Source organism: Lethenteron reissneri, chromosome 7 (assembly GCF_015708825.2).
Source record: "Lethenteron reissneri isolate LAM-NWPU_2019-01 chromosome 7, ASM1570882v1, whole genome shotgun sequence".
Classification (NCBI taxonomy): Eukaryota; Metazoa; Chordata; class Hyperoartia; order Petromyzontiformes; family Petromyzontidae; genus Lethenteron; species Lethenteron reissneri.
The window spans coordinates 12,301,197-12,863,837 of NC_083785.1; the positions used below are offsets into that span (position 1 = coordinate 12,301,197).

The 562,641-nt window shown below is 43.5% G+C and overlaps 10 protein-coding genes and 7 long non-coding RNA genes across 29 annotated transcripts in view; 5 read left to right on the forward strand and 12 right to left on the reverse strand.

Moving 5' to 3' along the window:
• LOC133358927 (uncharacterized) overlaps positions 1 to 8 on the reverse strand; it is a 7,906-nt gene extending 7,898 nt beyond the window's left edge. The window contains exon 1 of the mRNA XM_061577332.1: positions 1 to 8. This exon is cut by the window's left edge and continues 140 nt beyond it. The gene's annotated coding sequence lies outside the window, so the exon portion shown is untranslated.
• Positions 9 to 979: 971 nt separating this feature from the next.
• Positions 980 to 6,459, reverse strand: LOC133358943 (lactadherin-like). The gene is made up of 12 exons (XM_061577333.1): positions 6,336 to 6,459; positions 6,079 to 6,223; positions 5,803 to 5,956; positions 5,433 to 5,498; positions 3,932 to 4,058; positions 3,675 to 3,819; positions 3,399 to 3,552; positions 3,029 to 3,094; positions 1,897 to 2,023; positions 1,640 to 1,784; positions 1,364 to 1,517; positions 980 to 1,059 (listed from the first exon to the last, which is right to left on the reverse strand). The coding sequence occupies exons 1-12, from the start codon at positions 6,446 to 6,448 to the stop codon at positions 980 to 982; spliced, it is 1,476 nt and encodes a 491-aa protein (XP_061433317.1). The 5' UTR covers positions 6,449 to 6,459.
• A 653-nt stretch (positions 6,460 to 7,112) lies between these two features.
• On the reverse strand, positions 7,113 to 7,985 carry LOC133358250 (uncharacterized). The gene is made up of 3 exons (XR_009757041.1): positions 7,836 to 7,985; positions 7,467 to 7,532; positions 7,113 to 7,149 (listed from the first exon to the last, which is right to left on the reverse strand). It is a non-coding gene; the product is annotated as an uncharacterized LOC133358250 (long non-coding RNA).
• A 1,885-nt stretch (positions 7,986 to 9,870) lies between these two features.
• Positions 9,871 to 10,845, reverse strand: LOC133358225 (uncharacterized). The gene is made up of 4 exons (XR_009757036.1): positions 10,774 to 10,845; positions 10,517 to 10,661; positions 10,241 to 10,394; positions 9,871 to 9,936 (listed from the first exon to the last, which is right to left on the reverse strand). It is a non-coding gene; the product is annotated as an uncharacterized LOC133358225 (long non-coding RNA).
• Positions 10,846 to 12,640: 1,795 nt separating this feature from the next.
• Positions 12,641 to 13,615, reverse strand: LOC133358236 (uncharacterized). The gene is made up of 4 exons (XR_009757039.1): positions 13,544 to 13,615; positions 13,287 to 13,431; positions 13,011 to 13,164; positions 12,641 to 12,706 (listed from the first exon to the last, which is right to left on the reverse strand). It is a non-coding gene; the product is annotated as an uncharacterized LOC133358236 (long non-coding RNA).
• Positions 13,616 to 15,041: 1,426 nt separating this feature from the next.
• Positions 15,042 to 15,829, reverse strand: LOC133358230 (uncharacterized). The gene is made up of 3 exons (XR_009757038.1): positions 15,688 to 15,829; positions 15,412 to 15,565; positions 15,042 to 15,107 (listed from the first exon to the last, which is right to left on the reverse strand). It is a non-coding gene; the product is annotated as an uncharacterized LOC133358230 (long non-coding RNA).
• An 862-nt stretch (positions 15,830 to 16,691) lies between these two features.
• On the reverse strand, positions 16,692 to 24,695 carry LOC133358959 (mucin-2-like). Its single transcript, XM_061577337.1, has 21 exons — positions 24,521 to 24,695; positions 24,220 to 24,364; positions 23,903 to 24,086; positions 23,484 to 23,555; positions 22,930 to 23,023; positions 22,629 to 22,773; positions 22,312 to 22,495; positions 21,893 to 21,964; positions 21,339 to 21,432; positions 21,038 to 21,182; positions 20,721 to 20,904; positions 20,302 to 20,373; positions 19,748 to 19,841; positions 19,454 to 19,598; positions 19,137 to 19,320; positions 18,723 to 18,773; positions 17,968 to 18,094; positions 17,711 to 17,855; positions 17,435 to 17,588; positions 17,065 to 17,130; positions 16,692 to 16,747 (listed from the first exon to the last, which is right to left on the reverse strand). Exons 1-21 carry the CDS (start codon positions 24,670 to 24,672, stop codon positions 16,692 to 16,694), a joined length of 2,565 nt encoding a protein of 854 aa, XP_061433321.1. The 5' UTR covers positions 24,673 to 24,695.
• A 384-nt stretch (positions 24,696 to 25,079) lies between these two features.
• Positions 25,080 to 25,868, reverse strand: LOC133358244 (uncharacterized). Its single transcript, XR_009757040.1, has 3 exons — positions 25,721 to 25,868; positions 25,445 to 25,598; positions 25,080 to 25,140 (listed from the first exon to the last, which is right to left on the reverse strand). It is a non-coding gene; the product is annotated as an uncharacterized LOC133358244 (long non-coding RNA).
• A 184-nt stretch (positions 25,869 to 26,052) lies between these two features.
• LOC133358967 (mucin-2-like) lies at positions 26,053 to 89,745 on the reverse strand. Its single transcript, XM_061577350.1, has 85 exons — positions 89,518 to 89,745; positions 87,486 to 87,627; positions 86,172 to 86,244; positions 85,090 to 85,278; positions 83,811 to 83,861; positions 82,909 to 83,083; positions 82,184 to 82,536; positions 80,699 to 80,814; positions 78,339 to 78,498; positions 76,763 to 76,994; positions 75,698 to 75,744; positions 75,094 to 75,266; positions 74,153 to 74,302; positions 72,842 to 73,163; positions 72,241 to 72,408; positions 71,964 to 72,046; positions 71,140 to 71,297; positions 69,504 to 69,636; positions 66,333 to 66,499; positions 64,744 to 65,218; positions 64,274 to 64,381; positions 63,691 to 63,976; positions 62,596 to 62,741; positions 61,472 to 61,596; positions 59,598 to 60,111; positions 58,296 to 58,953; positions 57,663 to 57,707; positions 57,465 to 57,569; positions 56,419 to 56,520; positions 55,346 to 55,432; positions 55,003 to 55,129; positions 54,755 to 54,893; positions 54,473 to 54,626; positions 53,855 to 53,947; positions 52,847 to 52,973; positions 52,600 to 52,738; positions 51,951 to 52,098; positions 51,746 to 51,844; positions 50,425 to 50,517; positions 50,030 to 50,156; positions 49,783 to 49,921; positions 49,134 to 49,281; positions 48,929 to 49,027; positions 47,608 to 47,700; positions 47,213 to 47,339; positions 46,965 to 47,103; positions 46,680 to 46,827; positions 46,475 to 46,573; positions 45,490 to 45,579; positions 44,161 to 44,278; positions 42,308 to 42,452; positions 41,774 to 41,924; positions 39,290 to 39,484; positions 38,808 to 38,901; positions 38,507 to 38,651; positions 38,190 to 38,373; positions 37,737 to 37,829; positions 37,268 to 37,394; positions 37,011 to 37,155; positions 36,713 to 36,866; positions 36,315 to 36,407; positions 35,836 to 35,962; positions 35,579 to 35,723; positions 35,282 to 35,435; positions 34,427 to 34,553; positions 34,170 to 34,314; positions 33,875 to 34,028; positions 33,478 to 33,570; positions 33,047 to 33,118; positions 32,493 to 32,586; positions 32,192 to 32,336; positions 31,875 to 32,058; positions 31,456 to 31,527; positions 30,902 to 30,995; positions 30,601 to 30,745; positions 30,284 to 30,467; positions 29,865 to 29,936; positions 29,311 to 29,404; positions 29,010 to 29,154; positions 28,693 to 28,876; positions 28,274 to 28,345; positions 27,720 to 27,813; positions 27,419 to 27,563; positions 27,102 to 27,285; positions 26,053 to 26,075 (listed from the first exon to the last, which is right to left on the reverse strand). The coding sequence occupies exons 1-85, from the start codon at positions 89,580 to 89,582 to the stop codon at positions 26,053 to 26,055; spliced, it is 12,528 nt and encodes a 4,175-aa protein (XP_061433334.1). The 5' UTR covers positions 89,583 to 89,745.
• Positions 89,746 to 103,269: 13,524 nt separating this feature from the next.
• ANKRD33B (ankyrin repeat domain 33B) lies at positions 103,270 to 134,196 on the reverse strand. Its single transcript, XM_061576375.1, has 5 exons — positions 134,088 to 134,196; positions 118,852 to 120,514; positions 109,088 to 109,217; positions 106,586 to 106,726; positions 103,270 to 104,364 (listed from the first exon to the last, which is right to left on the reverse strand). The coding sequence occupies exons 2-5, from the start codon at positions 119,281 to 119,283 to the stop codon at positions 103,409 to 103,411; spliced, it is 1,659 nt and encodes a 552-aa protein (XP_061432359.1). The 5' UTR covers positions 119,284 to 120,514; positions 134,088 to 134,196; the 3' UTR covers positions 103,270 to 103,408.
• Positions 134,197 to 142,661: 8,465 nt separating this feature from the next.
• LOC133357994 (catenin delta-2-like) lies at positions 142,662 to 433,680 on the reverse strand. 6 transcript variants are annotated; one of them, XM_061576251.1, is made up of 24 exons: positions 433,506 to 433,680; positions 396,135 to 396,383; positions 345,330 to 345,445; positions 339,970 to 340,008; positions 297,054 to 297,088; positions 287,126 to 287,248; positions 285,354 to 285,649; positions 283,992 to 284,664; positions 282,801 to 282,989; positions 273,863 to 274,073; positions 217,350 to 217,482; positions 203,296 to 203,503; positions 200,239 to 200,434; positions 199,513 to 199,630; positions 196,369 to 196,611; positions 193,686 to 193,859; positions 184,007 to 184,157; positions 182,913 to 183,270; positions 181,740 to 181,805; positions 180,502 to 180,586; positions 154,292 to 154,415; positions 153,539 to 153,676; positions 152,667 to 152,746; positions 142,662 to 151,859 (listed from the first exon to the last, which is right to left on the reverse strand). In XM_061576251.1, exons 2-24 carry the CDS (start codon positions 396,315 to 396,317, stop codon positions 151,503 to 151,505), a joined length of 4,296 nt encoding a protein of 1,431 aa, XP_061432235.1. In that variant the 5' UTR covers positions 396,318 to 396,383; positions 433,506 to 433,680; the 3' UTR covers positions 142,662 to 151,502. The 6 variants fall into 6 exon arrangements, with proteins under 6 accessions (XP_061432235.1, XP_061432244.1, XP_061432251.1 ...); XM_061576260.1 differs by lacking the exon at positions 433,506 to 433,680 and adding an exon at positions 406,724 to 406,802; XM_061576267.1 differs by lacking the exon at positions 339,970 to 340,008 and having other exon boundaries at positions 433,506 to 433,679.
• LOC133358205 (uncharacterized) lies at positions 185,269 to 200,252 on the forward strand. Of its 6 annotated transcripts, none has more exons than XR_009757035.1 (4): positions 185,269 to 186,182; positions 191,216 to 191,345; positions 196,409 to 196,569; positions 199,540 to 200,252. It is a non-coding gene; the product is annotated as an uncharacterized LOC133358205 (long non-coding RNA). The 6 variants fall into 6 exon arrangements; XR_009757032.1 differs by lacking the exon at positions 185,269 to 186,182 and adding an exon at positions 186,227 to 186,648; XR_009757034.1 differs by lacking the exon at positions 191,216 to 191,345 and having other exon boundaries at positions 196,406 to 196,569.
• On the forward strand, positions 378,145 to 381,753 carry LOC133358257 (uncharacterized). The gene is made up of 4 exons (XR_009757042.1): positions 378,145 to 378,281; positions 378,534 to 378,654; positions 378,828 to 378,932; positions 380,951 to 381,753. It is a non-coding gene; the product is annotated as an uncharacterized LOC133358257 (long non-coding RNA).
• Positions 433,681 to 452,166: 18,486 nt separating the features above from the next.
• LOC133358165 (uridine phosphorylase 1-like) lies at positions 452,167 to 486,425 on the reverse strand. Of its 2 annotated transcripts, none has more exons than XM_061576384.1 (9): positions 486,390 to 486,425; positions 479,203 to 479,291; positions 476,475 to 476,529; positions 462,002 to 462,119; positions 461,171 to 461,332; positions 459,158 to 459,272; positions 457,769 to 457,978; positions 456,874 to 457,020; positions 452,167 to 455,187 (listed from the first exon to the last, which is right to left on the reverse strand). In XM_061576384.1, the coding sequence occupies exons 3-9, from the start codon at positions 476,519 to 476,521 to the stop codon at positions 455,039 to 455,041; spliced, it is 948 nt and encodes a 315-aa protein (XP_061432368.1). In that variant the 5' UTR covers positions 476,522 to 476,529; positions 479,203 to 479,291; positions 486,390 to 486,425; the 3' UTR covers positions 452,167 to 455,038. The 2 variants fall into 2 exon arrangements, with proteins under 2 accessions (XP_061432368.1, XP_061432370.1); XM_061576386.1 differs by lacking the exon at positions 486,390 to 486,425 and adding an exon at positions 477,460 to 477,493 and having other exon boundaries at positions 479,203 to 479,256.
• On the forward strand, positions 484,905 to 500,180 carry KYNU (kynureninase). Of its 2 annotated transcripts, none has more exons than XM_061576376.1 (14): positions 484,905 to 485,012; positions 486,145 to 486,345; positions 487,328 to 487,454; positions 488,278 to 488,360; positions 489,340 to 489,401; positions 490,919 to 490,990; positions 491,511 to 491,585; positions 492,569 to 492,715; positions 493,367 to 493,465; positions 494,895 to 494,968; positions 495,497 to 495,549; positions 495,711 to 495,796; positions 496,827 to 497,051; positions 498,067 to 500,180. In XM_061576376.1, the coding sequence occupies exons 2-14, from the start codon at positions 486,147 to 486,149 to the stop codon at positions 498,181 to 498,183; spliced, it is 1,419 nt and encodes a 472-aa protein (XP_061432360.1). In that variant the 5' UTR covers positions 484,905 to 485,012; positions 486,145 to 486,146; the 3' UTR covers positions 498,184 to 500,180. The 2 variants fall into 2 exon arrangements, with proteins under 2 accessions (XP_061432360.1, XP_061432361.1); XM_061576377.1 differs by having other exon boundaries at positions 484,934 to 484,954.
• A 3,085-nt stretch (positions 500,181 to 503,265) lies between these two features.
• LOC133358199 (prostaglandin E synthase 3-like) lies at positions 503,266 to 520,974 on the forward strand. The gene is made up of 8 exons (XM_061576434.1): positions 503,266 to 503,404; positions 512,930 to 513,040; positions 513,505 to 513,574; positions 513,752 to 513,850; positions 515,467 to 515,556; positions 516,852 to 516,908; positions 517,473 to 517,521; positions 520,685 to 520,974. The coding sequence occupies exons 1-8, from the start codon at positions 503,382 to 503,384 to the stop codon at positions 520,702 to 520,704; spliced, it is 519 nt and encodes a 172-aa protein (XP_061432418.1). The 5' UTR covers positions 503,266 to 503,381; the 3' UTR covers positions 520,705 to 520,974.
• A 19,464-nt stretch (positions 520,975 to 540,438) lies between these two features.
• LOC133358186 (rho-related GTP-binding protein RhoN-like) lies at positions 540,439 to 554,834 on the forward strand. The gene is made up of 6 exons (XM_061576398.1): positions 540,439 to 540,891; positions 542,235 to 542,544; positions 547,331 to 547,421; positions 551,479 to 551,588; positions 552,583 to 552,690; positions 553,894 to 554,834. The coding sequence occupies exons 2-6, from the start codon at positions 542,281 to 542,283 to the stop codon at positions 554,245 to 554,247; spliced, it is 927 nt and encodes a 308-aa protein (XP_061432382.1). The 5' UTR covers positions 540,439 to 540,891; positions 542,235 to 542,280; the 3' UTR covers positions 554,248 to 554,834.
• Positions 554,835 to 562,641: the final 7,807 nt, after the last annotated feature.

Sequence of the window (562,641 nt, forward strand, 5' to 3'; positions counted from 1 at the left end):
CAAACAAAATTTACGTTTAAATCCCTTGTTGACGATGAGTCATTGAATAGGTTTCTAAATGATTATGGCATGAATGTTTTTTTCATGTAAAAAGAAAATGACGCGGCATGCATTACAGAGTATGATCATACATTGTACAAATGTGCAAGAATGTTTACATCATAAGACCTCCTTTGCTAGAAGCAAAATATCATGATAGGTTTTTTACCCTTTTTTCTGGCAACAAAACTGACACCTTTTTACAAGGAATCATGTTTACATTAACCACAATACCTGCAGTCAAAATGCAAACAATTTCAAGGACAGTGCATACATTATCAGGGTGTGTTTTTTGTTTGCATTTTGACTGCAGGATATTGTGGTAAAATGTAAACATGATTCCTTGTAAAAAGGTGTCAGTTTTGTTGCCAGAAAAAAGGGTAAAAAACCTATTATAATGCAATAATGGTTAATCCTTTTTCATACCGAGCAATATCTTAAGCAGAAATCAATAGAAGTAGTTAAGTACGTTTTTTTACGTGAATATTTCAGGATAACTCTTTAAGACTTATATTGCTTTCAATTTGGAGGATTAAACCGAATTAAAGTTTCCAATATAAAGAAGGCAATTATATGGCCTTACGTGTTGTGGTTTGAATGCTTGTTGTTGTCGGTGTTGTTGTTTCAGTTGTTGTTGCTGTTAAGGAAAAATAAAGTACGTTACACGTGCGGTGCAGAAAATATCCGTACACTGTTGATAATTATGGAAATAAATTCAACCATTTTTAAAGCAAGAGGTAATATACAGACAATTCTCTTTCACAAGGAATACTTTGTCGGTATTCATAACGACATCGATATTATTAATGGCAGTGTAATTATTGGTAATAGTGTATGAGTACTTATGAAATGGTTTTGTTGGATGTATTTTGAAAAGACTTATGTTGCTTTCAATTTGGAGGATTCAACCAAATTAAGGTTTCCAATATAAAGAAGGCAATTATATGGCCTTACGTGTTGTGGTTGTTGTTGTTTTCACTGTAGGGGTAGGAGTGGGCGTTGTTGGTGCTTCAGTTGTTGCTGTTAAGGAAAAACAGTTATGTTACACGTACGATGCAGAAAATACTCATGCGGTTGATATGTATAGCAATAAATTCGGCACCTTTTTAGAGCAAGAGGTGATTTACAGACATTTTTCCTTTGCAAGGAAGACCTTATCAGAGCGTCAACATTATTAATGCCAGTGTAATTATTGGTAATCGAGTATGTGTATTAATTAACTAGTATGAGGGAAAATATGCAAGACGAGTTATTTTCTTGTTGATGCCAAGCAGTACATTTGACAATAAAGTAGTACAAAGAAAATAAGGAATAGGTAATTTACTCTTATTCAGACAGTCTTGTAGAAGTTGAGCAAGTAAGCTGATGTGCCCATGATATTCAACAGGATAAACACGAACATAAGCAGCATCGGAGGGGATAGATTGGTCGAAAAAGATGATGGTTTCCTTGTGTTCCTCGGAGTTGCCATCAAATATCTGAAAAATAAAAGCAGTCATTACAAATATGCTTTAAAATATCCTGTCAGCATACTTGCATTGTGATATGTTATTCCACAACACTCTCACAATTAACCAGTTGAAACCGGTCAAAGTATTACCTTGTTTAGCGGAATCCATACAATTCCATCAACACTGTAGGAAATTGTGAATTTTGTAACCCACTCGTTCTTTTCTTCCTTGCCCTTGATTTGTATACCAATAACTGTATTCCCTGGAGTGAACTCGAATTGTAAGTATGGGTTGCTGGAAAAAATACAGAGAAGAATTAATGTCAGCAAACGTACAGATGATTCTTATAATGATCTTAAGAAAACATGTCCTTGATGTGGGCATTTGCGAAGAGTTTCAGGCACACCTGTCATGTTTGTTTGGGGTCCAGGATTCATGAGAGTCCACCTCAGAACTTGCTGAATTTGCTGATGTTTGCTCATCACTTGAGGAAGAGTATTTTATCTTTGGGATAGGCATTATGTAATAGCAAGCTGCAACGAAAATCAATCAAAATTTACGTTTAAATCCCTTGTTGACGATGAGTCATTGAATAGGTTTCTAAATGATTATGGCATGAATGTTCTTTTCATGTAAAAAGAAAATTGCGCGGCATGCATTACAGAGTATGATCATACATTGTACAAATGTGCAAGAATGTTTACATCATAAGACCTCCTTTGCTAGAAGCAAAATATCATGATAGGTTTTTTACCCTTTTTTCTGGCAACAAAACTGACACCTTTTTACAAGGAATCATGTTTACATTAACCACAATACCTGCAGTCAAAATGCAAACAATTTCAAGGACAGTGCATACATTATCAGGGTGTGTTTTTTGTTTGCATTTTGACTGCAGGTATTGTGGTTAATGTAAACATGATTCCTTGTAAAAAGGTGTCAGTTTTGTTGCCAGAAAAAAGGGTAAAAAACCTATTATAATGCAATAATGGTTAATCCTTTTTCATACCGAGCAATATCTTAAGCAGAAATCAATAGAAGTAGTTAAGTACGTTTTTTTACGTGAATATTTCAGGATAACTCTTTAAGACTTATATTGCTTTCAATTTGGAGGATTAAACCGAATTAAAGTTTCCAATATAAAGAATGGCAATTATATGGCCTTACGTGTTGTGGTTTGAATGCTTGTTGTTGTCGGTGTTGTTGTTTCAGTTGTTGTTGCTGTTAAGGAAAAATAAAGTACGTTACACGTGCGGTGCAGAAAATATCCGTACACTGTTGATAATTATGGAAATAAATTCAACCATTTTTAAAGCAAGAGGTAATATACAGACAATTCTCTTTCACAAGGAATACTTTGTCGGTATTCATAACGACATCGATATTATTAATGGCAGTGTAATTATTGGTAATAGTGTATGAGTACTTATGAAATGGTTTTGTTGGATGTATTTTGAAAAGACTTATGTTGCTTTCAATTTGGAGGATTCAACCGAATTAAGGTTTCCAATATAAAGAAGGCAATTATATGGCCTTACGTGTTGTGGTTGTTGTTGTTTTCACTGTAGGGGTGGGAGTGGGCGTTGTTGGTGCTTCAGTTGTTGCTGTTAAGGAAAAACAGTTATGTTACACGTACGATGCAGAAAATACTCATGCGGTTGATATGTATAGCAATAACTTCGGCACCTTTTTAGAGCAAGAGGTGATTTACAGACATTTTTCCTTTGCAAGGAAGACCTTATAAGAGCGTCAACATTATTAATGCCAGTGTAATTATTGGTAATCGAGTATGTGTATTAATTAATTAGTATGAGGGAAAATATGCAAGACGAGTTGTTTTCTTGTTGATGCCAAGCAGTACATTTGACAATAAAGTAGTACAAAGAAAATAAGGAATAGTTAATTTACTCTTATTCAGACAGTCTTGTAGAAGTTGAGCAAGTAAGCTGATGTGCCCATGATATTCAACAGGATAAACACGAACATAAGCAGCATCGGAGGGGATAGATTGGTCGAAAAAGATGATGGTTTCCTTGTGTTCCTCGGAGTTGCCATCAAATATCTGAAAAATAAAAGCAGTCATTACAAATATGCTTTAAAATATCCTGTCAGCATACTTGCATTGTGATATGTTATTCCACAACACTCTCACAATTAACCCGTTGAAACCGGTCAAAGTATTACCTTGTTTAGCGGAATCCATACAATTCCATCAACACTGTAGGAAATTGTGAATTTTGTAACCCACTCGTTCTTTTCTTCCTTGCCCTTGATTTGTATACCAATAACTGTATTCCCTGGAGTGAACTCGAATTGTAAGTATGGGTTGCTGGAAAAAATACAGAGAAGAATTAATGTCAGCAAACGTACAGATGATTCTTATAATGATCTTAAGTAAACATGTCCTTGATGTGGGCATTTGCGAAGAGTATAAGGCACACCTGTCATGTTTGTTTGGGGTCCAGGATTCATGAGAATCCACCTCAGAACTTGCTGAATTTGCCGATGTTTGCTCATCACTTGAGGAAGAGTATTTTATCTTCGGGATAGGCATTATGTAATAGCAAGCTGCAACGAAAATCAAACAAAATTTACGTTTAAATCCCTTGTTGACGATGAGTCATTGAATAGGATTTCTAAATGATTATGGCATGAATGTTTTTTTCATGTAAAAAGAAAATGACGCGGCATGCATTACAGAGTATGATCTTACATTGTACATATGTGCAAGAATGTTTACATCATGAGACCTCCTTTGCCAGAAGCAAAATATCATAATAGGTTTTTTACCCTTTTTTCTGGCAACAAAACTGACACCTTTTTACAAGGAATCATGTTAACATTAACCATAATACCTGCAGTCAAAATGCAAACAATTTCAAGGACAGTGCATACATTATCAGGGTGTGTTTTTTGTTTGCATTTTGACTGCAGGTATTGTGGTTAATGTAAACATGATTCCTTGTAAAAAGGTGTCAGTTTTGTTGCCAGAAAAAAAGGGTAAAAAACCTATTATAATGCAATAATGGTTAATCCTTTTTCATACCGAGCAATATCTTAAGCAGAAATCAATAGAAGTAGTTAAGTACGTTTTTTTACGTGAATATTTCAGGATACCTCTTTAAGACTTATATTGCTTTCAATTTGGAGGATTAAACCGAATTAAAGTTTCCAATATAAAGAAGGCAATTATATGGCCTTACGTGTTGTGGTTTGAATGCTTGTTGTTGTCGGTGTTGTTGTTTCAGTTGTTGTTGCTGTTAAGGAAAAATAAAGTACGTTACACGTGCGGTGCAGAAAATATCCGTACACTGTTGATAATTATGGAAATAAATTCAACCATTTTTAAAGCAAGAGGTAATATACAGACAATTGTCTTTCACAAGGAATACTTTGTCGGTATTCATAACGACATCGATATTAGTAATGGCAGTGTAATTATTGGTAATAGTGTATGAGTATTTATGAAATGGTTTTGTTGGATGTATTTTGAAAAGACTTATGTTGCTTTCAATTTGGAGGATTGAACCGAATTAAGGTTTCCAATATAAAGAAGGCAATTATATGGCCTTACGTGTTGTGGTTTGAATGCTTGTTGTTGTCGGTGTTGTTGTTTCAGTTGTTGCTGTTAAGGAAAAATAAAGTACGTTACACGTGCGGTGCAGAAAATATCCGTACACTGTTGATAATTATGGAAATAAATTCAACCATTTTTAAAGCAAGAGGTAATATACAGACAATTCTCTTTCACAAGGAATACTTTGTCGGTATTCATAACGACATCGATATTATTAATGGCAGTGTAATTATTGGTAATAGTGTATGAGTACTTATGAAATGGTTTTGTTGGATGTATTTTGAAAAGACTTATGTTGCTTTCAATTTGGAGGATTTAACCGAATTAAGGTGTCCAATATAAAGAAGGCAATTATATGGCCTTACGTGTTGTGGTTGTTGTTGTTTTCACTGTAGGGGTGGGAGTGGGCGTTGTTGGTGCTTCAGTTGTTGCTGTTAAGGAAAAACAGTTATGTTACACGTACGATGCAGAAAATACTCATGCGGTTGATATGTATAGCAATAACTTCGGCACCTTTTTAGAGCAAGAGGTGATTTACAGACATTTTTCCTTTGCAAGGAAGACCTTATCAGAGCGTCAACATTATTAATGCCAGTGTAATTATTGGTAATCGAGTATGTGTATTAATTAACTAGTATGAGGGAAAATATGCAAGACGAGTTATTTTCTTGTTGATGCCAAGCAGTACATTTGACAATAAAGTAGTACAAAGAAAATAAGGAATAGGTAATTTACTCTTATTCAGACAGTCTTGTAGAAGTTGAGCAAATAAGCTGATGTGCCCATGATATTCAACAGGATAAACACGAACATAAGCAGCATTGGAGGGGATAGATTGGTCGAAAAAGATGATGGTTTCCTTGTGTTCCTCGGAGTTGCCATCAAATATCTGAAAAATAAAAGCAGTCATTACAAATATGCTTTAAAATATCCTGTCAGCATACTTGCATTGTGATATGTTATTCCACAACACTCTCACAATTAACCAGTTGAAACCGGTCAAAGTATTACCTTGTTTAGCGGAATCCATACAATTCCATCAACACTGTAGGAAATTGTGAATTTTGTAACCCACTCGTTCTTTTCTTCCTTGCCCTTGATTTGTATACCAATAACTGTATTCCCTGGAGTGAACTCGAATTGTAAGTATGGGTTGCTGGAAAAAATACAGAGAAGAATTAATGTCAGCAAACGTACAGATGATTCTTATAATGATCTTAAGAAAACATGTCCTTGATGTGGGCATTTGCGAAGAGTTTCAGGCACACCTGTCATGTTTGTTTGGGGTCCAGGATTCATGAGAGTCCACCTCAGAACTTGCTGAATTTGCTGATGTTTGCTCATCACTTGAGGAAGAGTATTTTATCTTTGGGATAGGCATTATGTAATAGCAAGCTGCAACGAAAATCAATCAAAATTTACGTTTAAATTCCTTGTTGACGATGAGTCATTGAATAGGTTTCTAAATGATTATGGCATGAATGTTCTTTTCATGTAAAAAGAAAATTGCGCGGCATGCATTACAGAGTATGATCATACATTGTACAAATGTGCAAGAATGTTTACATCATAAGACCTCCTTTGCTAGAAGCAAAATATCATGATAGGTTTTTTACCCTTTTTTCTGGCAACAAAACTGACACCTTTTTACAAGGAATCGTGTTTACATTAACCACAATACCTGCAGTCAAAATGCAAACAATTTCAAGGACAGTGCATACATTATCAGGGTGTGTTTTTTGTTTGCATTTTGACTGCAGGTATTGTGGTTAATGTAAACATGATTCCTTGTAAAAAGGTGTCAGTTTTGTTGCCAGAAAAAAGGGTAAAAAACCTATTATAATGCAATAATGGTTAATCCTTTTTCATACCGAGCAATATCTTAAGCAGAAATCAATAGAAGTAGTTAAGTACGTTTTTTTACGTGAATATTTCAGGATAACTCTTTAAGACTTATATTGCTTTCAATTTGGAGGATTAAACCGAATTAAAGTTTCCAATATAAAGATGGCAATTATATGGCCTTACGTGTTGTGGTTTGAATGCTTGTTGTTGTCGGTGTTGGTGTTTCAGTTGTTGTTGCTGTTAAGGAAAAATAAAGTACGTTACACGTGCGGTGCAGAAAATATCCGTACACTGTTGATAATTATGGAAATAAATTCAACCATTTTTAAAGCAAGAGGTAATATACAGACAATTCTCTTTCACAAGGAATACTTTGTCGGTATTCATAACGACATCGATATTATTAATGGCAGTGTAATTATTGGTAATAGTGTATGAGTACTTATGAAATGGTTTTGTTGGATGTATTTTGAAAAGACTTATGTTGCTTTCAATTTGGAGGATTTAACCGAATTAAGGTGTCCAATATAAAGAAGGCAATTATATGGCCTTACGTGTTGTGGTTGTTGTTGTTTTCACTGTAGGGGTGGGAGTGGGCGTTGTTGGTGCTTCAGTTGTTGCTGTTAAGGAAAAACAGTTATGTTACACGTACGATGCAGAAAATACTCATGCGGTTGATATGTATAGCAATAACTTCGGCACCTTTTTAGAGCAAGAGGTGATTTACAGACATTTTTCCTTTGCAAGGAAGACCTTATAAGAGCGTCAACATTATTAATGCCAGTGTAATTATTGGTAATCGAGTATGTGTATTAATTAACTAGTATGAGGGAAAATATGCAAGACGAGTTATTTTCTTGTTGATGCCAAGCAGTGCATTTGACAATAAAGTAGTACACAGAAGATAAGAATAGGTAATTTACTCTTATTCAGACAGTCTTGTAGAAGTTGAGCAAATAAGCTGATGTGCCCATGATATTCAACAGGATAAACACGGACATAAGCAGCATTGGAGGGGATAGATTGGTCGAAAAAGATGATGGTTTCCTTGTGTTCCTCAGAGTTGCCATCAAATATCTGAAAAATAAAAGCAGTCATTACAAATATGCTTTAAAATATCCTGTCAGCATACTTGCATTGTGATATGTTATTCCACAACACTCTCACAATTAACCCGTTGAAACCGGTCAAAGTATTACCTTGTTTAGCGGAAGTCCATACAATTCCATCAACACTGTAGGAAATTGTGAATTTTGTAACCCACTCGTTCTTTTCTTCCTTGCCCTTGATTTGTATACCAATAACTGTATTCCCTGGAGTGAACTCGAATTGTAAGTATGGGTTGCTGGAAAAAATACAGAGAAGAATTAATGTCAGCAAACGTACAGATGATTCTTATAATGATCTTAAGTAAACATGTCCTTGATGTGGGCATTTGCGAAGAGTATAAGGCACACCTGTCATGTTTGTTTGGGGTCCAGGATTCATGAGAATCCACCTCAGAACTTGCTGAATTTGCTGATGTTTGCTCATCACTTGAGGAAGAGTATTTTATCTTCGGGATAGGCATTATGTAATAGCAAGCTGCAACGAAAATCAAACAAAATTTACGTTTAAATCCCTTGTTGACGATGAGTCATTGAATAGGATTCTAAATGATTATGGCATGAATGTTTTTTTCATGTAAAAAGAAAATGACGCGGCATGCATTACAGAGTATGATCATACATTGTACATATGTGCAAGAATGTTTACATCATGAGACCTCCTTTGCCTAGAAGCAAAATATCATGATAGGTTTTTTACCCTTTTTTCTGGCAACAAAACTGACACCTTTTTACAAGGAATCATGTTTACATTAACCATAATACCTGCAGTCAAAATGCAAACAATTTCAAGGACAGTGCATACATTATCAGGGTGTGTTTTTTGTTTGCATTTTGACTGCAGGTATTGTGGTTAATGTAAACATGATTCCTTGTAAAAAGGTGTCAGTTTTGTTGCCAGAAAAAAAGGGTAAAAAACCTATTATAATGCAATAATGGTTAATCCTTTTTCATACCGAGCAATATCTTAAGCAGAAATCAATAGAAGTAGTTAAGTACGTTTTTTTACGTGAATATTTCAGGATACCTCTTTAAGACTTATATTGCTTTCAATTTGGAGGATTAAACCGAATTAAAGTTTCCAATATAAAGAAGGCAATTATATGGCCTTACGTGTTGTGGTTTGAATGCTTGTTGTTGTCGGTGTTGTTGTTTCAGTTGTTGTTGCTGTTAAGGAAAAATAAAGTACGTTACACGTGCGGTGCAGAAAATATCCGTACACTGTTGATAATTATGGAAATAAATTCAACCATTTTTAAAGCAAGAGGTAATATACAGACAATTGTCTTTCACAAGGAATACTTTGTCGGTATTCATAACGACATCGATATTAGTAATGGCAGTGTAATTATTGGTAATAGTGTATGAGTATTTATGAAATGGTTTTGTTGGATGTATTTTGAAAAGACTTATGTTGCTTTCAATTTGGAGGATTGAACCGAATTAAGGTTTCCAATATAAAGAAGGCAATTATATGGCCTTACGTGTTGTGGTTTGAATGCTTGTTGTTGTCGGTGTTGTTGTTTCAGTTGTTGCTGTTAAGGAAAAATAAAGTACGTTACACGTGCGGTGCAGAAAATATCCGTACACTGTTGATAATTATGGAAATAAATTCAACCATTTTTAAAGCAAGAGGTAATATACAGACAATTGTCTTTCACAAGGAATACTTTGTCGGTATTCATAACGACATCGATATTATTAATGGCAGTGTAATTATTGGTAATAGTGTATGAGTACTTATGAAATGGTTTTGTTGGATGTATTTTGAAAAGACTTATGTTGCTTTCAATTTGGAGGATTTAACCGAATTAAGGTGTCCAATATAAAGAAGGCAATTATATGGCCTTACGTGTTGTGGTTGTTGTTGTTTTCACTGTAGGGGTGGGAGTGGGCGTTGTTGGTGCTTCAGTTGTTGCTGTTAAGGAAAAACAGTTATGTTACACGTACGATGCAGAAAATACTCATGCGGTTGATATGTATAGCAATAACTTCGGCACCTTTTTAGAGCAAGAGGTGATTTACAGACATTTTTCCTTTGCAAGGAAGACCTTATAAGAGCGTCAACATTATTAATGCCAGTGTAATTATTGGTAATCGAGTATGTGTATTAATTAACTAGTATGAGGGAAAATATGCAAGACGAGTTATTTTCTTGTTGATGCCAAGCAGTGCATTTGACAATAAAGTAGTACACAGAAGATAAAGAATAGGTAATTTACTCTTATTCAGACAGTCTTGTAGAAGTTGAGCAAATAAGCTGATGTGCCCATGATATTCAACAGGATAAACACGGACATAAGCAGCATTGGAGGGGATAGATTGGTCGAAAAAGATGATGGTTTCCTTGTGTTCCTCAGAGTTGCCATCAAATATCTGAAAAATAAAAGCAGTCATTACAAATATGCTCTAAAATATCCTGTCAGCATACTTGCATTGTGATATGTTATTCCACAACACTCTCACAATTAACCCGTTGAAACCGGTCAAAGTATTACCTTGTTTAGCGGAGTCCATACAATTCCATCAACACTGTAGGAAATTGTGAATTTTGTAACCCACTCGTTCTTTTCTTCCTTGCCCTTGATTTGTATACCAATAACTGTATTCCCTGGAGTGAACTCGAATTGTAAGTATGGGTTGCTGGAAAAAATACAGAGAAGAATTAATGTCAGCAAACGTACAGATGATTCTTATAATGATCTTAAGTAAACATGTCCTTGATGTGGGCATTTGCGAAGAGTATAAGGCACACCTGTCATGTTTGTTTGGGGTCCAGGATTCATGAGAATCCACCTCAGAACTTGCTGAATTTGCTGATGTTTGCTCATCACTTGAGGAAGAGTATTTTATCTTCGGGATAGGCATTATGTAATAGCAAGCTGAAACGAAAATCAAACAAAATTTACGTTTAAAGCCCTTGTTGACGATGAGTCATTGAATAGGATTCTAAATGATTATGGCATGAATGTTTTTTTATGTAAAAAGAAAATGACGCGGCATGCATTACAGAGTATGATCTTACATTGTACATATGTGCAAGAATGTTTACATCATGAGACCTCCTTTGCCAGAAGCAAAATATCATAATAGGTTTTTTACCCTTTTTTCTGGCAACAAAACTGACACCTTTTTACAAGGAATCATGTTAACATTAACCATAATACCTGCAGTCAAAATGCAAACAATTTCAAGGACAGTGCATACATTATCAGGGTGTGTTTTTTGTTTGCATTTTGACTGCAGGTATTGTGGTTAATGTAAACATGATTCCTTGTAAAAAGGTGTCAGTTTTGTTGCCAGAAAAAAAGGGTAAAAAACCTATTATAATGCAATAATGGTTAATCCTTTTTCATACCGAGCAATATCTTAAGCAGAAATCAATAGAAGTAGTTAAGTACGTTTTTTTACGTGAATATTTCAGGATACCTCTTTAAGACTTATATTGCTTTCAATTTGGAGGATTAAACCGAATTAAAGTTTCCAATATAAAGAAGGCAATTATATGGCCTTACGTGTTGTGGTTTGAATGCTTGTTGTTGTCGGTGTTGTTGTTTCAGTTGTTGTTGCTGTTAAGGAAAAATAAAGTACGTTACACGTGCGGTGCAGAAAATATCCGTACACTGTTGATAATTATGGAAATAAATTCAACCATTTTTAAAGCAAGAGGTAATATACAGACAATTGTCTTTCACAAGGAATACTTTGTCGGTATTCATAACGACATCGATATTAGTAATGGCAGTGTAATTATTGGTAATAGTGTATGAGTATTTATGAAATGGTTTTGTTGGATGTATTTTGAAAAGACTTATGTTGCTTTCAATTTGGAGGATTGAACCGAATTAAGGTTTCCAATATAAAGAAGGCAATTATATGGCCTTACGTGTTGTGGTTTGAATGCTTGTTGTTGTCGGTGTTGTTGTTTCAGTTGTTGCTGTTAAGGAAAAATAAAGTACGTTACACGTGCGGTGCAGAAAATATCCGTACACTGTTGATAATTATGGAAATAAATTCAACCATTTTTAAAGCAAGAGGTAATATACAGACAATTCTCTTTCACAAGGAATACTTTGTCGGTATTCATAACGACATCGATATTAGTAATGGCAGTGTAATTATTGGTAATAGTGTATGAGTATTTATGAAATGGTTTTGTTGGATGTATTTTGAAAAGACTTATGTTGCTTTCAATTTGGAGGATTTAACCGAATTAAGGTGTCCAATATAAAGAAGGCAATTATATGGCCTTACGTGTTGTGGTTTGAATGCTTGTTGTTGTCGGTGTTGTTGTTTCAGTTGTTGCTGTTAAGGAAAAATAAAGTACGTTACACGTGCGGTGCAGAAAATATCCGTACACTGTTGATAATTATGGAAATAAATTCAACCATTTTTAAAGCAAGAGGTAATATACAGACAATTCTCTTTCACAAGGAATACTTTGTCGGTATTCATAACGACATCGATATTATTAATGGCAGTGTAATTATTGGTAATAGTGTATGAGTACTTATGAAATGGTTTTGTTGGATGTATTTTGAAAAGACTTATGTTGCTTTCAATTTGGAGGATTTAACCGAATTAAGGTGTCCAATATAAAGAAGGCAATTATATGGCCTTACGTGTTGTGGTTGTTGTTGTTTTCACTGTAGGGGTGGGAGTGGGCGTTGTTGGTGCTTCAGTTGTTGCTGTTAAGGAAAAACAGTTATGTTACACGTACGATGCAGAAAATACTCATGCGGTTGATATGTATAGCAATAACTTCGGCACCTTTTTAGAGCAAGAGGTGATTTACAGACATTTTTCCTTTGCAAGGAAGACCTTATAAGAGCGTCAACATTATTAATGCCAGTGTAATTATTGGTAATCGAGGATGTGTATTAATTAACTAGTATGAGGGAAAATATGCAAGACGAGTTATTTTCTTGTTGATGCCAAGCAGTGCATTTGACAATAAAGTAGTACACAGAAGATAAAGAATAGGTAATTTACTCTTATTCAGACAGTCTTGTAGAAGTTGAGCAAATAAGCTGATGTGCCCATGATATTCAACAGGATAAACACGGACATAAGCAGCATTGGAGGGGATAGATTGGTCGAAAAAGATGATGGTTTCCTTGTGTTCCTCAGAGTTGCCATCAAATATCTGAAAAATAAAAGCAGTCATTACAAATATGCTCTAAAATATCCTGTCAGCATACTTGCATTGTGATATGTTATTCCACAACACTCTCACAATTAACCCGTTGAAACCGGTCAAAGTATTACCTTGTTTAGCGGAGTCCATACAATTCCATCAACACTGTAGGAAATTGTGAATTTTGTAACCCACTCGTTCTTTTCTTCCTTGCCCTTGATTTGTATACCAATAACTGTATTCCCTGGAGTGAACTCGAATTGTAAGTATGGGTTGCTGGAAAAAATACAGAGAAGAATTAATGTCAGCAAACGTACAGATGATTCTTATAATAATCTTAAGTAAACATGTCCTTGATGTGGGCATTTGCGAAGAGTATAAGGCACACCTGTCATGTTTGTTTGGGGTCCAGGATTCATGAGAATCCACCTCAGAACTTGCTGAATTTGCTGATGTTTGCTCATCACTTGAGGAAGAGTATTTTATCTTCGGGATAGGCATTATGTAATAGCAAGCTGAAACGAAAATCAAACAAAATTTACGTTTAAAGCCCTTGTTGACGATGAGTCATTGAATAGGATTCTAAATGATTATGGCATGAATGTTTTTTTATGTAAAAAGAAAATGACGCGGCATGCATTACAGAGTATGATCTTACATTGTACATATGTGCAAGAATGTTTACATCATGAGACCTCCTTTGCCAGAAGCAAAATATCATAATAGGTTTTTTACCCTTTTTTCTGGCAACAAAACTGACACCTTTTTACAAGGAATCATGTTTACATTAACCATAATACCTGCAGTCAAAATGCAAACAATTTCAAGGACAGTGCATACATTATCAGGGTGTGTTTTTTGTTTGCATTTTGACTGCAGGTATTGTGGTTAATGTAAACATGATTCCTTGTAAAAAGGTGTCAGTTTTGTTGCCAGAAAAAAAGGGTAAAAAACCTATTATAATGCAATAATGGTTAATCCTTTTCATACCGAGCAATATCTTAAGCAGAAATCAATAGAAGTAGTTAAGTACGTTTTTTTACGTGAATATTTCAGGATACCTCTTTAAGACTTATATTGCTTTCAATTTGGAGGATTAAACCGAATTAAAGTTTCCAATATAAAGAAGGCAATTATATGGCCTTACGTGTTGTGGTTTGAATGCTTGTTGTTGTCGGTGTTGTTGTTTCAGTTGTTGTTGCTGTTAAGGAAAAATAAAGTACGTTACACGTGCGGTGCAGAAAATATCCGTACACTGTTGATAATTATGGAAATAAATTCAACCATTTTTAAAGCAAGAGGTAATATACAGACAATTGTCTTTCACAAGGAATACTTTGTCGGTATTCATAACGACATCGATATTAGTAATGGCAGTGTAATTATTGGTAATAGTGTATGAGTATTTATGAAATGGTTTTGTTGGATGTATTTTGAAAAGACTTATGTTGCTTTCAATTTGGAGGATTGAACCGAATTAAGGTTTCCAATATAAAGAAGGCAATTATATGGCCTTACGTGTTGTGGTTTGAATGCTTGTTGTTGTCGGTGTTGTTGTTTCAGTTGTTGCTGTTAAGGAAAAATAAAGTATGTTACACGTGCGGTGCAGAAAATATCCGTACACTGTTGATAATTATGGAAATAAATTCAACCATTTTTAAAGCAAGAGGTAATATACAGACAATTCTCTTTCACAAGGAATACTTTGTCGGTATTCATAACGACATCGATATTATTAATGGCAGTGTAATTATTGGTAATAGTGTATGAGTACTTATGAAATGGTTTTGTTCGATGTATTTTGAAAAGACTTATGTTGCTTTCAATTTGGAGGATTCAACCAAATTAAGGTTTCCAATATAAAGAAGGCAATTATATGGCCTTACGTGTTGTGGTTGTTGTTGTTTTCACTGTAGGGGTGGGAGTGGGCGTTGTTGGTGCTTCAGTTGTTGCTGTTAAGGAAAAACAGTTATGTTACACGTACGATGCAGAAAATACTCATGCGGTTGATATGTATAGCAATAAATTCGGCACCTTTTTAGAGCAAGAGGTGATTTACAGACATTTTTCCTTTGCAAGGGAGACCTTATAAGAGCGTCAACATTATTAATGCCAGTGTAATTATTGGTAATCGAGTATGTGTATTAATTAACTAGTATGAGGGAAAATATGCAAGACGAGTTATTTTCTTGTTGATGCCAAGCAGTACATTTGACAATAAAGTAGTACAAAGAAAATAAGGAATAGGTAATTTACTCTTATTCAGACAGTCTTGTAGAAGTTGAGCAAATAAGCTGATGTGCCCATGATATTCAACAGGATAAACACGAACATAAGCAGCATTGGAGGGGATAGATTGGTCGAAAAAGATGATGGTTTCCTTGTGTTCCTTAGAGTTGCCATCAAATATCTGAAAAATAAAAGCAGTCATTACAAATATGCTTTAAAATATCCTGTCAGCATACTTGCATTGTGATATGTTATTCCACAACACTCTCACAATTAACCCGTTGAAACCGGTCAAAGTATTACCTTATTTAGCGGAATCCATACAATTCCATCAACACTGTAGGAAATTGTGAATTTTGTAACCCACTCGTTCTTTTCTTCCTTGCCCTTGATTTGTATACCAATAACTGTATTCCCTGGAGTGAACTCGAATTGTAAGTATGGGTTGCTGGAAAAAATACAGAGAAGAATTAATGTCAGCAAACGTACAGATGATTCTTATAATGATCTTAAGTAAACATGTCCTTGATGTGGGCATTTGCGAAGAGTATAAGACGCACCTGTCATGTTTGTTTGGGGTCCAGGATTCATGAGAATCCACCTCAGAACTTGCTGAATTTGCTGATGTTTGCTCATCACTTGAGGAAGAGTATTTTATCTTCGGGATAGGCATTATGTAATAGCAAGCTGCAACGAAAATCAAACAAAATTTACGTTTAAATCCCTTGTTGACGATGAGTCATTGAATAGGTTTCTAAATGATTATGGCATGAATGTTTTTTCCATGTAAAAAGAAAATGACGCGGCATGCATTACAGAGTATGATCATACATTGTACATATGTGCAAGAATGTTTACATCATGAGACCTCCTTTGCCAGAAGCAAAATATCATAATAGGTTTTTTACCCTTTTTTCTGGCAACAAACCTGACACCTTTTTACAAGGAATCATGTTTACATTAACCATAATACCTGCAGTCAAAATGCAAACAATTTCAAGGACAGTGCATACATTATCAGGGTGTGTTTTTTGTTTGCATTTTGACTGCAGGTATTGTGGTTAATGTAAACATGATTCCTTGTAAAAAGGTGTCAGTTTTGTTGCCAGAAAAGAAGGGTAAAAAACCTATTATAATGCAATAATGGTTAATCCTTTTTCATACCGAGCAATATCTTAAGCAGAAATCAATAGAAGTAGTTAAGTACGTTTTTTTACGTGAATATTTCAGGATAACTCTTTAAGACTTATATTGCTTTCAATTTGGAGGATTAAACCGAATTAAAGTTTCCAATATAAAGAAGGCAATTATATGGCCTTACGTGTTGTGGTTTGAATGCTTGTTGTTGTCGGTGTTGTTGTTGCTGTTAAGGAAAAATAAAGTACGTTACACGTGCGGTGCAGAAAATATCCGTACACTGTTGATAATTATGGAAATAAATTCAACCATTTTTAAAGCAAGAGGTAATATACAGACAATTCTCTTTCACAAGGAATACTTTGTCGGTATTCATAACGACATCGATATTAGTAATGGCAGTGTAATTATTGGTAATAGTGTATGAGTATTTATGAAATGGTTTTGTTGGATGTATTTTGAAAAGACTTATGTTGCTTTAAATTTGGAGGATTCAACCGAATTAAGGTTTCCAATATAAAGAATGCAATTATATGGCCTTACGTGTTGTGGTTGTTGTTGTTTTCACTGTAGGGGTGGGAGTGGGCGTTGTTGGTGCTTCAGTTGTTGCTGTTAAGGAAAAACAGTTATGTTACACGTACGATGCAGAAAATACTCATGCGGTTGATATGTATAGCAATAAATTCGGTACTTTTTTAGAGCAAGAGGTGATTTACAGACATTTTTCCTTTGCAAGCAAGACCTTATAAGAGCATCAACTTTATTAATGCCAGTGTAATTATTGGTAATCGAGTATGTGTATTCATCAATTAGTATGAGGGAAAATATGCAAGACGAGTTATTTTCTTGTTGATGCCAAGCAGTACATTTGACAATAAAGTAGTACAAAGAAAATAAGGAATAGGTAATTTACTCTTGTGCTGACAGTCTTGTAGAAGTTGAGCAAGTAAGCTGATGTGCCCATGATATTCAATAGGATAAACACGGACATAAGCAGCATTGGAGGGGATAGATTGGTCGAAAAAGATTATGGTTTCCTTGTGTTCCTTAGAGTTGCCATCAAATATCTGAAAAATAAAAGCAGTCATTACAAATATGCTTTAAAATATCCTGTCAGCATACTTGCATTGTGATATGTTATTCCACAACACTCTCACAATTAACCCGTTGAAACCGGTCAAAGTATTACCTTGTTTAGCGGAATCCATACAATTCCATCAACACTGTAGGAAATTGTGAATTTTGTAACCCACTCGTTCTTTTCTTCCTTGCCCTTGATTTGTATACCAATAACTGTATTCCCTGGAGTGAACTCGAATTGTAAGTATGGGTTGCTGGAAAAAATACAGAGAAGAATTAATGTCAGCAAACGTACAGATGATTCTTATAATGATCTTAAGAAAACATGTCCTTGATGTGGGCATTTGCGAAGAGTTTCAGGCACACCTGTCATGTTTGTTTGGGGTCCAGGATTCATGAGAGTCCACCTCAGAACTTGCTGAATTTGCTGATGTTTGCTCATCACTTGAGGAAGAGTATTTTATCTTTGGGATAGGCATTATGTAATAGCAAGCTGCAACGAAAATCAAAAAAAAATTACGTTTAAATCCCTTGTTGACGATGAGTCATTGAATAGGTTTCTAAATGATTATGGCATGAATGTTCTTTTCATGTAAAAAGAAAATGACGCGGCATGCATTACAGAGTATGATCATACATTGTACATATGTGCAAGAATGTTTACATCATGAGACCTCCTTTGCCAGAAGCAAAATATCATAATAGGGTTTTTACCCTTTTTTCTGGCAACAAAACTGACACCTTTTTACAAGGAATCATGTTTACATTTTACCACAATACCTGCAGTCAAAATGCAAACAAAAAACACACCCTGATAATGTATGCACTGTCCTTGAAATTGTTTGCATTTTGACTGCAGGTATTGTGGTTAATGTAAACATGATTCCTTGTAAAAAGGTGTCAGTTTTGTTGCCAGAAAAAAGGGTAAAAAGCCTATTATAATGCAAGAATGGTTAATCCTTTTTCATACCGAGCAATATCCTAAGCAGAAATCTATAGTTAAGTACGTTTTTTTACGTGAATATTTCAGGATAACTTTTTTAAACTTATGTTGCTTTCAATTTGGAGGGTTAAACTGAATTAAGGTTTCCAATATAAAGAAGGCAATTATATGGCCTTACGTGTTGTGGTTTGAATGCTTGTTGTGGTCGGTGTTGTTGTTTCAGTTGTTGCTGTTAAGGAAAAAAAAGTACGTTACACGTTCGGTGCAGAAAATATCCGTACACTGTTGATAATTACGGAAATAAATTGAACCATTTTTAAAGCAAGAGGTAATATACAGACAATTCTCTTTCATAAGGAATACTTTGTCGGTATTCATAACGACATCAATATAATTTATGGCATTGTAATTATTGGTAATAGTGTATGAGTATTCATGAAATGGTTTTGTTGGATGTATTTTGAAAATATGCACGTGCAAATGAATAGAGTTTTAACAATTATTGTTTTATAACAATGAAGGATAAAAAGGAACACGTTCAATTGCTACATTGGTTTGTGAGTGAAATATGAAATAAGCAGTGTGTACTTACATGAAGCTTTGCAATCTAGCAGAACTGTTACAATTATGCTTATTTTTTCATATGATTCATTTGTATACGTAACTCCATGATCAATCCATTCTACTGGTATGATGCGTATGGCAACAGCATCTGGGATTGAAGGTACCACGTAGTTGGTGTGTTCCGTGGTGCTGTCATGATTGCCTTCAAATACCTAATGCAATAAAAGAGAAAGTGGTTAATGTTGGAGAGAACCATGAGAAATTCCATGAAGGCAATTATCACTCAATTCACGATATGACAAAATATGTGCTCAAATAATGTGTTGGGTGATATACAAAGATTACCTTGTCAATTACCACCCAGTGAACTCCATCGGTGGTGTAAGAAATATTATATTTTGAAACCCACTGAGGTTGCTCTGGATTACCCTCGGTTATTACGCCGACAAATGTACTTCCTGGAGGTATTTTTACTTCTATGAATGGGGAGCTGAACAACACAGACAAGAATACGAAAATGACTATGATTTTATTGCACACAGATGTTTTAAAGGTATATTATCCTTACGGCATAGCATGAATAAAGAATATGATAGAGTACAGGCGTAAGTGTAAGCGGTTTTCTACGTTGTATCTTACTTGTCATCGCTACTTGGAGACCATGGTTTGCCTGGTCCAGGAACATCTCCTGATGAATATGAAATCTCAGGATTTTCCATTGGTATTGAACAAGCTGCAGTGACAACAAAGAATGCTTCTTTATAAACACTTGTTTTCCATTGTTTCAACATTTCATAGGTGCACTAAACATATTCATAGGCTCTGTGGATTAACACTGTGAGGAAAAATATAAATCTTAGAATTGTAGCCTAACATCCGTGTTACATTAGCCTCACACATTTTAAACACAGTCATGCAATACAAATCCGTGAAGGTATGGCGTTTCAATGTTCTAATGCGAGTGGCTAAATGTTATTTATTAATGACAGTATGCTAACGTTGATCTCGGAAGCCTCCATTCGTTTTATAATTGACAAATGAAATCAACACTGATCTGGAAATACATATAATAATATTCATGTTGGAAACGTTCATATTCTAACATTAATATTGGAAACTTGAAAAGGTTTTATCACTCCAAAATGAAAGCAACATTGGTCTAAAATACAAAGAAGGAAATGATATGGCCTCACGTGTTGTGGTTTGAATGCTTGTTGTTGGCACTGTAGGGGTGGGAGTGGGCGTTGTTGTTGTTTCGGTTGTTGCTGTTAAGGAAAAAAAAGTACGTTACACGTGCGGTGCAGAAAATATTCGTACACTGTTGATAATTATGGAAATAAATTCAACCATTTTTAAAGCAAGAGGTAATATACAGACAATTCTCTTTCATAAGGAATACTTTGTCGGTATTCATAACATCAATATTATTAATGGCAGTGTAATTATTGGTAATAGTGTATGAGTATTCATTAAATGGTTTTGTTGGATGTATTTTGAAAATATGCACATGCAAATGAATCGATTGTTTAATAACAATGAAGGATGAAAAGGAACACGTTCAATTACTACGTTGGTTTGTGAGTGAAATATGAAATAAGCAGTGTGTACTTACATGAAGCTTTGCAATCTAGCAGAACTGTTACAATTATGCTTATTTTTTCATATGATTCATCTGTATGCTTATCTCCATGATCAATCCATTCTACGGGTATGATGCGTATGGCTATAACATCTGGGATTGAAGGTACCACGTAGTTGGTTTGTTCCGTGGTGCTGTCATGATTGCCTTCAAATACCTAATGCAATAAAAGAGAAAGTGGTTAATGTTGGAGAGAACCATGAGAAATTCCATAAAGGCAATTATCACTCAATTCACGATATGACAAAATATGTGCTCAAATAATGTGTTGGGTGATATGCAAATATTACCTTGTCAATTACCACCCAGTGAACTCCATCGGTGGTGTATGAAATTTCATATTTTGAAACCCACTGAGGTTGCTCTGGATTACCCTCGGTTATTACGCCGACAAATGTACTTCCTGGAGGTATTTTTACTTCTATGAATGGGGAGCTGAACAACACAGACAAGAATACGGAAATTACCATGATTGCATCCACACAAATGTGTTTTAAAGGTATATTATATACTTCCTTACGGCATAGCATGAATACAGAATATGATAGAGTACAGGTGTAAGTGTAAGAGGTTTTCTACGTTGTATCTTACTTGTCATCACTATTTGGAGACCATGGTTTGCCTGGTCCAGGAACATCTCCTGATGAATATGAAATCTCAGGATTTTCCATTGGTATTGAACAAGCTGAAGTGACAAAAAAGAATGGTTCTTTATAAACACTTGTTTTCCATTGTTTCAACATTTCATAGGTGCACTAAACATATTCATAGGCTCTGTGGATTAACACTGTGAGGAAAAATATAAATCTTAGAATTGTAGCCTAACATCCGTGTTACATTAGCCTCACACATTTTAAACACAGTAATGCAATACAAATCCGTGAAGGTATGGCGTTTCAATGTTCTAATGAGAGTGGCTAAATGTTATTTATTAATGACAGTATGCTAACGTTGATCTCGGAAGCCTCCATTCGTTTTATAATTGACAAATGAAATCAACACTGATCTGGAAATACATATAATAATATTCATGTTGGAAACGTTCATATTCTAACATTAATATTGGAAACTTGAAAAGGTTTTATCACTCCAAAATGAAAGCAACATTGGTCTAAAATACAAAGAAGGAAATGATATGGCCTCACGTGTTGTGGTTTGAATGCTTGTTGTTGGCACTGTAGGGGTGGGAGTGGGCGTTGTTGTTGTTTCAGTTGTTGCTGTTAAGGAAAAAAAAGTACGTTACACGTGCGGTGCAGAAAATATTCGTGCACTGTTGATAATTATGGAAATAAATTCAACCATTTTTAAAGCAAGAGGTAATATACAGACAATTCTCTTTCATAAGGAATACTTTGTCGGTATTCATAACATCAATATTATTAATGGCAGTGTAATTATTGGTAATAGTGTATGAGTATTCATTAAATGGTTTTGTTGGATGTATTTTGAAAATATGCACATGCAAATGAATCGATTGTTTAATAACAATGAAGGATGAAAAGGAACACGTTCAATTACTACGTTGGTTTGTGAGTGAAATATGAAATAAGCAGTGTGTACTTACATGACGCTTTGCAATCTAGCAGAACTGTTACAATTATGCTTATTTTTTCATATGATTCATCTGTATGCTTATCTCCATGATCAATCCATTCTACGGGTATGATGCGTATGGCTATAACATCTGGGATTGAAGGTACCACGTAGTTGGTTTGTTCCGTGGTGCTGTCATGATTGCCTTCAAATACCTAATGCAATAAAAGAGAAAGTGGTTAATGTTGGAGAGAACCATGAGAAATTCCATAAAGGCAATTATCACTCAATTCACGATATGACAAAATATGTGCTCAAATAATGTGTTGGGTGATATGCAAATATTACCTTGTCAATTACCACCCAGTGCACTCCATCGGTGGTGTATGAAATTTCATATTTTGAAACCCACTGAGGTTGCTCTGGATTACCCTCGGTTATTACGCCGACAAATGTACTTCCTGGAGGTATTTTTACTTCTATGAATGGGGAGCTGAATAACACAGACGAGAATAAGAAAATTACCATGATTTTATGCACACAAATGTTTTTTAAAGGTATATTATATACTACCTTACAGCATAGCATGAATACAGAATATGATAGAGTACAGGCGTAAGTGTAAGAGGTTTTCTACGTTGTATCTTACTTGTCATCACTATTTGGAGACCATGGTTTGCCTGGTCCAGGAACATCTCCTGATGAATATGAAATCTCAGGATTTTCCATTGGTATTGAACAAGCTGCAGTGACAAAAAAGAATGGTTCTTTATAAACACTTGTTTTCCATTGTTTCAACATTTCATAGGTGCACTAAACATATTCATAGGCTCTGTGGATTAACACTGTGAGGAAAAATATAAATCTTAGAATTGTAGCCTAACATCCGTGTTACATTAGCCTCACACATTTTAAACACAGTCAAGCAATACAAATCCGTGAAGGTATGGCGATTCAATGTTCTATTGAGAGTGGCTAAATGTTATTTATTAATGACAGTATGCTAACGTTGATCTCGGAAGCCTCCATTCGTTATATAATTGACAAATAAAATAAACACTTATCTGGAAATACATATCATAATATTCATGTTGGAAACGATTATATTCTAACATTAATATTGGAAACTTGAAAAGGTTGTATCACTCCAAAATGAAAGCAACATTGGTCTAAAATACAAAGAAGGAAATGATATGGCCTCACGTGTTGTGGTTTGAATGCTTGTTGTTGGCACTGTAGGGGTGGGAGTGGGCGTTGTTGTTGTTTCAGTTGTTGCTGTTAAGGAAAAAAAAGTACGTTACACGTGCGGTGCAGAAAATATTCGTGCACTGTTGATAATTATGGAAATAAATTCAACCATTTTTAAAGCAAGAGGTAATATACAGACAATTCTCTTTCATAAGGAATACTTTGTCGGTATTCATAACATCAATATTATTAATGGCAGTGTAATTATTGGTAATAGTGTATGAGTATTCATTAAATGGTTTTGTTGGATGTATTTTGAAAATATGCACATGCAAATGAATCGATTGTTTAATAACAATGAAGGATGAAAAGGAACACGTTCAATTACTACGTTGGTTTGTGAGTGAAATATGAAATAAGCAGTGTGTACTTACATGAAGCTTTGCAATCTAGCAGAACTGTTACAATTATGCTTATTTTTTCATATGATTCATCTGTATGCTTATCTCCATGATCAATCCATTCTACGGGTATGATGCGTATGGCTATAACATCTGGGATTGAAGGTACCACGTAGTTGGTTTGTTCCGTGGTGCTGTCATGATTGCCTTCAAATACCTAATGCAATAAAAGAGAAAGTGGTTAATGTTGGAGAGAACCATGAGAAATTCCATAAAGGCAATTATCACTCAATTCACGATATGACAAAATATGTGCTCAAATAATGTGTTGGGTGATATGCAAATATTACCTTGTCAATTACCACCCAGTGAACTCCATCGGTGGTGTATGAAATTTCATATTTTGAAACCCACTGAGGTTGCTCTGGATTACCCTCGGTTATTACGCCGACAAATGTACTTCCTGGAGGTATTTTTACTTCTATGAATGGGGAGCTGAATAACACAGACGAGAATAAGAAAATTACAATGATTTTATGCACACAAATGTTTTTTAAAGGTATATTATATACTACCTTACAGCATAGCATGAATACAGAATATGATAGAGTACAGGCGTAAGTGTAAGAGGTTTTCTACGTTGTATCTTACTTGTCATCACTATTTGGAGACCATGGTTTGCCTGGTCCAGGAACATCTCCTGATGAATATGAAATCTCAGGATTTTCCATTGGTATTGAACAAGCTGCAGTGACAAAAAAGAATGGTTCTTTATAAACACTTGTTTTCCATTGTTTCAACATTTCATAGGTGCACTAAACATATTCATAGGCTCTGTGGATTAACACTGTGAGGAAAAATATAAATCTTAGAATTGTAGCCTAACATCCGTGTTACATTAGCCTCACACATTTTAAACACAGTCAAGCAATACAAATCCGTGAAGGTATGGCGATTCAATGTTCTATTGAGAGTGGCTAAATGTTATTTATTAATGACAGTATGCTAACGTTGATCTCGGAAGCCTCCATTCGTTATATAATTGACAAATAAAATAAACACTTATCTGGAAATACATATCATAATATTCATGTTGGAAACGATTATATTCTAACATTAATATTGGAAACTTGAAAAGGTTGTATCACTCCAAAATGAAAGCAACATTGGTCTAAAATACAAAGAAGGAAATGATATGGCCTCACGTGTTGTGGTTTGAATGCTTGTTGTTGGCACTGTAGGAGTGGGCGTTGTTGGTATTTCAGTTGTTGCTGTTAATGAAAAACATTTATGTTACACGTACGATGCAGAAAATACTCATGCGGTTGATAAGTATAGCAATAATTTCGGCACTTTTTTAGAGCAAGAGGTAATTTACAGACATTTTTCCTTTGCAAGGAAGACCTTATAAGAGCGTCAACATTATTAATGCCAGTGTAATTATTGGTAATCGAGTATGTGTATTCATTAATTGGTATGAGGGAAAATATGCAAGGCGAGTTATTTTCTTGTTGATGCCAAGCAGTACATTTGACAATAAAGTAGTACAAAGAAAATGAGGAATAGGTAATTTACTCTTTTTATGACAGTCTTGTAGAAGTTGAGCAAGTAAGCTGATGTGCTCATGATATTCAATAGGATAAACACGGACATAAGCAGCATTGGAGGGGATAGATTGGTCGAAAAAGATGATGGTTTCCGAGTGTTCCTTAGAGTTGCCATCAAATATCTGAAAAATAAAAGCAGTCATTACAAATATGCTTTAAAATATCCTGTCAGCATACTTGCATTGTGATATGTTATTCCACACCACTCTCACAATTAACCCGTTGAAACCGGTCAAAGTATTACCTTGTTTAGCGGAATCCATACAATTCCATCAACACTGTAGGAAATTGTGAATTTTGTAACCCACTCGTTCTTTTCTTCCTTGCCCTTGATTTGTATACCAATAACTGTATTCCCTGGAGGGAACTCGAATTGTAAGTATGGGTTGCTGGAAAAAATACAGGTTAGAATTAATGTCAGCAAACATAAAGATGATTCTTAAAATGATGTTAAATAAACATGTCCTTGATGTGGGCATTTGCGAAGAGTATAAGGCACACCTGTCATGTTTGTTTGGGGTCCAGGATTCATGAGAATCCACCTCAGAACTTGCTGAATTTGCCGATGTTTGCTCATCACTTGAGGAGGAGTATTTTATCTTCGGGATAGGCATTATGTAATAGCAAGCTGCAACGAAAATCAAACAAAATTTACGTTTAAAGCCCTTGTTGGCAAGATGAGTCATTGAATAGGATTATTAATGATTATGGCATGAATGTTCTTTTCATGTAAAAAGAAAATGACGCGGCATGCATTACAAGAGTATGATCATACATTGTACAAATGTGCAAGAATGTTTACATCATGAGACCTCCTTTGCCAGAAGCAAAATTTAATAATAGGTTTTTTACCCTTTTTTCTGGCAACAAAACTGAAACCATTTTACAAGGAATCATGTTCACATTAACCACAATACCTGCAATCAAAATGCAAACAATTTCAAGGACAGTGCATACATTATCAGAGCGTGTTTTTTGCTTGCATTTTTACTGCAGGTATTGTGGTTAATGTAAACATGATTCCTTGTAAAAAAGTGTCAGTTTTGTTGCCAGAAAAAAGGGTAAAAAACCTATTATAATGCAAGAATGGTTAATCCTTTTTCATACTAAGCAATATCTTAATTAGAAGTCAATAGAAGTAGCTAAGTACATTTTTTTACGTGACTATGTGGAGGATTAAACCGAATTAAGGTTTCCAATATAAAGAAGGCAATTATATGGCCTTACGTGTTGTGGTTTGAATGCTTGTTGTTGTCGGTGTTGTTGTTTCAGTTGTTGCTGTTAAGGAAAAAAAAGTACGTTACACGTGCGGTGCAGAAAATATCCGTACACTGTTGATAATTACGGAAATAAATTTAACCATTTTTAAAGCAAGAGGTAATATACAGACAATTCTCTTTCATAAGGAATACTTTGTCGGTATTCATAACATCAATATTATTAATGGCAGTGTAATTATTGGTAATAGTGTATGAGTATTCATTAAATGGTTTTGTTGGATGTATTTTGAAAATATGCACATGCAAATGAATCGATTGTTTAATAACAATGAAGGATGAAAAGGAACACGTTCAATTACTACATTGGTTTGTGAGTGAAATATGAAATAAGCAGTGTGTACTTACATGAAGCTTTGCAATCTAGCAGAACTGTTACAATTATGCTTATTTTTTCATATGATTCATCTGTATGCTTATCTCCATGATCAATCCATTCTACGGGTATGATGCGTATGGCTATAACATCTGGGATTGAAGGTACCACGTAGTTGGTTTGTTCCGTGGTGCTGTCATGATTGCCTTCAAATACCTAATGCAATAAAAGAGAAAGTGGTTAATGTTGGAGAGAACCATGAGAAATTCCATAAAGGCAATTATCACTCAATTCACGATATGACAAAATATGTGCTCAAATAATGTGTTGGGTGATATGCAAATATTACCTTGTCAATTACCACCCAGTGAACTCCATCGGTGGTGTATGAAATTTCATATTTTGAAACCCACTGAGGTTGCTCTGGATTACCCTCAGTTATTACGCCGACAAATGTACTTCCTGGAGGTATTTTTACTTCTATGAATGGGGAGCTGAACAACACAGACAAGAATACGGAAATTACCATGATTGCATCCACACAAATGTGTTTTAAAGGTATATTATATACTTCCTTACAGCATAGCATGAATACAGAATATGATAGAGTACAGGTGTAAGTGTAAGAGGTTTTCTACGTTGTATCTTACTTGTCATCACTATTTGGAGACCATGGTTTGCCTGGTCCAGGAACATCTCCTGATGAATATGAAATCTCAGGATTTTCCATTGGTATTGAACAAGCTGAAGTGACAAAAAAGAATGGTTCTTTATAAACACTTGTTTTCCATTGTTTCAACATTTCATAGGTGCACTAAACATATTCATAGGCTCTGTGGATTAACACTGTGAGGAAAAATATAAATCTTAGAATTGTAGCCTAACATCCGTGTTACATTAGCCTCACACATTTTAAACACAGTCATGCAATACAAATCCGTGAAGGTATGGCGTTTCAATGTTCTAATGCGAGTGGCTAAATGTTATTTATTAATGACAGTATGCTAACGTTGATCTCGGAAGCCTCCATTCGTTTTATAATTGACAAATGAAATCAACACTGATCTGGAAATACATATAATAATATTCATGTTGGAAACGTTCATATTCTAACATTAATATTGGAAACTTGAAAAGGTTTTATCACTCCAAAATGAAAGCAACATTGGTCTAAAATACAAAGAAGGAAATGATATGGCCTCACGTGTTGTGGTTTGAATGCTTGTTGTTGGCACTGTAGGGGTGGGAGTGGGCGTTGTTGTTGTTTCGGTTGTTGCTGTTAAGGAAAAAAAAGTACGTTACACGTGCGGTGCAGAAAATATTCGTACACTGTTGATAATTATGGAAATAAATTCAACCATTTTTAAAGCAAGAGGTAATATACAGACAATTCTCTTTCATAAGGAATACTTTGTCGGTATTCATAACATCAATATTATTAATGGCAGTGTAATTATTGGTAATAGTGTATGAGTATTCATTAAATGGTTTTGTTGGATGTATTTTGAAAATATGCACATGCAAATGAATCGATTGTTTAATAACAATGAAGGATGAAAAGGAACACGTTCAATTACTACGTTGGTTTGTGAGTGAAATATGAAATAAGCAGTGTGTACTTACATGAAGCTTTGCAATCTAGCAGAACTGTTACAATTATGCTTATTTTTTCATATGATTCATCTGTATGCTTATCTCCATGATCAATCCATTCTACGGGTATGATGCGTATGGCTATAACATCTGGGATTGAAGGTACCACGTAGTTGGTTTGTTCCGTGGTGCTGTCATGATTGCCTTCAAATACCTAATGCAATAAAAGAGAAAGTGGTTAATGTTGGAGAGAACCATGAGAAATTCCATAAAGGCAATTATCACTCAATTCACGATATGACAAAATATGTGCTCAAATAATGTGTTGGGTGATATGCAAATATTACCTTGTCAATTACCACCCAGTGAACTCCATCGGTGGTGTATGAAATTTCATATTTTGAAACCCACTGAGGTTGCTCTGGATTACCCTCGGTTATTACGCCGACAAATGTACTTCCTGGAGGTATTTTTACTTCTATGAATGGGGAGCTGAACAACACAGACAAGAATACGGAAATTACCATGATTGCATCCACACAAATGTGTTTTAAAGGTATATTATATACTTCCTTACGGCATAGCATGAATACAGAATATGATAGAGTACAGGTGTAAGTGTAAGAGGTTTTCTACGTTGTATCTTACTTGTCATCACTATTTGGAGACCATGGTTTGCCTGGTCCAGGAACATCTCCTGATGAATATGAAATCTCAGGATTTTCCATTGGTATTGAACAAGCTGAAGTGACAAAAAAGAATGGTTCTTTATAAACACTTGTTTTCCATTGTTTCAACATTTCATAGGTGCACTAAACATATTCATAGGCTCTGTGGATTAACACTGTGAGGAAAAATATAAATCTTAGAATTGTAGCCTAACATCCGTGTTACATTAGCCTCACACATTTTAAACACAGTCATGCAATACAAATCCGTGAAGGTATGGCGTTTCAATGTTCTAATGCGAGTGGCTAAATGTTATTTATTAATGACAGTATGCTAACGTTGATCTCGGAAGCCTCCATTCGTTTTATAATTGACAAATGAAATCAACACTGATCTGGAAATACATATAATAATATTCATGTTGGAAACGTTCATATTCTAACATTAATATTGGAAACTTGAAAAGGTTTTATCACTCCAAAATGAAAGCAACATTGGTCTAAAATACAAAGAAGGAAATGATATGGCCTCACGTGTTGTGGTTTGAATGCTTGTTGTTGGCACTGTAGGGGTGGGAGTGGGCGTTGTTGTTGTTTCGGTTGTTGCTGTTAAGGAAAAAAAAGTACGTTACACGTGCGGTGCAGAAAATATTCGTACACTGTTGATAATTATGGAAATAAATTCAACCATTTTTAAAGCAAGAGGTAATATACAGACAATTCTCTTTCATAAGGAATACTTTGTCGGTATTCATAACATCAATATTATTAATGGCAGTGTAATTATTGGTAATAGTGTATGAGTATTCATTAAATGGTTTTGTTGGATGTATTTTGAAAATATGCACATGCAAATGAATCGATTGTTTAATAACAATGAAGGATGAAAAGGAACACGTTCAATTACTACGTTGGTTTGTGAGTGAAATATGAAATAAGCAGTGTGTACTTACATGAAGCTTTGCAATCTAGCAGAACTGTTACAATTATGCTTATTTTTTCATATGATTCATCTGTATGCTTATCTCCATGATCAATCCATTCTACGGGTATGATGCGTATGGCTATAACATCTGGGATTGAAGGTACCACGTAGTTGGTTTGTTCCGTGGTGCTGTCATGATTGCCTTCAAATACCTAATGCAATAAAAGAGAAAGTGGTTAATGTTGGAGAGAACCATGAGAAATTCCATAAAGGCAATTATCACTCAATTCACGATATGACAAAATATGTGCTCAAATAATGTGTTGGGTGATATGCAAATATTACCTTGTCAATTACCACCCAGTGAACTCCATCGGTGGTGTATGAAATTTCATATTTTGAAACCCACTGAGGTTGCTCTGGATTACCCTCGGTTATTACGCCGACAAATGTACTTCCTGGAGGTATTTTTACTTCTATGAATGGGGAGCTGAACAACACAGACAAGAATACGGAAATTACCATGATTGCATCCACACAAATGTGTTTTAAAGGTATATTATATACTTCCTTACGGCATAGCATGAATACAGAATATGATAGAGTACAGGTGTAAGTGTAAGAGGTTTTCTACGTTGTATCTTACTTGTCATCACTATTTGGAGACCATGGTTTGCCTGGTCCAGGAACATCTCCTGATGAATATGAAATCTCAGGATTTTCCATTGGTATTGAACAAGCTGAAGTGACAAAAAAGAATGGTTCTTTATAAACACTTGTTTTCCATTGTTTCAACATTTCATAGGTGCACTAAACATATTCATAGGCTCTGTGGATTAACACTGTGAGGAAAAATATAAATCTTAGAATTGTAGCCTAACATCCGTGTTACATTAGCCTCACACATTTTAAACACAGTAATGCAATACAAATCCGTGAAGGTATGGCGTTTCAATGTTCTAATGAGAGTGGCTAAATGTTATTTATTAATGACAGTATGCTAACGTTGATCTCGGAAGCCTCCATTCGTTTTATAATTGACAAATGAAATCAACACTGATCTGGAAATACATATAATAATATTCATGTTGGAAACGTTCATATTCTAACATTAATATTGGAAACTTGAAAAGGTTTTATCACTCCAAAATGAAAGCAACATTGGTCTAAAATACAAAGAAGGAAATGATATGGCCTCACGTGTTGTGGTTTGAATGCTTGTTGTTGGCACTGTAGGGGTGGGAGTGGGCGTTGTTGTTGTTTCGGTTGTTGCTGTTAAGGAAAAAAAAGTACGTTACACGTGCGGTGCAGAAAATATTCGTACACTGTTGATAATTATGGAAATAAATTCAACCATTTTTAAAGCAAGAGGTAATATACAGACAATTCTCTTTCATAAGGAATACTTTGTCGGTATTCATAACATCAATATTATTAATGGCAGTGTAATTATTGGTAATAGTGTATGAGTATTCATTAAATGGTTTTGTTGGATGTATTTTGAAAATATGCACATGCAAATGAATCGATTGTTTAATAACAATGAAGGATGAAAAGGAACACGTTCAATTACTACGTTGGTTTGTGAGTGAAATATGAAATAAGCAGTGTGTACTTACATGAAGCTTTGCAATCTAGCAGAACTGTTACAATTATGCTTATTTTTTCATATGATTCATCTGTATGCTTATCTCCATGATCAATCCATTCTACGGGTATGATGCGTATGGCTATAACATCTGGGATTGAAGGTACCACGTAGTTGGTTTGTTCCGTGGTGCTGTCATGATTGCCTTCAAATACCTAATGCAATAAAAGAGAAAGTGGTTAATGTTGGAGAGAACCATGAGAAATTCCATAAAGGCAATTATCACTCAATTCACGATATGACAAAATATGTGCTCAAATAATGTGTTGGGTGATATACAAAGATTACCTTGTCAATTACCACCCAGTGAACTCCATCGGTGGTGTATGAAATTTCATATTTTGAAACCCACTGAGGTTGCTCTGGATTACCCTCGGTTATTACGCCGACAAATGTACTTCCTGGAGGTATTTTTACTTCTATGAATGGGGAGCTGAACAACACAGACAAGAATACGGAAATTACGATGATTGCATCCACACAAATGTGTTTTAAAGGTATATTATATACTTCCTTACGGCATAGCATGAATACAGAATATGATAGAGTACAGGCGTAAGTGTAAGAGGTTTTCTACGTTGTATCTTACTTGTCATCACTATTTGGAGACCATGGTTTGCCTGGTCCAGGAACATCTCCTGATGAATATGAAATCTCAGGATTTTCCATTGGTATTGAACAAGCTGCAGTGACAAAAAAGAATGGTTCTTTATAAACACTTGTTTTCCATTGTTTCAACATTTCATAGGTGCACTAAACATATTCATAGGCTCTGTGGATTAACACTGTGAGGAAAAATATAAATCTTAGAATTGTAGCCTAACATCCGTGTTACATTAGCCTCACACATTTTAAACACAGTCATGCAATACAAATCCGTGAAGGTATGGCGTTTCAATGTTCTAATGAGAGTGGCTAAATGTTATTTAGTAATGACAGTATGCTAACGTTGATCTCGGAAGCCTCCATTCGTTTTATAATTGACAAATGAAATCAACACTGATCTGGAAATACATATAATAATATTCATGTTGGAAACGTTCATATTCTAACATTAATATTGGAAACTTGAAAAGGTTTTATCACTCCAAAATGAAAGCAACATTGGTCTAAAATACAAAGAAGGAAATGATATGGCCTCACGTGTTGTGGTTTTAATGCTTGTTGTTGTCACTGCAGGGGTGGGAGTGGGCGGTGTTGGTGTTTCTGTTGTTGCTGTTAAGGAAAAAAACTACGTTACACATACGATGCAGAAAATACTCATGCGGTTGATAAGTATAGCAATAATTTCTTAATAATTATGACATGAATGTTTGTTTTCATGTAAAAAGTATGTGACGCGGCATGCATTACAGAGTATGATCGTGCATTGTACATAAGTGGAAGAATGCAAGATTGGTTAATCCTTTTTCATACCTAGCAATATCTTAAGTAGAAATCAATAGAAGTAGTTAAGTACGTTTTTTTACGTGAATATGTCAGGATAACTATTGAAGACTTGTGTTGTTTTCAATTTTAGAGCATTAAACCGAATGAAAGTTTCCAATATAAAAAAGGCAATTATATGGCCTTACGTGTTGTGGTTTGAATGCTTGTTGTTGTCACTTTAGGGGTGGGAGTGGGCGGTTTTGGTGTTTCAGTTGTTGTATGAACTTGTATTGTTGTTGCTGTTAAGAAAAAACATTTATGTTACACGTACGATGCAGAAAATTCTCATGCGGTTGATAAGTATAACAATAAATTCGGCACTTTTTTCGAGCAAGAGGTAATTTACAGACATTTTTCCTTTGTAAGGAAGACCTTATAAGAGCATCAACATTATTAATGCCATTGTAATTATTGGTAATCAAGTATGTGTATTCATGAATTGGTATGAGGGAAAATATGCAAGGCGAGTTATTTTCTTGTTGATGCCAAGCAGTACATTTGACAATAAAGTAGTACAAAGAAAATAAGTAATAGGTAATTTACACGCAGGGTAGCAGCCTTGTAGAAGTTGAGCAAGTAAGCTGATGTGCTCATGATATTCAATTGGATAAACACGAATATAAGCAGCATTGGAGGGGATAGATGGGTTGAAAAAAATTATGGTTTCCTGGTGTTCCTTAGAGTTGCCATCAAATATCTGAAAAATAAAAGCAGTCATTACAAATATGCTTTAAAATATCCTGTCAGCATACTTGCATTGTGATTGTAAAATGACATGTTATTCCACAAAAACTCTCACAATCAACACAAGACCCGTTGAAACCTGTCAAAGTATTACCTTGTTTAACGGGATCCATACAATTCCATCAACACTGTAGGAAATTGTGAATTTTGTAACCCACTCGTTCTTTTCTTCCTTGCCCTTGATTAGTATACCAATAACTGAATTCCCTGGAGGGAACTGGAATTGTAGGTATGGGTTGCTGTAAAAATGACAGAGAAGAATTAATGTCAGCAAACGTACAGATGATTCTTATAATGATCTTAAGTAAACATGTCCTTGATGTGGGCATTTGCCAAGAGTATAAGACGCACCTGTCATGTTTGTTTGGGGTCCAGGATTCATGAGAGTCCGCCTCAGAACTTGATGATTTTGCCGATGTTTGCTCATCACTTGAGGAGGAGTATGTTATCTTCGGGATAGGCATTATGGAATAGCAAGCTGCAATGGAAATGAAACTAAATTCACGTTTAAAGCTCTTGTTGACAATATGAGACGTTGAATAGGATTCTTAATAATTATGACATGAATGTTTGTTTTCATGTAAAAAGTATATGACGCGGCAGGGATTACAGAGTATGATCATACATTGTACATAAGTGGAAGAATGCAAGATTGGTTAGTCCTTTTTCATACCGAGCAATATCTTAAGCAGAAATCAATAGAAGTAGTTAAGTACGTTTTTTTACGTGAATATGTCAGGATAACTATTTAAGACTCATGTTGTTTTCAATTTTAGAGCATTAAACCGAATTAAAGTTTCCAATATAAAGAAGGCAATTATATGGCCTTACGTGTTGTGGTTTGAATGCTTGTTGTTGTCACTTTAGAGGTGGGAGTGGGCGGTTTTGGTGTTTCAGTTGTTGCTGTTAAGAAAAAACATTTATGTTACACGTATGATGCAGAAAATTCTCATGCGGTTGATAAGTATAACAATAAATTCGGCACTTTTTTCGAGTAAGAGGTAATTTACAGACATTTTTCCTTTGTAAGGAAGACCTTATAAGAGCGTCAACATTATTAATGCCAGTGTAATTGTTGGCAATCGAGTATGTGTATTCATTAATTGGTATGAGGGAAAATATGCAAGGCGAGTTATTTTCTTGTTGATGCCAAGCAGTACATCTGACAATAAAGTAGTACAAGAAAATAAGTAATAGGTAATTTACACGCAGGGTAACAGCCTTGTAGAAGTTGAGCAAATAAGCTGATGTGCTCATGATATTCAATAGGATAAACACGGACATAAGCAGCATTGGAGGGGATAGATGGGCTGAAAAAGATGATGGTTTCCTGGTGTTCCTTAGAGTTGCCATCAAATATCTGAAAATTAAAAGCAGTCATTACAAATATGCTTTAAAATATCCTGTCAGCATACTTGCATTGTGATTGAAAAATGATATTTGATTCCACAACACTCTCACAATGAACATGTTAAAACCCGTTGAAACCTGTCAAAGTATTACCTTGTTTAACGGAATCCATACAATTCCATCAACACTGTAGGAAATTGTGAATTTTGTAACCCACTCGTTCTTTTCTTCCTTGCCCTTGATTAGTATACCAATAACTGAATTCCCTGGAGGGAACTGGAATTGTAGGTATGGGTTGCTGTAAAGATTACAGAGAAGAATTAATGTCAGCAAACGTACAGATGATTCTTATAATGATCTTAAGTAAACATGTCCTTGATGTGGGCATTTGCCAAGAGTATAAGGCGCACCTGTCATGTTTGTTTGGGGTCCAGGATTCATGAGAGTCCGCCTCAGAACTTGATGATTTTGCCGATGTTTGCTCATCACTTGAGGAGGAGTATGTTATCTTCGGGATAGGCATTATGGAATAGCAAGCTGCAATGGAAATGAAACTAAATTCACGTTTAAAGCCCTTGTTGACAATATGAGACGTTGAATAGGATTCTTAATAATTATGACATGAATGTTTGTTTTCATGTAAAAAGTATATGACGCGGCATGCATTACAGAGTATGATCATACATTGTACATAAGTGGAAGAATGCAAGAATGGTTAATTATTTTTCATACCGAGCAATATCTTAAGCAGAAATCAATAGAAGTAGTTAAGTCAATTTTTTACGTGAATATTTCAGGATAACTCTTTAAGACTCATGTTGTTTTCAATTTTAGAGCATTAAACCGAATGAAAGTTTCCAATATAAAGAAGGAAATTATATGGCCTTACGTGTTGTGGTTTGAATGCTTGTTGTTGTCACTTTAGGGGTGGGAGTGGGCGGTGTTGGTGTTTCAGTTGTTGTATGAACTTTTATTGTTGTTGCTGTTAAGGAAAAAAATGGATGTTACGCGTACGATGCAGAAAATACTCATGCGGTTGATAAGTGTAGCAATGAATTCCGCACTTTTTTTGAACCAAGAGGTAATTTACAGACATTTTTCCTTTGCAAGGAAGACCTTATAAGAGCATCAACATTATTAATGCCAGTGTAATTATTGGTAATCGAGTATGTGTATTCATTAATTGGTATGAGGGAAAATATGCAAGGCGAGTTATTTTCTTGTTGATGCCAAGCAGTACATTTGACAATAAAGTAGTACAAAGAAAATAAGGAATAGGTAATTTACACTCATGCTGACAGCCTTGTAGAAGTTGAGCAAGTAAGCTGATGTGCCCATGATATTCAATAGGATAAACACGGACATAAGCAGCATTGGAGGGGATAGATGGGAAGAAAAAAATTATGGTTTCCTGGAGTTCCTTAGAGTTGCCATCAAATATCTGAAAAATAAAAGCAGTCATTACAAATATGCTTTAAAATATCCTGTCAGCATACTTGCATTGTGATTGTAAAATGACATGTTATTCCTTAAAAACTCTCACAATTAACATGTTAAGACCCGTTGAAACCTGTCAAAGTATTACCTTGTTTAGCGGAATCCATACAATTCCATCAACACTGTAGGAAATTGTGAATTTTGTAACCCACTCGTTCTTTTCTTCCTTTCCCTTGATTTGTATACCAATAACTGAATTCCCTGGAGGGAACTGGAATTGTATATATGGGTTGCTGTAAAAAATACAGGGAAGAATTAATGACAGCAAACGTACAGATGATTCTTGTAATGGTCTTAATTAAACATATCCTTGATGTGGGCATTTGCGAAGAGCATATGACGCACCTGTCATGTTTGTTTGGGGTCCAGGATTCATGAGAGTCCGCCTCAGAACTTGCTGATTTTGCCGATGTTTGCTCATCACTTGAGGAGGAGTATGTTATCTTCGGGATAGGCATTATGTAATAGCAAGCTGCAATGAAAATCAGACAAAATTCACGTTTAAAGCCTTTGTTGATAATATGAGACGTTGAATAGGATTCTTAATAATTATGACATGGATGTTTGTTTTCATGTAAAAAGTATATGACGCGGCATGCATTACAGAGTATGATCGTACATTGTACATATGTGGAAGAATGCAAGATTGGTTAATCCTTTTTCATACCGAGCAATATCTTAAGCAGAAATCAATACAAGTAGTTAAGTTAGTTTTTTTACGTTAATATTTCAGGATAACTCTTTAAGACTTATGTTGTTTTCAATTTTAGAGCATAAAGTTTCCAATATAAAGAAGGCAATTATATGGCCTTACGTGTTGTGGTTTGAATGCTTGTTGTTGTTTTCACTTTAGGGGTGGGAGTCCGCGTTGTTGGTGTTTCAGTTGTTGAAACTTGTATTGTTGTTGCTGTTGAGAAAAAAAAGTACGTTACACAAACGGTGCAGAAACTATCCTTACACTGTTGATAATTACGGCAATAAATTCAACCATTTTCATAGAAAGAGGTAATTTACAGACAATTCTATTTCATAAGGAAAACTTTGTCGGTATTCATAACGATCTCAATATTATTAATGGCAGTGTAATTATTGGTAATAGTGTATGAGTATTCATGAATTGGTTTTGTTGGATGTAATTAGAAAATATGCAAGTGCAAATGAAAATAATATTACCAATTATTGTTTTATAACAATGAAGGATAAAGGAACACGTTCAATTGCTACATTGGTTTGTGAGTGAAATATGAAATAAGCAGTGTATACTTACACGGAACTTTGCAACCTAGCAGAACTGTTACAATTATGCTTATTTTTTCATATGATTCATCTGTATGCTTAACTTCATCATCAATCCATTCTATCGGTATGATGCGTATGGCTACAAGATCTGGGATTGAAGGTACCACGTAGTTGGTTTGTTCCGTGGTGCTGTCATGATTGCCTTCAAATATCTAATGCAAAAAAAGAGAAAGTGGTTCATGTTGGAGAGAACCATGAGAAATTTCATGAAGGCAATTATCACTCAATTCACGATATTACGAAATATATGCTCAAATAATGTGTTGGGTAATATGCAAATATTACCTTGTCAATTACCACCCAGTGAATTCCATCGGTGGTGTATGAAATTTCATAATTTGAAACCCACTGAGGTTGCTCTGGATTACCCTTGGTTATTACGCCGACAAATGTACTTCCTGGAGGTATTTTAACTTCTATGAATGGGGAGCTGAACAACACAGACAAGAATACGAAAATTACCATGATTTTACTGCACATAAATGTTTTTAAAGGTATATTATGTACTACCTTACAGCATAGCATGAATATATAATATGATAGAGTTCAGGTGTATGTGTAAGAGATTTTCTTCGTTGTATCTTACTTGTCATCACTACTTGGAGACCATGGTTTGTCTGTTTCAGGAACATCTCCTGATGAATATGAAATCTCAGGATTTTTCATTGGTGTTGAACAAGCTGCAGTGACAAAAAAGAATGGTTCTTTATAAACACTTTTTTCCATTGTTTCAACATTTCATAGGTGCACTAAACACATTCTTAGGCTCTGTGGATTAACGCTGTGAGGAAAAAAACATCTAATTGTTGCAAAACATCAGTATTCCATTAGTCTCACATTTTTTATAACTCTGAGATAACCAGAATATTTAATTTACCGGCACCCCCCCATTACCCATGGATGCCGAATAACATGACATTTTCTATAATATTAAACATATAACAGGACTTTCAATGATTGTGGCACAGTTTTCGAGTTTTATTTATATATATATCATTAAGTACATCCCACTGCACTCAATTAGTTATCATAATATGCAGAGATTGGGTAAAAGTATAAAAGCCTTACGTGTAGTCGTGTAAACCTTTGTTGTCGTGGGTGCTTTTGGAGTCGTGTGAACTTTCGTTGTACGTTCTTTTGTTGTGGTGTATATTTTTGTTTTTGTGGTTCCTTCTGGAGTAGTGTAAACTTTTGTTGTCATGCTTTTTTCTGGAGTCGTAGAACCTGTTCGTTTGCTTATCGAGACCGGTGCAGTTGTCGAAGCTAATGTAAGAAGGACAAGAATGCAAGATTAGTAATTTTTTAATACCCAGAAATATCTTCAGCAGGAATGAATGAAAATAGTAAAGTACACTTTTTAAAATTGAAATATATAGATTGAGACCATTTCTAAATAACTTATCAGATGGGATATAATAGTTGTTAACTTCATTTGAATCTTGCTAGCTATAACAACAAATGGGACCTCGTTTGCCAGTACCAAAATATAAGAATAGGGTTTTCCCCTTTTTTTTGGCAAGAAAACTGAAACCTTTTTACAAGGAATGTCTGCATTAACCACAATACTTGTGGTCAGAATGTAAACAAAAACATCCTCTGATAACATATGCATTGTCCTTGAAACTGATTGGTCCACACCAGAGACAGCTTTCTTTTGAGCCTCGTCTCAAACGGTGTTAGACCAGAGGACGCCAAAAGGCGTATAGCTCAAAGACAATGCACTATCAGAGTAATGAGAGCTCGGGGTGAGAATCTACATCATGGGCCCTCCTTTGCCAGTAGCAAAATATAAGAATAGGTTTTTCCCCTTTTTTCTCGCAACAAAACCGAAACCTTTTTACAAGGAATTATGACTGCATTATCCACAATACTTGTGGTCAGAGTGCAACCAAAAAACATACTCTGATAATATATGCATTGTCCTTGAAACTGATTGGTCCACACCAGAGACAGCTTTCTTTTGAGCCTCGTCTCAAACTAAAACCTTTGTAAAAAACCTTTGTAAAAAGGTTTCAGTTTTGTTGCCAGAAAAAAGGGGAAAACACTATTCTCATAACAAATATTCATAGCTGTCAACCATACCGTTTACTCATACTCTTATACAGCGAAATTTAGTTTTCAGGTCTATACGGCGTACAGTCGTTTCAATACGGGCAATGTTTTGTCTTTGTTTGTGTTTCTCCCTTATGATGTAACTTTGTAGGATGAACTTTGAGATTTATAAGGGCACGGTGTGACCAATATGGTCTGAATTGGTCTGTAATAAGGTAGGAACTGATAACGGGTGGACAAGTATGAATATTGCCTAAGCTTACCAAATTAGTGTTTTTATTTGATATGTGATTATGCTGCATGGACAATGATGAGGTTTACAAATATATAAATTAACAATTTGTGTTGTTTTCAGTGTCTGGTGTAAGTTGAGTATTCTTCTGGTGTTTGCGAGACTGGAGGAGTAAAAGGGTAATCATGAAAATAATATTAAACTTAAATTACATAACTTATGTTTTTTGTTTTGTTTACAGTATATTATTAGTAACGTAAAATACGAGGTTATTGGAAAAAAATTATACCAAGGCATATGTGAAAAGGATTTGTATGAAATAATTCAATTTATGAAATTTAGAATTACATGTTATATATTTATGAAACGCATTATCGCCAGAAAATGTAAGTGATATCTGCAGTCTTATGTGTGCTTGTTTTCAAGCTTTAAGTTGTGATTTCTTCGATTTGAGAAGTTTATTTTGGTCGTGTGTTTTGACGCTGATGGAGGAAACGTAGACACAGCTACGGATTGTAGCTGTAAGATGCGAACCATTAACAAAATTATAATGTAAAGTAGAGCCCTTTGACAATCCACTGCTGGATGAAAGCCTCCCAATCTGTGTTGGTCCTGAGGGTTGTTAGAGCCGATTCGTGATTGTGGAGGGAGGCCTAGGATGGGTTCAGATATTACTTCCCACTAATGTTAGCCGTGTCCAGGAATTGAACTCAGATTGCAAGGTTTATAGCCCATAGTATTGGTTATTTCGGTAAAGTCACGTAGAAGGGAAATAATAAAATATAAAACAATAAAAATTCTCACGACGTTTCGATTGCAACACAAGCAATCATTTTTTTCTTGCTGTGGATTTCACACCTGATGATGATTGCTTGTGTTGCAGTCGAAACGTCGTGATAATTTTTATTGTTTAATATTCTTATTATTTTATTATTTCCCTTCTACGTGCCTTTACCGAAAGAACCAAGAATATGAATCCCTGCAGTCACGAAAGCTTTAAATCAAAAAGTTCATAGCCCAGTTCAGGAATCACTGGCCCACCCGTCCATTCAAGTAACTATTCAGGAAATGGATATACTGTTACTCTGGACTCTACGTGTTTGAATTTTGTAAGTTTAAATAGGTATTGAGTGTTCTAATATGTCGTCAGTGATAGTTTGCTTGCAGAACTCTTTACAATCGCACGCAAATGGTAATATTTGCTTATATATATGTACATTTTTAAATAATGATGTTTATTAAATTTTTGTATATAAAAAATATGTTACCTTGATCCGTACACCCAAGAAGCACTTCTGCAATCAAGCTAATTTCATTTTTCCATTCTACTGGAATAATGCGGATATATTTGGAATTTGAAATTGAAGGAACCAGGTAGTTAATATGCACTGCAATATTGTTATGATTGCCTTCAAACACCTGCAAACATAAACAGAATACAGTGATTAATTCATCATAATAATGTGTCACACTCCTTTCAAAATCCACCACTGTGATAATAATCCCCCATGCTCTGTAGGTCACGTGGATTGTTTCATCATACATCACGATGCTGGCCAGTACGGGCTGGTGAAGGGGGTGGCCTAAGACACGTTCAAATATCAGTTGCCACTGATTTTATCCGGGAATCGAACTTGTCAGGTTCATAGCACAGTGCACGAACCATTGTGTCATTCCTTTATCCAAATACAATATAAGTGTCAAATAGATATGGCTAAATTGTTTGTTATATCATTTTATTACTGAATATATTACAGATTATTTGAATGATATGAGCATAATACTAGAAATTAGGAAATTACCTTGTCCAGAGTCACCCATGTAACTCCATCATGGCTATAGGAAATAATGTATTTTGTAACCCATTCTTCATCTTCTGGGTGACCCTGTGTTTTTATGCCAACGACTTCACTTCCAGGTGGTATTTCAAATTGTATGTAAGGAGATCTGTAAAAATCCATATAACATTTTTATGCATTTTAAAAAAATGTTCAAAGATACAAAAAGTATACTTGTGTGTGTATATACTCATATAAAAACGTATCGTGTGTCGTCGGAGCATCACGACTATTATAACTAAATGAACAGACACAATTCCATCTCTAAAGATTAAAGGTAAAGGTAGCCCTGTATTTTCTTGCTTATGCCACAGTTCTCGAAAGGACATCCACGAGTGAGATCTTCAGAGATCTCCTTTAGAGCAGTGATTTTCAATGGGGGGGGGGGGGGGCACGCAGACCCCTGGGGGTACACGGCAATGTCCAGTTTAACATGTAGGCTTTCGTGACCAATATCATCCATAACAGAGGTTTTTTGGGGGGGTTAGATCGTGTAAATATATAAATGTGTCGTTAAAATAACTATGATACAATTTAAATTAATATGGTAACCTAGAATGATGTAAAAAAAAACCTTTCTGAACTCATTGATCAGAAACAATGTGGTTTCAAAGAGTAACCAGCGAGCCTGAACAAAGTATGTTATGCATAACATAACATATTCGCTTGCAGTTACTATATTTATGTTCATTTCTCAGAACCATGTTTAGTTCGGCAAAGGGGGTACTCGGTTGAAACAAAATGTAACAAGGGGCACAGTAGCCCAAAAAAGGTTGAGCAGCACTCCTCTAGAGGGAATATTTATCCACTCTTCCAGGCTAGCTATACATTCGAGGTGGGAGTACCCGAACTTTTACACCACCACACACAAAGTCATTTATACTGTTGAGGAGACTGAAGTGAGGGGATTCAATAACATTGCCGCATTGTTGCAACTGACACCAGGAGATTGAACCAGTTGTATTTGTTTAAGTATAATTTATGAAAAATGTTCCAAGGGGACCCATCAACCAAAGACAAATATATATTTTATCAGGACAGAAACACTTACCTGTTCATTTATATGATAACCTTAATACTACATGACATTAAGTAATGTGTTTTTTATGCAATATTTAGGTTTTGGACTGATGGTCCCATGGTTTAGATAGATGGTTCATGCCATTGACATTTTATAACACATCAGCAATTGTTTTAGAGGTTCCACTCTGCTGACTCGAGCCAGAAGGTCACAACTAGCTCAATGTTTGCCTGCTTAAATAAATGCTGCTGTAAAACATGAGCAGAAGGCCAACAGTCCAATGGACTGGAAGAAATAATCTATTTTTATGTGAAGACAGACATTTCTTAATAAGCTATATGTGTATTACAAATAAGTCCGAAATAGGATTTTCCACAATTCTGACTGTTGCCTGATGAGACTGGTTGTAATTACTGGCATAGCGTCATACTCGAATTGTAAATGTTGTGGGTTTATTCTCCAACACACCGGTGTGCTAAACTAGTAACTAATTGGAATATTTTGGTTGCATGCCAAACCTTACTAATAGGCTGTGTCGGGTGGTGGTGGATTTAATGACACTTATATTTACTCCAACCAGCCCAAAAAAACATTTATTATGGATATGTGCATGTACTTTTGATTAAATATAATAATGTATTTTATTTATTCAGCGCTTTTCCCACACTCAAAGTACCGAACAATAAAACATATTCAATGTTATACATACAAAAAAATCTATTACATGAAAAAACACAATGACATTTAAAAAAACATAACAGCAATATATTCAAGTTTTAACTCGTGTAATGCATACTGATCATTCTTGTCTGGAGTCCATGGTGCATCATAATATTCTTCAGAACTTCCTGATCCTTCATCTTCACTTCTGGATGAAAATTCAATTTTCGGGTTCTCCATTGCATATGAACATGCTGCATTGAAAAGAAAAAAAATCTAAATTAAAATGTTCCCATCATGTAAGAAAATGGAGGATCACAACTGCCAGTTGTTGTAGGTTAGTTTATTAGTAAAGATTATTGAGAAAATCCTACAGAGCTGGGATGCTATCACCAAGGCTCCATATAAAGATTTTACCAGCAACCCCCACTCCATAGTTACTTGGCTAATGGTAGGAAATGAAAAACATAAATTAGCGGAGGCATATCAACTCCTTCACCCAGAATGAAAAACCAGGAAATACTATCCCGCCACGAAACTGGGCGCAAATCTGGAGTTCCCTGGCTGCTGGCCCCAGATCACTTCCTTTGAAGGTCACTCCATTTAAATGAATACACGGAACTTATCAAACGAATGACAGGAGGGCGAGGTTTTCGACGACCTCTCCAGACTGCTCTAGGTGTCCACGGGAAACTATACAGACTTACCTGCATGCCTTTTGGCTGTGCCCGGACATCGCTAAATTCCACCAGGACATTGCTAAATATTTCAATGGAATATGTGGCGCAAACATTATGCCCGCATTGGACTCCTTCCCTTGGGGCCTGAAACCATTGGGAGTGACCAAGCCACAATACACCCTACTGCAAACTTTCAATGTTGTCGCGAGAAAAGCTATCTTAGTCAAATGGAAAGATCATGAACCTCCCTCATGGAAACACTGGAGCCGATTATTACATGGTCTGGCTGTAATGGAGCACCTCAGCTACAAATTGAAAGGGAAGGAACGGGAATTTGGGACGGTTTGGACACCCTTCCTCAATAACCCCATCTAGCGTCAGACACTGAATAGCACTATAAGGTAAATTTAAAATGCAAAATAGTTGAAGGGTGTGGAGGTGGGAGTAGGCTCTAGGGCCTACTCTATCCTCAGCCTACCCTATAAGATGATTGATCCTGGAGGGGAAATGGGCGGATGTGGTCCTCCAGTTACTCTCTTTTTTTACCTCTTTTTGGTCCCCTTTACCCCCAGTCCCCATCCCATGCCTGGGTTATAAAATGAAGCTGGTGCACCTTATCTTGCTCCTGTTCAACGAGGAAAGCCTACCCAGAGGGCACCCCCGCCCACATGCTATTACTCGTGTATGCATGTGCCTTCTGATGTGACTGCTGATAGTGGTTACATTTGTTTTAATAGTGAGAAAATACACACGAATACAAATTTAAAATAAAGAAACTGTCTCACGTGTTGTAATCTGATAACTTTTTGTAGTAGATCGAGGTGGTGTGGTGGGCACTCGTGGGGAACTTGTAGAAACTGCCGTAGATGTAGATGCTGTCAACAAAATTAAGTATTAAGAATACAATCAAAGGCTGAAAACACAATACTTTTATTTAGATAATCAAGTAATGATAATTTACTGCCATTCGTCAATTCACAGATAAATGAAGGCCTCCCCCAGACTACCAGCTTTGGTTGTTGTTTGACCATACTTAACCATACTGATCAGTATAAGTTGATGAAGGGGATTGCAATGGCCAAGCTCAAATGGTAGAGTTCATAGCACAGTGCGAAATTACCATGCTAGAATTTTCCCCTATTTAAATTACATAATGCATATATTGAAAACATAACATTTATAACAATGAGGCAGAAAATATGTATATTCAAAATATGTTGAAGAGCACAACAAATTGAGTATTTTAACTAAATTACTGATGTTTATTTACTAATTAGGAATTGAGATTGAATGAACAATTTTATAAATAGCCATTTTTATTGTTATGAAACGAGTTTAGCAAACGTAATATGTATAAATGTTGTCAGTTATGTTGGAAATGTATCTTATTAGCATTATTGTTTGAAATGTACTCTGTTGTAAGCTGGAGGTTAACCCAAACTTAGAGTATTAAATATATCTGGAAACGTTGTTGGTATTTCCATTATTTAATAAGTGTAAAATATTGTTTATCCCGGAAAAGATTTTGACCCACATTGGGCAGCATTGAAATATATTTTGAGAAAAACTGTGTATGACATATCCCGATTGACATGCTGCATAGCAAATTTATTTCAGCATTTAATTAACATGTAATAGACTAATTTTCCTTTGAGAATGAAGGAATTGTATGTAAAATTTTACAAGGTAAAACTCAACACATTCATCAACTCATTCAGTTGAGATAAACAATAAAACAAACTGGAAAAGAGCACAATAATGTACACTTACGTGGAGTATGAGTCTTGTGAGTTACGTGAATTTTTGTTGTGGTTTCTTTTGGGGCAGTCGTAGATTTGGGTGGTGTGCTTGGAGGCACGGATGTGGAAGCTGATGTGAAGAGAGTGCGACAGATTAGCCTTTTTATTTGCAGAGCACACAAGACATTAAGCAAAAGCACGATAAGAGTGAAACGAGGTAAAGCATTTATCCTCACGCAGGCAGGCTTGTACAAGGTAGGCCTGCACGCTGATGTGATTGTGCCAGTCGATTGGATAGAGACGGATAAAAGCAGCATCAATTGGGATAGATGGCTTGAAATAAATGATGATCTCTGAGTGTCCATTGGAGTTGCCTTCAAATATCTGAAAATAACAGTCAGTGCAAATATGGTTTAAAATCTCCTGTCATCATACTTGCATTGTGATTGTAAAAATATATGAATTTACAACACTCTTACAATGAACATGTCGTTACTTTTAGAGACCTGTAAAAGTGTTACCTGGTCTATCGGCACCCAAATGATTCCATCAACACTGTAGGACGCTGTAAATTTGGTAACCCACTCATCATTCTTTCCCTTGATTTGGAAACCAATGACCTCCGTGTCTGAAGGAAACTGAAACTGTATGTAGGGGTTGCTGGAAAACAGTAAAAAAAAAACATTATTAAAGTTTGCAATTCGACCACCTTATAATATAAAGTGAAACGTTTCCTCATGTGGATGTGTTTGAGGTTCTGAAGGCATACTTGTCATCTTTGTCCGGGGTCCAGGATTCATGAGAGTCTGGCTCAGAACTTGCTGATTCTGGTGATATTTGCTCATCACTTGAGGAGGAATATGTTACCGTGGGGATGGTCATTATGTAATAGCAAGCTGCAATGAGAAAAATAAACTGAATTGACATTTCATACCCTCGTATATTGTGAACATGTTACATTTTATTAGTAATATTATACATTTAAGTCGTAGTCTCAATGATTGTGGCAAAGTATTTGATATAAATATACTTTATTTGAAGGAGGGTCAATCTCACTGTACTCTATTGTATGATATATTGTGAACCAGAGTAAAACCATGTCGCGTTAACATTTTATGAAAGTGCGTAAACTTCAGGTACTCAAAATGGGTACAACAGTCTTACGTGTAGTAGTCTGAGTCTTTGGAGTTGTGGTTTCTGCCGGGGTAGTCGTAGATTCGGGTGGTGTGCTTGTAGAAACAGATACGGATGTGGAAGCTGATGTGAAGAAAGTGCATGAGATTAGCCTTTTAATTTATTATTTACATAATCAAAAAGTAATTCCTTAATTGAAATGTAATGTACTAATTTTACTTTGTGAATGAATAGAATGCTAAATTTAAAATAGTACTTTATGAAGTACAAGAATGTAATACTGTGTTTTTTATTCAAATGAAATATTCAGTCACACATTCTCAAACATGCTTTCTTCAAAGTAAAAATAAAAAAAATCACAATTCATTCATCAATAACAATGCCTTAAAATATTGTTTTTATGAGAAATGTGTTGAGTTTTTGTTTTTAATTGTACTTGTGCACCTCTGCAAATGCATCATCACCAAATCATTTGTTTCATAAAAGTAGTTTTGAGACAGTGCTATAAATATTATGACCTTTAATGGTGGGAATATTTCTCCATTCGACAATGTAGACCTGCAGGCAAATGCCTATGCCAATGACCAATTACCATGAATGCATCTGATCTTGTCATTTCATCCAAGCTAAGCAGTGGTGAGTCTGCTTAGTACTGGGATGGTGACTAATGTAGATCAGAAGGTGTTGCGGGCTTGTGTTACAGGGTGGCCAAGAGATGACAATTCTGCAATGGAACTTTGAATCTCTATGGAGTTTTGAGGGTTAAATGCACGTGTTTCTCCAGATCTCCAGTTTCCTCCCATATGCTACTATCAAATGACCAAATATACGTATCAAGTCCTCACCTAAAACAATGTTGTGTGACTCATTGATGCTCTACTAGATACATATAGTACAATATAATCATTATTGTTGTAATATAGCCCAGATAATAACTTTGTTTTAATGTTACTAGCATTTTATAAGTGTTTCATTGAGTCATCGCATCATGGATTTCAATGTATGATCTCACAAATGGAAAAATTATGTTATTACAATTTTATTGACAAGTGGTAATCATTGATGATAAAATCAGCACCTTCCCAAAACTGCAGTAATTACACATGGCTCCAGTTTGAAACGTAATTTTCAGCAAATACAGCTTGATATTTCAAAGTAAAAACTGTGGATGATGAACTGAGTGCTCAATAGACGTCGAGGTGTGTAACTATTCTAAAGAAAATACTAGAGTTGTGCAAAAACTAGTCGATAACTTCCAGAAATATTAGAAAGAGCAGTGTAATTATGTAATACTTACATTTGGAGGAAGACTAAAAAAACAGGGGAAAAGAGCACGACAATGTACACTTACGTGAAGTATGAGTCTTGTGAGTTACGTGAATTTTTGTTGTGGTTTCTTTTGGGGTAGTCGTAGATTCGGGTGGTGTGCTTGGAGGCACGGATGTGATAGCTGATGTGAAGAGAGTGCGTCAGATTAGCCTTTTAATTTGCAGAGCACACAAGACATTAAGCAAAAGCACGATAAGAGTGAAACGAGGTAAAGCATTTATCCTCACGCAGGCAGGCTTGTAGAAGGTAGGCCTGTACGCTGATGTGATTGTTCCAATCGATTGGATAGAGACGGATATAAGCGGCATCTTTTGGGATAGATGGCTTGAAATAAATGATGGCCTCTGAGTGTCCATCGGAGTTGCCTTCAAATATCTGAAAATAACAAGCAATCAGTGTAAATATGGTGTAAAATCTCCTGTCAGCATACTTGCATTGTGATTTTAGAAACTTATTAATGATTCTACAACTTCTAGATTTGAAGCTTTCGTGACTGCAAGGATTCATACTCTTAGGTTTTTCGGTAAAGTCACGTAGGTAAAAAATATAAATAATAATGAATAATATAAATGGAATTGCATTTTTTTTATAAAATAAATAATAAATAACAGATAATAATAAAAATAAAATTATATAATTTTATTTCTATTATTATGTCTATGCACAAAATATATAATTTTATTTCTATTATTCATTTATTTATTTATTCCTACGCGACTTTACCGAAAAAACCTATAATTGTATTTCTATTATATATAATTTTCTTTCTATTATTAATTTTTTACCTACATGACTTTACCGAAAAAACACAAGAGTAATCTACAACACTCTTACAATGAACATGTCGTTACTTTTAGAGACCTGTAAAAGTGTTACCTGGTCTATCGGCACCCAAACGATTCCATCAACACTGTAGGACGCGGTAAATTTGGTAACCCACTCATCATTCTTTCCCTTGACTTGGATTCCAATGACCTCAGTGCCTGAAGGAAACTGAAACTGTATGAAGGGGTTGCTGGAAAACAGTAAAAAAAAACATTATTCAAGTTGACAATTCGACCACGTTATAATATAAAGTGAAACTTCTCCTCACGTGGATGTGTTTGAGGTTCTGAGGGCATACTTGTCATGTTTGTCCGGGGTCCAGGATTCATGAGAGTCTGGCTCAGAACTTGCTGATTCTGGTGATGTTTGCTCTTCACTTGAGGAGGAATATGTTACCGTGGGGATGGTCATTATGTAATAGCAAGCTGCAATGAGAAAAATAAACTGAATTGACATTTCATACCCTCGTATATTGTGAACATGTTACATTTTATTAGTAATATTATACATTTAAGTCGTAGTCTCAATGATTGTGGCAAAGTATTTGATATAAATATACTTTATTTGAAGGAGGGTCAATCTCACTGTACTCTATTGTATGATATATTGTGAACCAGAGTAAAACCATGTCGCGTTAACATTTTATGAAAGTGCGTAAACTTCAGGTACTCAAAATGTGTACAACAGTCTTACGTGTAGTAGTCTGAGTCTTTGGAGTTGTGGTTTCTGCCGGGGTAGTCGTAGATTCGGGTGGTGTGCTTGTAGAAACAGATACGGATGTGGAAGCTGATGTGAAGAAAGTGCATGAGATTAGCCTTTTAATTTATTATTTACATAATCAAAAAGTAATTCCTTAATTGAAATGTAATGTACTAATTTTACTTTGTGAATGAATAGAATGCTAAATTTAAAATAGTACTTTATGAAGTACAAGAATGTAATACTGTGTTTTTTATTCAAATGAAATATTCAGTCACACATTCTCAAACATGCTTTCTTCAAAGTAAAAATAAAAAAAATCACAATTCATTCATCAATAACAATGCCTTAAAATATTGTTTTTATGAGAAATGTGTTGAGTTTTTGTTTTTAATTGTACTTGTGCACCTCTGCAAATGCATCATCACCAAATCATTTGTTTCATAAAAGTAGTTTTGAGACAGTGCTATAAATATTATGACCTTTAATGGTGGGAATATTTCTCCATTCGACAATGTAGACCTGCAGGCAAATGCCTATGCCAATGACCAATTACCATGAATGCATCTGATCTTGTCATTTCATCCAAGCTAAGCAGTGGTGAGTCTGCTTAGTACTGGGATGGTGACTAATGTAGATCAGAAGGTGTTGCGGGCTTGTGTTACAGGGTGGCCAAGAGATGACAATTCTGCAATGGAACTTTGAATCTCTATGGAGTTTTGAGGGTTAAATGCACGTGTTTCTCCAGATCTCCAGTTTCCTCCCATATGCTACTATCAAATGACCAAATATACGTATCAAGTCCTCACCTAAAACAATGTTGTGTGACTCATTGATGCTCTACTAGATACATATAGTACAATATAATCATTATTGTTGTAATATAGCCCAGATAATAACTTTGTTTTAATGTTACTAGCATTTTATAAGTGTTTCATTGAGTCATCGCATCATGGATTTCAATGTATGATCTCACAAATGGAAAAATTATGTTATTACAATTTTATTGACAAGTGGTAATCATTGATGATAAAATCAGCACCTTCCCAAAACTGCAGTAATTACACATGGCTCCAGTTTGAAACGTAATTTTCAGCAAATACAGCTTGATATTTCAAAGTAAAAACTGTGGATGATGAACTGAGTGCTCAATAGACGTCGAGGTGTGTAACTATTCTAAAGAAAATACTAGAGTTGTGCAAAAACTAGTCGATAACTTCCAGAAATATTAGAAAGAGCAGTGTAATTATGTAATACTTACATTTGGAGGAAGACTAAAAAAACAGGGGAAAAGAGCACGACAATGTACACTTACGTGAAGTATGAGTCTTGTGAGTTACGTGAATTTTTGTTGTGGTTTCTTTTGGGGTAGTCGTAGATTCGGGTGGTGTGCTTGGAGGCACGGATGTGATAGCTGATGTGAAGAGAGTGCGTCAGATTAGCCTTTTAATTTGCAGAGCACACAAGACATTAAGCAAAAGCACGATAAGAGTGAAACGAGGTAAAGCATTTATCCTCACGCAGGCAGGCTTGTAGAAGGTAGGCCTGTACGCTGATGTGATTGTTCCAATCGATTGGATAGAGACGGATATAAGCGGCATCTTTTGGGATAGATGGCTTGAAATAAATGATGGCCTCTGAGTGTCCATCGGAGTTGCCTTCAAATATCTGAAAATAACAAGCAATCAGTGTAAATATGGTGTAAAATCTCCTGTCAGCATACTTGCATTGTGATTTTAGAAACTTATTAATGATTCTACAACTTCTAGATTTGAAGCTTTCGTGACTGCAAGGATTCATACTCTTAGGTTTTTCGGTAAAGTCACGTAGGTAAAAAATATAAATAATAATGAATAATATAAATGGAATTGCATTTTTTTTATAAAATAAATAATAAATAACAGATAATAATAAAAATAAAATTATATAATTTTATTTCTATTATTATGTCTATGCACAAAATATATAATTTTATTTCTATTATTCATTTATTTATTTATTCCTACGCGACTTTACCGAAAAAACCTATAATTGTATTTCTATTATATATAATTTTCTTTCTATTATTAATTTTTTACCTACATGACTTTACCGAAAAAACACAAGAGTAATCTACAACACTCTTACAATGAACATGTCGTTACTTTTAGAGACCTGTAAAAGTGTTACCTGGTCTATCGGCACCCAAACGATTCCATCAACACTGTAGGACGCGGTAAATTTGGTAACCCACTCATCATTCTTTCCCTTGACTTGGATTCCAATGACCTCAGTGCCTGAAGGAAACTGGAACTGTATGAAGGGGTTGCTGGAAAACAGTAAAAAAAAACATTATTCAAGTTGACAATTCGACCACGTTATAATATAAAGTGAAACTTCTCCTCACGTGGATGTGTTTGAGGTTCTGAGGGCATACTTGTCATGTTTGTCCGGGGTCCAGGATTCATGAGAGTCTGGCTCAGAACTTGCTGATTCTGGTGATGTTTGCTCTTCACTTGAGGAGGAATATGTTACCGTGGGGATGGTCATTATGTAATAGCAAGCTGCAATGGAAAAAAAATATTTTAAAATACTTAAAAAAAAAACGCGCGTTAATGAAATGTCCTGTCCGAGCTGCCCCTCCCCCTTCTCACATCGCCCCTCCCCTCATCGCCCCTCCCCTCATCGCCCCTCCCCTCATCGCCCCTCCCCTCATCGCCCCTCCCCCTCCCCTCGTCGCCCCTCCCCTCCTTCCACATGCCCCGCCCCTGGGCGTGGCTCCCCGAGGCTTGCCGTGACGTCAGGGACCGTGGTGATTGACAGGCTACGTGAGTTGAGTGTGGATAATTAGAGCCGTAAAAAATATAGTTTCAAAATATTTATTATTAATTTTCATTGATAGAATATAGTATTGTCATCAGTATGACATACCTATACCAAGTTTGCAGTCGATAGGACATTGGAAATACGGTTGAAATTGAGTTACAAGATTTGAGGATACGACAACACGCAGACTAAGTTAAATAAAAGCGTGTAAAATGTTTAAAAATATGTTTTGGATTTTTTTTTATGATAGAATATAATATTGTCATCAGTATGACATAGGTATTTCAATTTTTTAGTCGATAGCACATTGGGAAGTGGGTAAAAATTGAGTTACAAGATTTCTTATTTTTAGTTAAAAAAGCGTGTAAAATTAAAACAAACTGAATTGACATTTTATACCCTTGTGTATTGTGGACATGTAACATTTTATTATTAATATCATCAATCTAAATAGTCGTCTCAATGATTGTGTCAAAGTATTTGATGCAAATGTACTTTCTTTGAAGGAGAGTCAATCTCACTGCACTCTATTTTGTGATGCATTGTGAACCAGAGTAAAACCACGTAGTGTTCATATGTTATGTAAGTGTGTAAACGTTGAGTACTCAAAATGTCTTACGTGTAGTAGTCTGAATTTTTGGAGTTGTGGTTTCTGCCAGGGTAGTTGTAGATTCGGGTGGTGTGCTTGTATAAACAGGCACGGATGTGGAAGCTGATGTGAAGAAAGTGCAACAAATGTGCCTTTTAATTTAATATTTACATAATCAAAAAGTAATTCATTCATTGCAATGTAATGTATTAATTTGACTTTGTGAATGAATAGAATGCTAAATAAAATAGTACCTTTTGAAGTACAAGAATGTAATACTGTGTTTTTTTATTCAAATGAAATATTCAGTCACACATTCTCAAACATGCTTTTTTCAAAGTAAAAAAAAATCTCAATTCATTCATCAATAACAATGACTTAAAATAAAAAATATTATGACAAATGTGTTGAGTTTTTGTTTTTAATTGTACTTGTGCACCTCTGCAAATGCATCATCACCAAATCATTTGTTTCATTAAAGTAGTTTTGAGACAGTGCTATAAATATTATGACCTTTAATAGTGGGAGCATTTCACCATTCGACAATATTTGCCTGCAAGCAAATTCCTATGCCAATGACCAATTACCCAGAGCACACAAGACATTAATCAAAAGTATAATTACAGTGAAACAAGGTAAAGGATTTACCCTCAGGCTGGCAGTCTTGGAGAAGCTGGACGTAAAATTTGATGTGCTTGTTCCAGTCAATTGGATAGATACGGATATAAGCAGCATCGCTAGGAATAGGAGGACTGAACTTGATTATTTTCACAGAATTTCCATCAGAGTTTCCCTCAAATATCTGAAAAAAATCAGTTGAACAAAAGTTAGCCAACACTACTGTATTGTGATTTAAAATTGTTACGAATGGTTGCAAAATATTGTGAAAAGCAACATGTGGTAACATCATGGGGTCTATACAAATGTTACCTGGTATAATGGTATCCATAATGTTCCATCAACACTATAGGAAACTGTGAATTTTGTAACCCACTCTTCCATCTTTCCCTTGATTTGTACACCAATGACTTCATTTCCTGGTGTAAAATTGAACTCTATGTAAGGATATCTGGGGAAAAATTTTTAAACAAGTAAATAACAATTTTTCATGATTGATATTTTACAGTATCATTAAATATAAATGTTAAGGTGGGTGTTTGTGAGGGGGGAAGGCATACTTGTCATCTTTATCTGGAGTCCATGATTCATGAGAATCCTGCTCAGAACTTTCAGAATCTGGTGATATTTGCTCATCACTTGAAGAAGAATATTTAATCCTCGGGGTGGGCATTATGTAATAGCAAGCTGCAATGAGAAAACCAAAACTAAGATATAATGCTCTATGTATTGTGCGCATTAAACATGAATGTAGCAACATCTATTCGTGAACTTTTTTTTAGCTTTCAGTACACTTCTAGGCATTCCATGATAATACTTTTGAACAATATAAATATAATCTGTAATGTTTCAATATTAGGTAAGCAGAGGTAAACCTGATTATGAGAAGTAAAAATATCTTACATGTAGTTGATTGAGTCTTTGGAGTTGTGTAAATCTCTTCTGGGGTGGTAGATTCAGTTGACGTGCTTGTAGAAACAGATGTGGAAGCTGAGTTGAAGAAAGTGCATGACATTAGCCTTTTATTCTCAGAACACGCAATACATTAAGCAAAAGATTGATTACAGTGAAACAAGGTAAAGAATGCACCCTCAGGCTGTGGTAGTAGCTGAAATAAATTTTACCATGATATTAGGATTATATTTTTGAACGTGAAACTAAATAAATGCAGTTTTTAAGTTAAATTAATGAACCGCCTCTGATTTTATTTCACAGCTTACAATTAAGTTTCAATCACTTGATTTCAAGTACTTTAGTTAAAAAAATCTCTCGAATGCTTTGTCATCATTTATAAATAAAGTAATGTGCATTTTATCAGCATAGCCTATAAAGCATAGATTAATTCATGTGCTTTAGATATCCTGTCATTATTTTGGTTCTGGATGCAAGGGACAATCATAGGCTTCAGTGGCAACCCACATTATTAGATTTTTAGATGGCAGTTCCTTTATTAGAGCATTTGTACCAGATTTAACTTTCGAAAATAGTTGTTATAACGCAGTTGTTTTTCAAACTTTTTTGGCTCGCGGACCACTCAGCCGATGCAAACATTTCCGCGGACCACTCCAGCCAGCCAGCCCATCATCCCTGGTGACACAAAGCATTCACTTCTCTATCTAAATTTCACTCATACTAAATGATTAATATTACCGGAACATAAAAAGTTTTTTTGGTAACGCAGCTGTAGCGATTTTTTTAGGGGGGTAGGGTGGGGCATTTCATTTAGATCTTCGGGTTAGGGTTAGTTAATCAGGCTAGTTTACCTAACTTAATTTTTTAATTAAATATAAGTAAAATGTCAATTAATGTCCAAAACATAAGGTATAAACGACGTCATTATTGTCCAGATCAACCTCCGTTTGCATCACAGAACCACCTGGAGGACCGTCAAGGACCACCGGTTGTCTGGGGACCACACTTTGAGAACCACTGTTATAACACTTGAACAATTTGGTAGAGTTATCCATAGTGCTCACTCGTATGGATTTTCGTTGTGATTTCTGAAGAGAATTTCTTGGTGGTAGAATGAGTGCTGGATGATTTTGTAGTGTGTGCAGTGCTGAATGTTGTCTCTTCAGCTGAAAAACACAGAACATGAAAATGCTAATTATAAATAAATTAAACTTCTGTATTTTGTTGCAGGAAAATAGTTTGGGTTTTTAGGGTAATACGGTATCTGCAATTTCTAAAACAATCTCTTCATTATTCACCTCATACCTCTTCACAAATAGTCCTATATACTGTAGGCACAATTGTAAAATTCGCTGGAGGAATATTTATGATATAAGGTGTAACATTACAGAAGGTGTACCATGCTTGCCTTATTACTTTAGAGGTGGGGAATAGTATATGTTGTGTAGATATTTACTCTGGCACATCTGCATAATGCCGAAAGAAGTGGGTTCCTTTGCAGTATCTCCACAACTGTTTCCAAACAAATTATCATTAGGAGATCAACAGCCAATGCCAGTGTTGCTCCCTCTCCTTTGCGCCATCCCACAACTTCCAAGTTCTGCCTCTACAGTATCCCATCATTTGGCTTCAGGTCTTCCCCTTGATTTCCAACCCGAGGTGCTATTTCGATTTCTGTCAGTAGCCTTTACCCGATTACTTGCCCCACGCATGGCAAACCTTACTTTATTACATCCACACAGCTTTTCTGTGATGGTCTATTTTCCAAATTCGAATTTGTTTACCCCACCCTGTCATGAGATCCAAAGTATTGTGCGTGCACCTTTATATTCTGAGGTGAAAATAAGCTTGTGTTCCATTTTCTTTGTAGGTGTCAGCTGACCAATTAATCAGAGCTTAAATACTTGTCTTTTAAAAGCAATTACCTTTCTTTTCTTCCAAAGTGGTGAATTGTATGGTCCACCAAAAACCCATCACACTAATAAAACAAGTATTTTGACCTCCCACTCACAATGCCTTGTCTTGTGCACATTACTGTTAAAATACGGAGGGAGCCTAAATAAACATTCATTTACAAATAACGATATGGTTTGAATCGAAGATTACTTACGAGGCAGTGTAAATTCGGGTAGTGAGTATGTAAGATCAAGATGTGTAGCCCAAGGTGATGTAGTACTTTTTTGAGTTGATTTATGAGTGCTTTTATGGGTTTCCGCTGGAAAAATAAAAGAATAAAACATTAATTCAGATATGTAACCAAACTAAAAATAACAATTTTATTTTTCAAAAGTGTACAAAGTAAACTTACTTATTGGTGCTTTCGTCGTTGTCCCAGTTTTAAATGGTGTGGGAGCTAGAAAAGACATAAAATATTGTCAAGTGGGATTATACGATCACACACAGTCAATATTAACTGTTCCATTACTTATGTAGTTATAGTAATTCTATTTTGCAGTCCTTTTGTCAGTCACACACTCACTTTGGTGCATCTTGAGTGCAATAATCTATTTTAATCGATGCATCATTGTACGTGTAATAGTGAAATTATGCACTATTATAAGTTGGTCTATACATGCAAGGAAGCCATAACGATTACAACCCTATGAACTGTTTTGTGCAATGAAGCACAACACTTGATACTACTTTATCCTATTTAAACATGCATGTTGAACTTATTTTGGATCGTACGCAGCCAACCTTGATAATCGGAGGTGCGGGGGAAGGACAACAAACTAAACACAAAAAAAAATCTGTTTTAAATCAATTAGTTTTCAATATGGAATTAAGCGTGCATAAACATAGAAGACTTAGTCTATTTCAAGACAATTGACATGGCATCTTATGAAATCAAAAGTAAAAAAAAGGATCCCAATACTCAAATCAATTGGAAAGATAATTCAAGATAAGCAACAAACATGGCCACGTGATTGTATGTACTTACTGATCTGGCAGTGACAGTAAACTCTGACTTCATAGTTGAGGCACTGAAGTTCTGGTTGCAGTCTGTTATAGCAATGTAGACCGTACATTAAATCACACGTCACACCATATTGTCCAGCTTCGTCGTACGCCAGGGGGGTGTCCTTTACGCGGCACTGAATTGTCACAGGTGATTCGCAGAAGACGTAAAATCGACGTAGGTTTGTGAAGCTCTCAAGGTCACCTTCCTTGTCCGTAAAGGGTGAGTCTGAATCCATCCAATCTGACCAGCCATGCTTGGTACACCCTGGGGGCAACAACTTTGGGGTTGTACTTGGTGGTGGGGTCGTTGGTGGAGAAGTTGTAGCAATAGTTGTTGACTGCTCGGTAATTACCGACCGACAGCAAAATCGTACTTCATAGTCAAAGCAGAGTGGGTAATTAATTTGCTCGTCGTTGTGGCATGAAAGACCGCTGTTACTGCAAACCACACCAACTTGATGGGTAGCATACCACTGTACATTCAAACCACTTACACGGCACTCAACACCAGACACAGCAGATTCGTCACAATAAGAGTATTTTAGATGTAATGCGGTGTGGGATTCAAAATCACCACCATTGCCAATTGATGGTGAACCACTATTCATCCACTCTGTCCAGTATCCACCTGCACACACCTGATACACGTACAGGAAGACAAATGTTTGGTTAGAAAATCTGCTATAACTGAATGCCAAATAATCAACACCGACATAAAAACCTCGCATATGTAAGTGAACAGACAATAAAAAAAATACAGATTCCTATTGTCAGCCTTCTTCTTTCATCTGTTTTTAACGCTCATGTTATAATTCCAAGTCTACGTTGGTGATCAAAAGAATTGCTTTAGGTGGCATGGAGTGGATGGCACATGTATACGTACTTGTATTTACACTTTCAGTATGTAAGGTATACGTCTGAATACTTTATGGACTATTCATATAATTAAGTTAAAGCTGTGTTTTTCAAAACTCAAATATATAAAACGTTAACTACTGTATTTTCAAGGATCATAATGTTAATTACTTATAATTCGGCATCATGAAAAATATGCAGCTTCGTCCCCATTTAACATGATCGGCCAAGTCCAAATGAGATGAAGGATGTACAAAACAATCGCCTGTTACATATTTAACAGAAACCAAATTATTTTTTATTTTCAGCTACTTTCACAATGCCCATTAACAATTTTAAATGATCATCGATGTCTCGAACAAGCACAAATATTTATTTTAACTTCAGTTCAACGTAAACATGTTAGATTCTGCAATCAAATACTTGCCTCTCTGGGTGGCGTAGTACTTTCAGGAGTCTGTAAAGTGGTGATTACCGGAGTGGTGGTGGTTTTGACAGTGGGGGTTTCTGGAGTGGTGGATTCTGTTGTAGTGGTGGTGGTAGTTTCCAGAGTGGTGATTTCTGGAGTTGGTGTTTCTGGAGTGGGGGATTCTGGAGTGGTGGTGGTAATTTCTGGAGTAGTTGTTTCTGTAGTGGTGGTGGTGGTTTCCGAAGTGGTGATTTCTGGAGTTGGTGTTTCTGGAGTTGGTGTTTCTGGAGTTGGTGTTTCTGGAGTTGGTGTTTCGGGAGTTGGTGTTTCTGGAGTTGGCGTTTCTGGAGTGGTTGTACTCTCATATACTGTGGTTGTTATTTCTTCAGGTGTTGTTGGAGTTTCTTCATATCCTGTGGTGGTTGATTCTGAATATGTACTTTGTGACTTAGTACTAAATTCCCCTGTCGGACCAATAGTAGTGGGTTTACAAGGCTGGCCTAAACAGTGGATGCGTCCTTTGGAGCAGTAACTGAAACACAGAGTACAACATGTATGGTCATATTGTAAGTGTCTTATGAATTACTGTATATAATATCAGACCTAAATTGATAGCAACAAGAGTCTTGTCTGTAACATTGATAAAAACAAACCATCACAATTAGCTCATATTACTTTTCTTATTTAGTTGCAGTGACATAGTAGCCTGGTTCGCATGGGCCCTGGTGCAAGGAATTAAACAGGGCCCCCTGCCCAATTTCTCCCCTCTTTGTAGCATGATGCCTGGGCCTCTCCAGCCCATGGGTCCTGGAGCAGTTGCACACCTTCTTGGTTCTTTCGGTAAAGTCACGTAGAAGGGAAGTAATAAAATAATAAAAATAAAACATAATAAAATAATTCTCACGACGTTTCGGCCACAACGCAAGCAGCCGTCCTCACCTGAGGACGGCCGAAACGTCGCGAGAATTATTTTATTATGTTTTATTTTTATTATTTTATTACTTCCCTTCTACGTGACTTTACCGAAAGAACCAAGAAGATGAATCCCTGCAGTCACGAAAGCTTTAAACCAGTTGCACACCTTCAAGTAGCGATACCACTGGGTTATATGCCACACTTAAACTATTAGAAGTTGTATTATCAAGAGTCATAGTATGTATGCACAATGACCTACTCTTGAATGTTGCGTAGTATGGTTTTAAAAATATGCTTCACAACAATGTGATTGGGTAATGCTGTGCTGAAATTACATTGTGAAAGGATGTGCATTTTTTTGAGCATATACACAAGCCAAATGGGAAGTGTGATAATCCTAAGACTTTTAATTTGCATGCTACATTTTTAAATGACTTAAACTCTTTCTATACACGGTTTAAACCTTTTAAATTTCATCTTGTTGGCTATTTATTTATCATCATATAGTATTTACTATTTGGGCACAAAGTGTAAATTTTTATCGTATTCTTTGGTTCTTTCGGTAAAGTCACATAGATAGAAAAATCATAATAAAAGATTAAGTGAATAAAACATTGCATGTTTACTGGGCAATAGCTTATATAAACAGTGCCCATACAGTCATGTACAAATACTCTTATGTTGTATTATATACCTATTCTGTAAAAGTTTGTAATTTTAACTAAAATGAAACAGCACAAAAAGTATTTAATTAATGAGCTACAGAACAATTCTAATTATTTGACAAAAATAGATAGGCATGTGCATTGACATTGGGTAAATGATAAGTCGTGAAGACTATGCACATGCATACTAGGAGATGTTACCATCTGCAAAGTTGTTCATTTAATTAGTGTCTTATTTACAACCAATTACATCTTGAAATACATTCGGCAGCTCTACACAAATGTTTATCTTCATTTATCGGGTTATCTTACCATGTGTGACACTTGTCTGACATCGATGGTATCACAGCACCCTCCTTGTATTTTATCCCAGCCACAATTATACAGAATACGCACTCGTCCTCCTTGACACAGCTTTTCTCGGCCTCATCCAAAACCTGGTGTCGCGGAGACATTCACAAGGAGAGAAACAAATAAACTACACTGCTCAAATGGTTTCATTCGTTGTACATTCTTACACTCAAGTTGTTCAAATTATGGTTGCTAACGAGGCCATTGCCAGGTAAGGCATTGAACAAAAACAAGACAACAGCAGCCTTTTTTGCTGATCTACTGTTGGATGAGGGCCTCTCCCCACACCGTGCGAGTTGTGCGGGTTATATGACCATACTTCACTGCGCTGGTCAGTGCGGGTTGGTTAATGAGAGCACAGATGTGGGCGCAGAGGAGTACAGTCTACAACAATGGATTTTTATACTTTTCTTTGTACTACCCACCGCACAGCACAGCTCTGCAGCCGACTTTGACAACGTTGCATACACGAAGGTCACCCATACAAGCACTATCCAGGCTCAAAACTGCTTAGCTTCTGAGATTTGATGAGGTCTGGCGCATTACAAATGATTTAGTCAAAGGATAATTCTGGAAGACATTGCGGCCTACTCCAATGTATACTACGCATGCCATGTGCAGGTGAATATAATTCCACTTACAATCCATTTTCTACCCTGTATGACTGAATACTTGAGTTATTATTAATTACAAAAATTGCAATTCAGGATACCATTATTTTCCTTACAATACATTTGTGATATTGAATGGTTACATGTAGAACCATATGTATACCTCACCAAGTCAAAATGTTATCAGGATTATGAGTGTTTAGCATATGGGACGAAACTGGAATACCCAGAGACAATCCACCAAGTCGATGATGTTAAACCACTCTAAGGTTTGCGTTCACAAACACTTTCTGTTCTGCCATCTCATGGCCACTTCCAAGCACAGCAGGTTTTAAAGATTCACAGTTCAGCGTGATTCACCGACCCCTGCCTCTAAAGCGCTCGATTACAGGTGTGTGGCGTGTGTGCTCATTTATGCGGTGTTCAGAAAAGAAAACTCTTTTAAGGTTTATTAAATTCATGCAGGATGCTTACATAGCCATCGGGACAAGCGCAGCCCTCCACACAGCTGTCCTTACAGTTTGACAGGATGTCATTATAGAACATGGCATTTCTGCATGTCTTGGGACACGCTGAGGTGCAAGCCGAGTACTCCATTGGGCAGTGGCCGCATTGCATGGCTAAGGATGGAACATGAGAGAGAAAGAGAGAACATGGTCACAAGGGATATGCAAACAGCTTCAAAGTGCGTTGTTTTATTTGGTTAATGAAAAACCTCAGACCTAATTTAACATTTTCTATGATCACATTATATATCAGTAGTCTATTAAACACACAAACAAAAAAGGCATTATTTTTCAGCATTCAAATAGCATTTTCTTCAGCATTAATACATGAGTCAACCTCGCAATTAAATAAAAATGTCATGATTTTGGTCCTTTTTTACAAAGTGGTGACTACATGGCATGCAACATAAACAAATACAAAGTTTTGCATTTTTATTCTTCCTTTTCATTGCATATATAAGCGAGCTAGAAGAATCAATATGAATTGATGAATCAATTAATTTCTTCACCACTATTAAATGTACACTAGCAAAAAAATACAAACAAAAAGTTTCGTGTGAAATCCAATTCCCATTATTATTCTATATGATTAGCATCTGGTAATTTTAATTTCTAATACCTTAACTGAGTGAATACAGGTTAGGTCAAGAAATAATAAGATTACAAATTCCCCCCTGTGGTAGAATACTTTCGTTAGATGAAACTGTGAGGAAGTTTGGGAGTGTAGCCTTGTGATTGCTACAGAAATATCTCCCAATTCTGGCAATTTTTTCCACAATAAAAAAAGTTAATTGCTGTGTTGTGCTGATATTCTCTTTGTGTGTAGGAGGCCTCTTATAAAATAAATAGATGATTATGTGAATAGTCCTTAGCATTTACAAGCCAGATCAAAAAGTGACCACAAGATAAATATGAGGGTTGTTTGAAAACTATATCAAGTACACGTCCGAGGTCTGTCTGGAGACATGTCCAACAATTCCACACGCGCCAACATCGACATCACAACAAAAATCAAGTGGCACAGCTTTGCAGGCAATCTAGAAGCCAATGGCACTTCACTTACGGCAGAGTTCGTCGCTCCTCCACTCGATGGGCACACCGTTTGCACTGCACTCGTAGGCGTATGCCGCAATGGCAGTGCACAGGCACTCGCAGTCACCGCCGCTATCGCAGCCACACGCATCGTAGAGGCACCGGTCAGCGTACGGTGCCACAGCGACCACGCCGTGACAGTCGGCGAACAGAGATGAGCGGAGCACGCCGCACTTGCGCTGCGACCACGCTGCCCGGTGAGGGTGCATCAGGCACGTGTCGTTGATGACCACGGCCGGTGCGCAGTACGCGTGCACCTGCATCACATGACACGCAGTAGGGGAGAACGGCAGGGGGGGGGAGGGGGCGGAAGGTGTGGGGGTAAGGGGGGGGTTTGTGGGGTTGATAAATCGAGGGGTAGGAGGAGGTTGGGATTTCAGACAGAATTGTTGAGTTCATCAAATGCAACACGCAATAACAAACTGCACAGTGAAAGACATTGGTAGTGGCAAGGGTCTGTGGCAACATTTTATCGACTGACATTTTTTGCCAAACTTGGACAGTATTTACAGTTGGATAGAGTAGAATATAATAGACAAGTCTATTTTTCCCACCTTCCAGCTGTCACCGAATATGTTTGGCATCTCTTCAGGTGGTCCTGCAGCTGGTGTCACAAAGTCATCATTCTGATCACCATTGAAGTTTCCACACAAGCCTTCCACCTGTGGGATTAGATGCAAATATGATTACAACAAATATAAAAGTGCAATCGTCACCATAGATATTGCTAAGAATAAATATAATTATTGTCTTTGCTAGTTATAGAATTGTACCATTTGCTTTTAATATCTACATTCGTCTAGACAGCTAATTTAGAGTCCCCAATTCCTGTCGTGCTTGGAAGAGATGAGACTCAAGCTGGGTAAACGATGGTTCCAACCGACACATATCAGGAACACTACTTAGAACCCTACTTACTTTCTTGCTTGCTTCCATCCTTTCAAATCTAAACACATGAAGGGTTTTCTGACCCTCGATGCAATGAAGAGCAAAGCGCATCCGTGTGTGCGGGCAGCTCACGTACCAAACCCATGTATTTGGGGTGAAGCCTGATGTAGAGCCGCGTGCTGTAGTCCCACTGGATGGACACGCCGATGGGAGTGTCGACGAACAGGTAGAGACCTGCGCGGCGAATATTGAAATTGCCGGTGGAGTCCACGACATTTTTCCCCCGCACCAGATCTATCTTGAAGACATCGCCGTTGTGAGCACGCCAGTACTTGAGGCCGATGTTCTTGGTGCAAGTTACACCGCTGCTGCCGCACGGCACGTTCTCGACCGTGAGGATGAAGCCGTCGTTGTCCACGTCGCCCATGTCGGTCAAGTTTAAACTGCTGTAGTCTATCAGGCTGTAGGTTGTCCGTGCAAGCACATACTGGCAGTTGCCCTGGAAGTCATAGGCACGTCCATCGAAGGTCCTGTAATGCGGGTCGCCGTACACCGTGCACACGCCTGGACAGCGCTTGTGCTCACACTCCCAAACCTGTCCATTGCACACGCTGTAGTGCAGAAAAAAAACAAAAAGTCCAGTTATCATCAATGCGTACTTTTTGTAAACACTTTCAATCTCATGATGAAAGTGTGAATATGCATTAGCTCTGTCTGTCTGTCTCGTCGGTCAATTTATAACAGGGGTGGGGGCACTAACACTTTATTAAAGATGATCCAGTAATAATTAATATTTGGCCTAAATAAGTTGTGTTGTTCTGAGGGACCAACCCCCGATTGATGTCTGGCAAAAGTGATCAAAGTGTCACCCAAAATGTGAAGCAAGCCAGAGGAAAACATACTTTCAACAACGAACAACTGTTGGAAAGAGTTACAAAACTCATGCGGATGGACATTTCTTTAATCAAAGGAATTTAGAAGATGTTGCCTTCTTGAGAAGAGACAAGGACTGGTGGTATGGTCAGTTCAAGGTATGCAGCAGTTAATTGAGTGTGTATATGTGCTGAACCACTGCCTAACATCGAACTCGCTGCTGGGACATTGTCCAACAAGCACATTACAAGGACACTATCCCTACAACACCCATGCTACTGTGAATCATAGCTTTCCCCTTTAAAGTGGTTAATTCTCAAATATATAGTCCATGATGGACTTCTTATATAAACACTGCCACATGTTCCTGCTTCTCAGTTACTGAGTGTCTGTGTTTAGGAGTGTTGGTTGAGAAAGTTTTCAATGCAACAATTTTAAATGGGCTACAGCAATATTGCAGTAGTTCTCAGACTGTGCTATGAATGTGATGACCCATGAATTACATTCCCGGCCACGGTTAACATTAGTGCCCAACAATATCTTATTTGGTTCTGGGTCTCCCCTCCCTCCCCCCACCTCTCTACCAACACCCAACGACCAGCATGGTGAAGTAAGGTCATTCAACCCTCATTCCTTACACAGCATGGGGAGGCGTTCATCTGGCACTGGATTGACAAAAACTCTAGATTATTATCAATGAATTCAGTGCCTGAAGAAGTTCCCATCATGTGGAGCTAAACGTCAGACCTCATGCATAACAACACTTAAGTACAGCATAAAAGCACACCAGAGCTATCCAGCAGAACCACTTAAAACCAACGTACTAGTACTATTTATTAGTGGACACCTTACCAGTTGTTGCAGTCGAGTGTGATGCTTTGTCCCGTTTGGAAACTTTGTCCGCCGTGATAGCAAGGGCAACGGGCGGGTTGCACACATTTAGAGCCGTCCCACACCAGGCCCGTCGAGCATTCGCAACCAGCATCGCATTTCTCCGTGATGCAGTTGGACAGGCTGGGCTGTGCGGGGGGAGGCAGAATGGCATGAGGTGGGATTGGGATGAGAATACTGGAAAAGACCAACAAGACACCCCGTGGCTGTCAGGCTTCAGAGATGCCACTCACAATAGATTGACCGTTCAGTGCGAAGAGAAGTGCCATTCAAACGGTTTCACTCACACACGCTGGCACTGGTGAGATTAGTTTGACAAAGGGGTGGGGTTATTGGTGAATATTTTTGGGTGATTTTCCCTGTGATGTTGCGTATGTTTCTATATGAAAGCATGACACGGTAGTTGCTTGGTGTGTGAGCATGTATGGATGTATGTTGAACTTCTTCCACACCGTACGTAGCCAACCAAGCTAATCCGAGGTGCGGAGGAAGGACAACAAACTAAACACAAAAAGCAGTTTTAAAGAAATTACATTTTAATCTAGATTTAAAAGTGCATAGCTCCAGTGGCACTGTACAAGTGCATAGCACTTGAACATGTAGAATGTATGAGACTTGGCAACCCTGAAACCTCCTGTTGGGGCGAATGCGGGCAGCCAATTTACAGCTGGCCAATTCTGCTAGCAACTCATTTACGCTGTTATTGCCAATTATGGCACATACATGTCTTTAGGTAAACCCACGATGTAACATTTGTTTGTGCATGCAGATAGCAACTGCCTGTTATCAGAAACTATTTGTTGAACAACAAAAAAGCGAATTCCGTTTTAGGTAAATTGCTCAATTAATTTATACAAGGGGGAATGTTTTATTTGAATAAGCTGAGCAAGTGCATACATGGTTGATTTTAAGCTTTCGTGACTGCAGGAATCCATACTTTTTGGTTCTTTCGGTAAAGTCACGTAGATAAAATATTTTATTTTATACCTACGTGACTTTGCCAAAAGAACTAAAGAGTTGCTGTTTTTTTTTCCTGGATTTTCTCTTTGCACTTAGTCACATAGTCACTTTAAGATGTTTTCTTGTTCATGTTTTTTGTTTGTTGCGGTTGCACCCGATTCAAGAGCCGAACGGCACACAGGGCTATACCTAATAAATGAACTTGAAATGAAGTTGAACTTGAAATGCTATTGAAGCCCAAATGACACCGCAATACCACCATCACCCCCTGCTGGCTATTGTTCAGTATTTAATGTGATCTTATTGTGCAGACAAGGTAATCCGACGCCCTCTAGTGGTCACTATCCCACATGACCCCTCCCTTAACCTGAGAGCTCTGCGCACATTCATTTCACAGCAGTGCATATCATGACACTCATCAACATGTGCTGATTTTAGGCTTATCACCTTGCAAACTGTAGGAGCGCGAGGCCTTTTTAAGATCGACAGAGTTGAACTATCTTGTGAGCTACAAATACAAAAATCCCCCGTATAAAGATTGTTGGGGCAAGTGCTGTTAGTGAGCACCTATGATGACCGGCACGGTACACGAGAGGGTGGGTGGCCAGCATCACGCCCGACCGCCTTTGTTTCCCCAGTGGCGATATTTACACACCACACTAGATACTCATTTGAGGCTGAGTCAAACTCGGGGAGGCCCAGGACTGGTTCAGATAATAGTCACTGGTGTTGGCCATGAACAGGAATTGAACTCGCGTCACTCGGTTTTTAGCGCAGTGCGCTAACCGCTTCAATGATGAACACAGACACACGCACAGAAAGTGACGGAGGTATACAGATGCAGAGACGAGTAGACCAACGCAGAGAGACACGCGGAGATACACAGAGAGAGAGACATAAAGAGAGAGCCTGAGAGAAACAAAGACACGGAGAGAAACAAGAAGACAGGAACAGAGAGACATATGAATAGGTAAGGCGAGAGCACGGCACTAGAATGCACTACCGAGGTGACATGGCTCAAGGGAAGCAAGTTCGCAGCTTTTTGCAGATGTTTGCAGTTAGAGCCCAGCGGCTAGTCTGGTTATTATTGAGGGTGTAATAACCATAAATAACCATACATTTGGGGCGCCGTAGTGGCGAGATATTAACTCCCTCGTCTGGTATGCAGGAGGTTGTAGGTTCGATTCCGATTCCGATCCCGACTCTGACGACTATATTTGGAGTTAGCATGTTCTTCCAATCGTCACGTGAATTTTTCTCTGGGTCCTCCGTTTTTTTCCCCTCCACATTTAGAAACATGCATTTAGAGTACTGTATTTGGCTGCTATAAACTTTAACGTGATAAGCCACTTCATTCAGCGATCATTTGTGGCCAGGCCGATTCTTTAAAAAAATCTATATAGCTCAGTGGGCTTTATCTGGTAAAAAATTGTTATAGTTTAATCTGCTTTACAGTGGAAGTTAAAGATCCCCTGACACGATTTGAAAGGACTTGATCATTATTTATTGGTGTCAGGGTCCCAATTGGCCAAATTCGAAAAATGACTCACAAATTACGCAAATAGAATTGCACACAGCAGCAATCATCACCCCCTACTGTCAGACGAAAGCACATTTTCAGACCAGGTGCTGAGTCACCTTGTGCCCACATGGACAGCTGCCACGGGGGGTGCCGTTTAAAATATGTTGAAATTAAATGTAAGGCACTTTGACTTAGCTGAGGTATTTGAGAGCCATATAAATGCAAGATTATCATTATTAAATCAAGGGAGTTATATCACACGTGGCATTGCATGAAACTGTTGCTGCCGCAAGCTGAATTGGGTAACAAGGCCTTTTGCAAGTTTATCTAGTGAAACAGGATAAAAATATATACTTTGCGCTCAAATCATAAATACTAAATAAATAGCCAACAAGATCAAATGAAAAGCTTTTCAGCCATGTACAGAAAGAGTTGTAAGCCATTGTAAAGTGGTCTGAGATTCCTCGGCATAAAGGGTGCTATGAAAAAACAAATCATTATTATTACAGAAGGACAAATGGAAAGACATATAGACATAAATGGAGCGAGAGAGACACAGCGATAAAGAGAGAGAGAGACACACACAAATAGGGGACGAGTGGTTTTCTTCCGGGAATGAGTGTGGCGTTTCTCTGGGATTTCGTGCTCACGTTGTTCATGTTGCCGCAGGTGACAGGGCAGGAGGACTTGCATGGGGACCACTGCATGTTTTGGGGGCATAGTCCGCTGTCGTCAACGCAGCCTTCCGAACTCCAACAGGACCATCCGCCGTACTCGCACGTGCTGCAAGCGGAGGGACACCATGAGGTCATTGCAAACACATGCCCACGTCACGATTGGTCATCAGTATCTTCTTGGTTCTTTCGGTAAAGTCACGTAGAAGGGAAATAATAAAATAATAAAATAAAACATAATAACATAATTCTTCCGACGTTTCGGCCACAACGCAAGCAGCCATCCTCAGGTGAAGAACAGGTCTGTCGGAAAGACAGTGTCTGAATGACGCTGTCTTTCCATTCAGACGCTGTCTTTCTAACAGACCTGTTCTTCACCTGAGGCCACAACGCAAGCAGCCGTCCTCAGGTGAAGAACAGGTCTGTCGGAAAAACAGCGTCTGAATGACGCTGTCTTTCCATTCAGACGCTGAACAGGTCTGTCGGAAAGACAGCGTCTGAATGACGCTGTCTTTCCATTCAGACGCTGTCTTTCCGACAGACCTGTTCTTCACCTGAGGACGGCTGCTTGTGTTGTGGCCGAAACGTCGTGAGAATTATTTTATTATGTTGTATTTTTATTATTTTATTATTTCCCTTCTACGTGACTTTACCGAAAGAACCAAGAAGATGAATCCCTGCAGTCACGAAAGCTTTAAATCGAAATTTGGTCATCAGTAGTTGCTTGTTTAGGAACAGTCTCGTCCCTGCCATATAAAAAGTGGAACTTCTGCCACTGGACTGACTCAGAGCTACAAAGAGAAGGCGAGCACTGCTTCGACCACGTTTGAGTGGGAAACCACCGTAAAAATATATATTTTTCGCATTTTAACTTTAAATGTTATGAGTTAGTCGTAAATCTTATCCGTAGGCTTTCAAGACTAATATGGTTCATTTTCGAATTCCTCCAGTCTAAATAAAGATTATGATTCTTTGTCGATCTAATGCGAATTGTCAGCTATACCCTCTGCCACCCGACATAGCCAATCAAATCAGGTTGTGACATTGGGCATATGCCAAATGATATGTTTTTTCAGCGAACTGGGGGGAGAATGATGGAAAGCAAGTTATTTGTTTATAATTTTATACGACGTTTAATTGGAGATTGCATCCAGCATTATCACGTGTTAACACGTGAGAGGTGAGATATCAACAGCTGATGATGCTGTCCAGCGAAACCTCATCATAAAATAGTAAAAAATTAGCTTGATCTTCACAATTATGGTTCGCTGAAAAACCAAATCATTTGGCTTATTTTCCCACGTGACAACTTCATTTGATTATGTTTATTTCGGGTGGCGGAGGGTATACATGAAAATTGGTATTATACCGACACGATCTAACCCAAAAGTAACTAACTGTGAAACATAGTTGTTAGGAGTATAGGCAGACGATATTTTACTAGGTCAGAACTCATTGAGGCTCCAAGTCTCTTACGAAAGTGACCTGGGTCGAAAAATATATTGCTCAGCATCATATGCAGGAGAATTGACCGAATTTTATGAACTTCCAGCCAAACTGAACATCGATATTCATGGTATTCATTGCTATCTGCCTGGTTGACGATGCTCACCAGTTTTTGCAGCCCATTTGCAAAATGCTGCCTGGCGCGTAGTTTGTGCTGCTGTAAGAACACTTGCACTGGCTCTGATCCACACAGCTCAGACCATCGAAATCAAGGAGAAGTCCATCTGGGCAGTTGCAGCCCTCCGAACATTCCTCGTGACATTCCTGCTTCCCACAACACGCACAAGACAGGAGGCTTACACGTGCACAACGACAGCAGAAGCCAGGTAACTTGATAGCATACTGACCGCTATCATCATCCGCCCCCTGTGATTGGTTATAAAGGTTAATATAATTTATTGGTCTTTATTGATTCTTCTGTACTCAAATTGTATTCATTGTATAAACATAAAGTTTTTGTCATTACTCTACCGGCAACAGTTACAATTCAGGACTTGATACCATTTTTTATTTTATTTCTCCCCACTATTTACTAAACAGAATTCTTTCATCATCCAGTAATAGAGAGCTCTCTTCTGCTTGGCCTTGTACAACCCTTTATCAATCCGCTCCTCTCCAAAGGGTTCCCAGTAGCATGTCGGTCATGGGAGGTTGTTTGACCGTACGTTTACACGTTGGCCAGCGTGGGCGGATCGAGGACTGATTCAGATATCTCTCGCCACTAATGTTAGCCACGGGTGGGAATGAAACAGAGCTGGCCAGGTTAATAGAGAAATGCGCTAAGCACTGCACCACCGCTCCACCCCATGTTTGGCACTAAACCAGGCATGTTAATCGGAATGCTTTCAATGCATACTAATCTTGTTCGCAGTGTTAGTTAGAAGGGGTAACATGTTGTACAGCTGATATTATAAGGTAGATGGCAGGCACCTCGAGGTTGCTCAGCGAGGCACAGGTACTCCTGCACGAAGAGGCACACTGCTGGTACACCATGTCACCGGGACACGTCACGGCTGAGGGAGAATTGACGAGACATCACAGCATCAGATCATATCGTTTACGCGACTGCTCCAGCACAACATTTACAGTTTAAAATATAAACACTGTATATTGATAAACTATGTGTGATCATCGATATGAAGCCAATACAACTGTCGTGCGCAGTATGTCATTATGTAGACAGGTTACTGAATGACAGAATACTCACTGCAATCTAGAAGTAGACGCCAGTTGGCCAGGACGACTCCTCGAGAAGCACAGATGTACGCGTAGTCTGCGAATGTCTTACATTCGGCGCCTCTCAGAGCCCCAGCTGTGCACACCTCATATGTGCAGTCCTTTTTGAAAGCATCCGGGTTGACACGTGTGTGGCAAACTAAGAAAACAGAGAGTAGCAACGTAGTTGTACGGAGCGTTGCGTTCAAAGCAGCGCTGCGACCAAGTCACACAGAGCTAGGTGCCGACGCTTATTGGAATGAATGTTATTATTTGTAAAATGGATGAGCTGGTACATGTCAGAATATGTCCTTGCAAAAACATATCCTGCTCGCACACAAGAGAATTACCTGAGATTCATTGTTAAAGGGCAACTTATAAATCTGAATTATTGTGATTAACACTAACATAATTTTTACATCGTTGAATTAATGCATTTACGACACAGTGGATGCTTTTAAAGTAAAATAAGTTACAGATTCCATACACTTCCACTCAATCGGGATGCTGTTCTAAGCAATTGTGTGAATCATAGTGTCCCGAGAGGAGCAAAGACTGTTCGGCATATTTGCAGATGTCAAGAGGATACGTACAGTTAAACGGGTCGATCATCAGTTTGTTGCAAGTCTCTTGGGCGGCCGCGTTGAGCTGGGCGTACGTGTTGCACGGAGACGCCAGCGCCAGCGAATTGGCATCGGGGCACGAGTTGGTCGCTCCCTGCGCCACCTTCCAGCGAGCGGTGAAGGCCCACACCTCGATCTCGACATCTCCCGCACGCGTCATGAAGTCGTCGCGCTGGTCGCGGGTGAAAGTGCCGCACAGCCCAGCCACCGTGCCTTCGAGCTCAGGCGGAGCCGTCACGTACAGGCGCCGCACGCCATCCCAAGAGATGCGCAGGCCGTTGTCCAGAGTCACCTGCAGGGATGATATGACAGTGTTTTTTTTTATGCAAGTCAGAAATCCCCACGTGAACAGGAAAGATGATTAAAAGCTGAAAAGTGCACGAAGAGGCATGGAGAGATCCATGCTTTATGAGAGACAGAAAAAGGAACACACGGATCATCGGGGAACAACACAAATCAGAGACTCTAATTGACAATGAATCAAAATAAGTGGGCTTGTTTTAGGATACATCACTGGACGGGATTATAGCCGATAGACAGGACTGGTGATACAATGTCAGGCATCGGAGAGAACGCGCCCACAAGATGATGACCACCGTGGATATGGAGGGATGAGATCAATGCATGTGCACTAATGAGATCGATGGTAGCAGCGGATGGTGACCGCACGGATTGACATTGGCCGATGATGAAGCCTCCCACGTGGCAATGTGGACAATTCTGGTGTAAATATACATGTGACACAGATGTGTATGAAATACATTATAACCAGTGATATATATAATATCTGTGTCACGTGATTTGATTCATTTTATAAGTAGGCTTCATAATTAGCTTCTGTTGGGTCAGATTGTGTGGGTATAATATTTCTTTATTTTTGCTGTCGGCCGGTGGAGGGTAATAGTTAAAAATGTACATTATACCTACATGATGTAACCCAAAATAAACTAATGATTAGTCATGTCATTTGATGTTTGATTTCGAGGTCATATATAAAATTATATAAATAAATAAAGTTGCATCTGGTAGTACATATTGAATATAAAAATGTCCTTTATTTATCTAGGGAAGCCTAACTGAGTCTCAAGACTTTTTTACAGCAGGGTCATGCATTAGGATGATTGATAAATGTATAAGTGGCTCAGAGATTGGCCAGTGTCCTCCGCCCCCAAACTGCTTTCCACCCCTCAACGTGAGGCTTCTTCATTTCTGTCGGCCACTTCATGTTTCTGGTGTTCACAGAGAGCCACCCACAGAGCTCATACTTGGCACCGTACTCACCCTGACAAACTGGCCAGAGACACGTTCCACCAGGAGACCTGGGATTTTCCGGGGCAGCTCCCCGATGCGCCACCCGTTGAGCAGACACTCGAGAGGCCCTTGGAGGCGCAGCGCTTGTCCACCAGCACGAATGTTGACGGCGCGGGAACACTGTGTGGTGATGGGGCGGCACGATTCAGGTCAGGGGTTGCGTGCATCGAGGCGAGTTGGTTTGATGTGTTCTTCCCAGACGTAATTAGGATGTGAAGTTGATTCTTTCACAAGGTGACAGCACAATGGGATGAAGTGGGGTTTTTTTGTTTTTGGTGTTGTTGTGAAGATGTTGTTGACTACGTGAAGAAAGTTCAAAAAGACATGTTGGAAGGGGAGTAAGGCGAGTAGACACGCTTCCGCCAAAAGTTATTTAAAGTGTCATAATTTTGTTGTAAAGATATTTATTTTCCACCTGGAGTTTGGGTGATGAGTACTGGTTGTCAGTGGATTTTAAACTGCAAAATATATGAAAATAAAATGTTTTCATGTAATCATACATTTAGGAGATGTGTAATAATAGATTGCTGTGTAATTATTTATCAATGCAGTGTTATGTAACTATCACTATGTTGACCCCTTTTGATAAAAAAAACCTGTTCATATGATTCCACAAATATCGGAATATTATGGATAGGCGTACCTTGTACTCTAGTGGTAATGCCTTACATCGATAATCCCTACTCGAAGACAACTAAGAGCAATGTCCTGGAAATTGTCGAAGGGGAAATTAAACCTTGGGATTAGCTGATGTTGAATCGTGGTGGGTATTCTGTGAAATTCAATGGTCATTTTGCACCTGTAGAGGGCATTAACCTTGAGTTGAATTACAGTTCCTCACTCCCACGCTTGCTTCCCCGAGCTAGTACTGACACAGCTGGCTGTTCTGTTTTCACGAGTGTGTGTCGCACCACTTTGGCGGATGATCCACAAGCGGCTCCCTCCAGCTCTATGGCGTAGGCCTCAGCAGAGGGGTCCGAGGGTTCCACCAAGGTGTACGCGCATCCCAGAGTCAGCCCTGCCGCTTCGTAGGGTCGCTTGTCGAACGTTGTCACGTGCGTCTCTCCCACTACCTTACAAGTGGCTGCACCACACACAAGGGACCACCATCATCGTCATCACGGTGGCTAGTATCCATGGGATTTCTGCCTTGCAAAATGTTATTCAGAGTAAATAACGGTGGTAATGACGTTTTGTCGTAGTGGTTGTAGAAAGCTAGAATAAACTCAGTACTCATACTCATGTATGAATGTTTACTTAACACGAGCATGATAAGACAATGCTATACCCGCAGTACATTTCAAACACTCCTGTACCTGCATGTATATTTAATCATGTAAATGCTCATACTATACATCTGGGCTTTTACGTGAATTCACCTCTGCAAAGGTGTCGAATGTCAGGTCAATTTCACTCACATTCTGGTATCCAGACATATAATTGTATTTGATAGCAGGTTCTACAAAACAAACATACGAAGGAGACTAATTCACACACGGCTGTAACGACACATACCTTCACATTGAGTGGTCGTGCATTGCCAGTTTCCACCAACACACGTGCTGTCAGGAAAGAAAGAGATTCAAGTCGTCAGATCATTGCCTACATCTGTTGGTCCCCTGAGTCAAATAACAGATTAAACACGTATACATTTAAAATGGAACAGCTTGTTATACATTCAAAACTTTTCGGACTGTGGGTATATAAATTGCCCAATTTGGTTTTGGAGCGGTAGTTAGCGCACAGTGCTATCAACCCAGGGAGGATCCAAGTTCCGATACCCAACCGTGGCTAGCATCTTTGGCGAGTGATATTTGTAGAGACGTGTAAGTGCGTGTGTGAACCACGGGAGATGGAATGATGTAGCACGTGTTGTTCATAGTTGAGACAGTTTATATACAACAGTAAAGTAGAATTGTTATGAGACCATCCTGATTGGAATCACCTTAGTCTACAATTAGCAAAGGTGCCGTGGTGGAAGAAGAAGAAGAAGAAGAAAAATAACCAACGTATCTGAACCGATCCTGGCCACCCCGCGTTCACAAACCCGCACTAAACAGCGTGATGAACGAAGTACGGGCAAACCACCGCCTACAATCGGCCAACACAGCTCTTTAATGCATTTAATTAATCAGTGGGGATAATAAAGTTCCCTTTTAAATATCGAGCGACGGTATCCCCAGTTTCGTAGTAAATATAGTAATTATCAGCTTCGATGGGTGCTGCAATTGGTCAGGTGGGGCCCCAATATTTGATTTGCGCAATTTGCGGAAGCCAAACTTTACTGCTCTAATTAAATAAAAAAATATATAGTGGAACGTAAATGAAAGCATTTTCATATAATACATTTAAACCGCGTTTTAAATACGTTTGTTGTTGAAAACATCTCTCATGGTGGTTGTCAAGAAGGCCCCAACTCTTAGCTTTGGCCACCAGGGGGGGGGGCAAGGCACCCCTGCCCCAACGTTAGTTACGCAATTTGGTATTCCAAATGCGAATTGCAACATTATTGTGGGACCTTTGCGTTTGTTGAGCCCTCTGCTGGAACCAGCCAGCAAAACGCGCCATCTGCGTGCTCACCAGTTGTTGCAGTCGACGAGGATGATGCTGCCAGTGGGATATTCATCGCCCAAGCTCGAGCAGGGACACTGGTCCTGCGTGATGCAGGTCTTGTCGTGCAGCAGGGTACCGTCTGGGCAGTGGCAGCCCTCCACGCACTGCTGGTTCTCGCAAGTGAACACGGCGCTCTTGCACGTGTGCGGGCAGGCGCTCCCACAGTCGTCGTACACCATGGACGGAGGACATTCAACGTCTGTGCAATGCAATTGGGCGGGGGCGGGGGGGCAAAGAGTGAGTTAAAGAGAACAAAAATGCTTTCGGTTGGTGGTCAGTGCTGTCACCGAGACTTTGTGCCTGGCTGGGTAAAGTTAGCTAGGAGGCTTAGGAGGTCAGTCGGAGCGCTGAGCTAACACGACTGTGATCATGGGTTCGAATCGAGGCAGGTGTCTGTGAGTGTTGTGAGTTGATTGTAGTTCTGTATAGTTTTACACGTTCAGCTATGTGGTGGTATGCTGGAGGTCGCAGGTTAAATCCCGACCCTCACGCATGTTTGGAGTTTGCATGTCTATGATGTCTGTCTCCCCGTGGTTGTGCGTTTAGATGATTTAGCTGTTATAAATATTCACATAAGCCACTTCGTTGAACTATCATTTGTGGCCAGATCGCTTCTGAAAAAGAGCTATGTAGAGCTTTACCTGGTAAAATAAAAATTGTAAAAAAAGAAATAGCTCAAAAAGTATGTAGGTTACTGTTATACGTAGCAGAGCATGTGAAAAATCAATGCTTATTGTATGTCCCAGAAAACTCTTCATGAGCACATGGTGTTCTATGAAAAAGAGTAATTGCCCGAAAAGTCAACTGTTTTAGATATTTTTAGTCATTTTAAGACCACAGTATTATTGATCAACGTGTTACTTTTTTGTTGTTGTTATTTTTGTTATTCACCACTGGCAGCGCAGTTGTCAGCAAATAATTTGTGTGCACCACAGGTCACCTGAGTTGATCTCAGAAGTGTCTCTGCTGTGTTGTGTCACCCTTTGTCAGCCTTTCTCACACATGGGAGGGTCCCCAACGCACTGCGATCGATCTAAATGGCTACCTCTGTCTTCGTGACGTAACGCCGATAGCACATTCAGTGGGTGAAAAAGGAAAACAAGTGGATCGAACCCCTTTCGGATTCATAGTAGAGTTTCGCAATAAGTTTATATTCTTGGTTCTTTCGGTAAAGTCACGTAGAAGGGAAACAATTAAATAATAAAATAATAAAACAATAAAATTCTAGCGACGTTTAGACTGCAAGCAATCAGTTGAAACGTCGTGAGAATTTAATTGTTTTATATTTTTATTATTTTATTGATTCCCTTCTACGTGACTTTACCGAAAGAACCAAGAATATGAATCCCTGCAGTCACGAAAGCTTTCAATAAAAATAAGCTTATAGTGAGATAATGGATGCCCGTCACCCCTACAAGCATTCGTCAACAACCTAAACGGAATCGCAGGTTTATTCCATCGACTCGCTGGCGGTGGTTGGGGGCTATAACGTGAGAGCAAGGTGTGTGTGTGTGGAGGTGGGAAAGGCGTGAGAAAGACGCACGGCACAGGTCCGGTGCCCGCCAGCTGAGCCTGTGTCCGCGACGCGAGCACGCCCCGGCATACGCCTCGAAGGAGGCACAGTGGCAGTCGGTTCGGTTGTTCAGCAAGCAGAGGCACACGTCCTCCAAGCAGGCGCGCATGTACGGCTCCGGGCTCACGTCCTGCAGAGAATAGTCGTGACAACACGCGTCAAATGAAGGGGGCAGCCTTCAAACCAGAGGCGGCCACAAAACCAGTGTTGAGTCGCCACCAACTTTGCTTCGTTATCCCAACAACTAGGCTGATTTTTTTGCGGGTGTATATTGCAGTAAATCTGAAATATTCAATAGAAAAAATTGTTCAGCTCGTGATTATTAATGAGGGGGGAGGGGGAGGTTGCCCGATGTGGAGGGACGTCACCAGCTAATGGTTATTGGGGAGGGGTGCGGCATGTGGGGTGACGTCACCCCCTCATGGTTATTGGGGAGGGGTGCGGCATGTGGAGTGACGCTACCCGCTCATGGTTATTGGGGAGGGGTGCGGCATTTGGAGTGACGTCACTCGCTCATGATTATTAATGAGGGGAGGGGTGCGGCATGTGGAGTGCGCGACCTTCTTGTGCGTTAGTGGAAATTTCCACGTGGGCATGAATATTAATGAGGGGGGGGGGGCTCATGTGGAGTGACGTCACGCATAGATTCAGCACTGTGCTGCGTATATTTATTTTTAAATCCTTTATATTAAGTTGCGTGCTTGCTTGCGTGCTTGCTTGCTTGCTTAGGACCGTGCAAATCTTTCGGTCGTTTTTTAACCCACTTCCCGTGATCCAATCGAGCTGACATTTTCCACACAGACTCGTTGTGCGTGACAATTAATGTTCGTGAAAAAAAATTCCCAAAATTTTACACTTTTTAGGCAAAAAAAAATTATTTTACATATATTCAAATAGAACGCATTCATGGCTTTGGCTGAACGTCAGAGTGTAAGAGCCCAGAGCGTAACCCCTCCACAGGCCGTGGCGGAGTAGCGCAGTTGGTAGCACCCTCGCTTCCCATGCCAAAGGTCGCGGGATCGATCCCCGCGTCCTCCACAGGCGAATATATTTTTAAATCCTTTATATTAAGTTCGCTGCTACGCATATAAAGGATTTATAGTGAAAAACTTTGTTTTTACGGGTTATACTTATTCACCGTCGCTTTCTGTAAAGAAACGTCATATTTGAAGCGACTTTGCATAATAAATTATTTAATTCAGCTCGACCTTCCTCTGCGTCCGTGTAAAAATCCACCCACTCATGAATATTAATGAGGGGGGTGGGCCTTATGTGGTGTGACGTCACACGCGGGACGGACAGACATTTCTGTGTGATTATAGGAGGTAATTTGACTGCACATTCGAGTGGGTAACCCCCGCCTCGGGAGAGACTCCCCCCCACCCTGGGAGGGTTGGTGGCTGATACATGTTTTAGTGGTTTAGTTTCTGACGTAAAATTGAGAACAGGCAATAAAACAGGTGTTAAGATCTTCAAACAGCAAATAGGTACCGATTGCAAGGCATCAAGTGTGCATTAAACCACACATACTTGTCACGAAACATGCAAACAGACATGCTCTGATAATCTTCACAGTGTCTTTAGTCTAAGATTGCTGAGACAAGTCAATAAAGAAGGCTGTCTCTGGCGTAGGCCAATCAGCTTCAAAGACAATGTATGCATATATCAGAGCGTGTTTGCATGTTTTGTCACAAGTATGTGTGCTTAATAAAGACTTGATGCCTTACAATAGGTATCTGTTTCGTCTATCAACAGCTTAACACCTGTTTTATTGCCAGAACGGATAAATCCTATAATTTTGTCATCGTCTTTCGAACTTCATCTGAAATTAGCGTTGTCTTGGTTTTTATCGTCGTAATTAATGATTTATTCGCTTGCGCGATCCCCACTGGTTTTCATTTTCGATCTTAAATTCACTTCACAAGTTCAACGGGATATGCAGTGTCATGAAGAAGAGGTTCCTTTCGTTAGGCATTTCCTGGCAGCATACCCGATAAAGCTCAACGCAGTTTTAGTGAAACGTCGTCGTATTTTGATGTTAAATTCAGTCATGAAAAGTCACCAATGAGGAGGAGGAGGAGGATTATTATTGGTTAGGATTTGATTAACACATTATCCCGTACAAATAATATGTGTACACGTGACAATCTTGTCTGATGGTGGAGGGCTCGTGACAATAATTTTGCCATAAAACTACCACGTGGCCTAAATCCCAAAAACGTAAACGTGGATCAATTAAGTAACATTCATGCATCTGACTAGTATTTCTCACTATAACGCAGGATTAACCTACCTCGTGTAAAGTGTGATGCGTGCTTGGTAATACGTACGTCTGTGCAGTTGGAGAACTGATTGTGGCGGATCTTCTTGCACTGCAGATAGGCTATTGGAAGCGTATCTGGCTGACACATGCTCACGGCCGATGAGCTTTTAAGGCAGCTGTCATCTGAAAGGGCAAGGTAGCAATGTATTTCATAAATGTACGTTTCAAAAATAATAATATACTCTGTCGAAAATACATCCACCGCAGAGATAGAGCGATGACGTCCCCTTGTGTGCAGGAGATAAGATGGATTGTTGCAGCACATGACTGACAGATGGTGGACAGTTTGGGGAGGCCTTCATCCAGCAGTGGATTGATCATGGCTGCTGATGATGCAAGTCCTTAGTGCCACATTTATCATTATCGATTGCGTGGGTACATATTTTTTGACGTCCCAAGTGCAGTGTTCGTAAAAAAATATTAAACAAAGCTACACGTATCAAAGACGTGGCATGTATATGTGTGCACACGCATCTCTTTTGAAAATCCACTGCTGGATGTAGGCTGCAGCCACACCGTGTATGTCGTGCGGGTTATTTGATGATCACGCTTGTCACTGTGAGTTGGTGAAGGTGGCGAGCTTAAATGTAGTAACGCTGGTACGTTATAACAGTGGATTTCATTCCATCTCTTATCTTCTGTCTTGCTTGAATCGACAGAAGTGGCGTAACTATATTATCAGGTCAGGGGATGTGGCAATCTGTCAGGTGGGGTCCCGATATTTGATTCGTTTCGCACGGTCACACCTAGGCTATACATCGCTGCTCCTCTTGCCTAATTACATCATTACGCTCACAGTCTCGCTTTAGAGGCGCTCCAGATTCGCAAAATGCAGCCGCAAGTTATGCTACTAGTATCTCATTTGTTCAATACTGTGTTTACTATGAACCTCAATGTAACAGGCGTACCATAAAATCATGATCTTTTCTCACACGCAGGAGTCTACACATGCAATGTATGGTTGGCACAAGAATATAATTAGAATACATTAATTATCCACGCCCTGTGATATATTACGCAGTGGCATAGCATGGTTGGCATGGGCCCTGGTGCAATAAGTGAAATGGAGTCCCCTATTAACCAACTTCCACCCTCCTCACTCCTTCCCCAGTGTTGCAATAGCACCGCCCGCACATTTTTGACAGCTACTGCCACTGCATTTAGATTATTTATCGCAGATAATGCTGCTATAAATTTCCAAATGATAAACCACTTTGTTGAGCTATCATTTGTGGCCAGGTCGTTTATGAAAAATAAGTTAATAGCTTAGTGGGCTATACCTGGTAAGATAAAAAAATGTGTTTAGTTTTATTTGTATATTTAAAAAAAAATGTGCTTTGTTTATCTTTCCTATACTTTGCACTCCTATCGTGTTTTTCGTATTGTTTGATGTTGTAACGTTCTGACCCGCCTCTACTGGACATCTGTGAAAAAGGGCTTTAAAGCTAATCGGATTCTTCCAGTAGAAACACATTCTGTTCATTACACGTACCCTCGCCGGGCTCCGTGGCTCGCCAGCTCATTCCGAAGGCGAGCGGGCAGGTAGCGAGCCGTCCGTTCTTCCCGGTCAAGTCGTCCGACGTGTCGTTGTTGAACAGGCCGCAAAGACCGCACGTTTTCTGACTGAGCTCGTTGGTGACCATCACTGATATGGCATTTTCGCCGTCCCAGCGCACGGTGAAGCCCAGGCCGCTGCGAACGAGGATGGAATCGGCGATGCGCTCGATGAGGAGGCCGTTCCACGACGTGGGAATGGAGATGAGGCTGGAGCTCGAGGAAGCCACGGGGCCGTCTTCGCTGCCACTGAGGTCGAGGGCGATGAGCCCGATGGTGATGGTTAAGTTCCTGCGAGAGTGCATCGTACGTCAGACAAGGGAGGTCAATGATGATGATGATGATGAATCAGGAATGAGTATCATGCATTTGGAACTCCGCTGTCTCATTCAATAACAGTGTACTCGTAAAATAATAAAGGTACCTTAATTATGGTTCTATGAGCCTCGGGCACAATTAATGAACTCTAGAAATGTGAAAGGTGCTAAAGTCTGGCTCTTTGAAGCTCCGTAATCGGGCTATCTGCGCATTATTTCATAAAATCATGGATGTGTGTGCGTACGTATACACCTATTTTAAAGGTGCAGTGACTGCTAATGTCCACTAACTGCTCATGTCTACTAAAACTAAATGCCGCAGGCCATTCCTGCTGTGGTGTCGGACCTCTTGCAGTTGGCGAGCGAGTTGCACGGCCGCACAGTTCTCAGCACCACGGAGAAGGTCTGGTCCGTGCAGTCTCCCGCCAGCAGATAGGAGCAACCTCCGCGGAACTCGAACAGGGACCCATCAAAGGAGCGGAAATGGCTGAGACCCCACGCCACGCACTCTCCGGGATTGCCTGCGGGTCATGTGCAAATGATACGCTTGTACTCCACAATAGAGGGGAGGGGACATGGTGCAGCAGGGCTGGAGGGACACAGGTTTCTTGACCGTCAGGACAAGAAATGAGCCATGCTAGGCTGTTCCAAGATAGCACTAGCACGGATTGGATATGATTTCAAATAGTCGTGGAAACGTAGCATTTGTTGTTAAAAGTGTATTATTTAAGCAGAGCTCCCTTCTGTGTTTCCACATATACATACAACATAGTTCAGTCTATCACCCTATTGGCTTTCTAAACCAGTATTATCCAGCAGCATTTGTTTAACGAAGCAAACAAACTCTGGACCGGTTTTGACCTTTAGGGTCTCATCGGTAGAGTCAGGCTTGTAAAACAAATGTTGTCCATGGCCAGAATGAGGACTTGGGTGACTGGATTTGGTGGCACGTCTGCTAACGCTAAAGTTCCCACTGACGGCGCTGATTACCAGCGGCATAGTACCATGGTTGGCATGGGCCCCGATGGAAGGAATGACACTGGGTCCCCTGTCCAATTCCTCACCCCCCCCACCCCCTTTGTAGCCCGGCCTGGGGCCTGTCTGTTCCGTGTGTCGGAAACGACACTGGGCCCCCTCCGGCTCGTGCGTTCCCGGTGCAGTTTCACCGCCTGCACAATCGATAGCTGCGCCGCTCCTCATTACCCTTAATAGGCCGGTGTGAACACCGTGTGCTGAGTCTCATCGTACCTGGCTCGAAGTAGACCGTGTTCATTTGCGAAGGACTCGCGATGTCTTCCGCTGTAGAGATAATGGGATACATCATACGGGTCAATTGACTGCACACGCGGATATAAAACATACAAAATAACGCACAATTTGTGTGGTCCATGTAGAGTCCAATCCATAGCTAGATGAGGGCCTCCCATCGCCGTGTGGATGTTATTTAACCACACTTTACCACGTTGGTCAGTGCGTAATTCACTCCATTAATAACACTGTGTAACAAATGTATTATTTTTTTGTTATTGGGAAGTAAGTGTTATTTCCTAATTGCTATTATTCCCCACCAACTTTGCTTTTGTGACCAGGACAGTGATATTCCTTCACGTAAAGTCCGGGTCACAAAAGCAAAGTTTGTGGGGAATAATAGCCTTTTTATATTCTTTTGAGGCATAAGCATTTAGAAAAGAACACTTACTACCCAGGAACAAAAATCGTGTTACATAGTATAAGCGAAGGCAGGGGGAGCATAGTAGCTGTAGCATAGAAATATAAGTACTGTTGCATCGTCTGCTGCTCACCACCCTGCTGCCTACATTTGCTGTCCAGCCTCAAGCCTGCTAAGCTTTCAAGATCTGACGAGATCGGGCACATTACGGGTGATTCAGTCATGGGTCAAACTGAAATTTGAGTTGACATCTGAGTAATTCCGCTGATAGGCATCGTTGCTTATTATTGTCATTAAAAAACACATCTTCAATGTCGCATAGGATACATTGCTTTTGTTAACCACCACAAAACTTCCAGAAACCCTAATCCATTATCACATCAGATTACCTATGATATGTTTATATTTGGTGCCTTTACGTCCATTATCTGACCCACATGATCCTCTCCATATTTGTCCAGCGCTTGTTATTTTAATGTCATACCGGGCACCAAATCACACAATGTAGATAGCACGTAGTAAGCTACGCGTGTGCGTGCTACATTAGATCAATGGGCCATTGCAATGCACACTCCAGCACTCATTTGTCACACACATATATTTTGGGGGGGGGGGGGTGTGTCCCCCCCCCCCAATATATATTATAATTACGGCCTTGCTTCAATATATTCAGGACTACAGAGCTTGGACAAGTGTCGTTGGTGTCAGCTGATCTGTGGTTCCAATTTGAAATTATTATAACTGAGTCTTTGCGAGTGGGTGACCCGGACGCAATTTCGGCACCCGACACCCCACATTCAGTATACAAGTGTACGTATGTGTATGTGTCTATAGCACACTGCTCGGATGGTGACTCACGGTAGCACTGTGGGAAGCTGCCGTTCCAGTGGCCGTCGATACAGGCGATGAGTGGCGGGTCGATTGCCATCGCAAAGCTGTAGCCCTGGGCACAGTCAGCTCGGCAAGTCTGCTCTCCCGTCACCTCCATCACGCAGCTCACGGCACCGTTCAGCGGCGGATCAGGTGTGGAGCACACGATCCGATTCACTGTGGGAAAAGGCACGAAAGGGTTCGGGCATCGGAACGCGGGGCCAGGGATCATGATGATGGTGGTGGCGGTGCATGGTGGATGCGGAGGAGACGCGACGAAATGTCGCGGTGTCTGACGTTTCGTGCTGAGCGCTTCCACAGGAACTGAATCGAGTTCCTGAAGGAGCTCCCAGCATGCAAAACTGACAAACGGAGCAACCAGAAAACGCATCGGAGAGCTGTACAACACAACCACGAAAATGTACGCGGTTGCTGGAGAGATTGTAGATCGAGGAAGGAAGGTGTCGTGGGGGCCATGTGGAGCAGTGACCACGTGTGGTTTGGGGAAGTCTAGTCGTGTTAGCTATCCTGCTCGCCGAATTAATTTTACTCTGTAGTGCATAATTATTATTTGAATTGTACATATTCGGTCCGTTTGCCAATCCACTGCTGGATGAGGGCCTCCCCCACGTGGTTCTGATCGGTGGGTTTACTGTATTTTGACCAAACGTTGCCACGTCGGGTCAGTTTAGAAATAGTAATTAAATCGTGAAATGCCACTATACAGTAGTTCAGCATTATAATTAAGGGCATTAATTCAATATACCACCACTGCATGCGTTGACTTTTAGATTAAATAATAGTTTCAATCAGTACCAAAATCAATTGTAATGTATAGCCAGTGCTACAACGATCATAACACATAATATATCTTTTAAAATGTAATTCTTCATGACCAATTAACGGCCCGTCCGTGACACGTCTCTGTTAGAGCCCTCTCGTGGCGATTGGATGCATGCGGCGTCAGACGACTTGAACAGAGGAGACTGGGAGACAGGGAGGGGGGAGACGGGCCATGCCGGGTCCCGCAAGAGAACTGAAGTGGAGTTTCGTAATTGCCGGGTACTCACGGATGCAATTCGGCATCTCTGCCGAAGGCGTCCAGTTTCCGCTTCGACAGTTGTAGACGCCGGTAATTCCGCCCTGTAAGTGCAGATGTCTGATGTCAGCACTCGACGCAGTAACTATTGACGATGATGTGGCCGTGGTGTGCAAGGAACGAAACAACCTTCAAGAACGTTGACCTTAAAAGCAAAACATATAATAGGCGACCTTACAAGCAATGTCCCGAAGAAGGATCATTGCATGAAACGTCGTTTATTAATGTTGTTTATTTAAGGCCGTGTTCTTGACAAATGTGTTGAGGTTTTGTTGTTGAAGGTAAAGGTGCAGCCCTGAAATGTCTTCCTCACTCCACTGCTGGTGGAGAGGCCTGCACGACAGTGAGCTCGAGAGGCAATTCTAGAGGGTATTTTGGTCTACTCTTCCACGTTGGTCAGACGTCTCGGAAGTGGTGAGAGTACACACACAAATGCCACTACGGGAGATTGAACTGGTGACCACAGGATTAAATAACGCGAATGATTTATCTGACCACTGTCATTATCAAATGTTTTGCAAATCGACTTTTTCAAAAGTTTGGTTGTTTTATGTCTAACTGATGTTTCTAAATATGTTGAGGAAATCGACAAAATGTTGATTTATTGTAAATTAATTAATCGTTAGATGGACGGACAAGTTACGATATTATATACTGCATATACTGTACAAATGGTACAGGATTGTTTATGTCTGGATATTGATAAAATTCACAGCGGTTGGTCAATGTATTGCTTGAAAGAGGCCTCCCCACGCCGTGTCGGTCGTGAGGGTTCAATGACCATACTTCACCACACTGGTCGATGCGTGGTTGGTGAAGGGGACGAGCGGGGCAATGCCCAGAAGCAAGTTCAGATACCACTGATGTTAGCCGTGGCTGTGAATTTAACTCGGGTCGTCAGGTTCATATCGCAGTGCACAAACGATCCATGCCATCTTCTTGGTTCTTTCGGTAAAGTCACGTAGAAGGGAAGTAATAAAATAATAAAAATAAAACATAATAAAATAATTCTCACGACGTTTCGGCCACAACGCAAGTAGCCGTCTTCACCTGAACAACGCAAGTAGCCCTCTTCACCTGAAGACGGCTACTTGCGTTGTGGCCGAAACGTCGTGAGAATTATTTTATTATGTTTTATTTTTATTTTACTTCCCTTCTACGTGACTTTACCGAAAGAACCAAGAAGATGAATCCCTGCAGTCACGAAAGCTTTAAATCGAGATCCATGCCATATTGGGCAATTCCAATCTACATATATAATAAAGTTAAACGCCCCGACATTTACCTGTAAGTGGTATCCTTTCATACAGGAGACGGTACATGACAATTGGCCTTGTGAGTCGGACGCGCATTCAAGGTATCCGCTCTCGGGGGGTCGCAGTGGTTCGCATGATTTGAAGAAATCGTCGGCTTTAGACTTTTCAGGTCTGGCAGGAGGGAAGACAGAGTATATATGATCAACATTTCATCGTCAGTATCTTTTGAAAGAGACATTTGAGTGACTCGTCATCTAAACGATCGTTCGAGTAATTCACTAAATGCCCGCGGAGACTCGCGGGCATTTCCACCTGTTCGCCTGGAGGGCAGCGGGCATAGAGTGCTTGGCATGGGCCCTGGTTCAAGAAATGAAATTGGGCCCCCTGTCCAGGAGTCCTGGCCCAGTTTTGCTGCCCGCACACTCAGTAGCTAAGCCATTGCTGGAAAGAGCGATAGCAAACCGTGGGCTGTTATTCATCATCATTAGCAGTGGTCAGCCGTTGTCTATCCACTGCTGGATGAAGGCCTCCTCAAGCTATACCCATCTCTCTGCATCCTGGAGTATGGTTGTGGTGTAATGTAATACAGTATGTCTAATCTCACATTACCATTAATTCAGATTTATCAGCCAATTTATTAAAGAAGGGCTTTCGAATATGTTACAAATATCCATTAGCCAATGTTTTACATAGGTTCCTAACGTTTATACAGTTATATATCATTTTGCCGTAAATGTTAACAGACCATTTTTGTTGGAAAGTATTGAAAGGCTCATGGTGAAACTGACAGAAGAGTTGTAGTTCCATCCCCTACAGCAACAACTCAGCTTTTGAGTTCTATTTCGCATGTATTGACCTCTGATATAATAATCTTGGGATATTTGTAGATGTACCGACTAATTTAATCAATTTTAGATTATTGGAAAGTGTTGTGATAGCAGCATGTATTCGCCTAAATAATAAAAAAATACATTGAAATTAAATAAAAACTCTTTTTATATATTAGCTCAGAACTATTCCTTAATATTGTAAACGTCTAACTATTGTCTTGATTGTATATGTTTATCAAATGATAACGTACAGCTCTTTGTAAAGCCACTTTTGGAATAAAGCTTCCCCACACCTTGTCGGTTATGGGGGTTTGTTTGACCATACTTCACCACGCTGGTCAATGCGGGTTGGTGAAGGAGAGCCCTAGCACCAGTTCAGATATCACTCTTCACTGATGTTAGCCGTGGCCAGGTAATCGAACTCAGGTCGTCGGGTTCATTGTGGTGTGTGCCAAGCACTGTGCCACCACTATATATCCCGTTGATCGTGTAATTATTGTCCCACATGTCTATAATCTGACGATTTTGCCCAACGGATTTTCTTCCATGGAAACTATAACCTGTAGAAAGGCAATCGCTAGAAGGATTATTTGGTCACTTTCATTCATTTACTTACAATAAGTGTGTAAAATGTACTAACCAACACAACTCCGATCATATTTGAAGCGAATACGGTACATTCCATTGTGACCATGAAGCTAATGAATACAATTATCAACCACTGGCATACAATAATTAAATGGCATAAAATAAACTTCACAGCCACTGTTTTTTCTACGCAAGAATAAGATTTAATATATTTCTGTGCCTCCATGATGAAGGCCTCTTCAAAATATCCTGAAATTCTGTCGTAAGATGGAATCATGTTATCTACTTCACGAGCTGGTCAGCGCGTGTTGCTTATATACATATTATACCCAACGTAATTAAAAATAACCTGCACTGACAATGTACATATACATTCGTCAAAATGTTGGTCAATAAGATATCCAAAATATGTCCAAAATAGCTACTTAAACTACATGGAAATGTTACTTAATCGTACCGAACATTTGTTTCAACTGCCCTGTGAAATGACACCAGCCGAATATGCCGCTGCCACCTGCTGTGCTGTCACGCCCGCGTCTGTGACGCAAACGCCGAGCGCCATTGAGCACGTGCGCGCACAATGCGAACAATACGGGAAGGCAGACGAGAGGGCGAGAGTAACGAAGAGGTCAAGCATACTCACAAATCGGTCAGTAACACTGTCAGCACGATCAACGTGCGGCACACCCAGGCCGATGGTCCTGCCATGGCGTAGAGATGAACCCACGTGGGCACACACACACACACACACTCCTCTGCCCTCTCCTAGCTACGATGATGTCAAAATGAGTGCGTGTCTCAAGATCGTTCCGGTGGAGCTGCTGAAAGATCGTCTGTCTCTCCTCGTCCTCCTTCGTGCAATCGCGTCCCTCGTGGGAGCGATTCAGTACCGAAGTGATCGAGGCGCGGTCTATTTATACGGATTCCAACCCGGACACGTCGCCACAGCCTTACCTCTCTAGAACAAACAAGGGCACGGGGTGAGTTTGTATTTCCACAACGTAGCTACCACCACCCCAATACCTACCAATCCCGCATTAGTCTTTTGTTTGTACCGTCAGACTAGCACATAGCTCTTAATGCTTTGTTAAGGATGAGCGCCAATGCCCACAAAGGGCAGTGTTCTCATAAACCGTGTACATAGCACATATTCCTATGTATCCGGGTTCGACGGGGGTTTCCAAATGTGTACTCGCAAGCGGCTACACACATGTGCATATGTACACTCGTGAAGAACTACCACGATCCATTTGTATATCGCATGCCGATGTATTGCCCTATACAGTGAGGGAAAAAAGTATTTGATCCCCTGCTGATTTTGCACGTTTGCCCACTGATAAAGAAATGATCAGTCTATAATTTTAATGGTAGGGTTATTTGAACAGTGAGAGACAGAATAACAACAACAAAATCCAGAAAAACGCATGTCAAACTTTTTATAAATTGATTTGCATTTTAATGAGGGAAAGAGGTATTTGACCCCTCTGCAAAACATGACTTAGTACTACAAACCCCTTGTTGGCAATCACAGAGGTCAGACGTTTCTTGTAGTTGGCCACCAGGTTTGCACACATCTCAGGAGGGATTTTGTCCCACTCCTCTTTGCAGATCTTCTCCAAGTTATTAAGGTTTCGAGGCTGACGTTTGGCGACTCGAACCTTCAGCTCCCTCCACAGATTTTCTATGGGATTAAGGTCTGGAGACTGGCTAGGCCACTCCAGGACCTTAATGTGCTTCTTCTTGAGCCACTCCTTTGTTGCCTTTGCCGTGTGTTTTGGGTCATTGTCATGTTGCAATACCCATCCACGACCCATTTTCAATGCCCTGGCTGAGGGAAGGAGGTTCTCACCCAAGATTTGACGGTACATGTCCCCGTCCATCGTCCCTTTGATGCGGTGAAGTTGTCCTGTCCCCTTAGCAGAAAAACACCCCCAAACCATAATGTTTCCACCTCCATGTTTGACGGTGGGGATGGTGTTCTTGGGGTCATAGACAGCATTCCTCCTCTTCCAAACACGGCGAGTTGAGTTGATGCCAAAGAGCTCCATTTTGGACTCATCTGACCACAACACTTTCACCCAGTTATCCTCTGAATCATTCAGATATTCATTGGCAAACTTCAGACGGGCATGTATATGTGCTTTCTTGAGCAGGGGGGCCTTGCGGGCGCTGCAGGATTTCAGTCCTTTACTGTGTAGTGTGTTACCAACTGTTTTCTTGGTGACTATGGCCCCAGCTGCCTTGAGATCATTGACAAGATCCTCCCGTGTAGTTCTGGGCTGGTTCCTCACCGTTCTCATGATCATTGCAACTCCACGAGGTGAGATTTTGCATGGAGCCCCAGGCCGAGGGAGATTGACAGTTCTTTTGTGTTTCTTCCATTTGCGAATAATCGCACCAACTGTTGTGACCTTCTCACCAAGCTGCTTGGCGATGGCCTTGTAGCCCATTCCAGCCTTGTGTAGGTCTACAATCTTGTCCCTGACATCTTTGGAGAGCTCTTTGGTCTTGGCCATGGTGGAGAGTTTGGAATCTGATTGATTGATTGCTTCTGTGAACAGGTGTATTTTATATAGATAACAAGCTGAGATTAGGAGCACTCCCTTTAAGACTGTGCTCCTAATCTCAGCTCGTTACCTGTATTAAAGACACCTGGCAGCCAGAAATCTTTCTGATTGAGAGGGGGTCAAATACTTATTTCCCTCATTAAAATGCTCATCAATTTATAACATTTTCTGACATGCGTTTATCTGGATTTTGTTGTTGTTATTCTGACTCTCACTGTTCAAACAAACCTACCATTAAAATTATAGACTGACCATTTCTTTGTCAGTGGGCAAACGTACAAAATCAGCAGGGGATCAAATACTTTTTTCCCTCACTGTACATCTGAGCAGCCATCAATATAATATACGCCACGCAAATGTAACTGCATTTGTTTCTTAGGTAACCACTATCGCCGTCAGCCATTTTATTTTTAAGCTCTGAAAGTTATACAGGTTTATATTTACAGGGGGACGTCGTCCAAATGAAACTGAGTTTGATTCCAGGCCCTGGCTGACATGAAGCAGCATTTCTCATCAGCGGACGAGTTAAAAGTCATCACCGCATTTCAGCACTGAGGATGAGCGTATGAATACATAGTCCGTGCATGGGAAGGAATTACGTACAAGAGGCTCTACTTTCATTCGGAAAGGACACGATGGCTTCTGGTGCAGATCTCAACAAGCTCCAACAGTATGCTGTGTGCCCCAATAAGCGCAAATTGGACTACACCACCTTATAATCCATCAACAAAGGGAGAACTCCGTCCATGCTGGTCATTGGCTATGTGGGAGTAGTATCTCAATTGAGACCTTCCAAGACTGCTGGTGTGGGACGAATGCCATGACTACCAGACTTGATGGCAATGGACGACTTTGTGTGTGGGTTTATATGTGAAAGATAAAGTGTTTAGTAACCAAAAAAAGTAATAAAGCATTGTGATTTCAGCAACAGTTGGCAGACGTGTTTGAAACAATGTCCCACATGTTCACACTCGAGATATTTGCGACCAACTGTGGACTCTCTCGTTGGCGGCGATGTGTGTCGCCAACGCTACGATGGACAATGTGGATGTTTAGAGGGATGGAACTCGTAAATCGCCATCTTATCAAGTGTGCTTATATAGTTTCATTGACCAAGCTCAAACTGCCATACAATTTCTACCGAATTGTAAGAATGTTGAGAATGTAGAATATCCACCAAACTTCTCTCCACGATTCCATGTGGTGGCACATTTAACTTTGGTCGTAAGAGAATGGTGCATTGTCCAGATTATGAAACTGACACAAACACCTGGGGGGTCATGGACGTTCATAAACGGAGCAAAATATATTGGAGAGCTCCTGTACATTAGTGACGGGGCATACAGGTCCGGCTTGATTTAATATTGGTGTGAGGTTGGATTTCTTTTAGATCAACATATGTTAAGGATGGAAAAAATGTCTTTACTTTGTTTTGCCAGTCAGGCGTGTTGGTCTAATGCAATGTCCTATTGTATGTCTTGTATGCATTGCGTGATGTACTTAAATGGAAAAAGTCCACGATACTGTATATCCAGCGACCAAAACGGACATTCTAGATAGCCCCCGAACGATCGCCACAGGTTCCAGTACATTCCGAGCATAATTATTGGTTGGTCATTTTAATAATGAAGTGCCAGCGTTCACCCAATGCAACATATTAACACACTTTAAAATCTTGACTTAAAGCTTTCGTGACTGCAGGAATTCATATTCTTGGGTCTTTCGGTAACGTCACGTAGATAGGTTCAAAGAAAATAACCTATCTACGTGACTTTACCGAAACCTATCTAAGTGACTTTACCGAAAGACCCAAGAATACACTTTAAAATGCCTCCGTTCATCTACGTTATGCTTTATTATTATTATCGGATCTGCAGGCTTGTGAGGTACAACGAAGCTACATGATAACCCTCATTAAGACATTACAAACACAAGTATGTTGAATGATGTTTTAAGCGCCTACATTTTTGTGTTTTGTTTTAATCCACTCTCTAAAACTCTACATCATCATCTAGAAATGTATTGGAGCCGTAGCGCACTGGATTATGCACTGGACTAGAAAGTTGGATCACTGAGTTCGATTCAGCACACGGCTTACATCATTGGTTAGTGATATCTAAACTGGTCAAGGCTCACACCATGGTTACCAACTCGTCCCAATCTCGTAGTGGATTGAGACAAAAGAGATGTACAGAGCGTGTCAACTATAAACAGTATAAGATGAATAACACAAAGATAAATGACATGTTCAGGTCGCCTATTATTCAAGTTTAGAAATAATAATGCGCACCGTAGTATATTGAGTGGTGGGGTAGTGGTTAGCACACTGCTCTACAAACCCGGTGGCCTGAGTTTAATTTCATACATCAGTGGCGAGTGATGTCGGAACTGGCTTAATCGCCTCACCTTTCCCTTTCACCAACCCGCACTGACCAGCGTGGTGAAGTATGGTCAAAAAAGTCCTACATAATCGACAAGGCGTGGGGGGGCCTTCATCCATTGGTCGATTGAGAATGACTGGAATGTAGAATAGGGATAATGAATATAACGTTATTGTTACCCACAGTGTGTTCATTCCATGCTCAAAGACACTCCTTTGCGTACAAGGTTAGTAATTCCTCGTGCTCGTGCATTCATATCAGGGCATTAATTTCAAAATTTCTCGAACGTCATTTGGGTCCTAAATTACGAAACCTTTTTGCCACTCGCCCTCCCCCACCCACCCACCCCGCTTGTTTTCTCTCCATCTGTCAGCGTCTTCCATCTGAGCAGCATGATCGGTGTGTGTGCGTGCGTGTGAAAGCAGGATCCTGTTCCCGGATAGCCAACCTCCTTGATTGCTTAGCGGATCAGCCGCAGGGGGCACACGAATGTGCTTATTTATTGTTCATTTCTTGTTCTACTTTTCTACTCTCACCATGCGACCCATCCGCGCACAAAGGTCGCTGAACGGCGTTGTTAACATGTTTGCACAAAAGCGGAGTCTTAACGGTAACGCACGTCATCAGAGAGCCCCAATTGTAACGCGCAGTCTGAATGTTCAATGCGAACTCACCACTCGGGGACATAGATTAATGGTAGAACCATTATAGCGTAATGAATCACACGGAGTCATTACTGTTCTGTACTCCCACGCCATACAGGTGTGATGTAAATATCGTCAATGCATAGAGCAGACATACATTTACTCCAAGTATAATGGACAGTTCATTTTGTATCCTTTACATTTCAAAGTAAACTTTAAAAAGAGTTGTGGATAGAGCTAGAGGGGCCCTTTAACCCCCCTTACCGGGGCGATGTTTGCTCGACAGACCTTGTTTTACTATACTATATTACAGGCTGTACATTTTTTTCAAAGATTTAACTCTTCTGGAATACTCCCGATCTCATCAGATCTCGAAAGACAAGCACGGGTTGAGCATGGGTAGTGCTTTGATGGGCGATCGCTGTGCATAACAGGTGTTATAGGCTGCGGGATCGTGAGCAGCAGAGGTACGTTGAGCAAAATAATTGTATGTACGTGTATTTTATTTCCTCTGCTCTTCGCCTTCATAAACCCGCGTTGACCTGCCTGGTGAAGTATGGTCAAACAACCCCCCCACAACCCTCACCGCGTGGGGAAGCCTTCATCTAGCAGTGGACTGGCAAAGGTCTGTACTGTATTTGTATTTACAATTACGCTGCATGGCCACCGTTCCGAAAGTAATTTCATATATCCTTGTTTTAAGATTACTGACATTGAACATTACATACAACTTCTTACTAATAACTCATCGTAAATTACGACATCATCATTTATGCCATGTTACTTAGAATTTAAAAGACAACTTACACCTGGTCATTTGATTTATTTATGTCCTTTATTTATCCAAAAGTGTCCAGTTCTATAGAACGTTTCTTTGTTTCTCAGGAAGCTTTTGCATTTGGATGTTAAACATATTTGTTTTATGGAGTACTTCGTTGAAGCTTCTGAGCACCGCAAAACAATCTCACACCGAATTTTTGATTTAAAACTTTCGTGACTGCAGGGATTCATATTCTTGCGTCTTTCGGTAAAGTCACGTAGAAGGGAAACAATAAAAATAATAATAATAAAATCTCACACCGATTTAAAAGTGTTCACCTCGTGTTGACTCAGGCGGGATGCGTCCACGTGTGTGTGCACTGACCAGCGTGCAGTATGGGCCAAATAACACTCGCGGACTCGCACGACATTGGGGAGAGGCCCTCGTCTAGAAAGACGTTACCTGCATACAAAACTAATCTTGACTTAAAACTTTCGTGACTGCAGGCATTCATATTATTTCAATCTTCATTTGAAGCTTTCGTGACTGCAGTAATCTATACTCTTTGGTTCTTTCGGTAAAGTCACGTAGGTATAAAATTAAATGAAACAGTCTGCCTCAGCAGCAGATCATGCTTTCCTAACCCACCTGATGACGGACGCTTGTGTTGCGCTCGAAAAGTGATTTTATTTCATTTCATATTATTTGTTTTTTTCTGTAAAGTCACGTAGATAGAAAAACATTTAAATAAAGTGACTACAAATATCACGACGTTTCGATCGCAACACAAGTCGACTGCTTGAAACGTCGTGATATTTTTTATACGGTTCGATAATAACAACAAGAATGCGTTTGATGTAATCACAAGCTGCATTCTAGAATGGTAGTCAATGTGCAATGCATTTCCAATGAACACGAGAGGCTATGGGTCTCCTCTCTAGAGAGGGGTGAGTGGCGGCGCTAATTAATTGCAGACGCTGAGAACAGGCACCTGCAAGCGCTGTGATTCTCCGTGTGCGGTAAGTGTTGCATTTGATGTTTTATTACTTTATTTTAAGAGTTATTCAAAAGTGGACCTTTTTGATGACTCAACGTAACTCAGCTTTTAACATGGGAAAACGATGATCGTTTAACGAATTTTCACTTAACGAGCAATTTTCGCGAAACGTATCTCACTCGTTAAGCGAGACAGGCATGTGCTTGCAATTTTGGGACCACCCCTCCCCTTCCCCCATCCACCCACGGGAAGTTGTCAGATGCGGCCCGTGGGCGCCGGTTCAGTTGCACCGCCTACGCTCTAGATATCTCAACTTGCACTGGAGGGGTTGGGGCCTTTGTTGTGGCCATACCCTGGCGTGCACCCACCACCGTGATCAAGGCGCTGATGGATGATGGGGCAGCAACTCGATTCAGGGGATTATTTTAACGATTCTTTCTTACGAGTCGGCGAGTGTAGCTATGTAATATGGACGTGGTAAGATGGACTTCATTTCTGAAAGGCGTTTGTGCTTCCATACGTTGTGTTGGGCGTTCGAACGTGTTCTGCGTGTGTTTATGGATGTCACATGAACGCGCCGTGCAATTCGGTAGTTTTGCGGCAATGTTTTTTTCCGCGATACGATATCAACTCATACCATATCGCGATTATCGCGATATTTTACTGAACGTATCGTTTTTGTTCTTTTCCGTACTCACCGGTACGATTTCAGATTAAACCAAAGTTCGCGCAACCGCAGTTCACTTGACATAAGCCTGCCGTGAGTATTCCAATCATGGCAACAATGCAATCTAAAACGATTGTAAGGCGTCTGCTGTCAGTTACGCCAGAAATATTTTAATTACTAACGAGTTAAATAGCGACATTTCTGTCAATATGACTACCAATGCCATCAATGACTTTCAAGCAACGTTTTTTTTCTTCCAAAAGCAATAGTCGTGTTTATTTTATTCATAAATAATTCACAAGTAACCAACACGTGTTTGTTTTCTCTAAATATTTCGTTAGAAAATAAAATTAACGACGATCATCACGATATGACAGCATTTTATCAAACGGACGATACGATTATCGCGGACCTCATATCGTACAATATACATATATCGCAGTATCGCCGTATATCGCGGCGACCGTGGCAGTTGTACACTCTCTGGGTGGGTATTGGAGATGTGTGGATGTATGTTGAACTTCTTTCGCACCGTATGTAACCAACCGTGCTAATCGGAGGTGCGAAACACAGAGCAACGCGTAATTCTCAATAGGTATTTAGTTTCATTTAGCACGCGATGTAGTCAAAATCAAATACTGCATTAAGCAGTCCCTCCAGAAAAACGCGGAGTTTTTTGGTGATTGTTGCGGGCAAAAATCGTTGATTATGCGGCACGTTTTCTTAAAAAATGCGATGGAATATGCGGGATATTTATGCAATTTTATGCGATTAAATTGCGGGAACTTGCAAAAATTGCGGGAACTTGCAAAAATTGCGGTTTGATGAAAAAGAGGCTACTACTTTAATGTAAAGAGTCATTTCTTATTACTTCCTATGATAAGCAAGCATACTACATCACAGAAAGTGCTGGGAATATTTAAGTTCTCATCTTGTTTTATTTCAGACCTTAACAAACAGATGGCTCAAACTTACAAAACATTGAGTCGAACAAGTTCTGTAGCTTTACAAAATGAATATGCTACAACTTCTGTAAAAATGAATAAATAAAATATTTAAAAAATTAAATGTGTGCTTCCTGTTTTACATAGGTAGCTATACAAAACAGACATCTTCTGTTAAAATAAGTGTTTTCAGTGCACAGTAACGTAAGCAATACAGTAACAGTACAGTCTTACAGTAATGTAAATGTACATACTACTAACAAAAAAGTGCAATCTTACAACTGTAAAGTTGCATAAACTCCTGAATAAAACTAACTACGTAGCCTCTAACACTTCATAACGTTCCCATGGCAACAGGGGAAATGGCTGCGCTTGTGTGAAGTAAACGCAACATTTTTCAACTTTCTGCTAAGATATATGTGACTTTTTGCAACGAAAATGCGGGGATTATGAAATAATGCAAGCCCGCATATTTTGCGCGCGGAAATCTGCAATTTATGCGGCGAAAGTGCGGCGTATTTGAAAAAACGCGCCCCCCGCTTAAATATGCGGACTTTGGCTGATTTTGCGTGGAAACTTGCGATCGCATAATCGCGTTTTTCTGGAGGGACTGATTAAGAACACAAGACATGCATACATGTACAGTAGCAACATGTGAACGGGCGTTCACAAGATATATTATTTTACATTGATGTATTATTACATTTCGATGGTGCAATTCAGAGCCCGTCGGTTCGTTCTCCAGGCGCGGCAGTTGAGATGACGGTCACATTTCTAAGATCCTCCCGTCTTCCAAGATGTTTTGGCCAGTGTGGAAGAGTAGGCCTAAACAGCCTCTGGAGGGGCTCTCAAGAGCTCTTTAAAAGCCCCTGCTAGTAGAGGTCCTTACGCCAGCAGTGGAGCGAGCCAAACTTTGCAAGGCTTGCCACATTTAACTTCATAATGCATTTTATTTGACACTACAAATGAGTTAAGTATCCGTAATGTATGAGTTCAGTTGTCAGGAACTTTAGAAATACTATGTACTGTACGCAATTAATTTCAAACGCAGCCTTGGGAAGTACGTGACTAATTTCAAACCGCTGTAATGAACTGCGTGTTTAATGTGTGTATATATATCAAGGCCGTAATTATAATATATATTGAGGGGGGCATACCCCCCCCCAATATTCAAATATGCTCAAAATGCCCCCCTCCCAATATATTACTAGAAAATAGATTTATGTTTATATTATTGTGGTTATGGTTGTACTTTTTTAATCCCTAATCTCTGACATTACATGCAATTAAACAAGATAAAGTAAAAAAGAAAAAAAAAACAATGTAATACAATACACTATTAGACATTATTGTAAAAAATAAATTAAAAGTCCATCGTATGTGTTAGTGAAGAAGACATAAGCGAAAAAGGGGCATGCATTCCGCTATCGTGATGATAATAATCACACGGGAGTGCAAATGTCGGTGTTGCGAAGTTGTCGCGTTGGGAGCGATCTGCGCAGTGGATGCGCGCACTGCGCTATAGACCCGACGAGTGATATATCTGAACCGGTCCTGATCACTACCCACACCGCCTCCACAATTCAATTCTAATCAACCAGCAAGGGTGAAGTATGATCAAATACATTTCGATTTAAAGCTTTCGTGACTGCAGGGATTCATCTTCTTGGTTCTTTCGGTAAAGTCACGTAGAAGGGAAATAATAAAATAATAATAAAACATAATAAAATAACATCGTGCCCATCATGGAGGGTATGGTCAAATACCCTCCATGATCGGCACGATGTTAGGTCTTCATCTATTACTTGGATTGAGCGTTTGTAATTATTAACATTAATACAGCTATATGATAGGACTATATACCGCACATATTAATGATTGATGACGTTATTTCTAAATATACGTCAAACCCGCACCGTTTAAACCTGAAGACTATACGGTACAGTATCGAGAAAAATACAACTTATATTAAAATTAAACATTTTCGGACCGTCGATTTGAGATGGGCAAGAGGGTTTGCTTTGTGAATCCATCGTTCGCGTGCACGCTTGCAATTACAGGAGGAGGAGCACGTGGGACTTGACGACACGCGCAAGTTGGAGACATTCAAGAAAACTGTGGACTTGGGTAGGACGCGTCGTTAGAAGGGGGCGACGGAGTCCGGTGATGGAACGAGATGAAGTGCAGTGTAGGACCTTGGGGAGGCCGTGGGGAGGCCATCAGCGGTGAATAGACAACGGACGCGACTGATGAGGCTGAAACGGTTATCACATCCAGTATACGAAGAGTGAGAACCATTCTAGATTTGAAGCTTTCGTGACTGCAAGGATTCATATTCTTAGATTTTTTCGGTAAAGTCACGTAGGTAAAAAAAAGAAAATTTCAATTAATAAAAGTAAATAAAATAAAAATAAAATAAAGATCACGACGTTTCGGAGGCAACACAAGCCTCCGTCCTCAGGTGGAACCGTCACAGCACGATGGCTGTATACAGCAAGCGTGCTGTGACGGCTTGTGTTGCCTCTGAAACGTCGTGATCTTATTTTTTTTAATTTGACTTTTATTAATTTAATTTTTTTTTACCTACGTGACTTTACCGAAAAAACCTAAGAATATGAGTGAGAACCAATTGTAAATGTTGTGGATTTACTCTCCAACACACCGGTGTGCTATGCTAGTAACGAATTCGCATGCTATGTTTACGTGACAAACATTACTAATTTGGCTGTGTCGGGTGGTGGTGGGTTTAACAACACATCTATATCTTCTTGGTTCTTTCGGTAAAGTCACGTAGAAGGGAAGTAATAAAATAGAACATAATATGTTTTATTTAAATGTTTTATTTTTATTATTTTATTACTTCCCTTCAACGTGACTTTACCGAGAGAACCAAGAAGATGAATCCCTGCAGTCACGAAAGCTTTAAATCGAAATTTAACACATCTATATATTTACGCGATCTAACCCATTATGAAGTGAGACCCAACGTGAGAGCTTTGGTTGCCGAATGGAGCGAGCTGTTGCGGCGAATAATATTGTCGAACATCGCGCAAAGGTTTAGTGAACGAGTGTAGCAGCAACGGACAGTCACGGCAATGCAGTATAGAGTGCTGGCTATAGTGGAGAAATAACGTGTGGTCTGTATTCGGTCGGCGATTCAATCTGCTCGTGTGCAGGTAAGGTTCTAGATTTGAAGCTTTCGTGACTGCAAGGATTCATACTCTTAGTTCTTTCGGTAAAGTCACGTAGGTAAAAAATGAAATTAAAATTAATGAAAATAAAATAAAAATCACGACGTTTCGGAGGCAACACAAGTCTCCGTCATCAGGTGGGACCGTCACAGACAGATTTGCTGTGATTTTTATTTTATTTTTATTAATTTTAATTTCATTTTTTACCTACGTGACTTTACCGAAAGAACTAAGAGTATGCAGGTAAGGTGCCCGGTGGGAATCGTGGCATCGCTGGGATGAGTGGGGGATGGCGACGACTTGGGGAGGCGTTCATCATCCAGCAGTGGATTAATCATGGCTGCTGCTGATGATTTGATACGCGAGGCCTTACATTTATAAGCATAAGATGAAGATGCAAGTGGGAATTGAAACTCGGTGTGGGAAAAATCTTGTGAAGCATCGTGACGACGGCGTGGCGTGCATGCAGCCGCATTACACGCGACGAACACATTCGGACGGAACAGTATTCTCTAAATTTTTAATGTTATGAAAATTAATGTTTCTCAAGACTACAATATGGCCCCATTTGCGAACAACACGAATAAGAAGCCTATGTGCCTTGAGCATATACATTAGATACCAGCCCGCAGAGTTTTAACACGTTCTACACCATAGTTCAAACTTACCCACGCAACATTTAGACAAATATATTATTTTTATTTCTCCAAAATTACCATTACCAACCCTCCACGAACCTGTAACAAACGTTATGCCACTCAGTTTTTATTGCAATAGTAACGGGGACATCACCTGAGACGAGATTGCGTTGACAATGCATTCGGGGGGGGGAGCGGTGGCGCAGTGGTTAGCGTACTGCGCTATAAACCCAACGAGCTGAGTGTAGATTTACGCAACGGCGAGCGTCAGTGGCGAGTGAAAACTGAACTGGCTCTACACAACCACACCACTCCCCCCCCATCTTCACCAACACACTTCACCAACACACCGGCTAGCGCCATTGACTCTTGGGTGGGGGGGGGAAGCTTCATCCAGCAGTGGATTGGCAAAAGGGATGTAATTAATTTCATTATATAATCGTTACATCGCAGGACCCTAAGAAAGTTGCACTGGACGGCTTATGGGGAAGCTTCCAGTGGATTCATCATGGCCGATAACGCTAACAGTGTATTTAGCAACAACAACAACAACAAAAATGGGTTTGTTTAACACGTAGCAGGCTTTCGCGACCAATGTTATTCATAATGAACGTTTTTGGGTTTAGATCGCGTTATTTATAAATGTGTCGTAACCCTCCACCACCCGACACGGCCAATCAGTTCACTGTTTTAGCCCACCGGTGTGTTGGCTTCAACACACCGGTGGGCTAAAGCAGTGAACTATTTGTCTTTTGTCAACACACCGGTGGGCTAAAGCAGTGAGCTATTTGTCTTTTGTCAACGTGATACTTTTTTACTGATTGGCCGTGTCGGGTGGTGGAGGGTTACGACACATTTATAAATAACGCGATCTAAACCCAAAAACGTTGATTATGAAAAATGGGTTTAAAATTCACTTCTGAGAAACCTCTGCACATCGAGTCCGGGACTCGCTCGCCACGGCCGCATTGATTGCAGCGAGCGCGACAAATGAATTCTAACATTGATCTGGCGCAATACAGCTTTGTCCCCTCGTGATTCCGTCAATTTGCTGATAATTTATACGTTCAAGCTTCGATTAGAATTTGTTGTTAATACATGAAGGTGAATATAGCGACCGCTGGAAAACTGGAAAGGGTGTCAATTCATAGTCAAAATACTACAGGACCGTGCATTGAAAACCCCGATTTGATGCAAGTGAGTTTAGTTATCGATATTAATCGATGTATCGAACGCGTCCGTTACACTCCTATCAGGTTTGGAATGGCGACTCGTTATATACACAGTGCCGTATATCAATGGCGTAGCTATCGAGTGTGCAGGCGGTGCAACTGCACCGTGAACGCACGAGCTGGAGGGGTCCCAGTGTTGGGGAACGAAGAGGGGTGGGTATTGGATCGGGGGAGGGTGCTCAATTTTATTCGTTCCACAAGGACCCATGCCGACCATGCTACGCCACTTGATCCATTTACTTACATTGAGATTCAAAGACACACTTAAGAGACTAATATAGAAGACCCAGAGACTCGCTTAGAGAGATCCAACGCAACAGTTGAGCTATCCAGCGCAGTGGGGGGCACGGGGGGGGGGGGGGGGGGCACGGGCCGGTGGTGCCCAGGCACCGGGCTATTAAGAGGAGGAATACATTGGACAGGAGGGATGGATCCCATTTATTGCTTGAACCAGGCGGCCGTACCAACGCTGCTGCTACAGTCTACATAAACTGTCCTGCGTACGACGTGTCATCATGTCTTCTTCGCTGCCCCTTTCTGCTGCTGCTGCTGCTTCTTATTCTCCTCTTCCTCCTGCGCTCGCTTCTTCTCCTCCTTGATCTCCTTGTAGCGCCACTTGGGGATTTCCAGGAGGTGTTTGTCCTTGCTCTTGCGTCGCCGGTGCCGTTTAGTTCCGTCGCCACCGCGGTCCGCCGAAGCTCTCCGCCTGCCGGGCGGGGACGCCTTGATGAGCTTGACCCGGGGCGGCTCCCCCCCTGGACCCACGCTGTTGCGCCGCCACAAGTTCACGGGCAGCGAGCGCGTCCGTGCGCCGTACCTGACCCGGTAGCTCTCCGTCGCTCCTCCACCTCCTCCTCTCGCGCCGCTTGCGCCCGACTCGGGCAATGCCACCCCGACTCCACCGCTCACCGTGGAGCACATGCTGACCCGTCTCTCGGGCCGCCTGCGGCGAGGACTGTCCGAGCCGGCGATCACCAGGACGTCCGTCCTTCTTGGCGGAGCGCGGTGGTCGATCTTGCGCGCTGACGCTCCCCCGTTGCAGCTGTCGCTTGCCATGTCGAGCATCGTGGCCAGCTCGGGCACGGAGACGCCGCGCTTGCCCACGGCGGGAGGGCTGTCCGGGCACAGCGTGCTGCACGCCGTGCTCACGAACGGGCTGGCCAGGCTCGTGGAGACGCGCACCATGTGGTCGAGCACACCGCCGGCATCGGGGTCCCTGGGGAAGTTGATGGTGAGCGTGTCGCGCAGGCACTCGGACAGCTTCTGCATGCAGGTGCGGGGAGCCACTGCGCGGGCTACGAGAGCCGCCAGCGAGGTCCACTCCGGGCAGAAGGAGGCGCGCATCTGCTCAGGTACGGGTCGGCTCAGCAGGCGGCGGATGGCAGAGGCTGTCTCCCAGCGGCCCGTGTGCAGGGCCCACTCGGGCGGCGTGAGCCCTCGGTTGGGGTCGGTGGCCGTGATGTCGGCCCCTGTCACCCACGGTCCACGTATCCGCATTTCATGATTAGCACGGTTGGCTACGTACGGTGGGAAATAAGTTAAACGTGCGTACGTACACGATGCCCAGCGTCGACATTTGGCGAAACAAAGCGCAAGATAAGTGCTGATTTAATGAGCATACTGTGGCAAAGAAAAAACAAATATAGGGTAATGTTAAATGAAACATTAAGACGTTATATGATCACCTTAATGTATGTGTATTTATGCATCTTCTTGGTTCTTTCGGTAAAGTTACGTAGACGGGAAATAATCAAATAATAAAAATAAAACAATAAAATACTCAAAATTCTAGTGAGAATTTTATTTTATTATGTTTCATTTTTATTGATTTATTTTATTATTTCCCTTCTACGTGACTTTACCGAAAGAACCAAGAAGATGAATCCCTGCAATCACGAAAGCTTTAAATCGAAATGTATTTATGCATGTTGAACTTATTTCGTACTGTACGTTGCCAACCGTGGGAACATTTATCCAAGCGTATAAATGTTGTTCATTATCACGTGTATGGATATACCATGTGGAAATAATACAATAAATATATTTAAAACATCAAAACGTGCTTCCTCACATGTGATGGCTGCTCTTGTCACAGCACTCATTGTAGGTCTCTGTAGCAGTATGTACGGCCTCACGTGTCCGGTTAAAACTTTATCTGGAACTATTACAACGATTTCGATTTAAAGCTTTCGTGACTGCAGGGATTCATCTTCTTGGTTCTTTCGGTAAAGTCACGTAGAAGGGAAGTAATAATTTTTTTTATTATTTTATTACTTCCTTTCTATATTACAACGATGTTATGAAGAGTGTTGTTAAAGAGCAGAGGTGTGAGGGGAAAACAATAAGCTCCATTACCAGCCTCAGCCTAATTGATTTTACACCTAAATTCAAGTTGCAAGAATGCTAATTAAGTCATTGAGCTGTCTATACGTATTTGAATTCTTAGATTATAAATAATAAGATGAAGAGGCTATAATTAAATGTTTTTTTACGATTACATATTTGAGTATACTAAAGGTTATTAATATATTTCATATGCAGACACGGAAGGACGTCTCCATTAAGTAGCGCCTGAAATCATTGCTCGTTCATATATCATTTCCTATTTTCACTTATGCTGAAAATGTGCAGTGAACACCTACGGGCTATATGTCCATGGATGGTGATGACGATGATGATTTTCACTCACCCACTTTTTATCTATACCCTCCCACGTTGTTTTCGATTTAAAGCGCCGCAAAGCGATACAATTAGTCCGTGAGATAAGGGTCGCCGAATTATCGACGTTTTGCATTGGATGGCAATTGTGCGACCTTGCTTCCCATTGGCCAGATGCCTCGTGCGTTGCACTGACTCCACATGTCAGGGACTCATCTGTCGCGCGACACGGTCTTGGGATATTACGATGAAAAGGCGCTTTATACTCTTCATTATTAACATTTAATTTAAGTATAAGTTTCATTTTAAAAACATATGCGCGAAAACAATTCCACAGAGCACACCGAGGCAATACGTTTTGCAGTATCCGTTGCCATACCTGTCAACCCCTTATCAGTGCCTACCTTATTACAGACAATTTCGGTCCTTATTGGTCACCCCGTGCCCTTTTAAATCTCAACGTTAATCCTACAAAGTCCCATCACAAGGGAGAAACGCAAACAAATAAACAATACTTGTTTTTGGCCGTATTGAAACAGCTGTACGCCGTATGGTCATGAAAACTCAATTTCCCTGTACAGGAATACCGGTAAACCGTATGAGTTGACACGGTATGCGTATATTGTGGTACACGGGTGGTTAAGTGATTAGTCTTGCACGTTGCATGTATTTGATCGTCTTTCGTTGATGCAAAATTAAGTATAATTTTTGTTTACGTGTTTGATCCTGTTCTTTTTCTAAAATCAAATAATGTTGCACACATTTGCAACGATTGTGCACATTGTAGTTATACGTATATGTCATGCCGTGAAGACGTGCCAGCCAGCTCGGTCAATCCGTGGGCACCTGGGTTTGTCCCGTGACCTCCTGTCAGCGAGCCTTCGACACTTCACGTGACGGCCTCAAGGTGCACCTAGCCTGGCACAGGCACTGCGGTGACGTCACCGTCACTTAGTGGCGAACAGGGGCTGCTGCTGTCGTTGTCGTTGTCTGCATTGCGTTCAGGTGAAGGCGCCGGGAGGCGTGCGGCACCTGAGAGCATGAGGGCAGTGACGCAGTCGCTGCGGCCCTGCATGGCAGCCTTCATGAGGGCCGTGAAGCCGTGCACGTTCCTCACCTCCACGTCCACTCCCGGGTAGTAGTTAAGCAAGTAGTTTATGATGGTGATGTGCCCTTACACGCAGCATGCAAAGAACACGCGAGCGTCATCGCTACAGAGCAATTCATATTCTTTCGTTCTTTTCGTAAAGTCACGTAGAGTAAAAAATAATAACATTTTTTAAAAATAATTTTAAAAAAAATATTTCGAGGCTTACCCCCTTTTTCTCTTTGCCTGATGACGATCGCTTGTGTTGCGATCGAAACGTCGTGAGTTTTTGTGTTTTTTTTATATTTTTTATTTTAATTTGCATTTTTTCTTATTTTTATTTTCAATTTTTTTTTACATTTTTTTTTATTATTTTCTATTTACGTGACTTTGCTGAAAGAACCAAAGAATATGAATTCCTGCAGTCACGGAAGTTTTAAGTCAAAATTCACATAGCAATTGTTTTTTTTAACAGCCCTATATCGACCCACTGCTGGAGGAAGGCCCTACCTCAACACCGTGGCAGTCGTAAGAGCCGTTCACCATACTTCACCACGATGGGCAGTACGGGTTGGTGTGCGGGAGGTAGGTAGGGTAGGACCGATTCAGATTTCATTTGCCGTTGCCGGGAATGAAAATCAGCAAATTGTGACGACGGCTCGTATTGAATCGTGTGATCCACATGAATTATATACTGTGTCGGCAATTATGCTTACCATGAAGAATTCAAGTGGAGGGAATGGTGGCGCAGTGATTAGCGCATCGCGCTATGAACCTGGCCTCAGTTTGATTCCCGCCAACGGCAGAGATCAATTGTGAGTCATATCTGAACCCCCTTTAAACAACCAGCACTTACCAGCACGGTAAAGTATGCACATTACAATTACTCATGGAGCTCATGTTTAAACAGTGTGGCACTGATTGATATCATTACCTTGCCAGCAGTGAATCCGGTTAAGCGTTTGATCTTGCACCGTGTCGTGAACAGGAGGCCGCTGTCTTAACAATGAAAGTTACTTATCCTCGTCTCGAGCCCTTTCAACCGCTAAGCTAGTAGTTATCCATACTAGTCACGTAGAAGGGAAATAAAAAAATAAATAAAAATAAAACATAATAAAACGTGAGAATTTCATTTTATTATGTTTAATTTTATTTATTTTATTATTTCCCTTCTACAGGACTTTACCGAAAGAACCAAGAATATGAATCCCTGCAGTCACGAAAGCTTTAAATCGAAAAGTTATCCATACTCTTTGGTTCTTTCGGTAAAGTCACGTAGGTATAAAATAATAAATCTACGTGATTTTACCGAAAGAACCAAAGAGTAGGATTCCTGCAGTCACGAAAGCTTCAAATCTAGTGGTTATCCTTTGGATAGACTTGCTCCACCATGGCAATGTGGAGAATACACTGCTGGCACAGAGCTGTAAGACTTATATGAGCGTCGTTCTATGCTCGTTTGAACCCTAACTCACTCTGACGGTACTTAAAAGTGCACGACAAATACATTCTTGCCGCAAATAAGCAGATCACCGGGAGTGTACCCGATCTCATCACATCTCAGAGAGATACGCGGGTTTGAGCCTGGGCAGTGCTTGCATGGGCGACCAAACATGCACACACCAAGTCTGCGCATGCACTGCATCTTTGGGGCATACGTGGTTGGCAGCAGAGGGCAGCGCAGCAAAAGGCGTGGCGGTATTGCACTAATAACCTTACATGCCCATGCCCCGCGCCTTCACTGAACCTGAACTGATGAGCGCGCATGGGGACGTATCGTTAAACAGCCCCCAAGAACATCTAGCAGTGGATTGACACAATGGCTGTACGTGTAAACATTTTCTTCCCAGCCGTGTGTGGTTCACTCGTTTGTTGTACGTCATTTGATAGCTGCGGGTGGGCAAAATCCGTGGCTGAAAATATTCACCGATGCAAAGAAAGCGGGGCTGGAGACGTGGCGCACACAGACAAAAAAGTATAGCCCTGGAATTACCTCGCTCACGACACTGCTGGCGAAAAGGCCTCTGCTAAGAGGGCACTCTAGAGTCTACTCTCTTGTGTCTTCAGGGAACCACTCCAGATGCTGTTTGGCATATTCTGATTCTTCCACGCTGGCTAGCTATCAGCGACTTTCGGAAGAGGTGAGAAGTTCCCCATTTTACCATATCACACACGACCTGTCAACGGAATGTAATGTGCCCATTTAAACTGTTATGTGGACAGGAGTTTGAGGTGTTTTAAAGAAACCCGCCAGCTATTTAAAATGCCACGCGGGCAGATCAAATCGGCGACCTGTGGATTGCAACTTCAGTGTGCTAACCAATTCACCATGGCAAGCACTCCTGGGGTAACGTACAACGTTGAATATCACGTCTACTAAAGACCAACCGTGGGAGCGAGAGTAGATTCCTCGAGAGAACCCCCCCCCCCCCCCCCACACAACTTACCAGCTTGAGCTGCGAGGAGTAACGCAGTGTTTCCCTCCTTGTCCTTATGATTGACATCCAGGTAGGGGCAACCGGCTAGTGCCACGACCACATCCACGAACCCGAAGTAACAGGCCACCATGAGACCCGTCTGCTTGCAGACACGTACAGGGGTTTCCATATGGGGTTGTCAGATTTGATATTTAGACGTATATACACATACACATACTACAGTACAACGTCACATATCTGACTCGACGGCGACTGAGGTATAGGAGATTACGTAAACATTTCTGAAATGAACATCCATACAAAGTAACGGTTACATTATGAACAAATACGTTACTGGAAATAGAAAACACCAACTGATTTCAATCATGGGGACACGTATGATAGACTTTAAAAGTGTGCCAATGGACTGTACTGTATGTGAAATTAAGAATGCATTTATGTGTGACAAGGTCAGATTTGTGAACATACGTGCAAAATCACAGATACACCCTGTACTTTGTGTGTGGCCGGTTAATTGGTCTGGGAGGATATGTGATGGTCGGATATGCGACGTCGAACTGTATACAGTATAAATATCTTCATGAATAAGCCTATGCGTAGGATGTAACAACACACTGTTCACAAACTGCTATCGGTGTGTAACGCTTGGCCGGAACCGACAGGAATGGGCGATGCTTCATAGTCCCCTACAATTATCATTACAAAAATGTCCAGGTGAGAATACCAGGTGTTGTACGCTGGGGCTGCGAGGTGGGCAGGAGATGGCAGCACAGCAATTGATTGAATGGATAATTGTTATCCCGTCGTAGGCGTGGTCTTTCTCTGTTTCCACAGAATCTACTTCTACATTTGAAGCTTTCGTGACTGCAAGGATTCATATTCTTAGGTTTTTTCGGTAAAGTCACGTAGGTAAATTTTTTTAATTAAAATTAATAAAAGTAAAATAAAAAATAAAATAAAAATCACGACGTTTCGGAGGCAACACAAGCTTCCGTCTTCAGGTGGAACCGTCACAGCCACGACTGCTGCAGTCGCTGCAGTCGTGCTGTGACGGTTCCACCTGAAGACGGAAGCTACTTCCACCACGTGCCCAACAATTGTACATTCGCGCATGTACTTCATTCGCACCGTACGTAGCCAACTGTGCTGATCGGAGGTGCGAGGCAAGGACAACAAACTAAACACACACAAAGTAGTTCTAAATAAATGAGTTTTCAATTGAGATGTGAAAGTGCATAGCTCCAGTGGCTTTCAGACGGCGTTCCAGACGGCCGCATAAGCGCAGCTGAAAGCGCGCGATGCGATGGCCAGTCAAAAGCCACCGCTGCTGCGAGGATGACCGGAGTTTGCGTGATGATGGTTTATGCTCCTTGATGGTTTATGCTCCTTGATGGTTTATGCTCCTTGATGGTTTATGCTCCTTGATGGTTTATGCTCCTTGATGGTTTATGCTCCTTGATGGTTTATGCTCCTTGATGGTTTATGCTCCTTGATGGTTTATGCTCCATGATGGTTTATGCTCCTTGATGGTTTATGCTCCTTGATGGTTTATGCTCCTTGATGGTTTATGCTCCTTGATGGTTTATGCTCCTTGATGGTTTATGCTCCTTGATGGTTTATGCTCCTTGATGGTTTATGCTCCTTGATGGTTTATGCTCCTTGATGGTTTATGCTCCTTGATGGTTTATGCTCCTTGATGGTTTATGCTCCTTGATGGTTTATGCTCCTTGATGGTTTATGCTCCTTGATGGTTTATGCTCCTTGATGGTTTATGCTCCTTGATGGTTTATGCTCCTTGATGGTTTATGCTCCTTGATGGTTTATGCTCCTTGATGGTTTATGCTCCTTGATGGTTTATGCTCCTTGATGGTTTATGCTCCTTGATGGTTTATGCTCCTTGATGGTTTATGCTCCTTGATGGTTTATGCTCCTTGATGGTTTATGCTCCTTGATGGTTTATGCTCCTTGATGGTTTATGCTCCTTGATGGTTTATGCTCCTTGATGGTTTATGCTCCTTGATGGTTTATGCTCCTTGATGGTTTATGCTCCTTGATGGTTTATGCTCCTTGATGGTTTATGCTCCTTGATGGTTTATGCTCCTTGATGGTTTATGCTCCTTGATGGTTTATGCTCCTTGATGGTTTATGCTCCTTGATGGTTTATGCTCCTTGATGGTTTATGCTCCTTGATGGTTTATGCTCCTTGATGGTTTATGCTCCTTGATGGTTTATGCTCCTTGATGGTTTATGCTCCTTGATGGTTTATGCTCCTTGATGGTTTATGCTCCTTGATGGTTTATGCTCCTTGATGGTTTATGCTCCTTGATGGTTTATGCTCCTTGATGGTTTATGCTCCTTGATGGTTTATGCTCCTTGATGGTTTATGCTCCTTGATGGTTTATGCTCCTTGATGGTTTATGCTCCTTGATGGTTTATGCTCCGTGATGGTTATGCTACTTGATGGTTTATGCATCACTTGATGGTTTATGCTCCTTGAGTTATGCTCTTGATGGTTCGTCAATGAGGGTTTATGCTACCTGATGGTTTATGCTCCTTGATGGTTATGCTCCTTGTGGTTTTTTTACTTGCTCCTTGATGGTTTATGCTTCACTTGATGGTTTGATGCTCCATTGATGGTTTATGCTCCTTGATGGGTTTATGCTCCATTGATGGTTTATGATCCTTGATGGTGAGCTCCTTGCTGGTTTATGCTCCTTGATGGTTTATGCTCCTTGATGGCTATGCCTCCTTGATGGTTTATGCTCCATTGATGGTGATGTTCCGTGTGTTATGCTCCTTGATGGTTTATGCTCCTTGAGGGTTTATGCTCCTTGATGGTTTATGCTCCTTGATGGTTTATGCTCCTTGATGGTTTATGCTCCTTGATGGTTTATGGCTCCTTGATGGTTTATGCTCCTTGATGGTTTATGCTCCTTGATGGTTTATTGCTCCTTGATGGTTTTATGCTCCTTGATGGTTTATGCTCCTTGATGGTTTATGCTCCTGATGGGTTATCTCCTTGATGGTTTATGCTCCTTGATGGTTTATGCTCCTTGATGGTTTATGCTCCTTGAGGTTTATGCTCCTGGATGGTTTATGCTCCTTGATGGGTTTATGGCTCCTTGATTGGTTTATGCATCCTTGATGGTTTATGCTCCTTGATGGTTTATGCTCCTTGATGGTTTATGCTCCTTGATGGTTATGCTCCTTGATGGTTTGGTTATGCTCCTTGATGGTTTATGCTCCTTGAGGTTTATGCTCCATTGATGGTTTATGCTCCTTGATGGTTTATGCTCCTTGATGGTTATGCTCCTTGATGGTTTAGCTCCTTGATGGTTTATGCTCCTTGATGGTTATGCTCCTTGATGGTTTATGCTCCTGATGGTTTATGCTCCTTGATGGTTTATGCTCCTTGATGGTTATGCTCCTTGATGGTTTATGCTCCTTGATGGTTTATGCTCCCTTGATGGTTTATGCTCCTTGATGGTTTATGCTCCTGATGGTTATGCTCCTTGAGGTTATGCTCCTTGATGTTTATGCTCCTTGATGTTTATGCTCCTTGATGGTTTATGCTCCTTGATGGTTTATGCTCCTTGATGGTTTATGCTCCTTGATGGTTATGCTCCTTGATGGTTTATGCTCCTTGATGGTTTATGCTCCTTGATGGTTTATGCTCCTTGATGGTATGCTCCCTTGATGGTTTATGCTCCTTGATGGTTTATGCTCCTTGATGGTTTATGCTCCTTGATGGTTTATGCTCCTTGATGGTTTATGCTCCTTGATGGTTTATGCCTTGATGGTTTATGCTCCTTGATGGTTTATGCTCCTTGATGGTTTATGCTCCTTGATGGTTTATGCTCCTTGATGGTTTATGCTCCTTGATGGTTTATGCTCCTTGATGGTTTATGCTCCTTGATGGTTTATGCTCCTTGATGGTTTATGCTCCTTGATGGTTTATGCTCCTTGATGGTTTATGCTCCTTGATGGTTTATGCTCCGATGGTTTATGCTCCTTGATGGTTTATGCTCCTTGATGGTTTATGCTCCTTGATGGTTTATGCTCCTTGATGGTTTATGCTCCTTGATGGTTTATGCTCCTTGATGGTTTATGCTCCTTGATGGTTTATGCTCCTTGATGGTTTATGCTCCTTGATGGTTTATGCTCCTTGATGGTTTATGCTCCTTGATGGTTTATGCTCCTTGATGGTTTATGCTCCTTGATGGTTTATGCTCCTTGATGGTTTATGCTCCTTGATGGTTTATGCTCCTTGATGGTTTATGCTCCTTGATGGTTTATGCTCCTTGATGGTTTATGCTCCTTGATGGTTTATGCTCCTTGATGGTTTATGCTCCTTGATGGTTTATGCTCCTTGATGGTTTATGCTCCTTGATGGTTTATGCTCCTTGATGGTTTATGCTCCTTGATGGTTTATGCTCCTTGATGGTTTATGCTCCTTGATGGTTTATGCTCCTTGATGGTTTATGCTCCTTGATGGTTTATGCTCCTTGATGGTTTATGCTCCTTGATGGTTTATGCTCCTTGATGGTTTATGCTCCTTGATGGTTTATGCTCCTTGATGGTTTATGCTCCTTGATGGTTTATGCTCCTTGATGGTTTATGCTCCTTGATGGTTTATGCTCCTTGATGGTTTATGCTCCTTGATGGTTTATGCTCCTTGATGGTTTATGCTCCTTGATGGTTTATGCTCCTTGATGGTTTATGCTCCTTGATGTTATGCTCCTTGATGGTTTATGCTCCTTGATGGTTTATGCTCCTTGATGGTTTATGCTCCTTGATGGTTTATGCTCCTTGATGGTTGATGCTCCTTGATGGTTTATGCTCCTTGATGGTTTATGCTCCTTGATGGTTTATGCTCCTTGATGGTTTATGCTCCTTGATGGTTTATGCTCCTTGATGGTTTATGCTCCTTGATGGTTTATGCTCCTTGATGGTTTATGCTCCTTGATGGTTTATGCTCCTTGATGGTTTATGTTCCCAACGCAGGGCTCTCCCTCTCAAACGAATGTTGAGACTCGGTGAGGATTTCTTGAATAATGGTCGTTTATTTATTTATGTATTAGCATTGCTGTGTATAGATGTGATGCATCAGATTGTACCTATCATGATCGCGTCTCCTTCATATATCTCTGTCCACGTAAATAAAATGAAATAAAAAAGTATTTCTTCCACAAACCATCAGCCTAACGGCCGTCTGGGAGTGCATCATTTCAGCACCATTGCCAATACATGTTAGTATAAGCAAACTCTGGACCCGTTTCGTGACATAACAGACTCATCAACAGTGAGGCTTGCATCGTCAGTAGTCATTCTGCGCCTTTTGAGCCACTCTGCACTGAACAGTAAGGTACAGCCCTTTGTCAGTCCACTGCTGGACGAAGACCTCTCCCATGCCAATCCGTGTTGGTCGTAGGAGTGTTTCATTCTACTTCACTCGGCTGGTCACTAGTGTGCATTGGTGAAGAGAGAGGGGGGAGCCCAGGGCCAGTTCAGTTGTCGTGTGCGCCACTTATCTTTGCCGTGGCCGTGAATAAAACAGTGTGCTAACCACTGCGCCACCGCTCTGCCCGTTTGTTATTGCTGGATAACAACGAAGGTTCAACCAATAGTTGCTAAACCGGTAAATCGTTTCCCGATTAAAAAGTCAGGAATTCATTCGGATGAAATAGTTTAAACCGCACGGCGCGTGCGACTGCGTGATATATTTGCCTTCGATTCTCAGTTATAATCATATAGCATAGTAATACTTTCATTTTATATAGCGTAATTCATGCTAACAGCATCCCATAACGCCGCACGCTAATTATAAATAAACACCAAATCCAATATACAGCCACTACCAAGCAAATGAATACCCTACTATATCAAACAAAATAAAAAATGAACAAGCCAATTAAGAAACGGCACCAAAACAAAAAAACACAACGAAAGCGTCTAGGATGTGGCCCTTATGGACCACACAACCCAGACCACAACCAAGCCAGGAGAACTTTCACAGGAGGAGCGGTGGTGGAATGCAAAACAAAGTTACCACTAATTATTATCAATCGGTCCAGTTCACAGGTAAAGGTGCAGCCCTGAAAGTTGCTTTCTCGCGCCACTTGGTGCAGAAGGGCCTCCACTCGAGGGAGCTCTAGAGGGTATGTGTACGAGTGTCCACATTGATAGGATAGGACGTTTTGTAGGAGACGAGCTTGCTCACATGTTACCCCACCACACGCGATCTGCCGATCGACTGTGGTGGACTGATTTAAATATATAAAACAAAGACACAGATTCCCCCGTATAGCCTGAACAGACTGTTGGGGCAAGTGTTGCTAGCGATTACCTATGAAGGCCGGCATGGCAAACGAGGGGATGGGTGGCAAACACCACGCCCGGCCGCCTTTGTCTCCCCAGTGGTGATGTTTATACACCACACCAGGTCCTCATTTGAGGCCGAGTCGACATAGGGGAGGCCTAGGACCGTTTCAGATATTCGCTATCACTGGTGTTAGCCATGAGCGGGAATAGAACTCGGGTCGCCGGGTTCGTAGCGCAGCGCGCAAAGCTCTACACTACCGCTCCGAACATGTGTATGTATATACATACACACACAGCACTACTGTGTGTGGGGAAGTTAAGAAAGTTGCCCATTGTTTTAATTGTCGTGCCGGGAGATCGAATCAAACTAGCGACCTCTAGATGATCCTTATGGCGGTCGCCCCGGGGTACCAAATAATACAAAATGGCCGAGGCAATTAAATATTTTATTTCTGGGACACTATTTTTTTCCAGGGGTGTACTAAACTCCGCAACTGGGGTACCAATCAATCAGAAATCACTGCCACTCCGCGATGTCAAAACGCAGCGAGGACGATTGCGCTGAAATCCTGAACGCTCGCGTATGCACCATCGTGCATTGTGTACAGCTCGTCGAGATGAGTCGATTGCTGCATCGCCGACCATCAACAAACTAAAAATTACTGCATCACGGACATTATGCAAGAGCCGGGGTACTATGGTACCCCGGGGTACTGCCATAAGGTTCAGATCGCACACGATATGTGACGCAAACCGGTAACCGTTTATGTTACCGTGTTCACGTATGTTTGTTTTTGTTGAACTTCTTGCGCACCGTACGCACCAACCGTGCTCATAGGAGGTGCGGGAGAAGAACAACAAACAAAGCACAACAAGCAGGTCTAAACAAATACGTTTTCGATCAAGACTTAAAAGTGCATTGCTCCAGTGGCTTCCTAATATCGGCAGGCCGAGCGTTCCAGACGGCCACAGACGCGTATCTGAAAGCGCGCGGTGCGGTGACCGTCTTTGTCCGATGGCCAGCCAAACTCCATTGCGTGGATGAATCATGCAATTACCGGTAATGCAAACAACGTTCATCAACCCGTGTAAAACACATGAAATGCGTTGCCGCTTGTATAGATATGTAACGACTCCGGACTCGAAGTGGAGATCGTATGGCCGAGCAGACAGTGACAACGTGAAGACAGCGACGACGTGAAGACAGTGAAGACGGCCCGAGTCCCTCTCCACAGCCTCGAACATCCCTTCTTGCCCTGCTTTTATCCTCGTGGATTCCCTGCGGGAATTTCCCAGCTGTCTCTTTTGGACACTCTGGGGAATTTCCCAACCAAGATCCTCCAGACTTGCTGGCGCCTTGTCTTTGCATCCAACCTCGCTGACACCCTGTCTTCACATCGAGACTCACGGACACAGTCTTTACAGATATATACATTACTTAAAATCATCTGTAAATGTAGGTATACTTCGTTGGTATAGCGGTGCTCAAGCAAGAACCATTAAAGGTAAACAGTTAAGCTAAGAGTTGGGACCATTTTATGCATTATTTTGGACTTCTTTCGCACCGTACGTAACCAACCGTGCTAATTGGAGGTGTGGAGCGAGGACAACGATTGTAGGAAATTATTGGTTGACAAAAAAATTAATGCAAGTTTAAATACATAAAAATGTACATAAACTAGATTTTTTGCCCGTCCAAGGACGGGTGTATATTGCAGTAAATTTAAAATATTCAATAGAAAAATTGTTCAGCTCATGATTATTAATGAGGGGGGGGGGGGTGCCCCATGTTGAGTGACGTCACCCGCTAATGGTTATTGTGGAGGGGTGCGGCATGTGGAGTGACGTCACCCCCTCATGGTTATTGTGGAGGGGTGCTGCATGTGGAGTGCGCGACCTTCTTGCGCGTTAGTGGAAATTTTCACGCGGGCATGAATATTAACCAAGGGGGGGGGGGGGGCTCTTTTGCAGTGACGTCACGCACGGATGTAGCATTGTGCTGCGTAGACTCATTTTGTACCGTCACTTTCTGTAAAGAAACGTCATATTTGAAGCGACTTGGCGTAAGAAATTATTTAATTCAGCTCGACCTTCCTCTGCTTTCGTGTAAAAATCCACCCACTCATGAATATTAATGATGGGGGGGTGGGCCTAATGTAGAGTGACGTCACGCGCGGGACGGACAGACATTTCTGGGTGATTATAGTAGGTAATAATGCGATGATTGGATGCTGTAGCGTAACTCGCGTGGGGGCATGGGGTGCCTTGTCCCCCTCGTGGCCAAATTTACGAGCTTAGGCCTCCTTGACAACTACTATGAGATATATTTTCAACAAAAATGTAAAACAACAAAAACGTACGTATTGATGTGGCAAGAGGAGCCACGATATATAGCCGAGGTGCGACCGTGCGAGACAAATCAAATATTGGGGCCTCACATGACCTATTACCGCACCCCATGAGCTAATAATGTAGTAGTTAGGCCACTAATTGGATGAAGAGAGCAATCAACTTAGTTACAATTGCGATGATAGAAACGGCGAGTGGATAAAGATCAGCCGTCGCCAGACGACAACACGAACAATGTGGAGAACGCACGAGTCATGCATCGCGACTGGCATCAGCGGGACAAACTCTTCTTCTGTGACCTACTGCTTTCGGATGTGTTCTCGGGCTGGGACGAATTTTGCTCGGCATGGTGATGAGGGCTTCTTCGGCAACGTAATTCGTTTGGAGCTCAACAACACCCCCGGTCATCGTGCCCAACAGCACGCGCCGATATAACTCGAAAACACATCCGGATAGTTTTAGAGCACAAGCTTATACGCAGTAATACAGCTGGACGATTATTATTATTATAATCGTGTTACAAATTATTAGAACATCTGATAGGACGAGTTTCCAGATTTGTGATGTTTCTTTGCTATAACAGCCAAATGGCGATATTACTGGTAACATGTATTTAGTTTAAATAATATTTTATATTTAGTGCATTAGGTTGAGAGTTTGTTAATGAGAATGTTGGAAGAGGGTGATCAACCTTTGTTTCTCCAGCACTGCTGCAACCTGGTCTCCGAAGTCGTATTCACAGCACGAGTGTGACGTTTCATTTGATTGAAATTTAATAATCACCTTGACTCTGAGCTTCTCGGCTCCATCATCCAACACAGGCACACGAATACTCACCCTCGCACAGACGCTAAAAAAAGTCAGGAAAATCACTTGAAACGATTCACGCTGTTCAGGAACACGTCGACATTCATGCAAACTCGCCTGAATTTCGGACAGTCACCAATGCTGGATTAATTTAGGAATTCTCAATCAATGATTTTGCACTCTCCCGAAACAGCCTGAAGCAGTTGAAGTGATTTGACATGAATCAGTTGGCGGTACGCGTGCGTAAGATTACGCACACGCGCTACCATACGGCGCATCCAGCCACACGGCGTTACCCGTCCGTTGTTGTCCATCTCTGTGACTTCCTCCAGGGTGGGGCTTCTTCGCAGATGGAAACGCACCATGGGGCCGTTGTTCTTTGCGCACGCCTGGAAGAGCGAGACAGTCCCAGCGCAGGGAGTGTCGTCCTCTTCGTCGCCGCAACCCCCTTCATCGATATCCGACATGGGCGGCAGGACAGAGTCATCAGAGAGCACGCTCATGCTGTCGGAAAACTCCGACTCGTCCGAACTCCACCGCTCGTCCTCATCGTCGTCCTCCTCGTCCTCCTCCTCCTCCTCATTATCCCCACTGCCAGTGCCACCGCCGGCGTCTTTAACGTCGCCAGCGCCGCTCCCCGCGCCCTCGCGGCTCAGCTCCGCGTCCGATTTCTCCATCGCCGCTCTGGCGGTCATCGCTCGGTCCTCGATGGGTGCTCGGCGGCCCATGCGCGTCGCGATGGCTCTGCTCGACCGGGCATGCAGGGTGACAGCATCACGACAGCTCCGGGCCCCGTCCCCTCACTCGCCCAGAGCTTGTTTTAGTGTCGGTAGCCGCTGTCCTCCTCCTCCCTCCACAAGCGGCTGTCCGGTGGGGACCGCCACGGGGTGACCCACGATTGTGTCCGCCAGTGCGAACTTGGCAAGGCGATCGGTCGGCGCTCGGCGCGCAAAGGGTCAACGTGGCTTGGAGGAGGAGTGCGAGGCACACACCTGTGCGTAGGTCAGACAGTGCGCTGCCGAGATGTGCGCTCCGGTGACATTAAGGCGATTTTCGCGTTCCCCCGAGGGACGGATTGTTGCCTGCTTGGTCGGATTTATTCCCCTGCGAGTCGATGCGGTGGGAGTTAAAGGGCTGGGGCGGGGGGGCTGCGTTGGCCGACTTGGGTTTAAACCAGGTGGAGGCGAGCCACGCGACTAGTTTACGGAGGTGGCAGCTGCTTCCAGAGCCGTTACCCAGCCTCGCAGGAGACCGCCTGTGCCTTCCAAGTCTGCTGCTTGGCCAATATCACCGCGAAATCGGATCACGCTTGCTTGCAGCAGATTTGCAGCGGATTACTCGAAAAGGCATGTGTGTGCTGCTTGGAATTAAGAAGGCCATTTACGATTGGCGTCGCGTTGAAATGTTCAGACGACCTCGCAGCCATGTCAAGACGACTTCGGATCATGCCGTTAAGTCGCTTTGCTGTCCCTGGCACGTGTGTGTGTGTGGTGTGTGCGTGCGTCGGTGCGTGAACGAGGCTGTTGTTGTTGTACCACATTCGCCGAGTGGGCAATGCGGCGCAGGGAGAATTTGGCGACTGGGGGGGCGATGTTCAACTCATCGTGGCATCAGATATCGGATTTCGTCTGTGCGTCACAGGCGGTGCGGTCCCACTGAGTGCCTCGTTATCGGTCGATTAGAGCACAAAAGCGCTCGATTTTGGCACCGCGCAGCACTGCGCACTCGTGTATCTGGAATGCTGATGTCTGGATGTGTGTGAGGTTGTGAGTGCTGACTGTGTACTCTATATCTGCGTGTGGTTTGGGATGTGTGTGTACTCTGTATATGAGTGTGGTTGTGGGTGCCGAGTGTGTACTGTATCCGTTATGCAACGTTCGTTTTTCCCTCTCGAATCACGTTAATCCTCTTCAAGTGCATCAGACTGATAACAATCCCCAGCATGAATGGCACCGCCATCTGGGAACAACACAGACGCAGACAGACAAGCAGCAATGACAACCATCGCGAGTTTAGCATCTTTGGCTAACTCTTGGAGCAAGTACTGTGGATATATATACAACACGCGCCGGGGAATTGATTTGTCAACTGTCACGCCCGGCCCTCATATGCTTCCCGAGTGCTGTTGTTGTCACACACCGACGTAGCAACTCTTTATAACAGGCTCAGTTGACCTGTAATCCTACGCGGAAACCAGGTTATGTTTACATCCACGACCATAAATTAACCGTTAACCCTTAACCGAATCGTCAGCCTCTCCCCCCCAACTCGTGGCTCTCTCTCCCTGCTGCTGCACGGTCTTTGCCAGGTGTTGTCGTGCCGCCTTATCTCGTTATCACCTTTGTCATACAACTCACATTGGGTCGGTCTCTTCGTAGTTTTCCTTCGTAATAATAATAATGTAATTTACCTATCCACGACAGACCGAATCTCAAGAAAACATTTGGAGGAAACTTTTTTAGCAGGGTCTTGCATTTGTAGTTTTTTTTTAAACCTATATCTCATGTCCACATCAAAGATGTTTTGTTAAATAGGTTAATTATATTTCCCGGATCACATATGATGCGTAAATTCATAGTAAATCGTAAGCTCATGATACATGCATAAAATTACGTACATGAGAATCGATTACTGTATTTACAAGGTATGATAATTATACATATAATTATTACGTTTAGGACTTTTGGCTAAACGGCTCTATTAAAATGCACATTAAGCATCTAAAGTTTTATATTGTTGAACCAAGCGAGAACGCAAGAAACTAGGACAGTCTTATTTGCACGAGCGATATTTCTATAGGTGCGTTCACAGATGATTTTTGATTCGCATATGTTGATTGTGGTAGGTCCCGTGACCTCCCCAGTCACGAAAGAGTGTTTGCTGCATTTCTCAATTTTAAGAGGTTAACTTTTAGAATCACCACATCGATTAATGAATCGGTGAAGAATGACGTTGCATTGAATTGTCAGAAGGACTGGTACCGTTAGGGGCCGTCCATAAATGACGTCACGCGATTTTGGACAATTTTTGACCCCCCCCCATCGTCACACGGCGTCACAAAAAGTCAGACCCCCTCAAATATGACGTCACAAAGGTCTGCCTCCCCCCCTCAAAATAAAGCATGCTTCAAATCGCTTTAAACTATTGTCATTGTAGTGCGTATTTAATGTGGCGCTGCACTCTGATGCTGTATGAGAAAACATTTATAAAAAAGTCTATTCAATTAAGTAGAACGTGTTGTCTATATTTATTTAAAGTTGCGCATTTTGATGTGACGTCACATTTCTCAACCCCCCCCCCCCCACCTCATCACACATCGTCACAAATGTCTGACCCCCCCCCCCTAGGTGCGTGACGTCATTTATGGACGGCCCCTTACACCCCTGACTTATCGTATGATCGAGCGTGTAAAACAGAACCCTTGACCGATGAGCGGTTCGCGGTTAGATGCAAGAATCGATTACTAATTAAACAACGAAATGTATTTTAGCGCCTCTCGTGGCTGCAGTGGTTAAGTTTAAACATGTTTTTTTTTGCAGGAGGTGAGAGATCACGAGACCAGGATGCGTCTCAATTGCAAATGTGACCTGAGGCATCAAAATGGAAAAGAAAAAGAAAATAAAGTGCAGCAATGAAGCAAATATAAATTAGAATAAAAAAGCAACAAGTATGCAATGGGTTCGCATTAATCTATTTCACATTACAAATACAAAATAATGAAAATTCACGCACACTTATGCATGCACCGTGCGTGTGTGTGAAATTGAAAATGCATCATTCTGAGCATTGTGATACGGGTGTAAACAAAATTGATGATTGCGTATTCCGCTGCCACGTGTTAGGTTACTCGTCGATTGATATTAGAATACACAAATACAATCTGGATAAAAGAGCAATAATAGTCACGGAGTTCAGTCATCGTCGCCAGTCGTGCTCTATCAACTGCTGGATTAAGGCTTTCCCAAGTTGTCGCCATCCCTATGATTAGCACGCATGGCTATGTACGATGGAAAACACATTCCTGCGGAGGGAGCTGATAGGAACGTTGGGTTGCTCGGTCAATGGCCAGGGTCAACGGCGGCGTGGTGTATTCCGCAAATATGGCCGACTGTGAGGGCGGGCACAAGCCGGCGTGAGTAAGTTGAACGTTGAGTTTTATAAGGGCACCACGTGGTGACCAGCCCCTCCCCACCCAGCCCCACCCCTCCCACCCCCCACCCAGCCCCACCCTCCCCACCCTCCCCACCAGCCCCTCCCCACCCAGCCCCTCCCCATCCAGCCCCTTCCCACCCTCCCCACCCAGCCCCTCCTCACCCTCCCCTCTCCACCCAGCCCCACCCCTCCCATTTTTGGATGCACGGCGGACGGACGGACGGACACAATAAACCCCTGTGGGCTGATGTAACCAGGAGGTTCCTACCAGTGAGAAGTTCAACATACCTCCCTCACGGTTTGTCTGAATGTGGATAAAAAACGAGTTTATGATCATCGGGTCTCATCACCAGCTGGTAGAGGCACGTCAGTGGAATGATCGATGTTCACAGCATATGCACATGAAGTCACGAATTCTAGATTTGAAGCTTTCGTGACTACAAGGATTCATATTCTTAGGGTTTTTCGGTAAACGTCGTGATTTTTTACTTTGTTTTATTTTACTTTTATTAATTTAATTTTTTTACCTACGTGACTTTACCGAAAAAACCTAAGAATATGAAGTCACGAGTTCAGGTCGCTTTTACGGAACATTGGCCTGTCACGTTCCATCATCTCAGTCGCCGACGCGGAGAAATTGTTTCATACTTTTATTTTCTCACGCATGGACTATACTGCAACGCTTTGCTATCTGGAGCCTCCAGTAATGTACTTTGTCCACTTCAGTCTGTTCAAAATACAGCTACTCGGGTTCTGACCCGAAGTCATCGTACAAGACATATCATCCCCTCTTCTTCCATTGAATTCAAGGTCCTCCTTCTTACATTCAATGCCCTGAATGATCTCGCACCTCCGCATATTCGGCAGTTGGTGCTGCGCTGCTAAGTTTCAACAACAACTCTGAGGTTAGCAGATTTAGATCTCCACTGCATCCCCAGAACGAAGCACAAGTCTATGGGCAGCGATCTCTGGGGCTTCGCTTTAGTGGAACCCGGACTGTGGATCTCTCTGCCGAATGCTGTCAGGGAGTCCGGTTCAAATGGAATCTTCAAATGATTCCACCTAAAACATTTCTATCTCAGAAGGCGTTTTCTATCTAAACTCAGCCACTTCTTACTCATTGTCATTGATGTAAATCGCCTTCAATTATTTTTTTTATAAAAGGCGCTATATAAGCTTTAACCATTATTATTAATCTGAGGGGTGATTAAAATGCAACAAAGGGATTTGAATATGAATCCTGATTTTTTTCAATAATATGACATTGTTTTGAAAACTTCAGTAGTTTCATCTGTCATGTCCATATCAAAAATGTTCTTAAAATCAATTAGCAATGAACTTAAAATCTGAGTTCAGGCACTCCAGTACAGTACTAATTAACGGTTAATAACGCGTCTGGAAACAATTAAGCTCGGTTTGATTTCCAATCTGCATGAATGCGGTCGACGAATCAAATACAAGGGGGAGCGGTGGCGCATTGGATTGTGCAATGCACTCAGAATGCAAAATATCTGAATTCGATTCCTGCCTATAACTTAGATGAGTGGCCAGATATATCTGCATCGTTCTGGCCCATCCTTACCATGAATCAACCCGCCCTGACAAGCGTGATGAAGTATGTTCAAACAACCCCTACGACCGATACGTGACTGCCAGCAATTTAATTGACGAAACGTAAACGAGTTGCAGGGCCATTCGATTCTCACAGCTGTGAACAAAAACACAACACATTCGTCAATAACACTGCCCCTAAAGAGGTAACGTGCACAGTAGGCGACGTTTATGGAATTTGCTCCTGCTACTATGGAGATGGGCCATTGCCCAAACGTCGCGTGTTATATTATATATTGTTTTAACCTTCGGGCAGCGTTGTCGTACGTATGTGTGTATGTTGAACCTCTTTCGCAGCCTACGAGGTGAACCATGCTCATCCGAGGTACGGGGGGAGGACAACAAAACTGAATACAAAAAAGCAATTTTAAAGAAACGAGTTTTCAATATTGATTTAAAAGTGCAAATTTATACTGGCGTCCTAATATCGGAAGGAAGAGCGTTCCAAACGGACGCAGAAACGCATCCGAAAGCGCGCGATTCAGTGGCCGTCTTTGTTCGATGGCCAGTCAAAAGCCGCTGCGAGGATGACCGGGGATTGCGTGATGGTTTATGTTCCCTGGCGAGATCAGCAAGGTATTGCGGTTCATTTGTGGTGAGCACTTTCTGTGTAATGAGTGCGACAATGTCGACGAATGCATTGAGTTTTGTTTTTGTTACAGGCATTTTCACTTATGCATCATAGCTAACGTAGCATCGCAATATATATTTTGTTCATTTTCCTAAAAATAAATTTTTGGAAATACATTTCAAGGCAGTGCAAAAAAAAACCACACTTTTATGTTCGTTCCCTTCGCTCGTACAATTTGGGGTGAATCCCTGCGCCAAGCCAGGGCAAAGCGGATTGCGTCCATCCCTTCAAATTTGCTTCACATTAAATCCGCAGCTGATGGCCAGAAATAGCAACGGACGGCTCAGTTTGCTTAATGAGTGACGACTTATTTCCGGCACTTACAGAATCACTTTAGGCCAGCAGGGCAGGCTGAGTAAATAATTAGCGCAGCAAAGCATGCAGTCGTAATAATAGCAACGATAATAATTACACCATCGTACAAAACAGGAATCGATTCAATCGTTTTTTTACAACGTTAACATTTGTTCATTTGCGTTGATTGGTCACTTGTGCATTTTTCATTGAGATGGCATGGAGGCATTGGATTAACCACGAGGCTGTCATCGTGGCAAACATTCGACTTCACATCAGGGGTGGAAAAAAACTATTTTTTCAGATCCGAATTTGAGGTTTAAGGTTCAAACCTTAATAAACCTTAATACACCTAATAAACCTCATGGTTCTATTCGCAATACTCCCAGATCAGTACTAGTCCTCCTCCGACGAGTCCATGTCGTCGCCCTCGAACATAGAACTGCATTCGGTGTACGCCGCATAGTTGCTCTTGAGGTAGACCAACTTTTCCACCGAACTGGGCGCCAAGCTGTTCCTGAGCTTGCTTTGTATGAAGCCCATAGTTGAGAAGTTGCGCTCAGAGGCTGCATAGGATGTCGCCATCGTGAACAGCTTGATGTCAATTTTCTGAAGATCGGGCCAGGCCACGCCATCAGACTGCCAATACTGCAAAGGTGTCTTACGTCCCTTGAGCAGCATAATTAATCTAAACTCACCGGATGGCGATGTAACCATGTAGTTCACAATCGGATCATTCTTGATATTTGACCACGCATCAGATGTCAGGCAAATGGTCTTATTTTCCACGACGGTGTCAACCTTCTTCTTCATGTCGATGTACGCCCTGTCGAGCAATGGTCCGGCCAGCCTCTTCCTGTTCGGCAGCACTGCATCTGGGCGAAGGGCCTTCACAGCGATCACCAGGTTCTCCTCCTCGGCCTACTGGAACGTCGTGCCCGAGACAAAGTAATGCATTGCTGTTGCCTGCTAGAACTTCTCCTTTTATCGCTTATCGGGCTTGGGTATTAGGCGATCTTTGATCGATCCTTGCTTCATCGACAAAGCATTCGATGTAGATGGAGTTGAGCTGCCGCTTGCCTTCGATGGCTTTGCCCGCTTCTTGTTCGACACATACCACTCGGGACGATCATCTATCTCGGTGCCATTCATTGCCTCCGAAAAGCGGCGCATGCATTCAGGTGACTCATTTCCTGCTCACTCTTCTTGTGATGGTTTAATCTGGTGCGACAATGTTTGCAGACGGCACTCTTCAACTTGTGCGGTTCCGGATCATTGGTGAAGTCGTGCTAAAACTGGCCCATCGAGTGTCCTCTGGCCTTCCCTACGTTCGCCGACGCCTCGTTGACCACTCCACTCTTCTCCATCACAATTACATCACTATCACATTCTTCGGAATCGAGTAAATCCTCATCCAGGTCCTGATCCATGATCCTGCTCGCTGTGGAAATTGGGTTCGTTTGGTAACACGAGTAACTCAGTAATGCCAAGATTTTGGATTTCCGGGCTCCGGCCTTTCGCAGTCCGTTACTTCAGTCAGACTTCCTGCAAAAACCAAAATGGCGTCTTTTTATAATAAACCTCAAAACCTCACCCTAACTGGCCCTTCGGGATATTGAGGTTTTTTTTATTTAAACCTCATCAAACCTAATTGTTTTAAACCTCGCCTTGCCACCCATGCTTCACATGTTGTAACTGGTGAGGGCTTAGGAATAATCCAGGCACGTGCCGGGTGTGTTAACAATTACAGACAAGTAGTAATACCATCTCATAGGATGATGCCGTGGTGTATTGGCAGGCAAACTGCAATTGTAATCAAAGGGTCGCCGCCTCTGTCTAACTAAGCAATATAAATGGGTACACCGAGGTCGATGGGCCGCAAGTCATGTTTGGCAGGATAAAGTGAGTACTTCAACCACTTTCAAGATGTGGGGCTAGCGTGGAAGAGTAGGCCATGGGCTTAACGTGGAAGAGTAGGCCAAAAACACCATCCTGAGGGGGTTCTCTAAAGCTCCCTCTAGTGGAAGCCATTCTACCTAGTCGTGATGTGAACAATAAATTGCAGGGTTGCACCTTTATATTTCACAAACTAATAACAATAACAAGAATGATGTTCAGCACTTTTGTCCATCCACTGCTGGAAGAATGCCTCCCCGCACTGTGTCGGTCATAAAGGTTGTTTGACCATACTTCAACCGTGCCGGTCAGCGAAAGGGGTGTCCAGGACTGGTTTAGATATCAATCACTACCGATGTTGACCACGCCCAGGAACCTAATTCCGGATTCATCTTACACACCCGCATTGTTCCTGTGAATATTTGACCTCGGAATCGGCCCATTTATAAAATTGTCATCATCTTCTTGGTTCTTTCGGTAAAGTCACGTAGAAGGGAAATAATAAAATAACAAAAATAAAACATGTATTTTATTATGTTTTATTTTTATTTTATTATCATTTTATTATTCCCCTTCTACGTGACTTTACCGAAAGAACCAAGAAGATGAATCCCTGCAGTCACGAAAGTGCACTAACCACAATACCATCAATCTTCCTATCCTTATTTTTTGTCAGTATTTTTTGCAAACACCCGCACATTCACCTATATCCACAAACAATGGCGGAGCCAGGATTTTCAGGTAGGGGGGGCAACCCCTCCAGCAATGAAAAATGATAGGAGTTATTAGTAAGTAAGGACTTGTCCCTTGCTTTTTATTCGATGCGTGTGCACTGATCATCATCACCATCAGCCATGATCAATCCACTGCCGGATGAAGGTCTCCCCAGGCCATCTAAACAATATTTCGATGGCATTACTGTATATCATTCGTACCTCTATCTCATGACCGTGTACGTAACGACGTGTTAATATTTTCCCTTCGTTTAAATTCACGCACTGCACACTCAGATTACCTTTACAGTGCGTGCATGTGCAACAGGCATATGCGCGGTGCATTTAATCCACGGCTAAACTGTGTTGCCCCGGACTACGAAACGGGAACATCTCTCAAGGACTCCCATGTGGGTATCACCTGCTCAGGGCGTCGACAAGCACACGATGTCGTGCTATTATTACGATCGCATTGATTTGGTGCTGACCATCGCACCATTTCATCTTCTTGGTTCTTTCGGTAAAGTCACGTAGAAGCGAAGTAATAAAATAATAAAAATTAAACATAATAAAATAATTCTCACGACGTTTCGGCCACAACGCAAGTAGCCGTCTTCAGGTGACTTCTACGTGACTTTACCGAAAGAACCAAGAAGATGAATCTCTGCAGTCACGAAAGCTTTAAATCGAAATTTACATCGCACCATTTGTTGCTGCAGTCAATGCAACTTGCTCAGCCCTTTGTCAGTCCGATGCTGGATTAATGCCTCCCCCGTGAGAATAATACTGCATAATGGAATGACAGCAATTCATTACTCAGAATGTGTTCTTCTCCAACACTGAGACAGACCTACTTTTAACACGAGCCCTCAATACACCTTTTTTTAAATTAGATGCAGTCATCCAGTCGAGTTCGGTGCCATCAAGATATTCGTAGGTACCGCGAGGAGCACATAATCACTTACAGGAGCACAACTGGTTACCAGGTGATATACTGGAAAGCTGCAAATGCCGTCAAAGTGTTCTCAATGAGAATGATTAATATCTAAATCACTGGCAAGTCTTGTACACGCACAGCTCTGTGGACACTGACGGAGCCAGTGGGGGTGGGGTGGCACGTGCCCCCCCCCCCCAATTATCCGATCTAAATCCCTAATTTTGATCGGATCATTGGGGTTTATTAGTAATAAATCGGCATTTTGCGACCCCCACTGCCACTATGTAGCATATTATTATGTGCCAGGGACTCTATGGGATGATAGGACAATACAGTAGTCTGAGTCCATAATTGGCAATAAGTAACGGCAAAGCAAGTGACTCAGAAGTGTGCGCAGTTGCGTCTACAGGACACGACTTCCCTGAAGGCATTCACTTTCAGCGAGCGCGATGCCGATCACACACGGTTCGAATTCAATCCTCGATCGATGGCTGCGCCATCGCCTCACACACATCGAATAAAAAGCAAGAGACAAGAACTTACTTACTAATAACTCCTATCATTTTTCATTGCTGGAGGTTGTTGCCCCCACTACCTGAAAATCCTGGCTCCGCCATTGTTTGTGGATATAGGTGAATGTGCGGGTGTTTGCAAAAAATACTGACAAAAAATAAGGATAGGAAGATTGATGGTATTGTGGTTAGTGCACTGATTTATAAATCGCAGTGACCTAGGTTCGATTCCTGCCTGTGATGCCCATCAGCACAAGTTGCAATTGCAGGTGTGTGAATCTTGGTTAGGTATGTATGTATGTTGAATGTCTTTTTGCAACCATACTAATCGGAAGTGCGTGGGAAGCACAACAAACTAAACACACACAAAAAAATTCAATCCAACTGTGTATAGTTTTGAGTGTTTCCCTTCATATACGTGGTTTTTTAAAAGAGTACTCCAATTTACTATCACATACAAACATACTGAATAATAAATTATCCCAACATCTCATTGCAAGGTCCCCTATTAAAAGCAGTTCCAAAACTTAATTAGGCTTTCCTGAACAATAAAGGACATCGTTATTGTATGTTCACAGCCTTGCTCAAATAATTGCCTTTAATAGTAACTTATAGGGAACTTATTCTTAGTCATGGCATGGCTCAGGCTTGGCTCAAGCGAGCCGACTCAGAGCCATGCTTAATTTGAGCCGGCTCTGAGTATGGTCCCTGCCACGCTCAGGATTTCCATGAGCCGAGTCTGAGCCAAGCCATGGCTGCACTGCTTCTGCATCTTTGAAAGATAGCAGCTCAAGCCTGAGCTGAGCCGCGTTAGAGGCAAAGAAAGAGGTGAGTAGCCACTAAGAATACGGCCCTGGATGTTAGCCATGTTACCATAACGATAACATCAGAGCTAACAATAGCCCTAGCCCTATCCTTAGGGACCAATCACAGCCCTGACCTTCGCATGAGAACCCTAGCCATAACTAAGTATAGTGCTAATCTTGTAAGCTACTTTGGGACGCTTTCCATTGCATATTAATTGGGGTGAAGTGATTTGCTCTCCGTGATGGGTTGATGAATATCTATGATTCGGAGTCGTGATTCGATTCAATAATTGATTCATTATCTAAACATTTCAGTGAATTTTAGCACTGCAAACGGCTATAGAGACCATGGGAAGCTGTTGCATACAACACACGAATATAAATAAAAATACATTCTAAAACACATTTTAAAATATATTTTAACAGGTAAGGCCACACTGAGCTGTATAGACTTTTTTTCAGAAGCAACTCCGCCACAAATGAGAGCCTGACGAAGTGGCTTATCGCGTGGAAATGTCTAGCCGCCCAATACTCTAAACGCGTGTTGATTCTAAGTGTGGAGCGAAAAACCAGAGGACCCAGAGAAATATCCACGCGAACACAGGGAAAGCATGCAAACTCCAAATATACAGGCATCAGGTCGGGATTCGAACCCACGTGCTCCTGTATATCAGGCAAGGTAATTAACATCTCGCTACCGTGGCACATGTCAATGCAAGTACTGGGAGCTTAAGGATAATAATGAGAACGGATTAATCTGCACATCTCTAGAATTAATGCTTGTGACAATGCACTCAGCATCAATGGAAAATAAGTTACCAACTTCATTAACAATATTATATGTGCAATTTCCATCATGAAGGCATATGGGAAGTGTGAGATTTCTCATTGCATGAGGGTAGAGTTAACAATTGTTTTGCCTATGACCAAAAAACCCAGAATGCACAAAATCCTAACAAATCTCAGAGACGAAGTGGGGGTTGAGCCTGGATGGGCGAATAGCGTGCATAAAATATATTTCGATTTTAAGTTTTCGTGACTGCAGGGATTCATCTTCTTGGTTCTTTCGGTAAAGTCACGTAGAAGGGTAATAATAAAATAATAAAAAGATAACATTGTAAAATAATTGTATTATGTTTTATTTTTATTGTTTCATTAAAACATAATAAATAATTTTATTATGTTTTTTTATTTTATTTTATTATTTCCCCTCTACGTGACTTTACCGAAAGAACCAAGAAGAAAAATATGTGTTATATGCTTCTGCGGGGTTATGTGGTGGGCAGAAGAAGGCAGGGCAGCACATCCATTGTTGTACTGTACTATCCAATAGCTGGCTGAAACATGGTTAAATAATCCCCAACGACTGACACAGAGTAGGGATACCCTCGTCTAGCAGTGTATTGACGCGTGCAAGTACATTTGCAGGGTGTTTCAAAAAGACGGACCCAATTTCAAAGCAGTATATTTCACGATGGTAAAAATTTGTATTTATTTATTTTATTTTATTTCTAACTACGTGACTATAACGAAATAACCAAAGAGTATGGATTTCTGCAGTCACGAAAGCTTCAAATCAAGATTGATGGCAACATGTTACAATTACACAAAAAGTTACAAACGGTTTAATAAGTTATCAAGTTTTACTAACCATTTTATAAATGCTCTATGTGCCCTCCACCTGCTGTACGGACAACATCGAGACGATAGTTGAATTCGTCCCAAACGCCTCTCAAAGTGTCTTCTTCCAGTGAAGTGACCGCTGCCGTGATTCTGTTTTTGAGGTCATCCAGATTAGTCGCTAATGATGGCACAAAAACACGGTCTTATGTGCCACCATGCTCTTTGACATTGGCGGATCAATGCCCAAAACGCCGCTGAAACGCAAGCTGCACCGCAATTACGGATTCAGTCTTGCTGAACTGCAGAACGCAAAACACCTTGTGTTGTGGGGTCACCACCTTGCGAATGACTGAGGCTAGGGGCTGTTTGTGCGCTGGGAGAGGCATCTCGTGGTAATCATTTGAAACTCTATGCCCCGCCCTCTCTATGCCCCGCCCTTTAATGTGGTAAGAGTTTCATTCATGGGCGGTTCGTGGTTGCAGACATATAGCGATTTCAAATCGGGTCCATCTTTTTCAAACACCCTGTATTTATAGAGCACATGAACGGTCTAATTATGGACTTGCTGAACTAGGCTAAAGGCATCATATTGCAACACATTCATTGCATCTTAATGCTGTGAATGTTGCAATAAATACGAGTGAATTGACACATTTCAATGGAGTTAATATGCACAAGAATTGGAAACTTTACGCAAATTGGAGGTAAGCATGCTTGGAATTGCATTGAGATAAAGAAATAGGAACACATCATAAGAGAACATAAGTCAATCTGCTAGAAAAGTAACTGGGCTTGGGCAGGACACGTTATAGAAGGGATTATGACTGAATATAAAGAATAGTGGCAGCCAAGGAATGGAATACGTCTGAGAGCTCAGATAGGGCAATGAAATAACCCCGTGTGAATGTGCTAAGTGAATTTCTAAATCGCAGTATCACACGAGATTTTAGCAGTTTTGGCAGGCCTTTATCTATCAGTGGATTGGCCATGGCCGATAATGAAGATTAACAACATGAATATCACTGCAAGCTTTATATCCTTTTGCGAGCTCCTATACTCCCCTCCAATATCTAGTCGTGCAATTTGGGCCGCAGATGTGGTTGAGGCGTTGGTGTGGCTCAGGTCGCAGGTAACTGCTGCAGTGAGGCAGGGACCGCAGTCTCTAGGCAATGCTTATTAATAATGATAATTCCATTCCACAAAGGTGAGCTACCGGCACGTATTGGTGGCTCCACCCTATCCGACTCCACCCCGCCAGCCAGCCCGCCCACCTCCGTTCTCCACGAACTGTATCGCATGCGTTACCATGCCACCCCTATCACAGCGTCCTCGTGTTCACGGTAATTCTGCTTTGTCACTTTCCACCTCTGCTCATTCACGATACCCGTGGTTGCTGCTGTGCCCTATGTGACCACAGTGACCACGGTGAGCAGTGACGTGGTGGTGTTTGGAGCACTCCGCTGCGTTCCGGGACACGTTGATTCAATTCCAGGTTACGCAACGCAACAACAAATTGGAAATGTGTATTCTAGGTCAACTCAATTGAAAGTGAGAAACTAAGTAACTACGTAATTTATTTACGTAACGTAGCGCAAAATATAATGGTGAATCATACGTGTTAGATTGAGCAACTATTGCCAACTTTGGTAATGGAATAACAACATGTCTATCATATGACAGGATTACTTTTTGAGGTGCTACAAGACTATTCATTTGATTAACACCGCCAGTCCACGCGCTTAACACAGGTACGAACATTCACCAGACATGTACTGCAACGGCTCAAAGAGTGACACTAAAGATTTGCATTTATCAGGCACTCTATTGCCGTGGCATCTCAACGTGCATTACAAAACAAGACATCACAAAAACACCAATATCGCCTGGTTAGAAAATGGGAAACGATAGAAAAAAAGAATCGTAGGTAAAATAACAATGCACAACAAATACCGAAACAACATTAACAAAACCCAACACGTGCTCCGTTGAAATATCTCCGCAACACAGGCTGCCAACTGCTACCTGTCATGTGCACTTGGTCGTGAACAAAAGGATGTGCGTGTGGCAAGGTCAATAATTATCGGCCGCACGGGTCTTGCGTACGTCTCGAATGATCACTGTTTACTCGTGTGAACCCAGACTCACATACCGAGTATATCGCCGCTAAGCAACATTGCAAAGACAACAACGCTCGGTTACTCTGTGAATTAAACGATGCATAGCGGAGACAATATACACCTTATAATAAGTGTGCTTAATTACAGACCATGTGTCTTACCATGTGAAGGGAATACCATCAAGAGGTTCACAAGACAGAACTGCAAACTGGAAAGTGGCACACGCGTTAGCCTACTCACCTTCAAAAACTAAAATCGTCTCCCAAAACACTTCGTGTCTCAGCACCGTTCTCTCGCTGCTTGCTCTGTTGCACCATGTGCTCGACTAGGGAGACAGATAGGGTTTGGGTCGATGTAGCAGTGGGAGTGGGAATTAAAAAGTAGGCGGGCGTGTGAATGCACAGGGGCCGGCAACCTACGGCTCTGGAGCAGCACGCGGCTCTTTCAGGGCCACTTCGTGACCGTTCTTTATTGAGGACCACCGCCTCGTATTCACGTGCATTGCGGCTCTTGAAAAAAAAAAATCGATTTTTTTTTTTGTTACCGAATTCGAAAAAAATGCTCTTCTTTTTCGATTTAAAGCTTTCGTGACTGCAGGGATTCATTGTCTTGGTTCTTTCGGTAAAGTCACGTAGAAGGGAAGTAATAAAATAATAAAAATAAAACATAATAAATTAAAATAATTCTCACGACGTTTCGGCCACAACGCAAGCAGCCGTCCTCAGGTGAAGACCAGGTCTGTCGGGGAGACAGCGTCATTCAGACATTGTGGCCGAAACGTCGTGAGAATTATTTTATTTTATTATGTTTTATTTTTATTATTTTATTACTTCCCTTTTACGTGACTTTATCGAAAGAACCAAGACGACGAATGCTCTTCTTGTTATTTTGGTTGCCGACCCCTGGGATAGCCCATTGGGAGGCCTAAGCAGAATTAATTTTGGGAACACTCCCCCCTGCTGCCCCCCTCCCACGTTCATTTCAATGAATATGACAGAATCAATATAGACACGAGATCTAGATGCACCGAGATAAGTGATATATACACAAGCATTTGAGATGTAGTGAAATAAGAGAAGTGAGATGCACCCAAGATAGAGAAGACACATGGGATGGCTTTTTAGAAATGTTTAAGGAGCTTGTTATGTTTATTAAGGTTTTAATGAGCTGATATTTGATGCACCCTTATTTTTCAGGAATCTTAGGCTCTTTGGGCTTCTTGTTGACCCCTAAGCATTTGCTTCATTTAATAATCCCTTGGCATTGTCAGTGACACATGATGGGACCATCACTTTTACTATCTCCATTATGTCTTAAACATAGGACTCTCATACTCATGGATCAGGCCATAACACTGGGTTTCCCGCATATGTCTGAACCCTGGGCTAGCGTTTGTTTTGATACCAACCCTAAGTGCATATCAAAATAATCCAGTGTAACTGACAGTATGTATGTTCTTATAAGCCTTATACATTGTAAAGTTGTAACACAACATATTACGATTAAAATGTAAATATATACAACTGCAGTTCACTTATGTTAAGGGAACTGCAATAGCATACATTTACATTGCAATGGAGGTCTAGAAAAGCTAAAAAAAGATACAATTTATGATTACAAGGTTAGAGGAAACTATTTTTTTTATAATCATCGTGAAAATGTATTGTAGTATCATGAAATATTACATTGCAGAGACTCCAGCAATTAACAGCTGATCGACTCCTAGAAGCATTGCTAAGTTGCGTGGACATATTTGTATTGTATGTTGGACTTCTTTCGCACCATACATAGCCAACCGTGCTCATCATGAGGTGTGGGGGAAGGACAACAAACTAAACACAAAAAGCGTATTGTGAATATATGATTTGACACTGTTACATGGAGTCTCCAAGCAAACAGTATGAAACAGAATCCGAATCAGAATATATTATTTTATCATGGAGGAATCCGATGAGCTATAAAGCTCTTTTTGCACAAATGTCCAGTAGACCTATCAAATTATAATATAGAGAGGTGGCCGGCAGGCCCAGAAATCAGGGTGCTGAGCTGGCGCTGCTGAAATCCTGGGTTTGAATCCAGACACTTGCCTCTGGTTAGACCAGGTTCCCAAGTGTAGCGAGTTCATGGTCTCAACCCAGGCACTATTGACTGCACAAAAACACCCCAACCTGAAATGTGTTTGGTTCTGTGATTAATATTTTTTTGCAAAATTCCAGCTCTAAGAATGTAAACGATTGGTTTGACTGTCATGCATTTGATGACGTGAGACCGAGAGCACAGTCGGGAAAACAGTTTGGGGAAATTTAAATCAATACAAAATATAGAAAATTACAATATAGCGATTGCTCCAGAACAGATTTTGTACAACCTACAGGCCTTGATGCACTTTAGACCTGCACCACTTTGGAGGCCATGGATTAAACCTGCTGACCTCTGACGCGGACAGGAGTATTGCAGTGCGTTAAGTGGGTTTATGAGCCCGTCCCTGAAAGCCCTATGCGTTATCTATTTGGATTCTTGGGTTTTAACTGAACATCTCCGTTCCTTTCCCACACGCAAAATGCTTCACGAAAGGAAGTGGGTAACCATCCAAATGCAGGATCATCCACAAAAATAAGAATCTTGAGATTCGGTGAGACTCTACTGTATAAAAATCACATTCGGAAAGTAAATGATATATATGTACAAATGTTCATTTTGTTGTGTATTTTCCTATGACACTGTGATGAAGCCTCGAGTTGGATTCACGTGTGGGTGGTGTGCTCCCCTTGTGAAGATTTTATTTTCATAAGAGCCACTTCTTAACGCGAAGGGCCACTCGTTGAAATGAAAACGTACTCACACTCGTTTTGCGTCGATGCACATTGAACGGGGGCAATGATGAATGCGCATTACTGTGCAATGATTCAGAGGAACATTAGCTCTTAGCTGGATAAAAGTCTTTCCTTGCTGTGTTGGCCACGGGGGTTGTTTGACCATGCTCCACCATGCTGGCCAATTTAAGTTGGTGATGGGCGACGCTAAGTAACGATTCAGATACCGTATCACTCGCCGCTGATGTTGGCTGGGAATCGCGCTTAGGTAACCGAGCTCATAGTGCAGGGCATCAAACCACTGCGCCACCATTCCACCCTCATTAGTACTTACTGTAAAGCACTCTGATTATAACGAAAATATCGATAACATTGAAGGAAAAAAAATACATTTGCTACATTCCAGGTGGGAAAGGTCCTGCCCCTCCGTGTGGATACGTGGTCATTTGAAGATATTTCAAAAGTAGTTCCGTGATATTTTTTGTGTGAACGGTTCTCCAGCACAGGGATTTACAGGGCAGGTGAGGCTGCTCTGTGCGAGTTCGAGTGAATGGTTTGTTTTATGACATGATGCTGATAGCACTATCAGGATAACATTGGATAAGAAACAAAATTAAGTTATATCTAGCCCAATAGTTACACGATAGGAATGGTCCAATAAGGGCCTGCACACGGCAAAAATACAATGTTATAATTAAGCCAACATTTTTCGATTTAAAGCTTTTGTGACTGCAGGGATTTATATTCTTGGTTCTTTCGGTACAGTCCTTAGGACGCTGTCTTTTCGACAGACCTGTTCTTAACCTGAGGATGGCTGTTTGCGTTGTGGCCGAAACGTCGTGAGAATTTTATTCTGTTTTATTATTTTATTATTTCCCTTTTACGTGACTTTACCGAAAGAACCAAGAATATGTAAGCCAACATCTGTATTCATAGTCATCCACCATGACCAATGTACTGCTAGATGGAGGTCTCATAGAGCTGCCATCATCTGTCATGGTTCTGCAACGTAAGAATCCACCATACACTTGCCCATGAGCTGATATGGTTATTTATATTCACGACGGATCTCCTATTGGGCATGTTTACTGCTTTGGTTGCCTATCGGTCATCGTCCAATCGAGTGACGTATCCTGCCCAGGCCCACTTAGTGTTCTCGACAGCCACATGACGACTTTAAACTGCATGTATTCACGAATTCATGTGTTTCTTTGGTTATTTCGTTAAAGTCACGTATAAAGATAAAATAATAAATTAAATTAATTATTTTATCTTTATACGTGACTTTACCGAAAAAAAACAAAGAATAATTCCTGCAGTCACGAAAGCTCCAAAAATTAAGAACGAATCCATGTGTTTCTATTTCTCGGTGCGATTCCAAGCACGCTGTATTATAGGGCTTGGCCAATTCAAAACGCGTATCCATATCACACACTCTCCACAGGTAAGGGATGCAGTTGCTTTGACACCTGTGCTGCTTGTTCGGCTGCGCATCATGCCACGTAAGGAATTGTGCAATGTTCATGTTGGTCACACAGATATGTGCTTTGAACTGCTGTTGTTTAGTTTTTCGCGGTTATGTTGTATAACTCTGGCTTGTTTTTTTTATTTGTACCGCACGTCGTTCGGCACGATGTCTGGCGTTTCACTCCACGTGTTGAGAGCTTCTTCGCCGTTTCTGAGGTGGAGCGTAACATTGGACCTCACGTTGAACGACACGCGGTACAACCAGAAAACACGTGGGACCCATGCTTAGCGCTGCTTCCAACAGTCCTCTTATTTGTAGTGCTGACGGTTCAGTGGAACGTGGCCACAAGTGATAAAATAGATAACCCAGTACACAAAGTGTGAATAGTAATGACAACAATACTAGAATACTAGTTAAACAATGATTATCCCACTGTGCTATGAACCCAGCGAACTGAGTTTGATTCCTGGCCATGGCTTTACATCAGAGGTCAGTGAGATATGAACAAGTCTTGGGCCTCCCCATTCACCAACCAGCACTGGTATGGTCAAACAACCTCGAATGGCCAACACGGATTAGGAGGCCTTCGCCCAGCAGGGGATTGACAAAGGGCTTTAATTTTCGATTTAAAGCTTTCGTGACTGCAGGGATCCATCTTCTTGGTTCTTTCGGTAAAGTCACGTAGAAGGGAAGTAATAAAATAATAAAAATAAAACATAATAAAATAATATATAATAATATAATTATTTTATTTTATTATGTTTTATTATGTTTTATTTTTATTATTTTATTACTTCCCTTCTACGTGACTTTACCGAAAGAACCAAGAAAAAAAAGGGCTTTAAATTATTAGTTTATGTATAAAATGCCTACTTTAGTTCTAAACAATGTTTATTTTTTTTATAATTGCATTATCGCAGTACCTTGATTAAGCATTTCATTACAAAATACGCAAACTGGGAGATCCATCAATACTGTGGATACATTATTTGGTTCTACAGTACTTCGTTATGCTGATGTAGGGTCACTTTCTGAAACGTCGCCTATGAAATACTTTTGAGGCCGTGTTAGTGACTGAGTTTTTTGTTGATATGTATCCCGCAGATATCGAATTATCCTCTCACTGCTTTCTCAACGCGTGGTTGAATTCGGCGAGATCGATGGCACCATGTCTTCCAGAGGAATGTTAAAATGTTTCACAAGTGCATTGAGTTTCGTCCGAGATGTGTAGAGGATTTAAATTAAAAGTTTTTTTTCACTACCGTACAATAAAAGTGTGTTTAGTGGGGTATCTTTAAATGGATCGCTTTGAATCGTACTGCATAATAAATCATGTTAAATTGCTTGAAAATAAACATCGAATACTAAGGGCATGTTTATTATAAATATGTGGCGTTGCTCAGACTATAATTTCCTGCTGTATATTTAGACACTATATACAATACATTTCATTATGTCTGTAAATAAGGTAATTTAAACAACAAAGGTATAAAGGTGCAAATCTCACATTACTTGCTTTCATCACTGCTGCGAGAAAGACCGCTACTTGAGGCTCTAGTCAGCCCCCTGTAGAGGGTATTTGGCCTACTCTTCCACAATGGCCCGACATCTTGGAAGAGGCGAGAGTATCCACACTTTACCCCACCACACGGAACCTGGAGATTCAACGGTGATGCAACCCAATCGTATTGCCGGGCGGACAAAGGTCGGTGGGTGGGTGGGTAGGGGAGGGTGGGGCTCGAATTAATACATTTAAACACGTCGCGTTTCGCGATCAATATTATTAATAATAAATGTTTTTTGGGTTAGATCGGGTTAACGACAATTCGCGAATTGCAAGTCCAGCGTCCAAACCAACACAGCACGGCAGCAGCCCTAAAACTAAAACAGGTTTAAAAAATATATATTTTTAGAATGAAGTAGGCGACGTATCAATCTTTATGAAATAGAGACCCCTCCTCAAGCCCTCCATAGTTACCGGACTGCAGAGGAGAAAACTATTTCAATCACCTCCGAATGGATAAACCCAAGCTTTCCGAGAGCAGAAGGATTGTTGCTTCAGAGAGAACGCAGGAGCATTCCCGTCTCGATAAGCCATGGATCACTACAAGTAGCCTTACAGCCACTCAGCAAGAGCAGAATTCACTGCATTATTCAACAAAAAGTAAAGCAGTTCGACTTGGACGTTATTAAATAAGGAATTTGAGGAATAGGATTAAGCCATTCATAGTTCACACTAAGTAGTGCTGCCAAAAGAGCATTGTAGGTAATAAGAATATTTTATTACAAGTACAACTACATTCATATTCTTAGCTATGGGCCGAAAGTGCTAAATTAGATGAATGGGGGTTGAATAGAAATGAGATTCTTAAGCATGGAATGTGCAAGACATTACATTATAGTCACTGCACTACAGAGGGAGGGGCGAGAGAAAGAGAAGAGAAAAAGAGTGAAAATTATGCTGGGGCCACTCTGCTCGTGACTCGTAATAATGTGTCGGTGGGTGGCAGTCGCCTCTTCAACGTTGATAGATGAATTTGATACATACACAGGCAATGGCCAGGAAGCTTGCCACTTTAGTTCTCCTAATTGTTATGGTCCATATGGCCTTTAACATTAGCCCCAGGTGCTGTAAGTTCAGGTTAATGAGTCAGCGTTTTTATCATAATCAGTTTCAGGTCTGAGGGTAAACTTTCTAAAGAATACATATATATTTAAAAACTTGTCTTTGACAAAATTTGCCAGAATGCATCCAACTTCGTACATTCTCAGAGGTTAAGCAGAGTTGAGCTTGGATGGACAAAGTTACCATTAGAATAATTGTCACGATTTGATTCATAAAGTGTATATAGATGTAAAGTACTGTCTGGGTTGCAATGGCTAAATAGAACAAATGCCGACCTCAAAAACTCTGCTCTAAAACAGCCAAGGGACGTTCACCGGATGACGTGGAGAGAAGACTTGCAGGGTCTGGTTGACAGGCCCGAAGACCCAAAACACAAAGCAACTGGAAACACGTGACGTTGAGCAAGGTCATACAACCTTTAGAAAATATACGATGGGAAGAGTTCCAAAGTCGAGCCGTGCAAGGAAATAAATATAAGTGTTTTGAACCTGCAGTGTGGTAAGGGGCCGTCCATAAATGACGTCACGATATTTTGGACGATTTTTGACCCCTCCTCCCCCTTCGTCACACGACGTCACAAAAAGTCAGACCCCCCCCTCAAATATGACGTCACAAAGCTCTGCCCCTCCCCCCCAAAAAAATATGCTTCAAATCGCTTTAAACTATTGTCATTGTAGTGCGTATTTAATGTGGCGCTGCACTCTGATGTTGTAGGAGAAAACATTTATTAAAAAGTATATTTAATTAAGTAGAACGTGTTGTCTATATTTATTCAAAGTTGCGCATTTTGATGTGACGTCACATTTCTCAAACCCCCCCCCCCCCCTCTTCACACATCGTCACAAATGTCTGACCCCCCCCCCCCCCCGAGGTGCGTGACGTCATTTATGGACGGCCCCGAATTGAATAATGTGGATGAGACAAATCAGTCTGGAAGGACGAGTGCTCAACGTGTGCAGAGAAATCAATAAGTGAAGTTCATGGCAATGGGAAACACAGTAGTCGTCAATGACGATTGATACGGAAGCGATTGTCCAGTGGCAAGGCGAACACGACAGAAGTGAATCGGTGAAATGGAAGTTCGGTCTCAAGTCACCATGAGGGGGTGTAGTCATGAATGCAGTTCATGAAGATCTCCAAAATTCACCTGCCGCACGTTTTTCATCACGACACCCACTGCCGTCCAAGCACATTGTCCTACGGAGGGAGCTGGTAGGAACGTTGGGTTGCTCGGTCAATGGCCAGGGTCAACGGCGGCGTGGTGTATTCCGCAAATATGGCCGACTGTGAGGGCGGGCACAAGCCGGCGTGAGTAGGTTAAACATTGAGTTTTATAAGGGCACCACGGGGTGAACAGCCCCTCCCCACCCAGCCCCACCCCCCACCCAGCCCCTCCCCTCCCACCCCCCACCCAGCCCCTCCTACCCCCCACCCAGCCCCTCCCACCCCCCACCCAGCCCCACCCTCCCCACCCAGCCCCTTCCCACCCTCCCCTCTCCACCCAGCCCCACCCCTCCCATTTATTGATGCACGACGGACGGACACAATAATCCCCTGTGGGCTGGTGTAACCAGGAGGTTCCTACCAGTAAAAACTGCGCCAGGACTGCCTGGCAGAGAGCGACTGGGGGAGGCATGAAGGGCAAAATCAGCACCAAACCAGTTATCGCGGATCCTACAGTCGGTCTGTCCACCTGGCTTTACCCTGTGGCATGCCGTCAGGTTCCAACTTCGACCATTGGGGTCTTCGTGACAGTTGACACTGGCAGCTGTGGCATCATACAATGTCACGTATTGTTGGTGACTGTCCACGAAGTTCAATGGAGGGTTCCGAGAGTGGCACACATGGCTCGGTGATTGTATACACACACACACTGAATGATTTAGGGAGTCTCTGGTTTTGTTTCCAGCTGTTTATTTGTTATCACGTCGCTTTGTTAATGCACACTGGAAGTGCTGTGCACCACCTTGTGATCATTCACATTACAAAACCGAACAAATGTGTTTTTTTTATTTTTAATTTCAAAAATAACAATAAAAATGTAAAACAGAAAAAATAGCATGTTCAAAATAACAATGGGTGACTGTAAACTACTACCTCAATGACTTCCAATATACATTACAGTACAGGGCACACGGTGTGACATGCAAGGGTACAAAAACATGTTTAGAAAATTACCCCCTCCGCTTCATTGGTATTTAACGAGTTCTGAAGAATTTTAGCCGTAGTGAGATAATACAATGGAATTTGATGGCAGTGTCTAGGGCAAGGTGAAACAAAGTCTTTACGGTAATACATTGCGCACTCCGGCAGAGAAACAGTCCAATGTCCACGTCCCGCACACGTACAGCTCCACATAGCCATGGCCAGTTCCACGATGTGGAGAGGGTTGACACTATTATTAGATTTTTGTCAGGACATAATTGGAAATCCATATTTGTCCCGGTTGTGCCAACACAAAAGTTGTTTTGCGCCAGGGTCACACGTGTGCAGTGACATGTGTCGGACGTGGGTGGTGGAGACATTGGGAGTGGGAACGGTTTCCGCTTTAAAATATTTGTGCACTCTCAACTGAAGGCATTCGGTGCAATGTGTACTGCTGTAGACAAGACGGTCTCATCCTGTACCTATCTGTTCAAGTAGGTGGGCTACAGCAAACTTAATAACAATGTGAGCAAAGGAGATCCAATCCGAATATTAATGTTATCCTTTTACGTGCGTTTAGGACGGGTCATCATGACTGGATTATACACAGCTTTACACTCAAATCAGGCAACAAAATGGATGCGTTTATAAGTTACCTGTTTTGACCACGACTTTGTGCGAGGAATTTGACATCAGCATTCTAACAGTATCACAGCTATCTTAGACAGTTGTAGTATAATATAAAGACAGCATTTCATTTAATAAGACCTAAAAAAGAGTATTGTATTTCTAGTGTACTCAACAGGTGAACTTGTTTGGTGATCAACAAACTACGGCTCAAAATGTATTATCAAAGAATATAAATCCCTCCGCTTCTGAAGGTCATTCCTTCTCAGGGCCGCTGTGCTTTTTAGTGATTTCAAAGCCACACCAAACACTGCCACTTCATTGGGCCTCAATAAAGTCCTCTGCAAAATTGGAATCTACAGTAGTCTCCCATGTAGAATTAATGATGCAATGAGAGCATGCACTATAGATTCTGTAGTATGCCAAAGAAACGACTAAATTTATAACCCATGCCCACTCATCCATTGATCAGAAACAAGAAGAGGTATCGTAGGACAGAGAACATTGCCCCATCTCACCTCCTTGTGTCACAAACTAATACGACCCCAAGTCAGCACCACACACCTAGCCTTTAAAATACATTAAACCAAGCCTATTGATGCTGCCTCAACAATATTACAAGTACATTTTCATAAATGGTGGTGTAAAAATAGAAACGGACATGGTTGAACTATCCCGGCTCGTTGCTTACATATCCAATGTGTGAATTTTGAAGTGAAATGAAAATGGGAGGCCGAATCGAGATTTAGGGGTCGCGTTCTCTGCCCCACAGCTCAGTCACCACTCAAATCGAGAGTGGAACCACGTGGGCTATGCAAGGAGGGTCATGGTTAAGAGTTCACCTATTCATTATTCAGGCGATTCAACCCGTCAGCTCTAGAACAGCTGTTGAAACGTGGAGCAGACAGCACCGATACACTACTCTTTACCATCGTTTTCAACCTGGTGGACGATCAGCACAGAGCATTTAATTTGGAGCATAACTCGATAGGGTGACACAGGGCATGGTCATCGCAGCTCACACTCTGGTACTATAACACCCAAAGGTTGCTTTTGAAAGTAAACACTGTTTATCATCGTATTAATTAATAATCGAACCACCTACTTTGTGTACTTTTTGGTATAAGTAATACATTTCTCAATATCCAAGCACAGTTACGACTGTTCAAATCAAAGCAAAATGATGATTAATAGCATATACTGTTTCATTCATGAAATTGGCACATGTTGCTATAGTGGTGTTGTAATGTCCAGTTGGAGTCGCGTTAACCATGTAATTTACAATTTTTTTGCACAAATCTGTTAGTTGCTACAGCCAATGTGGTAGCGGGGTCCCTGTACCACACACTGTGTGATCACAGGCAAAGAACCCCAACCCAAGCTGGGGTTCTGGTCGAGTCTAAACTTGGGTTATGAGCCACAAATCGTGGTAAAATGTCTGGTAGCCATGTAAAGTTGAGCCTGGCAAAACCAGAATGCTGCGTCAGTGGTATTGAACTTTTTGGGCAAAAAAATGTTTTTCTTCACAATGTATTCACTATTTACATCAGATGTGAATACCTGTTTCTAGGTGCAAAACAGTAGTTTTTGTTGCATTTTTCTAGCTGCCTCGCCTTCCACACTTCATAGAACAAAAACAGCACGATCCATTTAGGCACTCCACTGATTTCAAATTATCCCCTTACTTTCTTCCAAACAAGGTGATTGAATAATGTGATGCCTACGACGGACAAACGAATGTTACAAGGCTTCATTAGTGTATTGAGATTGGTGGGAGCCGTAGAGGCTTTAAATTTTAAATGTTGTTTTCTCTGTCATGTTTGCCATTCATTTTAGTGTGGTATCTATACATGGATCATCCTGTGATCCATGAGGAGCAGAGAGCACTTTCTATCCCAACACCAATGATTACAATCCTGCCAAAGCCGATGCATACCTGACACTTTTTATGCATAGCCGTCACATCATAGCTGTCAATTAGTTATCACAAGTGCACCATGGCCTCAAACAATAGTAATCAAACAGACCCACTCTAAGCCATTTTCAAAAATGACACAATTAAAAAAAAGTAAAAAATAAAACATGACAACCGCAAAATTAAAGTATTTACTCAAACATTTGAAAAATTAATTTCTGCATAATCATTCAATCTTGTTTTAGTCCTATCACAGTGGGCTCTAAGATTCACTTTAGAAAACTATCCCCATCATGTATTGCCCCTGCTTTGAATTCATGATATATGCCAAGTAGTTCTCTCTCGGACAATAAAAAGATGGTTTTAAGTTAAACAATGGGTTTAATGATGGCAATAAAAACAACCTTCAAAAGTGTTACACTCCACTAATATTTACATATTGATACCTTAATGAATGCTGCATCGCTGTAAAGATGTATGGGGGTACAGGTGAGGTGTCATACAGGTGCAGGGCCATACAGGTAAAGAACCATACAAGTGTGACTGACGCACATGTGGAGGGTCACACAAGTGTAGAGCATACATATGTAGGGCGCACAGGTGTAAGGCCGCACAGGTAGAGGCAATAATGATGAATACTTCAATCGTTAAGGGTACTGTCATAAAAAAACATGTCCCTACCTTTCATTATTTCAAATTCCACCCAACCTGGCCACCAAATGCAACGCAAACATTGTGTTATCCTTCAAAATGCAGACTAAACAAACCTTCACGAGAATCCTGTACATAACCATTGATCGATACACGTTTTGCTGCTGATAAACTGTGCCATAGTTTTATTACATCGTGTGAAATCGTTGTGTCTGCTCCAAGGCTGCAGGACCACGGTTTATTTTGCTTGTCCTGATATTCCGGGCTCGAGACAGAGTCTCATTATATGTATAAAAAAGTCAAAGGTACAGAAGGCAGCCAATAGTGAAATCGCATACAACCCATATATGAACCAGCAATGCTAAATAATAAAGTTAAACCAGTTGCATGTCGTGCCACTTATCTGCAGTTTGTACAGCACCCCTCACGCCAAAACAGCAAATGTACAACGCGCGCACGCACACTCGCGCACTCATACGCACGGTGTATATCTCAAATAATTAGAAGTGGCTCCTACATAATCACGTGTAAAGGTAAATTTCATAATAAAATTACACCGTGAAACCAATTGCTTCTCAAACCGCAAACCATTTACATCACATGCCATCTGTCCTTCACAAGCACATTCCAAGCATCCCAGCGTCCCTATCCGCCAAAAGACGAATTCCCATCCTCCACCACCAACCCACGTTAAACCCCTTTCACTTATAAAATCCCACAAGGCTCATTAACCTTTCACAGCCAAGGCAGGCCAAGGCCTTTGTGGGACTTGACCATTTCTGTTAATGCCAGCAACTATCCAAACATTTAATTGTGATCACTGACGGCACAGAGACTTGGGTACCGAGTCATCATTGTCTTGTACATTAAACGCTTTAAAAAGTTAGTGTGTTAAATGTTCTTACTCCATCTATGAGTGTCACTCGACACTCCGTACTGTACTATACTTTCCAACAGCATGTCGTTTTATCACATGCATGCGTTACCAAGACTTAATATGTTCCTTAAATACAGAGCAAAAATTACGGTACAAGGACTTACAAACTTGAGTGTATCATGCATCGGATAGGCTTTGGTGAGTTGTGTTAGTTACTTTGTAAATGTTTGAGGCAATTTCAATTGCAATAGTACAATACAGTAATTAATTTTCCTTTCTATAATTAAGTTGCGTATACATGTAAACATTACCACGGTTGCAGTCACTCAATGAACATTAACTGATGCAAATGTATTTGAAAAACATGTGAATATACTAGTTGATGAATAATTACATGTTTCCCAAGCTACAGTGTGGGGTATTGATTTTTGTTCTTGGGTCACAACGCACGAGAATGCAGGAAACTTCAGTTTAAAACCTGTGAATGTTTGTATCAATGATAGGGGATTAACGCCAAATTGACTTTCACTTCCTTGGCTAAGAAAACTCACAGAGCCAAGCCCTCTCTCTACCCAATTTGCTACCAGCCACGAAAAGCTGGGTTTTCACAGTCCCATAACCCTCAAGTACAGCAAACACACCATGCTACGCACTAGAGTAGCAAACGTACCAAAACCTTTCTGCACCATCCGCCAGCCACAATCCAAAAATACCGCTGATCCAACATGAAAGAGAAAACTGCACAGTGGGCCATGGAGACCAAAGCACAGGGCCAATCGGTACAATTCCACGTCATTGTCTGAATTTGCCATTTCCAACATGAATGTATAATACTACTACAGTAATGTATGTATGTTGAACTTCTTTCGCAACGTACGTAGCCCAACCGTGTTAATCGGTGCAAGGGAAGGACAACAAACTAAACATAAAAACAGTGGTAAAGAAATGAGTTTTAAATCTAGATTTAAAAGTGCATAGCTTAGTGGCTTCCTACTATCGGAAGAGCGTTCCAGACGGCTGCAAAAGAGCATCTGAAAGCACTCTTTGTTCGATGGTTAGCCAAAAGCCGCTACGAGGATAACTGGAGTTTTCGTGATGGTTGATGCTCTCTGAGGACAAGGTATTGTGGTTCATATCAAGGTATTGTGGTAATGAAACTTATTTACCGAGGCAAAACTCACTTAGCCTCAAGACTTTTTCACCAGCGTCCTGCTGAATTGAGATATTTTTCCAATTCTATTAAAGAGTGTTTTTGGCTTTGTGTGGGAATAAGCCAGGGTACCCGAAGATCCACCATGCATACGAGGGGGTGACATTCAGCACCAACATTTCCCGGCCACACCTTGCAGTCCAATATCTGCAATGCACGGCAAGCCTTTGTGGTCACCCAAATAATTACTAACAAGGCTCAAACCCTACTTAGCTTACAATAATCAAGGAGCCTGGGTGTATTTAGGGCGATTTTGTTATATGTAAATCTAGCCAGTAAGATCCCAATGTTTCGTTTGAACTCCTACAATATTCTGCATATTCTGCCGTTCCTTGTCTGATGGACAAAATTAGCAAAATTCCACTAACCCCACTATGAAGACCTCAAATTAAATTAGACCTAAATATACCGTAAAAAAAACAAAGGTTAATTATATCTATGAAGGCCACCATCTTAAACATGACCCAAGCAGAGAAAATATATTTTTTGTCTGCGGCAATAGCAGGAGACCCGTGAATCTGTACATAGCGAACCACCTGACAGCAACGTGCTAAGCATTTCAAAACCACTTAAATTCCTGCAGCAGAAAGATGACGATGCCTAGCGTATGATTTCAACCATAATGCAATCGACTGGTTTATAAATTGCCATGTGACAACAATGCTTGCCCGTGATTGGCTACATGTCTCCTGAAGATCGTGGAGTTCCTGTCGGCAATAAGAAAGAATGTAAGAGGGAACTGGCAGAGCACAGAGACCTGTCAATCAACTTCAGTCACCAAACAGAGTACAACTATGTGGGGACTTGTTAGGCCGAAACTGCACCTTTACATACAAAAATGGTACAGTCCACCACAGACTGTGTGGGGTATTTGAAGGATTCATTTCATATACAGAGCGGGGTGTTGAATGGGAAATCAGATACAATCTGCCTGGTCAGTACTCAGTAGCTATTTTAGGTGGGAATATTTTGTTTTGAGATCTATATGACATGCGTTATTTTAGTATCCGAATTATTTGTCAAAATCGTGGCAATTATGAAAATATTGTGATATAAATAAAAAAATATTTCGAGTCAACTCAATTTAAATGAGTAAGAATGAAATTAAGCATTCATTTTTACATTTAGTGACTGCAATGTATTGCGAGTAGAAGACCCTGTTTAGGTAAGAAAAAAAGACACGCCCAAGCTCCTGTGCCGAAATCTTCCCCGATATTTGGAATGCAAGAAATGTAAAGTTACATCTGTAAATACAATACAATCATGAAACCTGATTTATCTCGACCACAGAGACAAACTAAAATGGCCATTAAATGGCTAAAATTTGAACTAAAATAAAAATGCGTTCACACACGACTCATTTGAAAACATAATACAGATTGGGGTCCATATTACATGGTGATAACGCACGTTTTTAAATCACAGCCTCTCACTTTAACAAAATTACAATATTACTACATACTCGCCAATCCAATCGATTAAGTGGTAGGATTGTAATGTTTAAACCCGTTAACTGCACACATTTTCAAGGCTAAATATACCGCATTATGAATTACGTTTTCTTGTTTCAGTTGTGATGCAATCCTTGCTTTGAAAATGCGGCACAAGGGTTTTAAAATCGGGAACTTGCCCCTTAAAAATCAGTAGGCTTGGCATTTTTGCGTTACTTCTAGTCAACAGTTGGCAGCTCACGGCTCCACTTTCAGGAAGCGACTGGATTTTGCAATCTGGTTTGACGCGTACAGGCATATTTAATCGTTGAAATGCGAAGGCAACTTGCATAATGCACCATTGTCACCCAACGGTCGACCAGTTTTCTGGGAAGCTGCACAAGACTGTACGTGCTGAGGAAATCACCACAGCCACTGTGTTCCAATCGTCAATTAATCCACACGAACGCGTCACCTGAGACTGAAAAAGCAGAGGCCAAGGTCGTTGCTATCAACATATTAGAGCCATGAGCCACCGCTGAAAGTCAGTGATAATGTTTTATACTTAAACGTCACATTTCATTTGCCATGGGACAGATAACGAAATGGGTTTCATAACCCATTCAATTTATTAATCATGCACCAATATATGTCCTTTTGTTTTCCGCCCATATTTCCCACGTTTGCCATCATGGTACGCTCCAAATCAAATGCTCCACACAGCGTGGAATGTTTAATAAAAAAGAGGGTTGGGAGGGGGGTTGCTTTAACTTAAAATAAAATGTCTTCTCTTTGTCACGTCACCCATAACCTTCATTGATCTGTGCATCAACATAATTCATTTTAGCAAATACAATTTAATTCACTAATATGTGTGTTTGGTGACAGTGAAAGAAATATTGCAAAAAATCTGACTGAAATTAAAATACCATATTCACAAGAGGCTGAAGGTAGTGGCAGTACAGAAGATAAATTGCCACAGTTTATGGCAACTAAATTCCAAGGTAAAGATTAAAAGCAAAATGATGCCAATGACAGTTGTAATAATATTAAGAGTTTAAAGCCACTCTGGCACAAAAAATATTTTACATCAGAGTTCAGGTTAACGCATGTGCACACGCCCATTGACAGATTTACGTATTGGTATCAACACACGTATGCACCTGTATGAAAAAGCACGAATGCACACACACGTCCTAAAAGGGGCCTTATAACCTACCCCTGTGTTTGCACATCTATAATCTGACCCCATTAATCTGTCAATATTAAATTAATCTGATTCATTTGTTCACTTAAAAAAACACAACCTTTACCTGCCTTCTTTAAAGCAGAATCTTCAGTTTATGTTTAAAGACAACAACAGTGGTCCAATGTAATGTGTCCGCTGTCTTTAGACCCAAACTTAACACAGTACAAACAGATCGTTAGAACTGCCCCTTGTACACGCACATTGCGCAGAGCTGTATCATCACACAGCAATGCAGAATATTATGTAGATAAAATGCTTTCTCCACAACCCCCCTTCCCCCCCTCGTCTAGTAAAATTATTTTCTTCAACATCATAAAACAAAATAAAAATGTTTCCTCCGAGCATAATAACCATAAAGTCAATGGCTGCGGAGGTGGACATGAATCAGCCTTTAAACGTCTGCAAATTATGTGAACTAGCAAACACAATACTCTTGAGAAGAAAAAAATCAATCCAAAGATGAAAGAAAAAAAATAAACTCTACATATCAAACCAACACATTGGCAATCAGCAAATGTTGGCCATCGTATCAACTAGCAAACACCACACCTGTGAAAAAAAAAATATTTATTTTCCTCTCGCTTGAAGCACACGCACACGCTCAGGCAGCGGCTCGGCAACTCCGCGCGGGACCGGACCGGCGCTCACACCCAGGAGTCCGTGGCATCGCGGTAGTGCAGCGAGTCGTAGTTGCCTCTCCCGGTGGCCGCGGCGGCGGTCGCGACTGCGCCGGTGGTTGCTGCGGCGGCGGCGGGGGCGGTGGCGGCGTGCGCCACCGCGCGCCGCGTGCTGTAGAATTCCACGTAGTTGGCCGAGGTGCCGGGCGGGGGATGGCGCGCGTGGGTCCCGCACGCGTCGCCGGCGAAGTGCAGCCGCTCGTCGAAGAACGAATCGTTGGCGCCGGGCAGCGCCGGGCGCGCCGTCCAGTACACCGCCTCGTAGTCACGGCGTGACGGGTCGCCCCGCCGCTGTCTCTCCGCCAGCGTCGCTCTCATCGTTGTCTGTGCAAACCGCGGTGGTGGTGACGCGGTGGAGACACGTGGAGTTAAAAACGGCAAGTTAAATACGATGCCGCTTTAAATGGCGAAAAACTAGGATAGGACACATCGTCGGCCAAAGAATACGAATGCTAATTGGTCCGTTGTTAATTAGTGAAGTGCACAACAGTGTTAGAGTGAAAGTAATGATCAGGCATCATAGTGTTGTAATTATTAATCCTTTTAGAATCCATACGTCTTTTTCCCAAATGTGTTCGGTTTAAAAAAGAAAGACATATAATGCCATGTTTGTTGACATTTCCCCCTTATATTTTGCTGCTTTCGTTACTATAATATTCTTATTACTTTTAATGGTTGGTTCAAATTTGTCTATTTTGGTCAGCATTTCAGTGTAAGGAATAACAATGTGTCCCTTATAAACAGATACAATAAGATAAAAAAATGTCTTGCTTGGTAAAAAAAAAGTAAATACTTGTTTCATTGGTGTCTTTTCGATGTATAATTGCCCCTTTAGCCTATCATATGCGAGTCTAAGGTTACAAAGATTATTGTGCGCTATACCACACTCCAAAGTCTGGGCGACTTTTCCAGAGACAGTAAAAACCATTTGACCTGAACATCTATCTCCTAAACATAGGTAACCATTGGTTGAGTCTATACACTTATAATTCAGTGAATAAGAACAAAAAAAACCCAAGGGCCATATTTATTTGCAACCCTATATATCACCAATCCTCAGCCAGGGGCCAACCACAAGACTACGATGCCTGCCAATGATGTTAGAGCAGAAGAGGCAATGGAAGCCGGTACCTGAGTGTGGGATTGATCCTCCACATTTTGGGAGGCATAAGAACTTCTGTAAGTGCCGGCGCAAGGCTGGGGGGGGAGTCCTGTGCGAGACAAGGAGGATTACGCGATGGGTGTCCCAAACAAACTTTGTTAAAACACAAAACAATTCCTGGCACTCCACACAAAACCAACGGCCGCGCACAAAGCAACAACCAAAAACACTCGCACAACAACCAGCACATGGGTTACTGATGGGTATGGAGAAAAATTAGTAACGCGGTGGGCAGCAGTGGTTAACGTGTTGGAGTTGATGCGATGCCCGTGTTAAAGTTGACCCAGCGGCCGTTTTATTGTCAGTGCTTAAACTCGGCATAGGGCGTGATTTTTCTCCTGGAACACCAAAGTGGGACTCGGCAATGTTCCTCTCACTGTTTTTATTTAATTCCGTGATGCGTTACAGCGCATCACGGAACTCGTACGAACCGACGTAGACGTCTGCGCGGGATACACCCAATGCAGCTGTACCACCCGACAGGTGTAGCACGGGGTAACCCTTAGCTAAAGAGGGCCTGTCGTCCCGTCCCTCTCTACTGTTTCATGCGGAGTTATGCACAGTTCCAATGTGCTTTGCGAAGGCTTCGCCCCCGCCCCCGCCTCCGCCTCCAGAACAATACACAATTTGTGTCGGTTACAAACGTAGCACTTAATGAATGAGCTCCCCTATAGATTTGTGACACGTTCACAAGCCATCGAGAACTCTCCCTTCAAATAACGCCTTAATTTGTTAGTTCCATTGCAACCTTATCGCGGAGGAGTAATCATGTATTTTAATTAAACTGAGAGCTGAAGGCCTGCAGTACAGGCCTTTTGCCGCAAGTAATCCACCGACTCACCCCTGCTCGAGTCTCTCCTCACTGGCAGCTCCGGGCGGTTACTACGGTGACTGGGGGATGAGCGGACCGCCTCGTACTCGGAGCGCCGCGACTCGCGGAAGCTAGAGGTGTCCCGTGCCGTGGAGAGGGCACTGCCCACTGCACGCGAGAGGCCACAACGCATATACATGAGAAAAACGCATGCCAGCAAGTCGGGAAAAGACAACATCCCCAGACATCAACAGTCTCGTATGTGGCCGCATCTGTTTGCCGTGCTGTTGTGGCACATGTGCACGGCACAAAATGCAGACGTGGTCATATGCAACATGCACATGGTACAAGTGTGCGTGTGTTGGAACAAGTTTTGTTTTCAATTTTCTTTATGACTGACAGTGCCACACTAGGCAAGCAATGAGTAACACGTGAAAATTTTATATAACGTGCCAGGTACATGCGGCGACTCGTGCGTGTGAGAATTGACAATTTTTCGCTTCATGTATGCTGTATGTCAAAGGTTCACTTGACTCCTGCAGGCACTAGAGCTACTACATTCAATTGCATCAATCATGAGCAATCAATTAAATTTTTACGTGTGTCTACATCTATGTAGATGTACCTATAAGTGTGCATCTAAGGTGTATAGGTTGTTTGCCCCACGAGTCTGTTCTGGCTTTACAAGGTTTCTTTGCCTTAGAACGTGTGCGCGTGTGCGCGTGTGCGCGTGTGCGCGTGTGCACGCGTAGTTGTGAGTGTGTGTGGGTGTGTGTGTCCTACCCGACTGGCTGCGGATGGCGGCGGTGGCACGCGTGGGAGATGCTGGCTGCGAGACGGCGCGCGGTTTATTCCGTTCCCTCTCCATGGTGCTGAGGACCAAGAAGTGCTGTTGACTCCAGCCATCCTGCAACACAGAGACATCAGCGTCAGGCAGCAAAGACATCAGCGTCAGGCAGCCGGGATATCAGCGTCATGCATCAGGGATATCAACATCAAACAACATGCATCAAGGTTGCCGTTTCAGTCAACGTATACACAAAGTAACAGACTATTTAGATAATAACAGGTTACTTTTTACACGGAGACCTTGACGTTTTGGCCAATCGACATTCAATAAATACACCAAGGCGTGAAACATCCCAAATACAACAAGGCGTGCCAAAGAAGTTTTATATGCCTACATACTTTTCGATTTAAAGCTTTCATTACTGCAGGGATTCATATTCTTGCTTCTTTCGGTAAAGTCACGTAGAAGGAAAGTATATTATGATTTCCCTTCTACGTGACTTTACCGAAAGAACCAAGAATATGCATACATACGTTAAATCAACTCTTCCGAACTACTTTTAGTGTTTAGTTATTGATGTCCTTCCCCCACACTTCCGATTATCACGGTCGGCTACGTACGGTGCGAAAGATCTTCGCACCGTACGCTCCGCACTCAAAAGTGGAGTCCGAGCCAGATACTTGCGCAGCAACATCGTTTACGAGGGATGAGGGCAGCACTACAAGGATGCTTCTGACTACCAAACTGCCAATTTGCGATGCTTTATGGAGTGGGCGAGCTCCACGCGTGAGCAGCGCAAGCTGGCGCCGTTTGTCGAGTCTGTCTTTAATTCCTTGGTCACAGTCATGCTCACGTCCAGCCACTTGGGGGTGCTGCAAGTGCAGTCGTCAGCTCAGCCGGCACTGCTGCTCGCGGATGTACCCGCGATTTGACTGCCAAAATCAAATTGTTTTAACATTGTAGTGGCTGCAAGGATCCAGTGAACCTTAACCTACAATAGATGCAAATGTCAGAAATAATCGATGCTGAAGTGTACGCTTAGATGCGTGAATCATGAGTTTGACGAGTTTAATCGACGAAAGGATTCATTGTTACACACCTACTTAACGTAACAATTCCTTGCTCAAATCAGACGCATATGGTTCCATGATTCTTCTGCATTAACTAAATGCACCGAATGTATTATTTATTTACAGTTAAGATAACAGCACCAAGACAGAACACAGGAGACGGAGAATACAATGAAGAGAGTAAAAATTGGATGAAAAAATGTTCATTATGAAACCGAATCATCCCAAATTGTTGGAGAATAATTGAATTGCAGAGAACTGGGCAGATGAATTGTTACATGCCAGCAGCATTCACTCAAGTGCAGAAATATTTGGAACCAGAGAGCAAGTGACACTGCCAAAAATCACGAGCTATATAAACACAAATTAAATGCAACTTTCGGGTAATGTATTCCATACGTTTCTAAATGTCCTGTTTAATATAAAAAAAACTCACAAAAAATGCAGTTGTGCAATTTCTATTAACAAATTAATCTCGAGTTGATAACATTTTTACATATTTAAGACCTATTTTCTTTCACACAGCAACATCTGGAAGTGTGAAACCATGCCAGATTTTTTTAAGTTAGGCAACACAACAGGAACAGCTGAATTCACGAACAATTAACTCTGGGTTATTAAAACCAGCTCAACACATTAATCAACAGAAGAAGATGTGAGTGGTGGTGGTGCTGATGGCGGTGTTGGTGGTAGTGGTGCTGGTAGTGCTGGCGGTGGTGGTAGTGGTGCTGGTGGTGCTAGTGGTGCTGGTGGTGCTGGTGGTGCTGGTGGTGCTGGTGGTGCTGGTGGTGTTGGTGGCGGTGATAGCGGTGATAGTGGTGATAGTGGTGATGGTGGTGCTGGTGGTGATGGTGGTGCTGGTGGTGTTGGTGGTGATAGTGGTGATGGTGGTGCTGGTGGTGCTAGTGGTGCTAGTGGTGATGGTGGTGGTGCTGGTGGTGATGGTGGTGGTGCTGGTGGCGCTGGTGCGGGTGGAGGTGGTGGAGGTGGTGTAGGTGGTTTCCATTCTCACAAAGGCAAAAGCTCTCCCCCAGGCAGACCATAGGGAGGAAGTGGTGTAACCTGTGGGTCTCTGTTGGTGCCTGTGGGTCTCTAAGTATTGGTCTTTGTTGGTGTCTGTGAGTGAGTATGGGTCTCTGAGTATGGGTCTCTGTGGATATCTATGAGTATGGGTCCTCTGTGGGTTTCTTTGACTGGGTATCTTTGAGTATCGGTCTCTGTGTGTCTCTATGAGTAAGGGTCTCTGAGTGTGGGTCTATGGCTCTCTGTGGGTATCTGAGTATGGCTCTCTGTGGGTCTCTATAACTGAGTCTCTATGAGTATGGGTCTCTGTGGGTGTCTCTGAGTCTATAAGTATGGATCTGGGTTTCTGTGGGTATCTATGAGTGTGGGTCTCTGAGTATGGGTCTTAATGAGTATGGGTCCCTGTAAGTCTCTATGAGTAAGTCTCTATCGGCCTCTGAGTATGGGTCTATAGGTCTCTATGATTTTTAAAATTTTGATACTCCTACTGATACTCCTGCTGTTATGGAGTGACTCATGCTGCCAGCTATGGCTGCAAAGTTTGGTCGTACATGTTATGTATATTGTTTTATTGTTAAATTTGAATCACAGTTCCTATGATCACTGTTACATTGTTTTTATAGCTTTATTTTGGTGATTTCGAAAACGTTTTGGTTCAGCCATATTTGTTTGTTGTAGTACAGAGGTAGACTGATAACTTTAATCTAAATTGTCTTATGGTTGTTATTGCTTGACTTGCATCCCACTGGGATTTTTGCACACAGCGTAGATATACGGTGCTTTTTCTGGAAGATTTTGCTGGTTTTTCCTGGATGTTTCTGTTGTACGTAGTCACTTTAAGATGTTTCTTGTTCAGGTTTTGTTTGTTGCGGTTGCACCCGAGTCAAGAGCCGAATGGCTCACAGGGCTATACCTAATTAATGAAACTGAAAACTGAAAAAAAACCCACCTCAGCCTTAAAAGATAAACAAAAACATAACAAGCAACGCTTGGGGGGCATGGCTCTTCTTCATAGCACACACAAATACAGAGGCACGCTGGCTTCCTTGAGAGGTAATGACCCCATGTACTTCTTTGTGACTTGGCAAACGTTTCGGCAAAAAAGGACCCGCTTACATAAGCAACAAAAAACAGACGAAATATTTAGCAATCACCCCCATTCTGCATAGTTAGAAACGGTACACATTTTTCTGGTCTAATTTACACATGTTTTGCGTTATTTGTTTGTTTTATCTGGGACACCCCCCCCCCGCACCACCCATAACTACGTTCATTTTCACAGCAATAATCTTCTTGGAGGATACAGGAAGGGTCATACTTCATTTACGGAAATGTAACACAAAAGTTGGATAATTAAAGTTTAACAGCATAGATTTTTGTCGAAAACATATCCAAAGCATTCCCTTACACACACACCTGCATATTTCATCAGTTGTTTGCCAAATGATCTTGGGGACAACTGTGGCTGGACTTCAGCGCAACGTTAATGCAGCCACAAATAATATGTCACAGGATTATGTTCTGAACTCACCTATGTAGAAGACATGAATGAGTCTAAATGGGTAGGTGGTGGTAGTATTATAACGTAATAATACGAGGTCTGTTACTTGCAGCGATTACCAATTTGATTAAATTCAGTGTGTGGGTTCTCTCACCTCTAGCCAGTGTGAAAGAGTTCAAATCCCCTCTAGAGCTCCCTCGACAGGAAGCCCAACAGCAGTGGTCTGAGCTAACAATAACAAGGTTGCACCTTTACCTTTTAACTGCTAAACCACCTGGTTCCACCAGCCCACAGGGGATTATTGTGTCCATCCGTCGTGCATCCAAAAATGGGAGGGGTGGGGCTGGGTGGAGAGGGGAGGGTGGGGAGGGGCTGGGTAGGGAGGGTGGGGCTGGGTGGGGGGTGGGAGGGGTGGTGCTGGGTGAACCCGCCCTCACCGTCGGGCATAATTGCGGAATACACCACGCCGCCGTTGACCCTGGCCATTGACCGAGCAACCCAACGTTCTTACCAGCTCCCTCCGCAGGAATGTGTTGTACCATGCAGTGACTTAGCTTTGCCGTTGGTGCCTCAATATGGCTTCCGCTGACCAATCAGAGTTGCATGTGCCATGGGGTTTGAACGAAGCTACCGGCATTACCGATTTCTGACTTTCAGAATCTGGATTTCACTCGGAAAATTATTATGTTATATATATTAACAATTAACGCTACTTTACATTTAGGTACAGTTTTTTTTCTTCCTGCTTGTTCACTAAGCTGGTGTCTCGATTTTTTTTATCACTAAAACTTACTCTTGAATGGCTCTCTGATAGGTTTTCGGGTTATAGTGCATGTTGTTTGGCATGATATCTGAGATTTCGCTGTGCATGCTGGGAGTTTTTTCTGTAACTGAACCAATTCAGTTCCTTAAGAAGCTTCCAGCAACGCAGAGAAAAAGCTCAACATCATGGTGTTCAACAGCCGGTATAATCTGAAAACACATCGGAGAGCCATATAGCACAATCGTGAAAGCCTACAGACAGTAGTTGTACTGTTATATGATTCTCGGGTCAAGGGTCAGCATATTTCAGGCAAGAATCAGTCACACACCATGCAAAGTAAGCACCGTAAATATGCGGATCACATCATAAACAAACTGCATTCAGCTGAATGAGCTCGAAGGCATAAAACTCCGGGTTAATGAGGTTATCTTGTCTTCAGAGCCAAACCAATCAATGGCCCCATGGCTCGCTGGGACCGCGGGGGCATCCAAAAGCATGCCTTGATGCTGCTCAACGCTACACTCTTTAGCAGCGGTGGCCTCTGTGTTGAAGGCGAGAAACACGAGACACGAGATAATCTACATCCGCCAGCTGAGCGGGGACGAATCCAGAGGGGCTGCTGCTGCTGCATGCACCAGTACGACAGCCCGTGAACCGATGCGATGTTGACACGGCGTACTCATTAGCGGGATTTGAGCTATTAAGCAGCCCCACCGCGTAGCCCAACCTCCCAGCGTGGGTTTAAACTGTGCAGATGATGATTGGTGGGGGCTACTCGACAGGCTTGGGAGCAAATTGTTGTACATCGGGGTTTTGAGGTGGGTTGATGGAGGTGAGAAGGTGCGGTGTTGAGGGACTCAACGTTGGGGGGGGGGCTCATCCTCACTCTATGCAAATCGAAGCCATTAAGCCGTCCCTATTTGATATTAAACAACTCTTTGCTTCCCAAGCAGAATGAATGCAATGTCGTAGATTGTTATTTTACCATGTTGCATGCACATTGCACAAGAAGAGAAATTATCATTTAATCATCGCGACATACAATCTGTGCCTATGTGTAATCCAAAGCGATAAAATATATTGCTTGTTTACGATTGCTGTTGTCCTTGCAATCGTGAGATATGTTCATCGGTCTGAAATAATTATTTAGAAACGATCCTTAACGGTAATTGCATTATTTGATAATTCCACATGGTGTTGTGAATGCTTTGCCAATAATGCAAGCCTTTGTGTTTTATTCCGTATAGATTGTGTTTGACAGCGGATAATTCTTATGAGGCACTGCAGCGGATTTCCACACACGTACTAATTGAAGCGATGCCAGATTTGACAGGTCCCTAACAAAACTGAGCTAATGTAACACGTGGGGGGTGATGAACATTCATCCGCGCTGGGGAAAAACAATCCCAAATGTTCTGCACATTTCAGTGGAAACGACTGTCAGAAACGGTGAAAGAAACGTCTGGTATTTATCTGGCTAAGCGTGTCCAATGCAGATGATCATAATACTTTAATTATTAGTTTGCAGCCCTTCGTCAATCCACTGCTGGAGGAAGACTTCCCCATGCTGCACGAGTAATGCTGCTTGTTTAACCATACTTCACCACGCTCATCAAGGCCGAGTTGGAGATTCAATCAGATAGTCACTTTCCATGGCATGGAATCGAACGTGACTTCGCCAGGGTCATAAGGCAGTGCGATTCACCACTTCGCCACTGCTCCGTCCTGCAAATTAATCTCATATCGGCATAACCAAAAACTAGAAGGGAAATAATAAAATAATAAAAATAAAACATAATAAAATAATTCTCACGACGTTTCAGGTCTGTCGGACGCTGTCTCCCCGACAGACCTGTTCTTCACCTGAGGACGGCTGCTTGCGTTGTGGCCGAAACGTCGTGAGAATTATTTTATGTTTTATTTTTATTATTTTATTATTTCCCTTCTACGTGACTTTACCGAAAGAACCAAGAAGATGAATCCCTGCAGTCACGAAAGCTTTAAATCGAAATTTACCCAACTGAAGTTGTGTAAGTGTGTTGTTGAGACTGCAGATTTATTCTCATAACGAATGGACCTATTTCATGTATCCACCCACTGGGTCTATTTTAACGAGTGAGTACAAAGACAAAAGCCCAGCAAAAACGCTATTAGGCAATGAGGAATATGAATAAGCACATTCATAGCAGGACTCTGGCCAATATAGCAGGGTAGTGGAGCGTTGCATCCGTCCCCCAGCAGTTACGCGAATAGTCATGACTCGATTTTACCTCGCCTAGTATGCAGGAGGTCGTGGGTTCATCCCAAACTCTCATGCCTGGATATATTTGGAATGTATATGTTCTTGCCATGGAAAGGTGCATTTTTCTGAAGACAGCTGTAATCTTGAAAAAGTCTTCCATGAACTTGAAAAAAGGATTAATGCGTGCATTAATGTTAACAGAAGTCAGTTTGAACATTTGTTAAAATAAATAAAATCATCCTATGTTATTTGTTAAAATAAATACAACAATCTTATGTGTCCTAACTTTTGGGCCACACAGTATATAACATATGTGAATTGAAAAACACCAATCCCTACGCATGTGTATCGATGCAAGCAGAGAGAGCTTAAGAAACGATACATTTATAAGTATACTAGATTTGTGTTTCTATTTCATTTATACCTGATGATGATTGCTTGTGTTGCAATCGAAACGTCGTATGCTAGTATTTAATTTATTATTTTCTCTTCATACGTGACTTTACCGAAAGAACCAAAGAGTAATTCCTGCAGTCACGAAAGCTCCAAATTAAGTTTATTAACCGATGACTCAACGCATCGTTCCACCTCATCTGTGCAGGTGCGGATCAAGGTGTTGTGCAATTAGTGATCGGTTTACTCCAATGCGCTGGGTTATAGTGACAAAGGTAAAGGTGCAGCCCTGCAATTTATTGCTCACACCACGCCTGGTCAAAGGACCTCCACTACAGGCAGCTCTAGAGGGCACCTGTCAAGAGTATTTGGCCTACTCTGCCATGCTATGTAATGGTAGACAAAGCAAATTATCTTTATGCATTATCATAGGAAATGTAAGTCAACTTGAATAGACCAAACTGCTTGCAGATACTGTATTTACGCCGTTTGACGTTTATAGAAAAAATATATTCTGCACACATACCTACCACTCAGAAATGCATTACTCCTTCTCAATCAAGATGCATAATTATCCCGGTGTCAAGCAGAGGCACAGCACATGCAAGCTAATTTTGCAGAGAGAGGCTCCGGGAAGTACACCCCCCCCAGAACACTCGTTGCTTTTATAAACGCAGTGACTCAGTGTCAAGCCGCTGCAGCCCCCCAACCCCGTCCACTCATTGCAGCCCAACTCCCCCCCCCCCCACTTCCTCTTCTTTCCTCCCTCTGCAATCCATCGCCCCCCCTCGCCTCCGCCATCCATCCCCCCCACCTCCGCCACTCCCTCTCTCAGTGCTCCTCTGGGCTGCACTGAGAATTTACACGCCGGAACGTTTCATCCAGGCCAAGTGAGGCAGAAGAGCTCCGGCGAGCACCCCGAGGCAATAAATCACACGAGCCGTTCATAATTTATGAACATATTAATTTCCCCTACCATAATTTAAGGATTGTTATGGATGTACTATAGATAATTGGAATGCCTTGGAACATTAATTAACCAGCAACTGCCAATTAAATATTGTTGTCCCTTTAGCCTCCCTTTTAATTTAAGCAGTAAACATTGCCATGGCTTTTTTCACCAGCACTTGAGGTTGAATATCAATGGCAAAGTATGAGTGAATGTTTGAAAGTGCTCTTTGAATTATATCTTTATCGAGTTGCTAACCCTGGGCATGATGGAAACAAATCCCAAAGCAGTTCAATAAAACCTCGACCCCTTATCCGACTAATTTCCCACAAAATTTGCAATTTCCTTAAAATCAAGATCCTTCATAAATATTTTTTTATACGAGCCGAATACCCCTTACGATATTTAGTGTGCATTAATAAGCCTCCACTGGTTTTGAGAGTAAACAAAAAGTATTCACATTTTCTTCAAAGCATCGCATACAATCGGAAAAAAGGAATACCATTACAAGCAATGCACCTATATACAGTAATAATAATGTTGATTATATTTCTAGAGGAAAGCCTTACTCTCAGAACACTTCTACAAGTACATCCTGTATTTGGGATATTTTACTAATTCCATTTAAATAGTGTTTTTTTATGTTGAAGAAACAGAGTACTTGGACAAAGTCATACGTAATAGTGGTAACACTCAACGTTGCCATCTCCTGGGAACCTCGCAGTCCTAAGCTATAACCCCTGGTAATGCTCAGTGGGGTCTCTAAGTTAGGAATTAACCAGGCTCACCCCTGCTCAGCTTCTAAAATGAGACACGATTGGGCACATTCATGGTGACTTGTCCATGGGCAATACCGATCGCATTATATCAGCATATCAATACAGTACGGTACATACACACGCAGTGATTTGAGTCGAGATAAGGAAAACGGTGCTGTCAGTGAAATGTGATTTGTTTTCTCTCCTGAATTAGTCGAGGCCCTAAGCAATTAGGTGTCACTAAAACGATGTGAATATAGCAATAAAAATATCATTATTAAATGACCTCTGACAATAAAAATGATAATGCAAGGGGTACAACAACAAAAAAATGTAACACTCTTTCCAAACAATTTAATCTTCTAGTTTTTCACTGGGGTTAAAATAATGCTAAGCCTAATTCAATAACAGCCACCGTTTTAGAAACATAAACATGAAACGCAGTGGCTAGCGCATGCTTTACAGTCCTGGCAGTGTCATTAATCTCAGAGAGCACGACCGCATGGCATCTGCGCAGTAATGCACGATGATACGTATCGGCATTTAATTAAGGGCAGCGCTGCCACTGCTTTGGCTCCTGGAGAGAGGCGGTCTCGGGGTTCAAGGCATTGCTTCGTAAAATACATTTTGAAACTTCTACACCCGTTATGAACACAAGTGTGCATCCTCTCTAACATAGGACGTACGCGTGAGGCGCATGTGGACGAATGCACATGCGTATTTACGTGCGCTCGCCATCACCGGCAAACTTTAGACACGCGGAACACATTCACCACAAAGACAAAGGTGCCCTTTATAGCCTACACGAGCTGTTGGGGCAAGCGCTGTTAGCGAGCACCTATGAAGGACAGCACGGCACACGAGGGGGTGGTGTGACAAGCACCAAGCTTGGCCACATTTTTTAAACACCACACCAGGTACTCATTCAAGGTTGTATTGACCGAGAGGAGGCCCAGGACCGGTTTAGATAATCACCACTGATGTTAGCCGTGGCTGGAAATCGAACTCAGGCTGTCGGGTTCATAGTATAGTGTGCTAACCACTACGCTATTGCTCCAACCACACGCACATATATGCACACAACAGTGGTAGGTGTGTATACAGATAAGTGTCTCCAGAAACCAGAGTACACACTGACACACACACACAAGGCGCATGTCATCTCAACCCTAACCAGACCCTGCTTAATCAATCAGTCACATAACCCTACCCCCACCACAAGCCAAAGTAAGATTAAGCGGCGACCTTGAATTGTAGAATCTATAATCTGCTTCCATGCCGGGCGACTTTACGCTTATTAAGTTGTCCAAGTGAAGCACAGATACACGGAATCTTCTTCGAACACTACTCGCCAGCTCTGCACAGAGCCCCGGGTCTGAGGGTGACATTACATTCCATCGTTCTGCCGATATAAATGTCACGATGCTCCCTGTCTATCACGGTGCACTGTACCTGTGCCAGTGTTTTTGGGGTCAAACTAAGCAACCACAAAAAGTGATTCTCCCCCCCCCCATCACCACTGTTTACCTAAGAGGTTGCCTTGAGCAAAAAGCTTTTGGCCCCTTGTATTTCTGGAACATTCTGTGCCATCAAGGCCTCAAGTGAGTGGCTCAGGGTCAGTGGCTTAGTGAAGTTCGCTGCGGCGGGTTATTAATTACTCGGCGTAGTGAGATGGCCCATGTTGGGATTAAGACAGGGGTGCAATGATCTCTCCCCTACACCTCAGTGAGTTGATGAATTGTCAAAACTGAGAGTATTGGTTAAATTAAAGTAGCTTTTTTGTTACGCTGCGGTGAGTGTTAGCACCTCTGGTGGATGCAGGGGTTATGAGAACCCATCACATACAAGATATGTATGAATACAAAAAAGTACATTTTTACACGCGCAATTCGATGCCTGTATTGCAAGACATTAATTGACAAATCACATCAGCGTTACACACGCTTAGTAAGGGCATGTATCTACACACTGCATTATGCCACTGTAGCACACAACCGAAAAATATTCTGCATCGCTTTACAAACACTTGGCATAGAAGTATAAGAGTAATGTACTCAACCCGAAAGTTTAGTCCGTTTCAGTTTGTCGGAACATAGCCATACTTACTCGTTGGTCCTTTCGGTAAAGTCACGTAGGTATAAAATAAAATAAATCACGACGTTTCGGGCGCAACACAAGCGTCCGTCATCAGGTGGGAAAGCCATGCTGCATGAATACGCTGATGGCGCAGTGGTTAGCACGCTGCTCAAATAATCTGGCAACCTGGGTTCGATTCCTGGCAGTGGCAGCTGACATCTAAACTGGTTTACGGCCTCCTTCTCTTCACCAAAATCCACACTGAACCAGCATGGTAAAATATGGTCAAACATCTCCCATCCCTGACATGGCATGTGGTTGGATTCATCCTACAGTATAATGTCGTGAAATATTTCCATTGTTAACTGTGATGTGTCTATACTTCTTGGTGTACGGTATTTTTTTCTGCAATATTTTGCTGTCTTTTCTTGGATTTTCTGTTTGCACTCAGTCACATATTCACTTTAAGATGTTTTTTTGTTCATGTTTTTGTTTTTTGTTTGTTGCGGTTGCACCCGATTCAAGAGCCGAATGGCTCACAGGGCTATACCTAAAAAATTAATTTGAACTTGAAATGCAACCATATCCTTTAACATAAACATTTTAAGAAAACAAAACTGTACTGCCAGTAACAGATCCCTTGAGGTGATGTATCCTCCCCGCCGCACCTGCACTACCAAAAAATAAACAAAATCGATAAGCATCACTCATCGCAGGCGTAGCACTTATGGCATTCAGGAAAATGTAATTCATCTGTATTTTTGTTGAAGTGAAGTTTAAAAGGCTGACCCTGTAAACGGGCACATTACAGCATTGAGACGCAGCACGTGCACGTACATTTGAAAATAAAGGGGTAAGGATTTCAGTTTCAATGCAGAGTGGCACACGCCAGTGTTTTTAAACGTTCACCGCAGAAGGTTCTCATTTTCCAGTCAACTAGAAGACCGATGACCAAATCATCTGGAACGTGCCCGACCTCATCAGATGTTTGGCAGCTTGGCAGAGGTTGTTCCTGGACAGTGTTGAAATGGGTGAACATCATGCATGTCAGGTTTTTATGAGTGGCTATGGGCCTGTGCTATGTTGTGAGAAGCGGGGGGAAGTGCAGAAAAATCCACTGCTGTACTGTGCCTCTATGCTCCCAGGTCTATGCTCCCTGCTTTGATAACCCGCACCGACCAACGTGGTGTTGTATGGTCAAATCAAGCTAACCTGGGAAATGTCCTCAGAGGATAATAATTTAAGGCTGAGCTGACCTATGGGAGTCCTTTGCACATGGTGTTGTTTCCAGGCCATGTCAAACATTCACTCAGCTCTTAACAGTCAGGTTAATTTAACCTAAAGGAGATCTAAAAAGGTATTCTCATTTCAAGTCTAGAAATCCAGCAGGAGGACCTTTCTCAGGCTTAAAATAATAATTTCCAGCTCTTGTCAATGCGCTGTTGAATGAAGGTTACCGCCACGTCAGTCAAAGAGATTTGTTTGCCCATATTTCGGCATGCTGCTCAATGTGGGCTAGTTGGGGTGGAGCTCAGGACCTGTTAAGATATCACTCGGCACCAAAGTTAGCCGTGGCCACGGATCTAAATCTGGTCGTCGGGTTAATCGCGCAGTGCAGTAATCACTGCGCCATCCATCACTCCACCCTTAACCAGCTGAGAGGAGAGGCAGGAATGAGGCCATTCACGGTTCTGCCTGACTGGGCAGCAGATGGCTTGGCTGTCTAAAAGCCCTGCCCAAGGGAAACATTTGTTAAACTTCTTGTGAGAGTTTGACCACTCTGTGGAATTGGCGTATTTCTGGGAGAGAGAAAGACTTTCTCTGGCACGTGCTGATCGACTCTCATTGTACGGCCGGTAAAGCCGACACCGTCCACGCGCTGTCATGCTCGGTTCTACTCAGGTAGGCAAGAGCATCATGCCGCCTGTAGAGGGTACAAATAAATTCAGTGTTGCTGTACTTTGGTTGCCAGTGCTGCATGCATTAACGTTTCTGTCTCCAGTTTTTGTTTCTGAACCATAAATTATGTATGTACTGTATGTTTAACTTATTTCGCGCCGTGCGTAGCCAACTGTGCTAATCGGAGGTGCAAGAGGAAGGTGGAGGAACGGTGACATTTTACAGCCTCCCGTTAAAGTTTTGATATCCAGTCCAGATCTTTGGGACATGCTTCGTGAATTTCAGAGATATTTCCAGATAATTATTGTTTTCTGAACCAGTAAATGTAGCATTGTGGTTTTTTCATTGTTTTATTTATCTATTCCCAGCCACGGCTAAGATCAGCGGTGAGTGGCCTTCCACTCTTCACCAATCCACATTGATTAGCATGGTGAAGTATTGTCAAGTACAAATCGCCTTGACAAACGTGACTGGGGGGGGGGGGCCTTGATCCATCAGAAAAATTAAAAAGGGCTGTAAATTGTTCTCTTTTGTAATGTTTTCACTTTCTTGACTGGTCCACTTCACGATGTTATACTTGCTATTTTTATAATTAACTGTCACTTATTTTTTTATTGTATTATTTAAACATGTCAGCGCCATATTCTCTCATCAATTAAACGGAACCACAACACATCGCGTGGGTGATTTGCCACATTGTTAGTAATGGACAAATTGGTACATTTTCAATAATTAGGTGAAATAAATATTTTCCCACACATGAATCTGGCCCTTGATCCTCTTCATAATTTGTGTTGCCAAATCTAACAATGGCAAATACCTACGCCCAGATCTGCATTGATCAATGTGAACAACAATGGGAAGTTACTCCCCAGTAAACGCGCCAACGTTGGACCTACATTGGCATGTGGCTGGAACTGATTGGACCAACATTGGCCCAGCATTGCTCCAATATTCCATATTTTACATGGTCAGCTGTGGATGAGGCCATCTCTTCAGTACTGCAGGCATACTGATGGGGTAGTGGGGGGTATAAAAAAGTGCTGTTCACCCCACCCTTGCCCGAGTGACTCTTACCCGAGCACGATCTGTTATGAGTCTTCGGATGCTTTCAGATCAGGTCATGTATAGCATATACCTCCACCACACTGCTCAGTTGTGTCTGGGGTCAAGGGCCATCAACCCTTGAACACTACTCTCAATTGCTACAAGAAACAAAGCCAAGCCTCGAAAGGATCAATATGGAAACGACATATGTATGCCCACCAACTATGAGACAAGGAACCGCTAAATATTGAGGTCAACATCCGTGGCCTGAGATGCAACATCGGAGAACTCGCCAACTTGTGCAAGAAGGAAGCCATTGTTGTCATGGTGGTGGAAACATTCCTGGACCCATCTGTTCAAGAGCAGACTGCATTGCAATACCTGGTTACACCATGTGTTGCCAAAGAGATAGAGCTGCCTCATCCAGAGGTGGGATTGCAGTGTACTGTCTACGAGGAATTGACATCAATCATGACTCCCAAAGATATCCAACCGACATGGAACTGATGTGGCTCACAGTCAACTTATGTTCCCGGAAGCTATTCATCGGAGCCGTGTACAGACCACCCAGTGCTACCAATGACATATTTAACTACCTGGACACTGAAACCCTATAAAAAATGATAGCGTTTGATGCACATTCCATCATGCTGGTGGGAGACTTCAATGTCCATCATGAAGACCGGCTAGGTAACCGAATAACAGACTCAGCTGGCCACCCAGCGTTATAGCTTGCAAGCTGCTTGGGTCTTCAACAGATTGTTGAATTTCCAATAAGAGGTGACCAAATCCTGAACCTTGTCATTACTGACCTTCCTCTCGTATCTACAACGCTTGCCAACCTGGGTACCTCAGGCCATAACCCAGTCCTGGTAAAGCTTGATGTCCATGCGCAGAAAAATAATCCCTACAAGAGGAAAGTGTGGCAATACAACAAAGCCAACTACTGGGGAAGGAGAGGCTTCATCGCATCTACAGACTGGTCAAGAGTCTTCTCGGTGATAGACCCTGAGAAGACGTGTAAGCGAGGTCACTGACATCATCTGTAATGCTATGGAGCTGCTATACATCCCCAGCAAAATTGTCACCAAAAAGCCCGGACATAAGGCATGGTTTGACGAGAAGTGCAGGAGAGCTACAAGGAAGAAGCGATGCCTCTTCCGCCAACTCAAGAAAAACAACACTGCCGTCAACAAGCTGAAATTTTCCCAAGCAAGACACTCCTACAACCTGACTGAGAAGCAGGCTAGAAGGAACTACGACATCAAACTCAAGGAGCTTATTGATAGAACCTTAACCAGAAAGAAATGGTAGAGGCTCATCAACTCCCTCTCTGGAAGAGCTGCAAACTCTGACATCCCTGTCATTGTGCACATGGATGTTGCCCATATCACAGCACGGGATAAAGTAGAAGTGTTCTGTGAGACTTTTGCAAAAAAATGCCGTCTCCAAGATGTAAAAGATCGGGCCCCATACATTGAACAAAGCACCACCCGCTCAATTGAGAACATCACCTGCAAGCCCAAAGACATCAACAGGCTCCTAAAGCGACTCATGCCCGAGAAAGCCACTGGCCCAGATCTAATCCCCACCAGAGTTCTCAAGGAATGCAGTGCTGAACTTGCAAGCCCTCTGTGTCGCCTCTTCCACTGCTGCTTCTCAAGTGGAGTATTCCAAAACCAATAGAAGCTGGCCTCAGTAATCCAAATAAACAAGGACTATAAAGCCGACCCATGAAAGTATCACCCCATATACCTGCTCAGCATCATTAGCAAGGTTATGGAGGGAGCAGTAAACAAACAACTTCAAAGGTACATGCTGAATAACAACCTGATATCCTGCAGACAGTTTGGATTCAGAACAGGTCACAGCACAGTGGACCTTCTGAATATCTTCTCTCAGAGGTGGAACACCTCACTGGACAAGGGGGAAGAAGTCTGTGTCATAGCTCTGGGCATCAAAGAAGCTTATAATAAAGTGTGGCACAACGGCCTATATGTTAAGCTTTGCTCCAAGGGGGTATCTGGACAATGTCTGACATGGCTGCAGAGCTGTCTTTCCAACAGATCCATCAGAGTTGTATTGTCCGGCCAGGTCTCATAACCTTTTCCCATCAATGCCTCTGTACCACAAGAATCAATTCGCAATCCACTTCTCTTCTCCATCTTCATTTACGACCTGGTCGATGTCTGCGAGAACTCAGCTGCATCTCTACGCTGACGACTCAATCATCTATGCTCCAATAAGATCACCTGCAGAAAGCAACGTAGTGGCAGCTAGCCTGAACAGAGATTTCATCAAATTATCATCTGGGCAGAAAAATGGAAGATCACTTTCGAAACCATCAAAGTGCCAGACCAAAATACTATCTCAGAAGAGAATTCCATCCAAGCTGGATCTTCATTTTGGTGATTGTCAGCTAGCATCAACCAACAAGCTTGAGAGCCTCGGTGTTACCATTCACAGCAAGCTCACATGGTCAAAACATCTCACCAAAATCTCCATTAGAGCAGGATAGAAACTGGGTGCATTGAGAAAGGTGGACAACAAACTTGACAGACAGGGCCGAGCCAGTCTACAAAGCTCAAGTCCGCAATGTCTTTGGGCTGGATGAACGCCCCACCAACTCAACTCAACCTCCTCGACAACATCCAGAGTAATGCGCTGAAAAGAATTTGTGTGGATGAAGCCACCGCCAGCACACAACTCACCATTCCGAACCTGCATCACCATCGACAAGTTGCTTCTCTCACAGTCCTGTCAAAATGCGCACCAACCACTGCCCCACAGATCTTCAGGCCATGCTTCCACCCCCATATGAAAGACGCCATGCCACCCGATCGTCCATAACCCTGCCAAGCCATGCCCTTGCCCCCCAGTTGCCAGAACATTGCTCCCTGGACAGAAGCTCCCTTCACTCTGCTGTCCAGATAGGGAATTGTCTCCATGAACACATTGTCGGCGAAATCACAGATTATGGTCTCCAGGTCTTCAAATGCCGAGCACATTGAAATCTCCTAACTTCACCACATGCCTTGTAGTACTGAGTTTTTGAGTTACAGTGAGCCAATGACAATGACAATCAGATGTATTTATTCATGTAAGTACGTATGTAGGTTGAACTTCTTTCACACCGTACGTAGCCAACCGTGCCTATCGGTAGCCAACCGTGCCTATCGGTAGCCAACCGAGCAAATTCAGAGCTTCCAACACTGCCCGCGCATTTACGAGGGGTACACGGCCGGGTGGGGTGGGTGGTGGGGGAGACGTGACGGCAGCGCGTAACATGAACCCGGCTCAATGCTGCGGGATAAAGGGTGAGATCACCAGCACGTACTTGCCAGTCTGTGCACCAGCCAACCAGCAAAAAATATTAAATAATACAGTGTTATAATAGGTGAACTCGTGGAGGTAAATTATGTATTTTTGCACATAATTCTAGGGTAACCATTCTATGGAAGATATAGTTACACTAAACCACTCTGGTAGTATCTGCAAGCAAAACCTGGGGCGACTACAAAAACTCAACTATTGATCCTAAGCAAAATAAAGTTTCGTTGCAATTGTGTGTGCTTACAAGGCTATGTAGCGAACAGCAAACAAAGGTAATTGGTTCTTTACCCTTCTATCTGGCAACAAAACTGACACCTTTTTACAAGGAGTCATGTTTGCATAGACCTGCAATACCTGCAGTCATAAATACAAACAAAAGACATAACTCTGATAATGTGCACTGTCCTTGAAGTTGATTGGTCCACACCCGAGACAGATTTCCTTCGAGCCTAGTCTCACATGGGTTGGACCAGAAGACGCCAAAAGGCGCACAACTCAAAGACAATGCACCATCAGAGTATGAGAGCTCGGGGCAAACATCTACACTATGGGGACCTCATTTGCCAGTAAAAATATGATAATTGGTTCTTTACCCTTCTATCTGGCAACAAAACTGACACCTTTTTACAAGGAGTCATGTTTGCATAGACCGCAATACCTGCAGTCATAAATACAAACAAAAGACATAACTCTGATAATGTGCACTGTCCTTGAAGTTGATTGGTCCACACCCGAGACAGCTTTCCTTCGAGCCTAGTCTCACATGGGTTGGACCAGAAGACGCCAAAAGGCGCACAACTCAAAGATGGTGCATTGTCTTTGAGTTGCAGGTATTGCGGTCTATGCAAACATGACTCCTTGTAAAAAGGTGTCAGTTTTGTTGCCAGATAGAAGGGTAAAGAACCAATTATCATATTTTTACTGGCAAATGAGGTCCCCATAGAGCAAACAAAGGTTTTACACAAAGACAAAAACGTACTTTGCAACGGCACTTGGCATCTGCAGTGGCAATGCAACCCCCATACCAGTGCCGTCATTGGTGCTGAACCAGTGGCAGCAGCTATCAGTGTGTTAAATAGCCTGGTTCGACGTTGGAACGGTGTCTCAGTATGAAAATCATCATTAAGATGAAAAAGTTTAAAATGTCTAATTTTTTTAATATTCTTCATAAATCACGTTTTTTATTGTGCGTTATTAAATATATAATCGTTTGTTGTGATAGTAATGAGCCAAAATATAATGAGTGTGTATTCTCTGGTTGTGTGGATGAAAAGTGGGTTATATTCTTGTACAATGCTGATTGTGTTCTTTGTTCAAGTCATTTTTTCCCCTTTATTTTGTAAGTAAAAAAATGCAGTAATTTTTGTTTTTGTTTTTTTTTACCAGTTCCCTATCCCTGTAACATGTAAATCACGTACCGGTACTCCCTTTTTAGTATCGCGAGGTATGTAACCATGATAGTAACTAAGATCTCCACAGTATAACATTTGTACTTTTGCAGGGCGTCCATGAAACAAGAGGCTCACAGCTTACTGGGCCCTTCAGTGCTCAAATAAATAACACAAACTCAATAAACAAAATGGCACAGTAGAACCGTGCCGTCTACTGGATAGAATGGATGGGCATGTATTAGTTTAAAATATTGCCACTAAACAGGCCAGGGTTAAGTGCAATAGCTGCTTGAATGGGCCACCACCATGCACGGACAGGCTGACACAGGGCCATGCTACCCACTTTCCCCAACCTGCACTGACTAAAGTAGACAAATATGAAAATAAAAAAATTCCCCCATGATGCAAGCAGCATGGGGAGAGGCCCTCATCCAGCAGCGGATTGAGAATAGCAGCATAGGTGTACAATTAACTCCGTTCCGTTTTCCATACTGCGTTGCGCGTTAAACCTATCTGCAGTAATATGCACTTCTGTCGCTGCTAGAAATGCCTGCCTTCAGATTATACAACCCAATACGTGTGAATTAAATTGACAGTAAGCAAAAGGGCATAACAAATATATGGATAGTTACTCACGACAATAAGCATTTAGCGATGCCTTTTTGCTGTATATACTGCACCACTGTGTTTTGGCATGAATTTAATTGCTGTGCAATTACTTTACCACCCAAGCCACTGATTATGATGATGAGCTGGTCTGGGTCGGAGACGCTGAGCCATTACATTAAATGTTTCTGCTCCAACAAACAAATTGTGCGGCATATGTTGTGGAAAAAGACTAGTGACCAAATTATACAAATTGCAAATGCAAGGCATGTGCACAAATACAATAGTACGCTATTTTAAAATCAACCAACATCTTTGCTCACGACAATTCTAATGTTACATATTAATAGGGGTTACATATATTTTAATTCTTTCATGTTTTAAATATACCATTATCAAATAATCGTTATGATTATCCACCCTATTATTTATTATCCATCCAGAAATTCCCAAGTGTCCATTTGTTTTTCTTCGGAGGTTCCTGTATTGGGTGAGATGTTTGGCCAATGTCATTAATGAGAGTGTGACATGGGGGGAGGAGTATCCAGAGAAACTGCAACTATATCAAGAAATGGCGCTAAATGCTTATCCCCTGGCCACCTCAAAGTGTTTCATCTACTACACCTGGCAAGCCCTGACGGTCACCAGTCCAAGTACTAACAAGGCCCAATTCGGTGTGGTGAGATGGCCCAGTGGTCGGGTATTGGCCGATTCTCGCCAAGGTTCAAGGCTGATATTCAGTGGCCGTCCTGGTCAATACTGGGAGGTGTATTAACCGTGAAAACAGTATGTGCTGTCTGCTTCCCAGCGGACATTAAATATCCCTGTGACGTCACTCGCAAGAGTCGGCCATTGTGAAAGGGAGTCGTGCGTGTTGGTGTCAAATTTGAAATGAATTACGCAGATCAGTTTAACACACAGGCTTTCGCGACCAATATCATCCATAATACAGGTTTTTTTGGGGTTAGATCGCGTAAATATTTATATTAACATAAATATTTATATTCACGCGTTTATATTTATATGCACGCGTTAATATTTATATGCACGCGTTAATATTTATATTAACGCAATCTAACCCAAAAAAGCCTGTATTATGAAATACGCAGATATATTCTTGATTGGAATCGACATAGCAATAATCGTCTGCTAAGGCAAAAAAAAAAACTTGGCAGGACCATCTTGAAAAAGAGTAATGAGACTCGGTGAGGCTTTTCTGTATAACCAAGTGAAGTAATAATGATAACAACACAAATAAGCCTTAGCAACACACGACCGCAACCATCTTCTTGGTTCTTTCGGTAAAGTCACATAGAAGGGAAAAAATATAATAAAAATAAAACATAATAAAATACAATTCTCACGACGTTTCGGCCACAACACAAGCAGCCGTCCTCAGGTGAAGAACAGGGCTGTCGGAAAGACGCTGTCGGAAAGACAGTCTTTCACTGTCTTTCCGACAGCCTGTTCTTCACTCGAGGACAGCTGCTTGTCGTGAAAATTGTATTTTATAATGTTTTATTTTTATTATTTTATTATTTCCCTTCAACATGACTTTACTGAAAGAACCAAGAAGATGAATCCCTGCAGTCACGAAAGCTTTAAATCGAAATTTGACCGCAACCATCTTCAGGAGGTTGAATGATGCCCGCAGCAGTGCATGGTGAAAGCTCGACAAAATACATTTTCAACACGCAGCACAACCCAGAACACACCAAACTCAGAAGGCCCAACTTTGCTTCACTCCAAAACACATATTGCAATAATTAACACCACTATTCACATTACTTCGCACAATGAAACACACGGACATGGCAATGAAATACTAAATGGCAGTGTGTGCACGGCGATACAAATAACACATATACAAGAAAGATAACCCATAAAGATGAATACACTTGAAAATATGGAGCAAAGGTCATAAATGAAAGCAAAAAGAGGTTATTCCCATACAAAGTAGCAGATACACAATGGGATACACACACTCAAAAAGCATGCACAACAATTGAATTATTCCAGTCTATAAGGTCACTCAATCTACAGTGGCCAAAGCATATATCCAATGCAGTTCTCCATAATATGAATGCTCAACGATGATGGGGTTATTGCTATTCAAGTCTGCACATCAATGCAGTGTGCGTTATTTCTACAAAAAACATCTAGAATGTGTATAGCCAATTTATATATATTGCACATGTTTTTTTGTTAAATGCAAACATCTAAGACTTTAAAGGCGCCAAGAATGCCTGATTAGTCATGGGAAATGGAGCACTTGTGCCTGTGTGCGCGCGTGCACAAGTGTGTGTGTGCGAGTGTGTGCGAGCGGCATTTGCATGAGACTGCATGCACGTACGGGATGCACATTGCATTTTGTCCCAGTGGCATCACAAGCTTCGGAATAAAATTGGTTTATTTTTAAGCCACGACAAACAACATCGGATGAATTTTCTAAGAACATTCATTTGTCAGCGTTGTGACATTAAAAATAATTTGGAGGCTTTTCAGATGCTCACAGGAACCTTCCAAACTTCACATGCGCTTTGCACGTGCCCGTACGTACACCCTTCACGTGCATGTCCGTATTCTGCCATGGTTTGCGAGCTCACTGCAAACTCACACACCTAATTGGTCCAGCATTCGTGAAGGTCGCGCTCTCGGTCAACCTGTTAAATAGAATGTGTTCCTCAGATTGGGCTTGACAGCGCGCCGGATGGACACGTGTGTCCGGGTGCGGCACGAGATGTTCAACCCTCCCTGGTACGGGGGCGTGCCTCGTCGGAATGCAACCGCTCCCCAATTGCAGCGAACCTAACAGATCCCTGAGGGACTGGAGACAAATTGTTTCCTTAAGTGTGATTACATGTGTGTATTTGTCTATGTGTGTGTGTGTGCACATCAGCACTGGGGAGACAAAGACGGCCAGGTAACGGCCCTGGACACACAATCCCCTCGTGGCACGTGCCGGCGTTCACAGGTGCTCACTAATGGCACTTGCCCCAACAGGCTGTGCAAGCTGCATGGGGGATCTTTGCATTTTGCGTGTGCAAGGTCGCGTGCATATTGCTTAACGGTCACATTGCGCACATTTGAATATGCAAGCCACTTTGTGGTCCGGTTGCGCGTGTGTGCATTCAAGCCCCACTTGCGTGTGTGATGTGAATAATTGGAGGTAGACAGCAGCATTCCCTGGAGGAGAGGGTGTGGTTGTGCATGCGTTTAAGCCTCCTGGGGTGCGAGCATTCTTTGTGCGAGGCGCAAATCACATGGACTTTGCAGTCGTGTGTGGGCATGTGTGCACATTCGTATTAATCTTGCAAGCGCAACAGCACATTTTGCGTGTGTATGAATTAAGGATGGCACGCCTGGGTGAGTGTGGCTGACTGGATGCTGGAAACGGTATATTTGTTTAACTAATTAGTGTGTATGAAACTACGAGAAAAACGTGCATACACATCCACCGGCTAACCAACAAATCAGTCCACCCGCACCATGACAGCTGCAATTTCTCATGCTTTGTGTTAATTAGACTACAAGTGAGGTCGTCGATTCTGCCAGATGGAAAAGGAGAGCGAGAGAGTGGGGAAGACGAGGATAAGGAAGATGACTGGGACATGGTGAAGGATATCTTCGGAGGGAGAAAAAGCACTCGAAGGTCTGAAGAATGAAGGGCAGAGGGACACCCGGGATGGATAGAGGGGTGGAGATGGATTTATCTAACCACTGCTGAAATGGACTCTCCACAGAAGCAACCAAGACATTACAGCTTCAAGTTGTCTACTGCTGCTGGGTTTACGTCAATGGAATACATTGTCTCATATTGCTTCGTCTAGAGCAAAATCAATGGGGGACCCTGCTGATGTAAGCATCATTCACTCACTTTTCTATGCGGCTTTGGAATAACCTATTTTTTAAAAGTAGAAGATTGGAAGTCATTCCTTTCAAGGCAAGATTTTGTTTTATAGATGGCATTTAAATATACTTTCCAAACTCCATTTCCAGATAAAATGGTTGTGTACTTTACCCACAAAATCTACAAATAGACTCCATTCTACTATGTTGACGGTTACATAAAGTGCTGTGAGCGAGTATCTATTAAGGGTGGCGCTATTCACAAAACGGTCATGCGGTCAGCACCCAATGTCTGGTCATGCTCGGTCTCCCCAGTGTTAATGCTAATCTCACCACAGCGATTGGTACCCATTTCATGGTGGGATGACCTCATCATCATCATCATCATTTGTTATTTATACTGCGCCTCCTATGCAGTGGATCTTGTGGTGTCACAACAAAGGGGGCATTTGAGATAATTATTCAGTAAGGAAGTAATTAAATACCAAATACAATGTGCAAAAACAATAATGTAACACAGATGTAATACGGGGCACCACGGTAGCAAGATGTTAACTACCTCGGCTCGTATGCAGGTGGTCGTGGGTGAGATTCCAACCCTGACACCTGTATATTTGGTTTGCCCGTTCTCCCCGTAGTTGCGAAGATTTTTCTCCGGCTTCTCCCTCCACATTTAGAAACGTGCGTTTTGAGTATACGGCTGCCAACTTTACATTTCCACGGGATCAGCCACTTGGTTGAGCTATCATTTGGGCCCAGATAACTTCTGAAAAATAGCTATATAGCTCAGTGGGCCTTACCTGGCAAAATATAAAAACAATAGTAAAAAACACAAAAACAAATGTGACTAAACAACATTTAAAAGCTAAACCGTACATGAGACTATTCTCGTTTTTCGTCCACTGCACTCGAGTTATTCATACACGAAGTGACTTTCGTGTCAGATTCAGGTGTAAGGTATAGCCAGTTCATGAAACTGGTCTATCAGAGATTAGGGAGCATAATGGTGTGCATCAGCTACAATGAGACCACGACCCAACCAACACATACAGATGGGGACACAGGATCACTTCTTTATAGTCACACAGGGGATCATTGCATCTAGCAATGTGTACTGTCCAAACTAAAGAACTTGTCTCAACAGTCAGCAAAAAATTGTCTATATTTCATGTTCTCCAAGTGATTCCTTCTTATTTCTGTCTCTGTAATTCCCAGCATCATCTCTCCACACTTCTTTAGAAATTTTACAGCTTTTTTCTCCACATTATTTGTCAGTGTTTGTTTCCAATCCAAATTTCGTGACAGGAAATATATGCCGACTGCAAGGCTTCTCCTTAAGGAACATTGGTAGTTTTGCTTTTAATCATCAAATGTATCTCTGCTCCCACTCACGACTTTCTTTCAACATTTTAATCCAGGTCAGCCTTCCGTAATTGGCTAAAATATCCCTTACTCCGCCGTGTTATTCCAGTTACGCTACCTTCAATTAATATGTATTTTTGCCAAGCAGCTTTGGAAATAAACGCGTTGCACAAAACATCACGAAAAAAACTGCACTACTCTTAAGATTGCCGAAGGTCAAAAACTATGCAACAATCGCTCAACTTGCAACTTCTGAAAATATGACTAGTTTCTTACAGGTTTATATGACTGCGGTTATTGAGGTATAGCTTTTTTGTTTCCAATCCAAATATAGCTGTTTATCATTACTCTCATCATTATTTCACATTATTCTTGATTTCAAGCTTTCGTGACTGCAGGAATCCGTACTCTATGGTTCTTTCGGTAAAGTCACGTAAGTAGAAATAAAATAAATCACGACGTTTCGGGCGCTTGTGTTGCGCCAGAAACGTCGCGATTTATTTTAATTTATACCTACGTGACTTTACCGAAACAACCAAAGAGTATTTCACATTATGTTTGTCAATCATGTTTTTGAGTCTATTTCTGTTCCAGTGGGGTATCTGCACCCTATTGGAGGAGCAAGGCTACATGTAGATACGAACGGGGTGAGAGGCGAGAAGCTACATTAGATGTCACTTTGGCGGACGCAGCCTAAAATGTTAAAATCCTCGTACAAAAATCGACCAACATTGCTCACATACATAAGCATCACGAACCAACAACCCGACTTTTGTTTATTTACCATTCACGTAGGAATGAAACTATTCGAGCCGTTCATTACCTCGGAAATCTCTTCATGATACAAGATTACAATTCAATTTGTTCTGTTTACGTTATAGTCAACGTCGCAACTGCGGTTGGCTACAGGGGTTGCTGTGAACCTATTACACGCCACACAAATACTGCAAGTCCAAAATAATCTTCTTGCTTCTTTCGGTAAAGTCACGTAGAAGGGAAAGTTACGCAGGTAAAAAGAAATAATACAAATAAATAATAAAAATAATAAATATCGACGTTTCGGAGGCAACACAAGTCTCCGTCGTCAGGTGGGACCGTCACAGCTAAATTTACTGTATCAAGTGAGGCAAAATTCCAAGAGACAAGATCTTAAATACAAGTTAAGGGGGGAGGAGGGGGAGGGGCTTATCTGAATGTGGTAGCCAATGAAGGGAAGATGAATCCCTGCAGTCACGAAAGCTTTAAATCGAAATCTAAAATAATCATCACTCATGCGCAACACGACGTACAGTAACGCAACAATCGTTTTTTTTCTCAATGCGCCCTTAATTGTCACCGACTGGCTTGTCCAGCCTTAACGTGCTCTCTAGCTTTGATGTAAACTGAAGCCAGTAGAACGGATGGGTAAAAATGAGTGCAGCAACAATAGTGTATAAGTGTCTTCTCATCAACACCGCAGGAATTATTCAACGTGGATTTTTGAAACACATAGCGACTTCACATCACAAATAATAATTAATTTGATTTTCTTCGATTATTTCAGCAAATTCCAGCTCTGGAAATATAAACACGTTGGTTTTCTGCCAAGCAATGAACATCTTTATGGGAGAGCACATGGAGAAGTGCAGTGCTCCTCGCGCCGATGATAAACGATTGGTCGAAATCTCAGAATTAGTTCCGTGACACCTTGCATTGGCCATTCCTCTAACGTATGGCATTGCAAAGATCTGAATTAAACATGTCCATTGTCTTATGACATGATGCCAATAAACAAAATTTTTATAAAGTAACAGTAAAAAAGTCTAATGAAAAATACGACATATTCAGAGAACCTGTCATTTGCAATGCATTGATGACTCCTGTTGTGTAATTGCTCCAAGAGAGGCCGAATGCAACGTAAATGAAAGAGGTCCTTGATTAGTACACACACACACACCACACCTTCTTGTAGAGGGCTCGCAGATCACGATACTGCCACAGGGTACTCAGAACTTGCGCCGCTGCTTTGACGACCTTCGGTGAAAACCTGCATGGGTCAGAACACACAGCAATGCATTGTGACGCACAGCCCCTTTGCCAATCCAATGCCCCCACACTGTGGCAGTTTGGCCATACAGGGGGTCCAGCATAGTTCAGATATTACATGCCACTGATATTGACCATTGCCAGCAATCGAAACCAGGTCACCAGGTTCATAGCACAATTCAATATGTATGTTGAACTTCTTTCACACTGTACATAGCCAACCGTGCTAATCAGAGGTGCGGGGAAAGACAAGAAACTAAACACAAAAAACAACTATTCCTAAGAAATTTGTTTTTAATCTAGATTTAAAAGTGCAAAGCTCCAGTGGCTTCCTAATATTGTAAGGAAGAACGTTCCAGACGGCCGCAGAAGTGCATCTGAAAGCACACGATGATGCAGTGACCATCTTTGTTCGACGGCCAGTAAAAAGCTGCACTAACCACTGCGCCATCCCTCCACCCTTTGTGTGAGAGAATTGCCCCATGTAAGTGGATATCACAGAAAGCAAAGCTTCTGGAATCCCTTCAAGTGACCTGTGATTCATACAGTGGGATGTGGGGAGGGGAGGCAGCACATTCCCACCTATCCTGCCATAGAGAATAATGGTTCAAGGCATGGACAGTCGAGATTATGGTTTTCTATCTCAGAACTGAAATTTAACCAAATTAAGCAAACCGAATTTATTGCAATGATTATTTCACTGGTTAATGTTCTGAGACCATGAACTCGCTACACACGAGGACCCGGATTAATCACAGGCTGCTGCCTGGATTCGAGCCCAGGATCTCAACGGTGCCAGTTCAGCGATCCGACCTCCGAGCCACCTGGCCACCTCCAGAGCAACTTAAAATACAACAGAAAAATATGTATTTGGCATTCTTCAACAAAATGATTAAGATGACATAGATAAGAAAATGTCGGGAACATTAAAAAAATACTTTAAATAGACAAAGAGCCAGAAACGCTGATACATCGACTTTCACGCACATACGTACATGCGAGAGAGGGACAGGCATTATGTAGACACAGCCAAACAGATGCAGAGGTACATGCATGGACATAAATGCACATGCAGCCATACATATACACATTGACGAGGATGCACTGACAGAGAGAACACAAAGAGTGGTGATAAATGAGGGAAGGCCTCGCACCCGTTAGAGGAGGTCCAGGTGTCGCTGGCATACATCCGTGACTTATCCTTGGGAAGGGAGTCCACTCTGTATTGGAGCGCACAAAGGAAAAACAAGGGGTGAAGACAATGCTTCACAATTCAACGTCCACTAATCAGCCCATTGCAGAAACACACTTTAAAAAAATTATTCTGTTTTATTTACTTTCAGAAAATGGGAGAAAAAAAAGTGATTGGGAAATGTACAGTTATGCACGTGATGAGAACTGATTTTTTAAAATATTAATTTATTCCGCTCACAGCTACATGCGTGTGTAATCGCAGTGTGCAATTATCCATCAGCACTGTTAACAGGACTGAATACCCCAAAAAAATACCAGTTTCGATCGATATCACTTCTGATGAAGTAGGCAATAAATCAAGAGACCACATGATACTTTAGCCCAAGATTACACTGTGTGGCCAGTGATTCCAGCAGCAGTGCATGGCCCCCCCAGCCAGTAAAAAGCTTGGACAGCAACTTTATAGGACATCTGGTAATGTGCCCAAATGGACCTCTATCTGTCGAGTTAGAAGGCATTTTTTTTATAACAGCAAGACAGACTTTGCATCTTTATCGCTCTAATGGACATATCTTGCCCTTGCCACTGGGAATGGCCACAGCATGCTTAAATAATCATTTTGGAACCGAGCATTTCAAGGAAATTAAATTATGCCACATGGCTTAGAAGGTCGGAGCCCTGAGCCAGAATTTCTGAGATCCTGGGTTTCTTTTATGCACTAATAGGTGCAATACGTGCATAAAATAAATACCCAGAGAAATATATTTTATCATTAAAACACCATAATGTGAAATATAATGACCATTTCTCTTTATCAGGGTATGTGGGAAAATGCATATCCCCTAGTGTGTGGACAAAAAAGGTAATGTAAAGAGATCTCAGAAGTAGGTCTGTGACATATGCTTTGGTGGGCCATTCTCTAACACCCAACAGAGACATGCACCGTTTCTGCGAGAGTTCTGAATGGACATATTGATAGCACGATTACAACCACACGGGAAAAAAGAGGTCAACATTCTAAATGTAAATCCTTCATATGAATTAACCGAGACTGGCAGACTGGCCGCAACACAATGGAACGACTTGTTGCCCTAAGAACGAACGCTGCCTGTCTGTGCGGCGGCGTCACCCACCTGTCCGTGCGCCCGCGTGTCACGTGCACCAGCCGCTCGATCCCGCCGGCGTCTCTCAGCGCCTTGGCGTTCTCCATATTCTGCGTCGTCACCTCGTTGAGGGCGCAGCAGACGGCCGCCACCGTGTCCTCCGACGCGCACATTTTCCCGTGACCGTTGTTACCGTTGCCGCCGGCCCCCCGCGCTGCTGTCATCAATGCCGTCGACGCCGTAGCGCCCGGAGTTTCATCGCCGCTTGTGCCGCTCGCCATACCTCCTCCTCCTCCACCGCCGCTGCCTCCCACCACCCCGCTCGCAATGCTGTTGTTTGTCACGGGCTCTGGCAGGCGCTGTACGAGGTCCCTCATCGCGTACTTGCCTGATGCATGGGCGGAGAGTTTGTCAATGATGGGGAGGTTGAAGCGCAAGCTGGCAAACGGAGTGTATGATGATCGTAGTAGTAATAATAATGGGTCTCCGACGTGTTTTCGGGCTGTGCCGTGTGCTGTTTCGGAACGATGTTCAAACTTCAGGTACTTGTATGTATGTTGAACTTCTTTCGCGCCGTAAGTAGCCAACCATGCCTATCCGAGGTACTTCAGGACATCGTGCTGAATGACACACGGTACTACCCGATAACACGTCGGAGAACTGTGCAGCACAACCTTTAAACCAGACAGTAGAAATAATAGTGATGTTTAATACACCTCTGCATCAAGGCCTCCACACTTTTTGTTAGAGTGCGAGTCTAATGGTGTTGAACGTAGCACTGTTTGTGCGTGTGTGTGTGCGTGTGTGCATGTCATAGCGGTTAGCGCACTGTGCTACAAAACCCGGTGACCAGAGTTCGATTTCCACTTATGGCAAACACCAGTTGGCGTATATACCTGAACCCGTGCTGGGCCTTCCATACTTCGACTGAGCCTTAAGTGAGTGCCTGGTGCGGTGTGAAAACATCAGCAATGGGGAGACAAGGTCTGGCGGTTACGATGGTGCCCCCCCCCCCCCCTCATGCACCGTGGTGGCCTCAACAATCCGCACGCTAACAGCACATGCCCCAAAGATATACATATAAAGACATAAAAAGAGGGATCTTTTTCTTTGCGTGTACACACCGATGAGCTCCTTGCTGAGCACGTCCATAGCCATGTTGCGCAAGGCTGTGGCCACGGCACAAACCACGCGGTCGCTGTCCATGCGCAGCAGCTCCACCAGGACGGGCAGCCCCTTCTCGCGCCGCACCATGGCACGCACGTATTTCGACCACTGCAGAGAACGTTCGCACAAAGACAAAGATCCCCCATATAGCTTTAAGAGACTGTTGGGGCAGGTGCTGTTAGCCAGCGCCCATGGTAGCCCGCACAGCACACGAAGGAGTGGGTGGCCAGCCTTTGTCACCCCAGTGACGATGTTTACACACCGTAACAGGTCCTCATTTAAAGCTGAATCGACCTAGGGGAGGCCCAGGACCGGTTCAGATAATCATCACACAAACACATACAGGCAGAGCGCTGACACGCCGCATGGGCATACACGAACAAAACATAGGCGCACAGCAGGCGAGACGTGCAACTCCACCAGGGCATACATACGGGTGTATGAGTGGTGCAGGTGTCGGGCTGCGTGGAGGAATTGAACAGGAGGCCCCCATCCAAAGGCCATTGACAAGGGGGCCCCATTTCATGCCTTGCATGAGCGCCTAGTGGTGCACATGCACGCGAGTTCAGATTTTTCAGGTCTCCAAATAAAAACTGGATTTTTGGTCCCAATTGGCTTTTGTCTAGTTGAAAGTAAAGTTACAACCTTACTCTTTGGTTCTTTCGGTAAAGTCACGTAGGTATAAAATAAAATAAATCACGACGTTTCGGGCGCTTTCCCACCTGATGATGGACGCTTGTGTTGCGCCCGAAACGTGGTGATTTATTTTATCTTATACCTACGTGAATTTACCGAAAGAACCAAAGAGTATGGATTCCTGTAGTCACGAAAGCTTCAAAGCAAGATTAAAGTTACATCACCTGCCTATCACTGAAGATGCATACTTCCATGCTGTGTGTCCCATGCTGTTCAACATGACTCGGAAAAAATACACTTAAAAATACAATCATACTTTCATCAAATGCAGCACCCTCTTGGCATCCACTGTCTTACCAATGTCTTAATCCAAATATCACCACAGAGCTATGACGGTGCCTGATTTTTATGTTAAAGTCATTTTTATCTCATTAATCACAGCCAACTCAGGACGCAATCTAGGTCTTGTATGTATGTTGAACTTCTTTCGCACAATACATAGCCAACTGTGCTACATATTTGCTGATATCCCTTTCACTGGCAGCTTTAAATACAGGTAGTGCCTGACTAACGATGGAGATGCGTTACGACGACCCCATCGTAAGTCAAAAATGGCCAAGCCTACCCAGGAGTCTTAAAGAATGGTGATAATTTAGCAAAACAGAGCAATTTACAGTACCGTACTGTATAAACTATATGCGTACAGTACATCCCGGCAGCGTCCCAACGTACAGTATCGTACCTCGTACGCTGCTGCGTTTGCCTGCCGCGCGAAATGTAAAATATTTAACAATTTTGTCATATCGCTATCGCCATCGTAAGATCGAAATATCGTAAGTCGGACCATCGTAAGTCGGGGACTACCTGTACACAATTCATATTGATTTAGCTATGTCAATATATTTAAGAATGTATACACAAAATCCCATCAAGTATGTCACTATTTTGTTCAACTTGTATATAACTATCATTTTTTTGGCAATTAAAAAAGCATGTAATACTAGTCAGAATTGTTTAAATACATTAAAACCATTTAGTTACCAAAAGCATTCGACTCATCCCCAATACATACTGCAGTTATATAAAGAATACAGATATGTACATATATATTACACGTATACATATCTAACCTATATAATTCATTTTTTGTCTGTCTGTCTGTCTGTTTGTCCGTCTGCGTACGCTCTCTTCCGGGGGATTTAGCTCTCGGACCGTGGGGTTCGCCGAGATTAAATTTTGCAGGTGGGCACGCCCCCGGCCCGTGGTAAACTTAGGCATTTCCGATTTTTCGTCTCTAAACTTTAAATCGGACCGATTATCGATTTAGTGCGATTGCTCTTTATTTAGTTATATAATTATTTATTTATTTAATATTGCCGGCCGGCGCAGACCACGGCGGTTGCCCCTGGCAACGGGTAGCAACAACTTCGCTGCGGGGTGGACGCCATTTTGAATTCCCGTTACAAATATGCGCACGCATTAACACGCGATTCTGAGGTAAATTCATCAAAGTTTCACGTCCTCTTCACTCCCCTTCCAACCCAATGTGTGCAATTACTATTATAGGGTCGGTAGATAATAAAATTATAGCGATTAGACAGTATTATTGTACATACACTCCACTCTCACACACATACACTCACTCTCACACACACAAATACACTCACACTCACACACAAACTCACTCTCACACTCAGACTCACACACACAGACTCACTCTAACACTCAGACTCACACACACAGACTCACTCTAACACTCAGACTCACACACACAGACTCACTCTAACACTCAGACTCACACATACACTCGCTCTCACACTTTCAGACTCGCACACACTCGCGGCGTTGCTCCGTGTTCGGTGGGGGGGGCGATGTCACGAGTGGGCGTGTTTACCTTCCCCCCACCCTCCCCGATATCTTCAAACAATCGCGGAGATTCTTATTCCCGTCGAAAAGCTACGAGGTTAGTCACGCAACTTCACAGCTCAGTTAAAACATTTAAATATTTATGTTTACTATTTTGTATCACTCTTATATATTAAAAGATGTTAGGGATTAAGTTATGTTTGATGATAGTAAATATACACTATGCACCACGATTTTTCCCTGGGTAAAAAGTGTTATTTTTATATTGCTTAAGCCTCCTAAGTATATAAGATGGCTATTATTCCCCGTACATGTTGCTTTTGTGACCAGAACTTTATATAAAGGAAAGAATTACACAAATGCACAGGTTTTTCCTAGCAAAATAGCTCCATTTGTAAATATCACTGTCCGTGTCAAAACAAATTAAGTTTGAGGGGAATTTTCTCCCATTTGTAACTTTTGAGATGTCAGCGTATAGAAAATAACACTTACTACCCAGAGACTAACACATGTGTAGTTTTTGGTAAAAAAATATATTTTTACGATTAAAATTTTGTTCACTGTCTGTGTCTCAAAAACTAAGTTTGAGGGTAATTTTCTCCCATTTGTAACTTTTGAGATGTCAGCGTATAGAAAATAACACTTACTACCCAGGTACTAACACATGTGTAGTTTTTGGTAGTGAGGGTGAGTGGTTGTTGTGAGGGTGAGTGGTGAGGGTGAGCAGTGAGGGTTAGCAGTGAGGGTGAGTGGTGATTGGTGAGGGTGTGATTGGTGAGGATGAGTGGTGAGTGGTCAGGGTGAGTGGTGAGGGTGAGTGGTGAGCGGTGAGGGTGAGTGTTGAGGGTGAGTGGTGAGTAGTGATGGTGAGTGGTGAGCATGACTGGTGAGTGGTGAGGGAGAGTGGTGAGGGTGAATGGTGAGGGTGAGTGGTGAGTGGTGAGGATGAGTGGCAAGTGGTGAGAGTGAGTGGTGATTGGTGAGGATGTGATTGGTGAGGATGAGTGGTGAGGGTGAGTAGTGAGGGTGAGTGGTGAGCAGTGAGGGTGAGTGGTGATTGTTGAGGGTGTGATTGGTGAGGATGAGTGGTGAGTAGTGAGGGTGAGTGGGGAGGGTGAGTGGCGGTTGTGAGTGGTGATTAGTGAGGGGTGAGGATGAGGTTGAGTGGTGAGGGGAGGTTGAGTGGTGAGGGTGAGTGGTGAGCGGTGAGGGTGAGCAGTGAGGGTGAGTGGTAATTGGTGAGGGTGTGATTGGTGAGGATGAGTGGTGAGGGTGAGTAGTGAGGGTGAGTGGTAAGCGGTGAGGGTGAGTGTTGAGGGTGAGTGGTGAGTAGTGATGGTGAGTGGTGAGCATGACTGGTGAGTGGTGAGGGAGAGTGGTGAGGGTGAATGGTGAGGGTGAGTGGTGAGGGTGAGTGGCAAGTGGTGAGGGTGAGTGGTGATTGGTGAGGGTGTGATTGGTGAGGATGAGCGGTGAGTGGTGAGGTGAGTAGTGAGGGTGAGTGGTGAGGGTGAGTGGTTGTTGTGAGGGTGAGTGGTGAGAGTGAGTGGTGAGGGTGAGTGGTGAGCGTGAGTGGTGAGGGTGAGTGGTGATTGTTGAGGGTGAGTGGTGAGGATGAGTGGTGAGTAGTGAGGGTGAGTGGTGAGGGTGAGTGGTGAGGATGAGTGGTGAGGGTGAGTAGTGAGGATGAGTGGTGAGTAGTGAGGGTGAGTGGTGAGGGTGAGTGTTGAGTGGTGAGGGTGAGTGGCGGTTATGAGTGGTGATTAGTGAGGGGTGAGTGGTGAGGGTGAGCGTGAGTGGTGAGTGGTGAGGGTGAGCAGTGCGGGTGAGTGGTGATTGGTGAGGGTGTGATTGGTGAGGATGAGTGGTGAGTGGTCAGGGTGAGTGGTGAGCGGTGAGGGTGAGTGGTTGTTGTGAGGGTGAGTGGTGAGGGTGAATGGTGAGGGTGAGTGGCGGTTGTGAGTGGTGATGGGTGAGTGGTGAGGGGTGAGTGGTGAGCGTGAGTGGTGAGGGTGAGTGCTGAGTGGTGAGGGTGAGTGGTGAGAGAGTGGTTAGTTTTGAGGGTGAGTGGTGAGGTTGAGTGGTGAGGGTTAGTGGAGAGTGGTGAGTGGTGATTGGTCAGTGGTGATTGGTGAGGATGAATGGTGAGTAGTGAGGGTGAGGTTGTGTGGTGAGGGTGAGTGGTGGTTGTGACGGTGAGTGGTGAGGGTGAGTGGTGAGGCTGAATGGTGAGGGTGAATGGTGAGAGTGAGTGGTGAGTGGTGAGGGAGAGTGGTGAGGGAGAGTGGTGAGGGAGGGTGGTGATGGAGATTGGTGAGGGAGGTTGGTGAGTGGTGAGTTGTGAGGGTGAATGGTGAATAGTGAGTGGGAGTGGTGAGTGGTGAGGATGAGTGGTAAGGGTGAGTTGTGAGTGGTGAATGGTGAGGGTGAATGATGAGTACAGTCAATATGCACTGCTGTTATCATACCAGGTACCACCACCACAATATGTACTCCTCTCATCATAGCAGATACCACCACAGCAGTATGCACTGCTGTAATCATAGCAGGTACCAACACAGCAGTATGCACTGCTGTAATCATAGCAGGTACCAACACAGCAGTATGCACTGCTGTAGTGATAGCAGGTACGACCTCAGTCGGTATACACTGCTGTAGTGATAGTAGATACTGCTATCGAGTTGGTAGATACCGCTATAGTAAATACTAAAACAGTCAGTATATACCACTACAGTCAGTCAATACTGCTACAGTCAGTATATACTACTATACAGTCAGTACATACTGCTACGGTGAGTAGCTACTAGAGTCAGTAGATACTATTATAGAGTGAGTAGATACTGCTATAGATTTTGTAGCTACTACTATATTCAGTGGATACACTATAGAGTCAGCAGATACTATACAGTTAGTCGTTACGAGTATATAGTCGGTAGATACTACTGTAGGCCCAGTAAATACTACTATGGTCAGTAGTTATTACAGTCACTAAATACTACTACACAGTCAGTAGCTACACATGGCTCAGTAGATACTACGGTACAGTCAGTAGATACTACTACAGAGTCAATAGATACCACTTCCTCTGTTGTATGTAAGGTGTTGTTAGTATATATACCTACGAGGGGTAAAGATATTTTTTGAGAGGGGGGGGGGGGGAGACCGCAATTTTCGGAAACATTTTGACATCAACTATTTACCCCACACTTTCTACAACTTTTTGGACTTGTGAAAGCCTCTTATATATTTGTTGGTGGAGAAATGTACAAACAGCCCACCGGGCTTTGACAATACCTTAGTATCTGTGTATATATATGTAAGGTTTTTAAGAAATATATTTTTCACCCGGGCAAAGCCGGGTACTTCCGCTAGTATTCTATAAATCATACCTCAATACATCTACATTCTGATTAAATCAGCCTCGTCACTTAATGCTATATATAAAACCAAATTGTGTTGCAGACCATAGTGATATGTACTGTATATAAATAATACATAAACACATCTATGAATAATAACATGCGCACGAACACAACCACATCCAGAATCTGTACAGACATTCAGACGTATGAGCATAATGATACTGAATACCATAGCTATACAAGACTAAACAATGATACAAACGCACATTTTTTTTTAGATTGGGACCGTGTGTGTAATTATATAGAGGAATAGAAATATTAATTCCCTGCAAATCAATGGCTTGTTACAATTCAGGGTCACAATATGAGACACACATCTCCAAACATATGAGATGTGTCTTGTTCCTTTCAGTAAAATACAGATCGTACAGCAACAACAAGGATAATAAATTTACAACCCTTTGTCAATCCACTACCACGGTTGTCAGCGGCACATCCGTCGGAGCTATTTTTGTTGACTACACTTGACCAGACTGACCAGTGACTGGTTGGCGAAGGGAGTGACCAGCGCCAATCCAGGCAATCACTCTTCACTAATGTTGGTCAAGGCCAGGGATCGGACTCAGGTCGCCGGGTTCATAGCGCAGTGCCTGTGAATCACTGCCGATGAATGTAGAGATATCCAAGTGTCATTTTGAAGCTATATATAACCAAATTGTGTTGTGGACCGTATTGGTAATACGTACATAAATCATACATAGACACATGAATAACATGAGCATATCAACATCCACGTAGCATTCGTACAGGTGTTCACACGTAATACACACATTTGTTCCAGATATTCAGGAGCAATTGTAAATAAACAATCATATACGCAAATATGTACATAAACAAGATCACAAATTATTCATGATTTGTTTCAGATTCTGCATTATCTGTTAGGGGTAAAAATATTAATTTCCCATGTGAGTTGATGCATTTTCATGATGTGGGGATCACAATTCGATACAAAATGTGTTTCGTCTTGTACGTATCATGAGCCAGAAATAAACATTTGGATACAATGTGCGTACAATTAACAATAAATAATACATTCTCAGACGCATCAGTCCATGAAAGTATTTTAATCCACGAATCAATGGCTCACAGCATGATTCCTATGCACCACGTGCACACATCAAGCACATGTCTCTGTCTGTCTCTTCAACCCTCTCTCTATCTCACTCTCTCACTCTAAGTGATGCTAACCTTAACCTCGCCCTGTCACGCCATCTCGTGATGTATTCCTTTTGTTTTAAGCTGCTTTTGCCTCCGTGCGCCGAAAACTCGTCAGCGATAAATCCGGTCGCCTTGGGAGTGTGCGCGATCGTTCCTGGGAAGCCCTATCCATCTGCCGGCGCGTTACTCACGCTGCTCACAGTGCAATCAGGTGCTACCACATCTTGCCGGAGAAATACGCCCACCAGCCCCCACACTCCCCCCACCCCACCCCCAGGTATCCTCTGTGTCGCCACCGGCACTGCCGCCGACAAACGAGAATTTATTTTAATGTGGGGCTGGTGCTCTTCCCCCAGCGAACCACGCACACTCACTTACACGGTAAAATAACTGAAGTAAGGGCACTTCACTCTCACGACTTCGCGCAAAACCACTGGGAGCCAGTCAAATAAATTAGTCCTGCCTCGCTTTATTAAAATACAAGGTAGCTCAATTCCCTCTTTATTACAAAATACATTGGCACACCAATGGAATAGCTGAGCCACCTTGTACTTTTGCAAATTAAATGATAAACATCACCTCACTGCTGCCAAATGAATCCAAGGAAGCCAGTCCCACTAGTCAGCCTCTTATTACAGTGTCAAGAAACTTATAAAGAGCAGCCTTAGGCAATGGATAGATTTGTTACAGAGTGGGCAGCTGGGATGTGAAAGGGGTCAACGTTGTACTGCGCAATGCACAACCTTGAAGTCTGCTCCAATATTGTGCTCTCGACCACGTGTGCCTGTAGTCTACGTGTTAGCATCGCACTTATAGCAACATATCTTTGCTGGTTTGTCATTCACAATGTGGGTGGTGGGGGGAGGGACACTAAATTCGATGCCAAAAGTGCCCCCGTAAATATTATAGAGGGGCACTTTCCCAGGACTCTAAGTATACTCTCTGATGTGAACGAATGCAACTGTGCGATGAGGATTATCAGGTGACATAAGTTGTTATTGAGACCTAAGAAAAACCGGCGAATGCATAAGGAGCAGGACAGCAGTCAGGTCTGTCTGGGTCAGCCACCCACACCATGTGACTGCACTTGACAACACGGCATCCAGTATAACTCTTGCGATGGCTGTGGCTTACTATTGATACATTAAGTCCAAGGTAGGATGCAGGAGTGCATCAGGGTTGTATTTGGTGAGCATGTTTTTAGTTTAGTCATAGTGTGAATGGAGTCGACTGCAACCTATGGATTTATTTTAGTCGTTCTCTCGGTCAACTAGACTAAAAGGAGTCAAATGTTTACTCCAATCTAAGTTAAGTGTTGGCGTCTGAGGGGCGTGCAATCCATCTCCCCCACCTCAATATAATCATGTCAGCCAACCAATGAACTCAGTAAACCTTAATTCTAGATTTGAAGCTTTCGTGACTGCAATGATTCATATTCTTAGGTTTTTTCGGTAAAGTCACGTAGGTAAAAAAAATTAAAAAGTAAAATAAAATAAAAATCACGACGTTTCGGAGGCAACACAAGCTTCCGTCTTCAGGTGGTACCGTCACAGCCACGACAGCTGTATCAAGTAAATGAGAGATTGCAGGGGCTACCACTCCGTTTATATAATGGTTGGAGAGGGGGGGGGCAAGGGCCGCATACTTTTATTAATATGGTAAGGTGAGGCTTAAGACTAAGAATAGACTGCATAACAAAGGCTGAGCCTTTGTTATGGAGAGGTGCGGTTTGTGACTCAACCTGTGACAGGGAGACCACCACTAAACATGGTAAAACTGTGATGGTTGTCTGTCAAATAAGATTGGCAAATAAGTGTAGTTAAATCTTTTTGCATGGTTAATCACATCTTTCCAATGATTACTCAGTTTGTAACCGTCATCACGGTTGAAATTATGTCTGTGTTTGTATATTTGTATGGCTTCGTGTACAAACCTTTGATGGTAGCCAGGAGGTTTGCAGAGAACCTTGGTCTCAGTAAACCTTGTTATATATGTAGCCAATTAAATTTTTTGGCCTTGCCACCTCTGATAATTGTATCTTAAGTCTTCATCTTCATCCAGATTCATGAATTTTGTCTCGTCATAGTCAGTCGCGCTTTAGGTTTTATGGGTAGTGGGTAGTCAACGTCGCGCTCGATGGTTTTCTCGTCCACTTCATTGGTTACCGTTAACCGAGATAGATTGTTTCTGTCACTGAATACGTTAACAAAATGAACAATTTCGATTTAAAGCTTTCGTGACTGCAGGGATTCATCTTCTTGGTTCTTTCAGTAAAGTCACGTAGAATGGAAATAATAAAATAATAAAAATAAAACATTATAAAATAATTCTCACGACGTGTCGGGGAGACAGACCTGGTCTTCACCTGAGGACGGCTGCTTGCGTTGTGGCCGAAACGTCGTGAGAATTACTTAATGTTTTATTTTTATTATTTTATTATTTCCATTCTACGTGACTTTACCGAAAGAACCAAGAAGAAAAAATGAACAACTTAGGGAGGAGCGACTCTCTCGGAATGGGGGGGGGGGGGGGGGGGGGGGGGGACACTGACCTTCCAGCCCCCCGCGGCGAGGTTCTGCAGTGCACCTGCGGCGCCCTCCAGCGTGGCCGGGTTGGCGCACTTCTTGAGCAGGCCCAGGTACGGGTTGACCACGCTCGGGTGGAACAGCCGCTCGGGGCCCCGGGGAGGATCAGGACACTCTGGTATAGGTCCCACGCCATCCCACTGACAAAGACAAAGATTCCACAGTATAGCCTTAACAGACTCAGGGCTGTTAGCGAGCACCTATGAAGAATGGCAAAGGCACACGAGGGGTTGAGTGGCCAGCACCACGCCCGGCCACCTTGGTCTCCCTTGTGGCGATGTTTACACACCGCACCAGGTACTCATTTGAGGCCCAGGACCGGTTCAGATAATCGTCACCGATGGTGGCTGTGAGCAGGAATCGAACTTGGATTGCTGGGTTCGTAGTGCAGCGTGCTAACCGTGACACTACCATTCTCTATAAACACACACACACGTGCAGGTATTAATTAACTTACAAACACGCACGTATACACACTTAACCACCTTACTGGAGCAGTTTTTTTCGTGCAGAATGGCTCTCATTAGTTTTTGTGGAGGGCTCTTTGCTAAAAACATCTGGAAACCCAGTGAAGTGGCCATTGTACAGATCGGACTCTGCTGATGGTATATTGATGATCAACACTGGCTCAGAGTTTTCTGTTTTAATGAATGCTGCTGGAAAACACTGGTCGAGAAGACTCAGTCCAATGGACAGATAACACGTGTTATTTTATGTGGAGAAACAGACCTTCCCTCTTTTCATTGTATATTTGAAACGAATTTATCTGGTCTTCGTGTATTCATTACAGATTGTTGTGGGGCTTAAGTGGTAGCACAGTCGTTAGCAAATTTTTCCATTATCTTGGTGACCTGACTTTGATTCCCAGCAATGGCTAACACCAGTGATGAGTGATATTTGAACTGATCTTTAGCATGCACCCCCCTCCTCCTTTCCACCAACCCACACTGACCAGCGGGGTGAAGCATGGTAAAAAAAAAAGCATCACGGCCAAAATACTTTGGGGAGGTTTTCACCCAGCAGTGGATTTAAAGAGGGCTGTGGCTATAAATATAACCGTGCTATCTCCCGCAAACTCGCTCGTACACGTAAATACGTGAGCAATAGTACGAGTGTCATATGTACGTGCACATAAAGGCTCAAGCGCGAGCTTAGAGCGCATGCACATTATGCGCATGAGCATGCATATCGGGTGCATGTGTCTTGGCAATGCAGGGATCACTCTCCTGGAGGCTCGGTATGTTAGCGGGATGACCCATGGTCCCAGATTTATAAAATTTTAATCTCAACATAATGCGAGCAGATGCATGTCAGCGCCCGGATGAAGCAGCATGCATCACTGCAAGTGACTGAATTATGCATGAATAGGTTTATGCACCACGAATAAAGAATTTAAGAAAAAAAAAAGCTGAAAATAAATTCCCACCGAATGTAAAAGATACACAAATGCATTAGATAGGACTGCCGATATTTAATGAAAGTTACCGCAGCCAGAGAAAAAATCTCGACAATGCCTGTATAGCTTATTATCAAGTTAAATTGAAATCTATTAATTCATCTACACAAAGCTGCTGACACAGATTAACGTAATTTACTTTCGGAGTTAAATAACATTCATATCATAATCATATTTACCATTATTTATATATCAAGTACAATATTGCTTTGTGGAGATATATATATATTTCCCGCCCTGAAAGACAGTACCCTCTGAGTTCAGTACAGAAGCGTCTATACAAACCATGAAGGGCATTTTAATTATTCCAGATACTTGTGAAGTTTCCCCCAAGACACCAGCCAATAGAATTTCCTCAAAAACCGTCAAGGTCCGTTTTTCATCATCACAAACGAGTAATGTGTGGACCATTCTCCAGTCGCTATTGAAAGAGACCTCCTTTGCTCAATGGAGCATTTCCCCGAAATAAACCGACCAACCGATTCAGCCGTTCAATACCCATAGTACAATATGACAATTCTGGAAAAATCAGTTTCACTTCACTTTCCCTGCTTCAATATGACCAAGGCGATTGTTGGCAGGTCTACCTCCCCATATCATACATACAATCATGATATAGCTACAGTTTACGGGCAATTCCACACCAAAGGAATTACAAAAGCAATGCAGGCGCATTAAGCAGGGTGCAGACACATTAGACGTGGAGACGACACGGGCTGTATTATTTATACTTTTCAAAGAAGGTTAATATTACATCTGTCTGTCTCTGTAACATGGGACCACGATAATTACCGCAAAGTTAAAGCAATATAAATTACGTTTGAGTGTAGATTGCTTAAAGAGTTTCCCAAAAATTGGAAATTAAAAGCCATCACTGAATGGATATCAGCCAAGGAGATGACATCACATGCCATGTATGTGCCTCACCTCCCCATGACTCTGGCTTCATGGTGGAGTGTGCTAACCACCGTGCCGCCGCATCCTCGAGCAATAAAATGGCAAAACATTTTTTTTTTTTACCAGGTAACGCCCACTGAGCTATATAGCTCTTTTTCATAAGCGACCTGGCCACAAATGATAGTTCAACGAAGTGGCTATCATGTGGAAATTGATAGCAGCCAAATACTCTAAAGGCATGAAATTTGATTCTAAATTTGTGGAGGGAAATGTGGAGGGAAAAACTGCACGCTTGCCTCATCCAGCGGCTTCTTCTTGCGCTTCTTTCCCCAGCAGCTCGGCTTCTCCTTCTGCCGAGCCCGGCCCGTCCGACCGCCGCCGCCGGCACCGCCGCCTCCGCCAGGTCCTGCCGCGCCTCCATCCTGGGCGCTCGTCCCACCGCCGCTTCCACTGCCCGAGCCCCAGTCGTGACCCCGCAGTGTCTCGGCGGCCAGGCGGTAGGACAGGTTGCGTAGCACGCACACGCAGTTCTCCACCACCTTGCGGCACACAACAAAAAGACAAAGATCCCCCGTATAGCCTTAACAGACTGTAGGGGCAAGTGCTGTTAGAGAGCACCTATGAAGGCCGGAACAGCACACGAGGGGGTGGGTGGCCAGCACCACGCCCGACCGCCTTTGTCTCCCTAGTGGCAATGTTTACACACCGCACCAGGTACTCATTTGAGGTTGAGTCGACCTAGGGGAGGCCCGGGACCGGTCCAGATAATCGTCACTGGTGTTGGCCATGAGCGGGAATCGAATCCGTGTCGCTGGGTTCATAGCACAGTGTGCTAACCGCTACACTACGGCACACAAAGCACTCAGGCTCACACGCGTGCACGGTGCGACGTCTCACATCTGACCAGTCACACATCTGCCCTGACCAATTATCCATCAATAGCCGGGGGAGGCATTTGCACGTGGTGTAACTGTCATTTTCTATGTAGAATTCCCAAACATGACCTTTTCACGTATGGTAATGCATTCTTAATGTGGCCTATATTCCAATCCACTGCTGGATGATGACCTTCCTCATGTCGTGCGGATCATGGGGGTTATTTGACCATACTTTACCAAGCTGGTCAGTTAAGTATAAATTATAGAACTTAATTTTCAGTAAGATACTTTTCAGTCACGGGAAAGGGCACAGTTCAAAAGCAATCACATTCATTATTACCAAGCAACAAATCCAATTTTCCACGATAACCTTACAGGGAAGGCACGTGTTCTTTTTTTTTTTTTAACACAAAAGAGATTCAATGTTATGACCGTAAACTCGCAGAATCATTGTGAAAAAGAACGATTTCCAAATGTATTATTTATTCTTGTGATCTTCAAGTCAAATGAAGCTCAATGCAAAATACTGAAGATCTCATTAGCGGAATGGAAATGGATGAACGTGAACTGAAATGCAACTGCACAGTATTGTGAGCACACACTGAAAACTTCGGGTCTTTGATTTGATGAAAAGAAAACCATAGTTTCTGGATAAATAAATGTGATGAGGAGATAAAGCTCTAAAGTCAAAAAATGTACTGACATGTAAAAATAACTGGCCATTTTAGATATTATTCTTTTTCAAAATATAATGAAAATTGTGTTATGAGCATCTATTGAGATAACAAATCCATTCGTATGTATGTATGCTTAACATATTTGGCACAGTACGTAGCCACCCGTGCAAATCAGAGGTGTGGGGGAAGACAACAACTAAACATAAAAATCAGTTGCAAAGAAATTTGTTTTCAATCTAGATCTTAGTGCATAGCTTCAGTGGCTTATTAATATCGAAAGGCAGAGGGTTCCAGAAGACCGCAGAAGCGTATCTGAAAGTGCGCAATGCAGTGACCATCTTTGCAGAGAGGTTTGACCGAGTGTGCTAGAGAATGGTAAACAGGAACCGATGTTCACAGGGACCTTTTATCCACACACAGTAGGCAACACACCTTTCTCCACACCCTGCTACGAGTTAAATGTTTGTGCATATCAGTAAATTACTATTTTTGTTTCTCACGAATGCATTTAGCCAAGTTAACTTTCCAGCCAAATATAACGTGAATGGCTTTTTGTGCATTGATGAAGAACACTACATACTTGAGAACCCCGGGTTTTCATCACGGGCGGCTGCCCAGAATCAAACGCAGAAACTCAAGTGCCGACTCGTTGGCTCTGACCCCTGAGCCGCACCATCCACCTAGAAATTAGTTTGATTTTTTTCTTGCTGCCTTGAATGTGGGTAACCCCATTTGGGTGGCCCACTTTCAGGATCGATGAAAAGGTTTTTGGAGGCCTGAGGCAAAATGTGGGATGAGACCCCCTTCGAGGCCCTCTCCACCCCCTGCCCAACCAACACCGACCCCCACCCTTTACCCCCAACCTTCTCCTCCAACTCTGCCCACCTTATATTGCTCTATTACAAGTGTGGCACTACATCTTCCAATAAGGACGACGTTTATGCTTGCAAAACACGCAGCAAGACTAGAGTGTTGAGACTATGAGTGTTGAGACTATGCTGAGACTATGCACGTAAGCAGATAACGTTTACATTTTTAAAAGTTTGATTTCTGTATAACAATAGTTTTTTAATTGGTTATTTTGCATTTATTTGTAAATAAGCAACAAACTGTGCACCTGCATTCTAACTGCGAATGTATTCCAGGGTTTCGCCTAATGGAAGTGGACTTGACACATAATAAGCGTAGTTGCTGCTTCAGCACAAATCCTGGGTATTCTTCAATGAAAAAGCTATGGGGTTAATGGGATAAGGAAGAGCCATTCTAAATGTATATACAAACTTAAGAGTGGGCTGACACATTGACCTGGCTGGTGCAGCTTGTTTTAAACCCTTTGGCGCATTCCAAACATGATCCTTATTGACCTGGTGCTGCATCTATAAGTACGGGCCACAAAAACCAGCGTTGCAATAAAACCAATTACAAGAGGCAATTACCTCTTGCCCACAAACAATTGAATCTGCGCCATCATTAATAATTCAATTATTGATATCACAATTGACATGCCGATATCATTGACACCCGATGGGATGTCAATTCTCGTTGCCATTTACTACGTGACCCACCCCGACTTGAAAGACAGGGCTGACCCTCTGCGAATCGAGTAACCCACGTATGTATCCCCAGGAGACAGCAGCTCTGCCCCTTATCCCCTCCGTCTCTGTACAAAACCTGTGCAATGTTTGAAAGCACATGCGGGAAAATGTGAACTTGGGCAGAACACATCGCTCGATGAGAAAATGGCCACGAGACTGGTGACAGAAAGATATGAAATTTCGGGTCACATTCCGCACGTGGGCTGGAGGTTACCCCCCTCCCCCGGTCTAGATGGTTAAACAAGAGACTGCTTGTGTCTTTGTGGGGAGGTCTGTGTGACTGCTCGTACCTTTCCTCCCACATCTTCTGTGTCCAGGCAGGTCTCTATTATGTGCAGTAGAGACTCCACAAGTCCGTCGCACTCCCTCATCTGCCTCCTCGCCTCCTCGCCAGCCGAGCTCATATTCCTACAGCCGTGAGACACACAAGCGAAGTGTTGCAACTACACGCGACGACAGCCTGACGCCACAGCTGTGCATTGCCTCCACAGTTCTTGTGGGATGCTATGGCCAAACGCTACACTTATACACCTGCTCGCTCTGTCGCATGAACAGAACAAGCTGCCTTTTGGCATCACAATACAGGTCACTTTTGCACGACATGCCAAAGAAAATGCTATTATTTACCTGGAAGGCCTCACTAAGTCTTAATACCCTTATTCAGCATTGGAATATTTGGTCAAATCCACTTTTGCGTGTTTCAAGTGGTTGAAGGAAACAAGAAACACTCGGATAAAATCCATGCATACGAGAGGATAGGACTCGAAACTCTGGACAGGCAGATTTAAACCACAGACCAATCAATACAATCCAGTGAGTGGACCAAATCTATGTGAGGACCAAACCTATTGCTATATATTGTTTCATCTTTCGATTTTAAGCTTTCGTGACTGCACAGGGATTCAACTTCTTGGTTCTTTCGGTAAAGTCACGTGACTTTACCGAAAGAACCAAGAAGATGTTTCATCTTTGTTTTATCTCTGGGTGTGTGCGCGTGTGTGTGCGCGTGTGCGTACCTCAGGCACCCAGTAGCATTTCGCAACACCTGGGACTGAATGCCCTGCGCAGGGGAGGCGAGGGGAGCGCTCGCCGATTCGCCATCCCTCGCTAGACCGGCGCAGGGCACCACCACGGAGGCAACGAGGGCACTCAGTGCATCCGTCACCATGGCCATTTTCAGGGCCTCGCAGGACGAAAGGTTCCAGAGCAGGCCTGGATTGAAACAGGGAAGGTCAACGAGCACGAGGCTACGTGGTTCAGTGAGACAGGAAGGCGTCAAGTGTCTCCTCCTACTGCACGGAAGCCACTTCAAGGGGGCCTCAGAAGTAGCTCTATGATTATCTAACACGAAGCCTTGCACTGCCCTGAGAGATCCAAGGGGATTCTTTGTCGCACGATTTGTGGCTTGACAAAGGGAAGAGGTTTGGGACTGAAAAAAAAGGTGTCAGTTTTGTTGCCAGATAGAAGGGTAAAAAAACAATTATCATATTTTTTACTGGCAAATGAGGTTCCAATGGTGAGGTTTGGGACTGTTTCAGATATTATTCGCCACTGATGTCCACTATGGTTGGGAATTGAACTCAGGTCACCGGTTTCAATGTGCAGTGCTAAACTCACTGCACCACAGCTGCCCCATATATATACATAAAAAAAAAAGATGTAAACATAATTTGGCGTGAAACTCTAACATGGAATTATGTCCACGTATAACAAATTCTTAAATAACCTACACTGTTGAACGAAAAACGTAAATATGGGAAAAAAGTTCAATCACAAAGTGGAAATTACCGATAAATAGAACTTCAAACCAGGTTAAACGTCATAACTTAGGTCATTGTAATGTATTACAGTTGCCGATACGGTTGCCGACCTTCAGCTATTCCATTACACTAATGTGTTTTAAGCCATTACTAAGTGCAAACATAAGGTCTCCTTTAAAAAGGAAATTGGAATTGCTGAATTTCCAATGAATTATTCTGGAGCTGCAAGTAAATAATATTATTCCTGCTTATTACTCCTTAAATTCAGGGTTCAATATTAAGGGGGCAACAAAATCAAGTTGATACGCAACTACAAGTGTGTACAAGAGCAAAATTAGCATCACATATTGTCTAATCTTCGGTGAAATTAGCAGCCTGTGATGGATTTCTTTCCAAACTAACAATTTTTATTTTAAACCATATGTAGTGTTATTACAGAGAACACTATTGTTTGAGGCAACACATTTAATAAACAACCTCACCAATCACCGAGTTCTACAGTTAAGTGTGGCTATACTGTTCCTAGACTGTTCACTATGTGTGAGTTAGCTGAACGAACGGGCCAGCCAGCACAAACGCCTCCTGACCCACGATCCCCAGCTAAGACTCTACGGCGAACGAGGAGCGAAGACCGACGACCCCTTGAGTTGATCCCCCATGAACGAGCACCGAATCCCCTTGCTGTATCAAGAATGGCGCCCCCGCTTCCGGCCACGTGTCCTTAACTCCTCCATTCGAGACACCGCTTCAGGTCACGTGCCCTTAGCTCGTCCAATCGGACACCGCTTCCGGTCACGTGCCCTTAGCTCGTCCAATCGAGGCACCCCGCTTCCGACCACGTGTCCTTAACTCCTCCATTCGAGACACCGCTTCAGGTCACGTGCCCTTGACTTCTACAATCGAGGCCCGCTTCCGGTCACGTGCCCTTAGCTCGTCCAATCGGGGCACCCGGCGCTCCTCCAGCACTGTGGCTGGCGCGACCCACATGTAAGGCTCACCGAGCTATATAGCTCTTTTTCAGAAGCAACCTGGCCACCAATGATAGCCCAATTAAGTGGCCTATAGTTTGGAAATTACTAGCAGCCAAATATCCCGTTATTTAGGATGAATTGGCTCTTGGTGGCTCACCACTTCTCCTTCCTCCTAACCTCTCCTCGCCCCTCCCTCGTTCCTGTCCCACCCCTACCCTTTCGTGATCCCCAAGTGCCCTTGATCAGGGTCACTCATTTATCAATCCTTGTTATGCCCCTGCCATCTTAATCATATTGTTACCATTGTGCAAGCTATGCCAAGCGCCTTCAGTGAATGCGCTCTATTAACATAAATTTGATTTGTTAATGGTGATCAGGGCCAACATGGCCACACAAGACGGAGGTGTGGTCATCAGCATCACACTTGTCGGCCCTTGTCTCAACAGTTCTGCCATTAAGATTTCCAACAATGTGCATTCATTTCTGGGAGAACAAATATTTGTGGGGGGAAATATTCTCTAATACCAGCAAAGTGCTTGAGAATGGTGGTGCAGTCAGCAACCATGCCTAGTCACCTTCCTCTCCTGAGTGCTGTTTATTTCCTGAAGCAGGTACTAATTTTAAAGTGGATTTGATCTAGGGGAGGCGGCCCAAGAATGGTTCTGATATAGTTTCGTCACTGATGTTAGCAAGGGCCTGGAATCAAATTCAGGCCACCGGCTTTGTAGCTCAGCGGTCTAACCGTAACGCCACCACTCTCTATTATACAACAACTGCCAAATCGCCAAGAAATGATGGTGACATTACCACAGTGCTTGTGCCAGTTCAAATATACTTTGAGGTGAAATAAAGTTCCAAAATTTTTCTGGCAGGAGATCACAAGTCAGACCCAGGTGCCATGGGTTGACGGACTGAGATGACCGTTAAGATGCACCATCTATGTTCCCCAATGTGCCAAATTGTGTTTTAGCCGCCCGGCACTCTGCTCGTTGTTGATTAGCATCACTCCTGTGCCTTCCTTTATTGTTGCACGAAGAAAAATATCTCTGTATAGCCTTAACAGACTATTAGGGCAAGTGCTGGCACTGCACACAAAGGAGTGGGTGGCTAAGCACCATGCTTGGTCACCTTTGTCTCTCTGGTGGTGATGTTTGTACTCCCCACCAGGTACTCATTTGAGGCTGAGTCAACCTCGGGGAGGCCCAGGACAGGTTAAGATAATCATCAATGATGTTGGCCGTGAACGGGAATCGAACTCAGGTGGCCAGGTTCAAAGCGCAGCGCGCTAACCGCTACAGCTATCGCACCCCACACACACACACAGGCACAAAGGCATACGCACCGGTGGCAAGCTCCTGCAGTTCTGCGTCGCCGGCTCTGCGCAACAGCGTTGCCAGGGCTGGCACTCCCCCTGCCTGCCGCAGCGCCTTCTTGTTGTCGTCGTTACCGTACACCAGGTTCTTGAGCGACCCACACGCATTCTTCTGCACGTCGGCCTTGGGATGTCCCAGCAGGTCCACCAGCAGTGGTACGCCGCCGAGCCTTCGCACCTGCCAGCACACCGAGTGAGCGGGAGGACGATAGAGTGAGTGAGCAAGCCGATGAGCAACTGGTCACATGCACAATTGCTATTTATTAGAAATATTTGCACACTATGTTGTATACAAAAAACAAAGTAAGCTTAAATAAAAATTGTATTACCAGGTAAGGCTCACTGAGCTATGTAGCTCTTTTTCAGAAGCAACCTGGCCACAATTGATAGCTCAACGAAGTGGCTTATCGTGTGGAAATTTATAGCAGCCAAATATTAGCAAATGCATGTTTCCATATGTGGAGGGGAAAATCGGAGGACACGGAGAAAAAAAACCACACAATCACGGGGAGACCATGCAAACTCCAAATATACAGGCATCAGGGTCGGGATTGAACCCACGACCTCCTATATACCAGGCGAGTTAAAAATGTTGCCACCGTGGCGTCCACAGTGGCAAGATGTTATAGAAGTAGTGCAGTCGTGAGATAGAACGGTGGTGCAGTGGTTAACACAGTGAGCTCTAAACCTCTCGATCCGAGTACGATTTCCTGCCACGGCTAACATCAGTGATGAGTAATATCTGACCTGGTCCTGGGTACCCAAGACCCACCCCACTTTACCAGCCCACACCGCCCAGCATGGTGAAGCAGAGTCAAAACAAGCCCCCATGAGCAACCTGGCGTGGCGAGACCTTCATTCAGCTGTGGATTGCATACGCTTGCACCCAGGCTGCGATAAGTTCATATTTTGAAAATGAAGGCTTCGTAACAACACCACTAAGACCACTGAGCACTAATGGAAAAGCATCCAGGTCTACGGATGAAACTATACTTTTTTTTAACTAAAGGAGTATGAAGGCTGTATGTTAAAATATTATAATAATACAACATTCATCTGAAACGATTGATATGTCAGTGGTGCAAATACCTAATAGAATGGGAAAACGAATAAACATGTGGCATGGCCTGAACATGCTTTCTAACTTTTTTTGTTGTGTTGTATTATTAATGTAAAACTGAATTTATGCTCAAATCTAGGCAACCGGTCCACAAATCAGGCATATCCCTTGCACTGGAGTCCAATTGAGGTGAGATTCTTTCCCCCGCAGTGAGAGAGGGGTCATGAACCATCTAAAAACCTACCCATATATATAAAAAACCCATCTCAGCACATATCTATCCTCTCACCATCACGTCTTATGAATGCAACAGCAAAGGTTAACCTTTTATTCACCCAAGTGACTCAAATTGTGAGCTGTACAATACGTACATAACACGTCTATTAATCGGTGATAAAGCCCCATTGGTAGAATAAGCCAAAAAAAAAACCCCTCAAGACAACTGACGCTTATTCGTGTCATACCTGGTGAGCACTACAAGCAGCTAACTAGAAGGGCTGTTTGCGGTTTTGTTCTGGGTCATTACATCAGGACATTGAGCAAATCACCCTGAATGTACGTGATCTCATCAGACCTTTGGAGGCTACGTATCGTTGAGCCTGTTATAATACTTGGATGGAAAACTGCCTGGGAATCCCAGTCTTGGGCTGCAAAGTGGCCAGTAGATGGCATCATAGCAATGGATTGAACCCATCTGTGTCACGCTTGCATGTTATCCCCTCATAGGCATAGATTTCTCCAGGATTTCCAATATCCTTGCACGTGAAACCAAACACTAATTACATATGCCAAACAATCACAATGCAGGACCCTGCTGAAAAAACATTATTGAGACTCGGAAAAGCCTTCTTGGAAAAGGGAATGACTATTTTTATATTCAGTTTAAAATCGATTCCCATTTGATTCAGCACTGAACTGAAATGTCCGCGAGTGAAAATCATGTAGTCAGAGGATGAAATGTTAAAGCATAGATCTCTCTGCACTGTGTATATGGAATTCTTCGATCATTTGTCATTGTTAATACAGCTTTGCTGGTTAAAATATTCACCCTGGGTCAATGGGCTCTCTTGGCCAGATAAATTCCTCCTACGTGGCTAATTCTTGAGATAAGTTGTTCTCTTGCGGGGGCTCGCTATTCCTGTAGAACGCCCCTCGGCGGATACATAACACAGCAAGTTACAATTTGATTCTTTGTTAATATGATTTAATATTTTTTTACATAAAATCATGTTTATGTAAAATAATTAATAGCAACAATAATAATCTGATATGTGAAGGCATCTGCACGGGTTATTAGGGGTTGTGTCACCATACTTCACCACACTGGTCGATGTGCATTGGTGATGAGGTGACACCGTATTTATTTAGCTCGTGTGTTTGAGATCGGGATTCACAGAATTCTGTTCTGCTGCTTGGATCATTAGTTTCCCTGGGGGGGCCCTGGGTAGCTTCTATGGGGGGTGGGGAGCCTGGGTAATGACGAGGGGAAGGATGTGAACGCCGATTCCCTGTTCCCGTGGGAGGCCAAGGTCTAGCCGTGATATTGCTCGCCACTGATATTAGCTGTGGTCAGGAATCAAACCCAGGTTGCCAGATTCATAATAAAGAGTGCTAACCACTGTGTCACTGCTCTCCTACCCCTCCCCCCTCCTATATCCAAGTTATTTATGGGTCTGCCGACGTGGGGCTGCACGGTGGCCAGGAGACGGTAGAGTGGTGAGTGTTACCATTGAGTGTGCATGGGTTTTCTATAGGTACTCTGTTTCCTCATACTTGCCATCCACAAGTGTAATTTACCAATGGACCAAATGCAGGCCTCTGGCAGAAAGAGTATTGATACATGATTTGTCATGAATCATATTTAATTGAGTGAACACTATACATTGCCAACTAAATACTGTCTTTAAAATGTATTTTTTTTCCATTTTCCACAATGTTTTCCCAATTGTGTTATTGGCACCACGTAAAGAGATGGAGAACCCAATCAGGTTAAAGGACAACCTTTACATATGTATTGAGAAAAAAGTTCCTTACTTGTGCTGCAGGAACCACTATTACTATGATCCAAGCACAAGGGTACGTGTCAGTAAATGTACGCTATCAGAGCAGAGTACAGACAATTTGTAGACACACTATGAGCAGCATCGTAAAATCCATTGCACAAGTATGGACACTCGTGAAAAACGGACATGAGGTCCATCATTCTCTTTTCTGTCCAAGAGAATTCAAATCAGAATCGCATAAAATACGACAATGCGAACATGCATTATATATGACACGTGTGTAAGACATGTGTAAAATACTAAAACACACGTAATTCACATGAAAACCTCAAGAATATTTCCCCTGCTCTTCTTTCATCTCACAACTCAATGCCATGTTTCCTGAGAATACCACGCTGAATGTCTGGCAAAAGAATCCCATTACTTTGGCCACAAATCATTCACTTTTTCTGGCAAGAGAAGCTGCCATACATTAATTTTTTTTTGCCGATGCCCAAGAAACATAAACTAAAAAAAGATGGGGGGTGAAAAATCCACGGAGTGCCCTCCAGATAAAATTGCTTGTGAAGATAGTGAAGAAGTAGCTTGGGAGAGGATTACTTATTATATTTTATACCTACGTGACTTTACCGAAAGAACCAAAGAGTAGGATTACTTTGGTTGGAGGTGGGGGAGGACGTGAGGGAGAAAGGGGGGGGGGGATTGGAGGAGATGGCAGTGTGGTGAGGGGCATATTCAGGCCCTGCTCCCATAAGCAGCCCCCCACACATCCACATTTCCCCAAAGCCACCAAGCAGATCTGTGTGGATTTCTCAAGTGTATGTTTCAGAATTTTAATGAAAAATACTTTGGACAAGCCATGCCTGTATTCATCCAGCCTTTCAAGGTTATGAATCTATAAGCTGGGCCTGTGATTGGCATGGCTATTTATTATCTGGAGAGCTCAATTTTGAGGACTTTTAATTAATGACTCTCAGCCATGGAGTAGCATTGCCAGAACTGACGTGCATATTTAAGCTCGTGCCTAATTACCGACGTGTCATGGGAAAGGCAAAGGGTCAGTTTTGACTCCATAATGGGGAAACAAAACACGTATATTGCACACTTGAAAAATATCACTAATTAGTAAATAACAAACTATTAATTAAAATTGTCCCATTTTTTTCCACGTTTGCAGAGGCAAACAGCACCTTTGTTTAACGTGTACGCTTCCCCATTGGGTAATGTGCCACACAGCAAATTAGTAATATATAGGTAACTAGCGGGAAGTACCCGGCGTTGCCCAGGCAAAAAATATATTTCAAAACTTCTCTTAAAGCATTACATACACATACACAGATACTAAGCTATTGTGAAAGCCCAGGTGGACCGTTTGTCCATTTCTCCACCAACAAAATAATAAGAGGCTTGCAGAAGTCCCCGGCCCTGACGTCATTCCTGGAGGCAGGAATGACGTCTGGGCCGGTTCAGGGATTTGGAGGTTGGGTGAGGCCGTGGCACTCTCAGTGAACCCAGCTGGACACGTGACCTATCAAGGTGGGGGCCGGGCAGAGGTCGCAAACGGGTTTTGATTCCTTACCCGTACCCGGCCGTACCAGGGTCGCAAACGGGTACCCGTACCCGGCCGGGTACGGCCGGGTACGGGTAGCTGGGTTTCGGGTAGCTGGGTTTCGGGTAGGGTACGGGTATCGGGTACCCGGTTGTGACCTCTGGGGCCGGGGGCCCCGGGGGGACCTTGGGTGGCCAGATGGACAGCCGGGGCGCTTCGAGAGGATTCTAGAAGAGGGGCGTGACCGGGGTGGGGCCTGGACTCGCCGAGGCTGATATCGGGGCTCGAGGCTGCCCATGTCAAGAATGAAGAGGGATCGTGAAGACGCCTCCTGAGAAGAAGAAGAGTCAAGCCTCCAGTCAGTGGACCCGCCAGTAGCCCACCTGGCTGGGTCATGCTAGTGTATCTGAGAGTCTGAGATAGAGAGTGACGGTGTGTGTGTTAGTCAGAGCAGGACGGTGTTTACGAGGTTGTTGTTAATAAACAGTGTTGCCTCCCAAGAAGTGTGTGCGCCTATCTGAGCCCATTGCAGTAGTATACATCGACTCTATAGCACAAACTACTAACTTGACAGAGTGCCATCATGAGGCCTAGTCCCGTACAGAGCCCCCGGCCTTGCCTAGATTGCCCAGCCGGCCGAGGTGGCACTTTGGCAGGCTGGCGCTGGGCTGCTATCCCTCGCCCTCCCTCACCATCCCCCCGCCCGCTCTATAATAATAGTATCTAAGCGCTATACTATTAGTATCTACCGACCCTATAGTAGCAAGTGCACACATTGGGGTGGGGGGGAGAAGAAGACATGACACTTTGAAGAATTAACCTCAGCGTTGTGTGTATTTTTTAAATCCTTTATATTAAGTTCGCTTGCTTGCTTGCGCGCTTACGACCGTGCAAATCTTTTGTTCGGTTTTTAGTTAAATCCTTTATATTAAGTTCGCTTGCTTGCGCGCTTACGATCTTTCGGTCGTTTTTAAACCCACTTCCCGTAATCCAATCGAGCTGACATTTTCCACACAGACTCGTTGTGCGTGACAATGAATTTTCGTGAATTTTTTTTTGCAAAATGTAACACTTTTTAGAAATTTTTTTAATATTTAATTACCAATTGCTTAATGTTGCCAGGCAATCATCTGACCCATAGGTGGCAGCCATCTCAAGCCAGAGGATGAGAGGACTCTAGCCGCCACGCATATAAAGGATTTATAGTGAAAAACTTTGCTTTTACGGGTTAATTTTTTTAGTATTTTTAACGCGAGAGATTCCCCCCCACCTCGCAATGAACGCGTGTGCGTTGCTAGGGGCAACCCCCGTCAGCTTTGTCAGCGGCTTAAGGAAATAAATAAAAAATATCGCTAAATAGCTAATTTAACTACTTTAAAGTTGACGGATGGGAAAATGGAATAGCGCTGGCTCACCACGGGGCTTATCGCGTGGTACCTGGGTACTTTTTTAAACGTAAACCCCACAAGACAGAAAACAAGTTTATAGATAAGAAACATGAATGAGATGAAAAAAGATTGTATTTACTATTTTGACAAGCGGTATAAGTTACTTACACTACCAGTATACAATAAGAGAAGAATGACGAAATATATAGCCACTTAAAGTTAAGGTTACAAATTTGTAATGGGCCATTTCTGTAGATTAAGAGGCATGGGCAACTGCAGTCAAGTGGCAAGGCGGCCAGCACCTCCGCCAACAATTGCCCAAGCTATGTGGCCCTCAATTGGGATGTTGGCCAACTCCATTTCTGTGGGAGGAACACCAGAGCACCCAGAGAGAATCCGTACATGCAACAGGGGGGCAACACTCGATCCCATACAGGTGGAGCAGATGTAGTAAACATTTGCCGTACAGCTTTTTTGGCAAACCAGAGTTATGGCACCTCCGACGCTCACGAGAAGGGGAGTTTTGCAACAATTGTGCTAAGCTTTTTATGTTGTATGCCAGCCGAATTGCCATTGAAAAAGGGCACCTTAGCTCAATGGGCTTTACTCGGTGGGAAATAATCTTCTGACTCGACCCTTGCCTCCAGTGCTGGATTACAGGCATGCATAGCCACCATCACCTGGCTTCACTAATGGATACTTACATTTACGCAATTTAAAAGAAAGGAATTGATTCTTGAATCGAAATGTGGCCCTGAATCATGACGATTAATCAATTTACCTGGGGGGGGGGGGGGTACTAAATGGTTCCAACACATCTCAGTGCATTTCGGAGTGTCTCTACATTCATATAGAGTGCAAGCATTTTCAGCATACCATAAAACATGCTTAATTGTGCACCTGCAATTTAAGTTATTTAACGTTGCTTCTTATCACCGTAAATGTGTCATGCCTAATCAACACACATACATACATGGTTGATTAAATCTGTGCAATGTTAAATAAATGATGTAATCATTTAATTGCTTCATTCATGATAAGGTAAAAAGGGAAACTAACGTGTGGAAATTAGTTCGTTAAATGCAACCAAGAGCATTTGACACTTGGCCTAAATTGTATGGGATTTAAATTACATCCTCGTACATGATTAATAAAAGGAAAACCGTGACCACACAAGACACCCCATTAATTGGCATGAACCACCATCACCCAACAATTCCAACAGTCACAAGAGCACTTTCTTTACTTTTTATTTTATAAACCGCTCATTCCATTTTGGTCATAAAGGCAATATGCCCTTTTGAGTCCTCACAAGGTTGATAAACAACTAACTTTGGGCTCTCCAGTCAACATCATCCAAAATTGGCAAACACATCTGCATAATTTCAGCTAACCAGCCGTTCGAATAATTAAGAACGCCTCACTCGAAAGGATGAATCTACAGTCGACACCTGTGCTCCAATGTAGAACCCCTCGCGCTCCTCCCGGAGAGGGTTATTCATCACGTACGTCAAATCTGTTATTGTGTGCCCTTGCATGCGCACGCGTGTGTAGAAGTGGGCCCCTCTCAAGGGGACGCATACTTGTGCACTAAATACAAAAACGGCGGCTAGCGATTGTTTTTCCAGACCAGGTCTGCGTTCGTGCAGCGATGTGTACGCTACTGTAGGCGGTCAAAAGCAATTAGATTTTTATTCAAGTTGACGGATTGTGACATCGAGGAGGCAGATATCGGGATAAGAAATGAGAAGTTAATTGGGAGTTGGCATTGAAGTTGAGGTGTATATTTGTCATTTGTATTGGGGAAATAGGATAGGTAAGTGGTAGTGGGTGAGGATTCAGCATACACTCAATTATGCTGCATTTTTGTTTCATTTAGAATTAAAATAAGGCAAGTTTCTGTGTATGTGTTGCATAAGTGTGACAACAACCCAGATATTGCTTCTTCCCGAAAAAGAATGCTATCCCAAGAATTTGTTTCAGCCTCTGAGGAATACTTACGTGCAAAAATGATAATGGGATATAAAAAAAATCACAAGCTATCTGCAGAAAATTTTAAAACTGGATCTGCGAACACCGCCGCCGAATGGTACACGGAGTTTGTCTACCACGGGAAAAACTGCCCATTGGAAGACAGCCTTGCATTTGAAATTTCCGGGATTATTTAAAATGCCGTGATCGTTTCCTGAAATTTGGTATTTTCTGGCAAGAAGGAAAAAAACATCAAGCCTTCAAAGAAAATTACAAGCTTTCATCCGTCCATGCAGTCCCAGTACGCCTGCACATACGTTCAGATACTTCATGGCTAAGTTGCCGTGTCAGTTTTAATATTTTCTTCGTCCATTCGTCTAATATCAATATAACAGTATAATTTTACTATTAAAATAATTATCACCACCACCATCACAGCCATTGTCCATCTACTGCTGGACGAAGGCCTCCTTGTATGTCATCACTATCTCTAACAGTCCCAACGGTGCCTCAATCGCTCACTCCTGCACATGACCTCTGATCTAAGCGCTTAATCTCTGTGGCGGTCATCCTCTCGGGCATGTTCCCTCCTTCAGCTGCCACTCCCCTTCATCAGTCCTCGCTTCACTCTTGGCCGTAATTCCATGTCCATTTTTCTTGAGTCAATATTAGGTCATCCGTATTCGTTCCCCGATCTGTACATTTTTTTCTGCAATATTTTTGCTGTCTTTTCTTGGATTTTCTGTTTGCACTTAGTCACATATTCACTTTAAGATGTTTTTTGTTCATGTTTTTGTTTTTTGTTTGTTGCGGTTGCACCCGATTCAAGAGCTGAATGGCTCACAGGGCTATACCTAATAAATGAACTTGAACTTGAACATTCCTCTCTCTGACTCAGCGTAATGCAAAGCTTGCAATGTTGCATAATTTTTTACGCACTTTGGTTTAAGCTTTTCTTCGTCAATATTGACAACGTATACACGCGTGACATTTTCCATAACAAATTAATCTTGTCGTTCAAATGCACGACGGCAGGCAAAAAAAGTTCCCAAGCAAAAATACTAAATGTAAAACCTTCACGATCGTTGTAATGCAGAGAACGGAAGCCTCTTAATTGCAAGGCTTTTCAATCCATCATCATTTAGTGAGCTATAAAAGTTGCATCACAAATGCAGTAAGTGGTTGGAAATCTGTGAAACTGGCATGAGACTCAAAATTAGAATAATTATTTGTACTGGAGGAATCCGATCAGCTATAAAGCTATATATACTCTTTGGTAAGTCACGGAGGTAGAAACAAAACAAAATAAATCATGACGTTTTGATTGCAACACAAGGCATCGTCTGCAGCAGACATCGTGCTGCTCGCAGCAGATTTCGCGGCTGTCGCGATTTTCACCTGAAGACGATGGCTTGTGTTGCTATCGAAACGTCATGATTTTTTTTTATTTCTACCTACGTGACTTACCGAAAGAACCAAAGAGTATGGATTCCTGCAGTCACGAAAGCTTCAAATCAAACTATAAAGCTTTTTTTCACAAATTTCTAGTAGGGGCAGATAAGAACGTTACAACAACAAAAAACAGAACAAAAACACGATGGTAGTGCAAAGTATAAGAAAGATAAACAAATCACCCAAACACATACAAATTAAACTAAACCATCTCCATCCTACAAAGCCCACGGAGGTATTAACTTATTTTTCAGAAGCGACCTGGCCACAAATGATAGCTCAACAAATCGGCCCATCATTTGGACATTTATAGCACCAAAATATTCTAAATAATCTTAATGCATTTTTCTAAATGTGGAGGGGAAAAACGGAGGACCCGGATAAAAAAATCCACGCAACCATGGGGAGAACATGCAAGCTCCAAATATACAGCAGGCGCCAAGGAAGGGGATCGAACCCCCGACCTCGTGCATACCATGCGAGGAAGATTACCATCTCCCCACCGTGGCTCACCCACCTCCTACTCACCCCCCCACCCCGTCCACCATTTTCCACACGGTCCCTCAACCTCAAGTCACGGACCACGGATTTCGTTTCACCGGAGCCGGTGACAAGGTGGCGATATGACGTCAGTCTTGGGGAGAATGTCGCTGCTTTTAATCCAATGAAAACGACCACGCATGCATTGACTTTAATGGATCGGCAGCTTTTGTGGTGCAAGTGGGAATGCCTTCTGCTGGCTTGAGTTGGCGAAATAAAAAAATCGACATTCAAGAGATGTGCTTTTATCATGAACTACTGGCACACGAGGGGATTGGGTGGCGAGCATCACGTCCAGCCGCCTTTGTCTCCCAAGTGGCAACGTTTACACACCCCACCAGGTACTCATTTGAGGCTAAGCGATATCTAAGAAAGGCTCAGGACCGGTTAGAATTTTTACCACTGTTATTGGTCGCGAGCAGGAATCAAACTCGGGTCGCTGGGTTCGTAGTGCAGCGCACTAAAACCACCACACTACCGCACCGTTTACACCCATTCATATTATTCACACATTCGTATTTTCACACTGATTTGTATTCATATATATGATAATAAAGAATTTGAAAATGCAATACGCACTATTAACTCGCTCTCGGCTGAGAGAGAGAGAACAACTTGGAGGTGTGAGGAATGGCAGTTAAGCGGGAGAACGCAGCCACGCGGTGAGCCGGCGTCAACAATTTCCCAAGCTCTGCAGTCCTCTGCATACGAAGATGTTTACTCCCAATTAATGAGTGTTTACATTGGGGAGAAAACAGGGGCACCTGGGGAAAAACCATGCATGCGAGGGAGCAACACTTATACAGACTGAACAAGTAGAGTCCAAATTTCGATTTAAAGCTTTTGTGACTGCAGGGATTCATCTTCTTGGTTCTTTAGGTAAAGTCACGTAAAATGGAAATAATAAAATAATAAAAATTAAACATAATAAAATTATTCTCATGACGTTTCGGCCACAACGCAAGCAACCGTCCTCAGGTGAAGACTGTCTTCTCAACAGACCTGTTCTTCACCTGAGGACGGCTGCTTGCGTTGTGGCCGAAACGTCGTGAGAATAATTTTATTATGTTTTATTTTTATTATTTTATTATTTCCATTTTACGTGACTTTACCGAAAGAACCAAGAAGAAGTAGAGTCCACTCGAGCAGGTCAGAGGAGTATGATACCTCAACACCCATGGGGAAGGGAGTTCCACAACATTCGTCTCATCCACCAACCCTCGCCTCCAAAGTTCTAGATCACAGGCGTGCACCACCACTGCGCCCAGCAATATTATATTCATTATATAACTTAGAAAATTCTAGATTTGAAGCTTTCGTGACTGCAAGGATTCATATTCTTAGGTTTTTTCGGTAAAATCACGTAGGTAAAACATCAAAATTAATAAAAATAAAATAAAACAAAAATCACGACGTTTGTGTTGCCTCCGAAACGTCGTGATTTTTTGTTTTATTTTATTTGTATTAATTTTGATGTTTTACCTACGTGACTTTACCGAAAAAACCTAAGAATATAATTTTGAAAGTTTCTTCATGCAGGGAGCTGTTCAGTTTAACAACATAATGAGGTACTGCATCAGTGGCACTTTCCATGATAGTTTTTTTTTATTGACAAGTGTACTTTTAATATGAATGGTTTAACGCGTTAAAAAAAGTATTTGCTTCACTCAACACATACGAATGAAAACTGTTAATGTGTCAATTAAAAACTGTTCAACTGTAAAGGCTGTTTAAATGTCCCAGTTTTCTCAATGACCCACCGTGTGAACTGAATTCTCTAAACTGCAAATAGATAATTCCATGTCTTCCCTCTTTTTTTCCCCCCAAAAGATGGGCTGGAAAAGTCAGCCTACTCTATTGTATTGTTAATTTATGAGGCAGTGCTAATGACGGATGTGGCGAGTTTATTTTGTCTTGTGCTTTGTTGCACCGCTGCCAATGCTGTCCGTCTTGACTCTTTGTTTAGCAGCTACACACTTCAGAGAACACCACATCTAATAAACCCTGCCTTTTGTCAGTCAACCTGGATTTTCCCCACTTGGTCCGCTCCTCCCATAGCTGGTTTCAGCTATTATGACCTCCATTTGGTCCTCAATAATTTTTCCATGGCAACTAACCAACGGATTTCTGCAGAGTCAAGAGAGAATTGGCAAAACAATGGTACAGCCTGAGAGGAGAAAATGGATCGCGGGGAATTATGGTCTAATCGGAACTGTCAGCATGCCCCAAAGCAAGCATCAACTGTCAATGGAAAGTGGTATCTATCTTTAAGATGAAGGTCATACCTCCGCAATAAAATAATTTTAAATAAATATGCAACGTCCCTATGATAAGATGATCTACAGGTCACCCTGAGATAAATACCTCATCAGTTTAGCCTTCCACATTGGGACATCGGGAGGAGAATGAAAGTAGTTACGTGAAAGCACAATGTATTTACGCCAAGGTTTCTGCAAGGTTTCCTCTCACACACAACAAATACTCAAATAATTAGACAAACCTAACAAGTAGGACCCTCCTGACACAGCTTCAATAACAACTTTCTCATCCTCCTGACTCACATTTGGTATCTTTTTGGGTTTGACCGCAAAGCTATAATTGTCCAATTAGACCTGTAGCCCTCCATCACCCCATACAGTCAAACCTATCAAGTTGTCACGTGGGGCAAATGCAGCCATTTTTCTTGTTTCTCAGCAAATTGGTGACTTTGAAAGCAAGCAGAATATTTGACAATTTACGTACAAAATTTCGCTAGGGATTCATACCAACATCATCAGGTGGTACCAAGAGCTCAGATCTGTCCGGGTGAATGCACTGCCTGATCTGGATCTTCAGGTTGATTCAATTATGTCATCCGAACAGCCATGCAGGTGAACCGGATTGAACGGTTCATACTGGGGTTAAAATAGTACACAATTTAATTGTTGGAGAAAATAGGATATCCTTAATTATAGCAAGGTGTATTATGTTAGTTATAATTTATACTAGTTTTTGTAAAGCTTAATGGTTTAGAAAAAAAAATCCCCTTTCGGGGCTAGGCATAGTATAATTGTAGCAGGTGAAAAAAAGTGATTATTTGTTACAAAATTTGAGCCACATTTATACATATTTATTGTTCGTAATTTACATTATTGTAATTCAATAATGGATTACTTTAATTCAAAAAGCCAGATTTATTTCATTTTATAATTCTAGTTAAGCAGTAATTAATTAAGTTACTTAAAAATTAGCACCATGGGGATTAGCACTGAGGATTTATTGTAGATGGTTGATTTAAGAGATTGTTGGTGTGGTAAATCATTGTAATTAAATAATCAATTGAATGAACTTAAATGGCTAGAATTATTTATCCATGATATAAATGTCTTCACTCCTCCCCCATATTTTCTCCACCCAAGTCACCAATGCCTCGTGTCATAGTCCCCGGTCAACCTCTGCTCAATGAGAGGTCACCCCTTGTAGGCAGCTGTTCCATTCATATTTAAATGCCTACCCCTCTGCGTCCATCAAGTATCTTCGTCCACACCTTTACCAATTCACTGTTTTTGTTCTCCCCTTTTCAGCCCTGCAGTTCTGTATCACCTTTGAAAAACTACTGTGTATGTAAAACTACTCTCTCCCAAGTCCCCTACATATGCACGTGCCCCCTATTAGTTGACAGTCTTTCTAACCCCAAACTGAACTGTATGTAATACATCACCGCATATCATGTTCGACTTGGCTAAGGGATGCCGTCTGCTTACACACTTGGTTTGTTGGACATTTTGACACTTATACAGCTTCCTTAGCCATTGAAGATCTCCGATTGAAATGCAGGATTATTAATAAAATATTAATTGCGTAATTGGGCATTTGTTAACTATAACAGAATACAGCAATTATCATAACACATCATTAAAATAAAATGTGCCAAAAAACAAATGCCACCCAGTACCGACTCAAAGAGTGAAAATATGCCTATTCTACAAACTAAATGAAATTCCACTGCGACGAATCACACGCGTGGGAGGGGAGCGGGTGGGAGTGGGGGGGGGCAGGTGGGGTGCTGAGGAAATGCGCACCTCTGTTTTGATGTTGGAGTCGCGGTAGCACAGGTGCTGTAGGTAGGCCGCCGCGTTGCCCTGGATCGATGGAAGGTTGTGCTGGAGCATCTGGATGACCTCCAGGAGGTCAGGGTCGCGCCAGCCCAGCTCTCTGCACGCACAAATGCACATTTTCGCGACGTAAGTCTATTTTCAGCCGTGTTAGTCTTACACAGCTGACAGTTACTCATCCGTGTAGATGATCATTGCACTTGCAGAGGTGCCCGGGTGGCTCAGTGGGCAGAGCACCGAGCTGGCACTGCTGAGTTCCCAGGTTTGAATCCTGCAATTAAACCCGGTTCTCAAGTTTAACGAGTCGATGGCTTCAGCCATTTCGATCAGGTGCTAAATACCAATGTTGAGGTCTGCGATGCTATGAGAGTGCTGTTCCCTGACAAAGGTTAATGACACTGTTCGCTACAGAGTTCCAAGTTGAATATTTTTTCCCACAACTATGTTCATAATACATGATAATCAAAAATGTAGAGCCCTTTATGAATTCACTAAAATCAACTGTAGATGGGCTCGCACATGTCCACGCTCAACCTCGTGCTGCTTCAGATCATCGCTCTCGATGATGCGGAGGACCATGCCTATGCAAGAGGCCTGGCTATGTATGGGCAATGGATCGCAACACCCTGGATAAACATTTGAAATGGCCCATTTGATGGCTGGGTGATTACCACGACTGGAAGAAGGCCTCCCAATGTTGCATTAGTTATCAGGGTTCTTAGATAATATTTCACCACACTGCTTAGTGCAGGCTGGTGAAGGGGGGGTTACACGCAGGATGAGTTCATGTTAGCCATGACCAGGAATTTAACTCAGGTCGCCAGATTCCTACAGAAGATCACCTACCACTATGCCACGACTACCCCCCAAAAATCTGCCGTATAAATCAATGTGGTACTTATTCATGGCATGATGTTTCTTTATAATTTATGAAAGGTCAAATAATATTTTCCTTTGTAAAAATGGTTTGATTGGCAGGGAGACATCCAGGCAGACAGAAAGCAGCATAAAACATGAAAACAGTAACTCCCACACATCACATATTCATGCGTAAACACTCGTGAACTCAAAGACAATACATCCATGCGTGTCTGCGCGCACACACACACACAAATCGCAACCACTCATTCAAATGCAGTTACTTAGAATTCATATATGCTTTCACAGATTAAAAAATATACTCTTCGTCTCCTTCGCTCTCTCTTACTTTCTCAGAGGGATCATGCATGCATACATAATCACACTAGCACTCAGGAACACTTAATGTCACACAAGCACAAGCACGCCAGGGCTCGCACATGCACAAGTGTGCGCACGCACACACGCGCGCACGCCAAAGCCTGTGTGCGTGCACACGCACACAAAGAGTCATACACAGACACACACAACAAAGGCAAAAACAAATCAGGTACCCTCGACACGTAGGCACGACACGACGCTAAAGCCAACAGCGGGCCCGAGCGAGGTGGTGCGGGGGGGGAGAATCGCACTTGAAACGACTTTCAAACTCCGCTCCAGTGCAAACAGCTTCCCCGCGGAATCAGCGGCAATTTCAACAGTTAACCGTTTGATGGATTCGGGCTGAATTACTTCGGCCGAATCGGTATTGCACAGCACCCGTGTGCAGCGTGCTACGATGCAGCTGTCAAAAGCAGATGAGCAATGCTTTTTTTATTCATATGCTTAAAAAAAATCATCTATTTCAGAAGCAACTGCTTCAGTCAATGGATACCCCTGTTGTCTGTCTGGATGGTTGGCTTACTGGTCTGGCTTTTCAACTGGCTTATGAAAAGGCTGTGCATATAAATTGAAAGCCCAAGCCTAGCAATAGCCTATGAAATGGCACAGCTGGTCCAATTAACTTAATCTGGTGGCAGAAGTGATTTTTAAGTCACAGGATCGCACACTGTTTATGTGACACGAAAGAAAGTTGACATTAAAATTAATATAATGGCTGCAGCTTCCCACCATCACGTGTGACCGATCTTGATGCGTGCAAGGGGAGAGTAAAGTTTAACCATTTGGCAATAGGAGGTGCGCAAAACACATGGACCATCGCGACAGCAGATGGAACGCATAAAAAGTGCAGAGGTATTTACTGAACAAGCAAAATGACAATGGTAGGGTCACGAACATTGCAGAGATCCAGAATTTTTGTCAAGAGGGTTTTAATTGGAAGAGTAGACTTGGAGAAAAGTACGTAGACTCAGCTGCTGCTGGCTTGAATCCGTTTATTGAATCTGTTCAGTGAGTTGCCTGACGATGTTGGGAAGAGGCTTGGAGAGGGCTCCTAGTTAGTCTCTTGACGAGAGAGGGTGCCAACTGCAATCAGTGTGCCTGAAATGATGTAAGTCTTGTGCTATGGTGAATGCAGTCTAAAAATGCATTGCGAAGAGAAGAGCCGAGATCTGGGATTTGAATGCAGGATTCAATTCGCCCCGTTGCCTAAACCAGACTGACCAACGGACTGCACCAAAGCAAAGACTCATCAAATTAATTATTAAATTGCATTCCTCACTTGTTTTGCCTAAATCTCTCCTCTGAGAATTGAAAACATTGGTTTCACTGGCATGCAGAAATCTCAGGCACAGCGTATGGGGGTAAGAGTGACGCCTACACTAAATCGCCACTTGAAGGATTGTTCACAAGTCCTGTGAAAAATATCTTGCAACTGTTATTTGACCCAGACAGAACACTACTCTGTGAGATTTGCAAATGGATTATGTATATCTCGACATGTTGCTGATAGCATAATTTTAATATAACTGGAAGTAGGGACCATACACTGCACTGCAGGATAAAAGCACACCTGACTTAAGCACTTTTCTATACTGTATATACAAGGGACACAGTCTACATTACGCTGGTGGGGGGATGACAAAGGCCAGCTTCTGATACAAGCACGCTTTAGATATAAGCACACCTGGCCTTGCTCCCAAGGTGTGCTTATATCCAGGTTATGTTGCATATATATATATATAGAGAACCGGGTGGGGTACGGAACTCAATTTATAACAAGTCATATTAAATATCAACTGGTTAAGTTTTAGTCCTCTCTAGTTGTATTCATACTTTAAAATGTGGAGGGACATTGCGGATGTCACTGTGTAATGCCGGCCCGAGAGAGGCACGGCGTGTGATGTATTGACATCGCGGGCACCACGAGAATGTGGGTGCAGTACCGGACTGCGTGTAGTGCCGACCCCTACAGGATGGGGTGTCAAGGTGCCGGCCACGGGAATGGGGTTACGAAAGGCCATGGCACTCTGGTTGACCCTAGAGGACACGTGACTGGTAAAGTCTACACAGGGCCCCAGGTGGGGGCTAGGGGTGGTCACGTGTAAGGGTCGAGATCCTGCTCGAGGATTCTAGAAGGTGGTCGTGGCTAAGAACGGAGCCAGCCCCGCCACAGAGGATAAAAGCCGGGACCCCGAGAGAGACCGGCTGCTGTTGTTCATCCTGAAGAATCTACGTTCTGCGTTCTACAAGTCACCAACACGTGGACCTGGACCCAAGCTGGGGTCCTGTCTGTTGTAGCTACTCCCGGTGTAATTAGTGTAGTTAGCCTAGTGGTCCACCTCCATAGGTTGTTATCTGGTGAAGGGGCAGTTACCCCTTTGTGTTGGTATCAATAAATGTGTTGTCTCCAAGAAGTGCATCTGCGACTCAGTTGAACTCACTACACATGTATTAATTCACTGATATAAACAACTATATGGGGAATACAACTGTTGGAATGGGCTTTCCTAGCACATACATTATTCATGTGAAATAAATCACTTTATAATGCAAGTCTACTGGAAGCTCACAAAAATATACGGACATTGTCCAGCTTGTAATGTTAATAATCTCCCAAGGGACAGCTTTAATATGTGACTGTTCAAGAAGCTTACTAAATGGACCAGTTTTGCCAGCTTATTACACACCAGGCATTGACCAGAACAATCGGATAAAAGACCACCGCAATTTCCAATTATTCCATACGGTAATGGGGCCAGACAAAGATGGAGCAAATCCAAAAACTACACATAAAAGATGTTTCAGAAGTGAATCATCCACCTTAACCCATTCACCCACAATCTGCTAAATAGAGTACAGTATATCCAATTAAGTCCTGACAAGGCGACATTGCGTTTGTTTTTTTCTATCGCTGTTACATGAGCACTTGAGTACGGCGCGTTCTATTCGGTATTGATAGAAAGAAAGAAAATACTGGAGCGATCAATGTCCTCCTTTAGCCAGCAATTTAAATGGCTCCCGTTAGCCATGCCAGAAAAGCAATTAACCCTCTGCCTCTTTCTTGTCTGCCCTGTACTTTCAGAGCTGGGCATGACTGTAAAGCATGCACGGCAGTCAAACCCGATCTCATCAAACCTCCGAGGCAAAAAAGCATGAATTGCTTGACCATTACGGTAAAGCCTGGCATCACATTTAGGGGCACCATATGTGTGCACAGTAGGGGGGGGGGAAATATTAAACTCCACCACCCAATCCATGCAAAATGTGATCGATCGCTACAATTCAGAGTTGCGATTTTAGGAAATACTTTTTTTAAGAGGGGTGAACCTAAGAGCCATGTATCAGCTGCAGGGGTCGTGCAAAACCAGTTTAATACAACATGTATAATGTATAGTAACGTACGACCCTTTTATTGATCAGCTGCTGGATGAAAGGCCTTCCCTTGATGCGTCAGGCGTAGGTTTTTTTTTACCCATACTTCACCATCTTGGTCAGTGGCGAGTTGGTGTAGGGGGCAGGGGGTTTCAGGATCGGTTCAGAAATGACTTGCCATTGATGTTAGCTGAGGTCGGCAATCGAACAAATCGCTGGGTTCACAGAACAGTGCACTAACCACTGCGCCACCCCCCCCCCCCCCCATCATATATTGATAAGCATAAATTGTTACAAATGTGATTTAACACGGATCGTGCGTGAGTTTATAAATCAATATTGATCAATGAACAGATGCATTTACACGACTAGTGCTCATTAAGGCCACTCTCCCCACTGAATATAGTTCACGTAATATTTAAACATCGTAAGAAGTATAGTGTTGTTCATTTGAATGTTGATGTGCCCAGGTCCAGGACAGACATCACTCGCCACTGACATTAGACATGACTGTGAATCAAATACAGGTCATTGGGTTCAGAGATTAGTGCTCTCACCGATGCACCAAGGGCTCCATTTCATATTTTGGGAAGAAGTCACCATTTAGGCTGATCAGGGAGAACCCTGCAAGGGTTACACAATTCTCAGTGCCGGACGTGCATTGTGACTTTGCCGATTGTTTGAGTCACACTCAAATTAGCATCAGTAGCCATACCTTGTGAGAAAAATTGAGAAAAAATGCAAATAAATGAAACCCCTGGACAGGTTTCGTTTGTCATGTAGATGAAGCCAGCCTTGCGTGCGTGCACTGCCAAGCGCTTAAATGATGGGTAGGAGCTGCGCGCGACCAAAATTTCCCCATTTTTGTTGATGTTTTATTGTAAATGTACCTGCCGTAGCTGGATTCATGCTGGAATACAGGCCACAAATTAGACAACCCCCTGCACAAAGGTCCAATTGGGGCGCAATTCTTTTTCCCACAGCTGAAGATGGGCCAGGAGCCACTGGGAGTCTCTCCGCAAAAAAATGGCAAGGGCACAACACACACTCTTCAACCACCCGACACACACACATACACCTTTGGAAGTGAACCCTCTCTCCCTGCTCTTACTTCTTGTAGCTGCTGGACATCAGCAAGACCCCACGATGATATGAGCCTGTATGAAAGTCATGTGATTGAGAAGGTGCCTCGCAAACGAGAGGGCATGAGTTTGAATTAAAAAAAAACTATCTTGAGCGTTCACAAGTGCTCGCGTGCAAAACTGCTGTTAATTTAAAACTAAATTGGAAATTGTCAACTATATTTGAAATATGAAATCGCAGTCTTTTTAACTGCGGAGAACCGCATCATCTGATATCAAAACTGGCTTCTGATAAAGCCAGAAAATAATTTTCAGCCATATCTTGGTGTAGCAACTTCTGATTTTCTCTCCGTCTTGCACAGAAGCTGCTTAAGCTGGTGGTAGCTTTTTTGCACCATAGTGTTATTGGAAAGTCACTCTTGCGCACACTGCACATCGATCACAATCGAGTTGGTTACGGGTCACACTGCAGCAAGTGACATGCAACCTGACTAATCAGTGTTGAATCGTTAGAGCAGGTGAGCTGATGCTTTCTTCCGTATAGCTTGGTGGCCCTTAACTGCACTGCAGGGGCTGGTGCGAGGTGCATTTTGATTAATCTCTGTGCTGACACTGGCCGCTTACTAAGCTGTTGTAACAGATAACCTCCATGTAACAAAAGGTTAAATGTTGGCAACTGGATTATTTTTTGTATTGAGAGAACATGGACGACATCTACATTACATTACTTTTACCATCTGAGCAGCCACAAAAGCTACTTCAAATGAATAACAACAATAATTTCAAAGCCCGATTGAGTTTCAAATGTCTTGGTCATTCCTTTTAAAGGAATGCTTTTTTACGCGAGAGATAAAACAGGGGTCAGAGAAAACATAGTCGGCATACGAGGGGACAATGCTCAAAGGTCCGCACAAATGTATTCATAATCCACTTACTGTATCAACATCTCCTGGTCACCTCACAGCCAAGCATGCTTGGGGAGCTTCACACATTTATGTGATCCGCAAACAAGTGGCCTCTTGATTTCCCTCTTGACTCCAGACGCGTGTTACCACACCCATCGTATATATGGTCTAAAATATATGCTCTAAGGGTGGAACTGTGGCACAGAGGTCAGTGCACTGTTCCATAAACCCGGTGATCGGAGTTAGATTTCCGGCTATCATTGTAAAGTTATATCTGAAGCGGTCCTCCACCCATCACAGTTCTTACTGACCAGCGTGGTAAATTATGGTCAAACAAACCCCATGGCTGAAAAATGTGGGGAGGTCTTCATGCAAAAGTGAATTGAAAAAGGGGGTAAATTATGCATATTTATGAATATTTTTTCAACGCTTCAAAGCATGGGTCTGCAATCTTATGGGACGACCGTACAAAGATTCCCATTCACATCAAGGTTACCGCCGCCGTAATGGGTTAGCGTGACTATTTTTAGCACGTCTCTCTTAAACTATTGACTGAACGTATATTAATATTCCAGCAAAGGCATGTGCACACATCGCCATGCAAATTTTCTTTTTTTCCATGTGGGCTATGCAGATCAACTTGAGTGTGCAAGTTCTTAATTTTAAACACTGGCAAATGTGGATTTACAGAATGAAGGGTTGATTTTAGAAAAGATGAACAAGAAAATGGGTGATGTGGGTGAGCCAATTACTCAACTCATTTAACTATGCTATCTTCAGCAAAATACTCAGCCGTGGTACGTTGATCAACACTGGGCATTCAAATGATGGGAAAAACCATACAGGCAAGTATGGCGATACGCCTTTGCTGAGCCCTGAAGAGACATGGTGATTTAAAAATCACACATCCATTTTCCTGTAAGGTATCAGTGCTTTTATACCACAACTAGCGACATATTGCAGGGAATCCACACAAGTTCAGGCATAAAGATACCCTACACAGACAAATACTCTTTGGACAAGTACTGTTAGCAAGCACCTATTTAGGTCACAATGTCTCACAGGAGGGTGTGGTGTGCGTTTAGTACCATGCCTGGCAGCATTCATCTTCCCAATACTAGTATTGACACTATAGCAGATACTCATTTAAGGCTGAGCTGACCTAAAGGAGGCCAAACAGGTTTACACACTACTTGCCACTGATGTTTACTGTGACTGTGAGGTCAATTTGGGAGATAATGTTGATAACATGGTGTACTAATCACCACACCATATGCTAGCACCTAAAAAAATGCCTCCCCTACACACAAACATCCCCCTTATAGCCTGAACAGAATGTTGGGGAAAGCGCTATTAGCGAGCACCTATGTAGGCCGGCCTGGCACATGAGGGGGTGGGTGGCCAGCACCACACCCGGCCGTCCTTGTCTATCAAGTGGCAATGTTTATACACCACACCAGGTACTCATTTGAGACTGAGGCGACCTAGGGGAGGCCCAGGACCAGTTGAAATATTTGTCACTGGCGTTGGCCGTGAACGAGAATCGAACACGGGTCACTGGGTTCCTAGCGCCGAGCGCTAACATACACTCACGTAAAACACATACACATCAGGCATTCGTAATACTTGTGGAAAACTTAAGATAATTCCTCTTTCTCACACAACATCAAAGCAAAGCGTCGCACATGTAAATTCCACATATAAAACTACATTTATGAGAATCCATGATCATTCTCAATGCTGGTGGCGAAAAAAATGCATTAGATACTAATTTTCGGCTGACTTGACGGAGTAGGTGAAGTCCAGGCCAGATTCATATTCTAATTTCATCTTTAATTGTGCATGGCGAAAAACCAGAGCTCAGTCACTACGGTTATAGCTCAGTGAGCCAACCGCTTTGCTGTTGCTCCTCCTCCTCAATGCTAACACAGCAGAATTAGATTGAATTTGATTTTGTTTTGCAGTTTCAGAAAATGTCAGCTTTCTTTGTTCAATACCACCATTCTTTAATGAATAAGAAAGCACTCGTACCATGCAACAAATGTAATCATTTCCATGAACTCCCAAAAAAGCCACACAAAACCCAAGTGTGTGCACATACACTCATCATGACATTCTGGCATGGCTCAATTACATTTGCGAAGAAACTGACGTTGCATTTAAAAGTCATAACCTCAGAATTTAGAAATAGGCACAACATTACAACAGGTTTCTCCTAGAATTTCAATGGATTATCAGAGATACAATTGAAAACCCAACCAAAGGACCCTTAATGATGGTGTCAATGATTAATGTATTGTCGTATTACTGGTCACCATTTAATGACAGCCCCTTGTGTTTAACACAAGCATGCCGAGGAGAATAACAAAACCACTGGCTACGTGCACATCCTTCAAGTCCATGATGTATAAAGTCACCTTCAGATTACAGTCACTATGGAGTAACTGATATCAGACAAACATTGGCATATTGTAGGGGATGATCCATTCATAGATACATCACTTAACTATAATTATCCTCTTACTTACTTTCTTCTGAACTCTTTATCCAATAAAGGCTGCCTATGTTAGACAAAGTGTATCAGGAGAGTGTGAAAAGATGTATTCAGTGCTTTTATAGTGGTGGAAGACGTGCACAGGCTTTGAAAAAAAATATATTTTTCTCTTTAATTTCTCACTATTAGTCATATATAGATGGATCGCCCCTGTACGCTGCCAGTACTGTAAACCCTGGACACGCTTGCAAATGAAATTTTCCACCTTAAAGGATTATCCAGGATTGTTTTTATTTGTTTATAAATTAAATATATATTTTTAATCATCTGTTTCTCAGTATTACAGGCATATGTTGTGATTCCAAGTTAGCTGATGGCTATGCTTTAACATTTTTTTCTGTTATATTAAGAATCCCTTGTCAGCATGTGATTGTGCACCATGCTGCTCTTTGATCTATTGATGTATAATTCATACAATTTTGTTTTAGCTGCAGTGAACATAACATTACATTGCACCGAATTTGCTGCGGATGCACCGCACGTTTTCCTGCCATACACCAATACAAGGTGCAATATTGGACTCAAGATAAATAAGGGCAAAGCAAAATTCATGTTAACAACTTCACTAGAACAAACCGAGGATATCTGTTGGAGGGAAACAAATGGAAAACACCTCGGGGTATACATGCCTAGGGCAGTTATTGAAGGCAGACACCAGAGTAAATTGATGAGATGGAGAGACTGACAAAGGCAAGTCGCAAAGCTATGGAAAACTGGACTCAATAACAAAAAGCAACAAATAAATGTGCCAAGAAATGAAAGTTTGTATGATTTCAATCCCCTGCTATGATATGGATCAAAAACGTAGACGTTGACAATTTGTTTTTTAACCAAAGCTGAAAAGTGTGCAAAGAACCATGGAGAGGTGTGCATGCTTAGAATTACAATGAGAGATGGAAAGCGAAATGCACACAGAACAGAGAACGTGCGCAAGCGAGACACAGAATTTTGACTTTCAAGTCACGAGGAGGGATGACGACCAGTGGTCAAGGCTAATGATGGAGCGTCAGCAAAAGAAGACAACATGCCAGAGTGGACGGATACCTTGGAGATGGAGCAATCAAATAAGGCCATGGAGCTTGATCGATTTTTGTAACGGATGACCCATTAGGACTGGGGAAACCTTCATCCAGCAGAGGATAGATCACGGCTGCTGATTATGATAATGATGGTGACACAGATGCGTGTTACTTTAAACAGCATTCTGCACATTTGTTTCGCTTATTCTATAAATATTTTAACGAGCAAAAACAGTCCGAATAAACCACCAATGAATCTTTAAAACGACACGCGATGCGTAAAGCGTGAACTCAAGTATATTTTTTTCTGGAGTCATTCTACTTACCCGCCGCCACTTTCCTTCCAGTCGAACTCGATTGCTAGCCACTTCCCGGACATTTTCCACACAGAAGCTCATGTGTCGGCGATGAGAGAAAGCCACTCAATCTGTGAATGGGCTGTGCGATCGTTGGACGCTGTAACTCATTCCAGAATCGCATGTGCACGCTCGCAAACTGCCCACGGGAGATCGCAGCTCCTAGTAAATTGCCTCCAAGCGCGGTTCTCATTTTCACCTTTCTTTGAGCGAAACGTAACGGCAGATACAGAAGTGCAGCGCTCAACGATGCGAATTTAAATCAATTGCCATGTTTCTGGGTGAGTGTGTGGAGGACTGGGGGAGGGGTGGTAGGGATGTCGGGGTGGTGGCAGAGGGAGTGTAAGACGGTGGTTGTCAGTGCTTCTATTTGTGCATGGGCTGGCTGCGCTAAAGGGAATGCAAGCAACGAGTTAACTGTGGGCTAACACTCACACGTGTACACACTCTCAAGATCAACACATGTTTGTGCTCCTAATCACACGCCGCCGCTTGCAAGCTTGTCCATGTGATTGCTCTTACCGACAAACACACAACACGCGTGCGTGTACTTGGGCTAACAACCCAGTACCTTGACTCGCAGTTTGAACACAAAGTTAATAACACACCGTGCACATACGGGCAGTTATAGAAGCCTGAATGACATTTTGACAATTGCCCATAATTAGTAGGTATGTTTTAGTTAGGAGTTGTTGCCAAGTCCATGTCAGTCAAACTCCCAAAAAGCCAATACAAAACATTAGCATACAGTATGCAATGTAACAGTCCATAGGATATTGGTAAAGGAGAATTTTAAATGTAAAAATTGCATGTCAGTGTGTGTCCGATCTCAGAATACTAAAAGTTGAGCAACTAACATTCTGGAATATTATTGTTTTGGCATCAAACAGAGAATCAGATCCAGCATCTCTGCTCGGATTCACCCTATTAATAATTACAATGACAGCCTAAAGGGGCATTACAGCCCGTGGCAGTATCGATATAAATGGCCTGCTCTGGGCACTTTGTAGAATTGAATCTAAATCAAAAATGGATTTTTAAAAATGCGTTTTGTTTGGTTGTTTATTTATTTATTATCACCCGACAGCTTGAAGGCACGGCAACACACTCATTCATCCTGTCTAACCCTAATTGCTTTTGTTCACACCGCAATCAGCCTTTGACGCAATCTGGTGCCCATTTCCAGTGCACGCGCGTTACCATTAGGGGTGTGGAAATGAAAGGAACAAATGCTAATGTCATTGTAATCATCTTGCAGAATGCGTTTTCCCTGCAGGTGGTAGTTTTGTATAGACAAAAAATACATATAGGCGGGTTTGCATTTGAATAAAACAATTAAGTCCCAATTCAAGTTAGGGATGCCCTTTTTAAATGTCTACGCATAATCGTGCCTCCATGAATAGTTTAAGTTTCACGCTAACACGGCTTACATAGTATTACTGTGATTGTACTTAGAAAATCACAGGCATAAGAGCCATGCCAAGATGTTCAATAACCGTAAGCAGAGGCTTAGCTCCGCTAAAATAATAATAATCAATGTCAAGCAGATACAACTCAGGGAACCCCGACTCAAGGAACCACAATGAACAGGAATGGCTGGTTACATACCCGTATCATTATACAAATCAACATTATTTCAGCCATTTATCAATCCACTACCGTGTTGGTTATGGGGATTTTTCAGTGTGGGTTGGGATTTTTCAGTTCATACGACTCACCAATGATGTTAGCTAATTCTGGGAGACAAACTCAAGTCACTGGGTTCCACAGTCAGGGGGATAAACCCACTTCCCTCAGCATTAAGACGTAGGTACAACGCATCTTACAATGATACTTTCAGAACATATTTAATCAAGCACGTTTATCAACTACTATCCATATAAACTATTCCTTATTTTGATAAGAATGTGTTGATATCAACACCCGTTTAAACCGACCCTAAGCTAGATATACTAATAGATACTGCCAATCTTTGGAAAGAGAACTGTAAATGAAGAACAACGTTGGGCCAAACTGGAATTATGTGAGGAGTTGAACAAATGTAATTTCACGCCAAGTGATACGACATGCTCTGAAGTGGGATCAATTTGCGTTGGTGCCTCCTGACACTGGAAACAGGTGTTCGGCACAAGTGATTGACAAGACGCGCCAGGTCTCACAACTCAAGACAACAACAGGCCCTACCAAATGTTCATGTCTACAGGGTAAAGGTTCGCTAATTTTTAAAAATACAATAACTCGGAATCAAACAAAAACGACGATGAAATTACAACTAAAATGGAAAACCCAGTGCAAAATAAACCCAGAGAGTTGCAATATATTCAAAATGTCAACAGAGACTAAATGAAACTAAACGCAACTTAACGAACACAAAAGTCACTGGATGATGTTTTAGATTAAACAGATGATGGGCATTTCCATATATAAATCAACTGGTACGGTTCAAGAACAGGTAATAAGCCCAGTTCTGCAACAGAAGTCCATTTGTCCAGAGCCTTGATTCCATCTGGAGCTGAACGATTATATTTATCAGTGCCAATGTCATTTGCCTTTCCATTCACTCTTGTCCTCAACATGACCTCAACCTCCATGCATGTCCAGGCAACATTCGCCGCCTCTCCGTCGCTTTGTTTTTAAATCACACAGTCAACAATCACTCCCCTCTCTCTCTCTCTGCCCACTCTCCACGCGTGCCCGGCCTCTTGACGCGCACAAAGTGTAACGCGCGTGTGTAGAGAGTGTGTCACACGTCTTGGTCAGGCTAAGGTGCAGTGTCGCGGGTGGGCATCGTCCACCCTACCTACCGTAGAAAAGAACCATGTTTCTCCTCGTCACTCATGCGTTGGGCCGAGAAGACGAGACGACAAATCTTCCTCCGAAAGAAATAAAAATAAATGTACGGTCAAATAAATAAGCAAATTGAAAAAAAAATCACTGCGTCTAAAACACGAAAGCTAAATATTCCTTCGCCTGCTATACAAAACACTGCCCCATAAACTTCGACGTTGGAATCGAAGAAAAAAAAGGAATAGTTACCAATGTATTATTTTTAAAGTCTTCAACACAGATAAAGGGTTCCCCTTTTGTATTCTTTGTACCGAAGACTTGCAAATCTTCTGCACGCATTACCACACACGACACAAGAAAACGGCGTGCCTCTTGCTAAAAGACGTGGCTTGGCTTTGGCTCAACGACGGAGGAGGAGGGAGGAGGAGGGAGTCCCGCTTGAGGTGCAGGTCCGCGAGGAAGCCGCATGCCTGTTCCCAGGCTGGGCCCGCATTGGAAAGAGAGCTCCGCTGCGTAAAAATAAAAAATAAAGGCCGCCCCTCCCCTGACCTACTTTTACCCCTGTGCGCCAATAACAGACGGGCAGGCGATTCTGGAGGGCTTGCAGGGGGTGTGGGTGGAGTGTGTTGTGTGTGTGTGCTGTGTGTGGCATTGTGGTTAGTTGCATTGCTCTGAGATGCCCGAGTGAAAGAGAGTTTTGATTCCTGGTCAAACACAGCAGTGGGAATTATCTGAACCTCGCCTAATCCTCATCCCCCTCGGTGAATTTAAAACTGAGTGGCCAGTACGATGTGTCAACATCAACACTGAGCGGATGACGGCAGCCCCAAGCTTGATTCTGTTTATTGTTCTGACCTTAATAGGCATTCACTAACATTTTCTCCAATAGCTTATATATATACATATTTAAATGATAATGGTTGCACTTTGTGAGGGGCGTGGGGGTTGCAGTTTGGATTTGAATGTACTTCCACATGTCAGTATGTATTGGCGGAGTGTGTTTATACGGATTATGGGTGGGTAAACATGTCAAATGGTGAGTATGTAATTTTAAACGTGCGTTGTGCGGGTGATTATACGCATCAGCGTCAAACCAATGATTATATCCGTGCGTGTAGGTGTTTACATCTGTGGCCAAGTGACATCGTGCGCTCGCACGATGCGTGTACGCCGACGATGCGCACGCATGGCTTGAGCGGACGCGTGTCCGTGCGCGCGCGTGCCAACTTGAAATGTGCAGAGGAAAATATGCGACCGCACCACGCACACGTCAGCGCACAAGGGCATATTTTTCTGGCGACGTGCATCATTTTTGGCACGTTCACGTCTGTGAACACCCTCGCTTGAATGTCAGTGAGTAATGGCTTGTACACAGGGCACGTGCCAGGTTTAGATTGTACGGAAAGACCCCATGGAGTGGCACAGGGGGAGGACAAAGGCTGAAAATCGATTGCTGTTTTATCGGCTGGAGCACACAGGTCTATGACAAGAGAAGCAACGATAAGATTAATTTTATATTTCATTTTTTTCCTGTCTCATTGTTTTCCTGCAATTGCATTAAATGACAACGCGTACGTGCGTTGTGCGCACATTTGCGAATGTTTGTAACGCGTTTTTTCCCCCCCCAACTTGTGAACGTGTCATGGAAGAATGGCTCCCTGTCTGCACGTACGAGTATTATCTTAGTATCCGCACAGACGTTTACTTGCATGTGTAAGTGAATATACATATGTATGCGCATGCGACCACAGAAATGACAGCACACATTTGTTGTGGTAAGTATGCACGCCCATAAATAAACGTGGATGTAATCAGGTGGATCAGCCGTCACTGCACACAGCCGGCATCGCTGAGATCCTGAGTTTGAATCTGAGTTTCCACTGCCCGTTATTAAACTGGATTCTCAAGAATGACGTACCCATGGTCTCAGCCTGGTTAACAGTAACTGCACAAAAACCCCACCAAATAACCATTTTGCTTTTAACTTAAATGTGACGAAAATCCCAGCTTTGAAAATAAAAACACGTTTGATTGTCATGTGACCCACGCGTCTAAGAGCAGAGTGTGTGGGAAAGTATCTGCTATTGTGTAAATATGTAGGATCTTCCAGTTGTGTGAAAACTTGTGCAGACATTCTCAGACACATGGGGTCATAACATTCCCTTAGATTTCTGAGTGAAATAAAACTGGGAATAAGCAACATACAAATAAAACCCATGACACACATATATACGCCCACTAAACAACCACATAATGGTGAGTTAATGCCAAAACAGCAATTTTATTTATCAAAGGAAAAAAGTAATGCACCTTTCTATACTCAGCACATCAGTTTTAACTTTTAATGTGGTGTGAAGAGAAACATGTCCTACCTATAAGTCAAAGCAGAAACAAAAGAGATAAAATAATAAAAAGATGAGCGTGTCCTTCTAGCCATAGGTCAGAACACATACAGAACATATAAAAAGTATAGAGTCCATTGCAACGCAAACAACTGCTCATGTAGTCAAACCATGCAATAGCCACAGCATTGCATAGGTCTTGGATAGTTAGGGCACCTCAACCATGTGATCATCATAAAGTGCCAAATCAATACTTGCAACTTCATGGCAACTTCAAAATACATTTCACTTCATATGGATTCCAAAATAATCACAAAAACGGACACGAATATTTTATTTCCAGGATAAAAAAAACACACATATACTAAACGTACAACCGCCGTTTGCTCCCACTTGCATCCCAGTGTTTGAAATAAGAGTTTACAAGAAAACACCCTCCCGTCGCTGCCAAAAATGTTCTAAATCTTGCCTCCCGAGTCTCACCATAAAATATCTGCAAGCCAAGCCCTCTTGTCGTGACCTTCGCAAAAAAGCCAAACTTGCCACAGTATCTACGAGACGTGAGATAACGAAAAAAATAGTACGTGTACACAGTGCGCGTTCATTTTTTTCATCTCTGCAAAATCTTATTTATTGGATAAAGTATTGGGTCTGACTCAATTTGTGTAAGCCACAGCGCAATCACCAGCGCTGGTGCTCTCATATGCGGCTCTCGCCATCAGCATGCCACGGGGCTGCTCAGTCCTGTTCCCAAAGCCATTTATCACATGATACAAAAGCGGATAGGCCATGCCTCAGAGTTTTTACAAATCTTTACTACATTTGGCATTCGGCTTAGGCTAAGTGCAGTGGCGAGCTCATTTAACAACCCACCAATCCCAGTGAATAAAACAAAAATGCCAATTTTGGAAATTTAACACTCAAAATTCTATTTTTTTCTTTCAAGATCTATTGAAAATTAGCAGATTGGCTACTTTAGCCATACATTTGGTGATATCGTGTGCGTGGGGGCTCCGTGTGTTTCTCTAGCCCATTGGTTCTGTCCCTGGCCATGAAATTCCATCATTCTGTACCATGACTCTATACTCTAGTATTTTTTAAAAGCATAGCATATATGTTGGAGGCATTTTTGTTTAGAAGCTGCATCCGAGACAGTCACACAGCTCCCATTCATGGCCAAACCAGACCTATCACTACAGCAAGGGGGAAAAACACAATTTTCTTTGTTTTTACTTTTCCGGCTAAAAAGTCTACGTTTTATTTGTGTTTTACAAATGGCTGGTCTAACGACAGGCCATTAATCGGCAATGTTTTTAGAAACCATGCCATTCTGGTCAGCAACCTTGTTCTTTAGATTAATGGATCTTCCCTACATAAAGATATTTTATAAAACAAGACACACGGCCTTCGTGTAAACACGCTGCATGCGGCTTAATGGATCTTCCCTGTATAAAGATTTTCAAATTAAATATTAAATAAATAACTCTGCCCGAAGCTCCTTTATAATGTCCCCAAGGGAATCGAATGCTGATTTAGATAAGTTTGATCGGCCTTACCACTCAGAAGCCTCTGTGTGTGGACGAGCGGACGAGCGGACGAGCATGCTGGTGCGTGCATCCCTCCACTAGGTTTACGAAGCCGACAAAAACATCAGTAACTGGTGCAGTGGTGAGTATCGACATCAGTGCTGGGGATACAAGGTGGCTAGACATGGTGCTGGCCCAATGCACCCGCCCCCACACCTCCGCCCCCCCTCCCCCCTGTTATCATATAGAACATGTCGCCACAGTCTCTAACGTTTAACAGAGGATTTTGGTCTTTGTTCCATTCTGGGTTTGTGTTCTTGCGAGTGAATATGTCTAGGTATGTGTGCGTGTGTGTGTGTGCAGAATGCACGAGCAATTCTGGAAAAATAATGGCATTTAGGTGCATATCAATGCACCCCTCCCACCCTCCATCCTGGCTTGTTCCAGGACTCAGTGGTTGCTACATAACCTGCATGCACACTCACTTTGAGATCAGAAAGGAAGACTGGTTCAGGAACACCCCACTAACAAAGCGACATGTCAACACTCTTGTTTTAAAATAATTTCCGTTTGTAATGAACAAGTGTGCAGTGTTGTACATCGATTCTGAATGCTATATCACCAAGATATCTTCGAAAAGAGCGTTAATTATACTGGAAGCTTTACGTTGGCTTAGATTTTGTCTGAAGTACAAAACAATTATTATTTATTTAAAAAAATAATGTAAGATATTGCAATTCTCTTCGAGGATGCTCTTGGCATTGCTCTCAATTGGATAATATTAAGAAGCAACATCAACATTGGGCAAATGATACAATTATGATGATGTGGCAAAGCCTACGTTCAATAGAGGTTAAGTGGTGGAAGAAAGGTCAATCTCAATACTCCATTTTATCCATATTGTCCAAGAGCAAATACAAATCCTAAAAGCTAAACATACAGTGTGTGGCACTATTGGCAATACAGCCGTCTCTGGCCTCTCCGCTGACAAAGCCTTGTAAATGTGGGTAATTTTCCAGACACGTTTGGCTGTGACACAGCACATAGAGGGTGTGAACAACAATGCCACGGGACCTTTGCGAGTCTGCGAGCTTGCAGAAGGACAATCCCACTGACAACAACTTGCTTGTTGGATAATGTTCCCCCAACTTGTCAACACATTGGTCCGAGACAAGGGCTGGAGCCGGGCCGCAGTGTGCGGTGAAGCAATGGATTTGGCAGGGAATGGAATGGGCCTTCTTCAGACCACTAAACAAAAGCCTCATTTAGCAATGGTGAAAATAGTATGTCTGCCATAATATACAGCAAACGATCTTGCCTGCACCGTGATGCCACTTGTGCGATTAACCTTGCCAGTCTCACGCAGTCGCATTACTCCGCGTTTAGCCGTAAGAGTCATCCGTAGCATTTTCTTAATTAGAAAACGTGTCTGTCCCCACGTATAACGATAATAGCTCTAACAACCTAAAATGTCCTTGTGGGTGCAATAAGTCATTTTAATAGTACATGCAATTTGCCTCATTATGTCATTTTAACGCAGTAAATTTTGGCATTTCTGCCTCTAACTACATGTTACAAACACTTCGGTTCGATGCTGGTGAGCAAACCATGCTTTGAAATTATCCATTTTAAAATTCACCTCGACTCTCTCAAAGTCACACTACCTTGCCCATTGGTACATTTTAACAAATGAAACGTGGGAAAAAAAAAAGTTTAAAATGTAGTGCAAAGAAAGTATTACTTAAATTAATTACGTGTTTAAAAAAATGAAATAACGTCACCTTCTTTTTTTTACACAACATTAGTGACACAAGCTGGGAATATTTAGGTCCGTTAAGTGAGTCACGAAAATTTACATTTAGATATTTATGTAAATTCAACTTAATGAACGTCGAAACTCAAAATGCTGAAACGATATTGCACTCAACACGATACACACATCATGTTTAACAGGCATCCAGCCACGATTGCTTAGCAGGCACATTCAAGGACAAAGTACCGCCATACATGTATTATATCTATATAAATAATGTATTATTCAGTGGTTCAAAACACATTTCATCTCGACAATTCAAATGAATTGTCTTGAAGTGTACGCTATGTCGTTAAGTTAATTATTCAGATTTGTATGTGGCATATGAATTACTGAAAACTGTTTTCTGCATCATATACTTTCAACCCTCTTCATTTAAAAGCAATATTATCATTTATAATACACCGTGTTGTACATATCCATTGGCGAGTTAAAACTATCGAAACTATGGGGGTATTAGGGCAGAAAGCCATTTTGTTCAGATGGACTCGTATCCTTATTGGCTGTGCCCATCTCGGAAGCTAAGCATGCATGAGCCTGGATAGTACTAGTAACAACGACCACCATGCATAAAACAGGTATCTGTAGGCTGCTGCAAGGCTATGTTATTGTACAGAACTATGCTCCCCACATTCATTAACCAGCACTAACCAGCATGGTGAAGTGTGATAAACTAACCCCCATGACCCGAAACTGTGTGGAAAGTTCCTCATCCAGCAGTGGCTTGACAAAAACGACTTTACATGTACACATTTATTTTCCTTCCCACCAGCGAGTCCAAAATGTTATGTCGCTTGCATAACACTTTACAACCACAATGCAGCCTGCAGGCCCAACATGTAGAAGTGCCAATGCAAGGCTCACATCTGCCACCCCCTGTTAATTATATAGTGGCATGGAACACCCATGAAACAAGTGCAGCAACGTTAATGGGAGTTCAGGAAGGTCTCCTTTGGCTTCATTAAGGCATATGAACCTGTGACATTATGCACCTGAATAGGCCAGTGTGTTTCAGCATTGCGGCCAAATCTGTGTGTAAAATTAACAGGCATTACAAAGTGTGTTGAGGACATGGGACCATGTTTTCGCACAAGCTGCACGCAGCTTAATGGAGTCACCATCATTAGAAAACGGAAAATTAGAATTAGCATGGAAAAAAAAGTATCTTGCCTTGTCCTTGTGAGAAAATAATCCAAAAGGCAACACGAACTTGGACAAATAATGATTAATATTTCAAGTCCCAAACATTGGATACGAGACAACATTGGCCTCTGCCATTCGCACTGATAAGCTCTTATATGGTGATAAAATCAGCACAGTAATAGGTTAACGGAAAATAAGTAAGCAAAAAAAACACCACGAATGGGAGGTTGATGGGGGAGTAAAACAGAATAAGCTATATTTATCACAGCCGACCTTTAGAAATAAAATGGCCTAAAGGTCTAGAGTATGGATCTGCACACACAGCCTCTGCTTCGTTACAAGCTCACGCCCAGGAGCGGCCTTGACACTGGCCACAGTTTGCGCCCGCTAAGCTCCACTGCCCGAGCGAAACAAGGCACCTTTTCAAAGCCTCCTATTCTGGATTGTGTTATAAACACAAGCAGGTTGAGAACATAGCTGCAACATCACACTGGATTTGTCCTGTGCACGTTCTCACACATGCTACTTTACAGATTAATCATCATGAGCCACGGTCAATCCACTGCTGGATGATAGCCTTTCCAAGCCACTGCCATCTCTCATGATGTTGCAATCATAAACACAAGAAGGTTGAGAACATAGCTGCAACATCACACTGGATTTGTCCTGTGCACGTTCTCACACATGCTACTTTACAGATTCATCATCATGAGCCACGGTCAATCCACTGCTGGATGATAGCTTTCCAAGCCACTGCCATCTCTCATGATGTTGCAATTATAAACACAAGAAGGTTGAGAACATAGCTGCAACATCACACTGGATTTGTCCTGTGCACGTTCTCACACATGCTACTTTACAGATTCATCGCCATGAGCCACGGTCAATCCACTGCTGGATGAAAGCCTTTCCAAGCCACTGCCATCTCTCATGATGTTGCAATGTAATAATCCGCCTAGCATCTGCACACAAGTCGATTTCATCGCTCCATCGCCTCAAAGAATGTCGTGTTGGACCCGTTCCATTCCTTGACTATCACTCCTTAATTATTATTGACCAATGTCGACCGTCCTTTCTAACGACGTGTTCTGCCCAAGCCCACTTACTTTTCTCAACAGTTTAAATGATGAAATTAACCTTCATTGTCCATTTAATCCTGTTTCTGTCTCTTCATGTTAACGTTACAAGTTATGTTGCGTATATAACTTTTGGATATTGTCAGCGGAAATTACATATGCAGGTTACGAACGCCAGAGTAGTAATCAACAGCAACAGTTAACGAATAGGAATCAAATACTGCTCACATATTTTATATCACTTTCAATCAAACGACATTCCTCCACAGTGTATGAAAGGATGGATGAGTAACATGTTACGAGGACCATATATTTAAGAAAGTAAACATCACCAACCGACTGACAGGGCTATTTTTGAATCTCATTATTATTATCATATAATAAAAACTATCTTGACTCTGAACGCTTTTAAAATGACCTCAAAACTGTTTAGGAAATTTACAATAAAATATATCACTGAAGCACCAGCTGATTGTTCAGCATTTTTTCTTCTTGTAAATAACATTATTTGTGAAGAACATTATTAATAACATTATTTGATTGCATTGAAAATCACTTAAAAAGCGCGAGTCTTCGCAGGACTTTAAAAATACAGTCGAAACTCGGAAATCGAAAGCCCCAGAACTTGAACAATTCGGTGATCGAACAAAATTTTCGACCATGTTTTGCCCCGGACATCGAACAAAAATTCGGAGGTCGAACAACTGGAAAGAACCTGTTTGGGCCGAGACGCGTAGCCAGGGCGACCGAGACAAATGCGAATGACCCAGTTTATGCGTAGCTCTCGCCCAGTGCAGACCCGCAAAACATCTTGATCAGTTTTTAGTAAAAAGGCCCTCAAGTGAAGCACAGTTAGTGCTAGAAAAAAGGCAAAGAAAAGAAAGAACCCCAGAAGGGCAGTTACCCAACGTTTTTATGGAGGGGGACTCCCCTTCCAAGCAACACTGACACCTCCCCCTCCCCTCCTCACCACCTTCCACTCAAGCCATCCACTCTCCTTACTACAGGTAAAATGAAGTTCAATGTTCATTTATTCTATTCATTATAACTGTGTTTCTTGTTTTTTTATGCTTTTATGTACTGTACTGTATTTTAATATTGTAAACTTGTGTAAAAATGGCCCATAATAGGAGCATCCTTGGGTGGGGAACCAATTAATGCTATTTCCATTCATTCTTATGGGGAAAATTGATTCGGTGTTCGAACAAATCGGTGTTCGAACACGGTTTTGGAACGACTTAAGTTCGATCTCCGAGGTACCACTGTACCATATTTCAAACCTTTCGACCGCCCATTTATCTACACATGTGTACTAAATCACTTGTGACCACACCCACTGCTTTTAGTAATCAAGCTGAGATCAGCAGACAAGGCCAAAAAAATACATTTCTCTTTGAAGACTTTCACACATAATGAGTAAACGGTTTTACAGCACAGACTCTTTTACAACTATGGATATTTTTTGAAGGTCATCGCCGATGTGTAAATGTTACACATGCAGCTCGCATGCATCTCATGTGCTGAAGCCAAGATTTTAATTAAGCTGACCATATCCTTACATTTTGTCAACACATGAGGACACTTACATTTTTAGATCCGCATATTTTAACGTTTCTGGAATCCAAAGATTGATTTTAAGGCCACAGCGTTTAAATAAAAATGAACAAATGTATCTGCATCATCAGAAAGCCAATCATAATTATTTTTTTTGGGTTAGAGCGTGTGAGTATAATGTCTATTCGAGATGTAATGCACCTTCTGCCCCCTAACACGGTCAAACAATTAAAGTTACCACAAGAACAAATGTGCCCCACTGATGTTGTTTTTCAGCAAAGCAATATGTTGAAAGAGCAAGCAAAATGTTACAATTACATGCGACGATTCACCGGAGATTACACCCAGCATCCTCAGGTATTAGCAAGAGTTCTAACCTGAAGTGAATTGACATTGTAGTCACACGATCTAGCCCAAAATACGAATTATGAATCATAATATTGGTCAAGGAGATCGACGTATGAAAACACAATAATAAATTAACACAAAGTATAATTAAATTAGTTGTAATTTACAGCCCTTTGTCAATCCACGACTGCTGGATAAAGGTCTGCCCATGCCCATGCCAGTCATGGGGATTGTTTGAATATACCTTGGCGCACTGATCAGTGCAGAGTGGTAAAGGGAGAGTGGGTTGGGCCTAGGTCTGGTCCAGATGTCACTTGACACTAATCCACGGCCAGGAATCGAACTCAAGTCAATAGTTTCATAGCAGGGTGCACTAACCACTGCACCAACTGCACGAGCATAAACGTAGCATTTGCGATATGGTACTGACAGTGTTTTCTCATTGGACTCGTAGCATGTGCTGAAAATAACTGCAGTTGGGAGTTCATGAAAACAAATGAATCATGATACTAATGAGACTGACATACACACGAGTAATGTATTCTTCGATTCATATTGATGAGGCTATTGGTACATGTGTAGTGGGTCCAACTGAGTCGCAGATGTTGTCTTGGGTGCAACACTATTTATTGCATCAACTCAGCACAATATAACGTAACCTACACTCGGGTGTTGAACGCCCATCTTACTACGCTACGACAGAACTAGACACGGTCCCGCTACCTCGTTCCAGACCACGAGCTGGGTCCCGGACCGCGTGGCTAGAGGCTTCTTCAACCCAACGTGGATCTTCACTCACCAACAGTCAAGAACCCCGAGCCTCACATGGGGCCCCTTATATCGGCCCGGGCTGGGGCTGGCTCCGCCTCTCGCCCCACCCACCTTCTAGATCTCTCGAGCTCTTTACCGAAGGCTCCCGAGAGCTCCTCTATACCACGTGACCGCCCAGCAGCCCCCATCCACCGGTGGCCCCCCTCCAATATCATCCGGTCACGTTTCGGCATGTCAACCAGCGTATCATGCCCCAACGTAACCCTGGCTGGCTGACACTCCCTCTCGCTCCCTCACCGGGAGCCCGCACCGCATACTGTACGTGGTGCCTCTGCGCTAACCAGCGCTCACCCAAGCCCCGCTAGGGCTGGTACTACGTCCAGTAACCGGGCTACACATAATGACAACATTTTCCGCCGTGGCCTCGCAAGGCCGCCACCACACAGTGACATTCACAGTCACTACACATGTGGTGACATAGCGCTGACTGTTGGATAGCAGCTTCAACTGCAGGTGGGCACTTAGCGCACACACCACTGAGCATATATGCGGGTGTGGTGGCAGGGCGGAGGAACTGGTGGCAAGGGTCATAATAGACCTTGTGTGGAAAGCCCCTAGAACCCTCCAGAGGTTTCGAGAAGGGAGGCGCGCCTAGGGCAGAGCCAAGCCGCGCCGAGGGGAATAAAAGCAGCGGAGAGCGAGAGCTCTGGGCTGCCGGTTCTGGGATTGGACTCGTCTCGTCGTCGCTGCCGCCTTCGTCCGATCATTGCGCGGCCGGATAGTAGTCAGCTGTCCTGGTCGACGCTGCCGGTGCCACACAGACAGGGTCGTGTCTGGTCGGGGCGCGCGGCAGCGTGGTCATGTGTGAGAGAGAGAGAGGGGGCCCGAGTGGTGGCGTGAGCTCAATAATAACGAATAAAGAGGGCAGAGCGGTGCCTCCTGCGACCACCTCGTCTCCGGCTGACTGTGTGTGCGACACACGCCACCCGCACGCACAGACGACACTACACATGCATAGAATTGCACGTGTAAGAATCAATGAGTTTTTATTAATAAATGTTTTAGGTGCTGCAGCCACAAGAGGCACTGTCAGCCACCTCAACATTAAATAGAGTGGATTTGTGTATCGAATTGCCATCCTCAAATAAGCTTAAAAATATATAAATCGCTCTATCTCAAATATAAAACATTTTAATTACAACACGTAAACTGCAAGCAGCAGCTATAGCACCGCATACAAGTGGAATAATTATTAAGAAACTGCCTCATTGCTGGCAAGCTGGAATAATGCGGCACCACTTCTCTGCTGATTTCATGCAGTGGTCTGAAACTTGTCTTCTGAAGCTAAGACGTGCAAGGCACTGAGGGACATATGGATTGTAGATAGATGAATGCACCAATGAATAAATGAGAACAAATACACTGGTGAATATGTGGATCACAGAAAAGTATTCCACAAAAGAAAAGGAGGAATAGACGGGATTGATGGACATGTAGGTATATAATGAGTATATGACTATACGGATGAAGGGATGATTTGATTTCTGGATGATTGGAACATTTGTATGTCTGGGTGATAAATGGATAGATTGACATTTCCCTGGCTGATAGAGGCAGCACATCCCAGGTCTGCCTCCATACACCTTGGGCTGCAGTAATGAGCAGCACCAACGCTAACCGTGGCACCCTAAAGACTGCTTCCATGCGCTCGAGCAAACCAGCCGCCAAATGCGTCAGATCAGTCCATCGGCGGCTCACTAACAAGCCTTCTTATCTCTGCTGCTCACCAGAAACTCGCTTAATTACTCTGTTACAGCTCGCAGCTGTCATCGTTTTCTATAAGTGCCAATTAGCTAACTACACATGGCTGTGGATGAGTGAAACTGGCATTTCATCACGAATTATATACATCAGTGGCTCAATTGATGATCATTTTTAGAAAGCTTTTACAGAAACAAAATACTGTACTTTGAAGGCTTTTAAAAATATATATCTTTTTTTTAAATGCAGGGTTTGTTGGAGTTAAGGTTAGACTTGAAAGGATTTTTTTAAATAACACGTCAAAGCAGATATCGATGTAAGAATGCTCGAGTGCAAATGTACATGCACAAACACACACTCAAAGTGCAAATCAACAATTTCCTGGAAATTTCACCAGGTGACACGAAGTATGATAACCGTACAAAGGCGTGCACACTCCCCGAAACGTGTCATCCTCCTCTCGTGCACATCCGCTCTTGATAGGAGATGGTTGAGAGGACAGAGGTACGGAGCGGCCATAAAATTGAGGTGCAGAAGGATGTAGAAAGGTGTGCAGCCGTGCGAGATGATTACATGCCAATCCGGAAAGCAACTGTCGCTGCAATAGCGATAGACGTGCCTGGTGCAGCCTAAACATCATCTCTTTAGCCAAGCGTGAATGTTCTCTGTAATCGCTTTTCTCACCTGCCTACTTGAAATTATTCATGTGTTCCCCCTCGCACTCTTTACATAAATAGATACCTACAACAAACGCCAAGGATTAATTCAGTACCGCAGAAGCAGGATAAAAGCACACCCCATTGGGAGCAAGGCCATGTGTGCTTATATCCAAAGCAAGCTTGTATCAAAAGTAGCCGTTGCCTTCCCCTACCCCAGGGTAAAGTGAAGTTATGGCAGAACTGTGCTTATATAAGGTGTCTTGTATTCAAATTATACTGCATATATAAATAAGAGTGTATATATATACATGTACTAGCTGTACTACCCGGCTTCGCCCGGGACTTGTATCTACCACGGCCGGCCGCCTTTGTCTCCTCAGTGGCGATGTTAATACGCTACAGTAGTTAAGTTACTCGTTTGAGGCAGAGTCGACCTAGGGGAGGTTCAAATAATCGTCACCGGTGGTGGCCGTGAGCGGGAATCGAACTGGGTTTGCCGGGTTGGTAGCGCAGCGTAGCGTTAAGCACTACACCCACCGCTCCTCACACACCACACACGCACAGACACACACACAGACACACAGCAGACACACCCAGACAGACACAGACAGACACACACACACAGACACACAGACAGCACGCTAAGCACTACACTACCGCTCCCCACACACCACACACGCACACACACAGACACACACACAGACACACGCAGACACACAGACATACACAGACAGACACACACACACACAGACACAGACAGCACGCTAAGCACTACACTACCGTTCCCCCTACACAACACACGCGCGCGCGTCCATAGGTACACATACACGCGCTTGCTGCAGACACACACGACTTTCAGGGTGCGTACGGCAGTAAACGACTGAAATAATAAAGCGGCAATGCTGTGCGAGGAACGCCTTAGACCAGCAACACATTTGTGTAATGCGAGCGTAAACACACAAACACATACAAACACATACACACACATACATATGAAGTACCGGTGAAGACACTTGACGCCGAGGTGGAGGCACACGGATATTTATTCAACACAGCTCGTATGTGACATACAGCACTGGAGGGGGTATCGGCCCCCTCACCCGACTAGCTAAGGATACACTTCCTAGCTAAGTCCTAGCCTGCCTCACAGTCCTCCACTACTGGGCTAGGGGAGGCTACTTGGCCCGACACTGGTAAGTCGGGCCGGTACCCGGAGTCCCAGACCAGCTCTTAGAAGAGCACCGGCTCTGGCTTTCGGGACCACGCCGCTGGCTCAGTCCTGTTCGGCCCTGATAAGGACATCGAACGAGGGGAGTCCAGGGCTCTATCTAAGACGTCTTCAGCCTTCTTGGTTAACTATAACATAACTGCTCCCGAGCCCATATAACGTCCCCTTTTATACCCAACCCTCCTTGAGGGGTGGGGCCCCGGGGGATCATAACGCCAAACCAGCCCCCCCCAGGGTGTCTGGCTCGGACGTCGCAGAGGGCATCTCCCTGTGCACACACGTAGCCCCGCCCACTGTGTTTCTTTCCCATAGACTGCCATACATAACGGCCCTCTCTCTAACATCCCTACATCACTCCCCCCTGCATAGCTCGCAGCCGTCCCGGCTGCCAACATACAGAATGACAATAAAACGAATTTTTACCGTAACCGCGCGTGTGCCTCACTAATTTTCAACAATAACAAGAACGGCAACAAGAACACAAAAAAAAATGCAACAGCAAGAAGAGAAAACAACCCGACGCACCCCCCCTTGAATAAATACGAATTCCGTAAGAACAAGCTATATACAATTTGCAGCGAAGCCACCATACACACAACAGCAGGTGAGCACAACGTATGTAAATTCGATGGGCAGGGAACACACCCCCCCACACAACACACAATGAACACAACATATATACACTATCTTGCGGTCTCACAACAGTCTGCGCATTTTTGCGCGTGTCCTTGCGGCGGGCCCCTCACACGGGGAAACCCCGGGTGGCGGATCGTCAGGTGGTAATCGTCCGTCCCGGAGTGAGACCTCCTCTGATGCCGCATGACCGTTGGTATCCCCAGAAGGGGTGGTCGGGCGTGAGCCCGTCAGTCTCGATGCACCTGGAGGTGGCACGGCCGGCAAGGCATTAGGTGAGCGCGGCGGAGACGGACCTAGTGAGTCGGTCGACCCCCCACACGTCTGGCCACGCATGTGTGAAGTGGGTTTGTGTACCGCGACGAAGGGTTTCAACCGAGAGGGGTGCACGAACCATCGCCGCTTCCCCCATCGAATGCGCACGCACTGTGGTCGCAAGACCTCGACCACTTCCACAGGGCCCCGCCACGGCCGCGCCAGCTTAGGGGAGGTAGCCAGGGGCACTTGGGGACAGTGCAACCATGCCCTGTGCCCCGGCTTCCACTGTATCACATGCGCCCGACCCAGCCTGAGGCGCTCGTTCGCCTTTTGACGGAGGTCCGAGTTCAACCTCGCAGCATCCCGCGCCTCTGTTAATTTAGCCAGATTGAATTTGACGTGGTCAGCCAATTTAGTTTTTCCTTGCGGGTCGGGGATCTGCAGCTGGGCGCGAACAGGCGGGTCGGGTTCGCGACCGTACATAAGGTAAAAGGGGGAAAATCCCGTAGCTGCATGGGGTGCCATCCGGTACGCCGCCAAGACCCCCTGAATATGCAGGTCCCAATCAGTCTGTGAATCTGAGACCTGCTGTGCCATCATTGACGAAATGGTGCGATGCAGGCGCTCGACCATTCCGTCAGTCTGCGGGTGATACGGGGAGGTCCGAATTTTCTTTGTGCCTAAGAGGTCACAGACTTGTTTAAGTAATTTGCTGGAAAAATTTTTGCCCTGGTCGGTCAGCAGCCATTCCGGAGCACCTTTGTCCAGGACGTATCCCTGAACAAAGGCGTCCACGATGGCTGCTGCCGACTGGTTGGCAAGGGGCCAGGCCATGGGCCAGCGCGTAAAATACTCGACCCCTGTCAACAAATACCTATTGCCCCTGGGGGTGGCGGGAAATGGGCCCAAGATGTCCAGCGCGACAAGCTCATTTATTCTGGACACCTTGATTGATTGTAAAGGCGGGTTAGACTCCCGTGCCGGCGGTTTCCGTTGCGCACACCGCGGGCATGAACTCAATAGATCCCCAACATCCCTTGTCATACCAGGCCAAAAAAAATCTAGTTGTATCAGTGCAAGGGTCTTTAGAGTCCCCAGATGTAACAGGCGCTCATGCGCGGCCCACACCACCTTGCCTCGCAACTCAGAAGGGACGACCAGCCGATGTCGCTGTGATTTGTCGTCCCAATGCATGAGCAGACCCTGTACCATTTCCCATGCACCTGAATCACCTTTCACCCGCCCAGCACCCCCGACGCGACGACGCCACCCGAGGAGGGAGGTATCCTCCATTTGGAGGCGCCCCCACTCAGTGACGGGCAACCCCAACAGGGAATCTCTTCCCTGTTGTTCGATCGAATTATCAGGCAGTGGTTTGTCGTCGTCGGTGGCTGCCAGGATCGGAACCGATGCGTCCCCTGAAGGTCTGCAACGTCCCGACCCCAGGAGGCATGCACATTCCGAGGTGGTTGGCATGCGTGACAGAGCGTCCGCGTTGGTATGGCGAACGCCCTTACGGTAGGTGGTCTCAAAATCAAAGTCCTGGAGAACCTCCAACCATCGAGACAACTGTCCCGATGGTTGTTGAACTCGCAGGGCATACTGTAGTGCCGCATGATCTGTGCGGACGGTGAAATGCCGACCGTACAGATATGGGCGATACTGTTGGATAAAAAAAACAATTGCCAACAGTTCTCTACGGGTGACACAATATCTTTGCTCCGCAGGAGACAACACCCGACTACCGTACGCGACCACCCGTTCAACGCCATCAACCACCTGGGAAAGCACACCCCCAATACCCGTGTTGCTCGCATCGGTGTCGAGCAAAACAGGCTTCGAAAAATCAGGGTAAATCAAGGGAGGGGCTTTTACCAGGGCGTCCCGAAGGGAGCGGAACGCAGCCTCCTCCTCTTGACCCCAGTGGAACCGAACCCCTTTAGATGTTAAAGCGTGCAGGGGTTTAGCAATTGTCGCAAAATCAGCAACAAACCGTCGATAATACGACGCGAACCCAATGAAACTCCTGACCTCTCCCACCGAGGTGGGAGTCGGCCAGGAGCTGACACACTGCGTTTTGGCGGGATCGGTAGCAATACCTGAGCGTCCCACGATGTGCCCCAAATAACGCACCGAATCACTGCAACAAATGGCATTTTTGGGGCTTGAATTTCAAATTAGCAGCCCGCATCTTTAGGAAAACCGCCCGCAACCTCTGGAGATGTTCATCAAAAGTTTTACCAAAGACGATAATGTCATCCAAATAAATGAGGCACGACTCCCATTGCAGTCCAGCCAAAACCAATTCCATTAAACGCTGGAAAGTTGCCGGCGCTGAGTGTAAGCCCATCGGCAACCGGTTGAATTGAAACAAGCCGTGCGGTGTACGGAAAGCAGTTTTAGGCTTTGACTCATCGTCCAGAGGAAGCTGCCAGAATCCCGAAAGTAAATCGAGTGTGGAAAAGAATCGCGCTCCCGCCAAGGCGTCAAGCGATTCATCCATCCGAGGGAGCGGGTATGCGTCGGCAACCGAAATTTTGTTAAGACGCCGGAAGTCAACGCAAAACCGCAACGAACCGTCCTGCTTTTTAACCAGGACGATCGGCGCTCCCCAAGGGCTGGTGGAAGGAGAAATGATGTCTGCGGCCAACATGTCATCAACAGCCGATTTGACATGGTCCTTTTCGGCGGGACTTAACCGAAACGGATTTTGGCGAATTGGCGCGCTGTCACCCGTGTCAATATGGTGACGCAGCAAGTGTGTACAACCCAAATCATATTTATTTCGACTAAAAACGTCGGAAAATTCTCGCAGTAGTGTTTTGAGTTGTTGACGCTCTGAATCGGACAGGTCCGTCGATCCCGCACAAAGCGCCTCGAGCCACCCTTCATCGCTGTCCGAATGCGGTCGCGACGCAGGGACAGTGTTGACGCGATTTACGGCGGGTTCCTCACACGGCACCGGCGTTGCGTGAGCCAGCACGGTCCCCTGTGGGACCACCACCGTCCGCGAGCCCACATTTAGGACCGCGATGAAGGGTTCACCATCCCCTCTCACTATGGTCTGGGCCGGAAGTAAGTCAGGTCCACTAACCCCGGCCCTAGACGGTCCCAACAGTACCCCTTGTGCCCCAGTACCCTTAACGAGGGGCCGCCGAAATTTCAAGGGTACCAACATTTGCGTCCCCGGAGGGACGCGTACCGTTCTCTCCACGAACGCCGGCACCGTCGCGAACGCCGTCCGAGTCGCAACCGGTGATGGCAGAAACGCCATGCGTCTGCCCGACGGAAGCTCTATACAACCCTGGTCGATCAAAATTACAATCGGCATTTTGGCCAGGAAGTCCGTCCCCAGCAGGCACGGAACCGCCAGCGAGGAAGAAACAAAAATCGGCCCAGACAATTTTATTTCCCCGATACAAATTTGGGCACGAATTTGTCCGATGATGCCAAGTGAGCCCCCGTTAGCCGCATAGAATGGTATGTTAACAGGCATCAAGGGACGACTCCGGACAGGGAGAATGTTATAAATCAATTCCGAAATAATAGTCGCCGATGCTCCCGTATCGACCAGGATGCGCACTTCAACCCCGTCGATATACCCCACAACGGCCGACGACCCCGACGATGCGGCTACCACACGATCGGCCAGCACGGACCACTGGCCGGGTTCGATATGGGTACCCGGAGTGGTGCGTGATGGCGCGATGGTGCGTGATACCGGCCCCCCTCTCGTTGCGGTGTTTGTGTGCGTGACGGGTGTGTGTGTGGGCCAAACGTGTGGGGTGCCGCGACTCGCCGGTTTTTGATGGTGTAGCTTGGGATGAGGCCCGTCGTCCCGGTGAGGTGTCGTCCCGCGCTGACGAGGAGAGCGGCACCCCGAGGCGACGTGGCCCCGGACGCCGCAGTTAAAACACCGTGGGAGCGGCATCGGAGGTGACGAATGGTCGGAACGGGCCGACCCGTCCTGGCCCGGCCGTGCACCTGTCGCCTGTTGCCGTCGGTGGTCGACGGCGTAGAGTTCCTCCGTCGGAAGGGTGGCTGCAGCCACCGCACGCCCCGCCGACGCCCTGCTGGCTTTTCGTCGGAGCGACAGGAGGTTGGCGTGGAGGAGCCTTGCCGCCTGGAGCGACGTCATCTCTGCATCCTCCTGCGCGACCACAGCGATGTCAAGGTCGTCAGCCAGGAGGAGTATTTTCTCCGTCACCATAGCGTCGATGCCGTCGTCATCCATACGGGGGAAGGCCGACTTGGCCATCGCCAGGAGGCTCGTTCGGTACGCCAGGGGCGACTCCTTTTCACCCCGCTTGCGGTCGTAGAACTCCTGTCTGCATTCCGCCGATGGTCCGTAGACCCCTCCCAGCAGCTGCAGCGCCATCGGTAACGTCGCCCGCCTCTCTTTAGGTGCCGATGTGAGGGCTGCGAGCGCGTCGCTGTCGAGGAGCGCCGGCAACGCGCAGAGAGCCTCCTCGTCTGTCCACCTCGTCATCTCTTGATGGGCGAGGAATCGCCTGCGGAACCCGGCCCAGTCCCCCTCCGTGCCGACGAACTCTTTCAGCGGGGGCAGCCTCTGATGGAGTGCAGCGGTCGTTGTTGATTCCCGCGGGCGGATGTCACCTCCACTCGGCTGTGCGTCGGTACGAGCGGCCGATGGGATCGCCTGTCGCGGTGGTGATGACGTCGTGGCTTCAGCGACGGCGATGCCGGAGTGGATGTGTAGGCTGGCCACGCCCCGAACAGCTGCAGCGTCGATGGCGGGAGATTCAAACTCGGGCTGCTCCGAAATGGCGGGAAGGCGCCCTGGTCGTTGGCCCGCCTCGCCCCGTGCCGAATCACCGGCCCCCAGCCGCGTGATGGTCTCCAGCGTGGCGGCAGCGACATATAACAGCTCCGCCAGCCTCCCGTGAGCCAGCCGCAACGCTTCTGACTGTGATCCTTCTTCACTCAGATGCCCCGGTAAGGAGACATCAGGCCCCGGCTGCACCATGGCTTGTGTAGCCGTCCCGGGCTCGACGATCTCGGCAGTATCTTCTTCTTGCGGTACTTTGGCCCGCGCTGTCTTCCGCGTGTCCATGTTCGAGTTTTACTTCTGACACCAGTTGAAGTACCGGTGAAGACACTTGACGCCGAGGTGGAGGCACACGGATATTTATTCAACACAGCTCGTATGTGACATACAGCACTGGAGGGGGTATCGGCCCCCTCACCCGACTAGCTAAGGATACACTTCCTAGCTAAGTCCTAGCCTGCCTCACAGTCCTCCACTACTGGGCTAGGGGAGGCTACTTGGCCCGACACTGGTAAGTCGGGCCGGTACCCGGAGTCCCAGACCAGCTCTTAGAAGAGCACCGGCTCTGGCTTTCGGGACCACGCCGCTGGCTCAGTCCTGTTCGGCCCTGATAAGGACATCGAACGAGGGGAGTCCAGGGCTCTATCTAAGACGTCTTCAGCCTTCTTGGTTAACTATAACATAACTGCTCCCGAGCCCATATAACGTCCCCTTTTATACCCAACCCTCCTTGAGGGGTGGGGCCCCGGAGGATCATAACCCCAAACCAGCCCCCCCCAGGGTGTCTGGCTCGGACGTCGCAGAGGGCATCTCCCTGTGCACACACGTAGCCCCGCCCACTGTGTTTCTTTCCCATAGACTGCCATACATAACGGCCCTCTCTCTAACATTCCTACACATACACACACATACACACAAACACATACACACAGACATACACATACACACAAACACACACATACATGCACACAAACACATACACAATACACACACACATACATGCAGACACAGACAGACACATAACACACATACATACACACACATACACACACATACATAGACACACACATACATAGACACAAACACATGCACACACGTACATACACACATACATAGAGACACGCAGACATACACATAAAGACATAAAAAAAAAACCCACATACATACAGACACACATACACACAAACACATACATACACATACATACACACATACATAGAGACACACAGACATACACATAAACACAAACACACATACACATGACCCGGCTTCGCCCAGGACTTGGATCCACGATGCCCCGCCGCCTTTGTCTCCCCAGTGACGATGTTCACACACGACAGCAGTTACGCTTTTGAGGCTGAGTGGACCTAGGGGAGGGCCAGGTCCGTTTCAAATAATCGTCAGCGGTGGTGGGCGTGAGTTGGAATCGAACTGGGGTCGCTCAAGCAGCTTAATGACTGTTTGTACAAAGAACATATAAAGAATCGATCATAATAACCAGGCAAGAGTCCACATTATAGACTGCCAGTACACGCACTCAGCTTCATAAGCAGGCTAGAGTGTACATGATAGAGTGGCAGTACGCTCACCGAGCTTAATAAGCAGGCTACAGTGTACATGATAGACTGGCAGTACGCTCACCCAGCTTAATGAGTATTTGTACAGTGAACATTAAAGTAATCGATTGTTGGCGCGTTGGGTTTAAAAGTAATATTAATAGCACACATTGTGGTGGGGGTGTAGTGAAGAGTAGGAAAAACTTTGATGAATTTACCTCAGAGTGGCGTGGTGGGTGTCGAGGCCTAGTAGCGTGCAAAGCCTGCGGCCTCGCCTAAAATTGTCGGCTTGGAAGAGGCAGGGTACGGGTGGCGTTCCTTCCCCCCCCCCTAGCGCTCCAACAATACTGTGTAATGGCTATTATTTAATTAAATACGGAGCTTATGAAAGTGGCGAAGGCGTGGCTAGCCGTTGGCAGGGGCAACCGCCGTCCAATGAAACTGCAGCCCTTGGCGAAGGCGTGGCTAGCCGTTGCCAGGTCCAATGAAAGCGGCGAAGGCGTGGCTAGCCGTTGCCAGGGGCAACCGCCGTCCAATGAAAGTGCGTATGGGCCAAAGTCCACACACACACACACAGACAGACAGACATGAACGATTTTATATATATAGATTAATGTATTATCTATAACGTATCTTATTTACACTCCTTTATTGAACTGAAGTATATGAAGAGGATTTAGTAACAAGGTGAATGACTATTGGGATTCTTGTTTTAAGGCAGCTCTTGGAATAGACAAGTACATCTAGACAACACAGACTTACAAAGAAACCCTTAAGACTTACATATACTTACACGGCAACACACCCATAGACTACTACGACTAACAGAGAGAACTATAGACTTGCATACATACGTAGATGTTCTTTAAGAGATCAGGAGTCAAGGGACACCCTGGGTTTATATATGCACAGCCAAACATTACAATGTGAATACAAATGCAGAATGATACCTTTGAAATTAAATAGATAAGTACACAATAATATTTAATAATTTCGCCTTTGAACATTAAAAACAAGGTATATTTTACACAATGCTTTGTGCCCAAGGCTCTTTGGGCAGTACAGGCAAAATCTGAACCTGTGTCAACAATCGGTGTCTCATAGGCTTCCTTGAAGCAATCCTGGTGTACTGTTTGGTGTTATAGGCAAAGACCCCTCTCTTTAAGATATGGGCCCTATTTGGATGAACAATAATATTATGCACAACACAAATGATCATTTGCATGATTGTGGAGCGATAGCGTAGCCAAATATATTAAAAAAATATTATATATTTCATACTTATACAAGCAACAATAACACAATTAGTAAGCCTTATCTGGTATATTTTTTTATGGGTGGTTCCCGATTTTTTTTCATCTGCAAAATCTCAGTGCAAAGTTTCATATGAATTGGAACGATATATTTTAAAATATTATACAAAAAATGTGACATCACTTCCGTTTGCGAGGTTGCCAGGACAGAACTCTCACATTCCACTGATGCCCTGCAAGAGACCCGACTACCCAACCTTTTGACCTCCAGTAAAAGTGGCTTCATATCCACCGAGTAGTATCGTCTTCGATCAGAATGTTTGAAATCGTCTTCTTCTTCGTCTTCTCTCAATAATTTCAAACCTCTGCTTTATTATAATAATGAACATTTCTCACTTGAGCACCCCAGCACATGTTCTGCAAATGTCATTTTCCAATTTGTGATAGTTATTACAATGGTTATTTTGCTAAAGTCACGTAGAAGGGAAATAATAAAATAATAAAAATAAAACGAAATAAAACATAATAAAAAACAGTATTTTATTATGTTTTATTTTATTTATTTTATTATTTCCCTTCTACGTGACTTTACCGAAAGAACCAAGAAGATGAATCCCTCCAGTCACGAAAGCTTTAAATCGAAAAATGATTATTTTGCGGAAAACCTCTCGATAATTTTGATCTTGATACCAATTTTCTGCATTATCCTATAATACTATAGTTGAAAGATGTTTGTTGTCTGTTCCTATTATATTTAATAAGTGCCTGCCCTTGGCAACGTTTGTGGGCTAATATTTTTTCTATTAAAATTTTGTAGTTGTTCAATTGAAACTGCTTCGAGAAAATGTTTTATTCAATCCAAAAAAACACTCTTGACCAACCTTAATCTCCTTTATTTTTCCTATATTGTTGCATCTACAATCTTGTTACTTATTTTCCTTAACAAAAATTTAATTGTTCTAAATATATTTTGATATTGCATGCCTTTACGGTGTCTCTATTTTACAACAAAACTAAAAAAAAAATTACGTTCAAATATTTGTGTCACTATTTGACTGTATTGTTTAGTGGTTTGAAAAAGGTTCTGGGAAGCACAGAAAGTATATGACCATAGGAAATTACGTTCAATAATTTATTGCATCCAAATGAACTACAGCAAAATATTTAAGAACTTACTAAAAGGCTGCAAAGCTGGGACTCAAGATCAATGGACAAAACAAAAGTCACGTGTAAAGTCTGCTAACCAAGTGAGGATATCTGTAGAATAGACACAATGGAAAAAGGATATCGAGTTATAGATGATATACTACATAATGGCATTCTAGTGCATTTAATGCACAGTGGTTAGCGCACAACACTATTTATATGTAGTCCTCAGTTTGAATCCCAGCCACTTAGCATATCAGTAGTGAATGACGGCTGAACTGATCCTGATCCACCACATTCACAAACCCACACAGACCATCACGTTGAAGTATATGGTCAAACAACCGTTTCCCCTGACTACCATGACATTTTACATGTACTGTAACAATATTTATATAAAGAAAAAATCAAGGTCATTAGCCAACAAACAATGCCATGTACATAATTACATCCATAATATAATTATTTTTTGAGTTGGATCGCATAAATACAAATGTGTCGTTAAACCCGCCACCGCCCGACACAGCCAATAAGAAAGGTTTGTCATGCGAGCAAAACGTACCAATTAGTTACTCGTTCAGCCCACCGATGTATTGGAGAGGACACCCACAACATTTACAATTAGAGTACTGACGTTTCATCGGTAATTACTGCCAGCCTTCATCAGGCATCCAGAATTGTGGATAAATCCTCCCGTTTCAGTCTTAACTAGAGAGGGTAAATGCGATGTCGTCACTGTGAGCCAGAGGACGGGTTGATGTAGTCATATAAATTACAATGGATATCTATTAATTATTTGTGTTATTCACAGTTAATCAAGCTACATAATAATGTATATACATTAATTTATGCACATTGTGTATGTATAATGGTAATACAAGATTAATCGTCAATATAGAAATAAACACGTGAATAACGCTTACGTAAGATTCATTTCCATGTTAATGTAGTTGGGGAAAAAATAATTGTTATAAAAAATATATATATTCATGTTGCAAAATAAATCTACTTTGGACAAGGCTGCTTCTTGCCAGAATATTTTACTTAACTTATTTTCAATCGAGCAAACAACTTTAGGTAACATTTTTATTTAATTACTTTTAAAAAAATACGAAGAACAAAACTACCAATGAGGCAGCAATTCGTTTAAATATAAGACAGCATATGCACTCGTGGACAAACATTAGGTTTCGTGCGAATATTAAGTGGCACAACAGCCATATGCCAACACCCCGACCGACACAGACTGATAGATATCCCGTTGCCTCATAATTAGAATGAAAAACGTGCAGTGGTCTGCGAGAGAAACTGGATTAATATTTAAAGCCTTCGTGTATAAAGAGACGCAGTCCCATTCTGAGGCAGCCTGAGGTGAGAAGCGGCCGCATTAAAAGGCTTGCAGCCTCATTGTCCACGTGGTGGTCACACTTCATGCCATTTACACTTAAGTGTGTATACGTTGACACCGCAGCGTTGCGTTTGCACATTTTTGCAAGGTGCGAAAGCTCGAGGGGGTATGGGCCGATCCACACACTGTCTTCATCGCACACAACAACGCGGCAGGGACGTTACGATTAAGCAGGGAAGCAAATCATCAGTTCTATTTTCACAATTGGTGGTTCATGATATACAATGTGGGTCTCATGTCTTGTTTGTGTTGCATCAGATTTGTTCTGTCTCATTTGTACAGTTTCTTTTCACCCCATTGACTGGAGTGAAACATTCGCAAATAATTTACATATATTCTAGATTTTAAGTTTTCGTGACTGCAAGGATCCATACTCTTTGGTTTTTTCGGTAAAGTCACGTAGGCTGTGACTGTTCCACCTGAAGACGGAAGCTTGTGTTGCCTCCGAAACGTCGTGATTTAATTTATCTGTTTTCTTTTTTAACCTACGTGACTTTACCGAAAAAACCAAGTGTAATTTACATATAACTGACATGAATGATGATTTACTTCGTAAGCACCCGATTCGATGCATGCATCGTGAGTTTTAAGAATTTATTTTAACTGACGAATCGATGCATCATTAATGATCTGTCCACTCACCATTGGAACCTCCTTTGCCAATAGCAAAATGATAATTGTTTTTTTTACCCTTTTATCTGGCAACAAAACTGACACCTTTTGTCCACTTTCGCTTAGTGGCAAAAGTAAAATGTTATTTTTCGCCATTCATATTTATAAAGGTACGCTTTGTTGTGGATACTATGCTCCACGTATACAGGTCTCTAAAATTTGCATATAGACACTTGCACAAGCTCATCATTGCGTGTTCATGTGTTTACGTGCACGCACGAAGGCATGAGAATTTCAAAATCGAGGTAATTGCCATCAAGAGTATAATTACTATGAATCCCATCATTATGGCAAGGGGGGCCAACACATGATTTCACGCGTAGTTATTGTGCCCAGCAGGTGTCACCGCACCCTGCTGCATCGTTTGCAAACTGATCTCTTTGATGACGGGAGGTGATGGTTTTGTTTGAAACCGTAAACATATTAGCAAACTCCAAAACGAATTTAGGTGAGTCCCACATCACTGACATTCAGTACGACAACTGAAACAAGAAACCAACTGTCTGGTGAAACAACAGCAACGGCTAATCAACGCAGCACTCGACAGGAACAATTTCCTCTCCTTGTTTCAAAATACCATTAGGCAAATGACCCCTCATTTGGAGAATCATGGTTTGAGAATGTACACACACGATCATCTGCAAGCTGCATAGCATATACAACATACATGCGTGTGCGTATACTTGTACGTGTGTTCGTGTGTGTGCTTTTGGTGATGATGTTTGTAAAAAAAATTGAGTGCAGCTGTTTGTTCGCCCCCTTCCCCCCATGCCACCATTAGTCGTTGGGACTGTTTGACCATACTTCCTCACGCTGGTCAGTGTGATTGGGTGGAGGAGGCACCTAATGGGTGGCCTTATTCGGAGAGTGAATGTCCTGCATGGAGCCATGGATCCACTCCTGGGTCACCCAATACTCACATCAGGCGTGACGAGGATTCGAAACAAGGTTGCTGGGTTCGTTTACGCAAAGCGCTAACCACTGCACCACCGCTCCACCCCGTCGTGTGCGCTCTCAAATTAACGGACACGAGCGTGCGCTCGCGTGATGAAATATTCAACCACACTCGTCAGCAACTAGCCTAAAAATAATTATTTCATGACCATGAAAAGCTTTCACGATTGCAGGGATGGCAAGACAATACAGCGCTCATCACTTATCAGCAACGATTGTAGAAGCACGCCCCATGGGGTTTTAATTTGTATTGAGAGCGCTCATTCTAATTTCAGGATTGGGCACATCAGCACAGGACTCATGCACGCTGCTGCGGCAACCGTTTACTGATGCGATTTCGGGATGTAGCCGCATCTCCGTGTAGTTGACTGGCAGGCTGTTGTGTGTTTGTGAATGCTTATAATCCAGTAACTTAGAGATGGGGGGGGGGGGGACCATGCAGCCTATGACTAAATCTCGATTGAAGGTGCCCAATCTCAAAGCATCTCAGAACCAAATAATGATTGAGGCTGGTGACTACTTGGATGGTAGACTGCCTGCAAATACCAGGTAGTGAATGTAGGCATAGGCTCCAAGGTGGCCAATACGTGGCTAGCACAGCAATGTATGTTTGAATCTAACTGGTACAGAGTTCTTGGTTCTTTCGGTAAAGTCACGTAGAATGGAAATAATAAAATAATAAAAATAAAACATAATAAAATAATATATTACTTTATTATATTATATATTATATAATTTTATTATGTGTTATTATGTGTTATTATTTTATTATTTCCATTCTACGTGACTTTACCGAAAGAACCAAGAAGAGTTGAGTATTATCCCCTTTGAACGTGTGGCTTTCTCTGGGTACCTCAGTGACCTCCCACATCACAAACACTCACGAAAGGAATTCTGCAAACATCCAAGTGCAGTACCCTCCTGAAAAATAATAGTATGACTCAGTGAGGCTTTCTTGAGTAAAGGACTGTATTTTAATTAATATTCATGTGTGCGAGACATTCCTCCTACAGCGCAATGAGGTGTCTGTTAGGGGAAGTGAAGCAATTATTTTCTGGAGTTTGAGCGTGGACACTTCACTACAGAGACAGAAAAAGAAATAAACGCGAGCACTGAGATAAGACTCCTTATAAGGCCACTTCGTATACTGTACAGAGCTCACTGCACAAGCGAATCAGTTCGAGCTGAAATTGCAGAAAAGGTGGGATAACACAAACCACTGCTGACAGTGGAGTCAAGGAAACTGCAGTGGTTTGAGTGGGGACGGGGATGTCACCTTACGGGACATGGTCGCAGTATACAGAAGGCGAGGGTGCCCCACGATCAATTGGATGACAAATGCGATAACATGGACAGATAAAGTGGCACAACAACACCTGACGAAGTCTGGCAAAGGAGAGGCAAAAGTGGAGGCTTGACAGCCGATGCAACAGTGGCACCCCAAGGACCACCAGTAAAAGTCTGTAAATGAGGAGGAAAAAATCATCACGTGATGGAAAAACTGTCAGAGAGAAAAAGGTGCAAAAAGAGGCCATTGGTGTAGAGATGCTCATGATGGTGAGCGATTGCTCCTTTGATAGCCATTGTTTCCTTTCAGCAAGCAGGTTTCCACCCAAGCACAAAATACTCCAACGTTATAGGGGCCAAACACACGAAATAAAACTAAGCTATATCATGGGATCTCCTTTGCCAGTACCAAAATATGAGAATAGGTTTTCCCCTTTTTTCTGGCAACAAAACAGGTGTTAAGATGCGAATACACCAAACTGAAACCTTTTACAAGCAATCATGTCTGCATTAACCACAATACTTGTGGTCAGAATGCAAACAAAAAAAACTCTGATAATATATGCATTGTCTTTGAAACCGACTGGTCCACACCAGAGACAGCTTTCTTTTGAACGGTGTTAGACAATGCATATATTATCGCAGTATGTTTGTGCAGACGAGATTCTTTGTAAAATGATTCAGTTTGGTGTATTAACATCTTCACACACCTATTTTATTGCCAGAAAAGGGGAAAACCTATTCTCAAAATAAGCTGTTTTATTCTACCAAGTAAGGCCCACACAAAATCAGGCTCATGCTGAAAAGACTTAAAACATCGCGGGACTTTCCTGTGTAAACAAAGCAATTGGAACCTACGCGCACAGTGGAAACCACTTACATAATTACTCACAATAAGTCAAAAATAAAATTTCCGGAAAATTCATACGTGGAGCACATCCCTCTTTCAAGGACCGTTCTGCTTATGACAGCATTGCCCTAGGTCAAGGGTCAGTCATCTGTGGCTCGGAGCCCCATGAGGCTCTTTAAGAACTGCTGCTTCGTGACGTTATATTTATTAAGGAACCACCGTCTCTCGTATTTCACATGCATTGCAGCTCTTGAAATTGAGTTTTTTTTGTTGCCAAAATGGGAAAAAAAGCTCTTCTTGTTATTTTGGTTGCCGACCCCTGCCCTAGGTGGTCACACGGACACCTTGCCTCACCGTAGGCAATCTTTAACGCGCAGGAATGTGCCGAGGTGCGTTACCAATGTACAAACCAGATGCAAAAGCTTATGATTAAACCTGCCTATGGGTTCCCACCACGTTGCCAAGGGACAAAAAAAATGGGTATGCATTGTGAATGCCCTTATATCACAGTAAACACTGACTTATTACATGCTTGGCAAAAATATCTGTAAACTTGGCTTAGGAATTTGAGGACTTGAAACTAAACTCAATTAACAATGTCTCGTTTCTTAGCAGTGTCTACTAAACGTAGAGAGAGATATAAAGAATAAGAAAAAAAAAGCAATTGTATACCCAACATAAGGCAACGGCTGTAAGGTGGTTTATACCGGAGGTCCTTGCTGCATTGTTTTTATGGCTATGTAAGCATACGTGCCCCACAGACACAGGTTAAACCGAGGACACTTGCAGATAAATAAGTAGGCCCCGAAACGTAAGGTAAGTTTCTGAGAGAGCATGTGTCATGGTACATTCTGTTAGGAGACCTTGCAGTGTCATTTCAGTCGATAAAAACAAGACTTTATGTTTTAATGTTAATAAATTCAAGGTGTATTCATGAGGCTCGTAATGATTTAAGTGTAGCAACAGCTTGCAGGTGTTTGAAGTACCCATCTAACATTCTCCTTTGCACATGTTCATTCCATATGCATTTTTTTTTTCATTTTAGATTTCCCCTCCCCAACCAATGTCTACACAGAGTAAGTCACTCATGCTCTTTATAGGTATCTAAACACACGGTTGCAATGCCAGCATAGCACTCTGAAGACCATTAAGAATTAATTTTTGTTCCCCAAAAGGGGAAAAGATACAAACCTCACTTTGGAACTTAAATCCCCAATGTTATTGGCAAATCCTAAAAAGTTACATGGAATAAACTAAATATTGGGATTAAAGTTATGATTTGTCCACAAAAAAGATATCCCCTGGACTTTGAATCTGGGTTTAAAGCCAATGATAGTAAAAGGTGCATCCACGTTCCTTGTCATTCATGCTCACTCCGGTAGCTTTATAGGATGGCAATTATCAAAAATATGGCTATGGGTGACATGATGTCTATCTGGTGAGGTGCAATGAGTGAGCCATTGTTGGTGCTTGAATGTGCATTGTTAGCTGAATCCATGGGTTCATGCAGGACATCCACTCTCCGAATAGGCCACCCATTAGTGTTGATAATGTTAAAACAAAAAACTGCCATAACATGTGTATTTGGCTTTTGTGATCCGTGTACAACTCCCAGAGTGAATATTGAAGAGGCAGCGGCACGCTGAGCTGTCTTTCAATTCATTAAACTGCCAGCAGAGGATGGATAATAGTTTAAAACACAATGTATCCAAACATACAATTGTGTGTTGCAGACTCAAACCTACACACTTACATAATAAAATTGTAATTCCTTGTCAATTCACTGATGTATGATGGCCTCCATTATACTGTCACTCATTGGGATTGTTTGACCATACCTCACCATGCGGTCAGTGCGGGTGAGTGAATGAGGGGGGGGGGTGTTGAGACTAAGTAACGATTCGGAGGCATGAACCAGGAATCAACTCAGTGTCTCTGGGTTCAGTGCGGTACGCTAGCCACTGTGCCACTGCTCCATGCTGTGCATGCGCATATGGTGATATTGTCATACATAGACATGCAAAACTTAAAAATAATGAATAAGCTAAACACAGATAGACAAAGACAAAGATCCCCCGTATAGCCTTAACAGACTGTAGGGGCAAGTGCTGTTAGCGAGCACCTATGAAGGCCGGAACAGTACACGAGGGGGTGGGTGGCCAGCACCACGCCCGACCGCCTTTGTATCCCTAGTGGCAATGTTTACACACTGCACCAGGTACTCATTTGAGGCTGAGTCGACCTAGGGGAGGCCCGGGACCGGTTCAGATAATCGTCACTGGTGTTGGCAGTGAGCGGGAATCGAACCCGTGTCGCCGGGTTCATAGCGCAGCGCGCTAACCGCTACACTACCGCTCCCCACACACAAACAAACTAAACATACATTTCCAGATATTATTTTCTATTTACATAAAGATGCTTAGCGGTGGCATGACGATTATTGCACTGTGCTTCTAGCTGGTGACCTGAGTTTGATTGCCGGCCACGGCTTAACTCCGTGGTGAGTAATATCTGAACCAGTTTACGGCTGCTCTTTACCAACCCGCCACTGATCATCAGGGTGGTGAATTATCGTCAAACAACCCCCATAACCAACAAGGCATAGGGAAGGCCGTCAGAGGTAGCAATGGATTGAAAAGGGGCTGGACATTAACATTCATCACAATTTTTTCAATGACATACATTGATACATATTTGAAGTAAGGATGTGTTTTTTTAATGAGCCTCGTCACGATGAATTCCATCTAATGTACACGTAGCCCACTTACACCGAATGAGTGTGGTGGGCTCCCCGCAAGCTGTTCGAATCGTCTTAGAGCGCGCACGTTGTGATGCTTCCTCCAAGGGCAGCCGTAATGCAACGTAGTGTGTAAAATGTGTGTGCATTTAATGGAAATGACATCCGAAAATGGTGAAATGCTCTGGAGGGCTATCGGTCTTCAGCTGCAGCGTAAATTCAAATGAGAGCTAAATCGTGGTGTTCGCATTGCTGGCACAGAGGACAGAGGTCAATGATAAGATGAAATATACATGCATTACTGCATGCGTATCTCACCATCACTGTCCATAGACCATTTTATGAATGTTTTGCTCACAGTAGGAGCTCTCCTAAATCCCCCCTTTTTAGCTCCAGGTGTCCAGCATTGATACCATTCAGGAGTAGTCAATTTATTAGTCGAGTCATTTAAGCTAGTTCCTAAACTCACACATTACGCAGAGCTTTACGAGTCAAATAAATCCTGATGCTTATAAACTGACGCGTGGATTTTGCGGGAACAATAAACCCGCACGTCTTAAAAATGTACACTTCCCACTGTCTGCAGCCAACAGCCAATACAGAGTTGGTGGGGAATTCATATTCTTTGGTTCTTTCCGTAAAAGTCACGTAGATAGAAAAATAAGTATAAAAATAATAAAAATTAAATTAAAATAATAGAAAACTAAAAAACACTGAAGTAGACTGTAGCCTGGTTCTAAATCGGAGTGTACTGGCAGTCTGCAATGTAGACTGGAGCCTGGTTTTTAAGCTGGTGAGCGCATTGGCAGTCTATGATGTAGACTGTAGCAATGGTTATTAAACTGAGTGAGCGTACTGACAGTCTATAATGTAAACTGTAGCCTGGTTCTTAACCTAAATAAAATTAAAATAAAAAACAAAAACCACGACGTTTCGATCGCAACACAAGCGGTCGTCATCATCGAAACGTAGTGGTTTTTATTTTATTTAGGTTAAGAACCAGGCTACAGCCTACATTCTAGACTGCCAGTACACTCCCTCTGATTTAGAACCAGGCTACAGTCTACATTAGTGTTTTTAATTATTTGCATTAAATTATTTATTATTATAATTTTCTACCTACGTGACTTTACCGAAAGAACCAAAGAATATGAATTCCTGCAGTCACGAAAGTTAAGTAAAAATTTGGTGGGGGATGTTTATTTCATATACGACACGGAACACAAGTGGCGAGAGCGGAGGGACTGAATTTACCACGCTGTGAATCTGGCGACCTGAGTTTGACTCCTGGCAACGGCTAATGCTGTATCAGCGGTGATTGATATCTGAACTGGTTATGGATGTCCCCTCCCCTCGACCCCCCCCCCCTACATTCACGAACCTGCACTCAGCGATTTAGTGAATTATGGCTCAACAACCCACGCGATTGACAAAAGTATGAGGAGGCCTTCAACCAACAGTTGGCTGTAACAAAATAAATTAACTTGCCTCCTACAGGAATTAGTTAAAGCCAAGTTCATCCGCATGATTAAGATGGGTGACCTAACCTGGTTTATGTCATTAATGATGGAATGTCTTTTATTGCTACAAAGGGAACAGAAACGAATGTGATCAGTTCGTAATAAGCCACACCTTCCCAGAGTTGAAATGTTTAATTTACGACTATTATGAGCCAAGAATGTCTGTGTGTCCCGCACGTGACGTCACACCACATTGGCCAGCCCACCTCATTAATAATCATGAACAGATGACGCCCTCCAAACGGACACCCCCCCCCCATTAGTCATAATTAGTGGCTGGCATCACTCCACATGGGGGGGGGGGGGGGGTCGAGGCGCCTCCTTCCCCCTCCTCGGCGTCAACTTACAACCCTCACTGCAAAGGCAGAACCCTCACGTCACGCGATCTCTGTAACGCTGTTGAGACATAGAAGTAAAAAGGACGTCATGATGAACAAGGGATTATAACCTTAAAATGAAATAGGTCTGTGTCACCACGGCCTTACAAACTGCACACGAATTAATGCAATGACTATCACGTCGTGGTCTGCTGTTCACTTGCAAGTTTCAGATGTACTGCAATACACCCGTCCTTGGACGGGCAAAAGGCTAGCGATATATATTCGTGCACGCATATTTACACAAACTCACACGTGGCATGTGCGCACATTACCTAACAAAAAAAACTGACTTTATTCCATTCCCATAATGGAAAAAAAAATCCCAATTGTTGCACACAAAAGAGACTCGGGCACGTGCATGCATACAAAGGCCTTATTCTCACACGCAAATTCAGCTTCACAATCACTCACGTGCTCAAGCTAACCACCATCACTTGTGCACACGGGAGAACACGCCGCTGTCGCCTAAGCAACACAGAAAAATAAACAACAAGGAAAAAAATATCTCGTGTATAGTTGTAACGGACTGTTAGGGCAAGGGCTGTTAGCAAGCAGCACCGACGAAGGTCAGCACGGCACACGAGAGGGTGCCTGTGGCCAGCACCACGCTCCACTGCATTTGTCTCACCACTGTTGACGTTTACACACCGCAACTATTTAAGGCAGAGTCGACCTACTCGGCAAAGCCCAGGGGCGAGTTAAGATGTTTGCCACCGGTGTTAGCCTCGTAGTGAAATCGAACTCAATTCGCCGGGTTAGTAGCATAATAGCACTCGCCATAGAAACAACACACACGAACAATGCTCACGCACACCTAACCCTCATTGCTGCTTCGCCCTCCACTTTGTCCCAAGCACGCTGCGAAATCGCCCTCATTACAGCACGGCCCAGCGGCACTAAAGCAAATCGCTTCATCTGACATGTCCAATCGCACAACACAACAATGGGCTCGGGGTAATGAAGCATTTACCCGAGATGGCCTCAAGGACAGGTGTTTTATCAGCTTTATTCTGGGGTGCCAGAATTATCGTCCTTCGTGCATCCGTCTCGCACCAGCTGGTTTGGCTTGCAGGCTGGAAGGCTGTTTAAACAGTTTAAACTGTTTGTTTCTTGGGGTCTATCTGGACACACATCTGACCACGCGAAGGTCTTAATACTCGGTCAGACATATCCACCACCCTCCACCCCACACACGTTTGTCCGCATATCCATCTGTGTGTCCACCCAAACTTTGCAAATGCCCAGCTTAATGTCCGCTAAGCAGCGACTACATCCAGTACCCACACATCCACTACTCAGCCATTGTGCAGTATTAATGCTAAGTGCTGAGAGGCTGAATGGAAGCATGTGTGCGCGAGAGAGCACGCTTGGCAACAAGCCTGCACGTGTAAATCAATGGCAATCAATGTCATGATTTTGAAGGGCGGTAATTGAGAGAACGAAGGCAGGCAAGGGAGGTAACATGCACGACGGGATGACGAAATAGGATTATGGAGCAAGACAATCCAGGTGTGTGCATGTGAGCGAGGGTGAATTGTATCCAGAACCGTGCAATCTGCACACGTGGGCATAAACATTCGGCAGCACAACACAATTACAGGAAACTCAATGATGAAATGTCTCCGATGTTAAGGAACAACATAAGTGGGAACGATTAACCACTACTTAACACTGGGTTTTCAAAACTCATGTTGTCATGCTCCACCCTGGTATGCTTTGCCATGTTTATCAATGTGATCCATAAAGAAAATAAATCAAATTCAACACACAGCTTATGCTTAATACTAAATTCATCCCATGCGGTACAGAGAGCAGCGGATTCAATTTAAGAGTCATCTGTCTGTCACGTGGAACAATACACAATAATATCTCCTTCTTCCACAAATGTTTATTCAGGACCAAAATCCGTGACATCTTAGTCACCGACACCACCAAAGTGCTTCGTGCAGAGGAAAAAACACTCACAGGGTTCTCGCTCGGTCTCTGTTAAACGCCGAAACACCTGGAGATTCCCATCACTCCAAAAATGTCCTGGGTTGTGCTCCCATCTAAATCACAATTACATGCCGAGTTGTCAATTTGTTATAACTTCACTTGAAATTGCATTCGACATATAATTTCCTGTTTACATATTAGTACAATGGTAACCCAAAATCTGTAAAAGGTTTCTGTAACTTTATGGGACTCTCATCAGTCTAAATATAATCTTCCTGAGCCAATATGTGTTAAAGGATATTTATTCGTGAATAATGATGACTTTTTTTGCCTCGATTTATATTTGTCACTTTACTGTAGTTTACTGCATCTATTTCTAGATTTGAAGCTTTCGTGACTGCAAGGATTCATATTCTTAGGTTTTTTTCGGTAAAGTCACGTAGGTAAAACATCAAAATTAATAAAAATAAAATAAAATAAAGATCACGACGTTTCGGAGGCAACACAAGTCTCCGGTCATCAGGTGGGACCGTCACAGCCAGATTAGCTGCATCACAAGTGAGGCAATGATTCAAGATGTAATCCCTTAAAAGCGAGTTGAGGGGGGAGGAGAGGGGGGGGGAGCTCATCAGAATGTGGTAGCCAATGAATGGAACGTATCGGGAGGGAGACCCATGTCACTCATGTCCTTGAGACTCATCCTGGTATTTTGACTTCTCACCTGGTTATTCTGAATCGATGCTTCATGTGCCACGCAGACAATATCATAATTTTTTTATTACTTATGCCACATCTCCCACGCAATACTTCCTGAGGTGCAAATATGTGTTGTTTTTAATCTCATGATTTCCATTGGCATTTTCCAAACATCCCAAAATCGGATCACATAACTTTTACAATGGTTGGCAACTGTCCTGGCTGCCTTTCTTGCTTCTCTGTAGTTTCCATAAAAACATTCTACAGCATTTTGAGATGCAATTTGCGTGCACTTCACTGTGTAAAATTAACAAAAAATAAATTGCCTTTGATCGGTTCAGATTCGTCAAACATGAAAGGACATGCCATGATGCAGCATGCAGCGAGAAATTGTGTAAAGCCCTAACTCGTGCTATACATACTAAGCTCACACTGTTCAAATGCAAAGCTAAAACAATAGTGATATTCAGCTTCATAATTATATACACACTCCATAAGCACACATGTCCATCGCGTTGTACAATTAATTAACACTATACATTATAACTCTTCAACAAGAAACTGTCCCACGCATACACCTTTGCGATGAACATGATGGACATCATGTCGAGACAGAGTGCTGCGGGAATAAGTTGAAAATTATGGGATACACTGTGTAGTGTTGCACATGTGCTGAAGTGCGAGTGAAAATAATGGAGCACATTCAAAAGCCCAAATTTCTGGTTTGAGGTGGACAGCAATTGTGGGGAACACTTTATGCAGCTTTTCACACCTCTTAGCTCCTTCGGGGACCCTGCACTGACTCATGCTCGCATAGTGATGGCTACTCACACAGGGAGAACCTCTGATCTGCACAATTATTATCGTGTATATTCCAACATCGCAATATATTTAAATGATATTCTTTGGGTCTTTCGGTTAAGTCTACGCGACTTTACCGAAAGATCCAAAGAATATGAATTCCTGCAGTCACGAAAGCTTTAAGTCAAGGTTTATTTCAACTATGCTAATCTTCAAAATGCAACGCTATTTAAAATAATTCTTCCATATTTTGGATGACATCAGCAAGTAGTGCACCACCTCATGTCAGAGAATGGCCTTTGAAGAGATCATCAGAGTAGTACTTTAGGGGTCCCTTTAACAGACTTTACATACGCAAGGGATGTCCTTGAAATGGTTTGCGAAGTGTTCTTTGCTCATCAATCCAACGACATTATTATCATCATTATATTCTCCGAGCTGGAATGAAGCTAAAGTAATGTTATTTGTGCAGTCACCGCTGAAGCCATTAACTCGATACACCGGAGAACCTGGTCTACTCACAGGTGGCCAGAAATCACAAATTCCCAACTGGGATCTCAGCAGTGCCCGGCTCACTGCCGTAATGCAGGCGTTAGCCCTCCAAGCCTCGTGGTCACAACCAGCTAACGCTTCTCTCAGGGCAAATAGTTTCCTTGAAGAGGTCATCCTTTAAAAGGAGCGTCTCGACTCTTGGCCGAGTGAACAAAACATTAAACAAGTATAACCCGTAAAAACAAAGTTTTTCACTATAAATCCTTTATATGCGTGGCGGCTAGAGTCCTCTCGTCCTCTGGCTTGAGATGGCTGCCACCTATGGGTCAGATGATTGCATTGCACCATTAAGCAATTGGTAATTAAATATAATATTTTTTTCCTAAAAAGTGTAACATTTTGGAAAAAAATTTTCACGAACATTAATTGTCACGCACAACGAGTCTGTGTGGAAAATGTCAGCTCGATTGGATCACGGGAAGTGGGTTAAAAAACGACCGAAAGATTTGCACGGTCGTAAGCAAGCAAGCGAACTTAATATAAAGGATTTAAAAAAGAACAAAGTACACATCACTGGCACGCACACGTCTCTTCTTGATCACGATGACCATTACCTTTGTCCATGCGACAACACACTAATGTTCACATTCACTATAATGTAACTATTTATCATGAAACTACAATTATTATTCAATAAAAACATCGAACTTGCAAAATATTTCACCTGGTTTAATAAGGATAGAAATGTATTGGCAAGGAGGAGTTTTAATTGATTTTACAGGACAGCTTTGCTTGTGGGATATCTGGCAATCTACCTCCCCATCCCTATTGACAATTCAGCCACATTTCTGCAACAACTACTACTCCAAAAAATGTCAAGCCTGTGATAAACGCAAAAAACACATTGGAGGGATTACGATAATTTATCCTTGGCTTGATATTACTTAATCATGTAAAGTCTCCGAGTGTGCCGCTTGTGAATGAGTGGAAGTGATGGAATTCTCTTCGTACGTGCGGGAGTATGATTGTGTACATTATCATTTCAGTACATATCAATGTTAAGATCAGTACTAACCTGGTCCAACATTATAATTGACAGTAGAGTATCCTTACTCTTCGGTTCTTTCGGTAAAGTCAAGAGATGGCTTTGACAAGGATTTATATAGCTTGTCAAAGCCATCTCTTCGGCATACCTCAGCAACTGTTTTCGCTGTTGCGCCCGAAACGTCGTGATTTAATTAAGTTGTTTTCACTTTTTATTTTTTATTTTATTTTTATTTTTACTTACGTGACTTTACCGAAAGAACCAAAGTGTATTGATCCTTGCAGTCACGAAAACTTCAAATCTAGAAGTAGAGTTTCCTGGCATGGGCCATATATATACACACACAGGGTGTTTCAAATGTCAGGGCATATAGGGTTATTTCATTTATTTTAACACCGGCATTAAAACATTTTTAATGTTTATTCTTCAAGTTAATATTTTATCTATTATCATTATTAATAGCTATATCTATTTTTCATTAATATATATTTTTTATCTTCAATTATTAAAAAATGGAAAGAAAATTGACGAAAAGACAAATGAGTTTAATTCGTTTTTATGTACGCTTAAGGAGGTTGTAATCTAAAAAAAATGCTACATTCAATCAAGATAATTCATGCATGCATTCATATGAAATGGAAGCAATTTGAAACATTTGTTGAAATAAATTAAATAACTATGTAATTTGTTGAAATTAATATAATAACCCTATGTCCTTATTTTTGACTGCGATTTTTCGCGTGGTTCTTGATATACTGACTGAGCAATCGTGGCCAACAAAGATTGTGTGCACTTTAATTGTCATATAACACACTTCTATTCACACGCACTAGCTTTATAAAATGAGAGTGGAAAAATGTTTCTTTGTGCAGACAAATGTAAAAGCGCACATAGCAAGCAGACATCTGCAAGTGTGTGCGTCAAGAAAACAAATATGAGTTTTAATTCATTGTATTTCTATGCGTATAAAACATTTCCGTCTTTAAAAATCAATCACCATATCTATCAATAGGTTTAATATTGAAGGGAGTCAACATTCCACATTTGGAACATCTCCTTTATAACAATGAGAAACAACCCCTGCTGAACAGAATTTGCTAAGTGATCATTTCATATTTCCTGCATACTTCACAAAGGCAAGGCCGAACGTTAATTTCAAATCCATTTAAATTTCTGCTTGGAGGGCACGGTATGTTTCTTGAGTGTTCATGCAATATATTGTTTTCCTACGCAAAAAAATACACATATTTTCTTATGCGAAGAAAGAAAAATGCACGCTTAAAATATATCAGTACATCTTGCAAAGAAAGATTAGAGGAGTTATTCTCAGGACACCCAGAAAAATATTATTTATGGATTTCAGCTAATCATAATTTACATAAAACTAAACATGCAAATGCTCAAAACTAACTCACTATTAACCAAGTTGATAGATGATGCAGAGGAAAAGCTTGCAAAACTAGCAACTACATTTGAATGAACACGTGAATTTGACGAAGGCATTAGGTAGCTTTTAGGTTTCATTAACTTATTTAAGAATCGCAGCATTTGATGTTCAGTTAAGAATGACTGTCCACACACTTCACTAAAACTAGTGATCCACAACGGCTGTACATTGTGCTATGTTGAAGGAGCTTTTGACTGAAATTCGTGAGTGCCCACGCATTGCCAAGTTACCCACCTTGCATCACTGTGCATTAGTTCATGCTCCGTGAATCGCTGACTTTCTAGAGCCCCAACCTTTCCCAGCCACGTGAACCTCGGCCTTCGAAAGCCCTACTGCACACGAACTTTCTTTACAAAGCCCAAACCCAACCCATATTACCCACACCAACAAGCATACCAACACCCGACATACACTGACTATCGCTTACTTGCCACTGTACTTGATGGCTTTTGTCGTAATTATCCGTAACTGGCAGCTAATTACTGTAATTACTTCACAGCAACAGTAACAATATTTAATCGATCTTCCTGAGGCTGGAGAAGCAAGTTCAATAGGACTGAAAACATAATTAGAAGTGTATTGAACGCAGCAACTCCAGAGGTCTTGTGCAGCATACGCAATAGACAAGAGCCAAAGGGCTGAAGAAAAGAAGATATGATCACAATTTGTCGATTGAAAACTCATTTCTTTAGAACGGCTTTTTGTGTTTAGTTTCTTGTCCTTCCCCCGCACCTCCGATTAGCACGGATGGCTACGTACGGTGCAAATGAAGTTCAACATATGTACACAATATCTGAACCGCTAATGGGTCCCCACTGAATGGCCCAGTGTGGTAAAGCGTGGTCAAAACACCCCCCCAATGTCTGATGGAGCACTGGGAAGCCTTCACTTCACAATAAACTGACAAAGGGCTGTACATTATTATTCTTATTATTATTATTTATAAAGTAAATTCCTAATGATTTCATTTGTTAGACATATATATACACATCTGATAAGATTTCAAACTGGGTGTGTGATACAATGCACTGCCGAATATGGTACACGTGTAAATTGTTCCAGTTTGTAGAAGTACATTGTTAATGAATGCTCCACCATGTGTTAATGAACATGTCTCGCACGCACAAGCTGGTTTACAGCAAAGCCGACCCCCTCTGTGAAACAAGACAGAGCGAAACAAAAGAGAGAGGCAGTGCGCCAATTGGCAATTAAAGCTGAGGGCATACAAAATGTAATGCAGTATTTGTTACTGACTGCTGCAGAGTTGCTTTACCCGCGAGAAAAAGTTCATTTGCAGGCATACCAAATAGCAGTTACTTGTGCAGTGTTTTAAATATGTGCGAAGTAAAATAAAGACACAGAAGCAACTCAACACCGATTTAACGAAGGGACAACCTAGTATTTGCCTTGGACAAATCTCTAAATAGGGTAAAATAACCACCCATGATTTGCATGGCATGGGGAGACCCTCATCCAACAGTGAAATGACAAGGGGAGAGGGGCTGTACATGTTCTGCACACATATGTAATGACAGGGTGCCATCTGTTGGCCAGGAGGGATAATCACGGGTATGGGTGCGTTATATAATAACCAACTATAAGGGGGGCGTAACTGGGCTAAAGGTTAAAGGTGGGGTCAGTCGGGAAGCTCCGGGAACCTGCTCCAAGGTTCTAGAAGGGGGCGTGTCCAGAGGCGGGGCCTAGCCACGCTGAGGAGTATATAGGGGGGACGTGACCGAAAGTTCGGGGCTGTCGTGGGGTCCGGGTCCTGGCTGCAGTCCCTGTCTTCGCCGTCATCTCTTCTCCATCGTCTGGCCGCATGGCCGATCTGCTGTACGGCTCCCATCGTCGTCGTCGCTATATTAGTCAGCCAGCTATATAGTTAGACGCCGACGATGGGGCTATGTGGATGGGTCAGCTATGCGTAGCCCCGTATATAGGTATATGTCGCTCAGTGATTGTGCCTGCAAGTGCGAGAAATAAACAAGGAGGCCTCTACACGTCGTCGTGTCTCGGAAGTCGCTCACTACACATGTACAACTTAGGGTTAAGCTTTTACTGGTCACTGGATGTTTGACAAATGCCTTTGTAATATAATAAGTGCATAGCGGTCCTCTCGAGCGCAATCTTAATGGGATGATGACATTCTTGTGCCATTTTTATTTTTTTTCAAAGTTCCCAACTAACATTTTACCATTCGTAAGATTATTCTTGTTTCATTTTGGCCAGAATGAAATGCGTTTTTTATTTGAACGTCTACTTTTGTGAAACATATGTTGAATGACATTATACTGTGAATAAATACAATTATCAACAGTGAAATTCAATTTCCCGCACCTCCAATTTCCCGCACCTCCGATTAGCACGGTTGGCTACATACAATGCAGAAAAAGTTCAAAGTACATACATACAATAGATTTTACACGCTCCCAATCAAACAAATGACGCGTATTACTAGAAGACAGTACCTGTCACTGAGCAACGAACCCCACCACCCCCATCATCCCAATCTCCCCACCCCCGGGTGCCACCCCTTGCAATTCAAGGTTACAGTCACAATTCATTAGTCCAGTATCCATTTTTTTCTACATACAGCAGAAACCTTAGGGCGAGTCAAAATAAGCCCCACATTAATGAATACATTTTAAAACTAAAACTATTGCTCGTGAAACAAACATTTATCTTTGTATATGTGTAGTTAATTTCACAGAAATAAACATGAAGACCTGTATATACCTGACGGGTACAATTGGGGGGACAAACATTTTTTCGGGAGGGTAAATGTTGCACCATATCATGCAGCAATAATTACCAAGGCAATAATATTGGTAAACATGGTGATAATCATGACAATCTTGTTGCCGACACCAATTACCGAAAAAAAATGCAAAAATATAAGTAATTTCTGGATTAGGTACAGTACAACATCGCATTTCTGGCTTGCTGGGGACTCAGCTATGGGAGGATATATGAAAAGGTCAAATATGTGAACATCTGTAGAAAATTACATTCATGCAATGCAAATACATGCGGACAGCTGGATATTCCACGCTGTTCTGATAAAAACCGACTACTTCCAAACTTACCCCTGGTCCTTCTGCAGGCTCTCGGAGGACGTGGAGCGACGCAGGCGACCGTCAGGCTGCATGAGATGCCTGCTGTGCGCCGATTCTCCCGAGGGCCTGCGCGCCAGGCCCACCGAACCAGGCTCCGTGTGCGAGGAAGCCGAGTGGCTGCTTCGCTGCCTCCCACCTGGGCCGCTACGCGAGCTGCGCTGGCTGGACGAGCGGTGCACAGCTACGCGGAGACACACGGACCCACGCAACAACAAGACTGAGAACGGCAGCCATAGAGCCAGGGGCGGCGACGGCAGACAGAATCGGTGCCATCGTTGTCACGAAGTTGAAAATTTGCTGCTGTAACTCAAATTTCCTTACATCACCATCTCATCTCAACCATCCCTGCTGCAGTGTAGCCTAGGGATTCCCCGGTGGTAGTTGTCCCCCTCTGCGGATGCCCACAGCACTGGCCTGCAGATTGGCATTAATGTACCAGTAGGGGTGATATTGTTACATGGTTGTTCTCCAGCAAGTAAATCATAAGTCGTTTAAGAAATGTGGTCAATTTTGTCTGTGATGCAGCCACGCGTGGCCTCCTCTTTGTGAATAATATAACAAAATCTTTATCATCAAACGTGAAGCACATGACATTATTATCAACTAGGGTGGCCACTCGTCTCGAATAGTGAACATTTGCAACGAGCGGAAAATATACGACCAATTGGCCATATTTAACTTGGCATATAAAAATTCACTCTCCCCACAGTGAAACAGTGAATAGTTATGAATGGCTTCAAAATTTGATTTTTTTTCGCCTTTTTTACTCCTATCTCATGTGCATTATGCAAATGTGACATTGGTATATATCATGCACATAATTTGCATGAATCGTAAATAATCCCTTATCATATGCACAATTTGATAATGCACAGTTAGTGTGATAATTCATTTAGATAAATTGATGCATCGGTAATGACATTACCAGTCAACTATAACTATCATCATCATCATAAAAAACCTTATTCAATATCACTATGGCTAATAACAATTATTATTTATATGCACATCAAGTCATCACCATTTTAAGTGAGCGTGGGATAAATTAAAAGTATTTTTTTTGTATATTTTGTACATGAGAGAAGGACACAATGAGTCTAGAATGGCCCACTAATACGTGGGCATACCTTTCAAACCTCTTTAATGACAGGTGAGTGGCCCATTTGCTGTACATCCTGTATACCACAGGCTGCATGGCAGCCCTGTAAGTGGGTGTCACACACGCGATGATGTCCAAGAGATAAACCAAGCTGGATTGCGGTGTGCACAATCACGCACAGTGCTGTCACTCTCAAAGTGTATTTGCTGTCAAAAGTGTATTTTATGTGTATACAAATTATCAAATGACAGGCTTGTTTGATAATAGTCCCGCAGGAGGATGGAGCTGGCTTCAAAACGGAGCAAACGCCAAACCCGGAGGCAAGGGTGCTGAATACAGTAAAACCTCCCCCCCCACTCACATCCACACATACCATACCAAGTGCATTCACTCTGATATAATTCTAAGCCATTTGAGATTAATAAAAGTAGACTGCATCTCTGACATCAACAAGACATCACACCGCTGACCAGCATTCCATGTTTAACAATGAAGAGATACGTGCAGAGTACTGTGCATTCACATTATTCACAGGACGAATGATGCTCCATACGAATACAATAATTTGTCAGAAGCAGAAGCTGGATTGGCAGAGGCTGGTTGCACTTGGGGTTACGAGCAATAGAATTGAGAAGACCAACACAATTCCATGATGCATACCTGCATTGCCCTGGATAATATTGGATATTACTAAGCGAGCTGAAACAAATGTTAAAGAAAATCACGACTATAGATTCTGGCAGAAGCCTACGAAATAAATCAGTATAGTAGCCATAATGCACTCATCTTTGAATAATGTTCATTTGTAAAAAACAACAACCTAGTATTGAAAAATACAGACATGTTCATAATTGTGATTTATTTTACTCCATACATACGTGACTTTACCGAAAGAACCAAGGAGTATGGATTCCTGCAGTCACGAAAGCTTCAAATCAAGAATGTTTATCATTACAAGAGGATCAACATATTCTGGTCTAAAATGAGACCCTGCCATAAACGTTAGATTATGTAATTTAAAATTCCAATGTCAAATTCCAATGCAGTCCCAAACATATTGTGTGGAATTACATCTTAGAGGTCCAAGCATTACCGATTGAACGGCCGTTTTATCTCCACAGCAACTCTATTAATTCTCAGACGAGTTGGCTGTGCTTCTCAGGCCCAAAGGGACTACTGCTTACTAGGCCCCGGTAGCAGTCACAACTTCATTTCTAACGATGCATATGGATGGTAACTATAATGCAGGTCAGCCCACGGGGGTTTAACTGGCCCACATTCAACTGAAGCCGCTGTGTGGCCGATATAAAAAAAAATCCAGAATCACCTATTTATGCATGTCAATGCAAACTATTAGGCAAAATTGTTTGCAAGAGTAAAGTGGAAGTAAAACGATGCAATTTTCTCCCCGTGTAACTTTCCTGAATTCTTCAATTGTTACGCAGCATCCTATCCTTAACACTGCCACTTTTTTAGGTGCATTTTGCAACATAGTTGGACACTAATGAGCCATTACACTCAATGATGCCCATGTCAAGGTGCCGAGCAGGCAATGTAGGCAAAAAGAACATTGCTTGCATAGCCTGTAAATACGTTTCTAATATCAAGGTATTTAAGGGTTGTAAATTAGGTAAAAATAAGAAAATGAGGACAATAACTACAGTGCACATGTATTTTCCTAATAAGATTTGTTTTTCAAACTGTTCACAGCCGTTATGCCCATAAAAAGACAGCCAGAGAACGTGTTGCATGTGAAACAGCAACACATTTCAAATCTGCTTTTGGACAAAACAATCTGTTGCAGACCCACAAGTAAATTTATGGTACACGTTAAGTGTTGCACTCTGTGTTAAATGTAGCACAGAAAACATTATTGGTTGCAACATCATTTCAAGAAAATTGCACCTTTTGCCAGTGTGGAGACATCGACAAAATTGCAGAATTACCTGAAAATGCTGGATTAAATCAGGATCTATGAGACTGAATCCCAACCCCCACGAATATATGCTCGCATGTGCAAGGAATGGCTTCCTCTGAATTAAAACTGCTGCATGCCAATGCTTGGCAAAATAAATGATGAATGGATACAGTACAGGCTATTAGAGATCATAATGCTAAGTGGAAATAAATTAAGTCATCCATAAGCTGATAGCATTTCATCAGGAAACTGACGGATTTATTCTTCCTCGGCGTTATTAGGATTCCAATTTTATTTTTCTTCTGCCGACTTTATCATAGAAAAGTTGTTGACACAGCAACGCACAATGTTCTATTTATCATATATATTGTTGCAGCAATACGCGGACACATGCCGCGTGATACAAACGCAAATGCGGAAACACGCGCGCGCACGTCCACCAACATATCCCTCCCAAGAGACAGCGGAGAAATTGTACAGATAGCTCCAAGAGAAGTGAATTATTGATGTGCTGCTATTTGTTACTAGAGTGCACCACTTTAAGCCAATGACCTTGCCTCACTACAGAAAAAATAGTGAAAATATACATTTTACGCCCACTTAAAAAAAATGAGAAGACACGTATTAATTAGTCTGCTATCCTTAATCCTCCCCACTATTTCTGTGCTGTCATAAACTAGTCAAACAATCAAGCAACCAGCATAAATTTACTGGTAATCCAGGGTGCATTATGCCCAACAGCGCTACCCTACAGGTCAATTTGTGACACACCACTGGTGAATTTGAGTTGTGTTTCCCCCCCCCCCAATGCATAGTTTTCTTTGTGCACCCAGCTTCCTCCTCAGAAATAACACAGAGCAAATGTCCTAATGCAGGACCCAGTTGAAAAGTTTTTCTTTTCAGACTTATAAAGGTGAAACTGGTTAATGGTTATTGATAAATGGTTTGCCTTCTTTTTCTGCATAAAAAAAACAATGACGGTAATAAAACATCACACGCCGATAGTTAACACAATTTGACGCAGTGTGTCCTTCATGAATGTGCGTCCGTGGATCTGATCTCTGACAAATACGCGCACGGAAGATTTGTGCAGAACAATAGAAGGAATGACGACCAGTGGTCGAGACGAATGATGGAGTGGCAGCCAACGGACAGAATACGCCTGTCCACCAAGGAGATGGAGCAATGGGATCAGACCATGTGCAGGAAAGACAGATCGCTGCATTGCGTGACCATGAGGTGATGGTGACAGCTTGGATAGATCATGGCGGATGATGATGTGTAACTGGGAGAACACATGCCAAATAAAACACGTGCTATTATCATAAAGTGAACATCACTTGCATCCAATTGATTGTGTATTCAACAAACAAAACAAGCAGCGAGATTCACATTTCACGTTTTAATTCGTGAACTCTTATTCTCAAGAGAGGGGCAAGTATCTGGATGCCAATGCTGCAGCAATGTTCATTACCTGATCTACTTCAGAACGCAGATGGGAAGGGTCACATCTCTCTCCATGCCCCTTGATAAGGAAATACACAATCTTCCAGCCAATCCAACAGGAAACTACATACTTAGGTAATCCTTACTTATGCATCACTTCAAGCTCCTGCCTTTATATAGCATACTTGCTAAATAATGGATCAATTGTAAAGAACATCAGTTAGTTCGAAACTATTTCTTAACTGAAACGTGCACGTCCTGATATATACACAACATCCTTTGACAACAAAAGCTCCAGAAAAGTTACCCGCGTAAATAAGATACATTTGGAATTGATGCGACCGAGTTAAACAGAATATAAATAAGCTCTTATAGTGTGTACGCCTATCGTGCATTGTGGCATCTACAGCGGTCGCAGCATTGCGCCGTAATCCCAATCAAACGCCGGCATGCTCACGAGTTGAAATGCACGACTGGTTTTCCTTTCAATGGCACGGCTACCTCCAGCCTTGGGGAGCAACCTATCCATCGCACCCTGCACACCTGCTGGGATTTTTGTTGTTCATGATCACCGTCACCTGCGGCCATCTCCCTCAATGGAGCCTCCCCCTTCTCGTGGTGCATGCGCAGTCATTTAGTTTCGTTCATGGGTAGTCATCCCTTCTAGCGATGCGCTCTGTGAAAATGCACCAACTTTTTCCAAATAGCAAGGGTTTATCAGAGAGCAAACAGAAATGTGTGTTGCTGTCATAAAAAAATATTATTTTAATGATTTGGTATGCTAATAACCTACATGCAGAATATTAACTTTTTTTACCAATGTTACGCAATTAATTTTTCGTTTTGTTTGCTCAATTAAAACAAGTTAAAGTTTTTCGCATAATATTCCTCCGTAACTGCAAGAAGAAGCCACACGCAAGCCACTAATATCCCTGGAGGTGGACACTGAATTAATGCAACTGCTGGGACCTACCAATTACAATGGGTGAAAAGTCCATGACCGAAGCACAACCTGTGGATTGGCTTAACAAAGAGAAGGGGGTTTGGTAGTTAGAAGGTAAATTCGACAAAGAGCAGCTGAGATGGCCACAACATTGCCTTCATGGTTTACCCGAGCAGGCCAATAAAGTGGCACGCTATCGTAAAACTGATTGCCGATGTCAAATTACATCTAATAAAACATGACATTTGGTTTGGCCATGAGCCTTCATTTAGTGCTTAAGGCGAAGAAAGGCAATGTTGTTATGTACAAGTCAGAATAATGTTATCTATGGCGATGTGTGAAAAAAAACACGTAGCAATAAATTTACAAATCGTTTGCTGATGCTTCATTGGCAGTGGTACAGAAGCACAGCGAACAATAAAACTCACATTTGTCAAAAACATTGCCTCAAAAAGAAAAATAGATTTTAAAAAGACAATCGCACACGCAATATGAGGAAAGGGCATTGCTGAAAACATCGCCTTTCATATATTCTTGTTCTTTTCAGGCCGCAATGTTATTGATAAATATATTGAGCATTTTAAAACAAAATATCGGTTACCACTAAAGTCACAAAAATGTCGACGTCTTTTCAAATTTCTACGGGTAATGGGGCAGCACTCTCCTCTGTTGGTGGGTCCGTGCTGGAAACTCCACATGCCCATGGTGGGGACAAGTCTATCAGTAGAACAGTGATGATTTCCTACAAACTGGCACTCACCTTGTTCCTATGACCACTGTTTCATTGCTTTTATGGCTTTATTTTGGTGATTTTCGAAAAGTTTTTTGGTTTGGCCATGTTTGTTTGTTGTAGTACAGAGTTAGACTGATGGCCTTAATCTAAGTTGTCTTGTGGTTGTTGTTGTTTGACTTGCATCCCACTGGGATTTTTGCACACAGTGTTGGTGTACGGTGCTTTTTCTGCAATATTTTGCTGTCTTTTTTTGGATTTTCTTATTGCACTCAGTCACATATTGACTTTAAGATGTTTTTTGTTCATGTTTTTGTTTTTTGTTTGTTGCGGTTGCACCCGATTCAAGAGCCGAATGGCTCACAGGGCTATACCTATTAAATGAACTTGAACCTTGTTGACCCCATGAGGATATCTACGCTAGGTTGACCCCCTGCCTGGGGTTAAAACTGACAACTTTTCAAATGCAAGTCAAAACGTTCCATGGGTTAATAATACACTTGACATAATATCACACTTCTAAAAATGTTGGATAAAGCAAAGAAAGTGTAAAAGAGAAAACTCACAATGACCGTCATTAGGAAAGGCAGGTTGACAGATGGGCACTCAGTGATAGCGACAGGATGACCTAGGCATGCATTAAGGGCTGGTTATAATGCAAGCTGCATCACTACGTGGGCTAGCGGGGATGCAATATCACTGGAAGGATTAACGCACCTCGCCGTAAATAATGAGAAAGTCCCAAAAAAATTCGAGGATTTAATTTTGATAATTAATTCACTTTGCGGCGTGCGCATAATCAGCCTGACCAAGTGCACGCACGCGCGCGCGTGTGGTTTACCCGCGTGTGAATGACTGCAAGGGTAATTTTTTAAAGTAACGTTCGCACGTGAATGGTATACATTAATTCTTGCTGCACAGTTTGTGCACTCATCGCGTAGGCAGCAGATTGAAGTATCGTCAGTAGGATTCCCATTTGCTTCTCCCAGTGATGCAGCGGTGCAGCATCTTCAAAGTATGCCAGCTGCTGCAACCGGATTAGCACGTTTGGCTACGTACGGTGCATAAGAAGTTCATCATACATACATACATTTCAGCAATGTCTCTAGGTTTGCTGCTGTCATCGTCTAATTGTTAGCACACAGTGGACTTATAGTTCAGAGGTCGCCGATTCCATTCGATCTCCCAACTGGGCATTCAAAAAGCATGGGACACGTTTTCAAATTCCCCCCCCCCCCTCCTCCCCGGCCTGTCCATGCAGCGGTATAAGTGGAGATACCACAACTAGTTGATCGGCAGTTGGCATGCGAGGGTGTAAAATGTAGGTATTCTCACATGTTTGTTTGGAAAGTGTGGAAGAGTAGGTCAAATTCCCTCTGGAGGGGGCTTTCGAGAGCTTCCCTTTCGTGGACTGGGTACATGATATTACGCGCTGGTGCTTCGGGCCAATTTTACAAATATTGCAAATTTACCACACTTCATACATTACAGCAGAGATGCAATGGTACAGGCCTATGTCAAACTATATGGAGGTAGAGCTACTGGCTCATAAAGAGATATTTGTGCAGGAGTTGGCTAAACGTTGGGTATTGAGATTTATACAAAGAAAGCAGTATAGTAAGCGGGATTCGGATTTATGGTTGTGTATTACGACTGTTCTCCCCTTGTATGCGTGGGTTGTCTCCTGACATATTTGCTTCCTCGAAAATGACCGCATTAATTCAATTAGCTCCAGCCCTCGTATTTATATCCATGTGGTTAATTTTGTCACAAACATCAATCTTCTCAATTTGCATGCAAACAAGACAACGCGGACCACACGTTTTGAAGTTGCACTGCGGCGTTGGCCTGGTGGCTCACGGGAATCATTTCACGTCAATGCACCGAGTAGGCAATGCTGAGATCAGGGTTTGAATCTTGGTGGCAACCCATGGTTACAACCCATGGTTAGGGGCCATCCATTTAGTACGTACGCATGGGGGGGGGGGGGGGGTTAACCCAAATGCATGCGCTTGCGTATGGGAGCTCTACTGACAATGTACGCATAGGAAACGGGGGGGGGGGGGGGGGGGTGAAGCCTCGATAATAAATTTGTCTACGTTGGCCTTCAACTGAGTTAGATAGTCCGGCGGTGGACTGTGTTTCCTTAAACACGTTAATATTATTAATCCTTGATCGTTTCTGCGTGGATTCAATATCGGCCGCTCTATCGGATTCGGGGGGGGGGGGGGTGCGTCAGGCGTACGTACGCAGGTGGGGGAGGGTGTAAAAAGTACACGTGCGTACAGGGAGGGGGTCAAGATTTTTGCGTACGTACTAAATGGATGGCCCCTTATCACTGAAAGGATAAACTCAGTTGTAATCTAAGTGCATTGATGGTCTCAGCTCAGTCACCAATGACTTCACGAGAAAAAAAACACATCATTAAATTTGTTTTTAACTTAATTCCTTTCATTACAGCTCTGATGATTAAAATGTTTGATTTGATTTACTTCAAACAACAAACACTATTTGCTCAGAATATGAAAAGGCATTCCTACCGTGTGGCTAACGAGAGCAAATTAAGTGGTTCAGAAATTGTTCGGACAGACTTTTCTAAAGCCATTCGCTAACAAGTGAATATTCCTCTGCGTAGGGTATCACGGTTGTGGACATCATGCCGAAAGACACGCGGAGTAACTCAGAACCCCATTGGAGAGCTGCGTATTCTGTCCGCACAAAGCCAGGCGATGTGTCGATTGCGGATGCACGCACGGGGTCTCGCAGATTTACCGGATGACGCCGCGGTGCTGTACACGGCGTAGTCGGGTGGGGAGCGGGCGCGCGAGATGGTGTGCGTCGCAGACTCGGGACTTCGGTAAACCTGGTCTTCATATATCGGAGTGATGAGGCGATCGGGCGACGTCACGTAGCGCACCTCTGTCCCCGCTCCCTGCTGGCTTGAATAAGATCCCCTGAGACCTGAACGGGCCATAGGCAAGCGCGCGCACACACATGTCAAAGATAAAGACAACAACCACAGCCCAACCCTCCCCATATAGCTGCAAGGGACTATTGGGCTAAGTGCTGCCAGTACGGCAGAGAAGGGTGTGTATATGTGTAGTCAGCACCACGCCCGGCCACCTTTCTCTCCCCAGTGCTGATGTTAACACAGTGCACCGGGTACTCATTTAAGGCCGAGTTGACCTAGGGAAGGTCCAGAATCGATTCACATATTCGTTACCGACTTTGGCCGTGAGTGGCAATCGAACTCGGGTCACTTGTAGCGCAGTACGCTAACCACCACACGGCCGCTCCCCCAATATCCTGCATTGACTGTTTGATTTCTATCATTGCAGCGTTCAGACATGTAACAATGCATCGGTTCATCTATTGATTCTTTCAGTCAAGCTGCATATATTGAAGATTAATTGGGATCGATGAAAAATGCTATGATATGAAAAATAATGCAAATCAGAATCTTGATCAAAATCAGAATATTTACTTAGACTGACTAATGGGACAAACAAAACTGTACTGGCGAGTCAGAAAATCATGAGGAACAATACAAATGGAATAACAAGTTATAGGTTATTGGATTAAGTCATAAACCTAAACTATGACCATTTATTAAATCATTGCATATGGAGGGAGGGGATTGAATTGTCACCATGTCAAGTAAAAATAAAAGGGTAAAGGTGCAGCTCTGCAATTTCTTATTTGTGTCACTGCTGGCAGAATGGCCCTTCACGAATGGAAACTCCACAGTCGCTCCCCTGTAAATGGTATTTTGACAAACTCATCCATGACGGTCAGAGATCTTGGAAGAGGTGAAAGTACCTGCTACTTTATCCCACCACGCATTTATAATGCTGCTGGATTGCAAGTTCAATATGCTAACCATTGCACCATCGTCGTATCCTACATGTCTAGTCACGAGGCAATATATTTGGCAGAGACACGATGCTGGTGCTCGTCGCTCACCAGACAGGCTTCCAGGCCTCTGCCGATCCACCCGCTCTGGGCTCTGCCGGTCCGAGCCTCCCGGTGTCCGCTTCGCTGGCGACGCCTGCGACGATGGAGAGGATGACCTGGCCAGCTGCTGCTGCTGCTGCTGGACCTGCTGCTGGTGGTGGTGATGGTGGTGGTGATGCGTCATGGCCGATCCCGGCGGCGGCGCGCCACTGCTAGAAGCCACCGAGTTCCCGTAGCCGCCCAGCAGCGGCGGCGACTGCGATGATGACCGGGCGTAAGCTGCAGCAGGGCCCGCGAGCGGGGAGGCGGCGCTCGACGCGGGAGATGCGTGGTTTGGCGAGCCCACCGCCATCGGCGCTGCCGAGCGGCTGTTCTGGTACGACAGCCAGTAGTAGTTTCCCGATCCAGCTGAGGGAGCGGCCGCTCGTTTGCCAACGTACATGTCGGCTCGCTGAGCTGGGCTGCCCCCGCCGGGGCCTGGCGATCCGTACGGCACGTGCACCAGTGTGTGCGCCGAACGGGGCATCCCGCCGTGGCTGTGCCCCGCTCCATGGTGCGTCCCGATGACGGTGCCGTACGGAGGCTCTCGGTTGGGGGGCAGTGACGCGGAGCGCTTTGGGGCGAAGGTCTCATAGTCTCGCTCGGCGTTGCCACGCGTCTTCAGGTCGTACATCCGCATAAGCTGAACAAAACAAAATGTTAAATTTTAATTAAAAAATATGCAAAAGTAGTCCTCGCTTTAAACTAAAGGTTTTCTTTTTACAATTACAAAAGTAAAAGTCCAAAAGTTAAAAAATATAAAATTTACACCGCTTTGTTATCGTTGAAAATGTATGAATTACTAAAATTATCTTACTTGACATTTTCTTTTTAAGAACTTAAACTCCCCGCTAATGATATGAAAACACATTCCTCACAAAGGTAAAGCCATTACAATAAACTATGACAAATAGAGATGGGGTCTTATTATAGTTATGAAAACCTCTACAGGTAAAGAAGTGTCGGATAGCTAACGGGAACACCTGGGTGCCAATTTCAGCTTTCTTCATGCGGTGCTTGGCGCAAGGGACATGCACAGCGTAGGAAAGAGAGGTGTCGAAAAAATGCTTTGCTCCCGGCTGCCCCTCACAAAATAAATATCACTTTATTATTACAGACAGAGACAGTTATGTCCCCAAGCCCATTATCCCTTTCTCCAAACGGAACCCTACAAGAACCACGTTAAATTATCTGGGTATTCCACCGCTGGGTCATTGTCACTGGGTGACAAACACAAAAGTGAGGAGCCCGCATTGTAGAAACTTCACCGCGGAACAACGATTCAGAGTGGCGTGGTTATCACGCTCGTGTGTACGCGGATGTGACACGTGCCTGTGTGTAAGCGTGTGCACGATCGCCACGTTGCTGCTGCTGCTGCTGCTGCGTGTACACATTCTGCTGCTGCTGCGGCTGCGGCTGCTGAGCGGACAAGCTGTGCGTCAGCATGGTGCGCGAGCCGCTGTCCTCGGGCGCGGCTGTCGCTTGCGCGCCCGCCCCCGCCTGGAACCCGCCCCCCGCCAGCGTCTGGGAGAGTGACTGGGCCCCCGTGTGGCTGCTCGTCTGGTAGCTGCCCGTCTCCTGGTAGCAGCTGTCCGGAGACGAGTTCAACTTGGATGACACCGCTCCTTCTACCGGAGAGGGAAACAAATTACAAAGGAGTTGGTCATCGTAATGTACGGGCTTGCAGCCCTTGAACATGTTTGCTCGTAACTTAATTTGGAGCTTTCGTGACTGCAGGAGTTACTCTTTGGTTCTTTCGGTAAAGTCACGTATAAAGAGAAAATAATAAATTGTATTATATTAATTTTACTAGTATTTAATTTAGTTATTTTCTCTTTATACGTGACTTTACCGAAAGAACCAAAGAGAAATGTTTGCTCGTGCCACTGCTGGTCTAAGGGTCTCCAATAGAGGGAGCTCTAGACAGCACTTTTAGTGGGCATCTGGCCTGTTCTTCCATGCTGGCCAGACGTCTAAGAAGAGGTCGGAGTACAAACACTATGTATACAAGTGTTTGTCTTCTTCATTAAAAAATATATCATTAATAGTATTATTTGTACTATTCATGTTTACCCAAGAGAGCCTCACTGAATTTCAGGACTCTTTTTCCTGCCAAGTTTTTTGCAGTATGGGGCGATGATTGCTGTGTGCATTCCCATTGAGTACTTTGCAGGTTAACTTTTCAAATTGGAGCATGATGCCAGCCCACAATAGCCTCCTCTTGCGAATGACATCACGGGATCTACAACGTTCTGTTTTTTGTTTTACACACCCGCAGTAATAACCAGAGTGGCCACTAGATTCGAACTGTGAACCTCTGCAACAAGCGGTGAACGTGCTACCATGAGGCCATGTAATTATTATTAGTTATGGTTTTTTTTCATCATTTGTGTTTTTGTGTAGACATTTACACATCCTCGCTGTTCGACATATCTTGCGCTAAATCGTTTCTCATGTGCCACCAACGTAACTTTCAAGCGGAAACATCTGATGATGTAAGCACGGAATGTGCGAGCAATTTCAATTTACACGTCACAAATGAAGGTCAACGATTTCCATTTGAAAAATATTTAATATCTGTAGATAATGCGTGGATGAAGGAGATCAAAGATATACGTACACATAAGGTCCGATCATCTACGTGCAGGAGAAAATAAAAACATCAGCACTGGGCAAAGACAGCTGAGTGGGACTGTGGCCACGCTGACTCTGTGTGTACTGAATGTTTAACTTATTTCGCACTGTACATAATCGGAGGTGGGGGGGAAGGACAACAAACTAACGCAAAACGCAGTTCTAAAGAAATTATTTTCAATCTAAATGTATGTACCATTCCAGCCTTAACAGGCGCTTTCCAACAATACATTTTACAACGGTCTGTATGGCCACCAGGGTGATCTTCATCTTTGAATAGCACACATACACAAAAAGACAAAGCTCCCCCGTACAGCCTTACAGACTGTTAGGGACAAGTGCTGAGCGGGGATTGAACTCAGGTCACCGGGTTTATAGTGAAGTGCGCTTTTCACCCACACAGACACAATTTGAAAATACAGAATCCCACTGGGGGGGGGGGGAGGGGGCAGGGGAGAGGTACCACTCACTGTGCAAGGGATCAGGCCCCTCGAAGAGACCCCTCTCCTGCAGGGCACGGAGGCAGGAGTCGACCAGCTCCGAGCCCACGCTTACCCGACCCTCATCCTCGCTCAGCTCCCCAGTCGCTCCGTCTGCATTTATTATAACACACAAGAGAAAAGGACCACCCATGTAGCTTTTCCAAATTAGTGGGGCAGGTGCTGTTAGCGGGCACCTGTAAGGGCCTCGATGGCACATGAGGGGATGAGATGGACATAACTACTGTTTTAATCTCCTCGGTGTTGATGTGTACACACCATGCCCGGTACACATTAAAAGTGTAAAAATCCAGGACTGGTTTATAACAGCGCTCAAAATTAATTTTAAACATGGCGTGGTGCAGCACGTCAACCCCTCAGAGCTTCACACACACACCCAGCCATAAAGGCACATACAAGTACACGCATGGACATAGTGACACACACAAACAGACATAGGAAATACACGGGCTTACAGGCATATACATATGAGGCACACACACAGATTTGCAAGCAGACATACACACAGGCACAAAGGTACACAGACAAGGGCAAAGAAAAAAGATCCTCCGTTTAGCCTTAACAGACTGTTGGGGCAAGTGCTGCTAGCGAGCACATATGAAGGCTGGAACGGTACACGAGGGGGTGGGTGGCCAGGACCACAACCGATCACCTTTTGCCTCCTGAGTGGCGATGTTTACACATCGCACTGGGTACTCATTTGAGGCCGAGTCGACGTAGGGGAGGCCCAGGACCGGTTCAAATAATAGTCACTGATGTTGGCCGCGAGCGGGAATCGAACTCGGGTCACCAGGTTTGTAGCGCTGCGCGCTAACCGCTACAAAGACAAAGATCCCCCGTATAGCCTTAACAGACACACACACGCACTGAGTTACACACATGCACACATGGGCAAAACTCAAACAACAGGCACCTTGTGCCCAAGCATTAACTGTGGCTCGGGTCAGGCGTTGTTTTATCAGTGGCCTCCATTAAGGCTGAGCTTGACACAGTTTGAGCAGGTGAGACCCAGTACCACCCACGGTTGCTAGTGTCTCTCTGGAGTAGTAAGAGTTTCAATAATGGGTGGGCAGTCAATTGCGCTCAATCAAATTTAAGTCAAAGCGTTTTAATCTGTCATGACGAGGAATCACACCTCGTATCCACTGGTATAGTGTTAACGGTCCTTTACATTACCGGGGTGACAGCCATTCAGACACCAACTTAAAAAAACTAATCATTAATTGCATGCAAATGAGTACACGGGACAAACAATGCATGGACGCAAATGACATGCGGCATAACCAGATGCGAATGTGCCAACTCCTCCATTTATACCTTCCCATGTAATGCATGTTAACACGCAAATGTCACTGTTTAACCTCACTCTTCAATGCTTTTAGTGGGGCACTTAGAGTGAAACATTGCACCGAGCTTCACTGCATGACATGCGGCTCATTCAACATAAAATGTACTTTCTGCAAGAATGGGCAACCAAGTATCCGTGCTGCCTCTGACCTGCTAACCAAAACGCAGTAAATAAATAAAACATCAAGCAGAAAAAAATGAATTCATATGTAACGCTTCAGATGGAATGTTGCTTATGGGATTTTTTTCCCCCACGCCAATTATATCTAATTTAAGCCCGAGTAAACCACAATAACAATACAGTCTTTCATTTCAATGCCTGGCAACTACAGGTAGCAAACTCTTAATTTCAACTGGGAACAGCCTTGGAAGGACACACTGTGGGGCTTTTCCCAATATCTTTTTAAATAACCATTATACTTATCTTCTAGAGACCATTCTTTAACACTGCAGATTCTTTGATGTTTTGCTCCATATCTGCCTTTGAAAACCCAACCCTCAGAGCAAAGAAATCCCCCAATAAACATAATAAGACCATCATACCCACGGACCATGAGAACCGTTTTAATCCGAGGCGCCGACTTGATGCTTCAAGCCCAGGTCTCTAACGTGGTGGGCTCAAGGCATCCGGGGTCTTATCATCAGCAAAGTAAACGATAGAGGTGCAAACAAAGAGACAGAGGTGCAACTCTGCAATTGCTTGCTCGTACCACTGCTGGTGGGAGGGCCTTAACTAGAGGAGGCTTTAAAGCCTCCCCTAAAGGCCTCCTCTAAAGGCCTACTCTGACATGCTGGCCAAAGTTTTGGAAGAGGTGGCAGTACCTACAATTTGCCCCACCAAATGAAACCTGCCGATTGACGAGAGTGTACCCATTTATTCTGTTGGGTGGAGAGAGATGATGAGGATTTAATAAACCGCTGGATTCTCAGCTCCAGTAATCACTCAAATACATAAAACATATAACGCTGTGCATATATACATGCTATATAAATACATATTGTTGGTCTTTTCAAGTGTGCATATTTTCACCGAAGGAAGCAATTTGCTTTATTATGTCCAATTGAAAGGGCATTCCCAACTGAGAAAAAAATTGTTGCGTAACACTTAACAATACCTCCAAATGTATTCTGCCCACATATTGAAGTTTTTAAATAACAATACTGCTGAAACATGGGAACTGACTTTTCCAAGGTGTCAATTATTTCCAAAGACTACGCGTGGTGATGTATAAATCATTAGGCGCAGCTTGCGCTTGCATTTATTTTACGTCAAATGTCATCTTTTGTCATATTTTTCACTTCGTGTCAAATTACATTGCATGTTGTTGATGTTTTCAGTATTCCTGTTTGGCTTGCTGTGGTAGAATGTGAAAACACTGAGAATAACAAACGTTTTTTACCCGAATACTGTTCTCGGCATAATGTGTGTTACCTATATAGAGCATAGCACCTGTACCGTCACAGGATGCCCATGAAACGAGGCCTAACAGCTAATTGACTATTCCTACGGAAATTGAAACTAAACCAAAAACTATTTTTTTATTTCACCACGTAAGGCCCAATGAGCCTGTATAGCTCTCTTTCAGATGCAACCCGGCCACAAATGATAGCCAAATAGATTTCGATTTAAAGCTTTCGTGACTGCAGGGATTCATCTTCTTGGTTCTTTCGGTAAAGTCACGTAGAAGGGAAGTAATAAAATAATAAAAATAAAACATAATAAAACAATTCTCACGACGTTTCGGCCACAACGCAAGCAGCCGTCCTCAGGTGAAAACCAGGTCCGTCGAGGCGACAGAGTCTGAATGAAACAGCACACGGGCTTAGAGCATATATATAAGCTGGGCGCATTGACAAAGGAATTTGCATATCAACAGGAATTTAGCATATTTATGGGAAATGCAGGAATGTAATTAGTACTGCATATGCATGTGCATTATGCAGGATTAACAGCATCAAAGGGAGCTGCAGTTACTGCTGCTGCAGCAGTTGCTGCTGCTGCTGCAGTTTCTGCTGCTGCTGCAGTTGCTGCTGCTGCTGCAAGTGCAGCAGCAGCAACTGCAGCAGCAGCAGCAACTGCAGCAGCAGCAGAAACTGCAGCAGCAGCAGCAACTGCTGCAGCAGCAGTAACTGCAGCTCCCTTTGATGCTGTTAATCCTGCATAATGCACATGCATATGCAGTACTAATTACATTCCTGCATTTCCCATAAATATGCTAAATTCCTGTTGATATGCAAATTCCTTTGTCAATGCGCCCAGCTTATATATATGCTCTAAGCCCGTGTGCTGTTTCATTCAGACTCTGTCGCCTCGACGGACCTGGTTTTCACCTGAGGACGGCTGCTTGCGTTGTGGCCGAAACGTCGTGAGAATTGTTTTATTATGTTTTATTTTTATTATTTTATTACAGCCAAATAGATTATTTTAAACGTGGAAGGAACAACCAGAAGACCAGAACAAAATCCAAGCGACCACAGGGTGGACATGCAAACTCCAAATATACAGCAGGTGTCAGGGTCAGGATCGAACCCACGACCCTCCTGGATACCAGGTGAGGTAGTCCATATCTAAAAAATTAACCCGTAAAAACAAAGTTTTTCACTATAAATCCTTTATATGCGTGGCGGCTAGAGTCCTCTCGTCCTCTGGCTTGAGATGGCTGCCACCTATGGGTCAGATGATTGCCTGCCACCATTAAGCAATTTGTAATTAAATATAATAAAAAATGTTTCCTAAAAAGTGGAAAATTTTGGAAATTTTTTTTAACGAAAATTAATTGTCACGCACAACGAGTCTGTGTGGAAAATGTCAGTTCGATTGGATCACGGGAAGTGGGTTAAAAAACGACCGAAAGATTTGCATGGTCGTAAGCGCGCAAGCAAGTGAACTTAATATAAAGTATTTAAAAATATAAAACACTGTTAAACAGTCAGATATATCTGGATATATAAATAGTTAAGGGAAGCATACATTAATGGACACTTACCTAAAAAAAAAATGTCCCGCTGAAGAAAACTTATTAATAGGCTTCACCCATTGATTTCTGGTTTTAACTTTTTATTTTTCCCCCGAGCAAGTTTCACTGAGTGAAGGAAAAACCAAGGTGACTAAGGATACGTGCATACGATTGGCTGGAGGCCCCTTTTAGAGAAAGCTATGGTTCATTCATCCACAAACGGAATAGCAGCAGACCAAGCAGGCACAGGTCATTTCTGGTGAACGACGATTCTGCATAAAATCGAGGGCGTTATGATTTGTCAAAAGCTGTGCCGGTGGCATTTTACGACATAATTTTACGATGTTGGCATCGTTATAAAACAACTATAATCTATGTTGCACTGAATGGAAGTGCCTCCGCTTAGCTTTTCCGGAGGGCAACGGCAAGCCCAAAAGTGAAATATTACCTCAATGGCAATCTGACTTGCTATAAATTAATTTTGCTCACCAACCTGCCTAAGCCACACTTTTACCACAATACAATGCCACATCGCGTTTGCCAAGATTTATTCACACGAGTTTCCTGGCTGTGGTTTCATGTTCAAGCTAACGTCTTATGTGTTAGCGCCATGGGGTCTGGTACATCCAAAAAATAACACGACAGGGTTAATAATATCGGCGTGAAGGTGTGTATGCATAGTTTCATTTCCTATACAGATACGTGTACAAAACAGTGCATTTAGGTAGCATCACTATCAACAAAGAAATGTATACCACAGAGCCATTGTGGCCAAAAGCACATGGCACAGTCCGGTACTGAATTTCCTATCACAGCATATACCCTGCACAAATAAGTGGCCTGACTTTTTTCAAGAACACTTGTTTTCTTTCTCTTTTCTTCTCATTCTATTTATATCACCAGATATGAAAGGAGTGATGCATTCTTTTCAACCTTCGGCATTCGTAGCAGAACGAACCATGAGTTGGAAGACGTGGGGGGGGGGGGGGGGCTGGCATGGGGAGAGGACTGAGTGATACACTTCCCAGCCCACGCTGGGTGGTCGGAATTCACGGCACACACCAAAACCTCCCTTACTGCTGCCGCCCACGACTTATCGGAATCAAAGTCAGAATATTTCTTTAGGCTGCAGGAGGAATCAGATGAGCTGTGAAGCTCTTTTTCACAGATGTCCAGCATCGGTGCGTCAGAAAGTTACAAAGGTAAACATTACAAACGATAGGAGTGAAAATGGTAAGCAATTCACTAAATATAAATACATGTTTTTTTATATAAGTGTGATTTATCAAGATTGGGCAAGGCAGCAAAAACAACAACAACAAAACAGTCCCAGACTACACCAAGACAACACCACACAGTAGGAGTCCCTCAATAAAATTGCACATTAACATTGAACTATCAATACATAGGTAACGATCAAAGTTACAAATCACATTTGCAAATGTGACTGTATCCATCCAGCACTAATCTTCTGCTTCAGGATATTTTTTGACTGATGATGGGGGCCTTCGCTTTTACCAATCATATGCCCCCGTCAATATAACACAACCACCCGGTGTCTTTCTTTCATCTAACCCTCTTTCAATTACCAAATAATGAACAGACTGGAAATCCCTCTCTTCGCCACGTAAAATAAATTAATTTTTTTTTTGTCTGTCAAGTTATGATGGGGCTTTCTTGATCAATGTTCTACGGCAACTTTTTTCAAGCAATAAACATCTGGCCTGGTTTTTAACCTTATGAATCTCAGCAGCACAGTCAGGCCTGTTTAAAACAAACTGCTGCTAGGTTAAATGATGTTAGTGGCAAAGGAGCCTGTTTAGTGGGAACAAAATTACGTGAAAACTCAATAAAATATTTACTTTTTATGTATTTAATTGTATTTTTGTTATGCCAAGGCTATTTACAAAGCTTGTGTTATTGGTTAAATGTGTTCACGAGCTAATGGGGTTTGTGGAAGCCACTGTTTCACCTGTGTGAATGAAACAATTGGGACTGGACGAGCATAGTGAAAAGCGGCTTACAACTGAGCCCTAAAGTTTCTTCCATTATGAGGCCATAATCCAAGTGCAAGGCTGCATGGAGAGGATTTATTTTCCCTTTCCACAGACACAAAGGTCATTTCAAGTGCTCTTAGATCTAGTGGGACGACAATAGAGACAAACACTGCTTCTCGTGGGATGAAATGTGGGCACAATACGGGGGAGAGGGGGGGGGGTAACTCCTGCGCTTATCAAAGAACGCCATAAAATGTGATGTCCACACAAGACAGAACTTGTGTTTATTGTCTCATTTAAGAGCCTGCACCTGATTTGGCATAATTCCACCTACAGTGCATCTCCGATAAGCATGGGAGATTAATACTTTACATAATTACCACAAAGTGTTTGTGTTACTTTCAATTAAATACAGCCCGATGATACAATGGGAACATTAAAGATATTGCATATAGGGTAAGTCTGTAATAACAAAGAACTCGTGCAATATTAAAACTAGACATCTAACTCATGCAATGGTCCATCAATCAGACATGAATCTCACGAATCATGCCCGATTGTTGTATGTAACTTGCAGCCACCACAGGTGCTATTCACCTGGAATATACAAGATAACCGATTCCTAAATCAAATGGATGTCCTCGAATCACGACAATGCATCAAATCAAGTGCTGACAATGGGGGGCGGGAGGGGGCAGAAGAGGGTGGCTGGCTAATTGTTAAACGTCTCGTTCAAACATCGACTACAACTGGGCACTCCACCATTCACTAAGCCACACACACACAAGGAGTGTTGTTCAAACAAAATCGTCGTTCTCTCCTCTACAGTCTGTGCTTTTCCTCCTTCGCTACGGAGGCGACGTGGCCGAGGGGTAGTCCCGTTTGCGCTGCTCATTGCAAAGTTTCGCACTTGGAGCCCTTCGGCCACAGTCCAAATGCGCAAAATTACTCGTAATGAGAATGGCATGAATACTAATTAGCTAAAATTATTATTTTACCAGTTTTCTTCCCTCTGAATGTGAATTAAGCTTTCATACAATGGACATGGCATTCGGTCAAAAATATAAAGCTGCGGGACTGCTGTGGACTGAGCACTTGAGTCTGAGAAGCTTCGATCAAATAGGAGATTCGTCACAGCAATGCCACTGAGAAGCTCGTGCATTTAGGCCCTTTGCTCTCTGGAAGAAATGAACACAAGTTCTAATCTGTGTACACCAATTTTTGTTTAATTAGTTGGGGTGGTACGCTGCATAGCTAATTCGTGTACAGTATTGTTATGTTCGTTTGGTGATGTTAGGTGATTGGTTTCGCAAGTTGGTTAGTCGGTTGTTTGGCTACGGAGATAACTGGTTATTTCCTCAGTCATTTCTTAAGCAGGTGGAATATTGGTTGAGCCAAGTCCCCAAAAGCATTCAGTCACTGCCCGTATCCATTCAGAGTTGAGGTGGAAGGCTCACTCATGACACCTCGCAACGCACTCGCAAATCTCGGCGGAATTTAAAAGGATGGCTCACAGGCTCAATATTGTACCGACAATTGCTTTCCAGGCCAAGAGGTGAAGGATCAAGGTCCCAGATGCTCAGAGACACTGTTATTGTGTGGCCGAGATGGCTCTTGAGGTCTCTGATCGGCCCAGATTCCGTTTTCCGGGAGAGACCAGTGACGGCGCTTTGGCTGGGATTGCTTTGTTAAAGGTCAGGGGGTCACCATCACAATGCATATCATAACACAGGTGAAGGGTGGGAATTATTGGGGTTTATACTGAATAATATTACAAGCCGCAGATGCAGAGATGGAAACAAGACTCGCTCGAGGAGGAAAAACAGAACAAGTGACAAACGGACAGAAAACGTCAAACAATAAAAAGAAGACATGGCAACTTCCAGACACACAGTGACACCACACGGAACAAACACCTTCTCACGTGGACAGACAAATAGATATATAACAGGCGTGTAAGCAAGAAGGACAAATCGAGAACAAGGGGGAAGTTGGATGTTACATGCCGAGGCAGACAATGGGTAAGAAAGGTACAGTGAGGGAAGGGTTTGAGTGTAGATGGGCAAAGGTATGGAGATAATAAAGGCTAAAGCAAGGAATGTGACAGTCACCCCCAAAGACTAGGGTTTCATAATCACCCCTCGCACCCTACCATGCTACTTGTTTCGTTGACAACCGCCAGATGTGTGCAATGTATAATGACTTAAATTGCACTTTAATGGAGAATAAAGGTGAATGTGGTCGAGGTTGCAGTTCGGTGAATATGGAAAGGGGGTGGGGGCGTGGGACAGTGCGAGTACGAGAATTTTACACTTTGCTACGGCTAGACTTTTCCCAAATGGACACAAAAGAGCCATACTGACGTTTAATTACTTCCAGGATATTTAAAAAATCTATAATTTGGAACTCTGTCAATCAACTGCTGGATGAAGGCCTCCTCATGGCTTGTTGATTATAGCGGTTTTTGTTGAGCATAAATTGTTGTCCTTCCCCCACACCTCGGATGAGCATAGTTGGCTACATACAGTGTAAAATAAGTCCAACATACATACATCACAAGGGTCCAAGACGGGTGAAGTTAGATATCACTGGCCACTGATGTTAGCCATGGTTAGGAATGGGACTCGGGTCTCCCGAGTTCATAGCAAAGTGCATGAACCACCACATCACGGCTGTACACCACACGGATAAACCTCACGCTGCTAATGTGTGACGGGGCCTGTGCCGTTTGTGCAATCGCGGCAAGTGTCACAACCCAAGCAAAACTTCACATTGCACAGCCCTGGCCGACACATCGGCACCGTTCATCCAAAACACGTACACAGTTACACCTCCCCGCCACTATAATACCGGACAATTTGAACGCTTCTAAAATGACAAAATATGCAACGCTGGCGGTGACGCTTGCAAATGACTCATCCAGGTCTCGAGCTCTCGCCTGATTAAACAAGTAAACTTGACTTGACTGTGCATTTACAAGGTTTGAAAACACCATGCATTCTAAATAGCCACGTATGATTGCCTTAGGGGCTATATACAAAGTGCAAGACACAGCCAACTAATAGAAGTGTCACGTGAATAAAAATTTGGCCAAATCTATTAATGATTCAGCAGCAGCAGCACCGGTGTTGCTGTTGGACAGCCCCCTCTCACAACATTTAAAGGGCTACAACGTTTCGCTTGAGATTACATCCAGCATCATCAGGTTGAGATCTGAGCTCCTGTTAACAACCTGACGAGGCCGAATGTAATCTCCAGCGAGGTGTCGTTATTCATTTGAACGTTGTGAGATTACACTCCAACATCAACGCCGGCAGTGTGCTGAAGCAGTAATACACATGGCACGTTTGATTCAAGCGACATGTTAATAAATTGGCTGTGTGGGGTGGAGGAGGGTTTACGACGCACATTTTTACATGAGCCGACCAAAAAAACCCCCCACCATTTTACGAATCGTAATATCGATCGTTAAGACCTACGTATGAAGTAAACAAAACGCACGCTTGGTATTACAAAAACGTAGAAGTGCCCGTGCGTGCGCGTGTTGTATAGTAACATGAAGCCCGTGGCGTGCGTGCACGCACGAGGCTATCTTACCCGACGTTCGCCAGTGAAAAGAGTCATCTGTCGAGCTGCGGGACGAGAGAGAGACAGAAATCGAAACAACTTGGTCAGCGGAGAAACAGCAGCAAGCACCACCACACGTACACGGCTCGCACGCTCAGACGCACACTCGCATCCTACCCGCACTCCTGGCAGGGCTCGGGATAACTCGTCTCGTGTAGAAACGTGTAAAAAAATAAATAGGTCCCATTAATGACTTCCTTGTTGTCGGAGCAGCAGAACTGGTTTTCGCTCCTTGCCTGTTTAAGACGAGGGAGAGAAGCAAAAAAAACCCAGAAAGACCCACCCCTTAATGACATCTCAGCCTATTTAACCTGTGGGTGTGGGCTGTCTGTGGGTGGAAGCTTACGGCTTCGCTATGTGCCGTGCGAGTTTCAACCGCAGCAGCACAATACTTTCTTTCCATACAATTATGCTACGCGCAGTCGCCGAACAGCGTCACCGTAAAGTATCAGACGGATCAAATCGTCCAATGACAGCAGAGACACAACAATCCGGCAGGCGACACCTCAGGATATCATTATCCATCAAGAATCGTAATACACTTACTCAGGTTTTTTTTTTAAACCAGCTGTTTACAAGGCACATTTAATAAACTGAGGCTTGTGCATGTTTCTGTCGAAGACAAATAATATTTTTTTGCATCTTTTGTACTGGGTGAAGCTGAATTCAGTAAAAAATTAACCCGTAAAAAAAAAGTTTTTCACTATAAATCCTTTATATGCGTGGCAAATAAATTACAGTACGTGTTCAATGGGCCACAACCCAGCCCACATTGGTCTTTGAAACGGGCAGCTAGAGTCCTCTCGTCCTCTGGCTTGAGATGGCTGCCACCTATGGGTCAGATGATTGCCTGCCACCATTAAGCAATTGGTAATTAAATATAAACATTTTTTTCCTAAAATGTTGAAAATTTTGGAAAAAAATTTTCACGAAAATAAATTGTCACGCACAACGAGTCTGTGTGCAAAATATCAGCTTGATTGGATCACGGGAAGTGGGTTAAAAAACGACCGAAAGATTTGCACGGTCGTAAGCGTGCAAGCAAGCAAGCAAACTTAATATAAAGGATTTAAAAATACCAATTCATGGTGTTTCGTGTCGTCATTAAAGACGAGAATTGAACAAAAAGTGCACATTTTTTTCCCTCTTCAGAGGCAGATTTAGGTTTGAACTTTAGGTCTGAGGCAATGACTGTGCCCCTATCCCAGCCACCTTTATGTTAAATATTTCCTTTGTATTTTGAACCTCACGTCATAGACAATTTGACGTTATCAGTTTCACCACTACCTTCGTGTGGGCCCCTATCTATAACACAATCAAAACCGCATCTCAACTTCAAATTCACAATGGCCATCCTACAACACTCTAGACGCCCCTGGACAGCATCAACTCATTCACATGTGCAGTGATGCATCATGTTGTTGGATAGACACTTGTGCAATGAAGGAAGTGGATCCCCCTCTGCCCCCCAACCCTGGCCACCCCATCTTATTTCCCCCCCTCTATCGTAGCCCAATGCCCGGGACCCTCAAGCCCATGGGGCCCTGGTGCAGTTACACCGCCTGCACACCCGATGGCTAGGCCACTGCACATGTGAACCACCACACGGCTATGGTAAATACGCACGCACATTAAGACTGTGTGCTTGCCGCTGGGATGGGCATGCAAGAATGAAAATGTTACGACACGTCTCTCTTTACTCTCTTCACCTAAAAAGATAATGCCCCGCCTCCCCCCCACCTTGTTAGCCCTGCTCAGGCAGCCGAACAAGTGTTGTCCACGTGCACCCATTATTATGGCTGGCCGGGCACCACAAGGCAGCGGACAGAGCCCCAACAGCAAGCACGCTTGGCTGCCATCATATACCCAATACAGAAATAGTTTGTCGGCAAAACTACAGAAGGTACTGAATTAGTCAGGCTACTGACAGGTACAGACATTGACTGTCATTGATGATGTAAAGTAAAGCTGGAAGCTGGGCTTCGGGTCTTTGGAAGGCACGCATTACCACCATGCCCATCTATCTCTTTCGCACTGATGCGTTTCAAGACTAAGTTAACTCTTGCTCATGCCAACTTATATTCTCCACGCGACAATACCACCTCCCTTAGAATTCAGTGCATCGAATTTGTTCACGGCAAATACTGCCAAGAGGTCGAGAGGTCATAACGACCACAACCAGCGATGCCATCAAACCTCACCCATCGCTTCCTTCCATAGGACAGATTGCAAAGTTGTCCCTTCACCAATGACATACCTCAGAGGTCTGCTCTTACAGCCAAATGACGTGAACACACATAAACAACGTAGCTGCAAAAAACACTTTTGTTTAAAACCCCCCTTGGTTTTGGTTGTAGCATTCATATTCAAGCGGGATGTAAGTATGCATAATTTACTTAAACAGCAACATATTGAGCTTCTGAAGCACCATTACGAGTCGAAACAACCGCGTGCATAAAGTAGCGACAGTGCATTAACGTGTTGGGAGCTTGTCAGTTAAGAGTTGTGGACGCTTATTATCTCTGACATAAGTGGATTTTAATCTTTCTCGAGGAAGAACGGGCCATCTCGTCTATGGCAGCCGCAGGCCTGATACCCGTACGACCCACACAGACGAAAGATAAACTGTGCATCTTGTGTGGTTATTATGGCGGTTGCAAGTACACAGGATCGGGTCAATAAATCAATCAAATGCTTTGTTTAAAGCCAAGCGCGAACACATTGAGGTGTGACTACAGAGTGAACTGCAATTTCAGCAAACAAGGACAGCGATAATTGCGATGGAAAGTTGCTCAAAATTGATGTTTCGGATTAAAATGCTGAGTTCTTAAAATAGAAATGGCACTAAAAGCAGTGCTTAGGTGATTAATAAAACATAATTTTTTCATACATGTTTTTAAATAACCAATCGATTTAACATAAATTTTTAAATGGTAGTGCACCAGGCAAAATTACCTCAAAAGAGCAGGAAACCAAACTGTACGCCCAGCGTGACGCGGTGATGATGATGATGACGACGATCACGATTACCGTGTCATCAATCCTGTCCCACTTTGCCCTCGCGTCCGGTCCCATTAAAATTCAGGTATTGAACTCCACGTGCGTGTAAAGTGTTTCATTATTCATGCCATTAATATGCAAATGTTATGCAAATTTTGGTAAATCAATGAATGAAAGCAAACATCCATAGATTAATCGATTGACGAATCGATTTGCACCGAATTAATGGAGGTAACAAGTTCACTGACCGCGTCCCTATGGCTTGACCATCCACGGTTGACCGCGAAATCCATGTAAGGATCCTGAAGAAGCACTGCACTATGACTGCACTGCTCGCGATGATGATGCCGCTGTATAAGAATACACACGCCATCTCGTCTCCCATGCAGCCCATCACGGGTCCCAGTTCAGTGAGGCAGTGTGGTTCAGGTTGACTTTTTTTCCCCCCCAAAATATTTTATTCACAAAAAGATTCAGGTACACAGAGGATATGAAAGGGGTTTGACACCAGCACAAACACGTTATGGATTATAATGCAATGGAAACCTCTTCTTGGTTGTTTCGGTAAAGTCACGTAGAAGGGAAATAATAATATAATAAAAATAAAACATAATAAAATAATTCTCACGACGTTTCGGCCACAACGCAAGCAGCCGTCTTCAAGTGAAAACCTGGTTTCGGCCACAACGCAAGCAGCCGTTTTCAGGTGAAAACCTGAAGACGGCTGCTTGCATTGTGGCCGAAACGTCGTGAGAATTATTTTATTATGTTTTATTTTTATTATTTTATTACTTCCCTTCTACGTGACTTTACCGAAAGAACCAAGAAGATGAATCCCTGCAGTCACGAAAGCTTTAAATCTAAATTCAATGGAAACCTGTCTAAACCACATGTTTCAATAAACTGTTTCAATACACTCTACAACTCTGGTGTCTTCCTAAGCTCTGATATTCCTGTAGAAAAAAATGGAGGGGGGAGGGGTAGTGCCTAAATGTCCCCATAAATGTTTTTAATAATCAATGCCGACTGGAGGAGAGGTAGTGAAGGCTTTCCATGTTTAGAGGTAAGGTTCCTCCCTGCCCCTTAGTTTTGCACTTAGATGCTCTAGAGCAGCATATTTTTTACAATTTATGGGCCCATTCCTGCAGTGTTCGTGGAGCGTGCTCTTTCCAGTAGGCTATAATGTGTAGCGTTTTGGCATAAAATTAAAATTTTGGAATAATGTATTTGCCTGCCTGGAAAGGCCTTGAGGTTTCAACCCACACAGGGACGTTAATGGTGAAGGTGAGATGCCTGTTTTGTGAATGTGATTCAAGTAGCAAGTGATCATTTGAAAAAAACTTGTTAATGTCTGGACATTCACAAAAGTCATGTCTGTATGTTTGAGGGGTGTCCGGGGGCATCGTGGGCAGTTGGGAGAGGTTGTTTTGTCGAATTTGGCTATTCTTTGATTAGTTAAGAAATAGCCATGGAGACATTTAAATTGGGTTTCTCTGAGGGGGGCGAGTGAAGATTGTGTTTGAATACTAGCTCAGATGATCTATTTCGGCACTTCCTACTGGGGCACCATTAAGGGAAGACCAGGTTTTGTCGGGTTTTGGTCGTGGTAAGGAGGCTTGTTTTGTTAGCAGAGTGGAGCCGAATGAAAGCCTGTTTTTTTTGTCCTGGGTCCATGAGCCACTGTGTTGTTTGGGGGACAGTAAGGTAAAGAGATAGTTCCTACTCCCGCAAGGCCGCTCTGAGTTCAGGCATACCGAAGAAATTGGGAAGCGGGTCAGTGGTATTCTGTACATAAGTCATGGAAGGGTCGCATTTTTCCGGTTCAGGTTTACTTTACATATACTTGTAATATGTTTGATAGTATCTACATATTAGTCATATTTTACATTAAAAAATTACTTCCCATTTCATGTTTGGGTTACTGTAGGGTAACAAAACAAAAGGAGGTGGTGTCGTATTACGAACTGTGAACCAAACCATATTTTTCCCCATATAACTTTGAGTTTGCGGATCGCGGATTTGCCAATCGCGGCTATTTGAAGAACGTAACCCCTCACAAATAGGAAAAATGTGGGCGTATTCCTTATTCGATAGTGGCAGCTTTCATGTACAGTAACACAGCGTAATGAAAGCAACAGGGCGGTGCTCATCTCTTGTCTAAAGCACAGAATTTCCACCTGTCCCGGTTTCTCTCGGATCATCCTCTATTGGACGGGGCTGCCCTGGGTAATATATACATCTTGCGAGGACATTAAAAGCCCCGTTTTTTTGTTGGTTGCATAACGATATGCCGTTCAAGACAGGACATTTAAAAAGGTTTGCCTCTCCTTCCAATATTGTCAGATATTCTTCCCATTGTCTAGTTTTTGTTTTACACCTTGGAGGTGGAAACACCCTCTTAAGTCCTGAGCCAATTCTAGAATGTTCACATTATCATGACAGTGACCAGTATATCCACAGGAGTACCATTGCTTATGATCCACAGAGTAGTACTTATGTAGAGGTGATACGCGCTGGGATTAAGGATCGTATGCACAGTGCGTGATGATTGGCTGTGTAGGTGGTGACGCGCTGAGAGGGAGTGATCAGGTGGCAGCGCAGTGTGATTGGTGGAGTAATGTTAACACGCGCTGGGGAAAGCGGATCGTAGAGAGAGTGCGTCGTGATTGGGTCATTAAGGAACGACGCTCACGTCGACGCCGCATCAGCTCCGTCCCTCGTGAGCAGGGGCTATAAAAGGGGATGCACACAGGCGTAAGGGCAGTGTGTAACCAGCGAAGAAGGAAGACGGGGATGAAGACCTAGAGCCCTGCGGTACCTAGCCCCGCTGTCCTAAGGGGACCGGGACTCTGTGTAACCCAGAGGCGAGTGTAGTGGGTGTAGCCATAGGTCTACACGAGCCGAATGTACTATGTGTAGCCAGGGCATAGGGCTTACACGAGTCGAGTGTATTGTGTAGCCAGAGGCATAGGGCTTACACGAGTCGAGTATATTGTGTGTAGCCAGAGGCATAGGGTCTACACGAGTCAAGTGTATCGGGTGTAGCCAGAGGCCTAGAGCTTACACGAGATTAGTGGAGTGTGTCGGAGGAAGAAGAGAGACCACACGTTGTATTGTGATACCTAAAGGATTTAATAAAAGTGTGTTACCCGTCAAGAAGTTCCTGCCGTCAATTCCCATACTTCAACTGGTGTCAGAAGTGGGGTACAGAATAGTGGCTGCCTCAGCGGGTTCATCCGTCGTTACCGGATCGATTGATGGGGTCGAGGTCAGGGTGTTAGTGGACACGGGGGCATCGGCGACTATTATTTCGGATCTCATTTATAATATTCTCCCGGTACAATGTCGTCCGCTTCTTCCGGTGGATGTGCCATTTTACGCCGCTAACGGGGGATCGTTGGGCATTATCGGTCAGATTAGGGCGTCCATTTGCATTGGTGATATCAAATTGTCGGGACCCGTTTTCGTTTCATCTTCCCTGGCGGTTCCTTGCCTATTGGGCACTGATTTTTTGGCGAAAATGCCCATCAAAATTCTCATTGATCAGCGTTGCATTGAACTACCATCGGGTCGCCGTATTTCATTTTTGACGAGCCCTAATGTAATTCGGACGGCGTGCGCTACCATTCAGGCGTTAGCAACACAGACCGTGCACGTGCCCCCGGGTTCACAAATGTTGATTCCCCTCCGGTTACGGAAGCCATGGGGGAAGGAGGCCTCGGAACAGGCCATGCTTTTGGGTCCTTCTAATAGGGCTGTTGGAGGTCTCGATTTATCGGTGGCTCACACTTTGGTTGGGGCAGACAGGGATCCGTTTGTCATGGTTTTAAACGCTGGGGCGCGGCCGGCCGTCATTCAGCAGGGCACCGTGCTGGCTCACGCGGCACGGGTCCCTGCGGAGGAGAGGCTGGTTGCGCAGGCTGATCCGAGCCCCACGAATAGCGTACCATCAAAGGAGGACCTAGATTGGATTGATATGCTGTGCGCGGACTCTGACGATTTGTCAGCGCTACAGTTGGGTGCGTTGCGCGGGTTGCTGATTGAATTTTCGGATGTCTTCAGTAAACATAAGTATGATATCGGATGCACGGACCTGCTACGCCACCACATTGAAACGGGCGATGCGGCACCGGTCAGGCAAAATCCCTTCCGACTGAGTCCTGCTGAGAAGGAACATGTTCAGTCGGCAGTTAACGATATGCTGGAAGCCGACATTATTTCGCCTTCTTCCAGTCCTTGGGGAGCACCTATTGTGCTCGTTAAAAAGCAGGACGGGTCCCTGCGATTTTGCGTCGATTTCCGCCGCCTGAATAAGATCTCGGTGGCCGACGCATATCCGCTCCCCAGGATGGACGAGTCTCTCGATGCATTGTCCGGTGCGCGATACTTCTCGACTCTTGATTTATTGTCCGGATTTTGGCAGTTGCCACTCGACGAGGAGTCTAAGCCTAAGACTGCATTCCGGACTCCAGGGGGCCTGTTTCAGTTTAACCGGTTACCCATGGGACTTCACTCCTCTCCGGCGACGTTTCAGCGTCTTATGGAATTGGTTTTGTCGGGCTTGCAGTGGGAGACGTGCCTCATTTACCTTGACGATGTCATTGTTTTCGGTAAAACGTTCGAAGAACACCTCCAGCGATTGAGAGGGGTGTTCTTGCGAATGCGATCGGCTAAATTAAAGTTTAAACCGGCCAAATGCCATCTTTTTCGTAAATCCGTGAGGTACTTGGGTCACATTGTCGACTCTTCGGGGATTTCTACCGATCCTGCGAAGACGGACTGTGTCAGTTCGTGGCCGACGCCCACGTCAGTGTCAGACGTGCGCAGTTTCATCGGTTTTGCTTCGTATTATCGCCGATTCGTTGAGCACTTCGCCACCATTGCAAAGCCCTTGCACGCTTTAACGGCAAAAGGAGTGAAGTTCCGGTGGGGACCGGAGGAGGAGGCTGCATTCTGCTCCCTCCGGGACGCCTTGGTAAGGGCCCTACCCTTGTGCTATCCGGACTTTGAGAGTCCCTTCTTGCTAGACACGGATGCTAGCAACACGGGCATTGGGGGAGTGCTGTCCCAAGTCGTTGGAGGGGTCGAACGGGTGGTCGCCTATGGTAGCAGGGTGTTGTCGCCGGCAGAGCAGCGCTACTGCGTCACCCGTCGTGAACTACTTGCCATTGTTTTTTTTGTACAACAATTCAGGCCATATCTCTATGGTCGTCATTTCACGGTCCGGACGGACCATGCGGCGCTCCAGTATTCATTACGGGTTGCCCAGCCCTCGGGCCAATTGTCGCGGTGGTTGGAAGTCCTCCAGGACTATCAGTTCACGACTACGTACCGTAAAGGGTTGCGACACACGAATGCCGATGCCCTGTCGCGGTTGTTGCCTTGTCACAAATGTGCGTGCTTATCGGGATCGGCGCGCTGTAAACCTCCGGTTACGGAAGGTAGGGAGGCGTTGGTTGCGACCGCGAGCACACCAATTGGGGATGGTCCCGCTACCCCAGGGGGTCAGGACTCGCTGCTCTCACTGTCGTTGATTGAGTGGGGCCGTCTCCAAATGGCGGACAGCTCCCTGCTGGCATTGCGCCGAAAGACGGAGGGTTCCGAAGGTAGCCACGACCGAACTGGCTCCTACGAGCTTAAGCAGGGCCTGTTGATGAGATGGGACAGTTTGTCCCGGCGGCATGCGATTGTGGTGCCTTCTGCTGTGAGGGGGAAGGTTGTCTTGGCCGCACACGAACGCCTCTTGCATTTGGGAGTTAACAAAACGCTTGCCCTGCTTCAGCGTGACTATTATTGGCCGGGAATGGGGGGTGACGTGGTGAATATTCTGAAGGGTTGTGTTGAGTGCGCCAGACGGAAACCACCGCCCGTGGCAGCTAATCCACCGCTGCAATCTATTCAGGTCTCGCGCACTAACGAGCTCGTTGCACTCGATATTCTGGGGCCCTTTCCGGTCACGCCTAGGGGTAATAAGTACCTGTTGGTGGGGGTCGAATATTTTACCCGGTGGCCTATGGCGTGGCCACTCGCCAACCAGTCGGCGGCGGCTGTGACGGACGCCTTTGTCCAGGGCTACGTCCTGGACAAGGGGGCTCCCGAACGCTTGCTGACTGACCAAGGGAAAAATTTTTCGAGTAAATTACTGCAGGAGGTGTGCGACCTGTTGGGTACCAAAAAGGTGCGTACCTCCCCGTACCACCCGCAGACGGACGGGATGGTGGAGAGGCTTAACAGGACATTGACCTCTATGCTGTGCCAGCAGGTGTGTGAGTCGCATGTTGATTGGGACCTGCAGGTCCCTGGGGTCCTTGCCGCGTATAGAATGGCCCCCCATGCAGCTACGGGGTTTTCCCCGTTTTTTCTAATGTACGGTCGGGAAGCCGACCCGCCCATGGAAACGCAGCTGGGTCTGCCCGCACCACGAACTAATTCTAAATTGGCAGAGCATATTAAATTTAATATTCATAAACTGACAGAGGCAAGGGAGGCCGCACGGCTTAATTCGCGGGCTCGCCAAATTGCGAACGAGCGGTTGCGGGCACGGAAGGTGTCCGTGCACAATTGGGAACCAGGTGACAAGGCCTGGCTGCATTGCCCTCAGGCACCTTTGGCCACGTCGCCTAAATTGTTGAAGCCATGGCGGGGACCCGTGGAGGTCGTGCGGGTGGCACGCCCCCAGTGCGTTCAGATAAAATGGGGGAAACGCCGTTGGTACGTCCACCCCTCCCGACTGAAACCGTTCTCGCCTCCGTATGGCCTCCCCTTGTGTCGTGAGGGCCGAGCATGTGACGTGACCGACGACCCTGAGGGGGAATTGTCCTTGCCTGCTCCTCACATGTCTCCGCCTGATCCGCTCCCAGGTGTCTCGGAACTGACTGCTGCCGACCACCGGCGGCCGGATCTTCACGGCGGGGCCGGTCCTTCCAGGCCCGACCCGTGCCGTCTAGAGCTGCCGGAGACACCGGACGGTCGCCAACGTCCCGTTCCATACGACGGACCGGCCAGACGGACTCGCGCTAGGTCGCGCTACTTTGTGTAACCTACCACGTGCGGAGTCGAGGCAGCCGGAGCGCCTCGGCACTGCGTGGGTCACAGTGACACTTGGCGCGTTCGTTTTACGGTGTTCGCTTTTATTGTGTTGTTCGTCGGGCTGTATATTGCTTCATATTTAAGGTTGTGTTATGTTGTTGTTGTTGTGTTACGGGGCACACTGGGATGTGGAGTTCTTTATTACTGCGTTGCGTTATGTTGTGTTGTAGGTTAACAGCCGGGCCGGCTGCAAGCTATGTGGGAGGGGGTGATGTAGAGGTGATACGCGCTGGGATTAAGGATCGTATGCACAGTGCGTGATGATTGGCTGTGTAGGTGGTGACGCGCTGAGAGGGAGTGATCAGGTGGCAGCGCAGTGTGATTGGTGGAGTAATGTTAACACGCGCTGGGGAAAGCGGATCGTAGAGAGAGTGCGTCGTGATTGGGTCATTAAGGAACGACGCTCACGTCGACGCCGCATCAGCTCCGTCCCTCGTGAGCAGGGGCTATAAAAGGGGATGCACACAGGCGTAAGGGCAGTGTGTAACCAGCGAAGAAGGAAGACGGGGATGAAGACCTAGAGCCCTGCGGTACCTAGCCCCGCTGTCCTAAGGGGACCGGGACTCTGTGTAACCCAGAGGCGAGTGTAGTGGGTGTAGCCATAGGTCTACACGAGCCGAATGTACTATGTGTAGCCAGGGCATAGGGCTTACACGAGTCGAGTGTATTGTGTAGCCAGAGGCATAGGGCTTACACGAGTCGAGTATATTGTGTGTAGCCAGAGGCATAGGGTCTACACGAGTCAAGTGTATCGGGTGTAGCCAGAGGCCTAGAGCTTACACGAGATTAGTGGAGTGTGTCGGAGGAAGAAGAGAGACCACACGTTGTATTGTGATACCTAAAGGATTTAATAAAAGTGTGTTACCCGTCAAGAAGTTCCTGCCGTCAATTCCCATACTTCACTTACATTAATAACCTCAGAGGCTGGAAGATTTAAGTGGAGTCCCCAACTGGGATTTGAGCTTAGAGCTCACAACTTTACAATTCGAAAGGCGCATGCTTAAAAGTGCACCCGAACTCAATTGGATTATGCATAACATATCAATGTTAGAAATAGCGTAAAAATAAAGGATGTACATTGTTTAATAACAAGAGAGTAACGTCAGCAATGAGAATTATCGATATATTATGTTAATGATTATCAGTATAGCCACATTGATGACATGGACATGTGCAGCTATTTAGTCGATCCACTGGTGCATGAGAGCGTCTCCAAGCCATGTGGGTCGTTGGAGTTATCTGACCATACTTCACCATGCTAGTCAGTGCCAGTGGGTGACCAGCATAGCCATGAGAGCATAGATGTACAGGGCAACGATAGAATTTGCTGCACTGCTCTGTTGGCCACCATGCAGCCATGCAGTCTATGACAGCATGGAATACGTGGTGGTCACTTGCCCAAGCACTATCCAGCCTCAAGCCTGCTTAGCTTTTGAGATCTGATGAGAACGAGTGCATGCCGATTAATAACACACAAAGAGGAAATTAAAGATAACATCAAACTAAGAATGGAAGTCAAGTAGAAAACAGACACAGCTTAGAAAATCAGTTCGGTGTACCTGCACAAGATGTTAAATATTTTAAATACATGTCTGGTTTAATAAAACCATCCATGTAAAGCATCTGTGTGTCTTGGGGGTGTATAGGAGCAGACACTATTCTAAACCAAACAGCTCCAATTACATCAATAAAAGGTAAAGCTGCAGCAAAGCAATAATTTGCTCATGCCAATGCTGGCAGAAGGACCTCCAACAGAGGGAAATCTAGACAGCTCTCCGAGAAGAAATGAAGGCCTTTCTCTTCCATGCTGGCCATACTTTATCCCACCACTAGTGACCTACCGATCGACTACCTGTGGTGAACCCATTCATACTGCAAGGAGGAAATAGGCGGGGGGAGAATTTAAGAGATTTCCCCCTAATGTTTCAACTCCCGCGCCGATAGATCGGATCGAACCGGTGACCTCTGAACCACAAGTCCTGTGTGCTGCCCATTACACCACAGATTGAAAAGTCATTTATTTTAGATCGGAAACTCATTTCGTTGGAACTGTTTTTTTGTGTTTCATTTTTTGTCCTTTTCCCACACCTCCGATTAGCACGGTTGGCTACGTACGATGTGAAAGAAGTTCAGCATACATACATACAGCAGCAGCATTCCTTACACCAATAAAATCCTTGTCAAAATACACATCTAACCTGCCTGGCCTTGCTGTGCCTCAAGTGCCTCCCCATCCCTTCACCTGCCTTGCGATGTACGTCAATCTCCTCATACATAAACAGTCTCTTCCCAACACATTCCGTGCTTCATGGTTTCGTGGATGACATCCATAAGGGGCCTGGGCGCACGTGCGATTTTTGGAATGTCCCCCATATGCGCGGCACGGAGCGTGCCAGAATCATAAGCAGTGCGCAGATGGATGCAGAATTCAGGCAGGCACGTATACAAAATGCATGCATGCTCAACATGGCTTAGACACAGGCAAACGTTTGAACATTGTCCTGCAAGTGAAAAACGTACAAATCCATTAAAATGAGTACATGGAGTATAACATGGAGCAAGCAGATCATATATAGATTGTGCAAATTATGCGGAAACAATAAATGGTAATAATATACCACACACACCGATTATGAATATCGTCTAAATTATTTAATTTAACATTTTCACAGCTTTGATAAAATGTGAACAAGTTCGTAATTGAAAAAAAATTTGAATACTACTTTTGTTTTACTTTAATAATAAATGTACATACAAAGTCATACTTTTAGAACCTATATAATGCCAAATGTGTGGGCTGGTGATGAGTGGTGTATTGCTCATTTAAAATATATATTCTACTCAACGGTGACATGTAATTTTGTTTTATTCCTAGGCATAGCAGCAATTCCCACATTTAAAAAAAACAGACCATAAAAGCTCCCCCCAGAATGCACTGCTAAAAGAATGGGATAATGTGTGGTTCATATGCCATCTGAAAGATTTCAATTTGAAGGCGAGAATTTGTAACTAGGAGGCTGTAACGCGGCATGCGCAGACTTCAAAACGCGAGACGTGCCACACCAGCCATTGCTCAACACTTAACCCTTGTGTGCACAAATCACTGAATCCAGAGACACAAACTTCCCATCGCCAACGTAGCCCACCCTCTGCTTTCTCTCGTGGTCCCTGGGACAATTTCTAGTGCACCAAAGTAGGGCACGATGGAGGGACAGCATCCCTAGGAGTCAGGGGAAGACTGCCAACAGAGCCGATGCCCCCACATTCCAGGACCCTTCACTGACATTACTTTCTTGGCCTGCACCAACGCAGCGGATCTGCCCGGCCGCTTACGAGTGCGTCATTAAAGATTCCGGATTGGAAAGGGTTACTGTAAATGTCGGGGCTTGACCCTGAAAATTAACATGTCAAACGACTCAAACATAATTATTTTGTATCATGAGTTATCAGTAGACAAAAGCATTGCTATGCATTTTTTATTTTAGATACTACTGATATCATCTCTGAGCAATGAAGCTCTGTCTCATATGCTGTAAAATACTGACAAGTGTCGGAGAAACACAATTGAGATTGAGATTTTAAAAGCACATGAATGCGAACAATTGTTCTTTAAATGTTTACTGCAGCAACCCTTCACTTCAATCCATTGATTAAATTACGTGTGCATACAACGTGGTTTAACAACAACAAATATTAAACGGAACCACTTTTCTATTATGTATTGTAACATTTTGACCACCTCATATTCACACATATAAAGTGTATACGGATACATAATATGCCCACGATAAAACACACTTCGTAATATTCCAATGTGAAACAATACACGAGCAGCTGAAACAATTTTGCTGCCATTTGATAGACTTCTCAAGGCACAGACACACAGATAGTTGCATAATAAAAAAAAATATGCCCAACACATATAGCGGGCAAATTATATTTCTGTGCATGCACTGCCACACGCTTTGACAAAATAAATAAAACTGGATTCCATACAACACAAACGCACCGTGGGTTTAACGCGTTTCACGTTCAATCACCTGGAGCCATGACCCAGACCCCGAATGTTCCGCAGGCCACGCTTGCAGTGAGACTACTGCCGTCCATACGCCTGCCTGGCCTCACCCCGATCCGTGCTTAGAACACGCCACGGGCATTTATATAACGGGGGTGCAAAGGATAAAAAAAAAATTCCCACTCACTCTGTAAGCCTGGGACGTCTTCAAAAGAGCCCCGTTGAATGGAGGATGCCCACAGCAAGTCAAACGAGGCAATTTTTTATTTCAAAAGTTAAAGGATTGTTAAGTGGAAGGGTGAATAGCTCTACTGGACGTGGACGCACGGTGCATGCAGGAAAGCCAGCGGACGGGCGTTCGGACGAGGAGACACACTGCACAGAAGACACCAGCATCTCCCCCCCACTCCACAACCTTGCTACCCCCCCACCACCTCCTTAACCCCCACTGTCACACACCCCTCTCACTCCGCTTGAAGTGAGCGAGATTCGAAAAGTGGGAGAGAGGCGGATATCGCGCCCGTTACTACGACGCTTTATCGAGCGCTGGGGGCTAGCTGCGTCAAACAAGCACACGTGGAACGACAGGTCGGGTTTAACGTCAATCCCAACGAGATTGAAACAAAAAACAGGCATTACTCCCCGCACCTCCACCAGCACTTCGGTCACGAAGCTCAGCCCAGCTTATACACTCTTCTCAATGGTGGCCGATCCCTCTAACCCAGCTCACAAAACGTGAACCTGCCTTAAACATTGCACGCGATGGGATACCATCGAGGCCCCAACCCCCATTCTCGTCTACTTCTTGGAGAGCCACTTGCAACATGGGGCTCTTCTGGTCCACTTTCAGCAGACAGCGCAGCCTGCGCATGCTGCGCATGCACACAAAGACAAAGATCCCCCGTGTAGCCTTAACAGACTGTAGGGGCAAGTGCTGTTAGCGAGCACCTATGAAGGCCAGCACTGCACACGAGGGGGTGGGTGGCCAGCACCACGCCCGACCGCCTTTGTCTCCCTAGTGGTGATGTATACACGCCTCACCAGGTACTCATTTGAGGCTGAGTCGACCTAGGGGAGGCCCAGGACCGGTTCAGATAATCGTCACTGGTGTTGGCCGTGAGCGGGAATCGAACTCGGGTCGCCGGGTTCATAGCGCAGCGCGCTAACCGCTGCACCACCGCTCCCCACACACACACGTGCAGTCACACGAGGCGCTGCTGCCCGACGGTGTCAGTTTCATTTAATTTATTTCGTTTATTTGGTGTAGCCCTGTGAGCCATTCGGCTCTCTTGAATCGGGTACAACCGCAACAAACAAAAACATGGAAAAAAAAAAGCAAAAATCTCAGTGGGATGCAAGTCAAACAACAACAACAACAACCACAAGACAACTTTGATTAAAGCCATCAGTCTAACTCATGGCTTTAATCGGTGCATAGGCGCACGCGTGTGTTTGAATTGCTCCGCAGATGTTCATTAACAGACGACAGACAGGAATTTCACACAACGTAAGATACGCATCCACCGAGGCAACAACTATTCAACAATCTTAACAGCAAACACGTAAAAACGATCGTACTTTATTTTTTTATGTCGTCAATTATTTCATTAAATATTACATAACTGCTAAATATTCTGAAGCTCATAAATAACGACGTACATGTTCCAATTCTGAAATCGTCAATTATTCACCTGTGTTTAAATTACTCAAATATCTTGTAAATAAGCACATTTCTTTACGTACATGTTTTAAATGTTTAAATTGTCTATTAAAATGATTGAACTTATGACAGTAAAAACTAGCACAAGAATTTACTGAGATTCATCTTCTTGGTTCTTTCGGTAAAGTCACATAGAATGGAAATAATAAAAATAAAACATAATAAAATCATTCTCACGACGTTTCGGCCACAACGCAAGCAGCCGTCCTCAGGTGGAGAACAGGTCTGTCGAGAAGAGAACAGGTCTGTCTTCTCGACAGCTTTAAATCGAAATTTACTGAGAATTTAAAAAAAGATAAAGGTTTACTGAAAAATAACAAAATTACGTTCACAAGTACCACATATTAATTAAACAAGCCATCAAATAAGCATATAGAACAAGCGTTTTCTAAAACATGTAAAAAATATCGTTCCAAACAGGACGCGACATTTAAGTCATCGGCAAAAGAGCCTGGTTCCAAATTAACACCTCCCTGTAGCAACGGTTAAAACAAAGAAACCTTCGTCTGGTTTCCACTCCACTCAGACTCATCATCAAAACAACCGCCCGAGGTTATAGGCACAAGTCACACATTCATAACATCGGACCAAATAACGTGGGGTCAGGGTGGGTGCCAAGTCGATGGCGACTTTGCTCAACGATCAAGATGATCCTTGAACATATAAACTCCTCTGTTGACGTCTCACATTGGAGCTCAAACCTCAACCTTGCCAGAAGCATGCTCACTCAGCCCCTGTTATAGTAACGCAATGAGACGAAGACATTCGCAAATATACGTAGATCCCTACCCTTTGGTTTTTTCGGTAAAGTCACGTAGGTAAAAAATGAAATTAAAATTAATACAAAATAAAATAATAAAAATCACGACGTTTCGGAGGCAACACAAGTCTTCGTCATCAGGTGGGACCGTCGTGATTTTTATTATTTTATTTTTATTAATTTTAATTTAATTTTTTACCTACGTGACTTTACCGAAAAAACTAAAAGTATGAATCCTTGCAGTCACGAAAGCTTCAAATCCAGAATTAATACGTAGATCTCCCCCCAAAAATGGCATGACTGAGCACAAAGACGGGCATTTTGCATGCCTGTATAGGTGCGACACTTTGTTGTACATTATTAAATCACACGCGTGCTCCTTGCCGAATGCTTGCAGGGGTTTAACATCCATTTACCAAGGTGAAAGGTATTACCCCGAAAGGTAATGTGGCACACGGATGATGAAAACGCCAGCAGGGAGGACTAAATGACGATGAAAATGATCACGCTGTCGATTATGAATTACACAGTTAGAAGTGAAGCAGATAAAATAGGATGCAAGCTACCAGAACATATCTCCAGCAAAACAGCCCACATGAAAGGAAAAAAGCTGCAGTCGTTTATATTTTTTCAGGGAATTGCAATCGGTTGCGATATCCCGACACCGCCCGACTGGCTTTTGTGCCGCTGCTCGGTCTGTTTGTGCGACAATCTCCAAGCCGAGATTACCCATGATCCCGCTCCATTTTGAGTGCCATCGTTCAAGAAGAGGGTCAATTTAAGTGTTATCCCCTCTCCATTCGGATACCCGCATTGTGCGGCGTCAGCATCAACGGGGATAAATCACTTTGACCCGGCCCTCTGTTTTATGAGTGGAATTTGTGTTATTTCTCCGTTGTCACCATTCCATCTTTGCCAACCCTGCCGCTTTGTGTTTCTTTACCTTTGCTACATACGATTTAGCCCATGCCCAAACAACCCGGATTGCGCCCCGTTTCGTTGGTTCTCAAAAGCTAAGGCTGAGTTGAGCCTGGACAGCGCTTGGACGGGTGACAACTATGCGCACCAAAGGGTTAGACAGGCCGTTAAGCTGTGTGGTGGGCAGCAGAGAGCATTGCAACAAAATACATTGTTGTATTGTACTTCAATGCTCCCTGCTTTCATCAACCCGCACTGACCAGCATGGTTAATATAACCACCGCGACCCACATGGTGTGTGGAGGCCCTCATCCAATAGGGGACCGACCAAGGGCTGTATACATGCAGCCAAATGTCTATCCATGATAACATTGCCTCTGTAACCCCAAACTGTCCACGTGTATCCAAGCCCTACTCAATGCAACTGTATGCCAATCTTTCTTCGTAGGTCCCCTAATATCTGCGCATCTCATCGAATTAAATCTCGGCGTGTTCCTGTTTACCTGGAAATGCTTCTTCCCTATCCTTGCACGTCACCCACTTCCCACGACAAATTAGACGGTGCATGTGCTACAATTGCATTTAGGAATTTTGTCAAAATGTGCCGATGAGTATTCTCGCAGGTCTCAAGGCAGCTGGGATTCTCTCCCAAGCCAATTGTTCGACTTTCCACTGACAAGCGCATTAGTGTTTTTTTTTTTTTAAGCCTTAGATTTTTTTAAATCAATATTATTGGACACAGGCCAGCTGACCAAAACTTTGATATCTTTCCTCTCAGCTACAGAAAAAAATGGGCTATTATTTTTAATTGCCATTGCATCTCCAACCCAACATTCATAAAACTTAATCGAATGTCACTGTCAATAAAAATGCAGCAAAAGTGTGTCCTTGCCCGACTCCCCTTTTATTTTGGAGATTTCCACATTACTCCGTAGAGATGTTCCATTTATTGAATGGTTGACATATATGTTAATTATTTGTTGGCAGTAAAGGCATACATATACAGTTATGAAAAAAATATTAACCATTCCGGATTTGATGAAAACACAGCCATCATAATGACCGATGGGAATTAACTACAGGAAATGTACGCAAAATATAAACAAAAAGGCTGCCAAAGTTAACTAACTACTAACTACCTAAACTAACTAGTTGGGCTCAAGATAAACGGAGCAAAACAAATAATATACCTGTTCACTAAATAAATAGAGATACACGTCTGTCCAAGGGAGACAACTGGAAGCCGCAAGCTGATACATGTACCTCAGCCAGTCTGTAGTCAATATTTTGAAATAAAGGTGCGTGTGCGAGCAGGTTGGAGTGCTTAAAAAAATAAACGAACTTAATACTAAAGATCAGAATACCAATGTGCCAAATGAATGTTTGTCATAAATGTATATTGCCTGCTACAGCATCTACATCAGACAAGGACATTGGCAATGAAACAAAAGCTGAAAAGCACACAAAGAATCATATCGAGGTGAATGCTTGTAATAGAATTGCAGAGACAAAGCAACACGTGGATTAGACAATGTAGAGACATGAGAGACATCGACATGTTAACCGTTAAGAAACGTGGTAACGTCGCGATAAAGAATGAGTGGCCGGTGGTCGAGACAACTGACAGAGTAGCAGACAAATGAGGGAACACCGCGGAAAGGATGTCCTCTGTGGAGATTGTGCACCGATGAGGTCATGTCACGCACAGAGCGAGGTGGATTCTTTTTTTAATATAGCATGACCACGATAAGGGATTTGGAAACAGCCTTCATGCAGTCGTGGCTTGATTGTAGCTGATGATTATTTAGAATTCACCCAACTATTCTTTGCATTCACATTTGTCAATAAGACTGCCTCAATGGCTCTTCGTAACATCACAATCGTGTGCTATTATGAAGGACCATTAGCTGAAACATCATATATAGCGTACTTTTACTTTTAATGCCACAATGTTATTGATGAACACGTTCAGTTTGTTGTTAATTGCACTTGTGCACCACTGCCAACACAACAGCAGCATCACCAGATAACCTGTTTTTTATTTTCCTAAGTTCTCTGCAGGAGGAACATTGCACTGAATTTATTTTAAAATATATTACAAAATACCCCAACTGTTCATGAGTAATTATTCCAAAAATCTATGTTAAAAATGTACATAAATGTACCGACATCAACATTTGATACCAAATGACAATTGCGTTGTGTACAACTCGGAATCGAGCTCAGGTCAGTCGGTTTTGCAGCTAAATTTACCAGCCAATACGTTACCATCCTCTCAAACTAAACACGGACTCTAATTGTATACACATCCCAAAGCAACTTACAACGATTACATTTGTTAGATCACGTGAACAACAATTATTTTGAAGTAATTATTATTGCAACACAAATTGTTTATTCAGCATTACCGTATAGCCCGATAACCCATGGCCGCAAGACACTGCACACAGAAAGCACTCGGGCAATACCTGCCTGCACATGGCCGCACTAGCCACAAAGGCAGCCCATGTGCATTCAATAGACCATCAACAATGCCACCTGGTGCAGCATTGCAACAGCTCGGCTGCGTAATCTTCTCTGAAATAGCGTGATCTTTTGAAGTCGGGCGCAGACTAATCCCACAAATGAGCTCAAGACGCCAGCACAGATCCCATTCCCTTGGGCAGAGAGAGCAGCAAGAGGGGAAAGTGCGCGAGACTGAGGCAGAGAAACAGAAGGAGAAAGTGAGTGCGAGTGAGAGAGTTCAGGACAACTTCGAATGATCTCCTTTACTCGCCTGAAATAAAACTGAAACCAATCTCATCACTGGCCTGTTGGTTTTTGCCATTTTGAATTAACTTGGGTTGTTGCAGTTGACCTGGAAGACGAGATTAAATTTCGGGCATTTGCTGTGTGCGTGTCTCAGAAGACTTGGAATTTTATAATCAATCATAGCGTAATGTTACTGGGCCATCTCAGATAACCAATGTGGAATGTTCAATTTACGAAAGGCCGTGACACTACGGTGGCGAGATGTTAACTTCCTCGCCTAGTATACAGGAGGTGGTGTGTTCGATCCCGACCCTGACGCCTGTATATTGAGAGTTTGCATGTCTATCTCCCTGTGGTTGTGTGGCTTTCTTTCCAGGTTCTCTGTTTTTTCCCCTTGACATTTACAAACATGCATTTAAGAGTATTTGCCTGCAATAAATGTACATGTTATAAGCCACCTGAATTGAGCTGTTCTTTATGGACAGGTGACTTCTGAAAAAGAGCTTCATAGCTGTGAGCCTTAACTGGTCAAATAAAAAATTGTTTCGTTTCACAATTTAGTTTATATATTGAACACTGCCAGCATACTGAAAAACACACATTTGGGGAATATGGTACATACACTGCCCCTTCCGAGTAAAGCACACCTGAAGGCTCGTCTCAGATCAGGGAAAACATTCACTATCAACTGCTCACCGAAGATAACATTTGTTAAATAAAAATTTTAAAATAGTTTTTGTAGTGGTAGAGCCCCGAGTGCCAGTTCCATCGCAAGGAATTATGGGAGACGGTGGGAACCTGGCAACGGGGTGATGGGAAACACAACTCCTGGGGGAGAAGTAATGTATGCCAACCAGACATGAAAAGTAATGTGATTTAAACATCCACAACTGGCTGACTCACTAAGTGGCACTTGTAAATAATTAGATGGCAGCACAGTACAATCTGTGTGCGTTTGTAGTTTTGAAAATCTGTACCACGAACACCGTGCTGCCGATCCATTTCCTATGTGCAGGGGGCACACTTTTATCGTGGTGTCTATATCTTAATAGATTGTACATGCACAGCTCCTTTGTCAATCAAATGTTGCATGAGGGCCTCCCCATGTTATGTTGGGGAGTACGGGCTGAAGAGAGCATAGAAGTACTGTACAGTAAAACAAATGATTTTGTCACACTGCCCTCTGCTGCTCAACAAGTATCCCTACAGTCCAGACTGTATTTTTACAGGCAAATTCATCTCATAGGCGATTCATTAATGACTATTTAAATCACAGCAGACGAGAGTCTTACTATAATATAAAATATCAGTTTACAATCACTTCAAATGAAACTGCTAAACCAGACGATCAACCGTGAATTGAAGTCATATATAGAATGTATAATTAGAGAAGAATGCATTTGGGATTTTGATAGCTTGTGTGAAAGCTGGCTTTGGCAACTGTTTGCTAATAGAAATTCCCCACACGGTTTACACATCTATCTCATATGTACGGCGTGAAAAACAAGTTGTACGATGTGCACACTTGAAATAAATCATCATCAGTCATTAGTCAATCCACTGGTGGACGAGTCCCAAGCCGGGCCCCATAGCGCACAGTCCTGCACCTCGGATTAGCAACGGTTGGCTACGCTTGGTGCGAAAGAAGTTCAACATACGGTAACATAACAATACATCGCTTCATCTTCACAAGCGACGGAGCCCTTAAGTACATTTCCTTTGTGGTTGCCACTCCACCATTTGTCTTGACTGCCGGCCATCGTCCCTTTTTAGCGATGTGTCCAGGCTCTCGCCCCATCGATTACTCTTATAAAGAGTCAAAATGATATCTCGAACTTGTAAATATTCTCTAGTCCATGTGTTACCATTTTCTGTCTCTCAATGTAATTCCAAGCGTGCACTTCTCCACTCCTGTTTGCGCACTCTTCAGCTTCCCGCTCCATTTTATTTGTCAATGTCCATGTTTCTGATCCGCATGTTGTAACAGGTGGAAATAAAATATGAGCGATGAGCGATAAAAAGCGCACGCCATCTCGCGTGACTGCCGGTTTACGGTTTCTCGCTCTGTGCGCACACCAGCGGGGATGGATTCATTGTCATCGACCAATCTGAACCACAGGAGGGACAAAACACCCACGACAATACGTTCCCATAATCCCACCTTAAAGCAGCGACTCTTGAAGACATTTTAACTCTTCTGCCCGCACTATTTTCCAAACTTTGAAGCGAGTGATTTCCATTGAAATTCTTTCTAGATTTGAAGCTTTCGTGACTGCAAGGATTCATATTCTTAGGTTTTTTCGGTAAAGTCACGTAGGTAAAACATCAAAATTAATGAAAATAAAATAAAATAAAACAAATATCACGAAACCTCGTGATTTTTGTTTTATTTTATTTTATTGAATATTGAAATTATTGTTTTCATAGAAATTTCAAAAACTGGTGATGTCAACAGAGGTATATTTGTCCACTTTAGACTCTTAAAAAAGCTTTTCTCTCACATGATAGTGACCGTGACATATACAGCACAGTAATGATTAATCTTGCTCCCCAATGGTTTTTTCTTGGTTTTGTAGAAGGATTTGCATTCGATGAGTTGAGCTAAAAATGGGGTGTTTTACTTAGAGAGTTAAAAAGTTTCGACAAGAGCTCAAGGAAAGTATTTTTTCAACCACACAAAAGGATGAAGTCTTCTTATTCTCTGCGTCGCCAGGAGATGCCTAAAGCACACGTAAGCCCGGTGGTAAAATTGGAGCAAGCAAAAATTGGCATCGCATTTGACTATTTTACTTTATGCTCGACAAGACGGGAACACAAGAACAGAGAGGGAGCTTTGCAGTTGGAACTCCTTGCCAGCTCAATGCCGCTTCTGCCTGGAGACCTCTTTGTGTTCCTCTTCTTTAGTAGCCAAGTAATATCTTTGGAGATAAGAGTGAAGAATCACCATGTTCATAATCAAGTTCAGGACAGCATGCTCCAGGATGGTGTGTGTGTGTGTGCCTTTTAGAATTGAGCCCTTTGCTCCTGATGTACTAGGATTGAAAATTGGCCCAAATTATATTTTCATCACAGCGTGCAACCTAAGCAGAGCACAACTTGAGTGTCAGAGGTTCCATTTAATATTATCGACTAGACCATGTTTTATCTACTAGACCATAATTCATGATAAACATAAATCACAGTGTTTTGTCAGTCCACTGATGGATGCTGGTCTCCCCACTCTGCATTGGTCTATGAGGGTTTGTTTGCCCATACTTTACCATGCTGGTAAGTGCTGTTTGATGACTGCAGGGGAGTGGCGGGTGGTCCAGGACCAATTTAAATGTCATAACTATCACTTATTACCGATATTAGCCATGGTCGGGAATCGAAGTCAGTTGACTTGGTTCTAATATATGTAAATCACCATCATATGTTGAACTTCTTTAGCACTGTACATAGCCAACCATGCTAATCGGAGGTGCGGGGGAAGGACAAACTAAACAAAACAATACATCAGCTAAACAAAAAATATACATCAATATATCAAGCGGTAGCCTATATCAAGTGGTAGCCCAGAACCATATTCAGTTGGAGTCAAACTTTTTTTTGGAGAATCATCGTTAAATTTAGAGTGTGAGCACTTTCTCATATAAATGAGCTATGTTGTACATAAAGATAACTGTTCATGTTTGCTTCAGCTGCTAGTGCTTATTTTAGCCAGAGAAAGATTAGCGGCGTAAACCATGGACAGGATTTAAAGTCACGATCTCATGGCTTTTGCTTGACCAGCAGAGCTTCTCGAATGCGGAGAATGTAGACAAATGCCTTTGCAGGTAAACGATATGGCGGCTATCAGATGCAGGCATTGCTTAGCGCTTATAGCATAGCTGATTTTAGTGCCCAAGGAAGCGAGTTTATTAATACTCTTAGTTCTTTCGGTAAAGTCACGTAGGTAAAAAATGAAATTAAAATTAATAAAAATAAAATAATATTTATTTTTAAAATAATCTTTTTAAAATACTAAAAATAAAATAATAATTATTTTTATTAATTTCAATTTCATTTTTTACTTACGTGACTTTACCGAAAGAACTAAGAGTATGAATCCTTGCAGTCACGAAAGTTTCAAATCTAGAATTGAGTTTATTAATTCGATGAAATTGACATTGGTGCATGTGTAGTGACGTTAAGGGTGTCACTATGATGTTAGCGCCAGGCACTGTCATAAGACTGCTACTGTGCGTCTAGAACCTCTCTCTGGGGCCAGAGTGAGTACGGTATACGAAGGGTGACGGCCTGAGAGAGAGAGGGCAAGTCAGCACATGGTCGTCTGGGTGAACCCGAGAGGGCACGTGACCGGGACAGGATAGCGAGGGGGGCCCGAGGGGGCTTGAGGGACACGTGATGCTGGGTCGAGATCCTTCGGGAAAGGTCTCGAAGGGGGCGTGACCGAAGGCAGAGCGAGGCCACGCTCAGGAGCATAAAAGGGGCGGTCCCGAGAGCGTTCTTGGCTCGTCTGTGGAATCACCCTGGGGCCCAGCATCTCGTCGTCTCCGGGTCTTCGGTCTTCGCTCGGCATCGTGGGTCAGGCAGCATGTACACTGACTGACCCGCTGACTGACCCGTTCGTGTAGTTAATCCGCTACTCACATAGTTAACCGTATAGTTATCACTTAGATGTTGAACCAGTTACGTTTAGAGTTACCCTGTTGGAATGCTGTTAAATAAACGTGTTGCTTCCAACTCCAGTCTGTGCCTCCGTACAACACACTACACATGTAAACATTTTAACTGTGGAATACGCAAATGTAGAAAAAAATAAAAATATGAAATGTTAATATTTTTTATTTAATAATTGCAAAGGGCCATCATTTGATTAATTTACATGCAAAATTGCTCATACTGTTTGTGTTCCCTGATGGGACACACTTGTTGGGGAGAAGTTGAATCTGCTTGACTGGAGGATTTTTGCCTGGGGGCTTATCATGGCATAAAAAATACTAAATTTGGTGAAATATATACAAATGACTTGCGATTTTGACACAAACATGTGCATGCGCGCACACTGTCAAACACTATCCTAAGTGTGCAAACATATGAATGTTTACTTTTTTACGATGATATGTTTGCGATAATGTCTCCGGCAGAAATATTTTCACCTGGATTTTACACAGAAAAAATATAATGTACACTCACTAATCCAACAATTTGGCATTATTTTAACACTTAGCTTTGAATGACATGTTCGGTTGATTTTATACCAGTTGCTATGAAAAATCAACTACAGATACATTTGTATTAAACTGCTCTGTATGGGGTAGATTAGTGGTACAGTGGTGAGCACAGTGCACGAAGAACCCAGTCACCCGAGATTAATTCCCGGCTGTATATATGTATGTTGAAATTATTTAGCAGCATACGTAGCCAACCATGCTCATCGGTGGTGCAGGAGGACAACAACCTGAACCTAAAAAGCAGTTCCAAATAAATGTGTTTTCAATCTAGATAAAAAAAATTTGATTCTTCAGCAATGGTCAACATCAGTGGAGACTGATATCTGAATAGCCCTGAGCCACCCACTTTGGCGGCTAAGGGCACTGACCAACGTGGTGAAATATAGACAAACAAACCCCAGAGCTTACACAGTGCAGCAACGCCTTCATCCTGTTGTGCTTTTACCAAGGGCTGCTAATTATTTACGACAAAAAAATAATATACACTCTTAATTATTATTCACGTAAAATTCGAATTAAATTACACCACCAACATGCTTACAAAACCCTGGCTAACAGACCCGCCTAACAAGCTTGAGGCGTGTTCATTACTGGAGTAAAGCGCAAGGTTGGAATTTGAATCAATTAAAACTAAGCACACTTTATCTTTCTTTACATTAAAAAGATAAGTGAACGGCATCACACTGAAGCACGGGATAATAAGAGCTGACATGCGTGAGCGTCAAGCTACATTATTCTTGATTGGTCTAAGAAATTTAAGGAGTAAATCAGAAATGATCCTTATGTCGGTACCCCGGGGTACCAAATAATACAAAATGGCAGAGGCAATTAAATATTTTATTTCTGCGACACATTTTTTCCAGGGGTGTTACTTAACTCTGTGACTGGGGTACCAATCAATCCGAAATCAGTGCGTTTCCGCGATGTCGAAACGCAGCGAGGACGATTGCGCCGAAACCCTGAACGCTCGTACGCACCGTAGTGGTGCATCGTGTACAGCTCGTCGAGATTAGTCGATTGCCGCATCGCCGACCATCAACAGACTAAAAGTGACTGCATCACGGACATTGTGCGAGAGCCGGGGTACTATGTTACCCTGGAGTTCCGCCATAAGGTTCAAATGCTGGTATATGGCGAAACATCCCTTGGTTGTCTCCTTTTCCCTGACACGTATTTTGTATCTGAAATCACATAATTTAATAATACCATTAAATTTTTTTTTATACGCAAATGCTGGATATTTTTCAAAACCAATGAAGGAATTAATTTCTGAAATATGTGTAGAAATGTAGAAATTACAGACATAAATGAAGTCTGATTTTACGTACTCCAAATATTAATCTGAACTAAAACTTCTGAGAAACAAAGTGCTTTATTTGTCGTTAAGGATGGTAAATTCATATTTCCCTTGACATTAATATTCTGCAGCCTTGCCCACAGCTATCAGGCCAGACTTTGGCAATTTGCAGCGAGTTTCACGGTTAAAGCTTTCTCTAAGAGGCTTGTAGATATGATAGCAAATATTATTTGCGCGTGTTTGTGTTGTTTCCATAATCCTGTGAAGCGCAAGGAGAAATCGATGATTTTTTTTTTATAAAAAACATTTTTGGAGGGGAATCTATATATATAAAATCGCAAATCTGTCTGTCTGTCTGTGTGTGTGTCTGTCTGTCTGTGTGTCGCCGGACCATACGCAGTTTCATTGGACGAAATGTGAGGGATTTGCGAGACACGATTGCTCCGTTTGGTTTTCCACGGCGGTTGCCCCTGGCAACGGGTAGCGACGCATTCGCTGCGGGGTGGACGCCATTTTTAATTCCCGTTAAAAATATGCGCACGCATTAACACACGACTCTGCGGTAAATTCATCATAGTTTCACGTCCGCTTCACTCCCACCCCACCCCAATGTGTGCAATTACTATTATAGGGTCGGTAGATAATAAAATTATAGCGATTAGACAGTATTATTGTAGCGCGGGGGGGGGGGGGGGTAACGGCCCCAGTACCCAGCCTCAGCCGGGTGGGCAATTTAGGCGAGGCCGGAGGCTCTGCACGGTACTAGGCCTCGACACCCCACCACACTATAGGCCGTACATATTACTGTACAGCGGCCGAGGAGATCGTGGCTGGGGGGGGGGGGGCAGGGGTAGCAGCCCATCTGTGTATATATGTAAGGTTATTAAGAAATATATTTTTCACCCGGGCAACGCCGGGTACTTCTGCTAGTATATTGAGAAATCTACATGACCTCGCAATACAAATTTCTTTACAGATAAAGAATTATCATTTAATGGGAGCATGCACGGTCCATCAGCGCAAGCCATTCATGGTCTTGGTGGGCACAATATGAGCAATTTAGAATCACATGCATGGCCTTGTTCATCTTACACGCAAAGGGACGTGTGCACACACACAGACACACATCGAGTGTGATCCCTCTGCAGCCACAATTGCCCCCTGGAGAGAGTATCCAATGGTAAACAGTAAGCAGCCCAAGTACACACGCACAGAGGCATAAGCAGGTGGCGTACGCACACTCTTGGGTCCAAATTTGAGGAAAATCAGCGTGACTAATTCTGAAAATGGGATTAACGCCTGAAAAAAGAGTGTACAAATTAGACAAAAGTCATCATTGTGATTAATAGCTGTAAAAGCAATTAAGCTGTCGAAAAAGAAATTAAGTAAGTTGTAAGCCATAATCAATGTCGATCGTGTTGTGTACCGAATTACGTTGCACTGTAAATACACGCACGGTCGCAATGATCCCACTCTAAATGGTGCTGGACCATGGAGACCCAGTGCAGCTGGCGGTCACACAATTCTGGGATGCGTGGAGACTACTTGGGTGGCGAGAGGCACAGCGCCACGTGGCGAACTGCAGTGCTCGCTTTACTGAATAGTGACGCACAGCGCCACGTGGCCAACTGCAATGCTCGCTTTACTGAATAGCGACACACAGCGCCACGTGGCCAACTGCAATGCCCGCTTTACTGAATAGTGACGCACAGCGCCACGTGGCCAACTGCAATGCTCGCTTTACTGAATAGCGACACAGAGCCACGTGGCCAACTGCAATGCTCGCTTTACTGAATAGCGACGCACAGAGCCACGTGGCCAACTGCAATGCTCGCTTTACTGAATAGCGACGCACAGCGCCACGTGGCCAACTGCAATGCTCGCTTTACTGAATAGCGACGCACAGCGCCACGTGGCCAACTGCAATGCTCGCTTTACTGAATAGCGACACACAGAGCCACGTGGCCAACTGCAATGCTCGCTTTACTGAATAGCGACGCAGAGAGCCACGTGGCCAACTGCAGCGCTCGCTTTACTGAATAGCGACGCACAGCGCCACGTGGCCAACTGCAGTGCTCGCTTTACTGAATAGCGACACACAGCGCCACGTGGCCAACTGCAGTGCTCGCTTTACTGAATAGCGACACACAGCGCCACGTGGCCAACTGCAATGCTCGCTTTACTGAATAGCGACGCACAGAGCCACGTGGCCAACTGCAGCGCTCGCTTTACTGAATAGCGACGCACAGCGCCACGTGGCCAACTGCAGTGCTCGCTTTACTGAATAGCGACACACAGCGCCACGTGGCCAACTGCAATGCTCGCTTTACTGAATAGCGACACACAGCGCCACGTGGCCAACTGCAATGCTCGCTTTACTGAATAGCGACACACAGCGCCACGTGGCCAACTGCAGTGCTCGCTTTACTGAATAGCGACGCACAGCGCCACGTGGCCAACTGCAGTGCTCGCTTTACTGAATAGCGATGCACAGCGCCACGTGGCCAACTGCAGTGCTCGCTTTACTGAATAGCGACGCACAGCGCCACGTGGCCAACTGCAGTGCTCGCTTTACTGAATAGCGACACACAGCGCCACGTGGCCAACTGCAATGCTCGCTTTACTGAATAGCGACGCACAGCGCCACGTGGCCAACTGCAATGCTCGCTTTACTGAATAGCGACACACAGCGCCACGTGGCCAACTGCAGTGCTCGCTTTACTGAATAGCGACGCACAGCGCCACGTGGCCAACTGCAATGCTCGCTTTACTGAATAGCGACACACAGCGCCACGTGGCCAACTGCAGTGCTCGCTTTACTGAATAGCGACACACAGCGCCACGTGGCCAACTGCAATGCTCGCTTTACTGAATAGCGACACACAGCGCCACGTGGCCAACTGCAGTGCTCGCTTTACTGAATAGCGACGCACAGCGCCACACTGCGAACTGCAGTGCTCGCTTTACTGAATAGCGACGCACAGCGCCACGTGGCCAACTGCAGTGCTCGCTTTACTGAATAGCGACACACAGCGTCACGTGGCCAACTGCAGTGCTCGCTTTACTGAATAGCGACGCACAGCGCCACGTGGCCAACTGCAGTGCTCGCTTTACTGAATAGCGACGCACAGCGCCACACTGCAAACTGCAGTGCTCGCTTTACTGAATAGCAACGCACAGCGCCACGTGGCGAACTGCAGTGCTCGCTTTACTGAATAGCGACGCACAGCGCCACGTGGCCAACTGCAGTGCTCGCTTTACTGAATAGCGACGCACAGCGCCACACTGCGAACTGCAGTGCTCGCTTTACTGAATAGCGACGCACAGCGCCACGTGGCGAACTGCAGTGCTCGCTTTACTGAATAGCGACGCACAGCGCCACGTGGCCAACTGCAGTGCTCGCTTTACTGAATAGCGACGCACAGCGCCACGTGGCCAACTGCAGTGCTCGCTTTACTGAATAGCGACGCACAGCGCCACACTGCGAACTGCAGTGCTCGCTTTACTGAATAGCGACGCACAGCGCCACGTGGCCAACTGCAGTGCTCGCTTTACTGAATAGCGACGCACAGCGCCACGTGGCCAACTGCAGTGCTCGCTTTACTGAATAGCGACGCACAGCGCCACACTGCGAACTGCAGTGCTCGCTTTACTGAATAGCGACGCACAGCGCCACGTGGCCAACTGCAGTGCTCGCTTTACTGAATAGCGACACACAGCGCCACGTGGCCAACTGAGTGCTCGCTTTACTGAATAGCGACGCACAGCGCCACGTGGCCAACTGCAGTGCTCGCTTTACTGAATAGCGACGCACAGCGCCACGTGGCCAACTGCAGTGCTCGCTTTACTGAATAGCGACGCACAGCGCCACACTGCGAACTGCAGTGCTCGCTTTACTGAATAGCGACGCACAGCGCCACGTGGCGAACTGCAGTGCTCGCTTTATTGAATAGCGACGCACAGCGCCACGCGGCCAACTGCAGTGCTCGCTTTACTGAATAGCGACACCCAGCGCCACGTGGCCAACTGAGTGCTTGCTTTACTGAACAGCGACGCACAGCGCCACGCTGCGAACTGCAGTGCTCGCTTTACTGAATAGCGACGCACAGCGCCACGCGGCCAACTGCAGTGCTCACTTTACTGAATAGCGACACACAGCGCCACGTGGCCAACTGCAATGCTCGCTTTACTGAATAGCGACGCACAGCGCTACGTGGCCAACTGCAATGCTCGCTTTACTGAATAGCGACGCACAGCGCCACGCTGCGAACTGCAGTGCTCGCTTTAAGTGCGTGACTCCACTGGGAAACCCAGTCGGGTAACTAAAACGATTGTGGTCAGTCTGCAACAATTGTGGATGCCGACGGTCAACGATACATTTGCATGCACGTCCCACGGGGAGCATTAACAATGCAATTAAAGCTAATTCTTACATTTGCAATACGTGCATAGAATTTTGCGTGTAAGAATCGATTATTTTCTTTTTCAATTTTATTTAGAACAGAGAATTGTAAAACATTACATTTGCAATCGTTGACAAGTTTCTTATTTGTTAACATTCTTGTCAGAGAATCGACTACTGATTTTTTATCTTATATACATGTCAATGAATTTAACTATGTATGTAATGAGTTAATGAGCCTCACAGCCACTGTGAGGTGCTACAATGCAATCAGCATGCATGAAAAATAGACATGATTCTTGAATCGAATTGTGACAATGCATTGCATCATGGGAGACAAGTGTAGAGTTGAATTGTTACAGGCCTCATATCTATCAATCAAGCCTGCGTTCCTCTGTATTGTTTACAACCCTTTTCACGATCGTTTATTTTCAGGACAAAGCTGTACTTTTTCATGATCTTTAACAATTTTTATGGAGTCCGTAAAATCTACGGTCGATTACAATGCTCAGTTTATTCTTTATTGGAGTCCATGGAACGATAAAACGAAGGTTAATTGGTTTGGCACACACATGCAACATCGTTATCTCAAAGACAGCTGATGAAGAATTGAGCGTCAAAACGCCGGGGAGGGCACGTGCCACTTTCTCTGCGTTTCCTAGATTTACAAATGTCCAGTACACGCATGCCCTGATATCTCTGCTGAGCTTCTCAGCCAGCGAGTCAATTTTCAATGTGATTCACCCTATTGCCCTCTTATCTGACCCTTCCTCTCCACCCTGCCAACCAGAGAGGACTCTGTGACCATCCCCGCTGGTACCACCTGGTTCCTGACCCTTTCCAGCAGCAAAAACGAAAGGCAATGCATCACACACATCATTGAGCTATTTTTTTTACATTATATCGGAATGGTGATAATCGAAAAAATATAAACGGTTTCTAAATATCAGCTGTAACGATCAATGAGCAATGAAGATAATTGTTACGACTGTGAAAAACGATAAGAGATAGTAGTAAATGTGGTTCTCAGAAAATTTATGTGGTTAATGTTTATGATGATGACATTTGAATGATAAGGCCAATGGCATTGATGATAATGGTAATGATAATTTACGTACTTATGTAGAGGACGATGAAGATAACAGCATTGTTAAACGACGGGTGACAATCTCATGGAAGGTGGCGATGGTGCTGGATAGTGAACCAACCTCACCCTGCCAGGCGGGCGACTCTTCACATCGCTCCGACTGCCTGCCAAGTGCACAGCCGCCGCCAGCACCAGCACAGACAGCACTTGGCGACGCGAGCGTCACGCTGACAGACGGGTGTCGCGCTGACAAAGGTGAATTGCTAATGTGCCCCCCTGCTGGGAAAGTGACGCTGCCATGGGCCGCAAAGCCAAACTCTGCGACCTTGGATAAATGCGAGTCCCCTGCACCAGTACTGCACACAACCGTGCCAACACACAGGGGCACCACATTCCCTGGCAGATATTGCGGTAGGCCCTGCCAACCAAGGACACCTTAATTATATTAGTACTCAGTTGTTTTTTAAAGCTGGATGGTGCCTTGGTGCAACGGTTAGCACACTGGCAATTTTTAGCGGTTGCCAGTTCGATATCCCCAGCGTGGCAGTTGTAACAAAGGTTGCGTCTCTTATATTTCCCGGCCCCCTCTGTCCACCCAGCAGTATTAATGGGCGCAACAACAGGCAGGTCACTTGTGCTAGGGTAAAGTGTGGAGTACTTACACCTCTTCCAAGATGTGTGGCCAGTGTGGAAGGATAGTCCACAATACCTTAGAAAGGGTCCTCCTCTCTAGAGCTCCCTCTAGGAGAGGCCATTTCATCAGCCGTGGCACGAGCAAGCAATTGCAGCGCTGTACATTTACGGTTTACGTTAAGCAATGCGTTCAATAACACTGGTCAACAAAAACATTTTTTTTCTGGCCTGGACTTTTGCAGCTGTTTTAGACTAATTTCAGGGTGCTGATTCCAAATCTGATCTCAGATTTGCTCTATCACATCTAATTTTTATGCTATCGGCATACCCCATTTTCATTGATTTCACCCGAAATTAACTCCGTCACTTATGATTGCAAGTTGTTGCGAGTCAGTGACTGCTTTAGTGTTAAAATATGGTGTTGTATTTTTAGGATAGTGTGTTTATAATATAATTTTATGTAGATATCCACATTTATTTAATATTTTTCTTCTGCAATTTTTATTGAAAATGCAATATTTGATATCTCAAAAACCTGATGTGATAGACAAAAACTGATGCCAGATTTGGAATCAGCACCCCAAAATTACCTTGAAAACCGTTGGAATACCTTATGCCAGAAAAAGTGTGTTGACCAGTGTAATAAGTCCAATATTCTAATAGGTTTTTACCCTTTCAACTGGTACAAAACTGACACCTTTATACAAGGGATCATGTTTGCAATAACCACAACACAAGCAGTCAAAATACAAACAAAAAGAAACAACTCTGATAATGATAATGATATGCACTGTCCTTGAAGTTGATTTGTCCACACCCAAGACAGCTTTTCTTAGAGCCTAGTCTCCATTGGTGTTGCACCAGATGACGCCAAAAGGCGTACAACTCAAAAACAGCGCACTATCAGAGTATTGAGAGCTCGGGGGAAGCATTAAGTCCAATATTACATTTTCACGTGGGAATCTTATTTTTTCATCATTATACACACCCCCGGTTACTGACCAGTGTGGTGAAGTATAGTCAACAGCTCCCCAAGATTGTCGTGGCATGGGGAGGCCTTAATTTCTATTTTCATACATCACAAATTATACCACTAAAAGTACGTGCATAGGCAATGCTAAAGTTGTAAAATCCTCATAATAAACAAGAAACTATTTCCTTAGGTGCTTAATTGTGCCCGTGTTCACGCACTGCGTAAACCCCACCGTGTGCAGCGTATATGGGTCACGCCAATTTATCGATTAAAACAGCGACCTAGTGTTAGCATGTGAACCATGTACCATCAATGCGTCTCATTAGGATGGCTTGCTGTAAAATTTCACCCCGTAGGCATTTCTCCAAATCTTGCGGATTTATAAAACAGAAACAGTAGCAAGCGCCTCTATCCCCGCTGCTATGCCAAGTGCTCGTGCCGTAAATCAACAATCATCCATCTCCCCCTACCTACAGACCCCATTAAGGATCATTCATCAACCCATTTGTAATCAAAAATGCATCGCTTCTTGCTCAGCAATTATGTGGTCCTCTGAAGCAAAACAATGTTGTGAAAAAAAAATGTTGTGGAAAAAAAATTTACCCTTTGAGCCGAGACTAGAAAACTACAAAGAAAGACACAAAAAGCAAACAAGTACAGATGAAAAGCAGTGTTAGTCAGGAATAATATTGCAATGAAAAAAAATTGTACGAACATTTTTCATGATCTTTTGAAGGATAGGCTCTTTACAGAGGTCCAGATCTGTGCCCAGCTCAGCACTGGAATGGGTGGCACGCGGATCTAATTATAACATGTGGGAAAAGCGGAGCTGAAAATGAGTGCAGTGGTAACTGAATTGAGAAAAAATTTACTGAAATATTTTAACTCAAATCAGTATTGAAAAAAGACAAATCAACTGAACTGAAAAAATTAAGTCTTTTAAAAAAATGAATATATTAGAGCTGAATAACAGAAATCTTGACTAAATACGTATAGATCCTGGTCTCAACTGGCACGCAGCCATGCCTTCTTGCAATTTCTGTGTTCAAAGCATTAATGTAAGTCTGTTGACAATCCCTGCACATTGTTCCATTTCGGAGTTATTTCAAAATAAATTATTGGATAAAAATAATGTACATATATTTTCACTGTCAATTACGTTTGCATGCATTTTCGATTTCACAGCTAACACGAACACTGAATAATATATATGACATGTATCTAAGGTGGACACTTTCACAGTGCAATGCATACTCCTGGTGTGCATGGAGGCATTACTGGTGCTTGAAGAATTTACTTTACAAACAAGCCAAGTAGGAAAAATATGGTCAAGCCATAAGTGCTATTATTATTAAGGAGTACTGGGAATTCCACTGAGGAAACCAGGTTTAAGCCCACGCTGTCATCAAAGAACACCACAATATTTTAAATATCCAGAGGGCAAAGATGACCTCGGTGTTAACGTCTCATATGAAAGATGACACCTTCCCTGAACCATGCTGGGATATATATATTTTATTATTTCGCATGCATTTCATACATTTCTAAATTCATGACATTACCCATAGAAAAATCATAGCACCTTTTTTTTTTACAGTAAAGCCTCATCGAGTCCCAAGACTATTGCAAGAGAGTGTTGGATGGAGTTGTTGGTCATATCCAGAGGAACTTAATTGCCCCTTTGGCATGTGTCTGATGTGCATGGTGGATTTATTTTGCATGACCTACTATAGCTCCGAGCAATGCTGCTTGTCGTATAATGCAGAGCACACCGGACTTGCAATCTAGAGCTCACTGGCTTGACCTCCTGGTGCCAATCGACTAACTACAGTGTCGTGGGTAAAGTGTGGGTACTCCCGCCTGAAGACATCTGGCCAGAGTGGAACGGTAAAACCAAATATCCTCCAGAGCAGCCCTCTTCAGCTTCCTCTGGATGGAGGCCCTTCTGTCAGCAGTGACGAGAGTACGCGGTTGCAGGGCTGCACCTTTACTTTTAACAATTTATTCAATTTTTAGGTTTTACAAGCATTGCACCCCCCCCCCCCCACGCAGTTGGTAAAAAGGCAAGGAAAGGAAAGTCGTTCCGAAACTTTTTTGAATCAATCTTTGTTAAGAACGATGCTGCGGCTATACAGAACGACGTTAGCACCTCGGCTTCATTTAAAATTGAAAGGGTCTTCTCTAATTGAACAAACCGAACTCTTAGTTGATGATTATCGAAACGGGAGTTTGTCCCTAAGAAGCCAATAACAGGCAAACACGGCATTTCCTGCATACAGGGTGGCCCAAGTCAGGACACATCGGGTGATTATATTTATTTGAACAAATCACACAAGGTTATTTAATTTATTTTTACTAATGTTAAAACTGCCTCCCATTAACATTAATGCATGCATGAATTCCCTTTAGAAATTAATATCGGACTTTTTTAAGATTGCAGGTGGAATAAAAAAAAAATCATCAATTATGCTTCGTCTTAATTCATTTGGGATTCTTGGTCGAGTTTGTAAACGACGGATTTGAGGTGACAAGAAAATTAAATATTAATATTGATAATTATCTATATATATAAAAAAGTCAAAAATTGTGTGTGGATTTGTGGGTTTGTGTGTGGTCGCACGCTTGGCTCTCCAACGGTGGAGTTTATGTAAAAATAATAGCCAGGTACCACGCCGTAAGCCCCACGGTGAGCAAGTGCTATTCCTTTTTCACATTTCAACTTTAAATTACTCAAATTAGCGATTTTGTGCGCATCCATTCAATTTATTAATTTATGACGCGTGAACGACAATACCAACTCACGCGCCTTTGGTGGTGGGAACGGCCCATGCAAAGTCACACGCCTTCAGTGGGAGTGAGGGGGACATTTGCTTTCGCGTTAAAAATGCTATAAAAATACACTAAACGCTGACGTAAATTCTTCACTGTGCGATGTCCCCCCCACCCCGATGCGTGCAGTTACTAATATATACAGTCGCTAGATGCTACCACTATAGGCCGTAGATATTACTGCAGAGCGGCCGGGGAGATCGTGGCTTGTGGGGAGGGGGTTAGAGTTAGCAGCCAAGCCCCAGCCTGCCAAGGTGCCACCTCGGCCGGCTGGACAATCTAGGCGAGGCCGGAGGCTCTGCACGGGACTAGGCCTCACCACGCCACTTTGTGCTATACAGTCCATAAATACTGCTATAGAGTCAGCATGTACTACTGTAGTGATGGAAGGTACCACCACAGTCGGTATGCACTGCTGTAATCATAGCAGGTACCACCACAGTCGGTTTGCACTGCTGTAATCATTAGCAGGTACCACCACAGTCGGTATGCACTGCTGTAATCATAGCAGGTACCACCACAGTCGGTATGCACTGCTGTAATCATAGCAGGTACCACCACAGTCGGTATGCACTGCTGTAATCATAGCAGGTACCACCACAGTCAATACGTACTGCTGTTAGATTTTTAAGAGTGGTTTTGAAATATTTTTAAGACCCGGGCAACGCCGGGTACTTCCCGCGAGTACTACTATAATGAGCAAAGAATGTGTGTGTCCCGCACGTGACGTCACTCCACGAGGCCCACCTCCCCGCATGACATCACTTCACATGAGGCCCACCGCCCCCTCTATTAATATTCATGAGTGGGTGGATTTTTACACTAACGCAGAGGAAGGTCGAGCTGAATAAAATATTTTTTTACGGAAAGTCGCTTCAAATATGACGTTTTTTTTACAGAAAGTGACGGTAAAAAATATATATACGAAGCACACTGCTACATCCGTACGTGATGTCACTGAAAAAGAGGCCCCCCCCTCAGTCATATTCATGCCCGCGTGGAAATTTACACTAATGCAAAAGAAGGTCGCACACTCCACATGCCGCACCCCTCCACAATAACCATTAGTGGGTGACGTCACTCCACATGGGGCAAACCCCCCCCCCCTTCATTAATAATCATGAGCTGAACAATTTTTCTATTGAATATTTCAGATTTACTGCAATCTACACCCATCCTTGGATGGGCAAAAAAGCTAGTAGTAACAATATTAACTTAAAGACTAAACAATTAAAATGTGTTAATGCCAGTTTTAAAATAAATTAAATAACCCTATGTCCTGACTTATAGGGCATCCCTGAATGAGTTTTCTTATTTATTGGAATTGCTACGTTTTTTTATATGCACACTTTAAAATAATAAATCTTTTAATATTATTATTAATATTCTTGGGTCTTTCGGTAAAGCCACGTAAATAGATCAAATAAAAAAAAATATATTCTCAGCAGCTCTCCCACGATATTTCTCATCCGATGACGATTGCTTGTGTTGCGATCGAAACGTCGTGATATTGTTATTTTTATTATTTTATCTTTTTTTTTTATTTGATCTATCTAGGTGGCTTTACTGAAAGAACAAAGAATATTAATTCCAGCAGTCACGAAAGCTTTAAGTCACGATTATTATTAACTTCGTATCTTGATATTATTTCAATGTACATAATTTCATGCTGCAAAACATATCATTTGAAATATTATTTAATGTTAAGTACATTACTCGTATTGAATGATTACTCACGCTACCGAATCTGAACTCTGCACCCCTGTGCCGACACAGCATTCAATACTTCATTCCTTCCCTTGGCTTCCTGAGCAAAACCCCTGTTAGCCCCAAAAAAGCCCTCACCTAATTTTACATTAACAATATCAATGATTTACGTTACTTCAACAAATCCTCGAAATTTTGTACGGAGTCAAAAACACACCAAATATCAATCCTCACATGCGGAATGTGATCGACACATGAAGAATCATTCACTGCCGCTGTTTACGTCGAGATCCCGCTATTTGCGGATGCCCCAATGGTGCGGAGGCTAAGATTGTGGTAAACAAGAGAAAACATCCTCGAGCATTCGAGCCGTAATCCCGCAAGCTCGGCAGGCTCCCCCCATGCGTGTAAAATAAGGAGTCCACACATCGCCCATTAATTACCGCTGGGAAATTATGAACTTCGCCACGTGCAGATGATTAGCGAGGATAATTTAATGATAAAAATAAAGAACGAAAAAAAATCCCATCATTGCACACGACGTGGCGCAGTGCACTCTGCGGTGCGAATCTGTCACAAATCAACAAACCAATACCACGGCTATGGCCTCACAATTTTCTTTTTTCAAACGTGGCATTAACGGTTACCTACGCAGCAACATCTCCGAGCTCAGAACAATTGACCAAAGTAGGGTGAATCGATTGTGTTGTTTGTTGCTGACAAAACTTGAGCTGGACGAAAATACAAAGACATCGATCCCCCTTAATAGACTGTTGGGGCAAGCACTGTTAGCGAGCACCTATGAAGGCCGGCACGGCACACGAGAGAGTGGGAGGCCAGCACCACGCCCGGCCACCTTTGTCTCCCCAGTGGCGATGTTTACACAATGCACCAGGTACCTATTTGAGGCAGAGTGGACATAAGGGAAGCCCAGGACCGGTTAAAATAATTGTCACTGATGGTGGCCGTGAACGGGAATCCAACCAGGGTTGTCGCTGAGTTCGTAGTGCTCTAACCGCTACACTACCGCTCCCCTCCATGCGAACACACACATTGATGCACACAGCACATACAGCAACAACAACAAAAGCTGCCATTTGGCAGTAAGGAGGCAGTCATATCACCATGGGATTGTTGGCAGCTAGATCCACTATGAGGCCACATGATGTGCCGAAGGCTCACTGGAACGAGGTCAAAGGACATGTCTAGATGTTTTTGACTTAACACGCAGACACAAGTCCTTAGTTTAACCCACGGATTATTGATCAAGCACTCCACCACCAGGGGTGGCCAACCTGTAGCAGACCAAGAGTCAAAAAGTATCTGTGTGAGTTCTACAAAGAGCCAAGTGTTTGTGTATATATATAAAGTGTATATATATATAAAGTGTATATATATTGACAGTTTTCGGCACAGCACGGGAGACATTCATTATTCTTTGCTACTACTGTGATGGTACGTTCTACACGATGCTTCTTCGATCGAGTAGCATGCGGTGGATTCAAGAGCCGCATGAGGCTCGGGAGATGCCAGTTGGCCACCGCTGCACTACATGTACACTGTAAGGAACGCAGCCAACACCAAGCTTGACCATCTTTGTCTTCTCAAGACAGTAAAAGTCCTCCTATTTGTTACCGGCTGCCCTTATTACCCACGCACACACACAATTAACTACTGAAGCTCCTGCAATCTGCCGATGGATTATTCAATCCTATTGTACATTCCTTTTGTCAATGCACTGCTGGATGAGGGTCTCCCCACGTCGGCTAGTCGTGGGGGGTTATATGACCGTACTTTAGCAGCCTGGCCAGTGCAGGGTTGGTGAAGGCAAGGAGCATCGATGCTGGAGCAAAGTATGACAATATAAGGTCTCCCCGCAGCGGTATTAGAATTGGTGTTTGATGCGAGGTGGTCACCCATGCAAGTGCTATACACAGGCTCCAGCCTGCTTGGCTTTCAAGATCTGATGAAATTGGATGCATTCTGGGTGATTTGGTTACAGGCATATTCCACCGATTACTTCGGGTTGTTTTTTTGTTCCAGGGGCAAGATGAGTGGAGTGGAAAATCCACTTTTTTCCCACAGATAATAATCAGAATCGGAGTAGAGCGGTTGGAGAGTGGTTAGTACATTATGTGAATAACCCGGCGACCTAAGTTCAATTCCTGAACATGGCTAAGATCACTAATGCTATCTTAAACCAGTCCTGGGATCTCCCTTTACCTACCCGCACGAACCAGTGTGGCCATACAACCCCTAAGATTGACAGCTTTGTCAATCAAATACAAGATAAAGTCTGTCACATGCAGTGTTGGCCGTGAAGGATTTGTTTTTGCTTTACCATACTTCACCACGCTAGTCAGGACAGGTTGACGAATTAGGGGGGGGGGGAGCTGGTTCAGATATCACTCGGCAACAACGGCGTTAGCGATGACCAGCAACTCAACTCAGGTTGCTGGGTTCATGATAAAATGGGATATAACCACGACAACATGACATTACCTAAATACATCCATGTTGTCCAACCCATCTTACCAGAGCAGAGAAATAAGGTAAATACCTACCAAATATGGTAAATACCTACCAAATATGGAATATCTCTACATACAGTGGCATGGACACCATACCAATGGCGCTCACGCCATTATTTCCACGATAAAGTGCCTTTCCATGATAAAGTTTTCCCGTCAGGTTGTACGAGCACGCATTTTATCTTCGCAGTGAATTTTAAATGAAAACTGCAGGTTTGGATCAAATTCATAACAGCCAATGTGTTTTGGTCCAAAACCCTTCACGGGATTCCAGTGACCAGGCAAGGCTGCTCTGGTTTGCGAGGTGCCACCAGGCCTGTTAAATCGCCGAGGCGTACGTCACCACCAAGGTGGCGCCGCACATTTTACTGGATCTCTTTAAACGAGCGCACTCACGGTCTCCGTGGCGGCGGGCAACGTTTACGAGGGTGTGTGAAAAATAAAATAAAATTCCGCGACCGTGAAGATGCTGCCAAAAATATAATTTCATAAGTACGCGCCAGAAGATATAAAATGTTATGAATGTCTGTAGAATTTTGTAGCATGCAGTATTTACTGCACAGCATGTCACCGCCTCGGTGGTCGGTATAGACAACTTTGCATGTTGCAAGTCTGATGCAAGCACCATACAGTAATGAGAATAAATAACTTCCCTTTATATGGTACGGCACGAAGTTCGATACACTTGGCAAACTACCAGTGATTAGGCAGATCAGTCCAGGTAATAGACTTCAAACAACTGCACTGAAAAAGTTTTCAGGGAAAAAAAACTCCTAAAAATATGCCAAGACTCAAACCTATTAGTACTAAACAGTACTTTGTTTTACCAGATAATTTATAGTAACCATCAACACGATTTCAAACTTGGCCTCGCATAATAAGGTTGCTATCACTTTTAGCACGTCTTGATTTGGTTATTTTAATAATGCGCGCAAAAATATTTTGATATAAATTATTCAGGAGGAAAACATGCATTCGGAGAGCATCCGTATATGTTATTTGCAGCACAGTTTGCCGATGTAGTGAAGCAGCATACACAATCACGCAAATTCCGGTCATCCCCGCAGCGGCTGGCGGGCTATCTAACAGACGGTCACCGCATCGCACACTTTCAGATGCGCTTTCTGCGGCCATCTGATATGTTCATCCTTCAGATATTAAGACGCCACAGGACCTTTTTCATTTTTAAATCTAAACTCGCCTTTTGCCCGTCCAAGGACGGGTGTATTGCAGTAAATCTGAAACTTGCAAGCAAAAAGCAGACCGCACGCAACGTGACGTTGCATCAATTTGTGTGCAGTCTGTAATGCCGCGGTGACACAGACTTATTTCATTTTAAGGTTATAATCCCTTATTCATCATGACGTCCTTTTTACTTCTATGTCTCAACAGCGTTATGGAGATCACGTGACGTGAGGGTTCTGCCTTTGTCGTGAGGGTTGTAAGTTGACGCTGAGGAGGGGGGAGAAGGCGCCTCGCCCCCCCCCCATGTGGAGTGACGTCACCTGCTCATGATTATTAATGGAGGGGGTGTCCATTTAGAGGACGTCACCTCTTCATGATTATTAATGTGGGGGGCTGTTCGATGTGGAGTGACGTCACCCACTCATGATTATTAATGAGGGGGGGGGGGTGCCCCATGTAGAGTGACGTCACCCGCTCATGATTATTAATGAGGGGGGGGGGGTTCATGTGGAAGACGTCACCTGTTCATGTGTATTAATGAGGGGGGCTGGCCGACGTTGAGTGACGTCACGCGTGGGACACAGACATTCTTTGGTAAATATAGTAGCAAATTTAAAACGTATTTTTGTCCTTCCAACGCACCTCCGATTAGTGCAGTTGGGCCCGTATGGTGTGTAAGAAGTTCAACATACATACATAGCAACAGACGAAACGGAAAAAGATAGAGAGAGTGGGACCACATTGCTCACGCGTACCGTACCACAGTACTGTACCGTATAAAGTCCTTCCATTTGACATCTTCAAAAGTCAGCCTTCGAGACAGCAGGATGAGGGAAGAATGGAGGTGAGAAGCACAAGCAGGAAGACATGAAGATGCAAAGCATTATGCTGCTGCCACCTATCTAATCATGGCAAAATAAAATCAGTTCCAAAAAATTCATATTCAATCAAATGCACCAGGTGACAAATCACGAGGATGTACAAGGCCATCCATGAATATATCGTCTATTATTAAAACAATAAGTCAGTGAGACGCCAGTTTGGACTGCAAACGTTGACAACATATTTATAATATATTCAAAATTAAATGTATGCCAACAAACCCAAGAGAAATCTGAAACAATCCCACGTGAGGTGTGAGCAAGTATCAGGGACTCTTGAATCAATACGGCGTGTGTGTGTGATGGCAATGCCAACGATGGGGAAAGGTAGTGCCAGTGGTTAGCGTGCTGCGCTATGAACCCGGCGACCCGGGTTCAATTCCCACTCACGGCCAACACCAGTGACGATTATTTAGTACTGGTCCTGGGCCTCCCCTAGGTCGACTCAGCCTCAAATATATACCTGGTGCGGTGTGTAAGCATCGCTACTGTGGAGACAAAGGTGGCCGGGCATGGCTCTGGCCACCCACTCCCTCGTGTGCCATGCCAGCATTCATAGGTGCTCACTAACAGCACTTGCCTCAACAGTCTGTTAAATATACTGGTAGGAACCCACTGGTTCCACCAGCCCACAGGGGATTATTGTGTCCGTCCATCGTGCAGGTAGGGGAGGGGTGGGGGGAGGGGAGGGGTGGGAGGGAGGTGGGAGGGCTGGTGGGAGGGTGGGGAGGGCTGGTGGGAGGGTGGGGAGGGGCTGGGTGGGGAGGGGAGGGGAGGGTGGGGCTGGGTGGGAGGGGTGGGGAGGGGCTGGTCACTCCGTGGTGCCCTTATAAAACTCAATGTTTACCCTACTCACGCCGGATTGTGCCCGCCCTCAGTCGGCCATATTTGCAGAATACACCACGCCGCCGTTGACCCTGGCCATTGACCGAGCAACCCAACGTTCCTACCAGCTCATTCCGCAGGAATGTGTTATATGGGGGATCTTTGTGTCTTTGCCAACACCATGGCAGACATGTCGCGGTTTATAAGAGCTAAACTCATACGATACAAATTTCATACTGCTAAGTGTGTGCGTTAAGTTCTATCGACCTAACTCAATTTGATGGCTATTTATAAATGTTGAATAAGTAATGATTTTATGGGCGCGCTGGATGGGTTATTTATCTGTAGGACAGACATTAAGGACTAGATCTGGAAAGTGACCCATTGTTACTATACACTTGCATAATTTTAACCATAGGTAATTGATCATATATCATGCCAAGGCACCAGCATAAGGTGATCAATTCTTCACGCAATAACCTCGCTGTGTCTTTAAAGATCCACTTTATAAGCAAACAGTGTGACTTGGTAATGCCCAGTGGAATTTCACGATTGCGTGGTTTTCAAACGAACACAGAAACGTGCAATGTGTGCATAAGAAGCTCTCGGCCACATACAGAAAAACCACCAGTTTAGAAAAAAACTGTCCTGTGGTGACAATTTGTCTGAGACCACCATCGCATGAATCATGAAAATGTGATCAACCGAAAAGCAGCAGTGAAACATAGAAACAAATGAAGACCAGTTTCATCCTCATTAGTACTCGTTAGTGAAGGACAGTAATCAATAATGCTGAGAGCGCTCTTTATACACAGTGCATGTGTTTCTGTGTTGTTGAAACTGCGCTAAGTTCTATGTTGTGATGGGTGTTTTCATCATTTACAGATATGAATGATCGTGGTGGAATTGAAGTCTGTGCAAACTGACAGTGGTGAGTGCTCAAACCACCAAACTATCCAGTCTGGCTGGCTAACTCCAAGATCCAGATAACCACAACCTGGATAGCAAGGCTTTCTTTGTGCATTAAACATTGTGCGTAGTGCAAAGGTCGACTGAGATGAACACATTTTTTTCTTGGTTGTCTGGAATCCAATTTACAACCGTCTAGAAATAGGCAGGTAGAACGAAGGGGGAAAATATGAAAATAAGCCAAAAAAAATTGACAGACCTGTAACGGGAATTCAGCTTGCACACCAGGATTATCAGCGGTAAACTTATGGAAGGGCTTTGGACTATATTTTAAAGTAAGCACAGCACAGAAAATCCCTCAATTTAGTATCTGTGCACTAAATCAGAGGAGCACCTGCACCAACACAGCGCTCAGCTGGGATATCCACAGGCTCTGGCTCACAAGGAACAGTGAGCCCGTGCACTGAACATCTGATACCACATCCTGCAGCAGCCTTGATTTTTATCAGATCGGTCACCCATCTAAGCAATGGCCGCCAACACCTAATCTAGCTCAGCTCCTGAGATCTAATAAGATCAGGCCCCAAGGCAAGTATCAGTTTACCCAAGTGAGAACTCCAACATGGTTTATTCCTCTTGAAATGAATACCGAGTCGTGCTTCTGAACGGCCACTCGCTGGAGAAAATGGATATAAAATGTGGCGCTAACCGTTCCCCTGCCACAAACACGAATCTAATAAAAAAAACCCGACTATAACGGGTTTGAAAAATGGCTCCTAAATTTAACAAATCTGTGAGGGAAAAAAAACCACAGTGGTAATATTAAGGGCTTTAAGAGTCAGTCAGGTATAGAAGACCCAGTGATAGTTTTTGAATAGAAAAAACAAGGCACGTGAGACCAACCAATAGGAAATGTGGTGGTCACGTTTATAAACCATATTAGTAATGTTTATCACGCCACAGTGTGTCGTAACAGTAATTCAATAGTTTGACTGGAAGGCAACTTCTTCTGCAGATGCATTTAAAAACAATCTGTGGTACACGGTGCAATAAAAAAAGCCAATATTACTTTTTGGAGAAAAAAACGGCCACGTTGCTCTTTTCTTTCTATTTCTTGGAAGAGCAAAGTTTGCACTGCTAAATATTCATGATTGAGTTTACCATCCTCTGTATGCATTACACAACACTTATCAGTTTCATTGCTTCATTATAGGCATTAGGCACACACAGAAGCATCCAATGATTTTACTTTGACAACTTATTAACTGATAACCACCGGAATGGAAATAAACATCAATTACACCCCTTTGTCAATACTCCACTAAATGAAGACCCGCCAATGTTGTATTGCTCATTAGGGTTATTTAGCCAAATGTCACCATGTCTGATTGGTGCAGGGGGTGGGTTGCCCTGGACCGGGTCACATATCACTTGCCACTAATCCGAGCTATGTCCGGAAATCACACCCATGTTTGTTGGGTTAACGGTGATGTGCGCTCACCATTGCTCCACTATTTCCGTGGTGGAGAGATGTTAACTCCCTCGCCTGGTATACAGGAGGTCGTGGGTTCGATCCCGAGCCTGTATATTTGGAGTTTGCATGCCTCTCCCCGTGGTCGCGTGCATTTTTTTTCCAGGTCCTCCGGTTTATCCCTCCACATTTAGAAACATGCGATTAGAGTATTTGGCTTCTATAGATTTCCACATGATAAGCCACTTCGTTGAGCTATCATTTGTGGCCAGGTCGCTTCCGAAAAGGAGCTATATAGCTCAGTGTGCCTTTCCTGGTAATATAAATAATAGATCATAGTTTATGTTTGCTCCTCACAGTGACATATATACTGTGCTCTATACAGTAAAACAATAATTATACAAGCAGTGAAATACATGCAGCATATGTATGCCTCTGTCTGTGTATCTCTGTGTGTTCCTATTTACATATCTTTCGAGATTTGAAGTTTTCGTGACTGCAAGGATTCATACTCTTTGCTTTTTTCGGTAAAGTCACATAGGTAAAAATTTTTAATAAATGAACTCACGGCTGTACCAATTTTACTGGAGCAGTTACACCTGATGACGGAGGCTTGTGTTGCTTCTGAAACGTCATGAGTTAATTTATTTACATTTTTTACCTACGTGACTTTACCGAAAAAACCAAAGAGTATATTTCCATATCTGTTTGTCTGTATGTGTGTGTAATGTGTGAGTGTGTGGTATTAACTGTGTTGGTATTGTGTGTGTGTGTGTTATACTGCAATGAGTACACAAGTAGGTCATGTGTAGTATGTTTAACACGTAGGCTTTCGCAAACAATATTATCCATTAAGTCTTAAAGATTAGATCGCGTAAATGTGCCGAAATACCCGCTACCATATGGCACAGCCAATTAGGAAGGTTTGTCACGTAAACAAAATGTGCCAATTCGTTACTAGTACAGCACACCGGTGTGTTGGAGAGTAAACCCACAACATTTACAATTCGAGTTCAACGTTTCGAAACATTTATATTTACACAATCGAACCCAGAAAAAAACTATTATGAATGTGTAGTATATGCATCACATGTATGCTTCAGGTCATTTCCACCAATGGTACAAACAGGTGTAGTAAAACACACAGGTAAACTCAAACACCCTTTGCAGCAAGTGGTTCTCACAGTTTTTAGCAGCTTTTGGAACAGATATTTCAGACACATTTGCATGCACACAACATACATTCGGAATGGCAATAAAAACGAACCTTCGTTCACAGTTGAGAGGTAAGGCATGTCACATTAACTAACAAACATGTAATCAAGTGTCTCTCCGCTGGTAGTGTTCCCCGGGGGGTTCTAAGGGCCGCTATTGGCTACACGTGGGCGCACACAAATGCATGCCTACACAGCATGCTAGCTTGTTGCGTGTGAGCACAAATACACACACCCACACAAAGGTCCGCAGTCGAGCTTTAGAGAGTAGGCTGTAGGGAAAGGGTTGTCCAGCAACAATACATGGCTGCCTTCAGCTACCCAGTGCTGATCATTTACACACCAAACCAGGCACTCGCTTAAGGCTGAGTTGACCTAGAAGTCCAGAACAAGATCTGATACAATGATGTTTGCTATATTGCTACGAACCAAGACTGTCAGATATTTATACAATTATGTTGGCCGTGAGTGGGAATCGAATTCGGGTGGCCGAGCTTGTAGCACGGCATGCTATCCACTGCAGTAATGCTCCCCACACTGGACATGCGCACACACAAACGCGCACGCGCACAAGACAAAGTTCCCCCATGTAGCCTTAACAGACTGTAGGGGAAGGTGCTATTAGCGAGTAGCACCTATTAAGGCCAGCACGGCACACAATGGGGTGGGTGAACTTAGGGGAGGCCCAGGACCGGATCAGAAAATCGTCACCGGTGTTGGCCGTGAGCAGGAATCTAACTTGGGTCACCAGGTTCATAGCGCAGCGCGCTAACCGCGACACTACCGCTCCCCAGACACACGCACGCACACACACACGCGCTCCTCATACACACCTGATGCTGCTCATGCTGGCTGTCTCCGACTCCTGCAGTTTGCATCTCTCCAGCTGGCTTGCCACGATGAGTCGCTCCGCCTCCAACTCACGGGTTAGCCGCTCAAACTGCAGCTCCTGTGGCGACAAAGACAAAGGTAAGGTTCCCAATGTAGCCTACACAGACTGTTGGGGCAAGTGCTGTTAGCGAGCACCTTGTTCAGGCCGGTACAGTGCAAGAGGGAGTAGTTGGGCCAGCACCACACCAGGCCGCCTTTGTCTCACCAGAGCTGATGTTTACACACATTGCACTCATTTACGAGTTGACCTAGGGGAGGATCAGGACCGGTTCAAATACGAGTCACTTATGTTGACCAAGAGTAGGAAACAGCGATATAGTACGCAGACACACGCACACACACACCATCAAAACAGTGCCCTCATGCTCAAATTCGCATTGGGAAAGTTCCCATCCTACTCGCCGGTCTTGACCTAACGGTGGAAATTCCACATTACAGTGGCAGGAATAAATCTCTCTAAATAACAATCCATGAATCCTTCCCACCTGACGAGACTGTCGCATCAGGTGGTGCTCATTTGATCAGACCCAAGTGGGATGATGATGTCCTGGGGGCTTGGATATAACCCATGGCAACATCTCCAATGCCAGCAATACGAGAGACACTGAAAGAGGATTGCGGGGGAAAACAAATCTGATGGAAATGAGTGAACGAACCCTTATGGCGGGACCCCGGGGTCCCATAAGCCCCCGGCTCTCGCATAAACTGCGTTGTGACGTTATTTTGTCTGTTGAAGGCGAACGACGAGCTCGACACGATGAGCTAATTGAAGTTTAAAAGTTTTAGTTTCTTCTACACATTCGTCCTCGCCGCTGCGCTTGGACGACGCGACATCAGAATGATCCCCGCGCCAGGTGAGTCGCAGCGTTTATGCGCGCGGTGGGACGGAGTCGCCAAAAATAAATTAATCAATTACGATTTTGACTTCCGTTTATTCGGGACCCCGGGGTCCCACCATAAGGTTCAAATGTCAAGAAAGGAATATTGGCCCATGATCCTTACTTTTGGGAAAAGGTTAAACCAACTCTGGAACATTATGTCAGTTTAATAAGGTGTAAATCAAATGTTTTTTTCTTCATTATTGACAATAGAGTCCAGTTTCAATAATGTATACCAAGATAACAGAGGGTAACACGGTGTTATCAGGTGCTTAAACGGGCCTACTTGACGGCAACCAGCGCAATCTATCACAGTGCATGTTTTCAAACAGTTAGGAAACCAGGCGGAGCTAATGAAGTTGTAATTCGTAACGAGTGCCGTCAACAATCACCATCTCATGGAGTGGCAGCACCTGGCATAGGTAATGAGTGAAGAAAATATAAAGTTTGCACGCAGCTGCTTCTGGGAGCCGCTGGCAAATCCCAGCGGCTGCACGCGCCTTCACTGAACACATGGTCGACAGCTTCGGAATGCCAAGTCCTCTACCCCCATAAGACACGCTTCTTATTGACCTTTTGCACCGAATGCCACGTGGGTGCCAACTGCGACGTGGAAACGACACAGCAGTTTAAGTACGCGATATACGTAAATGACCATGCCACGCGCAAATGTTGTTCAAGGTTGATATGATGATTATTATTAATTATGTTGTTTACCACGAGGGTTGAGAATGCTAGTTGTGCTTTTGTATAGGATATATGGCGGGCGAGTGATGGCGCAGCAGTTTGCACACTGTGTGTTGTTGATATGGCGACACGAGTTCGATTCCGGCCACGTTTTAACGTCAGTGGCGAGTGACATCTGAACTGTGTCCTGGGTTGCCCTGTCGACAACCTGCACCGACTAGAGTGGTACGTACGTGCGCATGTTGGACTTCTTTCGCACCATACGTAGCCAACCGCGCTAATTGGAGGTGCGGGATGTATTAATCGAAGGTGTGGTGAAGTTACGTCAAGCATCTCCCATGATGGAATGTGGAGGCCTTCATCCAGCAATGCACTGACAAATGGCTGTACATTGGTTACTTAATTTCCGGTGCATGTGTATCACAAGAACCATCGTCGTCTTTTAGAAGTTTTTTTATTTTCTCTACAAAACCAATTCTTCAAACCTTGGCGCACACATGACAATCCATATGCAACACACGCAGCCTTCTTAAACGAAAATATCCCTGCAGCACTTGATGAAAACGTTACAGTCAAGACTGGAAAAATCTCGACCCAGAATGGCATGCGAAAAACCAATCAACCACTGGAGCGGAGCTGCTCCCTTATCCCCCAACGACACACACGTGAACACAAATACAATTGCACACAACAAAGACAAAGATGCCCCCCCCCCCCCCGCGTATAGCCTGTAAAAGACTGTAGGGGCAAGTACCACCCCCTCGTGTGTGCCGCTACAGCACACACACGAGGGGGTGGGTGGCCAGCACCACGCCCGGCCAGCACCACGCCCGGCCGCATTTGTCTCCCCAGTGAGATGACATGCAAATACGCGAGTTTTGCATGTAGACGCGAGTTACTCAAATGTATATTAATTCCCTATTCGCGACCAGACGGACTTGAGTATTCGCGAGTGTAGGTAGTGCCAGACCACCGATGCCGGGCAGGTGTGTGCTGAATGTTGTCACATTTGAAACTGCCTGCCAAGATTAGGAATGCCCCCTCGGCTTTTGTCCTCAAATCTCAGAGTAATCACGCTCTGAACTCGCCATTGTGCATTTTTGACTTTACACGTACTTACAGTCGACTCGTTAAAACATTTTGGTACAAACGAGTCGACTCCGAGGTCCATAACAAAATGAACGCGAATGCAATCGGGGAAAGTGTTGCGGCTAACGCTCCCCAGAGACCTAAAATGATAACAACTGCGCGGGCGTTGTGATCAAACACCGGCAATCTCCCGAAGAGTCATCCTCCTGAATTCCTCACCACCACCACCTCCACCACCACCATCACCACCTCCACCACCACCTCCACCATCACCACCACCACCTCCACCATCACCACCATCACCATCACCACCACCATCGTCGTTAAACCATCATCAAAAGGTAATAATAATAATAATAAAAACATTGTTCTTTATATATTTTTTACTGTAGTCATTGTTACCAAACATTTACCATCCCCCCCCCCCATGTCCACTTGTAACAGAAACGTAACCCCATTTTTCACATTGTAACAATGTTTCTGCATTCGCGAATTTTGTATTCGCGAATGTGTTTTTTTTAAAGAACGCAACCCTCGTGGATAGAGAGGGTTCCCTGTATTGTGAACCTCTTTCGCACCCTACGTAGCCTGGCACAAGATACTCATTTTTGATGCCGAGTCGATCTAGGGGAGGGCCAGGACTGGTTCAGATAATTGTCACTGGGTGTTGGTGGCTGCGAGCGGGGATCGAACTCGGGTCGCCAGGTTCGTAGCGCAGCGCGCTAACCGCTACACTACCGCTCCCCACAACAAAGACAAAGATCCCCCGTATAACCTTAACAGAATGTTGGGGCAAGTGGCCACAACACATACATGCGAACATACACGGCACACAGTAGCTGTGATGACTTGCTATTCTTTCCAGTGGTGGGTGGGTGGGGGGGATATATGAACCGCAGTATCTGATAAATGAAAGTGCAAAGATTAATGAAGTTGACTTAAGCATTTTTAAACATGTTGTGTGTTTAAACGAGAATTCGTGGTGCCGATTAAAAAAAAATAACGTGTGTACCCAACTAAACCAACATGTGGCTTTATCGAACGTCGGGCGTGCTTTTTGGGGATGAAGCTAAACGCGTCATTCTGCTGCTACCAGTGACTGCTGTAAAAGGGCGCCCTCTGTTCAAAACGAACGAAACGCAAACGTCCACTGCACAAAAGAGCACGACAAAACAGAGATATATATGTAAGTGCTGTTGCCGAATGCGTTCATGTAGCCGTGCATGCATGTTATGGCAAGCACATTCAGACACACTTAGTCGAGCACATAGCCATACGTGCATAAACCGCACAGGCGTGCGCACACACGCACACACAAAAGACTGCATTCAAATGGCCTTTTTGTAAGTCAACGCACGCACACACAAGACAAGACAAACGGCCCAAACTTGGTCATAGGCAATTGCACCGCAAACACAGCCACGCGCGAACTCCGCTCTCCCCGTTCAACCAACGCGTACACAATTCACATATCCGCGGATCCTACGTTGTATCCGGCTGCTTGGCTCATGTCCCGGGGAGAGAGAGGGAGACTGCAACTTCCAGGAGCCGCTACAACTGCTTTAGGGCCGAAGAAGCGCTCGGAAGAACTCGGGACGCGAGGAAGCGACTGGATGAGCGACATGCGCGCACAGAGCACCCAACCGCTCGACTCGACACCCCACTAACAAAACCCAACCCCCTCTACTCCTTCACCGACGAGGCTTGACAGCTGCCCACGGACAAAAGCAAGGGAGTGCATGTGGGGGAAGGGAACGGCTGCGGCAAGATGCTGTCTTGGGGCTGATGATGATGATCATCATCATCATGCACAATTCTCAAATGCATAAAGACTTCCCCTCCCATCATCCACAGCTCTGTACAGCTGCAATCCATCTCCTCCCCGTACGTGCTAATGATTGTGTTGCGCTGCATCTGCTTCAGTGGTCCCATCACTGGTGTTCTTCTTTCTGGCTGCCACTCAATCACCCGTTTTGTCCATGGGACATAATTTATACCATGATATCTTGCCCAAAATGACATGATAATAACGTCATGTATTTGCTACCACGATGCATTTAAAAGCGCTTAAAAAATGATGGAGGCAATACATTTGCGACAAATGTGTAAGATTATCATTACATTATTGTATTAAAATGCAATATGCATACCTTCAAATGTCAGAATACTTATTCATTATAATTAATTACGAAAAAACGTGTATTTAAAATGAGCTGATTAATACCTCTCAAGGCTTGTGATATACTGTAATGGCATTGTGATAACGAATGTCAAAGTACATATGAATCACTTTTCCACCGTTCAACATCCCCCCAACCTAAGTTTTATTCCTAACCAAGGCTCTCATTAGAGGCAATTTGAAAAACTGTATCGAGATATTGAGGCTTTAAATTAAATGGTTTACAAATAAGGAGACCTGTGGATGGCAGCATTGCTGTATACATTGTTTTATCTACATCTCTCACTGAAGTTTTAGTGGGGTATCTATACATGGATTGCCCTGGACCCCTGTATTATATATAGTGCATGTGTTGTGAGATCTATACGACTGTAGTTCACAAGCTGCAAATATTGACTGCTTTTACAGATGCTCACATTCATGGTGTCATTGTACTATAAATTGGCTGGAAGACACCAAATCATTACAATTGTATATACTCATGGGTACATAAGCTTCTAAACACAAAGGAAAGTTGAAACTAGTTGAGAATGGGATAATGCTGAAACATAGCGACACATATTAGGTTCACTCTGATGATCCCATACTTTTATATTTATCACACAAGCACACACACACACATATATAGTTCCGGAATAGAATAAGGAAATTTGTGTTAGGGGTTAACCATGCAGAAATATAAATGTAAAAAAAAAAAGCGTGAATCCGTACATACTTGTAATAGGCAATTTATATACACTGTTTATATATAGGTATAAAAGAGTAATAACAACTTATTTTGGTAGCTGCAATGGGGAGGGGGTACAATTTATGGAGCGGAAAGGTAGATATCTCAGGCCCCTGCACAACACATCAAATCTGACCTGTGACATTGAGCACGAACCCTGTTTGTGCGGCAGGGCAGCGTGCGGCTGTTCATTCCTCATCGTGTATTTTAAAGAGTAATAATAAATCAAACCAACAGAAATCAATTTCCAAACGTGTCCACGGAAATGGAGCTCGCATGCTCCTGAAATAGAGTCCACCGGGCAAATGTGATAAGGTGGGCCCTCTCGTCGTCCGTAGCAGCAAAGGCCCCCCCCCCCCTCCTACCCCCACCCTATTGTTATTTTACCTCGGTGTTTGCATCCGCGGTCCTTTGTCATTCTTTCCTGGGTAACCACCACCGCAATGAGTAACCGCATCCGATTCCACTCACCCGGACCGTGCAACAAATAAGACGCTCCGTCTCCATTGTGTGGGCCTGGTAAACCGCGCTGCTCAAGCAGTAAAAAGAATGCCTACGACATGAGAAACCGCAAAGAGCACTAGGGGAACACAAAAAACCTGGCCGTGTACAGAACCAGGCTGACTGTGCAAAACAGTGATCGTGAATGACAATTAAAGCAATTATCATTCAATCACTGGGCCAAGGATCAATACATCCATTGGCTTGTCGAGCTGTCTATCCATCTGTTTCCCTACTCCCTAGGTAGCCGATCTATCCATAATGCTGCCCAGCCCTGTACTCACTCAGCCCTACGAACATTTATCCACATGTTCATCTAAGATAGAAGACATTTATTTAACTCTCTAAATCTTCATTCTCCAAAACAACACCAACCTCTCTCCATCGGTCTACCAGGCACCCTGTCTGTCTACCCATTGACCTAATTTATTTGTTCATTGATTTATCTATTCATTCACATACACATTCGTCCATGTAAATCTAAACATCCGCATATCTATAAAAATTATTTGACTATTTGTCCTTGTAACCCATCCAGGCTGATACATTGTAAGTTCCCATCATCATAATTTAGGCTGCCAAATAACTGAAGTCTTCTCTTCCTGTGTGGTACCACCACATCATATGTTAACCAGTATTGAGCCTGTGATACAGACCGGTCTGCAACCCTGGTGAGGTCCCCAGCAGTGTCGAGCTCCGTGGAGGATCCTACAAATAACTGAAGTGCACAGTAAGTAAATAAGATAACTTTTGAGCAATAACCCTCCTTCAGGGAAGAGCAAGATGTGAGGCAGAAAACAGTAACATTGTAGTTATGTTGTAGTCGCAAATCAGATGGGGATTTCTGACATCACTCGCTCTTTGGAATAAATGACCTGGCTCCGGCACACATGCTCCTTCGGCTTGCTATTTAGATGCACCACAGAACGGGGATGGGTTGTGCCTTTATTGCTGAGAAAAGCAGCTTGCTTGCTGTCGGGTAGGTATCTGAAATTGACATGTAATTGGTGTTATTTATATTATGCCAAACCAATTCATCGATCCATATACCGTGCGCAATTGCCACATTCATATGCACATCATCCTATGGTGCTCATCCATCTCTATTTAGACAGACAAATTAGGAGAGCCCAAGTGAAGATGGTTGTTTAGCCACACGTGGCGCTCAAACACTGCGCTGGCACGGCAGCAGGGAATGGGACGCCACACTGTGACCATTCCGACACGCCTACTCAGCTGTCAAAATACCAGGATAATACCATGGAAAAAAAGTGAGAATATGACTGCCGGGCAGAACATGCCCATGCACTCAAACCATTTTCATTTCCACATCCGAGGCCTGGAAAAGGATATAAATGTCCACACTAGACCATATACGTCCCAAATTATTATATCTTTGGCCAGGGACTTTCACGAAAACGCACATCGTTCCATACAATGGCCTTGAAATTCTGGTTGGTTAGTATCGCTTCAATGCAGTCCAACGGTGTCGCCAGTTAGGTCCTGGGAAAGCGAGGCCTACCCATAAGAATTTGGAGAACTTGGATTGATGATGCCGTTGCTTGGACAGGGCTCAGCAATGGGACAACTCGCAAGAATTGCTGAAGACAAGAACCCTGTGGAGTAGGACAGTCCATGTTGCGGCCAACTCTCGGGTCGAGGAAGGCTTGAAATGGAAAGGAGCCTCAGGCATTTGCAGCGTAATCCTAAGAACCCCAAAAATATGTAATCGGAAACAAGCGAGTAATCCTTTCCCATGTGCACGAGTGCAAAGTTGTGTTGCAAATGTTTATAATGCAGCTGCAAGTTTTATTTAGTCGTGTGTTATCAAGACCAAAAAACCCACTGCTAAATACGTTTCAGCAATGTACGACTGCATCTGCCACGTTGGCCGCACTATGTTAACATCACTTCTACACATGTACTTGCACACAATATGTGCGCGGATACATATGTATTACGAGCAGCTTAACTGTACGACAGAGCCTCAAAAATGCACTGATTTCCTGGACTGTAACCACTGCTTGCCGAACTGTAATTTCTGGTTCTGATTAAGGGCAGGCAGACAGGCATTGCTGTGGAAGCGTGTGAGCCACAGAGGGGGCATGTGCACGTGTGAGCACTCACGTGCACACGTGCGTATGTTACTGCACACATTACGAATAGTAACCATAGTGCTGTATTATGAATTGTTTTCTTAAATACTTTTTTTAAGAGGGTCTTTGCCTTGGATGTTCGGATAACTCACTTTTATGCACGATCATGAGTCACGACTACATTTAGAATAATTGGTGAGTGGCAGCCGAGGGAGGAAATGAACTGAAGAGGATGTTTGAAGAGATAGTGATGAAATCAGCTCGTGTGCAGGTGCCGGGTGGATTTTTACACCACAGGAATGTGAGACATGTGGGACGGCTTGGGTAGGCGTTGATTATGGGCAGCGCAATAATCATCCCTGATAATCATGATGTTGTGGATAATTGGGGTTATCATATAGACAAGACAAAAAATAATCTTTACATTTAATTTTTTTTTCAGCCCATTGGCCTTCTGGACAATAATAGGCCTGAATCTATAGTTGCGATCCAGAAGGTCAAAAGTGATTAACGTGTAGCCCAGCGGTCGGGAACCTATGGCTCGCGAGCCATATATGGCTCTTCCAGTGACGGCATATGGCTCCCAGACAATTTTGAGTTGAAAAAAAATAATAATAAAAAAATAAAAAATCAGTTTGGAACTGATTTTAAAATACTTGTGATATTGTTTAATAATACTGTGTCATTTTAAAGTAAACAGAAATTAGTTTTGAAGATAAATTTCACGGGTCACGCCTGCATGAAGCTCAACCTCACCACGTATGAACCAGACTACAAGGCCATCAGCAAAACCATGCAGCACCAGAAGTCGCATTAAAAGAAAGACATATTTAATTTATTATACGTTAAAAAATACTATATGGCTCTCAATGAAATATATTTAGAAATATTTGGCTTTTATGGCTCTCCCAGTCAAAAAGGTTCCCGACCCCTGGTGTAGTAGCCTGCTTAAACAAAGTCTGCTGTGAAACATTGGTCTGCAAGGTCAATAAGGCCACTGGACTGAAAAAGCATTTCTTTGAGCATTTCTGAATGCGAGAGGAAATCGAAGTGCCCGGAGAAAGCCCACGAATACAAGCGAAGAACTCCCCCCGGTCTAGGATTTCACAGTTGTGCTTTATAGCTCTCCGATGTGTTTGGGGTTGTACCCAATGTTGCTCGACATAACGTCCGATGTTTCGCTCCAGAAGAAGCTCCCTGCAAATGCAGCAAAACATTTGAAATCGTAATAATAGGGTTTTTACTCTTTTTTTCTGGCAACAAAACTGAAACCTTTTTACAAGGATTTATGTCTGCATTAACCACAATACCTGCAGTCAAATGCAAACAAAAAACACGCTATGATAATATATATATGCATTGTCCTTGAAACTGATTGGTCCACACCAAAGGACGGCTTTCTTTTGAGCCTCGACCCAATTGTTGCTAGACTAGAGGACGCCAAAAGGCGTACAGCTCAAAGACAATGCAATATCAAAGTATTGGAAATCGTGCCAACCAGAAAACACATCGGAGAGCTATGAACAAGCAATGCTCGTCGAGGCCAGACAAACTGCTCGGCAAAAGAGCAGTGCTTGCTGTACTACATCATGCAAATAATGATGTCGGTGTGATCCACCAGTTTCACTGGATTAACAGACGTGGGCCACTGCCACACCGGGAAAATACATTAGAGATGGGAGAGTCGGTGCATGTGATGTGTGGGAGATTTACATGGAGGCCATGCAGAGCTTTACCGGCAACATGCCTTCCGATGAAATGCTGCGACACTAAACTGTGGAATAAATGCGACATCTTTAACGTCAGGCAATTGCTTAAATATTTGGTAAAACTATTTTCTAAGTGTTAGAAAATATTTTTACCACACGATTGAACGGGACCATCAAGGTTCCATATTCTTGGTTCTTTCGGTAAAGTCACGTAGAAGGGAAATAATAAAATAATACAATTATTAAACAATAAAAGTTCTCACGACGTTTCGACTGCAACACAAGCAATCATCATCAGGTGGGAAATCCACAGCAAGAACATTTGAAAAAAGTGGCGTTTTTTCCTAACGTCAGCACCACAGACGGCGATTTGGCAAGTCGACGTCAGATTTGGCAAATCGACGTCAGCACCACAGACGTCGATTTGCCAAATCGCCATCTGTGGTGCTGACGTCGACTTGCCAAATCGCCGTCTGTGGTGCTGACGTTAGGAAAAACCGCCACTTTTTTCAAATGTTCTTGCTGTGGATTTCACACCTGATGATGATTGCTTGTGTTGCAGTCGAAACGTCGTGAGAATTTGTATTGTTTTATATTTGTATTATTTCATTATTTCCCTTCTACGTGACTTTACCGAAAGAACCAAGAATATGAATCCCTGCAGTCACGAAAGCATTAAATCAAAATTTAAAACCATCAAGGTTCTTTGCCAAACGATTGTGGAGGGTCTAGACAAAACGGAGACTTTAACTTCAAGGGTCTTCACAACAGGGAAAACACGAAAACGAAAATAGCAGGTGTGTAAAAACACAAACATGCATAAATAAAAATTACACTCGCACAAGTACAATACACGAATGCATGTCATGATGCACCAGGGCCTATTGCCAAATCTCCCGGAATGCGCCGTTATCTCGTCAGATCTCGGACACCGATCAGAATTGAGCGTCGATAGGGTGCTTGGATGGGTGAACACCATGAATCAAACAGGTGTTATAGTTTGCTGCGGGGACACACTGTGGGAAGCAGGGGGGGATGCAGCGAAATTCGTTGCTATATTTTACTAGGCTGGGAAGTCTGTGCTCTCCGCCTTCATGAACGCACGCTGACGAATGCGGTGAAATATGGTCAAATAACCCAACCAACCTACACAGCACGGGGAGGCCCTCATCCAGCAGTGGAATGACAAAGAGGTGTATATGAACATGTATGGGAAACGTGCACGGAAACACAGCACACTCGCAGCGCAAAGTTCATATATAGTAGGGTTGTGTATAGATTGATGACACTATGAAAAGTATGAATTTAAAAAAGCTAAAGCAGTGGACTTCAAGCTGGGTAGAATATTCCCATGAGACATTTCATCAGCTGGGGCACTTCATAGATCACTGCTCATATATTTCAAGCTCAAAAAAATAAAAGATATAGCGAATACAGTAATTTTTAAATCCATTTCAAGAAAAGGAATCGTGAAGTTCAGTGCTGAAAATTCTATTACACCCTTCACAAACCACTATCGATCAATATGTATTTGCGGTAACATTTAAGGCACGATGGTGAATGAATAAAGGGGATTGCGGAGTAAAAGAGTGGCGAGTCAATAATTTCAGGAAAAAGAGTCCTGGATGTGCAATGTCTAAAATCCACTTCAGCTAAAAAAAGCCATAAACATTAATAAAAAACTAAAAATATTTCAATGTTCATTTTGCTTAATGAGTGGATCTTACCAACTTGCAATTTTGAGCAATGTTATTGTAACTCTCGTGAACAATGAAATAATGAGCAAACAAAAATATCCACACGTTTTCTTTAGCAAATATGACTGGTTTCAATTTTGAAGCTGTGTTTTTGTGTGTGTGTGTATATATATGTGTGTGTATGCATTATTAAAATTATTGTTGTTACACTGCTTTATTGGGACATGGGAAAAATTAAAAAGCTGTGTTGTCAAGAGCAGGTTTTTCTCCGGGTGTGCCCATATTTTTCTTTCCAAGATTATGGATAATCTTGGTTTATTTTGCACTATCCTATGTATCTGGTCAGAAGGGATTTACTACGGGGCAAGAAAGTGAAAATGTGACATTTTTTATTTTACAAACACTTGTGTCCCTTTCAATCACAGGATATAATAAGGAGATGCTATTAACATTTACATTCTTTATTAACCCACGACCGGATGAAGGCCTCCACATTGCAATGCCAGTCACTCTGGTTGCTGGACCATACTTCACCATACTGGTACATGTCGGCTGTTGAAGTGGTGGGCCCAGAACTGACAGGTTTATGATTTGTTTTTTGCCGAAGTTACTCAGAGTGCCTTGAGGATACATTTTCCATAAATTGGAGAGAGACAACATTATTCCACATATGCTAACCTCAGGGGTGAAACTGTGGCACAGTGGTTGGCACACGACTCTTTAAACCTGGCGCCCCGAGTTACAATCCCAGCCATGGGCTCACATCAATGATAAGTGAAATATTAACCGGTCCTGGATCCCCCCCTCCCCGTTAATCGACCCACACAAACATTCGTGATCGAGAAGGGTCAAACAACCCCTATGAACGACACAGCGAGGGGAAGCCTTCATCCAGCAGTAGACTAACAATGGGCGATAATGTTTTTTTAATTCAATACGGGTATTAAAATCCATTCAGGATTTCAGTGGGACTTGCTGACACACTTTGTCGAGTACAATGCCCAACATCATTATTAAGTGCATGCAATTTAGCGTTATCTGCACAATTGTATGCTGAACATGCCCGTAATGTTGTGTAAACAAAATGTAGCAACAATCGACCTTGTATTGGCATTATTGACAGCATCGTTGGATAAACAGAACAAGTGAAAAAAATAGCAGTTACTTAAATGGAGCTTCATGAATAAAACTTAAATTTATAATTCTTTACAAATATTCTCATTTTTTTGTCATAAATATTCACACATCCCTTCTATTTGAGCCTCTCTAGACGTAATGTTTAGCGACGGGGTTTTTTCTTCAATCACTGTCTCATTTATGGTTATCATTTTATTGCAGCAAGCCCTTACAAAAAGCTCACGAATGTAAGCCCTTCATTTGTTGTTGTTGCGGGAATGTCAGGGCTGGGATAAGGGAGAAAACATTGAAGGCTGCGCGAATTACATGTTGAGCAAAAAGCATAGTTGATCTGTTAATACCTCCCTGCTGCTGCTGCTGTTGTATCTGCTTTTATACACGAATAAATACACGCATGCACTCATACAACAAAACACAAACGAGGCGGGAGCGCTCGCTTGCATACTGCACAAACACCACGCACACACACGCCAACAAAAACTACCCCCGGTGACAAGGCACAAAAATACATGAAGTTACACACCACATTTGGTCATGCCGTTTAAAAACTAACATGTTACACATACATTCTCAAACGTAACTACACGGAAGAATTACCCACGAATATGCATAATTTAATTCCTACCGAGACCAACACAAACACCGTGTTGGCTTAATTTCCTACCCAAATTTAAAATAATTTCCACTACCTAATTTCGAAAACATGAATCTTTCGTGGGAAATGGAGAATCTTCTTTGGAAGAAACATATTTTTAAAATGCAAAAACTAAAATTTATATTCCAAATCACATGCCAGAAGAGCCCTCAAAAGAGAAGCTAACGACACAAGTTGCTTCACTGTACTATGATCATAAATTAATAAAAGTAAAATAAAATAAAAAATCACGACGTTTCGGAGGCAACACAAGTCTCCGTCATCAGGTGGGACCGTCACAGCCAGATTTGCTGCATCACTTGATGCAGCACTTGATGCAGCAAATCTGGCTGTGACTTTACCGAAAACGCCTAAGAATACGTGTCACTCGACCCCAGCCCATGCGAGAGCGCGACCCACCCAACATTCGTTGCAACCTGCATCTGCAACGGACCTCGCGCGACTGTGGATTTGTGCGGAAGCCGTGAAAGAATCATTGCTCTGACCCACATTCATTCAGTTTTAATTAATGGTCGATGGGGGGGGGGGGGTCACATCGCCGGTGCGTGTGGTTCCTGAATGTGGCTTCAAACACCCTGGGGCCAATGACGGTTAAATTACATTTTACTATTTTATTTATTTTACCAGGTAAGACACACTGATAGCTATATAGGCCATTTTCAGAAGCGACCTGGCCACAAATAATAGCTTATCGAAGTGGCTAACCACGTGGAAATGTCTAGCAGCCAAATACTCCAATCGCATGTTTCTAAAAGTGTGGAGGGAAAACCCGGAGGAACCGGAGAAAATTCCATGCGACGACGAGGAGAACATGCAAACTCCAAATATACAGACCACAGGGTCGGGATTGAAGCCACGACCTCCTGTATAACAGGCGAGGTAGTTAAAAATATCCCCCCTACCGCGACGGCCATTAACATAGAAAGACGACCGGTCCCGTTCCAGTAAGAAAAACCTCGCACAAATGCACGTAGGCAGGCAACTCTATGGGGTTACGCAAGCACATCGCCAGACTAAAGCGCTCATAAAGGGTTGATCACCTGGGCGACCGCCCCGTGGGAGAACCCAGTGCGACTTTAAATAATAATAAAAAAGGAACTGATGAAAGCCTCACTGGCTCCAAAAGAATTAAAGGCATGTTGGGAAGCGAGGGCGGCGAGGGGATGAGTTTTTTTTTTTATGGCGTCCTTTGTTGTGTAACAGGTCGGGTGATCTTGAACTAAAGACGCTCCCCTGTTTAAACTCATCACGTGAATGATGGCTAGAGAAACACATCGTAGGAAATGCAGGACATGATGGCATCAGAGTGGGTTTTTGGCAGGCAATGAGTAGTCAACCATCGCCCCGAGGCACTTTGCTGTATTGTCACAATTCAACAATTGCCACACTCGATGCGTAATTTTTCACCCCCCAACCCCCTCCACGGCAATTCAGAGTCAAGATTTTATTTAAGAATCAATTCTATTTCTCTCGTGTTTACCATCGCTTTGTATTCTCATTTGGTCTGTCTCATTTGTACAGATTAGTTTATTCCAATATCCAAAAATGCTACATTAAGCATGTGATTTGCATAACATTGTCATTAGATCATAAATAACACGATGTAACACGATTTTTGTTCTTGGGTAGTAAGTGTTATTTTCTAATTGCTTATGCCTCAAAAGTAGAGAAAATGGACTTTATGTGAAGGAATGACACAGATGCACACGTTTTCTTATTGAAAATAGGTACATTTCAAAATATCACAACAGTCCTGGTCACAAAAGCAAAGTTTGTGGGGAATAATAGCAATTTCTGTACTTTTGAGGCATAAGCAATAAGGAAATAACACTTACTACCCAGGAACAAAAAAAAATAGAAGTTTGTTTCAGTGTTATTAATGAAGTGGATTATTAACTTTGCTTTTGTGTCCTGATCACACAAGCAAAGTTTGTGGGGAATATATAATAGCCATTTTCTGTACTTTTAAGGCATAAGCAATTGGAAAATAACACGATTTATTCAAGTGCGATATAATGCATGCCACTGTGAGCATACTAATCAATTTTAATTACTGAATGTTTCATCATTACATGCCCAGTTGCTACGATGGAATAGAAAACAAGAAACAGCTGGCACATTGTTCAAGACCACATGTTCTTCAATTCCATTCTTGTTAGACTGTACAGCTGCTTAACTGCTTCGATACTGGCAATTTAACAAAAGTACTCTCGTAAAATATATTCCTGGGCATGACAGCAACACCAATTAATTTACCGTTGCCGTCTAACCATTGCCCTACAACTTTCTTGGAACTCATTGCCGGTCACTGTCTGGGATTTGTAAATTGTTGGCCGGTTCTGCTGGTTTAAAGTGTTCTGTAAAGCGTACAAGACGTAAACATAGTGCCCCTGTGCTATACGAATGGCGTGATTACAAATGTACTCACTCTTAGGGGGACAGTGGTGGAGGTCAAGTGACCCGTGTACTGGGCTTCGCGAGGCCTTGTGTTCACACGAGGGACACGTTAACCATAACCCCAACGGAAAACACCGCGGGCACACTTTAAAAGGCCTTGCTAACACGTGACTTCTGATAGCTAAAAGCATTTCCTCTTGCACCAGGCAGCACTAAGTATTTTGGGCTGAATACAGGGTGAGATGTCCAGGGTGTCCACAAAGGTTAGTTTGAGAACTTAATAATTAAAATGATGAAACAGTTTGAGCCAGGTTGATAAAAAAAACTACGCACACCCGTAGTTGATAGTACGAAACTTTCATGGTACGTATCATCCCACTAATCTTACATGTGCCTCCGCTACAGCGGTGACGAGGAACGTCACATTGAGATTTGAGGAGTTCCAGGTGTTCGCTCGCATCCTGACTGTGATTGCTATAAACGCTTCTGTTATGCGCGCTGTTGAATAAATTCCAAGCTTTTTAGCTTTAAAAAGAAAAGCTAAGTAGCGTACAAAATCAAGGTCTCCTTCACATATCCGAATCTCCACGTAAACAGTTTTTTAAAATAATTTATTACACAACCCATCAGTCGCACGGCCTTCTGGGAGTGCATAAAATCAGCAGCATAGTTTAAAAACAAGCAATCTCTGGGCCCGTTACTAAATAGTCAATGCTGGTAAACTGCTGATCTTACAGAAGGACATTGTCTGCTTAACTATTTTGTTATTTATATTCTCAACACTGATCGGACAAAAGTTGCAATTAACTAATATTAAGCGTTATAAAATTCATGTTTGTATATATGTATATATTTATATCATTAAGGTATAGTGTTTTCTGGATACACTGTCCAGACAACAACCACATATACATTACAGGAACCTGATTTAATTGATAGCACAGATTTTTTTTTCACCTTTAGTAGGTGATAAACAGATTTCCAGCATACTTGAATGAGTTTCCAACATAGAAGTACTAAATATACATACAGAATAGATAACATGGGGATAAGAGGATTTGACCCTTTTGGCGGGACCCCAGGGTCCCATAAGCCCCCGGCTCTCGCATAAACTGCGTTGCGACGTCATTTTATGTCTATTGGAGGCGAACGACACGGCAATCTATTCCTCTCGACGAGCTCTACACGATGCCCTAAATCGAAGTTTGAAAGTTTTGTTTCTTCTGCACATTCGTCCTCGCTGCTACGCTTGAATGACATGACATCAGAATGATCCGCGCCAGGTGGGTCGTGGCGTTTATGTGCGCGGCGGGACGGAGTCGCCAAAAATAAATTAATTAATCACGATTTTTACTTCGTTTATTCGGGACCCCGGGGTCCCGCCATAAGGTTCATTTGTGGAAAAGCTAAAATTTAATGACGCTCATAAGCAGGATCAGTCTCCCGTGAGGGCGTTGTTTTAAAGCCAGTTATAACTCCCTCCACTCACCCACGCCCCCTTAATCCAACCAATTTACTCGGCTTGTTTCAAATTAGGCATGAAGCGTTGTACGTGCTCCATCCTTTTTTAATGCCTCATCCGTAATAAAACAACGCCATTTAAAACCACTGTCTTGCTCATGTCTGTTAAATCATAAAAATCCCAATTTTATTTAAAACTCTCTCGACATCATATCATGCGATAAAGAGGAGTCCTTTTTGGAACTCTCACAGAGCAGCGCATCACCCCGGGCATTTTTCGCAAACTTCCGGCAGAAGATGATATCACAGAACTACCTCCGAGGTGCTTTCAAGAGGGGTGCTGCACATTTGACATGCACCAAGCTATAGAATGTTCTTCTAATGTCAGCCAAACCATAACTTTTATGCTATTAACAAGAATTTTGCCAACTTAGTAAAATGTTTTATTTGATACGGTAATTTTTTTTTTGCATGCAGCTGTTGGTGACCGGGCTTAGACTTGAGAACTCGGTTTAATTACAGATGACTGCCCGATTTGAACCTAAGATCCAGAAATACTGATCCATTGCTCTGACATCTGAGCCACCGGTCCCACCGGTCCCACCTCAAGTGGGGTTTTTATTGTTCATATTGTCTGTGGCACTCGTTTACCTGGAAAATAACTTAAATTTTTTTTATACATAGGCTTCATGACCAACAATATGGTTCATAATTGGTTACTTTTGGGTTAGATCGTATAGGCACGTACATTTTCAGCTAAACCCTCCACCACACGACAGAGCCAATCAAATCAACTTGTTGCATCTCTAAATATGCCAATTGATGTGGTTTTTCAGCATAAATGTTAAAAGCAAGCAAAATGTGTACAATTCTAGACATTTTACTGGCCATTATGTCCAGCATTATCAGGTGTTAACAGCTCAGCTCTCACATTAATGATCTTCCTGATTGGTCCTTAAATTCATCAACTAAAACTAAACTATTTTATTTCACCAGGTAAGGCTCACTGAACTATATAGCTATTTTTCAGAACGAAAAATCCACACACCAGCCCGCAGGGAGAGAGACATGCAAACTCCAAATATGCAGGCATCAGGGTTTGGATCGAACCCATGATCTACTGTATACTAGGTGAGGTAGTAAACATCTCGCCACTGTGGCAAGATGTTAACAATCATACACGTGATCCAATTTAATAATTAGTTGATTACTGGATGATTGGTTATGATTGGCATTAGTTTAACTAGGTGAATCTATTTAGCGATTGTGAACAGAAGCTATCCTTAAGTATACGAAGGTGTATTGTTGGTAAGTCATGATATTGTGATTCTAGTTGAGCGTTAATTGGTTAATAGGGTTAAGCGAGGTAATATTATGGTGATTTTAATATAAAATGTAACATCAACAATCTCTGTAGTAAACCTCTATTACTAATTCCACATTGTGCTGATGATGCTGGATATAAATCTCCAGCAAAACTTTAGCACAAGTGTCAAAATGTTGCTAGCTTTTCAACAATTTAGTTTGATTTTAAAAGTCTAATTAATTGGCATATTTGCCCACGTGACAACTTAGCTTGAGTATCTCTGTCAGGTGGTGGGTGGTTATAGCTGATAATTGCCATTATCCCTGCACATTCTAACCCAAAAGTAACTTATTATGAATCATAAAATGAATTTTCATAATTGTATCTGTAGCTACCATGGGGTGGTGAGGAACGAACAGCAGCGGAGCAGTCATATAAAGCAGGGAAAAGTGTACAAGGAGGTGAAAGTAGCAAAGTGTAACCGCTGAACGGCCTGATTTTTTAAAGCGCACATTCTCTTTCAAATCGGACTGCGAAGGTGAAATCTCTGCAAGGAAACCCAATCCAACAACTTCAACGTTCAATTTTTGGGCACGTTTTGCGCACCTGGAAGATCGTGAACATGCACGGGCATCATCGTCCGAGCGTTGACGCAGAAAAATCTTGACAAGGAATGGTTGAACACCGCAAGTTATCATATAGCTTTTGTTTTTTGTAAGCCCTCACCTTCCTGGCATCTTTTAATTCACTGCCTTGATCTTTGCCTGCCTATTAAAATACAAAAAAAAGTCATAAGCCGGCTAAAATTCGTGGAGAGCTTTTGTTATTTCCACCTCTCACACAAGTGTGGTTGTTTGCCCGTTAAATCTCCAGCATCCATTTGCCTGAGTGTCTCAAGGGTGTGATGCCTCCTGTCTGTTGGGACATGGAGCTGGCACCATCCAGATAAATAAATAGATACTGCATTCAAGCCCTGCGTGATTCAGGCCAAAAATTGGCACCCCCCCCCCCCCATGCTAACAAAAGGCCGTGGTGTAGTGAGTTTGATTAACTCCGTTCAGTTGCCTAAAAGAAAGTCAGTAAAAAAAATGTTGAATCACTGTTAATGGGCCGATTGTCTTTGTGTTTTCATCGCAAGTCGTATCTCTTGTCTTTGACAACACTGGGATTTAGAGCAATTCATGGAAGGCCACTTGGAACACAATTTCACTCAATCCCAATCAAAAGATTAAAATCACCATGGCGACGCAGCACTACAGAAAAGGCAACGACAGAGAGAACCACTCAACCGGTGTGAAGCTCCAGGAACAGAGAGGGGTGCGCCCAGCAATGTGCCCCCTCGCTTGGTGCATCACAAACTACATCAAGCACTTGCAAGCTACATTGCGCCCATGCCCTTCAAAAAAGCAAAGGGACAGACAAATGAAAGCCTGTTTTTCTTGTGTCCTTTGATCAATAATCACACTTGATGTACCTTTGCACAGTTAATTGATTGGGACAATCGATGGGACACAGTATTAAATTGATGCATTTGTTCATTTGTGCATCACAATTAAATGTAAAGTAGCACACGTTTGAGTGTTTATGGATGTCTACACTTTGATTAATCGTGCTCGCCGTGAGCTGGATATAGACCAGGTGCTTACAGGAAGCTTGAGAATACATAGCTGGCATGGATGTTTAGGAGGTAGAATAGCTTTAAAAAAAATAACCCGTAAAAACAAAGTTTTTCACTATAAATCCTTTATATGCGTGGCATCGGTTTTATTTTATTATTCATTTCTGTTTTTCTTGAGTAAGAGTTTCATTTTTATCACATTGGTATTTTAAATTAAATATGAAAAAAAAAATTCCTAAAAAGTGGAACATTTTGAAAAAAAATTTCACGAAAATAAATTGTCACGCACAACGAGTCTGTGTGCAAAATGTCAGCTCGATTAGATCACGGGAAGTGGGTTAAAAAACGACCGAAAGATTTGCACGGTCGTAAGCGCGCAAGCAAGCAAGTGAACTTAATATAAAGGATTTAAAAAGGAAGACCAGTTGAGATGCATAATGCTCACTTAAATAACGGTCCTGTTTTTGTTATTCAATAAAAACATTTCTTTTTTTTTGCAAAAGCAATAGACTGCACAGAGCCAACCCCTTCATATTGCAAGGTTATGTGAATACACCACGCTAAATACAATGGCTCTATCGGTGGTCTCTGTGCCCTATTTAGAGGGGTAATTAAGCAACCTCAGTCATTGTAAACACACGCTGCATCGGTTGGAGGTACCCATGTTTTAGTCAACAAAAGGTAGTCTGCCAAAAGTTTTACTTAAATACACTCGACTTGAAGCTTTCGTTACTGCAGGAATTCATATTCTTTGGGTCTTTCGGTAAAGCCACGTAGATAGAATTTCTCCCGCCTCGGCAGCTCTCGCTATATTTTTTCACCTGATGACGATTGCTTGTGTTGCGATCGAAACGTCGTGATAATTTTATTATTTTTCTATCTACGTGGCTTTACCGAAAAACCCAAAGACTATTTAAATACACTCTACTACAAAACTGTAGTTGGACACAGTCTCATGAAATATAAACATGTCAATCTTGATTTGAAGCTTTCGTGACTGCAGGAATCCATACTCTTTGGTTCTTTAAGATAAAGTCACGTAGGTAGAAAAATAAAATATTATATCACGACGTTTCGATCGCAACATAAGCGGTCGTCCTCGGGCGGAAAAAATAATCCAGCAGTGATAATTGTATTACCGAAAGAACCAAAGAGTATGTAAACATGTCAATAGTCACAAGATAACTTCAATAAGTAATTCTGGTTTTTTTTTATATACATTTGTAAAATAAGAGAAACAACATGTCTCTCCACGTTTGGAGCTGTCAAGCTGTTCTTTGTAACCACCAAAATGAAATAAATATGCTTGTGGGTTTTTATTCTCTCTTCTTTGCTACCACAGTGGTCTGGCTGCCCACGTTTAAACAATAGCGGAAATTTATTTTTGAAACAGATTACGGAAAACCACAAATACAACAAGTTCTTGCACGCAGTTAAGTATTCTGGGAACATCAAATATGGGCAGGGCTCCAGCACGAGTTTAAACAATGAGCAATATAATATATTACGATATGAAACCAGATGATATTTTATGATACTATTGTGAGATAAATTCAAATAGTTTTACTTATTACTTATTGATGTCAGCAGTAGGGTGTCCTGCGATAGAACAGCTATCATTTTTCCCCTGTGCTGCCAATTATTCGGAAAACCATAATGCAAAGCGCTTATCTGAAGGATAATAGCTACTTATTTCTGAACTTTAATTAATGAGTTTGATCAACGATAATCTCAAAATAATATTTTTCAAACCGGACTTTACAATTATCACAGATCTTATATCATGCATTGGTAACACTACTTAGCACTGAAGTTGGCCCATTATTTTTGTGAAAACAGACACGACTATGAATCTGTCCATCAAAATAGACATTAATTTGTAATTGTGTTCATAAAGCCACACATATCACATTAATTGGCATGCAATAATTTTACATTCAAATATTCCTGCTGCCAGGGATGCTGGCGGATGTATGAGTCATAAATCAAAGAGGAACACGATGTCTCAATACATTAACAGGAACTGTATGTTCTAAACTTTAACCATGGCTAGGAGGTGAATAATTGGGGATTGACAAGATGAACCCTGGCCTTCAGAGTTCAACTGCATTATACAGCAACAATTATTATTGTGACTTTCCACATCTTAAATCATATGCTTCGCACAATGAGCATGGTTTTTTGTAAATATAAGTTAATCATGCTGCATTGAGAAAACTAACGTTCAAAGAGAGATTTCTTGAAGTGTTCTGTTATTGTTCGCCTGTTTGTGTTTCTGCTAAGAAGTGTCAAAAGAATAAACATTCCAGCCTGACAGAATCGTGATTTTACTCACAAGTTCCACGTTCTTTTTGAGGCATCAGAACGCTACATCTGCAAAGTGTGTAAATGCCTGCTAAAGTCATCTATGTATATTTTTTTATGCACTGGCAGAAAACAATTACAGGACGCATAATTATTCCGGAAATCCAAGTTATTGGAAAACAGATGAACGTCCTCCAGTGTAAATGCTTTTAAAATTGACTCCCGATGAACACGTGACCACAACACTTCAAAGCAGCCCATCCAAACTGGTCAAGTACAGAAGACAGTCAGTGCCACTGCTGCACTGCTACACTGGCAGCAGCAACGACTATATAATTCATCTTTACTCAGGCCAGGCCAATGGTTTAGTTGCTAATTCATAGCTCTAATCATCACTGCAGCAGAACATCTAGTATCTGGTCACACCATCTTATAATGTTGGGATGCTTCCATATGACCTGTCCAGAACACAAACACAAGGCTTTTACCACCACCCAATAGCACTCTTCACCAAACGCAATATAATTTAAGTAAGCAAATCATGCTTTAATGGTAATTCATACATGTACCAATGAGGAAAAATCCCATCTAGGTCAAGCGGCAAACACACACACACGGATACATAAAGTATAGCCAGATGCTGTTAGCGGAGCCTCTATCACAAACAGCATGAGGGTAATGGGTTGATGACCACATTTTTCCCAGTTGCCTCTGCTGCCTCTCCGAACACTACCGAGGCAAAGGAGTGCCTCAATCAGATACAAGACAAATCAAATGAACTCCGCACATGTCATTAGCGCTGTCTTATAGCAGAAGAAAATAGAGATGTGGTCAGTCTGACATTTCATAAAATTGCCATTCGGTAGAGAGCGAATAGAGATGTATTCACTTTCAAAAGACTACACACATTCCACCGTGACACTGTGAAAACTGGCCATTTCTAAAGAGAATTGACTTGTGAAGAAACATTTCATTTCTGTTCATAAGGCAGTCTTAATTACGAATGTGAAGACTTAATTTTTTTATGTTTGTGCACCACTGCCAGCAAGGTGCCTTCAATATTTTTGTTAATATCAGGTGCATGTAATCATTTTGTGGACATATGTACATCACAGGACCATGAAATGTGTCCAGCGATTGGGTTAGGACTTCACTCAGCAGTGGATTGTCCATGGCCAACGATTGCCTCTGATGTACATGGTTTGGATACGAACTTAACATGACAAAATGTAATATGCCGACTATCACTATACTGGGCAGAGTGGTGTGTGTGTGTGTATATATGCAGACTCGCGTGCATACGCAAAGAAGTGGAAACAAGCCCAGAGTTTGCCGTGTTTAAACAAATGCTGCTGGAAAACATTGGTCCCAAAGGCCCAATGGTCGATGAACTTAAATGTTATTTCATTTCAGCCATGAAGCAGATGCCTGGGTCTCTTATTTATTTATTTACCACACGTAGTCCAGCAGGAGAAACACGTACAATAAATTCACGAGCACACACATATTGCGGTGACCTGATGGAGGATAATTGCAGTGGTTTAGGCAATTTATTTTCATCTGCATTCAAATCACTGTATGGTTTACATACCACATTGTTCGTGTGCACATGCGGAACACAATGTGTTGCCAGCACAGTACCGAGAATGATCAGCACTGGCTTGGCATTCATCAACAGTGTAAGCGTAGCTAAATTTTTTCTAGTTTAATGTTGGAGACATTTTAATAGCCACTCTTTGAATTAATGTCCAGCATAAGAACTGGGTCTGTGATTGTACTGTATTTTGTCAGAAAAAGCTCTGTTCAAGAGAACATTATAATGAAAACTCCGATTCATTGCCTTGGGGCTATTCCTCATGCATTGTACGACTAGAGCCTCTCCTTCTCGCTCCGCTATTTCCCGCTCTGGCAGATGTAAGATAAAACTTTCTTTAAAAAATTAGGGCCCACTGAGCTATGAGCTCTTACTCTTTGGTTCTTTCGGCAAAGTCACGTAGAAGCCACCTGGCCACGAATGATAGCCCAACGAAGTGGCTTATCAAGTGGACATTTACGACAGCCAAGAACTCAAAACGCACGGAGAAAAATCCACGCGACAAAGGGGAGCACATGCAACCTGCAAGTATACAGCAGGCGTCAGTGTCGGGGTCGAACCTACAACCTCCTGCATACCAGGCGAGGTGGTTAACATCTCGCCACAGCGGAAGTGGTAAAAAGAAGAGTTACAGTGCCTTCCCCAATTACATGCGACTTGCCAAAGCAACAGATTTGCTTACTCTCCACACAATAAAATGGGTGGGTGATTGGGCGAGCGGACGAACTCAGAAAAATATGTAACAGAAACATTAACACCACCATAGTGTTTTCACAGCACAAGGTTTCTGCACCTACCACCACCACCCGCCTGGCTAATTGGCGATCATAGCACACACACACGCAGCTTCATAGCGAGGCGACAGCAACAACCAAAACTAATTATGTGCTACTGTCCAGCCTCCAATGGATGAAGCAGGCAGAATGATGAGGAAGCAGGGGGCCCATTGGACTGATTTAGAGGAGAAACGCATGCTCGACATGCAGCATGCAGGGTTCGCATTCTCATCGCAAGGCGATGTAGGCACTTTCGCCAAGCTGTGTGGCGGGGGGGGGGGGCACTGGCTGCAAATAAGAGACGTTCCGGGCAATGGGCCTCCCCCGCAGTACAAGAGAGGTACTGCGGGGGAGGGCCACTGCCCAGAACGTCGTTTGTTGTATGCGCTTTTTTGGGAGGGGGCGCGCAGTGTTGTTGACGACTGTTGTTCTGTTGTTGTTGTTGCTGTTGTTGTGTCATTTGTGTCCGCGCACCACCGCCAATGGAAGTGTCAAATAATTTGTGTTCAGATGCACAAAGTGTTTGGGTAAAGTCACGTAGAATGGAAACAATAAAAAACATAAAATAAAACATAATAAAATAATTTCGGCCACAACGCAAGCTGTCTCCCCGACAGATCTGGTCTTCACCTGATGACGGCTGCTTGCGTTGTGGCTGAAACGTCGTGAGAATTGTATTTTATTATGTTTTATTTTATTATTTTTATTGTTTCCATTCTACGTGACTTTACCGAAAGAACCAAGAAGATGAATCCCTGCAGTCACGAAAGCTTTAAATCGAAAAAATAAAAGTGTTTGGGCTCAACGTTTGTGTGCATCTCGCTTCGAGCAGCCGAACCGCCCTCTGCTTGCATAATTAATTTGCGGTAACATTTATATGCAAGATTGGAAACGTACACCTATATGCAACGGGCTCCCTCAACAATAACACGGTGTACAGTGTGCTTAAGAAAGCCAATGTTGCACGATGCAGACTGAACGCATGCCTCATTCTTAATGCAGGTTGACAATGTTGCCTAATGGTAAATGGAACGTGCTAGATGGACACCGACATGCAGCATACCTAATGCAGGCTAATATTACATTAAATTGCCCATCATGTGCTATGATGAAGGCCCATTTTAGAAACGTTGCCTGTTGCTTCTATCGACGAATGCAGATTTTTTTTTGTAAATGCAGCAATGCCGACAGTTTCACCAAGGATATGATTATTTTACGTAAAATAGGCTTACTGTACAGTTTTGCTGCAATGAAAACATGGAGTATGTAGATACAATCATCCTACAGCACTGAAATAAAGAATACAAATGCATTAATATCGCGGAGTTAATTAACATACAGTTGTATAACAATTACGGTGCTGCGTTATGATCACACGTACATGTCAAGGGCTGTTTAGCTGCATCTGTTCTTACCGGAGAGGATTTTTTCCTTCTTGGTTCTTTCGGTAAAGTCACGTAGAACGAAAATAATAAAATAAATAAAATAAAACATTATAAAATAATTCTCACGACGTTTCGGCCACAACACAAGCAGCCGTCTTCAGGTGGAGAACAGGTCATTCAGACTCTGCCTTCGCGACAGACCTGTTCTCCACCTGAAGACGGCTGCTTGCGTTGTGGCCGAAACGTCGTGAGAATTATTTGATTATGTTTTATTTTATTTATTTTATTATTTTCCTTCTACGTGACTTTACCGAAAGAACCAAGAAGATGAATCCCTGCAGTCACGAAAGCTTTAAATCGAGGATTTTTACCCTCGGCCCACAAAGTGTGAGGCAACACCGAGCCCCAGCAAGCTTTCTGCAAGGGTAATCTGGCAATTAAGAATATGCGGGCACAACCATTCGCGACCGCAGATGGTCAAGTGATCTTACGTACCACATCAATTATCATAAATTGCGATTTTAGGAGAAGTTGATGTCTCCAAAGCACATTATGAAGACAGCTGACGATGCCCCCAAATTGTATGCAGTACACATCCTGAACACAAGCAGAGCACACCCAAGACAGTGAAGTACACAGCTGGCGGATTTAAATATAAAAAGAGATATAATCCAGAATGCGGTATATCTATATTTAACGGCATGCTATAGGGGGATTATCTATGTGTCACAGTTACAGTGAGATGGAGTATGATGCATGTGACTCTGCCACACACGAGCTCTGAGAATGGGCCCTCTGCATCTCAATAGGATCCACCACACAAATGTGATAAAACAAGTTATGTAATCTAGCACCTGCTGGCCTGCGATAAAATGCAGTTACATCTCTACATATTCATCATTTAAAATACTTCATCCCTGCAAAGCATTCAAATAAACAATCCATTGTGAGGGGGCCAGTTTGAATTTATTTGAATTTGTTTAGGAAATGCTGCGTTTTTTCTGCGAAAATAAATCATTTAGATTCACTGCATTTCAGTACTTAAACAGCTGCACTTAAATTTCACTAATATAGAGATTCACCACCACAAATGTGTTCAGACAATTAAGAAATATATGCATTGAATCACGTGTGTAAGATTTTGTGTTGCTTTTTTTTCATGTTGCGTGATGGGTTCACGTCACCTCTACATCCACTAGAGGTGCTATAATTTACCCCGATCTTTAATTACACTGTGTAAACATTTGTATTTTATTTTTGTTTCTGCGTAGTAAGTGTTATTTCCTAATTGCTTATGCCTCAAAAGTACATAAAATGGCTATTATTCCCCAAAAACGTTGCTTTTGTTACCAGGACAGTGATATTTTTTTCCAGAACATTCCAGATAAATTCAGTGCTGAGTAAATTTGGTGTAACTTCTAGAACATTCTAGAAATTTCCAGTAATATAAATAGTAGTATAAATACAGGGGCCTTAGGCCCACCAGTTCAGTTTAGTTCCAGCTGTACAAGTGGATACATATCTGTATTTTTCTGAGATTGCATTAAGAGGCTGCAAGCATCCGGTAGACACATTTTGCCAATTTATCAAGACAAGATCGAACGCCTTGAAGTATGAGTATGGCTAGGAGGTCATCGGAGATTTCAAAATGGTGGCATTCCTGATGGGTCTCCAAAGTGGTTTTACCAAGTTTCCCTGCTATCTTTGCCTTTGGGACAGCAGGGACACAAAGGCACACTACAACAGGCAGGACTGGCCACAACGGACCGAGTTCTCTGTGGGTAGGAACACCGTCAAGTGGGAGCCACTGGTGGACCCCCGGAAGGTGCTGATGCCACCACCGCATATAAAATTGGGCTTTATGAAACAATTTGTCAGAACTGTAATAAGGGGTCGGTAGCCTTCAAGTACCTTCAAGACTTCTTCCCTAAGCTGTCTTAGACAAAGGACAAAGCCGGTGTCTTCGTCGGACCACAGATAAAGGAGATCCTGGAGTGCAATTAATTCCCCAAGAAGCTCACTAGTAAGGACTTGGAACAGCTTTGTCGCAGTGGTTCGTGGCTTCCTGGACAATCACAAGGTCGAAAACTATGTGGAGCTGGTTGAGACTCGAGTGAAGAACTACGGCACAATGGGCTGTAGGATGTCCCTCAAAGTCCATATCCTTGATGCTCATCCTGATAAATTCAAAGAGAACATGGGAGCGTACTCGGAGGAGCAAGGCGAGCGCTTCCACCAGGATATACTGGACTTTGAACGCCGCTATCAAGGACAGTATAATGAGAATATGATGGGAGACTACATTTCGGGGCTGATTCGTGAAAGCGATTTACAGTATAATAGTAAATCTCGAAAAACTACTCACTTCTAAATTTTTTGTAGTAATTTTTGTATTACTTCAGTATAAATAATGTAAATTTTGATTCATATGTTTTTTTTTCTGACTTAATGTGAAAGAAAAGACACAAATTCGCCTGTTTTCTCATTGAAAATAGGTACATTTCAACTATCACTGTCCTGGTCACAAAATCAAAGTTTGTGGGGAATAAGCCTTTTTCTATACTTTTTAGGCATAGGAAATTACGAAATAACACTTACTACCCAGGAACAAAAATTGTTACATAGTGTTACAATCTACTCTTGAATTGAATCCTGGCTCTGAATCGTGATAAATCAACTCACCAGGGAGTGAAGAATTACAGAATGCAATGTATATTAAATACATTAGCATAAAAAACCATCAATCAAGTACATAAACATACTTCTCACATATTGGGTTTTCAGACATTATAAAATGTAGTTCTCTCGACTGTTAATATCCTACAAAATGTCAAGTATCGGCTGTGCCATCCATTCGAAGACTTCTTCGCTCAGGGCCCACTCAACCGGATTGCGCCACCATGTGCTCAGGCAATCGCTCACTGCAGTGTGCATCCCGGCTAAGTGCACCGCCATCCCCAGTGTCTTTCCGTCTTTGAACTCAAGACCAGGACCGCCGGGACCAAGGCTGAACCTGGAAGCCTTTTAAGACGCTAGTTGTAAGGTCCAGATCCTCTAGGCTTTGGCCTGTCGAGGCTGGATCCTCTAGACAAAGTGCTCAGATCGAGGCCACACCCCTGAGGCTAAGCACAAGCTCTGAGAAATATCATCGAGGCCAAGCATTGGCCTCGAGCCCGGAAAAGAATTTCCTCAACTCTACAATAAGGCCACAGTGGCAACTTAGCAAGAGCGGTGCTATCATAGTGAGCTACAACTCTCTTCCCTGTTATCCTTTTGCTGCAATTATTCAAGGGATAGGCAATATTGCGAGTAGTTTCAAGGCAATCTTCTTCTTTCATGGCAAAATTAAGTTAGCAATGTTGGACTACATGAAAACATCCAGGGATACATTTGCCAAATGAATGCCCTTGAGGAATATGGACTCCATCAGCCTCAAATGCAATTCCTGCTGAGCACAATGGCTCAGCCATACCCTGGTCCGGATATTACCCCAGGTCCAGAGTCCACTGCGTCAGCAGACATCACTACATCTGCCTCATTCTGCATGGTGCACTCGGAGCCAATTCTACTGCCGCCACCAGATAACACAGAGTAACCAGTCCATCCATGGCTGATGTCCGGTTCCGGAAAAGTAAAGCACGCAACCTCCACCTATGGCAAGGCTCCAACCAGTCCATCAGATAAATTTTCTCCAATTGTTTACAGATCAGGAAGTACAGTATCTTCAGCTGTGTAGTCAACAATGGGCAACCATGAGGTCTCCAGGGCTGGAGTTCCTGGATAGAGAACCCTGACACGGTACTCCAACCAACTCCTGTAGGAGTTTCTTCCTGGAAGCCCTAACAACATCATGGGGAAATTCCTACCGTCAGTTCAGCTTCCGAATCATAAGACAGATTAAATCTCTCCTGAGCCAACAATGGGAAGGGCGACCTCTTTCAATTGTTCTTACCAGGTAATATTACAGCTCTAACTTTCATTTGTTCTCTAATCTATGGGTTCCTTTTCCTCTATATGTAATTCTAAGCATGTACCGCTCCATTCATCTTTGTGCACCTTTCAGTTGATGTTCCATTTTTTCTGCCAGTGTCCCTGATCTGAACGATAAATCAAAGCTGGTGATATGCACGGATTAACACTTTCCTCGTGCTTTTCAATGCTTTGTTCCGTTTTTAAAATGGAACTTGCTCCCATTCACTTTATTTTATTACAGGCATTATAATCCCAGGCCGACTTCAATAACCGTCCATTCTACCCGGTTCTCTATTTATATCCCTCTGATAGATACCTTCAATTCTTTAGTCAACTTGTTTTACATTAAGTTTGTTCACATTTGTCCTGAGCCATGCTTTGCAAGACTTGTTTTTAAGTTTGAACTTCTCCTGTAGTTAATTCTCTTTGTACAGTGTCGTCAGCAAATCAGACACCGTTAACATGTTATGTCAGCAACATCTGAGTTCGTTAACATTTTCTCCATTCATATTCACGCCTTCATTTTTCGAATCAATTGGATTTGGAAAAGTCTAATTCATTTTAAATACCATTTGTGCCTGTTATTTGTCGAACATGAAAAGCCATTGGACTCAGTGGAGTTTAATGCAGTCATCCAAGCGTTCATGAAGCGCGGGTAAAATGAAATAAAAATTGGAAATAATACAACACATTGATAAATATTGAACCGCTACATTGATATTACATGAATATAGTAGCAATATACGTATTGGGAATAGGACAAGGTTACATTTTTTAGCCAACGCTGTTCACAGTGACATCAACAAGGTTAGAAAACTGAAAAATTAAATACAGGTGCGGTCATTGTGGTGGGCGTGTATACTTTCAAAAATGTCAGTTTTCACAACTTTTTGACAATACCTGTATGACGTCAAATAAGTATTTTCAAAACTCGTGGTGAAGCCAACAATCACAGCATTAAAATGTCACCATATTTTGTGTTATATCTGTACAGTGAAAGCACACCACAGCCTCATTATAAATGAAATCGTTTGGGCATTAAACTGTCATATACTTTTCGTTAAAAAAGCGGCCCTCATTTGAAGAATCATGGTTATCTTTAGGCCAACAGTTTTACAGTTTATCTTTAGCCAGTAAATAAATAAACATGGATCCACATTGGCCCATTCTTGGCCAGTTGTGGTCAATGTTGCTGTTTATATTGATCCTTTTTAATTGCTTGATTTCCAAGAGGTCACAACCATCCAGCTATTACTTTATTCTGGCAGATGTAAAATATTTGTCGAATTATCCTATGTTTGCATTATGAATATTACAGCACCATGAATACTGGCATCATCTTCAAAAATCAGTGGATGGTCATGATTCACGTAATAACGATTCACGTAATTTAAGGCCTCGACACAGAGGCGTGGTTTCTCTGCGTGCCTATGTTTGTCTCTCTCTATGTATCTCTGTGATATCTGTCTGCTTATATGTCTGTCTATATGTCTCTGGTTCTGTGTTTTATCTCTCTCTCAAATTTAGCATTCTCAGGAAGAACGTAATCAACCAGGTAGAGTGTTGACTGTTATGTTATCCGACTCTCTGTTGTATTACATTACATTTCTAAGTATACTAGATTTGTGTTTCTATTTCATTTATACCTGATGATGATTGCTTGTTTTGCAATCGAAACGTCGTATGCTAGTATTTAATTTATACGTGACTTTACCGAAAGAACCAAATGAGTACATATGGGGATCCTAATCATTGTGAAAGGTGGTTACAATTAAGCCTGGTGACACCCAGAATAAATAACACATTTAATATTGGCTGCAACTGCAGAGTAATTATGACTTCTGCAGGTAGATTAATGATGCAACACCAAAGCAATACCGTGACACACACGAGTGTCATTTATAAGAAAACGGGATGACTGATAGTGTCTGCAGACGGTGAGCAGTGAAGTGGACTTTGAACCCGAGCGTTCAAATTAACGGATGCCACAGGACGACCAACCCAGCTATGACAATATCAAACAGAAGGAACACATTTCCAGCACATGCACGGTATCCATCTCAGCAAAGATAAAATCAGACACTGTCAGAAATTACTCGGCATATATCACTCGCTGTGTTTTTTTTGTCCAAATCCCAACTCTCCTACCTCACTCCTTCGCCCCCTCCCCCTCGCCTCGCCTCTCTCACCGTTGTCTTTCACCTGCAGTCACAAAAGGCCATTGCAGCCATGATGGCATTTGGATATTCAAAACGCACTTGGCCAAGGTCCTATGACTCCCCCTGCCTCTGTGCACACCTCTCCGTGTCTTTCTGTCCCCCCCAGTCCGGCTTTTTCTCTTCCTGTCCGTGTCTACATGTATGCTTGTCCTCCGCTGCATGTTTAAATATCTGTGCCCTTCTACACAAGCGTGTCCTTGTGCTGCTGCTGCTTTCAGTACGCGTGATCCTCCATCTCACTACCTCCGCCCCTCTCTACCTGTGTGCCTCTCTCCCCCCCACCCCACCCCGCGTCGCTCCAGCCAACAATCTCATTCCAAAACGGCATCCCTCTCCTCCCATTTAAAATTTTCACGCACGTCTTTTCCAACAGAAGTACTGTAGTATACCACCATCATCATCATCACGACTACACAGACGCACGCAGACACACAATCCGCCGCGTTCACTCACAGAATTCGAAGCGGGCTGGAGCCAAAAACAAGGCAGACGAGAGAAAGCGGCCCGGTAACGCTCGCTCAGGATCGCACGCACGCTCGGGGGTCACTCGGCAAAGCGCCACAGGAGGGCTCCGCCTCCAGGCACAACCCTCTCCGTGGCCCACCACCACATCTCTCCCCACCCAGCCCCAAACCACCACCACCACTTTAACATTTCTTAACTAGATAAACTCCCCCCCTCCCCTGGCCCTACCCACTCCCCCGAAGCCTTTCTCCCTCTCTGCTAATCCTCTCCTCCATCGTTTCTTTTCTTTCGCAGACACAATGTGCGTGTGGCTGGGCAGCCAGGGCACAGATTCCCACCAACACCAAACGCTCAGCGCAGTTCAATGGAAGGGAGGGTTTGGTGGAAGCTGGCGGAGTTTGGAAGCACCGTGCGCGTATGTGCAGCGTGTATTGTGTTCGTGGCGTATGTGATTACACGGATGTGTGTGCGCGTTGCGTGTCTGTGCACGTGTGCGTGTGTTGACATGCTAGTGGGGTAGAGCCGGTGGTGCATCTACCGGTCATCTCAAGTCGGTCAACTCATGGCACCTGCCTGGGTCTGTTCCAGAGACCTGTCAGCAGCGAGCCTTCGACACCCCCACTCTGGCCTCGAAGTGCACCTGGCCTGGCACAGGCGCCGTGAAGACGCCACCGTGGCGAATGGCGGGTGTTGGTATGTGTGTGAATGCACCTTTGTACATACGCGTGCTGAACAAAGTGTGGGAGAGTGACAGCGTTGCGGTGAGCCAAGTTCGTTTCCCGCTCACGGCCAACGCCAGTGACGATGACCTAAACCGGTTCTGGGCCTCCCCGAGGTCGACTCGGCCTCAAATGAGTACCTGGTGCCGTGTGTAAACATCATCGCTCGGGAGACAAATACGCGCGGGCGTGGTGCTTGGCCAGGTACCGCCTGGTGAGCCATGCCGGTATTCGTCATCATAGGTGCTCGCTCACAGCACTTGCCCAAAAAGTCTGTTAAGGCTATACAGGGGTTCTTTGTCTTGTGTTGAATAATGGAAAGGGCCGGGGATGTGGAACAGGGTGGGAGGGAAAGTCGGAGGGGGGGGGGTAATGGAGGAATGGTGAAGGGACAGGAACGTAGGAGGAAGTGGTAAGAGAGAGAGAGAGGGCAGGCGACGGGAGGTGTAGGAGGAATGGAAGATGGTGCAAGGACATGTGGAGGAAGGGGGAGTTTGTGAGCGCGCACGCACTCACGCCTGAACACGCGCTCTTTCAGAACTCTGCACCTTGCCCACCTGAGCATTGTGTTGCACCACCCCCACGACCACCACCACCACCACCCAACCGCGCACACTCCCCGTGTGACCCATCTCGCCCTACACCGCGCCCTACGCCCACAGAGCGGCGTTGTCACGGCGATCTCCGTCTGGTTCGTTAGCGAAACCGCGACACCATTGGGCCACGGAGCACGCGGTGGATGGGGCTCATCTGTCAGGTTAGGGTGGCACGCGGCTCAGATTACGAACATATTTTATTCACTTGGCTGCTAGCTTTCTTGGGTTTTAAAGACTTACGATGTTTCCATGGAAGATCCTGGGTCCACTCCCCCCTCTCCCCCCCCACCTTTAACATAAATTAAAAACCTATTTTGCCAGTATCAATACAACAGGTGTTAAGATGTTAAATCACCAAACTGAAACCTTTTGCAAGGAATCATGTCTGCATTGACCACATTTGTTTCCGCTAAGGGCAAAACCTTTGGGCATAAATGGCAGCAGCAGGCAAAGATGGAAACATTCTACTGATGAGCCTGAATCAGGATGAAACCAGGATACAGTTGCCAAGTAGTCCAAAAATAACAACAGCCGTGCCATTAGCTCCCCGATCTGGTTGTCAGCATGGGCCATGTGCAGGATATACGCTGGAATGTTGCGTTCATTTTGCCATGCAAAGCATGATGGGGCTTCCTGTTCTGCTTTTTATCGTGCTTTGTAGTCTAATCAAATATTTGCCGTGACCCACATAAACCGTCAGGGCAAGTACTGTTAGAGAACGCATAATAAGTAGGTGTACACACTGCACTGCAGCAGGTAACTTGTTAAAGACTTAATAAACCTAGGAAAGTCCCAAGTCAAGTTAAGGTAAAAATAAAATCCCACGGGGGAGGAGGGGAGGGGTCTTTTCACGTGGCGATTAACCCAACCCAGGTCAAAGTAACTGTCGTTCAGTTAATCATTAACTGTTCTGCACATATGCTCACAGACTACAGTACCTGTACTTGAACCTAAACTAATGGCAAGTACACGCGCGCGTACACGCAATCAGACAAACTCAAGACAGCCACAGCCGTGACTGTAACCAAGGGGCCGTCCATAAATGACGTCACGCGATTTTGGACGATTTTTCACCCCCCCCCCCCCTCGTCACACGGCGTCACAAAAAGTCAGACCCCCCATCCCTCATATATGACGTCACAAAGGCTCTGCCCCCCCCCCCAAAAGAAGATAAAACATGCTTCAAATCGCTTTAAACTATTGTCATTGTAGTGCGTATTTAATGTGCCGCTGCACTCTGATGTTGTAGGAGAAAACATTTATTAAAAAGTCTATTTAATTAAGTAAAACGTGTTGTCTATATGTAAAGTTGCGCATTTTGATGTGACGTCACATTTCAACCCCCCCCCCCCCTTGTCACACATCGTCACAAATGTCTGCCCCCCCCCTCCCCTAGGTGCGTGACGTCATTTATGGACGGCCCCCAACGACAGGGTTTGCACACCCAGAGCGCACCTCTAGCGTGGAGTCAGTGGATATTTTCAAGGCTTATTTTGTACAAACATCCGGCTTCGGGGTTACGTTAACCACATACAGCCACGGACATGACTCCACGTCCAACCCTCCGGCGTCGCCACGCTTGTCAAGAGGGTGGGGTGAGGGGTGCGACAATCAAAATATCACTAATTCCTCACCACCACCACAATAATTATTATAATTCTAGACGAGGGGTATTATAATATCCTCACCATCATCACTACCACATTAATACCATCACCAATACTGAAAACTAATTTCTTTAAAACTGCTTTTTGTGTTTAGTTTGTTGTCGTTCCCCCACACACCCGATTGACATGGTTGGCTCTGTAGGGTCCGGGCACACATGTACGTGTGTTGAACTTCTTTCGCACCATACGTAACCAACCGTGCTAAACGGAGCAAATTTGGCAACATCACGATAATCATTACCAACTATCATCGCCATTATGAGTATGGTATTACTACCATAAACGTGACTTGGCTATAAGCATTTACAAGTGTGGGTGGGGGGCTGAGTGTTTAGCAGGGGGTGGTGGGGTCCCAGGCCGCCCCCTCCTCGACATGCGAGGGGGCCGCCCACGTTGTACGTGTTGCTACAGAGGCACTGGTGTGCAACAAAAGAAAAGCTGTCACACAGCAAGCGCGGCAGAATAACTTAAACGTGAACAAAGGTAATCGAGCACTTTGATGGACAGACTATGAACCCCTTTGGTGGACTTTGCTGTAAGTTATGGGTGGGGAACGTCCGGCCCGCGGGCCGTATAAGGCCCGCGAAATCATTTGGGTCTGGCCCTGCCAAGGCAACCACAGGCGGGACTTGAAATTCAAGAAATCTAGGAGCAAACCTGGAAAAGCAGTTGCGAGTAGCAACATCGATAATTGTTTTTTTAGAGTCATGTTTTTTGTTTGCATTATGACTGCAGGTATTGTGGTCTATGCAAACATGACTCCTTGTAAAAAAAAGTGTCAGTTTTGTTGCCAGATAGAAGGGTAAAAAACCAATTATCATATTTTTTACTGGCAAAAATAGGTTCCAATGGAGTAGCAAAATCATCAATACCAGCTAACATCACACGCCTCACCAAAGAGAAGCAGTTCCAGCCATCACATTAGGGGTGAGTTAATTAAATGTTTGACCAAATATAACAGGCTAATTTTTAAGTTGATAATTTTGTATGGCCCGCGAATGATGTTATAAATATCCAAATGGCCGTTGGCAGAAAAAAAGTTCCCTCACCCCTTCTGTAAGTGACGAGGAAGGTCCTGGCAAATTTTTGAGATAAAATTTAAGTGCCGGGTTATACTGCAATGACTTCTATAATTATATCACAGAACTTGCACAAGTGCTGTAAAATGTAGTCAATTCCCACACTCCATCTCCTTCAAACTCCTGCAGCCGTATGGATCTGACATGATATAGGACACGTCAGAAGCAGAGAATGAATGTGCTTTACGCTAAGAGAGAAAAATCAATTACCACCAACTTGAGATTTAGTAAAAAAAACGGGGGTGAAATGTCTAGACTGCTGCCAAATGTTGTTTCTTTTAAGTAGGAATTACATTTATTTTTTTCTAAGCTCTAAAATATTGCTAATTATAAAACATTTTCAAACACGAAACTATATAGTGATTAAGTAAAAAATAAAATTGTGTTTTTGTGGATGGGGATGTGTGTGCATGTGATTGAGGGTTTTTTTTTGTTCTGGCTGAGTTCATGCATTAACACACGTGGATCTCTAACGAGACCATATACATCATAATACACAATCATATAGAAATATACATCAACATATGATGTATATATAGATCTCCAGATGACTGCAGGGAGGAGTGGTGGCACCGCGGTTCGTGTCATGTGCGTTTAACCAGGCGACCGCGGTTAACATCAGTGGCAAGTGCCATCTAAACCGGTCCTGGGCCCAACCTTTCACCAATTCAAACTGTGCAGTGTCATGAAGTATGGTCAGACAACCCCCATGACTGAAATGGCATGTGGCCCTCATCCAGCAGCAGATTGACCAAAGGAGCTGAACATTATTGTCATTTGCACGCTCTGAACCACGCGTGTTGATGTATGTACACGTCATGCAAATTACATGCAAATGACACAACATCACATTAGGCTCAGGCGGCGAACACAACTGTAGTACCAATGAACCATACAAAAATATATGAAGCCATACAAAGGGAGTGGAATAAGAGATGCTTGAATCAACACCATGACCCAAAATCATGACAATTCATCGAATCGCTGTGTAGGAACGTACGAACAAACCGGGCGGGCGGGATAATTGTCTCGTGTGCATGCAGTGTGCGTGCAGTGTGCGTGCACAGTCTGGTACCGCGTGCCGACATTCAGGCTGAAGGTCAGGAGCACACGGCAGCCGTTAATGACACCAAGAGGCTCTGTAACCGCGACGCCGTCACTCACGGAGGCGCACACGTTTCACTCAACTTCTCGCATCCAACCTCAAGGGTCAGCGGACAATTGGACGTGGGGAGCTCAGGTCAACCGTTTCTGCATTTAGTGCAGTTAGCCAACAAAGCAAATGCACATAAACACAAAACAGCGGTGGAGCTTTTGCCACGGTTGTTAGCACACGGTACAGTGAACCCAGGTTCGCCTAAGTTCAATTTATGGCCATGGCCAACAACCGTAGAGAGTGAAACCTGAACAGGCCCTTATGAGGCCACCCTTCACCAACCTACAGAGACCAAAACACCTTCACAATCAACACGACGCGAGGCTTTCATCCAGCAGAGGATTGACAAAGGGTTGGGAACTATTACTTTATTTTGCTAATGCTGGATAGTCCTATTCAAACAGCGAGTATGCCTGTTACTTACTGAGGAGTCAGAAATGTCTTCTTACCCATTTCATCATTGGCTGAACAAGCCACTTTATTCGGCTATTATCCATTTACGTTTTCCAATGAGCCTATAATTGCTGGCTTTTACCACCACTTCAACAAAAGTTGGGGATGCTTATCTTCGCAGTGGCTCCTCCTCTCGTGTAAAACGAGATTTTAAAACGAAGTCGCTATTATTGCGCCGCGAGATAACTCCACTAACTACTTGTGCACAGTGCATCATGAAGATAATATCATGTCTGTGGATAGCACTGGTTTTCATGTTCAAAGTTACGTCACTCACTGTTCCCTGCAGTTCTTTCACACTAGCCTCCACACACACATCTGTTGGAAAGCATATCAACCACGTGCATCAAACACAGCAAACGAATGAGTGTTGGCCACAACATCGACTACCTTGTGTACTCTTTCGCTCCACGTGGTGCTTTAATGAGCACAATGATGGATGTGTGCTCTTGTAGGCTTCCTTTTAAACAAACTTTATTGAAATTTTAAATGTGAAACTTGGAACCAATAAACAAATAACTTTACCAGCCAAGTGAGAGTGTCAGAGGCTTTCTATTACAGCACTGGCAAATATTGTCACACTGTACCTTTATTTGTAAAGGCAAGATGACATAAGTGTAATTACTTTGTTTGTGTCTACCCACGACCCTTAACTGTCCGTCTTCATATAAACTGAATTTACATTTACCGATATACCCTTTGATTTCATTTCTTCATTTCTTATTATCCATACTGTTTAACGTCCACCTCTTATATGAGAAATGCAGGATATAGTAATGCTTGGCAGAAATTACCAATCAGCTACAGGAATCAAACTTTTGAAATCGAGCCAATTGGCTTGCATGGCAAGTGCACTTAAATCTTGTCTCTGCAGGAATTTGATTGCGATTCAATATGCAATCATCGCAATTCTGTTAAAGGACAAACACAATTTAAACAATGTATTCACCGGCAAAGTACAAAAGAGCTGCCATAAAAAAAACGAATACACGCAACTATACAATCATATTCTGCATATGTTGTATGGGACACTGAGAAAAGCAAACAGGCTACGGTTATGCAAGCACATGTTATAAGTGCTGTGAATCTAGCCCGTGCCGCAGACCGAGATGCTTGTCAATAGCTTAATGGGACCGTAATACATTATGGTGCGATGGCGTTGCAATCTACATAATTGCTCTTACGACTCCGACTCTGCTAGCGACATGGGAGAGCTCAGAGAGGACATTAAAGTCACATGCGGGTATTATTCGCAGACGCTCCCCTGATTCTTTTGACATTTATTGCACCAGGCCTGTTGCAGATTCTGATTATAATGCCCATGGAAAAGAATGGGCACACAGACAAAGATACCCTATGTAGGCTCAACAGACTTTTTGGGCAAGTGCTGTTAGCGAGCACCTATGAGGGCGGGCATGGCACACGAGGGGGGTGGGCGGCCAGCACCATGCCTGGCCACCTTTGTCTCCCAAGTGATGGTGTTTACACACTGTACCAGGTACTCATTAAGGCTGAGTCGACCTCCAGGAGCGGTTCAGATAATTGTCACTGGTGTTGGCTGCGAGTGGAAATCGAACGCGGGTTCGCCGGGTTCGGAGTGCAGCGCGCTCACCGCTCCACACACATATACAAGACAAAGATCCCCCTTATGGGCTTAACAGACTGGAGGGGCAAGTGCTGTTTGCGAGCATCGATGAAGGCCCGCAGGGCACACGAGGGGGTGGGGTGGCCAGCACCCCGCCCGGCCGCCTTTGTCTCCCCAGTGGCGATGTTTACACACCGCACTCATTTGAGGCTGAGTCGACCTAGGGGAGGACCAGAACCAGTGCAGATAATCGTCACTGGTGTTGGCCACGAGTGGGAATCGAACCTGGGTCGCCGGGTTCGTAGCGTGCTAACCACCGCACTACCGCTCCACACACGTATAGACCTCCGATTAGCACGGCTGGCTACGTACGGTGCAGAAGAACGTCACATTCATACAAGCACGCACACACGAACAAATGTAGGTACACGAACGTGTCCAAACACATGCATGCACACACACAGACAATAATCACTGTGGGTCGGGTAATGTTATCAAAGAAAAGACTTAGATTTGAAGTTTTCGTGACTGCAAGGATCCATACGTAGATGGGAAAAATAATAATAATAAAAATAATAAAATGAAAATAACTAAATTTAGTTATTTTCAAAATAAAAATAATAAAATGAAAATAACTAAATTTGGTTATTTTCAACTAAGTGTAGATATTTTCATTTTGTTATTTTTATTTTTCATCTACGTGACTTTAGCGAAAGAACCAAAGAAAAGAGACCTGCTTAAAAATCCAGACAAGACACCCTTGGAAGAGGCTGGTAGCCGGCCACACCGAACAGTGATAAACATCCCCCATATAGCGCATATAGGCTGTTGGGGCAAGTGCTGTGAGTGAGAGCCTATTCGGCACACACCAAACGCACGCCATGCACATGCATATACGAGGATGTGCTGTTAATCACCGCATGCACACTTGCAGACACAACGGTGAATATAAACAGAACACGTAATTCATCACAGCGCATCCATTCCACATGGCGAGAGACTGTAACAAAGTAATTTACAGAACAGCAATTTAATTTAAACTAACAAATTACAATTTCCGCATTAAGTTATGTTTATGCTTCTTGAATAAGCCCCATCCATCCTGCCCATGTTGACATGTCAGCCTATGCTGCCCACCATTGACCATTCTGCCAAATTATTGCATTTTCATTGAATAAGCACACAGATGTACATGCAAATGAAGTAGATAAAAACGTCGTATCATATGAAATGGATTACAGTTACAGAAAATAAAATGTAAAAACATTAACCCGTAAAAACTAAAGTTTTTCACTCTAAATCCTTTATATGCGTGGTGGCTAGAGTCCTCTCGTCCTCTGGCTTGAGATGGCTGCCACCTATGGGTCAGATGATTGTCTGCCAGCATTAAGCAATTGGTAATTAAATATTTAAAACATTTTCCCTAAACAGTGTAAAATTTTGGAAAAAAATTTGCACGAAAATTTATTGTCACGCACAACGGGTCTGTGTGCAAAATGTCAGCTCAATTGGATCACGGGAAGTGGGTTAAAAAACGACCGAAAGATTTGCACGGTCGTAAGCAAGCAAGCAAGCACGCAAGCAAGCAAGCAAGCAAACTTAATATAAAGAATTTAAAAAGACGACAAATACATAAAGACAAAAATCGTCATAGTGCATGTGAAAAATCAGCAAGTGGTAACATTGTAGAAATAATCACAGATTTTTATATTGACTAAAACAAACGAACAAGGGCTTGTACGTGGTGTACAAGCTGCCTATGGTTTGGAGTTTTTTTTTATTGTATCCTTTAACACAAAACAGGTGTATAGGCATACATATGAACCCTGTGTTTTTATGGATGGGTAATGTACAATCGTCAAAAAGAATATAATAATTTACACAGCCTCACGCTTTCCAAATTGTTTTTCGAAATCACCACACAAGGGTGTTTTTCCCTGTTAGAAGACAACGGAGCACCGCATGCTTCTGCAGGCCTAGGTGGTTTTGATTCTGCTAAAGCCTTGCCCCAGTCGGAAGTCTTGTGTTTATATTCTTTGCAAGCCTTGTGTGCATAATTTGCGATGGTAGGTGTTTGGCAGGATTCGCATATTCAATGAATCTGGCATGGGGTGCGATGGGAATGCTCCTGGTGTTTGTCGCTTATACATTCATCAACAAACGTAACCCTTAAACTTACATAAAACTTGGATAAATACACAAACAAACCCATAGTAATGTGATTCTTTTAAACTCACGCTCACATAGCCATATAAGTAGGTATTTATTTTTGTAGGTTTAGCGTGTACTATTATAAACTCCATTGTGAAGTTCAACTGAAGAGAGGCTCTCAAGAGCATTAACGTTTGCTACAAATGTACACACAAGTAAACACGTACACAATCTAATTAAAGACAAAGATCCCCCGTATGGCCTTAGACTATTAGGGTAAGTGCTGTTAGCATACACACACACACACGTACATATCTGCAAACACAACACACACACACAAAACATGTCAACTATAAGCACGTGGTGTCACAAATATGAATGAAGAAACACACAAACACTTCCCTGTTAGCCTCATTTTAGGAAATTAGATCAAACGCTGTTAAGTGAGCATCTGTTATGGCCATCGAGGTGCACAATGGCATTTGATGGGATCAGCACCACAGACATACCCAAATATTACGTGCGTGCATAAGCATAAACACACCTGCTTGACTTTTCTCTCTACAAAGGAATTGTTTTTAAAGTGTCCACCCTTACTCAACGACAAATCCCACCCCACATAGATGCCGCGCGTGTCTCGTCCAAAGGTTTTTAGGAGCTGTGGATTATAAACACCACCTTCCAACGCACAGTTTCAAGTCACTAGTATCGCCTTGCAAGAGCATAATTAACTTTACACCACAAATTGAATAAAGACAGTCAATCTGAAAGCAAAACAATACATTTCTTTTTGTGTTCTCAGTTATCTAACCTATATTTTGCAACCTAACTTTTTGGAAAATATAGCATTGGTGATAATGAAATACCCATGGAGTGCTGCAGACCCAATTTACAGGGACAAACCAATTTACACATTGGTCATGAAGTTTTCAGTCGTGTGCTGTTGGGATCCTATGGTAGACACAATTAAATATAAATGTTTAGAGCGAGTCATTTTATACAACATTATAAGTGAGACAACATCAGGTTTGTGCTGTTAGGTGGCATGGGATGCCATTTAGAGTGTTCCTTCACTTTGGACCATTCCTTACAATCATGTCCCAGTAAAGTAGAAGGGCGATGGCTACACTTTAGTAAAGGGTAACAAGTATAACCCGTAAAAACAAAGTTTTTCACTATAAATCCTTTATATGCGTGGCGGCTAGAGTCCTCTCGTCCTCTGGCTTGAGATGGCTGCCACCTATGGGTCAGATGATTGCATTGCACCATTAAGCAATTGGTAATTAAATATAATATTTTTGTCCTAAAAAGTGTAAAATTTTGGAAATATTTTTTCACGAACATTAATTGTCACGAACAACGAGTTTGTGTGGAAAATGTCAGCTCGATTGGATCACGGGAAGTGGGTTAAAAAACGACCGAAAGATTTGCACGGTCGTAAGCAAGCAAGCGAACTTAATATAAAGGATTTAAAAAGTACAGACCCTGCAACTGTTGGAAGAAGGTCCTCCACTAGAGGAAGCTCTAAAGAAGTCCCTCCCACAGGATATTGGGCCTCCTCTTCCCTCCAACTTGCCAGGTTCCTTGCAAGAGGTGGGAGTGGGTACACTTGACCCCACCACACGTGACGACCTGCTACTGATCGAGGAGCCTGCGGTGCATCCATATAAACTGCCAGGTGCACAGACGCAGGGAGATTTAAGAAGCTCGCCCCCCCATTGTTGCAACTGCCATGCCCAGGAAATCGAACCGGTGACCTGTGGGTCGAGCAATGTGCTGGCCCGTCACACCACGGCAGCATGCCACCACAATTTTTGACGAGACATTCATACCCACGTGGTCCTATTCTGCCAAGTGAACATTAAGCAAGTGGACATAAAGCATGCGCAAAATTACATTAACCCCACTCATCAACGAATATAATGTAATCTGCTTCTGCTCAATAACAGCATATCTGGAAAAGTCATATTTTCCCCACAGGGCTATTTCACAAAATCTGGGTCTTACACGACCAGACATTCCTATTATTATTTTATGCACCTCTGCGGGCCCATCATTTATTTTACACAGACGCAGGTGAGAGCCCACTGAAAAAAGTGTTTTCAAGAGAGACCCTGGGTGACTCGACGGGAAATGGAATTAATTGTGTGAATTGTGAACTGCAGGGTTATTTTTCGTTTCGCTGTGCGATTTCGGCTTCGGCACCAATGCACGGTGGATTACGCTCGCAAGAAATGTTACAGCAGCCGTTTTACAGCAGATGGTGAACTTTGATCATTCTCTACCGTACTATTATTGCATATGTATTCAAGCTTGTATAACTATAAAAATTGGCTAAGTGTCAAGTACGCTAACCACAGAATTTCCCTGCTCACAATATGCAGCATTAGTACGTTTAAAAGGAGCTTTGAAATACATGCAAAAGTCATAACGTCAGACAAAATAATAGCAAACAAAATTTCTGAAAAATAAATTGGTCTTATTGGTTCTTTCGGTAAAGTCACGTAGAAGGGAAATAATAAAATAATAAAAATAAAACATAATAAAATAATATAATAACATTATTATATAATATAATAAAATAATAATATAATATAAAGAACCAATAAGATGAATCCCTTCAGTCACGAAAGCTTTAAATCGAAAAATAAATTGGCGTCAATTTCATTCAAAGTGAAATTCCCAGTCCTCCCGTTCTCAACCACTCCCTCTTTCCACTGATAAATCTCTCCACAACGCAGCGTACTCGAACACACAGTGGGGAGGGGGAGGGAGAGATACAGTGCCGGAAAAAGCTGAAAACGCAAAGTCGCTTTGGCGCAAGAGCAGACACGTGGGGGATGCTGAGAAGTGCAGATGCTTTCATCCTAAGAAACAGGCCGTGCCGCATTGCTAGGACGTTGACTTCAGAGCCGCAGAGAGCCGAGCTCACATGTGGCGTACAAACTTAGCAAGGTGCGAACATTTCGATTTCAAGCTTTCGTGACTGCAGGGATTCATCTTCTTGGTTCTTTCGGTAAAGTCACGTAGAAGGGAAATAATAAAATAATAAAAAATTAAACATAATAAAATAATTCTCACGACGTTTCGGCCACAACGCAAGCAGCCGTCCTCAGGTGAAGAACAGGTATGACCTAATTCGGAATTACTTTATTATGTTTTATTTTAATTATTTTATTATTTCCCTTCTACGTGACTTTACCGAAAGAACCAAGAAGAAGGTGCGAACACTTTAGGCCAATAGTTATGAAAACCACAAACAGTGATAACAGCTTGTTGCTGCAATACCTAAACCCGAGGCAAGCAGCGATTCGCCCGAACTCCAGACCGCCCCTGCAATGTGAGGAATAGTTGTGATTCAGGGTCACGATTCAATGACAAAATGCGATTACTTTGGTGTCCTGTTTGTACAGTGCTATTTGTTTTGCCTTTGTTTGTTCTGTCTCATTGTTCCATTAGCCTTGAGGTAACATTTGCACACAATTTGCATACTTATTTGCATAAACAATAAACAACCTATTATATTATTTACACGGACAATCCTATGCATGTGTTATTGAGCATACTAACACAATTGAATGAACGGTAACTTGTTTAATACATCTACACATTTTTTTTTTACGAACAACACCATCGTGAAGCTAAATATTTACTCCAGGCGGTTTCTTCCGGACTAAAAACCCTTCTGGGTTCAGGGTGAAAGGCGTCCAGCCCAAGCGAGCCTTGACGAATGGACGATTTAGGCATTGCAATCTACGAACTCGCAGTCGTTTAGCTTGCCACGCAATGTTTCACCACATCTGCACAAATTGGCAGATGGTGAACTCCCGCTCAGCAACAATGCCCCTGCAGCGTATTGTCATTGGGCAGAGAAGAGGGGGGACGAGAGACTCCACACCCAGAGGCAAACGTGCACAACGCTGGGGCCACCCAAACAGCGTTTAATATGATTTGGCCCGCACGTATTGTTTTAATTATGGCTATTTCGGGTTTTATAGGCGCTGCGCTGTACTTTTTCTAGCCTTCCTTTAAGGCTTTTAGTTACGCATGCAGCGTCTACACCTGTACATACAGAACGCAAGGAATGCAACTTTTCTCTGTACATGTACGAGCTTGCGCACGTGCAAAGCGATGTTTTTGTTGGTGCAAACGCACTTTGAAAGGAGCAGCACGCGATGGGTTTTGAGTGAGCGACGTCTGCCAGTGTGTGTGGGAGTGTGTGTGTGTGGGAGTGTGTGTGTGGGAGTTTGTGGGAGTGTGTGTGTGTGGGAGTGTGTGGGTGTGGTAGCGTGTGTGTGGGAGTGTGTGTGTGGGTGTGTGAGAGTGTGTGTGTGTGTGGGGAGCGGTGGTGTAGCGGTTAGCGCGCTGCGCTATGAACCTGGCGACCCGGGTTCGATTCCCGCTCACGGCTAACACCAGTGACGATTATCTGAACCGGTCCTGGGCCTCCCCTAGGTCAACTCAGCCTTAAATGAGTACCTGGTGCGGTGTGTAAACATCGCCACTGGGGAGACAAAGGCGGTCGGGCGTGGTGCTGGCCACCCACCCCCTCGTGTACCGTTCCGGCCTTCATAGGTGCTCGCTAACAGCACTTGCCCCTACAGTCTGTTAAGGCTATACGGGGGATCTTTGTGTGTGTGTGGGAGTGTGTGGGAGTGTGTGTGTGTGGGAGCGTGTGTGTGGGAGCGTGTGTGTGGGAGCGTGTGTGTGGGAGTGTGTGTGTGTGTGTGTGTGGGAGTGTGTGTGTGTGTGTGTGGGAGTGTGTGTGTGTGTGTGGGGAGTGTGTGTGTGTGGGAGTGTGTGTGTGTGGGAGTGTGTGTGTGTGTGGGAGTGTGGTGTGTGTGGGAGTGTGTGTGTGTGGGAGTGAGTGTGTGTGGGAGTGAGTGTGTGTGGGAGTGTGTGTGTGTGGGAGTGAGTGTGTGGGAGTGTGTGTGTGGGAGTGAGTGTGTGGAGCGTGTGGGAGCGTGTGGGAGCGTGTGTGTGGGAGCGTGTGTGTGGGTGTGAGAGTGTGTGTGTGTGTGGGAGTGTGTGTGTGTGTGGGAGTGTGTGTGTGTGTGTGGGAGTGTGTGTGTGTGGGAGTGTGTGTGTGTGGGAGTGTGTGTGTGTGTGGGAGTGTGTGTGTGTGGGAGTGTGTGTGTGTGGGAGTGTGTGTGTGTGTGGGAGTGTGTGTGTGTGGGAGTGTGTGTGTGTGGGAGTGTGTGTGTGTGGGAGTGTGTGTGTGTGGGAGCGCGTGTGAATTTCCTCAAGCAAGCGTGACTGCACTGCACAGATCTAACCGAATGCAGCTGAAATCCCTCCACAGTTCGCAAACACCGACAGAATTCTAAAAATGTTGAGCGGCGGACAATATTAAGAACCTCGGTGCGATCTTACAAATGTTATCTGTAAAATTATAAGTGTGGGTGTTATGTTGTGCATTGCAGCCTACAAACATTCGATACAACTTCTCCAAGGCGTTCACATTCCACATTGCATCCATAATGGTATTACTAAATATGGATAATTACTGTAGAAAGCAGTTTGAGCTAAAATTATAAAGCTATATAAAGATTCCCTGTATATCCTCTAAGACTCTGATAGGGGCAAGTGCTGTTCGCAAGCACCTATGAAGGCAATCGGCACGGCACACTAGGGGATGGAGTGGCTAGATCCACGCCCGGCCACCTTTGTCTCCCCCGGTGCTGATGTTTTACACAGGCACCAGGTACTCATTTAAGGCTGAGTCGACCTAGGCGAGGCCCAGGAACCGGTTCAAATATTCGCCACAGTCATTGGTCGTGAGCGAAAATCGAACACAGGTCGCCTGGTTAATAGCATAGCGCGTGCTGACCACTTCGCCCCATTCTCCCCCACTAAAACTTTACGAACACACTTGGTAGTGTGAAGGCTGTAATCATACTAGCCTCATCCCCCTAAAAACGACGTGGCCGCCGCCATGGCGGTGGCGACACGCGTCACGTCGAGATTTGAAGCGCTCGCCAACTTATTGGCCGCGAACCGTTTCCAATGTGTCGTCGCTGTGCCATTGAAGTTCATTCGATCTTTTTTGTTAAAAACGAACCAACTTCAGTGCAAAAAGGTTAATGGTGCCAACATTGCAAAAGCTCAGTTAAACACACTAGAGAAACTCAAATTCTTCAGTAACACTGCCTTAAAAGAAGAAAATATAAAAGGTAACGTTTCGGACAAAGGTCCTTCTTCATAGCATGTCCATGAGTATATTTTTGTACTTTTAAGGCCTACTGTGTTATCTACAAAAGGGTTGACATTTTGTCTGTTGTGCCCGTGCACGGATCTCAATGCAGCAGCACCACCAAATAGTTCAGTGTGCCGTCTCATTATGTTTTAACAATGTACAATACGATTACAGACACCTCATGTGGTAGTATTTATATACATATATTTTTAAATCAAAAGCTTGCAACAAAGCTCCAAAGAAAGTAAATACGCTTTTCAAATGAGCTACTCCAGCTTGACCAATTCACTTTAGACCTTCAAGCATAGAGCACTGTTAGCCAATTATTATTAATTTGTCATTTCATAAGAATGATTACCTTTTAAATCAGGTGTTAGTAAAACCTTGCTTTTGATAGTTTAATTACATCCATGATTAACTTTGTAAGCCTACATTCATTTTATGTTAGTCTATTAGTGGTTACAGCAGCAGTGCAGGAGCTGTAGTACATTAAATGCATTTATCAAATAATTTACATTTACAAAGTAACAGTAATTATCCGCAGTCAAATGCTAATCCACGTTACCGTACGTTAATAGCCATTCATCACTATGGCTTTCATTTCTAATACACACAAAGTATGAGAATAATAATCCACAGCAGGCAGGATAAAGGCCTCACATCATGGGGTTTGTTTTACCATATCCCATCACAATGGTCAGTGCGGGTTGGTGAAGCGGGTGGGCAGTCAATGACTTTAGCCATATCTGGGAGTCAAACTGAGATCGCCAAGTTTACAACATCTCGAGCTACTGCACCTCCCCAACACAAGACAATGGAAGGGCCATCATTTCTCAGTGAATATTTTTTCCAGATCACTGCTAGACGAGAGTAAGCACAGGTCAAGTAGTCACGGTCATAGTGAGTAAGTATACTGGATGTGGTGTGTCGGATGCAGAAATATTTTCCAGGTCACCTACGCAGACAGGCCCCATCTGACATTAAGCCCTGCATATATGAGTGATTCATCCACTAGATACATATATGTTTTCAATGTAAATTTTAGCCAGTTGTACTTTTGCAAAGCTCATGTATAATTCACAAGCCTATGTTGACTGTTGCACAACTGTTGAAACTTTTAACACTACATTTGCTTGGAATTCATGGCGAGGCATATTTGCTAAACTCTAATGCAGCATCTTTTGACCGACAACCCTTGGTTCTGTTTTCACATTGCTAAATGTGAATTTTCTTTTCCCGCTGTGAACTCTGTGGATTCGATAAACACCCGTGGAGGAGCAGCACCACCTACTGAACGGTCCTGCGAAACCCGAAAGTGATTGCAACATTCTCGCCAGCCGCCTCTCTCCATCCTGAACACGACACAGGCGTCTCCAGTGCCGAGATTGCTACCACACCGAGACGAACGGAGACGTCCCCAGCTGTGGGCGCAAAGGGTGCGCGAGCATTTACGAGCGTTCGTTTGGGCACCCACGCATTATCCACACGCAGGATGCACTTGAAGTGTATTTGGTCACTGCAAACGCAAGAGAAATGTTGATGACGTATACGAGGCAGGAGTGATTACAGGCTGCGTTTCCAGCACTTGCATTCCTGTGACCTTACGAGGTTCACAATAGAACACAATATTTCCACTCCACCATTGCACCGTTTGTTTTTCTTGTAAGCAGCTGGTGATGTCGTTGTGCAATACACATTAATGTTTGTCCATTTCAGTGGTGCACTGTCACAGCCTCGCCGACTTTTGCGTAATCAGAGATAACGTTGCGCAGACTATTTTTTACCTGGTTGTGATTTACCAATTTCATTATCCCAATCCGGTAATAGTGGAGCCTCCCTTGCAAAACAGAGTTGTATCACAATGGGCTCTGACCAGGTTATAAATAAAGTTAACGTTTTTTGTACGCAAACTATAAAATTAAACAATTAGGCTACCCAATTGATTTTTCATCAAGTCATGGGCCTGTTCGCTCCTCGCCACTACTTTAACTACTTTAGCTGCACAGGAAAGTCGAGTTTAAATTGTATTTATGCTCTCAAGAGTTCTCAGGGCTGAACATGGTCAATAACAGCATCATTATTGATTTTTAAAAAGGGTTCTGCCCAGTCAGCGGAATGACAGCACCAAGGTCATCGAGCTCCTGGACATGAAAACACTTTTAATCGAAGGGTCAACTTGAACTTTGAAACCAGGAACTCGGAGCCGCACCGTCACGCATGCCTCGTCAAACCCTCAACCAGGACGCACGCTCGCGCATTCCTGTTCAAACCGCGCACGGTTGCCTGGCCACACCTGTTCCTTGACAGTAGCCAGGATGGTGGAGGTGTTGTGGGGTTCCATGTTGCCCTCTCTCTCCCTGCCGCTGCACTCCTTTGTCCGCTCCTTGCTCTCCGGCTCGGCCGACGTCTCCCGCCCTCCGCCGTCTTGCGGCCGGCTCGGTGCCGACGGCTGAGCGTGCGTCTCTGCCACGGGCATGGCCCAATGGCCGGCCTCGTGAGATGTTGGGCGGTCACGCGCAGGTTCGGCCGTCAGCGATCGCTGCTGCAAAGCACAAGAGATCAACTCGGTTCAGCATCAAGCCGAGCGCGCGCACACATGCCCGTGCGCGTGCATGTGTGTGTGCAATCCCACGGAAGCGCTCATGCACACGCAATCGCACACACGAGTACTCTAAGGTACACGAGCAGACAAATACCTCTGTGTGACACACAGGGCGACGCAAGTTGATAATGGATGATCTGTCCTTCACCGCCAAACAGCACACGTCGCATAATCGGATTGCCAAAGCTCTCAACTCAAACTGCATAGGTTTATAACCGGACGGGTGCAGACAGTAGTCTCTTTATGCATGTGTAATCTGTGCATGTGCCAGGTGCCTCCGATCCTTTATGGGTCCCAAAAAATGATCGGTTTCTATCCACCGCTTTTTCCCTATTTGTGTCTGTGTGTTTTGCCATCTCTCACTCCATCTGTGCCCACCGCTTTCTCTAAGTCTGCTTCTGTCTCAAGTGGGTTAGTCTCTCCGTGTCTCTCTGTATCGGTCGCACTCACTCCGTATCCGTCTTTGTTAGTGTCTTTCATTCGGTGTATCTACCCATGTCTTTGTATCTCTCGGACTCATATTCCCACCACCCTCATCTGCACAGGGCAAGATTATGCATGAAATGCAGTTAGAATTAATGAGAGTGCTGTATGCATCTATTCAATAATTTCCTTTAGTTCATTTTGATTGGATGTTCCAATAACTATGCCCAGCAGCAAATATGTGATGGTTAATATTTTCTCCATTTATGTTCACGACTTTATTTATCCAATCCAATTTTCAGAAAACATTCTAATGTCGCTGCAAATTATGTTGGTGATAGCATGTCTCCTCCTTCTCGCCTGACTTGCCCTCTGATAAGCATCTTGTCATTTTCGCCACACAATTTCAGTGTAGCGATTTCCAATCTCCTAAGTTTTTTTGTAATAATTTGGGCATATTAATTTATTTATTTAAACTGGTTTATGAGAACTTGAATGGCTGCATCAATTTCCACCCATTACAATGCCTTTTCATATTCTACAAAGGCCAGAATTTATGGTATTTGAATATTATTTTTTCTATTTCAATCTGTTTCAGAATTTCAATTATATATCTCAGCAATCGAACTACGTTTCATGTGAGCAGTAGGAAATTTCATGTCACATGTGAAGAAGAAAACACTGCCCATCACAGCATAAAAAAGGGAAATCTCTTGGCTGATGGTTTAATAGTCAACATCATAAAAAAGCAGGACCAGTTGTTGAAACAATTGGCAGACCTATTTACTTACACGATGTCACATAAAGGTAATACCTCAATTGTGGAATTAGGCCTCATTTTATTGAAAAAAAGGGTACAATTCTGACGAAGAATTAGAGACGTATTTGCCTCTCATCACACGTGTGTCATTGTTCACAAAGATTATTGAGGACAGAAAAATACTCATGTGAACTGACGGGGATGGACAGGAAGCTACTTGTGGGGATTGCAGGGTTACTGCCCACTCCACCCAAAGGGGAGTGGCATGTGAAAACATTTACAAATAATAGCGAATGTCTGGGTTGTGTGCTGCCGCAGAGGAACGAGTTCCCTCAGTACCGACTAGCATACGGGATGATACTCCTGAAGTAATCATAAAGATTAAGGTTTCTCGACCAGATACCTACCATCAATGAGATTCTGAGTGTGAAAAAATTAACCTGTTAAAACAAAGTTTTTCACTATAAATCCTTTAAATGCGTGGCGGCTAGAGTCCTCTCGTCCTCTGGCTTGAGATGACTGCCACCTATGGGTCAGATGATCGCCTGCCACCATTAAGCAATTGGTAATTAAATATTTAAAAAATTTCCCTAAACAGTGTAACATTTTTGAAAAAAATTCACGAAAATTAATTGTCACGCACAACGAGTCTGTGTGGAAAATGTCAGCGCGATTGGATCATGGGAAGTGGGTTAAAAACGACCGAAAGATTTGCACGGTCGTAAGCGCGCAAGCAAGCAAGCAAGTGAACTTAATATAAAGGATTTAAAAAATAGTGACGTTCTGGCCCCTCCTTCACCAACCCACACCGACCAGCATGACGAAGAATGGTCAACCAACCCCCAACGACCAGGGGTTGACAAACAAAATGACAGCACCATTTTTCTTCTTAGTTCTTTCGGTAAAGTCACGTAGAAGGGAAATAATAAAATAATAAAAATAAAACATAATAAAATAATTCTCACGACGTTTCGGCCACAACGCAAGCAGCCGTCCTCAGGTGAAGAACAGGTCTGTCGGAAAGACAGCGTCTGAATGAACACCACCAAGCTTGGAAGCGTATATTTAAGCTGGGTTGCACTTCCAAGCCTGGTGGTGTTCATTCAGACGCTGTCTATCCGAAAGACCTGTTCTTCACCTGAGGATGGCTGCTTGCGTTGTGGCCGAAACGTCGTGAGAATTATTTTATTATGTTTTATTTTTAATATTTTATTATTTCCCTTCTACGTGACTTTACCGAAAGAACCAAGAAGATGAATCCCTGCAGTCACGAAAGCTTTAAATCGAAAGCACCATATTTTTCTCAAATTTTTTTTTTAACTCAATATTTCATTTAAGAGCCGCAATGCACATGACAGCGGTCCTTAATATGTAATGTCACAAAGTGGCCCTTAAAGAGCGGCGTGCCGCCCCGAAGCCGCAGGTTGCCGACCCATGACGGAGATGGGGTGGGGAGGACTTTGTACAAAAGTGGACTGACGAAGGGCTGACAATTATTTACTGGGTCTTATTATTTAAATGGAGAAATTGTCCCATGACAAATGCTATATTTAGATATCAAAAGTCTTAAACCGCGAGTAAGGAGTTTTATTGTTCATAATGTCAATAATTTGGCCCGTGTAAATAACATATTTGTAAATGTGACAATATTGTCGGGTGGATGAGAACACATGGTGTGAAAGATGCTCAACATGCATACATAATGACAAGAATTCTCGCGTAAAACTACAACCCAAAACATAATGGATCACATACCCTCAAGGCTGCCCAGGCAACAATGCATAGGTGGAGTCATAGGCTAATGCTTCCTCACAGTTCAAACAGGCGCATGTGCCCTGAACTCGACGCAGAGCACTGCACTCTCCCACAAGTGGCAAGGGCGTCCACGTTAGTTTAGCCTAAGGGCGCGGAGATTTGGGTTCCAGGACAATACAGCCACAGGTGGCTCTTGACATTCCGAAATTCTTTAAGGGATTGACAGTTTGCTTTTGTGTAGACGATTTTTTTTTACATTGTAACGGTAAAACAAATGGGCGAGGTGGTTTGTGTGCTATATTCAGTGCTTTTAAAACATTTATGTTTGAAACGAGCACACAAAGATCTCCCATGTATATTTATAGAAAGTGCTTTAAAAGCATGGCACAAGAGGGTGGGGGGGGGGGGCTGCATTGCCAGCATCACATTCACCCAGCCACATTCGTCTTGCCAGCACCAAAATTGACCACACTCAACCATTATTTGGTTGAGTCAACCCTAGGCAATGAGAAGGGTCAGTTCTGATACACGTTTTGACTCCGGTATATTTTTTCCAACCAACCGCGCTGCCCAACGTGGTGAGTGACTATTGTCACACAAACTCCTTGACCGACACACAGTGTTGGGAGGCTTTCATCCAACAGTGGATTAACCGAGGACTATAAAAATACATGAACAACGTGCACATCCTTTGGACGTGACCGACCGACTGACCGACCCGTCCATCCCTCTAGCAACACTTTTTTTCCCCAAGATAGATATGTTTTAGAGTAGGATATATTTGATTATTTATCATGGCTCGGAATTGAACCCAGGGCAGGTCACTGGGATGTTATCCACTGCATCATAAGTAAACGTGAACTCCTAAATAAGAAGCTTCTTCCGTTTCCCCCTTATTTACAATAAGGCCGGCGCGGACCGCACAGTGGGGGGGTTGTCTGTAGCTGATAATTTCCTGCGGGCAAGTACAAGCAGAACCCACAACGACCCCCAGCCACAGTACAAGGTTACAAAACTCGACGACACAGACATCGCTGGCTTGCCCCCACTCCAAATCATAACTCCAGACTGCAGTCAGGCCCATTCATTATTCGTAGTCCTCGTGGAGTCATTTTAATCATCAGGTTTCACTGCTCGTGTGCGCGAGCGGTGGCGCAGTGGTTCGCGCGATGCACTCCGAAACCGGCGACACGAGTTCGATTCCAGCTCACGGCCAACACCAAGTTCTCGACCTCCCGTATGTCGAATCAAACGAGTATGAATTCCGATTTAAAGCTTTCGTGACTGCAGGGATTCATCTTCTTGGTTCTTTCGGTAAAGTCACGTAGAAGGGAAATAATAAAATAATAAAAATAAAACATAATAAAATAATTCTCACGACGTTTCGGCCACAACGCAAGCAGGACGGCTGCTTGCGTTGTGGCCGAAACGTCGTAAAAAATATTTTATTATGTTTTATTTTTATTATTTTATTATTTCCCTTCTATGTGACTTTACCGAAAGAACCAAGAAGACAAACGAGTATGGTAATACCCCGGCGCACGTCGTGATGAATTCCTGAAGGTGGGACGATGAATATCGAAACGACGTAATTCAAAGCAATTTACAGGGCAAGTGGAGGCGAAGGCTGAGAGGCGACGGATACGAGAAAAGGCGGATGATGCTGTCAGCGACGGAAGTGTGGGTTGAGGAGACCCAAATCGGTTAGTGGTATTAATATAGTGACGGCGTATTTGCGAAACGACAATAAAAGAAGAGATGTAAATCGGGTTATTGCTGCACCTCGTGAGTTGTGTAAACATCTCCACTCGGGAGGCAAACAGGGTCTGGAGTGGTGTTGGCTACTCCCCGCTTCGCGTGCCGTGGCAGCCTTCATTTGGGCGCTCTCTAACAGCACTTGCCCCAAATGTTTGTTGAGGCTATACGGGGGATCTTCGTCTGTGTGTGTGCGCGCGCGCGCGCGCGCAAGTGTAGCACTCTCGAACCATTTATCATACAGTTAGTCCTGTATATTTAATTTAGCATTTTCATTTGTTTCACTCCAGATCCTTTTCTGTTTTGAAGTTTAAATCTGTTCATATTTTGCTGCTGTGATATTTAATACCGCGCGTGTATTTGTTGCACTAACAGCTGTTTACACTCCCGTGTGTTTATTTTATCCGAGTCGTCAATGAAAAAAGGATTTCTGGTCGTGACAGGCTCTTTTACGGTCTAAATTTTTTTTTCTTTGAGAAAAAGTTACGTGCCGTACATAATCATCCGCATGTTCAATTCAAAAAGTTGACAAAACATACGTTGCAAAATATGTCATCATCATCATCAAATTTTACAAAAACAAAGTCCATATTCTTTGGGTCTTTCGGTAAAGTCACGTAGATGGTTCAAAGAAAATAACAAAAAACTACTACAGTTATTTTTTTTAACCATCTACGTGACTTTACCGAAAGACCCAAAGAATATGAACTCCTGCAGTCACGAAAGCTTTAAGTCAAGATTTAACATAAAGTCCATGTCAGTCACTCTGTTACCAGCATTCCGATTGGCTGGAGACTGGGACGCGAGTGGGGGCCTGAGTGGGGGCGCGTGGGTGGGGGAGGGGGGGGAGCGACTGGGAGGGGTGCACGGGGGGGGGGGGGGGGAGTCATGAGGGGGGCCCACGTGGGAAGAGGTGCGTGCGGGGGCCTGAGGGTTCTAATGCATTGGGGGGGGGGGCTGAGGGTTCTCATGCATTGGGGGGGGGGGCTGAGGGTTCTCATGCATTGGGTAGGGGGGCCTGAGGGTTCTAATGCATTGGGTGGGGGGGGGGGCCTGAGGGTTCTAATGCATTGGGTGAGGGGGGGGGGCTGAGGGTTCTAATGCATTGATGGGGGGGGCTGAGGGTTCTAATGCATTGGGTGGGGGGGGCCTGAGGGTTCTAATGCATTGGGTGGGGGGGGGGGGCTGAGGGTTTTAATGCATTTGTAGTGGTGGTATTGACGTGCGCCGGCAGTGATGGATCACGGGGCGCGGGGTTGGGCACGCGATGTGGGCGTGGCATGGACGCGCGCGCCGGTGGTGAGGCGCGCTCACACAAGCTGGGAAAAGAGGATCGTAGCGAGTGCGCAGTGATTGGTCAGATAAGTGGGTACTCTCAGCGACGTCCGCAGGAGGGGTATAAAGGGGGACGCGCGAGAGCACTCGGAGTCAGTGTTAACCAGTTGAAGACCGAAGACGGGGTGGAGGAGGTAGGGGCCCTGTGTGGCTCGGAGCCGAGACTGGGGGGACCGTAGTCCGACGCCCGTGTGGGTCGGGATGGTGGTACCCAGAGCCGAGACGGGCACCCCGGCTGGGTGTGTCCCGGAAGGCTACGGGGCGTAAGAGCCCGTGTCAGTACAGCTGAGTGGGTGTTGGTCACCCGTGTAGCTGAGTGGGTGTTAGTCACCCGTGTAGCTGAGTGGGTGTTGGTCACCCGTGTAGCTGAGTGGGTGTTAGTCACCCGTGTAGCTGAGTGGGTGTTGGTCACCCGTGTAGCTGAGTGGGTGTTGGTCACCCGTGTAGCTGAGTGGGTGTTAGTCACCCGTGTAGCTGAGTGGGTGTCCGTCACCCGTGTAGCTAAGTGGGTGTTGGTCACCCGTGTAACGAAGTAGGGTGTTAGTCATCCGTGTAACTACAAGTTGGTGAAAATAAAGAGTGTGCTACCCGTGAAGTCGTCTCCTGCCGAGTTACTACTTTACACATTGATGGGGGGGGCTGAGGGTTCTCATGCATTGGGTGGGGGGGGGGGGCCTGAGGGTTCTAATGCATTGGGTGGGGGGTGCTGAGGGTTCTAATGCATTGGGTGGGGGGTGATGAGGGTTCTAATGCATTGGGGGGGGGGCTGAGGGTTCTAATGCATTGGGGGGGGCTGAGGGTTCTAATGCATTGGGTGGGGGGTGCTGAGGGTTCTAATGCATTGGGTGGGAGGGGCCTGAGGGTTCTAATGCATTTGGTGGGGGGGGGGGGCTGAGGGTTCTAATGCATTGGGTGGGGGGAGGGGGGCTGAGGGTTCTAATGCATTGGGTGGGGGGAGGGGGGCTGAGGGTTCTAATGCATTGGGTGGGGGGAGGGGGGCTGAGGGTTCTAATGCATTGGGTGGGGGGAGGGGGGCTGAGGGTTCTAATGCATTGGGTGGGGGGAGGGGGTCTGAGGGTTCTAATGCATTGGGTGGGGGGAGGGGGGCTGAGGGTTCTAATGCATTGGGGGGGGGGGGGGGCTGAGGGTTCTAATGCATTGGGTGGGGGGGGGGCTGAGGGTTCTAATGCATTGGGTGGGGGGAGGGGGGCTGAGGGTTCTAATGCATTGGGTTGGGGAGGGGGTCTGAGGGTTCTAATGCATTGGGTGGGGGGAGGGGGGCTGAGGGTTCTAATGCATTGGGTGGGGGGAGGGGGGCTGAGGGTTCTAATGCATTGGGTGGGGGGAGGGGCGCTGAGGGTTCTAATGCATTGGGTGGGGGGAGGGGGGCTGAGGGTTCTAATTCATTGGGTGGGGGGAGGGGGGCTGAGGGTTCTAATGCATTGGGTGGGGGGAGGGGCGCTGAGGGTTCTAATGCATTGGGTGGGGGGAGGGGGGCTGAGGGTTCTAATGCATTGGGAGGGGGGAGGGGGGCTGAGGGTTCTAATGCATTGGGAGGGGGGAGGGGGGCTGAGGGTTCTAATGCGTTGGGTGGGGGGGGGGAGCATACGGGGGTCGGGACCGGCACTCCGCAATGTGTACTTCCACGAGTAGCCATACAAAGTTATGGCATTTATAGCTTTTAGCACCGTCTGTATTTATTTTGGCGGGACCGAATAAATTCTATCGCTGTCAGCCTCGTCACCCGGTGACGGATTCGTTTGTTGATTTATTACAAAAGGGGCACGAAATGAAACAATACGTTTTTGCGTGATGAATATTTCACCTTGAATTCTCTCGAAACACGTTCTTCCGCCACCCTCCACGAGGATGCTATACTGGTAGGAACCTCCTGGTTCCACCATACCACAGGGGATTATTGTGTCCGTCTGTCGTGCAGGAAGGGGCTGAGGGGGGAGGGGCTGGGTGAGGAGGGTGGGGAGGGGCTGGGTGAGGAGGGTGGGGAGGGGCTGGGTGAGGAGGGTGTGGAGGGGCTGGGTGTGGAGGGGCTGGGTGGGAGAGGTGGGGCTGGGTGGCTGGTCACCCCGTGGTGCCCTTTTAAAACTCAACGTTTAACTTACTCACGCCGGCTTGTGCCTGCCCTCACAGTCGGGCATATTTGCGGAATACACCACGCCGCCGTTGACCCTGGCCATTGACCGAGCAACCCAACGTTCCTACCAGCTCCCTCCGCAGGAATGTGTTATCCAGTACCAAAAATGCACAACCCCAAACACACCGACACATCGTGTATTTTACATACACAAAACAGAGAGAGAGAGAGCGCGCGCGCGCGCGCGCGCGCGCACACGCGGACGCTAATGGACAATCCACAGCGGTAGGCACAAGCGGTGGACGAAACTGGGTCACCCTCGCGTAAGATTAAGATTTATTATAGCTGCACAAGATGCCCCGGAGGGAGTGGGGGGGGGGCAAGTGGTTCCTGCATGAGGAGGTTCTCATTCAACAGTGACTACCAAACAGCTGACGATCGAATAAATCTGCGCATACAAGCTCGAGATTTTACGCTCATTCTCTTCCCGTGTAATTGGCGGCCGCGTTGTGGCGTGCACTCGGCGTTAAGTTTTGTGCCGACGGACACAATTTTGCGTTGCGCCGGGCATGCCTGCTCCTGTCAATCTCTGCTCAGAATATCTGCCACTTCCCCTCATTATATTACTTGAATTTTGTATTGCGTTCCTTGATTTTTGTTGTTGTTTCAAATGTAACACATTTTTGAGGGCCGGCCACTTTACACGCAGGATAAATTTGCAAGGGATGTGCAACGAACTGCAGAGATGACACGAAGGTTACCGGGGGATCTGATTGTCACTAAAGCAAGCGGCGTCACATGCGCCATTTATTATTTATTTCGGAGCATGTGGAAGGCTTCACACAATGCAAGATACAATTTTTACTTTTAATGACGAGTATGAACCAGATAAGGCTGGTAGACAAAGGACTACTACTACGACTACAGTATTAAACCAAACACAGATGTTCAGATTAAAATATATGATAAATTTCCCTTGAGAAATATAAAACAGCTAAGTAAATAAAACGGACTCGAACTAATAAAAAGTGCCCTTAAATTGTTGAAAGTTTGCAAATTGTACTTTTCCATTACTGCTGCAAATACAACAAAATGACAATGATATACAATGTTGACCCACCTACACATGATCATTCTTTGTTTGGAATACAAATTTCGATTTCGCTGCAGTGGCACAGTGCATTGGGAAGCTCTATCGGTGTTAATTCCAGGCTAAATAAACATTGGGTAGACCATCAAAAGCAGAATCTACAATCAATTATATTGGGTCACTATGCTGAGAGGACAGCTCACTCGCAATATATTACTTCCCATAAATGGTAGCACCACAATCAAACAGAAAATGAAACTAAAACTACACTATTTACTATTTTTATTTTACCAGGTAAGGCCTACTGCGTTGTATAGCTCTTTTTCAGATGCAACCTGGCCACAAATTAAAGCTCAATTAAGTGGCTTATCGTGTGGAAATGTATTGCAGCCAAATACTCGAAACGCATGTTTCTAAATATAAAGGGAAAACCCGGAGAACCCGGAGAAAAATTCACGCGACCACGGGGAAAACATACAAACTCCAAATATACAGGCGTCAGTGGGGATCGAATCTACGACCTCCTGCATACCAGGTGAGGGAGTTAACATTTCATCTGTTGACAGCCACTTGAAAACGCAGCAGGCCGATGCTTCTTCACAATGTCTGAATCTAGCCGGCACAAGGTCACAAAACTCGACAACACAGACATCGCTGCCTTGCCCCCACTCCAAATCACAACTCCAGATTGTGGTCAGGCCCATTCAAAGTTACAGTAGTTATGGTGGAGTCATTGAATCAACATTTGCTGTTGTATGGATCTGAACTTCTTTCGCACCGTACATAGACAGCCATGCTAATCGGGAGGTGTGTGGGAAGGCCAATACACAAACACAAAAAGCAGTCCTGTATATATTTTAGCATTTTTATTTGTTACACTTTATCATCGTTTGCTGTCATTAATTCATTACCGATGTTTACTAAATTGATGTTTTATACTAACAATGCAACACATTGGTGCATCTCAAGGTATAGAACATAGCATATAACTAAATATGGCTCTACTCAGCAATGAAACCAATGGTATAAAACTATAAAACGATTAAAAACAACTCTGGCAATCCCCCTACCTGCGGCAGAGACGACGCACACGAGAGAGGAGAGGAGATGGGCTGAACGAACGGCCACGCGTCCGGCAACTTGCAAATGTAACTTGAACACACTGCACGCACCATCCCCTTTTCTCCTCTCTAGCCAGCCCTGCCGCTTCACAGACAGCAGCAGCAGCAGCACCCCACCCCTCTCCCCGTCTCCCTGCCTACCCAATACTTAACCCTCCCCCCCGCCCATTTCTCCCTTGCACACACACACACACCATGCGTAAATGTGCAGGAGCACAAGCAAGCACATGTGCGTTTGCTCACCCATGTATGTGCATGCGCGCTCACGCGTGGACTAAACGCATACGTGCACCATTACACCGCATGGACGAAGGAACGAACACCAACGACAAAGGTTCTCGCCCCTATAGCCGTGCAGAGCCAGCGATGTTAGTGAGCATCTATTAAGGCCGCACACGTCACGCGAGCGAGTGTTGGGGTCAGAAATCGTGCTGATGTTTACACACTACGCCAGGTACTCATTTAAGGCCGAATTGAACAAGGGGAGGAACCCAGGACCATTTAAATATATATGATCACTGATGATGGCATCGAGCGGGAATCCAACTCTGCTCGTCAGTTTCGTAGCACAGCGCACACACACAACGACACAGGCAGACAGAGGATGACAACATACGCTGGAACAATTCCACACGCACACACGCATGCATGCATACACACAAACCCATGCAGGCGCGCACACACACACGCACACTCGCTTATGTGTGCACACGCACGCATGCACTCTTAAACGCTTGAGTTAACAGGAGTTATTAGACTTTGCCACTGATGAAAAGGGTAGAGTGCACGTTAATAAGTAAATGAAAGTCTCAGACCCGTGGAGACGCGAGGCTGATGCAATGGGTTGTTATTTTGCTAACGATTCAATTTAACACATCAAATGTGCCCCACCTGAATGGAGCACAAGACCAAACCTGCAATTTAAGATAACGTTAGCATCTGGCAAAGGTTCAACGTTTTGTTCTCCCTCCCCCCTGTAATTGAATGGAATGATCCTAGTCATATGGCTCTCCCAAGACAGACCCCACAATAGAGTGCTTTTCAAACAAACACGTAAAGGTAAACAGCAAAAGTTAAGCCCCTCAACGGTGCATAAGCCAATGCAGGTGTGCCATCATTTCTCCTTCAAGGGGCATTCATCCTATAATCTCACTCAGGAGCTAGATACGTCTGCAGACACACACTTTGCTCCAACACAAATAGGCAATCGGCACGTGTATGCATACACCTCGTATTCAATTTAACAAAGGGGGCGGCACGAACAGATGTGCACCTCACTCCTGTCCACCACCAGATGCAGATAGACACGCGCAGACGGATAATCAAATCTGTAAATGATGCGAAAATGCATCATAACAGAAAAATAGGGCAGGTCGGACAAATCATGCGTTTCAAGCTCACAACTATACAATTTGGACTCGTAACAATGCAGTTCAGCAACTGCCGATTGTTTTTGCATAATGCACAAAAACGGAGTGCTTTTTTGTACAAAACTGGTAACATAATAAACCTGCCAACACTTCTGGGTCACTCATATCAACAAGAATACTCGGATAAGATGTACGTATGTTGAACTTCGTTCGCAGAATATGTAACCAGCTGTCAGAGGTGCGATTAGTTGAATATGTATTCCACTTCAAGATGACTCCTCTTATTCAAGTCAAAATGATGTTCTGCTCAAATGAGCATTAGCCAGCACTCGCCTCCTATTTAGAACCCTGAGTCAGTGGTGAAAATTCCACATTCCTATGGCAGGGGTGTGTATAACCATAGGCCAACCTCTGTTGACATCCCCACACAGTATTAATCAATTTATATACCCAGGAGGAATGGTGGGCAGAAATAACCACCAACCAGGATTTGAACTCGCAACTTCATGACAATTTCAAGCCACTCACCCGCTTACTGATGAGCCACACAGCTGCACATAGGCTTAGATAGTTTAACACCAAAGCTTTTGCGGCCAATATTATCTATAATACATTTCGATTTAAAGCTTTCGTGACTGCAGGGATTCATCTTCTTGGTTCTTTTGGTAAAGTCACGTAGAACGGAAATAATAAAATAAAAAATTAACATAATTAAATAATAAAAATAAAACATCATAAAATAAAATTATGTCAGAAAGACAGACAGGGCTGTCGGAAAGACGCTGTCTTTCCGACAGCCCTGTTCTTCACCTGAGGACGGCTGCTTGCGTTGTGGCCGAAACTTCGTGAGAATTTTATCTTAGGTTTTATTTTTATTATTTTATTATTTCCCTTCTACGTGACTTTACCGAAAGAACCAAGAAGATCTATAACAGTTTTTTTGTGCGCTTGATCGCGTAAATATAAATGTGTCATTAAACCCGCCACCACCCGACACAGCCAATTACGGTAGTAAGGTTTGTCGCGTAAACAGAACATGCCAATTCGTTACCAGTACAGCACACCGGTGTGTTGGAGAGTAAATCCACAACATTGACAATCTGACGCCTGATGATGCTAGTTGAAATTGCTGGCGAAACGTCGTACTGAGATTGTATATGTTGTGGATTTGCTCTCCAACACACCGGTGTGCTGTACTGGTAACGAATTGGCATGTTCTGTTTACGCGACAAACCTTACTAATTGGCTGTGTCAGGTGGTGGTGGGTTTAACGATACATTTATATTTACGCGATCTAACCCAAAAAACACTGTATTATGGATAGGCTTGGATGATGGAACAATCGTCGTACAGATGATAGGATTTTGCTCAGACCGAATTTAGGGCAGGGCTAATATGAATGTTGGATATTAGGCATACGACTAGAGGAAGTGTTGCAGAAAATCATCGCGTGTGTGAGACTGGGGACACGTGTAAGTGGGTATGTAAAAATCTCAGATATATACGAACATCTATAGAACATGACAGTTACACCGCGTACATATACCACAATGCGTGTGGCCGGCAAGTTGGTCAGGGTGGCTACGTGACCGCCATATGTGACACTATCATATATATTTTAAGTCACTTTGGAGTGGCTGGAAGAGGCAATAGCAGAGTGAGAAAATAAAATCATTTCATAACGTGTGAAACGGCTCCGACTGGAGGCTTTCACTACGAATCCACGGCACGAAACACCCGAGCGAGCGAACCCCTTCAATTGAATGGAATATTCCAATGTGCCCCATTTATTGAATCAGACCCCATCACCCCGACCAACACAGACTTCAAACATGGCCTCACTCAGCCACGAAGCTCCCTCCCCCACCATCCCCACGTCAGGACGAAAGGCAAAGGGATCAATGGAGCTGACGTCATACACCGCTTCAGTAAGCTCCACCCCACCAATGCCAACACTGAAAAGCCTTGCAGTCATGCGCACATGTGTGCGTGCTTATGGGCACGCACATTCGCCTGTGTTTGGGCGTACGCATTTTCCGCATGTGCACAATAAGTGTGCGCGGATCTCGCAGCCCCCAATATGCATCGCTAAACTTTTGCTCAATGGCAGCACTCTCCCTGACAGTCTACGAGGCTAAATGAGGAACCTGTCCAAGTATGTCTTGCGCGGATGTGTGCACACTTGCGCTTGCTTGCATTCTTGCCAACCAGCATGTCTCCACAAGCTTGCACGTAGGCATGCGGGTAAGTATTGCATGTGTCTGCCCGCATACAGGGCACCTCAATTTGAGACACAGCAAAATGGGTGGAGGCTGATTGGGCAAGAAGGCACAAATGCCCCCTCTTTGTACATATGTCTGTTGAACTTCTTTCATATCGTACGTAGCCAACCGTGTTAATCGGAAGGAAGGACGACGAACTTTAAAACTCACATGGGTTTGTTTTTGTCACCATGCGGGTTGTGTTTGTACACCTCCGCGGTGCTGCGTGTCACACGCACGCAGCTTGGACGGTTTGTGCAGTTTTCAGGGCACCGGGGTCGATTTAACACCACACGTGGTCAATCTATCACCACTCACAATCCAGCACTAACAAGCATGAGAGCTGGGGTAAGCCGCGGTGCTAAACAAGTGATAGGTGAGTAATGTGAAGATAATGGGATTAAAGTTAATCCCATCTCCAAACTTTGTCTACATTGTTTACACCCATCCCCTCTTTCCTGTCATTCTGTCATTATGAATTGTGTGTGCATTCACATATTCGATAAGACTACACGTAATAATAATTGCTTTCACATCAATATTGATTTTAGCATTGTATACAAGTGCCCCGAATATGCAATGACTATAGACCTGGTTTCTTAACAACGCTGTTCAGGTCTTCAGAAATCCCACACGGTACATTTGATGGTCTGTGCTTGAAAAACAGTTGAGGAACAGCTTCCGTATTGTAATTTAAATCTGGATGCAGTTAGTCTGGGCTGGATTAACGGAAACCACACTCATTTTGCACCTCGAAAGATGGTACTGGCCATACTTTTCTTCTACAGAACCAATTGTATTTAACAATATAATTGTACACACTACTTTTTTTAAATCGGTAATGCCGCACTGTAAGTTTATATGATTGAGGTTTCTGCAATTGTGTTTGAGGAAGGTATGGCAAGATAATTAATTGTATACTTCATAACCCCTTTTTGTATTCTGTTTGTGATATTTTGACACGGACCTTCCCTCACTTGCTGAAGAAAAAGTGTATTTATTATATCCTTTAAAATACTGAAATATTATAATCGAATCACGATAAAATACGTTACAACTCTCTGTTGGGGTTTGGGTTGTAACGCGCGTTTGTCCAACACGATGTTCGATGTTTCACTCCACGTGCCATAAGCTTAATCAGGAACTGAACACTGCAAAAGATGTACGAGCTAAAAACTCATTGGAGGGCTGTAAGGCACAACCGCAAACGTTTCAGTTTATTTCATGTGTTCCACAGATGATGCCCATTCATTGAGTTACCTGGCTATTTTAGGAGCGAGATCCGTTGTGCGTGAGCACAGCAGCAACGAAACATGGCATAGAACGAGCATAGGGTACAAAAAAAAACCCTACGTAGTAGTTACACTACCATACTTGATTATTTGACAATAGAAAAAAATAACAACACAATTCAGCTTCGTGTTACATAGTGAGATGTGCAGATCTACCATCATAGTCACGTATCGCGATCATCACATTTTTGTCACATGCGGTTCCATGTCAGTTTTGAGCAGGATGTTACCCTTCTCTCTCCCTGCAGAGCACAGACAATTCCTGGCAAACTTTCAGGAAGGGACTTCTTTGGAAACGTAGTGTCCACGCTCCGTTATAGATAATTTGGCCACACCTCTCTGTGCACACAACGGCCCAAACGTCGCATACACAATGTCAGAAATAGTTTTCAAATTAAACAGTTGATAGATTGTTTAAAAAAAAATGTGCAGAGAATGTTAAATTAGACAATGGGGTACTTATAGGTTTTTTTTATATTTTGTTTCCCCTCGGATTATTCGAGCGAGTGCTCAAAGTGAAATGCAAACGTTGCAGGCGACGGCTTTAACCAGGCTCCCTGACAACACAGAAATGGCTCTCGCTACCGAAAGGGAAACAATAAAAATGCTCGCACAGGACTTCATTTCATTTTCAGGTCTGTTTCACACCAACACAGCGCCATGCCAATGCCTAACAATCGACAAAACCCGCCACAATTTGTTTTACGTTAAGTATTTTCTCCCCCACCTCCCCCAACTGTTGCGTTAGGTTTAATATTGAAATAACACCTGGTCGCCCTGCAGCTGCATTATTTATTGTGCTTTTAGCCCATCATAATATGTCACGATGAATTTTTCCCAAGTTTTTTCTTTGTTAAAGCTTTTTTTCTAACCACTGCAAAGTAAGAGGGCATAACAATGGCAAAAAACTTTGCTCGGTGAGCTATCAAATATTAATGCTTCCACTTTCTACAGTTTATATGCCAATGGTATTCACTACAGCAGAGAGCTCAGTGGGGTACCGACTATTCAGGCCTCCAAAGCTGTACTGACATGTCTTCAACAAACTAACAAAAATATTCCAAAAACATGTACAACACGTAGAAGGGAAATAATAAAATAATATAAATATAAAAAACAATACAAATTCTCACGACGTTTCGACTGCAACACAAGCAATCGTCATCAGGTGTGAAATCCACAGCAATAATTTTTATTTTTTATTTTTCTTGCTGTGGATTTCACACCTGATGATGATTGCTTGTTGTGTTTCAGTCGAAACGTCGTGAGAATTTTAATTGGTTTTTTATATTTATATTATTTTATTATTTCCCTTCTACGTGACTTTACCGAAAGAACCAAGAAAATGAATCCCTGCAGTCACGAAAGCTTTAAATCAAAATGTACAACACGCCAAAGGAGCCCAGTTGGTACTCCGTATTACGGTTTCAATTATTATAAAAACACCCTTTTACAAATCATTCGTGGGCCAACACATTTCCAAAGGCGATCACAAATTCACACAATGTACTGTGGGAGCCTACTGTGATAAACAACTGGCCATTATGTCACATCCTGCCTTCTACTTACATGCAGGAAATGTTTAATGGAAAATAAAGTGTTTTGAGTCGCGACCACAACACACGCACAATTTTCCAACGAAATGACTGACAACGCTTGCCGCTGTTACATCCCTCCCTGAATTACAAAAAAGCTCGCTTCCTCTCAGTGACGTTACAGACGCAGCAGCTATCAATGGACGTTTTCGACTCGCCAAACCGCTTAAGGATAATTCCAAATGTGATGAATTCACGAATAAACACAGGAATGTGAACAATAAAAAAAACACTGGAGTAAGCGATAATGTGTGATAATGTATGATAATGTATGTTAATGTATGTTAAGCCTCTGGCACTATGGGCGTGAATTAGACGGGATGAAGATCAGGGCGGTGTGCACTCTTCGATTTGCCGTGCTTTCAAAAAGTGCTGCATTCGCGACAAACTCTGCAATCACTCAGAGTAAGACTCAGCCGTTCTGAGTGATGATGGGTCATCACGCAGCTACACGGCAGCGCGGATCCAGTCAGCGTTGAACAGGCTGTGACCAAATTCTATTTTTCGTGCTCATTTAAATTGATGGATTGAGACGGCAGCGGGAATAAGTAAACCCGTAAAAACAAAGTTTTTCACTATAAATCCTTTATATGCGTGGCGGCTAGAGTCCTCTCGTCCTCTGGCTTGAGATGGCTGCCACCTATGGGTCAGATGATTGTCTGCCAGTATTAAGCAATTGGTAATTAAATATTTAATTTGTTTTCCCTAAACAGTGTAAAATTTTGGAAAAAAAATTTCACGAACATTAATTGTCTCGCACAACGAGTCTGTGTGCAAAATGTCAGCTCGATTGGATCACGGGAAGTGGGTTAAAAAACGACCGAAAGATTTGCACTGTCGTAAGCAAGCAAGCAAGCACGCAAGCAAGCGAACTTAATATAAAGGATTTTAAAAAAGGTTCGATTAAATCGATCTGAAACTCATTTAAAAGCACAACTAAACATTGTTAAGAAACAACTGTGCGTTATAATTGCACACGAACTAAAAAAGCACATCACTAAAGAAAAAAAATGTGATATTTTTGTTAAACATCGCAACATCCAGGTCTCGCCATCATGCGGAGTGTTGTTCAATGAAGACTGCATTTAAATGAGCACCATTACATCTGTCACAGTCAAACACTGCATCAGTGCTTCCATACCAAATGTACACGCCAAAAACTATAGATATGAAGGAGCGAGCACTACATCAAACATCATCAGTAACCACATTTAACTCGATGAACGTGCGGTATAACGAACTGGTACTTTACGAAAGTATGACTTTTAAATAAACCTGAATTAAATGAGATTACCACCGTAGTACAATATAATGAAGCACACCATGGAACACTGATCATTAGAGCTGGGATATTCTCACAATTCCCATCATTGAATGGGATATTCTATTCTTAGCATCAGCTAAGGGCGGTTGGGGCTGCGCAGAGCCCAGTGTGGCATTCAATTAAGAACGGACGGCCCATTTGGACCTGGCTGGTATAGTGGAAAGTCCTTGTTATCGGCCGACTGGTATTGACCGGAATCACCTTTGAAATGTATAACATAGGCATCGGTCTACATTTAGAATGGCACTTCCACTTCACCGATCTTGCCTGAACAGCACCCAGAATCATGGTGCAATCGGCCCATTTCCATGTGAAGGGATTCACCCGCACGTGCACTGGGGGTCAGGGTTGTTAACGACCAGTAACCGCTTTCGGAAAGTCGGGACCTGGTAACTATTTCCAATGCAATTTTAGTCATGAATGCACCAATTGGCACACACGAACGTATACACCACACGGCAGCCAAAGGACATTAGCCCACGTTGTCAGTTAACCCTTTCCCAAACTGATCACATACACGTAACCGAGGCTCCCACAATGCCATGCGGGAGGGCGTGTGGAACGGGTTGACGCCAGCTATCAGAGTGCGGTTGTGTCGCTACAGTTCTCTGCGGTGAGGATGTACAATGTCTTAAAACACAACGGCTATGCCTCTCTATATAAAATTAATACTGAACTGCTTGCGCGTTCCAATATTCAGCAGCAAACGGGACCCACTCTGCAGGAAATGGTTAAAAGGTAAAGGTGCAACCCTGCAATTGCTTGCACGCTCAGTCCACTGCTGTAGGAAGAGCCTCCGCAAGCGGAAGCTCTAAGAGGTATTTGGTCTCCTCTTCCACGCTAACCAGATGTCTAGGAAAATATACCTACATTTTACCGCACCACGTGACCTGCCGATCAACTAACGGTGGCACTCAATTACACTGGCGCGGGGATTTAAGAAACCTGCATCATTGTTTCAACTGCGGCCACGCTGGTAGGTCAAATTGAACCGGTGACCTCCAGATTGCAAGTCCAGATGTGCTAATCATTACTACACAGACGCTCCCTCAATGTCATAGATGTACAGCAAACCGGTAACTGGCTATTTACCATTTGTTTTCATTCAGATACTGACAATACAAAAATGACACATTTGAACAAAGCTTCTACGGCCCACAGCCTGTGGTCTGGAGAAGCATTTTCAATCTGTCACGGTGTGCCACAAGTTATTGGAAAAGTCGGGAACCGCCAATGACCTGCGAATTACAAGAATGTGCGGATTATTGGAGTTCGGTTGTATTCCTGTACTGTTGTGCATTAAAGTACGGTACTCTAGTATTTTACCTTTAAGTTGCATGTTCAAGAATGCTCCTGTGAAACTAAAAATGGACATTCAGGCCATGCACAAATAGGGAGTTGTGAACTGCCGTTGAGGTAAGGCCCAAAAACAAGAGTGTTCAAATTCCATGTTTGTGGAAATTGGATCCGACCTTTTATATTGCTTAGAATCAGCTTCCCCCGCTACTGGAGCACATTCTTTAATAACGTTAATTTTGCCCACGGCATGCATTCTCTATGTATATGCTGTACCATACAATATATCCTGCCGATGTAATTAGTTGACAGAGAAATTAAATTACCATATAGTGTGCGAGTGCGAAGCCCTTCGTCGTGAAACGCAAATGATGAAGAGGACATGAGGCCAGCAGAATGTGCAAGGGCACTACTTTTAGTCAATGGACGTTAAAACAAGGGTTGGATAAAATTGAATGGTAAGAAATGTGGAGTATGACACCCACCAGGTTTGCGAAGGGTGGACTAATAGTTGCTGTGCCAGACGCAGCTCTGGCAACCACAACGTTTTTTTTCCACGCTGTTACTCTTCGTGCTGCCTAGTGCGGGCTACTATAGGTGATTCACCGCCATTCCACCAATTACTAACGAGTGTGTTTTTTTATATTCAGAAACACACGTCGATTTAAGAATACGCACAGGAGATTCTGCGTCTCATTTTAATGATTTCATTTGCATTGTTTGATAGAGTATTTCTTCTGCTACACTAAAGCAGTTTCGCTCACTCCATTCATCTGATTAGCATTGGCATATTATCGTCGTCAGCCATAATCAATCCACTGCTGGGTGAATGCCTCCCCAAGCCTTCACCATCTCTCAAGGCCTTGGAATGTAAATCATTAACATAAAATTTGCATGTAATTTGCAAAAGAAATGCACATCTGATTCTAGCATACATTACTGGATCCAATGTATTCTAACTGTTGAATCAATGCATTATTAAATGCCTACTGTGCCTTACACTACTGAATAAACAGACAATTTGAACAATTTACTGTATTTTGTGTATAGCTGCGTGCAGGAGAGTAAATTAAACTGCTGGTGAGGACAGGAAAGAACGAGTGAATTTTATTTTTACCAAAGCGACCAGAATCGCACATCGTTTAGTCTGATCCTGTACATAGTACAGTGATTGCATTCAAAATATAGGTCATGTTTTTTTTTCTCTCCAGTTACATTAATTCCGTAGCATTCTTAAGCGACAGGTATCTAACGATTGGCCGCTTCTCATCCCCTGGATTGCACGAATTGACATGACTTGGGGTTCAAGGTTATTTTGTCCCACTGGGACAGAATTGTCCATCTCGTATGTTTCGTCTTGTAAGTTTCGTGACCCCTCAACCCAGTAAACATGCAACGTTGACATGTGGTTGGAACTATGTATATATAATTTATATAAATCACTGTCGTTTCTTACACATACACGATTCCAAACATTTATCGTGAACATAAAATTACGTTTCAAAACGATGAATCGGTACACGTCTTCTTCTTCGTTCTTTCGGTAAAGTCACGTAGAAGGGAAATAATAAAATAATAAAAATAAAACATAATAAAACAATATCATTATATTATTTTATTATGTTATATATATTTTTTTATTACAATATAATTATATTATTTTATATGTTATATTATTTTATTATGTTTTCTTTTTATTATTTTATTATTTCCCTTCTACGTGACTTTACCGAAAGAACCAAGAGGATGAATCCCTGCAGTCACGAAAGCTGTAAATCGAAACATTACACGTCTGTCATGATCTAGTGTCCAGTACAGTACTGTACAAGCTCTGGTCTCTGTATGTATGTTAAACTTCTTTCGCACCTTAAGTAGCCAACCACGCCAGAGAAGGTGACTGCAACAGGCACTGATGTTTTATTAAATAAAATCCTCAACTCTTTAGAAAACATTTTTTGGTATTCGAGCTGCAGTATTCTCATCGCCATTTTTCTGACCTCAAAAAACCTCCGGTTGTAGAAATTTCATAGCCAGGGGAGTTTTCCCAACTGAGCATTCATTTTCCTGGCGATTTTTTTACATATAGACCACGACGTACACACACACGCACACGGCCTACTTATTTTTCGAATAACGTCCAGGGATCTTTAAGGTCCACTGTGAAGGGGGCGGCGAGCACCGGCAGTTTGGGAAGCCACAGAATGTATTGGTGGCAATGGCTCCTGCTGAACACTGCTGGATTGCCATGCGCAAACACAAGCGGTTGTGTTATGTTTTGGTGTTAAGTTTCCAGCGTGGAAACACGTAAACAGTTTGAATTAAATAATAATTTACAATACACAGTTTTGGCAGCAATGTTTTATCTCTTGTGTCCTTTCCCCTGCATTTTCGTGCATTTCCCGTCTTTTTTCTTTCTTTGGGATAAACTAAACCCAAGGCTTAATTCATACATTGGCAATACTATTGATTACTGCCAAAACATGAGTCAGATTTGGGCATTGTTTATCTGGCTTAAGTCAGATTCTCAATAACATAATTAACACGAGGGACTGTATCCAGAAGAAAAAATCCCAACACGCGATTTCTCCTTACCTCCTCTCACCACTTCTTCCTCCTCCCCGTGATTGAATAGGAGCCAAGAGGGACTGCTAAAGCCAGCCCCGAGGCGGTTGAGCAATAAGCTGGGACACCAATTATCTCTCAATTTCCTCCAACGGCCACAGCAGGCACCCACGAAACCAATTGCGAGGGAAATTTGATCCTCAGACACCACAGCCGAGACAAATGGGGTGAATCGAGTGTCCTCCGTAGGATAACCGCAATTTAAATTTTAACTATGGTAATGTCATGTACCACTTTTATTTATTTGTCAAATGTGTTCCAAAATGACAACAATCGAACTAAACATTCTGAAGGCGACATATTCTTGGTTCTTTCGGTAAAGTCACGTAGAAGGGAAATAATAAAATGATAAAATAAAACAATAACATTCTCACGACGTTTCGATTGCAACGCAAGCAACCATCATCAGGTGTGAAAACCACAGCAAGAAATTGTTTATTATTTCCCTTCTACGTGACTTTACCGAAAGAACCAAGAATATGAATCCCCGCAGTCACGAAAGCTTTAAATCGAAAAATTCTGAAGGCTATAATACTGTACTGCAATGGTAAAACACTCTACTGATTTATTTCTTTACCATTAAGAAGATAATCAGCAAGCAAATGAAAGATCATACCCGAGTGGATGACCAGCATGGAGAGAGCGCAATGAGATCAATGAATTTGCAAGAGTGAGATGGCTTGTGACATTTCAGGACCATGGAAGATGATGACAGCGTGGGGCGTAGGGTTGGGTGAATCACACGATTCTTAGCATAGAGTTTTGATGTCCTTCATAAAATCAAATACGATTTCGAATGGAATCCGAATGATGGGGGCGGTGGGAGTACCATGGTGGTGAGATGTTAACTCCCTCACCTGGTATGCAGGAGGTCGGTCATCGGTTCGACTCCGACCATGATGCCTGTTTATTTGGAGTTTGCATGTTCTCCCCGCGGTCGCGTGGACTTTTCTCCGGGTACTCTAGTTTTTCCCACCACATGTATAAACATGCATTGAGAGTATTTGGCTGCTATAAATGTTCATCTATCATTTGTGGCCAGGTCGCTTCTGAAAAAGAGCTATATAGCTCAGTGGACCTTACACCTGGTAAAATGAAAAAATACATGTTTGGTTTATAGTTTAGTTTAGCCTTTGTGTGGAGAGCCCATTGTGGCATTAGAGCAATAAGAGAGGGCCTGCGGAACTGCTGTTGAAGCACATGGCCAATGGATACAAGACATGTTTCAATGGCAATTCTGGTTCATGTCACCTCGCTGGTACCGACCCAATACCAGCCAGACATAATCAATCATAGGTATCACCATTGAAACATTACATCAGCATCCGCCATACATTTCAATGGCTATTATGATCGATAAAAGTCAGCCAGAATCGCCGGTGTCGCCATTGAAATCATCACCAGTGCCAAGGGCATGCAACTGGCCAAATTCCACCCTGACTATACATGGAGTAATTACATGTATATTCAAGCATACACAAAGGGCAACTCAATTTAAATAAACCCTGGGCTCATTCACTGCCTCCCACCGAGCCCAGCAGGGGTTCCACGAGGTCCCCCCCACAGCACCTCTGGCACCAATGTTTGGGAAGCCAGGCCCAGCAAGACTACGGCTCAGATTCCTGGGATTAACTACCTGGAGCACTAGAATCACTGGGACTACCGCATAAACTACAACCAGGAACACTGGAACTGCATTGTTATTACCTGGGCCAACAGGACTAGCACTGGGACCTCTCGAGCTGATACTCTCAGGGCCACTGGGACTACCCATGGAGTCACCAGAAGGACACGCGACAATTGAGACTAAAATATGATTGAACGCTCACTCAAGCATGTCTGTATTCACACACAGATGCTCACTCGTGTATGTATATTGTATAATAGAAATAGGCCAATAAAAAAAACTCAATTCCTCTAGGAATTGTCCAGAATTTCCAAAGCCCTAGTGGTGAGGCCTCCATTTAACAGTGGATAGACAATGGCTGATGATGATGAACTGGATACATACTCTTAGTTTTTTCGGTAAAGTCACGTAGGTAAAAAAATAAATTAAAATTAGTAAAAATAAAAGAATAATAAAAATAATAAAAATCGCCATTTTTATTAGTATTATATTATTTTATTTTTAATTAATTTTAATTTCATTTTTTACCTACGTGACTTTACCGAAAAAACGAAGAGTATGAATCCTTGCAGTAACGAAAGCTTCAAATATAGGATGCTGGATACATGCACTGCACATATCAGCTGATAGTCTGCAATTAGACGGAGACAAATGACAATCATGATCAGCTTAAGTGTGAGTCAGTCACGAGTAATGGTACGCAGATTCACTCTTATAGTTACACACACATCCACTTATTTTTGGTGGAAGGCACTACATTACTCGTGGCCCACTCACGAGCGATAACTTGGGCTAATGCAGTGGAGCGGACCAACACTTGGACCTACGCAGCAAACAAATAAAAAACAAGGGAACTAGTTTAACTGGTTCGCGCAAGTTGGAGACAGCTTTTTCATTCAAACTGATAGCAATCTCCTACTGGCTTGGAACGGGCAACTTTAAACAGAAAGTCAATTGCATTCCCACGTTTGAAAAGTTTTGCAAAAGTAAAGCTCCGTACGGTATATATTTCTTCACATTGTGAGCTTTTTTAATTTCATAGACTTTAGCCAGGAACATTTAAGTATGTTAAACAGCCTTAAAAATGGCATGCAGTAACGACCAAATTCTATCACAAAAAAACCTGACCACCCCTGCTTGAATAATGTCACCGATTAGCTTAGAATTCAGATTTTTTTTCCTTCCATGTCTGTTATTGAAATAACTAACTTGCACGATAAAGAAATAATGAAATATTTCTGTTGCATATCAATGAACCGACTGTCTAATTGAAAAATTTGCGAGCATAGTTTAATTGAGTGTAGATTGAATTTCGAATGCGTTCATGAAAGTAACGTTTAACTGTGGAATTTTGTGAACGCCTGAATTATGATACCGTAAAATAAACTTCCACTATGAGCAGTATTTTCATGGTTTGTTCCAGTAGCTAAACCTTAAACATATAAACACTCATAACAAAGCTCACAAAAAGATGACAAATGCCATTTCATGAACTTTAATTTAGAAATCATGACCTCAAACGCTGGGTGCTCAAACATCAACTTGAGACCTTTCACTTTTGAAGACATCTAATTAATGCTGTAACACAAAATGACCCACGGAATGAAGCCAGGAATGTTTTTCTTTATTATCATCATTATTGCACCTCATCTTCCTTTAGATCAGCTTTTTATACTCCTTCACATGAATTGCAGCACAGCCTCATTAAATTGTAATAGAACCTTTTGAGGAGGTCCCCAACGTCCCCTCCATCCACACCCCCATCACCTTCAACCTTCAACCCCCCACCACCACAAGGCACAAACCCCCACACTTACAGGCCCCAAATGATTCTACCTAAGAGGACCCCCAAGATGCCCTTATGATTTAAGAGGTTATATTAATATTAAACAAGGACAGTGAGGCCTAACTCCAGGTTAGCATCCAATTAATGTGACCGACGCCGATATAATGATGATGCTTAGAATAGGAAGACAATGGCAGCCCCAGAGTGGAAATTACAATAATCTACTATGGATTTGATTGACTGCTGTACATCCTGAAGCTCTGCATGCACATCAATTATGGTGCGAGCGTTGTTCAATTATGCATGGCTGTGTTTTGACCGAATTGTAAGACTAAAATGTACAGGATATAAATGATGTTGGAGATGATGATGATGGTGTTAAAATGAGTACCTGTGGTCATTTTATTCTGTGCATGGCAATATATTCAGGAGCTAAATGCCAATGTCGAGGTCTGCTCGTCACGAGAGGGCTTCAGGAGAGTATTTGCGCAGTTTTAGTATTCCTCTCCTCCGTTGAAGGAGCCGCAGACTCGTGGCGTCTTATATGGTCCATAGTTTATAGTTTGAGCTGCATTGCCATATTCGCACTGAGCCTTTTCTTTAATGTTCCATTCATGAATGAAATGCGTCAAATGCCTTGTTGATGTATGTTGTTTGTATATTGAACTTTTTCCACACCCTATGTATCCAACCGTCCTTATTGGAGGTTGATGTTCTGATGTGGTTGGTGGTACAGCAGTGGCTTAGAGAAATGCCGAAGCCAGGTGGTGCGATGTTTGGGTCTAAAATGAGGCATTTATTATTCTGTACATCTGTGTTGTTCCAATATTTGTTCGCCAGCGTTCTTCCAGATCTGGATAAAGATTCTAGGATGGTGACAAGAGTGACCCCAGTAGGGAGATCGGGACTTACGTCCGTGGCGAGGTACGTTGTTGAGGTCTTGCGGTTGATGGTTCGGTTGTAATTTGTGAAAAAAACATCTAAACTCACTTGCGGTTTGCATGGCTGCGGATATTTGGTGGCATAATGTATTTCAGAGGATGAAGCCAATGGGATTGGTGTCGGTTTCAATGTTCAGGTTATAATGAGCATTGCGTTATTTAATTGTGCATTTGGAACTTTCGCGTTCGAGATTACGGGACCAAGCTGGAGCGCAGTCCACTGCCAATGAGTAGATCGGCGATCGGGCGGCAAATTCACTGCACATCAGCTGAGGCGCCCCAGGTATGTGGTCATAAGGAGAGATGACACTGCCTGTAAGGAAATTATGTGCGGCCGTCACAGTGGGCAGTGGGGTGCTTTGTGAATTGCGTGGGCGCGGGGTTTGGGAAGCCCTGCAGCCAGTGAATTTAAGAATCAAGCTATGAATTTGTCTCCTTTTTACTATTCTATTTGTATAATTTGTTGTTAGTTGTATCTCGTTTGTACAGTTTTGTTCACTCCAGTCGTCTAAATTGTAACATTGAAGTATAATTTGCATGAATTGTAAATAATTGGTTCTCACTCGCTTAAATTGACTCTTGTATTGCGAGTTAAATAACCAATTTTCTTTGTTTACATCAAATGTGCACAAAACGGAATGTGTTTTTTTGTGAGTGCAGGGATGCATCAAGGCAGAATAGATGCATCAATTAAATGTTGTTGTATACATTGTCAATAATCACTACAACAGTAACAAACCATTCATTTAATTTGACAACTACCGTATTTGCTTTTTAGAATTAAAAATATATATATTACGAGTTGATTACATTAATCAAATAATAAAGTACATGCGAATACTATAATGACAAGGATATTGGCTTCAAAATGCAAATGCGTTAGGACAGTGGTGTGGTAGTTAGAACAGGACAATAGCATTGGCACAGCCGATACTTGTGTAAGTACATTTTTTTTAAATATACTGTACATATTTTTTTTTTGCCTTAACATTCTTTTGCACGGTGGAATCACGTGCTCTGCAACCCCCCCCCCCTTCACCCCAGCTCATATCGAAGCCGACCATTGTGAACAACCGGAAGGTAAAATTCATTTTAATTTTTATTCCTGGACCATAGCCAAACTCCTGTCCGTAACTCCTGAATTAAACTCACTTCGAATAAGTCCTCACGCGAATAAGTCCTAACAGAAATTATCACAAGTTCTCAATTTCATTTTTTCTTAAGAAGAAAAAAGTATATTGTCAATTTTCTTTTAGAGAAGCCGCAATTAAAATAATAATTTAAACGGCCCTTTTTGTCAATCCACTTCCAGATGAAAGTCTCCCCGCACCGTGTTGGTCATTGGGGAATTATTTGGGCATACTTCACCATATTGGTCAGTGCAGATTGGTGAAGTGGTCCAGGACTGGTGCAAATATCAATAACACACCACTGACCTCAACCCTGGCAGTGTGTGCGAACCCACTGCATCACCACCACACCACACCACCCCCATTCCCCTAATAAGATGCTCATTATTCATCACTTTGAACTTGCTTCCAATTTGCATGCCCCATTTACTTACTTCACAATGAGCAATGCCTCACTCAGTTAAGCACACATGTTTAAGTAGTTTTTTTTATCATTATTAAAATTCAGTTTACGACTCGTCAAGCTACAGAATACTGGGTGGCCAAAATCTGCAATGGACACATTCAGTATGGAGCTTTGACATTTAACATACCGGTCTCTGTAACGAACAACAATCAGTAACAACTCAAATACATTCGTAAAACGGAGGTAACAACTAACCCTCACGCAGCATTGTTGGTCACATACAATGTTTTAAATGACCATACGTCTCACCATTGTAAGTTAGCAATGGATTGAAGGAAATGTCAAGCAAGCCGGATGCCATTTCCAGACTGAGTTTATGGCCCCTGATGTTTGCTTCGCCTAAAAGTGGAAACAATAGAACGAAACCGCGTTAGCTCTAAGACAAACAAAATATCCCAGACATCAACAAGGCTGGAGCAATAATAAAAACAAGTGGCTACTGCCACTAATCGGAGAAGACAAATAGACACATGTAGTCCATAACCACGTGGAGAAGGGGGACCACCAAAGGGAAGACAGCTGTATGTATGTAAGTTGACGTAAGTATGATAATTGGTTCTTTACCCTTCTATCTGGCAACAAAACTGACACCTTTTTACAAGGAGTCATGTTTGCATAGACCGCAATACCTGCAGTCATAAATACAAACAAAAGACATAACTCTGATAATGTGCACTGTCCTTGAAGTTGATTGGTCCACACCCGAGACAGCTTTCCTTCGAGCCTAGTCTCACATGGGTTGGACCAGAAGACGCCAAAAGGCGCACAACTCAAAGAGCTCGGGTCCCCATAGTGTAGATGCTTGCCCCGAGCTCTCATACTCTGATGGTGCATTGTCTTTGAGTTGTGCGCCTTTTGGCGTCTTCTGGTCCAACCCATGTGAGACTAGGCTCGAAGGAAAGCTGTCTCGGGTGTGGACCAATCAACTTCAAGGACAGTGCACATTATCAGAGTTATGTCTTTTGTTTGTATTTATGACTGCAGGTATTGCGGTCTATGCAAACATGACTCCTTGTAAAAAGGTGTCAGTTTTGTTGCCAGATAGAAGGGTAAATAACCAATTATCATATTTTTACTGGCAAATGAGGTCCCCATAGTGTTGACGTAAGTAGTCATGCTAATTTTTAATTTGGAGCTTTCGTGACTGCAGGAATTACTCTTTGGTTCTTTCGGTAAAGTCACGTATTAAGATAAAATAATAAATTAAATAATAACATACGACGTTTCGATTGCAACACAAGCAATCCTGATTTATACCTGATGATGATTGCTTGTGTTGCAATCGAAACGTCGTATGTTATTATTTAATTTATTATTTTATCTTTATACGTGACTTTACCGAAAGAACCAAAGAGTAGTCATGCTAATGTTCCTTGTATGTACTGTATGTTGAACTTATTTCGCACCACACGTAGCCAACCGTGCTAATCGGAAGTGTACGAGGGTAAGGACACTAAATTAACACGCAAAAAGCTGTTATAAAGAAATGGGTTTTCAATCGAGTTTTAAAAGTGCATAGCTCCAGTCACTTCCCAATGTTGGAAGGAAAAGCGTTCCAGACGGCCACAGAAGTTAATCTGAAAGCGCGTGATGCAGCTGTGATGTGCATTTGAATTGAGGATGAATCTGCAACAGCATAATACTGCCAACAGATATGTCAGCACGAGTGTACCTATATCAAGCAGTGTATTTATGTTGGATTGATGACCAAATGAAGACGTTTGTTCAGCTTTACACACTTCTTTTAGAACCCGTCTTGTCAATAATCCTCTGTATGCAGGTATCATGCTTTTCGGGCCATGAGGGATATTTGACCATACTTCACCATTCTGTTTAATGCGGATTGGTGAGGGTGGGAGAGAGTGGAGAACAAAAATGGATTTTGCTGCACTGATCTACACTGCCCACAAAACCGACTATTGTACACAGGTTTGTTTTGCACAGTGGTCAACCATCCAAGCACGAACCAGTCTCAATTCTGCTTAGCTTCAGAGAACTGATAAGATCAGGCGTATTCTGGGTGATTTGATCACAGGCTACACTTTACATACCGAGGTTTTAAAATAATTGATGTGAAATAAGATAATGTCCATAAAACGGGGTGAAGTACACACGACGGGATTACCACAAGCCAAGAGAACGCCACAATCAGCATGGAGATGAAACTGCCCATCTGTGTTGTGAACCACAGTCCAGTTAGCGGCCCTCCCTTTTAACCACATCCAAATACCTGCCCACTCCCACACTGGGTTCAGGGCCGGGTTATTACGACACGTCCTGCATAAACTCACCCACTTGAACGTTCACTCCAACGCCCACGTGGACGGACACATAAAATTACGTGATTTTTTTGGACATTCAACAGACTACTCCTTGGTTCATCTCTGCTTTGATTAACCCCTCGTGCGTTATGTAGGGATGTACATGCACGCATCATCATCGGCCATGGTCAATACGTTGCTGCATGAAGGTTTTCCCAAGCTGCCACCCACACGTCACGATCCTGCAATGTGTTCTAATCTTACTGGCACGTGAACTCATTTCATTGCTCCAGTTCATCGTTGGACATTTTCTTGAATGCATTTCATATCTTGGCTGACACTACCTTATTATTCCAATTTTGTCTCCAATCCGGCACGTTTGATTTACAAGACAGAGTCTGCGTTTCATACGCAAGTGATGGTAAAATCAAAAAGACATCCTATTCACACCCAGTGAGATTCTTAGCAGCCCCTGCTCATTCACCAGCAGTTAACCAAAGAAGGATGATGGGCTTGTTAACTATACAGCACGCAGGAGCAGGACAAATAGTGCAGAAATATGGAACACGCAGTAATGAGTCACCTAGTGAGCAATCATACCAGTTGTGGTATATTTGCATGCAAATGAACTGCGTCGGTGCAAGGCTGAATGCCCACAAAAATGGCCAAGCGTCCGAGCAAGGCGTTGTTGAAAAAGGATATCGTGACTCGGTGATGCATATATCGTAAAATTTTAATATCACTATGATACTGTCGAAAAAATGTTATTTCTTATTGTAATAATTATATGATCAGCCCTTTGTCAATCCACTACTGTATGAATGCCCTCCTGTGCTGTGTTGGTCATGCCGTTTGACCACACTTCACCACACTGGTCAGCACAGGTTGGCAAAAGAGGGACCCCCCCCCCCCCCTAGGACCATTTCAGATGTCGCTTCGCCACTGGTGGTGGTCACGAACTGGAATGGAATTCGGGTCGCCAACTTCACATTGCAGTGTTGTGTGAGCCACTGTACCACTTCCCCGCATTATAATACTCTGGCAGTTTATATAATTATTTTTTGTATTCCTTCGTGAAAAGGAGTGGCTTTTACACATGACATATCTAACAGACTCGTGCCCTGAGCTTTTGCTAATCACACCCAAATGTATGAAAATAAGAACATATTTATTTCATTATTACAGTACATATCATTTGTGTCCCTTACAAAAAGGCCTTAACCCTGTATACATTACAGGTGTGGCTGGGAATGCCGGGATATGTCAGATCTCCTGCATGCCTAGAAATCAGTGGATGTAACTTACTGATGTAACAATCAATGCAGTGTTTAAACTTACATGAAATTACATCTTCCTGCATGCGTAAAATCAGTGTAATTAACTCAAATGCGAGTCTAAATACAACAAAATATGATATTGTGACTTTGGGGGAAAAAATCAAATATATATTTTTATACGCTTAAGAGCTTCATGTGATTATTGTCCAACAGAAGATGCAAGTGCTTCCTGTGGATTTAGTGACTTGTGGCTAAGCTTTTTAAATGATACCCAGTACACATGTAACCTTTCACGACCAATATCATCCATAATAGGTTTTTTTTGGGTTAGATCACGATCTAACCCAAAAAAAACCTATTATGGACACATGTAACCGTTTGCAGAATTGATAACTGCTAACAAGAGTCAAAGGCCGGTAACTCTTTTAAGTGGAACTTTTAGGAACGAACACACCGGTTGACATGCGCAAACGGACAAACCGCATGGTGATTCTAAGTCACCACGTGGCACATTGGCCCTCGTTTCTCAGTTCAAGGTGCACTCTGCCATTGCTTGCCTGTTAGCACTACTGGCAGATGGGCCAACATTGGAGCGAGCTCTCGAGGGTATTTTGTCTACTCTTCTACGCGGACCAGACTTTTTTTAAGAGGTGGGCATATCCATTAGTTTAAAGTGCCACACGAAACTTGCCGATCGATCGGTCAAGAGGCAAAATAGTATTTTATTGCCTGACATTTCTATATGTGAGCAAAGCGGTAACCTATTGTTTTGCAGTTCTATCCATACAGTTACTGGTAAGGAAAAAACCTATATTAATAATCTCACTTGTGGCAGAGGAAGAGGCAGTCGGGAGTTGCAGAGATGGATGAAATTCGTGATTTCAGCATTCTCATAAGAAAAAACCTCACCTAAATAACGTGCAACCAATAAACACTTGGTCAATGTATTTCATGACGAGAAGTTTAAGCAGATAAGGAGGCTCAATATAATCATCAATACAAGTCTTCTCTCGTTCCCTTCTGTGTTCAGTTTGAGACGTTGGGAACAAATTCGATCTTTACCCTTCTCTCTGCTTTGCACCAGCGTCTGCGATTTCCTTTACTTGTACTCATTTCTGTTCCAGATCATCAATGCGAGTCAAATACAATTAAAAAGAGATTTCTTATCCGACTGCTAATGAGTGCTAATGGGAATTGCATTAGCACCTCCGATTAGCACGGTTGGCTACGTACGGTGCAAAATAAGTTCAACATACACACAAACATATATGGTACAGTACGTTATAAAACCAAGGTATTTCCTATATGGAATCACTATCTGACAGCAACTGCTGAGCCCTCAGTAAATTAAGTCCAAACTCTCACCTATGATTGCCCCAATGCCTTTTAAAAAAGGGTGGCAGCTCTTATTAAGTTTAACACGTAGGCTTTCGCGACCAATATTATTCATAATCAACGTTTTTGGTTTTAGATCGCGTTATTTATAAATGTGTCGTAACCCTCCACCACCCGACACGGCCAATCAGTAAAAAAGTGTCACCTTGACAAAAGACAAATAGTTCACTGCTTTAGCCCACTGATGTGTCGAAGCGTGAAACCACAACATTTACAAATTACTCAAATTGTAAATGTTGTGGTTTCACGCTTCAACACACTGGTGGGCTAAAGCAGTGAACTATTTGTCTTTTGTCAACGTGACACTTTTTTACTGATTGGCCGTGTCGGGTGGTGGAGGGTTACGACACAGCTCTTGTTAAGTGGCGGCCAGGACAAAGCCGATGTGCGTTCCATTCGTCTCGTCCTGCTGTGGCAAGCCAAGCCACGAACTCACAGACCCGCCTGTCACTCCACTCCTCTCAAGTCGTCCCACCACTTTCTCGCTCCTGTTATGGCCATTACAGTGCCATCTCTTTCCCCAAAAGCTTCGTGGACCTACCCCTTGATCAGAGGCAAGTAAATGCGTCAATGCGCAGAGAGAGGGCTTCTGCCCACGTGACCTCCGGTGTGTTTCAATGCAGTGGCTGTTTGCTGTACGCGTCTCATCATGAAATAGCATTTTGTTACTCAAAAAGGGGAAGTGATGATCTAACATTTCTTTCAGCACTCCCTAATAAAGTCTCGGAGACTCCGTCAAGCTTGCCTGGGTAAACAGACACAACTGCAATCGCGCTTATGCAATCTTTACGGCATATGCAATCTTTTAATGGACTTCATTGTCAGTTATTTGAAGCGCAGCCTAATGTACGATTAATTATTTCATAAGGTTGTTTTAATCCTCTTTGAAAAGGTTAATCAACAATGTGTATTCTACTGCTGGCAATGGTCATGTTGTTTCTATTTATGGCAACTGAAGAGGCAAGGCATTGCACTGCTTTAGTAAAGGAATGCAAGATGTACAAACCAAGAATGTGGGAAAGTAGGATTAATCTTAACCTTGTGTTAATAAATGCCGTTAGCCAAAAAAATTAAAGGCGGTTAGATTTATCTTCACCAGAAAAGGTTTTACGCTCTTCATTCGAGGTGAAAGAGCGGCACTTTTTCTGGGAAACGTGAGGTTTGTTTTCATTGGTATCGTCAAATCAGTGTGCTCCCAGTTCAACAGGAATCAGACGCCTGAAAATTCCTTCTCGAGGTCAATCCCCAAGGGATTTGTTCAAACAGAACACGATACGACAGAGTGCAAACACCAAGTCAAGCACGGACGAGGAACCATTTACTGAAGGGGGGTTTTTGTTCTTTTTTTAAAACCTCAGGCCCCGAATTGCGCACAATAGCTTCAATAAACGCACATGCACTTGGACCACCCAAACAGTTGCGTTCAAGTCCGCTGGATGTTACCGTGCAAAGTTAAGAAGTGAAAAAGATTTTAAATTATAAATGGAAAGTGACATTTTAACATTTCCCAGACTGAAAAATCTACACAGGCATGTCAAATGTGGAGACAATGCTCACACTGTAATATATAACAAGACATTTTGTAACTCCTTTGCAAACAAGCACGCACTGTGTACTATATTTTCAATGTTGTTTGCAATAGTGCTGTACAAAAATGTGATGTTGAAACAGTGCATGTTGGATTTATAATCGGTTTAAAAAATATTCCCCTTAAAAATTGATGGTCTTCGTAAGGCTATGCTGGCCACGGAGACCGTTTTGGCCATATTGAGAAATTCTCAATGCTGCTCAGTACAGATTTGAGGGTGGAGGCAGACGACACGACTGGCGCAATACAGTATCATTTGGCACTGTTGTTAGCTGTGGCTGGGAATTGAAAGAAGGTAGCTGGATTAATCATTGCGCGGAGTGTGACCCAATGCTTTAACCTGTACGTATATTACAGCTGGGTACAAGCCAGACATTACCACTGTGCATGGAACTATTCTGACACAACATAGTTAGGCAAAGATTTAAATTTCTCCACGCGAGTTTGATGCAGTTTAAAATGAATTGGACTTGTTATTATTGAAGCTGCCTGCATTTTCTTGAATGGAAGTTTAATAGTCAAAATATATACAATACTTACATATACACTTTTTATTTAAAAAACATTTAAAATAAAGTTTTGAAAAGTAATGTTCCATGACATTTTCATTTCAAAGATTCCAGATCCCCTGTTCAGTTACATCAAGGGATTAAGATGCGAAATGAATATGTAATGTATTGTATACCAGGGCACCCCACGGTAATTACATGTTAACTGAAACCTGGGCTCCTTTGTCTGGCCAGGCTCAAATAAACACTTTGAGAGTAGAATCTGTTCAAACGCATGCCAATCAAAAGGTGACTTACAAACTCATACTCTGTTTTTTTCGGTAAAGTCACGTAGGTAACAAATAAAATAAATAAGTGACACACTTAAGCGGGTGTGCTTTCGCTACCTTGTCCCCACCTGCAAGAAGGACGCTTGTGTTGCGCCCGAAACGTCGTGATTTCATTTAGTTGTTTTCATTTATTTTATTACATTTTTTACCTACGTGACTTTACCGAAAAAACCACAGAGTGTGAATCCTTGCAGTCACGAAAGCTTCAAATCTAGAATTGACTTACAAACTCAATCGATACATCGCCACAAATGTTTCGCTCACGACTCTAATGTTTGCACGTTTCTTCCGTTGTTTAATAATGGTAGCGTAGCTTTGAAACAAATTCCCTAGCGTTGTCTATTGTTGACTCGTCTCTGCGTGTATGCGTCTTTCGAGAGTACATCTTGTCGCGTCGTGTTTTGGTTATGCAGCTGCGTTGGCAGTGGTGCACAAGGACAATCAACAACAACTCACAACACTGTGACCTTACAATAAAATATGTATAATCGGGGACATTTTGGGAAATGGCCCTACTTCAAAGCACACATATCGTGTGCTGAAGGTTGTATCAGTATAGACTTTCGCTTGAGTAAAGTTCATCTGTTTGCATTACACAAAATTACCATCAGCTGCACGCATTCACTTTTGTATATTAAAAAAAGAAGGCTATACACATTGCAAAGGTATTCAAATCCAAGCCACCGTTAAACATGGATAAATGTGTTACATTAATCATGTAATGTAAACATGTCTTGATGAATATTGTCCATGACCAAACTATGCATACTGCCTCACGCTGCAATTGTAAATTATATTTCAGGACTGTAAATTATTCCTCAAAAAGCGCCATAGCCACACAACATACAACGCCGTCCTGAACATGACAATGCAATGGAATGTAATGCAAGTGGAATGTAGTGCGTACGAATGCAGAATGTATACATTGCAATGCGGTACCGAGATATAATAAACACACGGAAATACTGCACCATATATTATGTAAAGTACGGTTGTGTATCTGAAGAGAAAATGTACGGTATACCCTGCAGTAGATAGTATACTGATATATACAGGTACTGCATTACATAAGCCGTAAAGTTTTCCATTCAATTAAACCTACGGATCATTTGCATGTAAGCTATGAATTCACTATCACGTTGTAGAACGTAGGTAATGATTCTATGAGACACTAAACAAAGAATGCCATGCACAGGTAACGCATCGGCACTTAAGTTCAAACGTGCTTCGCAGTTACAATGCATTTAGAGGGTACTACATTGTAAACCTCGACTCATTCAAACAGATCCAATACAATAACCGTAATCACAACAAAAATAGGGAGTTTGAAGTTGGCCTCTTTCAACAATTCACTTTTCTGTTTAAAACGTTACCCTAATTCCCCAGAAACAAAGCGACAATTAACCCAAAACGCACATAGATGAAAGCAGCGGGCAAAAGTTACAATTAGTTGCAAAAATACAACATTACTTCACTAGAAATGCAATTGTTACAAATGCTCCACACATACACACACATTACCTCTGTTTGGCCGGCTAGCAAAACACTGTTACATCTAGAACTAAAAATAATCACATCAACTTCCTCACCTTAAAACTCAGCCCAAACGCATCCCAGCCACCACCATACCAACCTCCCTTTAAACTAAAGCGCAAAGCTCACCTTGTTGATGCGAGCCAAAAACGGATTCCGGTCCAGTGGCGCCTCCCTCTCTCTCGCGCGCGCACCTTTTGCACACGCACAGCTCTTGAAAATGTGGCTCCAGCCGAGAGCAATTCGTGATGTCCTAATAGGATCTCAGCAAGCGGATCCTCTGGGCTCGCTCTCGCTCTCTCTCTCTCTGTCCGTATACAGTGAGTGAGACCAGCCCTACCGTGAAAGCCGGCGTTGGAGTGAGAGAGAAGAGAGCAGAGAGGGGAGGAGAGAGTTGGAGATAGTGGGGGGTGGGTGGAAAGCCACACACATATATAGACAAAAACCATGAAAACCGGTTCTGAAGACGCCCGCAGATCCGGGTACCCCGCTCTGCCACCACGGGTGGCTTTTTTTTTAGGTTTGGGGCGCCTTTAAAAAAAAAAGTTGTGGGGTCCAAGCGTTTGGTGGGGAGGCTTGCTTTGGCTCTGTGCTGGGTTGATCCTTGTGATGGAAGGGAAGGTGGGGAGGGGTGTGCCCCACTGTGTGTACACACAAACCCCGTGAGGGTAGCAGCAGCAGCAGCAGTCGGGGTGGGGTGGTGGTGGTGGTGGAGGAGGCATTTTTTGTAACCGCGTTATCCCTTCACGGAGTTGGGTGTGACCGGCACCACGGCGGTGGGATTCCCTCCCATCAGCGCACCCTCCCCGTGTGTCCTGTGACTTGCAAACCCTCAAGCACTACCACAGCTGCCACTGTGCATAGCGAAGGAGCGGCGGACTGGGCTTTAAATCCAGACCTCCCGGCGCGGCAGTTAAAACATACAGTGAGCACGTTTCTTAAAACCTCCCTGACCACACACACACACACTCAGTTCACCCAGCAGCACATTACTAGATTCGCAGGTTACGCGGCGTGGTGGGGTAAAACGTAAGGAGTCCCACTTCTTCCAAGACGCTTTTGGTCAGCGTTGAAGAGTTGGCCAAATACCCTCAGGAGTGAGCTCTCTGAGTCTCGAGGGAGGCAGCATCGGAGGCTTGGTTTAGCTCAGCTCTCGGCTCCCTTTTGTCGAGGCGTTTCTACCAGCAGAGGCGTGAGCAGGCAATTGCAAGGGATGCACCTTTACCTTCGATTACATACTGAGCATTGCTTGACGACGACGACATAAGAGATTGGTGCCAGTAGGTTGTGCACTACTTGAGCATATTGACACCAGACAGAGGAAATTGGAAACAAATGGAAACCTACGGACCATCTTTGACATATCGTGATGATGATGATGTTGAAATAATGTACCGTAGTGTGAATTGAAACAACAGGCTTCAGCGGGGGAGGATCTAACATCCGTGTGCAGTTAGACATTGGCTGTTCATTAAAAAAAAATGGCCTTAGGCAGAATATTCGTTGAAGGGATGGTAACCAGTGGTTGAGACTTACGCCTGAGTGACAGCCAAGAGAGATGGATGGGCTGATGTGACCAGCACGTGTGGATTTATATTCCAGAGATGGGCAAAGGGTTAGGGGAGGTCGTTCATCCAGCAGTGGAGTGATCACGATTATATTAATCGAGATTTATTATGCTCCTGTATAACTACGACAATCATAAAACTTACATAAAAAATTATGTAATTTGGGCGGCCAAAAATAATTACAGTCCTGCAGAGACTCATAGGGAAGGGTCAGGCTTTACATCTGTGAAAAAGAGCTTCATAGCTCATCGGATTCCTCCAGACTAAATACAGATTTTGAACCTAAAGTTGTGCATTGCTTTACAAATACTGCATCGGGAATAAATCACTTTCATCAGTGAACCAAGTAACTTGCCTCCGGTGGAGTGTGACGCTAACGCCGATACAAAACGAGGATTAATTGGTTGTTTACCCTTCTATCTGGCAACAAAACTGACACCTTTTTACAAGGAGTCATGTTTGCATAGACCGCAATACCTGCAGTCATAATACAAACAAAAGACATAACTCTGATAGGACAGTGCACATTATCAGAGTTATGTCTTTTGTTTGTATTATGACTGGAGGTATTGCGGTCTATGCAAACATGACTCCTTGTAAAAAGGTGTCAGTTTTGTTGCCAGATAGAAGGGTAAACAACCAATTATCGTATTTTTACTGGCAAATGAGTTTCCCATAGTGTAAAGCGAGGATTATTTCACCATTCTTAGCCACGCTGGTCAGTGTGGGTTGGTGAAGGCGGGGAGAGTGGACCGTTGAAGCATCCTCAATTACAATGGAATTCACCACACTGCCCTCTGCTGGCAATATATCCTCGCAGCAGCAACGCCTGTTTTATGCATGGTGGTCACCCGTGCTCGCATTTTCTAGGCTTAAACCTGCTTAGCTAGAAAAAAAAACATGCAATGAGATCCACCTCATTCAAGCGGCGTGATTCGATCATTACGCTACGAGCCCAAACCGCACTAATATAGGGTAACATGGATGTTTCTTTCTTCAGGAGTGGCGTGGTCAGCACAATATAATTGCAATATTGAGGTCGCCCGTTCGACCTCCCAGACTGGCAGTTGAAACAATGGGCAAGTTTTTCTCGTTTTCATCCCATCGCCTCTGTCGACCCAGAAGTATAAATGTGTACACCACAAGGCGATCGGCAGGTCGCTTCTATAGTGTGATAAATTGTGGGTAACTCCCAACTCTTCCAAGGAATCTGGTCAGCTTGGAAGAGGTAGAAATGCCCTCTCGAGCTCCCTCTAGAGCAGTGCTTCTCAACCGGGGGTACGCGCGGGCCCATGGGGGTACACGTGGACCCATGGGTGGACGTGGCAATGTCCCAGGGGGTACGTGAGGTGATTTAAAAATGTGTGACATTATATCATTAATGAGAGTAATTGGTGAATAATCATGTATGTATCTGCCAATATAAGATAACTACGAGAAATGTCCAATCCATGTGGTTACGTAGAACGATATACAATACCTTTCTAATCTCATTGATCGTAAACAATGCGGTTTCCAAGAGTAACCAGCGAGCACGGACACATTATGTCACACGTGCAGAGCGTCCGTTGTATTTTATTCGCTTGCAGTTTCTCGCTAGTTAGGATAACCTCACAAAATGGACAATTGTTTAAAATATTTTTGTTAATTTTTCATGCATTTATTTCTCAGAAGCACGTTGGGTAGAAACGAAATTCAACGAGGGGGGCACAGTCGCCAAAACAAGGTTGAGAACCACTGCTCTAGTAAAGGTCTCTTCCGCTAGCAGCGTCGCGAGCAAGCAATTTCAGGGCTGCGCTTTTACCTTTTATATACTGCACGTGTGTGTGTGAAAGAGGTGCAGCCTGAAAACCACTGAGATCTTGACCCAAACCCCCTAGTGTATCTACCCTATCTGCCTGTGTTTGTGTTCCCCTTTGTATACGAGTAGACGAAATTGATCTCCCTCGCTAATTCAATCACAAATATAAGAAATGGTCCTTTTAACTTAATGAAAAGGAACTGTTTGACATTTGACCAACATGCCTATGGGACCTTTAAGAAGATCTCGTGCTCAGAGAAAAAAAAAGGTTTTCAATAGATTTTTGATTAACTGGTGTACGGTCACCGAAATAGCAGCATCAATTTATTTTACCAGTCACCCTCATCCATACACCAATTACACTACTGGATTGCTCCTTGCTAGTTTGGTCCAAAAGCGAGCTTTCCCCGGGTCATCAAGAGGCTTCATTAATCTACAACGAACATTCATTAACGGACATTAATCACAGTAATGCGCCAATCACTGACAATTCTCCACCTGAACATACAATGGCCCTTTTGCAGACAATTTCGTGACGCGTGAGAACCATTGTAGATCGCTTGCGTGAGCAATCGTCTACACACGTGCAAAATGCACTGCTGCGTATATCAAATCGTGTGTATACGTTCACACTTCTTCCGATGACGTCTCACAACCACATTTGTTTGGCGCAATGCATCCATTCTGTTTAAACTCTGCCATTGTTTACGTCTTGTTATGGAAAACTATGCCCTGTTTGCCAACTATATTTTCCTATGCTACAGCAGCAGAAACGGGGGGATTGGCTTTTCGTGCTACTCAATGGGCCGGAGCAGAAATTCGTACTGTGCCACCCAAGGTCGTAAAACTTTAGTGAGTTGACTGCCATGCAATAGTCCCATAAACTTAATGTATGGGAAGTTGTGACCCCCTGCTGTGTCGAGGATAAAAAGGCCGCGTGTAGGATTTTCCGTAAGTGAAAAATGCCTTGCGCAGACATGTTCAGGAGACGTAGAGAGATAGAGAGTGATGCTGCGCCGTGACATTTTTGATGGATTCTTCCTCTCAAGACAAGATGCAAATAGCATGCTTGAATTCATCTCAGGAAAAAAATACAAGTGTATATTAAATCAAATATATAAACGCGCAGTCATATCTAGTCTCTTTAACCCTTAAACGATCCATATTTTGTCCCACCAGGGTCATGGAGTCATATACAGTATAATATTTCGCCCTACATGCCTGTACTGCGAACTATATATTATACTGGAAGTTATATAGGAATCCAGGCTGAGCCCGGCATAACCGAGCATTATTTCTGCTGGTATTTGTAAGCACTAATGCATGTACTTGGCTTTATTTCATAGACTAATGGATAGGATTAAAGGATTTATTATTAGAGATTATGGCTATTATGAGCATTTAAACATCAAGTGATGTGCTAAACAGTGGCACGGCACTTAAAAGTCCATATACACTGCGCTCTAACTTAATAAGTGCTAAAGACTTCGAACAGCCAAAGACTGGCCCATATTGTTTCTTGCTCATGCCACTGCTGGTCACTCGAAACGTATGTAAGTATACAGTAATGAGTTACTCATTCATAAATTTACAGCCCTTTTTTATTAATTGCTGAATGGGGCCACCCAAAAGCCAATGTTGTTGGTCCATTGGTTGTTATTTCACTATACGTCACCGTGCTGGTCAGTGCATGTTTATGAAGGTGGCGGGAAGGGGGCAGCACAGGTTCAGATATCATTTACCACTGATGTTAGCCATGGTCCGAAATCACACTCGGGTTTGTGGGTTCATAGCACATTGCATTCATCACTGCGAGTCCCCATCCACCCACGTAGATTTTCACAACCACGAAAAAAACAATTCTCACAAACAATGTGAGAATTTTATTTAATTATGTAAATTTTTTATTCTTTTATTATTTCCCTTCTACGTGATTTTACCGAAAGAACCAAGAAGATTAATCCCTGCAGTCACGAAAGCTTTAAATCGAAATTTAATGTGAAAATAATACATTTTGAACCACATTATCACAGTTTTAGTTCTAGATTTATATTTCATGGCCACAGAGATCTACACAGGGTTTGAGGGGAAAAAAACACCCACCCTGGCATTTTACATGACTTCTTTTTCATTTACCTCTACCTCCCTCTGTCCATCATCAGTGCGCATATATCTTGAGTCCCCCTCTCCTTCAGGCACATTTTTGTCACCAACGGCCACATCTGAGCCACCCATGCTACCAAACGTGCTGCAGTATTCGCACGTAAAGGCCCTCTGTGCAATCTGAACCACTGTGAGTAATTAATTATCCGCCAGAAGCTCAGAGGTTCCAGACTAAGTGTTAATCCTTCCCTCTCGGTGGCTTTGGCAGGCTTAATAAAAAATGGTTCATAATCTGGTTGAGGGCTTTTATCTAAAAATGTTGTGTTGTCCAACATGTTATACGGAAAGAGCATTACACGTAATGTCCTACTTGTTTGTTTCTATTTAAAAACTACATTTTAAGGGTTGCTGCCGTGGTCTCTTCATCGTTATTTGATGGATGAAGGCTCACCAATGCTGTATTGGTTGTATGGGTTATTTGTTCATACTTCATGACACTTGGCAGTGATGTTAACCGTGGCAAGAATACCAACTCATATTTCTGGGTTCATAATACAGTTGGCTGACCGCTGTGGCACCCACTGTGCTCTATTATTTTAATTTAATTACCACATCATACTGAATGTACACTTATACCACGGTACAACAAAGGGACAGTTTGTTCCCCGTCACATGACCCACATAAACATGAATGCACATGATCATACGGGTGTTCTTAAATATATATTAAACTGTGGCTTGTCTCAGAGTCCTTATGCGTAGGTTATGGCGGTTGCTATTCAAGTACAAAGCCCACTACGTGCCCGTATGTATGCATTCACAAACATACGCATGTATCCGCTCCATGTCCACACTGCACAAAACGGCAGCACACTGACAACTGTAACTACTACCACTAATACGGATGCCCTTGAGCCAATGGCCTAAAAATGGTTTACTGGTACCAGCCAGGGTGGCACAATTCTAACAACGATTTTGTTCAAAGCATTTTATATTTAGATCACAAATATGCCTCAAAGCAAGGTCACCGTGATAGCTTTCAATCGAAAGAGATTGTTAAAGAAGAACACTGTAATATGTTTAACGGAGAATAACATTTTACAAATATTCTTTTGGTCTTTCGGTAAAATCTAGATTTGAAGTTTTCGTGACTGCAGGGATCCATACTCTTTGGTTTTTTCGGTAAAGTCACGTAGATAGGTTCAAAGAAAATAACAAAAAATAACAAAAAACTACGACGTTTCGATCGCAACGCAAGCGGTCGTCATCAGGAGGAAAAAATATAGGAAAGCTGCTGAGGCAGACTGTTTTAAAGGTTTGAAATGTGTGTAGCCCAAGGGTCATAAACGAAGTGGGCGGGGCTAGTTATGTTAATGTGAGAAATTAGCCCGTTAATGTAAGATCAGAGGAAGACCTCCACGGCGAACGTGAGAAAAATTAACATGCTAATTTCACTGAAATTATGTCATATAACATCATTTATATGACGTCACTTCCACACTTTTATGGTATCGTGTGACATTGGGGGACGTCATTATTGTTAGCACAAAAAACATTAGACATTAGTACACAATGAAAATCCAAAAAGTTCCAAAATTGTCCTTACTCGTTTAGAGTGGATAATGGTAGTCATTTCCACCCCAGGTCATACTGACAAACCTCCCTAATCCTGGCTAATGGGCTAATACTGTGTGCATCTGTAAACTGCGACTGTTATGAATCATTAGAAATTAAAGACCACATTTTAGGTCTCACGCATATGTATGTAGAAATACACGCACAGTCACACACTTGTACAACATTCATCACGTGTGCACTCCTACAAACACCATCATATCTACATATAACCATTTACTGAATGGTTACGAGCTATCTATGGCTCTTAAGGCAATGTGTCTCAGCATATTTCAATAGTTTGAATAATTCAGGCTAATGTATGCCACTTCAATTTAGTTTTTAATTAGTTGTTTCCAGCGTATTATTAACATTGTTAAATCATATTACTGTCACTATGTCTTTTTGAGGAGCGAGCAAGAATGTTCCTTTCTGAGCCTCAAGCATTTTGATACATTTTCATAATAGTAATAATAAAAAAGTTATATCACAAACGATTCTGAGATTATTCAGAATCTATGTATTTTAAAGTTTGGTATAAAAATGCCAAAAGCTTGCAATGTGAATCAAGGACCATTTTCATGGTTGTGCTGTAGCAGTTCATTACATAGACTTTCAACAATTAAAGCAAAACGAATACTCACAAAAAATAAGTGTGCCTAATTTCGATGAAGGGGGGAGGGGGGCACGGCGGCATGCACTGCACGTGCACGATTCTCGGCAGTGGCTAATGTAAGTGGCAATGATATCTAAATTATACTGGTAGGAACCTCCTGGTTACACCGCCCACAGGGGATTATTGTGTCCGTCCGTCCGTCGTGCAGGGAGGGGCTGGGTGGGGAGGGAGGGGTTGAGTGGGGAGGGAAGGGTGGGGAGGGGCTGGGTGGGGAGGGTGGGGCTGGGTGGGGGGTGGGAGGGGTGGGGCTGGGTGGGGAGGGGCTGGTCACCCCGTGGTGCCCTTATAAAACTCAACGTTTAACCTACTCACGCCGGCTTGTGCCCGCCCTCACAGTCGGGAAAATTTGCGGAACACACCACGCCGCCGTTGACCCTGGCCATTGACCGAGCAACCCAACGTTCCTACCAGCTCCCTCCGCAGGAATGAGTTTCCTGCTCCCCGCACCCCCCCCCCCTCTTTCACCAACCCACACAGACTAGGTTCGCTAAGTTATGGTCAAACAACTCCACGATTACATGATGTGTAGATGCCTTCATCCAGCAGTAAATTGACGAACAGCTGTAGATTAGTACAGTTGGGATGAACAAATTAAAATAATTGTTGATGGGTTTTTTTGTACACACAAAAACTAAACTTCTATAAAAAAAAATTAGTTCATTATTGTACAAACTTTTGCTTGTGGAAATATTTACAAGAACTGAACAATCTGATAGATATGTAAAATAATCTTTAAAATTGTATTCCATTTATTTGCAGCTAAACAACCTTGCAGCATGGGAGGCCTTTATATAGCAATGTGTTGACAATGAGCCGCACATATCAAACCGAAGCAGGCGAGGGTCAGAGCAAAGGGTTTACGCTGCTGCTTTTGAAGACGATTCTGTAGTTCATTCATTGCACTGCTTGTAGATGAATTACTTATACCATCAGCATCTAAAAATATACCATCGTGCAGTGCACAAAACCCACGAAGACAAGACGAGGTTTTTGGGGCCAAGTAAGGAGCCAATAACTTGAATGAATATAATCGGTGGGATATGGTGGAGGGGTTCTAGACAGCACTCTTATATTTAATTTACAAATGCTGTACTCTAAATGCGCACATGCAGAAACCCCAAACAGGCCTATGCCGTTGTATCTAAAAGGGAGTCCACACAAATCGATATTCCGATTAAGGCGAATCAATGTTTTTATTACGTTCGGTAAAACATGCAATAACTTGTATGTAGCTTGTCTCCATAGGTGTGCCCATGCTCAGGTCACGTCCATCTGTATCTCCCTTTTCCCTGTCCCTTCTTAAATCTTCTAGAACAGGGGTAGGCCAACCTGCGGCTCCAAAGCCGCGTGCGGCGCTGTACGGCCTGCTTCGTGACGCCAGGTATGTATATGTGTGTATTGCATTGCGGCTCTTAAAATGTCGAGTGTTTTTGCGCCGACTTCGAAAAAAAAATGCCTCTCATTGGCTAATGCAGACCGTCTTGTGCCATAGAAGCTTCTCCCAGTTCTACTCTTCAGCGACTCACCGCCTCCAACGGTCCCTCATTTGCCTTTCCCATTCTCCTGGACTTTTCTCCCCTTCGAATTCCTCCAACCAATCCGGTGCACACGCTCGGCGCTAAGCCAATTGGTGCACCGTGCACCAACCCCCCCACCCACACATCATCCCAATCACGCGCATTCCAATGTTGTCCAGCCGACAGCTGGCGAAGACAACGGCATTTATTTATTTATTTCCGGGTTCACCGGTGGCATTTATTTAATTACTTCGGGTTCACCTTTTGGTGACCCTTGGTTATACATTACACCTGCGCATGGGCATGTGCATGCACAGAGAGAAGCGGTCATGGGCCTCCCCTAGGTCGACTCGGCCTCAAATGAGTACCTGGTGCGGTGTATAGTAAAGACCGCCCACTGGGGAGACAAAGGCGGCCGGGCGTCGTGCTGGCCACTCACCCCCTCGTGTGCCGTGTCCGGCCTTCATAGGTGCTACTCGCTGACCGCACTTGCCCCAACAGGCTACACGGGGGATTTTTAACTTTGTCTTTGCACAGAGTGAGCATATGTACGAGTATGCTGGTATGTCCATCTGCAAGCTCTTGTTGTAAATCCACTGCTGGATGAGGGCCTAATCCACACTGTTGCGGGTCATGGGGGTCATTCGACAGTGCTTCACCACGTTGGTCAGTGGAGTTTGATGACGGCGGGGAACATCGATGTGGGGTCATGGAAGTACAATACAACAATGGATGTTCGTTCATTGCCCTATGCTGCCCACCATTGCCCTATGCTGCCCTGCAGCAGCCTCTATAACAACCCACGTGGGTGGTCCTACAACCAAGGGACGATTCTCGCTCAACTCTGCTTAGCTTCTGAGCTCTCACGAGATCGCGTGCATTCCAAGCGATTGAGCCAAATGCCTGCTGGCATGCTGGCACACGAATAAAGTATGACCAAAGTACACACGTGTGCTATCCATTATAACACAAAGCATTCTCCGGTCACCTTTGAAGAAACGTTAGTTGATCTTGTATTGATATATCTGCGAGCGATATATTAATGCTACTACTGCTGCCCAGTAAACATGGGCCAATGTTGGCATGTGGTTGGAACCGTTGGACCAACGTTGTCCCAATATTCCACATTTACTGGGTGTATATGGTGTGTATGTGTTCATGTAGAGTCTGTGCACATTCACACACATTCAGTTTCAGTTTCATATATTAGGTATAGCCATGCGGCTCTTGACTCGGGTGCAACCGCAACAAACAAAAACATGAACAAAGAACATCTTAAAGTGACTACGCGCTACAGAAACATCCAGGAAAAAAACAGCAAAAGTCTTCCAAAAAAAACACCGTATATCAACGCTGTGTGCAAAAAATCCCAGTTGGATGCAAGTCAAACAATAACAACCATAAGACAATTTAGATTAAAGTTATCAGGCTAACACTGTACTTCAACAAACAAACATGGCTAAACCATACGTTTTCGAATTCACCAAAAGAAAGCTATAAAAACAATGTAACAGTGATCATAGGAACCGTGATTCAAATGTAATCCACTTGTACTTTGGTCATACGTGCGGTGTTTGCGATGCCTGTCATACAGCCATTTTAGTCAAATGTAATGAATTCTCAAATGGCGTTTGAATAATTATTCAATCAACATTCATTCCAAAGAATACGGTCCAACGTTTGCAACAGTTGGATAAACAATAAGAGAGAACCCTGAGCGCATGTTGATTTGAGACAGACGTGCAAATACATTTGATGACATTATCCACATTGCCATTGCCTTACACTCTTACACCACGTACATACATCCACCTGTTATTTTAATGTAATAATAACAATTCCTTTTATGAAGTGCCTTTCATTGAACATCTCAAATCTCTGCACAAGACATCGCAGCAAGCATTCAGCATAAAAATAACTCATGAAACTAAGCATATGCAATTATACTCTTATATAAGCGCACAACTTTATCTATCTGTGATGAACGCTGCATTCCGTCGTTATCATACAGGGGGCGCTGCAAATCTACGCGCCCCCTGCATGAACGACAGAGGCGCGGGGACAGACGTTCGATTACGTTAGAATCGATCTGCAGACGGCAGTCTTCTGGCACAGCCAGCTCTATGTCGCCTCATCTCGATCACGCAATCCCAAACAGGTGAAAGTCCGCATCGAACCGAACCCCAAACAAGGCCATCTCCTTAACGACGAGAGAAAATTCACACGAAATGTCCTTTTCAATTAAGTCTTCCAGATGTAAAATAATATAAGCTTTTAATGAAAAAATACAATTATCTAATTCAAAATATAATTCAATTCAAAGATGTTTCATTTTAAAACTTCAAAACGAAGCATCGGGTGATTGCGTGAATGCGTCGTTCGTGTGCAATTTTTTTGTGACTTTCCTGGCCGAAAGCCATAAATGGTTGTGAGGAGTACCACAGGCGCCCCCGAACAACCCCTAGTGATACAATGAATGCCAACAGTAATTTGTTTGCATTGGCTAATAGTTGAATAAATTAAGTGTATACGCACGTGTTCAGACGTGTTTTTAAATTGTCCACAGACTCGGGGATTCTGAGATCTCGTGAAACGGAGTTCCAGAGTGTGGGGGCCGCTGCGCCACGGGACGCTGCTCGGTCGCCCATCCACCGAAGCCTCTTTGAGCTGGGAACGCAGAGACGATCTGCATTCCCAGATCTTAAAGACAATCAAGGGGACGTGTGGGTGCAGCGCGTCTCTGACGTAGGCTGGGGGAAAGGTGGAGTCAGAGCTTTGTAGGTTCGCAATATGATTTTAAACCGAATCCTATATGAAACTGGAATATGTATGTTGAACTTGTTTTACACGGTACGTAACCAACCGTGCTAATCGAGTTGGAAGCGAGTGAAGAGAGGCCATTTGTGTGAGGTCAGGATGGAATGAATTTCCGTGCCATCTAATTAAAGTCGTGTCCTGGTGTGTGAATGCAACCCCCCGCCCCCACCTATAATTTCTAATTTTCTGGGTATGCCGCTGATCCTCGCTATCTTCAAATCAAATTAATCCATAATCATCGTGGGTCATTTTAGTTACGAAACCCCAATAATAGCACAACCACTCTTTTGTGTACCATATTGCCAGCGTCATTTCAATTCCAACTCCATTCATCAGCCCTGCATAGTTTAGAGCTACACACAACATCTCACAGAGTGGCCCTGACTCCGTTTTTGGAAAACATTGCCAAGAAGTGATTTCAATGATGTTAAGGTAAAGGGCGCTGCCCTGAACTCAACATGCTTATGCCAGTGTTGGAAGAAAGGCTTCCACTAAAGGGAGCTCTAGAGAGCCCCCCTAGAGAGTATTTGGTATTTTCTTCAACGCTGACCAAACATCTTGGAAGATGTAGAAGTGCCCATAATTTTCCCCACGAAACACAGTCTGCCGATCGACTTACCGGTGTAACTATTATGTTGGGTGGACAGAGGCCAGTGGTTTGAATACAATGTCCATTGCTTTAACTGCCTCACTGGGAAAACAAACTGGTGACCTCTAGCTTGTAAGTCCAGTCTGTGCTTGACCATACTGCACATGCTAGTCAGGGTGGGTTGGTGAAGTGGGGGAGCCCAGGATTGGTTGAGATATCAGTCGCCTCTGATGTTCGCCTTGGCCAGGAATCGAACTCAGGTCGCCGGGCTAATACAGCAGTGTACTAACCACTCTAACCTTTTATGTCATTGTCATTGTCAAACTAACAAGTTGAAACATACCCTTTGGTTCTTTCGGTAAATATGATGGAACAAATATCCTTCATTGGAAGGATGTTATTAACCAGGTAAAACCTTAAATGCTTTATGGTTGTTCCATCAAAATTGCCGGGCACTAGTCTATTTTGCCGAGTTAATTGCATCCCCAGCGTTTGGCATTGCTGCTGCATTGGCATTGCTGCTGCATTGGCATTAATTCTAGATTTGAAGCTTTCGTGACTTTCGGTAAAGGCACATAGGTAAAAAAAATGAAATTAAAATTAATAAAATTCATTTCATTTTTTTACCTACGTGACTTTACCGAAAGAACTAAGAGTATGTATTCATTGGAATTGTTGCTGCAGTGGCGTTGTTGTTGCACCCCCCCCCGCGCATCCCCAGCTCTCTCAGCCTCCCACTTCCAGCCCCGCCCACTTCCCCCCCGTCCAGCTTCACGTCGCCCCCTCCTCGTGTCCAAGCAACGCTCCCCTCCCCCTACCCCCTACCCCCTCCCTTGACCCTCCCCCCTCTCTTACCTATATAACCTCTAACCACGGCATCTCTCTCCCACTTCAGCAAATAACATTTCTTGTTGTAGTTTTCTCACCTGATGATGATTGCTTGTGTTGCAATCGAAACGTCGTGATTTAATTTATTTTATTTTATACCTACGTGACTTTACCGTAAGAACCAAAGAGTATGGATCCCTGCATTTACGAAAACTTCAAATCTAGATTTAACAAGTTGAAAGTTCTGTATACCCTTTATAAAAAAATCAAACGAGGTGGTCATAGCATAGCAGTATGTACGTCCATTCCAGGAAGCTATTTGTCATTGAATCCATCAGACAAGGCGACTGGTGGTGATGCCTGCGGTAAGCATGATAAAAATCACACAAGCTACATTAAAGCAAAATTATTTCAGAATTGTTCTCAATTAGACGGCGTATCTACTCCACATTTCAAAGTACAAAGCATAGCTGATATAAGTTATGAAAGGTACACCATTACATGGTCATTTTATTCAATACAATTTTTATTTCCTTTATTTTTTTATGCAGATATTTAACATTCGTGCCACAAAGCGCAACACAAGTGTAACATGTGATGGAGTTTATCATCTAACAACGGATACATGGAATACCCCATCGCTCGAAAGTGGACTACCAACAATATCTCTAGGCCCTGTTCTTGCAGACGGCAACAATGAGGGGCTGGGAGGATAATTGCCCGTTCAGCGTGGGATATGTGACATGCACAAAGTCAAAGGAGTCTTTGTTTATAATGCACCAAGTTAGACTATAGGGGCAACTGCTACGAGAGATGGCCTTGTAATACTGACCAGCTGCTTGATGACAAGTTTGTGGAGCCTACAGTGACTTATTTATTTGTCTCTTCGAGCACCGATGTGAAAACATCTGAACACATTTTACGTATTACTTACCTCTCGCGATTCCTAGAAATGACTCATGCGGCCAGGTGTACATATTAGAAGACATACACAGATGCCCATAGGTGGGAATCAGTGGGGTTGTCGTGCAATGAGATGAAACATCATGTTCTGCTTATTCACAAACACCCAAGCTTAAACTTTGCTCACTTTCATGCTCTGTAAATTAGGAAGTTACGTACCCGATGACGTAACTTTTTCGGATTATTTAGGAATTATCTATAAAAGCCTCAGGCTTCAGACTTTTTTTCAAGAGCGTCAACAAGCCAGGCTCAGATATGTACATCAGCGACACACTCATGAGAAATACACCAGCGGATGGGATGTCCAGAGTAGTGCCTGAGCCAAACACAATTTGCAGCGTGCAATGGGAGCAAAACGACACAGCACAGATCAATCAGGCGGAGTGTGTGAATGTCACTGCCCAGCAGTTGCGCCAGATCGTGCAGCACACTGCGAGAGATGAAAGTATGCAAGCACCGATGTCCATTGTTCTGAATGGATGGCCAGAGACGAAGGGCGAAACGCCGATCATTTGTCAGAGAATATTTGGTTCTTTGCAGACAAACTAAGTGTACAGAATGGGATTCTGTAAGCTCGGCTCATTATATCCAAATCATTGTGGCCGAAGGTGTGTTAGCACGTACACATTCGAGCCACGCTGGAGAAGCATGCTCCAGGCAGGCACGCAGCACTCTATCCTGGCCAAACATGCAAGGCGAGATCTACGAAATGGTCAGCGACTGTTCTGCCTGTGACGAGTATATGCACATGTGGAGCAGTAATAATCCATGATGTTGCACAAGAGGCCAACATGACCCTGGCAGATCGTCAGCAGGAGCTTATGCAGCAATGCTGGCTGGGATTATCTGCTGATTGTTGACCCCTGCTCAGACTTCTGGGAAATGTCGTTGCTGTGTGCCGAGTCGAAAGTTAAGCAGTGTAAGGCACAGTTTGCGCATCATGGCCAGCCAACCAGATACATTTATGGTCTTGGTTTATTTCCCCCAATTTGTAACGCCCCTTGACTCAACCTGAGCACCACAGAAACAAACTTGGCAATGCGGTGATCATGGCCTTGTGTTCTGCCTCACGGCAGGAGTTTTGCCTCACAGCAGATGGGGGGGGGGGCGTATGTATTTCCTGTTTTTGATGCTGGTTTTGGTCACGTGACCAGAAAGTTGTGAATTAAGATTCCCGCTTAACCACGTGGGCGTCGGCCATTACGCACATAATTCAAGATGGCGGCACACATCGCGTCCCAGTGAAGCCAGACGCAGTTGTCCATCGTGGGACTTTGAGAAGCATTGTCTGTAAGTTTGTTTATGTTCTTATAATATTGGCAATGCTGTTGTAATGTTGGAATGACCGTTATAGTGATGTAAATGCCTTTATGGTGCTGTTAAGTTGTTGTGGTAAATACGAGGCCTAGTTAGCAACGAAGCCTGCAACTTTCCTTATTGTGGATGTTACTTGTGATTTAGTAGGTCGAGTCAGACTTGTGCCCAGGTGGCTATGTTGCGATCCTGAGAGCAAAGATGACGAAGTATCTCATCCACAGTTTAGTGTTATGTGTAATGCTGTACATTTGGGGTGCAGTGTGATGAATACACGATGTGCCTTTATGCAACGCAGCGGCTTGTGCTCTTGTGTAGTTGTTCAGTGGTAGTGTGGGGGCCTGGTCCATCCAGGGTCTATTGCTGGGAAACATGTTATCTGGGACAATGTTCTGGTGCTGTGGTGTTCATTGTGTTAGTGTTTCCGGGTTATAACAGATGCTGTATCTGTGTTTTCTCACCAGTTTTACCTCGTTAAACTCAATAAATGACTTTGGAGTCGGACGTTCATCCTGGCTCCGAGGGTTTATTGAACGCGAGGTTAACTACTCAGTTAGGAGGTGCAACGCAGCGCACAGCGAGGCCGAGACACCTTGTCATGCAGCACGCGCAATGCATTAACGCACTACACACAGAGTCCATCTTTACACTCCTCAGCGCATGCCAGTAATCTCTGCCTCTCTCTATCCAAAACTCCGACTGACTCCTTGCCATTCCCATAAGCTAATTAGATTCCCTCAGCAGATCCATCTCTTTTATTTCCCTCATCCTCTCATTGATCCTAATCCACTCTCTCTTTACCCACATCTTTGACTCGCTCAAGCTCCAGAGATTGGTGCCTCTCCCCTGAAAAAATGGGGGAGCAATAGCAGAAAGGTTAGCGCAGTGTTTTTTAACCCATTTCCCGAGTTTTAGTTCCCAGCTACGGTTATCATCAGTGGAGAGTGATATCTGAACATGCCTTGGCCCTCCTCTTCACCAACCCGCACTGACCAGCATGGTGAAGTATGTGTGGCACATTAGGAATGGATCACTCTTTTAAGTGTGTCCTTGTGCAGCAAGGGAGTAAAGTGTGGTTCTGTGAAAGTCCTGATGTGCTGTGCAATGCATCAATGCATGTGTGTACAGCAGCATGTAATGTCTGAGTCGGGCCTGTAGGTGGCTGGCAGGGTTAATGAATAACCGCACATGTAAACCAGCCACATGGTTAATGGCGTCTCGGAAGGATTGCTGCGTGTAACACGCGCTGTTGCATTTTACAGAGTGACGGTGCGGTTCTTCACAAGATTTATATTAACCACAATAAATAAATGTGCTTGCCCTCGATTTGGAGCACCTGCCCACGTCCTTCATCTCGAGTGTGCAACATATGGTCAAACAACTCCCACAACTGACACGGTGTTTAAAAGGCTTCATCCCGCAGCCGATTGAAAATGCGCTCGCCACAAATTAACCGCAATACTTTGCTGATCTTGTCAAGGAACATAAATCATCACGCGAATTCCGGTCATCCTCGCAGCGGCTTTTGGCTTACCATCGAACAAAGACGGTCACTGCATTGCGTGCTTTTAGATGTGCTTCTGCGGCCATCCGGAAAGCTCTTCCGATATTAGGAAGCCACTGGACCTATGCACTGTAAAATCTCGATTTAAAACAAATTTCTTAAGAACTGCTTTTCGTGTTTAGCTTGTTGTCCTTCCTCCGCACCTCCAATTAGCATGGTTGGCTACGTAGGTGCTAATTAAGTTCAACATACTGTACATGCATCACAGAGATAATCACTTCTCCACCAAGCACACAACTAGTAACCAGAATTACAATGATAATCTTAACAGCCACAATACTACGAACAATAATTATCTGTGAAATGAGATAACAAAGAGAACCAACAAACAGCGTCACCCTTTGGTCTTCCATTTTTGTCCTCTTTCGGCACCACAGCATCAACCACATGACAAAATTTATAACACCATGAATATTAACAGCGACAGACCACACCTGCCATTTTTTTCTCTTCACGTTTTCAAATTCAAAATGTACAATATAATCCACGTCATTACCAACATCTCATTGTGCTGTCAGGATCACGGGGTGAAACGAATCAATCTTTTAGAACTCCATCATAAAAGCGTTATATCACACCAGGAAATGACTCCTCTAGGATGACACCATGGATTTACTTCTGGAGTCTCTTTGAATTAAAAGTCTATCTTCACCGACACTACATTGGACTCCTTCGTTCTTAGTAGAAAGTGTCTCCCTGCACGACACACATCAATGTAATACTTTAGCGATGAAGTCTGCATCTTGCCAAATTAAGTTAAACATTGAAACCGATCGTATTATTGCTTTGCGCGCTCATGAGCGACCTGAGGCCATCAACAACACGCACTTGAGAACCCAGAGTAAATTGGCGACTTCCCAAATTAGAAACCGGTCTCTCAGCAGTGTTGTTGGCTCAGTGTTTAACATGGCCATTACGTCTTCTTGGTTCTTTCGGTAAAGTCACGTAGAAGGGAAATAATAAAATAATAAAAATAAAACATAATAAAATAATTCTCACGACGTTTTGGCCACAACGCAAGCAGCCGTTCCCAGGTGAAACACAGGTCTGTCGGGAAGACAGCGTCTGAATGAAACACCCCAGGCTTGGAGCGTATATTTATGCTGGGTTGGCCATTACGATTAATCCGAATTACTAAGAGTGAACAATGTATGGATACCTAACTAATTTCTGGAAGGTTTGTTCCATGAAATTAGTTTTCTCTCAATTTATGTCGATAATTTCAGTGGCACATCTATAAAATGGATCACCCTGTATTGTTGGAATAAAACTGGTTCGCATGACTGCAGTACTAGAAGGAGCTTTTGCAATCATGAAGTGTTTTCAGGTTGCACTACTTGTTTTTAGAATATGGAGCGGAACCTGCAGTACAAGCTGAAAACACATACATCGAAGCACATCAACATTGATTATGTTAAATTCAGTCGTGAAAAGTCTTAAGCAACTGGTTAGGAGTTTTATTCGAAACAATTTGATCAATACATTGGCACATATAAATAATGTTTTTGAAAACGAGGCAATTTTTTCAGGTAGTGGAGGGTTAATGAAAATGATTTTTGCATAAAACTACCACGTGGCCCAACCCAAAAACAAACGCGAATCATTGCATTGGCTACGGTTTAAATGAATCGGAAAACACATCGGACAGCTATAACAACAGGTTTTTCGCGAACTTACAGGAAGAAATCCATTGTGTTGAGATATACTCCGTAACGCATTCCTCCTGCAAGTGCAGCCAATATATAAGCAACACACATGCAACCCCATACATAAAGTGAGGGAGGTGTCAGGCCTGAGATGACATATGCACGTACCAGACAGTACGTTTTGTGAAAAGGCCTTGAAGCACATTTAAAGCAAAAGCTTTAAATCTCTCCGGCTATATCGCCAAGGTTGATGGACGTTTAATATCTACTTTAATAAAAACGTACACACATCCAGGTACAGCAATTGATTTTGCTCCACTGTTGTCTGCTGTCCACACTTCGTATCCCCAAAGGCTGTTGTGCATGGTGGTCACCCATCCAAGCAATATCCAGGCTCACATCTACTTAGCTTCCGAGCTCAGACACTATAAAGTACATTGCAGGTAATTTGGTCGTAATCGCTTCAATAAAGCTAATCATGTACAAGCCCTTTGTAAAGGCACGCATCGGGAAAGGACTTCCCATACCACGCTGTGTTAGTCGCGGGTATCGTTTGGCCACACTTCACCATACTGGTGAGTGGGAGTTGAAGCGAGCATCCCTGACCAGTGAGGATATCACACGCATTTGACGTTAGCCGTGGCAGGGGACAATGTAGAGGACCTTGGGAGAAGTGCACTGTAGTTTACATATATATTACATAAGATAGAGTGCCACGATAAATAAATAAATAAAGATTAATAATACAGGCTGGCTAAATCCGTCAAGAGGCTTACTGAGTATTCATCAGTGAATGCATTTAATTTTATGTCTGTATAGTGTGAGCAGCCAAAATCCAGTGCTTTTTGCTATTTGTAGCTTATCTCTATTCAGTTAACCATCATTTAAAAATCATATTAACCCGAGTTGCATCCAAAGTGTTAATTGTGGCGTTCATAGGCTGATTGGGGAGACCCAGAATGGAAAGGCCAACGTGGGCAAAGCAGAGGAATTTAGGGTGGCGTTTAACATTTTTCCAGGCAAGGTAAACAAATGCATTACTTTGAAAATTAAATGTATCCATAAGTACATTATGAGTAAAATGATAAACCTCCACGTGTGTCTTTAGCCTCACTAGCCGATATTGCAAAAGGTTTATATTTGAGAGCTTGACTGCTGTAGACACAACATTTAGTCCGTTTACAAAAACAAGTGCCCTCCTCTGGAGTGACGGATGATATTCTATCCACTCTGCAAAAACAAAATCATTAAAATAACCCCGTCATGAAACTCGAGGCGAGTTGCGGTGACAACAACCTACAGGGATATTCAGAGGTGAATGGAGAATAACAGTAAAGTAGCAAAGTAAGTTTGCAGGGAAAGAATTGAGTTAAAAACTAGAAAACGAAGCGTCATCACCCACAAGACGATGGAAAGGGTGCCAGCATTGACACAAGTCTTTCATTTTTACCATTTGCATCTTGCTGGTCAGCCCTACACCAATCTCAATAATAAAACTTGGAGTAAGTAGTACTTGGCAATATTAAATAAAAATCTATGTTATACTTTAAATACCACTGGTTACATACATCCAATGTAATAAAACATGTTGTCACACTAAAAGTCCGCAACCATCCCAATATAAAATCAAGTGTGCTATGCACCACGACAGAAGATTATCGGTCGTATATTAGTGCAGTCCCCTATATATACATATTAAGACGTTTGAAGTTAATCCATGAGTGTTTATATGTGGGAGGGAATTAGAGCACCCGAGGAAAAACTCACGTGTGTCAGAGGGAAACACTCTTCCCCCATATACGGTGGACGGAATTGCTAAGAGCCCGCATTTACTGTACTGCCTTCTCCTGGCAAGCCAGGATATGGCACCTTGGCACTCACGGAAGTTTCACAACATTACAGCTTTGCAGGATAAATAGGTACATTCTGGGTTAGAGGTGACTTCCACTACCATCCTGCTGTCTGTCTGTACACATTTAAAAATATATATTTTAAGTGCATAATTGTTACATTTTTGTTTTGTGCAAAATGAGCCATCCATGAATGTCTTGTTAACATCAGACAACTAGAATTATGTGGTTTAACAGGCCTAATTTTGCCAATGAGACTCACAAATTCAAAACCAGTCCAGAGTTTGCCTGAGAAAATGGTGCAAGTAGAAATGTTACGCAATATTTTTTTCCATAAACAGACAGATTCCTGTGTGTTTAATCATTCATCTTGAGCTCAGTTTTAAGTAACTTAATCGGAAGGTGGGAGGACTGTGGATCACCCTTTGTCATCTTGAATCAATTAAGTACAACACATTTTTTTGTTTATCAATTGACAGCTATTTTAAAGTGGTGAGCATCGCAGGATTTTGAGCGTTCAACACGGGATAACCTCACCACAGTGCAAGCCCAGCGCAACGATGATGTCATCAGCGGTACTGACCGTGATGATGATGACATCTTTGATGCAATTAAATCCTGAGCTTCAAGTGCACGTGTTGAAAACTCACGCGTAGAAACTATTTATTGATGCAAATGACATGCAAATGTGTTCAAATCTAACTAATCAACGATTTAATTCACCAGCGATGACAGATTCACCAATTCGTGCAGCTGCAGTCGTGCGCATTTAGCCGTCAAAGTGCTGTGTGGCCGGGTGCGGCGCAGTCTCTTCATCGCTTCTCGAGGCCGGAGAGCCGCGTGCGGATCAGCTCCACGACGAGATGCTGAGGGCGGCGCGCGAACTCCGTCAGGACGTCGTGTGGACTGCTCACCTGGTCTCCCGCCAGCCGATCGAGGAGCGTGACGCACACCACGCCAGCTGCCACAGCAACAACGACACACAGAGCACTACTATTTATGCAGTGCTCTGCTACGAAGCACACAAGCTGCACCTCCACTCTTCCAGACATTTGTCAGTACACTTCTAAATGAAGGCATTTCCTCATGACGGTATATTAGCCATAGCCGGGTTCATAGCGCACGAACGAATTCTAGCCTGCTCTCTTTCTCGGCCTAGATATACACCTCCTCTCATGTGTTTTCCAGTTGTGTCACTCATCTTGACGCCAACTTTGCAGCTTTCTTTATTGCATTCTACACATCTCTTCCTGTCGTTGATTATAGCGCAGTTCAATTTGAGCAAATCTGAGATTGATTAAAACTTCTACATTTCCCATTCATTCCTACGCCTTCATTTCTCCAATCCAGTATTTTGGAAAACGTCTTATAATATGGACCAGAGAATCTCCTTGCCAGGCTCTCCTTCTGAAATTTATTTTCTCACTTCACGCGATCACCGTAGCTATTCTATTTATGGCGCATTGGGATCTACGGATGAAATGTGCCTTACAAATTATGATTCTTTACAATTATCCTTGCAAATGGTTTTAATTGTTTCTGAATGTTGTTTTTATTTAGGCTATTATTAGATACGGTATGTAGAACACCAGCACTCCACGTCGCAGTTTCAGGCGACACGCAATGGGTGATTTTGCGGAGGTGAATTATATAAATGCCAATGCTGGCTCATTTTCAAACCCGGTTCTTCTGCATAACAGCTGCGTGTATTTCGTGCTACAACCTGGTGGAGGAAGCTCTGTTGAATCCACTCTCGGAGAGTACAAAACTATAGTATAATTTGCTGTTCCCCTAAAATATAACCACGTGCACGCTGATACTGCAAAGCAACTGCAGATGCCCATCTGAAGCTGTTTTACTTGTAATGGTATATCTCATTTCCTTCCACCAGGACCTTTCTGAACACATGCTTTGCCCACGGCTATAGCCGATTCACCTCCAATCCGATGAATTGTCGCAATTGAAGGTTGTAATTAGCTAAGGGATTCAACTGTTTTTTTGTCTCCCTTTTGACCCTCTCATTTGTTCTTGATTTGAAGCTTTCGTGACTGCAGGTAGAACATTTTATATATTATTTTTTGTTTCATAAAATTTTTCTACCTACGTGACTTTACCTCTCATTTTTATTCTCGTATTATCTGGATCGTTTGTACAGTAATATTGGAATAAAATAAAAGTTAAATTGGAATATAATTTGTGAAAAAACATTGCAAGCCATGCTCAATCAACAGGTGGATGCAGGCCATGGGAGACATTTTTGACCATACTTCACCATGCTGGTCCATATGGCTTGATAGGGGTGGGTGGGGAAAGGGCAGGACCAATTCTGATATCACTTTCCAATGATATTAGCTGTTACTGGGATTCGAACTCGGGTCAGTGGATTCATAGCGCTACTGTACGCGCGAACCACTCTACCCTCCGCTCCACCATAAATAAATAAAAACTACTCTCAACCATACAATTCGAAGCTTTAAAAATGAATGTTCACCTCAATCGACTAACCGTTGCGTCGCTACACCCTGACAGCTCAAGTTGCATGCGTCTCTGAGTGTGTGCTGGGCATGTAGGATGTTCTGCTTCGTGTGGTGTGCATTCATCTCGTGCCCACCCCCCACCCCCGTGTTGGGATGAAAACGGGACGCACCTTGCAGGCCGCTGAGACGGCACAGCACGGAAAACACGGACGACTCCATCTCGATGTTGCACACCCCCGCTTCGTGCGCCGCGCGCAGATACGCCAGCTTCTCCTCGTGGCTGTACGTGCACACGGCACCGTCCAGCCGGGCCTGGCCTGCACACGAAGAGTCCGCCAATTTAGCTTTTACACACACACACGAACAGAGGCACTAGAAAGGTGTGGAATGTAATGATCGTCGCAACAGTAGAGACATGCTGCTGGAAGCTTGTTGGCTTAATGGCCTCTTAACAGTGCTGCTATTTTCTGGTTTTGGAAGCCAACATCGCCGTAATTCTTACGGAGGTGTATCACCTGTACCTTCCCTTCTAGCCCCACCCTCCCAGTCCCTGACTGCCACATTTATATAAGCTCCTCCCCTCTCCCCTGAACCAGTATATAAGATCTTGTCTCTTGGATTTCTCTTCACTTGATACAGTAAATTTGGCTGTGATGTCCCACCGTCGTGATTTAATTTAGTAATTTTAATTTATTATTATTTTATTATTTTTTACCTACGTGACTTTACCGAAAAAACCCAAGAGTATTAATAGCCTCTGTAAAAGGGGACTGGGCGGGAAGGAGACGAAAGAAGATTAACAATAATCCCATGTGACCAAATCACCCAAATGCAACCCTACCTCATCACATCTCAGAAGCTCAGTCGCGTTGAGCTCGGATAGCATAAGGATGGACAAACACCGTGCGCAACAGGTTGTTATAGGCTGCCGGGTACTCTGACCCCTGAGCCACCTGGCCACCTCCGACGATGGCGTCGCCTTAAAAATACACCCCCCTCCCGCCACCCTCCCACCCAACTTGAGGCTTACGACCGCTGTTGGTCACCCCGGTGTTATATCCGTACCCTCGTAGAAGTCGTGTGTGCACATGGTGTTGCCCAACACGGTTTGGAAGCCGCCCACGGCGCGGCCACAGGCGACCAGCTCGGCAGCCAGCCCGGGGTGCAGCTCCGTGCTGCGCACCACAGACTTGCCCAGCACCATCTGCTCCATCTGCGGCTGGAAGCATGCGTCTACAGCCGAGCGCGACACCACCACCGTGCCGGGCTCCAGACCTGCAGTACGACCAGGAGGTGCAGGGAGCAAGCGGTTAAACAATTGCAATTGCGCGGCTGTATTTTTCCATGTTTATTTCCTGAAAAAGGCAATGTGCATCAATGCTGCCCTCAACTGTGCGTCTTGGACCAGAGGATACGTGAAGGGATTTCAGACGTAGTTTTGCGATATCCGTTTGAGTGGGCCATTCTCTACGCATCAATAGTGTGGGAGTGGCAGTGATGAAGACGGTCTGTGTGTGGTGCTGCTCAATCTGTCCAAACTCGTTTTTCCGTGCTGTTTGTGTTGTATAATGTAAATCTATTACATTTTTGCGATGTTTATGTGTACTGTTTACACGTATGCGGTTTCCTTGAAAAGCACCTAGAAATACTCTCAAGACTTGGAGGCCTAATAAATTCAAATTGCTATTATGATAGTCCTACCTTGTTCACACACATTCCCCCCACTTCTCAATTGAGAAAGAGATTAGTTGTGTTAACGAAATGTCACCTATACTCTTTGGTTCTTTCGGTAAAGTCACTTTACCGAAAGAACCAAAGAGTATGGATTCCTGCAGTCACGAAAGCTTTAAATCTAAATGTCACCTGACTGAAAGGATTTTATTAATTTAAAGGGCTTCAAATATGTTTCAGTACTGTAACTCCCCCACTAATGTGATATCTTGCCTCTTCCTTTGATCCTATTGCTCCAATGTCCAGACCTTCAAATACATAGAATGAATAAATAATAAATAAATAAATATATTCATAAATAACGTGCGGTGACAATACATAGCTTCGAGAAGTAGATTTCTTTTTATAGAATCATCCAGGGCCGGAAGACATTTCTGGAAGCTTTGGCTCGTCACTGCTCATCATTTACTTATTCATCACGTTACCTGTTTATTTAGTTTATATTTCTGCCGACTCCTCCAGGAGAGCTCCCCCACCCCTGGAGTTCTGAACATTGGGGCCATAGGATCCAGGGGATAGGTGGACACCACAACTGGCAATAGACCAATGTTCACGTCTTATAATTTCTTCCTGAAAGATCGTGAACTTCAAAAGCATACACAGGTAAAAGTGTTTACATTTCTCCCCATAACCCTCACTCCATAGTGATAATGCACCCGAACAGGCCGGTTTTATTTTAACCCTTAGTTCTTAAGTCACTGCGGCAGAGAGGTGCTGTCATACCAAGTCCACCCGACGTGCCGATACGAATGACGGTAACATCACGGCAACGCGCGTGGTGCAACAGCTTTATTAGCTCATGCAGCAAAATGGACATGGAAGGGACCCCCATGCCGTGCTGTACTCACGAACAAGCAGACACGAGACACACACACAGACACATGGGTGTAAGAGCACGCATTGGTGTGGGCACACACAAAGCAAGGATGACTTTTCTAATTATTATTGTTAGAGTAACGTGCCAAGGGTGTAAGTATGTATGAACCATTAAGGTCCAAAGGTCGCTGTGGTCAATGCCTTTGTGCCATCACATCCTGCCTTTGCTTCCTTTTGCAAGATTCCACAGCTGTAATAAAGTCAACACCTATCCTTAAAGGTCTGTTCCTAGAGTATCACATCTTCTGGAATTAGGTCCAACCTCTGGTTGTCCACTCCAATGCCTACCTCGGATTACCACATTGCCTGGCTACCTGCTCAGTTTTAGTGTTGAAAAACCTGCACTGCGCCACTGATAAGAACACCATGCCATGTATAGCAACTGATATAACACGGCACTGAATTTATTATTCCGTGACACATGATACTGTTGCACAATTTACCAACAAGTTGCTCTTCTATTATTATTGCCCAGCAATGGATTAACAAGAAGCTCAACTGAGAGAGAGGTTGTCACTGCAGAGGCAATGTGTCTAATTCCCAGTCAGAGATATTGGAAGCCACGGGCACATGCTATTAAACTTAGCCTCTGTGTGACAAGCTGTATTTTAAATCACATTTGAGTAGGGTTAAATGTGGTGTCCCTTAACACTTATTACTAAACTGCCTGTATATATTTGAAATATAGAACGTACATAGTTTGCGTATAGTGAGGTAATATGAAATGTTTTTAAGGAACGAAACAGGAGGATTTCTCCACAAATCTAGCTGTTGCCTGATTAAGCTAGTTGTAAGTACTGGTGAAACGTCATACTCAGATTGTAAATGTTGTGAATTTTCTCTCCAACAAACCGGTGTGCTGTACTAGTAACGAATTGGCATGTTCTGTTTACGTGACAACCCTTACTAATTGTCCACCCTTTTTTGGCCCCTCTCTCCCGATACTTTCCATTCATTGGCTACCACATTCTGATGAGCCCCCCCCCTCTCCTCCCCCCTCAACTCGCTTTTAAGGGATTACATCTTGAATCATTGACTCACTTGATGCAGCTAATCTGGCTGTGACTGTCCCACCTGATGACGGAGACTTGTGTTGCCTCCGAAACGTCGTGATCTTTATTTTATTTTATTATTTTTATTAATTTTGATGTTTTACCTACGTGACTTTACCGAAAACACCTAAGAATATAATTGTCTGTGTCGGGTGATGGCGGGTTTATCGACCCATTTATATTTACGCGATCTAACCAAAAAAAGACCTATATTATGGATAATATGAATATGGTGAGTTCAGAGATTTATGAAACTTCCGTATGAAATATTGTGCACCTAATATAAACTGCCTCCCTCACACCCCAGATGTAATGCTTGATTCTCCATTTCCTTGGTAAACATTCCCTTACCACGTCACTGATCATGTGCATGGATTCATGTAATGATATAAATTCTATAGCCTCTTACTGTACAGTCAGGGGGCAATCGCAGTAATTATAATCTAGAGGTTGTGCAAACACTGACCCTCGCCGTCTATTCATGTTGTTGATTCACGGCACACAGCGGCTAGAAACTATGACACGTTTCCACCGCAGCGGTATATATCGTACTGGGTAAAATATGAACAATTCAACTCAATAACTAAAATTCAGACTTTGAAAGTCAATTCAGACTTTGAAGTAAATTTTTGATCGAACTAAAAGGTTAACTCTGAGCCATGCTTGTACAATGATGGTGTTGATTATGACGGTGATCATCATCATAACCAATCGTTCACTCTATCAATACTCACTCGTGGGCACAGGCCCTCGTACGGTAAGTAGCAGTGATTAATGTGGTGGTGGTGTTGATCACTGGTGTTCTTACACTGGCTGCCAGCACGGGTCCCGCCTTGTACATGCTGTAGCGGTCATTGTTGCCACATAGGTCGGTGATCGGATCCTGAACCGTCTCTGCGAGGGCGAGCTTCGTGCACAGAATGCCCACAAACTCGCGCATGCGGGATGCGCTGCCTCCAACACAAACAAACTGGAACACACACAGAAACAGAAATCAATAAGTATTCTATATATCAGGGAACATAGCGTTTCTCATCTGGCAAAACAGGACGTTGCTCTTGTTAAGTTTAAATCCCCGTCAGCACTATTTTCTCAGTAATCATGGAAAGGTAGACTTTTACTTATTTCCCACTGCACAACCGGCTCGGCATGGCACATACCAAGTGGAGAAGCCGCTTGTACTGTTAGAAGTCCACACTGGCTTGGCTCAGATGGGTCAGTGGCAAAGGAGTAAAAGTGTAAATAGACCAATCCACCTTGAAGAGGCAAATTTTCTCGGCTTCAACATCCGACTGACCCGCAGCTCCCGTATGAAGGGGAAGGCATCCATCTTCCAACCACCCAGGACATCGATGCCACTGTGATACCCACAATGTAATGCAATTCCATACATAATCTACCGTAAGTTAATATTTCCCAAAAATGTACTTTTAGAAAATGAGCTATTTATATGTTAGCAAGTTGGATTGTGAAAGGCTAAGTGTTGACAGAGGGCATGGTGTTATGACCATAATCTATTAAGTAACTTTTAGAATTAAATATTTTAATCTCTGCCACGTGAAAATGTGCGCTTGCAATTTGGATTGCACGAGCAAAGTTCGTGGAGCAAAAAACGGCCAGCGCAACTAAGCAGCGTCACCTTAACATCTCCAAACATGGCGGGGAGGTCATGGGTCAGAGTTCCCAGGCCGAGGTGATACAGCACATCTTCAGCCATCGTGTGGACGTGGAGGTTGGGCACCCGCACAAGCCCAGTCCTGGTTTTACATATACACAAACACACACGGGTAAACACACCAACCATTGTATCAGTGTGCGGTATTAACTCTATGTAACTTTCATCCATTGCCCAGTGTGTCAATAGTTCAATGTTAATGTGCCATTTTATTGAGGGACTACGACTCTGTGGTAACTTGGTGTGGCGTGGTATTGTTTCGTTGTTGTTTTTGCTGCCTTGCCCAGTCTTGATATGTCTGACTTAATTAATTTCGTATTACTTATATGTAATGACTTACCATTTACTCTCTCTTTTGCACTCCTATCGTTGTTTGTATTGTATGCCGTTGTAACTTGCTGACCCGCCCATACTAGACATCTGTGAAAAACATCTTCATAGCTCATCGGATTCCTCCAGTCTGATTAAAGATTCTGCGTGGTATATGTTACAGTACGTGACATAAAGTACAGCAGTTACGACTCGGACGATGGGCAGGTCGTATGCCATAACCGAGCATTGTCCCGCGATCGGTATCACCCATTGGTTAAAGATGCATGCGTGTGGTCAGTTAGGTGTGATTGAGCTGTGATTGCACGTGTTGGAAAGTGGATGATCACTCACAGAGACGCATAAATTACTGCCTTGCTTGTGATTGGTGGGACTTGCACGTGTGAAGGTGGAATGACTCATCTCCACGGCAGATTATTCATTTCCTGCTCACCATTGGTCGATTGTGCGTGCTTTTAAAATCAAACAGCTGATTGTCCGGAATCATGTTTGCAGATTTCTGATTTGGAGCAATTAGGTAGGCAGCCAGTTGTAATGACTTAGAGTGTAGCTGCTCTCCCATTGCCTGATGACGGCTCGGCTGTGTATAAAAGTAGAGCTCGGAGGCTTTGCCTAAATGAATAATTTACCCGCAGTCAGGTACGCTAGCAGTAGCCGTGAAGTTTGAAGGCGCAGGGTCGATTCAACAGCCCGCTGAGATCTGCCAAGCGTGTATGCTCGGAATAAACTCCTACACTGGCGCTGTGTAGTTGAATTGATATTTGATATATTTTTGATATATTTTTTTAGCAGGGTCCTTGGACGTAATAGGAACTCTCCAGTGGCGGCTCCTGCAAAATCTCTCAGGGGGGGCAAATGTCTGGATGATTGATAAGGATAAGGTCCACCCATGTAATTGATAAATTAACAGCTTAAGCATGTAAAGGCAACTTCACTTCTTTAATATTAATGAAAAATAAAGTGACTCTTACAATACATCTTGTTTGTTTATATACTCACTATTAAAACAAACCACTCAAGCTTATTTTATTAAAGATTCCACTAGGTAGCGATGAATTATATTGTTGGATGAAACGTGCTTACGTATGATGACGTAAGCACGTTAGGGCTTGCCCTCCCGGAAGCCATAGAGAATGCATTGGAGCGCCCCCGTTCGAAAAAAAACATCTTTGAATGTAAGTCTATGGGGCCACTCGGGGCGATTCTCAGCCGGAGTGAAATCGCCCCAAAAGAGGCGGTACTCCACAGAACGTGACATGACGCTGATTGGACTATATCCAGAGGCTGACAGTGACGGCTGGCGTGACTGTGGTTGAATGACATTGGTGGTGCGTCGCCCAATCGCCCTAATGAAGAAACCGCCCCTGGAACTCTCCTATGTGGACGACGGTGTATGGTTAAGGGCAGCAGCAGAGCTGGGCCAAGCAGAAGGGCCACGAAACGCTGCTGTCCCCCTTAGCTCCGCCATGTGGCAAGGCAGGAGCGGTGCAACCGTGTGCTACCTAGCTTCCGATTTAACGTTGTTGGCTACGTACGGTGCGATACAAGTTCTACATGGAATGACGTCGTACAACCTGCAAAGCCGAAACTCTTGTGCCGTGGACTCCTGAGAATCATCGGCGAACTGTCCCGCTAGAGATTAGTGCGAAATGCTGTTGTGGGTGGTGCCTGGCGTAAGAGGTGCAGAATTGCGACGAGGTGGCGTGGGGTGCCGTCTGGTAGATGCAAGTACGTTTAACTTCTTTTGCACCGTACGTAGCCAACCGTGATAATCGGAGGTGCGTGTTAAGGGCTACAAGCTAAACACAAATACGTTAGAAAAGAATGGGTTTTTTCAATGTAGATTTAAAAGTGCATAGCTCCAGTAGCTTTCCTAATATCGGAAGAAAGCGCGTTCCAGACGGCCGCAGAAACGCATCTGGAAGCACGCGGTGCAGTCACCGTCTTTGTTCGATGGCTTGCAGCCCAAAGCCGCGTGATGGTTTATGCGCCTTGACGAGATCCGCAAATTGTATTGTGGTTCATTTTTGGCAAGCACTTTGTGGGTGTGTGTGTAATGAGTTCGACCTTGTAATGTAGGTGGCGCGCGAGGTCACATCGCGATTTAACACGTGGGAGTTGAGCGGTGTAGGGGTTATGGTTGAAGGGGAGTACGGTATAGTGGGCCCTCGGGCACCACCGTGAATATCTAGAACCCGAACGTATCGCCCAAGGGCTGGGTAAAAAAATTCACAAGTGTGTGTGCGTAACCCCCAGTGTTATCCGAATTTTTATTTGGACTTCCTCCACATCTGGACGGCTATCCACCGCGGCCTTTGTGTGTCTTAGCGGTGGCTGAGCCAAAATGATTTCGGAGCGTGTGCGAGTCCAGGAAGGCACGAGAGCAGAGGTTTGCAACATGTGGCTCGGCAACCGCATTGCGCCTATTTAAGGACTGCTTAGTTGATGCATTGCAGCTCATGAAATATTTAGGTGTTTTTTTTATAAAGATTTAAAAAAAATTGCTCTTGTTATTTTGATGGCCGACTCCCTGCACTAGGGCATAGGTGTGAGTCTGCTCTGTATATGGACCACCATCAAGAGTAATTACAAACTAAAGATACCCCCCCCCCCCCAAAAGCGTGTACACATGTGCCTGGTCCCCACACTACTCCATCATAAATGCACAAGTGACCTGGCTGATCATGTGACACGCTGACATCAGCAACAAATGCACTATGCATGCTATAGAATACAGTAAAGGCGCTGTACACTCCAGCATATCCTCTAGTGTTCTGGGGATATTTACGTGCAAAAAAATATTAACCTGTATGTACACTACAGCATCGGGATAATCCTTTGGCTGGGGAGTTTTTAATTTGGAAGCCTGCGGGAGCGACCCCAGGAGTACGCTTGTTTGGTTCTGCTGCTAGGGACGACTGCTCTGGGCCGCTCTTAATACTGCAGATTGTTTTGGATAAAGATTACTTTGAAAAAATTAACCCGTAAAAACAAAGTTTTTCACTATAAATCCTTTATATGCGTGGCGGCTAGAGTCCTCTCGTCCTCTGGCTTGAGATGGCTGCTACCTATGGGTCAGATGATTGTCTGGCAGCATTAAGAAATTGGAAATTAAATATTTACATTTTTTCCCTAAACAGTGTAAAATTTTGGAAATTCTTTTTCACGAAAATTAATTGTCACGCACAACGAGTCTGTGTGCAAAATGTCAGCTCGATTGGATCACGGGAAGTGGGTTAAAAAACGACCGAAAGATTTGCACGGTCGTAAGTAAGCAAACAAGCACGCAAGCAAGCAAGCAAGCGAACTTAATATAAAGGATTTAAAAAGCAAAACCATTAGCTTCCCCTCTATTGCTCCCTTGCGTGCATGGGGTTTCTCTGCGTTCTCCAGCTTCTGCCCACTGGGTAATAAACACCTTGAAATAAAAACTCTATGAAAGGGCCTGCCTGAACGGGTTCTACTAACCGGTGTGGTTTACCTGGATACATAATTATTAGTGATTATAAGTTAACTATAAAAAAACACTTACATTTCCTGGGAGAAACTTGTGGCTCATTGGCAACGATTCTGCAACTCCTGGTATATAGACTCAACCTTTTTATTTTACCAGGTAAGCCCCACAGAGCTATATGGCTAGGATTGAAGCTTTCGTGACTGCAGGAATTACTATACTCATTGGTTCTTTCGGTAAAGTCACGTATGTAGAAATAAAATACAAATTCAATTAAAATAGATCACGACGTTTCGAACGCAACACAAGTGCTCGTCCTCGGGTGAAAATGTCGTAAACCACACAGCGAGGGAACACACAGAGGGACATCACACGGCACACAAAGAACGGCAAATTGCACAGAGTTTGCCGTTCTCGGTGTGCTCTCGGTGTGCTATGTGTGTGATGTCCCTCTGTGTGTTCCCTCGCTGTGTGGTTTACGCCACTTTCACCCGAGGACGAGCCCTTGTGTTGCGTTCAAAATGTCGTGATCTATTTTAATTTTGTTTATATTTTATTGTATTTCTACATACGTGACTTCACCGAAAGAATCAATGAGTATAGCTATGTGGCTCTTTTTTAGAAGTGACCTGTCCACAAGTGATAGCTCAACGAAGTGGCTTATCTGGACATTTATAGCAGCCAAATAATCAACATATATTTCTAAAATGTGGAGGGGGAAAACACCAGAAGGACCCGGAGAAAAATCAACGTGACCACGGGGAGAACATGCAAACCCCAAATATACAGGCGTCGGGGTTGGACTCGAACCCATGACCTCTTGTATACCAGGTGAGGTAGTTAACATCTCGCCAACGTGGCATTACTTAAGGCATTGGACTCAATACAGTACAGCTACTATAACATTTATATAAAGCTGTGTTAAATAAATGATTGTACAAAAAAACTCGCACCTAAGTTAATGTTAATGCTGTCACAAATCCGCAGTCGACAAACATTCTAAAGTCTTGTAGTTCACCAATACGGGTCACGAACTACAATTTGTGTGATTAAGTACATTTCGTTTTGTAACTGCTATGTTTGATCATTGCTGATGCGAGGTGCTGGGCACGCACACAACACGCAAATGGGCGGTGAAATTAGCGAGGAGCAGCACTTGCTGCAGATCGTCACGGTTTCGAGACGCGTAAGCTGCCGTGGCTAACACTACAGGTGCATTAACAAACTAACAAAATGCACCAACTCGCTTCGAAGTGAAGTTAAAAATCCAGTGACGTTATTCGCAACACACTCGGCCATGTGCGTGTCTGTGTCACGTTTCAAATTTGACTAATACGTAAAATTGCCGACGAATTCTTTAATTGGGTAAAACCACGGAGCGACATTGTCCCCTACAACTAGAAAATATCAGTCCAGTCTGTGAGACAACACATTTGTGATAGTCTTGCACTATACGAATGGGATGAACATCACACGTATTCAATTATTTTTGTTTATTGATTTTAACGGATCTAACACAAAATACGTTTTGTTTTACGTAGCGTCCTCCATGCAAACTGCATCTCAATTGCCGTGGGAGCACAGACAAGCTGCAAGGATAGCCAGGCCCTGAGCCCACGCCATCAATTGCCCCAGCTCTACGGCCCTCTACATTAAGATGTTTTCAACCAATTAATGAGAATTTTCAAATGTGTGGCAGCCCTCGCAACTGATGGCTTATTGGCGAAAGTGGCCTCCTGAAAAGGAGTGAAGAACACTGAATTAGCCGCAGGGGCGGTTTCTTCATTAGGGCGATTGGGCGACGCACCACCAATGTCATTGAACCACAGAGTCACGCTAGCCGTCACTGCAGCCTCTGGATATAGTCCAATCAGCGTCATGTCACGTTCTGTGGAGTACCGCCTCTTTTTGGGCGATTTCACTCCGGCTGAGAATCGCCCCGAGTGGCCCCATAGACTTACATTGAAAGATGTTTTTTTTCGAACGGGGGCGCTCCAATGCATTCTCTATGGCTTCCGGGAGGGCAAGCCCTAACGTGCTTACGTCATCATATGTGCTTACGTCATCATACGTGCTTACGTCATCATACGTAAGCACGTTTCATCCAACAATATAATTTATCGCCACATAGTGGAATCTTCTTCTTGGTTCTTTGACTCAAAGCGACATGAACATCTGGCCATCCCATCAGATATCCCACCCATTGAACCCCCGGAACATCATATTGAGACCAGCCCTCCGACATGGAAAGAGGTGGAAAACACAGTTCGAAGGGCAAGAACAGCATCAGCCCCGGGGCCAAATGGAGTCCCGTACAAAGTGTATAAGAACGCACCAGACGTTCTGAGGTTCCTCTGGAGGCTTATGAGAACAGCTTGGCAAAAGAAGATAATACCCAAAGTGTGGCGTAGGGCAGGCGGGGTCCTGATCCCTAAGGAGAAGGATGCAGTGAACATCAGCCAATTCCGCCCAATCTCCTTACTGAATGTCGAGGGTAAAATCTTCTTTAGGATCATTGCCCAGAGGATGGCCGAGTACCTGCAAAGGAATGCGTACGTCGATACATCTGTACAGAAGGCAGGAATATCAGGGTTCTCTGGCTGCTTGGAACATTCCAGCATGATCTGGCACCAGATCCAAATGGCCAAGGTGGAGAAAAGGGACCTCCATGTAGTCTTCCTCGACCTCGCCAATGCATTTGGCTCTGTGCCCCATGAACTCCTGTGGTCTGCCTTCAGATTTTTCCACATACCGGACACCATCACAACCCTGGTGAAGTCGTACTTTCAGGATCTGCAGTTCTGCTTCACCGCCTCAGAGTTCACCACCTCATGGCAATGCCTGAATGTAGGTATAATGGCGGGATGTACCATTTCTCCATTGGCATTCATAATGGCAATGGAGGTTATCATCAGATCCTCAAAATGGGTTGCTGGTGGACAGCGAGTCGACTCTGGTTTTCGCCTCCCTCCACTCAGAGCCTACATGGACGACATTACAACATTGACCACCACTGTCCCATGCACCAGGAGACTGCTCAGAAAACTCGAGGAGAACATCAGCTGGGCCCGTATGAAGATTAAACCATCCAAGTCACGCAGCATCTCGATTGTGAAGGGAGTACTCTGTGACCTGAAATTCTTCATCGGAGATGACCAAATCCCAACAGTGTCTGAGCAGCCGGTAAAAAGCCTTGGAAGGTGGTATGATGCAAGCCTGAAGGACAAAGACCAGGTGCAACAGCTGCGCAAAGACATCAGTAGTAGCCTACAGTCCATCAACAACACCCAGCTACCTGGAAAGTTAAAGGCCTGGTGTCTGCAGTTTGGTCTCCTACCCCGGGTGTTGTGGCCCCTAGCAGTGTATGAGGTTCCAATCTCAACAGTGGAGAAGATGGAAAGAGGAGCCACGAGCTACTTAAAGAAGTGGCTCGGAGTTCCACGATGCCTTACCACCATAGGCCTCTATGGAGATGGTGTCCTCAAGCTGCCCCTCACCAGTCTAACCGAGGAATTCAAGTGTGCAAAAACCAGGCTCCAGATGACACTGAATGAATCTCGAGACCCAGTGGTGAGCAACAACGCGCCGACCTTGGCAACTGGGCGCAAATGGAGGCCAGGAAAAGCAGTCCAGGAGGCAACAGCAGCCCTCAGACCAGCTGACATTGTGGGTCATGTTCAGCAAGGGAGAGGAGGCCTTGGGCTAACTAGCCGTGCTGCTTGGAGTAAGGCCACTGCACCAGAGCGGCGGAAGATGGTAGTGCAGGAAGTACGCCATCAGGAGGAGGCTGCAAGGTGGGCCAAGGCAGTCTCTCTTGCCAAACAAGGACAGTGGACTCGATGGGACAGTGTGGAGAAGAGGAAGATCAGCTGGAAGGATCTGTGGGCCATGGAAGCGAGGCGGTTGAGCTTTTCCATCAGAGCTACATATGACATCCTTCCAACACCAGTTAATCTTCACCAATGGTATGGTGAAGATCCGGACTGTGCCCTCTGTTCCATGCCAGCCAACCTCAGGCACATTCTCACAGGGTGTAACACAAGCCTCACCCAAGGACGCTACACTTGGCGTCACAACCAAGTCCTTAAAAACCTTGCGTCCGCCCTGGAGGACAAGCGAGCTGCCACCAACTCCCTACCACCCCCAGCAGCATCACACCCCTTACGGACGACCTTTGTCCGCGAAGGGGCTAAACCACCGAAGAGCGGCTCTACACCAATAGAGCGAGACCAGCTGCGCTTGGCCCGCGACTGGAAAATGCTAGCTGACATTGGCCGGCAACTTGTGTTTCCTCCGGAGATCGCAACCACCACCCTAAGACCTGACATGGTGCTCTGGTCCAGTTCGCTCAAGAAGGTCTTCATCATTGAGCTCACAGTACCCTGGGAGGACTCAGTAGATGAGGCTTATGAGCGAAAACATCTGCGCTATGCCGATCTAGCTGCCGAAGCACGGCATCATGGCTGGAACACAGAAGTCCGACCAGTGGAGGTGGGCTGCAGAGGTTTTGTGGCAACATCTACAACCAGACTGCTTAGAGACCTGGGAATTAAGGGCCAGAGCCAGCGTTCGGCAATCAGAGCTATATCGGAGGCGGCAGAAGGCAGCAGTCAGTGGCTCTGGATGAAGAGGAAAGACCCCAGCTGGGCCCCAAAGTGAGTGGGCCAGGAGGTATGCAGTCCACAATGCTTGACTCAGGGAGGAGGACGCCCCTGCCATGCATAGTCCCATGGGATGTTGGCTATCAACAACAAGGCAACTCCTATGACTAATTGGGAATGGGACGCAAGCGTAGGATTGATCACCCTGTCGCTGGCCGCCTTTGGAGAGGGTGTATAGTATGAAAGGCCGAAACACCCTAGGAACCAAAGGGTCACTACTGACGATGCGCTCCCCAAATTTCACCAGGCTCACTGTTCATGAACTCTTGGAAGTGCTTGCACAAAGGATAGTAACATCTCATCCTGTGTTCTTTGGAATCTGAATATCTGGACTTGTCCAGTGACTGCTGAGAAAGATCAGCTGACAACAGGGGAAAGTCCTTGTGGCGGCACGGAGAGACGGCTGACAGGAGGGAATAGACCCCACTGGGACAGTCATGGGTTAGCTTCCCATTTCTGTAGTTTCCCATGCTTCGCAGTATGTTGGAAACACCCGATTTAGCTACAGAAAGTCAACATACGAGAATACCCCTAGAGTCTGCGAGAGCGGGGGCGGAAGATGACTCATCGACTGACAACATGGTAACGACTGGACCGGAAACGACTACGAGTAATGAGAGCACAGCACAAGAGAACACCACAGCAACTGTCACAAGTTCCGCTGCAACAGCAGGCCACAAACAGATGCAGGTATGTGTCTGTGGTTGGAGGAAAGTTACATCACACCATGGGTTGAGGATCCACCAGGGGAAGAAGGGGTGTTTGGGTAAAGAGAGACAGAGGCCTCGCATTGATTACTTTCTGCGAAAGCGATCAAATCAGTCGAATGAAGCACAGCAACTGGACGCAAACCATAGTTTGCAGTGCATCAGTACCACTGTCATGGAGGACGTAAACTCAAGCACCGAAGTAACAACTGAGGTGGAACCAACAACAGGAGTGGAACTCACCCAGCCTCCGAGACCTGCAATCGAGAGGAGACTACCAGGGCACAGACCGTATGTGAAGTGGCCTGGCGCCAGTGACAAGAAGTTGTGGGAAACAGTGAATACTGACCTTACCTTGACCCTCGAGAAACTTCGAGGCACAGTGGAGAAGAAGTTGGAGAGGATGGGAGACATCATCTATGAGTACGGGGCAGAAAGCTTTGGAGTGCAAGAGGCAAAAGGCGGGAGAAAGGTCCCAACCCCACCAGTGTCCAGGAGGCAACAAGAAATCAAGCGCCTCGTTCAAGAAAGGAGACAGCTTAAGAAACAGTGGAAGAAAGCCTCGGAAGTGGAAAAGGAGGGCATAGAGGCACTTCAGGCTGACATCAAAACCCGGTTGGCATCCCTCCGTAGAGCAGAGAACCTACGGAAGCGCAGAAGGAAGAAAGAACAAACTAGAACTCGATTCTATAAAGATCCCTTCAAGTTCCTTAAAAGTCTCTTCACGAAGGAAAAAAGTGGAGTTCTAAAAACAACAAAGAAAGACCTAGAAGAGCACCTGAGAACAACAAACTTTGACTCAAAGCGACATGAACATCTGGCCATCCCATCAGATATCCCACCCATTGAACCCCCGGAACATCATATTGAGACCAGCCCTCCGACATGGAAAGAGGTGGAAAACACAGTTCGAAGGGCAAGAACAGCATCAGCCCCGGGGCCAAATGGAGTCCCGTACAAAGTGTATAAGAACGCACCAGACGTTCTGAGGTTCCTCTGGAGGCTTATGAGAACAGCTTGGCAAAAGAAGATAATACCCAAAGTGTGGCGTAGGGCAGGCGGGGTCCTGATCCCTAAGGAGAAGGATGCAGTGAACATCAGCCAATTCCGCCCAATCTCCTTACTGAATGTCGAGGGTAAAATCTTCTTTAGGATCATTGCCCAGAGGATGGCCGAGTACCTGCAAAGGAATGCGTACGTCGATACATCTGTACAGAAGGCAGGAATATCAGGGTTCTCTGGCTGCTTGGAACATTCCAGCATGATCTGGCACCAGATCCAAATGGCCAAGGTGGAGAAAAGGGACCTCCATGTAGTCTTCCTCGACCTCGCCAATGCATTTGGCTCTGTGCCCCATGAACTCCTGTGGTCTGCCTTCAGATTTTTCCACATACCGGACACCATCACAACCCTGGTGAAGTCGTACTTTCAGGATCTGCAGTTCTGCTTCACCGCCTCAGAGTTCACCACCTCATGGCAATGCCTGAATGTAGGTATAATGGCGGGATGTACCATTTCTCCATTGGCATTCATAATGGCAATGGAGGTTATCATCAGATCCTCAAAATGGGTTGCTGGTGGACAGCGAGTCGACTCTGGTTTTTGCCTCCCTCCACTCAGAGCCTACATGGACGACATTACAACATTGACCACCACTGTCCCATGCACCAGGAGACTGCTCAGAAAACTCGAGGAGAACATCAGCTGGGCCCGTATGAAGATTAAACCATCCAAGTCACGCAGCATCTCGATTGTGAAGGGAGTACTCTGTGACCTGAAATTCTTCATCGGAGATGACCAAATCCCAACAGTGTCTGAGCAGCCGGTAAAAAGCCTTGGAAGGTGGTATGATGCAAGCCTGAAGGACAAAGACCAGGTGCAACAGCTGCGCAAAGACATCAGTAGTAGCCTACAGTCCATCAACAACACCCAGCTACCTGGAAAGTTAAAGGCCTGGTGTCTGCAGTTTGGTCTCCTACCCCGGGTGTTGTGGCCCCTAGCAGTGTATGAGGTTCCAATCTCAACAGTGGAGAAGATGGAAAGAGGAGCCACGAGCTACTTAAAGAAGTGGCTCGGAGTTCCACGATGCCTTACCACCATAGGCCTCTATGGAGATGGTGTCCTCAAGCTGCCCCTCACCAGTCTAACCGAGGAATTCAAGTGTGCAAAAACCAGGCTCCAGATGACACTGAATGAATCTCGAGACCCAGTGGTGAGCAACAACGCGCCGACCTTGGCAACTGGGCGCAAATGGAGGCCAGGAAAAGCAGTCCAGGAGGCAACAGCAGCCCTCAGACCAGCTGACATTGTGGGTCATGTTCAGCAAGGGAGAGGAGGCCTTGGGCTAACTAGCCGTGCTGCTTGGAGTAAGGCCACTGCACCAGAGCGGCGGAAGATGGTAGTGCAGGAAGTACGCCATCAGGAGGAGGCTGCAAGGTGGGCCAAGGCAGTCTCTCTTGCCAAACAAGGACAGTGGACTCGATGGGACAGTGTGGAGAAGAGGAAGATCAGCTGGAAGGATCTGTGGGCCATGGAAGCGAGGCGGTTGAGCTTTTCCATCAGAGCAACATATGACATCCTTCCAACACCAGTTAATCTTCACCAATGGTATGGTGAAGATCCGGACTGTGCCCTCTGTTCCATGCCAGCCAACCTCAGGCACATTCTCACAGGGTGTAAAACAAGCCTCACCCAAGGACGCTACACTTGGCGTCACAACCAAGTCCTTAAAAACCTTGCGTCCGCCCTGGAGGACAAGCGAGCTGCCACCAACTCCCTACCACCCCCAGCAGCATCACACCCCTTACGGACGACCTTTGTCCGCGAAGGGGCTAAACCACCGAAGAGCGGCTCTACACCAATAGAGCGAGACCAGCTGCGCTTGGCCCGCGACTGGAAAATGCTAGCTGACATTGGCCGGCAACTTGTGTTTCCTCCGGAGATCGCAACCACCACCCTAAGACCTGACATGGTGCTCTGGTCCAGTTCGCTCAAGAAGGTCTTCATCATTGAGCTCACAGTACCCTGGGAGGACTCAGTAGATGAGGCTTATGAGCAAAAACATCTGCGCTATGCCGATCTAGCTGCCGAAGCACGGCATCATGGCTGGAACACAGAAGTCCGACCAGTGGAGGTGGGCTGCAGAGGTTTTGTGGCAACATCTACAACCAGACTGCTTAGAGACCTGGGAATTAAGGGCCAGAGCCAGCGTTCGGCAATCAGAGCTGTATCGGAGGCGGCAGAAGGCAGCAGTCAGTGGCTCTGGATGAAGAGGAAAGACCCCAGCTGGGCCCCAAAGTGAGTGGGCCAGGAGGTATGCAGTCCACAATGCTTGACTCAGGGAGGAGGACGCCCCTGCCATGCATAGTCCCATGGGATGTTGGCTATCAACAACAAGGCAACTCCTATGACTAATTGGGAATGGGACGCAAGCGTAGGATTGATCACCCTGTCGCTGGCCGCCTTTGGAGAGGGTGTATAGTATGAAAGGCCGAAACACCACTACTGACGATGCGCTCCCCAAATTTCACCAGGCTCACTGTTCATGAACTCTTGGAAGTGCTTGCACAAAGGATAGTAACATCTCATCCTGTGTTCTTTGGAATCGGTAAAGTCACGTAGAAGGGAAGTAATAAAATAATAAAAATAAAACATAATAAAATTATTCTCACGACGTTTCGGCCACAACGCAAGTTATTCTCACGACGTTTCGGCCACAACGTTCCACTCACTGGCATGGTGCAGTGTGCAGAGTAATGTATGGTGTCGTAATTGTATAGTAAATATATAGCTGTGTGATACACATTAGGGTGGGTAGAATAATACATAGTGTTATATTAAAATGGATAAGGCAGCAACTGCAGCAGCAGCAGCAACTGCAGCAGCAGCAGAAACTGCAGCAGCAGCAGCAACTGCAGCTCCCTTTGATGCTGTTAATCCTGCATAATGCACATGCATTGGCAGTACTAATCACATTCCTGCATTTCCCATAAATATGCTAAATTCCTCTTGATATGCAAATTCCTTTGTCAAGGTGCCCAGCTTATATATATGCTCCAAGCTCGTGTGCTGTTTCACTCAGACTCTGTCGCCTCGACGGACCTGGTTTTCACCTGAGGACGGCTGCTTGCGTTGTGGCCGAAACGTCGTGAGAATAATTTTATTATGTTTTATTTTTATTATTTTATTACTTCCCTTCTACGTGACTTTACCGAAAGAACCAAGAAGATGAATCCCTGCAGTCACGAAAGTTTTAAATCAAAATCTAGTGGAATCTTTAATAAAATAAACTTGAGTGGTTTGTTTTAATAGTGAGTATAGAAACAAACAAGATGTATTGTAAGAGTCACTTTATTTTTCATTAATATTAAAGAAGTGAAGTTGCCTTTACATGCTTAAGCTGTTAATTTATCCATTGCATGGGTGGACCTTATCCTTATCAATCATCCAGACATTTGCCCCCCCTGAGAGATTTTGCAGGAGCCGCCACTGATTAGCCGTGACCTTCCAAGCAGAAAAATTGTTCGGCGACCGGCAACGCCACGTTCCATATGCTGTGGCTGGCGTTACATGCTGACTCCAGTCTACTCGGAAGGTATTCGGCAATAAACTAAGGCTTGCTTACAAGATGTGTAAAAGTGACCAAGAACAAACAAGGTTGAAATATCCAACGACACGTTGTATCTACGTCATATTTCGCATGCATTGTCTTTCAACTTACTGAAATCAATATCAATTGGCATGTTTTGGTCACGTGACACGTTGATATATTTGGCCGTGTTGGGTGGAGGAGGGTGTACGACAATAATGATGGCATTATGCTCGCGCGATCGGACCCAACAACCAATTAAGAATCATAATCCATGATACAGGTTTTTTTTGGGGGTTAGATCTTGTAAATATATAAATTTGTCGCAAAACCTGCCACCACTCGACACAGCCAACTAGTAAGGTTTGTCACGTAAACAGAACATGCCAATTCGTCACTAGTACAGCACACCGGTGTGTTGGAGAGCCAAACCACAACATTTACAATCTGAGTACGACGTTTCAACAGGAACTACAACTAGCTTCATCAGGCGACAGACAGATTTCTGGAGAAGTTCACCTGTTTCGTTCCTTAAATAGAGGCGTAGATGTGATGACAACTCTTGTGCGAAGTTGGGGGGGGGTTATTTAATGCATATTTATATGGTAATCGACGTACATTATGCGTAATTGGCAGAATAAAATCAATTTCATAAATTTCAACGAAATAATTTATAAATGCGGAAAGCAATACTCACTCTGTACTGGAGTTTTCCCCTTCATTCTGAGTCAGGATTGGTGACATTTTAGGATCTGTATGAACAAAAACAAATACAATATCCCCGTATCACCGAAACAGACTGAAGGAGCAAGTGCTGTGAGCGAGTAGCACCTATGAAGGCCGGAACGCCACGCGAGGGGTGGTATGTGGTCAGCACCACGCCCAGTCGCCTTTGTCTCCCTAGTGGCGATGTTTTAACACACCGCACAAGGTACTCATTTGAGGCCGAGTCGACCTGAGGGAGGGCCAGGACCGGATCAGATAATCGTCAGCGGTGTTGGTCGTGAGCGGGAATCGAACTCGGGTCGCTGGGTTCATAGCAGGTGAGACGGGGATTGCCTGTCGGGTTTCTGAAATATGACCGACACCGAGACTTGCATCGCAACTGCTCGAGTCAATTGTGGAAACAAAGCACTTGACGAGGACATTTGAAGTTTCGCTTCACGCCACAAACAACTGCAAGCTACAAGAGGAAATAAATCCTTTGAACTTTTAATTCCACCTGTGGAATGTCAAACATGTCAGCATTAATATTATATGTAATTCGATAGAATATATGGGTATATATACAGCAGTGGCGGCTGGTGATATTTATTTTTGGGGGGGCGCATTTTTTTTATTTTATTGAGGGGGGCAAATAAATATAAAGCAGTACCAAAAACCATTTTGACTACTTGAATATAAATTTTGATGATCTTTATTTACAAAAGAAGTACCAAAAAGCATGTTTCCTACTTGAACATAAATGTTTCTCTTTTATATACATTTCAGACCAAAGTACCAAAAAGCATGTTTCCTACTTGAACATAAATGTTTGTCTTTTATATACATTTCAGACCAAAGTACCAAAAAGCATGTTTCCTACTTGAACATAAAAACGTTAGTTTCATGCTATTATCAATATGGCTGCGGCTACTTTCATGACGTTTGCATTTGTCAGAGAGATGTTTGAGGTCTCTTACCCCCGTCGTTGTCCACAAAACTTCAGTGCCGACACTTTGAAATAAAAGACAGGGTAAACAAAAAAGAGAATTGCTAACATCACATCCAGCCAGCCACCTCCGTTTCTCATAACAAGCGCGGGTGAAGCTTCGTGTGTAGCTTCGTCCTCTGTCACTGGCCTGCTGCTGGATTTGTAAATCGGGTTGGTCCTGTCCGAGATCCTTTATCTTTTTTATTTCTTCCAGCGAAAGCCTTGTGAAAGGGTTTTTTTGTAAATAAATTAGAGAATTTGGATGAACTGCTGCCATTGTTTACACAAAAAATTTGATCAGCCTAGCAAGTGTCAAAGTGGTGTCGCCTGCGCACTCGCAGTAGTGGCCCAGAGCGTAAATTTGAATGACAGGTGACGAGAACCAATCAGATTGGATAAAATAACATGTATCCAATTCTGATTGGCCAGGGACGCAACGACTTGCGCCCCGAGGAGAATCTTTAAGAAACCAATTAGAGACCAGCTTCAGGTCACATGCTGTCCGAAAATTTAAAGTCTCACATAGACATCCATTTGTCCGGTGCCCCGCATGAAACACATTGAAAAACATAGAAAATAGTTGACCGATTAAAGCCAGTTTTTATTAAATGCTGATGCTTTTCTTACTACCAGCCGGCACATCGTATGAAAAAAATATTTTATTTATGTATTTTTATATAAATTTTGTATATGTATATTTCTTGAATATTGATGGGGGCGGCGCCCCTGCGCCCTCTTTTGACGAGCCGCCACTGATATACAGTCCTTCTGTTGGTCTATATTGTGGTATATATGTGTATACGCTAATTTACATAGATGCCGTGTTATAAGTATTAATTAAGTAAATTGCAATTTTAAGCAAATTATAAAAATGGCAAAATCATGACAGATGAAAGATGTATAAGCATGAAAAGTTTATATGGTCAAGTTCACAGCTCAATATAAAACGGATTTTTTTCAAATGAAAATTTAGTTTTGAGTGGTGTTGTGGGGAGCGGTGGTGCAGTGGTAGCTACTCGATAATTACCAGCAAAAACGTCACAATACTCAAAAGTAACTAATTGGGATGTTTTGTTTACGTGGAAAACCTTTCAAGTTTGACTGTGGGGTGGTGGCCGGTTAACGACACGTTGATACTTACCCGATCTAACCCAAAAACCTTTATTATGAGCGATACAACTCGGCAACCTAATTTCAATTCCCGGCCATGAATGACACCATTGCCAAGTGATATCAGAGCCGGTCTGGGTGTACCCATCCCCGTCATAACCAACTCGTGATGACAAATGTAGTGAAGTATGGTCAAACAAGCACCCTGTAACTGTCACGTGATGGAAAAGCCGGCAATTACATAACCGTGATTTTGTGTACCGCGTATGTGATGAATGCACTTTCCTTACATGAGTTTAGCACTTTTTATATTGTATTCTCACGACAGTTTTAAATATTGTGTATATATATTTACTATTAACATGTAGCACTTGTGTTCAGTTATACATTTCTCCCTCCCCCTCTCCCAAAAACAAACGTTACAATTACGTAGTATTTATTTTGTGAACAATTCGATAAATAATGCATAATGTTCATCGACACATCGTACCAAAAAAAAGTCCACGTAGTTGGCATGCCAATTATTATATTAATTTTACACAAAGCCCCCCCCCCTTCTCCTCCTCCTAAGCCCCTCAATACAAAATAAAGTGAGCTGTCACTCCGGTTTTTTGCCACGTACCTGATTGTAAGACGACTGACCAGCTGGCGATCACGCGTTCTATTGGGCAAGCAACCCGGACTCCTAGGGTCTTTATAGAGACACCACCCCTATGACACACACACACACACCCACCAACTCACAAAACCACATAATTCACGCGAACTGACCACTTCACGGATCCATCTCGTGACGCTCTTAAAACATTCCAACCCAACCCCCCCCCCCCCCCAGTAGAGACACTCCCTCCGGTTCACGAGGCAAGCAATGGTCCCCATTGGTCTTTGAGTGGGAGGTGTGTGAGCAGCGTGAAGCATCTTGGCAGCCACTGAGCTCGTCCGAGTGGAGGTTTGTCCAGTCGTGACGTTCCAATGCAGTGCCGTAATATGAAAGGAATTTCCTTGTGTGCTTCAGGTCATGTGCGTCACTGCATCATAGGCTATGCCTTTTTTGTGTCAGTCCACTGCTGAATGAACGCAACCCCGCGTCGTACGGGCCGCGGTGGGGGTTATTTTGACCATACTTTACCACGCTGGCCCAGTGTGGATTGCTCAGGGCGAGAAGCATAGATGTTGGGGGATAGTACTGGACAACGATGGATCCCCTTCACCCACACCCCTGCACTGCCCACAGCTGCCGAATGGGCATGTAACCCCGAAGTCTATGGATATCGGTAATGCACGGTGGTCGTCCATGTAGGTAACGATCCAGGCTCAAAGCTGCTTATCTTCCGAGAATTGACGGGCTTAGGTTGCGTCAGAGGTGATTTGGTCAGAGGCTATATACAGTATAACAGTAACATATTCTCGTAGAATCTCAAAGCAATGAGTTATAAAATAACTAACCGAAATAAAATTAGTTAAACTATTATCAGGAAATAGTTAATCAATTAGGTTTTTCAGGATACTATCAAATGAAAATCGGTTCATCCTTAACCATATATTTTAAACACCAACCCACATTACAGTCCTCTATATATGACACATTAATCGCAAACATGTGCAGCTTTTTGTCAACTCACTGCTGGATTAATACAAGGTGCCCATGTGCGATGTTTGCGGTGCGTGGGGTTGATTGCTGGGGTTCACTGTGGGTTTCGTGAAGGCGCTGGGCCCCAGGAGGACGAGGTTCACGTTTGAGTACTGAGCCATGCTGGCCGAGAACGGAACTGAGGAACCGTGTGGTATAATCAGGTTCAAGTCACAAAGCAGTTAAACGATCAGACGGAGCCAAAAAACAAACTTCTTCTTAACCGTTGGCCACATCCTGTTAACTTCAGTGACGCACACTACTGGTGTCACTGCGCTGTTTAAAATTTACATGTCTAGGGAATTGCTGTGATTCATTTCCTCTTTATCGAAGTTAAAATTAAGTGGTGGGCACACCAGGGCACGTCCTTAGCATGTATCTCTCATACTGTAGCAGTGTTAGCTTTTTGGATGACCGTATTCTCCGAATAAGGTATATGCATGCCCCCTGTTTTCCTGTATTTCAAAGTAAAGGTTTGTCTTCTGTGTAATAATCTGGTAGGTGCTTGTGTGTGCCCAGATCTGTATAACGTTTATACACACCGGGCACAGGTTATGAGTGCGTCTTATAATCCTGATAAAACGGTATATATATTTTTTTTTATCTGCTTTCGACTCAATGTTTCTCTATCATCTGAGATGCATGGGTTAATCATAGCGCTCTACACGTACCACTGTGTCCACTACCCACATCTGCGACCAATTATTGAGGATTACATAACCGGTATAGTTCTAAGACACTAAAATGCACTACAGTACTCGTGTTTGTAATACAATGGCTGTATTATCACTTGACTTAAAGCTTTCGTGGAGGCAGGAATTCATGTTCTTTGGGTCTTTCGGTAAAGCCACGTAGATAGAAAAAATTATAAAAATATATCACGACGTTTCGATCGCAACACAAGCAACTGAGTCCCGTGAGGTATGGTCAAACTCGGAGCCTTCATTCGCGGAATGTTATACATCAGTGAACTCATACATAATACAATTAACTTATTTTATTTAGTGTGATGTATATACGAGAAACGGATCACACATCCACGGAAAACATTGGATTCCTTCATCTACCAGTGGACAGAACATGGCTGACGACTAAATGAGGAAGTACATCAGGCCAAATACGTTGGGAACATTACACATTGTAAAAGACAATGCTTTAATCACAACCATTATTTGAGGGCAGTCAACAAAAGAGTATTTGCACCTGTGCCTTGAGGGCAGTCAACAAAAGAGTATTTGCACCCGTGGAAGGGGAATGCCAAACTAGAATAAAGATCATTAAACGTGAGCGTTGGGATTACACGGATTGTCGGTAACGCAATGCTGGTCTATACACACGTAACACGAATGTACATAAACACTTTTAGTTGCTAAAAAACCGTGTCACTGCTCCAGAAATGCAAGACAATTTGGACGTATCGCGTCTGAGGTTGATTTTTAAAAAAAACTCACCAATTTATTCGTCAATGAGTCCATAAGGCGGAGTTTGACTTCTATATTTGGGGGGGTTCGCTTTGTCTGCCACATTAGGAATCTCGGGTGCATATAATTATTATTATTTTAAAATCCAAATTGGAAATTACTGAAAATAAGTTAATAAATGTGCCCAGATTAACATGTCGGCATTCGCGATCAATATTGTCCATAGAGGTTTTTTGCCTTAGATATTGCATAAATATAAATGTGTCGTTAAACCCGCCACCACCCGACACAGCCAATTAAGCGTCCAATAACTCTGCGTTATTGACTTGAACGGTGTGTTAAGTTTGTTTCGTTAATTGTACTTGTGCCCCACTGCCGACGTAGCGCTGTCACCGATTTATTGAAAGTTTGGAGATTAAATCTCCAACTTCATCAATCTCCAACTTCAGCTCGGAGAGCTTACGACACGACTGGAGCCTTGGATATTGTGCGGATGTGCGCGCACCACCGTCAGACGGATGTCACGCCGCATTGGGGAGAAAGTGCTTAAAAATCTATCGTTCTGTACTCCGCCTTTCAAACCCGCACTGACCGGTTTGGTGAAGTTATGGTCAAGTAGGCTATTTTGAGGTCCTCATCCAGCAGTTGATTCCACAATAAAAAAACGGGTTGTAACATGTACACGCAGCGTACAAATGCCACAGCATCTGGAGACGGGGCGTACAGGTAAGGAGGCGTCAACGTTGTATTGTTATAAACTTAAATAGTGAGTCACGAGGAAAAGAGGAAGGTCAGCAGATGACCATTGCAATGTCGTAGGGCAGTAATGGTATCGTTACGACAGCCAAGAACATACTCTTTGGTTCTTTCGGTAAAGTCACGTAGGTATAAAATCAAATAAATCACGACGTTTCGGGCGCAACACTAGCTTGTGTTGCGCCCGAAACGTCGTGATTTATTTTCTTCCTGCAGTCACGAAAGCTTCAAATCAAGCCAAGGACACATTTAATGTCAGGACCTCAGTATATTTAGTAATGTGCTATGAGGAAGGGTCGTTTCCTAAAGCTGCCGAATACATTTTTCCATTGAAGTCAGTGTTATTGACGACTGTGAGTTTTTGTCGTTTGTGTTTGTGCACCACTGCCAACGAACCAGCATCACCAAATCATGTTTCGTAACAACAATAGATTGTAAAACCATCGCCCGCCCTCTATTGGGTCAGCGTTATGACCCTCAGTTAACTCCGCAATCCGGGCCGACACATGGATGTCATTACTACAACATAACAAACTTACCGTGCAGCAGTTGGGTCTGGATCTCCTAAGTAACTGTTTTGAAGAGCTGTAAATGATCTATATGTGCACGTGCAGTGGAGGCCTTTTGTCAACCCACTGTTGTATGGAGCGCTTCTCCACCTCCGTGCGGGTCTTGTGGAGTTATTTGACCTCCAACACGCTGGCCATTGCGGGATAGTGAAGGCTGAGAGAATGGACGTTGGAACATAGTACAGTACTGTACAACAAACAGATTCCTGCGGAGGGAGCTGGTAGGAACGTTGGGTTGCTCGGTCAATGGCCAGGGTCAACGGCGGCGTGGTGTATTTTGCAAATATGCCCGACTGTGAGGGTGAGCACAAGCCGGCGTGAGTAGGTTAAACATTGAGTTTTATAAGGGCACCACGGGGTGACCAGCCCCTCCCCAACCAGCCCCACCCCTCCCCTCCCAGCCCCACCCCACCCAGCCCCTCCCCACCCAGCCCCTCCCCACCCAGCCCCTCCCCATCCAGCCCCTCCCTGCACGACGGACACAATAATCCCCTGTGGGCTGGTGTAACCAGGTTCCTACCAGTAAAAACATTCTCCGTTGCCCTTTGCTGCGAATGCAGTCCTGCAGCAACTGAAGACGGCAGTTTATTTATTTATTTACAAACACTGTCCACGCTCAGCCCTAGGGCTTAACTTCCAGATAATTCGGTAATATGCAACTGTAAATTGTTGAAACAATCTGTTCAGCCTTGTGTAATGAAGGTAATGCAAATCCTACCCAATGAATAACCAAAGGGAATGGCGATAAGTTTTGCTATTAAACTAGTGTGTTGTAGGACGTTAACTTTGGATTGAAAGGTCTGCTAGAGTGTGAGCTTTGATGTCGATCATCTCTAATGCCAGAAACATTTGTTGTCTTGTACTATGCAGTAATGAAAATGGCTGCAACGCCAAAATAAAGTTAAGAAAACTCCTGTTATCCGCGATTCTGTACTGGAATCCGCGACTCAAGTTTTCCGCGGGGGGCTGTAGGGTCCACAGAAACTGTCATTATCCACGGATTTTTTCCATTCCTGTATTTTGGAACGGTTTCCAAAAAATCTGCCAATTTTTGTTGCAGATAAGTGGAGGAAAATCGCTAATAACCTCACGGATAATAGGATACACGGTATTGGCCCCCCATATCACCATGGATTAGGGGAGTTCTGTAATAACCCATGTTTGTTTTGGATTGTGCCATGTCGTAGTTTTGTGCCAAATTATTTTCATGGCCTCTCCACTACCCAACACGATTTTTTTCCCGTTTACAAAGATATCATTTATACGTGCCGACGTATTGATCAAATCCTGACCAACAAAAAAGCTGAACTACCGGGTGGCTTAAGAGTGGTTCAAGACTTTTTTTTTTACTTGACCCTGTGCAATGCCCTCGCGTTTGCAAGTGTGCACTTTCAAGTTTTACGTCGGCACATTCCTGACGAAAATGTTTGTTCCCCTCGTGAGATGTTGGCGTTGGATCGATCCGCGTAAAACACACACACACACACCCCACCACCACCACCACCCACACCCCACCACCACCACCCACACCCCACCACCACCACCACCCACACCCCACCACCACCACCACCCACACCCCACCACCACCACCACCACCCACACCCCACCACCACCACCACCACCCACACCCCACCACCACCACCACCACCCACACCCCACCACCACCATCCACACCCCACCACCACCACCACCCACACCCCACCACCACCATCCACACCCCACCACCACCACCACCACCACCCACACCCCACCACCAACCACACCCCACCACCACCACCACCCACACCCCACCACCACCACCACCACCCACACCCCACCACCACCACCACCCACACCCCACCACCACCCACGCGCATGTTCACCGCAAATGGATGAACTGGTTGGAACGGGCGTGGATTCTGGACGGCAAATACTCGGTCGGAGGGGCGGATTTATGACAGCCAATCGGGTCACCGTCACACAGCGTTGTTTCCCAAGCCACGCTTTGGGAACCCACCGGTAATCATACACTGCCGTGGGTCAGTTGTTTGGTGTTTTGAGTAAGACACGGCTCCAGGTAACCGTCGTTGCTGACTCTTTTGTTCAAATAGCATGTTGCTGTGTGTATGTTTTATTTGTGGGCGTTGTTGGGGTGGGGAGGAGGGGGGCTAATTATGAATGCAATTCGATGTAATGCACTTCTTTGTGCAACAATGGCGTGTTGAGATGAATGTCTCACCCAATGCAGATGGTGTTCTCGGATAGACTTCTCTTTTAAACGTACCAAAGCGTTGAGCTCACCATAATCCAGTGTGTACTAGTTCATGTTTAATATTTGTTGAAATAAAACTACAATGACGGTGAGAGTCACCTCTTTTGTTTTTGTTCAAATGTTCCCCCGTTGTGTTTGTCTCACGTTAATCAACGCTGGGACTATTGTTGTAAACTAAAGTTCTGAACAGCATAACGATTCGTGCGTGAAGGCAACATGTTGTCATAACGTCGTTCGGTTCCATGTAAGCAAGCGTTTGGAGTAAACGTATCAACCTCGTAATGAACAACACATTGTTTAACATGCAAATACCACGTGTTGTCGAAATCGTGTGCAGGTCACGTGTATTGTTTAAAACTAGTTCTGAATTGTCTTGCCTTATGGTGTAGAGAGAGGATCGCAGAGTCATCACATTCCACAAAGGAATTCGCTTTTAAAGGGGTTGCATAATTGAAGATTGTATAGCACGCCCATACATGTACCGAGAAGTGCGCATAGACGGTAATTGGCTTTATAGGCATTTCTCAAAGTTAAGTTTCGGTTGTACTCGGCATATATTTGGTTATATTCTTTGGCTCTTTCGGTAAGGTCACGTAGATCGGTTAAAAGAAAATAACAAAAAAACTACGACGTTTCGATCGCAGCACAAGTGGTCGTCATCAGGAAAATCAGGAAATCGACGACCGCTTGTGTTGCGATCTAAAAGTCGTAGTTTTTTTTGTTATTTTCTTTGAGCCTATCTACGTGACTTTACCGAAAGACCCAAATAATATGAATTCCTGCAGTCACGAAAGCTTTAAGTCAAGAGCTGGGCGTGGTGCTGTCCAACTAAACCCCTCGTGTGCCGTTCCGACATTCATCGATGCACGCCAACAGCACTATGCCCCAGCAGTCTGTTAAGGCTTTCGGGATGCTATTTATCTTTGTAACTCTATAGGTATGCAGAAGCAGCAGCAGCAGCAGCAGCAGCCCAAGCAGTGGGATGAAGGGCATCCGGCGACGAAACTGCAACGCATGGCGACCACGCTGGCCTGCCCTGTGACCTCGCGCCGTCTCGCCGAGCATCTGGACGCGACGGACTCCCTCCGTGGCTTCCGCGAATCCTTCCACGTGCCCCGTATGCGCGACCTGTCCGCCGGTGAGACGGGGCAATCCCTGCAAGGTGCTCGGTTCGTCACCTACCTGCAATGCCAAATGCTTTGGCTGTGTGCCTTATAATCCTGTCGTGTCCTTCACCTCTTTTAGGGGGAGGGTCAATAAAGTTAGTCTCGCCTGCTTGGGGAAGTCCGTAGCGGAAAAAGTCAAACAGAGGCAATGTCGTAACAGTGTGGACTTTGTACCATTGCATCACTGTCACTAAAAGAGACGAACGTTACACCATACTATAGCAGGGAAACTGACTTTTTTTTGTCAACTTTGGTACAGATGCGGCAACAAACAAATATGATAAATTATCAAGATTCAGGATCGCGATTCAGTTAATGTTTGGATTATTCTGTCTCTTTGACTGGCCTATTTACTATTCTTTCTCGTTTTGACTCGTATGTACAGTTCGCATTAAATGGTAAGGCATATAATTTTCAAATGATTTGCATGAATTGTAAATCAGCAGGTCTCGCACACACACACAATCCAATGCATATGCAGTGAGTCTACGGATTGGTTTTGATCGATGACTCGTTACATGCGTAATATTAATATTAACCCTGTCAATTAGACGGGGACATCTGTAAGCATCTTTCACTAAATCAGGAGTGGCCCACTGCCGCATAAGGCCGAGCACATTGAAACGACCCGCAAACGGAATTTATCTGACACTGCAAGCACCTTAGCTCTAATGATCTGATATAAAAGGGGAATTCTTTCAACTTGGCAACCCCACGTTTAGGAAATCAGCATGCTTTGTCACTTCTCTTTACACTTGTTCGTCATGCACAACATTGTTTGGGTCATTGCATGACGCTCAGGTGCGCGTTCATGCCTGGCCCTGCCAAAGGGATTTTAAAGTCCCCTTTAACCCTTGGTAAAGGAACGTTTCCCCACCCCTGCATTAAATAATTAAGCGTCAATCAAAAAAAATATAATTGCTACAAAAAGGTACTTGTGTTCCGCCGTGCTAGTGGACAAGTCACTGCTGGAGGGAGACGCGGACCAGGACTGCTTGTACCTGGCGGGGAACTCACTGGGGCTGATGCCGCGTGCTGTCCGCACTATTTTGGAGGAGGAGCTGCACAAATGGGCCACCACGTGAGTCTAGTCTTCTTCCTGCCGTTATTCATCCAAGTGGGGGCTCTCCCATCCCCCCCCCCCCCCGTTCTCCATCTGTTCCTTTCTTGGGCCATCACATTCATCTTTATTCCACATTCCTCTATATCCTGGTTCAGCACTTAGTGCCACCTCTTTCTATGCTCGCCTCTCAGTCGTCACCTTAGTGCAATGGGAGTCCCTCGAATGGGAGTCACTTATAGAGTTACATTGAGATCTATGTAACTTGTTGTCGACAATCATCTGTTTTTGTCCTTGAGAAATCTGATGGGCTATGAAGCTCTTTTTCACAGATGTACATTAGTATAGAGTTACATAGCGATCGATATAGTTACATAGAGACTCATAGAGTTGCATAGAGATCCACAGAGTTACATAGAATAACTCTGTTAGTTCGTTGTCCTTTCCCCGCACCTCTGATTAGCACGGTTGGCGACATGCAGTGCGAAAGAAGTGTAACATACACTGTGCTTCCATTTTAATCACCTTTGTTCTGAAGTTATTTTTCTATTTTCTTATGACATGTCTGAGCTGTCGGAGTGGCATTTCTTTCAGCTTCTCTGAGATGGGTCCAACTTTCGCCTTCTTCCCTCATCTCTTAGTTTCTGACCCCGTCTAAGTCGGGTGATATCTGATAATCATCTTGTCATTCGCATTTCTGTGGTGTACATCAGCTGTTTTTCCCTGGGGTTTAGAGTCCAATATTGCTCCCACGAGTACTTGTCTGAAAATTCCATAACTATTCGGCTTCTTTCCCAATTGCAATATTTAGAGTTTCACGATGCCGTTGTGTGCTGCCTTACAGGGGGGTGTATGGACACCATGAAGGTGCCAGGCCCTGGGCTGTGTGCGATGAGACTCTCACTGCCAACATGGCCACACTCGTAGGTATGAGAATGCATTACATGGCTCACAACTTTACATTTTACAGAAATTTGCCTTGGCTCATTGAGGTTTGATAATTTCTTGTTCAATGTATAATGCACAATATAGCATGCATGCACTTGTGACCGCTAACAAAACCAACATTGTATGTTACATTGTTGAGATGCTTTAAGCGATCTCGTACGTTTTACTGTTTTGGAGCTACTGGTGTGTAATGGCGAGCACGTGGGATAGGATGCTGTACACTTGGGGTGCGAATCACAGGACATCCCACAAAATACAAATCCAAACAGTCCTGGCCACGTTTATCAGCTGCGGCTGAGCACCATATTCACATCCATGCTCAGCAGTAGCCAACAGCACGAGAAGCCCCTCTGCATGTTGCTCGTTAGTCAATCATGCACGGATAGCAGACCTGACACATGGCGCGGGAGACTTGATGACATCACAGCCAACCCAGGGTGTGATTGGCTGTTGGCTGAAGAGCTCAGCTTTGCAGCAATGCCTTGTGAATACATTCATAAAGCGTCGCTTTGTATCTGGCCAAGTTTGAAAATGCAATCAGTTCTCTCATGCCTTACTCGTAGGTTCCATTGAATATGCACCAAGATCGCGTTGCCACCCCCAAGGGTGGCACGGCAATGGGGCACACTCGTTTCTTACCGTGCATATGCAACCCTACTCCATAGCGCCATCAAAATATGTTGTAAAGTCTCGCTCGAGCTCTGAGCAGCCAAGACTTTTGCACACACGTGGAGGCGGTGGCGAGAGGAAAGTGAATCGGCTGGGCGTGCGAATTCCCAAACGGAAGCCGCGGCCACTTTAGTCGTCATGCAGGTAACTGGAAGGGCCGGTAATCACCGGCCACGTGTGAATCTCACGGATTTTGGTGGCAACTGCTGCAAAAACGGCTGTTATCTGCGGTTCTGAAATGCGCATATGTAAACTCGCAACACTAACAGTTGGATGCGGTGACATTCAGGAGCGGAGGCCCATGAGGTGGCGGTGATGAATGGCCTGTCCATTAACCTGCATCTTCTGATGGTAAGAGCTGCACTGGTTCAGGGTTTTAAGGTGGTTTGTGAGTGAGAATTTATTGGTTTTTGGGGCGGTGAAATGGCCTAGCATCGGCGCGTTCACCGCTTCTTGCCGAGGTTCAAGGTTTTAATCCATTAACCGCCTGGTTATTACTGCAGGTGTGTTAATAATAAAATATACACCATCTGCATTAGAGCTGAGGTTAAATATAGCGTGACATCTTTGGCAAACGTAGGGCATTTAATCAGGTGTCATGATTCATATTTGCTAAATTAGAAATTACCCACAAATCCATTGGGGAGCTTTTTGCGTGACATCGCGTAAAAATAAACGTGTCGATAAACCCGCCACCACCCGACACATTTACGCAATCTAACCCAAAAAAACTCTTATGGATAATATTGGTCGTGAAAGCCTCCGTGTTAAAATCCATTTAGATATAGCAAGTATCGCCCCCTATTGGCAGACCACAGAGCTGTTGGCGCCTTGCTGGCTGCCTTCCCACGTGTCTGGCATCCCATGCCTCCGTTCGAAAACTGTGTACACGTTACAAATTGTGCAGCGCTGCAAATTGGATTAGTGACGCTCCATAAAGTAATGCATAATATTTATATGAACAACGCTGATAGCTATCTTTGTGTGTTTGTGAAGGGAAGTGTCTTAGTTGCTAGCGCTATACGAAGTGACCTTGTACTATTCCAGGCAATGTACCACACAAGTAGGAGATGGACTAAAATTAGTGGTTTATTTGTTTTAACCAGGTGAGAACTCAAGAGACCAGGATTGCCTTATTTGCAAGAGTGACCTGGGCCACCGAAATAAAAAAGCAAAACAGCATAGCAATAAAGCAAACAACTGTTACATGTAAAATCAGAAAAATCTCACGAACTTAAATCAATGTCAAAAAACAACTTCCGTAGCGTAAATTGGTTCGGGTAAATAATTTTTCGATTGATCATAGCATAATTTAATAAAGTTTTGAAACTACTATACTAATATGTAAATGGAATAGGATTATTTGTGAAATGCAATTGCAAGTGAGGTTATCAGCGAAATGAGAGCTCAGCATTAAGTCGTGATTTAGATGTCAGAGTGACCATGAACATTTGTGAAGCGATAGATTTCCAAGTGTTTGGAACATTAACAGCGAAATATGCCCCCTGAGTCTACACTGAGTTTATGGGTATCTGTGCAAGTCTATGGGTCTCTGTGTGTCTACTTGAAGTGATGGATTCCAGATGTTTGGGCCATTAACAGAGCATGAGTGAGAATTGGGAGAGTTTTTTTGTCCTCGGTGCAGTGCGCTTTAGTGCTGTGAGTAGCTGGTCCCATGTGTTAACATTAGCACTAGGAAGTCAAATGCAGCGCTGCTGGTTATGGTGGCGGATCCACTACAGCCTCCTGTGTTGCGCAGAACCTAACGAACACTTGCCAGCAGTGCTCGCTCCGACCATCTATAAGGTCACGATGGAGGCATTAGCCTTCTCTTATATTGTGTGTGTTTTCACGTTTGTACCTTTCAGCTGGCATTTTACAAGCCCACTGCACAGCGATACAAGATCATGCTGGAAGCCAAATCGTTCCCATCAGACTATGTAAGTCATCGCTTTCGTTTTATATTAACGATCAGTGCTGTAACAGTGCATTGAACGTGTGCGAACGCAGATTATTGATTATATATTGGAAAGGCAAGGTGCTTGGCAGGGCCCATCTCTACTTGTCAGTCCTGCGCCAAGGGCAATATTTACATAGCGTGTGTAAACTCGTACAGCAGCAATTAATCGTGTTTTACGGTGCCAACAGCACCTGAGGTGACCAGGAGATGGCAGCGTCATCCCTCATCAGCGTGCATTCTCGTGGTGCTCGGGTTTACTTCCACATGCCACTCATCAGTGATACTGGTCAAACATCGCCTGAAGAGAAGAAGAAAAAACATTGACCCATTAAAGCCTTTCGTGGGTAAATAATTGGTGCTCTATTATTCCCGTTGTAAGCAATGGGTGGTACCATTTTCAGTTGCGGCGATTGTATTGTGTTGCGTGCTTCACTTCCCGAAGCACTTTGCTCACCCACCGCATCCCCATCCCCCACCTTCTCGCCTCGCCTCCCAAACAGTATGCGATGGAGTCTCAGATTCGACTGCGTGGCCATGACCCAGAGAAGACCATGCTGCAGATATTGCCTCGTCAGGTCAGCAGTCATTGTTGCTGGAGAAACACGCATTGTCCCGTGGGAGGTGGCATTTTGAAGGGGTAAATGTTTTTTGCGTGTGTGTACGTTGAACTTCCTTCGCACCGTTATGTAGCCAACCGTGCTAATTGGAGGTGCGGGGAAAGACAACAAACTAAACAATATAAAAGTAAATTAATACACGCAAGAGAATAATTCGAGATTGGAGTCCATTAAATCAGACCTCCCATCGTTCATGTCATGGGACATTACGAAACCGATAACCAAGGTCACAATTGCGGCGATTGCTGCTTTCTAGAAATAATATTTTGCGTGTGTAGTATTTTCTTAATTGTTGCCAGCCTGCCCACACGTTTATGACTTTCTCAAGTTTACAGAACTTGTAAGAGTCGATTTAGGGTTAAATGTTGTCTACACATGTGCCACACTTTATGCACAGTGTGGCCATCCATTGGCAGCATGGACAAGGTTGCACAATCGTCTGCTTGCACACAACCTTGCACATCAACAGCACTGTTGACAAAGCATGTAGACCATTCACCTCACCCACAATCAATCCTGACCCAACACTTCAATCAATTTCCATGATTCACATTCATGGTTCGATTCTGGAATTCACTTGTTTTTGTTTTCCCCTTCTAATTTTTTTACCATCTAATTTATATTGTTTCCCATTTATTCTGTCTCATTTGTAACATTTTCTTGGCTCAATTGCCTGAATGTAACAGAATATAATTTGAACACCATTTGCATCAATCATAAATAATCGATTCTCACGCAATGTGATGCTAGTACCACGAACGTAAGATTAGCACGGTTGGCTACTTACGCCGCGAAAAGAAGTTCAACATACAATTATATTTTCAGCTAATCGTCACGTGCCCGCTGCTCACTCGTGTACTTCTTAATGAGCCAACCACCCCATGCCCTCTCACCGCAAACTCCCCCCACCTCCGCTTCCCGCACCTCCTTGCCCGGCTTAGGGGGAAGAGACACTGCGTCTGGAGGATGTGCTCGAGACCCTGGAGAGGGAGGGAGACTCTATCGCCCTGGTGCTCTTCGGTGGCGTGCAGTACTACACGGGACAGCTCTTCGACATGCCCGCCATCACCCATGCTGCACACACCAAGGTGGTCACACATGCACGTGTCTGTGTGCATTGTGAGGAGTGGAACGTGGGACCCTCCCCCACCCCCTCCAGAGATGTTCCAAGTTGTCGCAATTCAATTTTTGTGGTTCCATCTACGAATTATTTTTTTATATGTAAATATGTTGCGGTGAACGATGGCATCTTGTTGAAGCAGGAAAACTCTGAACCGGTTTTGTGGGCTGTTAAATGCGGTTGGGTAAAACCCCTTGACTAACACTGTGACACCCATCCAGTGCAGTACAAAAAAGTTCTACGTAGTGTATTCTCCATTTTTGAGGTAGATTGTGTATATTGACGCAATGAAGCAACCAGACAAGGCAGTAGCTTAGCGTTGTTGGCATGGGCCCTGGTACAATGAATGAAATTGACTTCCACCGTCTATCCAATTTTTCCCATCTTGATGACGTAGCGTCTGGGCCCCTTCTGGCCCGTGGGCCCTGGTGCAGTTGCACCGCCTGCACGCTGGATAGCTACGCCAACTGCCAATGCCAACTGCCAGACACAAGGGGCTGCGTACGAGCATTTCCCGCGGGGTCGCCGTGTGGTTTCCCGCGTGTGTGTGTGTTTTGACATTCTTTCGCGCCGTACGTAGCCAACCGTGCTAATCGGAGGTGCGTGGTTGTGAGAGCAGGGCTGCCTGGTGGGGTTTGACCTTGCGCACGCCGTGGGGAACGTGGAGATTTTCTTGCACGAGTGGCAGGTCGACTTCGCCTGCTGGTGCTCGTACAAGGTGAGCGCTCGCCTCGTCGTCGTCCCCACTCGCCAACATACTGGCTCCTCTCGTTTAGTCGCCGTACAGTCGGCAAGCATCAACTCCAGTACAATGCTTAAACCTCTTGTGCATGAATTAATCAAAATCAAAAACAAAGAATTCGTTGTGGTTTCATGTGGCTTTAGGAATCAAAGGAAATCCTCGAATGCATGTACAGTATATCTTATTGTTGTCCACCTCTGGATACGGGGAGCAAGTGACTGATGATGATAACCTCAATGGATGTGATGCATGAGTGGGTAAAGGAAAATTCATTATTAAATCGTGAGGATAATTTATCAAGGGACACCTGGACCTATTAAGCATGCGTCTTTATAATATGTATAGGCAGGTGCCTGCAGAGATATATGATCTCTCTTCAAAGACATGCCTGTCTCAAAAGAATCAGCTTTTTTTTATAACAGTGTCTGTGTGAAGCTGAACAGATACAATCTTTACTTTGCAAGTTTAACCTGAATGTAACAGATGCAAGATAACTTTAGAACTGTACTGGAAATGTAAGGTAATAATAATAATTCAAATTCCAGTTACAATTACAGATAAAAGCAAGAGGTTTGAGACGAAATACAGTGAAAGGGTTAGACAAAGCAGACGACCGTTTGGACCAGGGGTGGGGAACCTTTTTTCTGCCAATGGCCATTTGGATATTTATAACATCAGTCGCGGGCCATACAAAATTATCAACTTAAAAATTAGCCCGTTATATTTGGTAAAACATTTAATTAACTCACCCCTAATGTGATGGCTGGAGCTGCTTCTCCTTGGTGAGGCGTGTGATGTTAGCTGGTATTGATGATGTTGCTACTCGCAACTGCTTTTCCAGGTTTGCTCCTAGATTTAATGAATTTCAAGTCCTGCCTGCGGTTGCCTTGGCAGGGCCACACCAAATGATTTCGCGGGCCGGACGTTCCCCACCCCTGGTTTAGACGCTTCGAGAATAGACTCCAACAGACGAAAGTCCAATTTCCTTTTTGTGTTTTTTCCCCCCTCAATTATTCATATTGTGCTCTCGGGGTCATGCTAAGAGATGAGGTAACTATTCGGAACTCTGACATAGCTATGCATCACCCCGTGTGTTTGAAGACTGCTTTCCTCAGAGGTCCCTTGGAGTATTTTTTTTTCCCTATGTGTCCTGTCATAGAGATTCTTGTTTTCTAACAGTGAGGACAAAATGTTAATCCTCAAAGCTGTAAATTTAAATTAAAAAGTAGTGTCATGTGTTAGCTCGTTTGTGCACTTATTCCTAACTGTGCTGAGTCTATCGGCTCGCTACACTTGAAGACTTGTTTAAATCATGGGTGTCTGCCCAGATTTGAACCGGGACCTCTCCCCGAGTTGCTCCACCTGTTGACGTTGCAAATAGTGATTGCTTTTTCTTGTTGTTCAGTACTTGAACTCAGGGGCTGGAGGGTTGGCCGGAGCCTTCATTCATGAGAAGCACATGAATACGATCAATCCTGTGTAAGTGTGGCAGACACACACAAAGACAAATGTCCCCCAGATAGCCTTATAGAGACTGTTTGAGGCAAGTGATGTTCATGAGCAATTTTTCAAGGCCGGCATGATGCTCAAAGGGATGGTATGGCCAGCACCATGCCAGGCCACTTTTGTGTCCCCATTACTGATATTGGCATATGGCATGAGAAACTCATTTCAGGCTGAGTCGACCTCGGGTATACCAAGGACAGGTTCTAATACCACTTGCCATTGATGTAATCCGTGGCCGAGAATCAAACTCTCAGGTATCCGGGTTCATAAATCAGCGTGTTAACCACTGCACCACCAGTCTCCATGAACTAACAACAACAGATAATGCCATGGTAACGTATAAGGTTGAGTCAGTGGAGAATACAGAGGAAGTAATTGAAGTAATTATTGACCGCCCAAACCCTGTGCTATGAAGAAGGGCCAATGCCTGAAACGTCAGCTATTATATTTTTTTCTTTTAAGGCCACGCTGTTTTTAACAAACGTGTTCCTGTGATTGCAGGCTCATTGGCTGGTGGGGTCACAAGTATGAGACCCGGATGAAAATGGACAACAGTACATGGCTCAGCACACACGACCACACGCACGCCAACATGATCACATTCGGCACGCACCTTCCATGCCTATCTGTGTAGAAATGCCGGAACACCGTGCGGTTGACACCGAGTGCAGTGGAGCCTCAATATGTCCAACCTCTTTCTTATCTGTGTGTCAAGAGTTGCAGCTGAGCGCTGGAGTAAGTGGCTTCCGCATCTCCAACCCTCCCATCCTACTCGTGTGTCCACTGGAAGCCAGCTTAAAGGTATACATTTACTCTATATACTCATTGACATCCTGTGTATATTCTAGAATGGTTCATGTGCTCCAATAAGAGGTTTTAGGTTAGATCGCGTAAATATAATTGTCGTTAAACCCGCCACCACCCAAAACGGTTAATTAGTAAGGTTTGTCAAGTAAACAAACCATGCCAATTCGTTACTAGTACAGAATACCAGTGTGTTAGAGAGTAAACCCACAACATCTACAATTCGAGTACGATGTTTCGCCGGTAATTACAGCCAGCATCATCAGACGACGGCCAGAGTTATGGAGAAATCCTCATCCTGTTTAGGTCCTAATCGAGGGGGTAAATGTGATGTCGTCACTTGGGAGCTAATCTGGTGCGAAGACCAGAGGGGGTGGTGGTTAATGTTTCTTCATATAAGCTACAATAGATGTCCATATGCATCTCTATTCACCATGCAGCTTGCTCACGGTCTCAAGGTTAGCACTCTGGAGACGGATAACAGCGTGCTGCAATGCTAGTCGCACCATTACTTTGTGCTACGTAGGGGTTTAAATATCCCCCCCCCCCTCGCTATGCCCACCACCCGTACCTTAAATGTAGCCTTTAACAGTCGCAGGGATCAAGTGATGAATCCATTACATACAACTTATACGAACCAAACAGCCTTGATTCTTACACAAGGACTGACGCATAACGTGAGCTTAAGAGTCAATGTGAATCGACGAATCAATGCATCCGCTGCACCCATAATCTTAAGTGTGCATTCACATTAAATGGGAGAAATGTCAGACAGCAAATGGCCGATCAGACTTATAAATACGAGGATAGGATGCTACCTTCTATCAAGCAGGTCTGCTTTATCCCATCCCTAGTGCCAGCCAAGCTTGTTTTTATTGCAATAAAAACGCGAGCCCGGGGTACAATACGCTGATCAACATCTGCCAAGCCAAACTGTCGTAGGTGCTCACTCGCCGCACATTGTCTCACAGTCTGAAAGGTAAAACAGGGCCCCGGTTTCCCCCCTTGCACTGATTTGTAACCACAGATCTTCATGGAGGCGAGCATGCCTGCGCTGCGCGCCAAGTCCCGGCTGCTCACCGGCTACCTGGAGCTGCTACTGCTCACGCTGTTCGCCGAGAGCCCCAAGGGGGGTGCGAGCGTGCGCCTTATCACGCCCAGCGATCCCGAGCAGCGCGGCTGCCAGCTGTCGCTCTCCTTCTCCATTCCCATCGGCGTGGTTCACCGTGAGCTCAAGCGCAGGGGCATCGTTGTGAGTGGCTCGCGTTCGCTTCGCACACGCGCGCACTCCGAAATACAGCAGGAGCAACAACAACAATACCGACCACCTTTCACCACCACATGGCTGTGTGTCACCATAGTGCTTGCGTCAGGCTGGGTACACACTTGAGACCACATAAAGTGTGAAAGGTACACTTGGTAGAAGTTTGCGGGACAGGCTCGGGTGTTATGAGTTAGCTGACTTGAGATGATTGACTTTGTGTTCATTCCTTCAAACAAAGACAAAAATATCCTGTATAGCCCGAGTGGCAATGTTTACACGCCACACCGGGTACTCATTTGAGACTTAGTCGACCTAGGGGAGGCCCAGGCCCAGTTCAGACATTCATCACCAATGTTGGTGGTGAGTGGAAATCGAATTCGGGTCACCAGTTTCGTAGCGCAGTGCGCTAACCACTACACTACAATGCGTTACGCTTCCACATGCGCGGGTCACGTGACAGATTTGACGTCACAGCTCACTTGCCGTGCAAAAAAATCTCTGCATTATTGAGCTCCCCTCCCCCCCAAAAAAAACCAAGTGTATTTTTATAATTTTTGCATGGTATATAGTCTGGAAAGTACCCACATGGCAAATGTCCAGTTTGTTGCATGTCGGGAAGTACGCTAAACATTTTGAACAGACACACATAATCACAACTTTGCCTTTTATATATATGGAGATTACATTGGCTCGGATGCTTTAATGCTGTCATTGATGATGGTGTTGCAATATTTGGCATGGTTATATACGATTGAACATGTTAATTCTAGCAATGATAACAATTTTTGATATATTATTAATGTTGATAATGTTGATAGTGATCATTATAATGATAATAACTATTCTTTGCCCTCTATCCTCAAATCTTTATGCTCTGCTCCACCTTCCTCCCTTACCTCCAACCTTTGTCCCCTCTATCCCTGTTGCCTCCGTCCCTCACCCCGATCCCTCACCCCGGTCCCTCCCCGTGTGTTCCTGTGCCATCCTCCATGTCTACCGGCAGTGTGACATGCGGGAGCCGTTCGTGTTGCGGGTGGCCCCAACTCCGCTCTACAACTCATTTCAAGACGTGTGGCGTTTCGTGCACACCCTGGCAGAAGCACTGAATGCCATCCAGTAGTCCCGAGTGCAAATCTCAGACAGGACTGGAGATATGGGGCTCAAGACAAGTTGCATGTAGCAAATCATAACAAAGTTCAGGACCTAGACTATTGCACCTGGTGTATGTGTTCTGTAGGTCCAGGAGAAAATCTGGAACCTTGGCAAAATGTAGGACCCGAGTATTATGTAGAGGTAGCAGAAGATACAGTTTATGACTTGGGGCAGTCTGTAAAAATGAAACCTTTTCACTACATGAGCCGTTGATCCAGATTCCAGATAGGAGACTGCGTAAAATTACACGGAGCTAATTTACAATGTTACCGAATTTGTAGCGTATAGAAAATCAAGTACACAAGTTGTGGACTTAGGAGTAAGATACTACCCAAAAAAACAAATATGTTTGATATTGTTGGTAAGAACCATCACAAGCTGCATGGCCCAGGCTGCCGAACACGCATTTGAAGATTCATTAATGAACAACATACTTTATAGAGTTGCAGTCAGGCGTGTAATTATAGTGCTCTCGTAATTTCTCCTCGTGTATCTCTCATTATAATATGATTCCATCACAGGAGCACTATCATTACACGCTTGACTGCAACTTTAGAGTATTTTCATTAATGAAGCTTCAAACAGGTGCTGGGAAGCCCAGGATGTAAGCCTCGGGGTTCATATTTTCAAGAAAAAAGCAGTTTCCTTTTTTAGGGTTACATGTTCCTTCGAATCAAAATTAAAATTGGAGAAATGTATACATTAATTATCGATAATTTTACATATATAATCAAGATGTTACCAAGGTCAACGCCAATGATGATCAGCCTCACCTCGCCAACGCTTTCCGCTCTCTGCCACGACCACTAAGGTCTGACCTGATAGTCTCCCACCGTCCGCTCTTAGAAAATAAGTTGCTAGGATATGCAAGTAAATGAGTTTGATGTCAACAGTCTACCTCCCCCCCCGCTCCCTTCTGCCTGTTTATGTGAATGATAGCCAAATGTGATACAATGCAATACGGATGTATGAAGCACCTTAATACGGTTACATCTGAAGACAAGTGAAGGAAAGGCAAATGTCTGAAAAGTTTTTAAGAAGAGGGAACTTTGTAAGTGTTTTTGTGTGTGCAGGAAATGAAGCGAAGAGTGCTGTGGACCAGAGAGAGCATTGAGAGTGCATTGTAGCCATGTGACTAAACACTTCGTACACAGACAGTGAGGGTTTAGCATGGGGCTTAAACAGGTGTTTGTACATGATTAATTAGATACGCATTATATTTCATTAAACCAAACTAAGATAGGCTTAAATTTCGATTTAAAGCTTTCGTGACTGCAGGAATTCATCTTCTTGGTTCTTTCGGTAAAGTCACGTAGAAGGGGAAATAATAAAATAATAAAAATAAAACATAATAAAATAATTCTCACGACGTTTCGGCCACAACGCAAGCAGCCGTCCTCAGGTGAAGAATAGGTCTGTCGGAAAGACAGACCTGTTCTTCACCTGAGGACAGCCGTCTACGTGACTTTACCGAAAGAACCAAGAAGATAAGATAGGCTTGGTGAGACAAAATGAATACATCAAATATACATGAAATATTGACTAACTGTGAGTTAGAGAGCTGAAGTTCCTGTGTTTCGGTGAACCGACTGTTAAAAAATCACGTTACCTCGCAGTATTAGATGTGGAACGCAAGGGCATATTGTGCTCGGTTAAATAAAGTGGCAGTATTCGTGCAATATTTACCTGGAATCTGATATTCATGTCATAGTTACAGTATGAGTGTTCGGATTAAACCGTGATTGTCATGTATGAAGTTCAACCAACTACAACCTTCATGGTAACTGTAAATCTTCACTTGTTATAATCGTATTGGTGGTAACTGGAGGTGATGAGTGACCAGCAGCTGTATTGCTGTGTCAGCGTTCAAGCAGTGAACTGCAGTAGTTCGGTATTTGATCGCGTAATTGTGCGTATAACAATTAATGAATTGTCAAGATTAAACGGCACGTTTTGATTCCCGAATTGATTTTGTGTTTTTATTTGATATTTACCGTATTCGCTTGCATTCTTTGGTATGTCGTATCTCACGTACTGCCTTGTTTGATCAATTAGCCTAATGGCAACATGCAATTTCAATATATTGTAAAGAATCGATTATTACACGCATGATTATATGCACACATGAGCATAAGAATCAATTTCAGAGCAGACGAGCTGTAGCCACAGATCAGGCTACCCGTGTTTTAAACAGCCTGGTTTGACATTGGGATCGTGTACCAGATAACATGAGAATCATTGGTAACATTTTAATACCGAATATCATCACCCAGGAATGTGTGCACTTAACGCTCGTGACGTCACTCCACATCGACCAGCCTCCCCCTAATTAATATTCATGAGCAGGTGACATCCTCCAAATGGACACCCCCCCACCCCTCCTCATTAATAATCATTAGCAAGTGACGTCACTCCACATCGAACAGCCCCCCTCATTAATATTCATAAGCAGGTGACGTCCTCCAAATGGACACCCCCCCATCCCTCAATAATCATGAACAGGTGACGTCACTCCACATGGAGCACCCTCCCCCCTCATTAATAATCATGAGTCGGTGACGTCACTCCACTTCGAACAGCCCCCCTCATTAATAATCATGATAAGGTGACGTTCTCTAAATGGACACCCCCCCCCATTCATAATAATTAGTGGCATGACGTCACTCCACATGGGGGGCCGAGGCGCCTCCGCCCCCCTCCTCAGGGTCAACTTAGAACCCTCACTACAAAGGCAGAACCCTCACGTCACGTGATCTCCGTAAGGCTGTTGAGACATCAAAGTAAATTTAAAAAATTAACCCGTAAAAACAAAGTTTTTCACTATAAATCCTTTATATGCGTGGCACCGGTTTTATTTTATTATTCATTTCTGTTTTTCTTGAGTAAGAGTTTCATTTTTATCACATTGGTATTTTAAATTAAATATGAAAAAAAAATTTCCTAAAAAGTGGAAAATTTTTGAACAAAAATTTTCACGAAAATAAATTGTCACGCACGAGTCTGTGTGCAAAATGTCAGCTCGATTGGATCACGGGAAGTGGGTTAAAAAACGACCGAAAGATTTGCACGGTCGTAAGCGCGCAAGTAAGCAAGCAAGTGAACTTCATATAAAGGATTTAAAAAGACGTCTTGATGAACAAGGGATTATCACCTTAAAATGAAATAAGTCCGTGTCACCGCGCCCTTACAAATTGCACACAAATTGATGCAAGGAATATCACGTCGCGGTCTGCTTTTCGCTGAGAAGTTTCAAATTTACTGCAATACACCCGTCATTGGACGGGCAAAATGCTAGTTTAAAAAATATCTATTTTTGTAATTTTGCATTAAGTGTATGTATTTTATGTTACAGTAATAAGTCAAGAAACATGTGAATATAATAATTGGTGTGTATCAAGGAAAGCCACATTAAATCAAAGGTGACGTTTTCAGGAGGATCCTGCATTTGGGTTTTTACTTCAAGATGTTTTCAGACAATTCTTGATGAGTGTTTTTACAACATTCAATTACTGATGAGTGTTTTATGCAATGTAAAGAAACCGGAGCAAACCTACGCACCAGTACAGATGTAAATATGGCAATTAGCCCACTTGCTGTACTGCCTTCTGCCGAACAAGAGTACGGCATAATAATAGGGGTTTCTCCCTTTTTTCTGGCAACAAAACTGAAACCTTTTAACAAGGAATCATGTGTGCATTAACCACAACACTTGTGGTCAAAATAAAATAAAAACACACTGATAACATATACTTTTGGCGTCCTCTGGTCTAGCACCAATTGAGACGAGGCTCAAAAGAAAGCTGTCTCTGGTGTAGACCAATCAGTTTCAAGGACAATGCATATATTATCAGAGTGTTATTATTATATGTTTGTACAGGCAAAGGAGGTCTAATGATGAAGAGTATGGCACCTCGACACCTATGGGAAGGGAGCTGCACAACATTGGTGTGATCCTAGATTTGAAGCTTTCGTGACTGCAAGGATTCATATTCTTAGGTTTTTTCGGTAAAGTAAAGTCACTTTTATTAAGTTTAAATTTTTTTTACCTACGTGACTTTACCGAAAAAACCTAAGAATATTGGTGTGATCCACCAGTTCTCGTCTCCACTGCTAGATTATAGCATTGCGGTGTGCGCCACCACCGCACGGCTAAGTCTGTGCTCTCGGTTGCACAATCCTGGCTAGCTGGCTCAAAAACGCAACATATGTGGAGTTTTGCTTGTCTTTAAATCAATTATTGTACTCCTACACAAGCTTATTGATAAGGGCACAATCATGATTTGATAAGGACACAATTTTAGCGTGTGTACTACAGCAATTTCTTTAAATAATTTCAAATTCATAAGCTGTTGGAAGAAAAGGAGAGCACAAGTGGGTAAATAACAGCTTCCTGGAGGGAGCATATCTTAAAAACCTACAGCAAAATTACTACCAACTCCCTCGCTGCAATTGGGAACACAAAGGCACACCGCTCTTTGCCCTTACACTGAATTTAGCAGTGAGAGAGTTCCTCAAGAATCCAAGTCTTGCAAGTGTGTCCGCACACCATGTCTTTGTAATATTTTTCCACGTGGATTCTATGAAAATTATGCTATTGATTATTATACGGTATTTGGACGCACAAAGGCCTTGATGTGTGTGTTTTCTTTGCGTGGGCTGGGTAAATATGTGCTCTTCGTATCGGATTGTAACAACAAAGGCTTTTCGTTCCCATTGTTGATCGTGAAAAGAGGTTGTTGCACTTTTACAGAGATACGACGCTGCGTTTGAGTAAAGAGCCCGAAAGTATGAAGCGTGTATTCAGTCTGTGGTCTCCTTGGTTAACCCATCAAATTCTAAGTGGCCGATGTGTGTCCTTCCACTATGCCCGTCCAGACATTTCCAACATTCCCTCGAGGTTTCCTAACTTAGGTTCAACCGAGATTCGAGCACCAACTAATGCTCCACGAACTTATGAACTTATCCCCCCCCCCCCTGGACCCTACTTTCTGGTCGCTTCTGGAACACCGTCATACGCCTGCCTACCCGTCCATGCACCCACCCTATCGAGGCCATATAAGACGTTAGCCACTAACCACTGGTGTGACCCCCCCCCCCCCATTCACATCTACTTTTAGCAAACGGCGGAGTGAGCCAAGCGCACAAGACCCACGGACACCAGCGGCAATGTCGAACCCGGAGGGCAGCAGGTAACAAACCGCGCGTTGTGCGCGCCTCTGTGCTCTGCTTGTACCCGTTACATACTATACACACCCACAGCCCTGTTGGTGAGTCCACTGCTGGATGATGCTATCCTCACGTCGTGCGGTTCGTGGGTTGTTGTGGACCATACTGCTCGGGATGGGGGAAGGCAAGGGAGGCATAGCATTTACACATATTTTACTTTTATTAATTTAAAATTTTTACCTACGTGACTTTACCGAAAAAACCTAAGAATAGGAGGCATATCCGTTGGGAGAATATGGCACTACAACCATGGGTTTTGCTGTATGGCCCTTTCCTAACAAGATACAGGAGCCTACACGTGTTGTATACGTGCTGGTGGCAACCAAACCCCATCCAGGCCCAAACCGGATTGATCAAACGTGCCCCATTTGAGCGATTCAAGAGGTTGCTGGGTAGACCTGTGGGCAGGACTGAGTGCATCTGCACAAGATACATTTTTGTGAGGTTGCTTAATCTTGTAATCCTGTGTTTCTGAAATGCATACACGCTCTATACTGGGAAGTTCCGCTCCAGTGGGAGAATACAATTTTCAGAAAGAAATACGACGTCATAACAAGAACGCTTGATTAGAGCACGTGGAATGTGCCCGATCTCGTCAAATCTTGGAACCCAAGCAGGCATTTGTGCCTGGATAGTGTTTGTCTTAATGCGTGACTACCATGGATACACGTTATTTTTTTTTACTCCGTGGTGGCCAGCAACATCCATTGTTGTACCGTACTTCTATGTACCCACGTCTATGTTCCCCGCCGTTGCTAACTGCCACATCCAGCAATGGATTGAGAAATGGCATTCCACGAACATTACTCGTGCAACAGCAGATTATACGAAAGGGTGTCAACGATATTAAGAATGACTGACTTATCCATGATTTAACTAGTTATTAGATTGAATTTGTTTCTGGATATTTCTTAGACTTTTCATCATTTCATCATGATTTATAATTTCGGACTGATATTTAAGAGTATACTTAACCAGCCTTAGACTTCTGGCAAATTCCATTGTACCAACCATGTGCTCCGATGCTAAATTTAGATGGTGGTGGTGATGGTATGCACCATCTGTGACTTACAAGCTGTTTATGGTGGGTGGGTGTTGGGGTGTGAGAGACATGTGGGGAGTGTCAAGGCAAGTGGGTCATGCAGAGAGAAGTTAGAGGCCCTATGGAAATCATTTTATTGCACCTGCTGTTCAACTATGGTTGAATCCTTTATTACAGCCCTTTGTCAATCTAATGCTGGCTGGGGGACTCCCCACCCCCGTGCGGATCGTTCGTGGGGGCTATTTGACCATACTTCACCACCTGGGCCAGTGTGGTTTCATAAAAGCAGGCAGCATTGACGTGAAAGTGTAGAAATACAGAATAATGTAATTGCTGCGCTGCCCTTTAAAGGACACAACTATTTTTATTTTGCCAGTTAAGGCCCACTGAGCTATATAGGTATTTTTGATGCCCATCACATAGCCTGGCAAGCCCCATGACAACTTACTTGTGTGTAGTTGTTGCCCATCCACGCACTAACCAGGTTCAACCCTGTGCAGCTACTGAAATTTGACGAGATCAGACACAGATCATTTTAGTAGTAATTCAATTACCGTATCTTTAGTTGATTTATCCAATGTCAATAAACAGTGCCCCGTTTATAAGGGGTTGAATTGAAGTATTTTGTGGTCTATTTTTTTTTACTTGTGAATGAGGGTGCAATGTTTTGCACTGCTTGCGTGCATTTATCTGTGCTGCTCCTGCATGCCTACGGGGAATGTGATAAGCAACAAGTCAGGGTGCTGCAGTGCACGCCTGCATTCTTACCGCGTGCATCCGTCAAAGCATTTCCTCGATATGTAAGCATGTACTTGGTGAGTGAGCGCACTGTGCTGTCAACTTGGCAACCTGAGTTCAACACCTGTTCCATGGCTAACATCAGTGACGAGTGATCTCTGAACTGGTTCCTGCAACCCACCACCAAGCCCCATTGATCAGCGTGGTGAAGGTTGGGTCAAACAGCCCCCGTGATTTACAGAGCTTGGGGAGGCCTTCATCCAGTATTGTACTGACAAAGGACTGTACGTTATTACGAATTTTCTTCATATATATTCAAGACGTGTGCTTGCTTGGTTAAATGAACCATGATTTCAACAGTTTGCATACATGTTCTATTTCACCTGTGTATTTACCTCTACTCTTGTCTGTTAATCTGTGAGTCAAGATTACCTGCATACCAAACCTGTGTGTTTGCCGGTTCACCTGCATATTTGGTTCACTTATGGGCTTACCTGTGCATTCCCTGGCACGGCTACCTGCTGATTATATGTACACCTGCATACGAGTATGGCATTCAGTGAAGACTTTCAGATGATACTTGGGCTTGTGCGTAAAACAAATGGAGATGGTGATGGCTTGATGAGTATGGATGAAGATGATGATGGCTCTGTGAGAATGGATAATGATGATAATGGCCTAGTGTAAGTATGGATAATGATGTTAATGATGGAATGGTGAGTGTGGCTGTTGATGGCTCTGTGAAGATGATTATTACGTTTCTTTGAGTGTGAATGATGTTTTTGATAGCTCTCTACATGTATATGAGTATTATGAAAATGATCCACGTGATTATCCGAACCCCCAATTAGCACGGTTGACTATGTACGGTGCCACATAGGTTCAACATAGTTCATGCATATGTAGGGCTGTTACAGAGGGTCTGTTTGTGTAGGGCTGTTTACATAGGGGCTAACGGAAAACAGACACAGTGGGCGGGGTCTCCGTGAGCACACGGGGTGGTGCCCGCAACGACGTCCGTACTGGACGGCGTGAGGGGGGTTTCGATCCTCTAACGGGGTATAAAAAGGGTTGAGCCAGAGAGCTCGGGGCTCAGTCTTAGAGTAGTTAAGAGAAGAGAGAAGACCAGCCAGATAGGCCCTGGACTCCCCCTGGGACGCCGCCCTTGTAAGGGCAGTGCAGGCTGGAGCCAGTGGCGTGGTCCCGGAACCAGAGTCAGACCTCTGGGATTCCGGGTACCGTAGCCCGACTAACCAGTGTCGGGCCAGACAGCCTCCCCTAGCCCGTTAGCGGAGGACTCAGCTAGGAAGGCTAGCTAGGGGTGAATTCCCAGTTGTACGGGTGAGGGGGCCGATACATCCCTCTAGAACTGTAAGCCCTTTGTGTAAATAAATACGTGTGCCTTACCCCGTTGTCCACGCGTCTTCAACAACACTTCATCTGGCGTCAGAAGAACCAAGAACATGGACACGCGCCAAACAGCTCGAGCCAGGGAACAGCGGGCGGAGGACGCCGCCGAAATTGCCGAGCCCGAGATGGCTCTACTAGACGACGTGCAGCCGGGGCCGGATGCGGGCTTACCGGAGCATCGCCATGAAGAGGAGCAGCGGGGAGACGACCTGAGGCTGGCTCACGAGAGGCTGGCGGAACTGCTCTACGCCGCTGCCGCTACGCTGGAGAACATCACACGGCTGGGGGCTGGTGGTCCACCGCGGGGCGAGAGGAACCGGCGTGTGGAGCGCCTTCCCGCCATTTCTGAAGATTTAAATTTTGAAATTCCCGCCATCGACGCAGCGACCGCTAGGGGCGTGGCCAACCTCAACCTGGGGTCCGACATCGGCCGCGCTGGGGCTGCTGCATCAACGACGGAGGAGGGCGCGTCATCAAAGCTGCGACAGGCGATGCCATCTGCCATTCGCGCCGAGACGCAGCCGAGTCGGGGAGGCAGCAGTCCACGGGACTCCACGGCAGCCGCTGCGCTACACCAAAGGCTACCCCCGCTTAAAGAATTCGTGGGCGCAGAGGGCGACTGGAGCGGCTTTCGAAGACGCTTCCTCGCCCACCAGGAGATGGCTAAATGGACGGACGAAGAAGCTCTCAGCGCCCTGCCGGCGCTCCTGGACGGCGACGCGCTTGCCGCCCTAACATCGGCACCAAAGGAAAGGCGCTCCACGTTACCGATGGCGCTGCAGCTGCTGGGAGGAGTCTACGGACCGTCGGCGGAATGCAGACAGGAGTTCTACGACCGCAAGCGGGGAGAGAAGGAGTCGCCCCTAGCGTACCGAACGAGCCTCCTGGCGATGGCCAAGTCGGCCTTCCCCCGGATGGATGACGACGGCATCGACGCTATGGTAACGGAGAAGATACTCCTCCTGGCCGACGATCTAGACATCGCTGTCGTCGCACAGGAGGACGCGGAAATGACATCGCTCCAGGCGGCGCGGCTCCTCCACGCAAACCTCCTGTCGCTTCGACGCAAAGCCAGCAGGGCATCGGCGGGGCGTGCGGTGGCTGCAGCCACCCTTCCGACGGAGGAACTCTACGCCGTCGACCACCGACGGCAACAGGCGACGAGTGCACGGCCGGGCCAGGACGGGTCAGGCCGTTCCGACCACTCGTCACCTCCGACGTCGCTCCCGCGGTGTTATAACTGCGGCGTCCGGGGCCACGTCGCCTCGGGGTGCCGCTCTCCTCGTCAGCGCGGGACGACACCTCACCGGGACGACGAGCCTCATCCCAAGCTCCACCGTCAAAAACCGGCGAGTCGCGGCACCCCACACGTTTGGCCCACACACACACCCGTCACGCACTCAAACACCGCGACGAGAGGGGGGCCGGTATCACGCACCATCGCACCATCACGCACCACTCCGGGTACCCATATCGAACCCGGCCAGTGGTCCGTGCTGGCCGATCGTGTGGTTGCCGCATCGTCGGGGTCGTCGGCCGTTGTAGGATATATCGACGGGGTGGAAGTGCGCATCCTGGTCGATACGGGGGCATCGGCGACTATTATTTCGGAATTAATTTACAATATTCTCCCTGTCCAGAGCCGTCCTTTGATGCCTGTTAACGTACCATTCTATGCGGCTAACGGGGGCTCACTTGGCATCATCGGACAAATTCGTGCCCAAATTTGTATTGGGGAAATTAAATTGTCTGGGCCGATTTTTGTTTCGTCCTCGCTGGCGGTTCCGTGCCTGCTGGGGACGGACTTCCTGGCCAAAATGCCGATTGTAATTTTGATCGACCAGGGGTGCATAGAGCTTCCATCGGGCAGACGCATGGCGTTCCTGCCATCACCAGTTGCGACTCGGACGGCGTTCGCGACGGTGCCGGCGTTCGTGGAGAGAACGGTACGCGTTCCTCCGGGAACGCAAATGTTGGTGCCCTTGAAGCTTCGGCGGCCCCTCGTTAAGGGTGCCGGGGCACAAGGAGTACTGTTGGGACCGTCTAGGGCCGGGGTTAGTGGACCTGATTTACTACCGGCCCAGACCATAGTGAGAGGGGATAGTGAACCCTTCATCGCGGTCCTAAACGTGGGCTCGCGGACGGTGGTGCTCCCACAGGGGACCGTGCTTGCTCACGCAACGCCGGTGCCGTGTGAGGAGCCCGCCGTCAATTCCGTCAACACTGTCCCTGCGTCGCGACCGCGTTCGGACAGCGATGAAGGGTGGCTCGAGGCGCTTTGTGCGGGATCGACGGACCTGTCCGATTCAGAGCGTCAACAACTTAAAACGCTATTGCGAGAATTTTCTGACGTTTTTAGTCGAGATAAATATGATTTGGGTTGCACTCACTTGCTGCGTCACCATATTGACACGGGTGACAGCGCGCCAATTCGCCAAAATCCGTTTCGGTTGAGTCCCGCCGAAAAGGAACATGTCAAATCGGCTGTTGATGACATGTTAGCCGCGGACATCATTTCTCCTTCCACCAGCCCTTGGGGAGCGCCGATCGTCCTGGTTAAAAAGCAGGACGGTTCGTTGCGGTTTTGCGTTGACTTCCGGCGTCTTAATAAAATTTCGGTTGCCGACGCATACCCGCTCCCTCGGATGGATGAATCGCTTGACGCTTTGGCGGGAGCGCGATTCTTTTCCACACTCGATTTACTTTCGGGATTCTGGCAGCTTCCTCTGGATGATGAGTCTAAGCCTAAAACTGCTTTTCGTACACCGCACGGCTTGTTTCAATTCAACAGGTTGCCGATGGGCTTGCACTCAGCGCCGGCAACTTTCCAGCGTTTGATGGAATTGGTTTTGGCTGGACTGCAATGGGAGTCGTGCCTCATTTATTTGGATGACGTTATCGTCTTTAGTAAAACTTTTGATGAGCATCTCCAGAGGTTGCGGGCAGTTTTCCTAAAGATGCGGGCTGCTAATTTGAAATTTAAGCCCCAAAAATGCCATTTGTTGCGTGATTCGGTGCGTTATTTGGGGCACATCGTGGGACGCTCGGGTATTGCTACCGATCCCGCCAAAACGCAGTGTGTCAGCTCCTGGCCGACTCCCACCACAGTGGGAGAGGTCAGGAGTTTTATTGGGTTCGCGTCGTATTATCGACGGTTTGTTGCTGATTTTGCAACAATTGCAAAACCCCTGCACGCTCTAACATCTAAAGGGGTTCGTTTCCACTGGGGTCAAGAGGAGGAGGCTGCGTTCCGCTCCCTTCGGGACGCCCTGGTGAAAGCCCCTCCCTTGATCTACCCTGATTTTTCGAAACCCTTTTTGCTCGACACCGATGCGAGCAACACGGGTATTGGGGGTGTGCTTTCCCAGGTGGTTGATGGCGTTGAACGGGTGGTCGCATACGGTAGTCGGGTGTTGTCTCCTGCGGAGCAGAGATATTGTGTTACCCGTAGAGAACTGTTGGCAATTGTTTTTTTCATCCAACAGTACCGCCCATATCTGTACGGTCGGCATTTCACCGTCCGCACAGATCATGCGGCACTACAGTATGCCCTGCGGGTTCAACAACCATCGGGACAGTTGTCTCGATGGTTGGAGGTTCTCCAGGATTTTGATTTTGAGACCACTTACCGTAAGGGCGTTCGCCATACCAACGCGGACGCTCTGTCACGCATGCCAACCGCCTCGGAATGTGCATGCCTCCTGGGGTCGGGACGTTGCAGACCTTCAGGGGACGCATCGGTCCCGATCCTGGCAGCCACCGACGATGACGAGCCACTGGCTGATAATTCTATCGAACAACAGGGAAGGGATTCCCTGTTGGGGTTGCCCGTCACTGAGTGGGGGCGCCTCCAAATGGAGGACACCTCCCTCCTCGGGTGGCGTCGTCGCGTCGGGGGTGCTGGCCGGGTGAAAGGTGATTCGGGTGCATGGGAAATGGTACAGGGTCTGCTCATGCACTGGGACGCAAAATCACAGCGACATCGGCTGGTCGTCCCTTCGGAGTTGCGAGGCAAAGTGGTGTGGGCCGCGCATGAGCGCCTGTTACATCTGGGGACTCTAAAGACCCTTGCACTAATACAGCTAGATTTTTTTTGGCCTGGTATGACAAAGGATGTGGGGGATCTTCTGAGTTCATGCCCGCGGTGTGCGCAGCGGAAACCGCCGGCGCGGGAGTCTAACCCGCCTTTACAATCAATCAAGGTGTCCAGAATAAATGAGCTGGTCGCACTGGACATCTTGGGCCCATTTCCCGCCACCCCCAGGGGCAATAAGTATTTGCTGACAGGTGTCGAGTATTTTACGCGCTGGCCCATGGCCTGGCCCCTTGCCAACCAGTCGGCAGCAGCCATCGTGGACGCCTTTGTTCAGGGATACGTCCTGGACAAAGGTGCCCCGGAACGGCTGCTGACCGACCAGGGTAAAAATTTTTCCAGCAAATTACTTAAACAAGTGTGTGGCCTCTTAGGCACAAAGAAAATTCGGACCTCCCCGTATCACCCACAGACTGACGGAATGGTCGAGCGCCTGCATCGCACCATTTCGTCAATGATGGCACAGCAGGTCTCAGATTCCCAGACTGATTGGGACCTGCATATTCAGGGGGTCTTGGCGGCATATCGGATGGCACCCCATGCAGCTACGGGGTTTTCCCCCTTTTACCTTATGTACGGTCGCGAACCCGACCCGCCTGTTCGCGCCCAGCTGCAGATCCCCGACCAGCAAGGAAAAACAAAATTGGCTGACCACGTCAAATTTAATTTGGCTAAATTAACAGAGGCGCGGGATGCTGCGAGGTTAAACTCGGACCTCCGTCAAAAGGCGAACGAGCGCCTCAGGTTGGGTCGGGCGCATGTCATACAGTGGAAACCAGGGGACAGGGCATGGTTGCACTGTCCCCAAGTACCCCTGGCTACCTCCCCAAAGCTGGCGCGGCCGTGGCGGGGGCCTGTGGAAGTGGTCGAGGTCCTGCGACCACAGTGCGTGCGCATTCGTTGGGGGAAGCGGCGATGGTTCGTGCACCCCTCTCGGTTGAAACCTTTCGTCGCGGCACACAAACCCACTTCACACATGCGTGGCCAGACGTGTGGGGGGTCGACCGACTCACTAGGTCCGTCCCCACCGCGCTCACCTAATGCCTTGCCGGCCGTGCCACCTCCAGGTGCATCGAGACTGACGGGCTCACGCCCGACCACCCCTTCTGGGGATACCAACAGTCACGAGGCATCAGAGGAGGCCCCGCTCCCGGACGGTCCGCCACCCGGGGTTTCCCCGTGTGAGGGGCCCGCCGCAAGGACACGCGCAAAAATGCGCAGACTGTTGTGAAACCGCAAGGACACGCGCAAAAATGCGCAGACTGTTGAGGAACCGCAAGATTTGTATATATGTTGTGTTCATTGTGTGTTGTGTGGGGGGGGGGTGTTCCCTGCCCATTGCATTCACGTACGTTGGGCTCACCTGCTGTTGTGTGCATTGTGGCTTCGCTACAAATTGTATATAGCTTGTTCTTACGGTATCCGTATTTATTCAGGGGGGGTGCGTCGGATTGTTCCCTTTCAGGGTTGAGGGTTTTGTTGTTGTCATTGTCGTTGTTGTTGTTGTTACTGTTGGTTCCTTCAAGTTAGCGTTAAAAACGTTTTTTAAGGCACACGCGGGGATCCAGGGGTTAAATAACCTTTATTGAAAGTTGTTGCAGCCGGGACGGCTGCGAGCTGTACAGGGGGGGGTGATGTAGGGCTGTTACAGAGGGTCTGTTTGTGTAGGGCTGTTTACATAGGGGCTAACGGAAAACAGACACAGTGGGCGGGGTCTCCGTGAGCACACGGGGTGGTGCCCGCAACGACGTCCGTACTGGACGGCGTGAGGGGGGTTTCGATCCTCTAACGGGGTATAAAAAGGGTTGAGCCAGAGAGCTCGGGGCTCAGTCTTAGAGTAGTTAAGAGAAGAGAGAAGACCAGCCAGATAGGCCCTGGACTCCCCCTGGGACGCCGCCCTTGTAAGGGCAGTGCAGGCTGGAGCCAGTGGCGTGGTCCCGGAACCAGAGTCAGACCTCTGGGATTCCGGGTACCGTAGCCCGACTAACCAGTGTCGGGCCAGACAGCCTCCCCTAGCCCGTTAGCGGAGGACTCAGCTAGGAAGGCTAGCTAGGGGTGAATTCCCAGTTGTACGGGTGAGGGGGCCGATACATCCCTCTAGAACTGTAAGCCCTTTGTGTAAATAAATACGTGTGCCTTACCCCGTTGTCCACGCGTCTTCAACAACACTTCACATACACGATAACGGCTGTTTTTTATTATCAGACCGGCACTGGCAACGTGGTATGACCGTAAAGAGTTTGTTATGGTCGACTTCAACGTGGGAGAGAGCCGCGATGTGAACGTGGAATTCCAGGATTACAAGATCACATTCAGGTACGAGCCACCACACAGAACTAACTCTGGCACCAACGTTATCACCACCATGACCATCAGAAGCCATTTTTAATCCACTGCTGAATGGATGCTAACAAGTGTTTGCCCCTTGCCACTTTCAGAGTTTACAGTTTACCTTGTTTTTTCACAATTTGTTCTAATTATGTAACTAGGCCCCATCAGGTATTACATTTTGCCTTTGGCTGTTCATGCGTCACCTTAACGGTTAACACGAAGGTATATTAACATCATTTTACATATCATTCTAGATTTAGTTGAATCGTATCACCAAATACAGTTGCATTTGCAAGTGTGCTTAGAGAACACTAATTATGAATGCTTTATAAATATAAATTGAGGATGATGATGATAAGAGGGGTGGTGTTATTTTAATTAATTTTCCACTTGAATGGGTGTATGTATGAATTAATTAAATGACTCCACTGCTATCATTTTTTTATCAGCTGCGTGGCTGGTGATGACAACATCCGCTACTACAATGAGATCGAGCTTTATGAGAAGCTCATACACTTGGTGAGACACGCATTTGCTCACGAATACGGTAACAAATGCACGTGTGCACAGGTACACACATTACTGGCTCTTGTGCAAATGCATATGCGCGTGAATACTCATGCATGTCCGAGGATATTTTTTGACGAACAGAAAACATTCCCGATCCTCTATCACCACCCCCTCTTTTCCACGCAGGACTGTCGTTTCAAGGTCTTTGATCGCCACATTCACTGCACGCTGAGGAAGGCCAAAGGGGCCATTGATTGGTTACGTCTCACCAAGGACAAAGAAAAGGTACATTTCAATACAAAACCTATATATTGGCCCTTTGAAATTACATATATAGTCGCGTTCGAGACGTAATTTTGATAGGTTTTTTTATTTGACAAGAGCCCAGTAAAATGCACGAACTGTAATAATGGAGGGGAGGGGGGGGGGTACAGAAATTCTGCAGACCAAAGTCGGAACTCGATGCTCCTGGGTTCTTAGAAGGGGGAAGGTTGGACTCAATTATGATTGTTAAGAAAATTAAATTGGCCTTGGGCAGCCGCATCGCTGGAGGCGACGGTGGTAGGGAGGGTGAGATCAACAACTGCGTGGCGGCCGAAGGAGGCAGCGTGCCCAAGAGGACCTCCACCTTGGAGATGCGAACGGTGAAATGGACTCGTGTACAAATGCTGAGTGGATTGTACTATAGCAGGCCTGTGAAGGATGTTAGCGATTTTTGTGGAGGCCTCCATCCAGCAGTGGATTGATCAAGGCTGCTGCTGATGATGATGATGGTGGCATGCTGTCTCGGTGATTACCGCCTCATCGTAGAGAAGCATTGATCTAGGGGTGGAATTAATTAGAATGAATCGCTGGTGTCCGGGAGGCTCAGAAGTCAGGCAACTCAGCTGGAACCTCTGAGAACCCTAGGATTTAACTTAGGCAGCCACCTGTGATTAACATGAGTTATCAGGTGTGGTGTACTGATAGTGTAAGCATGTTCACAAATGACCACACAGAAATAAAAATATAACCTAAAATGCAGTGTTTGACTTCATTGGCAACATTTCAACTTTCTGAACTAAAAATAATATATTGGTTTGACCATCATAAAACAAACATTTCTGTGATGCAGACACGTGGAAAAGTGAGCACCTCGTGTGTGGATGAAAACGTTCATGGACAGAGATCTCAGAAGTAGTGTTATAATTCCTTTTACGGGCCATTCTTTTACACACGGGCCGATGTACTGCTTCAGTGTGAGTTCTTAATGGTAACGTAGTCTCTTGGCATGATGACAGTCACATACTTTGAATACACTTGGGAGAAAGACAAAAGTAAAGAAAACACCTTTCGTATATGATGATGACGATTAGGGCTTAATTTCAGTTGGAGCTGTCTGGAGCTGAACTCCAGAAAATTTCCATCCCCCGGACCCCAGGGGGATGGTTGGCTTAAAACAATATTCCTTTATAATTTATATCCTGATTTTGATGATAATGAAGTATTTTAGCCACTTAGCATTATACCACTCACTATAACCACTTGCCGAACCCCAATCACCATCCATAACAGAGGGGGGGGGGGGGCGGTTGGGTAAGATCGGGGAAATATAAAACTCATAGTCAAACCCGCCACCACCCAACACAGCCAACTAGTACATTTTGTCACGTAAACAAAACATGCCAATTAGTTATTAGTTCAACACATTGGTGTGTTGGAGAGTAAATCCACACCATTTCCAATTTAAGTACGACGTTTCGCCGGTAATTACAACTTACAACCAGCCACATCAGGCGACAGCCATAATTGTGGATAAATCCTCCTGTTTCGGTCTTAAATAGAGACCCGATCAACTCCAATCACCATATATTCTATCTCGCTTCTGCTTCGACATCATTTGTGTGGATCTTTGAATTTAGCCCACCTGGCTGAGCACCGACTTCGACAACTGGCGGGACTGGCGGGAAGAGAATGACGAGGGGATGGCGCGCTACGTCGACTTCCAGAAGGTGAAGGAGCAGGCCGGAGAGCATGGAGATCAGAATCAGAATCTTTATTTATCCTGGAGGGAAACCGATGAGCTAAGAGGCTCTTTTTCACAGATGTCCAGTAAAGATAAGCCAGGGTTTACTGGGGACCGTAGGGGAAGACGGAGGTTTCGTCTCTACATAATGGAGACCATCTAAAAATATACAATTGAATCTAGATTATCTGTGGGTGATTATCCAGCTTGCTGAATAACCGTCTTTGTGATTTGTATATATATACGTTTTACGTGCACTCTGGTTTCATTGTTTGCTGCTTTTCACTCTACTCAGATGAGTGCCCTTGTGTCGATTGCTTTAAGAAACAAATAAAACAGATGACACATGATAATTTTCACCCCCATTCTATGTTGGTATACAACGAATGTCTTTGTAACCCTAATTTGCATTTTTTTTCGCACTATCTCTGTTTTTGCTTTATTCGGGCTGCCCCTCCCCATCCAATGACGGTGGGTAATCAAGAGTTAACTGTAGAATCATATAATCTTCATTACGGTGGGGCACACTATTAAACATTTTTAGTAAAGTGTCAGCTATGTTTGTAAGTTCAACATCACAATGTAGGAAATGGAGCATCGTTCTCTGTATCTGCTATAACAACTCAAACATGAAATAGATTTTCAGTTCATATTAAATCTACCAACATTTTCTGAGCAGCCCCTCCCACCATCAGCCCTGCCCACTCTTAAATAGCCACCCCCACTGAACCACGAGCTCTGCCCAGACAGAGTGTCCTCACTCTCTGATGTCAGCTCAGCCTACTGGTCATAGGCACCACCTCTGCAATCCCACCCACTGCTCAGGTAGCTCCACCCTTTCACGGGTTGAGTGCAAGGCTCAAACATTGAAACTCGGAAAAATTCACACATCTTTCAAATACTTTGGAAAAACGAGACAACCTTTCTGAAAACAGAAGGACTGTCCAGGCCAAACCAGGACATGTAGCTTTAGTTTTCGTGGCCTCTCAAAGCGCACACACGATAGTTGATCATTACATGCTAGTCTTAGCTAGAATTATTTTCCCGATTGTCTTTAATGTTGCTTGGGATAATATGCTCTTGAACAAATGTTTCCAACAGCATTTGTTAAACGAGGTGCATTCTGGACCAGTTTTGACATTCCGTTTCATTAGCGGTCAGTCTTTAAAAAAGCCTCCTGAGTTGCCTAGAGAGCGGTACCGTATTGGCGATGATTCACGCTACTCTGTACAATTAGTTTGTGATGTTATTTGTGACTCTTCTCTGTTTTTGTACTGACAGACGCTCAAAGAAATAACGGACAAAAACAAGGTAGTTCCGACGATGGATGATTTGGACGTGAGTAACCGTATTCTATTGTGGAATTTGTGAAGTGCCATCATTCTTTTATCCAGCCAGGCCAACCTGCAACTCAGGAAAAATTCCAGTTTGACTCATTTTAATTCCTCTGACGTACCATGTAACCTTTGATTGGACAACTGTTAACACTCACCAGTTTGCATTGAGGTTGAACTGCATTCTGGCAAATTGAATGATAATGTTTCTGATTTAACTTGCATCTGTGATCTTAGAAATCATGTATAATGTATTATTTCAATGTCAGGATACTGTGCATAGAATAATGAAGTTTAATACAATTATTCTTGGTTCTTTCGGTAAAGTCACGTAAAAGGGAAATAATAAAATACTAAAAATATTAAACAATACAAATTATCACGACGTTTCGCTGATGATGATTGCTTGTGTTGCAGTCGAAACGTCGTGATAATTGTTCTTGTTTTATATTTTTATTATTTTATTATTTCCATTCTACGTGACTTTACCGAAAGAACCAAGAATATGAATCCCTGCAGTCACGAAAGCTTTAAATCTAAATTTAATACAATTATTAATATTTTTCAGGATGATGATGAAGATGTATTATCGACACAGGCTTCAGATGAGTTCCCTGGTATGTTTTTTAGTGCATGGTGTGAATTACTTTTCACGAATTACACAGAATATGCCTGGTCTTGTCAGATCTCAGAAGATAACAGACCTGGGCCTGGACAGTGCTTTGGTCGGTGACAACCATAAATAAAAATCGTATCATGTGGGGCAGCAGGGCTACATGGTGGGCAGCAGAGGGAAGTTCACCAAAATCCACTGTTGTACCATATTTTCTATGTTCCCCCATGGACCTGCACACTGGGAGGTTGTCCTCGTCAGCAGTGGCTTGACAAAAATAACTGCATGTGAAAACATTTCTAACCACTGCACCACTGATCTCCGCCCAGGGAATTGACAGCTATTTAAAAATGTAAGCTTCACAATGGATGTACCCCACTTAGAGCAAAGTCTAGTGTCCATCACACCCTTGAAAATTATGTGTAAACACAGATTCAAAGCTTACATTATGTAACAACATAGTACCATATACTGTCGTGTACGAGTGCTGTACATTATATGTAGGCATCTCTCCAGTCAGCAGCAGGGTACTGCCGTGGTTGTTTGTGGATAGCGATCTGGACTTGCAATTCAAATGTCACCGGCTCTCGTTCTTCTGGCGCGGCAGTTGAAACAATGGCGCAAGTTTATGCATTCCTTTTGTCCCTGTTCACCTAGCAGTTCAAGTTCATTTATTAGGTATAGCCCTGTGAGCCATTCGGCTCTTGAATCGGGTGCAACCGCAACAAACAAAAAACAAAAACATGAACAAGAAAGCATCTTAAAGTGAATATGTGACTAAGTGCAAACACAAAATCCAAGAAAAGATGGCAAAATATTGCAGAAAAGACACCGTTACACCAACGCTGTGTACAAACATCCCAGTGGGATGCAAGTCAAACAACAACAACAACAACCACAAGACAACTTAGATTAAGGCCATCAGTCTTACTCCGTATTACAACAAACAAACATGGCTAAACCAATACACTTTTCGAAATCACCAAAATAAAGCCATGAAAGCAATGAAACAGTGATCATAGGAACTGTGACCGAATTTTCACAATAAATGGGGACACCACAATCAGTTGATCGGCAGGTCGCATGCGATGGGGTGATAAAGTATGCATGCCCCTACCACTTCCAATGTGTCTGGCCAGTGTGGAAGAGCAGACCAATTACCCAACTGGAGGAGCTCCCTGGAGTTCCCTTCTACCAGGCGTGGCGCAAGCAAGCAATTGCAGGGCTGCACCTTTGCCTTTTCTTTTTTACAAACCCGCAGTATAACCCAGGGCACATTCCTGTAATTCTATTGGCAGATTTCCTCTGGTGGTGTAAGATGTGGACACGCCTGTCTCTTAACACCAACTCCAGTCGGGGTGTAAGAACTGGTCAGATTCCCCTGGAAAACAGGTGGTTGAGTAGTGCTTCATCTTCAGTGGCAAAATGCATTAGAGTTTGTGCTAACAATAATTCGATGTCACAGAGTGTACATTGGCGAGAGATGGCAATGACCTCTTGGTAACAGGGCCCATATTGAGAGCATTTAAATTGCCTGGCTGCTGTGACATTGCACCCTACTCCACATAGCTCTATGACCAGCCCGTTTAAAGAATAATTGTTGTTGTGTGGTTTATACTGTTGTGTATTGCTACACTATAAAGCTATCGCCAAAGCTATCACCTGATCACATCAGACCTCGGCAGCTATGCAGGGTTGAGCCTGGATGGTGCTAGGATAGGTGATAACCGGGGCTATGTCGTAGACTGTTCAGGAACATCCATTGTTGTACGGTCCTTCTATGCGTACACGTCTATACTCCCCACATTAATCAACCCGCATCAACCTGCACTGACTACCATGGTGAAGTATGAGCAAATATTTCCCACGATCTGCACGGCGCGGAGATGCTTGAATCCAGCAGTCAAACGACAATATACTACAAATTGCACATGCAAAGCATCCCACGTCACGCAGGAATTATGAAGGTATGAAAGTCTGATATTTTTCGAAGAAATCCACATGACCTCATTAACCACACCCTTTCCTGGCCTTAGCCAGAAGGCTGGCTACTACTTTGGCTAACTCATATTCCATTGTGTTGACACAGACGCTTGTGATCTCACCATTCACGTGTAGACCCACCTCGTGACTCCCTCCCCCTTCCCTTGCCTGCTGTGTGCGGGGCCCCCACTGACATGAGCTTGCCGGATTGAGCAAGAATGTGCGTCAGTGAGTTGTTAAGTGTAACTCCTTAGGCTCTGGTGCGCCATTTCGACAAAATACAGTGCACGACAACCGCATTCCGGTAAAAATAGACTGCCGCCGACCTGGGGTCTTGTCTACGCACGCCTTTCAAAGAGTTGCTGGTTCAGTTGTTGCGTTTATAACGGTTGGGTCCACGCCCTGAAATATTTGCCAGCTTACTCGCATTACAATTCGAGCCGAAGGGCAATGGAACTTGAAAGTGATTTTATCATGGGTGGCCTGTGTGGACCGAGAGGGCTCAGACCACGTGGCTCAACTGCTGCCGTGAAGATCCTGGGTTTCAGTCCAGTGTTTTGCCACCCGTTATTAAAACGGGTTCTCAAGCGTAGCGAGATGCACACGTGTTTTTTCTTCATATAAAATGTTGGTGGTTTTTCACATCTGTCATTTATCAGCTGACGAAAATATTTGTAGCTTGATCACTATGTGGTGGACATGCGAGTAAGCGTTGATAAGAGGCAATTTAAGAAAACTTTTTTAACTAACACATAGTTTCCCTACCTCCTTTAGGCCACATTTTCATGTTTATCAAAATTAGTTTTTCAAATACAGACGAAGTGTTTGTACAATGCACATATCTGATAATTGGTAAAACTGGAAAATCTGGACCTCTGGTGACGCCGTGAGGACTGCCCGAACGTGACCCCATTTTCCCTGTAACCACAACACAGTGTTTAATGGTATGTCGTTTAAGTGTGTCGTTTAATCGTGTCATATGTTCTCAGTAACAATTACATTGTTTTTTTTTCCAAATGAGCTAATGGCTAGTACGGTAGAGCGACAAGGTGTCTAAATAGCATTCCAAGCATGGAAATAATTGTGACCCTTTCAAGGTGAAAACAAAGAGCACACTATTGAGTGTTTTTTTGTTATTTTAACTGGGTTTTAACATTGTCTGTATTCTGCTCTGTTCATTACAGATCTTCCAAAGTTGGAGTGAGACTGGGATGAAAAGAAATTTGAAATCGAGGGGAGTTAGAAGTTGGTTGTGGGGATTAGGCTAGAGGAAGTGGAATGAGAACAATGGATTTTGTCCACGATTCTAGCTGTGTGCTGAAGGCTGCACAGCGTTGTGTGAAGTCAAAATATATCTCAGTGACAACTGGAAAGTATATATTTCTGTGTTTTAGGTCCTGCTACAAATAACGGTTGAATATGTTAACATCCAATATGTAAATAGAGTACGTTAATAAATTTATACTTAAAAATGCATACCAGAAGTGTGTTTTTTTATGTACTACAATAAGTGTTGTGGTATGAATACGTGTTTTTAAATACTATTAGATATGTGTACACCGCATATGCAAACGTGAAGGGAGTACTTTCCTTCTCTTGTGTGGAGCAATATTTTTATTACTGGCCATAATTTAAAGTCCCGCTGTTATTAAATATTAAATTCACCTTCAGTTTACATGAATCATCATATACATTCTTCATTTCCTCTCACTGCCCATTTTATTTGCATATGTCTGCTTGCGGGAATACCATTGATTACACACGTCATAATGAGCATACCTATACAGAATAACCCTGTAGCAGTGACGTGCGGTGAGGTCAATGGCTGGGGAAGCACTGGCTCATGTCAGAGCCAGATTCACACACTGAGAGGGGCGTGTCCTCACTGAGGGGGGCGTGTTAGACACGTCCCCCTCAGTGAGGCAGATGTGATAGCTGCTTCCCCTGGCGCGTTTTCATTCGCAGTTTCATGACGAGACCAGCGAGCCTAAATAGCTTTATACACATACGTGAAATAAGTTACCTGGAGTATGGAAGGCGAGGACATGAAATGAAGGGGTCTACAAACATTACATTGGTGACTTACTGAGATAGTAACAGGCACGCGCTTATTGCCCGCACTCCATCCAGTTACTGAGGGGTTGCGCAATAAGAGGGGAGGCTGAGCTCGTCGCTGCCTCACCTCTCGTCTCTTCCTGTATTTGCAGCGGTACTCCGTAAATTTGGCGATTTTAACTATAAAAATGATTGGAATCGTACAGAAATGACATTTATAACAGATCAGTGGAAAAATCTTAATAATTATTTTATTAGATTATTCTTTTTTTTTTACTTTTCGTAACAGCTATTTTCATTGGAGTATGACAGGTGAGGCTCTGCCTCCCGTGACCGCACATCCCTGTCCTGTAGTAACTGTACCGCATATGGTGATATCCTTATGTATATATATATGGAGAACTTTCTCACCGTAATGATTATTTAGTACATTTGGTATTTGTGCTATTCTAATTGGGCAGGGCTATCACAAATGAGCTGTGTTTCAAAGACAGATATAACCTGCATGTAGAGAGTGATATTGCTATGTGCAATTCAAATTGAGTAATTTTCAGGTATAACCAGGACAGCCTGATGGATTGTAACCGCTTAATACACTCGCAGTAATAACCAGGACAGCCTGACGGATTCGAAATGAGAACCTCTGCAACAAGCACGACAACTCGGCCATGTCACCGTTTTCATATGCCAGTCCCTCCAGAAAAACGCGGAGTTTTTTGGTGATTGTTGCGGGCAAAAATCGTTGATTATGCGGCACGTTTTCTTAAAAAATGCGATGGAATATGCGGGATATTTATGCAATTTTATGCGATTAAATTGCGGGAACTTGCAAAAATTGCGGGAACTTGCAAAAACTGCGGTTTGATGAAAAAGAGGCTACTACTTTAATGTAAAGAGTCATTTCTTATTACTTCCTATGATAAGCAAGCATACTACATCACAGAAAGTGCTGGGAATATTTAAGTTCTCATCTTGTTTTATTTCAGACCTTAACAAACAGATGGCTCAAACTTACAAAACATTGAGTCGAACAAGTTCTGTAGCTTTACAAAATGAATATGCTACAACTTCTGTAAAAATGAATAAATAAAATATTAAAAAATAAAATGTGTGCTTCCTGTTTTACAGAGGTAGCTATACAAAACAGACATCTTCTGTTAAAATAAGTGTTTTCAGTGCACAGTAACGTAAGCAATACAGTAACAGTACAGTCTTACAGTAATGTAAATTTACATACTACTAACAAAAAAGTGCAATCTTACAACTGTAAAGTTGCATAAACTCCTGAATAAAACTAACTACGTAGCCTCTAACACTTCATAACGTTCCCATGGCAACAGGGGAAATGGCTGCGCTTGTGTGAAGTAAACGCAACATTTTTCAACTTTCTGCTAAGATATATGTGACTTTTTGCAACGAAAATGCGGGGATTATGAAATCATGCAAGCCCGCATATTTTGCGCGCGGAAATCTGCAATTTATGCGGCGAAAGTGCGGCGTATTTGAAAAAACGCGCCCCCCGCATAAATATGCGGACTTTGGCTGATTTTGCGTGGAAACTTGCGTACGCATAATCGCGTTTTTCTGGAGGGACTGATATACCAATGCATTTCTACATCCGTTTATTTCCTTTATCTATACTGTATAGCCATGCAGCCACACAGTGTAATCAGATATTGTGTATAGCACTGTTTAAAAATATCGTATTATATACACACAAACATGTACATATACAATTGTGGTGTTGTAGGTATCTTCTTCTGCTCGAGGCGTGTGTGTGTGTGGGTGGCGTGCGTCGCACACACACTCAGTCGGAGACGAGGTGGTCGCAGGAGGCACCATCCTCCCCGTTTATTGTTGTTGTTCACGCCACCAACTCTGGTCCTCCCTCTCTCTCTCACGACCACGCTGCCGCACGAACCGGCCCAGACACGACCCTGCACGCGTTGCACCGACGGCGTCGACCGAGACAGCCAACTACTGTCCGGGCGAAGGCGGTAAGCGACAAAGGTGGCGAAGGCGACAGCGACAACAAGACGAGTCCACTCCCAGAACCGGCAGCCCGGAGCTCCCCGCTCTCCGCTGCTTTTATTCCTCTCGGCGCGGCTTGGCTCCACCCTAGCCGCGCCTCCCTTCTCGAACCCACCAGAGGGTTCCAGGGGCTTCCACACGAGGTCTACCGTGACCCTTGCCCCAGTTCCTCCGTCCTGCCGGCACACATACCGTGTATATGCTCAACGGCATGTGCGCTAAGTGCCCAGTTGCAGCTGCTGTACAACAGTCAGCGCTATGTCACTACACAATTATATTTCGATTTAAAGCTTTCGTGACTGCAGGGATTCATCTTCTTGGTTCTTTCGGTAAAGTCACGTAGAAGGGAAGTAATAAAATAATAAAAATAAAATTAAAAATAAAACATACGTGACTTTACCGAAAGAACCAAGAAGATACACAATTATACTCACAGTTTATGTACATGTATAAAACTGACACTAGTGGGTTCATCACTTGCATGGATCTTTTCAGGGCCATAAAAAACATTTTGTAATAGACAAAGATCAGAACTGTGCACAGGCTGAGAGCCAGTTTTCAACGCGCTGGTGAAACTCAAGTATCTCAGGGATGTCACTGAGTGGGTTAAGGGCTGTATCTAAGCAGCCTGGTAAACGGCAAGCACCAATTTAGTTTGATGAAACATCTGACAGGTTGATTCATCAGGAATTAATTAATTTTGATGGACAAGAACAATAAATGTGGGTGCCCATCGAGCGTTAGGACCGAGTCATTTTATTTTTGCCTTTAGTCTTGGACATGCTAGCAGCAGAAATGCAAAGGTAGGCCCCATGGTCTTTACGATTAGCAGGCAATGTGGTTCGATGCGAGACAGCACGAGTCATGTGCACAACGAACTGGGAAGAGTGGACTGATAACCTGAAGGGAAATGGCTCGAAAGTAAATGGAATGTGGACAAAATACACGGTGACAAGGTTCCGTCTCGCGGAACGTGAAGTGTTTACATGTGATTGTAATCAGCTGCAGAATGCAAATATGTTTGAACTAGGATCAGTTATACAGGCAGATGGTGAAATGGATAAGGCGATCAGGAGAAAAACAAAAGCATGGATGAAGTCAAGAGGAGTCCGTGGCGCGTGACAGGTGCCAATCTGGCTTAAGGGGGCGACATCTCCAAAGCGGAGATAAAAATCGGTTAAAAACTGCAGAGAATCGTGATTGTGTATGAGGAATATGGAAGAGCAAACATTTAACTTTGCGGACAAGATAATGCTGAGGATGGATGGCGGATGCATGAAGATGAAGATGAAGGTGTGAAAGTGGCACCATTGCAGATGTATTTATGGCGAGGAGGCACACAATGGAAAGCGAGTACAGAGCATGGTGTTCATAATCAACGTCACCCTGCTGCTGCTCTATATAAGAACGGGAGACACAGCAGAGCCTCACCATTCTGGCGAATTGCCCGATGATGGTGGATGCAATTACCAGCGAAACGTCGTACTCAAATTGTAAATTGTTGTGGTTTCAACACACCGGTGGGCTAAAGCAGTGAACTATTTGTCTTTTGTCAACGTGACACTTTTTTACTGATTGGCCGTGTCGGGTGGTGGAGGGTTACGACACATTTATAAATAACGCGATCTAAACCCAAAAACGTTGATTATGAATAACATTGGTCGCGAAAGCCTACGTGTTAAACTAACAGAGCATGGTGTTAAAACAGAGGAGAGCAAGAGAAACTCCAGGAGGAAGGTGACGTTGCTCGTGCAAACAGTGCTAGGGTGTGCTGTATTCACCGATTGTGTGCCACGAGTATGGCCTTCTTGTGGTGCATGAGGCGAGGTGTAGCCTGCATATTTGTTAAATGGAACTTATTTGTTATTTGTGTTCGCGTTGTAGCTCGATTTGTATTGTGCTCTGCGTACGCACTCTTGCGTAATTATGACGATCGTGACATTTGGGCTTTCGCAACCAATGTTATGATTCGTAATTATTCACGTGCAAAAAGGTATTAATTGGTGGAAGACGGTGTGTGACACACATGTTAATTACACATAAAAAAAAATAAAGATTATGGTTCATGTGGAACATGTGTGTGTGATGTGTACGCTGCCCAAATGAAGAGATAGATTTTTGTTGTTGGAGGGACAAAACTGGAAACCCATCAGAGTATGTTTTCCTAGGGCTATACCATGATCCAAATCATCAAATAAATGCATCTAAACTATTCAACTTTTTATTTTATTTTACCAGGTAAAGCCAATTCAGCTACATAACTCTTTATCAGAAGCGACCTGGCCACAAATAATAGCTCAACGAAGTGGCTTATCACATGAAAATTTGTATTAGCCAAATACTCTAAACGCGTGATGTTGATTCTAAATGTGAAGGGAAAACCGGCGGACCCGGAGAAAAAAATCCACGTGACCACGGGGAGAACACGCAAACTCCAAATATACAGGCGTCACAGTCAGGGTCGGGATTGAACCCGCGATCTCATGTATACTAAACAAGGTAGTTAACATCTCACCAAGTTGGAGAGCTATTTTAGAAAACTGATCTTGATAATGAAAAGCAAACGTACAAATGTGCATTAGCAGACAGCTTATAATCCATGTATATTGCCAGCTTTGAACTTAGACCTGAAACATTGGACACTGACAAATAATGATGGACAGAGAACGCGTGCGCCACAAGACTTAACCAATCTGCACTGACCAGTGTGGGGAAATATGGTCAAACAACACCCATGACTCGCATGAAACGGGGAGACCTTCATACACCAGTGAATTGACAAAGGATAGTGTTGTAAATTAAACATATATAAAATATATATATATATCCCACATGCCCGTATCTCTCAAGCGCATGGCCGCTTAATCTTGGCATTTGCAAAGTTTGTAATTATAGAATCTAATCGTCGTCTTTAAAGACCCAAGTGTAGTAAGCAGTGCACGCCACCAAAATGTGAGTGGTCTGGCTGAGCAATAGCTTGAGGGAGAATGGGTTGGTGATTCAAGGTTTATGACCTGTACCCTTAATTGTGCTTCAACAGCAAAAAAAATCCCAAACGTCAGTGTGGATGGTACACACTGGCACAAGATAAATGCTTTGTGTGTTCAGTTTGTTGTCCTTCCCCTCCACACCTACAATTAGTACGGTTGGCTACGTACGATGCGAAAGAAGTTCAACATACACACAACACGCGAAACCCACATACATTACTTACACATACTTCCTGCACTGGGCTGTTGTGAGCGGCGCATGTACGCACTGCGTATGAGCCCGGCGGCTGTACTTGTCCAGACCAATCCACCTTTGACATATTCTCCCACTGCACAACGACGCTCATTCATCTATACAGGTGAAAGAGATGGATAGTGTGTGGATGTTTACAATGTGTGTCAACACAGTATTCATCAATTAGGCTGGTCAAAACATTTTTAGAATAGTTCCATATTACAGTCCTTTATCAATCTACTCGTGCATGGTGCCTTCACAGGCCATGTTAGTAATGGGGGTTGTTTGATCATACTTCACAACGCTGGTCAGTGGAAGTTGGTTAGTCAAGTATATCATGTATGTGTATTTATGTTGAACTTATTTTGCACCGTACGTAGCCAACCGTGCTAATCGGAGGTGTGATTAGGTTGCGTATGCCAAACTTATTATGACTTATTAACCTCATGCCACACCGATCTGCCCATCGCGCATGAAACTGGCTGACATACTGCAACCAAAGGCATTAAAGCCTATATCCTCAGCCCAGACAGATACACAACCCTACATTTATGCCCAATACCACACAGCATGAAAATCCATGTCATATGCCGGCATGAAAATGAAACATCACTTTGACGAAACAGTACTGGATTGAATTAAATAAGGGAATCTGTCCAGTTTGCACTTTCACGTAGCTCAAACATGACTCAAATGAATGTATTTAGGGTGACTAGAGAAAATTATTCTTCACGACAAGCCGGGACACATCAGCCTTCCATCTCATCAGCGAAACATTTCGGCTGCAGAAAGGAGGTCTAAGTCAGCAGTCTTAATACGTCTTACCATCACGATAGGCTTATAGTATTTGTTGTCATCAATTAGTCAATTATGCTGCAACTTTTAATAGAAATGTATGCAGGCTTTCAAATCATAATAAGATGACCTACATTGTAGTGTCACATTTGGGCCGAAAAGAGAATATATGCTGCTCGAGGAAACAACCAAAGGAGAGATAAGATGATTTAATAATAATAATAGAGCAAATCAATTGTGAAATTAAGATTAACTTCACAGATGCACAGGAGGTGACATCATCAACATGGGAGGCGTTTGTCAGCAGACAGTACGAGTGATGATCACCAAAGTTATGACGTAATGGAGCATTTTGCTTTGTCAACAATAGAATCTAAGGAATCCCATGCTTTACCACACCCATCTTTTGCTGTGATGTGATATTTGTTTATATCACAGTTTAATCTGGCTGAGCTTTGTCCTACATGTGCACAGGAATGTGGCTTAATTTATGGAATTTGTTTTTGGAACAAGGACCGGGAGTGTTGTATGGAAATTGCGAGAGTGTAACGATCAAAGTTTGCTAATTTGATCAATTGTGATTCACAGCCGCGATTCAATTCAATACGGGATTTGTTTCCTTATGTTTACCATATAATTTGTGTCGTCTTTAATGTATTGTTCCCATTTGTACAGTTTTGTCCACTTTGTAAAACTAAATGTAATATTGGAATATGATATTTCCAAATTGAAAAACAATGATTCGTAGACGTGTGACTTGAACTATGTGTAGTGTCGTAGGTCTCTTCTTCCTTCTTGCTCGAGGCTTGTGTGTGTGTTCGGGTGGCGTGCGTCGCACACACACACTCAGTCGGAGACGAGGTAGTCACAGGAGGCACCGTCCTCCCCTTTTATTGTTGTTGTTCACACCACCAACTCCTGCGCCCCCCTCTCTCACGACCACGCTGCCGCACGACCCTGCCCACGTTGCACTGACGGCGGCAACTGAGACAGCCAACTACTGCCCCACCGCGCAATGATCAGGCGAAGGGTAGCGACGACGAGACGAGTCCACTCCCAGAACCGGCAGCCTGGAGCTCTCGCTCTCCGCTGCTTTTATTCCCCTCGGCGCGGCTTGGCTCCGCCTTAGCCGCGCCTCCCTTCTCGAGCCCTCTAGAGCAGGGGTCGCACAGCAAGAGGTGAGCGGTGAGTCCGCGCGTGGCCCGACCATTATTTTATTATTTACCACTCCTGTCTGCGCCTCTTTCCCGCACTGCACACTTGTTTCAGTCACAGTTTTGGTAAGCCCACAAGCTCTAACCCTAGCCAAAATGAGTAAAAAACAAACGTCGCTGGAGAGCTTCTTTGAAACGGGGGAAAGGCCTAATGATGACCCCCCCCCCCCCCACGAAACTGGTCCCTGGTGACAAAAAGGTTATGGACCGCTGCTCTAGAGAGTTCCAGGAGCTTCCACACGATGTCTATCATGACCCTTGCCCCAGTTCCTCCGTACTGCCGGCACACCCACGTATATGCTTAACGGCGTGTGCGCTAAGTGCCCACCTGCAGTTGCAGCTGCTGTACAACAGTCAACGCTATTTCACTACACATGTATCGTGAGCTTTTAGAATCGATGTTAAGTGAATCAATGCAAAGGTTTTTTTTTTTTCTTGATCGTGCTGCATCACTCTCAAATGTGTGTTTGAGCTCCCTGAATCTGCCAGCATTTGGAGCGAATCATCAGACATGCCGAATAAAATGCGGTATCATTTGAAAGCACATCTGAGAGCTAATCAATGCATTCCTTGAAATGATATGGGAAACAAGTCAGACAGCAAATGCAGATTAGACAATAATAATAATAGGTGAAGACAGGGCACGACCTTTTTCCGAACAGGTATATATACAGAAAATTATATACCAGCAACGTCTTACCCATGGCACATCACGGGAAGGGCAGTAAAAACACGTAAATAATGCATGGGGGGAAATAACCGGAATCAGAAGACAACATAATGAATGGGAAATAAGAGGTAAAGGATGGATTAGGAGTGCAAAAACGGGATCAATGGTTTAGGAAAGACAAGGATAGGGAGAAAGTCAGAGGAGGGGTAGAAGGAAAGACCAGGCCAATACTGCAGGGATGAGAGGGAAGGAAGGAGCAAGCAGGTGTGATCAGCATGGAGCAGTGCCTGCTTTCACAGAGGGTGGGGAGAGGGGAGGAATTCAGAGTGGGGGTGGCCAAGCAGAAGTTACGTGATTTACAGGAGGTTTGAGCTGATTTAGATATATAGATGTACCCGATTCGTGTGTTTTGGTGAATGTCAGCTTTGTCTAATTTTGGTGAAAATAAGCCAATACGAACAAGGGGACAAATTGCTATGCCAGTTTGTTTCAGCGATTGAATGAAGATGTGAATATCTCTATGTATAACGAATTATTGAAAACCTTGTGTGGTGCTGTTCAAATAATGGACTCGTCATGTTCTCTCGTTACTGGGTCCGCAGTTAACTTTTTGCTCAAATGAGCGCTGTTTATTCACGTAAATACAGTAGAAGTTTTAGGACCAATAATCGCTCCTTTAAAAATACGGAGCACTAAAGACCACAGCAGTGCAGTACTATAGAAATGTTTTTATGGTATTTTATCAAGAAGGTATTTTTAACGCAGTGAATGCAGATGAGAACTTTATTTTGTGATTCCTGTACCAATGCATTGCATACCTGTGAACGGCATTTTTCTCCATATGCATGCAACCAGGATCTTCACTCTTTAAAAAAAAAATACCGTGCACATGTATGCCCTGGTCCAATCAATACTTTTTTTCCGTAAAATAATCCAGAAAAGCGAGGCTCAGTTTCCGTGTGAATTCAGTTCTCTCGTAAAGATCATAATAAAGTATTGCAATAGGAGTTATTCTTTTGTGAATGCCACAGTTGAAGACTTAGTTATTGTGTAACATTGCTGACGCATTTGCATACACGTGAAGTATGGGAATTGACGGCAGGAACTTCTTGACGGGAACACACTTTTATTAAATCTTTGCGTATCAAAATACAACGTGTAGTCTCCTTTCTTCCGACTTCACACTCCACTACTCTCGTGTAAACTCTAGGCCTCTGGCTACACACGATACCCTTCACTCGTGTAGACCCTACGCCTCTGGCTACACAATACACTCGACTCGTGTAGACCCTATGTCCCTGGCTACACAATACACTCGACTCGTGTAGACCCTATGTCCCTGGCTACACAATACACTCGACTCGTGTAGACCCTATGTCCCTGGCTACACAATACACTGCATTCGGCTCGTGTAGACCTTACGCCTATGGCTACACACACTACACTCGCCTCTGGGTTACACAGAGTCTCGGTCCCGTTAGGACAGCGGGACTAGGTACCGCAGGGCCCTAGGTCTTCATCCCCGTCTTCATTCTTCGCTGGTTACACACTGCCCTCACGCCTGTGTGCATCCCCTTTTATAGCCCCTGCTCACGAGAGGCGGAGCTGATGCGTACTTCAACGTGAGCATCGCTCCTTAATGAACCAATCACGACGCACTCTCTCTACGATCCGTTTTCCCCAGCGCGTGTTAACACTCCTCCACCAATCACACCGCGCTGCCACCCGATCACTCCCTCTCAGCACGTCACCGGTCCACAGCCAATCAGTACCCCGTAACCCACGACCCCGCGCTGACCCCTGATCCTCCACCGTCAGCGCACGTCACCACCTACACAGCCAATCATTACGCGCTGGCATACGATCTCTAATCCCAGCGCGTATCACCTCTACACACGTGTAGGGCTGTTACAGAGGGGCTGTTTGTGTAGGGCTGTTTGCATAGGGGCTAACGGATAACAAACACAGTGGGCGGGGACTCCGTGAGCACACGGGGTGGTGCCCGCAACGACGTCCGTACTGGACGGCGTGAGGGGGGTTTCGATCCTCTAGGGGGGTATAAAAAGGGTTGAGCCAGAGAGCTCGGGGCTCAGTCTTAGTGTAGTTAAGGGAAGAGAGAAGACCGGCCAGATAGGCCCTGGACTCCCCCTGGGACGCCGCCCTTGTAAGGGCAGTACAGGCTGGAGCCAGTGGCGTGGTCCCGGAACCAGAGTCAGACCTCTGGGATTCCGGGTACCGTAGCCCGACTGACCAGTGTCGGGCCAGACAGCCTCCCCTAGCCCGTTAGCGGAGGACTCGGCTAGGAAGGCTAGCTAGGGGTGAATTCCCAGTTGTACGGGTGAGGGGGCCGATACATCCCTCCAGTATTGTAAGACATTGTGCAAATAAATACGTGTGCCTTACCCCGTTGTCCACGCGTCTTCAAGAACACTTCATCTGGCGTCAGAAGAACCAAGAACATGGACACGCGCCAAACAGCTCGAGCCAGGGAACAGCAAACGGAAGACGCCGCCGAAATTGTCGAGCCCGAGATGGCTCAACAAGACGACGTGCAGCCGGGGCCGGACGCGTTCTTGCCGGAGCGTCGCCATGAAGAGGAGCAGCGGACAGACCACCTGAGGCTGGCTCACGAGAGGCTGGCGGAACTGCTCTACGCCGCTGCCGCTACGCTGGAGAACATCACACGGCTGGGGGCTGGTGGTCCACCGCGGGGCGAGGGGAACCGGCGTCCGGAGCGCCTTCCCGCCATTTCTGAAGATTCAAATTTTGAATTTCCCGCCATCGACGCGGCGACCGCTAGGGGCGTGGCCAACCTCAACCTGGGGTCCGACATCGGCCGCGCTGGGGCTGCCGCATCAACGACGGAGGAGGGCGCGTCATCAAAGCTGCGACAGGCGATGCCATCTGCCGTTCGCGCCGAGACGCAGCCGGGTCGGGGAGACAGCAGCCCACGGGACTCCACGGCAACTGCTGCGCTGCATCAAAGGCTGCCCCCGCTTAAAGAATTCGTGGGCGCAGAGGGCGACTGGAGCGGCTTCCGAAGACGCTTCCTCGCCCACCAAGAAATGGCTAAATGGACAGACGCAGAAGCTCTCAGCGCCCTGCCGGCGCTCCTGGACGGCGACGCGCTTGCCGCCCTAACATCGGCACCGAAGGAAAGGCGCTCTACGTTACCAATGGCGCTGCAGCTGCTGGGAGGGGTCTACGGACCATCGGCGGAATGCAGACAGGAGTTCTACGACCGCAAGCGGGGAGAAAAGGAGTCGCCCCTGGCGTACCGAACGAGCCTCCTGGCGATGGCCAAGTCGGCCTTCCCCCGTATGGATGACGACGGCATCGACGCTATGGTGACGGAGAAAATACTCCTCCTGGCTGACGATCTTGACATCGCTGTCGTCGCACAGGAGGACGCGGAAATGACATCGCTCCAGGCGGCGCGGCTCCTCCACGCAAACCTCCTGTCGCTCCGGCGAAAAGCCAGCAGGGCATCGGCGGGGCGTGCGGTGGCTGCAGCCACCCTTCCGACGGAGGAACTCTACGCCGTCGACCACCGACGGCAACAGGCGACGAGTGCACGGCCGGGCCAGGGCGGGTCGGGCCGTTCCGACCATTCGTCACCTCCGACGTCGCTCCCGCGGTGCTTTAACTGCGGCGTCCGGGGCCACGTCGCCTCGGGGTGCCGCTCTCCTCGTCAGCGCGGGACGACACCTCACCGGGACGACGGGCCTCATCCCAAGCTCCACCATCAAAAACCGGCGAGTCGCGGCACCCCACACGTTTGGCCCACACACACACCCGTCACGCACTCAAACACCGCGACGAGAGGGGGGCCGGTATCACGCACCATCGCACCATCACGCACCACTCCGGGTACCCATATCGAACCCGGCCAGTGGTCCGTGCTGGCCGATCGTGTGGTTGCCGCATCGTCGGGGTCGTCGGCCGTTGTGGGGTATATCGACGGGGTTGAAGTGCGCATCCTGGTCGATACGGGAGCATCGGCGACTATTATTTCGGAATTAATTTATAATATTCTCCCCGTCCGGAGTCGTCCCTTGATGCCAGTTAACATACCATTCTATGCGGCTAACGGGGGCTCACTTGGCATCATCGGACAAATTCGTGCCCAAATTTGTATCGGGGAAATAAAATTGTCTGGGCCGATTTTTGTTTCTTCCTCGCTGGCGGTTCCGTGCCTGCTGGGGACGGACTTCCTGGCCAAAATGCCGATTGTAATTTTGATCGACCAGGGGTGCATAGAGCTTCCATCGGGCAGACGCATGGCGTTTCTGCCATCGCCGGTTGCGACTCGGACGGCGTTCGCGACGGTGCCGGCGCTCGTGGAAAGAACGGTACGCGTTCCTCCGGGGACGCAAATGCTGGTACCCTTGAAACTTCGGCGGCCCCTCGTTAAGGGTGCTGGGGCACAAGGGGTACTGTTGGGACCGTCTAGGGCCGGGGTTAGTGGACCTGACTTACTACCGGCCCAGACCATAGTGAGAGGGGATGGTGAACCCTTCATCGCGGTCCTAAATGTGGGCTCGCGGACGGTGGTGGTCCCACAGGGGACCGTGCTTGCTCACGCAACGCCGGTGCCGTGTGAGGAACCCGCCGTAAATTGCGTCAACACTGTCCCTGCGTCGCGACCGCATTCGGACAGCGATGAAGGGTGGCTCGAGGCGCTTTGTGCGGGATCGACGGACCTGTCCGATTCAGAGCGTCAACAACTTAAAACATTACTGCGAGAATTTTCCGACGTTTTTAGTCGAAATAAATATGATTTGGGTTGCACTCACTTGCTGCGTCACCATATTGACACGGGTGACAGCGCGCCAATTCGCCAAAATCCGTTTCGGTTGAGTCCCGCCGAAAAGGACCATGTCAAATCGGCTGTTGATGACATGTTGGCCGCGGACATCATTTCTCCTTCCACCAGCCCTTGGGGAGCGCCGATCGTCCTGGTTAAAAAGCAGGACGGTTCGTTGCGGTTTTGCGTTGACTTCCGGCGTCTTAATAAAATTTCGGTTGCCGACGCATACCCGCTCCCTCGGATGGATGAATCGCTTGACGCCTTGGCGGGAGCGCGATTCTTTTCCACACTCGATTTACTTTCGGGATTCTGGCAGCTTCCTCTGGATGATGAGTCAAAGCCTAAAACTGCTTTTCGTACACCGCACGGCTTGTTTCAATTCAAGCGGTTGCCGATGGGCTTACACTCAGCGCCGGCAACTTTCCAGCGTTTAATGGAATTGGTTTTGGCTGGACTGCAATGGGAGTCGTGCCTCATTTATTTGGATGACGTTATCGTCTTTGGAAAAACCTTTGATGAACATCTCCAGAGGTTGCGGGCGGTTTTCCTAAAGATGCGGGCTGCTAATTTGAAATTCAAGCCCCAAAAATGCCATTTGTTGCGTGATTCGGTGCGTTATTTGGGGCACATCGTGGGACGCTCAGGTATTGCTACCGATCCCGCCAAAACGCAGTGTGTCAGCTCCTGGCCGACTCCCACCTCGGTGGGAGAGGTCAGGAGTTTCATTGGGTTCGCGTCGTATTATCGACGGTTTGTTGCTGATTTTGCGACAATTGCTAAACCCCTGCACGCTTTAACATCTAAAGGGGTTCGGTTCCACTGGGGTCAAGAGGAGGAGGCTGCGTTCCGCTCCCTTCGGGACGCCCTGGTGAAAGCCCCTCCCTTGATCTACCCTGATTTTTCGAAGCCCTTTTTGCTCGACACCGATGCGAGCAACACGGGTATTGGGGGTGTGCTTTCCCAGGTGGTTGATGGCGTTGAACGGGTGGTCGCATACGGTAGTCGGGTGTTGTCTCCTGCGGAGCAGAGATATTGTGTCACCCGTAGAGAACTGTTGGCAATTGTTTTTTTCATCCAACAGTATCGCCCATATCTGTACGGTCGGCATTTCACCGTCCGCACAGATCATGCGGCACTACAGTATGCCCTGCGGGTTCAACAACCATCGGGACAGTTGTCTCGATGGTTGGAGGTTCTCCAGGATTTTGATTTTGAGACCACTTACCGTAAGGGCGTTCGCCATACCAACGCGGACGCTCTGTCACGCATGCCAACCACCTCGGAATGTGCATGCCTCCTGGGGTCGGGACGTTGCAGACCTTCAGGGGACGCATCGGTTCCGATCCTGGCAGCCACCGACGACGACGAACCACTGCCTGATAATTCGATCAAACAACAGGGAAGGGATTCCCTGTTGGGGTTGCCCGTCACTGAGTGGGGGCGCCTCCAAATGGAGGATACCTCCCTCCTCGGGTGGCGTCGTCGCGTCGGGGGTGCTGGCCGGGTGAAAGGTGATTCGGGTGCATGGGAAATGGTACAGGGTCTGCTCATGCATTGGGACGCAAAATTACAGCGACATCGGCTGGTCGTCCCTTCGGAGTTGCGAGGCAAAGTGGTGTGGGCCGCGCATGAGCGCCTGTTACATCTGGGGACTCTAAAGACCCTTGCACTGATACAACTAGATTTTTTTTGGCCTGGTATGACAAAGGATGTTGGGGATCTTTTGAATTCATGCCCGCGGTGTGCGCAACGGAAACCGCCGGCACGGGAGTCTAACCCGCCTTTACAATCAATCAAGGTGTCCAGAATAAATGAGCTTGTCGCGCTGGACATCTTGGGCCCATTTCCCGCCACCCCCAGGGGCAATAGGTATTTGCTGACAGGAGTCGAGTATTTTACGCGCTGGCCCATGGCCTGGCCCCTTGCCAACCAGTCGGCAGCAGCCATTGTGGACGCCTTTGTTCAGGGATACGTCCTGGACAAAGGTGCTCCGGAACGGCTGCTGACCGACCAGGGTAAAAATTTTTCAAGCAAATTACTTAAACAAGTTTGTGACCTCTTAGGCACAAAGAAAATTCGGACCTCCCCGTATCACCCACAGACAGACGGAATGGTCGAGCGCCTGCATCGCACCATTTCGTCAATGATGGCACAGCAGGTCTCAGATTCTCAGACTGATTGGGACCTGCATATTCAGGGGGTCTTGGCGGCATACCGGATGGCACCCCATGCAGCTACGGGATTTTCCCCCTTTTACCTTATGTACGGTCGCGAACCCGACCCGCCTGTTCGCGCCCAGCTGCAGATCCCCGACCCGCAAGGAAAAACTAAATTGGCTGACCACGTCAAATTTAATCTGGCTAAATTAACAGAGGCGCGGGATGCTGCGAGGTTGAACTCGGACCTCCGTCAAAAGGCGAACGAGCGCCTCAGGCTGGGTCGGGCGCATGTAATACAGTGGAAACCGGGGGACAGGGCATGGTTGCACTGTCCCCAAGTACCCCTGGCCACCTCCCCTAAGCTGGCGCGGCCGTGGCGGGGCCCCGTGGAAGTGGTCGAGGTCTTGCGACCACAGTGCGTGCGCATTCGTTGGGGGAAGCGGCGATGGTTCGTGCACCCCTCTCGGTTGAAACCTTTCGTCGCGGTACACAAACCCACTTCACACATGCGTGGCCAGACGTGTGGGGGGTCGACCGACTCACTAGCTCCGTCTCCACCGTGCTCACCTAATGCCTTGCCGGCCGTGCCACCTCCAGGTGCATCGGGACTGACGAGCCCGCACCCACCTGCTGCTGCAAGGGACGCCGAGGTTCCCGCGACGTCAGACGCGGACTCTATACAAAACGAACAACCGCCACCGGCGGGTTCGCCACCCGGGATTGCCCCGTGTGACGGGCCTGCAGCAAGGACACGCGCAAAAATGCGCAGACTCTTATAATGCATTGGACGAACATTTTTTTCTTCTTCTCTCTTACGTACGGTTGCGTGGTGCTGCGTCGGTGGGGAGCTCCTAACACATTTTTTTTGTGTTGTGTTGCATGTGTGCTGCGAGTTCCCTGCTTAACCTGTATATATGCGTCGCTCTTACGGTATTCGTATTTATTCAGGGGGGGTGCGTCGGATTGTTCCCTTCGGGGTTGTGGGTTTTGTTGTTGTCGTTGTTGTTGTCGTTGTTGCTGTTGGTTCCTTCATGTTAGCGTTAAAAACGTTTTTTTAAGGCACACGCGGGTATCCAGGGGTTAAATAGCCTTTATTAAAGTTGTTGCAGCCGGGACGGCTGCGAGCTGTACAGGGGGGGGTGATGTAGGGCTGTTACAGAGGGGCTGTTTGTGTAGGGCTGTTTGCATAGGGGCTAACGGATAACAAACACAGTGGGCGGGGACTCCGTGAGCACACGGGGTGGTGCCCGCAACGACGTCCGTACTGGACGGCGTGAGGGGGGTTTCGATCCTCTAGGGGGGTATAAAAAGGGTTGAGCCAGAGAGCTCGGGGCTCAGTCTTAGTGTAGTTAAGGGAAGAGAGAAGACCGGCCAGATAGGCCCTGGACTCCCCCTGGGACGCCGCCCTTGTAAGGGCAGTACAGGCTGGAGCCAGTGGCGTGGTCCCGGAACCAGAGTCAGACCTCTGGGATTCCGGGTACCGTAGCCCGACTGACCAGTGTCGGGCCAGACAGCCTCCCCTAGCCCGTTAGCGGAGGACTCGGCTAGGAAGGCTAGCTAGGGGTGAATTCCCAGTTGTACGGGTGAGGGGGCCGATACATCCCTCCAGTATTGTAAGACATTGTGCAAATAAATACGTGTGCCTTACCCCGTTGTCCACGCGTCTTCAAGAACACTTCACACGTAAGCAGCATACTTAGAAAATGTGAAGAATGATTGGGTGGCAATGTGGCGCAGTGGTAACACTGTGTTCTAACCCTGACTTGGAAGTCTTTATGTGTGGAGTGTGTACGTTCTCCCCCCGTTATGTATGGGTTTCCCACGTGGTCTCTGGTTCCCTCCCATAGCTCAAATATACAGTACAATGAAATTGCTCTTGGCCAAACACCCCAAAATCGCAGGACCCTCCTGTATGATTATAACGATATACTCTTAGTTCTTTCGGTAAAGTCACGTAGGTAAAAAATGAAATTAAAATTAATAAAAATAAAAATCACGACGTTTCGGAGACTTGTGTTGCCTCCGAAACGTCGTGATTTTTATTTTTATTTTATTTTTTATTAATTTTAATTTCATTTTTTACCTACGTGACTTTACCGAAAGAACTAAGAGTATGAATCCTTGCAGTCACGAAAGCTTCAAATCTAGAATGATTATAACTTTCATGACCGACAGATGCGGTGTGAGAGGCTTTCATCCAGCAGTGAAGAGACTAGGGGCTGTACAAAAATAGTAGGTCATGATGAGGCACATCAGGTTTATTACTGGTGAAAGTTTCAAACTGCACCTAAATTTGTCTTTTTTTTCACCAAATATAACATTGCGTAATTTGCAATGGTGTTTGCTTCATAAACAACTTACTGGTTATATTGTTTTTACAACTTCTCAATACAAATAGTGGTGTTGTACCAGCTGCTGCTTAAATGAAACCACATTTTTTACTATTTACTGCAGTTTGTGAACGGTTTATGTCATAGGCCTGGATCACCAAAGCACCCGAAATGTGCCCAATTTCTTCAGGTCTCGGAAAGCTAAGACGGTTTAAGCCTGGATAGTGATTTAACGAATTATTCTGCTATGCTGGTGCGTTGGCAGTGGTACACAGAGCATAATTAACAAATAAAATGACACACATTCGTCAATAACACTGCCTTCAGGGAGAACAAATATATGTAAGAGGGGACGTGGACCTTCATAGAATGGGGATAGGTGACCGCCACCCATTTCACAAGTGTTGTCGGCTGCTGTGGAGCGACGTGGTGCAAATAAAAACAGCCATTGTATTCTACCTATATTCTCGAATGTCTTTGCCTCCCCGCGTTCACCAACGTGCACTGACTCGCGTGGTGAGGTATGGTCAAGTAACTGTCCACGATTCTCATGGCGTGGAGGCCCTCGTTCAGCAAGTGGAATGACATTAAGTGCTGCACGTGTGACAAGGTAAAGCTGCAGCCCTGCAATTGCTTGCTCACACCACCGCTGATGGAAGGACCTCTTACGAGAGGGAGCTTTCGAGAGCCACTCTGGAGATTGTTTAGAACTATTCCTCTGCACTGGCCACACGTTTCGGAAGAGCTGAAAGCACCCACACTTTACCCCACCGCACGCGACTTGCCTACGTATTTGACTAAGTGCGGTGTGCTTCGTGTTCCCGTTTACTGTACTGCCGCTCAGTTGGAAGAGACCGCAGAGGCGGAGGAATTTAAGAAACATTTCCAATGTTATGGAACTGGCTGTATACACATGCGTATGATGTGATATGGGGGCTATGATTTGCATATGATACGTCCGGTGGAGGGTGGAGCAGATGGCAAGGTGCCTCCTCTTCCTGAAGGCGCTGAGAGCCACAGGTGAGTGTGTGGGTGAATGCGTGGGTAAGTGAGTGGGTGGCTGAGTGACACAGGTGAGTGGCTGAGTGAGAGCCACAGGTGAGTGAGTGGGTGAGTGAGAGCCACATGTGACTGCGTGGGTGAGTGAGAGCCCCAGGTGAATGCGTGGGTGAGTGAGAGCCACAGGTGTTCGTGGGTGAGTGAGAGCCACAGGTGAGTGGGTGGGTGAGTGAGAGCCACAGGTGAGTGGGTGGCTGAGTGAGAGCCACAGGTGAGTGAGTGGGTGAGTGAAAGCCCCAGGTGAATGCGTGGGTGAGTGAGAGACACAGGTGAATGCGTGGGTGAGTGAGAGACACAGGTGAGTGGGTGGGTGAGTGAGAGACACAGGTGAGTGGGTGGGTGAGTGAGAGACACAGGTGAGTGGGTGAGTGAGGGCCACGTGTGACTGTGTGGGTGAGGAAGAGCCACAGGTGAGTGGGTGAGTGAGGGCCACGTGTGACTGCGTGGGTGAGGAAGAGCCACAGGTGAGTGGCTAAGTGAGAGCCACAGGTGAGTGGCTGAGTGAGAGCCACGTGTGACTGCGTGGGTGAGTGAGGGCCCCAGGTGAGTTGGTGGGTGAGTGGCCGGCTGAGAGCCACAGGTGAGTGGGTGGGAGGGGTTCAGTGGCAGCGAGGGAGTGCCGCTTGCGTCATCCTCGCCAAACAAAAGAGCAGCTCGCTCAGCGCATTGTTCATTCCTACCGACTGACACGTGGTAGTTGTGCGTCTACCCCAATGCTCTGTCTCCGACACGGCGATATCTCTGTGTAGGGGGACTGTGAAATCACCCTTTTCCCATCATATTGCGTTCGTGTGTATATTTATACGGGCGCGCGTATGTGGTCTTCAAATTTGGCCGAAGTGTTGTAAGTTATTGTGGATAACTTGGCTTTTGCTTCTCGCTTAGACAGGTGGATGCTACACGCCGTTAGTGCGGATTGTAATTATTTTAGTGCGGTATATCGCGCAAGGGTTATAGAGATAGGCATTAATTAACCGAACGTTACCTATACATCAAGAATACTTAACGACATTGTGGACCTCAAAGCGTCTGTATTTGAACAGGTAAGCTCGTGATTGCAATGAGTGATGTATTGACTAATGGCGAGGCTTAACCACATTGCCGTACGTGTGCTGGTAAATGCAGACATGTTTGACGACAGCGCATCTGAACGTTGCCATTTACAAAATGTAAGAAGATCAACGTACCGACTACATAGAATACGATGCGATCTGCCTGCCTGCCTTCGAGTCAATTAGCCGAACAAGCAATGCTCATTGCTTCGGGGGTACAATTTCTATTTACAGTATTACTGTTTTCGCTTACACGGTTAACCGCAACAAACTTCATATGCTGGCATACAGCAAGGAGGAGACATTCACGAAACATATTTAAGCAATCGTACTAATGCCATTTGAAACGCCGTCGTGTGTGAACGGTGTAGACCGCCGGGTCTGCTTGCGATGCTATTGTTGAGTTGCGTTTGTTGTCGGCGGCCCTAAACTCCATAATTCCTTACCTAACATTGCTCATCTTGCAACGTCCATTGTAAGTATTCATCTACAGCGCTAGTTACAGCCCTTTTGTCAATCCACTGCCGGATGAGAGACTCAGCACGCCGTGCTTCTCGGTAGATGTCAATTGACCATACTTCACCAGGCTGGTCAATGCGGGTTAGTGTATGGTGGGGGGAGCATAGACGTTGGTGAATAGTACAGGACAACATATGTTTATACGGTAATTCGTTGGCACACATTTGTTGATGACTACAACGGGACATCAGCACGGCTCGATACAATGTAGGAGACACACCTAGGCTGTTCGTCAAACAGTGTTGGCCACAAAGAGCCTAATTGTTTAATTGACGGCAGTGGTTGAGATATAAGGACAGGGTATTGAGAGCCACAGGTCCAAGTGAGGACAAGATTGGATATAATAACTTAATTTAAATACTGTAGAGTATCATCGTTTTCACTGAAAAGGTCGCACGTGTTTTGAGAGGTGGTGTTACAGCAGAATTGAATGAATAAGCTACAGTGGTATGATATGAATTGAGATGTTGACAGAATGGCTACAATCAATAGTGCGACTGATGAGTCCGTTGAGAAGGAATGTGTCGTGCAGGAGATATCCCAAGGGCTCGGCTGGAGATACGACGACGATGATTCTTAAACGGAAAATGAGGGGGGGGAGGGGAAGAGGAGGACGAACATTTATTATTTTGAATCGGGCTCTCCATGAGAGATGATGTGGATGACAAAAGATGGAAATAAGTTGAATGAACATCATCTTTAAGTTACGAGGATGACACGAGTCACGCAGTAGATTTCCAACAAATAGCGTACACACACACACCTTCACGCACATATTCATCATTCAAGAACTGACCATTGTCGTATGTTCGCAGGCTTCAGGACGCATCCCGGCCACTCCGTCTGGCCGGCCCGACCATCATGCAGCCACCAATAACCGGGGCCCTGCGTCGTACGGCAAGCACGAGCGCCGGTGTCCGAAACCGAGAGGGCGGCGCGGGCAACAACATCAGGAGGTCGGGTCCCAGCCGCTTCGGAAGCAGCGTGATGATGGCGCATGGACGAGGCTCGTCTGGGTCTGGTGTGGATGGATCGGTGGTGACCCGCAAGGTCATGCTCGTGGGTGATGTGTCCTGTGGGAAGACGGCCCTCCTTGGAGCGTTGGCAGGAGACCCTTTCAGACAGGTGAGAGGCAGTGACCCGTGTTTGTATGAGTAGCTGCGGGCATAAATGGCTTTTTTGCCGGGAAATAAACGGGAGTCTCTGGAACTACGGCCACCGAATGTTTGTATTCAATCATTTTACAAGCCTTTCATCAAAATCATTGACCTTGCTTGGGTTTTTATTGAAGCAAGCTTTTGAGAGCCGCTACGTTGGTTTCAATGTCGGGGCCAGGAGGTTCGGATTTGGGGTTGGGGACATTTATACTTATGGCTGATTTTCTCTCGCCGCATCGTGGGGGGATAGTGCAGTCATCGCAACCTCGATACAATTAATGACTGGGAGATCGTTGTATGGATAACCTTTACTTTATCTGGTGGAAAGTCCATTGGGGTTTCCGTTTACAAAATTAACAGTTATTGGTGTCCTTGACAATACCCAATGACATTTTTATTAATAAATATATTGTTGGATACTTTAACATGGATTCATATATGATCTTGTTATTGAGTGACTTACATTATAATAATGTTCTAGAAAATAACAAGAAGAGCGATTTTTTCGAATTCTGTTAAAAACTCAATATTTCATATATGATCTTGTTATTGAGTGACGTACATTATAATAATGTTCTAGAAAATAACAAGAACAGCCATTTTTTTCGAATTCTGTTAAAAACTCAATATTTCAAGAGCCGCAAAGCACGTGAATACGAGACGGGGTGGTCCTTATAAATATTAGCAGTCCTTAAAGAGCCGCATGCGGCTCCAGAGCCGCGGGCTGCCGACCCCTGCTCTCGAAGGACCATAAATAATACATTTGGCACAATGATTGTGTCGTCTACGCTTTTAATTTAAAAAAATGGCAAAACTCAATGATTCAAAAATTGTGCCTCTTCAAAAAATGTGTTACTCAAAAGGGATCAGTTGTAAATTCACCTGCCATGGCATGTGGGGCACATCTTGCTACTGCTTCCCACCTACACTCGTCCTGGTATTAGGTGTATTACACGTGAGAGTAATTGTTCCCCCTTTCACATACATGGATTACATTGAAAACGAGTTATGTGATTGTTTGATTGATACTTTAATATACACTATAAACGCATGTTTATACTGTATGTATATACTCATGCAGTTCCTGATATTGTATTGCCGTGCAGTATATTGTGTACTGTATTTTATATGCAGTACATACAATGTAACACGACATGTTACGTATGGCAACATAATAAGTGAGCAAGAATCTGCTCTGGGCTGTTTGCTCTAAAATTCCAGGGTGTGACGGAGCAAAAAAAATACTTTTTATTTGGCAATCTACATTTTTCCAATGACATAAACGCTCCTGTAGCTTTGCATACATGCATGAAATGGTATATAAAGCTTAAATAAACATAGACTAGGTCACGGGATAAATTACATTAACAGTGTGGTTGAGCAGTGGCAAAGAGGTTCGCACACTGCTAACCAGAGAACCCGATGACCCGCCTTCATTCATGCTTGTGCCATTAGTGAGAGTGATAATTGAACTGGTCCTTGGTCCTCTTTCATCACCAGTGTGATGCGGTTTGATCGATAACAGCGTGGGAAGGCCTTGATTCAGCAGTGGATCAGCAAAGGGCTCTACAATAATTACTTGTACGGTAATAAATTGGACCACCAGGTAACAACATACTATGCCATGCCTTGAGCAATGTGTTCATAAGAGCATCCGCCTATCTCGTGTAACCCTGCTCATTGTTTACCCAATGGGCAGCAGCTGAGATCAGCAATTGCAATGGCCTGGCCCATGTGCCTTGTTTTGTTTAAATAAACATTGACCTCACAACCCAGAGGTCAGCATAACGTGGCGGCAGTAATATGACTTTACAACGAATTGAATATACCACAGTGCTAATGTGCAATAGTGTATGTCCAGAAACTACTAGAAAAACATCTTGCCAAGTTAAGCCAACATTATTGCACTCTACTGCAGCGGCAGGCCCATCAATCCATAACTGCATAATCATTGTATTTTATGCCTGATGTGTTGGCATATGCGGTACAGTAGTTAATAACTTCTTCGTTAAGACACCAAGACTCAAATTACGTTTCCAAAGTTTAAGCCCACGACTTGTTTCTGTAAAAGCAAATATGTACCATACTCCTGATTATAAATAAGACTGTACAGTAAGACTGACCCCGAAATTGTGCCTGGTGTTTAATAACGTTGTATAAATATGGTCATATATGTACTGTACAGTATATACACACACCCACTGGATTACAACACAACTTTTGCATGAAACTATTGTGGGGGGGAATAAAGTGCATCATGCCATCCGGATAGAACAGGAGCAAGTATCCTGTTCACCATGATGTTACCTTATTTGTAATCCAAGTGCATTTCGATAAACTATATATTACTGTATCTCATTGGGTCATTTTACCACTGTATTTCAAAAGACAGCCTGATGCACATTACATGCAATTCTATTTTTAGTAAATTGTTATACTGTGTATAATATCCAAAACAGCATCTTTAAAAATGCAGTACAATATCGTTGCTGTTATGGATTATGGTCATGATTTAATTGACCTCTACCACCCATAATGCAATGTGCCAGAAACACTATAATTTTACAATGAATGCACAGTTTATTTCATGCTATAATTTTAATACGTAAGTGATATGCTTATAGTAGCTGCTAATAAGTAACTACAGTATTCATATGCCATTTTAAAAACTGTCCATCAGCAAAAAAATTTCAATGCGATAGTCTCCAACTCTTATCCACTCATCTCTTTGACCTCTAAATTTATGTGCCATGAAAAAAGAGTCATTGCCCAAAAAGTTGCCTGTTACAGTATCTGAAAGTATTTTCATTTTAAGGCTGCGTTCTTGATGAATGGGTGAGTTGATTTATTATTTGTGCTTGGGGCACCACTGTTAACAAAATATCACGAAATAATTTTCTTAGGAATGAAATTACACAGCAGTGCAATAGTTCACTCCGTTGTCTCTGTACAATCTTTAGATTTACAGTCGTGTATACAACATCTGATTTTTACTTGCAGTATTTCGTTAAAATATGCCAATTATGACAACTTAGGTACAAGATTTTTGCCCCTTATCTATGGCATTTGTATGGGCTGCGAAAACTCCTATTATTCTCGGTTAATAATACAAATTCCTAATAATAAAAAAAATTTCCAAGTATAACAGGAATCGCATGGAAAATTAATCCTATTCACACATTTACCCTGTGGATAAGAGTAAAATTGTAGATTACATCGTGGCTATTGGTCTCCCATATCGCCACGTGTAAGAGCAGTGGCGATATGGGAGACCGTGGTGGCTAGATGTTAACTTTCTCGCCTGGTATACAGGAGGTCGTGAGTTAAATCCTGACCCTGACGCCTGCTGCTGTATATTGGAGTTTGCATGTTCTCCCCGCAGTCGCGTACATTTTTTTCCGGGTCCTCCAATTTCTCCCTCCACATTTAAAATCAACATGCATTTCGGGTATTTGGTTGCTATAAATTGCCACATGATAAGCCACTTAGTTAAGCAATAATTTGTTTTCAGGTCGCTTCTGAAAAATAGATGTATAGCTTGGTGAGCCTAGCCTGGTAAAGTTAAACATACTTTAATTCAATAGTTTAGTTCTGGACAGTAATAATATATATAAAGCGTTGAATAAGCGACTGACAGGTAAGTTTAATTAGTGGGTAGGTTTGTCAGTTAATTACATTATTTATTCCTTTACCTACGTGACTTTACCGAAAAAACCCTAAGAGTATGAATCCTTGCAGTCACGAAAGCTTCAAATCTAGAATTACATTATTTATTGTACAATGCAAACATGCTGAGTGATGCACTATTACTTCCATGCAGCTATCTTCTTAGTTAGATAAAATGTTACAGTAGTTAAACAACATTTGTTTGCTGTTGACCTAACATGTGGTCAAAAACTCCCCACAGCCTTTCATGGGTTTTGAGATTATTTTAAATCAAGTAAATGTCACACTAACCTTAAGCAAACAGCGCATCATCTACATGTGTGATGAGCACGGTTGGATACGTATGGCGGTGCGAAATAAGTTCAACATATATATTTGAGTGTACTCGTTGGGTCAGTAGAACATGTCAAAAAAAACACTGCCTTCTTTGCTATATGAACAGAAAATCAACACGTGTCAATAACTCTGCCTTAAAATAAAAAGGGGACCTTTTAGACAACGGTCCTTAATAGCACATGTTTATGTGCTATTTACATATTTTGTTCTTTAATGGCCACAGTGTTATTGATGAATGTGAGTTTTTTTTAATATATATAAGTTGTGCTTGTTCACCACTGTCAACAACGGGCAGCATCTGCAAATACTGTGCTTGCTCTGTTGACGAGTAATGATTTCACATGAAAGGCTTGCCAAGTCTCATGCAGCGGGTGACCTTTGCTACACCGAGGAAAAAGGAAGGACACATACTTTCGGCACTGTGTTGAAGCGTCCTTTCCATGTGGCGGCACTGCATGCGTTCTGTGCTCCACATTTCACTGCGTAAATAAGTGATACATTTATTCAACACAAATGCCGAAATGAAAAGCCACTCGTGTATGTGCAGATCCACAGTGGATGTTAAGGCCACAGCCCGCAGCATTGTCCCCAAGAACAAATACAGCTGACTCGCTGCTGCATTCTTGTAACGGTTTTATTATTATTAAATAATGTATGATTCACTCAGTGCAATGTTGCTGTCTCTACCCCTCCCCTGGTTGTTGCTCACCACACAAACTGCCCCCCCACACCCAACACACCACCTGCCACAGGGATATGTGCCCAGCGTGTTTGACAGCCGCTCGGTGACCCTGAATGGAACGGACGGCCGGAGCGCAGACATCTTGGTGTTGGACAACTCAGGTGTGTATGGGGGTGGCAGCTGATATTGTGGGTTTAGCCAGAGCCAAAGCTCTTAAGTGGTGTTCACTCAGCATGAGGCTCGTGCGTGTGTGAGGGGGGGTTTCATGGCCCCACACCGACTCACATTTCTATGATGGGGAAATTGTTATTGAAAAGAAAATGCAACCAAAAGAGCTGTTGGCAATTGGAGATGACCTACACATGTCACCCTTGCAAAAGAGGCAATGTTTCCTTTGCTTCAATCGGTGTATTTTGTCTCCTGCTTAAATGAAGGATACTCACTGGGTTGTTGGATACAAGTTTGAAGCTTTATCCATGAGAAAATCTCCACTCAGACATCACAGCATAGCGCACCAGTAACACCATTTGCATTGACTTTTCAAAGGTATGGAAGAGATGTTCCAGTGATGTTACTATAGAGTCGTGTTTCTCAATTCCTAGATTTATTGGTGCATTCCTTTGATCCATTGATTGTTAGGAAATAGTTTGTGGATCAAACAGATTCCTGACACCACCGATGTAGCTGAGCTGAAATGTGTCCAGGAGATGAGAGAATAGAAAATACTTTCTTGACATCCATATTCGTGGAGTTTTGAGTGTTAACTCGTATAATGCTGCATGGGTGTTCTCTGGGTACCCTACTCAATTTTTGTCCAACACTTTACTCGTGAAATTGGCTGAGGATCCCAATGCAGGAACCTCCTAAAAAAGTATTGAGACGCATTAAGGCTTACCTGGATAAAGAAAGGACAATTATTGTGATTAACGAAGCTTCAAGCTTTGTGTTGAACAGCCTGAGAAATACAAATCGGGGTGCTTGTCTAAGGACAGGTGTTGTTCGTTTATTGAGTTGCACTTTCTTAAAGCGTAAAGAATGTTCCAGTTTCCCTTGTGGCTGCTGTGAGTGTAACACCCTCACCCCAGCTGTCATCCTTTTAATGTTCTCACGTGCAGAGACTGGCCAAACTATTGTGTGGTGGATGGCTTCCAACTTGAGGGCTCGGTGTAAGTGTGTACTTGGCATATTGTATAACAAAGTGGTAATGAGTAAAGTGTATTTGTACACATTATGTGTAGCACTCCTGTATTGGGTATTAAGTACATTTCTTTAGTATTGTCATGATGGTATGGCACTCGTGTGGAGTGCAGTCTTGGAAGGAAATACAATATAGAATTCATATTTAGTGCAGTATAGTATTGTCCACAAACCATGTGTGGAATGTAAATTTAAGTTCCTATCAACCAATATTTTGCTGTCACTTTTAAAATGTATTTAAAATCAGGGACACATGTTGGTAAGGATTTGCATTTTACATAGCACATATGTGCTAAAGTATCACTAAACACTTAATTGACTGAAACATCAATTATTTATCCAGGACGGCCTTACTTTCAGGATTCTTTCAAATAGCATACTGCAGTGGGATATGAGGCCGATTTGTATATATCATTAAGGAAAGCTTTGCCATTAGAAAAAAAACTCGAGTGTCCACAAAGAAAACCCACACACACACACGTACAGGGGATAACACTCAAATATCAACACAGATAGGTTAAATAATCCACTTGCTATACTGCCTATCCTGGCCGTTTTGTAGCTCGGCATGTTTTGCGAATTACACAACGCTGTTTGATCCACCAACCCTTGCCATTAAAGTTTTGGATTATAGGTGTGCCCCTGCCATAACTCAAAACACCGAGAATGTGCCCAGACCAGTCCCAGAGCAGTCGCCAAGACTAGGCATTCCTGTAGGGACGTTTTTTGTGGTTGTTGCTAATTCTAATATCCATTAGGTATACCGTGCAGTTCACCGATCTCTCTCATACTATTAAGACGGCGCTTTGATGCGCTAATATCTTGATAGGATACAAACTGCAGGAGTGGCTTAGAATGGCTACAAACGTGTGGCAGATGAATAGCCTCATAATGCAAAGGGGTGAAACGTGAGAGTCTTGAATTTCACCTACAGTGACCTCAAAAGGCGATGTGTACCCACTGTACTGTTATTATGTGTGGTACATACTGTACATATGCACACTGAGACACGTGTATTACTTACAAATGAGCTTGCATGCATCTCAGCAGTGTTGGCATATCCAGTTCTGCACATGTGTAATTTGATATAAGTAATGTACTGACGTATGTTAAAGGATGATTCATATTAAAGGTTGATGATGATAGCACCGATGATGCAATGCCTGTTGCCAATTTGTGCCTTGCGTATTGGGGTCGTGACTATGGTGGCTGGAAATGTGGGAACTTTTGTAACATTTATATGTTCTTGAAAAATAATGACGAGTCAGTCCCGGTGTGGTAATGTCTGGCCCCGACAGGTATTTTTTTATAAGGACAGGTCATAGAGTGTTTTAAAGGTTTACTCTGAGGAATAATTGTAATTTGTTGAGTTTTACACGAACATACATGTTTAAAAAATAATATTTAAATATACCACCTTTAATGTTTTGGTACTTTTAACAGGGTGTCTTGTGGCTATACTTGGTAAAAAATAACCATAGGAGGCCTGTATGAACCCACGAACCACAGGTTGAGAATCAGTGGTATGCCTGCATGCTATATATAGTATGTGTGCATACTATATACATACTATGTAGTATGTACTGACGTTGTATAGTACAGTATGCATATATACTGTTATAGCAGTGGTTCCCAACCTCTGGTCCATAGACTAATTGTTGTCAGCAAGGCCATGGGAAGTGGTCCGCAGAACTGTTCAGATATTATGACTTAAGTAGTTTAAAAACATATATTCATGCATGGTGGTCTACTAAACAATTGTTTTGAGGGTCAACAGTGATCCGCGGGTTGATCAAGATTGGGGACTACAACTATACACTGTATGTAGTATTATATATGTATAAAGTGGTATACACTTTATACTTTACAACGATAATTATATTTATCCAGGTAAACTTTTCCGTGGCTCAATACTGTTTGAGGATGGCCCTGAATTTATGTTTGGCCATTTCCTTTTTAAGGTGTGGTTTGGGGCTCACTGGTGGTGAGATGTTATTGCCCTTGCTTGGTATGCAGGAGGTCGTAAGTCCAATCCGCCCCTGACGCCTGGTATATGTTCTCCCTTCTTGTGACCACGTGGATTTGTCTCTGGGTCTTCCGATTTCGTCCTCCAGTCTTATAAACATGCCTTTAGATTATTTGTCTACCATACACTCCCACATATATGATGATATAAGCGACTTCGATGAACTATCACATGTGGCCAGGTCGACTGGTAAATTCAAGTTTATATACTGTATGTAGTTTGCATGTTGAGAGAACTGGAGTCGTACACGAAGATAACACTCAAAACTATATTTAAGAGCCAAGGAGGGTTCGTGAGCCCACTCGTCGCCTGGCCACGACTCAGGCCAGTGAGTTCAGGGGTTCTGTGTGATCTAATAAACCAATGCCTTAAAACCACCGAGTTAGAGGCGTTGCACCACCATGCCTGGTGATGTATTTGTTTTTGCTGTACACTTTTTGCATTTCAACGGCCATTTTGACTCTTCACTGCATGTTCTACATAAGAACAATGTACATTACACGCACTTTTATGTGCGCACTATACTATAATGCATTATGGTGCACACTTAGATTAAATCCATATTCTATTGGTACATAGGAAAATATTCGTGTAAGGGATACAGCAGTGAAGGCAGTCACCCGAGTTTTGATTCCTGGCCATGGTTAAAATAAGTGCCAAATAGTATCTGAACTGGTCCTGAGCAGCCCTCTTCACCATCCTCTTGTGATCGGCATGATGCAGTCGCTCATAGTTGCTATGGCATCCGCTCGGCTTTATTCAGAGGTAGATTGACAAAGGGCTGTACATTGTATTATTATTTGTATTAGCATGCTTGTCGGTGATGGTGTTTACGGAACACGCGTACATGTGTACCATTGCGTATTTCCGCGTCGTTGTTACAGAAACAAAATGTTACATGTTATCACAGCACCACTCTTCTATATACCGATCACAGCGTTGAAAGAGAAACTATGTAGTTGCCCTGTGAGCTGACCCTATGCTCACTCCTGTAGGTTCCTCACACTACGACACCGTGCGACCACTCTCGTACCAGCACGCTTCCGCCGTGCTGCTGTGCTTCGACATCAGCCGCCCAGAGACGCTTCACAGCATCCACGTAAAGGTGCGAGATCATGCATCCCGTGTTGTCCGAGTGCATGTGCCCGTGTGTGTGCCTTAGGGGAGCGGTAGTGTAGCGGTTAGCGCGCTGCGCTATGAACCTGGCGACCCGGGTTCGATTCCCGCTCACGGCTAACACCAGTGACGATTATCTGAACCGGTCCTGGGCCTCCCCTAGGTCGACTCAGCCTTAAATGAGTACCTGGTGCGGTGTGTAAACATCGCCACTGGGGAGACAAAGGCGGTCGGGCGTGGTGCTGGCCACCAAACCACCTCGTGTACCGTTCTGGCCTTCATAGGTGCTCGCTAACAGCACTTGCCCCTATAGTCTGTTAAGGCTATATGAGGGATCTTTGTCTTTTGCCTTAGGGAGAGTGGTAGTGTAGTGGTTAGCGCAATGTGCTATGGACCAGCGACCTGCATTCGATTGCCCTCCACAGGTAACATCAGTGACAAATATGTGAATTGATCTTGCGACTCCCCTAGGTTGACTCGGCCTTAAATTAGTATCTGGCATGGTGCTGGCCACGAAAATTGCTAGTGTGCCATGCTGGTCTTCGGTGCTTTCTTGCGGCACTTGTCACAAAAGTCTTTACGGCCATATGGGAGATCGTTGTCTTTTAGTTTAGGGGATGTAGGGACATCTGTGCACTCTTATGTTAGTTATAATGTACGATTTTTTTCTGAACAATGTAGAAAGAAATGTACCCTATATTATCGTTTGTATCCCTGGCCTCTCTTGCAAAATACCTTTTTTGTCTCGGTTGCCTCACCTGATTGAATAAATATGCATGATGACAGAAGTGTTTTTTTGTAATGCCACTAACGGACGTGACGATGATCGCAACAATTACGTTCTTTTAAACGTGCCTTGGTGGTAATGATGACAGTTATTTCCCAGCCTTTTAATACTAATAATAATGCCAATGCTGGTAATGTCTTGATGGTAGCACTGATAATACAGATGGTAATAACATCGATGATGATTGTGCTCACAGTGGCATCGAGAGGCCAAGTCCCACTGCCCAAGTGCCCACCTGCTGCTTGTCGGGTGCAAATCGGACCTCCGTCTCACGAAATCCCAGAGAATGGTGTCTCACCACCAGGTGAGTCCCCTGTCCTGCCGTTCTGCGTGGCGAATGACGCCACAAGCAGCGTCGCTACATTCGAACATTCCAGCGGATGTTGCATCATGCTGATGGGTGCGTCATTATGTCCTCGACCTCACAGTCAAAGGCAACCAATTTGGTTACGAATTAATTTCGTGAGCGAATACAATGACACAGGCATTATCGTGGTTTCTCCCTGTCTTTCAGTTGGCTTCACGAGCTAGCTAAATTACAGCAGTGCTACTAACAGCAAGTCTGTTCCAAACACGAGAGTTATTATGGCACATTGTACAGTAAGTCAAAGTGCAAACGTGAAAAGTGTTTATCAACACGGAGTAATAAAATGATGGCAATAAAAACACTCGTACACGTTCATAATACGCGCGGTATATAGTCCTTTAACGTGGCGTATGGTTGAGTACGGGAGCATGTGGCATTGAATAAGAAAAATTGTTTCCCTGTCTGCCTACTCCCGCATGGAACTTGGACTCCGTATTGTGGGTTTGTGTTTTGTACATGCATTAGTAATACAGAAGTGAGAATACTGGGTCTGGAGAGGGGGTCTGAAGGGGGTCTGGAACATAAGCCCTTTCTTTTCATATGTAAATCTGGGTTTACTCTGCACGGATATGCTCTGCATGGCCTTTTTTCAGAAAGCTTCCCCCCATGCAGAGCGAGGGACACGTGTACAGGACACGATCAGTGTATGGTAGAGGAGCTGGCTTCCAGTAATGATATCTGAAGTTCAAATGCCAGTCATTTGTTCAAGCATGTCATCGTTTTGAGTTCTGCAAAATTATGAGACCAACTGTCGATTTCTAAGGGTTAGGGATACTGTAAATTGTGCCACCAGAGGAACATAGCATTTTAACCACTGGCTCAGAACTGCCAACAGATGTGTAACACTCATTCAATCATTAGGACTACTCACCAATATTGCTGTGCATTGTCTTTGAGTTGTGCGCCTTTTGGCGTCATCTGGTCCAACCCATGTGAGACTAGGCTCTAAGGAAAGCTGTCTTGGGTGTGGACCAATCAACTTCAAGGACAGTGCACATTATCAGAGTTATGTTCTTTTGTTTGTATTATGACTGCAGGTATTGCGGTCTATGCAAACATGACTCCTTGTAAAAAGGTGTCAGTTTTGTTGCCAGATAGAAGGGTAAAAAACCAATTATCATTGCCATGCATGTTTTACAGGCATCGGAGTCAGCCACGCAGCTGGGGGCTGTGTGTTACGTGGAGTGCTCGGCAACAGACAATGACACGAACTCTGTACGTGATGCTCTGCTGAGCCCGACCACTGCCCAGAAGACGCGCCGGCAGCACCAGCAGGGAACTCCCACTGACACTGGCTGCAGCAGCAGTGCAGATGCAGCGGGCTCGAGTATGGCCGAAGGGACACGCGAGCCATCGACGTTCAAGCGCACTGCCTCAAAACGACTGCTGCGTCGGCTGTCCCTGCTCAGGGAACGGCAGCCGCCCCGAGCTGCGCCCCAAGAAGCCCCAGCACCTGAGGTTGAGAGAGACAAGAAGAATTGTGCCATTATGTGAACACTGTGCCCCTCTTTAATGCGTCCCTATTATACTTGTATGTCAGGCTATGTAATCTACCGTTGTGTACATTTGTGGAATGTACAGTGATGAAAACATTCCACAATAGCGATAAGTTATGGAATCTGGAGTAGTACGAGTATCAACTACAATTGTGTTCCCTGTGCTTTATTGGTGAGACTTGTCAGTACTGCCCTGGCTGACCCAGGTGTCCCTGGGACTCGGCGTTGGTGCTGGTTGTCTCATCTTGACCACCACCGCCCCAAATCGCCCTCCATACTCGAGTACTTTTTCTCATTTTTGTAAAGTTAATTGAGATGTGGTTGAATTTAGATGCATTATAAATCGTTGTTTTTTTTATAACTCTTGTTACATCTTCATTTGTGTCTGTGGTTGCAAGTTTATTCATATGTGATGCAAACTTTATTTCGTGAAAACCTACGAGTTAAACTTCCTTTCTATACCTGAATAAGTACAGCCTAGGTACATATTTACAGTAATAGAATACAGTATTTTTTAGCACAAACTTTTTGCACTACACTTTTTATATCAAGAAATAAAATAAAATATTTATATAAAGTTATATAAGGCAATCATTTTCTTGGTTCTTTCGGTAAAGTCACGTAGAATGGAACGCTGTCTCCCCGACAGACCTGGTCTTCACCTGAGGACGGCTGCTTGCGTTGTGGCCGAAACGTCGTGAGAATTATTTTATAATGTTTTATTTTATTATTTTATTATTTCCATTCTACGTGACTTTATCGAAAGAACCAAGAAGATGAATCCCTGCAGTCACGAAAGCTTTAAATCGAAATTTAAGGCAATCATTGTTAAAATTATTAACGTGTACAAGTACATGTTGAAAATCCACAAACTGCTGTATTTAATGTACCTTGAATATAACATTTAATATATATAGAATTGATACTTGACAGCAAGGCATGACATTAGACATTATGGATAAGTGTGGAAATAGTCATATTCATACATTTCTGATTACTTTCGAAACGGTGCTTTGTCAGGATTCTAAAAGTAATCGGTTACAATTGTAATGCCGTGCTTTTGATGAGGTAGCAATCCAATGTCACGAAATAACTATGTCATGAGTCATTATATATTTTAAAACGACAGACCAGAAATAAACAAGGTTATGCAAATCGTACATCCTTAAAAACAAATGCTGTCGTTGTAACATGTTATTTTCAAAAAGTATCAACTGCTTATTTATTTGCTTTTCCATAGTAAAATAAAACTTTAACTGTTCTATTTTAATGTTTTCATCCCAGTTATCTGCTTCAACTATAGTTTTCATACCATTTAAAGTCAAAATTATAAAAAGGCATCCTGTACTCAATGTTTGGTTTACCTTCTTAACAGTCCTGCTCCATATTGATGTTAACTAGCATGGTTGTGCGATGAAAATTGCTGAATTTTAATATTGGTTGCTGTGGCATCACTATTACACAAATACAGACTTATTTTAGCCAAACATAAAAATATGGCACGGTTTACTTTATTGCAAATGGTAGGTCTATCGATTAATTTGTCACTTGCACGCGGGCTCACTTTAATGCCTGTGCATTAATTTTACAAAATTGGACGATTTAACTGGATGCACATTTATATTTTATTGGAGAACACATTACGGCTTCTCGTTGTTGAGGTTGTACATTGAGACGAATGTTGTATCAATGCAACCGTGAGCAGAATTTACATTAACTTTGACAATTTGTAAATGTAAACTCGCCACACTTTAGATGCTATGAAATTGAGCTGCACATGTTTGACCCACTCACCTCTGTGGGTATTTAATTGCTGACAAAATGCAATGCTTGTACCATGTTTTTGTTAAACGTGTCGTGAGCATGATAGCTTATTCTGGCGAAGCTCGCTTTTTTAGGTATGGTAGTTCAAAATTGCCCAATCACTGGCAAAAAAATACTGTACAATATTGCATAAAAGCAATTGAGTACTACCATGGGCATTTTTTTATGAATCAGGAGACTCCCATACTGTACAGTATTTCCAAGGTACTTTGGTTACCTATACTGTCTGTATTGTAGCAACCAAGTTTACTCCACTATGTAACTATGCAAGGGTTGTGCAGGCTTTTAATGCTAGATCTAATTTATCTAAGACTTTGCCAGTGTCGTACATTTGCCATGAGCCGAGTACAAAATTCTCACATTTTTCCGGGGGCTAAGAATGAGTCCTTTATGAAATAGAAATGTTACTCTTCACCGTGCTGGTCTCACGCTGTCACCAATCAGTTGCAGACCCCAGTCAGGGAGTAGTGGTCCTCAGACAAACTGTCAGACCGAGATTATGATGTTCTGATTACAGTCTAAACCGTGTACGTTTTGATCAGCGCAGGCCTGCCCCCTGGGTCATGCTGCCACCAGGAAACATTAATACAAGATCAGTGCTGCCAAATGGCTTTTGCTGAAAAAAATGTCGAAACCTTTAGCCAAAAGAGTCCAAAAGGGCACGTTTTTACCAAAGTTGGAGCCAAAATAAATAAGATTTCAAATTCGTGCATGGCTGTGTATTATACACTTTAGATTTATAAAATAACTCAACATTTGCAAAAATGTAGCCTTGTATTAGATTTTAAATATATTTTAGTATTTATCCATTATCATTTGAGACATTTACAGACGACAGTACCTAGAAACTGAAACAGTGTCTAAAAGTGCCTCCATTTTGGTATGTCAACATTTACACGAGTATAAGGACACATGACCACTAAGTGACCGTTTCTTTAACTTCATTTTAAGGTGTGTTTCAAGATGTTAAAAGAGTATTTACCGTCAATATATTACTTTAAAACCAGCTATTTGGCAAACAAATGAAGTTGTTTTCTCAGTGCGTGGCAGAGGCTTTCGAGTACTGTACAGATTTCCCTCACTTTATGCGAGTTCGGTTTCTGTGATCTCGCGTAAATGCAACTAACCTATTTTACCCAAAATTCGCGACCTGTGGTTTGAATTCGTGATGAAAATAGAACTGCAATACGCTTCTGCAGCGGGATACTCCTGCCGGAGGTGAGAAATATGGTAAAAGTGTCGGACAGGGACCCAAACACAAGCTTATCTCAGTTCCTGCCCCAACTTCAACCCACACTAGGCAGTGTGGGGAGGTATGATCAAATAACCCCCACGACTTACATGGTGGGGAGGTCCCATCCAGTAAAAGATGGTCATAAATAAGTATAGCCAGTAAAAAACAAAGTTTTTCACTATAAATCCTTTACGGGTTTACTTGTTATACAGTTTTTTTTTTAATCCTTTATATTAAGTTCGCTTGCTTGCTTGCGTGCTTGTTTGCTTGCTTTCGACCGTGCAAATCTTTCGGTCGTTTTTTAACCCACTTCCCGTGATCCAATCGAGCTGACATTTTGCACACAGACTCGTTGTGCGAGACAATTAATGTTCGTGAAATTTTTTTCCAAAATTTTACACTGTTTAGGGAAAACAAATTAAATATTTAATTACCAATTGCTTAATACTGGCAGACAATCATCTGACCCATAGGTGGCAGCCATCTCAAGCCAGAGGACGAGAGGACTCTAGCCGCCACGCATATAAAGGATTTATAGTGAAAAACTTTGTTTTTACGGGTTATACTTATTAAAACTCAAAGTAGGGAAATTTGTGAGCAAAAATCTCTGAAATCGTTGTTGCTTTATGCATATACAGTATTGTATGGCAGGCTGTCAACTTTACTCGCAGTAGGACACAGCCATTAGCAAGGACAGCACAAGAGTTTATTTTATCACATGTAAAGAATGATCATCTGTCAACCACAACCCGAAATCACTATTATGTGTGTTTTGACAGAAGTAGGCATGGATTTTATATGCTCCATTTATGGTTTGGTATTGATGGAATGTATAATGCAGTGTAGTGACACAGACTACAGGTTACTGGGCCTTTATTAGTCATTTCTCCTGCACGGCATCCATGCGACAGCCTCTGCTCCCTCAATGATTGACAACTGCTGATGTAATTATACATGTTAGTGTCATGGAATTATCTGCTCGGATTAACAAGTGTAGTGTATTTCACGGAGAGACACACTAGAACTTGGAGGCAACACGTCTATTATAACACCCCAACAGGGTAACTGCATACACGTACACTTGGTTAACTATACCACAACGGGGTAACTACATAACCGGGTCAGTCAGTAACATACTGCCTGAACCACGAAGCCAAGTGTAAAGACTGAAGACCGAGGATCGAAGAGATGTAGCACCGACAGGTTCCATTCCAACAGCCGCGATCGCTCTCGGGACTTCCCTTTTATACTCCCGAGCGTGGCCTCGCTCCGTTTTCGGCCACGCCCCTTCTGGATCTTACCAGAAGGTTCTCGACCAAGCATCACGTGTCCCTCGAGCCCCCTTTTGGGCCTCCTCGGGTTCACCCAGACTGTCACGTCCTTACTTGCCTCTCTCAGACCATCACCAGAACTATGGCTCCTAGGACCAACTTGCATGCCATACCTACTCTGATGCCAGATAGAGGCTCAAGATGTACAGTTCCACTCTTGTGACAGTAGCTGGCGCTAAACACCATAGTGACTCCATTTAGGTCACTACACAAGTATTGAGTACGTGCATAAGATAATGGCCCATTCACTAACAGTGTGCATGTGCATTTTTTTCTTAAGCCGTTGCTGGATGAAGGACAGTCTCCATGCTCTGCAGCCTGCTACGTGGTTTAAGTGACCATACATTACCACGCTGGAAAAGTGCGGGTTAGAGAAGTCGCAGATACGGTACATGTGTAGTGACATAATGGGTCACTATGGCGCATAGCGCCAGTTACTGATAGAGAGGGGAACTGGGAGTGTAGTTGCCCTCTCTGCCAGCAGGGTACGCTATGTCATGGAAAGGGTCCCTAGGGGAGCATGGTTGTGGTGGCTTGCAGAGAGGGGGCATCCGAGGACGTAGCAGCCCGGTTGGCTGGCAAGGGCACATGACATGACAGGGTAAGGATGTGGGCCAAAGGTGACAAGGGACACGTGGTGTGGGGCCCAGGACCTTCTGGTGAGTTCCAGAAGGGGGCGGGGTCGAGGGTGGAGCCAGGCCACACTGGGGGGCATAAAAGGGAGGTCCCGGGGCCGCATCGGGGCTGTCTGCTAGAAATCCGCCGTGTTACGTCTTCTCCTCAGTCTCCGGTTTTCGTGCTCGGCATCGTGGGTCAGGCAGTATGCCGAATGACGTGACCCATTTATATAGCTACCCTGTGGTGGTTACCGGTTATGTAGTTATCACATTGTGGTAGTAGAATACACGTGTTTCCTCCTGAATTAGTGTTTTTCTCAAGTGAATCCACTACACATGGGTTCAGACAAATAGAGTGCAATGGATTTTGCTGCACTGCCCTCTGCTGATCACTACAAAGCACAGCACTGCCTGTGCAGTGCTGTGCATCCAAGCAATATCCAGGATTCTTCTCCTCGTGTCCTGCCACCACAGTCCAGTATGTTAATCCAGTATTGGACTCATGGTGATATGGCCTGGTCTATAGCCCTGGCGAGGTCCTCCACGTTACACACGCCAATATATGCCCCATGGTTTGTGTTTCACCACAGTCGCATGTGTAAGTGTCGTACTGTTTGACCTGTCCACTCCCATTTGAAGGCGATTTAAACAATATCCAGGTTGACTGTGATCTTTCTCTGCACCAGTGGTGAGGAGTTCGGAAACGTTGATCTGCAGACATCCGTGGCTATTGCCAAGTCACATTCGCCACGTGTAGCCATCGGCGATTTAATTTAAAGTGGTTCCGTTGCGTTGAGGAAGCCTTTCCGTGATTCCAGGCGACTTAAAGCTGCGGTTGTGGTCATGTAGCGGATTGCCTACAGTGTCATCAACCTCTTGTGGTCCTTCCACTTTTGCTTGAAACCACGCGGACAGGGTCGTGTCTGGGACTGGTCATGCGGCAGCGTGGTCGTGTGTGATAGAGGGCCCGAGTGTTGTGGAGGGGTGTGTTGGAGAACCAACACACTGGTTAGTGCTGTACTAGTAACGAATTGGCCACGTTCTGTTTACTTGACAATCCTTAGGCTGTGTCGGGTAGTAGCAGGTTTAACGACACATTTATATATTTACACGATCTAACCCAAAAAAACCCTGTATTGTAGATTGTTAAGTAAACATTAACTGTAGGTTTGCTATACTTACAGCTGGCTCCAATGTCCAGCTCACTGCTGCCACTTGCTGCAGAAGTCGGTGCTGCAGGTGCGGCTGTAGGTCCTGCTGCTGCAGCTCTTGGTCCTGCTGCTGCAGATCTTGGTCCTGCTGCTGCCGCTGCAGTTGTTGGTTCTGCTGCTGCAGATCTTGGTCCTGCTGCTGCAGATCTTGGTCCTGCTGCTGCAGATCTTGGTCTTGCTGCTGCAGATCTTGGTCCTGCTGCTACAGATCTTGGTACTGCTGCTGCAGCTCTTGGTCTTGCTGCTGCAGATCTTGGTCCTGCTGCTGCCGCTGCAGTTGTTGGTACTGCTGCTGCGGCTGTTGGTTCTGAATTGCGAACTATACTTTCTCATCGCAAAATTTACCTGCCATGAGATGGCAATGCTTTGATGATATATTGTGTAAGGAAAATATATTTTACCAAAATATCTTAATTTAGCTAAATGATTGTCCCGCTACTACCTGCTGTGAACAGCAGCGCAATATAAACTAAATTTCGATTTAAAGCTTTCGTGACTGCAGGGATTCATCTTCTTGGTTCTTTCGGTAAAGTCACGTAGAAGGGAAATAATAAAATAAGAAAAATATTATTATTTATTATTTTATTATTTTCCTTCTACGTGACTTTACCGAAAGAACCAAGAAGATAAAACAAATTATGTACGCTTTATGCATTTGGTCAAGTTGTTGTTAAAAACAGCTTCGAGTGCACCTACATTTGTAAGTGAAATTTTACCTAGAAATAACACAAGTCCAAATATTGTTTTTCAAGCACCTTCCACGCATTTACCTATGGTGCACACCACTAATGCTAATGGGCATCATTGCTAGTTCTCGATCGGCCAAGTGACATTGCATTGGGAGACCATTTCTGCTCTTCGCAACTGGATTACAAATATCGAACAATTGCTATAAAACATTTTTTTGTACATTTTAACATTTAGTGCTTATCGTAAACCTTTTATGATAACAAATTATTTGTAATAACAACAATAACATGGTAATTTTTTTATATCTATCTGCATGTAAACATATCGTGCAGATTAATTGCAAACATTAAAAATTCATGAAAGTGTTCTGAAGCCGTAATAGGATTAGTTTAAACGTATTACTTACAGATCAAAGTGATAAGATTATTCATCTATTGATGTAAATGACTGGTGACGCAAGGCCAGTTTCAGAATTGACGGTAATGGTCTACAAATGCTAATGTCGACTTTAAATAAATTATAATAACTATGGTAATGTGCTAGAACCTACAAACTTAGATGTTCATTGCATGCGAAATGGGTGACAGCAGGTTTCCAATAAGTGAGACATTTTTAACAACCAAGGTGGTCACTTTCCAACTAGACGACCTTACGTTTCGTGCGACGAGCCTTCTGGGAAATGGTGTCATGACATTCTCCCACAGGCAGTGGTGTAAATGCTGCCGAATACGTTCTTTTCAAAAAGGTAAGCTGGTTGGTCCAACCACACGCCAAAGCAGTCACAGAACACAGTCTGAAAAATTCGTTGTACAATGGCTTTAAATTTGACAATTTGCTCAGTGGAGGAATTGCTGCATTTTGCAAATGTGCTGGACAGTTATCGTGTTTTGTTTTGCGTCAAACCATCCGAGTGCTGTAATACACTTTGCACACTAGTCCGTTGAAGCCTGTATATGTTTGAAAGGACAATCCAGTGGTTTCCACGCAAATTTACAATCTGAATAAACTCTGCCTTGCATAGACCAATTTCGCATTTGATTAGGCGCTCCTTGAAATGAGGGCAAGTCTGTAGATCCGTCTATGGTCGAATTGAAAATCTTCAGCAATGCCAATTTCGATGTCCGTCAACCAATAGGCAGGGTCAAGTAATTTGTGGATCTCCTGTTTTTACACGCTTTTATTTAACTCACTCTGTTGTTTTTGTTGTTGTATTCTCAAATCTTGTAACTCAATTTTAACCCACTTTCCAATGTGGTATCGACTGCAAACGTCGCATACTTATGTCTTACTGATGACAATACTATATTCTATCATAAAAAAATATATTTTTAAATAATCTTTTTACACGCTTTCTATTAACTCACTCTGTCTGTTGTTGTCGTATTCCCAAATCTTGTAACTCAATTTTAACCCACTTCCCAATGTGCTATCGACTGCCAACTTGGTATACTTATGTCATACTGCTGCCAATACTATATTACGTCA

Bases quoted from the DNA above. Each gene is read 5' to 3' on its own strand.
- LOC133358943 (XM_061577333.1), bottom strand. From the start codon at position 6,448: ATGCCTATCCCAAAGATAAAATACTCTTCCTCAAGTGATGAGCAAACA. The intron at 2,024-3,028 runs GTAAGGCCATAT...TTTTCGTTGCAG, and splicing joins AACAACAACAACCACAACAC to CTTGCTATTACATAATGCCT. The intron at 1,060-1,363 runs GTAAATTACCTA...TTTCCTTAACAG, and splicing joins ACAAGACTGTCTGAATAAGA to CAACAACTGAAGCACCAACA.
- LOC133358959 (XM_061577337.1), bottom strand. From the start codon at position 24,672: ATGTTGAAACAATGGAAAACAAGTGTTTATAAAGAACCATTCTTTTTT. The intron at 19,321-19,453 runs GTAATCTTTGTA...TTATTGCATTAG, and splicing joins ACTGGGTGGTAATTGACAAG to GTATTTGAAGGCAATCATGA. The intron at 18,095-18,722 runs GTAAGGCCATAT...TTTTCGTTGCAG, and splicing joins AAGCATTCAAACCACAACAC to CTTGCTATTACATAATGCCT.
- LOC133358967 (XM_061577350.1), bottom strand. From the start codon at position 89,582: ATGGCAGGACCATCGGCCTGGGTGTGCCGCACGTTGATCGTGCTGACA. The intron at 41,925-42,307 runs GTAATTTCCTAA...TTATGTTTGCAG, and splicing joins CATGGGTGACTCTGGACAAG to GTGTTTGAAGGCAATCATAA. The intron at 32,059-32,191 runs GTAATCTTTGTA...TTATTGCATTAG, and splicing joins ACTGGGTGGTAATTGACAAG to GTATTTGAAGGCAATCATGA.
- ANKRD33B (XM_061576375.1), bottom strand. From the start codon at position 119,283: ATGGGCCGCCGAGCACCCATCGAGGACCGAGCGATGACCGCCAGAGCG. The intron at 109,218-118,851 runs GTAACGCCGTGT...GTCTGCAAGCAG, and splicing joins AGATGGACAACAACGGACGG to ACGGGTCTCATGGTGGCCTG. The intron at 104,365-106,585 runs GTGCCGCACGCC...CGTGGGTGACAG, and splicing joins CACTGCCCTCATGCTCTCAG to GGGCCGACATCACGGCCACC.
- LOC133357994 (XM_061576251.1), bottom strand. From the start codon at position 396,317: ATGCCCGTGGCAGAGACGCACGCTCAGCCGTCGGCACCGAGCCGGCCG. The intron at 217,483-273,862 runs GTAAGTTTGGAA...TTGTGCGTGCAG, and splicing joins AGCCTGCAGAAGGACCAGGG to AGAGCTGGGCTGGCGCGACC. The intron at 193,860-196,368 runs GCAAGCGTGCAG...TGTCTTTGTCAG, and splicing joins AGAAGAAGCCGCTGGATGAG to TGGGATGGCGTGGGACCTAT.
- LOC133358165 (XM_061576384.1), bottom strand. From the start codon at position 476,521: ATGTCACCAATCCTGACTCAGAATGAAGGGGAAAACTCCAGTACAGA. The intron at 459,273-461,170 runs GTAAGAACACCA...TCGTGAGTACAG, and splicing joins GACCCGTGCTGGCAGCCAGT to CACGGCATGGGGGTCCCTTC. The intron at 455,188-456,873 runs GTGCGTCCCGTT...TTGCTGTGGCAG, and splicing joins CCGTCTCAGCGGCCTGCAAG to CTGGCGTGGTGTGCGTCACG.
- KYNU (XM_061576376.1), top strand. From the start codon at position 486,147: ATGCAGAAGCAGCAGCAGCAGCAGCAGCAGCCCAAGCAGTGGGATGAA. The intron at 486,346-487,327 runs GTGAGACGGGGC...CCGCCGTGCTAG, and splicing joins TATGCGCGACCTGTCCGCCG to TGGACAAGTCACTGCTGGAG. The intron at 488,361-489,339 runs GTATGAGAATGC...GGTGACATTCAG, and splicing joins CAACATGGCCACACTCGTAG to GAGCGGAGGCCCATGAGGTG.
- LOC133358199 (XM_061576434.1), top strand. From the start codon at position 503,382: ATGTCGAACCCGGAGGGCAGCAG. The intron at 516,909-517,472 runs GTGAGTAACCGT...AATATTTTTCAG, and splicing joins CGACGATGGATGATTTGGAC to GATGATGATGAAGATGTATT. The intron at 517,522-520,684 runs GTATGTTTTTTA...TGTTCATTACAG, and splicing joins GGCTTCAGATGAGTTCCCTG to ATCTTCCAAAGTTGGAGTGA.
- LOC133358186 (XM_061576398.1), top strand. From the start codon at position 542,281: ATGCAGCCACCAATAACCGGGGCCCTGCGTCGTACGGCAAGCACGAGC. The intron at 551,589-552,582 runs GTGCGAGATCAT...TTGTGCTCACAG, and splicing joins TTCACAGCATCCACGTAAAG to TGGCATCGAGAGGCCAAGTC. The intron at 552,691-553,893 runs GTGAGTCCCCTG...CATGTTTTACAG, and splicing joins GAATGGTGTCTCACCACCAG to GCATCGGAGTCAGCCACGCA.